The following is a 576716-nucleotide window of genomic DNA, read 5'->3' on the forward strand; positions in this document are numbered from 1 at the left end:
GAAAATTTTGAATGATAATTAACATTTTTCAGTCGCATAACATAAAAGAAGAAGAAAAGTAAGACTATATGAACGTAGCAGTATAAGAAGATATTTTTCAAATAAACCATAATTTTGAATAGAAGCTTATAATTATATCGCACCAAAAGTAGCAAAATATAATTAATTTTTATTTACTTTTTTTAATAGCAATTTTTAAAAATTACCATTAGTTTTCTTTTGCCTTGTCGATCGATTGATAACAAAGGAAAGAAGTCTTTCCACTGACTCAGAGGAAGGTATTGTATTTTAATAATATTGATAGTACGTATATACTCGTATACATATATAGTTGGCGCGTACACCATTTTTTGGGTGTTTGGCCGAGCTCCTCCTCCTATTTGTGGTGTGCGTCTTGATGTTTTTCCACAAATGGAGGGGCCTACAGTTTTACGCCGACTCCGATCGGCAAATGGTTTTTATGAGGAACTTTTTCATGGCAAGAATACACTCGAAAAAAAGTTTTCCTGCCATTTTGCTGTTTCATGCACATAAGTAGATTCGAACCTATGCACTCGCGAATGGTAGTTACGCACCCACTCCTTCGGATACGGAGGCCGATAGAAGCGGTTTGATAGAAGCTTCAAATTAAAAATTCAAAGATGATAGATTACAGGTTTGGCCAACCGAAGCAAAATTGTGAGAGTAACTTCGGCTGCCATTTCATCGGGAAGTTGGAAGCAGAATTCTGCCTGCTCATTTCACACATATTCACACACTCGCCCAATCAGTCGTTATTCAAACGACAACAAACTAATTGATTTTTCATATATTATCAGCCCAATCTCAGTATTTTCGTAAACAAACCACCGTCACAGCCCCCATATAGTACGTAAGCAAATCAGCTGATTCCTTCAAAATCGCTGAGAGCCGGCTAATCGTTTGATGTTGGTCACTCTCTGCCCACTGTAAATGCTGTTTAAAACCAAACCTGCAAACGGACAGCCTCTATAAAGAAGGTATGCACTACATGAGATTAAAATGATTTACGACGTCAGTTACGAAAATTATTAGTCACTCCTCGTATATTGAGCGTTCTCATCAGCAAGCTTAATTTTTACATTAAGCTGAGAAAAAGTGGTATTTTTAAATTTTACTTAGTAGTTATTGAAATCCATACTATTTCCGCTTTTTCGAAATTCTTGTAAGATTATCTCTTACATCAAGTTTAAGAAATATTACTTTATTAATTATTAAAATATACTTTTCTGGTTTTTGAAAACTACAGCCATGGTTATATAAATAGCACATTAAGACTTTACAAGCAAAGAGTTGAACATGTTTTTAAATAATTATTTTTTATTGGGAAAAAAGCAACATAAATATAAAAAACTTATTTACTTCCACTTTAAAACAAAAAAAGGTCGAAAGGAATTTCAGTTCTGATTTAGTTTACGAAAACGTTGATAACTCACGAAACCTCCTGGACACATAAATAGCACATCCTAAAAAATTCCAAATATAAGCAAAAATAGTAAACAAATAAGATAGTTAAGTAATAGTATTGTTTTACAAGATAAGTATTTTGTACTATATCCATCGTTTTTGATTACTTCTTCAAGCCGTCCCTCCATGCTTGCTACAAGCTTGTGGCATCTTTCCTTGGGAGTCAAGTACCAAGCCTCCTCAACTGCGGAAGCATAAACTCAAACGCAAATAGCTCCATTTTATTCTGGAACACTATATATCCAGATACTGAAATCTGTCCATTTTACCAACCACGCGAACATTCAGCCCAACACCATGCCAGGAAAAAGCTACCCAAACCATGCCCCCAAACCGCCACCGTGTTTAATCGTCTTTTTGTGAACCTAGGATTTAGCGCTTAATTTTTTGGACAACGTACAATAGTTTTCCCATGTGGTCCCATCCTATTTATTTTGGTTTCGTCGGTCCAAAGTACGTTTTTCCAAAACTGAATAGATTTAGAATAGAATAGTCGGTGTTTGATATGTATTTTTGAGAGAAGTGGTTTTTTTCTGCTTATGCGGCCAAACAGCTGGGCTTCGCCTTCCTACAAGCTTTCTGGACACCTGTAGACCAGATTCTTGGTTTATTTCAAGCTTTATTTGCCGTGCCGACTTAAAATGATCTGCTTTGCTCTTGCGTATTATAGCATGTATATTATATACATTGACATCAGTTTTTCGCGCTTTGGTTGTCTTTTCGTTTTTTTGCTTAGATAGCATGAATCTTTCTTAACAGAATTAAGAGCATTATAAAGCATTTTCCGAGAGCACATCATCATTTCAACTATTTCTGCATAGCTTTTTCCGTTTTGACTCATACGGTATGTACGAGCTCTTTTCTCCGGCGTGCAATGTTTTCCACGTCCCATTTTTAGTAATTACTTTAATATTTTATTTAAGAAACAAAAAATTATATTGTACTAAAAATCGCTGAAACAGTATTAAAGTTTTACTCTCCGCTGCACAAAGTAAAATGTGCTATTTTTGTGCCCACTTCAAAACAGCAATAAGCATAAATAAAATAAAACGCAAAAAATTCAATCGAAAAAAAACGGTAAATTCCTCGCATAAATGTAAGCTTAATAACGGTAATAAATGCAATCAAACAAATTTATTTGATCAAAGCAGAGTTCGTACTAAAAACTTAACTCAAAATATAAGGTTCACATTTGTGCTATTTATCTGCCCATGGCTGTATTAAAGATGAAACTGACAATAATTTAAGAGTTTTTAGAAATGGTTGTGATGCTGCGCACATTTCATTCGACTTATTTGAAACTAGTCTAATCTAAGCTTGATCAAAAAAATAGTTCTTTGGTGCAGCAATCAAGCACGCCTCCAATAATCGTGCAAAATTTAACGTGGCATACAATTTGATGTATCTAAAATGTCGATGAGAAATTCAGTTTTCAAGTTTAGTCTCACCTATAGGTAAGTAGTTAGAGTACCAATCTTGCACTCCGCATATAGCACTAAAGCGTCATTTTCAGCTACAGCCAGCCAAAGCTGTTGTTGTAATGGAGAAGATTGATGGGATTTAGGTTGGCGAACTTTCACAGGCTGTCGAGGAAAGGAGCACGCAGTGGCCTTAACCGTCTAGCTACCAAACCCGCGCATTTACAGAGAAAATGTTCAACAGTCTCCTTCTCTGAAAGGTCCCCGCATTGTCTGCAATTGGAGTTAAATGGTAAGCCTAGCTTTCATTCGTGTTGATAATCTAATGACCGGTAAACACAGCTAAGAACTTGGAGAGTGAATCGCGTGGAATCCCCAAGACTTTCTGAGTCCTCCGTTTATACCTACGTATTATTACTATTTTATTGAAGATTTTAATTATTTTCTTTGCGGAATAAATGCAAAACACTGTGCTTAGCTGTTGCTGCTTAATGGACGAGGTGATTCATAGAAATAGCAGATTACCGGTATGAGCGACACATCAACGCATACTCTCCGAATTTATTTTAATACTCAGCTGATGTGTACATCATACTCATACATACATACATACATACATACATACGGTATAACTTTGTAGCACGTACGCCATCACTTTGGTGAGTTTAATTCTTCACAGACGTACAAACAATGACAACGATTGAAAAATATATTAAAAGTGGGCTTTTTCTTGGGAATTAGCATGCAAAACAGGTGCAGTCAAATCGATTTTAATAGTCGTTTATCTGACAATATCGAAGAACAAATAGGAACTCAGGTACACATAAATACATGCATACAATCAGACAGCTGCAGAGACGGGCCTAATAAGTCTGTATGTAAATAGAAATAGGTAATAAAACAGGTGGACAGAAATGATTATTCGACACCACAATCCATGCGAATTAATGGTAGCCAGTTGAAGAAAATAAGAAACGGAATAATATTTCAAGAAAGTAAAAAACCTGCATACGTCAGCGCCCAACTACTAAATTCGTCATCCATATGAGTATTACTGTTTATGCAAACGGGAGGCATTGTGTATACCATAAATGCGTGCGAATGTAAAAGTTTTTCTTTACTCTACTGTATCACAAAATCGTTACTTTATCTGATGCTCCTTTCATCCTAAATTCGGAAATTTTCCAATTATGTTACAATTTTCATTGATCAACAAAAAAAATTTCTACGAATATACATTTCAGCAACATTGTCCTTTTTCTACCGCCCTGCATTTGTATTCTTTACTGTATTTTATTACTTTTTATTCACCGCGTCAAACTCGAACCCACGCATTCGAAAGGAAGCCACAAGTTGCCAATCTGTCTGCCCGATTTGTGGTCACCTACTGTGTGATGTTCGCGGCGTTGGCGGTTTTGCCGGCAAAAAAGCTTTTCTGTCTCTATGCTCTCCTTCAGATACTCGTCATTTGTTGGTCATGCTGATTGATTGTGGCGCGCACGCGCCCTAAACTGAATTACATATTTTTTACGACTTTCGTCGTAGTAAATCTTAAGTGATGACAGAATCACTGTATAAAAATAAATTTATATGAGTATATGGATGCGCAAATACAACAAAATATTGTTTTGCAGTTGGTAGATGTCATAACACAAAGAGGGCTGGAGACGATGTCTTTCCTGCGCAAAGCACAAAAATATTTGTGGATGTACATACATATGCCTGTATGTGAAAGATCGTTCGATTCGATTTATTGAAAATGAAAATATGTGAAATTTCTGTACCAACGAAATCTAAAACCCTGCCTTAAACCGAAAAAAAACACTAAAGATATATGTATTTGTCTGAGGTATTCGGTTAGAAAATACTCAGTTAAAAATATAAATATTGATACAGTTATATATGTAGTACATGGGCTGAAAAGTCCCGAGCCTAACAAAGAAAGCACTTTTTTTTGTTCAAAATTCGCTTTATTTATCAACGTAATTTCCATAAAGAACAAAGCAATCATTCCAGCGCCACTCTAACATTTCAATACCACTTGTGTAGAACGATTTATCTTTTGCCTCAAAATAGGCCTCAGTTTCAGCGATAACCTCTTCATTCGAGCGAAGGTATGCGAACAGCCTCTAGTCGCTTAGAGCCAAATCTGGCGAATAAGGTGGATGTGGAAGCAATTCGAAATTTAATTCATGTAAAGTGTGGTTAAATTTCAAGAGCCGGTGTTGATTTTGAATAAAATACAATGTTTTTAGAAAATTATTGTCATTTCTCTTTATTATGATAATATTGGTATGGCTGAATTACGTATGGAACAAAATATCGGCCAAATGGCCGCCGCGGCCTTGGCGGCACACCTCCATCCGATGGTCCAAATTTTCGATGACGCTGAGGCATAATTGAGGTTCTATGCCATTAATGTGCCGAATTATGTCATCCTTTAGCTTTTGAATTGTTGCTGGCTTATCTGTACGTCTTTTCTTTCAAATAACCCCAAAGAAAGAAGTCCAACGGTGTCAAATCACATAATCTTGGCGGCCAATTGACCTCGCCGCGACGTGAGATTATTCGGCCATCAAATTTTTCGCGCAAAAGAGCCATTGTTTCGTTAGCTGTGTGACAAGTGGCACCATCCTGTTGAAACCACATATCGTCCACATCCATATCTTCCAATTCGGGCCATAAAAAGTTCGTTATCATCTCACGATAGCGAGCAGTATTCACAGTAACCGCCTGACCGGCCTCATTTTGGAAAAAATACAGCCCAATGATGCCGCCGGCCCATAAACCGCACCAAACAGTCACTCTTTGAGGGTGCATTGGTTTTTCGGCAATCACTCTTGGATTATCATTCGCCCAAATGCGGTAATTCTGTTTATTGACGAATCCACTGAGGTGAAAATGTGCCTCATCACTGAAGATGATTTTTTTCGAAAATTGGTCATTTACTGTTGCCATTTCCTGCCACCAGTCTGACTATTGACGACACTTCAAATGGTCAAGAGGCTTTAGTTCTTGAGTCAACGACGAGCGTGAGAGGTTGGGCACGACGCGGAGTTGAGGTGGACGGCTCTTCAACCACACTATCGCGAACAGCAGCAATATTTTCTGCAGTACGAGCATGCACTGATGTTTTCACATCTCCTGCAGACCCGGTTTGCTCAAACTTTTGCACAATTTTTCCGATTGCACGGACATTTGGACGATTAAGTTGGCCGAAAAAGTAACGAAATGCGCGATATGAATTTTAATTTGAACGCCCGTTTTTATAATAAGCCTGAATAACTTTAACGCGTTGCTCGATTGTGTATCTTTCCATGGTTCAAATTGAATTAGTCTGAAATTGAAAAATGTTAAATGAAATGCAAAAAACAACTTGAAGTTTAGGTTTGGTTCACACTCAATATCGGCCCTTAAAATTTAACCACCCTTTTGTTTTGCCATTGTTTTGATTGACTTATTTTCTTTGCCACATACGGAGGTTTCTTTGCAATGTCGGCCTTCAAACGCTCTAATAACACTACATTATATTCACTATTGAAGTTATTTCCCTTCTCAAGATAGTCGATGAATACAGGGTTGGCCATATTAAGCTGACCCATGTGATTATTAAAAAAATATGGAAAAAGAAACATTTTTTTGTGTTTCATTGTGAAAAACATTTAATTTAGTTCAAGGAGATTCGTTTACATCACTTTTTGAATATGATATCGCGCAAGTGGTCGCCCTTAGCTCGTATAGCGTAATGTGCCCGTTTTTCGGCGTTTTCCATAGTTTTGGCCAGCGTCTCGGCCGATATGGTGGCTATTTTCCGTCGGATATTGGCCTTAAGTGCGCCTAGTGTCTTTGGCTTGTTGACGTAAACCTTAGATTTCAAATAGCCCCAAAGAAAAAAGTCCGGTGGCGTCAAATCCGGTGATCGTGGCGGCCAGTCAAAATCGCCGCTTTTTGATATCAAACGGCCAGGGAACAAAGTCTTCAATAAGTTGACGGTGGCTCGTGCTGTGTGTGGTGGTGCGCCATCTTGCTGAAACCAGAAGTGCTCCATACCATTTTCACGAACAATCGGCATCACAAAATCGGTTATCATGGCCCGATAACGCTCTTGATTGACGGTCAATGGTTGGTGTTGACCATTTTCAAAGAAGAACGGCCCAATGACCATATCAGCGCAAATGCCACACCAGACTGTAACTTTTTGGTCGTGGAGAGGTACCTCTTCAATAATTTGAGGGTTTTCAGTGGCGTAGAAACGGCAATTTTGCTTATTTACGGTTCCGTTCAAGGAGAAATGGGCCTCATCACTCATAATGATTTGATGCCAAAAATCCTCATCAGTTTGGGCCATTCGGACGACAAAATTGGCATATTCCAAGCGACGAGGCTTATCGGCCGGCAACAGTTGTTGATTTAGTTGTATTTTGTACGGGAATATCCCCAAATCCAAACGAATGATACGTCGTAGAGTGGTCCGAGGGATGTCCAACTGAGCAGAACGACGATTACCTGACGTTCGCGGCGATGACTCGATACTGGCTCGTACGGCCGCGATATTTTCGTTAGATCGTCTTGGCCGCTTTTTATTTGGACGTCGGGTATTAGCCACAGTGCCGGAAGACAAAAATCTTTTGTGCATTTGCTTGATTGCGTTCTTTGACGGCGCACTTTTCACTTTATTTTTTTTTTCTCCACGCACGTTGCGTTTTTACAATCGAGAAGGAATTTTGAATGTACAGTTGAACAATTTCAGCGCGTTCTATTGGGGTGTACTGTTTCATGGTATAAATCTCCTTCGACTGACGCTTCCAACGCGGTATGTCATTAGCTGATCTGAAATTACAGTAAAAAGTTATAGGGTTACTCAATGGGTCAGTTTAATATGGCCAACCCTGTATTACCTCACGCACATCCCAAAATACCAGGCCATAACTTTTCTAGCCGATTGTTGGGCCTTTGGCGCTTTGGACGAGGTTCAGCAGTTGCTGTCCACTCAGATGATGATCGTTTTGATTCGGAAGTGAAGGGATGGATCTCATCCATTGTCACATATCGACGTGAGAATTCTGGTTTATTACATTATTATTATTACTGCTCTGGTTTTTGGTCAACAGTGAGCAAACGAGGCACCCGCTTTGAACAGAACTTTCTCATAGTCAAATGCCCATGCAATATAAAACCAAAACCTTCTTTTGATATCTTTACGATGTCAGCTAACTCACGCAATTTCACTTTTCGATCACTCAAAGTGATTTTGTGAATTTTTTTCTGGTTTTACCGCCTCATTTGAACGTCCACTGCGTTGTGTATCATTTGAGTCTCTACAACTCGAAGTCAGCAAACACCATTGTTTTATTGTTGTTTCTGATGGAGCGGAGCCACTAACCCACCATTGCTTTGCTTGATCGGTAATTTTTCCCATGAAGAGGCAATGTAAAATTGAAACACGAAATTCTTTTTGATCCATTGTTTTGAAAATAACAACAGTGGCATCACTCTCAGCACAATAACTCACGAACTAATGAATAAAATATCATGCAATTTGAACGGCTGTCTTTTTAAGACAGGTAAGACACTAGGTAAGTAGTGCCATCAATGTGTTAGACCCGGGACTTTTCAGCCCAAGTGTTAAGTAGCTGTTGCCAGAGCGGAATGAGCTGTTGCGTGCATACCATTCGGTAGTGTCCGGGTTCGAAACATGACAAAAAAGAAACACCAATAATAGAAATATGAAGCAGTAAGTTATAGAAGAAGTTGTTTCTAACGGTGGTCTCTCCTCAGCAGGCAATATCAATCCTCCGAGTGTATTTTTGGCATGAAAAGCTGCTCATAAAAACCATCTGCCACTCGAGAAGTGCTCGGTAAAATACGCAATAAAGGGTGTAAGCGCTAATTATTTATATGCGAGTATGTATTTGTAAGTAAATATTGAGCCTTTGGTATACAATTAACGATTTATTAATACCAAATATAGAACGTAAGTTAGGGGAATGAAATGGAGACCAAATTATGAGTGAATGAAAATGAAAGTCTGTGTTGACAGTAAAGAGGTCACTGTCTAAGGGTACTAGGCACTGGACCTTTTCAAAATTACAGGAATTTAATGAACTGCGAATATTTCAATAGCCTATTGGTGGCCGCTGTAGCCGGTTGGTGCGTGACTACCATTCGGAATTCACAGAGAGATCGTCGGTTCGAATCACGAATTGAAACACCAAATTAAGAAAAACATTTTTCTAATAGCAGTCGCCCCTGAAACTGTCTCCATTTGTGGAACAACATCAAAACGCATTTGTGGAACAACATTACAAAAGTATGGAAACATAAGGTTGAGAGGATTTCGGCAGCGTCACCAAATTTTGTTTATCACTCTAAAAATCTTTCATGGACATTCTGATATTAAGAACCATTTTTTTCAAATATTTATACGTTGTTGTTGCTGATATCTATGATGAAACAAAAAGAGTATCTTAGGTGGGTATAACTCTGGGTTAGCTGATTTAACTACTCGTATATGAAAACGATTTTGGAGCTCAAATGGATATAGAAATGATTAGAGTTAGGGCATAACATAAAATCATACCAAAATTGGATGCCAAATAACCAAGTTGTAATGAAAAATCGTTCTGGTAAGTATAAAAAAAAATGTTTTTATAGCGCCGCAATCCTCTCTATATAAGCTTCAAATACAGGGATGTACTTTTACAACTTTTTTCCGACAGACTCCAGTATAGGTGCCTTCATAAAATTAAACTAATATTCCAATTTATTTTTCATTGCCTTATGTAAGAAGAAATTTTGTCTTGTCCTCCCTCATCCACATGCATATTCATCTCGCTGTTTTATTAATAATGTCGTTAACTTTTAATATTTTTATTGAACTTAGAATTCATATTTCTTTATGGAAGTTTACTTTTTATGTCAATTATTTCCCAAATTGGTTTTTTATTTTTGTATATTTTTTATTCTGATTTACTCCTCATTTTTTATTCTGAGTTACTCATCATCATTAATATTCAAAATCAAGCAAATAATACTTTTTGAAAAGCGCGTTTGCTAATTTACTACTCCGCTTTACATACTGACCCAATATAGTATATGCTTTAACCTACGCCAGTTAAAAAGTGGTAATCCCGACCTATTCTTTGCTTGAGACTGTTCCGCTTCAAATGCTTCGTATGTATGCATGCACGAGTATTTTATTTTATTATTCAAGTTACTTGATTGACTCCGGAAATGCTTTCGGCACAGTGTAGAGACAACCGTCAATAATCAGAAGCAATCGAAGCGCCACCGACACCTCCACCGAAATTCGCCACACAAAATTAACAAGTCAATAAATAAATTTGTTTAAAAAGCGTAAAAACAACAGCAACTTAACTAAAAACCCACCTTCGTGCACTCTTTATCAATCGCTGCTACCCGGATACTTTGTTGTTGGCAGGTCAGTCGGCATTTATCGTTGAATAACTTGTAATACAAAAACAATAAGAACAGCTACATTGAGTTGATAAAAGAATCAATGCAATATTTATATCATACTTATGTATGTATGTACCCAAATACGATTGGAAATGGAAGAGCCCATTGTTGTTAGAATTATCATAATATATTTGTTTACAAACGTAAAAGGCTGTTGCTGGTCTTGGCTGTGCGCCTGGCCGTCAATGTTGACTTAGTCAACAAAGCACTGCGCCAAGTTAAGACGTACAAAAAAACATCTAACATCGATAAACAATAAAGAAGAACAGTGACGCTAAAAATATAAGCACAATAGGATTTGCTATACCATCAGCCCTAATATGCACTACGAACGAACTCGCGTCGTGATCGGACTCCCACGATGAATTCGGAAAAAAAAGTTATAGGAATTCTAACGTTTTCGTAGTTAAAGTGGTTGGCAAACTTGCGAGTTTAGAAAATTTTTACCTCGATGTCATTTTAGTAACGACATTTTTTAAATTGAATCAAGTGAACGAATTAAGGCGGAGTACCGTTTAATGAATTTGCTGACGAAGTGATAGTTTTGCGTTAACTTCTACATTGTATGTTCTAATAATATAAAATTGGCGCTGCTTATAATAAAGGAAAAAGCTAACATTCTGAACAAATTAAATGCGGGAATTTCCATTAGCTATATTAGAAATCGTATTAAAAAAACATTACAGTCCATAAAGAAGTTTGTTACGTGGTCTGAATCGCATCCAGGTAAAAGGAAATTTCTTAAGATTTCTGAGTTTCCAAAAATGGAAAAGGCGTTGTTCAATTGGTTTGCGGATCAAAAGGCCAAAAATATGCCAAAAGAGTGTGCAAAATCTTTCAGATCTTTCTTATTGATAATGTTCCATGTCATCCCAAAGAGGGCGAGTTAAAGAGTTTAAGATTTTGTTTTTATTAATTTGTAATACCAAAATGATTTCCATGGTGCTATTTTATTTACCATAACTGTACTTGCACATACAAAAATATGTACATATGTCGATAATTTGTTCTGAATGATCATCAGTGTTTCAATTTTTTATGGCCAAATTGTGTGAACTTTATGATCGGTCAGGTATTTTAAGTTGAACAATTGAAAAAAAGAAACAATTTGTATTTGATGATATAAAAATCTACGATTAAGAATATGGATGTATTATAACATGTTCATATGCATATACGAGGGCGGTTCAATAAGTAACCGTGTTTGATGAAAGAGGGCGTTCCTCAGGAAAGTTGGTCTTAGCATCGTGTGCTGCCATCTATCAAACGACGGCAAAACAAATTTCAGAGTGATTGATAGGTTAGTTTAGATTTGGGAGATATTCGAGTAAGACGTGTTTTATGATTTTCGCTAAGATGAAAAAGAGCAGTATCGTTCGGTAATTCCCTTCTTGTTTTTGGGTGGAAAAAAATACGAGGAGATAAAAACGAAGTTGGATGCTGTCAATGCGGATGATATGCCATTATGACCACAGTTAGATATTGGTTTAACGAGTTTCAACGTGGGCGAACATCCGTTTTTGACGAGGAGCGAGCAGGACGCCCGGCAGACGTAGTTACCGAGGAAATCATTCAAAAAGTGCACGACATGATTCTCGCTGATCGACAAACGAAAGTGCGCGAAGTAACAAAGGCCAAAGGTACGTCGACCAGATCGGCAATTAATATTTTACATGATAAATGGGCGATGAAAAAATTGTCAGCCCGATGGATGCCGCGATTGCTCACGGTGGACAACAAGCGGATACGGTTGTTAACTTCGAAGCAGTGTTTGGAGCAATTTAAGCGAGATCCGAAGGAAATTTTGCGTCGAGTTGTCACCGTTGATGAAACCTGGATTCATCGTTATACACCAGAGACTAAGCAAGAATCAAACCAATGGATTTCTCCCAGTGAATTTGCTCCAAAGAAGGCGAAGACAGTCCCGAAGGCGAAAACAGTCCCGAAAACGAAGACAGTCCCATCGGATTTTTTAGTAAAAGGAAGAACGATCACTGGACAATAGTACAGTGAGTTATTGGACCGCTTTCACGAAAAATTGAAGAAGACACGGCCGTATTTGGCGAAAAAGATAGGTGCTATTTCACCACGATACAGCACCAGCCCATTGATTCGGAGTTGTCGCAGTCAAACTGCATGAATAGCGTTATGAATTGCTTCCGCACCTTCTTTATTCTCCCGATTTCGCTCCCTGGAACTTTTTCTTGTTCCCTTATAGGAAGTCAACGCCGAGACAGAGGCGAATTTTGAAGAACTCAACCACCCATATTTTTTGCAGGTGTTAAAAAATGGTCGGAGCGTTGGGAGAAGTGTATCTTTCTAAGGGGGACTGTGTTGAAAAATTCAAAAAATGGTATCTTCATTTCTAACACGGGAACTTATTGAACCCGCTCGTATGTACATATGCGGGGAAAATACATACCCAGTCGGAAATTTCGTCATGTAGGACAGTATTCGGCCGCCGTAGTCAAATGAGTTGGTGCGTGATTGCCATTCGAATCTCCGTGCATGAAACACCAAAATGATAGAAACGTTTTTTTCTAATAGCGGTCTCCCCTCGGTACCTTCATTTGTGGAACAATATCACGCCACACATCACAAATAGGAAAAGGGTACTCTACCAAATACCCAAAAGAGGGGTTAAGCGTGTAAATTGGTTAAAGAAGAGATACAATTTAAACACATTCAATATCACTAAGGATCCCATGTTGCTTGCGAAATACCCCTTTAATTTATTGCCTTAAAATATCCCGTAATACCGAAATTGAGAATGGTCTCTAATTTCAACATCCCTAATACGTGCATGTACATATGTATGGTGTATGTATATTTATTAGCAATTTTTACGCATATTTATTAACTCTAACTGTGTTTTTACGAGTATAATGTGGGGAAATAAAAATCCCACGGTGCGCTTTGCATTCGTCACGTTGAGAATATTAGTTCGTCACATCACATGATTACGAACGCACTCGTACGAGTATTGCATTTAGTGCAGTGACGAAATTAACTCGACTTCTGAGTTTAATTTAAATTTGATTATTCATTGCAATAAATACGGGCGAATCGTTTGCGAATCAGTTCAACGTAAAAGTTGAAGTCTGAGGAAAATTTTCATTTTTATAAGCGTAGCGATCGAGCTCTTAATTAAATCTGGGTAAATTTTCAAGCTGGCACAACTACCAAGCGAATGTACTTTTAAGTGGGTGGAGTAAAATGCTTGTAGAAAAACTTGTGAAGAACTGCGAACATCGCTTTTCTAAGAAAAGTTTTGCATTAGTATGAAAAATTTATATGCAGTTTTATTTAATATTCCGCAAAAAAAAAATGAATAACGACCTTTTTTCCTTTTAAAAAATATGATGTCCCCCAATTTGGGTCGAACAAAAAATCCCACTTTGACCCATTTAGAGTGATCCAATCGTGTCCAAATGTATGACCGACCCCCACTAACTTTGGACGGCCGATCCACCCACGCCAGTGGCACACCCCCTGGAACTCCCCTTGGGGGTTCCCCATACAATCATTTCAAAATATCACCATTTTTGGCCTTTACATGAGAAAAGAAACTAAAAAGTTCGACCCGAATTGGGGGACTTCAGAATTCCATTTAGAGGTATGGTTCCTTCGGCCAAGTTTCTTATTTTGATCCCTAGAATATGATTTTCACAGAGCAATGGGCGATTTTTTTGCCTCCCCACAAATCGACCCGGCCTAGTGCACATAGTCCTTGGATATGTGCGTATATCCTTACAATCCCTGACCTGGATGTGAACATTCCCATCTCACTCATTCCAGAAAACCTCAATAGGGTTCAGATTAGGTGACTGAGAGGTGGTCATTCCATTGCTTTATATAATCTTTGAACCCTAAATACTTCTTGCAATTTTTTGTTATGTGGATAAAAATCAATCCACTGTTCTTAACTGTACCATCCTATACGAAATATTTCACTATATAGTCAATCCACGGTGCAGCCAATCAGCTTAAGCTGCTTCCCAATTGTTATTTTTTTTTTGTGCCAACTTTATGTAGAGCTTTAAAATTTTCAAATTTTAAATTGGAATTTTATATATTTTTGGCATATTTTTAATTTACAACCAATATCTATGAAAAGTAAAATTATTTCTTAAAATATTAAGAGTTTTACCCTTCAATCGTTGGCGCTTTGCAGAAAATTACATTTACATCATTTACATTTAGTGAGAATATTAACACTAAAGAGTAAAAGGGTCCACTGAGCGATTCAAAAAATAAACATTTTTTTGGATTTTTTCCAGCGTTACAATGAAATAAATAAAAATTCTGAAAAAGACCCTGAATTGAAATTTGAAAAATATCAACCAAGAAGCACAGAGATGGCTAACTTCTAAAACACTCGGGCTAAAAAGCTCATTGTAAAAGGGTAGATAGTCAAGGAGGAAAGGAGAGAAGTAAAAGAAAGAAAGAGATAAGATAGAATAGAGATAGAGGCAGAGATAGCTAATTCTGTGAGAATTTTTCAGATTCTTTGGAAATCTGAAAATATCCTCCAGTTTGATAGAACAAATTTTACTCATTCTCATGACATCGAAACCGAAAATTCGTAACCTTGCTCTAGCAAACGCAGGACACTCACAGAGAAAATGGTCAATCCTATCCGGCTTTTCTAAGCACGGCAGGCATCAACCGAACGTCTTTTCTTCCATTTTTTGGAGGAAAGTTCGACAGTTTTCGGTTCATGCTTGTCACAAAACACTTTGCAGTTCTGCACTGTTCTAGACTGGATCATCGCTACTTATGTAAGTTGTATACATCAACATCATCGCTGATCCAATTCATGATGTATGTAGAACTAATTCCGATGATTGTCTCTGGTCTTTGTGTGCTAACCGCTGATTCGCAGTTGACCAATTCATCGGCAACTTTGAACACGACAATGTCCTGGAGCCTGCATATATGTACAAGCTTATTCTGTCTTGCAACAGAATCAAGTTTCTTCTAACATTCTTGAACAAAATTTGAAGTTTGCTTCGCGCTCTCCAGGGCTTTCAGTGCAGCCTTATTGTCACTAAAGACTCCAATCTACTTTCCGCTCCATCTCTTCTCAATTATCCATTTTGCTACTTTCAGAACGGCAAAAATTTCCGTTTGGAAAACAGTCGCCATTCCTCCCATGGCTAATGATACCATCCCAGTCGCGAACCGATTTCATTCTGAAAAGAAAATATCTGTCAAGCCTCTCTGAATGCACTCTGAAATACTCACGTAATTTAAATTTAACATCAAATGCAATGAAAACTCGCAAAAACCGATATAAATCCAAGTTTCAAACTTTGTGCAAATGAAAAAAATTCAAAACAATTTCATCAGAATGTCTACCTTTTTAATAAGAATTTTTAGGGAGTTTCAAGTGTGCAGTTGTATAGTATTTTAATTTTTGTATAGTATTTTAAATTACGTTGATTTTTGAAAATTTTGTTTTTAGTTTGCGGTCTTGTGCATTTCCTTACTATTACGAATGTTCAACTATTTTTTATATGGAAGTAAAACACACCCTTTGTTGCATTGCGATAATTTTGTGTGAAAGCGCTTTTGTTTTCTTATAACGATGGCTTATTCATACGATTGATCCAAATAAAATAAGCCAAAGGTTGAGAAACTATGAAAAATAAGAATAGATATTGGGTAGTGAAGATAGGTTTGATCACTCGGATGATGCTAATGTAGCTGATTCCAAATACGAGTATGCTATGTACTTGAATGATTCTGAAAATTCAGATAATAAGCAGGAAAAATTAGGTGATGTGGAAAGTAATACGCAAACAGACTAGCAGCAATGGAGCGCGCAAGGGTCAAAATAAAATTTCCATTACTCAAAATAATTTCTTGTTTTTTTATTTAATAAACAAATGGCACTGGACTGGAACCCGCAAGGGAACAGAGGTCGCGGTTGGCCAAAAAAAACTTGGAGAAGGTCGATGTTGCGCGAGCTAGCAGATGCCGACATTACTCGTATATGGATCAGCGCGAACATAACTGTTAACGATGGACGAAATTTGTCGAGGCTACCGAGCGGAGTGGACAAAGAAGAAAAAAAAAATTATTCAAAGCCTAATTTGGTTGATTAATTTTGCGACACCTTATATTTTATATATCTGTACACATATATACATACATATATTATATTTTTTTTACTATTTCACAATAATAAAAGGCAAATGAGTGAAAATCCTCGACTTGAAAAATTTTATTATATTTAAACGAATGTAATTAGCAATAAACGGAATACTTAAGGTGTCACAGATACAAACTTACGGACGATACCTCATATTTAACCTAAATCAATTTTTATTAGGCACTGTCAGTGAAAACGTGGTTTATAAAAACTTAATGTTTGCAGCTTTTTGCATATCTTAAGAAATGTGTGGTATGAGTGCTTTTATTTAAATCGAAGGCTATTTTTACCTCTAAATTTTTACTGAAATTGCCTGGAAGCACCTTTAAAGTTATTCTTCATTCATAAACACACACATATACATACATGCATATACTTACACACTCACAATTGCTTCATTGTGCGAACGCACGATATATTATAGCAATTCTTATGGTTTTTCTCGCAATACATCCTTACGTAGGTGTGTGTGTGTGTGTGTATAGTCAGTCTCAAAATTTTAGTATAGCAAAAAACCTCAGAAACCATTTTTCAATTTGAAAAGTGTCCGGAAACCACAAGTTCTACTCGCTTAACTATCTGCTATTTATCGGTAGCATAACTGCTGTGACTGAAGTGAGTTGCTTGTAGTTCTATACTCTAACGGGTTAATTGCCATTCCACTGCGTGCTTATAGATACCCTTACATCCCAACGGTAACAATTATGCTTAGGACTCTATTCACACACTTGCACACAAACGTCAAGAAAAAGTCATTCCGCCACACTTTGTTGATCACAATTGTACCCTTTTCAACTGGCACTCGTAGCATTTATATGGTACTAAGCCAAGGTAACTACATACACAAAAGTGGCGGGGCAAGTGGTTAGCGTTGAATTGTGGCAGGTTGTTAGGGCAAGTAAAGCCTACAATTTGATTATCGCAATGTGAATTGTGGCATTTGTTGCATGTCCTAAGACTCAACTGGTATGCCTGATGCCAGTTTCCTTTGCGATTCACCACTCTTGCTGCTGGACTAACGGTGTCCACACTCGTCGACAAGACATTCGCACAAACACACACACACACTTACTTACGCCTATTTGCTTATGCATTTGTCAACAACATGCATTTTAATGGCCAATTTCTCACGTTAAATGGTGTCCATTCTTCTGGTCCACACAACAAGTGCACCTAAGGACTTCGACAAAGTGTAGCAAGTGTTTTGAATTTTTTGAACATTTTTCCCATATGCACATACATACATACATATGCAATAATATACTTGCATGAGTACTCGTGGGCTTGTCGGTAGTTTGTGCGAAATGTGCGTGTAATTTTTCTGCGCACATCTTGACTGTAAAATTTGAAAAACGACTAGAAATTGTCTCGTTGGCCTACAATTACGCAATGGAGAAGGCTGTGTTGCTATGAGTGCGGCACAGTATTTTGAATGTAGTCAATAAATTGTTTATATATAAATGTATTTTTTTAAATAAAATAGTGTCTGGTTTCAGCAATAAGTTTTGAAAATATCAGGCTTCAAAAATTTGAAGTCGTACAATTTCAGTGCGAAACTTTGCTATTCTAAATTTTAACGCTCTGATAAATTTTGTAGGAAGATTTTTTTTTATTTCCGTTCCACATTATTCATTCACTATCATCACTATCTATCACATCACTAAATATTAGTTTTAACAGTTTTATGAGATAACACACGGGCTGAAAAGTGTCGGGCCTAACAAAAATACACTTTTTTGTTTTGTTCAAAATTGACTTTATTTATCAACCTAATTTCCATCGAGAACAACGCAATCATTCCAGCGCCCCTCTAACATTTCAATACCACTTTTGTTGAACGATTTATCTTTTGTCCCAAAATAGGCCTCAGTTTCCGCGATAACCTCTTCATTCGAGCGTAACTTCTTACCGGTCTGCGAACAGCCAGTAGTCGCTGGGAGTCAAATCTGGCTAATGCGGTAGATGTGGAAGCAATTCGAAATTCAATTCATGTAGTTGTGCCATTGCTTTTCTTGACTTGTGACTGACTTGTTTTTGGTCAAGAGTGAGCGGCACGCACTTTGAACAGAGATTTCCCATAGTCAAATGCTCATACAATATGAAGCCAAAACCTTATTTTGACATCTGCCGCACGCAACTCCACTTTTCGATCATTCAAAACGATTTTGTGAATTTATTTAATGTTTTCTGGTATTACCGCCTCATTTAGACGTCCACTACGTTGTGCATCATCGGGGCCTCTACGACCAGCACTAGTTTGAAGTCAGCAATCCATCGATTTATTGTTATTTTTGAAGGAGCGGAGTCCCCACTAGCACTTTCCAAGCCATTTCTTTGCTTGAACGATATTTTCCCCATCAAGAGGCAGAGTAAAATTCAAACACGAAATTTTTTTTTATCCATTGTATTGAAAATAACAACAGTGGCATCACTCTCAGCAGAATAACTCACGAACTAATGAATAGAATATCATTAAATTTGAACATCTGCCTTTTTAAGATTAGTACTAACTGAAAAAGAAGTGAATCGAATAAAACTAGTGCATTCTATGTGTTAGGCCCAACTCTTTTCAGCCCATGTGTTATAACCGCACACGCTAGTGGTAAAACTTGCCCAATAACTTTTTTGTTGCTTTCACATGCAAAGTTTTCGCCAAGTGAGCAGAGCCCAGAGATAGCGAGCAAAGAAGTAGCGAACCGAAGGCGCCTAATGTCAATAGAAATCTATAACTTTTTGCTTTCTCTTTAGTAATTTATAGGTACCATGTAAAAACAAAAACCGTTCATCTTTTGAGACCAAGAAAGAACCAAGACACATTTGGAGCCTTGAGTTGAAATTAATATGAATTAGGATGCAATGAATAAATAAAGTGAAAATCAAACGAATCCAGATCTGGTGAATACGGAAGGTGCGATAAGGCTTCCCATTATTCTTTTCCTTGATTGATGCGACAAACGCTTAATCGATTTTGGCCGAATTTAACAAATCGCCTCAGTCGTTTCTTTCTCGTGCCAACTGGCGCAAGTTGGGCATACTAAGTGAAGCCAAGGCATTCTCCACTTGATATTTCTAACGCAAAGGAAAAGAAGGCTTCCACCAGCAGTTACCGCATCTAATACTTTCTGAGTCGGAGCGGAACGAAGTCGCTGGATCTTTATTCGCCGTATTATGTCTATGTCATCGTAAAGTTTATACAACTCATCGTTCCATCGCTTACGATACTCACCGTGCCCAATGTGCAAAGGTTCAAAAATCTTCCGCGGAATCTTTCTCTCAAACACTCCACAGCAAGCCTGATCGAACGTAGCAAACTTCTGCGCCAAGCGATAGGACTGGAATGATGAGAGCCTTAAAAGTATTCGTTTTGTTTTTCGAGAGAGAGAGAGAGAGAGAGAGCTTTACTACTCAATGGACTACTTAGTCTAAAGTTGCACTTGTTGGCAAAAGAGATGCTCCGTTGGTTTCCCAGGCTGGCATTATTTTCGGTGTTAATGCTGGTTCCTAAATAAATGAAGTTTTTACAACCTCGAAATAATAACTGTCAACAATGACGTGGGTGCCGATACGCGAGTGCGCCGACTGTTTGTTTGATGACAGGAGGTACTTCGTTTTGTCCTCGTTCACCACAGGACTCACTCGCTTTGCTTCTTTATCCAGTTCCGAACAGGCAGAGCTAACAGCGTGGTTGTAATAGTTTATTAATAAAAACTGTTTCTTCAACTAACACAACCTCCACAAGCATTACAGCAGTTTGGAAAATTAGATTAATAATTTATTTCTGTAAAATGTGTGGTTTTTTTGAATATGTGTTAGCTGTGGTAGGAGTGGAAAATTATCCAAAAATGTGGTAGTATATCTACCCCAGTTGTAGTACAGTGCAACATTGTCCCAAAGCAATTACGAGTATAACCCTGAATCTGGATTCATTTCGTTGATAAATTTACTGATTTAAAAAAATCGCTCTTATAACAGTATCACTGAGATCAGATTTTTGGGGTGTCGGACAAGTCCAGGAAGACCATTGTACTACACCCGGATAGAGTGCACTTGAAGGAATAGAGAGACTGGACGGATAAAGTATGAATGGTAAGTAATTGGTTTGAGGTCACTCTTCCGCCATTCTTTTGGATTCATTGATGAATTTTAAGAGATCCGGAAGAGGAAGAGATGAAGTTTATCCATACTCAGTACATCGCACCCCAACAGCCTAAGTCTGATTCTAGAAAACGCCGGGTAGCTTCAGAGAAAATACTCTGCAGTGTCCTCTTCTTACGACAGAACAAGCACATTGGGTCGCCAATGATTCTCATGGTAGTCATATGCCTACCACAGGCGTTGTGCCTGAGATTACACCCACGAGTACTCTCAGGTCTTTCCTACTAAGTTTTAGGAGAAAGGTCGCTAACTTCGTCTTTAGTTCTTTCACAAAGCGGTTAGCTACTCTGCAGGAGCCCAACTCAGCACAACGGCTTCTATGGGTAGGCCTCATGAAGACGTCAGTCCCTAGTTGAATCAATGCAGAATTGACACCCAGAAAGGCATCAGGGCTCAGTGGTATGCTTGCAGAGCCTTCATTACATAATTTATCAGCTTACTCGTTCCCTGTAATACCACAATGCCTAGGCATCCAAATAAGATAAACTTTATTGTGTTTTGCAACACTGTTCAGTTTTGTCTTACATTCACAGACTAATTTCGAAGAGCAGCGTGGGTTAGCAAGAGCACTTAATGCCGTTTGACTGGCACTACAAATTCCAATACTCTGTGCCACTTTTTCTCAATTGGCCAGTTTGTTGCATTCAAGACGGCATTGACTTCCGTCAAGAATACCGTAGCCATCTGTTCTGTAGCGTAGAAGTACTTAGTGTCTTAGGCTAAGTACCATCCAGATCTGCTACGATCACTAGTTTTCGATCCGTCGGTGTAGTAAGTGTGCTGAAATCCCGTTAATAGGTTCTCTATACTTAACCATTGATCTCTATGTGGGATCAAAGCATCATACTTTCTACCGAAGCTAACGTAAGGCACCCGCTTGTCCGCTGGATTCGAGAACAGTGTGCACCGCTTCGACAACTGGTGGCATATCTGACAGTGGCCAGGGTTTCTTTCATTTCCCCAGACGCCGTTTAACTTGAGCCTGTACGCCGCCTTCCCCGCCACTTTACTAACCAAACTGTTCTCATTGCACTTTAATACTTTTACGTTCAAAGAATAGCAACTACCCTACTTAAAAAATTGCATTTATTTCAACAGAGTTTTTGCCTCTTTGTGAACACTGCCCAATATTTAGTGACTTGGCAATGGTCATTTGATGTGGTTGTTCTGAAAATAAACTGACTTTTCACTGCTGCATGGGAATTGGAACTTCGCACACGCGTACACACACACAAATGAACTCGTAAAGTGCTAGTATTTATTAAAAGGGTCAGAAATCATACGCAGCTGATGCCGTGTCCATTGTAACTTACACATGTTGTCAGCCTTGAAGTATGCAATATATTGTACGTAGAAACACATAGTATGACAATAAGTTTGTTATTCAAAGAGCTTTCTTCAACTGTTTCGGATGCAAATCCAATGCGAAAATCCACTGCACTGCGCTACTTTACTCTGCTCTGCACTTGAAGGTGCTGCATGCACTGCAATTTTGTACGGAAATGTACATCCATTTAGTGCAGGAAGTCGATGCAAATGAGCTTTTAGTTTTTTACCATCAAATTATTGGATTACTACATCTGTATGTTCCAAGGGTTATGCAAAGCCACGTTGCCATGATTACATTTGTATTTGTAATAGGAGCAATAAGTGTCTGCATATCGACTGCATTTCCGGTCAATCAGTCATATAATCACACTGTCATTTCTACAATATAAACTCGTGCCTTTACTTGTGCCCTTGTGGCGCAATGTGTGTGCAACCCAAGCGTTTGTCTAATTTCTATTGAAATTCTCATCCTGATCTAATCATGCATTTATATATTATATACATGTATGTGTGTATGTTTGTATGTATATAGATTGTGCTGTGTCCGTTAATGTGAGTTAATTGAGTCGCACGGAAATTTATGTCTGCTTGGTAAAATTAGTTTGTAATTAAATTAGTGACAAACTGGTAAATTGTGATTATAATGCAGAATCTAATTTTTACTAAAATCAAAATTGTAAGCTCTTCGTATTTGCTCGAATTCAAATAAAATTTTCCAATCCTCCTATCCAAAGCCCCTTTTTCCCCTCCTGTTTTTTGTTTTTTTGTTTTCCCCTCTGCTTTTGTCCAAATGGGCCCTCGCTTGAGCAGCCATTTATCCTAACCTTTAGACTAAGACTTTTCTATAGATTTTAGTTCAAAGTGATCTTCCCTCGTCATAGCATTAACAAGACGAAATATAAATTATTTATGAAAAAATTAACTACAGTGTACTCTCTCTTAACGGACATCTCTCTTAAGGAGATAGCTCCCATAAACGGCAGGTTTTTTAAGTGAAAAATGCACAGGTGGAAAAATGACTATGGATAGGCTCCCGATTTTATACTGCATCAATGCGGCTGGAGGAAAATAACGGCTTTTTGTTAATGGAAGATCTGTAGAGCTTCGGGCGTTTCGCAACATTAATTTGAACAATTTACCAGTTACGTGGCTTGAATGACGTCTGGTTTGAAGGCGTTATAAAAACTCTAAATTCATGTACAAATCGTTATTTTTAAAACACATTTTGGTATGGCTATGGAGCTGTTAAAATCAATAAATTTGTTAGATGTGATTTATTTCGTACATAAAGCGTGCGTGGAGCAAGTGAGTCCACACACAATACAAAAGTGTTTTATTAAGGGGTTACATACGAGTACGTCCAGAATTTTCAAAAAATCGATTTTTTTCGATATTTCGAAAGTATAGTATCTTAAGAATATACTGTGAAATTTTCATGCGGAAATTCCCAATATTATATAGTAGCTTCTACCTGATCATTTCAACGCAGTTCTCCTTTATCCCTTCTTCCTCTGCTACCACCAGCTGGTGGCCCATCGAGTACGGAACCTTTGCATCCATTCGGACTGCATAACCTAGCCAGCGGAGGCACCGTGGCATCATCGCTACAGAGCTCAGACGGCTCATGGCTCTATAGCCTGTGATGTTTGTCGTAGCCAAGGTGCAAAGATCAAAAACCTTCCGCTCTTCATTGTCGAAGCTTCTGCGCCTACTTAGTAAAAAAGAAGCACTTGTTGACAACTGAATGGTCATGGGACCCCAATCTACTCACATAGCGGCATATCGCATCCACCAGCTCAGATATACATACAAGACCTAAACTAAATATAATAAACTGAGTTTAAATGGTCATAAAAACAGCAGCTCGTTTAGTGCTGCACCAAGTAATATACCAATAAGCAACCAAACTAGCATTGGAGTTCTCTTCATCACAGCCTTAAAGTTCTCGCTTTTGATATCCAACAACCTAGATGGACTTTGGCCCAAGATTAAAGGTAAGCTTGGATAATCATCACAATAAGCCACAAATTATGAAAGAGGACTAGAGTTCGACCGTTGATGTAAATGATGAGGTGACTATCCATAAACTCAAAAGCTTTCAGTAGCAACAGGAAATTCTGTAAAAACCTGGAGTCAGACTTTGCAAGAGGTGAGCACCCTCACAATACAATCCGTCTTAATTCTGCCCGACCTCAGACTCTGTCGCGTTATAGTGAGAAAGCAAATAATTTATGATTTTCGTGCTTTAAATTTGTATCTAGCAATTACAAAAACGTGTAGAAATTTTTAAAGTAACAATTTAAGATGTGGGTTTTTATTACATTTTGTTTTTTTAAATAACCATCCGTTTCCGCAATTGCGGCTTTTTTGTTCGCATAAATATTCAAAAACACTTTATTTGTATAAATTCAGGCACCAGCCTCAGATCTCACCTACTTACTCGGACAAACTCGGAACGTGGTGTGCTAAAATATGCCAAGCGGCCATAGCCGGAAGCCATAGTAAAACCATCGTTTTATTTTTTGTCAGCCTCCTCCCAGCCGCGCCGCAGCAACGCAGGCGAGTGGAGTGCGACAATTTACAAATGACCAGAACGAGTAAATATGTCAAGTGCAGCCGTTTTGGCTCGCAGGACTTTATAAATGTGTGTCTGTGTGAGTGAAAGCTGGCTGCTGCCGGCTCCGTGCGTTGCCAGTTTTTGCTGTTGTTGCTGCTACTGCGTTGCACGCATCGTTAAAATGTTGCTAGACACAATAATTTTATTTTTCAGTTTTTTTTCAGTTCAATGTGAGCAAATGCACCGCTTGTCATTGCTCCTGCTGCTGATGGACATCACCAACATCAACATTAGCAACAGCAGCGCCTCTTACCAACAACACTGCTCGTACTCGCATTGTGCGTTAGTGTAACATTTTCCATGACGGCGGCTAGTTGGTTGCAACGTAAATTTGGTCCAATGCATTTCCGGTTCATGTGCACCAAAGCTGGTTGTTGTTTTTGCATTGCACTTGCATCACACCCCAAATGTTGCCGGTTGCATGGGGTAGGGCAGCGCAGGCGACTAACGCAAATTGGCCAACTAAATTATGCAGCACAGCCGTCGTCGTCACTGCAACAGTATCATCTGTGTACACACATACACGCGCACATAGGCATCGGTTTAGCCTGTATCTGGCAATTACGTTGACATAGAGTGTGAAGGTCATTGCTGCACTTTTATAACAACATCCAAATACTCCAATACTGTGCGGAGCCGTTCAGTTGGCGTTGCCTTTTTATAACATTCCTTTACAGTTACAAACTTACATATGTACGTACTCGTTTATGTTGTGCAGTGTATATTGCATCAGCCGACAGGACGCCGTCGTGTTCCCGTAACATGTTCATAATTTTTGGCACAAGCCAGAAACATGTGTTCGCGGTCGTTATTCCGTGGTTAAGCATCGTTCGTTTCCGTATGCAGTGATTTGTCACTTTAGGCCACAACTGCGAAATTGTTTTTGCCTTTATTCGAGTCACTGAAACGACCAGAGGAAAGTGAATTACCTACATTAATAAAACTCAGTGATTATTTGGTTAAAAAATATGTGTAAAAAATTTAAGGTCTCAATATTCTATTGATTACTGGGAATAAATGCTATTTATTTCAGTAGAGGGCAATTACTTGAATCACCAGAGTGATGAGGTGAGTTCATGCCTTATGTTAAGAAATAGTTTTAGACGTCAAAAAAATATATATATTTTATAATCCATATTTTCAGACGGTCACAATAGCCGAATGCGTTGTTTGCATGACTACCATTTGTTAGGGTCCGAGATGGAGACCCCTGGCATGAAACTCCAAATGATAGAAAATGTTGTTTCTAAAAGCGGTCGCCCCTCGGCAGGCAATAGCAAACCTCCGAGTGTATTTCTGTCATTAAAAAGCTCCTCATGAAAAACTATCTGAAGGAGGCATGAAACTGTAGGTCTCTTCATTTGTTGAAAAGCATCAAGACACACCACAAACGCCAAAAAAGGGTGTAAGCGCTAATTGTACAGAGTGATATGAAGTGTTACCAACTTCTCACTGCTTGTATCTGTAAAACAGCTCATGTCATCGACGTCAAAATTGTTTTAATGACAGTTCAATAAATTGTTTATAAGCCATCAAAAGCATTTGCGTCTCAGTTTTGTTTAATTTTTTTTTCTGTGATGGAATTCAAACGTAATAGTGTGATTGCGTTATATTTGGCTGGAAAATCACAACCAGCCATTGTTCGTGAGCACAGTCACCTCAAAGTGAATTGGCCAAAAAAACCGCAACAACGCCAGAAATGCTTCGGAAAGTGAAGGCTCGACTTGAACGAAATCCACGTCGAAGTGGAAGAAAAATGGGCAAAGAACTGAAAATATCGACAGACAGCATTCGACGCATATTGAAAAATGAGCTCAATGTCAAGGCTTACAAGTTCCAAAAAGCACACGATCTTTCACCTCAGCAAAAAAAGTGCGAAAAAGCAAAGGAGTTGTTGCGCTTGCACGAACATGGCGAATTTCCTAACATTGTGTTTTCTGATGAAAAAAATTTCCCAATTGATCAGTTCTTAAACACTCAAAACGATCGAGTTTACCTGACCGAACGCTCATACGAGAATTTGAGCCTACGTATGGCCACTCGAAGCAATTTCCCATCACAAGTAATGGTTTGTGCCGCAATGACCGCTGATGGACGCTCTCGAATCGTTTTTATCGAGCCTGGTGTCAAAGTAAATGCGACTTATTATTGGGAAAATGTTTTAGAAGTTGCTTTAGAGCCATGGACACGCAAACATTGCGGTCGTAGACCATGGACGTTCCAACAGGACTCGGCACCGTCTCATAAAGCTATCAAAGTCGCCATGTCTCTTTAAACCCAACAGTTCTGCGGGGCTGAGTTCCATCAAAATCATGTAGCCAGAAGTGTTTGTCTTCTCGTACATTGTAAAAATAGACACCTGACACTTTCTGGCCTTTGTTACCAAAGCGGCTTCTGAATAAGTCATTGTAGGGAGCTCTTGTCGTTCTGGGTATCTCCCCCGTATGTGGCCTGTAATTAGCGCCGGATTTAGATAATTTGCATGGCTGAGAGGGCTCAAGTGTATTGTATCTGGAGTACTTACTTTGAAAGAGAATCGATATAGGGAGGAGGCATATATAGATATTAATAAGTAAGTGAATAATTTTCAAGAAAATGAAGAAGTTACCTAATGATTTCAAGAAGATAGCAACTGAGGTTTCGGACTTAAGTTTTTTGGAGAATAAAGAGGAGAGTAGAGGAGGTGTTCCAGGATACCCCCAACATTTCTTTGATTAGGTCTTAGATAATGTAAAACAGCATCTCGTGACCTCGACCGTAGATTCTAGTCAACTCTAGGTAGTACCTGTAATTTTTCGTTTAAGTTTTAGCAATTTTTTCAAAATTACGATACATTCCCGCTTTTCATTTTCGAGACCCTTGTCGCATCCAATACAGTTTCCATCGAGCTGAGTGATCAATTATAACTTAGGACAACTTTAGGAAGACTTCAGTCACTAGATATGGAATGGGTAAAAATATGTGGTCACTTTTTCAGATACTGCAAGACGTTCACATGGATATTTTCGTAAAATCGGCTGACTTTAGTTCGCTCGAAAAAGAATAATGATTACATACTAGATCGGAGCGGCTTAATTAGGTAAATATATGCAGCAAATTGTGTGTGTGTGAGTGTGTGTATATGTATTGCCCTTATGCACTTCGTGCACGCTAGAGCGCATTTCGACATTTAAACCAACATCAAAGTGCCCATGAGGTAATTCTATACACTCATTAGCGCAAACACTTACTTAGCCGTAAGTTAAGCCATCCACTTGGTACGAACAGTAAGCACCCAATTACAGAAGCAAGAGTAAATTGCCGCAATGCACTTAGGTAAGCAGATATTTATAAGCATTACAAGCTTATGTTCACACTTTAATTTGTAAACATTTGAAATTAGCCGAGCCAATAGAAAATAATCGTTAGTCATATTGAATACTGTATATAGAGACGAGGAGGTCGCGAATAAGGCGCTTAACTTTGTACAAATAATTATGTATTTACAAGAACAATAATGATATTCCAACTGCGAGGTGGAAGGGATTTTAAGAGAGAGTCTTGAGCGTTCCACTTAGTGAAACTGAATTTCAATCACTTCCAACAAAATTTATTATATTGTTATACTCTTCGTCAGACGAGCTTTAGCATCTTGTTGCCCACTACAGAGATCCATTTCTCTATTTACTGAGCATTTCAGATTATCTAGCTACAATAAGCTACCCTCCTATCGAGAGATCTGTCCAATCACCAAACTCAACGACCGTCCTTCAGAACCTGGGAACGGCTCGAATTATTACAAAGGGTAGTTAATAATTCCTAGACGGTACCTTTACTTATGTCAATTTTGACATTTATCAATTAGGCAGACGTACAATTTTACACGAACTTATTATGAAAGTGGCTAGTGTCGGAAAGTATTAAGCCGAATTTACAAACAGATTTACAAACAAATTCCTTCGGATTATATGTAAAGTTTTTTGGCCTTACACTATTCGAAATGCGGACTTGTGGCAGATCACAAAGTAAGAACCGATCCAAAAAATAATAAGAGGTCGTAAATAGCCATGGATCGGGCACAATCTCAGAGAGGACAGGGGAAGCATAAGCAGAACAGCGTTGGATTCGCCGAGATTGCTAAACTCAATGCGATAATGTTTGAGCGAGTTCTTAAAAATTTTAATTCTATTGATTTAGCTTTGAAGTCACCTACAACCAATTCGAAAATCGTCAGGCAATGCAAAGAAGAAGTTAATGAAGAACATAGAAGGAAATGAGAAAGTTGATGAAGTGACAAGAGAGGGGGCCGCCTATAACGAATCCGAGGCGATAGAAATAGGCTGTCTCCAAGGCGTGCGCTAAGGGGAGATCTTCTCGCTATCCCAGTAGGAGAAGAGCCTCAGACTGTTTGTCTTTCACAATCTGCGTGAGTACCCAAGTCTGGGAGCTCTACGACATAGAATGCTTGGGAATTCTCGATGGTTAACTTGAAAGAAATTGCAGAAAAAAATAGATGACGTAAGCAGAATCATAGTCAAATCAAGACTAAATAATATCAAGACTAATAAAAAGCAGTGGTCATATCAAAATGGCAACTTTTGTGCTAATTTGGTCTGGGCTGTGTCTCTCAGGCAATACCTCCCCCACCACAACAATAAAAACCATATAAATTCAAGTTTCAAGCTTTACACAAAAAATAGAAAAATTCCCCAAATTTTAGTACGCAGTTTTATAGCCCATTAAATTTCAGCTCATTGCAAGTTTGAAGCTGCTGAAAAAAATCAGGTTTATTTTTTATATTTTTATTTCCTTGATGGTGTTGCGCTTTGTTTATATTTAGAAAATGCGCAAAAAGAAAATACGAAATATCAACTGAAAAGAAAATACGAAATATCAACTAAAATTTAATAAGCTATAAAACTATTTACTAAAAATTCTCTTAGGTTTCCTACTTTTTTTAATTTTTGTTTGAGTTGAGTTGGCCTAGGATTGATTTCTGCCTCAAACGAAGACGGAGTTTAGAACGAGGTATGTTTTTATATACTTTGGATGTCTATGTCATCATTAATCGCATCTAAGCTCTGCCTGTTGATTAGTTGCAATGTTGATTAGTTTTGCCTGTTTAAAGTGGCAACCTCCGACATGAATTCTTCTGATTTTTAGTAAATCAGTTCAACGAAGTGCTGGTAAGGTTACGGGGTAATTTCGATCATAGTCGCTAGCTCAACGTCGATTTCATTTCTATTTATCCACAGTACCGTGGGCCCATTGTTTGATAGATTGTGTAAGATCTGCCAGCATTCTACGACGACCTTGCGCGTGACTCAACATGATGGCTACCATTGGACAAGTATTTATTTATTTAATTATATGAAATATAATTATAAAGAATTACATTACAGTAGTAGGGCAACTAACATCTGGGGCTAACAGCCTGTGAATAAATAAAAAGTACGTTCCATCAATTCTATATTTACAAAACGATCTCAGAAACTACCGCCTGTTAAACTTGATGTGCACATTCTCAGTTCTCAAGGAGCACTGTAAAGTCGGTTCGCGATCACTGATGTTTGTAGGTGATAGACCAGGATAAAAATCGTTAGATGTATTGGGTATGGAAATAAGTTTCCGTCCTTTCTTAGTCAAAGTCACGAATTATTTAAATAATTAAATAATTCATGATATTATGTGAAGTATGTGCCATTGGCGGCCGCCGTAGCCGAATGGGTTGGTGCGCGACTACTATTCGGAATTCACAGAGAGAACGTCGGTTCGAATCTCGGTGAAATCACCAAAATTAAGAAAAACATTTTTCTAATAGCGGTCGCCCCTTGGCAGGCAATGGCAAACCTCCGAGTGTATTTCTGCCATGAAAAAGTTTCTCACAAAAATATCTGCCGTCCGGAGTCGGCTTGAAACTGTAGGTCCCTCCATTTGTGGAACAACATCAAGGCGCACACCACAAATACGAGGAGGAGCTCGGCCAAACACCCAAAAAGGATGTACGCGCCAATTATATAATATATAAAAATTATATGTGCCATTGGAAGCTACAAGTTTACTCCATCTTTCAGACAGCATACGAAAAATTCGAGACCCTTTGACTTGTTTGCGATGCTCTCTAAAGAAGTGAACCGCTCTCCAATAAGGGCTGACTACATTGATCAGAACAGATGGTAATGTCTGGGGAATACGGCGGAGTTTCCAAGGAAGTCACAATTCAAAGCCTTTAAATATTTCTGGACCGATTTAGCAACGTGTGGCCTGGCGTTATCATGCAGCAAAATCAGTTTGTCATGACATCCTTCTGATCCCACCAGATGCGCAACATAGGTTTTGAAGCATGAATACTTTTTTTCGCTGTCGATGGACCTGGTTCCCCTGGCATTTTTCATCGCCAGTGACGATGCGCTGCAGAAAACCTTTTCTTTTCTGCCGTTCAAAAAGCATCTCACCTCACCAAACGTCTCCCGATATCCCTCTCTTTCAATTAATGTGGCACCTAGTTACCTGCTTTCTGGACCATTCCCATCGCGCGCAAACGTTTATCGATGGTTGATCTGTCAACATCTAACTAACACCCTGCAAGGCTCTCATCATGCCCGTCCTAACCTCCTAAGCGCAGAACCGTGAACGATGACAACATCCGATGAAGCGACGTTAGGAGTGTTTGAGAGAAAGATTCTGCGCAAGATTTTTGGACCTTTGCACGTTGGTAATGGAGAATATCGCAAACGATGGAACGATGAGCTGTATGCACTTTACGACGACATAGACATAGCGCAGCGAATAAAGATCCAACGGCTACGTTGGCTGGGTCATGTCCGAATGGATACAAACGCTCCGCCTCTGAAAGTATTCGCTGCGGTTCCAACTGGTGGTGGCAAAGGAAGAGGAAGACTTCCTCTGCGCTGCAATAATCAGGTGGAGAAGGACTTGGCTTCACTTGGTGTTTCCAACTGGCGCCGGTTAGCTCTAGAAAGAAACGACGCGCTTTGTTAAATTCGGCCAAAATCGAGTAAGCGGCTATCGCGCCAATTAAGAAGAAGAAGAATATGGCTCGAAAGGCTATAAAACGCATGTTTATAAAAAAGCATACCTCGCGAGATAGTAGCGAATGCGAAGATGAGAAGTCAACAAAAAATGCAAAAGTTTTCTTCTGAGCCTTAAAGTTGAGATGCACAATTGAAGACGGACTAAAATCTGTCTAGTACTAACATACATATGTATGTATGTATGTATATTTCCAGAACTATTCAGACGTCAATATTGCAGTGTGATTTTGGAATTATTTTCGAATATGTGCCAATAATCGAAGTCTGCTGCAAGTATCTCCTAAAATAATAATGGAATTTTAAAAAGATTATAACCATGAAGCAGAAAATATTAACTATCACTTTCGCCAGCAGATATGTACGAGTATATTTTTTTATAAAAACGTTTTTTTTTTAATATTTATTATCACACAAAAACACTTTCTGTTGTAATTTTTTAGCTAAAAATATGATAAAAGATACATCCATATTGCGATGTAACCCCAGTTTTTTTTTTTGTTTCTTTTGTTTTTGTTAATATTAAACCAAAAGTATTATCATTTGTCTTTATTTATTCGTGAGCAGTAGCCGAGTATATGCACGCATCCGAGTAAACATCCACGTACATATTTATGTTTGTATTTGTGCATTAAAATATTTTCAAGAGTTCGCTGGAAAACCTTATCCTTTTTGGTTCACTATCTTCTTAATTAACATACATACGAGTATTATATGTGCGTATGTATGTATATCTATCACTTGCTATCCAATCGCTTGCCTTTTGTGCACCCAACAAATTATCACATACTTAAACGCGTTTGAGGTTTGAGGTCAGCTTTGAAAATAAAGGGTTGTCATATAATTATCAAAAAACAAACATTAAAATCCATCCGTTGCGCACGGAATTATAGATACACATACAAATATACTCACAAAAGTATGAACCACTGAGTAAATAAATGATGTGCCTACTTAAATGAGAAAAAAGAATATGCAACACCTATTTTCATAAATATAGCAACACTTATGTGCTGAGTAAATAAATAGAGATTCAGCTAAACGGGTTTAAGATATCATATCTTCTTAATGGAGTAAGATTTTATTTATTTAAATGATTTAAATTTTTTTAAATTTGATGAAAAATGAATTATGTCTTATTTTGCTAAATAACCAAAGTCAATTCGAAAGTAATTTTTCCTGCGCTTATCGCTATGAAGTGACTTAAATTTTTTAAGTTTCTCAGTTTAAAGTCGAAAAGCATTATTATGTGCGTATATGTTAGGGATGTCAACAATAGCGGTAATTGGTAGTCCCGAAATTTCAGACATTTAATACCACTCAGGTATCCCGTAAACAGTCCCGGAGCACAAGTTTCTTAAATTAAAGTGTTTCCAGAAAAACTATAAAGAATTTTCCGAAAATACTCGGAAGACTGTCACTTCAGCGACATTACTCAAAAATGTATGGTGAATGGTTTAAGCTGTTACAAAGACAGTTTCTCCAGTTTCATGACAGATTACGTAAGGCGAACTTCTTTACCACAATATTGTATTCTAAACCCTTACTTCTACTTTGACTTATTTTTAAAAATATTTTTTTTTTGGCGGAAGAGAGGGGTTTAAAACGTCTAATGCAACATCAAAGCAGCCGTCGCAGCAATAGCATGTCCGCCCGACTAGAAATTTTGGTGAGGCGGTGATTAGGCGCAAATAAGGCAGACCGCATTCCAAATTTGCGCCTCATAAGGCAGCCAAACTAGGCCCAAGTCCCGAAAGGTGTCGCCACACACCTGCCTTATTAGACGCAGGTTCGAAAAACCGAACTTCGGTAATACTCCCGATGCCCCTCTACAAATCAGTTAGGGATTCCAATTTATGCCTAAGTGAGACACTGTCACAGATTTTCGTGACCACAACCAAATTTGGTATTGTTCTGGTATGCCAGTCTTTGCCTTGTCTAACGTGGGCGTGGTAAGGTAATAGTGAGGCGTGCCTCAGTAAGGCCTGCCTAATTCGGGCCTAACTGATTCTGTGGCCTGCCTCGCAGTAATTCTAGTCGGGTGGAGGCCAAAAAACCTCGCAATCGCTTGGAACCGCCGCCCACCCCGGAACCGCTTTCACATTACGTCAGAGTAGCGTTCGATCTTGCTCATTACAAGGTCTATGCTTTAGTGCCTGCGTCCAGATCCCGCTTTTTTACCCGGAAAATTTTTTCGGCGAAAGTTGATTTCCCACGTTTCCTCGCTGCTTATCCTCTTGTCGATTACATTTTCAATGGTTATGTGGCCGGCTCCATTTTCCAACGCTCGACATTATTGTTCCCATTGCACGCATCGGAAAAATGTGTGTTCAGCAACATTTTCGGCTGCGTTACTGTATATAAATGTGCAGTGTTCGCATTTCCCTATTTTGAACAGATATTTCTGGAAATACCCATGCGCCGAAAGCATTTAGGTTTGGTTAGGTTGACCTGGCTGGCTGAAAGCCATCACATAAACCTATTGGTCTCTCGCTTATCACTTGAACAGCTGATACTTAGACAGGCACAACTCTCAGTGCTCCCATTCATTCAGGTCGACTCCGAACGGTAGATATTTTTTTTGAGGAGCTTTTTGATGGCAGAAATATACTCGGAGGTTTGCCATTGCCTGCCGAGGATACCATCTTGGCGGCTTTCCCTTCTGTGTATTTTATTTGGACCCAGAAAGTTAGTCTTGGGTCCAGTCTTATGTCTTAAGTTCTTCAGATTCTTTTTTTGTGGTTAGTTGGTTGGTATTTGAGCAAGTTTGCATACTAACTTCTAACGGCGTATGCTTCTTGGTTAGAAGTATTAGCTCCGTTTTCTCTGTGGCTAATTTGAACAATAAAAATAATATGAATCAGTATTCACCTTGACTAATTCTGAGCTTGCAACGGGTTCCTTCAATCCCGAGATTAGCATCTCTAATGTACATACCCACGTAGTTAGGTATATACATACACACACATATATACATATAAAAGCGAAAATGGTGGCAGACTGGAAACATGAATATGATGAATTCAAATTAGTCGCTCGATCTCGTTTTCAATTTACTGCCAGAGCATAATTAGCTTCAAAATAAGCATAAACTAGCACTGTCCAACGTGTTCTATTCATGCCCTGACGGCGTACAGTGGATTAAATTTAACTTTTTGCAGATAAAATGGGTTGAAGGTTGAAACTAATTGATCAGAAAGAATTTATAATCTTCACATACAAAGGAACATAAATAACATTTAGCCGAATTTCTCAAAAATTTTGGTTGACAATACAAAACCTTTAGTTTTTAAACTTTGTTTCTTTAAAACATACCGCCGCCCCTGAACGAAATTATTAAAAAATTCAAATGGTTTTTTCTGTTAAAAATTGTATGCACGAAATTTCGGGCAGATTGAGCAAAAAAAGCAAAGAAAAAATTATTTCAAACTATGCAGTGATAACTGGCTTCTGGTCCATAGAAGAGCAGGCAGCCAATATATACTGCCATAGTTGTAATCAACCGGAGAAAAAGAAACTATCTTCCACTTCCTCGGCGAATGCGCTGTCCTATAGAATGTTAATGTAAAGGATGTTAGCCCTTGCCAAAGCGCTTTTCGAAAACCTCGAAGAGCTGGCCGGCATAGACGTAAAAAACCTTATAAGATTTCTCAAGCGCACAGACTGCATATAGACGTGAAGGAATAACCGCATAAACTGTTGGTGGCAACAAAATGGTGTGGAAGTACTAAGTGGATTATTGGTGAATCACCACATCAATCAATAAACCAACTAACCCGTAGGCTATCTTTAACATTTTCAAGGCTCTCACACATGATATTGGTATCTCCAACCGAGGATACGGGTAAAGCTACTTGAGTTTCAGGGTGAGCTTATTTGCGGCTATTAACCTACTCAATAAATTTCCAACTTTTGATTTTATTCGAGGTTGCACTATGTGATTATTATTCCTTGGTATTGATATGAAATTGAAATATTGAGAATACATAAAATGTATATACGTAAAATGTCTACGTGAAATGTATGGTATATTACATTTCAGTTCACTACTTTAGGCAAAAGATTTTTTTAATAAATTGAAAGATGTCAATACTGTGAAATCTGGGATTTTCTAATATTTTTAAAAATTTCACATTGGTTTTAAGGAGATCAAGATGCCCATGTGTTATCCCAATGGTCACACTCAGGCTTATGTGTCTTATAGTGCACAGCCGCTATAACCTAATCTAACCTTATTTCCCACTATTTTTCTTACTAAGTAAAATACTCACTTCGAATTTTACTAATGTTGCGATTCAAGTGACAATGTTTTTTGGCGCAATTAGCTTTCCTCTTGTACTGAAATTCAGGAGCATCTCATATAAGGTTCTAACAATAATCAGCGAGCATAGTGGGATTCCATCTCCTTTGGCTTTTCGTGTTCGTCACAAACTGAACTCAAAAGTGAAAGAATGCAAATTGCGCCGATCAGAGAGACGTGACGTCACACTGCTGTAGTTGCGTGAGAGAAATGTAAAAATGCGAACAAGAATGCAAAAAAGGAAGAAGAAATTACATAAGCTACTCACTAATAAATTGTAGAAGTGCGGTGTCACACACACAGCCATTCAGCCCAAAAATGATAGAAGCAAGATTGCGCCCATCAGAGATTGCGTGACGTCACATTGACCGAGTTGTGCAGTGCTGCCAACCATTTTCTCTTCGCAAAAAATGTAGTGCTTTTGTATATATAAAAATGCGAAAATTTTAAAGTGGGTGTTTCTTTCTTATTTTTAATTTAAAGCTACCGAAACTATAAGTTAAAAAATAAATGTGTTAGTTCTTATCTCTTTGAAAGAGTAACATACAAAGTATACCGTTTTATCTGATCTCAAAATTGTAAAATAAAGAACCTTAAATGGATATACATTGGTTGTTTTTATAGAGCAATTCACTGAAGCAGCTTCACAAAAAGGTTGTTCAGTTCTCTTATTTCTCAGTTTTACTACTCATAATATAATATAATAATATTTATGATTTTATAATATATTTATTTATAAATATATAATATATTTATTTATAAACTTTTAGATATTATTTTGTTTGTTTATAAAATTCTCAAATACCAATTCTCATTTGGGTAAATTAAAGTCAGCTGTCACAATGAAATACCACTTTGCTCCATGATGGAAAGAATAATGAGATGGCGCCTACTTTGCTCTCAGCGAATTTGACAATGAGTTACGTGGTTTTAGCCCCAGTACCAGTACCAGATTACCATTTTCGTAACTTGTAACTCGTATTTTTTTTTTTTTTTTTGGTATTTCGTCTCGAAGTTTTAGTGATTTCTTCATGCCATTTCTCTAGCCTGTTCTAATTAAAAGTAATGTTTATAATTTTTGTTAAGTATATTTTTTTTTAATTAGTTCAATAATTCACTCAGTTTTATTTAGCTTTACTTTTTTAACATCTGGTCGCATTGCCTGTTGGTGTTCTTCTGCTTTCGGCAGTCAACTCTCTCTCTCGCTACTGCAGTGTTGCCTAGCTTTCGATATAAAAACGCACTAATATGCCCATTTAAAGAAAATAAAATACCAAATTTTTATTGAATTACTTAAAGTACTTTGTATGTGTGACAAATTGTCTTTAAAATGTGCGTTTTTTTAAATAAATGTGTTATGGTAATGCACAATTTAATTTATGAGTTTTTTTTTTTTGCTTATTTTTACTATGAATACACCTCTTAATGCCCGAACACCTCTATGGTTTTAATTCGCATTCAGTAAATTAAAACGCTTTTTAAAATGTGTAAAAAGGTTTTCAATGTTAAGAAAAGTTGAGAGAAGAACATTTAATATTCTTGCATTCACTTAAAAGGAGCAAAAAAATAAATTTGCACTTTCAAAATATCAAACTTTATAAGAATCAACAAATTTGCATTAGGACTGAAATCATCTCAGAGTGACCTTTTTTACATTCCTTTGTTTAATAATGCAGTTTTTTTAATTTACAGTTTCGGCAGCTTTAAATTAAAAACAAAACAAAAAAACACCAAGTTTAAAAATTTTCGCATTTTGGGTATATAAAGCACTACGTTTATAGTGAAGAGCAAATGGTTGGCAACACTGCACAACTTGGCAAACGTGACGTCACGCACTCTTTGATGGGCGCAATCTTGTTTCTATGATTCTTGACTTTGCTCTACTTGCAAATTTTTTTCGACTAATAGAGTGCAATTCGATCATATTTGTGCTAATTCGTACGAGAGAATTATTTGCCACGCGAGCACTCTTACTGTATTGCGAGTACTTTTTCATAGTACCTCTCACTATTCGCACTACACTACGACCAAGACTTAAAGCCATTCCAGCAGCATTATTCGAAAGCTTTTAGAGAGTTATCAATAACCTCGAAACACTAACAACTTCTTTGCTACTCAGATTTTTCTTCTTTTTTCTTTTTGTCTCCTGTTTTCATTAAAAAATATAAATACATTCTTTTAAATTCTTACCGCCCTAAATTTCTCAATAAAAGCACCATTTTAAGAATCCTAAATGCAATCACTATTTCTGTTCGTTTATTTGCCAATCGTAGACACAGCACAACAGGTAATGCACGAACCTGCCGTGAGATACATACATACGAGTAATCATAACAATAATACTACGTTGCCTGTTAGTTGTTTTTATGCCCAGAGCTGCGAAATCACCGAGCCTAATGGCGATAGCTATGAGTGGATATCAAAAGTGCAGTAACGGTTGCTTTTGTGTTGTGTAAGCGAGCTTCCGATTAAGCGAGTGGGAATGCAAGAGATAGGCGGCTCGGCTCCTGCAACTGTTATTGCTGTACTCACAAATATCCATGCAAATCAGCAGCATTGCTTGGCACGTTCACGCGGACGAGGTGTTGAGAGCACCCGACTTTTGTACTGAACTTGACTTTTGGCTGACAGGTGAGTTTGGCAAAGGCCGATGGAGTGAGTTAACCGCCTTGCGAGAGAGCGTTGAAGTGAATGTGAATTGGGCGCGTGAAATTGAAAGGAATTACCTCACCGGAATTGCAATCGAATGCAAAGAACTCGATCACGAACCACTTAACCTGCAAATGACTTCTGTTCATATTACTCGTTATATGTAGCATTGACTGAGGAGAGTTAAGGGGTAAAAGAGGTGCATTATTTGTTTGATTTGTGCTCATCGAATTTGATGTATAAAAATTGATCGATTCGTTGATTGATTTTCGCCATTCGATGTGAGGTTCTGCCCTCTTCTTAGTTGATTATTGTTATCAATGTTATTTTTGTATAAGTTGCGCGCAAGCGCCATGTCGGCTGAATGTTTTAGTGCTGTTAAATGTGTCCGTCCAGGATTGCTCGTAATAATTTGGCATTAAGAATCGTGATGATTATTTTTGAATTCGCTACCGATGTTCTTCTGCGGTTTCACACTTTGGTCAGGAGCAAATTTTTATTGTTTGCCTGTACCACACACACAAACCTACTTTTGTATTAACGAACTCGTAACACAGGTGGTTTGATTGCGGTGAGGTGAAGGTGCCAAGTTTGATTAGGTTGCAAGGTGAGTGGATGCGAGTTCAATGCGCGGTCCAGAAATCGCCACCACATTCATACACACATGTAAACAGGCTTAAGTCAATATGGGCAAAGGTAATAACGGTTGGAAAAGTACATACATACATATGTGATTCTTTTGTTGGTATAAGGGAGTCACAAAATGTGTTAACAAGCTGATAAACTGCAACCACGATGTAATAACCGATTACTTGCCTAATTACGACAAATTTGCTAAGAAAAATGCATTGGCCATTAGTTTCATAACGCGCCTATTCAGGCCAGGGCCATGCTCGAGAAGTTAGCAGGCAGGAAACATACTTAAATCCGACCACCTCATCAAACGATGTCATCTTCAAAGCTTCATTTCCTTAGAATAAATCCGTACCTTAGTTTTGTTCACGAGAAAACGTCGCCGTCCAGCGACACCCGTAGCCGAATGGGTTGGTGCGTGACTACCATTCGGAGTATGTAGTTTCGAGTCTGCGTGAAACATCAAAATGAAGAAAACGTTTTTTCTAATGGCGGTCGCCCTTCAGAAGGCGAGGGCAAATCTCCGAGATTATTTCTGAAGCTTCTCATAAAAAATATTCTCCGTTCGGAGTCGGTTTAAAATTGTAGGCCTCTCCAAGACGTACGCCAGAAATAGGAGGAGGAGCTCGTCCAAATGCCCAAAGAGGGTCAGCACCAAATTATACATATCATATATAGTAATCCAGCACTGTAACGAGTGAAACTGAGTCTTGCTGACAAAGTTAAATATCTAGAAGTAATTTTGTGTAAGATTGGTAAAACCTGGCGTCTGAAACCTGCAGTATTCCTGTGGATGCACACAGCACTTATCAGACCTATCATCTCTTATGCCTCTATGGTTTGGTGGCGATGGACCATGGTTAAGTCCACAAGTCAGGAACTATGCAAACTGCAAAGAAGTATATGTTTATGCATTATGGGTGATATGAGTGCAACCTCCGGCGATGTTCTAAATGTTATGCTTAATTTGCTCCGCTTGGATCTTAAGATACCGCAGGAAACAATAAAAGCAATGTGTAGACTCCATAAATATGGTTTCTGGCACGAAGACGAAACTTCGGGACACAGGGAAATCTTTATGATGACATCTGAGCAGTATCCTCTGTTCTTGGCACCTAAGGACGATCTTCTGCCCGTAGTTTCATTTGGAAAGAAATTTGAAATAAAATTTCCACTGAGTGAGTAATTCAGTGTACCTTCAAAGAGATTTTATGCATATTTTGTTTACCGATGAATTCAATAATGAAAGAGGTTCTGGAGCCGGATGCTACTAAAACGATATTATCAAGTATCATTACGCTATGGGAGGAATGGCAACTGTTTTCCAAACAAAAATCTTTGCCATTATAAAAGTAGTAGAATGGATAATTGAGAGCAGATGGAGCGGAAAACAGATTGAAGTCTTTGGTGAGGTCAGGCTGCACTGAAAGCCCTGGAAAGCGCGAAGCAAACCTTCGAAAATGTAAGAAGAAGCTTAATTCTGTTGCAAGACGGAATAAAATGGTACTTATAAATATGAGTTCCAGGACATCGCGGTGTTCAAGGAAATGAAGTTGCCGATGAATTGGTCAAAAGACGTTCGGTTGATGGTCGGTGTTATTACAGGGCACAATCATTGAAGACCCAATTTCATTTCCCCCTATGCTCCTATGTCCTAGAACCAAGATCAGAGGAATATTACCTGCTTAGCTAAGAGATTTGAACTCCTCCTTAGAGGAGTTGACAAGTTTGGATCTGCACCATGGTGTCGTCAGAGCCGTTATCGCGGCTTGACTATCAGAAAAAATGATAATATCTGCCTCGCTACCACGTTTCCAAAGCATTTTACTTGCCTGGAGGGTGCAAAGACTTCAGAGAAAAACCTTACTCCGACTCCCGATTCCATCTTGGAGCCATGAGTGAAGACAGAGATACCAGCATGTCAGTAGAGATCTTGCCCTCGTTCCAATCCTGCCTTCTTGGAAAGATTGACCTGGCACGACTCTCAAATTCCAGTTTGCGGATAGAGAGATCAGTACGAAGTTCAGAGAGAGTCTAGGGTGTCGCGGTTTCTATTTTCTGGTAAAAAGCACCATCACCGTTTTATCAGAGTTGACTCTGAGGCCGCAACTGGCAGCCCAGCGACTAATTACAGCCAATAATGACCTTTTCCAAATCTCAGCCCTGACTGAGGGAAACGATCCTGATACCCAAAGGAAAATTATCACAGAAAAAATGTTAGGCAAGGAGTAGTCGATTCCGCTTTCATCTCAGCCCACATCTTGGCGAATTTCGTGTAAAGATCTTGGCCTTAATTCTTTGAAGCTCTTCTTTTAATGGGGTCTTCAAGAGATATGTTATATCCATATTGAAAACTTCTGAAAAATAGTAATAGTTCTTGAGAAGTAGTACTCATAAACATAGGAGATTTATTTACTATTAAATTAAACTTTCTCTGTATTCTTCGATCCAAAAGCTGTATAAGTGTAAAAAATACAAATAATATCAAAAATGAGAGTAATGAAAGAGCTTTCATAAAAAATACTGAAAACCTTCTATAGCCTCTAAATAAACTCCATTTTAATGGCATTTTTGTATTATTTATTTATTCTTGTAACTTAAAATACTTACACTGCCTGCCACCTGGTGGTAGAACCAAAATCAGCTGTGCCCCTATTTGCTTAAACAAAACATAATTTTATTTAATAGAAGATGAGCAGGCTTCAGTTTATTTGTTTATATAAATAGTACAGAGTAAGACTAAGGTCTTTTAATAGTACTTCAACAATATTATAAACAACTGGAATATTTTTAACATACAAGTTTCTTAATGAGTGAATGAATCCAATATATTTAACTTAACTATAATAATAAGAAGAAAAGAAGCAATAGGAAAAGAAAAGAAGGATTGATTTAGAAAAGAAAGTCCAGCCTTCACAGTGTCGGGTAATGAGTTCCACACTTTAACAGCGTTAATGAAAAATAGTCTAGATGACGGTAGGTAATTAAATTTTAGAACGATGAATTTGTTGTGTCTGCGAGACATTACTGGTATCAACTTCTCTGTCAGATAGGGAGGAGACTTGAATAATGTAACTTTGCACAAAAATATGCAATTTCTAGCAGACAAATAACTATTAAGGCAACAGCCCAGTAACCTTGATCGCCATGCAGAGATATGGTCATATCTGCCAATCCCATATACATACCGCGTGGCGTTATTAAATGCCACATTAAGTTTATGGCAAGATGTGGAGTCGAGTCTGCTGTATACCACCTCAGAGTACGTAATGAGAGGCATGATTAGCTGGAAAACTAATTTGTGCCTCGTTTTCTCTGGCGTGAATGTTGCAGAGACTCTCAGCTTACGCAATGTAGCATAAATGTTCCCCACAACCCTATTTATATGGTCAGCATATGGGTAAAATTGCATTTTCTTCATACAGATTTGAGACTTTTTTCCCAAAATTTGGGTTTTAGTGAATTTGGCTGAAGGCATAATGGAAAGAATATTAAGATGGCGCCTATCGTGGCACCGTTACTTTGCTCTCAGCGAATTTGACAATGAGTGACGTCATATTAGTACCAGTATGGCCAGATTACCATTTTCGCAACTTGATTTAGCATTTTGTTTTTGTTATTTAGTCTCGGAGTTTTAGTTCTTTCTTCATGACATTTTTCTAGCCCGTTCTAATTAAAAGTGATGTTTATAATTTTGTAAAATATACATATTTTAAAAATTAGTTCAATAATTCACTCAGTTTTATTTACTTTACTTTTTTTAAGATCTGATCGCATTTCCCGCGATTACAGTTATTGTTGGTGTTCCTCCTTCCAGCAATCAAATTTCTCTCTCGCTATTGCAATGCTACCTAGCTTTGGATATAAAACGCACTAAGATGCCCATTTAAAGAAAATAAAATACCAAATTTTTATTGAATTACTTAAAGAACTTTGGATGCGTGACAAATTGTCTATAAAATGTGCGTACAATTTAATTTATGAGTCTTTTTGTTAAGAGAAACTCTTTTGTTAAAAGAACGACTTTTTTGCTATATTTGAGGTTAGGTAACAAGATAAGGTACTCTCTTTGTAAAATTTTCGTTATAGTTTCTTCAGTATTTGCTGGTATTTTTTTGTTTGTTTTTTACTATGAATACACCTCTCGATGCCCCATGGCCCACTAAGGATTGAGGACCGGAAGAAACGATTGCACCTCTATGGTTTTAATTCGCATAACGCTTTTTAAAATGTGTAAAAAGGTTTTCAATGTTAAGAAGAGTTGAGAGAAGAAGATTTAATATTCTTGCATAACCTTAAAAGGAGCAAAAAATTAAATTTGCATATCAAATTTTATTAGAATCAACAATTGTTTCATTAACTTTAAAATCTTCTCAGAGTGACCTTTTTTAACCCTCTTTTGTTTAATAATACAATTGTTTTCACTTTCGGCAGCTTTAAATTAAAAAAAAGAAACAAACACCATATTTCAAAATTTTCGCAGAACACATGGTTGTCAACATTGCACAACTCAACTAATCTGACGTCGCGCACTCTGTGATGGGCGTACTCTTGTTTCTATAATTCTTGGTACAGATCCATCATCGTCTCTAATCCCAAGGCTCTTTCTTCCTTCCCTTCTCCTTTCTCCTCTCCCCTGTATGGCATCACAACGGACGAATTTTCAATATTTGTCCAAGTGTGCCCTAAGCTACGCCAGCCATTTAACCTAACCTGGTACAGATCCATAAGTAAATATAGTCTCAGCTGGTTGTCAGAAAATACCCACAGCTGAGATCATCTGATTCCAAAACGCTCTTTTATGTAACATGGTTGCATTAAAAGATTAAATTTCATAGAAAGTCGTACCAAAAAGTCTAAAAATATATATAAAAATTCAGATATTTCTCAATAAAAAGAATTATTATAGCTAAGAAATGTCCAAGTCCAAGGTATTATTATCAATTTTTTTCTATTATTTTTAATGTTAACATAAAAATTCTAATTTAGTATAGCAATTCCGTCAATACGCTCAAACTCACACCAAGGGTGCCTTAAAAAAAATAGGAAGAAGAAGCGTATTTTGTATTTTTGTACAATGGACACAGATGATCGTTTGACAATTTTCTGGATTTTGCCAGAAAGAGACCGTCTATAACTAGAAAAGAGGTCAGGTTACTCTCAAAACAGCACAAAGTACGATCTTAGGCATATAATCTTGTATTCATAGATAATCTTGTATTTACTGATCTTGGTATTAAGAGAAAGCACGGAAATAAGTGGCTTCCCATAATCGCGAAAAGTGAAAACCAAGAAAACCACGATGTTTTTCGAAGCTGTGTGTGAAAAGACACCTTTTTTCAATAAGTACTGCCAACTTAAACTTCAAAATTAGTATTGTCTCATAACGTTTTTTCCTAACTATTGCTTGTTGTGAATTTCTTTTAACAAAAAGTCTGTCAAAAGACGCGCCTTGATGTTTTTTTAAAAAAAAGCTTGCACAAATTTATATTTTTGGAATTTTTGTTCAAAACACAACTTTTGACAATTTAATGTGAAAAATGTCATCATTTAAATGTACACCAAGAGCAAGCACATCTACAGGTTAAACCCGTCAAATAGTCGATTCATGGATGTCGAGTTGTTGAGAACGTCGAAATATCGATTCAGAAGCGAGTCGTCCATTTTTTTTATTGTCTGATATTCTATCTGTCGTCTCTTTTATCCACGACAGAACCAGCTTCTTGAAATTTGTTCACCAAACTTTCAATTGTCGATTCCAACGATTATTCCCTTTAAAAAACAGCACAAAAGTTGAATACTTTCTACCTCTACCGTACGACAAGTCTGGCGCAAATGACAACTGTTTAAATAAAAAAAATTTTATATCGCGCAAATTTTTAGCTGTGGTGTTTTTTATTATGTCAAATTAAATACAAAAATTTGTGGAATTTAAATATAATAAATTGACACAATTCAAATGTCCCCTTGTCTTTTCGTCAAAAGCTCGAAGGAATATAGAATCAGGCCGGACTTTACCAAATTGAGAAGCAGCTTGAAATCTAAAATTTGTTCTGAAAAATCCACGTGTGCGCTGATAACGGAGTTGCGATCACACCCACCAGCTATGACCACCATAAATTCTATTAAAGGCAACTTCCGCTTCAATAAGGATTAAAATTATTATTAATATTTCAATAGCTTGCATTTTTACTAAGACTTTTTAATTTCACAATATATTTTTCAACCAACAAAAATTCTCTATACAAAACGAAATAATTATAATATTTGTTCTCCCGCCAAGACCATCTGCTTTTTTTTTTTTGTTTATATGTAGCAAAATTCTCATTGCGTTTTAAACGTCAGACCAGTAAATTGCTTTGCTATAACACTCGCAGCGGTATTTACGGACGTATATCGATATTATTCCACCTAGAATACACACCTGTAATAAATTCGCCTTGGAATACACTATTCCGAACAGCTGTTAATATTATTGTGAATAGGCAACTAGAGAAGAAGAAGAGTGAAACGTTTATCCAAAAAGGAAAAAATACGTGCGTAAACACTTCACACAAAAGTTAAAGCGTCAATTCAACATTTGCTTCCAAAATAAATTTACAAAATGACCACAGCCGCACGTCCTACATTTGATCCTGCACGAGGTGGCACCGGTCGTGGTGAAAAAGATTTAAGTGCATTGTCCAAACAATATTCCAGCAGAGACTTACCAGGGCACACCAAGTTAAAATACAGGTATCTTTCATGTATATTTACTGTTATTCCAAAAATAACTATTCTTGCTCTACCCCACACAGAGAAGCTGGTCAAGGTACTGCCGAAGAGCTGCGCAACCGTGATTTTCGCAAAGAATTAGATGAGCGCGAACGCGAAGCACGTCCCACAAAAACACTCCCTTCGATTGTGCGTAAAGCAATTGAAGCCAATAATTCAACTAATAGCGGTGCAGGTGGTGCTAAACGTGCACGACTGGAACAACCAGCCGCGCCTGTAAATCTGGATGCTGACGATCCGATAGACAAAGATAGTTCGGAGGAGGACTCCGATTCGGACGATGAAGATGATACCGCTGCGTTGTTAGCAGAATTGAATAAAATCAAGCAAGAACGTATGCAAGAGGAAACGCGCAAAGAGCAAGAAAAGAAACAGGAAGAAGAACGTATTCGCATGGAGAATATTTTGTCCGGCAATCCATTGATCAATTATGCACCCGGTACAGGCGCAACTGCTAGTAAAAACCTGGGTAGTGATCTAAAAGTCAAGCGTCGTTGGGACGACGATGTGGTGTTCAAAAATTGTGCCCGTACTGAACCAGAAAAGAAAACGCATTTCATTAACGACTCGCTGCGCAGTGAATTTCACAAAAAATTTATGGATAAATATATAAAGTAATGTGTTTATGTAAAATTTTCTAACGTAATAAAATTTGTAATTCATTTTAAGGAAATTGCGGTTATTGTATATTCTATGATCTTTAATTAATTTTTTTTTTTTTCATTATAAAGTGGAGTTTGTGTGATTTGATAGGAAGTTTGCCTGTTTCTTGTAAAATACTGAATAATTTATTAACTGCATATAAGAGCATAATAGCGTAAAAGAAAACATACTATTTAATATGATCTAAGTATATGTTTACCTTGTTTTGAATGAATGAAGAATATTCAGTAATAACCACTACCTAATTTCCTAACTGTATAATATTTATACCATGGAAAAGCTCTTCTTTGCCTAAAATTGCTTATAGGGCATTACTCTAAACCCGACCTAAATAAATTGTTGATTGCTCTTATATATTTAAATTTTTACTTTTTGTGACTTTTCCGGCCAACAAATTAATCAGTTGTTCGTAAAACTTGTAAATCGTTACTGGTTTTGCGTTCTTTGTACTTTTTTTGATATTTTTCACTTTTTAGAGAGAATTCTCGGAAAATTAAGTCACTGGCAAGTTACTGGATAATTTTTACATAAGCAGACCTATTATCAATGGGGTTTCAAAAACTTGCTGGTCAATCCAAACGGCCGAGTTTCTCTTTTCGAAGAAGCCAAGAATCAGTTGAGACACGTGAATTGCAACTTCACCTGAATAAATTGTTAATTGCTCTTATATATTCAAGAAAATACCGAATATTTGTCTTTTTGTGACAGTAGCATTGAATAATTCAAAAAAATTCCTTTAATATATAAGAGAATACCTAATATTTAATAATATGTATTTATAATTGTCTTGTACTACATGTCACCCTGTCCTGAAAATGATTCGTTTGACATTTGCCACTTGACTCTGGCCATCTTAATGGCAACGCAAACAAAAATATTCCAAACAGCTGACCATCATTGTTTTTGCGCAGTATATCAACTTTGTGAGACTTTTGTCTATTTTCAAAACTTGGCCAGTCTTTTGTTAAAATGATATTAAAGCCATTTAAATTGTGATATATTAGGAGGAAAAGAGTACTGAAAATGGTGAACCATTAGTTTTCATCTCCTCAAATTTGCGTGTTCATTCGCATATATCTACTATACAAACAGTGTATCACTGTACCCCGGTAGAGGCTCCACCACCCAAGACCCAATGTGAATCCCAGTGGAGAGCGCAAGATGAGCAAATAAAACTTGCATTGCCAATAATCAGAAGAGAAAAAGACTTTGAACTGTGCAGTTCGAATGAAGTGATTTTCACAATCATACGTAAAATATCGTCAGCGGGGAACAGCAATTCATAGATATCCAAAAAATATAAATGAAATGCCTACAAATATGTGTGTAGTGTAAACAGTGGAACTAAAGAAAATAAGCAAAGCATAAAGCGTGTATAATAAAATGTAAAGTCGATATTCAGGTGGGAATGTGTGTAGCTAAAAATTGTAATTATTGAAACACAGAAAATATTTGAAAGCAGAGTAAACTAGGCAAAAAAAAAAACGTACTAACAAAACAAAAAATCAGTGCTGATTCAGTGCCGCACGGAAGCTTTGTTTTTCAACTGGTACGTTTGGTCAATACGGTTACAAACCTACTTGGGTGTTAGTTCATTATACATAATAATTTGTGATAAGCGCATGCAAATGACTTAAGTGGTACGACGACACTATTGTTTTCGCCAGATTTCGACATTTATCTTTGTGCCAATTAACACCGAAACGCTCGAAACCGTTGCATTAACACACCTGTGGGTATTACAAATCAGCAGCTGAGAGAAGCCACAAAACTGGAGAAGTGGAAGAGAACACGGAGCTCTACGAAAAAAATGGATCGTCATAGCAAGGGGAATGCGAGTGGAGGGGGTGGTGGTGGTCCGCCTGAAAAGCCATCAATTTTGGAAGGTAACGAAAACATACACTTTCGTATCATATCACATAATTTGTATAAAGAAAGATTAATTCTATTTATATATCAAATATTTGATTTGTAAAAGCTTTATAATCAAGACTACAATAATTCCAAAGGCTAGTGAAAAGGCTAAATTTGGACCAAAACTTCAAGCAAGAAAAAGGGGTGGCGACTATTATTATGGCTCATTAGTATTGCTACTACAGCAACAACAACATGGCTCATTAGTACAATAGCACAAGTACAATACGTTATTTGTGGGTGTCTAGTTGAATTTTAATGCATATATAATATATAGGAGCATGGTTATTTAATCTGGGAAGTCTTGTATTTTGCATTGGCAAGCTCGTCTCGGTTGATAAGCTATTGTACATGACAAAACATGACTCTTCACAGTATCTGCATACACAAAGGCCTTTACACGTACGCTCATTAATTCATATGGATTTAAAATTGCTCCCAAATGTGCATAAGAGCTTATATGTGTATATGTAAATATGTACTTATGTATATATTCATCTGTATGTAAATGCAAGTGTAAAGTAGCTGACTAAATTAAGCAAGTATACATCTCGAGTGGACTAGTCCTTTGCCGCCTACAGTCGCACTTGTTACTTGTATACCTCAGCGAAATAAATAATGAAACAAACAGTTTTTTTAAGAAATCCAAATACGTACTTAATTTTTTTTTTATTTTTAATTATTTTTTTTTTTAATTTTAATGTACATTAATAAGAATGAAAAGGACAAGGCTTAGTCAGAGGCCCGAAAAAATGATGATTTTGAATTTTTTTTTTTTTGTAGTCAATTGCTTTTTTTTACAAAAATAAAAGCATAGCATAAATACATCATGTTTCGACTTGACTTTAGCAAAATTTCAAAAAAAAATTAATATTTGCAAAAGTTATCCCTGTTTGTGTGGATCCCGTTTCTCCAGAAGTCCCTTGCGTTGATCATTACAAGTTCTTGGAGATTCATCTACAATCAATCGGACAAGCGAAATTAGTTTTACTAATAGATAATCTTCTACCTGATCCAAGCTTTTTTTAATTAACAATATAGGCCGCCTATTTTCAAATTTTTTTCAGATTTTCGAAAAACCACCGACAAGTGTTTAAAAAAAATCGAAAAAAAATCCTTCGATCAGGCACGAGTTTTTTATATTTTTCAAAAGCAGTATAAATTTTATTGAAATCTACCAAGCGGTTTTTAAGTTACAGTGATCACCAATTCAAAAAACATAGTTTTGAGAAAAACGCATTTAAAGTTTTGCTATCGGTCGGTTGCTTGCAGCTGCTGCTAGCTACTTGCTCTCGAACGCTGCGGAGCGCCCTTTGTTATTTGTTTAATAACTCAAAAAGTATTTGTCGGATTCACTTGAAATTTTCACGTAATAGTTTTAAGATATTATACTTTAAGAAAATGCAAAAAAAAATCCAATTTTTGAAAATTATGACTACTCCTAACCCTTTAATTTTTGTGGTTTTTCCTGCCAACAATTTAATCAGCTGTTCGTTGAAAATTAACGTTTCAACAAATGAAAATTAACGTTTAACTAAAAATCTGAAAGCTTGCCCCGCTATTTATTTCGCACAGCAAAAAAGCGTGTCCTAAAACGATCCCGAGAAAAGAAGGAAATAAAACTAAAAATTGTCATTACCTGCAAAATTGCATTACACTAATGTTACCAGAGCTTAAAAAAGATTTGTTGCGCATAGCTTTGGGATTAAGGGGACCCAGTGGTCGAGAAATTTCAAAAAATCATTTTTTATTTTTAGTATGTATTTTTAGTATTTTAGTAAGTATAGCATCTTAAGAATGTACTGTGAAGTTTTCATTCCTAATATTATAGCTTCTACAGCCCATTAATTAGGTAGAGAGCTGTCCGCGCGCTCCTGTACCTCAAACTTTACACTTATTTATCTCCAAACGACTTATTTCGGCCTGGTGTTGTCAAAAACTATACAACCGAATCGTCTATTTTAATATGTTGTTCACAACATCAATGGCTATCGCACGTACTAGAATCTTATTATTATTTCGTTTTTTTTTTTTATTAAAAAAACTGAAATAAACCCTATTTTTAGAAGGACAAATTCAAAACAGCGCCATTTTGTGAATTTTTTTTATTCTAGTAGCGGGGCATACCTACAGTCATACTGATTATTAACTTTTTGGTTTTCGTGTTTCAGATAAATAGAAGAGTCAAAATGGACAATACCGTCCAGGTCCAATTTTTCGGGAGGGTAAACTTCAGCGCCATTTTTAAAATTATTAAAATAAAAAAAAATATTTTTTTAAGTTAAATAAAAAGCCTAAAAAATTAAATTCATTCTAATTCATTTTTTTATTGTAAAAAAAAATTCCTAAAATTACCATACATTTTCGGGACCCCTTAACAAATTTCAGTTGTATAGATTTTAATCTATTTGCTTCATTATTAATTTCGCTGTGCTATGCAGACATAAATAACTAAATATTTCCCGAGCAAATTTAGCTCATATGCTAAAAATAGGTTTTAATTTAACTAAAATTTCTGTATAAGATATAAAATAGTCCATAAAATTAGAGGAAACAATCGCAAATTCTACCCTAGAATAATTCATAATTTTTGTAGTTTTAAACTTCTCTTCTCTTGATTTATAATTGTACAGAAGTATAAGAACAACCTAACCTGTAAGATCAAATTAATTTCGCTTTTGACATTCATAAATCCAAACACCATCTGATAATGGGCAGTGCCCGAACATTCCAACCAATCAATTTCGAGTCCGCGGTAACGAGATATTCAGGGCTTAAACTGCGATTAGTGGTGCGTACCTTAGCCATAACCGTAACTATAGCAATCAGCTGTGCTGATCAAACATATGGGCATCACTCTAAACGGTTATAGGTGCCACACTATAATGCCATAACTATAACCGTAGCCGTATGTATCTATTGAATTTTGGTTTTTCCCCGCAACCGTAAGCAGCTGTGAAATACTTTGCATTTGTTTTGTTATTTGCCATAAAAATTTGAATATCTGAAATGAAGAACAAAAAATTAATTGACCTGGTAGAAAATTATCCGTGTTTTTATGACAAAATGCAAATGTTGTGTTTATTTCTACTTCAATATCAGCTGTTTATAGTTACGGCATGACTAATTGACAAATGCTGTAATGTTGCGGCTATGGTTATAGGTACAGCTATGGCGTTACGGCTACGGCACCACTAATTGCAGCTAAGTACCGTCACTGATTATAACCTCACCATATGGTTCAATATAATAAATCGAGTTGCGATTATTCGTATGGACTATTGAAAAGCGTGCCTCTATTTGGAATTCGCAACGCACTTTTATCTCTGCCACGAGTAATGTGTGCATATTAAGTATTTTTAATGACTGCGGCCCCTCTCGATGCTGAGTCACTGCACTATGTCTATATCAATATAAAACTCATGCAGAATGTCAGCTCAACTACGTGCACACAGCCGCCAACATACAAACCCACTAATCCGGATATCATTAAGATGTCATTATCATTGTTATCCGAGGAAGATTAAGCGTTTTTAAGTGCATACATACACACACATATTTACATACAAAGACTTGCTGCTCTTATCACAAAACAAACGCGTCGTTCTTGCTGGCCAATAATAACAGAAATTCATATAAGAAACAGTTATGTTCCAATTTTAATGGAGAACATTTTTTATAGAGGAAAATTTAAACACATATAACCATCTAAAAAATGTATCTGTTTATATGTATGTATTATGCATATATTGGGTAGTCGAAAAAGTTTTTTGGTATTTCTAATCAAACTTCAAATCATTTTTTTTTTATATTTATAATGAACTTTATTAAACCAAATATGTACCATTTTGGTCGACCACCTTTTGCCATTTTTCTTCTAGAGACATTATTCCATCAGTGTAAAACTTTTGGGGTTTCTCGGCGAAAAACTGCGACAAGTAATTTCCACAGGCTTCTCTTGAAGCCAACTTTACTCCATTAAGGGAGTTCTGCATTGACCGAAACAAAGGGTAATCCGATGGTGCAAGGTCAGGGCTATATGGTGGATGCATCGAAACTTCCCAGCCAAGCTCTCCTAGTTTTTGCCGAGTCATCAAAGATGTGTGTGGCCTAGCGTTGTCCTGATGGAAGACGACGCCCTTTCTGCTGATCAGTTCTGGCCGTTTTTTTCGATTGCTTTCTTCAATCTCATCAGTTGTTGACAGTAAAGTGTAGAATCAATCGATCGAGCAGGCTGGAGCAGCTCATAGTGGATGACTCCTTTCCAATCCCACCAAACACACAGCATAACCTTTCGAGGCGTCAATCCTGGCTTTGCGACCATTTGTTGAGCTTCACCACTCTTGCACCATGACCTTTTTCGCACATTATTGTCGTATTTGATCCACTTTTCGCAGATGTTAATTCGGTCCATTAAATTTTTCACAGACAATTCATGTGGTACCCAAACATCGAGCTTCTTTTTGTAACCAGCCTTTTTTAAATAGTTCAAAACCGTTTGATGATGAATGCTTAGTGCCTTGGCGATGTCATGACAGCTTATGTGACGGTCCTGGTCAATCTTTTCCATAATTTCATCAACTTTTTCAACGATAGGTCGACCGGAGCGAGGTGCATCTTTCACATCGAAATTTCCAGAACGGAAGCGAGCGAACCATTGTTGTGCTACACGAACTGATACAGCATCATCTCCGTAAACTTCACAAATTTCATTGGTGGCTTACGAGGCATTCTTCCCTTTTTTATACAAAAATTTCAAAATATAGCGAATTTCTTCATTATTTTCACTCATTTTTGAACAGCTATAACTTTTTTTCTACTTCTCCGAGTTTAATTTTTTTTGGTTAAATGAAGCTTAAAATGTCACCTTTCTAACAACATATGATATGACACAATGTGATTGGTAGCACTGGAGATAGATGACTCCAACGACATCTATTGACAAAATACGAAAATACTTTTTCGACTACCCAATATGTTATGCATTTTCTGCCATTTAACGAATTATCGTAATTTTTTATATGGAGAAAATGCAAAAGAGCGCCAGCGAAAAGAAAAAATTCAAAAATCAACGCAATTTTTGAGGTGCTTCGAATTTGGACCCTTACCAAAATTCAATGGAATATATTGTAAAACACAGATTTTTTTTAAACATTCCGACTAAAAAGTTCGAAAATTTGAATTTTTGTAAATTTTCTACAAAGTTTGAAACTTTGAGTTACATGGTTTTGTTGTGGTGTGCACTATACTTTTATAAAACAAAAAAAAAAATATTCCAAACTTTGCAATTTGTCGCGGTGCGATTATTGCAAATACAGGTCTACTAGGTGAAGTCCAAAATAAACAAGACTGGCGTCGTAAAAATGTTTTTGATGGTGCCATCCTTTTAATGAGTTAGTGCATTGGAAGTTACATCCCTAGCTGACTTCCAGTGAAAATTTGGTGACATTAGATTCAGTGGAAGCGTAGTTCTTGCGTCTAAAGTGTCAGTATGTTTGTGTCATCGCTACAAAAATGAGTTTCGAACAAAGAGCTAATATCAAATTTTGTTTTAAAATCGCTATAACGTTTACCCACACATTCGAATTGATGAAAAAAGTTTATGGCGATGACTGTTTATCTCTTGTCAGAGTTCATGATTGGCATACACGTTTCAGAGTTTGTTGTGAGAACATAAACGACAATGAATAGGATGAATGAATGGGCCGCCCAAAATCAGTAATCGCCGAAAACTTCATCGAACTTGTTCGTAAATTTATCAAAAATGAACCGAAATCATCGTTGAAATTCATGGAATCGGAGTTGAATATCTCCAAAACATCGTTGTATCCCATTTTAACTGATCATTTGGGCTTACGAAAGGTCAGTGCTCGTTTCATTCCGCACAAGTTAACTGTGGACCAAGAATTGCTCAGAATTCAACATTCGAAAGACCTCATTAAAGAGGCGAGAAAGACGAAAACTTCCTTTCCAACATTGTAACTGGTGATGGAACGTGGTGTTTCCCACATGAACCTGAAACTAAGCGTCAAAGTGCCGAATGGAAGATCCCAGACAAGTCACCACCCAAAAAATCGCGTTTGGAGAAGTAAAAAATCTAGTCCATGCTCAGTTGCTTTCACGATTCCTAGGGAATTGTCCACAAGGAGTTCGTGCCAACGGGCCAAACCGTCAATGTAATTTTCTATCTTGGCGTTTTGAAGAGTTTGCTGCATCGCATTCGTCGAATTCGTCCTGAATACTGCGAAGTAGGAAGCTGGCGCTTATTGCATGATAATGCACCATTTCATCGATTCACTCTTGTGACTGATTTTTAACTACATAGAAATCGCTTTTGAACTATCACTCATTCCGCGTATCCGTCTGATATGGCTCCCTGTGAGTTCTACCTATTCGGAAAATTGCATTTGGCCATGAAAGGAAAACGTTTTGCGTCCGTAGTGTCCATCCAAAAGGCTTGTACCGACATCCTAAAGGACATTCCGGCCAATGACCTGAAACACGATCTCGAAAAGCTTTTAGATCGCTCAAAACAATATATCGAGGCCAGAGGGGCCTATTTTGAATAAATAAATCGAAGTTATCAGAACAAAGCTCCTGTCGTATCTACATATTTTAGCTCAGTCTTGTTTATTTTGGACTTCACCTTGTACTGTTTCAGCAGAGTTTCGCAAATAGAAATTTGGTTCATTAAAGTTTTTATTTTAATTTAAAATCTTCATATGGCATCAAAACCAGAAGCTTCCTTTTGCATTAAGATATTTTGAAAGGGTGCAAAACTGTTTGGTGTTTGTTGATAGATGGTGGTCTGCTTCTCTGGAAATATCATGGCTACTTATGTGACGGTCTGCCTTAATATCTTGGCTTCTTAATTGGTTTTTTTTAGCAAGATTGATTGTTGTTGTTTTTACTGTTGTGACAGTTCATCAAGCCCTGCCAGTGCGGGGTAGTCACCGATCGTCATCGTCTAGCTCATCAGTGAAATGGGATTGTTAGGTGAGCGAGTTTAAGAGGGCATGTGAACTGGTGGTTAGTATCGTGCGGTTTACCGTCACATGCATATAGTATGGTATTAAGTATGTCGGGGTCGATTCTGGATAAGTAGAAGTTTGACTTGTTACAATATCCAGAACGTAATTGAGTCAAAGTTACGCGGATCTCACGAGGCAGCTGAAGCTCTTCATCTGCGATGAGTGGCAATTGGACTCCGATGACGGCATTCGGAGGTTGAGAGTTTAGGAAGGTGGTAAGGGACTACTAATGAATGTCGTTCAATGTCTGTCTGATCAGGCAGTAGATCCAATGGTTGTAGGTTGTAGGTGTCTGGTCGTAAATTCCGTCATTGTCATTCCCACGACTGTCGGTTCTACGTAGCGGAATGACTCGGGCTTTTTTCCGACCAAGGGTTACTGCCCCAGTAAACTCGCCCTGCGTGGTGCGCTGAACCGCACCTAAGTAAGATTTGTCGGCAATAACGGTAAATTGTACCATTTTTTATCTATGAATTATCACTTTTCAAAAGCGCCAAAGTTTTACCGGTTGCGATTTATACTCGTATTGCAAGGGAAGGCATTTAAGTTTAAAACCGCGTATCGGATACGGCACGTTTTAAATTATGAGTAATTATTATAAAATTACTTTTTCTTCTTCTAAAAAAATCTTCAAAATTTAATTATTAATAACTGAGCAAAAGCAAAAAATTTTTTTTTTATTTATTTTTTATTTTATTATTTTTTCTTGCAAATAATATATTTTATTTGCATTTTTCATAAATTAGCTGCCTACAAATTCACCCTCATACAAATTTGTATTGCTTTTGTAATCCATGTTTTTCCCATTGTGCATGACCGCTCTAACAAGCGAATTATCGGTTGCATAGTTGAGTGTGACTCACAAAACAACTTTTTATTTTTATTTTTTAAATAAATTACATATTTTAAAGTTTGTTTACTTTTGCCATATTTACCTTCTTTCTCTTTCTTCTTGCAATGCACGCAAGTCAATTTTCTTTTTTTTAATTCGATCCCCACTATCCACTATTCATAGGCACGATATGCCTTATTTACCCCACAAACCAAAGAAAGTCGAATAAGCGAGTTAGTTGCTGTTGCAGCTGAAACTTGCCGAAGTTTTTGTCATTTCGGCGGCACTATTAAAAAATGTCTAAATTCATTGGCCAATGAATTTTTCTCATGTTTTTGTTGTTGTAGCAGCATAAACATTCCCCATAGCTATACAGGGAAATGGGAATGCTGCTGGAGTCATAATCCTTGGTCGAATATAAATCCGCACATTTCCCGTAACGACGAACCGCCTGCTGTGTGAACGACTATTTGCTTTCATGGAGGTATTTAGCGGTATGTTCGTAGATGCCCTCTAATGTGCTTAGAAGGCGGCACATTTCCTGCGGTATCACCCTACAGAAAATGCGTGTAGAGTCTATAGAGATCTGTAGCTTTGTCCAGAGCGTCATGCTACTTCAGCACCAAGTTTGCGTTGGAGTTTAAACTGGACCTCTTTATGCATTTTCTCACTTCACTGTAAACATCCTTTCATTTTTCTCTACTCCAGCAACTCTATAAGTAGAAAGGCGTTTGCAAATCTTTCAACACCTCAACTGGACCAACAAACTACCCAAAGGGGTTGTGTTTTTCAACGGCAATTTTGTCTTGCTTACTAAACTAAGTAAATAATTGACATCAAGCATGTTTGGGTACCTAAAAATTTTAGGTTTTTCTAAAGACATATTAATGTTTGATTCGATGCTGGATGCCGTTGGAAAGAAGCTAGTCCTTGGAAAGAAGATAAATATTGGTGGAAGATCACTATTGTCGATGTTTCTCGAAAAATGAAGGACTCATTTTTTAAAACGGCTTGAGAAATTAAAATTCGATTATTGCCTTAGTAATAGAGTCGGTGTACATTTGCTAGAGTAGAGTCTTGCGTTAAAAATCTTTCGTGAAGAGATTAGCTTAAACAGACAGAGAATGTCATTGTCAGAGGTTCAGGCAACTCATAGCCTTCCCCATGGATAAACTGAGATTGCTCTCGAGATATGATCCACTGACTCTTGTCGTATCTGCGATCAGTCTCGGTAGACTCCAGCATACCTTCTTCCCGAGCTATAGCGCGAAGAAGGATGAGAAATATCGGCAGAAAGAAAGGCACATACGCTCAGTCCAACCCAGCTCTATCTAAGTTTTATTAAGGAAACTGGGTTTGGATGAGTTACTGTGATGAGTAGAGAGCACAAAACACCGTGAAACCTACTCCACTGTCATGTTTCCATAGTAAGAAGTGATCAGTTTTTATCCTAGCCACATGAAAAAAAGTGGGTAAACCGAGCAGAGATCTTAGCCAGATCCGACATAATATTTCATATCTACGTTACGTCCCCCATCTTCGCACTTGTAAAGGGTAACCAGATTGGAGGTACTTTTTTCAATAGGGCTTTTTTGACAGATCACGCGTCACTTCTGTCAAACTTAATACATCATTTTTTCAGTATTCATTGACATTTCATCATGGAAAGACTTACGCCTCAGCAACGTTTACAAATCGTACAATTGTATTTCGAAAATGGATGCTCTGTAAAAAGTGTTCATCGCACGCTCAGGCCAACTTATGGTGTACAGCGATAAGGCCCATTTTTGGCTAAATGGCTACGTCAATAAGCAAAATTGCCATATTTGAGCGGAAATGCAAACCCGAAGCCATGCGATAAGAGCCATTACCGTTTAATGCGGCCTATGGGCTTGTAGGAATCATCGACCCATATTTCTTCAAAGACCAGGCTGGCGCCAATGGAACAGTGAATGGTGAACGTAATCGCCTCATTATAAACGACTTTTAGGTGCCAAAAATTGATGCCCGTGATCGTCACAACATTTAGTTCCGACAAGACGGCAATTTATCTCTCGTCTCGTACCAGTGGAGTGGCCATCAAGATCGTGTGGTATCACACCTTTTTTTTGTTTTTTTTTTGGCGGTGAGGTTGGGTTAAAAATGCCTTCGCACCATATAGTAACCGTCGCTACTACGTGTGTGGTGATTCCACTAAAAATATCCCTCCTGTTCTCTTGAATTTTTCCCTCCACCCCGGAACTGTTTCCGCATTGCTTCGAGGTAGAGGGCCAAGACGGCGTCCTAAGAAGAACACTTACTTACTCACCCTGCGTCCAGGGTCGCCTGTTTTGAGAAACCTATGCTCAATGCTCTTCAGCATAGCTTTCCATTTCGCGCTTCTTTTTTCGGATAATATCCTCCACAAAATTTGCGATGGCATTCCATTTTTCTTCGTCTATCATCATTTTCTCGATAATTTCTTCAGGTGTAAATACACCAATAGCTCGTTGCAGACCTGTTCTCTCTACGTTCCACCTCTCGCATTTAAAGAAGATGTGCTCCGTATCATCATACTCAGTATCTCCATATATGCAGTTTGGTTGGCTCACTTTTCCCATTCGCCACAAATACTTGCGAAAGGACCCATGTCCGGACAAAAACTGTGTGAGGTAATAGTTAACCTCACCGTGCTTTCTTTCTACCCACTTTTTTAGATCGGGTATTTCTCTCGCTGTCCATCTACCATACCGTGGTACAACTCCTTTGGACTTTTATTTTTGGGGGTATGTAAATGGGAGTATCTAAAAGTTTTGTGGATAAACCAGCTTCGATTGAGACATTGGAAGCAATATTACTAAAGTTATTCTCGAGATACCGACCGAAGTCCTCCAAGGAATCATTCAAAATTGGAGTTTCTTACGGATGACCGTATTACAGCGCAGTTGCGGCCAACATTTGAAAGGGATTGCCTGTAAAAAATAAATTTGGACTTTCGTTGTTTTATTTCAGTTTAAAATCCGATATCTCTAAATTGATCACCCTTTTGTTGACCTACAAATAACGAAACCTTCGATAGCAATAAATATCTTAGTACCATTTTTTTTGAAGAAAAAGGTCGTATTTGGTGGAGTGCTGTGTCCACGGATCTAGCCTTGCAGTAGAGGTGTTGACTATTAGACAGCTTTTTCAAAATTGATTTCTGCAAAATATCTACATATCCAGCAATATTTAGAATTTTAAGAAGAAACGAAACTAGGCTTCACGGCCTAAGTGGCATGCTTGAGCCTTTTATATAAAGTACACACCAAACTTTTAGCGCTTTGGTTAGTTGGGTATATTTTATTGAATTTTATGTACCCGAGAGTATGTACTGCATGTGTGTACATACATACATACATACATACATACATATATGTGTGGTTTGCGTATTTATACGCAAATTATTGGCCTGTCATTCAATTGCCGGCAGGTCGCCCACTGCCATCTCACTCTCTGATAGATATTTTCCGCAGCTTTTCCGCCGCTTTCATGCGCATCTCGCATTGTATTTTTAACACAAAAACAGGTAGATTTTATTGATCCACTGGCATGCGACAATTTAATAAAGCTGTAATAAGCACAGCTTATGCTTTCACAAAGTTTTCCATATCCCGCTTTGTTGTTGCTTGTGCGTATTTTATTGCACGGCTCGGTTGGTTACCTGTTGAGCTTCATTAAATTTTCTTGTGGTTTATTTTGTGTATTAAAACAAGAGTATGTACATTTTACTGTTCTGTAGCATGCAAATGTAGTAGTGGGCTGAATTTGTTGATCGTTTAAAGGTAAGCTGCCGCGTAATTTATGTGCGCGTCTTATCTGACTGAAGTTGGGCTCTATTTTTAACTGATATGCCCACATTCTAGTGGTTATTTATCTATGTATGTATGTATGTAGAAATGAGTTTTTAAATTCTCTTTATTTAGCTCACTCGACTTCTGCATAGCATCGCAGCTATAAATAAATTAGTTTTTGTGTATTTTGATTTTTTGTGTTTCGATTAGCCTTTTAAGTTTTATTGGTACTGTAATTATCCGTACTTGAATTTAAACGTAAAGATTTGTGCATGAAAATATTGTATTAAGTTTTTCAAGTATTCAGTATCAGTGCAAGCCGATGACTCATATTAGCATATATTGTATGTATGTATGTATGTATGTATTTATGGAAGCATGTGGAATGACCAGCGTCCATGCAATAATGCGAAAATTAAAATACATGCATACATACATTTGTATTTACTCCGAAACAATCATTTTCAAAGTGTTAAATTCATTGTAAAACCATGTGAAAAGGAATAAATTGCACTATGAGCCTTCAGTATTTGGACATGAATCAAAATGCTGAAACTCCAAAAATTTCAGAATAAAAATAAATTATTTTCTCCTCTAAAATAAGGTGCGTTTCTAATCATAAACACCCCTAATTATTCAAAGTGTTTAATTTACAGATTTCAGAGGAAAATAAAAATTTGACACATCGATTAAAGTAACAAAAGTTCGTCCCCTTAGTATTAAAGTAGCCTATACATTTTTTGATGTTTTGAGAAAATGAATTTCAAACTTTTTGTCGAAAGTAGCTCTCACTCAAATCTTGTTATGTCTGTAAATATTTATTATTTTTTCACTGACGTTTTGACCCACTTTGTGGAACTAGAATTTGACAAAATTTTGACCACATGTAAAATCGACGATGGAGAATCCAAAAATTCAATAAAAAAATAATAGCCTATGAGCACATAGGCTATTGTTATACTAAGGGGACGAGTTATCTGTTTCATTACAGAATTTAGAACTTTTTTTAATAGATAAAGAAAATTTTTAGCAAAAACGTATTTCCAGGCGTTTCAAAATGATAAGACACTGTTTAGTTAAAGCGATCATTTAACAAAAGTATAGGTACTTTTTTCACATTTTTTTTCTGTTGTCTAGAATATGCAGGAAACATTTCTCTTATGTGGGTTTCTGCGCACAGGAATATAGAGTGAAATGAAATTGCCGATGAGCTTGCCAGAAAGGTCTCGACAGAACCGGCTTCAGCTGTCCCCTTCTCAGACATCGGTTTCCCCCTTGGCCGTCGTTTAAGGGAAACTAAACAATTTCTTTCTAATAAAAGCGCAAGACAGATGGAGGTCTGTCTCATCGTAGATAAGAGTTTATTAAGTAGAAAAACGTTACAATATTTATGTTATCGCACAATTTACAAAATATGATATAAATCTTAATTTTACATCATTATATTTGTATATTATATTTATCACAGGTTTGGTTTTTTAAACGATTTTTTCTTTTTTCGAAGGAAAAAACTACTATGAAAAACCTCCGCTTTACATCTTACATGCTAGGGTTAATCTATACGCATTTAAGTACCACGGCCTAATTGAACATTAAGAAAGTTCAGTTATTAGCAGATTGTCCGAAAAACTGGAACGAATTTTGAATCTTTTAGTCAAATTTTGTATTTGATCTGACAAAATCTTAGTTTTTGATTCATCATGAAGCTTTCTGGTGGAGAAATGCCATGGGAGTCGTAGCATCATTTTGAGTACCTTATTTTGGCAGATTTGCAGTTTCTTAACATGCAACTTTGCGATATTACTCCAAGCTGGACAGGCATATAATATTATTGGCTGAAATATAGACTTATAAATTATTAGTTTATTTTCATCATTTAACACGTTCACGCCGGCGCGTACCACCGGTGGCTCGCACAAGTCTGCTTCATGGGGCGGCGCGTACCACCGGTGGCTCGCACAAGATTGCTTCATGGGACGGCGTGTACCACCAATGGTACTTTATTAGACGGTACCTATGAGATGAGAAGCCATAAACGACTACCCTTATGAAAAAATTTCGTTTTATATAACCTGCAATCGCTTCCGATAGAGCGAAAAGATGTAAACGTTGCCGTCGGTGGGCGAAGACCATGAATAACAGCGCCGGCGGGAACGTGTTAAGCCTGAGCGTCTATTTATTAGGGGATATAACATTTTAATCGCCAAATTTACTTTCTCTGTCTCATCGTGTGCTATTTCAAAAACACCATGGCCTCAATACGATAGAAACAGAACGCTTAAGGTGATGTGAATCCCCTGCCATTCAATTTCCAAACTCATTGCGGTGTTCACTGTGTTCAGCAACTTTTCTAACGGTGATTCAACGATTGTCCAATACCATTTTCTTCACTTCATCAATTTTTTCGTCTGTTGTTGAAGTGCTCCGGCGTCAGGCGCGCCGGCACGCTTTTCGTTGTTCACATCTTCTCGGCCTTCTGAGAACATTTTGTACCACCGATAAACGTTGCCCAAAGTAGCTTCTCCGTACGACACAGTCAACATTCGGAATGCATCCGTGCACTTAATTTCGTTTTTCACACAAAATTTGATACAGGTTCTTTGATCCATCTTTTTGAATAGGTAAAAATCGAAGACGAGCCGAAACACGTGCAAGCAAAGCAGCTGTCAACAATTAACTGAACACTCAAAATGGTCAACATATCGCGACAAAAAAATTTAAATTCGAATATACGTAACCTGCGAAAATTCGAAATTGACGATACTTTTTGAACACACCTCATATTATCTGAAAATAAATTTAAGCTGCCGTATATTGAGAAGAAAATATCATTAAAATCAAGTTTCCAGAAACACAATATCCCTAAGTCTACCTGTAACTATCGTAAAAGCTGTCTGCAAAGAAATAGGCTTGTAATTTTAGTTTCTTCTTCTTGATTAACGCAATAACCTCGAGTTTAACAAAACGCGCCAGTCGTTTCCTTCTCGCGCTAACCGGCGCCAGTTAGGCACACCGAGTGAAATTGAATCTGACGGTTTGCTACAGGATAAAATTAATAAAAAAATTAAATTAAACAGAAACGCAATGTACATACATAAAGTATATTTTTATTTAGAAATATATACCAACCTCTCTGGAACGTACATTTGGTAACGTACTGTGCGTCAATACTGTGCGTGCACTTGTACGTGTATATGTGTATGTATACTCGTACATGAGTTACATGGCTAGATAACAATAATCTGTCATTCATTTGGTTCGTTCGTGACATTACATGTAGGGTATTGACATTAAATATAAATTTTTCATGGCCTTTATTGATTTCGCAACAAAGCCAGCCCATAGATTGTGTTACTATTTATCAAGGGTAGTAAAAAATAGCATGAATTAGTTGTAACGAAAATTGTCTAATTATTGATTATTATAACACAGTTTTATTGTTTCGCTGATATTCAATAATTAATCGAAATTAGAAATGATTCACAGACATTCATGAATCTAATAGTCATTCGAAGTTCGCAAGTTCGAACCGTAAATAACTTTCTACTTGATAGCGCTTGCCTGTTGGCAAACATCCGAGTGCGTTTCAGTCAGGAATTCAGCAATAGTGGGGCCGCATACAAATTGCATTAAATGTTGTAAATTGTATTTATACATAAAATAAATGCCATATTCATGAATTGAGTTAATTTCATTCCATTCAATACGAAATGAAGTCTTGAACTAAAAGCCAGTCCTTTAACTTTTTGATATCCGGTGCACTAGCGGAAGGATTATAACTGTGGAATTGCTGTCACTGTGTTAAATAACTGTAGCACTTGGACTTACTAACAAACTTTGACAACTTATTTGTTTCGTATTAAATTTTATAAATTTTTTTATTACCCAAAACCACAAAAATCCAAATTTCAAATTTTGTACAAATTTATGAAAAAAATTCAGTAAATTTTCATCAATCAATCAATCAACTTTCTAATCAGAACTTTTAGAAAAATATCAGGGATCAATTTCATAGCCCAATGAGTTTTGCTATAAAAAAAGGCAGGTTTTAACTGACTCAAAGCTCGCGTTGATTTTTGAAATTTTTTTTTCTCATAGTCTCGAAATATTTTTGAAGTGAAACATCTTAGGCGTCGATGGGCGAGCGAGAATGGAGAGTAAAATTTCAAGGTCATGCAACGTTTTGGGCATTTTCGTTCCGCGAGAGAGAAAAAAGATATAACGTAGAGGAAAAAGAGAGAGAGAGCTATACCTTATATAGGTATATCTCAGATACACTTTAGGCTATTTTTCCTGAGTTTTTCCTTGTGGTTGCAAATTTCTAGTCAGAAATAACGCTGCTTTCTTTTTGGCGTTTGTTTGTTGGTGCAAACTTGTAGGAAATATATTTCTGGTGCCTACTGTCTTGGTGCTTACTGTCTGGAGCGTTTTTTGTCCCAATTTTTTTGGCGTTTTTTTTTTTGGTGCCTACTTTTTGGCACTTATTTCCGTTTTCTGGCTAGTGCTTGTGCGTACCATAAAGTGCTCTCCATTCCGGCGTCGGATTTATTGGTATTGCCTTGCGGTAATTTGTGCCGTTGCTGCGGTCCAGGAATCGCTGCATTTGCGCAGGTGATAAATGCTCGGAGTAGTGCGCATTGGTGCCACGGTTTGTGTCCGGCGTTTACCTACACCGGTCGACCCTTCTCCGTTTTTTGTAAATTTTGTCTATTTGTATTCTCTGCAAATGTTGTGAATTTATTTAGATATATATTCTTTCTCTCTCTCTCTCTCATTCTCTCTCGGGTCTCTCCCTCTTTCTTTGTCTGCCTTAAAAGTTTCACTTCTGCTATGTGTACTACGCTACCCGCTTTTTTCTGAGATTTTCAAGATTCACACTGCTAGAATGCCATTTATCTCATTTCTTCCTTAACTCGACTTAAGCATCTCTTTCATTTTCATATGACCGCTTTTATATAGAATGAGTCAAAACTTACCACAAAAAAGGCTGCCAAATTGCCGAAAAAAAAGGTAAGGTCATTAAATTGGCCAGATAATTCACAACACAAACTGTCCTTGGTCCGCACAAACGATAATATTTTTGCTGTCGTTGCTCGTGTGCACATGAATCCGATAACATCGATTCGCCTCAGAACTCAGCAACTCAACGTTAGCCACACTAGACTGAGGGGAATTCTGTGTGAAGTCCTCATCTTATTCCCTTTCAGGATTCAATTAACTCAGAAATTAAAGGCAGAAATCTCTCGCAGCTATGTTAAAATTACCGTAGAGAAGCGAATGCATTCCGAGCGTCTGACTATTTTTTTTGGTTTTTCGATTAATGGGATTATTCGGCTATTGTGCTTCGAAGTCAACAGCGTTACGGGCAATGAAGAACGTTATAGAGGCATGCCAAATAATTTTGTTTAGCAGTTTAATGAAGAATTGCATGAGGGCGTACTTTGATTACAAGCCATCCCGAAATCGATCTCTGCAATAGTGCGCCACTATGTTCGATACTGATGTAATCAGTTTTTAATGAGATCAGTTGACTTTCTTGCCGCTAGGACTTAATACCGCTAAACTTGTTCTTGCGGGTCGATCGAAAATTGAGGTGCTTAAACAAAACAGTGTCCGCACTATTGCTAAAATGGAGGTTGAAATTTGATATTAAATTGGGTTGCTAGGTCGGGCTACTACATACCCAGTGATGCAAGCCTTTTAATGAAGTTGTATTCGGTAATTATAAATAAATAATTATAAAAATAGTGGGAAGCTTACGCTTCTAGTAAAGAAAGTCATTAAATATTTAGTTTTATAGCATTTTAAACATTAAAAATTTTACATGTCAGATGTCTATGGATTGATATGGCCATGCCTGTCTATCCGTCGAATGAATAACGGGCATGAATTGAGGTATCTCTATGAAATTTTTTAACATATCCCATTATTGATAAAAACTTGATATTTTTAAAGTGCCAGCTAAGTTAAAACCCACATCCATTTTCCATTTAACATTTCAAAAATATACAAATTTTATTATAATTTAGTCAATAATGAGGTGAAATTTCACAGATTTGGTATACAAGATGATTAAAAAATAATAATTTAAATTTGTTTTCGAAAATAGGTGTGAATATTCCTCTTTAAAGCACCGCGATACCCAGCTCAACTTTTAACACCAAATAATGAGTGAAAAAGCGAATGCACAAAACCTTTAAAAACCACACAGCTTAAATTTTAATCTTTAAGGTGCTCTGCTGCACCAGTGGCATACAGCGAAATGGTGCTTGGCTTTCAGTTGAAATCGTACAGCTGTCGGCGTACGAACCAAAATACCTGCTATCGCTTAACGCAACAAACGTGGGGAAATAATTTCGCTATGCATGAAAAGTTAGAAGATATTTTGGAAACTAAGTGAAAATAATCGCACATATAAAAAATTAAATCGAGCGTACATTAATAATAATTTCGATTAATTTGCCACAATGCTGGATTTTATAACAAAAATTGAAGTTGGAAAAAGCAACAAGCCAACATTAGTTGCAGCGTATAACAAAAATAAAGCGCTACGAATATGCGCAAAATGGCATCTGAGTGGTAAATAACGGAAATAAAAAAACATATAAATTACGAAAGAAGAAAAATTGTGTTAAAAATGATTGGTTTCTTCTGTTTTTTAAATTTTGTACAATTATTCGTAGTATATAATTAAAATTCGCGCTGTCATGAATAGGTGCGAAGCAGTAAGAAAATCTATGGAAAAAATTCAGAAAAAAAAACAAATTTTAGGGTGATCCTCATTTTCCATGCAAAATGGCCTATAATAAAAAATACGCTATATTAACACTTTTTTTTTTGACATCTGAAAAGTCGCGCATATTAAAAAAAATGGATATTTGTCTCCACAGGACAAGAGGTCAACCTGATAAGGTTGTCTGGCAAATTAACTTTTATCGGCCACAATGAGATGAGATGTTGATTAATCGGAGAAGTGCACGTGTTAACTATAAAAATAATCGTTGCTTAGAAACAATACTAAGGCAGAGGCTGGAATTGTCGGACCACATTCCAAAAAAGCAATTGCAATGGGAAAAACCACTTCCATTTTCCAGGCGGAGGTCCACGCCTTAGAACTGTGTGCCAAAGAATATCTACGGAGAGGCACGTGCGGTGCCAATATTTACATTCTCTCTGGCAATCAAGAAGCTCTCAAATCGCTGGTTTTAAAATCCTCAACACCTTAGCATCAAGAAACTTTGTTACCTTGATGTGGGTTCCGGGACATGAGGGGAACGAAGGAAATGAAATTGCGGACACTTTAATGAAAAAGGGGGGCAAACCCTCCCTTCATAGGTCCTAAACTTTTTGCGGGGTATATAACAGCTTCAAAAGTGCCTTTCTACGTGAGCAGAAACAACGAGGCATACTCGATTACTGGAGAGTTCAAACGGGCATGCGGCAATCGCAAAAAATCATAGATCTAGAACGGTAGAAATTAAGCCTACAGCAGTTTTACGATTTATTAATAGCCTAAAACTGTTCGAGTAGGCTACATGGCTGCCCAATAGATCTATTCAGGCCGCAGTGCTCAAACAGCCAATCAATAGTAATAATGTCTGAAAACTGACTTACTCCAAGAACGATGGAGTACAAGAGTGAAAGTGGGAAATGTAGTTTGAAGTGAGAAAAATAGAGTAACGTGACCAAATTCTATAGGAAATGTAAGTGAGAACTAAGAAGAGTGTGTCAAAATAGTTGTTTGTAAAAAAAAAACAACTGGGATTCCGTCCAAGGATGATAAATTACCAGGTTTGGCCATATGGCTGAGAACCGGTTAACGGTTTGATGTTGAGTATACCTCTGCATTCTGTACATCGTGAGTTACGTCGGCTCCACACAACCTTCGTAAAGAGCTTCCCATCAAACTTAAATTCAGGCTTCCGGACCACTGTAGTGTTTTCCAAGCGGAGGTATCCGCAATTAATAAAGCAGTGGATTGGTTGCTTACCTCGCCAATTACCGTTAAGGAAGTAAATATTTACTCCGATAGCCAAGCGGCAATTAGGGCCTTGGGCTCGTTGTTTGTGCGTTCGAGATTGGTCGGGGAATGTCTGGCTTCTCTCTCGATTGCATCCAAATACTTCGACATCAGGCGCATTTGGGTTCCCGGTCACAGCGGCATAGAGTGTAACTTCTGGGCTGATAAGCTGGATAGACAGGGAACTTTGGAGACGGTGTCGTCGCGAAATGAGAGGATTGGGGTTCCCTTAAGAACCTGTGGTCTGCGCCTGGAAATATGGGCCTCGAGTCAACTCAGCGAGTGCTGGGCTAGTGCGCAAACGTACAAGGTCGCGAGATCCTTCTGGTCACGGGTACATCGGGGACGCTCGAGGGAACTCCTGCGTCCTCAAGTCCGTTCTGCAGAAGCCGTCTTAAGGACGAGATTGAAGTAGCGTGGTACACATAACAGAAGTGAAACTTTCAAGGCAGACAAAGAAAGAGGGAGAGACCCGAGAGAGAATGAGAGAGAGAGAGAAAGAGAAAGAATATATATCTAAATAAATTTAAAACATTTGCAGAGAATACAAGTAGACAAAATTTACAAAAAACGGAGAAGGGTCGACCGGTGTAGGTTAACGCCGGACACAAACCGTGGCAACAACGCGCACTACTCCGAGCGTTTATCACCCGCACAAGTGCAGCGATTCCAGAACCGCAGCATCAGCATAAATTACCGCAAGGCAATACCAATAAATCCGACGCCGGAATGGATAGTATTTTATAGTATGCACAAGCACTAGCCACGAAACGGAAATAAGCGCCAAAAAGTCGGCACCAAAAACAAAAACGCAAAAAAAATTGGGACCAAAAAACGCCCCAAACAGTAGGCACCAAGGAAATATAATGCCAAAAAGTGGGCACCAAAAATATATTTCCTACAAGTTTGCACCAACATACAAGCGCCAAAAAGTAGGCAGTGTTATTTCTCACTAGAAATTAGCAACCACAAGGAAAAACTCAGGAAAAATAGCCTAAAGTGTATCTGAGATATATATGTATAAGGTATAGCTCTCTCTCACATTTTCCTCTACGTTATATCTTTTCTCTCTCTCGCGGAACGAAAATGCCCAAAACGTTGCATGACCTTGAAATTTTACTGTCCATTCTCGCTCGTGCATCGACGCCTAAGAAGTTTCACAAAAATCAGGCACAAGAGAGCTACATACACAAATATTTGATAGATACTTTAACATTGTCATCAGAGAGAGCTGCTTGCTGACATAGTTGCAGCAAGTGATCAGAAACATTTAGTATCTAAGCTTATCGATCGTTGAGAAAAGGCGATAAGAATAAAAGGTCGCTTTGAAAAAAGTAACAGTACTTGGTTTGATGGTGAATTCAAGTTACCTGTCACCTGTCGCCTTCGTCTAACCCATCTAACGGTTGACCCAGAAAGCGTGCCTTGTCTCGCTATCTGCTGTGGCCATAAATGCTAATTTATGGTTTTTATTTTGGCATCTCGTTCGCTATTGCTACCAGTCGGTTCGCGAAACTTCCTAGTTCGGAACACTGCCCTCCGCTTAAATCTGATCGTCCCGATTATAGGTACACCAAATTCTTCGATCCAAATAGGACCAATCTCTCTAGGTGAACTATGTTGACTTCCCCCTGTCCCACAGCCTCCCTCCACCTGAGTTCGTCTTAGGTTGGCTGGATGGTTCTTCTGATTGCTTGGCCCTCAGACTGTCATCAACTTCAACACATAGTCGAATGCGTTTGGCAGGTAGCGCAGATTCGTTTTCTTCACCAGGGGCGCGACTATCGTCTTTCACTAACTTAATAGCGCTTCTACGGTCTGCATCATCGGCATTATCATCATTCTCTGGGTCATCAAGTGCATCAGCATTCTCTTCACAAATGCTGTCTGTACCTATTTGCTCGATGGCTTGTGTATCTGGTAGCCAATTGCAGACTGCTGCAATTACCATTGGTTTCATCGCCGGCATCCGAAGACTTTGATTTTGCTTCGTCATTCTTTTGTAAAGTAGTAGATTTATCGTTTTCAAATTTGTTGCAAGCATTATCCGAGTTGTCGGATTGTAAATCAGATTTGGCGGCTTCTGACACATTTTTATCCATTTTCGATTCAATTGTGATTTCGCTGCTATCTTCAGACTCTTTTTGATTTTATTTCGTCGGTGGTGCCTTCCATTTGCTAGCATCCGTGACGTCTACTTTCTCAACAACATCTTACTTTGTGTTTTCTACATCAGTTTTCTTCTTCTCAGATAACGTCTCGCCTTTTTCAAGCTTTTCTCCATCATTAGATTCCTCTTCGTTTTCTGTTCGATTACTTACTGCAGTGCTGCTCAGTGTTTCATTTGTCCCTTTCAATTGTTGTTGTGCCGTCATATGTGTCTTCTCTGCTTCTACAAGTATAATTAGTAGTTTATGCCATCCTCGATCCTTCCTCGAACCTTATTCATGGATATTTCGCAATTTTACCTATAAGAAGCGCGAAACAAATATTATAGGCGATACCAATTACATCATTCCAGAAAGAGTTCTCGTTGAACAACTAACGAAAAATAAAGATAAATACTCACTATTTTATAATTAAATTTTTTATTTATCATTTTCGACTTTTCAATTTTCAAACGTTTTTTATAGTCAAGTTTAATGTTAAATTCATTAAAAAGTCCATAAAAACATACGCACAAATTATTAATTATTATCACTTAAACAGAGTTTAATATTTTTGAGACAGCCAGACCGTTTCAGTCCCGTCATATCGACACATGCAGAAATCACAAAATATTAAAAAATAGTTAGCATGGGAAGAATTCATATGACACATTTCCAATTAAAAGTCACCCTCTAAGTCTTTTTTCCTTTTAGCTGGGAGGAGGCTCAAATTTCTTATCTCGAACTAAGAGAGAGCACCTTACTACACACATTACAACCACTTTTACTTGGCTCTAAACAACTCCAACTTGTTGCATGCCATAACCCGTCAATTGCATACTACAGACAAACCTCGACAACACGAACGCCTATAAAGTTTCCATATCACGGAGAAAATTAAGTGGTAATAGGCTTTAAAGAGCAAAAGAAAATAAACAGGGCTTTGGAGGATTGATAATAGCGAGGATAATAGTGAATAATTCATACCCAGACGCTTTTCTTTTGTTTGAATTTGCATATCTAATACAGCTGCGAGGATTGATAATAGCGAGGATAATAGTGAATAATTCATACCCAGACCGATTACTCGCAAAGTCAATGTAAAGATTGCAGTGCAGAAAATCTTGAGTTGGTGCAAACAATTGCTCAAAACAATTTGGCATGGCCAGTAAAGAAGTGGAGGAGCATCCAAATTAATCAAAAATTGTCCTCAAAGCTGTTTCCAATATAAATATTAAATATACCTACATACAAATAGGAGGTATGAGGCGCCTCCTAATGCGGTCTATAACACAGAGTTCACTACAAAAACTTTAAAAGTTGTTGTAACAACCTAAACATTGCTCATACATGCTTAGGAAGTGCTGTTGGAGTTGCAATCCTTGGCCGGATGTAAATCTGTAAAATGCTCCAGTAATTTATTTGCTGCAATTGTAATTTATTACTGAAGTTATGGAGGTTTGACTGTATACAAACAATCATACATTTGCTATTATACACTTGCGATAGCATCGACGTGAATGTAGGTCAATTCGATTACTTCTAAGGCTTCCTCGCCCATGCAAAATATTCGCTAACTGGCCTGTCAGTTGTTGCTGTGCCAGCAGTCAACCGTTGGCAGCACAATCTGATTCACCGGTAACACTCATTCTTGCTGCGAACATAGAAATGAGGCAAAAAACAGCACAACCAACACGTAATTCATTTAGACGTCCATCCAGGATGGATATTACACACGAACATACATTTATAAATGGTGATAACAAACTTACTGACTTTGAATGCTGTGTTAAAATTATTTTTCAACAAGATTTCCTATCTTTCTATTATTATTTATCTTTCTTTTGCAGGCATTCTGCACAACCTATTCGAAGGTCTTATCGATAAGGATGAGACTGTGCGCACGGCCATCAAAAGTTCCCTCATCAAGATTTTGGAAACACATCCGGCGCGCGCTACCGACATACTTGTGGACTATCGAGAAAGAAACCCTAAACTGCCGGAACAAACAGTCATCACATTGCTAAAGTGAGTTGAATTTTTTGTGAACAAGTTTGCCGTTGACATAAAATTTAAGTCATGGAATGCCATATGGAAAAGAAAAAATTAAATATAGCCAACCCTCAACCAGTCTCCACTCTCGTTAAGATTCGTGCAGCTCCGATTTGTCCAGGTTGACGGCAAATGAGGAGCTGGCTTAAGTGTTAGGCAGTAGTGAAAATAAAAGAAAGATAAATAACTGCAAGAAAAGGCGCCAATCCTTTCACCTCTCTGGTGCCAGATGACGTAATTAGTCCTCCAAACCCGGAGTAGACCTTCCTCGCTTGCTTTTACCAGCCCTAAATATCGCATTGAATATATTCAGAGCTAGAGCACTAAACCAAAGCCTTTGTAGAGCTTACACAGCTTAGCATTCCCTTTACGAATCGCTCCACAAATCTTTCGCGAAACTTGCTCTCAAACAATCCAAAAACCACCTCATCGGACGGGGTGCAACTGAAGTAACAGTCATTGTCCAAATAGGGGCAAACATGCCTCTAATTGGTTCTGAGCCTTTCTATGGACTTACAGAAGGTCACATTAACGAAGTGGGAGGAGAATAAATTCGTTGAACTCTAGCTAAATTCTGTGTGTGTATTTGGTAAACTCAACCGAACGACGACTGCTTTACGGTGGTGCTAGCCGCTTTATATACTGATAAAATTCATCAGGCTTTTAATATCAATGCCTGCAATATCAGCAGGCGCAGCAAAGAGATGGCAGCCAAGATGTTTAAATCTTCAGGGCAGTGAAGGAGAAAGAGCTGAGATGATTCGACCTCATCCTCCATGCCACTGATGCAAAAAGGAATCGAAGTATTGCCGAGCCGCACTGCATGTATACCTCGCAGGTAGTCGAAGGGATCCCAATCCTCTCGTTTCGCGGGGTAACTACCTCACAGGTCCTTCCTATCTAGCCAGCGCATCTGTCTCACAGTTTCCTGCAATGTCTATATGGTCAGATACCCTGATGAGCCCTATTTCAAAGAATTCGGATGCAATGAAAAGTGAAGTCAGGTATTCCCCAACCAGTTTCAAATACACAATCATCAATCCCAGGGCTCTGATTGTCGCTCGCCTGTCGGAGTAGATATTAACCTCCGTGACAGTTATTACACAAGTGAGCAGCCAAGCAGCTGCTTTTTTAATCACCGCTACCTCTGTAGTGGTCCGTTAACCTGAACTTGAGTCTGATGGAGAGCTCCTTGCAGAATACTCCTCCGCCAACCCAGGTTCACCAGGCTCTGCCTTCGAATACTGCACCGCGTACACATTCCCCTTAAAGGAATGTGAGTGGAGAAGCAGGAGTGTGCATTAATCAGTAGTCCTAAGGACAGTTGAGTGTCCGTAATTGAAGTAAAGCTTGTAGCCTGAGCCTCTCAATGTGATTGCGGCACGTGTAGCCGCAGCGTTGCCTGCAGTGTCTACAGGTACAACCTTTGCATCCATAAAAAGCTATTTTTGTCTTCCTCATTCTCTCCTCAATGTTGGTCTTCCATGTTAGCTTACTGTCAAAGATTAGACCTAGGTACTTCACCTTGTCACAGAGCACCAACGAAGCACCCCCTATTGAGGAGCGTTGAGCTCTGGGTATTTTCCCCTTCCTTTTGAATAGGACGAGCTCCGTCTTGAGTAGATTCACCGATAGGCTGCAATCCGCCGCCCAATTAAAAACTACTTTCAGATATCCCTGCATCAAATCGTACAGGGTATCTAAAAATTTTCATCTAACAATTAGTGCCACGTCGTCCGCGTACGGAACCATCCTGCAGCCCCTTCTCACCAGCTTCTCCAGCAAGTTCGGGTAATATAGTACCTACTGTTGTGTGAACGATAGTTTGGCTGTTATTGTTGTTGTACCTGCTAAACATTCCCCATAAATTTTTGCTGCTGGAGTAACAAACCTTGGCCGTATATTAACCGGGTCGCTCCGATAACTATCGTGGAGATGACGATGGACTCTGATGGTACAGCCCAGAAAATGATCGATTTATTTAAACAAATTTTGATCGGCTCAAAGGATTCTTTTATACCCTAGTTTTTTGTTTTAGATTCTGACAAAGTTGATGAGCAGATGTTTCATCTTTGAGACTAAATTTTTTGAATATGGAGAAGAATTAGCTCTCAGGATCGTTGTAGCTTATAGTTGGGAGCTCAAACCACGTCCAGTTTCCCATCTAACCAAAACGAGCTACTGCAGCATAAACTCATGCGACGAAGAACAGTCTTTAAATTGATGTACCTTATCGGATTGGTCGGTGACTTAGGCAACGATCATTTCCTGCCCAGTGCTAAACATTACTACCAGCCATGCAACTATTACCAAATCTGTCGCCTTTATCTGAGAAAGTGAGGAGGCGTTGCATTCATTTTTTCCGTGTAGTAAACTAAATGCCATCAGATATTGATAATGGTGATTAAGTTTACAAATTCCTATTCGAATGGGTTTACTACGTTCATCCTTTTTTATGGATTTATCTAACAAAAGGTGGTGATGCATTTATCATTTCACTTTCAGAGCCATCGAACGAGTAGTCAACTCAGATACAGCCGTACCCTCAGAGGCGAGTAAGAAGCTGATAACATTAGCCATAGCGGAGCTGACGCGTTCATCCGAACATCAGCCACACATCCAAGATCATGCACTGACCATTTTAGTGGCAATTGGCCGCAAAGAATGCAATGCGGTTATGGAAGCATTGATGGCCAACACCAAAGAGGGAGCTGTCGCACATTTCATGGTAATGCAGTGTTTGGGAGCTATGGCCACGGCAAATGTCGCTGGTGTTGTGCCTTTCATCAAACCGATACTCGCGACCATACTGCCGAATCTGGGTGGCATCAAACACGACCACATCAAGCAAGCACACGCATATGGTTGGTCTGGGTAAATTATTTTCCGCTTTATATAACTAAACTTTTTTCTTGCCTCTAGCTATTGGCCACTTCAGTGAAGCACTACTGGAACACTCATCTACACATGGTGCTGCTGCTGCCGCCACAGCTGCAGCAAGCACCACTAATGGCGAATTGCCACCTACCTCGACAGCGCCAGCCGAAACTACAGATGTTACAACTGATTGTGCTACCGAAATTTCGGTTGCTTACGATGTACTTTTCAATCAATGGCTGAATTCGCGTGAACCCAAAGTATGCGTCGAAATATTGCAAGCACTCTCTTCGATGTATCCACTGTTGCCTGTCGACAAGATACAGGATCAATCACCACGCCTAATACCACAAATACTGGCGCTATATCGTCGCTCGATTGAGCGAAACTCTGTGACGCAATTTCTCTCGTCGGTGTTGAAAACAAATATCACATTGCAACCGTCGGTGTTGGACACAGTGGCCGAACCATTAATATCAAATCTCTTCGATTTGGTTTGTGTATTCCCAGACTACGAAAAACCACAGACTGTGAAGGGCCATTATGAAGTGCTACGTTGCTTTCACCTGCTCTCGGGCATTTATGCAGTGAAGATTGTGGACACTTTGTTGATACACTTGCGCAACAACAGCGAACGCGACCGTATCAAATCGCTTCTGATACTCACCCATCTGATGAATACGTCCACGGCGCAAATTGAAGATAAAATTCACGGTTTCTTAGAGTGTATCAAATCGATGATCGTAACAGAGAAGAGCATCAAAATGAAGATGACTTTGCTGAAGACCATAGTGGCGTTATCGCAAAAGGGTTTTATCAAAGAGAAAGAGTTCGTTTGGTTTGTGATACGCTACAGTTGTAAATACACAAAGGTGAATCAAGAGCACGGATCACTAGAGGAGCACGCCAACTTTGTGCTTTCCTGTGAGAACTCGCTCTTTATGCTCTCCTCCACTGCTGGCACAATGGATGAGCTGTTGAAGCGTGAACTGCTGAACTATTTTGTATTACTGGACTACACGGATGTATGCTCGAATTTGGCTAAATGCCTGGCTAGCCTCTTCTCCAAGTCGCCGAGCATCGAATATGAAATTGCGGCTGATGATGAGGGCGACGAAAAGAGAGAGGGCGCTGGTGAGGAACAAGGCAAAGAAATTGGCCAATCTAATATTAAGAGCGGCAAAATAATTGTACCATGTCCGGAGTCAATATTTGGAAGATGTCTAGCTCTTTTGGGCCACTCTGTTAAACGCTCCTCCAACATATTGTCATTCCTAAAATACTACTATCCACATTTGAACCCCGAACTAAATACGCTGTGGGATAAACGCATACCCGATCTATTGCTGCACATCAATAAAGAGCCGGTTTTTTCACGCAAATTAATTGAATTCATCACCGAAACGGTGGAATACTTGAATGCGCATGATGAAAACTTCGCTGAACGGCTGGTTAACAAAATGTCCGATCAATTGAATCTATACCCCATAAATACGCCGCACACCGAATTTGTCGTGCCTACTTTGTCGATCGAGCGCGGCATGTTGTTGAAATCGCTCGCATTGGCGCTGTGCTTTGTCACTGAATTGCAAACCATAAATGCTAAAATCGATATGATCATCAACTCGGCACGACAAGAGAAACTCGACAAGCATGTGAAGCATGCGGAATATGAACAAAAAATTGCACCATGTGCCGTGGCGTTGGGCTATATTTCACGCAAGCATTTGACCCATTTAATTAAAAAATTAGCCGAATTGGCACATATTGGCGGTCGAAAGCACTCGACAGGTTTCTTCAGCAATTTGCACTTTATCAAAGACACACACAAAGAGCAGGAGATGTACAAGACGAATTTATTAGTTATCAAATCATTCGGCCACATATTGGACGAATCGGATCCCGTGCAGTCGTTGCAGAACCTCGACGATACAATACTTAATTTTCTCATTCTGCAATTGACCGGCACTAAAGATCAGACAATTATGTCGGCTATCCTTAAGACTCTACTTAGCATCTGTAATCAAATAATTGCGACGAAGGAGCAACTAACCGCGCCGCTCAAGTATCGTAAGCAGATAATGGAGGCGGTATTTAGCATACCAATCGAGGCGCCATTCAACGATCTACCGCTACTGCCAACCATTTTAAAACTGGGCACCGATTTTATACGCATTGGTAGGAAATTTTACTAACTTTAACTCATCATTCTTGGAGACTAAACAATTTTTTTATTAAAACTATTGTATTTTTTTTATTTGTTTATACACTTTTTTTAACATTTTTGTTTTCTTTACAATAATTTTTTTTTTTATTATTTAGAAAACTTTTTTAAAATTTTTGGTTTCTTTCTATTTATTTATTTTATTATTTAGAAATTTCTTTGTTCCAAAAGTTACAAAACTCTTGAAAATTATCCCTTTCTGTCTTCTATAGTTCGTTGATTGACTACTCTTTAAGCAATTTTCGTTTAACTTTTGCAGGTGGCGTTGATACCACAGAGTCGGTCGATGGTAGTGTTATATTCGAAATTGCTTGTAAAAATTTCTTCTCATGCGCACAGCATTTAAAAATCAAATTTGATTCACCCGAGGAAGACGAGCGTAACAGTTTTCTGGCAAAACATTTAAATGAATCTTTGCCGGAATTAAATGCCCTAGCTAAAGCTATCACTGAAACGGATCCATCACCTTCTACACTTGATCTAATCATTTCGATTTTAGAGTCGTGGACAAGGGACAAAAACTCAGAGGTCCGCATTTGCGCTTCACACGTCTTCAATAACGCTCTGGATGTGTATATAAAGACGATGAAAATTGGCTGTGAGGCGCCTTCAAAGTTCAATCAAACTGGTCAAATGTTGGGTAAAATTGTTCCGCGTTGTATAGACTCGAACGGCACAGTGCGCCAAGTATCGGTGGATATTTTACAAAAGACGCTCGAAATATCGTGTATTTATGAGACCCTCACCATTGCCGACAGCGAAACCGATTGGGTCAAGGAGATCGAATTGGTGAAGGAGCAAATCATTACGGATGATCCAAAGATGATTTACCATTTGGCCGGTGAAATAGCTAAAGTAATATCTTTGCGCATGTCCAATTTTCAGTATTTACAGTTTTGGTAAGTGGCAAAAATCGAATTAGATTCATTATATAAGAATTTATTAATCTAGAACACTTATTTATATGAAACTGTAGAGCACAATGCGCTTGTCTGATGACTTTTTTTCTGGGGAATACGCTCTCACTTGGTGGGAATTCTTATTTGATGTCCACTGAAAAGCTCGAACTCAAAGCCTGCTGCCGGTTACAAGATTGCCAGCTTGGCTACGGTAATCACCGCAAGAAATTAAGTAATGGGGTTGTTGTTGTTGTTGTTGTAGCAGTAACTTTGCCCTCTCAGTATAGTGTAACTAATCACCGGTCGTCTTCGTCTAGCTCATCTAACGGTAGGCCCACGAAACTTGCTGTTTCGACCGGTTGGGTCCAGAGGGAGAGGGGTGGTAGATGAGTGGGTTTAGAGGGACATGTGAAAAGGTGGTTAGTGTCGTGCGAGGTGCTTTCACATGCGGGACATATATTAAGGGGTCAATACTGGAGAAGTAGAACGTAATTGTGCCAGTGTTATGCGGGTCTCACGGGGAAGCTGGAGCTCTTCATCTGCTATAGGTGGTGGTTGGAAGGTGGTGATGGTCTCCCGATAAATGTCGTTTATTGTCTGTCTAAACACTGTCTGGTCCAGTAGATGTCTGTTCATTTTGTTCTGGATCTCGTCGGCGTAATTGACGAAATGTCTATTGACGTGCCTGGAAGGCGGCTCTGGCTCAAGCAAGTGCCTGCAAGGGTGAAACCTGCGGTAGCACCAAAGCAGAAACTGTTTGCTAAGTATTTTTTTGTGCTCCTTTACTGGGGGCATATGTGCCTCGTTGTGAAGGGGTTGAAGATGGGATATCAGGAGGCAACCCGTCGCTGTCCGAATAGCAGTGTTTTAGTAAGTCTGGAGCTTTATCCACTGCTTGTCAATAGTTCCAGGCGACCAGATAGGCGCAGCATAGTTTAGAACCGGCCGGCCCATTGCTTTAAATGTCGATAGCAACATTTCTTTGTCTTTGCCCCAAGTACTGCCGGCAAGCGATTTGAGGACCTTGTTGCTATCTTGGACTTTAGTGGCAATTGCGATTGTGTGCGCAGAGAGGAATCTCCAACTTTCCCCCACAAAGTCCACGGCGACCCTCTTTATCACCTGGACAAAGGAGGTCAAACTGCAACTCAAGGTAAAAGTCGATGACACACCAATTCCGACTGCTAACAATTCAAAAATTTTGGGTGTAACCTTTAACAGTTTGCGCTCCTCCTCTGCGCACAAAACCGCAATTGCCACTAAAGTCCAAAATCGATCTAATGGTCGAAATGCATAGCTTTCTACATATCTCTCTGTTCATCTATAATTGGCGCTTCCACCCTTTTTGGGTGTTTGACCGAGCTGCTCCTCCGAGCGTCTTGACGTTTTGCATAAATGGAGGAACCTATGGTCTTAAACCGACTCCGAGTGATAGATTTTTTGTGGGGAACTTTTTCATGAAAGAAATACACTCGGAGGTTTGCCATTGCCTGCCGAGGGGCGACCGCTATCATCATCATTTTGCTAGAGTAGGATATTCGAACCTACACACTTCCGAATGGTAGTCACGCACCAAAGCATTCGGCTACGGCGGCCGCCATATCTATCTATCTATCTAATGTAAAAACGACTGTAGTTCCACTCTAGCGTATCTTGGCCCATTTCTTCTTCCTTTGAAAACAGATGTCCAGTAGAATTTATCATTCGCCAAATTATTCTTCGGGACGTCAAGTTGCCAATGATCATGAAATTGTCTCTTTACTAAAACTAAAATATTTAAGATGTTTTTTTATGCATTTCCTATAATTTAATTATTGTTGTAATTTTTATCTTTAATAGCAAAACTCTTCTGCAAGGGCTACGTGATCCAGAGCAAAGTTCCTCAATTGGCGCTTCGGTGGTGTTGAAATTTTTCGTACAACACAAAGGCTCAGAGCTGTTCCACGCCATTCCGGATCTCGTCAAAGAGAGTTTAAGTGTAAGTTTTGAGGTTTAAGTAACATTTTTGAAATATTAATAAAGTATGAATTTTAGGCTGTTCGAGATTGTGAAATAAATCGCGCGCGCTCTGGTGTACTAAAAGCGCTCGTCGCGCTTACAAAACATCACCCTAAGTTGGTATGCTTTGAAATGCTGACTCAGCCTTTGCCGTACGAAAAGTATGTAATTTCGTAGTTTTCTTTTATTTTTCACAATTTTTTTATTTTTTTTTTTTATTTTTTTTTTTTTGTTTTGTTTTATTACAACATAAGTCCTCTTTACACTTTCACAGCAACATCGTCGAATACTGGCACCTTGTCGCCAGTGATGCTGAACTAACAGGCGCACTCCTGGACAATTTCTTACAAATATTAAGTTCTTCGTGTCTGTACGAACCAAATGAAGCGCCGGCAACTGATCGCCAAAAGATTGCCAGCATACAACCATTCGCTATTTTCTGTGCTCTAAAAGAAATAATGCCGTGCAAGGATATCAAAGAGGTGCGGAGCGTCCACTTTCTGCCAAAATACATTTGTTTTTAATAACTATTTTCCGCATTACCCTTCACAGGAATTGTATAAGAAATTCCCCGAACTCTTCACTATGATGTTAACCTCCTTGGCCACTTACACAAACTTAGCACCGCCCATGCAAACAGGTAACCAACGCAGCAGTTCACCCACTCATTCGGGCAACAACGCCTCTACCAGTTCACTCTCCACTGTCGCCTCGACGACCAAATCGAGGTTTGGTTTTGTGCCGAACAAAGATCTGATTAAACTGAATCCCTGTCAAATCGTGTTGGACACCTTTCAAGCATTCCTTGGCAATCTGGAAATGGAACAAATCGCCACAGTGCTTACAGTGCATACCCAATTGGCCAGCAGCACCGATCTGAAAAACTTTATCGAACTGCTGACACCAACAGCAATTGGCCTCGTGAACCAGTTGCAAATCTCGTCGAGCATTATGAAGCAGGTCGTTACCGCACTTAGCAAATATGTCTCTTCACCATATGATGGCCAGCGTATTGCGGCAGTGGGCTTGTTTTCACGTCTAGTGCCGCTGAAGCCGTGCGGCGAAATCTCTTCAGTTATTATGTTGCACCTAAGTTCGGCGCTGAGCGATCCAAATGCCGTAGTGCGCGGCTTAAGCATACAAGGTTTCGGGTATGTGGGTAATCTGACTGAACATGACATTGAAAAGTATACGGAAACAGCGGTCACTGCGTTGCTGAAGGGCATCGATGATACCGTTAGGTGAGTTCACATTGTAACTGTCAAGCTTTCTACCGATTCGTTTTTTTTTTTTTTAATTTTTTTGGATTTTTGCTTTGTAGCGACTGTCTCATAAATATCCCATTGGAAAGCATGCGCGGTTTAGCGCGCATTCTGCAAACATTGCCCAGCGATCGTCTGGAATCATTTCATGTCTCGTTAGCAATACGTATTAGGCCATTTTTCGGCAGCTATTCCATCGAGATACGTGAAGCGTCCATTATTCTCTTTGGCGATCTGTGTGAATCGAAGAAAGCGCATGATAAGGATGGCAGCATGTCGCCGAACTCCTCCTCGACAGAGGCGCTGCGCGAGCAGTTAATCGCGAATCTCTTTCCGATTTTGCTGCACTTGAGCGAGGGTGAAGCGACAATAATAAGAGTGAGTTGGAGTATTTGTATTGTATCAGCTCTTTCTGAATTTTATTGAAACTTTTCCAGGCATGCAAGGGTACTTTACGAAAGGTTTGTGGCTTATTGAATGCTCCAAAAGTGAACGAAATGGCACAGCGTCACCTAATCGATCACGGCCAGTTGAACTATGGTGTTTTTATAGTGGATTTTGTTAAGCTAATCGTACGCAACCCATATCTACCTTTTGTGAAGTGCTTTGTAACTTTGCTTTTTTGATTTCAGGCTATGGACTTACCGGATCATATACAAGATTTCATTGACTCTGCAATACCGAAGTTACGTAGCCAATGGGCAGAGGTGCGGGGCAGTGCTGCGATAGTTATAGGTAAATTGCATACTTTTTTTTATACTTATGTCTTGCCATAAATTCTGTGACAAATTTTACAATGCATACGGCGAGAACAAATACGCAGAAAAAAATACGCTAGCAATTGTGGTGTCAGGCGAGCTGCTGTAATTGCCCACTACTCTAGTGGGGGCGTCGTCGTTTAGAGTGCTGAATGTCGAATCGTCTATCTGCTCTGCCAATAGCTGTCCCCTACGATCATGTGGCAGGCTTGAATGCCAAAGATCGTGATGCGCATTAAGGTCACCTGCTACCAATCCGTTTTCACCCCTGATGCGTACCAATATCAGGGTGATATCCTGCCGGTGACAAGGGGGTATATAAAAATTAGAAATTTCAAGCTCGGCATCGCCTGACCGGACAGCTATTACTTGACATACTAAGGTGCTGTCCCTGCGGTCATCAATGAGACAATACTGCACTGTATGGTGGACTATGAACGCTAGGCCACCACCCTCGTCTCGCTCGCGGTCCTTTCTGTGCACCTTGTAGCCGTCTCTGATGATCAGGGAGGAGCTAGCGTGCATTTTTGTCTCTTGGACCGCAGCTATCTTGATACCATGTCGGCTCATGAAGTCGACTATCTCGTCAATCTTACTCGTAAGTCCGTTTTGCTTTTGTTCGTATGCATTGTTTACTCATATTTTCTACTCAGTTTCGTGGCAAAATTCGCTTAACAATGGAGTGGGAAGCTAAGGAAAATCGCGCTGCAGTGATAGCATTACAAAATTGGGGTAAAAGTGCCAGTGAGATTTACGAATTGCTGAAAAAACTTAATATTTCGAGAATTTTTGCTTACCGCACACGATTAATCTTTTCTCGCAAACGTCTGAAGTGACATACAGAAAAAGAAGTGGGGGTTCTCGCTGGGTTCGAACCAGTGCAGCCACAAAAGCCACTCGAGAAAGAGTTCTTAGAAATCCCTTTAGAAATCATGTCCGGGGAAATGAGTGTATGGACCATATCCATGTCAAGATTATTTGGAGATGATCTCCATACGAAAGTCTTCCGTCGCTCAACTGGTTGTCTTTTGACAACGCGCCTGAAAAAAATTAGATTCGTCAGATGGAAGCAGCTTCTTCGGTGGCACGCGGTTAACGGTCATGAAAATATTATTTCCACAGATGAGGAAATTTTCACTGTTGAAGAAATTTTTAATAAGCAAAACTTCAAAATCTATGCTAAAACTTCTAAAGACGTAAAATATGTTGTTCCAAGGGTTCAGCGTGGCCACCATCCAGCCTCCGTAATGTTTTAGTGGGAAGTGTCTTGTAAAGGCGTTACATCTCTTCATTTCTGCGAAGAAGGGGTTAATAAGACCGGGGCAAAAGTGTACTAGGAAAAGGTCTAAGAAGGCGTGGTGAAGTAGTTGAGCAGTATTCTCTGCAATGGAGGGCGTTGTATCTTCCAGCAAGATTCCGCTCCAGCCCATAAGGCAAAAACCACCCAGCAGTGGCTAAAAAACCACATTCCTGGGTTCAAAGCCGCAGAAGATTGGCAGATCTAAATCCATTGGACCACAGTTTGTGGTCAGAATTGGAGAACATAGTTTGTCGAAGACCTCACAGAAATTTGGGGAGCCTTAAACAATCTTTGGTTAGAGCAGCGACGTCAATTCCCATGAAAACCGTGCGTGCTGCAATAGCTGAAGGCTTGTGAAAAAGCAAATGGTGACCATTTCGAATGAAAATGATTAAATAAAACTAACTTCATTAAAAAAATATATAACTTCATATATACTTATAACGGGTTTAACTTGTAACAGAACTTATGGCAGGACTAAGTAGAATTAGTTTGGTGAAAAAGAAATCCATTATTTTTGCGTACATTTTTTGCGCAAATGGTTTAAAACTGTTTTATGGTCGTTCTTTAGCTCCTGGGTGATGCTAGGACTCAACTTCGATTATATCTGTTATTCGGTTCGATGTTATCGAAATTTTTCTTAACTTAAAAAAATCGTAAACGAAATCGACGAAATCAAAATTGCATGTAATTCGCTGTTACAGTATCGGCACCATAAACAGCATTCACAATTTCAGCGGCCTCGCTTGCATTTTCGCCTTTTTCAAAGAAAAACTGTACGAGGAGAGTTCAATAAGTACCAGTGTTAGAAATGAAGACATCATTTTTTCAAAAAAATTTTATTTTTGCTTTTCAACATATTCACTTTTTAGAAAAATACATTTCTTCCAACGCTCCGGCCATTTTTTTTAACCCCTCCAAAAAATGGGATGTGTCGAACTCTCCAAAATACGCCTCTGTCTCGCCGTTGACTTCCTCGCTTGAAATAAATTTTTTTCCCGCGGGCCATTTTTTCATGCTAGTGAACAAGAAAAAGTCGTAGGGAGCCAGATTGGGTGAGCCAGGAGGCCCGGCAGCAATTCATAACGCAATTCATGCAGTTTGGCGGCGACAATTCCGGATGAATGCGCTGGTGCTTTATCGTGGTGAAACAGTATCTTTCCTTTCCGCCAAATGCGGCCGTGGCTCCTTCAATTTTTTATTAAAGCAGTCCAATAACTCACTTTTTCTATAAATTCCATGAGGATGACGCCGTTCACATCCTCAAAAATCGTCGCCATGACCTTACCGGCCGATGGAACTACCTTCGCGTTCTTTGGAGCAAATTGACAGGGAGAAATCCAACTTTAATTGTTGCATAGTTTCTGGTGTGTAATGATGAATCCAGATTTCATCAACGGTGACAACTCGACGCAAAAATTCCTTCGGATCTCGCTTAAATTGCTCCAAACATTGCTTCGCAGTTAACAGCCGCAACCGCTTGTTGTTCAGTGTGAGCAATCGCGGCACCCAAGGGGCCGACAAATTTTTCATCGCCAACTTATCATGTAAAATATTAATTACCGTTCCGGTCGACCTGCCTATGGCCTTTGTTACCTCGCGGACTTTCGTTCGTCAATCAGCGAGAATTATGTTGTGGACTTTTCGAATCCTTTCCTCGGTAACTACGTCGACCAGGCGTCGCTGGTCGCTCCGCATCAAAAATGGATGTTCGCCCACGTTTAAATTCGTTGAACCAAAATCTAACTGTAGTCATAGATGGCGAAGCGTTCCCATAGACAGCATCCAACTGTGCGTTTCAACGACAGTCGGTTCTACGTTACCGAAACGAGCCGGATTTTTATCCGGCCAAGAACCGTCACTCCAGCAGCATTCCCCGTATGTAAGTATGGAGAATGTTTACGCTACTACAACAACAACAACAATAACAACATGTGTGCCAACTATGCTTTTATCTCCTCGCATTTTTCCCATCCAAAAACCAAAAGCGAATTCTTTTCCATCTTAGCGAAAATCACGAAACACATTTCACTCGAATTGCTGCCAAATCCAAACTAACCTATCAATCAGCCTGAAATCTGTTTTGCCGTTGTTTGATAAATGGCAGCACACGATACTAACACCAACACCCACGTTCCCTTCCCACGACAGTCGGTTCTGCGTTACCGAAACGACTCGGATTTATATCCAGCCAAGGACTTTCACTCCAGCAGCATTCCCCATATATAGTATGGGAATGTTTACGCTGATACAACAACAACAACACCAACTTTCCTCAGGAACGCCCTCTCGCCAATCAAACACGGGTACTTATTGGACCGCCCTCGTAAAATGGAGCGAATTTTCTCTTTGTTCACTTCCATTGTTTACACCCTGTAACTCACAGCTGAATGTAACAACAAACAAAAAGCAGAAAAGGATTTTTTTTTTTTTGTGTGAAATGTCACCTTGACAACGAGCATGAACTTTCAATTATTTGATCGATACTTCACGAGATATCGATCACCACGGCTATCTACCGAGAAAATAATCGTTTCCACGACAGTCGGTTCTACGTTACCGAAAGGACCCGGATTTATATCCGGCCAAGGACTGTCACTCCAGCAGCATTTCCCGTATGTAAATATGGGGAATGTTTATGCTGCTACAACAACAACAACCGAGAAAATAATGGATTTTTTCCCCCCCAACCTAAAGTAACTCCTTTTTGTTATAACTTCTTTGATTCTTTGCAGGCATACTCCACAACTTCCTGCCGGAACGCAATACCCAAACCGAATCCGTGGGAAATAAACTGGCTGCCCTACTAAAAGACGAAAATCATTTTGTACGCGTTAAAGCCGCCACGGCATTGGGTTATTTCTTTGGCGACATTTGAAAGGAAAGAACCGTTGGCACTTCCACTCAAAAGCGCTAATGTACGAGTTTCTTTGAGTCCGTATAAAAGGGATTTGTAAGAATGTAAAGAGTGTACCTTAAAGGAAACTAAAATTCAATGTGAAGATCTGTAAATGTGATTAATTGAAATTAGGTTAATCTATATTGTATTAAAAACCCTTATTATCTTTTACTATGTATTTATATGTATGCAAGCATCTAATATGTATACGCGTATCATCTGCATTAAAAATATTTATGCGCATGTGTCATTGGATTCCTTTTTATATCCTCCGTTTATGAAGAACAATAGTCAAACTTTCGATGCATATTTCCGGCTTGTTTAAAACTGCAAAAGTGTTTATTTGATTTAAAGTTTCTCATACATAAGTCTATATATTAAATGTTAATATTATATATGAAGTCTAATTGTATCCAAAAAGGTGAAAATAGAAAAACACTTGGAGAGTCCTTGCATTGTTTGGTTATTTGTTTATTAAAAATAAATGTAAAATTTGAAGCAAAATCATGTGGCGAATTTACCTCATATAATAAATATAAAGATCATTTTAACATTTATGTACCTAAATTACAAAATAGCGCACCTTTTTTCAATCACATATCAGCAAAAGGAAAGTATTCTATGCGTCCACTAGACCAGGCAATGGTTAAAACAGTTTCCGGATTTCGCATATTTTTGCTTTTAAAGCAGATGTATGAGGGATATTCTACGCCTATGCCAGTAAGGAAACATAGCGGCGAAATGGTCATATCGAATTTCCGCAAACACGTGCTGAAGAGTGCAATGCAAGGCGAGTCTTTGAATATAACAGCCAGATATTTGCCATCTGCGTCCCAGGCTAACGCTTGTGGCTTGCCGCCAACCTCGCGGCGACCAGCATTAAATTTGGTTAAATCGGCAATTTTTAAAGCTTCTTTAGCGGACGTACCGGCTATGGGAAAAACAAAAATTATTAATTTTACTTTTGGATTCAAACTATAGTAAATTAGCAACGGGTACATAACGTAATACTATAAGTTTGTTGGCAGCATTATACAAGCCATGACTGTGCTTGTGTCGAGGCTCACCTGTAGCTTGCCTTATCAATAAAATTTACTATTGGCAACGGCCAGCGAAGGCTTAAGCAACAATTCAAGCATTTGAATGGATTTTCCCATGCTTGTAGTAGGTGCGCGTTGCCTTAAATCTGTGATTGCGACATTAGCGTATTACTTACATGCGAAAACCTGTTCGCTCTGGAAATTCAAGCGATATAGAATGCTATCGCCAGTTGTGACAAAAAGCAAAAAATTACCGCATGGTGACCAGCATGCTGACTGTACGACGCCAGTGTTGATGGTCCAACGTTCCGGCGTCCATTTCTTATGGACTGACCACACACGAAAAACATTCCCAACAGTGGCAGCAAATAGAAAAGCGCCATTAGGTGACCATTTCAGTAGCGAGCAGGGAGGACCTACCCGTCTCAATGGCATATTCTGCATTTTATCCACATCCCACAATAAAATATCAGTATCGCTTATAGAGGCTGTGGCAAGCAGCGTACCATTGGTGCTCCACTGTACGGATGTGATGGGACAATGTCCAGGACTATGGTTTGTTTAGTTAGTCTATGCTGAATTGTGTAGCATAAATAGAACTCACTGTTTCAGAAATACGGCTTGTGTGGCACTACGCGTTATATGCATATTGGTATCCATTGTCCATAGACATACTCCCTTTTGGCAACCAACCGCCAACTCAGCGGCAGTTAACGGGCGCCACGCCATTGAAGTAATCCACTTCTGTGAACCACTCTACAAAAACAAAAACAAATTGTAAGTGAAAAAATCAGCAGGTGTTTAAATAACTCTTTACTTTGAGAACTGGCACCATTGCCGGTTCGTCGGTATATATTCTGACAATATCATCTGATCCCGCAACAGCAATTTTGAAACAATTCGGATGCCATACAATACAACGTATATAGGAGCGTAACCAGTCACGCGTTTCAGAGAACTCAGCCACGTTGCCGACACTCACCTCACGCATATGCGGAAAAATTTTGGTCTTGAGCTTTTTTACAAATTGCAACATTTCAAATGTGAATTGTGCCGTTGCGCATATTAACGGACTCAGAGTGGCCGTTTGTCGGTCGCGCGCTTCATTCAGCGCCTCCATAAAGCCACTTTCGAAAAATGTGCGTATTATACGCTTCATCACACCTTCGTCCACCGGTATCATTACATTGCGATACGTGTCCATTGAGTGGCCGCTGACGGATGTGCTGAACATTTCACAATTCAAATTAATTTCCGGATAATTTCTCGACTAAAATTTTTAATAAAATGCATATGGAAATTTTAGAATTTCAAAGTATTTTACTTACTACTGAGCAGCTTCCCACTTCATTTTGTGGTAGCGCGCAGAGCTGGCCTGGAACAATGAATGTGGAAACATCCTGTAGGGAAACCATTTCAGTCTTATCGTTTTTAATTAATATGTTTATTAACTAATTTTAATTTTAATTTGAGAAAATTTGTTTATTTCATTAATCGGCAAAATACCTGCTGCTAGAATTGATCTGCCGGTATATTTCATAGGTAACGTTAAATGCGCGAATGAGATCTGACAGCTACTATGCTGCCACTCTTTAGTAATAATATAGATGGATTGACTTTTGGTGAGATTTCTGAGGAGCGTAAATGTGATAGCAAAATTAAGTGTTTTGGTTATTCTTAAATACTAATACAGTATAATCTCGATAATTCGGACAATTAAATACCAGAGGTTGTCCGAAATATCGAATTTTCCGGATTATCGAGTGGGTAAAAAATTTAATAGAAATCAGTAGATCAGTAATTAAATGAAATAAACTTTTATTTAATCTTAAATTGATTAATATTCAATGAGTTATATGTACATATATTAGTTTTTATTCGGCCGTAAAATAAATCAATATATTCGTTTGCCGCAATTTTGTTTCATTTCTCTTTCTGAGACTCACAAGTTTTAAAATGTTTCCGGATGAAAATTCCTGTTCCTCTGCATATTTAATACAACTATCAAATGCGACAATAGCTTGAGAGTGCGAAATTTTAGGATCTTGACTTTCATTTTCGTCAAGACTGCTGTTCTCGTTATCTTCTTCCTCAATCTCGTTGATATCGAAATCAGTGTCGCCATTCAACCACTCAGTAATCTCGTTATCATTATATACATCAGGGGATATTTCAACAAGAAGATCAATTATTTTAGTTGAGCTGCTGGGCCGTAGCATCGCAAGAGGCAAATCATCATCTGAGTCCCATTCTTCGTCATAAAGAATTTTGTTAAAACATTTTCTGAGCACGCGTTCATCCACATTTTTCCAAGCATTAGACGATAAAAAAGCCACATCTTTTAATGTAAAGTTTTTTAAAGATTCCGGGAGATTGCTCGGTGGGCTGGACAAAAGTAGAGACAAAAAACTCTTCCGATAGTTTGTCTTTAAAATTCGGATAGCATTTTGGTCCATTGGCTGTATAAGAGCCGTGCAGTTTGGTGGCAAAAACATAACATATATGTCCTTATCGACATCCGACAGTGATTGGGGATGGCAAGTTGCATTGTCTAGCAGTAAAATGGCTTTGGCTGGTAAATTCTTTTCCTTTAAGTAACGCTTTACTTCTTTAACGAATGAGTTTTCAAACCAATTTTTAAAGATTTGCTCTGTCATCCAAGCATTTTTGGTATGGGAGTACCCAAGCGGAAGGTTTACATTTTTAAACGCTCTGGGGTTTTTGGCTTTCCCTATCATGAACAATGGAAGTTCGTGTTCTCCGGTTGCATTACAACAAACTAGAAGTGTTACTCTTTCTTTTCCAATTTCGCGCCCGGTGCGGATTTTTCATTATGCAATGCAAGGGTTTTTTCTAGAAGTTTTCTCCAAAACAAAGCAGTCTCATCTGCATTATAAACCTGATCATACGTAATGCCCATTTCTGCAATTTTCTTTCGCAATTTTTCAATAAAGGGTTGCACAGCAGTAGAATCATTGGAAAGTTTTTCGCCAGATATTTTTAAGAATTTAATTCCATATCGGGAACGAAAATTACTAAACCAACCATTACTAGCCACAAATTCCACACTTTGTCCGTAAATTTGGGAACAGAATTGTTTGGCCTTTTCTTTGATGATTTCCGAGGAAATCGGTGCATTGTTTCGTCTTGCGTTTACAAACCATTTATACAAGTAGTCTTCCATCTTTTCAAACTCCGCAGGTCGCATAGTTTTACGCTTTCCAAGGCCACATTCTGTTCTAGCAATGTAACTGCAAAATATAATCAAAGGAGGGTAAACTCTTCTTACAAAATGTTTTCGTTTTTTTTTACCTATCAATCTTTAATCCACTTGATTTTATGTCCGAAATTGTAGATTTACCTACATTGTATTGCGCAGCTAGCTGTCGAATTGACTGTCCTTCACTTAGTTTCTTAAGAACTTCTTTTTTCTGGTCTATCGTTAAAAACGTATGTTTTTTCTTAGCTGCTGGTGCCATAGTTAAATTTATACAGTCCACAGTTAAAGAAATTATGGAGTTAATGTTTGAAATTAGCTACTGAACTACACGTTACGCAAATATGCTTATGAATATGAACTAGGAGGCTGACGAGCACTTAAACGCACTATTCACGCAAAGTAGTTAGCAGGGGAGGATTATAAAATAAAATAAAAAATAACGGAATTCCTTTTTATTTTAGCATATTCACTGGATAATAAAGAAGTGTCCGAATTTTAGAGGTACATGAATACGTGGTGTCCGGATTACAGAAACTTCTATAGAAAACGTTTTGGTGTCCGGATTACCGCGCTGTCCGAATTATCAAGTGTCCGAATTACCAAGATTATACTGTACTTCGTTAACCTAATGAATTTGAACTCTATTTGCATAATATTCTTGTACGTGTTGCAATTAATTTAATTCGTTATTGTCGTTTTTTAATGCTCTTTAACAGGGCAATATTAGAGCGACGTCGCCAAAGTAACTTGTTTGAGTAAATCGGCGGATATGTTCATTTTTTAAATTAACAAAATATTAAAAATGAAGTGCCACGAGTTAAATTGTGAAAGCATAAATGATAATAAAGCTTTCGAATGAAGTTTTTTCGCTTTTATTCATTCATTCTTGGCTTTCCACTTGCTTTCACTTATTCTTGCTCTTCTTTTTGTTTGTTAATTTTTCGGTGTTGACATCACGCCTTCGATAATGTAAATATGTTAAAGGTTTCATTCATTACACTGACATTATAAAGGGTTTTTCATTGGCGCGGGTCGATTTTGGTGCCCTGTGGCAGCCATTTTGTTTTGGTGACATCTGTCAAATCTTTTGTTTATTATTCAGTTGTTTATGCCAAATTATCATGGCAAGTTACACGATTGAACAGCACGTTCAAATGATAAAACTTTATTATCAAAATGAGTGTTCATTAACGCAAACGTTGCGCGCATTGCACCCATTTTTCGGTAGACGTGGTGGCCCTTCCAATTTCTTATGGCCCATATTGAACCATATGGACCTAGACAACGTGTGGTTCCAGCAGGATGGCGCTACGTACCACACAGCAAACGCCATTTTATTCCATTTCAACATCTACCCGCCCTTATTGAAAACCCCTTTATATATACATATATAATTGGCGCGTACACCTTTTTTGGGTGTTTGGCCGAACTCCTCCTCTTATTTGTGGTGTGCGTCTTGATGTTGTTCCACAAATGGAGGGACCTACAGTTTCAAGCCGACTCTGAACGGCAGATATTTTTAATGAGTAGCTTTTGCATGGCAGAAATACACCCAGAGGTTTGCCATTGCCTGCCGAGGCGCGACCGCCATTAGAAAGAACTTTTCCTTCGTTTAAGCCTTTCACCGAGATTCTCTCTGAATTCCGAATGGTAGTCACGCACCAATCATTCGGCTACGGTGGCCATTAGAATGTCAAAATAAAGTAGAATAGCAAATTATACCGGCTTTTCGTCATTTATTTAGTGCCGACATTTTTCTAATGTTCAAGGTGATAGAAAATCGCATTGTTGTACTCTATCATTATTGCTTGTATTCACGTAAAAAATAAAACAAACAAAAAATACAAAAGCAAGCATAAGAAGAATAGTAAGTTTCTGTGGCGGTTACAACCCTTTGTGCACTGCTAAATATGCACTGAATTTGTGTATGAACAATGAACCAGCTTCCATCGCCACTAAATTTTACACTATTCTTAATTTGGAATGCAGAGCATTGCGTTTTCTAATCCTGGTTAACGCCAATGCACCTCTTAACCAAATAAACGCAACAATGTTTTACGTTCCATAATCCTGATTCATTTATTTTCGTTCTCTGAAAAGTTGAAGTTCTCACCATTTGAAATCAACAATTCCAATTGCTCTACATTGACGTTGTTATCGTGGCACTCTCCATCATAGATAATCTCTCCATGCAAACTGTATGGGCATGCGGGACTTTAAACAGCACTTTCCATATATTATAAACAAAAATTGAATTTAGTTCAAAAATGAAGCAATCTGCTTTCGTAAAACTTATGTAGTAAAAGCTTACGAATTTGATACCGCGCCCAGTCTTCATTTACATCATTTATGGAAGAAGAAATAAATAATTCTTTAGCCCAACACCATCGGACATGCATATTTTTCTCAGCTGGAAGGCAATTTCATGTTTTTGGAACGACTTTCGAAGCAATGGCCCACCTTAGCGTCAAAATGAAAATAAGGGAGTAGGAAATTCGATGTGAAGTAAAATTTTTCGATACCTATGGATAAACAAGCAACCTGGCTAATCTAACCTACAGATGGCTATCATTTAACTTTTATGGCCTCTGGTGACGATACAGCATGCTTGACTGCGCTTTGTATGTGTTAGCGCAGTCGGGTGGCGTCGTGTCACACATACTTGTTGTCGGTAAAAATCAAAAATTTTAGATATTAGCGTCAAGCACCCGACACGCACACATATAAAGTTCTTGTCAAACAATGCTTGACCGTCACCAGAGGCCATTACACATCGCTAACAACAAGACATCTCTTTAGAAAATGTTCGTAAATAGTATTTATAATAAGTATGGCAACACTCTTCACTGGCAGAAATTGGGCAAATCAGAAATCAAATTTTGACAGCTTTTTGTTCGTGTGCAAAGAAAAAAGTTGTTTAATTGTTTACTCTGTTTTAAGTTACTTAGAATTTCGGAAATTTCCATAAATTTGCGATAATTGAAAGTGAAATCTAAAATGCTAGTTTTCTGAAGGTGAGTGTATAAAGTGTGCAAACAAAATATGTCGATTCTAAATGCCTTAAACGATAGTTAAAAAACCCAAGGCAAAAGTGTCCAACATTGATTTTTCGCCTTGCCGCATTTGTAGCTGCCTTTTTTGTTGACCACAAGAAAAGGAAGTGGGCCTAAAGGCCAATGTTGAGTAGGGGTCAAAAAGTACATGCTTTATGAGTGGCTCAGTACGGCCATTCGTTCCATATATTTTATTGTGCTGATAAGATAGCAAAAGTGCAAGCGCGGGAAAGTGAACAACTATTTGTTTTTAACCTGAATATAAGTGAAAAAATTGCCCAGCTGTGACAAGTGTTTTTTCAGTAAACTTTCATACACCGAACAGAAAACTTTCAAGTAAAAAATGGAAATTTAAACTTATGCATTTATTTGAGTTACATTTATTTTGGCTGGAATTTAGAACAATGCCGATCTTGGAATTTCTGGCAAACTATAATGTTTTTTTTAATGAAACTTGGTGGAGATGTTAGTGAGGTGTTAAGGAACACTCTTTATAACTTTAAATTAATCGGGAAATAATAATTTTTTAATTATTTACATTCAAAATGCCCTTGGGAACATCAGTATAATTTGCCACATTACACTCTATATTTTTTAACATTTCACTATAAATCACCAAATATACACTCACACGCGTGTTTGTACCGATTTTTATGCTAATATTCTAATTATATCTATTAAAATTAAATGCAAATTCATTTGCCTATGCAATCACATTCCAATTTTAAGCGCGAACAAGAAGAAGATTGGAATTACAACAGTATGGTGTTGCCGGATGCCTGCAAATGAAAACAAAAATTAAGTACTTGAGTTTAGTGTTAATGATGGGAATGGGGGTTATTGTGCCTGCTTACTACATACACGCATATGACGTTTTAATTTTGGGTTCAATGGTTTTAACACGGAAAGGAGTTTTACGCAAAAATACTGTGCATTGCGTAGCCGGAGTTGGACTGATGAGGGTTATTTTTTTGAAGTGCGGCCGAAGGCCGCCCACGCGAAAAGGAGTTCTACGCAAAAATACTGTGGATTGCCTAGCCGGAGTTGGACTGATGAGGGTTATTTTTTTGAAGCGCGGCCGAAGGCCGCCCACGCGAAAAGGAGTTCTACGCAAAAATACTGTGGGTTGCGTAGCCGGAGTTGGACTGATGAGGGTTATTTTTTTAAAGCGCGGCCGAAGGCCGCCCACGCGAAAAGGAGTTCTACGCAAAAATACTGTGGATTGCGTAGCCGGAGTTGGACTGATGAGGGTTATTTTTTTGAAGTGCGGCCGAAGGCCGCCCACGCGAAAAGGAGTTCTACGCAAAAATGCTGTGGATTGCGTAGCCGGAGTTGGACTGATGAGTGTTATTTTTTTGAAGTGCGGCCGAAGGCCGCCTACGCGATAAAGAGTTCCACGCAAAAATACTGTGTTAATCAATTTAATTTAATTTTAATTACTTTATTATTTTTTGTGATACGCTTAATATCATTGTTTTTAAGTTTAAATGAGTTGTATGTTTTTATTTTCAAATTCATTTCTCAACTTTAAATTACAGCAAAAAATACTGCAGTTTTACAATGAACCTTCCACTGAACATCCTTGCGTGCGAACTTCGTTTTCATTTCAGGTGTATGGCAACACCAACTTTTCGCTAAATTATAGAACTTTAACATTAAATTACTTAAAAACTATAAGCCTCCGGCAGGTTCTGTTTTCAGTTTTAAGATGGGGATACACCCCTCTATCACCCCCTTTTTACCGTTTTTTCCAAAGCGATCGGCACTATACTAAATTCTAGCCTTTATTTTTGTTAACTACATACAAAATACCTTTAAAAATTACCTATAGTACCATTAAACATTGTTACTATTAATCTCAATTCTTTATCATTTCATTAAAGAAGTATTACATCTTTCGTGATAAAGGCACTCCATAAATACTGTTGTTGGTGATGATGCTATTGTTATTAACCAAAGCACGACTACTTGGTGCTATATTAGTAGTCTCCTCGCGTGTATGGCTTGACTTCTTTTTGGTTAGTTTTGTCTTCACTTTACGAACGAAAGTGTTCGAATTCAGCGAGGACTTAATTGATAGATTGGTCTTACTAAGCTTTGTGCTTCCACCAGCACCATTGTTTTGATCCTTTTTGCATGTACCGTCAGCTACGCAACTAAGTGAGAGTTGTGATTTGCTGCTGCGATGCACTTTCTTAACTTTCTTTGTCGACGACTGCTGCACTGCCGTTACTACAATGCTTCCGGTTTTGAAGCGATTAACGCCCGGTATACGCGCTTTGGATGCATTTGAAGAAAGTCCAGCTTGTTGATGCGAATTGGTGTTGTTAGTACGCTTTGCGGTGGCGTGACCGTGGCCTCGGCTTTTCGATCTACCTTTAGTTAGGCGCGCAATAAGCTGTGATGTATCGGCGATCTTCGTGAGTGCATTGCTGAATAAAAAAGATAATAATGGGTGGTGGTAGAGTGTAAGGCGGACATATTATATACAATTCTTCTATATAATATACTTGAGTACAATTCATTTATCACAAAAAAAACATTTTTATTTGAAAATTACCTTCGCCGTTTCAACTTGTGGTCGACAATTCCAGCCTCATCTTTTGTGGGGGCCTTTAGCTCCTTTTTCACTTGTGAAACCTTTCGAAATATACGCATAGTTCGCTCATCCTCAATAATTTCCGGCATACCTAATGCCAGAGCACCCATTTGAATACTAATTTTTCTGCTTAGCATTGGCGACGCATTGGCATCTTTGGCCACAAAAGTTCTGCCTACATTATTTAGCTCTTGTTGCCAATGCAATAGCTTCTGTGAACAGGCGCTGTAATGTAACATTTCCACAAGTACAATACGAGTATTTAGGCAATTGATTACTTTCACACGCTGCGTTAACTTACTTAAGAAAGGCTTCATTGTCGGCTTTGCGGTGACTGGTATCCTCTAGTTTTTCACGTGATGGTTTTTTTAGTCGTTCAAACGCTCCATGTCTGGACTGTTGTCCCGATGTGTGCTGGCGCAATATTTGTTGATTCCATGAAAGTGGCCGTTGGTGTTCTTCTTTGCTTTTATCAGATTTTACACCCGTCCAGTACCTTTTTTTCAATGACAGCTTCAAATCTAACTCTTCTATTTTACTTTCGCCGAGAGTGTAGGAGCTGGGCATTCTATAACTAAAAAATTAATACTTATTTATAAAGAAATTCGTTCGGACAGCCCGAACAGAATATAGCCTACACGCATACATTTATACCAAGGAGCACTTATTTGGTAAACACGTAAGAATGGAGAAATCTAATAATTTGCAAGGAATACGCACATAAATGGTACGAGGTTTTAATTCCAATTAGGTCTGAAATTTCAATGGTCACAATATTTCGGTACAGCCAGTTCTGTATTTTTGTGTATTACATATATAAAACCATTCGTACAAAATCCCAAGTGTTATGAACACATATACATTTGTATGTATGTATGTATAAGTGTATGTACATTAATTTAACAAATTACAATAATAAGATGTTTCCATTGGATGGTCTAAATGGGCCTTTTACAAAATCACTAATCCACTCACTTTTGACGCGCCATACACACCGGTTTTGGCGCTCCATTGTTGAGGTTATGCCATGAGTTGGTGCGCCTAGCCGGCTTGAAGGTTACCGGAAATTCGAGAGTGCCGAATGCATCCGTTACCCTTTGCGAAGAAGTCATTTTCGGGATTACAGTGACTTTTGTGCCCTTAGATGGTGATGTAATAATCAATTCGGGCGGCATCTTGGCTCTTGAACGCCCAGTTGCGTTATCGCCAATTTCTTCAATATAGCGGCGCTGCAGCTCGCTTTGCAATAGACGGCGTGCACGTACGCGCGGTACAGTGCAATATTGCGGCAAACAATCGTCCTCGTCAGGTGCGTTTGGCTCTTCGTCGGTGGAGAATATCAAATCTGCGCTGGGGTCGGTGGTGGGAAGATCCAGTGCTATGCGTGTTTCGCTTCGTTTGCGATGACTATGTGAGCGACGTGCGCGAAGTTTACGATGCTGAGCGGGGTGAGATTAAAAAAAAGAGATAAATTGGGAGGGGTTAACTAAATTTACAGATGATAAAAAAAAATGTTAAGACCGTTATTGTGTATTGTGCGTTGAGTGTGAACATTTTTAAGCTAAAATAACAAAAATAAAAAACGCTGTATGTAAAAAATTTAACACCATATCCTTCGAGCCGGATTTGAACCAGCGACCTATGGATAGCTATGCTTTTTCATTACATCAAATTCCTCTACAGTCCACCGCTCTACCAACTGAGCTATCGAAGGTGTTTGCCTCCTGGTGTCAAATGCAGTCAATGACATGAGGGCGTTTTCTAGCGATAAAAAGACGTAAATAGATTTTTGCGAATTTGTGCCAAAAGAAAGAAGAAAAGTAGAGCGCTCTCACAGCGCCTGATAATTGTACGGTTTATTTTTTCTTAAACGCCCCCACTAATAGCGTGAAATAAAAATGAGCGATACATATTAATTTTATAATTTTATATTACAATAAATTAAGAAATAAATAAATAAAATAGTTAAAAAATGTATGTTACCCATGAGGCTGTACTCAATTGGCGGTTTTGTAACAAAATTTCGGTATAAAATCACATAAACTACTTAGAGTTGATGCAACAAAAAATTACGAAATAAAAAAATAATTAGAAAGAAATGTGTAATTATAAAGAAAAAAAAAATTATAAAGAAAAAAAAAATTATAGAGAAAAAAAAATTAATAAGGAAAAAAAAATATTATAAATACGAAAAAAATAATAAGGAAAAAAGAAATTATAAAGAAATATATATATGTATATACATTATGTAAAAAAAAAAAATAATAAAAAAAAAATTAAAAAGAAAGCAAGACTTTCTATTTTCTTGTTTTCTTTAAAATTTTTTTATATAATTTGTTTTTCTTTATAATTTTTTTTTATAATTTGTTTTTCTTTATAAGTTTTTTTTACAATTTGTTTTTCTTTATAATTTTTTTTTTATAATTTGTTTTTCTTTATAATTTTTTTTTATAATTTGTTCTTTATAATAACATATTCTTTCGAATTATTTTTTTGAAATTAGAAAGAAAGAAAAAAGAGAAAATTTCTGTTCCCCATGAGACTGTACTCATTTCGCGTTTTTGTTAAAATTTTCGCTATAAAATTACATTAACTATTTAGAGTTGATGCAACAGACGGAATGAGTGAATTCGAACTTTGATAGAAAGAATTTACAAATAAATCAAAACAAAATATTTAATCATGATCCTTCGAGCCGGATTTGAACCAGCGACCTATGGATAGCTATGCTTTTTTGGCTTTCAAATTCCTCTACAGTCCACCGCTCTACCAACTGAGCTATCGAAGGTGTTGTCAAATTTTTGTCAAATGACTCATATATAACTTAGCAGTGCAATTATCTGTGATAACCAGCAGTAGAAATCGTAAATTTTTTAACTTTGAAATTCGGAATAACAAATGATTATGATTGCTTTTGAAATACATCTGTTTGATATTTGGACAATTCACAATTAAGTGCAAATGGCCTGATATCCTGGGATTTATAAATTATGATGCAAATATGTATATATAAATTCTGTTGTGCTTCCATGGAAATTTGGAATATTGCCATACATTTTCTGTGACAAAAATGTACAAACTTTGACCCACTGTAAATAGAAATCACAATTGTAACATGCAGGGCTACAACTTTGTTCTGTAATACTTGTGCTTTCAGGGGCTTTGAAACCGTTCCTCGTTTTTCGATGTGTCCTTAAACCCTAAAACTGTTAGAGTAATCTGATACCAAATATCGATGAAAGTTTTTAATAAACTGATATCTTCGTTGCCAGAAAGATGTGCTGCAATCACAAAAAGTAATGAGTTTCATGCAAAATATTAGACAAGCAGACATGTTCTGCGAATGGTACGATATTTGTAATTTTAAAGTAATAAATTTTTCAAATGGAAACTGCTAGAAACACATCATTTATGTTGTATTTAACGATTTAGTGGCAAATTTGTACCTTTTTGTTAAGAAATCTCCGAAATAGGTTTTGTAAATTTCTTACTCTGAAGTGGGGTAGTTTAGTTTTGGCCAATACTGTACATAAAATCTACTAACAATCTAACTACTTTCATAAATTAAGATTTCATAATAAAAAATAGTGGAAACAAATTTTTACATTGGTTTTTATTATCGATGTCTAAAGTATTTAGTTACTCCAACAAAAATATAAAAAATAATTAAAGAAACAGAAACCAAAATTAAAGCAAAATACTAATAAGTTAAATAAAAAAAAGTAAGTAAAAAATTAAAAAGTAAATAGATAATAAAACTACAATTGACAAAAATAAAAATAAAAAATACCGAAAACTAAAATAATCAATAAATGAGACTTAAGTGAGCCTTTAGAAATAAAATTAAAGTAACGTTATATAAACAAATAAAAAAAACAATTGAAAAATGTGAAGAAAAATGTAAAAAATATAAGAAATTTTAAAATAAAAAAAAATAAATCCTTCGAGCCGGATTTGAACCAGCGACCTATGGATAGCTATGCCTTGGCTTTCAAATTCCTCTACAGTCCACCGCTCTACCAACTGAGCTATCGAAGGCGTTACATATTCTTTGCCAAAGGCTTGTCATAATACAAAGCTCCTATTTTATTCCTCCTTTGCTTTATTTTTGGTTATATAAAATAACAAATTTACATATTTGCGTTCGTAACGCTTTGGCTATAGCAAAGAACTTAGGGTATTTATAACAAAAAACAAAAATAAATTTTCTACTGTAGACTTGCCTTCGGAGAGTTGCACACACAAATTGCCCATAATAAGTTTTTGTCTACGCTAACAATTGGGTTCTTGTCATTGCTTTATAGCTTCAGCAAAGAACTTTTGAGGAGAAGAACGTTAAAATGGGTACTAAAAATAAAGCCTTTACAGAGTGCTTAGTTCTCCGCTAGAGGTTAATTAACGAACAATTACAAAATGCAATGAAAAATATTATATTACCTCAAAATTTTTTTAACCAAAAATATTAAATATTTAAAATTTTTTAATATTACATCTTAAAAAATGACAAAACTGTCAAAAAGAAAAAAATAAAAACAAATCCTTTTTTTTCCAAACTTGTTTTTAATTATATTTACTCTTACAAAAAAAAAAAAAAAAAAAAATTTAATTGACAAAGATGTTAAGGGGTTAATTGGGTTTCGTCGGGTAAAAAAAGGCCTATTTTCAATATTTTTTTTTATGTAAAATTATTATTTATTTAATTCAAACTTTTTTCTGTCTTATAGATACATATTTAAAGAATAATTTCTGAAATAAAAAAAAAAAAAAAAATTAAACTCCTCCATTGTGATGTCATTTCCGGTGACCACTCGAAAAAAAGGTGCGTCCGCGTTGTCAGCATAACTCCTGACAGGATCATCAAAAATGAAAAAATATGGCACGAAGAACAAAATTTTTCATAATTTCATAAAATCTTATCGACTTCGTGGGTTTTTTGTAAAATTGCCGTCAAATGAAAATTTGTCGATGTTACCTAATTTTGCGAATTTTTAATTCTTTGGCATATTTTAATGATTCGCTTTTTTTATTTTTCTTTGTAATGAAGCAACCAGAACAAGTAACAACTTGTACCTGTTGGCACGCGACCTCTAATCAGACATTGCACTTCAAATCTTCAAATTTACCTACGAATGGCATACGAAATAAAAGAGAAAATGTCCTTCAATTCTACAAAAAAATAGCTGCCAATACTTCCTCATTAAATGGTGATCAAATACATGAAATTAACAAAAAAAGGAAAGAATAAAAGTAAATAAATAAAATAAATCCCAAAAAAAAGAATCAGAAAGTCAACAGCAATTAATTTTCACCTTATCAAACAAACAGATATAAATATCAACAAAGCAGGCTGCTACAATAAAAAGCTTTGCTAAAGAGAAAGAAATGCAGTTGATTGGACAGAATTCGCCCTACAAATAATGCACAAACAAATAGATTATATGCGAGTTGTCTAATGAATGGGACTAAATGAAAAAAGGAAACAAAAATAAAAAGTTAAAAAAGCAAAAACAAAAAATAATAAAAATAATAACAGACTTGCCAATAATTAGCATTGCATAATTTTTTTCACATTTACTCATTCTTACACTCATTGAGGGACCTTTTAGTTAATATGACTATTTTAAGGCACACATTCTTAGGTGAATACAAAGGTAAGGTGAATACAAAATGTGGCGAAATAAGAAAAACAAATAAAGGTAAACGCCCATACAAATGAGGTATGCAATATTTGGCAACATTCCGACATTTTACAAAAGTTTGTTGCACAGTACATACAGTGGCGATCATAACTGTGCATGATGATTTTTGTTATATTTTTAATGTTTTTCTAGTTAGAAGTTTTTTTTTTTTTTTTTTTTTTTTTTTTTTTTTTTTTTTTTTAATATTTTTCTATTTAGAAATTTTTTAAATTTTTTTTTTAATATTTTTCTAGTTACAATTTCTTTTATTTTTTGTATTTTTGTATATTTTCCATTCATTAACAAAAACCATATAAATCGAAAGTTTAAACTTAATAAAAAATTTAAATAAGTTCGACGGACTTTCATCTAAATTGTGAACTCTTTGGTGTGAATTTTCAGAAAATTCATGGGTATGCAGTAACATGGCCCATTTTATTCCAGTAAAACAAGTGCAAGTTTTCAGCAAGTAGAAACTCACATTGTTTTTTAATATATTTTCTTGCTGTTGGCTTTTTAGACTTTATGCCACTTAAAAATGAATTTCTTGTGGAAGAAATATGCAAGACCGCCTGAAAAAAAAAATGTTAATTATTAATTCCAGTTTTGATAAATTACACTGGTTACGTGGAAGAAACCGCAAAAGACGTCACAAAAAATAATTTTCATAGAAGCTGCGAAAATTCAAAGTTTTATTAATATATATATTCTCTTTATATTATTCTCGTTTTATTTTTGTGTTGTGAAATACTAATTTTACAGTAATTTTTTCACATTTTTAAAGCGAACTGCAAATACAATTTTTTATATCGCTTATGCATGACCCACTAGCATGTGGCGCTAGTCGAATTGTCATCTATTCGTTGTGGCATGACGAGACTTACATTGATATGATTAGGCCCATAAGGAGCCGAGGGCCTAAACAGACTATGCCGGTTGAAATCCGTCTTCAACCAACTGAATGAGGCTTATCTGTGTGGCTTCATACATCAGATTTTCATTGTACATCGAAGGCCTATAAAGTATACTATTGAATCCCCCCACCTTTCCATTGGCTTGAAAGCTACTCATAACGCGAAGAGAAGCTGCCCATTCCATGTATTAAATTTGGTAAACTCTGGGGAGCACATTAGTTTACATAGAACGAGGGCGGTCAGCATGATTTTATTCAGCTTAGAGAGGGAGACAAAAGATATTGGACGAGTAGAAAATGTAGTACTTCCTGTTAACACAAAGTCCAGTCCGTGTATTGGACTAGCAATGCGGTACGGTGCACTAGACAGGGTTAGTTTACTGGGGCGGCAGCCTTTTGTCGGGGAAAACCCGAGTCATTCCGGTTCCCTGAACCGGTTGCCATGCAAATGCTGGACTACCCATCGTCTTTGGTGGTTACCACGAAGTTACGAAGGACCTTTTCTACTCAGAAACTTGCATGAATTGACGCAAAATGACGGCAGTTGTTTGTTATATCTTAATTTTGCCTGCTGGGATCTTTAAACCATAATTCCTCCTCGTCGGGGAAAATATCTTTTTTCCCACCATCCAAACAGGAGATACTCGTTGCAGTAAAAGCCCTCAAAAACAATAAAGCTGCCGGCTGTGACCGTCTACCAGTTGACATTTTTTTAAGGCTTGCGCAGAACAGCCTGCAAATCTTCTTCAGCCTATTTTCAATGCAACCTGGGACGAAGAAGAGCTCCCCGATGACTGGTTATAAGGTATATTAGTCGTCCTGCCGAAGAAAGGTGACCTATCGCTCTGTAAAAACTACAGAGGAATTATGGTGTTGTCAAAGTTAAATCAAATGGTATTATTTAAAGCATACTTTACTTCGATTTGAATTTTTGTATCAGAAAATATTTATGAAAATAACAAAATTCAGTACAAATTAAAGAACATAAAATATGTAAAAAATCTAATGCAAAATTGAAGTACATAAAAAAAACATATACTTCAGATCCTTCGAGCCGGATTTGAACCAGCGACCTATGGATAGCTATGCTTTGGCTTTCAAATTCCTCTACAGTCCACCGCTCTACCAACTGAGCTATCGAAGGTGTTGATACGATTTTGCCAGAAATATAATCAGAAAACCTTAGCCACAGAAAATTTGCCCTGACAAGATTAATTTATGCTGATATAATTTTAATATACTTAAATTTATTTGCTCTAAAAACATAGCCACATACACACATAATCGTACCTACATATGTATAAACATATCTGAATGCGAGTAAAAATGAAAAAATTGAATGAATTGATTAATTAAAGAAATATTGGAAATAAACGAAAATACTGAGGTAGAGGGAAAAGTGGTACTGATCAGTCATCCCCATTATAAAATTCCGATTACAAATTTATGCGGCATTTTTTCTTTAAATTTGTAAAATATTATATAATTTAAAAATATTAATGATTTAAAAAGAAATTAGTCAGCGGCCTACCCTTCAAATAGACGAAAGCGATTGAATTTTTCTACTGGTGGTGCTGGGTGGAGTAGCCACTAAATGGAGAAAATGCACAAAACCTCGCCCGAAAAAAATTCTCAAAAATCACTGTGACGCCATATCGAGAATAAGTAAGCATCTCAGCTTGGTGTAGTCAGAAAAGCGGCACATACGCTGAGCTCAGCTCAGTACCATCTTGTGTTTATTGAAAGAACAGGGCCTGAATGCTACCTTGCTCTACACATTTTCCAAGAGAAAGCTTCAAATGTACAATATTTTAGAAACCGTAAAATGAATTTCAGGAATCGTAAAATATAATTCAGAATAGCCATTTGTACTTCAGAAACTGTGAAATGTATTTCAAGATAGCCAATTTTACTTTAGAAACTGTAAAATGTATTTCAGAGTAATTAATTGTGTTTCAGGAGCTGTAAATGTTGTTCTGAAAATGTGTTTCAGGATCGTCAATTGTATTTCAAAATTCGTAAACTTTTCTTCAGATAAGTAATTTGTACTCCAGAAACTGTCAAATGTATTTTAAGATACCCATTTGTCCTTCAGAAACTGTAAAATGTATTTCAGGCTAGTCAATTGTACTTCAGAAACTGGGAAATGGACTTCAGAAGAGTCAAAAACTGTAACAATTTTCTTTACAATAGTCAATTGTATTTCAAAAACCGTAAAATTTATTTCAGATCAGTCAATTGTATTTCTGAAACCGTAAACTTATCTTCAGAATAGTTATTCGTAGTTCAGAAACCGTCAAATGTTTTTCAAAATAGTCAAGTGTATTTCAGAAACTTTAAAATGTACTTTAGAAGGAAGATTTTACTACACATTCCAATTATTTAGAGTATACTCAACAGTGATTTAATTTTTTAATAAAATTTCCAAAATACAAGTACGTAGAAGTAATTTGTTAACAATGTCTATTTAAGAATGAAACTATTAATTAATTAATGCAGGTTTTTAACTTACAAACTGGCACATCTAATGAAGATAGTGCATGTAGTTGAAAATTGGTCGAATGTTGTATGGCTTCACCATAACCGCCGCCAACAAGTACCGTTTTTGCCTCGTCAATAAATCGCTCCAAGCACAAGAGCCTCTGCTCGACAGCGCTCGAGCCAAATGTGGCTAGAACGGTTATATTTTACTTAAAAAATTGATTATTCTGAAGCGCAGTTTATAGTTTCTGAAGTACATTTTACGATTTCAGATATATAATTGACTATTCTGGAGTACATCTTACGGTTTCTGATGTAATATTGACTTTTCTGAAGTACATTTTACAGTCTCTGAAGTACAATTGGCTATTCTGATATATATTTTACGGTTTCTGAAGTACAATTGACTCTTATGAAATACATTTTATAGTTCCTGATTGAATATTGACTTTTCTGAAGTACATTTTACAGTCTCTGAAGTACAATTGGCTATTCTGAAGAACATTCGATGCTTTCCGAAGTACTGTTGAAAAAGGTGTGGTAACGAAATTCTATACTTACTGGAAATTCCTACCTTATTACTAATCTCAAAAAAAAAAGTTATTGATTAAGTGATATTGGCTTTTATGCTATACAAAGGTATAAATATGAGGTGCCTTTTATTGTTCATAAGGTGCTTAAGCGTTTTGTGCTTGTAACAGCTGAAATTGTAACCTCATTTAAGATCCAAAGCTATCGAATTTCCAGCAATGGGTCTCTATAGTACCCTCTAATTTCTATAGTAGAAATTATAAATTGACCATTGAATAAAAAGTTTGTAATTTTTCATTTGTATTAAGAACAGTCATTTTCAGCTCGAAAATAAATCACTGTGCAATGCCAAATCAATGTCTAAGCGCGCGCCCCAACGACGACTAAATTTCACGCAAACGTTGCATTCTTGCCCATACCTGTTTACTTGCAAACACATGAACAAACATCCACATAGATATGTGTATTGCTGTGACACAAATACCAAGACTTATTTGTTTTAAACTTATTGATTTTTCTTTCATTGTCTCTATTATGACCATAACATTGCAACCGGGGGAATTTTTCTTACCAAGTTTTTACTGATTTATTTGGCAGGTAAAGGTTGCTGCCATAGTAAAATTTGCAGCAAAAGAAAAAAAAACACATTTACACACAAAAGAGCAACCGGTAGAATGGCGACAGTGACACTCTGACTATATTAAGCCAGTTAGTGACGACTGCCCCACGAAACTTGCACAACCTTTCATCAGTTGCACCTAGCACGCCCACAGCGCCAATTTGTGGGAAAACCAGCACTCTAGGGCGGACTTTTTTTTGGTTTTTTGATTTCACCGCCTCTTTAATGAAATTCATTTGACAAGTCACGCAAAACGCAAAACATTTTATCAAATTTTTAAGCTTATATGCTGAGCGAAATTTATGTAAGAAGTTAAGCTGATGTCGAAAGGCCCCTTGTGCACTTGACCTTTTCAACGGCGCAAAATGCGCGTGTTGCCAAACAAAGCATTCAGCAAATTTTTTGCCACAAATAAAAAAAATTATATTTGAACGACAAAAAAAGAAAAAAAACAATATAAGGGCGGAAAACAATTAGAGCCGATAGGCATGTAAGGCCTACAAAAAGGCACGACCAAAATAAAAGCGAAAAAAGCAAATCAAATAAATGATTTAATGGAAAGTGGAAGCACACGAAAAAAAACTGAAAAAAAAAACAATGGCAAAAGTAGCGAAGTAAAATTCAAAGATGAAACCAAATAAAAATGTTGCCTTTGCATTTTTTGGCAAAAATGTTGGCGAATGTATGACAGTCAGCGAGAGAATATGTGCTTCGTGAAAAAAGTGAAAATGCTCGAAAAATTCACGGCTTCAGCCTTTTTTGCAGTTCAACAATGCTCGCAAAGGTCGTATGAAATATGTGAAAAGCGTTGGAAAAATTTGCAGTCATTGCAAATATGCTGAAAGTTGCAACAATTCGTCGTTGGAAGTTACATATTTGAGCGTTGTGCGAATTATTTTGTTTTTTTTTTTTGTTTCGCTACTCGAGAATTTCACGGTATTTTTTTGAGCACGCGAAAGCTTAGCGTGCCGTTAAATGCGAAGGTAGTGACAACCACGTATTTGCTGCACGCAGTTATTAAGCCAGCGAGCGTGAAGCCACTCAAAGCTCGTGCTGCACTGCACAAGAAATTTTAAATTACATGGGGAAAGACTAGGATATGGGCGGATATGCTCGAGTGAGCGGAAGAGAGTAGTGTGATCGATTTGCTTTTTGTCATAAACTGGTTCTCCTGTTCATTTCAGTTTTTCGCGATTGTCTAGGTTTTGATTTGCTTCCTCCAGTGACTTGCAGGAATGCAGTATGTCTAAAAGCGCAATATTCACGTAAAAAGTAGGATTTTTGTTGAGTTATGTCTTTTATTTCATAAAATTTCTGATTTTTTTTTTAATATTCCTCACGTATGCGGGCAATACAACTTATAAAACAATACAACTTACAAAGCAACTTACTTACAGGATCCGGCATTCGAAGTGTTATCAACTTCAGACCGCTCGCGCAGTTAATGAAAGGGCATCAGCTGCCTGTTAGTTGACTAAATGACAGTCCAGAGTATTGTGTACAAGCGTGCGGAAAGATTTTGCCGAGATTAAACGCAAAAAAAACAGTAATGGATTTCAAACGTTATAGTGTGATTGCATTATATGATATTTGGCTGGAAAATCACAACCAGCGATTGTTCGTGAGCTCGAGCACCTTAAAGTAAATAAAGTTTTCATTGCAATGGTACTGGTGGCATCGCGAAACGTCATGGAGGTGGTAATCAAAAGACTGCAACGTCACGTGAAATGGTTCCAAAAGTGAAGAAGCGACTTGAGCGAAATCTCCGACGAAGTGCCAATCAAATGGCGAAAGAACTGAAAATATCTGACCGTAGTATCCGCCGCATACTGAAAAATGATTTCAAAGACAAGCTCTTACAAGAACCAAAAGGCGCATGATCTCACACCAAAGCAGCAACAAGTCAGATTTGAAAGAGCGAAGGACTTACTTCTTGGCCGAAAGCAGTCAATTTCCGAACATTGTGTTTTCTGACGAGAAATTTTTTCAAATTGAGCAATTCGTAAACTGCCAAAGATAGGGTTTATTTGGCCGATGGTTCCTACGAGAATTTGAGTCATCGATTGGTCACCAGGAGGCAGCACCCGCCACAGGTAATGGTTTGGGCCGCTGTAACCGTAGATGGGCGCTCTCCAATCGTTTTCATCGAGCCTTTTCGACCGAATTCCACTGTTCCTTTTTTCTATCTTTACTTTGAACCTAACTATCATACATATCTTAAGGAGCACATTAACCAATCTTTAGATGTATCGAACCTTAAGAATAACAAGCTTTTGGGAGAACGAAAATGTCCTTATCGGTATGGCAAAGTGAGTTGCGAGGTTATAGGTTAATTGAGAAACTATACCTTCTTAGTCGTTATACAAAATTATATTTTTTGTATGCTTTTAATCCATTTTTGATTATATTTGATTAATATTTTTCGATACAAAATAATCGATTTTCTTTAACTTAATTTTTTGCGTTTTTATTTAATCGTTATTCTCCAATTTTAATTTTGCTGTCGTCTTTCATGATTCTCATAAAAAATAATCGATTTATTTAATCGGTACTCTAAAACTTAAATTTTTCCGTCGTCTTTGTATGATTTTCATTTTTGCGTTGCTTGATTATATTTATTTTTTTTTTTCTGGTAAAAAATAATCGATTTATTTAATCGGTACTCTAGAACTTACATTTTTCCGTCGTCTTTGTATGCTTTTTATTTATTTATTTTTATTATATTTGTCGATACAAAATAATCGATTTTCTTTAACTTAACTACTTGCGTAGTTTATTTAATCGGTATTCTAATATTTTCATTTTTCCGTCGTCTTTTTATGAATTTTATTCATTTTTGTATTACAAGGTGAAGTCCAGACAGGAGCTTTGTTCTGATCACTTCGAGTTTATTTATTTACAATAGTCCCCTCTAGCCTCGATACACTGTTTTGCGCGATCTAAAAGCTTTTCGAAAGAGTGTTTCAGGTCATTGACCGGAATGTTCTTCCGGATGTCGGTACAAGCGTTTTGGATGGCCTCTACGGACGCAAAACGTTTTCCTTTCATGGTCAAATGCAATTTTCCGAATAGGTAGAAGTCATAGGGAGCCATTTCAGGCGAATACGGTGAGTGATTGATGGTTAAAATGCGATTTCTAGTTAAAAAAATCAACCACAAGAGTGGATCGACGAAATGGTGCTGCATGGTAATGCTAGTTTCCTCCTTCGCGCTATTGAGGGCGAATTCGACGAATGCGATGCAACAAACGCTACAAAATGCCAAGATAGAAAATTGCATTAACGGTTGGGCCCATTGACACGAACGTCTTGTGAACGATTCCCTTGGAATCGTAAAAGCAAATGAGCATCGACTGGTTTTTGACTTCTCCAAACGCGACTTTTTGGGTGGTGGCTTGTCTGGGGTCTTCAATTCGGCACTTTGACGCCTTTTTTATGTTCATGTTGGAAACACCACGTTTCGTCACCAGTTAAAATCTTGCAAAGGAAGTTCTCGTCTTTTCCAGCCTCCTTAATGAGGTCTTTCGAATGTTGAATTCTGAGCAATTTTTGGTTCTCAGTTAACTTATGCGGAATGAAACGTGCACAGACCTTTCGTAAGCCCAAATAATCAGTTAAAATGCGATAAAACAATGATTTGGAGATATTTCGGTTCATTTTTGATAAATTTACAAACAAATTCGTCGGAGTTTTCGGTGCATTTTGGGCGGCCCGTATGTTTACTGTCATTTATGTCCTCACAACCATCTCTGAAACGTGTAAGCCACTCATGAACTCTGACAAGAGTTGAATAGTCATCGTCATAAACTTTTTTAATCAATTCAAATGTTTCGGTAAACGTTTTACTGATTTTGATTTTAAAACAAAATTTGATATTAGCTCTTTGTTTGAAACTCATTTTTGTACCGATGACACAAACATACTGACACTTTAGACGCAATAACTTCGCTTGCACTGAACCGAATGTCACCAAGCTTTCACTGGAAGTCAGCTAGGGATGTAACTTCTATCAAAAACATGTTTATGATGCCAGTCTTGTTTATTTTGGACTTCACCTTGTATATTTGATCTTTATTTTCAGATTTCAATTTTTCTTTGTATGATTTTAATTTTTACGTTTTTTGATATATTTATCGATATTTTTTTCGGTAAGAAATAATGGTTAAATTTTTAACCATTAACAATTTTAAATTAAATAAATCAAAAAATTTTGTTCGATCATATTTGACACTCAGATTTTAACGTTTTCGATGGTAATAAATGCAAAAAAATCGGATCCAGTTATTTTTTATCTTTAAAAAATCAAAATATCGATTATTGAGTCACAAAGACATAACCAAATTGTCGCATTTAGAGCGAAACTAATCTCATAGAATAGAGAGCCTTGTTTAACATTTTTTTATGACCGCAAGTGTGTGAATGTGATCTGAAAACCTTAACCGAAGCTATTGATTTATTATTTAATTTTTTTAATTTTATTTCTTTTGAAATGGGCATTAGTTCTGGACTATTTTTTAAAGTCCAAGGACTTAGGTTTACGCGTACAAGTCAACTGTTTACTATTGCAGTGCTTAAAATCCACATAGCACCACTCGCTCATGGAATACAGCCATTGAGGCTCCAACAAGTTCTAGAAACTTGTGGTTTCAGGATGAACAACCTCAGACGATCTCTCAGTGGCCATATGAACCTTCGACATCATTTTCCCTATTCCATTTCTTTTTAGCCTTCCACAATTACCTTGTTAGTTCTGCCATCTACACCACGAAAACTCCTGCTTCAAACTTATACTAGTAGCCTTATTCGGCACCAGAAAAAATGTTGCTTTACCTTTCAAAAAAAATCCCTAAATATGGAAATTCCTACATTGAGTAGCAAAAAAATAGTTGTATTAACTTATACGTTAGGAGATTTTTGAAGCCATTAGCTTACAAAAACATTTTACCTTTATCTTACTGCGGTAGATGAATATTTTTCTATCCGCCAACCACATGCGAAGTTTTCTAGAAACAACTAAACGTTGTTGTTGTGGTGGCTCTTTAATAGCTTTCGTTTCCTTGGACCTTTTCTTGGTGGCATGAAACTTGCGCGAAACTTTTCTACAATCTTGCCTCGAATCATCCGTACCACCTTCGGCAGATAAGAATACACAATCCTCAGATGGATTTACTGAATCTGATACACTTGCATGTGAAAGGCCATCCAGCGCATCCTGAAAAATCTCCTCATATAAACTCTCTTGTGTGCTCATACCATCGCCATTTATAACGCCACCGCGCAGTCGACGTGTCTGCGATTTAGCGCCATCTTGAACACTACTGATACTCTTCTTTTTCGAGCTCTTCTTATTGGCCCGTTTCGGTTTGCCAGGTTTATAACGCATAAAACAGCGGAATTTCTTTTGAAATAACGGTTGAAAGTAGATGCGATCAAGCTCATGCATAACTCGACGCATGCGGCTTAGTTTGTGCTGTGCAATTTGAGGGAATGAAATAGCGGGATAAAGGACGGGAATATTGGATAGAAAGAGATCTGTGCATAGGTAGTACATACCCGGCGAGTTTGCGCCTCTGCTTCTGGAGTAGATGGTGGCGCTCTAGATAGAGTGCAGCAGGGTCCTTCCAAATCAGAAAAACTGGAACCACGGCATTCGTTCTCTGAACTGGATACACCACCCTCGTCGCTATGTGAGTTTAGAAGAATTGGAGTGCATCAAATCGGCTTGCAAATAACCGTGAATAGCTTACCTGGAATAATCGGATAGTGGTATATTTAGTGGTTCGTCGGCGTTGGAACCTTCTTTCAAAAGGCGTTCAATGATTTTCAAACGCAAGCGTTCCTGTTTTTGGGGAAAATAATTTAAAATTATTAAAACATTCTAAAATTATGAGAATGTCAACGTGAAAAGCGAATGTGCCTACATTTTTGTGCTTCGGTTTGATATCCTCTATTAAAAACAAAGCGAGAATTGCTAAAAAAAAAAGTGTTAAGAGAAAGCTTTTGAGATTTACAAAAACACTTCAAATAATTTTAATGTAAATCATAGTGATGTAAGTAGTAAATGTTGAGTTGAATGAGAATGTAATGAGACGGACTACTCGATTTACCGAAATTCGGTGTGAAATAAGCACACAAAGCACCTCGGTGTGCGTTGGATCCGGTTGCAGTGCAACTCCATTTCGGGTAGACCAAACATTGCCCATATTTGATTATGAAGTCGCAACTGCCGCAAAACTTCCCGAAAACCCTAATGACAAGTTGAAGCTAACTATAAGGGCTTCTACACTGCTGCAGGGAGACATTTCATTTTGGTATTAAATTAATAAATAAAGAAATAATATTCCAGCTTAATAGAGTCTTAAGCATAGATACTAATTCGACGTCATTATTCTCGAACAGTTGGCGCAAAAGTGACTCAAAGTTATGCGGTCTTTCTTATCGTGAGTTCCATGTGAGCAAATATTCCCATAAATTGACACTTTGATTTTTTTGTCACCAATTTTTTGGTCACGATTGGTCACATAAGGCTGATTTTGTTTAACCACATGGACAACCATTGGTTAGTGTCTGATTAAGATTAAGATCGTCGCTACTATCGAGACTGGCGTTCGGTTAGCCTTAGCAGCTCTCGGACGTTTACGGCCAGCCCGTGGTTAGAAACGCCTCACGATCTGGCATTTCTGTGTTCTAGCCAAGCTCCCGATGAACTGACGCGAGGCCTAACATCTAAGAGGTAGCTGACCACAGGAGTCTCTACATATCGGGTTACTTGCCGAGCCAGCCTTTGACGTGCTATAAGCCTGATAACGAAGTATCCAAATGTAGTTCAAAGGCAAGCGAGGCATTTTTCGACTAATCTCCAGCGCACTATCAATTAATGTTCATCTCCTTTAAGGGTAGTACATAAGTGAACAGCCAATCGACTAGTTCTTTAATAGTAGATACCTATGCCTAGAAATCACTGCGGTGATTCAAAGACCTAAATTTATTTAACATTGATGATGAGCTTTTCCTCTAATCTTTCTATACGATTTCTAGCAATCCTTGAGGCTCTATTTTCAGTTGTAATGTAGTGTAGGGGATACGTGGATATAGTAGGATTTCCATGGCTCAAAGATGTATGCAGCGGAATGATTCTGAAGTTTCTAAAAACGGTATAGAATCTAGGTATAGCAGGCACAAATGAGCTCGGCTATGGTTAGAAACTAAAACTATAGTAAAATTCCATCCCCAAAGTGCTTTCCTCCCAAACACCCGTGGATAGTATTGAAAGACTTGTAAAGTGTTTAAAGTTTCATTCTACTGATTTAAAAATGTAAGTGCGGAACATCCCGAAATAAGTCAACAAAATCTAGTAATAAATATGTAATACGAAAAATTAAAAAAAAAAATTTATTAAAAAATACGCTTCGCTCATTTGCTGGAAAGCGCGGTGTATTGTACATTAGAGCGATACGTTATGCGATACGATATGAAAGTGATGAGAGTCTTGGCCAGAGATGCATACCGAAGAGAATAGTGTGTCGACTTGCAGGACAATAGCGACACAAAGGCCTTTCATGACATTTAAAATTATGAGCTCATATGATGCGGATTTCTAAAATACATTTTATACCGGAAACATTTAATAGAATTCGGTTAAAAAGTAATGTTTTTCCTGGAACTCTTCTGTAAAGTTATGTTAACATGGGTTCCTGGCCATTGTCACATTCCGGGTAACTGTAGGGCCGATGAACTAGCGAAACTTGGCATCAAGTTTACTGGTGAGTACACAGGCAATGATATATACCCTTACAGACTTGTAAGCTACTTATTTTTGAGGAAATTGTAAGAGCAGCGAATGAAAGATGATGTAGTGAAACCACCTGCAGAATCGCTCAACAGTTGTGGCCGACTCTCAATGCCAAACGTGCAGAATCTCTGCAAAGCCAAAATAAACACAGTCTTACCTACTGATTTTGGTTATAACAGCGCATTGCCTTATAGGCAGACACGCTCAAAAGATCGGCGGCAGACACATAAATTCTGCTAAAGCTGTCTAGATGAGGCAGCGGAAGAGACGATCTCGCAACTCCTAGACCATTGTCCTGCTCTATCCAGACGTAGATTTACCATTTTAGGTAGACAAGTTTTTAATGTTTTGGAAGATCTCAGTAGATTAGATCAGAGATCTTCTGAAATTTTTGGAAGGCACACATGGGTTTTAGGAGAGATAAGATCAAGGGCTACGAGCCTGAGTGTGTCACATATAGCATAGACAAACGGTCGCGTTAATCGGGATTAATAAATTAATTCGGAATTATATCAAGAATTAAGTGCAACTAATCCGGATCAACTATGTAGTAGACTTCTGTTTTTTTGTAGGGACAGATAAGCAAGTACAGCACTCAGCCACAATTAAGTCCATTGTACTGCATTCGGTTTCCCTTTATAATTTTCTTTAAATCTACCCGACCTCCGAAGAAATCTGAGTAGATCTTGTGGTACCAAGGAGCCAAGGTGGTCGTTTCTTAACACATCAATGCGGGGCAGACGCATAGGAAGTCGTCCGCCGTCTCATCCTCCTCTCCGCAAGCGGGACAAAGTACACTGTCTGAGATGCCTATCTTTTCCATGTGCTTCGCCCATAGAAAGTGGCCCGTCATCAGTCCGACGATCAGCCGACAATCCCCTCTGCTTAATGACAGGAGGATCTGCGACAGTCGGTTCATCTTACAGACTTGATTTATCCAGACTTAGTTTCCATAAGTTTAAGCTGATTAGGGGTATTATCGATGGCCAGCCTGTCGAAAAACGACAGTTAATATCTCTTGTAAATGGAAAATAATCAAGCTTTAATAAAGAACAAGAAAGACTGAATGAAATGCCTTGTTTTGATATTTCCGAGCAGTTTAAGAAATTGCAATTTAAGATTTTTTTAAATAAAAAATTATTTCTTAGCATCAAGACAGCTAATACCTTTATTTGTTGCCTGCGTTCCATATTTTACTGACAAAACTATCCAATAAACAAATCAGCTGTACACTAATCCGCTTAACAACCGTCTGTTACACTACAACTTTAATCAGAATTAACTGTCCCGGTAATTTGGATTAACGCCGCCATCTGTCAATGCTATTACTGTTTTTGGTAGAGAGGGGAATTCATTTTTGATGTTTATTTTTACCTTAATCTTAAATAGGTGTCACTGTTGTAAAATTTGTGCTTTTTGTACGGTTTTTCTTTGTACAAATTTTGTATTTTAAGTGTTTTCAAGACTGAGAAGTCAATTTTTGGTGTCTCCTTCACTGCAAAACTTATCTTTTCTATTACATTATTTTTGTTTTTTATTTCTCTTTTCTTTATTTTCCATTTTCCAATTGACCATTTTTCTGTACTTTCATATCATAATTCTTTTTTTAAATAAATAAAAAAAGGACATATGAAAAAGGAATTATTTATTTTTTTTATTAAAACAAATTTAAAAAAACAACGTCCTCGTGGCAGATAGTGAAATGAAGACTTAAAAGCCGGCCTTCTCGATATTTTGGATTTTTACAGGCTGATACTCTTTCAACAAATGTGCGATGTGTCAAAAATTATCAGAATAAAAGTACTACCGATTGTGTCATATAAAGTACCGAAAACGCAAAAAATAAAACAATAAAACAACAAAACTACAAATTCTGTTTATAAAAGACTTAAAATTTATTATTTACTTTTGTTAGCACAGATTGACTACAAATAAAATATGACATATGTAAATACAAAATCAACAAACTAAATTTACGGAATAGAATAAATAATACAAGTACAGTGTAGAGATTAAATAAATATTTCCGTTGTAAATTCACTTAGCCAAATTATACTAATTAAAATAAAATATTCTACGCAAATCAATTATAGAAAGTAAACAAATGTGTACGATGTCATTGCGTTCATTTTTAGTGCTTATATGTATGTGCAAATATTTTCGACTTTCGCCGACAAAAAATTTTCATAGTTTAATCTGTAATTTAGGGGAGCGAATTAGGCGGATGAGTGTTTTTTAACGTTTAAATAAATAAATAATGGGTTGTGTATGCAAGGGAAGACGGATGGGTGGGCTTGAAATACAGAGGATACCGAATAGGTTAAATATACAAGTAAATGTGGAAATAGAAATATAAGCGTAATGTAAAAAAGTTTTTGCTTTGGCGGAGAAAGCGCGTCAAGATAGCATTTAAGATAAAAATTGATCAAAATGGCACGAAGCGGAGTTTGTTATTTTTGTATCTTATATATATATATATATGTATACGCAGAAACGTTGAGCAACTCAGAGTTAGTGATAACAACTATTACGGTTTAGAGGGGAAGTTGCGTTTTCTTAGAGCTTAAGTTACTAAATACTGCGTTGTTAGTACAAAAATTGTGTATTTTTGTATTATATTCTTTTTTTTGTTATTCGATTTAAACAAGTTCTGTTACTTAAAAGTTATTGCATTATATTTTAATCATAAATTAAGTGTTTTGTACCACCGTAACCATTTTTAGTTCATGCGCCCTTGTACTTTTCCGCTACATAATTTTTGATAAATTTTCCTAGGTGTGTGAAATATTGCAAATTACTTTGTTTGATAGTGTTTCGCCAGCACAAATCACCGAGCTTAGCCGAGATGGGTTATGTCAAAGAGATATGGAGGTTTTAGATTCACCATACTCCGGTTCAGACCTCAATCGTATGGGTAAAAAAAGGCTAAGAAATTATTCTCAAAGGACAGTACAGGACTGAAACAGAAAATCAACGAAATTTGGGTATTGATTACACCAGAAGAGTGTGTGTCCTTAGTCGAAAGAATACCAATGAGATTAGAAGAAGTTATAAAAGCAATGCCACAAAATATTAATTTCAAGTTTAGTAACTTTAAGAACTAAAAGTGTTTACTTGCTTTTGTTTATTTAATTAGTTATGTTGACGAAGTGCTTATACTTTTTTTATTTTCAAGAAATTAATTAAAATAAATAAATAAATAATTGGCGCGTACACTTCTGCTAGGTGTTTGGCCGAGCTCCTCCTCCTATTTGTGGTGTGCGTCTTGATGTTGTTCCACAAATGGAGGGACCTACAGTTTCAAGCCGACTCCGAACGGCAGATATTTTTATGAGGAGCTTTTTCATGGCAGAAATACACTCGGAGGTTTGCCATTGCCTGCCGAGGGGCGACCGCTATTAGAAAAATGTTTTTATTAATTTTGCCTTCACCGAGATTCGAACTAACGACCTCTCGGTGAATTCCGAATGGTAATCACGCACCAACCCATTCGGCTACGTTAATTACTTTTGATAATAAGTTTCAAAAACTGTAAACATTTCCAACAACGTGGTTCTGAGTATGTCAAAATATCAACTTTCAAATTTCGTTGGTGTCCTCACAGATTACTATCCGCGAGGTATGCATACCGTGGGCCTTGAAATTACTTCGAGTCCTTTTTGCGTCAGCTGTAAGGAGGATGAGTTGGAATCGTCCAATCACCTTCTACTTAGCTGCCCTGCCCTCGCGGGACTAAGATTTAGGCATCTTGGCTCTCATTTCTCTCCTACGCCTGCTGATATAGCAGGTCTTGATCTTGGCTATCTCATGAGCTTAATCAGCAGCGTAAAAGTTTAATGCAACCGCAAATCAAACATCGCTAGTAATCCACAAATATTCAACCCTCCTTCGTGCCCTCACCCTCTTCTCTATCTCCTTTCGTCCTATCGGTTTCTTTCACCTTATTTCCCTTCCAAGTGGGCTCACACTCTGGGCAACCATTCAACGTGGTTTGCAATATTTCTTATACCATAAGAAGTTCATCAAAAATTATGTAGCGAAGAAGTACAAGGGCGTTTGAACTAAAAGTTTGCAGGGTTGTTCGAGTACGAGGCTCTTGGCAGATAGTAAATTTACCTATAATTCTTTTTTATAACTTTGGCAGAAGTCTAAGGGCCGTTTTCTTAAATAACTTCTCACTTTATCATACCGATAAACACATCTTCGTTATTTCAAAAGCTGCTCAAAGTATATTTAATGTGCTTTTAAAATGTCTAGTTAAGTTTAAACTAAAGTAAAATTATTGTCAAAAACGAGCAGCTGCTTTTGCTTATCAACATTAAAATCGTTCAATAGTTGACCAAAATCACGGAATTTCATCCAAGCCTTATCTAGGAAATTTGTTTAGAATTTTAATTTATTATAATTAAAATTTGTTAGTTAGTTAAAAAGCGAAGAGTTAAGCGCTGGAGTTAGGAGTAGTTTATCGGTAGAGTCAGTAAAGCTCACTTTTTTGCTTAGATGAGAAAACGGGCAGAGAAATCTTGAATTCTTTCGGTGACATTTATTTGTGAGTTTGGCTTTGTATTATTTTACACAAATATGCTAAATAAAAAAAAATTATAAAATATTATAAAAAAAGTGATACAACGAAGTTAAAAAATAAAAAAAAAGTTGTAAAATAAAAAAAGGAGAAAAATAAAAAAAATGGTAAAATAAAAAAAGTTGGAAAAAAAAAAATATTGTAAAATAAAAAAATGTTGTAAAAAATAAGAAATAATAAAAATGAAATGTAATAATTTTTGTTGCTAATTCAGAAAATTTCCATCATTCATTGAGCATTACACGTTTTGTTCGCATCTCGATGATAGTGGCAACTTTCCTCAGCGGCGTCATCTGCTGTCAAACACGGGTATTTATTGAATCAAGTTACGATTTATAGAAAAAGGAAGCGTAAAGGCATAAAATGCTTAATTTAAAGTAATAATGCTTGCATTTAAAGGAAAGCATAAATTAATTCTGTTAAAATCAAAATTTTGAAAAATCCCATTAAGCGTTTTACTGTATTTTTAAATATTTAATTAGTAAGAAAATAGGCAGTCAAGTGGTATGCAAAATAAAAACAAAATTAAGATATTTTAAAGTAAAAAAAAAATTGTTTTGGGTACTCAAATAACTAATATAAATAAGAAAAGAACTAATGAAATCAGCCTCAAATAACTTCATTTAAATATCTACCATAGGCACGTCTACAGGTAAAATCTGCCAAACAGTCGATTCATGAATGAATAATTAGGTGGTAGTTGTTTAGCAACACTTTGCGCTACAGCAGCAATATTCTCAACAGAACGCCAAGTTTTTGGTCTGCCAGTCCTTTTTCTATCCGCGACAGAACCAATTTCTTGCAATTCTTTCACCAACCTTTGAATTATCGACTAATTTGAACGATTATTTCCACTAAAAAAATCACGAATTTTGTGATAGGTTGTTCTTAAAGATCGGCCATTTTCATAATAAGCTTCAATAGTTTTAACGCGTCGTTCCAACGTGTAAAATTGTCTACTTGACAAATGTCAAAGTTGGCATAAAAAAAAGGTCACGCACTACTGACATCTGGCGTCACCTTTGAAAGACTCTTTAAAAAGTCAGCGCTAGTATTTTAAAAAGATATGCTTAATAACAGTGAAAAGCGGGATAAGAAGTTACATCGGGAACGATACACGAACGAATGGCAACACGATTGATGTGTGGGCAAAAGAAATCGTCTGCGATCGATTTGTGATCGCTCGTATGCTTTCACCTGTGATCACCTTTACATGACTTGTTATTATAAATTTATTTATTATGGAAACATCATTTACCCATCGAATCTATAATATTTCTTAAACTTGAGACAAATTGTATACATTAGGATGCGCCAATTTATGCTAAAATAATCACTGAGATTATTTCGTTTTCTGAAGTATTCTGTTGATAGTTCTGAGCAAAAAAGTTCAAAGAACGAATTCAAGCGTCATTAGTTTTAATATCAAATATTAGTTTGGGGAAAAAGACAGTCATTATTTTCTTGGTAGATGGCTGTAGTGATCGATATCTCGTAAAGTATCGATCAAATAATTTAAAGTTTATGCTCGTTGTCAAGGCGACATTTCAGACTAAAAAAATTGCTTTGCTGTTTTTTGCTTGCTCCATTCAGTTGTGAGTTACAAAGAGAAAATTCGATGCATTTTTCAGTTTCTCTTTGATAAAGGCGAAAATGCAAGCTAGGCCGCCAGGCCGCTGAAATTGTGAATGGTGCCGATACTATAACAGCGAACTATGTGCAATTTTGGTTTCGTCTTTTCCTTTCAGGCATTTCTTATGTTAAAGAATGTCGATAATGTTGATAAAATCACAGAAATAATTGAAGTTGACCGGCATGTTAGTAGTCGTAGCATCGCACAGGCGCAAAAGATCGACCATAAAACAATTTTAAACCATTTACGCAAAGCTGGATTCAAAAATAAGCGCGATATTCGGGTGCCACACCTATTAACACCAAAACACATGATGATTTCCATCTGCGATGCCTTGGCCAAACGAAATGAAATCGACCCATTTCTTAAACGGATGGGGTTGAGAAATGGGTCACATATGACAATATTGTGAGAAAGCGATCGTGGCCAGCGATCGCGAAGAAGCAGCTGAAACGGTGGCCATACCAGGACTAACGGCCAGCAAAGTTCTATTTGGTGTGACTTGAAAGGAATCATTTATTATGAGTTGCTGCCGTATCGTCAAACACTAAATTTTGATTTTTACTGTTAGAACCGGCCAGTATTGGCCAACAGAAGCGGTGTTGTCTTCCATCAGGACAACGCACGGGCACACATGCCTGTAGTGACTCGCCAAAAACTCCGGGAGCTTGGTTGGGAAATTTTATAATGCATCAACCATATAGTCCGGACTTGGAACCAAGCGATTACCACCTTTTTCTCTCACTGCAAGACTTCCTGAGTGATAAGAAATCGCTATGAAGAGAAAATTGTGAAAATTGATTGTTAGAGTTTTTCGCCAATAGACCAAGGCTTCTATGAGAGAGACATTGTGAAGGTACCATTAAAATGGCAACAAATTTTACAACAAAGCTTTGCATATCTGACCCCAATCGGATAATCCGAAACATCTTAAATAAAATTTTGAAGTTTACGCAAAAATAATGGATTTCTTTTTACCGAAACTAATATTTACATATTAATCCTTGTACGCGAAATAGAGGCCTCAATCCTACATTTTATTGAAATGCGTTGTAATAGGTTTTTTTTTAAGAAAGGCTATTATGAATTCTCGCAAGAAGAGCTTTTATTTTAACATTTGTTTTGAAATGTTTTATTACATAATTTTTCCGGAGCAAAGTGTATTCGGCTGTTTTTGGGTATGACAATCTAATTTTTTACGCTTATTTTGTTCAAGAACCTCCTCTAATTGTCTAAAATGCCAATATTCACAATTTTAATCCTTTTGTAAGTACAGTAAAATCTATAAAAGTCGATTATATTTTGATAAAAAATGTATCTAGTAATTAAAATAAAATATAAAAAGAAAAATATTAAACCCTTAAAAATAAAAAAATAATAATAATAATAGAATTTAAAATATTGGAAAATTAACAACTAAAATAAAAAATATTGTATGAAGGCCTATTTGCAACATCTGAGGTAAGCCGAAAGTCTCAGTAGCTAGTGCTGCTCTTCAAAATAATTTAAATTTATAATCTTAATAATAATAATAATTGTAATGAGACCTAAAATCCATTTTAGGACTGCGCACTGTACCTCGGGAACGTTTCTGTTCAGAACTACCAGTGGAATATTTCAGACAGCGTAACAAAGGCGCCCTAGTACACATTTTCTTTACTGTTTACGAATTACACTTACTTTATTGCAAAGTGAACGCCAAAGTGGCTAAAGTATTCGCAATTTCATTTGCTTGTATTTCTTGTAAAACTTTTGGTACAAAAAGCCACGAGGTCGAAGTGCAAACTTCCAATAAAGCTAATCTAAAACTTTTGGCAGCAATCATTAAATGAATTTTCTTATTACATAAAACCACTTGATAAAGTTTAAAAAAAAAAACAAAAATCAAATTAGCTAGAGTCAACCAGTTATGTGAATACCCATAATAAAAAAAGCAAGAAAAGTCATCTCAAATAAAGCGCAACATAAACTAATTCCCTGAATAAAATATATTACTCTACCAGAAAAATAAGAAATAAAAATAAAAATATTGTATATATTGTAAATAACTAAAATATAATACAAATCGATTAATTTTAATACTTAAAACCTACGAACTAAGACACAAAACATATAAAGTTCTGGCAGCGCCAGCATCTTTTACTTGACTACGTGAGAACGGAGCCGGCAGCAATGTTAAGCTAATTATTATTTTTTTTAAGATTGTAAAACTTCTTTCTGGCGGAATTGCATTGAATTAAAAAAAAATTGTGTGTTTTGTTTTTTACTTTCGCGCCCTTAGGAAACACTCTTCCCTGTATGTTTAACCTTAAGTTTCTCATCGATTATACATCCCTGTTCGGCCATTTTCTTCAATTTCAATGCTTTCTTCTCGCGTTTCTCACGTTTCCTAATCTTTTTGATTTGTTTCATAAGTTTATTCGTTTTCTTTACTTTATTTGGTGTTTCATCGCCATAATCTAGTAAAGTCTCACAGAAGGCGCGTCCCATGTGCTCGTAGTCCTGCAAAGATAATAGAAAATTTATTGAAATTTATTTATTGGAAAAATTAAAAAAAAAAGTTAAAGAAAATCTTGCATAATAGAGCAATAAAATAATATTAATTAGTAACCTAATATCGTATGCTCGGGCATGAAATAATTAAAAAAAATTAAAAAACAAAATTAAAAAAAAAAATTAAAAAAAAAAATTAAAAGCATTTCTAGTTCAATCGCTCTGACGCCTTGTTTATTCTTATATAAAATGGTTGTATATACATATGGCTGATTTCACCCTCGCTTTTTGGCGATAGAACGCTTACATTTTTTCCTATCTCCTTTCGAAAATGTTAAGGCCAAGAATTGGGTTTGCAGAGATGAAAAAAGCAAAAATAATCCTCACATTTTCTTCTCAGGAAGAAGTAAAAAAGTTGAAATGGTTGACATTTACATTTGTGTAAGAAGTAGAGCCCCAGAAACCGGGGTAACGAGCAGGGCGGGTTGCTCGATATGTATATACCTATGGAATGAGACTTTGCTTTCAATTTAAAAGGTTTATTAACAAAAAATGGTAACACATTTAATCTTCAAAACAATAGCCATCGCTAGCGACACATTTTTCCCATCTCTCAGGCAATTTTTGGATGCCGCGCCAAAAAAATTGGCCGTCTTTGGCCGCAACCCATCATCAAGCCATTTTTTGGCTTCTTCGTGAGAATTGAAGCGCTGCTCGGAATGATAATCGGAAGGCGCCAAGTCTGGTGAGTAAGCTGCATGCACCAGCGGTTCCCAATCGTACGTCTCCACCAATTCCCGGGCTGCTCTTGTTCGATGTGGCGGTGCATTGTCACATTGTCAGTTCATGCGGCACCCATCTTCCGTCCTTTAAAATCATGCCCATGTATTTAAAACGTTTGGAAATTGTTTTTTGGGTCACTCCCAACTGCTCTGCCATCATTTCTTGCGATTGACAATCATCTTCATCCAACAATGCTTGCAATTCGGCGTCCCCAAACTTTTTCGGTGGCCGGCCACGGTCCTCGTTCTCCGCGCCAAAATCACAACTTCGGAATTTTTCAAACCACCTGAAGCACTGTGCTCTACTTAGAGCATGCCCACCATAAGCTTCTGTAAGCATTTGATGAGCTTGAGAAACGTTTTTCTTCAATTGATAACAGAAAATCAACGATGTCCGCAAATCGCAGTTTGAAGGCACGAAATTCGTCATTTTTTAAGAGCGACAAAAATGCATTGGCAGATGACAGACGAAAAAAATAAGACATTTGGGAAGGTTTAAAAATACTTCTAGCGACATCTATGGACTAATAGCTGAAAGTCTCATTTCATAGGTATACACCGTAAATAGTTGGGTGTTTGGCCGAGCTCCTCTTCCCATTTATGGTGTGTATCTTGATGTTTTCCACAAATGGAGGGAACTACAGTTTTATATCGTCTCCGCACGGCGATTGGTTTTTTATGAGGAGTTTTCCCATTTCCTTGCCGAGAAGCGACCGCTATTAGAAAAATCTATCAATTGTTATTTCATGACCCGGTGTTTCAAATCTGTGCACTTCTTAGAGTTTGTCACCCACCAACGCATTCTGCTAATGCAGTCGCTTGCTGCTCCCTTGAAACTCGTTCATTGCTCCACTGCTCAAATATTTGTTCGAAATTTTCGAGCTTTTATAGTAATGAATAATTTGAGCAGCTTAACAAAAGTTGTCAATTTTGTTTGTCAGCATTCTTTAGTTTTTCAACGACGTTAGCGCTGTGTATAAATAATTTGTAAAACAAAAAAACAAGTGCTGGCAAAAAAGTCAAAAGAATCAAAAGTTTTGTACGAAGTACTCTAGAAAGCTCGATATACTGGAGTTCACGCTCGAAAATTTTCGAGTAATGAGCAGCAAACAGGTGTGCAGGTACTCGTTGCTCATTCGCTTGAGCTGTTCGAAAATGAGCGAATAAAATGGAGAGTTCTAGTGGAAAGTAGATATTGGCGGGGCCTTGCTCCGCGGATTGTAAAAAGAATCAATAAAAATATGATTTTTTCGTATTGCTGCCTCAAGTCCTTTTATCCTTCCCCAAATACCTTCAAGTAAAAACAATATATAGCAACAATACAAGCTCAAAGTGGGTGAATGTTAAGCATCCTCGGAGCTCACCAGAAAGTTTTGAATGTTTGTACAAATTTTTTTCATGTAGATTCAATTTGGGATGCAATTGAAAAAAATTGTTGAAATTGTCGAGGCTTTAAAAGCTTCGTCAGACCGAAAACATTTTTAGCCAGAAATATGTCGAAAAAAGTAGAAGGCTGAAAAAACATTTATTTTTTCTAATTTTTACTCTATGTTTATGGTTGTTGTTGGTGCAGCATAAAACCACAGTATAATGATGGCGGTGGTGTAGGTGTTGTCTGAGTGAAACAGCCCAGACCCATTTAGCCGAAGATGCCATTTTGATGCACCACTTGTAGAACCACTACTTTTTCTTAGTCAAATTATCTTGATTTGACTATGAATCTGCCTATGCCATCTATTTCCTTTCTTGCAAAAAAGTATGCGACATTCCTTGACCAGCTTTAAACCCGGTTCCTTCCGATAACGTGGAATCGACCATCGGGTTCTTTGGTTGTTGTTGTTATAGCAGCAAAAACACTACCCCTACATGTACGGGGAGTGCTGCTGGAGTGACAGTCCTTGGCCGGATATATACTCATAGTAAATCCGGGTCGTTCCGGTAACGTAGAACCGACTGTCGGGGGGAACGTCTTCGGTCTTCTGTCGGTTCTTTGGTCTTCGGTATGGGTTTGTTGGTTTCAACTTCTCAATTTTCGACTTATGTATATCAAATTCTTCAATTTGTATACATTTTTCACTTTGATTTTTTCGATGTGGATCCCAATTCGTTAATGTTAGGCTGTGATTAGTAACACTGTGCAATGATTTGAGGGTCATTGCCTGGGGGCAAAAAGATTACAACTTTGGCTTACAACCCTAGACCCATATAGTAAAACGTTAAAATCGTTTTGCATTCTTTTGTCAAATTTCTTTGGTATTACCATTTTAGATTTGCCTAATTTATATTCTTGCCCAAGTGTTTTTAAAATAAATGAAAAAAAAGTTAAAATACATGAGAAAAATATGTTGTTTTAAAAGAATAATTTTGCAGAACATTTTATCCATTAGCTCTTTCACGAAAGGATATTTTGGCTCTCTTTTTTTAAAAGTCCCAATAAAATGACATTTTGAAGGTCGCTAGAGGGTTAAAATGTTCTAGAAAATTATTTGCCATACAATTTTGCTAGTGATCCCTTCAGACAAATTTTTTGAGCAAATAATCTGTAAGTCCTCCATCCTGCGCTTTGCGTTATTGCGCCATCAAAAATGAGTGTTGATTTACTGCTTAACTTTATGACTCTTAAATTCAACTGATAGCCTCTTATATGTTTGCGAGGATTTAACTTAAAAGCGTAATGAAAGTACTTTTTTCCTTTTCTCTTAATACTGCTTTTAAACTTAACTTTATTATGAAATTCTTTCTAATTCAAATCAAAAAGTTGTCGGCTCCTTAAAAGCACCTATTTGCAATTGGAAATACTTTAAAAGGTTTACAATTTCTTACTTTAATTACTTTCAGTTTTCCTTCAACAACTTGCCCAACTTTTCCATTTACAATACAAATATTTCCTTTGACATACCAGCTTTGCCCTTCTTGGGAGTGCTCATTTTCATGTCTAGGCAGTCAAGTTCAGTAAAACTTAAGCCATTAGTACGTTTACGCAGCCATGCGCATCCTTTGTCTCACTTTCATCCACTATCTTTCCTTTTAGTATTTCTGTTTTTCTTGTGTATTTACCAAATGATTCTTAGTTCTTACTTTGCTTCTGGTTTTTCAATTATTTTTCCTTATGCTTAGTCGGGTATTTTCTTTACTTATATGTCGGTTGTATACTTGTTTGTGAGTGTGCATATATCCTTAGAGTAAGGTAAGCCGATTATGACCAATGCTGACCACAAACATATACAAAAACATATATATTTAGATACAATTACAGTCATGTATCGACTTTAGTTTTTATAGAACGATAAGTGAAAATGTACATTAGGGTGACAAAAAAAAAAAAAAAAGAAGTTTTTTAAGCACCTATTTTTTATACTTTATTGAATATTTACCAGTGGCGGCAACATATTGAGAAATACCATTGAAATCACATGGAAAAAATTAAGTTTTTAGTGAATTTGGTATAAAATACTTACAGATATTCCAATTTTCTTTCATAAATATCGAAAAAATATACCCTACTGTTGATTTGAAAAATATATAATTTAAACTCTGTCTTACGAGTACCCTAAAAAACTACATCTTTCTTGGCAAGATAAACAAATTTATTAAGTATCAACAATAAATGGTTTAAATAATTTAAAAAACATTTAATAACAACATAATAATGCATTCTTTTCTTACTAAACATTGCTTAAGCCAAAAATAAAAAAATGAAATAAATATTAGGTGCGCAACTAAGTTCTCGCTGCTTTTTTTTTTTTGATGAAAATATGGATAAAAAAATGGTTACAAGTGAATCATTGAAAGTATGGCCCATCGCTGGCTACTACTTTTTCTCATCTTTCTGGTAGATCTCGTATACCGTCGCGGTAAAACTAGCCCACTGAACTATTGCAATATGTTTACTCGTCTGTTGTCCTAGATAATAAAATACATTTCCTTCATATTTTTTTTGGATATTAGAATTAGCATTAGATTTTAGATATCAGTAGTTTTATCTACCGAAACTTCCATTGCCAATGCTTACTGCGCCATAAATTAGCTTATAAACGAAACGCCATGGATCTTAAAGTCCTTTGTGTTTTATGCTGAGCTATTACTCTTCGAACTTTGGTATGATGTAAACTTTTATATTGTCTCTAAAGGTTTATTTACTACAGATAAGAGAAGCCATTTGTGTACTTATATCAAGAGCGGGTTTGAGTGCTGACTGGCAATCTACTGTTGCTAATGCCTCAAAGTTTAGATTTTCAAATGTTGTTTAACGGAAGCTGTTTGTTATATAAATATGTATTTTCATGTATGTATGTATGTATGTACCGTCTGTCACGTAGTCGTAATCGTAATCGATCACATAATCGTAATCTGTCACGTAATCGAAATCGTGGTTACGTGTATACAATTGCAAAAACAAACATTTTTATGCAGAACATTTTTCTAGAAACTATTTTATTGATAAAAACGATGCGTTCAATCTCCACCACTTATAATTTTAGAATATGCTTCCAATGAGGTTTTCGGTGCATTCGCAGGGAGAAGAATTTCAAATTTTCCAAATTTGTCGATGAGCTGCTGGGAATGGCAGAATCCACATTACCAATTGGATTAATATCAAGTGCGGCGGATTGTGGTATTAAAACAGCGCTAGACGCGAATTAACGTATGGCGCAGAAGCTTGGACGATGACAACATCCGATAAAGCGACGCTTTGAGTGTTTGAGAGAAGGATTCTGGGTAAGATTTTTGGTCCTTTGCACGTTGGAAACGGCGAATATCGCAAACGATGGAACGATGAGCTGTATGCACTTTACGACGACATAGACATAGCGCAGCGAATAAAGATCCACCGGCTACGTTGGCGGGGTCATGTCGTCCGAATGGATACAAACGCTCTGGCTGTGAAAGTATTCGATGCGGTACCAGCTGGTGGTAGTAGAGGAAGAGGAAGGCCTCCTTTGCGTTGGAAAGATCAGGTGGAGAAGGACTTGACTTAACTGGTGTGTGGCGCCGGTTAGCACGAGAAACAAATGACTGGCGCGCTTTGTTAAACTCGGATAAAATCGCGTAAGCGGTTATCGCGCCAATTAAGAAGAAAAAGACGCGAAGTAAGTGTCTCTCAGCTCGGTAAACAAGTCACTCAAACAACAATATCGAGTGATTGTAACGCTCCTCGGAGGATGCGAACGCAAAATACAGGCGGAACCTGCATTCATTTTGACAAATTTTGCAGATCAGCGAAAAATATGTTAGGAAACGTCTGTTAGCATAATTTTAGTTTGATAGCGGGGTTTTGCATTTTTGTGCCCGAGTTTTACGACGGATGCGAGTTGTGGCGTATCCTAACAGTAAAAAACGAATAGGATACCTGGCATGGCTCAATGTTTCTATTGCTTTGTCCCGTAATTGACATTTGGAAGGACAAAAATATCAGACTCCATATGTTCGTATTCGGAATTGCATCCATATTGGTAGAAGTATTCGCATTCACATTCGTATTCGTATTCGTATTCGTATTCGTATTCGTATTCGTATTCGTATTCATATTCGTATTCGTATTCGTATTCGTATTCGTATTCGTATTCGTATTCGTATTCGTATTCGTATTCGTATTCGTATTCGTATTCGTATTCGTATTCGTATTCGTATTTGTATTCGAATTCGTATTCGTATTCGTATTCGTATTCGTATTCGTATTCGTATTCGTATTCGTATTCGTATTCGTATTCGTATTCGTATTCGTATTCGTATCCGTATTCGTATTCGCATTCGTATTCGTATTTCTATTCGCCTTGGTATTCGCATTCGTAACCATGTTCTTTTCTTATGTTCGTGTTCGTATTCGCATTCATATACTTTGGCGTATTTGCATTCTTATTTGTATTTGTTCTCATATTCGTTTTTGCATTCGTGTTCGTTTCGGTATTCGCATCGGTATTCGTATTCATATTCATATTCGTATTCGCATCGATATTCGTATTTAGATTCGTATTCGTATTCATGTTCCCAATTGTACTTGTATTCGCATTCATATTTATATTCGTCTTAGTATTCACGTTCGTACTCATATTCGTTCTCGTATTCATTTTCGCATCCATATTCGTATTCATATTCGTATTCGTATTTCTATTCGTATTCATGCTCGCATCCGTATTTTCGTATTAGCATTTGGCATTATAGCTTAAAAACTTGCTATATGCAACTCTCTTTGCAGCTGCCGCAATAAGCCTAAAACCTTCAGAAGCAGATGCTCGTCTAGTACTACTTATACATACATACACATATGTCAGCTTGTGTATGTACTTATACTTATACATTCCAGACATTTATGATTATCAGTATTTTTATTTATATCAATAAGTGCATAACTTGCACGACGCTGCCAAGCACGTTGCTGCCGTCAGCTAAAGCAATAACAATAACAGCATTTTTGAACAACAAAGAAAATGTCGTGAGGGCGTAGTTAGTAGTTGACGATGGGTTTTGATATCCTCCATTGAACCACCAACTGCCAATATGGCAGCAGAGCTTTTCTATGTCTCACTTAAGCTTCCATCAACATCATCTGTATACACATATTAATGTTTATGGTATATGTATGCTTCTTCAAAAAAATTTTACTGAAGCATAAGGGTATATAATACATGTGGGTATATAGTACATTTGGGTATATAATACACATATGTATGTTTATATGTAAAAAACCGTAACATTCTCGCTTCATTCGCTTTCAATGATTTTATTTTAGAATCTTAGTATTTTTTACCAAGAGCAAACATTTTAGTATACATCGATTGTGGTGAGCTGCTGTCCTTTTTAATTTTTCTTTCGTGTTTTCAACAGCAAGATTTCTTCTTTATTTATTATTCCATTACTCGGGTTTAACTTCAATGTTTTCAATACTTGTCTATCAACAACAGCAAATGGCATTTTTTCAATATTCATCATACGCCATGGCGTCTCGCGTATCAATTATATTGCTTGTAGCTATTTGTGTTTTATATTCTATTATATATTTATGTAAGTTGTTAAAATATGCTGTCTGATATATTTCTCATCAATTCTACTCCTTTCCAGAGTGTTCATCACAAGGTGAGTACGGCTTGTGCGCCATCGATGCAGGCGAAGTTGACATGTATGCATGTATATACAATCTGTGTAAGTTTTCGTTTGATTGAAATAATTGGATGTTTGTGTTGATATGTAGATTTATGCATTGAATACACAAGTGGGTATAACCAATATAAAGTTCAGCTATTGAGTGGGAAACAGTTTCAAATATTGTGGGTATGATTTAAAATTCTCTGTAGCTTATACTTTCGGCTACCAGTAACAAAAATCTTAAGCTCAATTTACATTAACTTTGTGAAATTTCAAATTTTTACAAAATCTTAAAAGTTATTATAATTCTTTAATGAGAAACATTCAAGTACTTGCAAAATATGCAAAAAAAAAACAAAAATCATGTCATTTGTGCCGCAGCTCAGGCAGCCATCTGTTGTCAACGAATCTCAAATGTCAACAGAAATGGGCAGAAATATTTAATTGGCACAACTCGTGTGACACTAAAAAAATCGATTTTTTGGCATTTTAGAGCTATAAATACCCTTAGGTATTAGAAATAACGATTTCCATATAGTAATTATTTGCTATATTAAAAGCAACATTTTTAACCTTAAAATTTTTCCAAAATGAAATTTTTCAATTTCGCTGCAGTTTTTACTTCAGCACCATGATTCAATTATTAAAGGTGTGCTCAATTGTGACATTAGAATTTTGACACCCCCTTACAAAAGGTCACATTTATGAAGGGCGAAGAAAGTGGAAAATTAAATACCTTTTTGGTAAAAATGGTAGCAAAAAATGTTTTGTTTTTATTTAAATTATAAATGGTACAAACGAGAATTGCCAGGAATGATATTAAAAAAAAGGTTATTAAGTTAAACCCAGATGATATTTTGTGAATTATTTTTTAAATTGGAAACTTACCACGAAGGTGGAAAGTTTCGCTAATATGACGCTATGATATAATATTACCTAAGCATTATGGCCCTAATGAAAACGTTGCAGAGGAGAAGCGAACTCATCATAAATTTAGTTGATTAACAACAAGTTATAAACAAACTCACGTGTTGCTTTACTATGCGATGCCCACGTAAGTTTGGACTTTTGACCCCCCAAGTCGCGATTATTTTTACATTCCTAACTACTTGACAAACTACCACGGGCATGATACACCAAATGATAGAAAATGTCGTTTGTAATATAATAGCGGAGGCTCCTCGACAAGCAATGGCACACCTCCGAGTGAATTTCTGCCATGAAAAAACTCCTCATAAAAAACCATCTACCATCAGGAGGCTGTGATTAATTACATATTGCTAATGAGCCCTTATTTATAACTTATGTATCTTTAAAGTAACCTAGTAAGTACTCCCCCCAACCTGTATTTTAAAGACGTAAGATTCAAATTGTCCAAATGTCGCATCTTTCACGGTCATTGCCCCAAAAATATGTTCTATGATATCCTGATTTTAGCTGTATGTCAGGATGTTTTCCATATCGTTTTGGTTATGGACGTATCGAGCTAGTGCTTATACATTCTTTTGAAAACGAAATGTTTTTCCTACAAATTTTACTTTTCTTCCACTTTTGCTAAAAATTTCTAGAGTTAGCAACCTAGTGTCTTGCTAAGGGAGCCATGAGAAAGCTGCTTACTGAGCAAAACTTTTATTATTGAATCATGCTTCAGCTCAATACAAATCATCCGATCGATTTGAATGTTTTTTCTATGTAGCTTCTTTAGTAAATATTTGTTATTCCATATAGTAATTTTCAATTTTTTTTTTATTTTAATTTTATTAAATTCTAATAAATTTACTATTGCGTTGATTTTTGACAATTTTTTCTGTTGACGGTGTTGGGTGTTTTCTTCAATGTAAAAAAAATTGGAGTAGGCTTTAAATGGAGAAAATGCATAAATCAGTGTAATTTTTAATCTACTTGCAATTTACACTTTGGGTTACAAAAATTAAATGATCTATATAACTGCATTCCGAAATTTTTCTAAAATTTCTGAGTTTAAATTTTGAGAATTTGATGAAAATGTGATGAAAATTTGGCGAATTTTGAAAAATTTTATTCCAAGTTCGAAACTTTGCTTTACATGGTTTTTTGTACGAGCTATATTTTAATGAAAAAATAGTTGAAATTACAAAATAAACAAATAAATAGTCAAAATTTATAAATATGTTGTGTATACTTTCTCTTGCCGTTGACTGTACATACCTACATATTTTTTTATTATTTTATTTTATATTTATTAAGGGGGTAGTATGGTATTTTTTTTTTTTCATTTATTTTTTTTTTTTTTTTTTAATTATTCTATAACATCTTAAGATTATTGTGTGAAAGTTTGAAGTGCATTAGAGTAAAATTGACAAAGACACAAAGGATTAAGTATCTACCTCTCCAACCGGATTTCACGCTGTAAAAATCTTCACAAATCTTTAAACGCGTTTTTCTCACACTTGCCTTTTTTACGGTCGGTGTCCACTGTAGATTCATATCTACTGCACCGATTCTTTTCAAATTTGGTTTTTTTGTTTCTTTACTTTATTCACGAGGTAATGACGTCGAGTTTTTTTTTTTTAAATTTTGTCATATTTTAAAACAACAAAGTTTTCAAGTTTTTTTTATGAAAAATCGGTGTTTTGACTTCAAAGCGCTTTAAAAAATTAAAAAAAAAAAAAAAAAAAAATTCGACGTTGTTACCTGCGAAACTTTATTAGCTGATGAAATCAATTTGGTTTTTTAATTTTAGTTGATCCAGTAATGAGTTCTGAGGGACACCGCAATAAAACTTTTTTATGAGACGTCCGCGAAGATTCGCTGCCACCAACTCATTTCTTCATAAAAATCAATGAAAATTTCACACAATATTCTTTAAATATGACTTTATAATGAAGTAATTTTAAAATTTTGAATAAATCAACTGTGTCGACAAAAAAAATTTCGAAAAATATGCTTGTTTTACACCGAATTAACCATACTACCCCCTTAAATGATTTTACACCCTCAAAATTCCTTATTATTATTATTTATTTATATTTTATTAATTTTATAAAGTGTATTAATTTTATAAAAAAAATAAAATTAAAAAAATACTGTTATGCATATGATACTTCGAAATTATGCCCTCCAAATAGCGAAACATTCGGTGGAACACCTTTGCTTTTATTAATCCCTTAAAAATCACTTTTTTGTTGGCTATCACCAGTTGCTAGTAGCACTAGAGTTCAAAATCAGTACTCGACCCACATAGCCAATATAGACGACCATTACAGACGTTCCCCCGACAGTCGGTTCTACATTACCGGAACGACCCGGATTTACTATATATCCGGCCAAGGACTGTCACTCCAGCAGCACTCCCCGTACATGTATAGGGAATGTTTTTGCTGCTATAACAACAACAACAACAACCATTACATTGCAGTATAACAGAAAAAGTTAAAATTCCTTAGAGCTACCATCATCAAATGGGTCCACCCATACAAAAACTCCCTTAGGAAGAAGTCTAAAAACCGCGATTGCCATGCTAAAGGGCTAAGAGACTTGCCTCCTTTCTGGGCTAATGATTTAGCGATTTATCAAACAGACTTCACTTAATCAGTTTAGCGAAAAGTTTGTTGATTTCAATGTGAAACTTTGTTGCGGTAATGTTTTTGTATAAATTTGAACTTTTTTATCTACTATATCTTACTTACCGCCGTATTAAAGTGGGTACCCTTGCGCGACCCCAACGATGACCCGCCAAATGATGCCTCAATTGTGTAACTGTTTGTGATGCCCAACATCCAAACCACAATGCGGCCAGTACCCTCTTTGCTGCGTTGCACCTTAAATTTACAGCTTTCAAAAGAAAACTGTAAAAAAGTCAGACATGAAAAGAAAATTAGAAACATGAAATGTGTAGAAATGTAGCACAACGTAAAAAAAAAAAATAAATAAATAATAAAAAAAGGTAGCAGCAAGAGATATAATGTAGCACACAAAATCTGGGTTATGCTTCATTAAGGACGAAAATGAAATAGATAATCACCCACCTAGAAAACTCCAAAAGTAGATTAAACAGCAGACAATAGCAATAGAAAGAGAATTTGCTTTTATCTTCAGCCAGGTGGCTGCTACTCACCTTATCAGCGACATTCTTGTGCAGCATTAACGGAAATACTTGTTCCGTGAGCTTCTTTTCGGGATTGCGTTTATTCTCACAGCCATAAACGAAAATGTTGTGCTTGCGCGAGTGGGCGTGCATATCACAGTACAAGACAACTTTGTATTCATCAATCAGTCTTCGTGCCGGTGAGAAGTGAAAAATTTATGAAACAATATCAAAAAGCAATCAACTCAATTGAAGTCTATTATTTATTCATGTTTCTAACATAGGAGCGATTCCACGTCAAATGAGCCAAGTTTTTTATACGAGCCAAGAATTTGTCGCAAATTCTTATGAAAATTGGTTTATTTGTAGGCTCGAGTAGGAAAATGATAGGCAAAATGTGGGGAAAAATTTAATAATTTTGAGATGTATGGAAATTTTTAAATTTTGGTATGCACTTTCAAAAAGTGAAATATCTTCGTTTTTTTAACGTTTGTATGATTCTCTTTTGGTTTTTTAAATTAAAATATATATTTTTTAGTTTAGAATTTTTTTCTATTTTTTTGGAAAATGTGACATTTTTTTTTTCTCAAAAACTTTTAACAAAAAAACAATTTAACTTTTTTTTCAAAAACATTTTTTAAAATATATTTTATACTAAAAAAATAAAAATTGAAAAGACTCTAGCCAAAATTTTCAACTTTGCATAAATCTAAAAATTACTAATATAGATTTTTTTAATAAAAAAAAAAAATGCAGCTAATTTCTTATTACATTCGAGGTTTATGGGAACACATGGAATCGCTTATGATAATAAATTGGTGTGGTTTGATTAGTAAAAACTGCTTACCTTTTAACCATGGCTTTTGTATACCAAATGGATGGATAAGTTTCCCGTATAACGGTGCGATATTGTCGATTTAGATCTTTGCCCGTCAACGAGTTGCGCGTATTGCCTACAATCACACCGTCCGGATTGAGCATTGGTATAAGCTTGAAAATGAAGCGATGTCGCAGTCTTTTGGCTGCCAACGTTTCGCCGGTGATGAAATCCATAAGGCCTTTCATCATCCATGAGGCAGGCGTTTCGCTGGGATGTACACGCGCCGATACTACAATGGCCTTCTTTTTCTATAATCCAATAAAAAATATAAATATCTTTTGGTAAAAACCGATTTTTGTTTTGTATCTGTAAATCTTACAAGAAGTATACACGCAAAATTGAAGCATTTTGTCTATGTAAATATGTGGGTGCTTATTATTTCATTCGCCTAGCACTCATATCAGCAATTCTCAACTGACTTATGAGTACCTACGTTCTTGCCGCTAGGAGCTGAACAACGATAAAGTCCACTAGCTGCAAGGCTCAACCCACTTTGGAATAAATGATAGTCAGCTGCACCATGCGCTGTTCTTTTATTAGACTGTCATTATTTACAATTCTCATACGGTTTAATCTAACGAATGGTTGTCTTCGTGTGTATTTCCGTTTACCTTTCAGTTCTGCTTGACTTACAATCATGGAAACGTAGTAACAGCACCGTGCGACAACCATTTTAAACAAAAAAAGTGCACCCGCAAAACTAGGTACTAAATATAAAGTATATCAAGTATATAAATATAGTAAAACTACGCTTTCAGTTCTTTTTGACGTCAGAACTTTTTAAAGGACTTTTGAAATTTCAAATATACAGGTATGATTAATTCAATTCTTTTTTTGTAATGCAGTGGCATGTAGAATAATAATATAGGCATTAAATAAGAGAGGAAATTCTCCGAAATTCAGAAAAAAAAAATTTTTTGGAGCAAAAGGAGAAATAGGTATAGAAAATGTCCATTTAAAATTCTATCATTGAAATTTTGATAGATACTTTAGATATGCTGCGGATAGACACTATTACACATTCGAATTTCCTTCATATAACTTATTACTTTATTTATTGAGGATAAAAAATTTTTTAAATAAAGTTACAAAAAAAAAAAACATTTCCAATACCTATTCGTCCTTGTGCACCAAAAAATAATTTTATATTTTCAATTCCGGAGAGTTTGCTCTTTTATATACCCATATTATTATTCTGAATTTCTTATATAAATATTATTGAAATTTCAAAGGTTTTTGTCGCGCGTTTACACCTGCTAAAATTTTCAAAAACAACATTTTGTCGGTTAGCTTTCTAATTTTCGAACTACCTTTTCAAGAAATTAGGTTTTTACCCATACAATCGTATCCCTTTTTGAAATATATAGGCATTTCCAGTATTGCAAATGTCTGGGGTGAAAATAAGAGCGTGACCCACAATTCTCTAATTTCCTATACAGTAAAATAATACTAACTCTTCTCCATCTCTTTTTGGGCAGCTGTTAGCTGGCAAATATTTCCACCGAAATTCCAATAAATCCAAAACAACACTCCGCATATGAAATCTACTAAAATGGTCTAAAGTAATTACTTCATCGTAATGCTTTTCGTATTTATTTATAAGCGCATACTTAGATGGACTTAACGGCTTGATGAACTTCATTACAGCATGCCAAAATATTTGCTCTCTCCACATGTTTAACTATTCATGCCCGAGTGTGCCCATGCATATGTACATACATATGTATGTGTGTACATACTCATCTATACTTTCCAATGCCAGCAAGCCGAAAGCCTTCAATCTACTGCTAAGCAGCTGCTCACGTGAGACAGGAAATCATCACTTTTGATAATAGGGGATTACAATCTCGTTGTAGTGATGCTATCATCAGTTGAGTATTATGTTATAGTGGCTTATTATTTCAAGTGGACTACCTACACATACATGTGAATACATACACTGAGTAGTATATGTACTTATATATACACCAAATAAGTAGCAGTGCGGCTTTATGCTGCAACTATTGATGGAAAAATATATGTTTATGTATGCATTTAAGTATTTATGGCATGAACCCCAAAAAACTTCGAATTAAATAAATTCGTGCAAATATTTTCCAGAGCTTACTTTGAATGCTTGTAATGAAAGTTTGATATTTTTCATACCAATATGTGAATGTATGTATGATTTTCCACTGCTTATATATCTACAAGTTTGTGGTGTACGGTGGAACTCTGAATTAAATTTTTATATCACATAGTAGGCTAATATTTTTGATGAAATTCTGCGTAAAGTGCGAGTAAGAATTTTTTTATTTATTTATCCAATTTTACTACGAAATCCATTAAGGCGTAAGTTTTCAACGATCGTTACACTAAAACATGCAAAGGGTGAAATTTCACTTTGAAGATTTGCTTTTTCAAATCTTTTGAATTTTATATGTATGTATTATAGTTAAAAAAATGGAGTTTGCGTTTCATTGTGATGGAATTGTATTATACTTTTTTGAAATTATTAGTTAATTTTGAGTTAATTTAATCAATAGAGCTCGTGATCTCCGAAAATTAGTGAAGGGTTCTCGACCGTCGATGACCAAGATAAAAGCTTTGAATGCATTTTTTTGGTAACTACTGTAATTCGAGAACCACTTAAGGGATTGAGTGGAATTTATGTAGCTTATTGAAAGCAAAAAAAGCTAGTATTCAAGCTAAGGATTTTCTTAACAATTCGGCTCAAGGTTTCTGGAAATAAGAAAACTTCGACTAAGTACTAGATTATTATGAAGTTAAAGAACTTTTCTGTTCTGATAGATTTTAGATGAGCTCATACCAATGGTCTCCGCAAAGTATTGTACTATATGTGAAAGAACCTCCAGCAAAGATGGCTACAACTTCGACCAAATATTAGTGTTTTTTTTTTTTAAATTTAGTAAAGTCATTCTATAAATTACACGGACCCCCGAAATTATTATTCATGAGTTTCATTATTTATATACAATATATAAGGTTGTCAAAAAAGTCTTGCGGTATTTCCGCAAGCTTGTCTTTGCAAGCGCGTAGTTCTAGTTGTATTCGTCGCATCGGTTCACGCTAGAGCTTTTTGGAAAGCTCTTTTCACGTGCTAACACGTGTTTGATTAATTGTTGTTTGCTTTTAGTCGTTCGTGAGTTATAGCGTCGCAAACATGGAGCAAAATAAAGAGAAAATACGGCATATTTTACAGTACTACTACGATAAAGGCAAAAATGCATCTCATGCTGCCAATAAAATTTGTGCAGTTTATGGACCCGATACAGTTTCCATTTCCACCGCACAACGATGGTTTCAACGTTTTCGTTCTGGTACAGAGGTGATCGAAGATGCGCCACGGTCCGGAAGGCCTGTCGTCGAAAATTGCGATAAAATCGCTGAATTGATCGAAAGAGACCGGCATAGTAGCAGCCGTAGCCAAGAGCTGGGCATGAGTCATCAAACCGTTATAAACCATTTGAAGAAGCTTGGATTCAAAAAGATGCATGCGAATCGCTTCTGAATCGCAACAAAATCGACCCGTTTTTGAAGCGGATGGTGACTGGCGATGAAAAGTGGGTCACTTACGACAACGTGAAGCGCAAACGGTCGTGGTCGAAAAGCGGTGAAGCTGCCCAGACGGTGGCCAAGCCTGGATTGACGGCCAGGAAGGTTCTTCTGTGTGTTTGGTGGGATTGGCAGGGAATCATCCACTATGAGCTGCTCCCCTATGGCCAAACGCTCAATTCGGACCTGTACTGGCAACAACTGGACCGCTTGAATGCAGCACTCATGCAGAAGAGGCCATCTTTGATCAACAGAGGCCGAATTGTCTTCCATCAGGACAACGCCAGGCCACACACATCTTTGGCGACGCGCCAGAAGCTCCGGGAGCTCGGATGGGAGGTTCTTTTGCATCCACCGTATAGTCCGGATCTCGCACCAAGTGATTACCACCTATTTCTGTCCATGGCGAACGAGCTTGGTAGTCGGAAGTTGTCCACAAGAGAGTCCTGTGAAAATTGGCTCTCCGAGTTTTTTGACAATAGGGAAGCGAGCTTCTATAACAGGGGCATTATGAAGTTGGCATCTCGTTGGGAACACGTCATCGAACAAAACGGCGCATATTTGACTTAAATCGCATTATTATAACCAATTTTATGAACAATTGAGAATTCAATAAAAATACCGCAAGACTTTTTTGACAACCATATATATACACTCTTTTTTGGAAGTTTTTCCGATCTCCTTTTCCCATCTTGATGTTTTTTCCACAAATTGGGTGACCTACAGTTTTTTGCTGCCTTCGAACGGCAGATGGTTTTTAATGAGGATTTCTTTCATGGCATAGATACACTGCTATTGCCGTGTGGCTGTTGTCTATTGACTACTTATTTCTTTATTTTATAAAAACATAGTTCGTCCTATAATTAAAATAATTAAAATAATCCAAGTTACAAATTTTCTACAAGATTTTTAAAAATTCGACATATTTTCATCAACATTTTTTATCAGAGTTTTGAAAAAAAAAAATTGGATACGTGATTTTATAGCCCATTAAAAATTAGTATAATAAAGTCCAAGTTTTTTTCCCGGACGAGGCTTCACATTTTCTCCGAATAAAAAAATCGTCGTTTTAAGTTTATTAAATTTGTCTTTAATATTTGTGTATGTAAACTTTTTTAGATACGATCTGTGAATTCGGGGGTTTATTTGTTAATACTGATTTGTGGCACTACCAAAATATAATTATTTGAAAATGGTAATGAAAATCAGTAAACGCAAAAAAGGGTCCTCTTAAAAAAACCGTTTGCCGTTCGAAGGAGGCATAAAACTATGAAACTGTAGATCCTCGGAATTCGGCCAAATACACAATAAACGATGTAAGCGCGAATTATATAGTATATATATATATATATATTTATGTTTTCCCCTTCAAAGTAATCCAACGTTTTGTGCCAACGTTTTTTCCAATCTTCGAAGCACTTCAAAAAATCATTTTTTTTTATCTTGTTCAGCTCCTCCTCCGATGCCGTCTTTATCTCGTCAATCGTAGTGCAGCGTCATCTTTTCATGGGCCTCTACAGTTTCGGCAACAAGAAAAAGTCACAGTGGGCCAGATCTGGGGAATACGGTGGCTGTGGCATCATTAGTGTGCTGTTTTTGGCCAAAAAGCCAAGGGGCGTTATCGTGATGCAAGAGCCAATTTTTGTTCTTCCACAAATCTGGGCGTTTCTGGCGGATTGCTTCGCGCAAATTGCGCATAACTTGCAGGTAATATTCCTTATTGACCGTTTTACCCTGTGGCAAGAACTCATGATGCACAACGCCCCTGCAATCGAAGAAAACGGTAAGCAAAACTTTTACATTCGACCGAATTTGGCGCGCTTTTTTCGGTCTTAGTTCGAGTGGCAGCTGCCATTGAGATGATTGAGCTTTGGTTTCCACGTCATAACCATAAACCCACGATTCGTCACCAGTTATGACCCTCTGGAGCGAATTTGGGTCGTCGTGGACACGAAATACAAAAAGAACTTAGTGATTTTATTAAAAATGCTGATTGCCAATGACTTTTTGTATTCGATTTGGCATAAAATTGATAATCCTACGACAGGTTTTTGTGGGAGTGGAATACCATAGTTCTTTATTTTTTTGCCATAAATCCTTCCTATTTTTGAATGTTCCCTTCCCGATTCGCTTTTTTAAATCTTCCCAAAGGTTTTCAATGGGGTTTAGGTCGGGTGCTTGGGCTTGACCAATCCATAACTTTAACATTACTAATACTAATATTGAGGAGTGTTCTGGGTTATTATCTGCATAAAAAACCACCTAAGTGACATATGCTCCGCAACAAATGGTAGCATAACTTCTTGAAGTATGTCCTTGTTAATAAATTTGTCCACGTTTTGGTTATGAGGTGAATAGGTCCTACTCTATGCCAAGAGAAGTCCCCGAATCATTATGTGGCCGCTACCGTGCTTGCATTTTTTTTATGAATCCCGGTGAGAACTCTTTGTTCCATCGCTCCAAAGTTATACCATTCCTTTATACCCTCTGGTCCACACCATGACTTGGGTCCTTGAGCAAAACTTTTCTTCGCTTTTGAAGTTGATTTTTTCAACAGAGGAACTTTACGAGCTATTCTGCCTCGTTCATGTTGTACAATCGACGCCGTACACTTCTCGCTGATACTACGTTGTTCATTTCAGTTGCAATGACCTTTGCTGAGTTAAATGGATCCTTCTGGGGTCACAATTAAAAGTACCTATTTTAATGACCATATGTGTATATGTATATCAGGCCTATCTCATGGAAGACTGTTTCGTCTAATATTACATTATAAATTTGTTCTGCTTATCAAAATTTTTCTTACTACTTTAATTGCATTATTTTCTGAGTCTCCCAAATTCTAAAGCTCTACAAATGTAAGAACGGTGCCAATGGAAAAGCAAATATGCTAAAAAATTAAAACAAAAAATAAGCTTTCCCTTTCGTAAAAATGTTTGCTTCCCTTTTTAATTTTCTTCTTCCCTAGGTGCAATAATCGTAATAAATGCGATTGCCCGGATTTCTATTCACGAACTCGAACCAAAGAGCTCTTACTTACTGAACAATAAGTTAAGCCACAAAAGTTTCTTTACTCACCCGCATCGCTTCTTCGTCCGGAACCGGCGCGGTTACCGTTAAATAATACACATTGTTACCCGCAAGCGAGCGACACAAAAGTCTTAATTTACAAAATTTCGATTTTACAGGATCCTTTTGTATATTCATCAGATAATCCTGCAAGGAGTGTACAATGTCATGTGAAAATCGAGCATTACAATGATGATTATGATCTTTATTAATTAATACACCCACACACACCAGATGACCGCACTCGATGGCATCACAACGGGTAAAGTGGCCAATGATATTTGTGAGTGGCCACTCAATGGCAGTTGTGGGTACGTTTGTGCATTCATACAAATTTACATATATATGTACACAGGTACTTATAGTACTCGTATGTGTGCGAGATACTCACCTGCAAGTCACTGTACGTGTACGGATAACTGTGTGCGAAGTACACCGTATCGTTGTCGTGTTGAAATTCAATATTAAATGTTAACGTATAGGAGCAATTCTCCTCCTCCTCCTCAGATGGTGTGCTGCAAGGCGGTACGGCAAGCAAAAGGACGCGGAGAGGGGGGATGGGGTGGAGAAAGGAGAGAAAATTTAAATGAAAGAGTTGATGCGGGCAGGAAGAAGAGCAAACGAAAAGAGATTACAACGCGGCTGTGCCATGAAAAATGGGCTATAATTGGAATTTTCATTTGCAAGCAGCTATTTACGTATGTGCAAACATACATACAAACTGCACATACTCGTATATACTTAGCTATTTGCATGTGAAAGTGTATGTACATTCTTGTCAAGGTTGCCCCTGATAATAAACTCACTCATCATCGTTGCGATAGTAGGCGATATTTGTGCCACAACGCTTCCAGCCTTCACGTATCTGTTTGGCGTCGATGGTCGAATACATGAGCGGACGCATGCCATCGTTGTACAGACTATCGGACTTGACCAAGTTCACGATGGAAAATCTTTTCGGATATGATGGCGTTGTAGGTGTGGTGTGCCGGGTCAGCAGTTTATATGCAGCACAGTTGCACAGCATCCATATGTGTGAAAGTCATTAGATGCACGTTGCAGTATTGCCGTTGTCGATGAGCAGCATTAGCAGGGGCCAAGCAATTTGGAAGCGGAAATGAAATAAAAAAGAAATTTCGTAAATTAGTCAGCGTTGACCATTGGAAAATTGGAGAATATTTATGCTTAGTGTGCGCTGTGTTTGAGTATGTGTTTTATATATGTATGTACATATGTGGATGTATGGGTTTGAGAAGGCGCGCTGGTCGATTATCAATTGAAGGAAATGTGGGTAATGATTGAAAATTTATTGCCATTACCAGCACTCATTGCAGTTGGCTCAAAAGTGACGACTTTTAACTTATCTACTAAAAACTTGTAAGGATATTTGCAGCACCGATGAAGGACTGAAAAAATGGCAGAGATGTGGCCATGTTCAGACCGTTAAGGGGGAACGCCACTGTGGGGGGTCAAAAAATAGTCGATTTTTGGGAATTTTATTTTGTAAGTAGGAATGATTATTCGAGAATCGGACAAAAGGCAATTTTTTATATATGTATTAAACTATGTTGATGCAAATTTTTATTAAAAAATATTGAAAATTGACAAATTTATGTAACTAAACTTAACGAGTTAAAAAAAATCATCATCTGGTGGCAGCGATACAGCAATGAATAACCATCTGAAATTAAAAAACCAAAAATTTTATTAATCTGCACAATAGTGACTATCGTTGTAAGTAGCCGTTTTTTTATTGTTTTTGTTTTTTTGACAAACTGGAAGATTTGACTTTCGATATGTGTTTTTAACCATTTTTTTTGATTTTAAACAGGCCCAAAAAAATTGTTATTTCCAAATTTTGAAAATTGGCTACCTATAGTACAACGATAGCCAATGCGATAACAAAAATTTCGAAAAAAGAAATTTAAAGTCGGTTCATTAGTCTTCGCGAAATCGTTGCCACCGTGTCAAAAAAAGTCGTTTGAAATAAAGCATCGTATCGTAAGCGCTACGGGGCCGAACCGACAGGTGCTCACTTAAGTGCACATAGAATCGGGAATAACGCGAATTTCGCTTTAAAATTTTTACCACATTTTCTTGAGTGTTTATACTAACAATTTATGCAACAAAAAAAGATTTTTTGGAATTTTCACACTGGTGTTCCCCCTTAATGGGCTCACAGCGAATTTGAAAGAATCAGCTGATTGTCTGACGTAAAGGGGTCTCGACAGCGGTTTGTTTACAGAAAACTGAGATTGCGAAAAATATCAACACAACCTCGACTCATGTTACTTTGTTGCCGTCTGAACAACGACTGATTGAACGAGTGTGTGAAATGAGCAAAACAGAATTCTGCTCCCAAAATATTTCGGGAAAATATGAGGAATTACGTCAGCTGGAGTGAACTAGAAGTGGATTTCATTATTTTGTTTTCGTTGATAAAATTGATTTTTTGATCTTTTTTTTACAATTTTTATTTATAACAAACTTGATTTTTGGGTTTTTGTTTTCAAATCGGTTCAGCTCGCGTAAATCTTAATATAATATTTTGCCGAAATCTTTTGGCGGTAGTCTGCCTTAAAATAAAGGAATTAGGAATAAAGGAAAAGGAAGGAGGAATAAGAGGTGTAATTTTGATATTCAAAGAAAAATGCTATTTTTTAATATAAATGATCGGATGTTTATTTCATTATTTCATTAATAGCGGAAAATAACATCAGGCAAATGATTACCACGACCACGCTACAGGATAATATCCTTTTCATGGAATTTTCCATAACCTAATTGCAAAGTGGCTACCCTATGTTCTCGACAGCCTCACGAATTCCATCTTTGAGGTCTTGAATCGACCCTGAGCTGTTGGCGCAGACCTTCTCTTTCACGCGACCCCAAAGAAAAAAGTCACAAGGTGTTAAATCACAAGATCTCGGTGGCCAATTGTGATCACCTCTTCGAGAGATAACACGGTACGGAAACTTTTCCCGTAAAAGATCAATGGTTTCGTTGGTTGTGTGGCACGTAGCGCCGTCTTGTTGAAAATAAACGTTGTCCAGATCAATACCATCCAATTCCGGCCATAAAAAATCGTTAATCATCTCTCGATAGCATAATCCATTCACCTGTAACACTTGTTATTGGAAAACCCTTTGTAATACGTTTTAAAATTCCGAAAGACAAAATTATTTTCTTTTTTTTTGGTGAGACACCCTAATGTACATATGTATGCGCATATGACTGAATGCTTCTCAAAACAAATTTTACAACGCCTACAAATCTAACTGTCATTACGACTCTTGTATGTTTAATTGTGGTGCAGAAAGCAAAAGGGAAGTTCATTTGATGGCTTTCGTTTTTGAATTGGGGGTTTCTTTCTGAGAGATGTCCATTCGGACATTCGGACCCCTTACTTCGGGTCCTATTTATGGTGACGTGACAGCCTGGAGGATGGAGAGAAGAGATCATCTCAGCCTACATCCGGCAGACTAAGACTAAGTGTTTTTGCTGTATCTCATCAGATTCTTTTACTTCTTCAAACTTCTCCAAATTGCTCAGCCTTTTTTCCATACAACTGAGTTCAACTGAGTGGGTTGGTGCGTGACTACCATTCGGGAGTGCGTAGATTCGAATCTCCGTGTCTGAAATAGCAAAATGAAAAAAAAACCGCTTTTTCTAATAGCGGCTCTCCCTCGGTAAGCAATGGCAAACCTCCCAGTGTTTTCTGCCATAAAAAAGCTCCTCATAAAAAATCATTTGCCGTTCTGCAGACCCCTCCATTCGTGGAATAGCATCAAGACGCACACCACAAATAGGCGGAGGAGCTCGGCTAAAGACGTAACAGAGGTGTATGCACCAATTATTTATTCATTTCATTTTAACTAAGTGCCATCAATGGAAAAGTTGATTCTGTGCTGAATACTTGAATTCAATTACAATAACTTTTAGTTATTTCACTCACCTGTAAATGACATTCTTCCTAGTTCGACGCACACGAAAATAGAACCATTGTTTCGATCGGCTCGTATATAAATCGGAACGTAAATATAGCTCATAATAGGTTTGTGTAATCATCACCGCCTTTGCCAGATTACCCGACTCGAAGCGCGACTCAAACTCCAGACCATCATATTCGTCCGCATTGCAGGGATGACAATTCATCAACACCTTGGAACCACCAACTGCTGAGCGACTAAACTGAAGTTCATACAATGAATCAGAATTTCCAATTTCATTATATACATTTTGATTATCATTATAAGGATTATATCTGCTTGTCAAATCATAATTCGCCGCGTATGCTTCCTGAGTTTGGGAATTGTTTAAGCTTGAGGAAATTGAGGCCGATTTAAAACTCTGATTGTTTGCCAATATTTCAGCAGGATGCGTTTTTATTGATTTTGAATTTTGTGCTTTTGATTTTGTTAACGCCAGATGGTGCAAGTTCATGTTCGTTGCAGTTACCGTCTCACGCAATGTCTTACTACCGTCATCATCGTCGTTTTTGGCATCGTCAAAAGTGCGTTCACATTCAAGCTCACTGCTTAAGCTAGTACAACTACTACTACTACTACTACTGCTAGATTTATTTGTATTAGGACCTATGTCTCCTGAAAAGGTGCTAGTGGCATTAGATTTGTTTTCAATTAATTTTACCGGTGCGACGGGTCGTGTAGGGAGATCAGGTAGAGGCACATCTTCGAAAGCCCTCTTTGACGCATTTTGCTTCTCTTTAATGGTAGCTACATCTTTGCCAAATTGACTTTTAATGTACGTAGGCGTAGCTGGTTGGTATTCCGGAGATTTATTTGCCCAAATATCATCGATGTCATCTTCGATCCTCACTTCGCTTACTTCGCTCACTTCGACTACTTTGTTCAATACTTCTTCGGTTGTTTTAACTTCAATCTCATCATCATCATCTTTATCCATATCGTCATTGTCATTGCCGTCATCATCATCGTACTCGTCGTTGGAATTGCTCGATGATCGTCGCTCAAGGCTGGCTAGTAATTTGGTGAAGGAGTTCTTCAGTTTCAACTTACGACGATCGGGTGTGCTGCGATCGGGCGAAGAGCCACGCGACTCCGAGGACGATATATCCGAATCGCTCGACGAATTTTGTGCTCTCGACTTCTTCTTCGATGCCTGTGCATGCAATCGGTGGTAAGGTGGACGACGATGGGATTTTGTTCAATTTCGTTTGTGGGCAGTTGTCAAAAAAGCAAATTTTTATTAAATGAAATTTGAAATTAACAAAAAAAAGTGAATTAAAAATTAAGATAAATTATACCAATAAACAATTACAACAATAACAAGAACATAAATAGAAAAATAGTTAGTAATGGGTTTGTTGTTGTTGGACGTACATAGGTAGCAAGTTAAACTCAAGTAACACAAGGTCATCTAAATGTTTGGTCGAATAGGGTCATGCATGAAGCACCAAAATGAAGAAAGTTTTTTGTAATAGCGGTCGCCCCTCGGCAGGCAATGGCAAACCTCTGAGTGCATTTCTGCTATGAAAACGCTCCTCATAAAGAACCAATTGCCGTTCGGAGTCGGCTTAAAAGATCACGCCACAAATAAGAGACAATTATTTTCTTTTTTTCCTTTATATATATTTTTATATCGATATATTTGTTCTTCTCCGCCTAAAATAGTGTTGGGCATTTATTGACAAACTTTCCTGCGCCCTGGGCTGAAGTATTTAATTGAATCTCATTTCATTTCATTGCAACGCACATCATGCCACATTCTGCCCTTTTATTTCATCTTCTTCTTTTTGATTAAATTTTTTTTTTAATCTTCCCCACAAGCCACTCTCTAACGCTCTTGAACTTGAAAGATCTTACCTGAAATCGCTCAAACGAAACATCGAATAGTGCAGCTGCTCACAACCACAGGAACCCTCACAAAACTTTTGCTTTCTATAAATTTGTAGGAAGTGCATACCAATGCCATGCCACCTTTGCTTTGTAGACAAGCGAACACATGAAAATAATGCCAGACCAACAGTTCGAAGGCGCGAATAATTGGCAAAAAACAGATTTTCAGAACGAGGGGAAAAACGTTCATTAACGCCATCGACGCTGAACATTTGCAGATGATTACAAATGCAGAAGACAGCAAATACAAATTGTGCAATGTCGACGGTGATAGGCAGCTGTGTGGTTGTGGCGGTGCTGGCGGTTTATGTGACGTCATTGGCTAAGTTAGGTCACAGTGGTTATTAAGCCAACAGTTGGTGACGTGCTGTGTCGTGGTTGGCAGACTGATTAAACACATACATATGCATATACATATGTATATATAGAAGTACATACAGATCTGGCGCACTACGTCGCAATGGCACTGACACTGACAATGGCAATGACAGACAAGCCGCTACAGTGGCCAATGGCGACACCACTTGGCACATCGTCGAACCCGTAACTGCAAATTCACGCGTAATTTAATTTATTTTTATATATTCTTAATTTCAGTTCATTTGATTTTCGCGTGAATGAAATGAATTTTTGTATGTCCACATTCTGATTTCTGTCGACAATGGGCCTGTTAACTGTTCATTTATTTTTCCGCTACTATGCACTGCTTTTGCTGGTACAGATGCCACACTTTGCAAGCGACAACAACAATTAACTGCTTTAGGTTTGGAATAATTAAATTTTCGACAAATTTCTACCAAGCGTATGCACATTGAAATTTACTATTTTAAATTTTTTGCCTCTGCCTTTTTATTTGAAATATGCTCGATGATAGTTCGAACAATTTGTGGTCGCTTAACAAACACGAGTCACCATTTTCATTTCATTCAATAGCTACACACACACGCACAAACACACCCGCATGCTTAATTGATTTTTCAGGCCATATTTGCCAAGTGCTGTTGCAGTTCATTGAGCCGTTAGCTAATTAGTGGCAGCTGTTGCAGCCACCATCAGCCACAACCAAACATTATCATTTTAAAAGTTGTAATAGCTAAGTGGTTTTTGTGTGTACGGGCTGTAACAGCTGATACGTAAGGTAATTTACAGGTTGATAATATCGTCTGTAGTTATTTTAATTTGTTTTTTTGTTTTCTATTATTTCTTACTCAACTTTGTTGAAAGTTATCGAAGTTTCTAATTAACCAAGGACAGTGATACGTTAAGCTTTTGAGAATTTAAAATAAATTATGAACAATATTATATTTGTAATTTAAAGAGATTTGCTATTAAGAGAAGTTTACGAGGGTTGCCACTTAAGTTTTAAGATATGCATACAAAGCTGTACCAGTGGAAATGTCTTAGATGCATATCTCACATCGTAAATTTTGACAATTTGAATGATAATCGTACTTAAAAGACTTCTCATATGAGTAGTTTTTGTGTCGTTTACAGTTACGCTTAATTTGACAGTCGCTCAAAAAAAAATCACGTCGGGTTTTCCGAAATGATTGGCGCAACGTAGAACGGTTATTCCTAAATGGTTACCATCATTTTGCGGATAATTGCGTATTTCACTCATAGATGGCTTCAGTTGAATTTTTAGGTTTGCAGACGTAGCACAGACGTAAAACACATTTTGTTATTTGATAGTTGGCAATTCAGTTGTCAATCAGTAAAAAAAGTATTTTGAAAAAGTTATGTCCTGTTTATGGTGACGAAGCCTTAAAAGAACGACAGTGTCAAAATTGGTTTGCCAAATTTCGTTCTGGTGATTTTTCACTCAAAGATGAAAAACGCTCTGGTCCTCCAGTTGATGCAATAACCGATTCGGATCGTCACAGTACAACACGTGAGATTGCAGAGAAGCTTCATGTATCCAATACATGCATTGGAAATCACTTAAAACAACCTGGATATGTTCAAAAACTCGATATATGGGCTCCTCACGAACTGAAAGAAACTCATTTTACGTATCCAATACATGCATTGGAAATCACTTAAAACAACCTGGCTATGTTCAAAAACTCGATATATGGGCTCCTCACGAACTGAAAGAAACTCATTTAACGCAACGTATTAACAGCTGCGATTTGCTAAAGAAACGTAATGAAAATGATCCATTTTTAAAACGACTGATAACTGGCGATGAAAAATCGGTTGTTTACAACAATATCAAGCGGAAAAGATCGTGGAACAGGCCAGGTGAACCAACTCAAACAACATCAAAGGCTGATATTCATCAAAAGAAGATTTCGTTATCAGTTTGGTGGGATTACAATGGAATTGTCTACTTTGAACTCTTACCACCCAACCGAACGATCCATTCTGATGGCTACATTGAACAGTTAACGAAATTAAACAATGCAGTTGAAGAAAACCGGCCCGAATTGACAAATCGAAAAAGTATTGTATTCCATCATGACAATGCCAGGCCACACACATCTTTAGCCACTCGGCAAAAATTATTGGAGCTTGGATGGGATGTTTTACCACATCCACCATATAGTCCTGTACTTGCACTATCTGATTACTTTTTGTTTCGATCTTTACAAAACTCCTTGAATGGTAAAAATTTCAATAATGATGATGATGTCAAACCGTACCTCAGTTTTTTGCCAATAAAAACCAGAATTTTTATGAACGTGGGATTATGATGCTGCCAATTTGTCGAGAGAGCTTACTGAGCAAACTTTTTATTATTAAATCATGACTCGTAATTTAGTGAATAAGGTACAGAGATCAGCGGAATCAACAATATGTGGCGTCATGAATACCATGCCATCCATGACTTTGGATATCATATTACATCTGCACCCTTAGATCTCTTCTGCAAATAATCAGCGAGCTATTCCGCTTTAAGGCTCAGTGCGAGCTCACATTCAACCATCTTAGACTCCTATACGGATATACCCTGTGATTGTGATTATCATCCTCCCATCCTCTGCTTCGAAAGGAATTTCTTAATGAAAATCCCTTCTAGACTGGAATGGCTTGAAGAAGATCCATCACCCAACACGCCCGTTAAAATGGACACCGGTGTAGGATCAGGGTTATTTTGCGAAAAGCTTTTTATCAGTGAATCCTTTAAACTACCGGATCACTGTAGTGTTTTTTAAGCGGAAATAAACGCTATTCATGAAGCCTTGAAATGGTGGTTAGAGATAAACAGAATATCATTAACAGATATCTGCATTCTATCAAGCATTGGAAGCATTCCATATAACATTAAGCAGTGTCTTACATTAACGCCAATCTCTTAATGAGATGGCCAAACAATATCGTATTATCTTATGCTGGGTTCCAGGCCACAGAGATATACCAGGGAACTGTAGGGCTTGCCAACTTGCAAGAGAAGGTACCTGCATGCCAAACATAAGTAATTTTATGGGGGTACCTCTCGCAAGTTGTAAGCTTCTTATTAAGGACGCACTAATCAGTTCTGTAAATCACAAAAAAAATTACGTCTGTCCTAGAATATTATAAAATTGAGTAGACAAATTAGGACCTTAGTAGAAGTTTGAGACTTGGATTTATATGGGTTTTGCAGGATAGTGAACGAAATTTTAATAAATAATAAGACACAAATAAGTTGACAAAACTTGTCAATAATCTCCTATGCTTAAGTTATTTAACGTACTATACGTAAGGCGGCGCAAAATTAATCATCCAATTTTGTTTTTGAATGACTTTGTCCAAAAATAAAACAGTGATTTTGAGTGATGTAAATCTTTATTTTTACCTTTAAGCGCTCCATTGCTTCTCCATTGCCAATTGCAAAATTGTTTTCATCTTTCGATTGGGTGATTAATTTTGCGCCACCTTGTATATCAGCATTTCTGATAAAAATCACACACATTAAGCACGTGAGCTAGAGAAAATTTATGCGTAACCGTAAAAACCCGTACTTCTTGGCATCATAGTTTCTTACTGAATAACCAACCACCCCATACTAAAAAATACTGGGATGGTTTTTTGTATAATTTTATGTGGGTCTAATTGTGCGTACCAACTAGCAACAGAAATGTGACATTGGCGCGTGTTTTAAGTATAGGTTTTGGGTTAAGATTATGTTTGGTCTGACTTGTGTCAAGTTCAGTATACAAAAATCGCCAAGCTGAAATGTCATTTCCTAACCAGTTTGGTTATAAAATTCCATTTGATATTTTTTTGTAAATTAAAAGTTTAAAATTAACTTTAAACTTAAAAACTACAATTAACATTAAACTTAAAAAAATGTAGTATTCAAATAAAATAAAAAATGCCAACAAAATTACAACAATATTACCTTGAAGGTCATTCTAGTTACCTGCCGAATTTGCAAGCATTCAATGCAGTCGAACAATTCTATACTATGTAACCATACCAAACAAAATTGTCTGTCAGCGTGCCAGTACAACAAATTTGAACATAGAAGCGCAAACATTCGTAAAGCGAATTTTCATACGAAAGCATTCTGTGAATTTGTGCGCACACACACACACATACTTACGTAATTGACAGCACTAACGGGATTGTAATTGAAGACCACCACGCCATTCTCTTCACCCACCGGCCGTGGCTTTAATTCGTGTCCCGTCGGTTGATTGTAGGATTCCGGTTGCGTTGGTACATAGGGTATATGGGCGATGCGCTCCTCGATGACCTGCACAAAGATAAGAAGAAAAACAAACAAAAAATAAATTAATTATTAAATGCAAACAGATATGTGAGTATTTATATGTAAAAAAAAATATGTAATTACTTTTTCTGTTGTATCTATTTAATTTTAATAGATTTTGATTAATAGCACAAGTTAATGTTAAGTGATTGAGGGTAATTTGTTTATGTGAGCACCGAGGAATTTGCCACATTTGCCAAGCAAAATTTGTATTTTGAAAATTTTCGCACATAAAAAATTACATTTATTTCGTTTTGTGATCGCACATTTTCAAATGTGGCCATTAATTATATTTGCTGTTGGCGGAATAGAGTCGCACACACACGCGAGTGCATGGCTTCGTAATTTGTGAATATGAAAATTTATAATTGCTGACTACCGACATATATGAGGGGAGTTCAAAAAGTGCGTGGCATGAAGTTCAACTTAAATTTGAAATTATGTTGCCCTTGCGACATATTCTCCTCTTGATTTCAATCGTTAAAGCAAAATTTGTTTACTTAGGATACAGAAATCGCGAACTCCAGTTCAGCATTATTAGTAATTTTTTTCTACCGAATATATTTTTGCGTTTTAGAAAATAAATAATATTTAAAGAAGCTAAATTTGGACAATGCGTAGGTTGATTGAGAGAATTGAGAACAAACGCAATATAGGGCAAAAGAGCGCCCTCATTTTGTCTTAAAGGCATCTTTTAGTTTTCTGAAAGCATAGCTTAGCATTCTCTCTTACTATTTGCACCTTTTCTTTGTAATAACACTAAGTGGGGCAAAATTAACCACCTCATCGGAAGATTTATAATTTTTGCAAATAAGGTCGTGCGTCAATCATATTTGGTACTTGAGCGCCATACAGGTGCAGTACACAAACAGACAAGTGATGGAGCGGTCAAAATAATGCCTTAAACAAAATAATGCCTCAAAACCAAATTGGATGATTAACAACTTGTCAATCTCCAAGGGCACTAAACTACGAATATTCGGCTCATGTGTAAAGGCAGTATTGTTGTACGGAAGCGAAACATGGCTGGTCTCTAACACCATCACATAGAGGCTACAATCTTTCGTCAACAAATGCCTCCGCATCATCTGCAGAATATTCTGGCCAAACGCCATCAGTAACGACGCACTGTGGAGATTAGCGAATGATAAACCCATCCTATGGCAAATCAAACGCAAAAAGTGGCGATGGATAGGTCACACATTGAGAAAACCACCAGAGGTCGCGGTCGACCCAAGGCCACTTCGCGAAGGTCGATGTTGCACGAACTAGCAGAAGCCGACATCACATGGGACGGTGCAAAAACAACAACACAGAACCGTGTACGATGGAAGAGTCTTGTCGAGGCCCAACGCTCCCGAGAGGAGTGAACAAGGAAAAACAAAACCAACTTGTCAATATAACAATTAATATATAAAATACCTGGGGTGTTCAAAAACAAGTAATCCACCCCCCGTTTGTGACATCTTGAACTATCTAAGCGGTGCTGCCCTTTTTTGTAGCACTGCATGGCTCCTGTCGTGACAGGTTTAAGTAATGAACCCAAGTTTCGGGTTCTGTGGTAAAAATACGGTTCATAAACTCATTCCTGTTCTAGCAACAATGATTCAAAAACTCATGAATATTTTCCGATAATATCTACGATACGGCCACGGCCGCTGTAGTCGGGTTTGTGCGTAACTACCTCTCGGAAGTGCACAGGTTCGAATCTCCAGGCATTAAGCATCAAACGATAAAAAAGTGTTGTCTAATACCGCTCGCTTCTCTGCAGAGGCAATGTCAAACCCCCGAGTGTATTTCTGCCATGCAAAAGCTGTTCTTAATAAAAAAAAACTCATTTTTCTATTGAGTTAGAAGATCTCAGCGCTTGAACATGAGCGATCTCATAAAGTATTTGTGCAGTTTATATTGGTTTTATGAGGAATCAGGACACGTTTCTCATCCGCACTGTAGACCTGGTGTGTCCTACAACAGCTACGACCTAGATTAATGTAGCCTTTAATCGTACATCTTCCAGAACAAATTTCTTATCCAAAAACGAGACGGCCAACTTGAGTGTTGATCGTTCTCAACTAAGTCTCTACATTGGTTGAATGTACTAAGCCACTTATCAATTTTTGATTTTCCTGAGCAAGACTCCGTAAACAAATTACTTATTTTCCATCATGAACTGTACTGCTTTTCCTTGCTTAGTGAGAGACTTTGTAAGGTGATGAGCGCACTCAATTTTCTCCTTAGTTGATGGCTTCTATCTGATTTACTTGTTTATCCAGCGATATCGTAAAGATTGTTAAATCGAATAAACTCAAACGTTTAGTATAAACAGAATAAACTCGTTGCGGCAACGTCGTTGGGCGGATTAATGGATGATATTATATTTGTCGCAATACCGAATTTCGCCCAATTAAATTGAACTAAAGCTCAATTCCCAATCAAAAGCGAAAATATGAATCCCCAAATGTTTCGATTAATTCAAATTATCGAAGTCTTATTGGGTCGGCGAACAGCCAGTAGTCGGTAGCAGCCAAATCTGGCGAATGCGGTGGATGTGGGAGCAAATTAAACGTTGCACCCACTTTCAACAGAGCTTTCTCATAGTTAAATGCTCCTGCAGTATAAAGCCAACAGGTTCTTTAGGATGTAAGCTAACTCACGCAACTTCCCTTTTCGATCATTCATTATTTTTATGTTTTCTGGTGTTACCGCCTCATTTGGATATCCACGACGCAGTGTGTGCATCAACGCTGTCCCTACGAGCAGTACCAGTTTGAAATCAGCAAACCATCGTTTTATTATTGTTTCTGATGGAGCGGAGTCCCCATAACACTTTTCAAGCCATTGCTTTGCTGGAATGGTATTTTTTCCCATCAAGAAGCGGTGTACGTTTAAAACATGATTTTCTTTTTGATCCATTGTTTTGAAAATAACAAAAGTAGCGTCACTCTTAGTACAATAACTCACAAACTAATGAATAGAATATCATGAAATTGAACAGCTGCCTTTTTGAAAGCGGGGAGCCGCGGTAATAGTGCAGACACACCAAATTTAGCGAAGTTCTCAACCATCTGTGCGATCCTTCTGATAGAAAAATGTGAAACACAGATGGCGCTCCAAGGCGTTGTTCCTAAGCAACGACAGGTGGGCATTCCCACTATCTAGGACCGGTAGCGGTAGGCTAATCACCTATCCTGCCAGAAATCAAATAGATTAACGACACCAACGCAAGACAAGTCTTGTCCAGGCCCTATGCTCCCGAGAGGAGTGAACAAGGAAGAAAAACTAATTGAAAAATGTGCTAGGCCCGGGACTTTTCAGCCATGTTTTTATTGCGAAGAAGATTCGATTCCCATGGCAGCCGGTTCTATGTTACCGGAGTGACTCGGGTTTTTCCCGACCAAGGGCTGCCGCAAAATCAAAAATAAATCTATAATCTCCCATATACTGGTTTTAATTTTGACAGCGAACTTTGCTCCGACGAAATTCGATCAGTGAAATGATTCTGTTTATATCATTAAAAGTGTAGTTGTCCTGAGTCGTCAAGTAGTGCTAAGTAGAAAAAACTACATCTCTCCTTTTCAATTACTTTATTCTGCGAACTTTTTAAACTCCCCTCGTACGTACCTAACATACATATATATGTATATGTTAAACGCCACACAAATATTGTATCTAATTGTTCATTTGCATTTTGTATAATTGTATATCTACTAACAAAAGACATGACCTCATATGTCTACTCGAATTTTCATCCAAAATTTCACATTTTCAAATTTGCTTGATTTTAATATAATTTAAAACCTTCGCTAAATAGAACACGCACACCTACACACACACAGACACTCCCTAACGCAAAACGTGCAAAATTCACATAGCGAGCAATTAAAATTTGCGTTGTGGCAAAATTTGTTATTGCTCTCGGCATGATTGCCTTTGCGGAATTATTCAACGAGTATTCGTATAATTTGATTTGAAGCTTTTCGTGCATTCATTTTTGCATATTCTGCATAATTTATATAATTCATATTACGCCTTCACATTCACGCTCACGCAATGCACTGACTTGACTAGTCCAGAAGAGCACTTATTGTGCGCACATCCTTACAGTTACTTTGAGTAAGTATGCATATTAAATAGTTGAAAGGTTCTTGCCACACGATTTTCTTTTTCTTGCAGCGCTTTCAACGAAGTGTCAGATTCAGCACCAACGCCACTATCTAACTGTTGAGTGCAGTCCCTGTAGGAAAATGTAATGGTGTTAATTGCCGCCCCCTTGTTTAAGGGTTTGGAGGACGTCTCAAAAGCGGATCTCCTAGCGCTGCTTAGATTCGTCAGGAGCGCTGACATCCTACTTGATGTCTACTTTCGATATTCATAGAGGTCGGTCTCCATCTGGTATCGCTAGGGACCAAAAGGACCTAACCTAATCTAATTGCCGCCCTGGTCCAAAATATTTCTAGTACGCCCTGCATCTCTTTTCCAGTTTCTTTGGTTCCTTTTCGAACCAATTCTTCTTTAGCTTTAAGTAAATTCTGTACAGTTCGGTTTATGAAACTTTGGCAAAAAAGAAAGACAAATAGACAAATGTGGAAAGTGAAATATTAAGAAAAAATTTCGATGATGCCATATTGCGCCCATTTTTTGCTAGTGAAAATCTACCTGCTTACGTACTAGTTTACTTTTGACGAACTTTATTTCACGAATTCAAATTTTCCCTGCAGCGCTGCTTCGCTGTATGGTTGCCTAGTGGTTGCCTTGTGCCAGAGTGGCGGGCATTCATTGTCGATTGGTGCTCGAGTGAAGTGCCGCACTTGGTGAGCTTGGGCTTCCTTAAGCGCTCAGCAATCAGCTTTTCTGAATGCTTTAACGCCCATCTTAGCCTCGGAATTTCCTTAGTATCCCTTTTAAATGCTTCAAGGAGCCTATGCACAAATATATTTTTTTGACGAAATACGCTATTTTGTGTTTTTTTGTAAATAACTTAGAACTTTCCAACTAAATTTAAATGTACATATGAACATATATGAAGGAATTTATGTTATTGTAAATTGTACGTTTGAATTTAAATGCGACAGCGAAATTATAAATTATGTTGTGTGGTTTCTTATATCCTGCCCTGGCTACATGTTCGAGGCAATACTCAGTAATAGAAAATAAGTTTCATACCAAAACGAGTTAGAATTCTCACGTGAAGCCCAAGGGCTTGTGACTATTAAGCCTTGTTTCACTCTTCTGCACAATTCTAGAGAGATTGCACTGCATATACACACTCGGCAGAAGGTAATTCCGAGTAATCCATCCAACTGCCAATATGCCTAATCGAAGGCAGCTTTGTGAAAACATCACTCCAACAAATAGTTACCAGAACTGAAAGGGCTCTGGCCTTTAAGTAATTGGTGCTAGAACTCAAAGGGCTCTGGCCTTTAAGAAAGTGCTAGCTGTATTACTCGATAGATTTAAGCTCCGGGCAGTATTTCGTCAAATTTGTAGAATTTGTTCTTTGTTAGGAGTTCTACAGCGCGCAGACCAATAGAAGATGCACCACAGAGCCCTCTTGTGACATAAAGAGACAAGTTTCGTTTAAAAGAAATGAGTACAGAACTAGATCCCTTGTCAATATACAGGTAGACCGCCCTTCCATTAATACGCTGTTTGGTATCATCTCCGGTTACTGTCTAAAGGGAAAACATGGGCAACGTATGGGCTTTCTCTCAAATGACTTCTGTCCCAGCTGGTGGAATGAGTAGGAGGTGGAGAGCGTTGAACACTTCCTCTGTCACTGTCCCGCTTTTGCCGGAATACGATATCGCGGTCTAAACTCTTACATTTTTTGGATGTCTATCAGATTAGAAATCAGCAGTCATCCAAAGTATTTTATCATCTATCCGAGCGACAAAGTGGTTTCACCACATTGCAAATTAGAGTAGAAAATTGAGCCCAAGCTAGTAGTATCACAACGCGTCTACAGGCCTAAGTGAGGCCCCTCTACATTCGTATGAAGCAGTAGATGGCAACCACCGTAACTTAACCTAACCTAGGAGAACAATACACTCGGAAATGGGAGTTTTCTTTATCTTTGCACATACCATCCCATGGTTGAATATTCGCTCAGCGCTTTGAAATCTGGCGTTCACCCTCTTCCTGCGATAATAGAGTTGAGGCTGCTATTGGTTACGTTGAACAACTTTACCAGACCGCTTATTCCAAACACGTCAGACCTTAGGTGAATTAGTACAGAACGACTTGAGTTTTGTGTGAATCTGTTGCAAGTTTAAATGCCAATCCGAGAAAAGTCGTTTTGATACTCTTCACCGGAAAAACTAAAATTCTCCACTTCCAACATCCATTGTTAAGTGAAATAACTCAGAAAACTCTCGAAATTAGTGAAGTACTTCGGCATTGCCTTGGATAGGAACCTAATCTGATAGCGGAATGTGCAGAAACGATTCAGAGAGACCATCATTGCCCTATACGCGAATGAGGCTGCGGCAGGTAAAAGTCTTATTTCAAGCCCGAGCAGTAATATGCTCTATATTCTTCCACGGAGTTCCAGTCTGATTGACATTCGTAGGTCAGTCTACAGTAAAGACTAGGCTAACTGAGGTACAAAGAACAGAGTGATTGCTTTATTTTCAATGGCGACATAAGTTCTCGCTACCTCTCTTAATTATCTGTCGGTCGTGTTGTATGGAAAACTCCAGATTAGCTGTAATACAGTCCGGTCTAATGCTGCAAAAACTTTGGAAATCCAGAAATTGGGGCACGCCAAATTACTCGACGACTACCTAGCAATTTTCAGCCCGGACTCTCATTTTCTGAAACTGCTTGTTGACCTCCGAGAATGAATGGGACGCTAAGTTAGTACTGGCTCTGAACACTAACTCCACATTAATTTACACCGACGGTTCGAAAGTAAAAGAAAAGGTCAATGTCAGAAAGGGAAGCTTCCGGTTAATGAACACAAAAACCAAATTTTTCGTGAAATTTTTTTTGATAAGGAAGCAAAATGCTCGAAAAATGCATAAATAACTCCCAAGCCGACAGTCTGCTTGAAAACTGTTACGGACACTTTGAATAGAAAATTTTATTATTTTTAATTTCATAAAAAATAGATTTAAAATCGACTGACTATGTTTTGAGATAAAGTCATTTGAAATAAAAAATTAAATTATTCGCTTTTATTCAAAACACAAAAATTTTAAATTTTTCTATAACGCGAAATCTGTCCCAATTTCGCAACATTTCAATTCATACTTGGTTTTAGAGGCAAACTCTACATAAGAATTGACTGTGAATTAATGCTAGTCAGACATTTGAGTTTTGTAATTTGTAAACTTTTGCCATTTTCATATGCCATAAAGCAATTTGGTATCAAATCTCAAAGACAAAAGAGCAAGAAAAAAATCCTTGGATGTAAAAATAGGCCGAAATATTTTAGACTTATTCGTTCATCAATTGTCATTTTATTTTTGCACATTTTTGCTGTTTTCGCTCATATTTTATATACGCATGAATGTACTCCGTAGTTGCACCGACAAACTCTAACAGCAGCTAAATCTTTGTTTATTTGTTGTCCGTGGGACTTCCGTTTTATGATTATTTGTCATGCGACTAAAGTGAGAATGACTATGACTACCAAGGCTAACAAAAAGTTTACTTTGGGGTCGCCACATCTTTTACACGAATTGCCACAAGCGCAAAAGTATCGCAAAACAAATAAACATAATCCGTGCAGTGTAGGCAGAGAATTCGAGTGAGCAGAGCAGAGTAGGAAATTATACGAAGAATACACAGTGGGTGCATATTATAGCTATGTAATAGGGCGGGTCGTATTTTTTTTCGAACTCGTTTTTAGCAGATTCGGATTTTATATGAAATTCTAAGAAAAACATTCTACTATAGCGTAGTTTAGGTAAGCCAGTTTGCTTTTCTAAGACAAGACACTCGGTGGCCCTTAGGCCCATTGTGATACCTAAATTTGATTTCAATCCCCTAACTACACCACTTAACACCACTGAGATCTTTTTGAGATGGTAACTAGTCCCTACAGTGAGACACTGGCTCATGAAAGACTTGGTCGCAGATATGCGGCAAGTTTTTATTGTGGATTTGGTGGCCCAAAACAAACAACAACATGTAGCTTTTGGGTGAATTGTAAGCAGTTACTCATCTCGACTGAAATAAATCAGTGGAAATGGAGGTGGATTGGTCATACTCTTCGAAAGGATCCCACAGAAATATGTAGGCAAGCACTCGATTGGAACCCACAAGGCAGTAGAAAAAAAGGACGCCCTAAGTATACTTGTAAGAGAACTCCCAAAAAAGATCTTAAGGTTGCAGGGAAATCTTTTTACGAAGTCAAGGTCTACGCGAAGGATCGCGACTGTTGGAAGCGCTTTGTAGAGGCCCTATCTCCCGTAAGGGGGAAAGTCTTCAAAGAAATAATAGCCAAGATATTTGGTACAGCTTCTTTAAAGTGCAGAACATTCATAGAAGAGTTTTTGTACCGACTCAATTTCTTTTTCATCTCCACAACTACTACAGAAGTCATTGTGAGGTACACTCACTCTGCTGGCTAGCGTGCTAATGGCGCAGTGACCCTTTATAACACCTGTAGGGCATCTGTTGAATTCAAGCTGACATTTTGATGTTTTAAGATTCAGTTTTGGCTAGAGTGCTTTGGACAGCATGCAGTTAGTAGGCAGTGACCATCTTCTATTGGGTTCCGCGATTACCATCAAGTCAATCGCAGTGTATTGGAAGAATTCTTATGTCCTTTACCACTCGCTGGAAGTCAAGCTCAGAGCCTTTCCTTGCACACGCATCAGCTCTTTCATTTCCCTGCTCTCCAGAGTGGCCGAGGACCCAAGAAAGTGTGATGTTGTCTTTTTTGGATAAGCGAGAGCGAACTCCTGCATGCTTTAACACATCTTGAATTGATGCGCGTTGAGGCAAGTGCCTTGATCTCTGTTTGACTATCAACAAAAATGGTAAGGTTTACTGGAGGTAACACCCCAGTCCTATAATTTTTGTTGCTTTAGCGTAGCTCTACAGTCAATTTCGAGCCCCTCAATCATTAAAAGAAGCTATCTTTAAGTAATACGAAATTGATATGAGGGTTACTATCTATATATGTAACTTTTTTAAATAAAAAATAGGAGTTGGCAATTTTTTGGTATGAGGAATTTATTTTTGATACTAATTTTTTATTGAAAGAACCTCAAGGTGGCGGTACAAAGTGTTTAGTATGTAATTATACGTAATATTTATTACTTATATAATAAGATAAATTATTGTATGGAATTTCTTTCTATGCAAATCAAATTAAATCTTTTAAAAAACCAAAAAAACAGATAGAATTTAACAATACTTCAAAAATTTATTTTAAGATTTTTTTTGTAACCCTAATTTTTTTTTATCTTTATTTTTAATTAAAACCGTATTTACAATTATTTTGAATTTAGATTCCTTAGATTTTAGATCCTTTTTACCTTCAACAAATGGTGTATTTTTTTGCTTTCGATTTTCATTGCCTTGATTCCCTATCGATTTTTTTATTATATTAGTTAAAGGAAACTTCTTTTAATATTTGCGAGCTCGAAATTGATTTTGAGAGAGCTATGCTCCAAGGCCTGTGTTTTTTAGAGTCAAATGTAGAATCCAAATTTACTCGGAACAATGTCAAGAAAAATCATTCCATACGAATTTGTACACCCTACTAAACATATACATACATACGAGTAGATATTTGTTGCTAGAGCGTCATTGCTTTTCAACGACAATTTCGTGCTCTTATCAGCTTGGCGTTATTGTCGTACTTTTTATGATTACTTTCAGTTTGCGCCTACTATTTTGCCACTTTTCCTAACATCAACCTCAACACTTGGTCAAATGGAGAAATTCTTCATGGCATTATAACTTGGTTGTCTTTGGTCATTTGTGTTATTATGTAAATTGTTATTATTGCAGTTATTCTTTTTCTTGTTACTCGTGACTGGAACTACTTATTATTCCAAGAGTTATTTCAAAGTTATGCCGCGTTGCTAGGCTCATTCGTATGTCCATTCAGTACTTATAACTCCTGTGGACTGATGTAATAAATATATTGTCTTACAGATATCTTTTCTGCTGCTTCCTTTCTTTGTCCGTACCGTCAATGTAGTTGGGATAGCATTAAACAGCGAACGAATGTTGGGTGTCGGAAGTTGCGCACTCACAGCGTCTTCGGTTTCATCTTTCTTTTCCATCATTCTACGCGCTAACACTTTCTCCTCCTCCTCTTCCTCGTCTTTAGGCTAAGCCTGTCAAGATGCGCGTAATAATTTGCGTTGAAAGGTAATGGAGGTTAAATGATAAAATAGAAATGAATGAAAATAAAAATGGCGTAGCAGATCTCCTGGGTTCTGGTTGTTGGAAGGATAAGAAAAGTGACCTCAAATAATTTTATGTGCAAATGTATTCATGAACAATAAATTAATGGAAAAAGTTGTTCATCTGTATTAGTGGTTTACTGGTCATCAAATGAGATTGCTGTGAGAATAACTTAGATGTAACTTTGATTATGCTGAAATTAATAATAAATTTTTTCATTATCTTCGGACACTCATGTGGAAAAGATGTGCGTTTGCTTTATTCTTCATTGAATAAGTGATTTCACTGCGAACGTCACACAGAATCTATTATGGCCGTCCCTCGGCAGCAATTATTAATCTGTTAATGAATTTTTGAAATAAAAAAGTTTTTTCACTAACACAAGTTAACGTTCGCAGGCTACATTATTGTGTATATGTATAGAGCCAAGTACTTGTGGGGCTACTTTGCAGCACATAACAAATTTTAGATGATGCTGGATATAAAATTCCGTCAAGATGCATGCGTCATGTTAGTATACATGCTACATGTAGGAATATACTCGTACAAGGTGGCGCAAAATTAATCACCGCATTGGAAGATTTATAATTTTTCCAAATGGCGTCGTACATCAATCTTATTTGACACTTGTGAACTTGGTCAAAATAAAATAATTGTTTTTTTAAATATTTAGTAAAAAAGTTATTAAAAAAAATGGATTCTTATTTTTGCGCCACCATAAACAACATCACTCAAAATAAAGGAATGCTTACATAAATGTGCGATATACTCGTATGTATAGTTTATTGAAAATAAGGTAGTGAGTCGAAGTAAAAACTACTGCGATTTTAGCCTCATAGACAACATTTATTTTTTTCTCGAATAATTTGACTCAATAGAGTCAACAGTTTCTGAACACATACTGCTTATACATATTTAAATAATTGGCGCGTACACATTTGTTAGGTCTTTGACCGAATTCCTCCTGGTATTTATGGTGGGAGTCTTGATGTTGTTCCACAGTTTTAAGCCGACTCTGAACGGCAGATATTTTTATGAGGAACTTTTGCCTGGCAGAAATACACTCGGAGTTTGCCATTGCTTGCCGAGGGACGACCGCTATTAGAAATAAAAATAGAACAAGTTTGCTTTCATTTTGCTGTTTCATGCACGGAGATTCGAACCTACGCACTACCGAATAGTAGTGACACACCAACACATTCGGCTATGGCGACCGCAGCACGTTTTACTTCACATAATATTTTTATTTATTAATTAATTGAAAAGTAACATTAAGATTATTATTCTACAATGAAAAAAACAAAACGCCCACTAACCAAGACGTACTTCCTTCCTTCCTTAATTGGCGCGATAACCGCTTACGCGATTTTGGCCGAGCTTAACAAAGCGCGCCAGTCGTTTCTCTCTCGTGCTAACCGGCGCCAATTGGACACACCAAGTGAAGCCAAGTCCTTCTCCACCTGATCTTTCCAACGCAGAGGAGGCCTTCCTCTTCCTCTGCTACCACCAGCTGGTACCGCATCGAATACTTTCAAAGCCGGAGCGTTTGAATCCATTCGGACGACATGACCCTGCCAAGGAAGCCGCTGGATCTTTATTCGCTGCGCTATGTCTATGTCGTCGTAAAGCTCATACAGCTCATCGTTCCATCGCCTGCGATATTCGCCATTGCCAACGTGCAAAGGTCCAAAAACCTTACGCAGAATCTTTCTCTCGAACACTCCAAGCGTCGCTTCATCGGATGTTGTCATCGTCCAAGCTTCTGCGCCATAAGTTAGGACGGGCATGATGAGAGTATTGTAGAGTGTTAGTTTTGTTCGTCGAGAGAGGTCTTTACTGCTCAGTTGCCTACTTAGTCCAAAGTAGCACTTGTTGGCAAGAGAGATTCTACGTTGGATTTCAAGGCTGGCATTGTTATCGGTGTTAATGCTGGTTCCTAAATAAACGAAGTCTTTTACAACCTCGAAATTATAACTGTCTACAGTGACGTGGGTGCCGATACGCGAGTGCGCCGACTGTTTGTTTGAAGACAGGAGGTACTTCGTTTTGTCCTCGTTCACCACCAAACCCATTCGCTTTGTCTCTTTATCCAGTTTGGAGAAGGCAGAACTAACAGCGCGGTTGTTAAGGCCGATGATATCAATATCATCGGCATACGCCAACAATTGTACGCTCTTACAAAATATTGTGCCTGAGCGATTAAGTTCTGCGGCTCGTACGATGCTCTCCAACATCAGGTTAAAGAAGTCACACGACAGCGAGTCACCCTGTCTGAAACCTCGTTTGGTATCAAACGGCTCGGAGAGGTCCTTCCCAATTCTGACGGCGCTGCTGGTGTTGAGCAACGTCATCTTACATAGCCGTATTAGTTTTGCGGGGATACCAAATTCAGACATAGCGGCATACAGGTAACTCCTTTCCGTACTGTCGAATGCAGCTTTGAAGTCGACGAAAAGATGGTGTGTGTCGATTCTCCTTTCATGGGTCTTTTCCAAGATTTGGCGTATTGTGAATATTTGGTCGATGGTAGACTTTCCAGGTCTGAAGCCACACTGATAAGGTCCAATCAGCTGGTTGACGGTGGGCTTCAGCCTTTCACACAATACGCTCGCTAGAACCTTATAGGCGATATTTAGAAGACTAATCCCGCGGTAATTGGCACAAATTGCAGGATCGCCCTTCTTATGGATTGGGCAGAGCATACTTAAATTCCAATCGGCAGGCATGCTTTCATCCGACCATATTTTGCATAGGAGCTGATGCATGCACCTTACCAGCTCTTCGCCGCCATGTTTGAATAGCTCAGCCGGCAGTCCGTCGGCGCCCGCGGCTTTGTTGTTCTTTAGCCGCGTTATCGCTATTCTCACCTCGTCATGGTCGGGTAACGGAACGACAATTCCGTCGTCAACGATTGGGGTATCGGGATCTTCACATTCTCTATGACATGCGCAGCTGTCACCGTTTAACAGGTTCGAGAAGTGTTTTCCTTCCATAATTTAAGATTGCTCTGTACGTCAGTCACCAGATCGCCGTCTTTGTTCTTACAGGACAACGCCCCGGTCTTAAAACCTTCTGTAAGCCGCCGAACTTTCTGGTAGAATTTTCGGGCGTTGTTCCTATTGGCCAGCATCTCAAGCTCCTCGCACTCACGTATTTCGGCCTCTCGTTTCTTCTGTCGGATAATACGTCTCTCTTCCTTTTTCAGCTCTCTGTAGCGATCCCACATGGCTCGCGTTGCGCCCGATCGCAGCGTGGCTCTATAGGCGGCATCTTTTCTTTCGGCGGCAGCATGACATTCCTCGTCGTACCAATTGTTTTTTCGGGCTCGCCGGAATCCGATTTCTTCTTCGGCGGCGGTACGTAGGGAACGAGAAATGTTGCTCCATTGCTCGCGCATGCCGGTGTGTTGGGCAGTGCTCTCCGAGAGCAGGAGTGAGAGTCGAGTGGCGAATCTTCTGGCTGTCTGTTGTGATTGCAGCTTCTCGATGTCGAACATTCTTTGCGTAGGTAGATGTACGTTTTTTGCTGCACAGAGGCGTGTGCGCAGTTTGGCTGCAACAAGGTAATGATCCGAGTCGATGTTGGCTCCTCGGATCGTATGTACATCTAATACACTAGAAGCGTGTCTTCCATCTATCACAACATGATCGATCTGGTTTCGCGTTTTTCGATCAGGAGACAGCCAGGTAGCTTGGTGTATCTTTTTATGCTGGAATCTGGTGCTGCAGACTACCATGTTTCGGGCCCCGGCGAAGTCGATCAGCCTCTGTCCGTTACCGGATGTTTCGTTGTGCAGGCTGAATTTTCCGACTGTGGGACCAAAAATTCCCTCCTTGCCCACCCTGGCGTTGAAGTCGCCAAGCACGATTTTAATGTCGTGGCGGGGGCAGCGCTCATAGGAACGTTCCAAGCGCTCATAGAAAGAATCCTTGGTCGCATCGTCCTTCTCTTCCGTCGGGGCGTGGGCGCAAATTAGCGAGATGTTAAAAAATCGCGCTTTGATGCGGATTATTGCGAGACGCTCGTCCACCGGAGTGAACGACAGTACTTGGCGACGAAGTCTCTCTCCCACAACAAATCCGACACCGAATTTGCGCTCCTTTACATGGCAGCTGTAGTAGACGTCGCAAGGTCCTATGTTTTTCTTACCTTGCCCCGTCCATCGCATCTCTTGGATGGCAGTGATGTCAGCCTTTACTCTCACGAGGACATCAACCAGCCGGGCAGAGGCACCTTCCCCATTAAGGGACCGGACATTCCAGGTGCATGCCCTCAAATCGTATTCCTTATTTCGTTTGCAGGGGTCGTCATCAGTGTTGGAAGTTCTCATCCGAGGCTTTGTTGCTGTTTTCATTGGGGGGGCTTTTTAAGTGGCGGGTCCCAAACCCAGCGCACAACCAGCTATGCTGGGATGCTTCGCCTTCTCACTTTAGCTCACTCCCGGACGGGTGTTCGGAAGCTAACCAGAGGATACGTGGGCTAATCCCGGACGTTGTGAGCTGCTTGGACCATATGTAGAAGAATCGTCCTGGCCACTCCCAAGTGAATGGCGATCAGTAACTTTCCCCACTTGCGTGGACTTCTACACATGGAACCATCCTCCCCAAGACGTACTACTCTTCACATAATATATTGAATAATTTTCCTCTTAGAATATTCGCATGTAGATCAAGGAGAAGAAGATTAATTCGGATTAAAAAGTGTTGAAATTTTAATGAAAATTTGTAGACATTTCTTTTCATTTGCACAGAGTTTGTGGTTATAAGGTTTGAGTGGGAGTATTATTTATAAAAAATTAATGTAAATTAAAAAACAAAAGAAAAGTAGTGAGAATTGGTAAAAATATTTTGCTTCCACAGTTTTGCGGGCTGTATTTACTTTATGTAAGAAAAAAGGAATATATTTGAACTGTGTGCATTCTTCGTTTTTGTTTTAAGAACTTCTTTTTGTGTGACAATAAAGAACCTTTCTTGTTTTTTTAGGAAACTTAAAAAATTCGTCAAACTCCTGCCTAATGTACTTAAATTATTTGACCGCAGCAGAAATTTTAAAATTTTGATATGTTTGTTTGTTTTTGCTCGTAATATTCTCTAATACTTGAAAAAACTAAATACAAAAAAGATTAAGGTGTAGTTAACATATTCAAACATTTCCATGTGTGGGACAGCTTATCTCAATCCCACGCGTACCGTGTTGAAAATTTTAAACTGCATTTTTGGAGTCGAAACTTTAACTGTATTTATATAAGTGCAATATATTTAAAATTATATTCTGCATGGATATACTTATAGACTTTTATTGATATATATATATATATAGGTTTTTTAATAAATAAATTTCGGATGAGTTTTTTTTTTTAATTTTTAACTTTCTTAATAATGCGCCGCTTACTTAGCGTACTCAATTCAACAGTCGAAATAAATTTTTTTTTCTTCACTATACATAAACAACTTTGCATTGCTTCACTATTTCTAGAAGGATCCCCTGCTTCTGCTGTTCTCTCTTTTTCTTTTAAATTAGAAGGCAAAATCGCCACACATGCGCTGCCATGGTGCCCAGCACTGATTCATAAGAGGCATAAACAACTGGGTAAACATATTTTACCAAATGAGGAAATTAAACCCGATAAAATAGGACAAATACTAAAATTTATTGAGGAAGTTGGACTCAGAGAAACACAATAGATCTTTCAGGTCGCAGTTCTAAACTCCCTCAAAATAATAAATAAGAACAATGACAAAAAAAAAAAAGAATTGCAGGTGCATGGGTCCAGCCGTGCGTCTTTCAAAAAATAAAAACTGCTTCGAATAAAAGCTCTGCGCTCGCCATTTTCTTATATACTATGTACTTTGAAAAAAAAAATTAAAAAAGTAGTAATAGTAATAACAAAAAAATAAATAAAAATAACAATAACGGCGATCACCGGTGACCTCACGGCGCTACAAAAAAAACTTAGTGCCGGTCACCGGTGACCCCCATGGCATTCAATAGTACATATCATGGCACAAATAAAAGACGTTTTCAGAGTTTTAAATTATTTTATTGCGTTACCGGGATTTTTTTTTTAAATGCTTATTTTTCCCGCCAATATAAATTAAATTAAACCCCACAAACTATTGATGCAGGGGAAAAGTGTTTAAAAAGTGATGTGAGAGCTATTATTATTTCTGTCGATTGTCGTATTAGTGGTGCGTTAAGCGTAGGCTACTTTTTTAAAAAATCAAGAAAATGTAAACAAAAAAATTTCAAAATTTTACCATCCATTTTTTTTTTATTTATTTTTAGTACTCATCAGTAATATCAAAGAGTAAAAACAGTATTTTTTTAATTTATTCAACATTTAAAAAGTTATTAGGTATCCTAACAACCGCAGAGCTCTTCATACTGATTACAAGAGCCAATAAAAAAATTCAGTCAGCGACGAATTTATAATTTAAGTTCAGACAAAAATAGGCCTTCATTTAGTTTGAATGATGCTATATTTGACTTGCCGTATAGGGAGTGTTAGAATGCAACTCTGTACATTACCAAATGTCAAAATTCTGAATGTAGCATCAATAAAAATTACTTACTCGCCCTTTCTTCTTCCAAGGGTACACAAAAAATAAGTTGAATTACGGAGTTATAACGAAACGTGCGTGTGTTTCGTACTTGGAAGAGTTACACAGATTGTTATTATTGGTTTCGTAGTGTCTGGTCCAAATGTCTGGTTAGTGCCTTCTTCAGCGATAGCCTTTGCCTTTGGGTAGATATAACTAAATTTGTTTCGTAAAAGTAGAACCGGCTGTCATGGGAACATAACTAATTTGCCTTAGTCCACTTAAGGCCTCGTGCTACGATCTACAGGTTTATAGTTTAACTTTTTATCATTAAGCACTTACAGCAGATTGAAGAAATTGTGACATTTTGCTATCGAAATAAAATAATTAACTGTGCAAGGTAAAAATTGTTTAACGCTGCTTCGTGATTTAATGTTAGTTTCTCTCTGTACGCCACCAGAGTTAGTCACGAGTCTCTAATAGCTGTTACAGAGTAGTTTATATTATTCTGATCTGTTTACCACACGTTTACGCGTAACACTTGGGCCCGAGTTTCGTCGAGCGCAATGTCACAGATTGGTATCGCATGCGCGACTTTTCTCGATGATTTCCCCGATTTGATCAACAATTTCGAAGATTAGCGTGCCACAAAACGAATCGTTGCGGTGATCGCATCATCCTACTTTTCACCTTGGTCGAAGTGGCACCGAAGAATGTATACAATTTTCTCTCTTGTTACCTTTATTTTGGAGCACTGTATTGCACAACTGGCTTCGCCTAACTAAAAAACTGTCAAAGAATTCTTTTTGAAGCGCAATGCTTGAGCCTTAAATTTTCGTTTAGTACGACCCGATCCCATGTATACTCGTATGTCCTGAGCTCTATGGCTTCCTAAAGATAAATATATCCAGCGGAAAACATTCAGCGCGTTTTTCTTCACATAATTTGTCATTAACCGATATTTTATAAGCAAATAAGACATTTCACTATTACCAGTACTTGATACTTGCATAACATCCATCGCTTCTGATAGTCAAGGCCAAAGTTAGCGTGAATTAGTTGCTTTTCTAGCTATCGCTTGACTAAGGACGTTAATGATGAAGCTTGTGGCGTCTGGTACGGCATGTCACATGCACCACACATTAATTAAATGTGGTGAATTTGCGTCTAATTAATTTATGCGCTTCCCTTTCCCGTTAGCACGAGTACATGCCGTAATTATTAGCAGTGGAAGGAGCAGGCACATAACCAGTCGACAGCTGAAGAAGGGGAATGGCATAGAGAGGATGGCACATTTGTTGATGGAGCAAATGGTTTGTTAATTTTGTTCGTGCTCACGGCTCAGCACTTATAAATAGAGCAAGCAAGCACTGCTATATATAGACATAGTAGTCTTTTAGATAAGCTGGGTATAAGTAAGCTTACTGTGCACTTCACTGCGCTACCTCCTCTGAACAGTCTAATATTATGACATCGTCAGGTAACTGGGAAGAGTTTATCTGCACATAATGACAGAAAGCAGTATAAATCTTCTCATTTTATGGTTGCTTTTTCGAACAAACAAACAAATATACATACCTATATTTGTGTAGTGTTGATTGTGCAAGTTAGAGTACATAGTCGTGCATATACGAGTATATGTAGTTAATATACTGCTGAGTAGGGCATACACTGGGCAGCATAATTGGAGGCAAGGCGGGGGTTTTTTTTTTTTAATATTTACAATGTTTTTCGAGTTGAAAACTTTTTTTCTTTAAATAAATGAAAGTGTCTAACTTTATACAAAATTAACAAAAAATCATAAAAATTTTGTCTAAATTTTAAACTTTTTGATCTGAGTTTTTAGGAAATGTCTGGGTATGGAGAAACATGGCTCATGAAGTTTTAGCAAATAGAGTGCAAATTTTGAGCGGCTAAAAAATCGGACTGATTTTTAATAATTTGTTTTTTCTGACAGCTTGTGCAGTTTTTTATATAGCAAATACAATTTATAAAAACAGATGTTAATATTTTATTTATTTTTATTTTTTTGTTTTTTTTTCCCAAGGATCTGTTGCATTTCTTTCCGCAAAAAATTCATTTATATATGAAATGAAGGTAATTGATTAGTTGATTTGTTTTCAAAAACCTTTTAAACTCAATTTTATAAGGAATTAAGCTGAATTTTTGTTATAAGTTCCCATGAATTCTTACGACCAACCGCGTGCAAAATGAAAAAGACAACCGACTTCAGTTAAAGAATTTATTCAAGTGATTGATTAGTTCTAGCATTTATTATGTCAAGTCGTTATAAAGGTCAAAAAGGAGAAAATGGCAGAAGAGAGAGAATTAAAGATGGGTTTGGATTATAGAGTTGCCAAATACACACAATTTTGTTAACTAGTCTCCTAGAAACTTTATATTTCTAAAAATTCGGCAATTTCGGGAAATTTTCATCAAAATTTCAAACTTTTTATATATAAAAGAGTTTTTAGAAAAATTTCGGGTATGCAGTTTTATAGACCAGGTAGAAGAAGTGACCTCGGTAGTCTAGCGAAAGTGCACTAGAGTGCCATCTCAGAGGTTGTGGGTTCGAACCATATGTCAAGTACTGTCCTCGCACGTTTTCCAAACCTACCTCCTAGTTTCTAAAAAAAACAGAAAAAATCATTCCTCACCCCAAAAACATTATCTAATCCTTACTCTCGCACAAAAGTCAGCGCATTACTTGCATGGTGGCTGCTAAAACAAGCAAACACAAAAAAAAAAAACAAAGAAAACGGCGCAGTTACACATTGCATCAGTGGCGCCAGCAAGAGGAAGCGGGCAATCGCGGTAATAGCGCAGACACACCAAAATTTAGCGAAGTCCTCAATCATCTGTGTGATCATTCTGACAGAAATATGTGAAACACAGATGGCGCTCTAAACAGTTAGAAGGCGTTATTCCCAAGTAACGACAGGTGGGCACTCCTACTAATTAGGACTGATAGCGGATGTGTAATCACCTACCCTGCCAGAAAGCAAAAATAGATTAACGAAACCAACGCAAGACTGAGTCTTGTTGAGGTCATATACTCCCGAGTGAGCAAGGAAAAAAAAACAGAAGTGTTAGTTTCAAGTGGTTCATGCATGGCGTTAATTTTTGACAATTTTTCCGGCTGACGGTGTTGCGTGTTTTCTTCCATATAAAAAAATGTTGAGTAGGCGTTAAATGGAGAAAATGCACAAGAACGGGACCAAAAAAAAATTGTGAAAAATCACACTGAAACTTGCACTTAACAATATGTGGTGTATACTTTCTTTTGACGTTGACTGTAGGTATGCATTTAGTTGCTAATTTTCCATTTCTGTTTCCAAGTCGCGTGTGACGTTTTGTCTCGAAAATCGTTCATTTCCCCCATCACTTGCTTTTTTAGTTTTTTGCTTCTCGCTCATTTGTTTTTTCTTTAGTTTGTTGCCTGCCTGCTAGTGCCCATCTGCTCACTATCTGTTTGTGCCTACTGGCGTGCTGGTCGTCGTTTGCCTGGCTGCTAACTTGCCAGCTGTTTATGCTGAAGTAAGAGGCACTTTTTGACAACCGGATGTTACTGCCAGTTCATATGCAAGTCTGAAACTTTGTATCAGCGTGTAGGAGTAAAAACATGCATTCATACTTCTCTGCTTTGCTTAGGTGTACATTTTGAATTCTTTATAATACGGCTTTGTTTGTAATAGCGGTTTTGCATGCCCTTCCCTCACTCGATAACTATCGTTTTCAAGTGCCTCTGACATGTTTTCCCTATTTATATTACATTATGTGTGCCACAATTTTAATTATCTCCCGCGTACTTGTATCTGTAAGCTGGTTTCCTCACTTACTTACTTTCTGGTCATAACCATTGTTATTGCTGTGACATGTCAAGTGTGTTATGTGTGAGCAAGATAAGCAAAATAATTATCTAGATTAGCTGAGTGCGAAACTTCGTGCAGTTTCTTTTTTCTTCTTCTTGTTTTTCGGTTGCATGATGTGTCAGTTTTTGGCGTTTCGGTATAATTTACATTACAATGTTGTGGTGTAAGCGCGAACAACGAATGGAAATATGTGAGAGTTCAGCTAATGTGAATTTCTTGTTGAATGTTGCTCATACGCAGCGTACGGTCGGTATTGCAATGTTGTTCATGTGGCACATATGATCGTACTAGCTGTTACCTAAGGGTCTGCGTTCTAAATGTTAATTCTGTTAGTGTAGCACATGGAAGCTAAAAATGTTTTTGTATTAGAACGGTTCTTCCCATATTACTAAACAACATGAATTCATTTCTTACTTGTTTACATTTTAGCGTAACGAAGTGAAACTTTAGGAAATTATTTTTAATTATTATCGACATGTTGAGTCAGTGGTTGCAAATTTAAGAACGATTAACGCCATAACTGGTTCCATTGAATGCCCCACTATACCTGATGAAAGGCAAGAGTTCGAGTCAACATTTTCTCTTTTAAATGTTCCTGCTTCAGTGAGATAACGCCGTGCTATTGCAGATTTTTTAGTTAAAAATGCGTCAAATTATTCGCTTTCACGCTGTACACAGAAATTGGGACCTTCTTAGTCCAAACTTGGCCAACGACGCTCGCAAGATCATATTAACTCAAGAAATGAATCTTCTTAATCATTTAAATCATCGCAACCTCTTCGATTGGGCTCTACAAAAATTATGAAAAATTATTTATATTATGTCGTTATTGAGGATACAATAGAGATGCAATGTATAAATGTGTGTGCACAAATTAGGATAAAGATATTCTAAACAAGTATTCAAGAACAAGCAAAACCCTTTATGGGGCAATAAAAAATGCAATTACCGATGCACGCAAACAATTTTGTTCATTCGTAATTCAAGTCGTTCATTCGTCCATTCAACGTAAATACCTATGCAAGGAAGAATAAAAAGTGTAGCATACCTTAAGGAGAACTGTGGGATTATTTGCTTTTGAGTTCCTGTATATATTTACGTAATTTTTATGCACATTGTGTCTGAGAAGGTCACTATTGAAATTTGTGAGGTTTTTTTTAGAATATTTTAGCCCTTTACCGCCCATACAAATACTTAATTTTTGAAGTTTTCCTAAAAAGGGTCAAAGCGATCCTATTTGGGCAGAGCTAATGGGCAACATTAGCGACCGATTCTGCACAAAAGAGGCATCGTATGGAATTTCATCAGACATCTTGAGGATCTGGACTTCGTCGATGACATCTGCCTTCTCCCTCAAAAGCTTGCTGACATGCAAACGAAAGCGGGTAGACTGGTCATGCTGGTACGCACCTTCGCCAAAACGAAGGCTATGAGAGTCAACCACAAGAAAACAAGACAAAAATGGTTGACGGGTGCTCTGTGCAATTTGTCGAAAGCTTCTGCTACCTCGACTAGACTATCACGACAGACGGTGGAACAGATGAAGATGTCAACTACAGGCTAAAAAAGCGGACGGTGGCGTTCGGGCTAATGCATACAGTGTAGGCGAGTTCGTAAATCGCCAGGTGCTCTAAACTGCGAATATTGAGCTTATGTGTGAAGTCAGTTTTTTTTGTACGGAAGTGAAACGTGGCTGCTCTCTAACACCATCACACAGAGGCTACAATCTTTCGTTAACAAATGCCTCCGCATCATTTATAGAATATTCTGGCCGAACTCTATTAGCAACGATGCGCTGTGGAGGTCAATGAATGAGTAAACCATCTAATGGTAAATCAAATGCAGAAAGTGGCAATGGAGAGGTCACACGCTTAGAAAACCACTAGATAACAACATGAGAACGGCACCCGACTGGAACCCGTAAGGGAGCAGAGGTCGCGGTTGGTCAAGGAATACTTAAAGAAGGTCGCTGTTGCGCGAACTAGCAGATGGCGATTTGACATGGGACGGTGTATGAACAACAGCCCAGAACCCTGTACGATGGAAGAGTCTTGCCGAAGTCCTATGAACAAGGACAATCATATGGATTACAATATTATGCAAAGGTATTCTTCTCAACATGTGTAAACTACAAGGTGGCGCAAAATTAATCATCCATTTTTTTAGTTGAAAAAGTTTTTGCTAAAAAAATTTATTTTGAGGGTTAAACATCTTTATTTAAACCCTAATGCGCTCCATTGCTTTCTGTATTTTGCAGCTGTTTATTTCAGAAGCATCAAAAATGATTGGCATACGACGCCATTTGCCAAAAATATAAATCTTTGGGTAAGGTGATTAATTTTGCACTTAATTCGCACTTTGCAGCTATTCCGCACAGATAAATATATAATATATTTAATTGGCGCTTACACCCTTTTTGGGTGTTTGGTCGAGCTCCTCCTCCTATTTGTGGTGTGCGTCTTGATGTTGTTCCACAAAATGAAGGGGACCTACAGTTTCAAGCCGACTCCGAACGGCAGATATTTTTATGAGGAGCTTTTTCATGGCAGAAATACACTTGGAGGTTTGCCATTGCCTCCCGAGGGGTGACCGCTATTAGAAAAATGTTTTTCTTAATTTTGGTGTTTGACCGAGATTCGAACCTACGTTCTCTCTGTGAATTGCGAATGGTAGTCACGCACCGACCCATTCGGAGACGGCGGCCGCAGATAAATAGGTAAAATAAAAATTTAAACCATTTTTTCCGCTTCGTTGGAGGCCATTCTGGTACATAATTTCCAAATTATTTAAGCTTTTAAAATTTCACCTGAGGCTTTACTATCTGGCCCTTTCATCTTAAATTGACTTCATTCCGCTCTCAGGCAATAATTATAAATTCTTCCGTAGCTCATTTCGGACTAAAAATTCAGTTTTAACCCTTTGCGATAGGCAAATTTCAAGCTCAAATTGAAGTTTAAGCAACCATTGGTTTTTGTTCTAATACATCGACGCAATCCTTTAATTTACATTCTGGAGGTTGCAGATAATACCACGAGAGTTGATAATCATTTAATAGTGAGTCAGCAGCTTTATTTACGTACACGCATACATACATAAACCTGGGCTCAAAAATTCTTTATTGCAACACTTCTTTAAAGTAGAAACTTTTTGCCAACTTTGTGTTTCACAACCTAACGGAGCGTGCTTGTTCAAACTAATAAATTTTATATTGAAGTTTATTTTTTTTTGTGTGCACCCAGCCTTCAACACAGCTTCTCCCCCACAAATATGTCAGTTTAAATCCGTGCACAAATCCCTTGAAATATGCAATGAACTGTCAAAAGCTGGCTTCTAGTGCAAGCGCTGCCGCTAAAAACATACCCATACTCAAGCACAGCGAAAAAATAACTACGAAAATTTGCATATTGCAAAATGCGAATTATTTCCTGCAGCTGCCTCCGCCTTGGCGCCAAAATACATTATATTATTTTATCTACATATAAGTCAAAGCTATGTATGTGTGTGTGTATTCACTTTGAAGCGAGGTGTTTTAGCCGACAGCAGCCTGTACAACCTTGACAGATGGGCATAAATATTGTATAGCATATTTTTAAGCGCCTAACAGCCCACGGCGCAACTAATAGATTCTTGTCGTCAGCGGCTATGGCAGCGGCTGTTATGTAAAATATGCAGTGAAAGGTGAAAGAGTGGCACGTGCGGCTGTTACACTGCGGCATATGACTATGTAGAACTACATATATAATATATGTATACAAGTATATGTATGTATATATATAAATAGAAATTTGTATAAAATTGTTAAGGTGATTTGCAGTTGTTGCAAATTTTGATAAATCTTTTGCCTTTGTCATTTTGCCGTGGAAAATGTGTAGCAGCGGGTCGGCAAAAAATATTCATTTGTAGAGATGTAAATGCGCCAAAAGATAGCGGACGTGAATTGCATAAATATTTTTTATTGTACGTACAAATTAATAATGAAATTGAATGCCGCTGTAGAGCTTTTGTGATTTGTTTTCTTCGATTTTACATTTCGCCCTTAAATAAGTGGAAGTGTTGTTGTTTTTTTTTTTGTTTTTTATATAGTCTATGGCGTAATTTTGCATGCATCCGCCTGCGATTTTTCTGCTCGAAGAAGCATGAATTTCCGCTGGTTCCTTGGCAAAAGTAGATATGCAAATAGTGCAAGGAAGTGAGCTTTGCATTGGTTGCGCACATTTTTCAAAAGCAAATATGCAATTTAGAGGGAGAAGAACTTTTTTACGTTAACGCATGAATTCGATATGATGGAGCAGCTCATGGTGAGTACTGAAGGAGCTATAAATTTATGCATACATATTCGCCAATATACTTTCTTTTCCATTCAACATTACTATTGCGTCACAGCCGCTTAAAAGTTGCTAGCATGTCAGCGTTGCCATTTTCATTATTACTGACACTTTCTCCATTCTGATATTAATGCCATCGTCAATCCGTATTTAAAAAAAAGAAAAGAAAAATTTCAACGTTTCAGCGTTTCATCGTTTATTCGCGCACAACACACACAGAAACCCTTCATTGCAGCCAGCATTGACTAGCGCTATTGCTTTACGCTTGCTTTCTCACTACTCGTCACATTACTATTGTTGGTGCCATAAATCCCATGTCAACATTTAGTGAAATGCGCATTTTACTGACAGTCTCCCGTTAGCCTCCACTCTCATCTCCTTCATACTCTCACCATCTCTAAGCTCTTATCGCTGATCACTCTTTGTTCGCTTACCATTTACCGGAGCGTATACGTAACTCAGCTTCGAGAAGGCAGCCACACAAAAGCGCGCATCAGCCTTGAGAGCTGTAATTCCGATTGTCATTAGTGTGCATATATATGTATAGGTACATACATACATCCATACATTTTATACATACATACAATTGATTCGACAGTAAGTCGTATGAAAAGACGTGCTGCTCTTTTAGTGATTGAGAAGTCTGTGGGCGGTTAAGGAAAACAGTTGGAAAGTAAGTAAAAATACGAAATACGTTGACAGACAAGCGGAGATGATCATATCAACGCCGTAGCATATCAAATTTAATGGCGCATAATGCTTTGATATGCTCTTTGTTGGTATTGTTGTATTTTGGCTGTTCACTCCAAACAGAGGGTGTGAATTTATGCATAACTGCTTTTTATTTTTTTGTTATTTTTGTATGTAAACAAGTTTTATGGGTGTTTGATGGCGATTTTCACAGCTGACTTGCTTTTATGGGTTTGTACGTGTGTAAAAGGGAAGAACATGATATATTAAATGTAAAAGTAAAATGACTTGGTGTATTTCTTTTGCGAAGGGAGGCCAAAGAATTCCCGGTTTGGTGGGGTTGGAGATGGGAGGTAAGCCAATGAAAAATAAAGTATATTTGCTTATTAATCTACGAAGCGACGTTTCGTTAGTAGAGGCGTATATTTATACTAGGTTAGGTTGGGTTTTTGTTGCAGTCGGTGCCACTGTGTAACACGCGAACCTTAATATTTATTCTTCATGGAACCATTTAGACGCTCTTATGAAGCATAGGATAGGTTTTATCCCCACACAGAATAGTTGCTTAGGAGAGTCCAAGGAGTATTTTCCTAATAACTCTGCTCTACTTTTAGCTAAGGCTGGACAATTGCAGTGGAAGTATTCTACTATTTCTTCCTCTTCCTTGTCTCCACAACTTCTGTAGTATTCATGAGAAAATACACCTAATCTGCTCAGGAAGATGCGGGTTTAAAAGACAAACAAATCACAGGAATTGCTGGAGTATCATTAAAGACCGTTTTAAGCATGCTTCACTGTTATCTCTATAAAATCTGACCGTACAGTTTTAGACAAATAAATGAATATATCTGGTCATTTCAAGATAGTTACGAAGATTGCTCATACCATTTCACAACCAACTGTGCCTGGGTGTTCGCGCGTATTCTTGTAGAGAGAACAGAAACACATTTATGAACCACAAGTTTAAGTTTAAACAACAATCCATGCAGTGAAACAAAAGTGTATCATCGCCCAAGAACTTTAATTTTTGAAATTTCCAAAACATCTTAAGAGTAGCGATGTTGAAGGTTAATACTACTTAGAGCTTAATTACTGCCACATTCAACTTTCTACACGAAACTTCCGCTAACGGGCTAATCTTGATCGTGCTCGCCGGGGGTCTAGGCAAGACACTCTTTAACTACAGGTGCCAGCGCGGAAAAACTCAACAAGTTACGTGGATGTCTGTTGATCCAACTCGAAACATGAAATTAAATGTATTCTATTACGATAAACGCAGCGCACGCCTGCTGTAATTTATACAAAACTGCAAAATATAAAAGTTTTTAGTATTTCAATAGCCTAGAATTTCACATTTCAAATTGCACTTTGCACTTCCTAGCAGGAGTGCGGAAGAAAAACTTTTAAGGTAACTTACAATCTTAGTGATTAGTGAATAGTTGATAAAATACCAGTAAAGATTTCTAACCTCTGATGAAATCCAAATTCCCGTAGGGTGCTGCTCCAGGGAAAATTTATTTTCTTTTCAAAAAAGATTAGCTGTCCGAACCAAACCGTATTGAGGCAATAAAGTGACAGAAGCAAAAAGAAATGAACAAAATTTTTTAAAGTTCGGCATGAATTTCTTAACAGAAATAATATATGAATAGAAATGAGCACTGCTCTTATATCTGTGTGTGTATGTGTATATTAGGCCGGGTCGATTTGTGGGGAGGCAAAAAAATCGCGCATTGTTCTGTGAAAATCATATTCTAGGGATCAAAATAAGAAACTTTGCCGAAGGAACCATACCTCTAAAACGAATTCTGATGTCCCCCAATTTGGGTCGAACTTTTAGTGTCTTTTGTGGGGAGGCAAAAAAATCGCCCATTGCTCTGTGAAAATCATATTCTAGGGATCAAAATAAGAAACTTTGCCGAAGGAACCATACCTCTAAAACGAATTCTGATGTCCCCCAATTTGGGTCGAACTTTTTAGTTTATTTTCTCATGTAAAGGCCAAAAATGGTGATATTTTAAAATGATTGTATGAGGAACCCCCTAGGGGAGTTCCAGGGGGTGTGCCACTGGCATGGGTAGATCGGCCGTCCAAAGTTAGTGGGGGTCGGTCATACATTTGGACTCGATTGGAGCACTCTAAACGGGTCAAAGTGAGATTTTTCAAATTGGGGGACATCAGAATTCGTTTTAGAGGTATGGTTCCTTCGGCAAAGTTTCTTATTTTGATCCCTAGAATACGATTTTCACAGAGCAATGAGCGATTTTTAAATCGACCCGCCCTAGTGTATATGTGTGACTGTAAGCAGAGAGTAAACTCACATAACTGGCCTACTAGCTAACTATTGTTGTGGAAAGCTCTGCGGTGTTAGTTGGCAAAAATGTTGGAAAGAAATAGGAAAGAAAAGAAAAGAAGAAGCACACGCACTTACTCCAATTGGAATATACGCAAAGGGAAGCACGGAAAGCAACGTAACTAGGTAAGGAAAAGGAAATGTAAATTTGCTTGTCATCACTGCTGCGCTTAGGGGTCGCCTGACTACCCGCTGTTCCATTCAGTTTCACAGACGTGCTTACCAACGTCGGCGCGTATAAAATCCACAAGAAATAAAATAATAATCTGATGGCATGAATTGAGGCCCAAATTAAATTAGAATGACTTGGTATTGAGGTCGTTAGATGCCGGAGTAACGGTGGCAATGGCGATAACTATGAAGAGTAGATGAAAATGTCGATAAAGTTGAGTGAAATTGCTGAGATGCTGTGGAATTTGTTGGCGATACCACAAATATGACATGGCCCTGTGAGATAATGAAAGAAAATTGCGCAAATAGAATTGCTTTTAGGATAAAATGACGTGACAACAATTTTATGAATTGCAAGTAACCGGAAGGGACTAGTAGAATTTGTGCGCTGAATTCAAATCAATTACGTGAATATTTTTGCAGAGAAAATTTTAACTAAAAATAATAAGAAAACTCTACCAATGGTCGACAATTTCCAGCTCGCTAGATATTTGCAGTGAATTTTTATAATTTTTATATACGCGATGTGGCTATCAAATAGCGAAATTTAGGCTACTTCAGAAAAAGCGCGCGTTTACCAAACGCAAGCGACCAGCGCGAAGGCGCAGTGCCTTCTTCAATTGTAATACTTGTCGCTTCTGTAAACAAATTAGTATAGCCGATTTGGATGCAGTCAGAAAATTTTGAGTCTAAAAATAGTGACGAGAGTAATGATTCACTGATGATATCTTGGAGACAGTAAAGAGAAAACTTTTCTGTGTAAAAGGGAAAAATTAACCGAGTTGTGGAAAAGCAATTAATGTCGCTCTCCGTCAAGCCAACCAAAAACAGCAGCAGACAACTTAACATTAGTTGTACAATATTTGTAGGAGTAGCACTACCAGTAATAAAAAAGTGCGGTGGAGAGATAGCAGATCGCAAAGCAGCGGTAACAGCACAAGAGCATCGCCAACAGAAGATGCCAGCGGCGAGGGCAAGAGTGCATCATTATCTACTAACTTCATTAGCTGCGTTTTTCGGTTAGTGATTTGATCTTCGATTTGGTTGGTACTTCCTTGATTTGGTTAGTGATTCCTCGATACTTTTTTCGAGTTTGATGCTTCATACCTATCAATTCTTTTTGGTCTACAGCTATGACTATCATTCATCGTAAATTCATTTCATCATGTCATATTTTTCTTGTTTGCTTTTCTTGAGACTTTTGTGTGTAGTTGATTTTGAAATGCCTCCCACATCATACGTTAGAACCTACTTCAAAAAGTTTACTCCAATACTCGTAAATTTGCAGTGCAAAAAAGTTTATACTAAAAGGATGTAGCACTCAGTCGGACTTTTCTCGGAAGCACGAAATATAATTACAGCTAGAATGACTTCTTTCTCTTCTTCGTCTCTACAACTTCTGCAGGATTCATGCGAAAATACTCCTAGCCTAGAAGAGTGCCGCCTAACTAACATCCAATGACTGGTGACATAAGCCACGACCTTCGAGCTGTTCTCTCTGGAGAGGTTGAGTAATTCTCTTGAACTTTTCTTATCTATTTGCGGCCAAATTAATCTGATTGTAACACAAGTTTTTTCTTCTCTCCTTGACCTATTGACCTTCTGGAGAATATTATTTTTTATCCTTAATTTGCAAGTTGCCACAGGAACTCCATTTTAGTCTCTGATTTTAAGCAGTGGAAGATTAGTATCCTAACTGGCTAGCTCATCGGCCTTGCAATTTCCTTCAATATCTCTATGATCCGTAACCCATTATACAATTGAACTTGAATACTGTGCTAATATCATTTAGAGCTGTCAGGCATGCCTAAGCAACCGTTGATCTTAGTATAAGTGCCTCCATTGATTTTATGGCTGCTTGGCGGTCCGAGAAGATATTTTTGTTATGGCGTGTGTGCTTAAGTACAGTTACCTCCTTTATGGCTAAGACTTCTGCCTGTAAACGCTACAGTTGTCCGGAGAAGTAGGACAGATAATTCTAGTTTTAGTTCTTGTGAAAAAACTCCATAGCCTGCTTTATTTTCTAGCTTGTAACCATCCGTGTAAAAACTTTATTCCTAATATGATGTTAGTCTTGAAGAGCCTGTCGAAGGCATGGGAATGTCTAAATTGTGCCTCGGCATCTTGTCCCTCTTGCCCAGTCGTAGTATGGATGTATTTAACCCAGATGTTGAAGAATCCGGCTTTGTTGCGATTGTGGTGAGGCGCTCGTGAACCTATTTAAGTAGCAGTAACCGGCGGGCTATAAATCTGGCAAGAAATTTGCACTCCTTTGCAAGGAAACTAAAATAGATGTTGTAAAACATAGTAGTCTCGACCCTGCCACACAGAAGTAACAAGCGGACGCTCAAGCTTTACTTAAAACAGCTACTGAAGTTACCAATGCAATACGCCATAAAACAATTCACTATTTAACGAATTCTTACTAAGCAGCGCAAAATTTAAATTTAATAATTTTAAATTTCGAGTAAGAGTACCCATTTTCCTCAGCTTCAACTTTGCCATTAAATTCCATTATAAGCAATACACATTTAAAAAATGCTCCTTCTCCCCTTTTATTATCCCTATCTTTTCCATAGCTTAATTTCAGGGAAATTTTCACAACATAGTTTTCCTTGGGAACAATCGTAGAATTCACTTTTTGTTTTGCTGTGGTGCCAAACTGAACGCGCTGCTTTTCATTTTGCTTCCTGGCCACTTCTCTCTTGCAATTTGAAAAGGGAAGAAGGAAAATAAAAATTCATACAAAATATTTCGTGAGCTGCACGGTGTAGGTGCAGGTGTTGCAATTCACACCCATTACTGCTGCATCTTCACTTCTCACCATTATTCGCATTTTTTTATAGCTTCGTTTCACAGCCTGCTCTGCGGCACCGTGTTCTGCCTGCATAATGCATTGCAGAATAATGTTGCAAGGTGGCGTGGCAAACATATAAACAGGCAATGTGTATGTATATGTGGAGCGTAACACTTCTAAATATAAAATTTTTCCAGGAACTCAAAGGCACCTAGAAGAAAATTGTTTTATTGTGGTTTTAAAGCATAAATAGGAAGCTGCTTTTATTTGAATTATTTGTGGTTTAATTTCTACTACTTTTGAAAATTTAATTCAATATTAAATATTTCCATAGCCTTTGAGTGGAACTAATCACTTTTCTGTTTATTGTACTATTGCCTTGAGCTGCATATCGGTTATAAATTGTGCTCCATGTGTGCTTATACGAAGGGAAAATAATCGAAATTGAAAGAGTGCATTATTCTACGGAGGCTCGGTTTTAGTATCGTGATTAGGTTAGGCACACTGAGAGAGGTGCCCTTGGGCGAAGAAGTTAAATTTGTCCATTGTGATACCATTGCATAGGAAATAAGGATGACAGAACGATCAGGACAGAAGAAAAGAAGAGATTTGTGGATGACGACCGAACAGTGATTGAACTACGGTTATGGTAACCGATTCATGCTACTGGTGAAGCTTACCAGGTGGCTATATCAAGTCCTGCAATATATCAGTAAGCATTGCGAAGAAACCAGCGCCAATATGCCTAAATCTTAACCCCGCGCAGCTAAGTAGGTAAACTAAAGGGAAGGTGATGAGATGATTCCACCTCATGCTCCACACACCTAACGCAAAAAAGACTCGAAGTAATGCTGAGTATCATAGCTTGCACACCTCGCGGACAGGAAAATTCGAGAGCTGAGAGCTTTCAAAACTAAACCATTCCACTGCAGGCTGGATTTATCTAATGCTTAGGCAGGTAAGAGAAATGGTTGAAGCACTAATCTGGCCTTCCACAATTAGCAACAAAACGCCTTTTTGGTAGCATTATGAGACCTCCAACAGGCAGATATCTACAGCCAGTTAGAGCTGTTGATGTACTGGTGAATGAGATTTAGTTGGAGTGCTTAATCGTCCAGCTGCCAAACAGAGAAAGTGCTTAACAGTCTCCTTCTCTGAAAGGGCCCCACAACTTCTGCAGTGAGGGTGAAATGGTAAACTTAGCTTTTCCGATTTTGTGCCAATCGTCCGATGACCGGTAGACACAGCTACGGGCTAAACTCGGCTTTGGTTTGAATGGCACCAAAGGGGTTTTCACAATAGCACATGAAGAAATGGAGCTTCTGTCCTGCGCTTTCCTAAGAAATAAGTTGTGCAATTCCACTTTCACAACAGTCAGGGGGATGTCGATGACCGGGTAGGAGGTCTCTGAGACAAATTCAGTCCCCTTCCTGACAAGCTCATCAGCAATTTCATTTTCCTCTATATTCCTATGTCCTGGAACCCTGATCAGAGAAATATTACTTCCAAACCCAAGAGATTTGATCTCCTCCTTACAGGAGTTGACTAATTTGGATCTGCACCATGGCATCGTCAGAGCCTTGATCGCGGCTTTCCGGCATCGGAAAGAATGTTAATATCTCTCTTGCTTCTACTTTCCGGAAGCATTTTGCATGCTGGCAGGATCGCAAAGACTTCTATGCTTAAGACTATAGAATGCTTAATGAGCGCAAAAAACAATGAGTGGAGGCGACTGCCTTAACCTAGTGGGGTGGTGCGTGACCACTATTCGGGGGTACGTAGGTTCGAACTTTCGTGCATGAAACTGCAAAATTATAGAAAAAGTTGTTTCTAATAGCGGCCGTCCTCGGCAGTTAATGGCAAACCTCAGAGTGTATTTCTGCAATAAAAAAGCTCGCCGTAAAAAACCATTTGCCGTTCGGAGTTGGCTTAAAACTTCAGGCCCCTCCGTTTGTGGAATAAAATGGAGCTCGGGCAAACACTTAACAGAAGTATACGCGTCAATTACTTATTTTTTTTTTAATAAGCGCAATATCACTTCTTCTCTGGGTAGCTCTTCTGTGAGCTTCAAAGTCATAAAAGGTTGCGGCGCGCATGGCGACGTCTTATCACCTTTTCTGTGACCTTTTTGTTTTTGCTGATAATCTGTTAATAATATAATTGAATATGGTTACGATGCCGAGGTCTCTGCAGATGACTTGAGCTGACTTGGCAATCATCGTTTTGGACAAATTCAACTGTAACACAGCATGCAACGTGATGAGCTCGGTCCTTGACAAGGTCGCTAGCTGGTGTGTCAGCGAGGGTCTCTTTTAGTTTCCAAGAAAGTAAAAGCTGAACATTCACATTCACAGTACTCGAATACAAAGACGGGCCAAGTGTTTGGGTATAACCGTCGACAGGAGACTCAGTAGGTACTCCCATCTCAACAAAACTGTAAATAAAGTCACACAACGCAAGTGAACCTGTCAAAATTTTTTTTATAGGACATCTTGTCCGAATTGAAACTTACACCTCCTTAGTGTAGTGGATGAACACTTAATAAAATATCTGAAAGCTACCTTCGAATAAGCAAACTGCTGCGATCGGCTTGTCTCTAGACCACAGAATCGATGAGAACTTGTCAAGCTACAGCTATGCAGATCTTTCAGTATCAACTCCTCTTCAAATTCTAATAAAAGCAGCAGCACCCTCATGGAACTGTACCTGAAAATATCTGGTGGGATATTGCCAGAAGGCAATGGCTAAAGAAGCCAGATTTGGCAGAAGATTCCTAGTGAGATTGCTCTGCTCGGGAAAGTGGGAGAAATGCAGTCTTTTCTTTCGACCCTAGATATGCACAATGGTGCACAAGTGGATAAATTTGGAAACCAGGCTAGTACTCTGATCTGATGGAGCTGGTACTAAGATCTTGTAGCTAATGCGTTACTTAAATATCTATAATGGACTACGTTCGCATCTGTATCTGTCTACTAAGAACCACTTTTATCGGAAAGGCTGAGACGCCTTATCGCATTTTATGTAAATGTTGGTTCTTTGCTGGATCTAAATAAATTTTAAGAAGACTGATCCTATGACTACCAGAATTCACATTCGCTTACCTGAACTATCTATGGCCTTGGCTATGGGCGGTCAGGAACGAGTTATCGGAGTTCAGCTTGTGTTCTGTCTACTAAGAACCACTTTTATCGGAAAGGCGGGGTCGCCTTAATGTATTTTATGTGAATGTCGGTTCTTTGCTGGATCTAAATAAATTTTAAGAAGACTGCAGCTGATCCTATGACTACCAGAATTGACATTCGCTTACCTGAACTGTCTAATGGTGCCTTGGCTATGAGCGACCAGGAACGAGTTATCGGAGTTCAGCTCGGGTTCAATCATATAAAAAAAAATTTCTAGTTCACAATGCCCCTTTGCCGGTGTGTTCCTGCAATACGCAATATCTTATCTTAACTTACCTACCAATCTTCTTTATTATTGCGCATGGGTTTTTCATTGAGCAGCTTTATTAATAAAATCTGACGACTTCATGAATGCACGTACATACATATATACCCTTCCATGCGTATGTTTATTGTCACTAAAGGCCAAACATGTAAAGGTAAAGCGGTAAAAGAAAAATTACTTGAACTGAAATGTAAAATACCATTGCATTGCGTTATCAATCATTGCTGGGTATTTGTAAGTAAATTCCAAGTGATAAACGAGCAATTGATTACCTTAAAGGATTACAGTTGCGTAGCGTAGTCAATACATACAAATGCTTGTGTGGGTTCGGGTAAAGTAAATAAAGAGTTTTCTGATAAAATTTAGCAGAAATTTAACGAGCCAATCGATTTTCTGCGATCTTGGAATTTAAAAAAGATATTGCAACTAGAAAGGCCTTGTACAGCCCGTGGGGCAAACCGATAGCACCTTAATAAGTAGATGGCACATTTAGTTTTATTTTGTTTACGAAAATCAGATAAATTTATTGCTAGATGACAATTTGCATGAAGGTGATGGGATATACGAGGGCCGTTTGAAAAGTACGTGCAAAGTCAGAGAGATGGCTCAGGGGCGCGTATCGAGGTTATGTTTATTTAGTAGCATCTCTTTGAAGAACACACAGCAATTTCGAGCCATATTATATTATTATATTTCTGGAACTCGAGGAACTCGAGTGATTTTCCGTTTCCATCATGGCAACCCACCAGCTCACGCCTCAGCAGTTGTCGCAAAATGAATGGATATAGGGTGGCAACTCGTTTCACATCCCCATTTTTTCCAGGCTTGACTCCCTCGGACCTCTCGGACTACTATTTCGACCCCGAATTGGAGCAAATGGCTGGTGGGAAGAAGATTTTATGCACATGGACAAAGGAGGCTAAAGGTTTATCTTAAACAATTAAGTGGTTTTTATTTTTGTACAGAGTTTGCAAACAAGCCTCACATTTTCAATAAATGGCAAAGGATTCTCACGCATGTTTAAGCGACTAACTCGTTATCCATTTACATACATATATACATATAAAGGGCGGTTAAATTTCAAGGGCCGATATTGAATAAGAACCACGCCTAAACGTCAAGTTTTTTCTGCATTTCATTTGACATTTTTCAATTTCAGTCTAACTCAATTTGAACCATTAATCGAGCAACGAGTTAAAGTTATTCAGGCTTATGAAAACGAGCGTTCAAATCAAAATGCATATCGCGCACTTCGTGAAGAAAATCATCTTCAGTGATGAGGCACATTTTCACCTCAGTGGATTCGTCAATAAGCAGAATTGCCGCATTTGGGCGATCGATAATCCAAGAGCGATTGCCGAAAAAGCAATGCACCCACAAAGAGTGACTGTTTGGTGCGGTTTATGGGCCGGCGGCATCATTGGGCCGTATTTTTTTCCAAAATGAGGCCGGTCAGGAAGTTACTGTGAATAGTGTTCGCTATCGTGAGATGATAACGAACTTTTAATGGCCCGAATTGGAAGATATGGATGAGGACGATATGTGGTTTCAACAGGACGGTGCCACTTGTCACACAGCTAACGAAACTATTGCTCTTTTGCGTGAAAAATTTGATGGCCGAATAATCTCACGTCGCGGCGATGTCAATTGGCCGCCAAGATCATGTGATTTGACACCGCTGGACTTCTTTCTTTGGGGTTATTTCAAAGAAAAGGTGTACGTCGATAAGCCAGCAACAATTCAAAAGCTAAAGGATGAGATAATTCGACACATTAACGGCATAGAACGTCAATTATGCCTCAGCGTTATCGAAAATTTGGACCATCGGATGGAGGTGTGCCGTCGAGGCCGCGGCAGCCATTTGGCCGATATCGTGTTCCATACGTAATTGAGCCATACCAATATGATAATAAAGAGAAATGTCAATAATTTCCTAAAAAGCTTGTATTTTATTCAAAATCAACACCGGATATCCTATTGTGTATGTATATTATTTTGTAGGTTTCAGCTAAAATTCCTTAGGATATATGAGCTCTTCCGATGTTTGAATAATTTCCTTGAATGAAATTCTCCTGAAATGGTAACCAGAAAATGCAACAGCTTGCATTTACCACTGCAGGCTTTGTATGTTGGATGCATACATACATATGCACGCCTGGCTATGTATAACTACACATACACCTCCAGTTCGAATAACGCTCAATTGCATTTTTCAGTTTCCATTATACGAGTACTTGAAGAACGCGAAGGTAAAGACGTTGAAAGCAATAAATAACACCTGCACTCATCCACACACCACTAAATTTAGGGCTTCACTCCCTCAAGAGCTTCAATGTTGAGCTAGCAGCAAGCGAAGTACTCTACACGCACACTCACACACAAATCTATGTATACTATATATTAGATGTGTTTTCCATAAAAAAGTACCTCCTACTTATTCAGCAAAATGGAATGCCCGGGGAGTTACTTATTGACTACGAAGGCGTTGTATGCAGAATCAATTGCTCGTGCCGTGCTCCACTTGCAGCTGCCGCGGAAAAAACCCTTGAGGTTAAGCTCATTTATTTTCACACGTTTCTGTGTGTGTATTTTTTCGCTTTTTTCTGCATTTATGAACACAAAACGAACAGGTTAAAATGTGTTTGTCTTTAGTCTTATTCAGCATTGGTAGGGAAACTGGCATTTCGGCCACAGCTGGCTGGGTTTGCTGGCCGGTCGGTGTGCCGCGTGTCCACTTTCGACATGGAGAATTTAAATGTTTCCTTTGGCTAAGTGAATGCAACAATTTGCTGGCATCTATGTGCAATCTAAGATTTGTGCATGTTTGTTTGTGTGTGTCAGATTGTTTGCACTGCCCTACCGTTAAGTGTGCGTGAGTGGCCGATAAAATTCAAAACTTTTTAAGCTACTCTCTGGTGTGATGCAATGCTTCTACACACCCAGCAGAGGGGAAGAAAAGGGGAATGTTAGTCTTCCGGCTTCGAATGCAGCAGGGAAAAAGCAACGAAAAATGCATTGCTTAAATCGTGAGTTACATAAATACAGCAGCACTTAATGTCTCCATACTTTTCGATGCTATAAATAAAAGGCAGCTTTTGCGCGAGTTTAAAAATAAAATAAACTTTTTTTGGTATGTGACTCAAGGGAGTTTGTGGAAAGTTGTTTATTTGTGATAAAAAATATGTCTTATAAAAAGATTTTTTATAACGTAATAAATTCAATTTTTTTTTATTTTGTAGTACCCCATATTTTTGGAGAAACCTCAGTGTTCTCGGCTAAATCAGTTACATTTGTTTTTCTAATTATATGAATACTTCACATCATTTGATTAAGACCAACCAGAGCTTGATTTATTCTTCTAAAAATATTTTCTTTTAGAAGTACATCTCCGTTTAGAAAATTTTTTAAACTTTCAACTTTTTAACTCCAATTTTTATGATTTTTCCAGGCAAGCAGTTTTATAGCGCATTGAATTTTAGTCTAACAAAGTGCAAGTTTCAAGTGACTACGAAATCCCGTTGATTTTTGGCAATTTTTGCAAGAATCGTGGAATTGAAACGAAATGTTTGAGAGGCTTTTTTTTTGGTAATGTGAAAACTGGATTTATATGGTTATTGCCAATCAATGGGGTATACTTTTATACAAGAATAATGAACATTCACAAAACAAAAAAATGTCAAAATGTTGAGGTGGTAGCCTGTTACGAGATGTATGTAAATAAGATGCAACGCAATTCTGACGGAATGCATACCTTAAGACCATATCAGCCACAGATCTTATCTAAACAATGATTTGAAAGTTAGTTAGACTTAGGTTTCAAAATAAATAATCAAACATGCCTACCCCATAAAGATTTCAGTTTTGGGCACTCGAATATTCTCGCAACTCTTCCGGAAATACATGAAGAGCTAGATTACACTGCTCCACAATTCTGATTTGAAAATAAGTTTTCCACACGTATCCCAGAAAAATGTGAAGGAGATAAGGTTAAGCACCTTGACCCAGTGTTAGTGGCTACCTTTACTGACAGCTCAAACCAAAAGAATAATAAAGTCTGGTAGTGGCATCCACTCAGAAGTGTTGTAGCTGAACTTAAGTCTACGGATACCTAAGTTCTGCCGTGTCTTTCCAGCAGTAGATTGACTTAAATACAATGGGGTCTTTAGTCTGAGTGTTTTAGGAGCCACCAAATCTCCTGGAGCTCCTTGGCTCGACCTTTTCAGATTGACCACGGAGCTCACTTGTGACATGGTGAAAGGAATTCAGAAGCTGTGGGCACAATCAGACCGTTAACCTTCTTTCGAATTTAATATAATCAGCTGATTGACTGACGTCATAACAGCGTTTTATTTATGAAAAAAAAAACGGAAATTTTGTTTATTATGTACTAACGATTGATTGGACGAGTGTGTGAATACGTGTGACAAGAGCGGGCAGAACTCGTTTGCCGGATACCCGGTGATGCGGCAGCCGAAGTTGCTCACACATGGGACACTGGCCACACTTGGTAATCTATCACAATTAGGCTTGTAAGTTAACTAAATAGGCTGGGCCTAGAAGGAATGAGCACAGAACTAGATCCCTCATCAATCTAAACCGGTCTTATAAGTACGGCGATTAGCATCATCACCGAGTACTGCCGAATGAGAATACATGGAAAACGTATTAGCTTTTCTTCGAATGATTTCTGTTGCAGTTGTAAGAACGAAGATGAAGTGCAGAGCGTTGCACACTTCCTCTCCCACTGCCTCGCTCTTGCCAGAACGCGATATCGCTGTCTAAACTTTTACTTTTTTGGATTTCTAGCTGACTTGGAATCGGCAGCCTTCCACAGTGTTTTTTCATTTATCCGAGAGATAGCGCGTTTTTACCGCATTGGGAATTATAGGCGGAACTTGAGTCCAAACTTAAATAAAATGATTCAGAAATATTTTCTAACAATTTAACTGTAGTTGTTGCACGGGCATCAGCTGTCTGTTAGTTGGCTAAATGACAGTTCGGAGTTTTGTTTACAAGCGCGCGGAGGCATTTTGCCGAGACAAAACGCGAAAAAAGGAAATCAGTAATGGATTTCAAACGTAATAGTGGGATTGCATTATATTTGGCTGGAAAATCACAACCAGCGATTGTTCGTGAGTTCGAGCACCTTAAAGTAAATAAAGTTTTTGTTTATCGCACCATTATTCGTTACAGTGATACTGGGAGCATCGCTATACGTTGTGGAGATGGTCATCAAAAGACGGCAACGTCACGTGAAATGGTTCAAAAAGTGAAGAAGAGTCTTGAGCGAAATCCCCGACGAAGTGCCAATCAAATGGCGCAAGAACTGAAAATATCTGACCGCAGCATCCGCCGCATACTGAAAAATGATTTCAAAGTGCAAGCTCTTTACGATATCCAAAAGAGGCATGATCTCACACCAAAGCAGCAACAAGTCACACTTGAGAGTGCGAAGGGGTTGCTTCGCTTGGTCGGAAGCGGTGAATTTTCGAACATTGTGTTTTCTGACGAGAAAATTTTTCAAATTAAGCAATTCGTAAACTCCGAGAACGATAGAGTTTATTTGACCGACCGTTCATACGAGAGTTTGCGTCATCGATTGGCCACCAGGAGGCAGCACCCGCCACAGGTAATGGTTTGGACCGCTGTAACCGCAGATGGGCGCTCTCCAATCGTTTTCATCAAGCCTGGCGTCAAGATAAATGCGAAATATTATCGGGAAAGTATTCTGGAGGTTGCTTTGAAGCCATGGGCAGACAAACATTTCGGTGGCGGAGCATGTACGTTTCAACAGATCTCGACACCGTCTCACAAAGCTCGAGTGAACCAAGAATGGCTAAAAAACATCGTTCCGAACTTCATAACGTCCACACAATGGCTCTCAAATTCACCAGACGCGAATCCGATGGATTATTCTTTTTGGGCCATTTTGAAGAGCAAGTAAAAGACTCACCAGCCTCGAGGCGCTGAAAAAGCTATTGTCTGCAAGTGGTCCAAAATTCCTGCAAGTCACATTCGGGCAGCTTGCGATTCGTTTCTGGACCGTCTCAAGGCCATTGACAAAGCAAAGGGCCATAGTATCGAGCAGAAGTAAACTAATTCGTAATTTTGTGTTATTTTAACACATGGTTTACTTTGAATTGAATGAAAGTAATTTTCCAAACTAAATTTATGGCCTTTTTAATTAGTTACACTTCGAGTGCCGGCCTCCGTAAATTTGTTCGGTCTTCATACTAATGACTGTGCTATCACAGTGGATGAGCAAAGGTCTAAGTGAGTTGGTTTAAAGACCGACTGCCACTTCTATCTACCTTCTAAATGCATACTATATCTAATTTTTTTGGTTTTCACTCTTTCTACAATAATTTTTAATTATTTTAATGTGAGTTCTCGTTTTGACAGAATTTCTATTTCTTACCAATTTAGTTTCAATTTTCTATGAAAAATTACAAGCACAAATAAAAATCTATTTAAATTTTTGCATTATTTTCTTTAGTTCAGTTATTTTTTAGTAAAAATACATTTGTGTATTATCGATCAAATTTGCACGGGAGCCACTGTATAATACCAAATACCGTTAATAAATTCCTCTCCCTGAGCAAATCATCGATTAGGCAGCAAGTTAATTGAACCTTACCATTATGGCCCATTTAATATTCTGATGAGGGAGTCATACGCCGACACACTTACATATCATACATCGGCTACGAAAGTTCACTCGTCCAACTAGCGGGTGGGTAAATAAAGGGTCTGACAAAAGGTTTGAAAATGAAATATGAAAAAATGTAGATTATTTCAGTGTTCACTGTTTTTATTCAAAATACGGCTCTTAACAATAATGTGTGAAAAATGGCATCATTTAAATTGCGCACCATGAGAACGTCGACAGGTAAAACCCACTAAACAGTCGATTCATGAGTGCCTAAGTGAGATGTCGATGTTGAAGGTTGCTCTGTAACACTTTGTGCTACAGCAGAAATATTCTCAACAGAACGTCCAGTGTTTAGCAGGCCAGTATTTTTTCTACTTTCGATAGAACTAGTTTCTGGAATCTTTTCACCAATCTTTGAATTATCGACTCATATCGGACGATTATTTCCACCAAAAAAAAATTACGAATTTTATGATATGGTTTTCGTAAAGAGCGACCTTTTTCATAACAAGTTTCAATAATTTTAACGCTTTGCTCTATAGTGTAAAAAATGTCAAAGGTGATACAAAAAAAAAGTTCCGGCTAGGAATTGTTCACTACTGACATCTAATTGTCCCTTTTGAAAGACCCTTTGTATACGAACAGGTATGTGCTTCTCCAATGTTTTTGCACATACTTGTGTGTGTGTGTGTGCATGTGAGCAACATTTTTTTTCGAAAATTTCCTCATTTTTTTAAGTACCATAGTCGAACAAATGCTGATGCTGCATTGAAGTCGTGTGTGAGTATGTTTACCACTCTGCCCACACCTCTCTGCCAGAGTAAACAAGTGCGATGCAAAAGCAAACAGAAGCTGCGCGCCGTCCCTGCAGACGTGTGGACGTGTGGGCGCAGGTGGAAAAATGTGAGTATACAAAACGAAGCTAAATTTAAATTTACGCATTAGAGATGAACGACAGCAAATAAATAAGAAAAAAAAATGAATAAAATAACAAAAGCGAAATATAAATTGGAAATCGACTTAAGGAGTGACGGTAGTAAGTGGCGTTGGGTAAAAAGCATTTGGGTCGACGCACCGGTAGCAGGCAAGCACAGACGATGGAAAAGGGCGTGTGTGACGATTAATTGTGTGTGAAGCTGTGATGTAATTGTGTGCCAGGAAATGGTGCGGCGTGGGTGTTTTGATTGATGTTGGCGCGTGGGCATTTGGTGCTTTTATTTTGTATGACAAGTGACAAATTTTGTTAGTTATTATGAGCGAGCATTAGGGTGCGCGCACCTTATTCAATAATATCAATCTTTTGGGCTCACAAATTTGTCCGTTATTCAATAACATTTATATATTTTTTGGGGTTCACAGATCTTTTTTCTTTGCTGAAAAGTAAATTTCATTAATAAAAAAATACCGCGCATTCGTTATATGTGGAAAATGCGCAGTACCGTCAAGAAAAAAATTATCATAAATTAACCAGAATTTTCAGCCACTTCAAACTTGCATTTTATTTTACTAAAATTTAATGATCTATGCATAACCGGATTTTATCTAAAAAATCTGAGTAAGAAATTAGAATTTTTGATGAAAAGAAAAAGGAAAAGAAAAATAGTCGAAACTGATCAAAATCGCATCGCTTGTTAGGTGAACGGGAAGTGAAATTCGGATTTTTTTCGTTGGTTTATTAAAACCAAATTTGTTGTAAACCAATTAAAATTATTTATAATATTTATTTATATACATGGTAAACAAAAAAATCGATATAATTTGTAATTTGTAATCTAGAAAATATATTTGCTTTGGTCAGTACAGCAATTTCCATAAGCACAAAGTCTGTTAGCTATAGGCTATTGTCTCTTTTGTGACTTTGTTGTCATTCATTTTTGATTTCGTTGACCATTGACACGAAATTTATTTTACATACTTATATAGCAAAAAATGGCGAATGTCAGTAAATATAATGTCGCTTAGTGCAGGTCAAAAGGCGAACATCAATTAAAAGAGCGAAAACAGTTTGACCAGGGGTCGGCTGCTAGGTTCACTTCAAGCAGCCAAAGAATTTATAACCGTTTTTATATTTAAAAGTCGCACAAAAAATGAAAAAAGGACGAGGAGCAGCAAATTCTCTGAATTTTCTTCGATGTATGTAGGTCTTCTGGGGGTGAGTATGAGACTTTCCTTTCAATATGAAATAAGAGGGAAGTTTTGTATAGGATCTGGTGCAGTTCATGTTGCCACCATTTATTTGACCTTTTGCCAATGCGAAAATTTATTACGTGCATGCCACTGCACAAACATTTCCTGTTTTTTTCCTCTTTCGTTATATTTCTAAAGGTGTTGGACTTGGACAAGATATCAGATTCATGCCTTGTAATGCCATTTTAGTGGGAAAAAGTCGGAAATAACTAGAAAAAGAACGATGACTAATCACGGTTCGGCTAACTGCCTCATGCTATTGATGACATTTATCAGGTGGTTGATATATAGGCGTAACAAAAAAGTGAACGCCAAGATGAGTAAATCTTAACGCCGCAAGAGCAAGAGCATTAAGGATTAGGTGTTTATGAGCCCACCTCATCCTGCCTGACAGTTGCCATAAAAAGGGCTGCATGCCGAGCCCTTGTAGATAGTGCCTAGTAAGTGCACCCAAAAAATGCAAGACCCTGCGGTTTTGTTAACCTTAGGAACTTCCTCGAGCGCCTTCGGTTTACAGGGCTCGCTGAGTTGACACGAAGCCCACCTTTCGAGGCGTGGACCACAGGAAGTCAAGGGAACTTCAATACTCTCGCTTCGCAGTTTCTGCAGTAATTTCAACGCATTCAAATGCGGTCGAAAGAGAAATCAAGCATTAAAAAATAAATAAATAATTGAGGAGTAGCAACCCATTCAGCTTCGTCGGCCACAGTCAGGCATTCCCCGACCAATTTAGAGCGCATTATAATCGAGACTAAGGCTCTACTTGCCGCTTGGCTGTCATAGCAAATGTTAACTTCCTTAACAGTTAATACACAAGCCTTCGTTGGCTGAGGTAAGCTCCGGCTACACAAAATATGGTCTAACCTGGTTAGGTTAGCTGGCAGCTACTAAATTCATTTTAAAGATACATTCCTTTAGAGATTAACCTTGTTTTCCGCTCACCTTACTTCAGGCACGTAAGCTGCTTCTCTACCTTTAGCTCTGGATCTGACTCCGGCATCTTTTGCAAAAAATACGAAATTGGATAAACAATGCAGAGCATTTCATTGCTTCTGCAATCAGTTTTTGGGCTATTTATTTTAGTTACCTGGACAAGATTATCGGTGAGCTAAACAGAAAATATTTTTCATAATGCCTTTGCGAGGGCAGGCCAAAAAGTGTCACCCTCTATATGAACTATAAACGGACCCACTATCTTCAACAATCAGCTAATTTAAGTTATGTTGGACAAGCAAAGTGTTCACTGGGTAGCCACAAAGAACGGAACAAATGCCGCCACTCCTATCCTTTCACACTAATTGGATTTTTGGTGAATCACCACTTCAACCAACCAGCCTATCCGTTCATGTCCTTAAACTAGCCTAATCCTTTGTCGAATCCTGTCGGCCTGTTCTTTGAGATTGTGTCTAAATTTCCGCTCCTTCGTTTTTCTCCACAATGGGCTTGGTAAATGTTATAAGTTGTCAGTTCGTCGCACAACCGAAGTCACATCACATTTGGAGAGCACCCATTAATAGGTACAGCACAAACCCCTGCAAGCAATTCTTCTGAACTTACTAGGCGTTGGATTATCGACACTCATAAGGTTGAGCACTGCATACAATAATAACAGTAGGAGCTAAATGGATAAAAAAGAACTACAAGCAGATGAACAGCTTTTGTGTAGATTTCCGGTTTGAATGAGACTGTGGTAAACCGTCATGTGGGCTTTAATAAATCTTTGCCGGCCCTGCCCGCCACAGAGTCACAAGAGCTATGGTATTAAAGTGAAACAGAGCCTCTATTTGGACTTTCAGTTGTCGTCATCACAACCTAATCTAACCCAACTTCTTAAGGAGCACCCTATCATGGCACAGAGCACTAAATATGATTGGACAGCTGGGGTGCTGCTTTGTTTATTTTATTCAGCGTAAAATATTTATTTACTTTTGGAACAGAAAAGTGAAAGCCTTTAACTCGAACACTGGCCGACAAGAAGAATAAAAGGTGTGCACTTTATTGCGAAATATTCTAATATTCCTAGCAGCTCACACTGCTGTGCGCAGAAATCAATATTTTTTTCTAATTTTTATACCAAAATTTTATTTATTTTTATCATACAAATTTTCCAATTTGTGTTTTTAATGATCTCAATCTGAATTCCAAAGAACTGCTTGCTTGTTTACATTTTGATTACACAAACTGGCAATCTCGGAGAAAAAACAATAAATTTATATGATTTTCATTCTTAATATAGAATTTTGCTTTTCTTTGTTTACTTGTTATACGTTTTATGATTTTCCCACCGGTTTGCTTTCTCATTCAACATTTTGTTGACTATAAGCCAATTATTTCTTTATTTTGCGCTGCAGGCGCACTCATTTTTCTTAGCTGCTTAAGCCCATATGGCACAAAGGCAAAACGACAAACAGCTGAGTAAACAACAAACATTTATAGTTAGCTTGTGGAAAAGAGTGTATTGTATAAAATAGAATGCATATGTGAGCATATGTATGTGTGTGTGTGTGCATACACTTGTGTTCATAATAATAGCAGCGCAACATATTGAAAAATGTTTACTAAATATTTTTTATTTAACTTTTTTTTATAAAAATATATTTTATGCTAGTACAGAAACCAAATTTCAAATTTCGTACAAGATTTAAAAAAATTAAAAAAAGTTTCAACAAAATTTCAATAATTTTAGTCAGAATGTTTAGAGCTATTCTATGCATGCAGTTTTGTAGCTTATTACATTTTGGTACAAGGTGGCACAAAATTAATTATCCAATTTTTTGTTGTAACAATATATAGTTTATACTACAACAAATATCATATAGCTTAAAGTTTGAAACTTTGTACAAAATTTAATAAAATAAAATAAAAAAGATTTCATCGAAATTTCCAACATTTTAGTCAAAATTTTCAAAAACTCTGGGTATGCAGTTTTGAAGCTTATTAGAGTTTGGTACAAGGTAGCGCAAAATTAATCATCCAACCTCGTTTTTGAATAACTTTTTTACTAGATCAAAAACCAAAACAAGGTTTTAAGTGATGCCAATTTTATATCTTCTTATCAGTCGGCTTCAACAAGTCGATTTTTTTACTGCAATCGATAGATAGGAGAATATACCCTCAGAATTTTATAGCGGAATTCAAAGTGATTTCGGAGTTACAGGCCTGTGTACCGTCCCTCGTGTGAGTATACTGTCTACCTTCTGAAAACTTTAAAACACGTTTTCTCAAAACCATGTTTTTGAAAATGGCGTGTAAGATTAAAAAAAAAAACGACGAAAGTTATCTTTTCAAACCGATAATCTATATAAAGATAATTAAAATGCGCAACTAGTTAACTTACAAAATACAAACAAAAAAATCATTTTTTAATGTTATTTAACACCTTTTTTGAAAAAAGCGAAAAAAAAACACTTTTTTCAATAATTAATTGTGTGGTAATTTTTTCATATTTTTATACAAAAGTAGTCTATTATATGCGGGAAAGCCTTCTGAATAAGACAATGTTTTTCTTTTGTATTTCAGGTGAAAACTACGACCGCAATCTTACACGCCGCTTTACTAGCGCGCAATGAGAAGCTGTGCGAGATCCCTCATATGGCCGCCATTTTGTTTTTTTATTTATGTTAAAAAATTGTTTATTACTCTTCAATCATGCCTTCAAATAAATACAAAAGATTATTCCTGTGTGCCGCTTTTTTCGCCTCGAAAAAAAAAAATTGAGAAAAACGCCTTTTTTTGAAGCCATTGATAAGAGGTCCCCTTAAATGCTCCATTGCTCATCTGTTTGTATGCTGTAGCTGTCTCGTTCACAAGTGTAAAATTTGCTGGGCGTACGATGTCATTTGTAAAAATTGTGAATCTGCCGATAGGGTGATTAATTTTGCGCCACTAGCAAAAGTAAAGTGCAAGTTTAAAGTGGTTGAAAATTTTCGAGCATTAGTTATCTTGAAGAAAATTCATAACTCTACAACAAAAGAAAAGTATCAAAAATCCATGCGAATTTTGAGCCACTTTAAACTGGCCAAATATGATACCAGAATTTGATTGGCCACAAAATTGCTTACCAGAATCTTTTTTAAACAACTGACTAAAGTTTTTTGATTTTTTTTACATTCTGCACAAAGTTTGAAGCTTTGAGTTAAATACTTTTCGTTGTAGTATGCAGTATATTTTTATAAAAAAAAAAAAAAAAAAAAAAATAAATGGGAAATAAATAAAAAATTTAGACTTTCCAATATGTTGCGCTGCTATTATTGTGAACAGAAGTGTATGTACTTATGTACGTAAGTATTTGTGCGAGGCATTAAAATCAAAATTTACGAAATGAATTTGGTCAGTCAGAGGAGAATATAAAAAATTAAATATATATATTGTACAATTGATGGAAGTTTGACTTATCGACATTAAGGCCAAGGCGGACTAGCTTTCCTTTAGTTATCAGCTCCAGCGTAGAGTCAACAAGTGAGCGTTGGTTTCTCGGAACGATAGCATAGCCGCGGATCTGGACGCTTTTCGAGAAAATGGTAGCTCCAGGGTCAATATCGCTGATAACAAAATTGAAAACTAGGTTTAGGTATGAGGGTAGAGAGTGTGCCTTCTTGTTTCCCACCTGTGACAACATCAAATGGGTCTGAAGTTTTTTCTTGTATCACCGCCTTGGATATTACTCCATCCATGGTCATTGATACCAAAGACGCCAGTTTCTTCGGCACTTCTTGCCGACGAAGTATTAAAAACAGTTTGTTTCAATCGATGCAAAATACTTTTGTAAAAACTCTAAGAAAAAAATTAAACACCAAAAACAAAAAACTTAAAACTTGGCTATTCATTGCGCTCCTATTATTTTGAACGCAGGTGTACATACTTATATGCTTATAAATATATGCATATATTTTCTCTGATCACAAATAGCCCCTGCACTCCTCTTTTGTGATGGATATTAGTGTCCGAGCTACATACACACGCTTAGCCGTACAAATAGTTCCAAGCACGCGCTTCTAGATACTCATACAAATATGCAAACCCATACGAGTATGTCACACATACACATGCAGAAATGTCTTCTACCAACTACGCTGTGGGAGACCGCCTGTCACCTTAGGGAAATAAATGAGCATTGCTCAGCAGACAAGCGCTTAAAGTGTGTGGGTGTTTGTTTGTGTGTCGGTGTTGTAATATTCTATATTGTTAGTCTAACGGCTATAGCATCAGTCCCCCAGCTAAGGCAAAACACATAAAATACCACCCTTCCAATTCTTAAGCATATCTGTCCCTTCGCAACAGGCAACAGTAATTTCTGAAATTGAGAAGCTTTTCTTTAGCTAGAAGAATTAATCAAAGTTTAGCGCGGAAAACTAGGACCCGTTTTTATTATAAGTATGTAAATATATAAGGATGCTCGCATACATGTGTGTTCGCTGAAATTCAAAACTTAGGCAATCTTGTGCAACTTATTTTTGCCTACCAACTCCTTCCCCCAAAGCCAAGCTACACAGAAAGACCTTTTCTCTGTCGCATATCTTACTTCGCTCTCATGAAGTGAATGGCTCGTTTGCGCCTTTTCGCTTGACCGAAATGGTAAAGGTACTCGTACTCGATAAATATTTGATAATCCTACTTGTGCTATTTTTCAATTTTGCATATTTCGTTCCTTTCCATTTCACTTCCGAAATGTTCATGTTTTGCGAACCGTAAATTTAGCAAGACATTCATTTCGGTTTGTGTTTTGTTGCATGTGAAAAGCAGCGAACCCTCAAGTGGCATAAACTAATTGAATTGTAAATTTTTTAATAAACTGATGAAGAGTTGCTTGCGCACAATTAATTTTCACAAAATCCTATTAACTCAAATAGAATAAGCTATAATTTATGATGTTTGGGCGTAATAAATTTTATACATTTTGAGTGTCAAACAAAGTTACACACTTAAGTGTTCAAGATGGAGAAAAAATCATGTCGATTTAAGTAGGTCAATTAGTCAGTTCCATCAGCGGGGTTTTTTTTAATGATGTCTAAAAAAATAAATATGTCATATAATTCACTTCATGTCTTTCGAAATGTTTACGAAAGTCATCTCCAAAGTGAATGTTGTGCTGCCTAGAATTGAATTTGAAAAATAAATTTCGATCGAGGGGAAAAGTTTCGATCGCAAATTTGGGGAAAAGTTATAGGTATAGGTATGTATGTAGTTGGCACGTACACCCTTTTTGGGTGTTTGGCCGTGCTCCTCCTTCTGTTTGTGGCGTGCGTCTTGATGTTGTTCCACAAATGAAGGGACCTACAATTTCAAGTCGATACCGAACGGCAGATATTTTTTATTAGGAGTTTTTACATGGCAGAAATACAATCGGAGTTTTGCCATTGCCTGGGAGGGGCGACCGCTATAAGAAAAATGTTTTTCTTCATTTTGGTGTTCCACCTAGATTCGAACCTACGTTCTCTCTGAATTCCGAATGGTAGTCGCGCATCAACGCATACAGCTACGGCGGGAAAATGTTTAACAACATTTCAATTAAAAACTTTTAGTTAGTGTAGTGTGCGTCCGTTTTGCTCAACTAGGAATATTACGGTGCAACAGCCCGAACGTACCACAGACAAAAACTCACCAGTTGCTGCACCATAATGAAAATAAATCTGCATAAAGACTTCGGCATATTCCGTTATAAGGTTTGACTCCCAGTACTGTAGGCAACCAACCGCTTCGATATAGCTTCTCTGTATAAGATTTGGAGTAACTGAAAAATTATGGCGATTTGATAAAAAAATTGTCTTTTCACTCCTCCTCCACGGAACTGTGATATGACAGTGTCGGATATTGATGCTATTTCGACAATGTGGATGGTTATCTGGATGAACTCAACAGTTCGTTCGATTATTAGCAGTAAACCAGCATTGACGTATACAACTATTCGTCCAAAAGGAAAATTCATCCGTGAATATTGCGTTTGTTCAATTTCATTGTGAGTTTGCCTAAGTCCATTCAAACCCTTTTTCAATGTAAAATCAGCGGGTTTTTTAATGTACGCCGAAATTTGAGATCTTCAGCGCATAGTCTTCGGTACGCCGTTGTGCCTGTTTATTTTGTTTTGTTTTTTTACTTTCAAGGTGTGTACGTAGAAATAGTGCTTCAGCTCGTTTTTCGAAACTAAAAATTTTCAAAATTGGGGATATTTTCAGGCTTTGTAATTATTCAATATGAACAGAAATAAAAAGGGTTATCAATATATTGGAATTGGCCAGCAAAAATACGAGTCTACGTTCGACCGGTCGTTAAAGAAAGAATCAACATTTGCGAACGTCCCCGAGCGGGTATTGATAAGCTTAGTTTAATATTTATAAGTTGTAAACTCTTTATAGGTACAAATGACCATGAGGTCGAAGTGCAAACCCCGTCTTTGCCTACATACGTCAATAAGCCAGTAGTAAATTTCCCTTCAAAATATGTGCTTAATTTGAATTGAGAAAAGAGAATCGAACTTGAAGGACCCTGTATATCATGTTAAGCGTGCGACTGCAAAATAAAATAGACGAATGTATCTTTGTACCCAGGTTCCTAGTAATCATCTGCTCCACCTCTATTTTCTTCTATTGTTCTTTTCTTATATTTGTTTTTTCGATTGCTTCGTATCGGAAGTTTTCCACAGCTCGGCTTCTTGAAAGTATTTTCTTGTGTTTTCCCATCAGTAAATTTCGAGGTATGCACTTTATATCGTGCATAACATAAATACGTTTCCTGATTTTGAGATCTCTTGGAATTTATACTTCTCACTGCATATCCGCCAGTTTTCCTCGAATTGCCTGTTGGCAATCTGACTATCATACCGTCAGTTACAAGATGTAACTTGCGATTTATAGAACGAGTTCTTGGATTACTCTTTGCTATAAAATTATGGTACTAAAAATTGACTAACTTGTTAGCCTTAAGGTCTAAAAAGGCCTCGCTACGCTCTCATGGAGATTGGCAACTAACCAAACTATATTACGTAAAACTAACCAAACTTAGCCTAATCTAATAGTGAATGACAACATTCACCATCTAATCCAAATTTTATATGATGCAAATAGTTGTTGTTCGCTTAACGTAAAAATTGCATATCCAGCTTTAAATCATTAGTTTCGTATCTATTTGATGTTACTCATACGCACTGTATGTCGACTGCGTTATGCTCTCAACATCTTGAAATTCAAAGTTTATGATTCGAAAAGTTTTGCACAACAAAATAATTGCCAGAATTTCATTAATAAATTTTTTTTATTTTTATTGCTCCTTTTTTCCACATTTTGCAATTTTCACTAGACACCTACTTACGGCTGCACACGTAATGTGAAATATGAATTGTAAAAGTTAAAAGTGATGCTACCTGTAAAAAAAATAATAATTTCCTTATTATACAAAAATTAATTTAAAAAATTCATATCTATTAAGATTTTCTTAGGCAATCTTAAAAGGAAACGAACAAATTGCACTTTCCACGCGCTGCCTCTTTCTATTTTGTATTCACTTGCCGCATTGCCCACTTTTGTTACACCTCATTAACTGCGTGCATTTTATGAGCCAAACATAAAATTCGCTTTGCATATTTCTTGCCAAAATTTCAATTCTAAAAGTGCAACGCCAGCAGTGCTTTGGAAGGTGCCCGTTTCGCAGCCGTCACAGAAAATTTAGGAAGAAAGCGAAAGCTTCGCGGATGGAAATAGAGTTACGAATGTACACACAAACGCGTGCTTATATGAGTGGGTGGGTATGCGGCATTAAGCATTCTTTTGCTGCATATTAAATTTAAAATGTTTCTTGAAGTGGTCGGTCAGGCCGGCGTATTCGACGACAACAAAAAAATATGTTTATAGGCAGTTTTAAAAAATGTAGCAGGTGCTTGCATCTTAAAATGTGAGTATTTTTACACCATCTTCATCTTTTTACTCCGACTGGCGTACGATGCTCCGTGCTGCTTAGCGCTTTATTGTATGCAAACTTTGGTATTTATGGATTTATATATTCACTGGACGACTGCAAAGCGGTGAAATGAGCGATTAAATGCGTTTCGTTACGTTCAAGTAATTTTTATGAGTTCAGCGGCCAAAATGTGTTCTGCTTCAATGAAAAAAATATATATTGTGAATACAACAAATATACAGTAGTATTGTGCGATGAAATAATGTGTACCTTAGCAAAATTTTTGGTACTATAAAATGTGTAAGCGCTTAAGGCGTTAGGGGCGGTAGAACAAAAAAAAAATGATTTTGGTTTGTTCACATTTTCTTGTAGTTGAATGTTCCGAAAATATTCCCTTACAATTTCAAATTAATATAGCTGCATTAATAGTTTCCAAATATCTGACAATTAGTGATAGATTAATGGATCCTCGGTGGCCAAGGTAAAAATATTAAACTCATATTTTTCGAAATTATATTTTCGAAGTGGGGAATCATTATTATTTTGGCTAAGGGCCAAAACTGTTCAATCACAGAAAAAAATGTTTCAGTTAAATAAAAAAATTTCAGTTGTACAATTTTCATTAATTTAATTAGAGAGTATGGCGATGGGTTAGAGAGTATGATGAAGTTACAATAAATATCTAGAAGTAATCTTGGATAAGAAGCTGACTTGGGAGAGTATTTCTATGGATACGAGTATACACAGCACTTATCCGACCAATCATCACTTATGCTTCTGTGGTTTGGTGGCGACGGTCCATGGTTAAGTCCAAGCGTCAGGAACTATACAAACTGCAAAGAAGTATATGTTTATGCATTATGGGTGCCATGAGTGCAACCTCCGGCGTTGTCCTAAATGCTTTGCTTAATTTGATCCCCTAGGATCTTAAGAAACAACAGGAAGCAATAAAAGCAATGTGTAGACTCCATAAATACCTACATATGGTTTCTGGCACGAAGACGCTTTTCTATGCGTTCTGTTGTAGACACCTTTTAGCTTATATCTAGCATGCCCATGTCAGCAAGGCTATCGTGTAATATTTGATACGGATCTTACTTTTCCTAGCCTTATACATTTTATTATTATCTTATGCCATGCTTGATTTTGTTAGGCGTTATAACTCCGATTTCTAGGACCCTTATACACTGAGTCCACTGATACAACGAATTCAGAAAGTATTTTTACATTTCACGTTGCGTAATTTACGCTTTTTACGCCTATTGATGAACTAAATTCTTTGCAGATCAGAAGCATAATCTTATCTTTGTCATTCATTTTCGATTTAATCCGTAGTGCTGTTGACTGTCCGGTGCTTCCTGCGTGTATTCTCTTTAATATTCCGGTCAGAGCTCTTCGTAGTTCGGAGTTTTTCTCTGTTGGTCTCTCAGAAACTTCTTTATGCTCGAAATGCTCCGTTTACTAGAGCCTTAATTGAGTTTAATAAAATCTCTTAATTTTTTGAGATAGATTTTTTATTTTTCAATTGAAAATTTTCGATATTTATTATAAATGGTTTAATTGTACTTCCTTTTTTACTTGCCTATTAACCTTCAAATATGTCTACTTAGCTTATAAGAATCAATTATATTCGTTAGCTTAATAAAAATAAATAAATAAATAAAAAATAAAATAAAATAGAACAAACTAAAATAAAATAAAATAAAATAAAATAAAATAAAATAAAATAAAATAATATAAAATAAAATAAATACATAAAAAAAAATAAATAAATAAAAAAAAATTCTGGTCAATTACTTAACAAATTTTCATCGTAAACCCCCCTTTTTCTTCTCATATGATTGTGGCTGATTTTTCTGTAACTTTAAAAATCACATCATAACATCGAAGCACCCTCTTGCTATCATAGATAACCTAAAAGGAAATTGGCGGCAAGAACTGAAGCTGATGCCTTGGAAAAATACGTTTGAAAATGCTTCGATATTTAGATTAATCCTTGAGGCCTATTTTGAAGGCACTAAAATGAAGTCAAATCAGTATTAAATATTTGCACTTTATTGACTAATTACAGTTTCTTTTTTATATGTACAAAAATAAATGTCATTAGAATTTTCAACCATATACATAGGTACATTTGATATACACACATACTCGCTAAATACCGAAATATTTCACAGTTCACCTATTTAGCCATGAACCTCAGTGGCCCTTGACAACGAAGTGTTAGTAAGCATAATTGCAGAACTCCAAACAGCCGAAATCCTAAACTAAATTAGCAACGAACAAACAATGCGGCGAGGGATAGTACGAAAATCGTTTGGGAGCTTCTCGACCCATTTATATGCCTCGCAAAGCCATACCACTACATAAAAGTACTCTTTGTGTGACTAATAAGTAGGTTTTTAGGTTACCGCTATCGACTGCCGCCTAAGCAGTAAGTTCACTGAGTAATGTTGCCAGGAGTCGTCAAATATTTGTTTTACTACTATTTATTTTAGCACGAACACATTTACATAAATAAAAATAAAACACACATCATACATATAAGTAAATGTCGATCAATTTTTGCTATAATAAGAAGTGTCAACATTTGATTGAATTCATCATGAACGTCATGTCTAACTGCCGGAAGTAAATAAGTACAAGTTTATTAGATTTAAAAGATAGTGGAAAGGCGTATAATAGGCCGTATGGAATGAATGTAAATAAATAGGCAAGAATATCTGCATACATGCGTACATATGTACGCAGAGGCGGTAGGTGGCGGCGGTGGCGGTATCATAGCAAATATTGTGTTGTGGTTATTTGTTCACTTAATAAATCGATTTCGAATCGAAGCGTCATAAATCCAACGAAATTACAATATTGCCATTGAATTATTTCTCCTACTGCTGCTTGCCTACCAACCGCCCAATCTGTAGTTATGCTAATTTTCTCCTTTTTTCACGCTGTCGGCATGCAGCTGACAGAAATAGTTTCGTGTGTAAAGTTCGTTGGTAAAAGCCCAGAACGGCAAAATGCAATGTATGATAAGGAAGCAATGAATAATTGAGAATAAATTTGCCATGCGACCATCAATGCCGCAAAAACAGAAGTTGGTTGACAAAGTACGAGAAATGTGCAATAAAATGGGAAGGGAAAATGAGAAAAAGGAGTCAGCGCATCCAAACACACACATACACACGTATTGAATAATATTAAATATTTTATAGTCAAGTAAATTTTTAATATTTGGAACACACTGTCAGCGTCAAAAGAAAGTCTACGCCACATATTGCCCAAGGTTGCCTGTGTATTTATTTGGGAATTTCAATTATTTTTATTTTTTATAAAAATATAGTTGTTGCTGATGTTTGAGACAGCTGGATAAGAACTTGTTCAGAGCTTCAAAATCATGTTTAAATTTAAAAGATTCCATGTCTTTTCACCAAAATATTCACAACGAAAATTTACATAGATAGGACAGGTATCAATGGCATGCTGAATATTTGCTGAGTTTGAAAATACCGAGAATTTTTAATAGAATTTACTGGGCTGCACCCAATTTTTTTTTTTTAATTCTTTGACATTTAATTTTTCTATAAACTGCGGCATATATGCCCTCAAAGAAGCAGAAGAAAAGCCATTTACAGACTCCATATTCAAGATTTGCGATAAATCTTTCATTTCTTAAATCTTTTTCCAGTGTACCCCAAGACGCGGAGTCTGTTCAGCAGAAATATGCGGAAGGCTGTCATGTAGCAGAGAAAAACAGTGAAAAACATAAAAATATTGCCCATACTGTGTGCTGTATACTGTGTGTTTCAAACTGTGTACACAATTTATAAAAATTGGAAAAAACTTGCATCAACATTTCACACTTTTTATTCCGAATCGTTAGATAAAATAGTTTTTAGTCAGAATTAAAAAAAAAATTGGGTGTACAGTTTTATAGCCAATTTAATTTTAGTAAAATAAACTGCGAGTTTCAAGTGAGTTAAAAATCACATTGATTTTTCAGAATTTATTTTTGCATGCTAGACAAATTTTTTCATATGGAAGAAATCAACCAACACCGTCAGCAAAAAAAAAAAAAAAAAAAAACAAATACAATAAAAAGCAAACACATTGCCAAAAATCAACGCGAATTATAATAGGATTTACTGGGTTATTAAACTGTGCACCCAAGTTTTTTTTTTAATTCCTACTAAAAAATTGGATGAAAATTTGTCGAGTTTTCATTTATCTGGTACAAAGTTGGTAAGATTGATTTATATAATATTTGTTGTAGCTGAACTATGTGTTTATACAAAACAATGAAAACTAAAAAATAAATATTGTGGTACTATAGTTTTTCCCCGCGTACTATAATACCGTTAAGCCGCGATCAAGGTTCTGACGATGCCATAGTGCAGATCAAAACTAGTCAACTCCTGTAAGGAGGAAATCAAATATCTTGTGTGTGTAGGTGACATTTTTCTGATTTGGGTTCCAGGTTATAGGAATATAGAGGGAATGAAACTGCTGGTGAGCTTGCCAAGAATGGGACTGAATTCGTCTCAGAGACCTCCTACCGGGTCATCGGTATCTCCCTGACTGTTGTTAAAGGTGAATTGTATAATTTATTTCTCAGGGAGCTTCATTTCTTCATGTGCTATTTCAAAAACCCTTTGGGCCCAGTGCAATAGAAGGAGGACCACGCCAATCAATTTCCACACTCGTAACTGTGTTTACCGGTCATTGGATGATCGACGCACACGAGGAAAAGCTAAGCTTACCATTTAACCTCCATTGCAGAAGCTGTGGGACCTTTGAAACAAGGAGGCTATTGAGCACTTTTTCTGTAAATGTCCGGGTTTGGCAGCTAGGTGATTAATGTCACTCGGTGCTCTTTTCTTCGACAGCCTGGGGCAGTACTCCAACATAAATCCCATCAACCTTTTTCGTTACATCAACAGCGCTGATATCTGCAGACATATGCTTGTTAAAGATCTCATAATGGTATCAAAACGGCCTTTTAGTGCAACTTGGGGAGTGCCAGAGTGGTTATTCAATCATTTCACTTTTCTACCATAGTTTTCCGAGGGCTGTATTCACTAGGTCTCAGACGGTTGTGGTGTGCAAGTTAAGACCACCCGCACAAATTCGCTAACTATGTACAATTAGCTGATGTTATATTTTTTGTTAAAGCTCAGCTTACGCTTTACAACACTACTTTTGCCTACGTGACCAAGATCGAGTGATTTTTTGATGGGGTACGCGCAGTAACAACCATTGCTCTCACACTTTACTCAAAACCAGTTTTGAGGAAAAACTAATGAATTATGAGTTGCATGGCCTAGCGGAAAACGTTGGTGAAATTCCATCGAGCTGGGGTTTGATTGAGCGAAGCATTTTAGTTAAAGAACAGAATAAAGATTGACATTGAAACCGAAGGTCCAACTCGAATTTTTATAAAGATATTAAGTGGCGCCCAACGTGGGGCCTGTCAAATAAATATTTCGGATGCAAGAATAATTCCTATAAGGAAGGCCGGACAAAGCGACAGGTCTCAAAAGAACCAGGACCATTATCTACCGGAGCAGTGAATCATACATTTTACTTGGACAGTTGGGATACTGTGAAGCCTTTATCTTATCTTTATCTTTTCGTAATTACATATGTAAGTAATAATTAGATTTGATAATTATTTCATGTGAGAAATAAAATATAAAATTTGAGACTAAAGTGTTAATAGTCCCTTTTCGTGTCGTATTGAGGTGAAATTTTTTCCCAATTGCGTAACATACACGTGTTCAAAACTAAAAAAGGTTCAATATACTTGCGTAAGAAACAATAAAAAGTTATTTTTTCATCAATTGGTTTTTCCATCTTAAAAACGGCAAACTTGAAAAATTAAAAATCGCTATATCAGGCGATAACAAGATTTCACTGCATTTGTGCAAAGTTATTGAAACTTAGTTCCCAACTTACGTAACATACACGTGTTCTATAGTAACATTAGCTAAATATTTTCTTTCTGGAAAATTTCGCATAGAATTTTTCATTTCAATTAAAAACAAAAACTACAAAGTTTTCCATATTAAAAAATTGCTGTATCAGGCGAAAAGAAACATAGATTTCCGTGAATTATTTTGAAACATAGTAATATAATTTGTCAGATTACATAACATAATCTCGTTTAAAACAGTTAAAACAAATGGTACACCCAGTCTTTTAACTTTTACGGCTGTAAAAATACACATTTTCCATAGTGCGGAAAACGAACCATAGATTGTTCAGTTTACACATAGTTGTTTACAGCCACCAGAAATCATCGTGATATCTGTAGTTTCTGCAGAATGGAAATCACAAGAGAGCTAGTTTTAGATATCGTAAGAGTCTCAACCGAGCGTGCTAGGGCAGAGTTCACGGCCCAAGTTCAAGAACTTACTCTAGCCTTAAATCGCCTTAAACCACCATGTGTTGAGCCCTGCCAACCCGTTGCAATTAACCCTTTAACAGAGTCAGGAAATGCTAGTTTGGACTTAGTAAAGTCTTTACCCGAATTTAGTGGCGATGCCTCGTGTTACCCAGCCTGGCGCTCCGCTGCCGCCTTTGCCATTAATTACTACCCTGAAGGTTCCGAAAAATATTACGTGGCAATGGGCATTTTCCGGAATAAAATTACTGGTGCGGCGAATTCAACACTGTCGTCTTTCAATACGGTGCTAAATTTTAAGGCAATAATCGCCAGGTTAGACCAAACCTATGCAGATAAAAGACCAGTTCATGTTCTGGAAACTGAACTAAGTATTCTTAGGCAAGGTCATTTGTCAATTGCAGACTACTATGACTCGGTGGACAAACACTTGACGCTTATCATAAATAACCAAATAATGACGAATAGTGGCAACGACGAAGTTATAAAGGCTCTAAACGATCGTGCAAGAGCAAACGCTCTACGAGTATTCATTTCAGGTCTTCGCCGTCCACTATGTGACATATTATTTTCCTCGTCACCAAAGGATCTGCCCACTGCCTTGGCCGTTGCACAGGAGCTTGAGATGAATCACAAGCGCTATGATTTCGCCCAAACCTTTGCAATGGGTAGTTCAGTTAAACCAAACAAAGTAAGAGCGACAATGCCGCAATATAATTTTAATTCACAAAATGAACCAAATCGTTTACCAAATCACAACAATAGACCGAGTCCAATGGACGTTGACCATGGCACATCTATCTATCGAAAAATTAATGCCACTCAAAATAGTGCAATCATTTCTAAAACCCCCAATCAAGCAGTTGTATTTAAACGCTCTCGTGAGCCATCCGGTTCTTCCCAGAGACCTGGTGGAAAGACACAGCGGGTTAATTATATGCCAGACAATATTGGCATAGTTTCTGATGAATCTGAAAACGAAGAACACTACGACGACTATGATAGCTCGAATTTTAAAAGTTATTCCGAAGAGCCTTACCATACATGCGACTCTAAAAATGATTCCGAAATAAATTTTTTAAACAAAAGTCGCTCCTACCTTTCATCACTAAAACTACTGCGAATGGTCAGGAGCTAAAAATTTTAATAGATACAGGCACTTCAAAAAATTTTATTAAACATTTTCAATTTCTCGACGGAATTAAGGAGATGAAAACCCCATTTACGCTAAAATCAATAAATGGGCAAAATTTTATAGACAAAAAATGTTTGGTTAATGTTCTCAACCACACCTCGACTTTTTATTTACTTGATAATCTAAAAACGTTCGATGGCATAATTGGTTATGACTTCCTAAAAGAAATTGACTCAAAAATTGATATTAATGCAGGGTATTTATATTATCGGGATGGTAAGGTAAAACTTCAGCACCTTTGTTGCAATCAAGTCAACTTGATTACAATTAACGATGATTCCGTGCCTGCAAGTGTTCAAAATGACTTTCGTCAATTAATTAATAAAAACACTAATGCATTTGCTCACCCAAATCGTTCCCTACCCTACAATACCAATGTCGAGGCTACAATTCGTACCACTACAGAAAACCCAATTTTTAGCAAAAGCTACCCGTACCCGATTTCAGCAGCAGAGTTCATAAACTCCGAAATAAAATCACTCTTAGGAGATGGCATAATTCGCAAGTCGTGTTCACCCTATAATTCGCCCGTCCACGTAGTAACAAAAAAGGGCATTGACGAAAATGGCAAACAAAAACTGCGTATGGTGATAGACTTTCGGAAAATTAACGAAAACACCATCTCTGATCGATATCCCATACCGGACACTTCTGTCATCCTGTCCAATTTAGGAAAATCAAAGTTCTTCTCCACGCTAGATTTGAAGTCAGGATTCCACCAAATCAACTTGCGCGAGAAAGATAGACCAAAAACAGCATTCAGTGTAAATAATGGCAAGTACGAATTTTGCCGCTTGCCATTTGGTTTGAAAAATGCTCCAAGCATTTTTCAACGAGCGATAGACGATATCCTGCGTGATGAAATTGGTAAGACCTGCCATGTTTATATAGACGATATAATTATCTTTTCACCAAACGAGCATTTGCATCTGAATGACATTAAAATAATTTTAAACAAATTAGAAACTGCCGGTATGAGAGTTTCGCCCGAAAAGTCCAAGTTTTTCCAAAAAGAAGTGGAGTTTTTAGGATTTGTAGTGTCGCAGAACGGTTTAAGAACTTGTCCAAACAAAATAACCGATATTTTAAATTACAAAGTTCCAGAAACTTTACGCTCTCTACGATCCTTCCTTGGTCTTGCGGGATATTACCGTAGGTTCGTGAAAGATTATGCAGCCATCGTGAAACCGCTAACGAAATATTTGCGAGGAGAGAATGGACACGTAGAAGCTAACAAGTCAAAAAAAATCCAAATAAAATTGGACCCCGAAGCCATGTCCGCCTTTAACAGAGTTAAGAAAATTCTTGCTTCTGAAGATGTTTTGCTCCAATACCCGGATTTTAGCTGCCCTTTCGATCTGACCACAGATGCGTCTTCAAATGCTTTGGGCGCGGTTTTGTCCCAGAAAAATAGGCCTATAACAATGATTTCCCGAACGCTATCTCGAACAGAACAAAATTATGCCACCAATGAGCGTGAGCTACTAGCTATAGTTTGGGCATTGAAGGCCCTTCGGCACTATCTATATGGCGTCAAAAACATCCATATTTTCACTGACCACCAGCCGCTTATCTTTTCAATTTCGGATAAAAATCCTAACACTAAAATGAAAAGGTGGCGTGCTTTCGTCGTTTGCTCCTACGTTTCATTATAAGCCAGGAAGTGAAAACAAGGTGGCAGACGCGCTCTCCAGACAGTTCATAAATAACATGAGTGAATCAATAGATACGGCTCATAGTGAGGAATCATTGAGTAATGTTGTAAAAACGGTCAAATGCCCCATAAATCAATTTAAAAACCAACTAATACTAACAAAAGCGTCATACCTAAATAAAGTGACAAAAATTATTTTTCAGAAACATGTCCGCCATACAATTTCCTTCGATTCGCTCGAAAACTTGTTTGAATGTCTTAAAACCGTAATAAATCCTAATAATACGAACGCGATTCATTGTGACCTACCAACACTTTCCGAAATACAAAACGATTTAGTTTCACTCTTCCCGGCAGTGAAATTTCTCCACACAGAAATTTTTGTGATAGATTTGATAAATAAAACGGATCAATTAGAAACAGTAATTGCAGAGCATAACCGCGCACACCGTTGTCTGCAAGAGAACTTTAAACAAATTTCTCGAGAATATTATTTCCCAAATATCAAAAAAATGTTAAAGGCTATCATTGCAAACTGTAAGATATGTCTAGAAAATAAATACCAGCGTAAACCAGTAAATCTCGAAATAGGCAAAACTCCTATTCCAAAGACACCTGGCGAGATCTTACACATGGACATTTTTTTTACAGACAAGCAACATTTCCTAACCTGTATGGATAAGTTTTCGAAATACGCTGTAGTAAAACCAATTCAATCGCGCTCTACATTAGATATCAAGGAAGCCTTGCTAGAAATACTCCTAATATTTAAAAACACCAAAACTATTGTTTCAGACAATGAGAAAGCCTTTCATTCGATGACAATTAAAACTTTTCTTAGGGACAACTTTTCAATCGAACAATTTTTCATTCCGACGTTACATAGCCAAAGTAATGGGCAGGTTGAAAGATTCCATTCAACCTTAATGGAAATTGCCCGATGCATAAGAGAACAACAACAGCTGAGTGAGACTATTGAATTGGTGATACTGGCTACTCATAAGTACAATAACACCATTCATTCTATTACAAATGCTAAACCTATCGACATTCTTCATAACTCTTCGAATGAGGATTTGGAAATGATACGCGATAGATTGTGCCAAGAGCAGGGGAACGTTTTAGGTAGACGGAATAAAAATAATAAAATGAAAACCTATGAGCCTGGTGAAAAAGTATTTTTGAAGAGAAATAGACGTCTAGGAAACAAATTTAACAAGATATTTGTTGAAAAAGTTGTGGAAAAGGATCTAGGCAGCACGGTCTTGATCGATGGAAAAATCATTCATAAAAGCAACTTACGATAAGTGTCGTTGAGCCTTTTTTTGTTTCGTATGAGAGTTTAAGTGGTGGAAGTTATATTGCTACAATGACGCGAAAAAGTTCGTAAGCGTAAAAAAAATTTATCTGAAAATGAAATATATTATCAGTTCTGATTATTTACAACTTCCTGATAAAATTAGAATTGTAAATATACTCTTTAAACTAAGTTTAATTTTCACCATCCTTTGATGAGTTACATTCATTTTAATTTTAAGAAACGTAATCATAGTATAATCATGTAATCATAGTATAATAATCAAACAAATTTATTGTTCAAAAGTATGGAATTTAAGCTCAATCAAGCTTCAACATTAATAACGCTTTTAAGCCAACAAGTCGTATTTTGAACCTAACTATTCGAACCTCTGAGCCACAGCTTTTTAGTAGCTGAAACGGGGACGTTTCGAACTCGACAAGGAGAGTAGTTAAGACCACCCGCACAAATTCGCTAACTATGTACAATTAGCTGATGTTATATTTTTTGTTAAAGCTCAGCTTACGCTTTACAACACTACTTTTGCCTACGTGACCAAGATCGAGTGATTTTTTGATGGGGTACGCGCAGTAACAACCATTGCTCTCACACTTTACTCAAAACCAGTTTTGAGGAAAAACTAATGAATTATGAGTTGCATGGCCTAGCGGAAAACGTTGGTGAAATTCCATCGAGCTGGGGTTTGATTGAGCGAAGCATTTTAGTTAAAGAACAGAATAAAGATTGACATTGAAACCGAAGGTCCAACTCGAATTTTTATAAAGATATTAAGTTGCACAAGTCGGCTTTCAACCGTGTATTCGCAAAGAAATATTATGATTGCGGGTTCAGCTTCGAAATATGCCGAAATTTTAAAAGGTTCTTATCGCACTTGATGTGAAGTCAAGTTTCTGTTGACTTCGGACAAACACTGAAACTCCATGATGCCGAAAAAAATGTATTTGTATTTTGACATAAAGAAAGGTTTACAGCCTTAAAAGTCTCGCCTAGTCTATCCATTAAAGGACAATTTTTTTGAAGGGTTCGATAAAACTGAGAAGGCATCCTAATATTTTTTCTATATCTCCAAAGAAATTATAAAATTTCGAAATGTTTTTCCACCGCAAGATTGGTTTTACCATTAATTCCGAAATTTATACCCCTAAACGAGTACACTCATACAGCATAGCATAGAAGTTACTGACTCAACTTTGTGTGCGATTTGCCTGAAAGATGAAACGCCTGCATTTCATTACATATGCGTATCTCCAGCCTTTGGGTAGATCAAGTAAATGTGCTTCGCTGAAATAATCAGAAGAAGTTTTGATCTCATGGGGCTAAATCTAGCAGATCTTTACTAGAGCATTTCTGCGGTTAGCCGAGCTTCACTGCCTTTGGAGAACCAAGTCGGTTGGGTATACGGTTGCGCTATGTGAGATTGATGACTGCGAATTACTACTCCATCGATTGCTGTATCTCGCCAAGGCTTCACTTGATATACGAGAGTTGCTATTTATATTTCTGGGGCGTGGCACACTTCTACTCTTATTAGGACACCTTCTGATGATTAGAAAGTTTGACACATTTTACCATATACTCATTCAGATCGTTTTGATGTGTGAGTCATTTTAATGTTATTTACAGTGGCCTCAAAACTTCATCCCGGCAAAAAAATAGAACCATGAACAGTTCAAGCGAAATTTTTACACAATTTTCTGTGTGAATCAACAAGACTAGAATGCATCGATGAACTAAAATCATTCTACGGCCAGTGGATACTTTGCTTTCAAAAAAAAAATAAATAAATAAAATTGGCGCGTACACGTCTGTTAGGTGTTTGACCGAGGCCCTCCTGCTATTTATGGCGCCCGTCTTGATTTTGTTCCGAAAATGGAGGGACTTACAGTTTCAAGCCGACTCCGAACGGCAGATATTTTTTATGAGGAGCTTTCTCATGGCAGAAATGCATTCGGGGATTTGCCATTGCCTGCCGAGGGACGACTGCTATTAGAAATAACTATAATTTTGTTGTTTCATGTACGGAGATTCGAACCAACGCATTCTCTAGTGGTAGTCATGTACTATGGCGGCCGTAAAAGGCTCGATCTTTCAGTACCGTAAACATCTGGTAAAATTAAATTTCTGATACAAATTCGCACCCCGACGAATTCCGAGCAGGTCGTTCAAAATCAGTTGTTCCAGAAAATATCGATGCTGTGCGTAAAGTGAATGAGCAGGGTCTTCGCTTCACATACCGTGGGATTGAGGCATCCTGCTGCGTTAGCATGATGAGCACCAGTAAGATGCGTGATTACCTTGTGGTAAAAAAATGTGTTGGATTTCATTTCAATTTAAAAGCACCCAGGGAACGTGACTGGATAAAGAGCTTAGAAAATAGGTTCAAACGAATGCAAAATCGTACTTGTCATTCGAGAATGAAACCGTTTTTGACCACCAATGTTCATTTTACCCTAGGATAGATCAGAAATAGAAAGATCAATACTCGTATTTCGTGTTAGGCTGCTGCCGATTTGGGTGCTTGAAAAGCAATTAGGAAGTGCGGTTTTTCGTGCAATGGGTAATAGTTTTACGGGACTGTCTGTAATAATATACTAAAAAGGCTTTCGAGCTTTATATCTTAGCACTTTTTTTTTCACCATGAGCATGTAAGTACATAAGCTGAGTACATAAATGCTTCTTGATCACTCATACGCCGTGTACCAATAATTAATTTTTACTCTGCTTTCCATTTAGCGATATTTTATGCACTCGAAAATAATGCACATATTTTACCTGTAAGGTCAATGAATTTGCTTTGTGTATCGGCGACTATGATAGCAAATTACATTGTGAATTTTTCGATTTTTTGGGCTATTCCAATACATACACACACACATATGTACGTATAAAGTATAAAAGCACAATATTTATGGTCATGTAATCTCTTTATTTTCGAAAATTGAATATTACGCATGACTTCCTGAGTAGGATAAATTAATTTTAAAACCGGAGAGAAAGAAAAAACAGCGAGCCATATTATTTATATTTGTTTACGTCACGTTAAAATCGCATGCAATTGTCAACGGTTGTTAGCCAATATGAATGGGATTTAAAACAGACATAAATGCACACATACATATATTTCGTGGGATGTAATTGAATTGTAAAAAATGTGTGAAAAGTTTTTATATAAAGAAGAGCTGTTGTGTAAATTGAAAAACGCGCCCACGACCACTTAAAATTGATATGTAATAGTGTTGAGATAACTGCGATTTTATTCCAGTAAAATTAAGAAAAAAACAGAAAAAAAGCATTAAAGTGGAAATATAGGCAGATATGAGTGCAAGGCTACAGGAATGCAAAAATAAATATGTTAGTTTAAGATAGGCATTTATATGAATTGAAAAAGTCCACTTATTTTTGTCTAATAAAACTGCATCAATTATTTTAATTAAAATACAGTTTAGTAAACTTTCAAAGATTCAATTACTGATAGTCACTATCAAGAGTTAGTATTTATTTTGCAAGCCTAAATAGACTGTGCAACATAATAAAATGGGCTAGGCATGTTTGAAAAAAATCACAGCCTATGGATGTGTTAATTTGCGTTAATTTTTCTTTGAATAATTTTTCAATTTCTTTCAAAACACCACAGATTGCTCATAAAATTTGTTAAAATTTTTGGAATTTGCCCTCGAAATTTTTGCAACTCATATGATTTTTCAAATTATGCTTCATAATTTGCATTATATCCATAAAACGGCTGCAAATACTTACATTACAGACGCGTTTGCCAAATTTGAAACCGCCATCTGCTCTATAATTTCACTGACTATTCCATACAAAACTAATAAAAAAAGCTAATAGGCGTGTCCTTCGAGACAAGGAGCTCGAAAGTATCGCAGTGTCTGTATGCATGTTTTTACATAAAAATAGTTACAAAATAATCTGTTATCAAATCTACAGATTTTAATCACGGAATCCCGAAAAATTGCAATACAAATTTATATGAATCCTTGCATAATTTATTAATTTGTTCTTTAAGTTCAAATACAAAAATGGTTTGGATTGAAATTTTATCGTAAGAAAGTTATTTTTTATGAGGAGCTTTTTCATGGCAGAAATACACTCGGAGGTTTGCCATTGCCAGCCGAGGGGCGACCCGCCATTTGAAAAAACGTTTTCTTAATTTTGGTGTTTCAATGAGATTCGAACCTACGTTCTCTCTGAATTCCGAATGGTAGTCACGCACCAACCCATTCGACTACGGCGGCCGCTATACTTGTTACCATATTTAAAATGTTTTAGGCGAAAAGTTTTCCAGTTTTCAATGCGCCAGTAAAAAAAAAAACGAAAATAAAAAATTAGAATTTTTTTGCTTTTGTTTTTGTACTGTTTATCGTACTTAATTTAAATCACGACTTTCAAAATAAAGTTCATTCTCATCTGATTAATATTTCTACGAATACATTAGTTTGAGGTCACTTTGCAACAAATCTCTTGGAATCATTAATGAATCTTAAGAGATATGGAAGAGGAAGAGTATGAACTTTATCCATACTCAGTATATCGCAACCCAATATCCTAAGTCTGATTCTGGAAAACGCCGAACATCTATAGAGAAAATGGTCTGCAGTGTCGTCATCCTCAAGACAGGATAGGCATATCGAGCAGTCCACGACCCCCATGGTAGCTATATGCTGACCACAGACGTTGTGCCCTGGGACTACACCCACCAGTACTTCAGGTCCTTTCTGCTGAGTTTTAGGAGAAAGGTCGCTTTTTTCCTGTTTGGTTCTTTCACAAAGCACTTGACTACTACTCTGCACGAGTTCAACCCATACCAATGTTCTCTATGGGTAGACCCCATGAAGTCGTCAATCCATAAATGAATCGATGCGGAATTGACACCTGGAAAGGGTTCAGGGCCTAGTGGCATACTTGCAGAGCCTTCATTAGCCAATTTATCAGCTAACTCGTTCCCTGTAATACCACAATGTCCAGGCACCCAAATAAGACTAACTTTGTTGTGTTTTGCAACACTCTTAAGTTTTGTCTTACATTCACCGACCAACTTCGAAGAGCAGCGTAGGTTAGCAAGGGCTTTCAGTGCAGCTTGACTGTCACTACAAATGAAGCGAGTAAATATGTAAATAAATAAATAAATTTATAAATTTAAATCTCACAAACCCTGAAAATTAATTTTAGCATAATAAATTAACACACGTTTCACGCAAAAACTTTTTTAATTTGTCCCAACTTTCCAATAAATTTTTCCTCTACTGGCGATTTCGAACCGCAGCTCAGCCACGAGCAAACCAAATCGTTTGTATTAAAAAACCGCATAAACGCATATGAAAATGAACAAATTTTTTTACTGTCCAAAGCATTAAAGCTATGCGTATTTATGGTTAAATTTATATTTACTATCCATCATCTGCAACGCATAACATTTATGAATCGTCTGAATATGAGGCATAAACGCTTTTGCACATTGAACTCAAACCTTCAAGCGTTGCACTTTCGACCGCCAGGCAACTGATTTTCCGCCATATCGTCGCACGTCCGGAGTGCAAGTGTAACCATTACTTGTGGTTGAGCAAATTTTAGGTTCGTTCTGCACTTACCATCAACACAGACACACACGCCCACACGCACATACATACTATAGTTTGTGCTTGCAGCGTGGCGCCACAAATAGCTTCAATTTATTGTACCACTAAATATTTATGCAAATTTGTTGTACTACACACATTTTATGTCTACATAAATGTGTGTATGCATTTTTTGCATTGTGTTTGCTGCACTTTTGGGTTTTTGGTGGCGCTTGCCACACACTTTTCTAATACATCATATTTATGTGCATTTTGTTTGCGATTTGAATTAGCATGTTTCGTGTAATATATTCATGCAAGCGTGCGCACACACACACACATCTATATATATATTGTATATGTATGTTATATGTGCAGAAAAGTAGCTGACTGTTTTCACTTTAGTTTGTGCAACAAGGTTATAAATATAAATAACGAATGTTTAGCGCTTTGACAAGTTTTCAACTATTTACGCTAACAACCGCAAAGTGTGGGGCTTCTGAAAATTTTAATAATAATTTTATGAATTTGCTGCTATTAACTTTAAACCTACAAATAAATTCAGTTTTGGTTGCGCATGAGGTTTACGGAAGCTCTCTATGGGAATGTAGATACGTTTGTGGTCACGTAATTAAGTATGATGAGTATCTTCTTTTAATATTTGTACAAATTTAAAAATAATTTAAAAGAGTTTTCAAAATTATCAAAATATTTTTCAATGTTTTACTCAAATTAGAAAAAAATTTTTATAGCGCACTCAATTATTCAAAAACCAATTGAATGTACAAAATTTGCAAAATTTTTCATGCCAAATTTTTTCTTAAATTTTGTATAAAATTCACAAAAATTGAAAAGAGTTTTAAAAACTATCAAAGTTTTTTTCAATGTTTTAATGAAAATTTTTAGCGCAGTTTTATAGCGCATTCATCTGTCCAAAAACAAAATTGGATGATTAGCTTTGCGCCATCTTGTACAATATTTGAAAAAAATGTTCATGCTAAATATTCTTCTGACCACTCGCCGATATTATTTGAATGTGTAAGTTATATAAAATCTATAGATACATCTTTTCGCATACTTAATGACAGAACCAACTGGAAGAAATTCCTCCACTATATTGACGATCAACTTATATTATATGTGATATTAAAAACGACGTAGAACTAGAAGCAGGGATCAGATCGGCACCAAAGCAAGCAAATAGACAAGCAATAGACAAAATACAAATTACCCAACAATTGACATTACTATTAAGAAGCAAATTATAGAAAAAAGAGAGTTAAGAAAAAGATAGCAAAAACAAGATCATCTGAGTACAAAAGAAAACTAAACTTAGCTACAAAAATTCTAAAAGATACCTTAAACAAGAGAAATAATAAAGAAATCGAAAACTATTTGAAGAATCTGACTCTCTATCAAGATACAAACTACTCTTTATGGGAATGTACTAAAAAAATAGAAACTCAAATAAAACATCAACCACCATTAAAAAAAGATGACAATTCATGGGCTGTTACAAAAGAGGAAAAATCGAAGACATTGGCAAATTACTTCGAAAAAGTTCTATTAATAGACGAAGAAAAGAAAATCAGCAACCAAAACAACTTCCACTATGATTTTACAAAAATAAAAAGGACGAATACATACGAAATAATAGCTTGCCTCAAAAAAGATATGACATGATAACAGGAAAAGCATTAGAGGAGCTACCAACCAAGGCATATATATATTTACGAAACGTTTTTAATGTAATACAATTGCTTACAATCGCTTACAATATTTTCCGAAACTCTGGAAAGTGGCAGAGATTATTGCATTGCCAAAACCGGGTAAAGATCCAACTACCGTGCCATCATAACATATAGACCAATAAGCTTATTACCGACAATATCTAAAATTGCTGAAAAATTACTGCATGATCGAATAAGCCAATTTCTAGACCAAAAACGTATAATAACGTATCATGAATTTGGATTTAGAAAAAAAACATTCGATTATTCAACAGACCTATAGAATTACAAATAAAATCCAATCACACTTTGAAAACAATCTATACTGTGCCGCAGTATTTTTGGACGTAGCTAATGCGTTAGACAAAGTGTGGCACGAAGGCTTACTCCACAAAATAAAAAGAATACTACCTTTTTACTATTATCTCATCATAAAATGCAACCTAACCGACCCCAGCTTCTATATTAAATATGACAATCAATGTTCAGATATTCATCAAATAACTGCTAGAGTTCCGCAAGGAAGCGTTCGGGGACCTCTACTGTATGTTTTATTCACCGCAGACATACCTCCTCCTGTCGAAACTAATTCTTCAATTGCTACGCTCGCAGACGATACAAGCATCAGACAAAAGCTTAATTATCGCTACTGAAAAACTGCAGCGATACACAAACACAGTTAAGGATTGGTTTGATAACTGGTGCCTAAAAATAAACGAAGACAAAACCGTGCAGGTTATATTTATTAAGGGGGGAAGCTGGTCTAGAGCACAAAAAATGGGCATATTTTATGAATTTATTTTGACTCAACAAAGGAATCAATCGAAAATCTGTGAAATAGGTTTAATAATATAGCTTTCATGGTACAAATACAAAATTTTTCGTCTGAATTAATTTCAAAATGGCCGCTGTCCAGCAGTTCTCCTAAGGCGCCTTTTTTTCTAGTGGGTCCATTGCCGAAGACGTAAACTCCTTAATTTTTGTCCTGGATCAAAAAATAAAATTTTTTTAGTTTCTATGTAACAACAGAAAGAGACGTACGTAGGATTTTTTCGATATTTTGTTTTTTCGCGAAATGGTGCACGTTTGAACAAAAAGTTACAATTTTCACTATAAAGAACGACATAAAATTGTTGATTAAAAAAAAAACTATGTAATATAAATAAAAAATCCTACGTACGTCTCCGGAGAAAGGTATTTCGAATGTATTGTCAAAATTTCGTAAGAATCGGTAAAGATTTGTTCGAGTTATGTCTTCGGCCAGTTTAAAAAAAGTGATTTCGAGAAAAACGTGTTTAAAGTTGTAAGTAGCGTTCGGGGCATACCTGCGAGGCACTGCCGTCGAATGAAAAATTTGGGCATTTAGACATTTTTGCTGGCATCCCTCATTTGGTATATTATTTCTAAGACCCTAAAGCACCTTTTAAGACAAAAAAAAATTTTTCGATTTTTTCAAAATTCTAGACCAGCTTCCCCCCTTAACAAAACAAAATCTACTGCAGCTCCAATTAAAATAAATGACAAAGCCATTACAATAGAACCAAATACCTGGGAATCCAATTGGACCCCTAACTAAATTGGAATCACCACATAAAGCAAAAGGTCAAACAAATAAAAGAAAAACTTCGACAACTTCATTGATTAGTCTGGCTCAAAATTCAGACTCACCATACAGAACAAGCTGTTTGTGTGCAAAACTATGATTAAACCAGTCTGGCCATATGGGCTACAGGTGTGGGGAACAGCTAAAAAAACTCACATAAAAAATTCAACGCCAGCAATCGAAGATTCTTCGAATTTTGACCATGTCTGACAGGTACACGAAAAATGATGACATCCACAGGACTTTTAATATAGCAACAGTAGGCGAGGAAATCAAAAAAATAACAACAAAGGATAGGTTAGGTTAGGTAGCAATGGTTGCCCAGAGAGTGGGCTCACTTGGTCGAGAAAGTTTGGATCATCCTTTGTGATACCATTGCAAGAAGGGGGAAAGACGTGAAGGAAAAGGACGATAGGACGAAAGGGAAAGGGGTAGGGAGGGTTGAGTGTTTGTGGACCATGCGGTCTGCGGTTGCAACGAAGCAAAAAGATAACAAAAAAACAACTTTTTTTTAAATTATAATTCGTTTCATTACAAGAATAAATCAAAGTTCCAAACTTTTTACCAAAGTCACAAAAATGTAAATCTTGTTTTGAATTATGATCGAAATTTCCAAAAAACAAAAGTTCTATGTATACAGTTTTATAGCGCATTCAATTATTCAAAAACAAAATTCGATGATTAATTTTGCGCCACCTTGTACAATATTTGCAAAATTTTTGATGTAAAATTTTTTTTTCGTAAATTTTCTTTATTAAAATATAGTTCATTGTTAAACAGAGACCTTATAAATCAAAGCTCCAAGCTTTGTACAAAATTCACAAAAGTTTGGCAAAATGCCAAAAATCATCATTGAAAATTTAAATTGTTTTACCAGTTTCATAGCACATTCAATTGTAGGAAATTTATAGAAAATTTCTGGGTATATAATGTATAATAACTTATGCAGTTTTATTGTGATAAAGTGCAAGTTTGCAGTCGCTTAAAAATCGCGTTGATTTTTCACAATTTTTTTTTCGCTATGGCGTTGAGAATTTTCTACCACATAAAAAATTTCAGAGCGACTGCCATAGCCGAAAGAGTTTGTGCGTACGACGCGGAAGCGGATACCAAGTAATAGAAGAAATACAAGTTTTTCCAATAGCGGTCCCTCCTTGACAATGGCAAACGTCCGAGTGCATTTCTGCCATGAAAAAACTCATCATTCCGAGGAAGAAAATTCTCGACATTCAGCGAAAAAAAATTGTCAAAAATCAATGCGATTTTTAAGCGCCTTCAAACTTGCACTTTATTATACTAAAATTGAATGGGCTATACAACCAGAGAATTCTCTGATACAGCTGCATATGCAGAAGCTTTCTAAAACTGAGTAAAAAGTTGAAATTTTTGAAGGTAATTTTTTCTTAATTTTTAAAATTTGTGTGACTTTTGTACAAAGCTTGGAATTTTGGTTTATGGGGTTTTGTTGTTGTAGTTGTTGTTAAAAATTAAATTTGTTTTATAATTTTTTTAGAAAGCTGAAATTATTCTTTAAATTTTTTCATCTTTTAGAAATCCGTAAAATTACCTAAATACAGGATTGCTGGGCCACCGGGATCTCTCTTATCCCTTTTGGATCATTCAGCGGAAAAAATCAGTGATCAAAAACTCTCTCTTATCATCAAGAACGGAATAAATTGCAATAAATACTTTTTTTTAGTTCGAATTTGAGGAAAAAAAATAATTTTGGTAATCCTTTCACATTCTTTTGCATTAAGAGTCTTGGTGTCGTAAGTTTATATGGACGCAAGGTATTTGGAGTACATCGTACATTTCGAGTGGTGATGCAAAAAGGTTAAGCTCAAGGCGCATTCAGTAAAGGTGGTGGCACTAGACCATCAACAATATTTGGTACGTTTGGTTGTCAAAGAAAAGTATGGGCAAAAGAGAAAACAAAGAATGAATTCGCCTTGTTTCATTCTGGGCTGACAGCCACATGGACACGGCGAAAGAAAAAAAAAATAAATAAAGCTGAAAGTTCTCTTACAAATTTTGGAGAAGATGCATTCTGAATTTTTTATTTTTTGTATGCATATTTTTCAAGAAATGTACATAACCGGATATTTAACATTTGTGAGGATTTGTATTTTAGAATTCATTAGCATAAGAAATGCTGTGTATGCATCTCATATCTCTTCAAAATTGTGCTGTATATTTAAACCCACAGCTCGAATTATTTTTACCTTCTAACAATTTTATTCCTTTTTTATTTCCAGGTAAAATACTAAAATATTTTAGCAAAATACGCGGAGTGAACAAAAAGGTTTGTATTTATTTTCACCGCAAGTTCCCAGTAGTAACTTTTTTTACAAAAATATAACCTTAACAATGCCTCATGGCCTTTACAATTCTGTTCCTGGCTTTTTGCGAGCAAATAATTAAACAAAGAAAGCAAAAAAAAAAAAAAAAATAATCAACGGAAACGGAAAATGGTAAATTTGCATAGAAACTACGGTGTGACTGCTTAGCTTTATCATTTATTACAAGAGGTAAAATTCCACTGATTTTATGTGAAATGGGAGTGAGTATTGAGCGGTGTGTTTTTGTAATTTTTTTTTGTTATAATATTGCAAGCGTTATTTTATTGTTTGCTTGCATAATGAACTATTTAAATATAATATGATACAAGTTTCGTTTTCCTATTTTTGTGTTTGTTTTTTTGTGGGGTTGTTAAATGTTGTCATAAGAAATATATTGGAAAGGTATTATTGATGCAAAATATGTTTAACCCTAATCCTATGTCGATTCATTTGGCACCTTAATCCCATGTCGTTGGGACGGATTTTGTTTTTATCTTATCGACGCGTTTTGGTTTTATTTTTTTCGGAGTTCTTTGCGAGTGTTTAAAATTTTTGACCTCAATTGTTTGTGGCATATTATAATCATATTGTTGCCACTAGTAAATTCTGCATCATCCGTATTCTTTTACATAAATGGCCGATCCGTCGCGTTGGTTCGTATAGTCAAAAATGTACAAAGAATACCTTGGATTTGGTCACTGCAGAGAGATCTAACTCCTAATCATTTTGTATTTACTTACTCATAAATGTTACTCATACGCACCGTGCACTTCTTCGGTTGCTGTTTCTTCTTTGTCCGCGAAAGACAGTTTATATCACAATTAAGTTGGCTCACATGTTTTAATATTCTTTTACAATTTCTCAGCTCTTTTGGTAAGCGCAAAAATTGCATACGAATATACGGAAAGCTGCATTTGATTTATTACATACAACAGAGAATATAAGTTAGATGTATGTATGTGTGTGTACACTGCTCAGCTCACTTTCTGTTTACTTTTTTGTTTCACAATTTTTCTTTACTTATTGTTTTTACTTGCGCGGAAATCTTAAACCCAGCCAACCAAATGTGGAGCGTTCCGAATATAGAGTGAACGGAAGGCCTCAAGAGAATCTTCTTGATGTTTATTCTTTTTAGTATTCACTTATTAATTATAAATAAATAAATTACCCCAAAAACACTCCGCCTAAGCTATCCTCGGGTGATTTAACGTGCTCTTTTTTTTAAATCATAGGCGAATAGGAGGCAGTATGCAGGGAGTTTTTGCGGGTCATTTGAATGAACTTTCTGGTACGCCGAAATTATTCATTTAAAGAAGCCAATAAACACACTTCGTTCATATATGTTAAGAGAGCTCTTTTCTCTGGCGGCTGTGCTACTTTGTGTCTCTTTTCGGAGTCTCCCTTGAAGGTTCAGCGCACCGCACAGCAGCGTGTCCTAATTGTGCGTCTTGGGGCTTCCGCCGCCTGGTTGGAAAGGTTTGGCATACACATCAAAGTATAAATCACTGGTCTACGTATGTATGTACGTATGCGTGTATGTATTGTAGACTAGTTGTGTATTAAAACGTCTTGCATTTGTTCGTTTTCATTAAAAAGCAATATGTAAACTTGTTAGGGTGTATGCTTTTCGTTTTCGTGCGTAAACTGAAAAATTACATAATATCACAAATATGTATTTATGCGTATGTATATGTGTTCATTTGTGCATGCCACTTCTGTTATAAAAGCAGTAACTTCCGTCTCTTGGCATAACATCTACGTATGTAAATTAGGAGTAACAAGCAACCACACACATATGTATGCGCACTAGGGACTTACAAGCTTTGGTATTGTTATGACTAAACAACAAATTTGCTTAGCTTACAACAAAAGAAAGTCAAAGGTAAACGAAGGATATTGAATTAATTCTTAGGTAAAAGAAGGAAGCCAAAAGGGCAAGATGAGCGGAAATGTTAATTTTGAGGAAAATATTAGCATAACATAGTTAACATACAGAAAGGATGTTACAATATATGGCAACCACTTTACAAATACAAGACTGTTCAATAAGTTTTGCGGTTCGATAAGAAAAACATAATTTTATGGTTGGAAATACATTTTATTATTCAGTATAGTCTCCTTGAGCATCAATACATTTGTTCCCAACAGGCAGTGAAGCCTTTTACAATCAGTTAGAATATAGTGTTTATACTGCCTGCAAGAGCAAACAAAAGTCTTCGCTTGTCAAAATTTTTCTTAACAAGTTGTAAGAATTCACTAGAAAAACTATATATATATATATAATTGGCGCGTACACCCTTTTTGGGTGTTTGGCCGAGCTCCTCCTCCTATTTGTGGTGTGCGTCTTGAAGCTGTTCCGCAAATGGAGGGACCTACAGTTTCAAGCCGACTCCGAACGGCAAATATTTTTATGAGGAGCTTTTTCATGGCAGAAATACATTCGGAGGTTTGACATTGCCTGCCGAGGGGCGACCGCTATTAGAAAAAACTTTTTAGAAAGTTTAGGATACTGAAAAAAACGGGGCGATTAGCAAAAACTTCGACAGCAGATAACTTGTAGCAAAAAAAACAATTTGAAGTCGCTGTAGTAGTCGTTAGCAAACACCTCTACTACTTACGGGAACCATAACTTCAATTATCCTTTTTGAAACACGTGAAATTTTTATTTTTCAATATCCTTGAATATTTCCATAAAAGCATAACAGAAACCGGTAAGCATACAGGAAAAAGGCACATTTTCATTCGCTTTTGTGTGCATGCATGTTTTTTCTTTAAGTGTTAAGGAAAAATGCATTTCAGAGAGGAGACTCACAAGGGATGAAGATATTAATATTAAATTTTAAATTAATTAAAAATAAAATTTTGACAGGCTCTTGTGTAAAAAAGGGTTTTCCTAATTTTTTTATTTTTGGAAGAGATTCACAAAAAACAAATATTAAAAATAAAAAGTAAATTTTATAAAATTTTGGAAATGAATCAAAAAATAAAAGTTTGACAGATTCTTATGTAAAAAAAATGTTTTTATAACTTTTATTTTTGGAGATGTTCACAAAAAAAAATTTTAATAAAATTTTCATTTTAAACAAATTTAAAAATTAAACAAAATTAAAATGTTGACAGATTATTGTGTAAAAAACGAGGTTTTATAATTTTTTATTTTTGGAGATGTTCACAGATAAATAAATTGTCATTTTAAAGAATTTACAAGTTAATAAAAAATAAAATTTTGTCAGATTCTTAGGTAAAAAAAAGTTTTTATAATTTTTTATTTTTGGAAGAGATTCGGAAATAAATAAATAAAGGGTGATTTTTTAAAAGCTAGAGGAAAGTTTTTCAAAAACACTCCCGTAAAATTCAGAAAAATGCATGAAATTTTTATTTAAATCGATAGTACAGTCCATATAATTTAATGTTTGAAGATTATTTCATGCAAATGTTGATCGCGACTGCGCTTCAAATGGTCCATCCGCTTAGTCCAATTCTGGCATACTCTTTCCAATGTTTCGGCCGGTATTTCACATATAAATGCTTTAATGTTGTCTTCCAATGCGTTAATTGAAGCAGGCTTGTCTGAATAGACATGATCTTTAACATATCCCCACAAAAAATAATCTAAAGGCGTTATATCGCACGATCTGGGTGGCCAATTGACAGGTCCCGAACGTGAAATAAAATGTTAACCGAACTCGCCTCTCAACAAGTCCATTGTTACGCGCGCTGTGTGGAATGTGGCACCGTCTTGCTGAAACCACATGTCATGCAAGTCAAGCTCTTGCATTTTGGGCAAAAAAAAGTGGGATATCATTTCACGGTAACTTTCACCATTCACAGTTACGTTACGATTCGCAGCATCTTTGAAGAAGTACGGTCCAATGATACCTCCAGCCCATAAACCGCACCAAACTGTGACCTTTTCTGGATTCATTGGTAGCTCTTGCAATTCTTCTGGCTGATTTTCGCTCCAAAATCGACCATTCTGCTTATTTACGTACCCATTGATCCAAAAATGAGCTTCGTCGCTGAATACAATTTTTTGATAAAAAAGTGGATCTTAAACTTTCTTAACAGAACACGCACTTTTATAATAAAATTCAATGATTTGCAAGCGTTGTTCGTTTGTAAGACGATTCATGGTTGAGTTATAGACCAAACTGAAGATGTTTGACAGTGAAACAAAACACGAAACGTGCGTCAGCTGTTTAAACCAACTGTTTAAAAAGATAATAGCTAAAAAATCACCCGTTATTTCCTTTCCTATGGTTTTCGCTTCACATACTTTTTTTCTCATTTATTTCTCTTAGCAACGTATAGCATTCTCATTTTTCTTTTTGTTAAGAAATTTAATGCATAGAGCATATCTAACCTTTAAATGTTTTATGTCTGTAAATTTAAAATGAATCGTGTTGAGCATTTTTGCCTGGTATAAGTCAATATTTGTATGCCCCCATATGCATATATGTACGCACATGCACACACCTTGCTGTGTAAAACAAAAGCTTAGCCACTTAAAAGCACATTTAACCTCTTCAACCTTTGCTGCACTCCTCCCTTCTCTTACCCCGTACTTGCACAGTACGAGTATTTGTGTTGTTGCATGTCCACATGTAGTAGTGTAGTATTTCCGCACTCTTAACCTCTTTGTGCGTCTGATTGCCAGGTAGAGTAATACAAATGCATACAACAACAACAATGTATGTATTACGCACAAGCGAAATAACAGTTAATGCAGCTACTTTGCAATCATGACTCTAGGACCTCTTGTTACGCAGTGTCCTATGCAGTTGGAGTGAATGTCTGTACACAGAATAGAGAATGCTAAAGTGTATGTTCCACAATTTGAAAGGCCGACATGCCCATTCATTCCTCTATGCAGTTTGTATAGCTGTTTATTCTACTAAAGTTTTCAATGTGCTCGTAAATGGCAAAAAAAGTAGAATAAAATAACTAGCGGGTGGAGGCAGTTGGTTGTTGCTATTTCAGGCAATGGATTCAGATTTCCATGAAAATCTGCCAATGATCTGTAAAACTTCTCCAGGAGGAAATGAAAATAAACAGACTTCTGACGTTTATTTCATACTTTTACGCCGCAGCGAAAAATATTGTCTTAAATTGATAGTATTTTGTAGTTACTTGAAAGGATATGGTCGGATGAGCGTATGCCAAGCGACTGGAACCAGAGTGTGCTGTGCCCAATACATTAGAATGGTGATTGAGCAACTTGCGCAAACTACCGCGGGATAAGCCTTTTTAACATCGCATTGAGCGTATTGTGTGAGAGGATGAAGCTTATCGTCAACAAACTTTCGGCCTTATAAATGCGGCTTCAGACTTGGTAAGACCACTGTAGATCAGATTTTCACAATACGCCAACTCCTGGAGGAAGCCTACGAAAAACATCTCGTGTGTCTCTTTGTCGATTTTAAAGCCTCCTTTAATGGCACGCCTCCTACCACAAGCACCGTCAGAATTTGAAGTAACCTCCGAGCCGTTCGATACCAGACGAGGTTTCAGACAAGGCGATTCTATATCTTGTGACTTTTTCAACATCGTACTGGAAGCAATCTTTCGCGCTGCCGATCTGAACTACACTGGCACTATCTTTTATAGGAGTACCATGCTGCTAGCTTATGCCGATGACATCGACATTATCGGCGAAACCAACCGCACTGTATACTCGGCTTACTCCAGTTTAAAGAGAGAGGCGAGCAATGTGAGTAATGCGGTGAATGAGGGCAAAACAAAGTACCTGCGTCTTGAATCATATGCCAGTTTTGACAAAAAAAAATTAGAAGTTGTAAGGACTTTGTCTGCCTTGCGACCAGCATTAACAACAGAAATGACGTCAGCTTGAAGATCAAACGGAGAATAACTCTTACCAACAGGTGTTATTTTGACTTCAGTAAGCAAGTGAGATCTCTCTCTCTCTCTCTCGCAGGACCATACTGGTACTCTGTAAAATGCTCATCATTTCCGTCCTGCTATATAGCGCAGAAGTTTAGACGATATCAACAGCAGAAGAGAAGGGTATGGGAGCCTTCGAGAGAGAAATCCTACATAAAATCTTTGGCGCCCTCGGCGTTAGTGAGGAGTACCGCGTACGGTGGAGTAGCGAGCTGTTTGAGCTATGTCTTGTCATGTCTTTGAACGTAGTTAAGCTTGTAAAAATACAGCGACTCACGCGCATGAAAGAAGACACTTCAGCAAAGCGAATCTACGACGCGGTACCCCAAGAAGAAAGTCGAGGAAGAGAAAGGCCACATCTCCGTTGGAAGGCCCAAGTGATTCAGGACCTGTAAGCACTCGAGATTTGCAACTTTGATTAAGAATTAAAAAGTTTTGATGAAAGTTTAAACATTTTCAAAATTTCGTGAAATACCTGACTGGGACTCTCTAAGTAGTACTAAAGCGTAGTTTTGATTAGTAGTAGTACTTTACGTTATGTAGTTTGTTTACAAAAAGAAATATACGTTTTTACAAAAGTAATAGTGTTGTGTTTAGGAGATCGGAGGAGTTTGAATGAATAATGGTCCTGCAAGTCTTCCCACATAGAAGACATCTGGCGGAAAACACACCGTTCTTGTGGTTGAAACGGAAAAAAATTTCATGTCGGCCAATTTTCGGCCAACGTTATAAATATGTGAATTTTTAAAATTGTGTCCATTTTACCAATTGAGTCATATTTGCATCGGAATGAGTACATTTCTCCGCTGAGTGCCATAAGGCTCCTTTAGAGTGGTATTAATATCCCAGTTACCTGTATCTTTGATATATTATCTCTGTTACATTTTTTTTGAAATACTAACTGTACCGGAATGAGAAAAGAGTATTTTTTTACATAAAACAGCGATGCCCAATATGTGAGCGAGGTGTTAAGTCTACTCTTGCACTGAGCGAAATATATAGCTATGGGACAGAGAACAATTATTTTTTTTGTAATAAAATAATCAGAGGTTAAATCTTTTTACCTTTCGGCATAAGGGAAGAAAGCAAAAGCTGTTAAAGGATTTATTTCAGCCTTTTATTGTAAAAATTTAATAATTTTGAAGCGCGTAAAAGAAAAAAGATAGAAGGGACAAAACTAATATTAAACCTAAGAAAAAAAGAAATCTTAAAAAAACCATATAAAATAATATTTAGTAGTTTGTATGTCCTTCGAGACGCGGCCTCGGTAGTCTAGCGTAAGTGCACTAGCCTGCCATCGCCGAGGTTCTGGGTTCGAATCCCACGTAAAGTACGGTCCTCACACTTTTCCAAATTTACCTACTTTCATAGGTTCTATAAAAAAGAAACAAGTTCATTCATTATCCTTGCAATCCTAACTCCCGTACAAAAGTCAGCGCATTACTTGCATTGTGACAGCTAAAACAAACAAAAAAACAAAGAAAAAGGCGCAGTTACACATTGCATCAGTGGCGCCAGCAAGAGGAAGCGGGCAATCGCGATAATAGCGCAGACACACGAAATTTGGCGAAGTCCTCAACAATCTGTGCGATCCTTCTGCCAGAAAAATGTGCGACACAGATGGCGCTCGAAGCAGTAAGAAGGCAGTGTTCCTAAGCAACGACAGGTGGGCATTCCCACTACTTAGGACTGGTAGCGGCAGGCTAATCACCTACCCTGTCAGAAATCAAAATAGATTAACGAAACCAACTCAAGACTGAGTCTTGTCGAGGCCCTATGATGTCCTTCTTTATGTATTCTAACTGATACTAGTTGTCGTGGCATCGAACTTACGAGCGCTAAAGGACACTAATGTCGATTTTTGGCCTTTTCTCTTGAATAGCTTTTTTAAGGTGCGATAGGCTAATCAATTTGCGTCCACTTTTATAAACTCGCTTGCTAAGACTGCTCCAGAGGTTCTCCATTGGATTAGGGTCCAAACCAACTGTGGGCCAATCCAGCATTTCTACGCGAAAAACTCCTTTGTACGCTTAGCGCTGTAGATTGAAGCATTGTCCTGTTGATACGTCCAAAACTCACCGTGAAATTCTTCGGCAAAATTCAAAAACCATTATCCAAGAGTTCTACGTTCATCTTATCCTAAATAAAACAAATTGGGGGTCTTGCCACGTTAGCTAACATAAAACACGCCAGGCCATAAGAGAGCCACCGTGGAAGTTTTGGAAGCGACACGTTTGGCGTAGCTCCCGAATATCTCTCCAATACTTCTGACAACTATTAAGCCTATAGAGGTAACATTTTTTATACCATTAAAAATGATGGATTGCCATTAATCATCCCAAAACTTATGATTATTGGCTAATTGAAGTCGAGCTGTCTTATGGGATGGTGCAAGCTTCGATTTCGCCAGTCTGTTTTGATATTTTAAATTCGTACTTTCACCAAAAATTTGATGTATTCTCTTCTTCGTAATATTGAGAGAAAATTCACACCCAATTTGGTTAGGGCTGGTGTTTTTATTGTCAAATCTTAGGCATCGAACCAGTTATTTTAATTTTTCCATATACATCAGGATTTTTCAAAAATTTATGGATTTTTTTTTCGATTTACATTTAGTGCGATTTTGCGAACTCTCGACATTTTTTAGCACAGATGAGACTATCTCGTCAATACGTCCAGGAATGTTTTATTTCAAATATTGAATAAATATCGTATTCGTTGCAATACAAACAAAAACTACTTTGCTTAAATCGCATAATTTAGATGCGCAACTTTCATTACAAAAACGCGTAATAATGCGTCCTTCAAATTTTGATTGCAATATCGCCGTATTTAGTTAAGTTATGTGACATGTGATACTGTCCTGCTGAAGCAATGTGTGCTTGAGATCCACATCAATAATTACATGCTCAGAAGATTCGGTTATCAAACACCGATCCAAACACTCACCACTCTGCATCTTCTCAAAGAAATACGAGTCTCTGAGATTACAAAACGATAATGTTAGGCTGTGGTCAGATTGCTTCGGACGATTGCAAAATTCGGAATAATAAACTGATAATTTTTTCACACTAAGCAGTCGATGTTATTCCAAACACCTTAGGCCGGATTTTTTGCCCCTCTCCTTAACCTCAAAAGCAGTGAAAAATCTTCAAGTTCCCAACTAAATGAGCAAAAACGCTATTCGTTATTTGTTCGAAGCCTTGTGATGCTAAAACCGATCCGAGACCATTTTATAAATATCGGGATTTCGTGATTTTAAAATGATCAATTCGGGAACCCGAGAATTTTCGGGATTTATCAATTCAATATAAAAAAATGATACATTGAGGTTATGTTAGACTTGGACAAATATTCAAAATTCGTCCGTTGTGATACCGTACAGGGGAAAGGAGAAGGATAGAAAGAAGGAGCCTTGGGAGTAGAGGATGACGACCAACGGTGGCTAATTTACGTTCGCAATTATATTGAAATAAGATCAGATTTTTGATATAAAAAAGTTAGTTCTGAGTATCTGAATTTTCCGAACCTGGAAATGGTGCATTGAAATGGAAAGAATACATAAAAGAGGACTAACAATAGTTCTGTAAGTTGATGGTATTTTTATTTTCGGAAAAATCTTAAAATGTCGTTAGTTTTGCTATAGTCTTGTTTGTTATGTTTTATTTAAAATTTCCGAAAAATCGGTCTGTAAATGTTGCTCAATACTTTTTAAGTAAATTCGAAAACAGAGAGTCTACCACCTATGATATAATATGATCGTAACATGTGCCAAAGTTTGGTTTTTTAAGTATGACCCGCAAAGTTAAATATCAGCCCATGGTATAGAGCCCGAAAGAAGCAAACCCACCTGTGAAATCTCGGCAGCAAATCTCAGCAACAAAAGTGATGATCTCGGTTTACTTCACCACAGCAAAAATTGTATATACCATTAGATTCTTCTTTACAAAAAGTTTGTAGAGTTCAAAAATTTACTTGAAAATAGGAAAAGCGTGGAATTGCGCCGCTACTTCTTACACTACGATGATGCGCCAGCGCACACTGTTGAAATGATAAGTGAATTTATTGCGGTTTTTGGCATTGAAGAATTTCGTTAACGTCTTATTTTCCAGATCTGGGGCCATGTAATTTCTGGTTATTTGCAAAAGTTGAGAAAATTTTCTTTGAGAGGAAAAGTCTTTGGTAGCAATAAAAAGATAATAAATGCGGATAATGCTGAACTTAAGAATCTGCAAAAACTCGATTTTAAGGACTGTTTTCAACAGTGGATTCACAGATTAAAAAATTTTATTAGAATTAATGGTGATTATGTGGAGAAGATGCAAAATAATGAAGATAAAAACAAAAAATCAAATGAAAATTTTTTTCAATTCAAATAATCGAACTTTTGTTAGCCCGCTCTGATATATTAGGTTTAAGGTTTAAGGCGGAAAAATTTACTTTTCCTTTAAACAAAAATGTAGTCTATACGAGTCTCGGTATCCCGAAAATTCGGTACACAAGAAAACGTAGAATCGCGGGATGCAGAATGCTAGCCCTAATGTTTTCCAACATGAGAGTACCGCTAAGGCAGCGCGACCGTGCAACAAGGGGGAATGAAACAATTTGCTTGTTAAAATTTTAAAAGGCCACTTAACAATGTTTCGAAACTCAATGGGTCCTTTTAGGTGGCAGTAACCACACCGAGCATGACCTTTACCGCGCCCCCCTATACGTACAATTAAACATATGTACGCATACATGTGAACAGAAGGGGCTGCATTACGCTTGTAATTTCCAACACTCGCTGCTTTTGCTGTTGTGTTGTTGTTTTGCCCACGACTAACTGCCGTTAAAGGTGCTGAATTGTCAACAAGCGCGCGCTCGAGCACAACTTGCCCGCTTTTAGTGCTAAGCTCTTCGCCAATTTGCCTTCGTTCATTGCCGTAACGCGTTCATGTTTGTATATCATGGATATGCACACATGTACACACACCGATACATACGTATGTGTGTGTTCGCTGTAAATTCATTAAGTTTGCACGTGGCTGCCTTTGCTCTTTGCTCTTCGCGTCAGTTGCCTACTACCAACTACTTTATTATGCTGTTTTACATTCAAAAAACAAAGTTTCACTTTAAAGCGGCAAATTTACCCAATTAAAATTTATATTCAAGAATTTTACATACTAATTTTTCGTAACAAATTTTGCTTTGCATAAAGTTTAGAGTTATTTAAACCTTAACTTATTTTGGCATTTAATTAAAAAAATGAATTAAATACGTTTGCTGCTGCTGTTGTGAATCTCAAAATTTGTTTGAAATATTTTCTTCTCATGCTGGCACGTTTTACTTTACCATTTGTACATAGCATAACATAACCAGCATTATCACCATAAAAACTTTTCTGACAGATAAATGCCAGAGACATGCAATTTTCGTCATTTATGCAATGCTTTCAACAACTGTCAACGTGACTTGTGCGATTGCTACTTTACGAACCGCATTCAGTGCCAACAACCGCAATAGCGACTTAGTTCGAATTGCATGTGACGTATACGCCCCACACGCACCAACCCGGTTGGTTGCATCAATAGCGGTGGCACGTTGCAGGCGTCACACTGTTCGTGGCGGCTTATGACAACAAATGTACTATGCCATGGTCGCGCGGCCATAACGAACTGACTCTTTGGTTTGTTGGTTGGTTGATTGGTGGTCCGTTGGCCGTTGGCCGTTGGTCGTTGTTGATGGTAGTGGCAGCGGTGTGCTAACCATTCATACATTGTTTTCCGTTTGTTGTGTTTTCAATGCTGCTGTGGTGCCTGTTGTTGCTTTCATTGAAGTTTGTCTCACAACAAGTAGTGTCCGCATATTTGCCTGTTTATCTCTTTGCTCATTTCTTCGACGCTTAATTTGTGCCGTTTAACTGTCAGCTACAATTTTTATTGCTTGCTATAAAATGCTTTGGGGCGTACAAATACTGATGCGATGGTGAGATGGCATATAAAATTAAATATCACAAAGACTTGCGCTGCAAAAATAACGTCATATGTTTCGGTTGTTTTTTGAATAGCTTAAGAATTTTAAATGATTATAAAAAACGGAAATTTATTTATTTATGTATAGAGTTAATGATACTGACATTAAGAAATATTACAAAATATATATATATTACATTTTGTTGTTGGTTTTTCTTAGTACTTATATAATGCGCTTAAGGGTAAATTCCCCAAAATATGCTAAATTATTACACAATAAATAGTACTTCAATGTACAGGGTGGCCATATAGCGTTTGCTTTTTGAAGCACCTATTTCTTTGAGAATGGTAACACAAATGACATGCCAAATGTGTTCATAATTTACAAAATGGGACGCTATACGCTTGAACAAAATTGGGAAATATTGAAAACCTGTTTCCAAAGTCTTCTTCTTCTTTTCCGATGAAGCTCATTTTCACATCGGTGGCTACGTCAATAAGCACAATTGTCGGAGCACGTTACTGTAGTGAAGCAAATGCACCCACAACGAGTCACTGTTTGGTGCGGTTTTTGGCCTGGTGGCATCTTCGGGCCATTTTTTTCGAAAATGAGCGAGGAGCCGCGGTTACAGTAAATGGCGAGCGTTACCGTGAAATGCTCATTTCCAAAAATTGAAGAGGATGACATGGACGACATTTGGTTTCAATAGGACGGTGCAACTTGTCACACTGCCAAAGTTACACTGGAACTTTTGGCTACCGTTTTTGAAATCCGATATCAATTGGCCGCCTCGAAGCTGTGATTTAAGCCCGTTGGACCATTTTTTGTTGGGAACCGTTAAGGACAAATGCTATGCGAACCATCCAGAGACGATTGATGCTTTAAAACACCAAATCGAAGTTGCCATTCATGAAATTGGAGCCCAAACAAACGAAAATGTGCTTAAAAATTTGGTTGATCGAATGGCCAACTGTAAAGCCAGTCGTGGCAATCATTTGAACGATATTATTTTTCATTCATAAATGACAATGTTCAATCTTCAAAATAAAAAAAAAGTTTAAAAAAATATTGATTAGTGTTTTTTTTATAGCCGATTCAAAAAGCAAATTTTACATCCACCCTGTATTATAAAGCGATTTTGAAACCGATAAGTGCAGCTCTAAGAAATTCGAGAAATCATTGAACTGGGATAAAGCTCTATTAATTGAAGCAATGGCATTGTAAAGCGTTTTATATAAGCCTATACAAAAAGTATCGAAATTGCGAAGGTTTCTATATGGCACATTAAAGTAAATTAACTCAAGAAGGGATGAGCCGAAAGGAGGTCGAGAAGAAGTGAAAGAGAAAAGAGATCGTCTGGTATTTTATGATAATAAGCCAATTAATAGCAACGAGAGTTATAAGAAGGAATCGGTTCAAAAAAATTTAAGGAGGACAAAGTAAAACGTAGGAATATTTTCTGCACTCTCCCCAATCGATTTACTTAGTCTTGTCATAAATTCTGTGACAAATTTTACAATGTATACGGCGAGAACAAATTCGCAGAAAAAAGTTCCGTTATTTTTGATTTTGTTCGTATGCATTGTTCACTCATATTTTATACTCAGTTTCGTGGCAAATTTCGCTTGTTAACAATGGAGTGGGGAGCTAAGGAAAATCGCATTGCAGTGATTGCATGACAAAAGTGGGGTAAAAGTGCCAGTGAGATTTACGAATTGCTGAAAATCTTAATATTTCGAGAATTTTTGCTTACCGCACACGATTAATCGTTTCTCCCAAACGTCTGAAGTGACAGACAGAAAAAGAAGTGGTAAAAAAGTCGCTCGGTAAAGAATTTGCAGAAATCCTATAGGAAAGCAGAAAATCATGACCAGGGAAATGAATGGATCGACCTGATCCATGTCAAGACTATTTGGAGATGATCTCCACATGAAAGCCTTCCGTCGCTCAACTGGTCATCCGTTGACAACGCACTTGAATAAAATTTGACTCGACAGATGCAAGCAACTTCTTCCGCGCCACGCGGTTAACAGCCAAGAACATATTTATGTTTTGTATTCTTTTCACAGATGAAAAAATGTTCACTGTTGAAGAAATTTTTAATAAGCAAAACTAAAAAATCGATGCTAAAACTTCTAAAGACGCAAAAAATGTTGTTTCAAGGTTTCAGCGTGGCCACCGTCCAGCCCCCGTAATGGTTTGGTGGGAAGTGTCTTGTAAAGGTGTTACATCTCTTCATTTCTGCGAAAAAGAGGTTAAGACCGGGGCAAAAGTGTACTAGGAGGATATCTTAGAAGACGTAGTGAAGCAGTTGAGCAGTACTCTCTTCAATGGGGAACGTTAGATCTTCCGGAAAGATTCTGCTCCAGCCCATAAGGCAAAAACCACCCAACAGTGGGTAAAAAGCACTACGAAATAAAACAATATTCCTGAGTTCATAGCCAAAGAAGATTGGCCTGGAGATTGGAGCTGGTAATTCAGATCTGAATCCATTGCACCACAGTTTGTGGTCAGAATTGGACTAGAGTTCATGGCCTGTCGAAGACCTCACAGAAATTTGGAGAGTCTGAAATAATATTTGGTGCGAGCAGCGTCGCCAATATTCATGGAAACCGTGCGTGGTGCAATATCTGAATGGCCTAATCGTTTGAAGGCTTGTGTAAAAGCAAATGCTGTCCATTTACAGGGTGGGCCATATAGCGTTTGCTTTTTGAACCACCTATTTTTTTGAGAATGGTAACAGAAATGACATGTCATATGAGTTCATAATTTACTTTTCATTTACGAAATGGGACGCTATACGCTTGAACAAAATTGGGAAATATTGGAAACCTATTTCCAAAGTGGGGAGTCTTCTTCTTCTTTTCTGATTTTCACATCGGTGGCTATGTCAATAAACAAAATTGTCGGATTTGGGGCTCACAACGAGTCACTGTTTGGTGCGGTTTTTGGCCTGGCGGCATCATCGGGCCATTTTTTTTCGAAAATGAGTGAACAATTTTGATTCGTTTTGTTTTTATAGCCGATTCTAAAAGAAAATTTAACATGGCCCACCCTGTAGAATGAAAATTGAAAGAAATTTGTTTATATATCTGATTAAATGAATCTAACTTCATTAAAAAAAGTATAATTTCATATCTATAACGGACTTGACTTGTAACAGAATTTATGGCAGGACTAAGCATATATGTATGTGTAACAGTATATAACATACATACGTATCGAAGTCTCTATTTTCTGCTGAGAACATTTCTTCCAACTGTCTAACTTTTGAGTTTTTAAATTCCCTGCTTTTTTATTATAATATTTCGGTTCGGTTTCGGTTCGAGTTCGGTCGCATTTAGCTGAAGTTTAATTCGTTTCGGTTCGGCCTTAAAAATCAATGTTCGGTTGTTCTCTAATAGCAACCCTACACAATAATTTCAACGTTGCTCCCACGCTTGAAAGTACTCTTGTAGGCTTACTATTTGGGCGAAATATTTTGATGATCGGTAGTAAAATTTTGCCTATGTTTTAATGTGGATCCTCGGTGTGATTTTATCTTATGTATTAAGCGACAATGAATTCTTATTAATATTAAAAGGCAGTAAATTTAAAAGTAAGTAAAATGTTTCCATCTACGAACAGTGCCAAGAATAGCAATCAGCGGTTTGGAGTACTTGTGCCCCCGTCGATTACCGCTTCTACCAATCCATTTCCTTCCACACATCTTTAAGCGTCCTGCATACTCACACACATACACATAGTAGCCATTATAATGACCCTACTCTGCCACTTGGCAACCGCACCGCACCATAGCAACAAAACTAACAATGCCAATTTCTAAGCCGTTTGGCTAAATTGCACCGAAAACCTTCAATTTTTTTTCACTGCCCCAGTTCCTAATTTTTTCTTAGGTTTCGTTGATTGCCGAGTAGTGGTCGGTGGTTTGAGATTGGTGGTGGTTAGGAAGCTTGAGACCGCCAGCCAACCAACTTTCCTACCAATTGGTGAACAATGCACTCGTACAACCGAAACAAGCGAGACAACGTTGGCACAAAATCAGTTCAATTCAGCACACTTTTCGTTTTCAATTCCGTTTGCTTTTCAATTCATGATGGTGCTGATGCAGGGAGGCTGGTGCCGAGAAATAGGGAAAGCAAAGTGGTAACGATGATGGTGCAAGTGAGTTGCGATGCCGCTGCCGCTGCTGCTGCTGGTGGTTTTGTGATTGTTTGATGACTGTTAAAAAATGTTGGTTGCAAAAAACAACAAAAAAGGCAAGCATGAGTGCGGAAACCAAAATACAAACAACAACAAAACACCAGCGACAACAAAAGAAATTGGTTCACATTGAATGGCTGCCATTGGCAATCCTTTATGCACTCAACACTCACGCACACATACATCTATATACATCCGCTGTGCACACACATAGACTCACACACACACACAGGTGCCTTATTCATTGGATATCAAACAATGCGTATATTTGGCCCATTTTTTATTTCTGCTCCAAACATTTCAATGGTGTTTTTATTGTGTTGCCATGCAGTCTGATGACGTTGAAAAAAATGGCTGAGGTAATAGAAAGAGTATAAGTGGCAGTTTCCACCAAAAACAATTCGACTGTACCACTCCTTATGCGGAAATAATGGGGCGTGGTATGCATTTGAAATACTCGAGTTGTGTTGGAGTACAAAAAACGGTAGCAATGAGAGGAGGAATCAGCGAGATATGTATTTATGTGCATGAAAATTACAGGATTACATGAAAAATTATACTATTAACTGAGTCGCCCAAGGTCCTTGTTTATCGAAATACCAGCAAATTTATAAAACGTTGAAATTTTTTTGTATTGTTGTTTTGGTATTTGGACTAATTGGTTGCCAATTTCAATGCATGAATACATTTGGTTGTGTAGTGTAACAGTACTTTGCGGATTATTCATATTTTTGTAAATTTTAAAGACTGCGTTTGAAAAATTGTGGTTCGCAAAATTCAATAAATATCCTGCCGCAGGTTTGCTTCTTTTCTCGCAACTGTAAATTGCTTGCAAAATCAGAAATTTAAGACTGTCTTTTTGACTCCAACTTCTCATCATTTCGCCATGACTCTGCAGTGTAGAACTTCTGACCTAGAAGCAGCGCAAAGTTTGCTAAAAAGGAAGGTGCAGCGCTCAAATATTATCAAAACATAAGTTTTGCTTATATGCCAAAAGCTTTTTTCTTCCTTATTCCCAACAACATTTCCTCTTTATTTTTTTGTCGGGACAACTAACAACAAGTAAGTACAGCACTGAGGCGGATTCCCTTCTAATTTTCTTTTTATTATTTCTACCCGTTTTTTTTTAAATCTAGCCGACCTCCGAAGAAATATGAGTCGATCCTGTGGTACTAAAGAGCCAAGGTGGTCCCTTCTTAACACATCAGTGCCAAAGACCTCAAGCATGATTCGAGCGAAGGCGAGGCAGACGCACAGAAAGTGGTCCGCCGTCTTATCCTTCTCTTCACAACCTGGGCAGAGTACACTGTCTGAGATGTCTACTTTTTCTATGTGGTTTGCCCTCAGAAAGTGGCCCGTCATCATTCCTACCAGCTGTGTGCAGTCCCTTCTGCTTAATGATAGGAGGATTTGCGACAGTCGTTCGGACATGACAGGTAACATCAGATTAGTCCATCTGCAGCCTCTTTCAGCCTGTCAAGCTCGCTTGTGGGTTATAGTAACCCATTTGCTAACCGTGGCTTTGAAGGGGGTGGCAGAAAGAGCTCCAGGTCAAAGAAGTTGGCCTTAGGGCCTATTCTAGCTAAGAAGTTAGAGGTCTCGTTACCCACGTGTCCCGGGACCCATGTTAGCATCAGGTTATTATGTCTACCAACAAAGTTTTGCCTGGATTTGCAGAACTCAACAACTCTTGATGTGGTTGGGGAGATGTCTAAGGCCATGAGCGCAGCTTTGCTGTCGCTTCAGGCACATACAGATCTGCCTCTCCATCTGTTTTCCGAAACACTGCTTAAAACACAGATGCATGCATTCCAAGAGTAAAGCACAGTTTTGTCCCGCTGGATTCCACGTAGACCCCAGAGCCGGAGCCGTGCTCAGCCCTGGAGCCATCCGTGAAAATGTGAAAACAGATCTCTTTGCTTTTTAAAAGTATTCAAACTAGCCTCCATTTAATTCTACCCAGCTTAAATCGCGGAAAATCTCGCCTTCTGCAGCATTTTTGTTTTTCTTTGTTTTCCCCCCGGATGTTGTGATTCTTCTGAGACGGTGCCGATCTTGCTTTTATTTTTTGGTGAAGCGCTCGAAAATTTCAAAATTATATTTTATTGATTATATTTCCTGACGCTATTTGCTTCTTTGTTCTTAGCAACACTTCCCTCTGTATCTTTTTGCTTTTTAAAAGTATTCAAATTAGCCTCCTTTTTATTCTGCCCAACATAAATTAGGGAAGGCCTCACTGTCTGCGGCATTTATATTTTTATTTTATTTTTTACCGAATGTTGTGATTCTTCTGAAAAATGGGACGATGTTTTTTACTTTTTTTTTGACGATGCCCATTCTTCCTTATTGTGGTTTTTTTTTGTTCCCAAATTGCTTTTTTTTACCCAAATAACCGAAAGAGCAACGCTCAGGAACAGTTGACTGCCAACAAAATTTATCAGCAATTTGAGAAAAAAGTTTATTACTACTGGCAAAACATCAATCATGTCCATGGAAGAGTAAAGATCGTTCGACTTTTCTTATCCACAAAACTTGACAACCAATGAAAAAAGCGAGCCAAGGCTGAGGAGGTACAGATCGCATCGCTGGAAGAGTTCAAGGCCGTACTATAAAGCGAACATAAGAAGTGCTTCAATTGGAAAAGGTTTGCCAAAAATTTATTATATCTGAGAAGATTATTTTGAAATGGATGTGAAAAAATTTGGTGAATATTTTTGGAGAAAAATAAGGTCACTATTTTTGAACAAAGTTTTTGAACATGTCAGTTATAAATAAGTAATACTTTAGCTTATAAGTAGGAAATATCATTAAAAAATGCCTAATTCATAGAATTAGATGGGCTGCTTCAAAAAGAGATGATGGAAATCGAAGAATGATTATTTCTGTGCCATTTCTTCAAGTTCATAAATCAGCGCGATTAGTTTGGCTCTTCCAGCATATGAATGTATATATTTAGCTAAACGTTCAGGTGCGTGAAGGATTTGCTGCCTAGAAAACTGAAAATCACAATATTCGCAGGGAAAATGCTGAGTAGACTCTACGTCGTACTCATTTCTACAACTTGTAGAGGAATAGCTATGCGGTATTGCATATACAAAGTAGATTTTTTTATGGAAGGAAGTGCATTACACCGCCAGGTAAAAAAATTATAAAAAATCAACGGAAACGTTTAACAATTTCAACCATACCAACAACCTACACTACATAATTTTTCGATTATTTTCAACCAGTCACATACTGGCTCCTCGATTAAACATAAAAATATACTCAAAATCAAACGAAATTTAATTAACAAATAAAACTAAATACACTAAAAGAAATATAAAATCATCGATTCAAACCAAAAAAGATTCAAACACAATTTAAAAAATAAGTCGACAGAAATCATAAAAAAAAACTAGAAGCTGCCGTAATAACGGTAGTCTGTACAGGTACGGTAGTCTGTAGTCTGTCAAAATACAATTTTATCCTACAAACGATGCCATACCCTGACGTTTTGCCATTTTAATTATAGTTCAAAAAAAAAAAAAAACTTTGAACGTAGCACCGCAAAATACGTTGAACAAAACAAAAACAAAAAATACCTAAATAGCAGCTGTTCGAGTTGTAGCAGAGCAACCGAAGCGAGAGCAGTAGTGGTAGCTGGAGCACACATGAATAATTTCACAAATAGCGCTCCGACCGACCCCAAGCTTTTTGCTACGACTCCACATACAGAGAGCTCTTAAAATTTGTATGGCCTATTTTGCGGAGCTACTGGTAGTAACGAAACATAGCTTGAAGCGGAGCAAATCAATTGACCGCGAGTTTTGCGCTACTTGCTGTACTACGCATCTGTTCAAGTTCAGAGCTGTAGCGAGAGCCAAACTGACAATTACGGACTAGCGGAGCAAATTCAATCCCTGGAAGCAGAGTTTATGGTTTTTTTTCTATTTTTATATAAAGTTTGGGTTTATAAGGCTTTTCTGAAAACAAAAAAAAAAAAAATAGTGAACATTCAAAACAGCAAACGAAAATAGTCACAACTAGTAAAAATATTATTGTTTTGTTGCGCGCTGTAGGTCTGGGCCCCATTTCACCAACTAGATATCATTTATCATTTTAAAATTTTTAGATAAGCCTTTTTTCGAAATGTAGTATTGAACTACAAGCTTTAAGCTGTTCAATAAGTTTTGTGGCTCGATAAAAAAAACACAAATTTTATGGTTTGATATGCACTTTATTATTCAGTATAGTCTCACTGAGCATCAATACACTTTTTCCAACGAAAATCCTATTTTTGAATTCCATTCCTGAAGTGAGAATCTGGAAGGGCTGCAAAATATGCTTCCAAAGCTGTTATGAACTCATCATTTCATAAAAAACGCTTTCCATGCATGAACCTTTTTAAGGTTTTGAAACAGATTGAAGGGGCCAAATCTGCTGAATGGGCTGGATGTTCCAACAATTCGAACTTTAATTAAAAGATTTTAGCCATTTTTTGCAAACTGGGTATTTTTTCATAAATTATTCCTTCAGCTGGTGTAAAATGTCACAATAATATTCAAAATTTATTATTTTACCAGTTTGTAATCCACAAACAAAACTCCTTTCGCATTCCTAAAACTGATGCTAACACCTCCTTGGCCGATTTTGGAACACGAACTCGTTTCGGAGCCGAAGAACCAGGTTCGCACAACTCTTTAGCCAGTTTTTTTTTGATTTAGGATCATGGTAACAAACCCAAGTCCCATCCATAGTGAAGAGTCGACGCACAAAATCCACTTCATCCTTTAGAAAACGCTCTAAATGTTGTTGAGAAAGTCGCATTCGGATTTCTTTTTGTTCCATTGTTAGCGAATGAGGCACCCATTACGCACACAGCTTTCTGAAACTTAAAACTTCAGTCAAAATATTGCTTACACTGTCCCAGGCCTAGGACTTCTACTAAATCTCCTTCAGTCACTCGACGATTTCCCAATACGACTTCCTGTATTTCTGCTACGATTTCTGGTGTTGCTGCTATTTTCGGACGTGCTTGACGTGGATCGTCTTCAAGGCTTGTACGACCACGTTTAAATTCAGCAACCTATCTTTTTGCTGTACTGAGAGATAGCGCAAAGTTTTTATAGACTTTCCATATTCGTCCAGAAATTCCCTTTGCTTTTAAGCCTTCCACAAATAAAAATTCAATCACTACCCGATGCTTGATTTTTGTTCATTGTAGAAAATACTGTGACGCGTCGATACTAAATGGCTTGTAAACCAAGAGCGAATTCACAAAGTAAAATGAAGCTTCACCTATGTACGTTCATATGAAGAGTGTACCAACATAACAAAAAAATGAGGGGAGGTAGCGACGACTTCTTATCGAACCGCAAAACTTATTGAAGAACCCAGTAAAAAAATCAAGTAAAATTCGCACTTGTGTTCTCTGTAACAGTGAAATAATTTAGCTTTTAGTACGTAATTCTGCCCCCCCGACCTGTATATTTATATTAAAAATTAAAATTTTGTACTAACAGCTGTCAAAACCAGGTACGCTTTTGTTTGCATATATTAGTTATTTTTAGTGCACAGCTTCTTAAACTTCAAATATAAAATACGATAGAAAAAGTCATTTGTTTTTCCTTTCAAACCAACTGGGTCACGTTCATGAAGAAGACAATTAGCTGCAATTAAGTTTGAGTGTGCGAAACAACAACCCGCCGGGCCGGCACAGAAACGTCAATAACTCATCGCCGTATACCGCGTATTGCCTCGAATAAAGAACTGTGAAAAGTTTTCAAATAACATAAATTTCAATGTTGCTGCAACAAATGGCTTGTCATTAATTTTCATTGCCACGTCTCATGACTGCAGTTAAAACTTAACTGAGTCTGTGTTTATATGCTGCAACAAAGTAAATCATAGACAGAATAAAAATGCGCATATAAATTGAAGCATTCGAGGTAGGAGAAAGATGAACTAATTCGGAGATGCTCCCTGTTTTCCCAACATTTGTCATTAAACTGCTGCTACTTGCTTACTCCAATGCATTTAAAATGTGTGTGTGTGCTGATAACAAAGAAATTATATATCCCCACTAACTTTTGTTCCATGACATGGCATGAGAAGGCGAGTACTTTGTAGCAAACCTGAATAGAATGATTCTCTGTACCAGCGTGGTAAGCATCGAAGAAATTGTTTGTTTTCCTGACTGCTGCGTGTTTGACGCTTAATTAACACCAGTCGATTTGGAGGTGGTGCTGTGGAGACTACAACGACCCAGGACGCTGCAAATTTCGTTTCTTGTGCAGCTGCTTGAGACATTGCGGCTAAAAGCACGGCAAGTGGTGATGTGCTCGAGTGTGGTGCTGAACTTCAGAGTCTGAGTAGTTAAAGTGCTTGCACAGCATATTGTGGCTATGAAGTCATTGAGATTTTATACACTTCGTCTTACTGCTGCCACTTCTCTATTCTACCGTTCATTCATCCTTTTTTGTTTTTATTCACTTATGTAGAGCAAATAATTTGCGCCACCTCACTCGTGTCGCAGCAGAGACGTTCATTATTGTGTTGGCTTCACGTCAGTAAAAGCTCTAAAGAAGGTAAGCAACTTGAGTGCATACGACTAACAGAGATAAGTAAAATACTAGGCAATTTTCACGCTGCTGAAATTAACTTTCACCATTTTTTGTTTGAATTTCTTCGTAGCTTATTCTTATGACCAGAAACTCATTGTCTTTTCGCCCTATTCGCCTTTGAACTGCCAGATTTGTAGTGAGCCTGCTTCCAGTACTTTTCCCCTCAATTTCGCCCTTCGCTTTTTAAGTCTCATGCCCGTTCGCGCATAATCTTCACATCAAATCTTTATCACTCTTTCAGCTGCACGCAATTTTCTTGCGTGGATAACACTCCCTTGAGAAAACACTTATATACACAGATAGGTACATAACTGGCGTATACATCCTTTGCTAGGAGTATAACCGAAATCTTTTACCAATTTGAGCAGTGCGTTTAGATTTTGTCCTAAAAAATGGGAAATTTAGGTTTTTGTGCCGATTAGGAAAAACCGATTGGATTTAGGAAAAGCTTTTTACGACAGGTGTGCAATCGAAGGCGCAAAACTATTAGGGAACATTTTTTCTAGCATTTGTGATTTAATGCTCACAGTGAATATCGAACACAGGATCCATCTTTTACGGTAGTCACACACGAATCTACTCATCTATGTGCGCCTCCACTACGAGTAGATGTATGCGTATGAGTATGGCGTAGAATAAATTGCTTTTTTTTTTGTTTGTTTTTGCTACCGCTGTTAATGGAAAGCCGTGATAGCCTACGCGTGTCTGATTACGCGTTTTAATGCGGTAGTTGTCAACTAGTCGACTTCCTGTACACACTGCTGCCGTTGGTTTATCAAACGTAGAGATTTGCTTGACATAGTTTTCTACAGATTTCAGCTTTTGCATGCTTGACTCTATGCTTGAACTGTGCAATTTAATTTGCCGATTAGTTTTTTTATGTGGGTCGAATTTTAAAGCAATGCGAATTACTTATGAGTTTCAGATTTTGGGGCACAGGTGCGTATACGTAATTCAATTACTTCTTCGTACATTACACCCAACGTCAGGCAACAAATTTTTTACTGATTGGAAATTGCGTGCAAATAAATTAAATTGGAAATTGAAAATTGAAAAAAGTAACTGTATAGTAAAGTGTAACTGTGACTTTTTACCAACATTTTAGACTTGCTAATGCATATGTACTAGCTTGTTCTAGTTGCGTGCCTACACATGTATGTATGTGTGTGTGTTCTTGTGTAACAGTTTTGCGTTAGCAAACTCATATTCTGACGCTTACTATACTTAACAACGAGGTCGCAAGGGGGTAGTATGAAAATATAATATTTAGTTTCTCACTTTCCGCCACAAACAGCAAGAAGTGTTGTTGTTTTTACAGCTTTATATCTTGTAAGTGAAAGTATAAATAATGAAAGTTGTTATACATCAAAAGCGTTAGTAAAATGTTATGTTTCATACTTTGCTGAGATTAAAGTGTGTAAGATAATTAGCGAGAATTAGCAAAGCTTTACACAAAATTTTTAACACAGCATAACTTTCGTTGTACTTGCAGTTTACAACTTCATTCCCTTTTGCCAGAAGAAAATGTGTAATAAATATTTACCTTAGTATTATTTGAATCATAACTTAAAGAAGAAAAAATGAAATACACTAGATTTGTAATTAATTACAGCTTAGCATTAATTATGCGGCCCAACAATTTTACAAAACTTGTACTTAACACAAATAATCACTAATAATTGTGAAAGCAGAAGTCTTCAGAATCAACTTTGCCGACGGTAGAACTAGACCAGAGGGTTGGCGTAGCTCGTGCGCAGGGTTATTTTTAAAATTTCGGGCGAAAGCGAGAATCTACGAAAATCTATCGAATATATTATGTATAAAACGACTTCAATTATAATTTCTGTTCTCACATTTCGATAATAGAGTTGAAAGAAGAGGTTTGTGGAGGTACGTTTTAAGTAGACATTTTTGATCCTTTCTCAAAACAAGTACAGCTCAAATTCATTAAAAAAGGCATTTAGAGACTAAAAGTGTTCCACAAAATTGTCATCAAGACAAAGTTAGTGGGCGTCACAGAAGACGATAAAACTCGTACGGGTTAAGATGAGTGCGTAAGAAACCTTTCTGCAAGCTAATTTTGGCCATTTGGTATAGACACATTGCAAATACATACAACTAAGAGAATTAGAAAGGATCAATTTGTATGGAAATCATTTTTTTGACGTACTGTAATGCATAGGTTGATATGAAAACTAAATTTGCCCGAGTATTTCCATTAACTAGAACCACTTTCCTTCCTTCGCAATCTACCAAGTAATCAAAATTATAATATATTTGTATTGTAGATCGCCAATAATTACTTAATATTTGTACATGTGCGAGGTCTGTTCAAAAAATAAGGTGAATTTCCATTTTTGGCGGACTACGTACAATCGACTTTCGATTATTATTATTGTTTTTGTTTTTTTGTATGTTGGTACACTCATCTCGAAGATATGCTCACAGTTTAAGCAATATAACAGGTTTAGTTTGTTTGCGAGAGGCATAAATAATACTAGTTTTTGAGTGTCCGGCGATTTTCTGCTATCGACTCTTGGCTCTCCTGGACTCTTCCATTGGGTTGATTGGGATTTGGTTTCGATTTCATAACCATATACCCATGATTCGTCGCCAGTTATGACCCTTTTAAGCAAGATTTTTAAAACCGTGAAAATATCTTCGAGACGAATGTGCCAACATAAAAAAATAATGATCGAAAGTCGAATATACGTAGTCCGCGAAATTAAAAAATGCACCTTATTTTTTTAACAAATCTCGCAATTTATATATGTAAAAATATTTGAAGACTTGTTTTATCTCATGCCAAAGATACTTTTCTATAGGTGGTGTCAGCATAGCTTCATTGAAATTAGACACAGTTAATAGGGATGTGGTTTTTCCCAAACATCCTTTAAGTGCCTCCATTTATATATAAGTTCTTCTCTCAAGACTGGACGGCTGAGCTCTTGGAAGTTTGGAATTTAAAAATTCTTATTTTCAGCCAAGTATTATTTAGTCCATTAGACAAATTTTATTCAAACGTATGCTAGAAATTAATTCATATTGAAAACAGCATCAGCAAAACAAAAAAAAAATCTGAAATATTAACACGGTTTTTCAGCGACTCTAGCTTGCATTTTATTAAACAAAAATTTCGTGGATCATAAACTGCTTTCAGGAAATTTTTCTAGAAATTCTGATTAACAAGTTTCACATTTTTAAGAAAATGTCTTGAATTTTTTTTTGTTATTTGTAACAAATGCAACATATGGTTTTTGTAATGGAATGGGTAATAGTTTCATTAAATATTATGAAAATTAAATAAGAAGCATTTAAACTGTCAAAACTTGGCAATAAGTCCATAGTTCTGAAATGTACATTATAAATACAAATTTTTCAAAATATATTGACATCAGCGTAAGCTAGCAGGAATAGGGATCGATTTTTTTTTATCTTAATTTTTATCTTTATCTTTGCATTTATTTTTATTGTTATTATTTTCTCTACTTTTATTTATATCTTTATCTTTATCTTTATTTTTATCTTCATTTTTATTCTTATCTTTATCTTTATCTTTATCTTTATCTTTATCTTTATCCTTATCCTTATCCGTATCCTTATCCTTATCCTTATCCTTATCCTTATCCTTATCTTTATCCTTATCTTTATTTTTATCTTTATCCTTATCTCTATCTTTATCTTTATCTGTATCCTTATCTGTATCCTTATCTTTATCTTTATCTTTATCCTTATCTGTATCCTTATCTGTATCCTTATCTTTATCCTTATCTTTATCCTTAGCTTTATCCTTATCTTTATCTTTATCCTTATCTTTATCCTTATCTTTATCCTTATCTTTATCCCTATATTTATCTTTATCTTTATCTTTATCCTTATCCTTATCCTTATCCTTATCCTTATCCTTATCCTTATCCTTATCCTTATCCTTATCCGTATCCTTATCCTTATCCTTATCCTTATCCTTATCTTTATTTTTATCTTTTTCCTTATCTTTATCTTTATCTGTATCCTTATCTGTATCCTTATCTTTATCTTTATCTTTATCCTTATCTGTATCCTTATCTGTATCCTTATCTTTATCCTTATCTTTATCCTTAGCTTTATCCTTATCTTTATCCTTATCTTTATCTTTATCTTTATCTTTATCTTTATCTTTATCTTTATCCTTATCTTTATCCTTATCTTTATCCCTATCTTTATCTTTTATTTATCTTTATGTTTATCTTTATTTTTATCTTTCTTTATCTTTCTCTTTATCCTACCTTCACCTTCATCCTTACATCATCCCAAAAATGATTATAAACACCCTGCTTTTTATTTTAATTTATTAAAATGTACAACAAAATGACATGGAATGTAGTATCTACTGTGAATATTGTCAAATATTTTTGCCAGAAATATTGCCTATAGCACAAATTCTATTATCATCTCGGTCGCAAGTCATAAAAAGTCTGGCTTACATCTGTTTTATTGATTTCTACCTGCAGTCACAAGTAAAATTAAGCACATAAAATTCTGACCTCAATAACACATAAATATATGTAAATATGTGTATACGCATGTTTTATGTAATAGAATAACAATTTTGGCCTCTAGGGTGCCGCGAAATCTCGACAGACAACCGTCATAATAAAAATAAATATCCCACTGCTCCACTTCTAACCACCACCTCACCCTGCCACTTAACCTCAAAACAGAATTTAAAGCACTGACATCGACCTCCGTAACTTTCTCCGTCGTTCAAGCAAGCAAACACTTGTAGGTATACCCTCACATACATACATATGCATCTAAGCAAGCAAAGGAATATATTGGTGAAGTTAAATAAATAAAACTCACCATCAAAGAACATTGAATGTTAGAGATCATCAATCATTATTTGTACGCATGAAAGCCAACGCGCCAACCAGCAAGGATATACCTATTCAAGTGCTACACGTGGGTGGATGGGCCTTAGTCGCTATGTACACGCCTCCTACTGATTCTTTTCCCCACATCCTCAGCTAGTAAGGGATTGGCGTTCGGAAAGGGCTACTCCATATGCTTCGATTTATGCGGGTCACATTAAAGTAAACCACTCACCGTTGTCGTTGTGGCAGGCAGCTCAGCGGCGTAAACAGCTGCAAACTAATTCAATTTTTAGACGCACACCCACACAAACACTAGCACGAACGCCTTCAATAAAAGCAAACAGCCACCCGAAGTGTGGACCATTGGGGTTTCGTACGTACAAAAACATTTGTACATTATGCGCGCGTCAGATTGAAATTTATGAGTTTATCGTTTTACAAGAACCAACTCACACATAAGCATAAAAAGTGAGTTGAGAATACCCAATGGGGAAATTCTTGGTGACGAACTGGTGCGCAACTTTGTAATGAACGCGACACAGTGACTTGTTCGCATTTCTTATCTTTTCCAATATTAACTGCTGGTGTGTTTTACTAGACGAGGTGCTAAGAATTAAAACTAATTACCGGCCACGTCTCTTTTTTTCAGTGACTTAGACATGACTCAAATATGATTTAGATCGCTTTTCGCGTCCATCAAATAATATTTAGTTCCTTTTTTTTTTGAAGTGTTGCGAATTAAAAAATAAATAAATTTTATGCTCGTAATATTTTTCTTGATTTCTGAATTTCGGTGTTAACCGCTCCCATGAAAAATTAAAAAAAAAATGTCAAAAAGGTTGTACTTGCTTGCACAACCGTAACTGAGCTAATGATTGCCTTTCCTATGGAAACCGATGACTATAGCCTTCTAACTCACCCTGCAGATACTTAATTCTTGATTTGACTGGCCGCGAGCTTAGACTGAGCGGAGATTAGATTATGTAGCGGATACATCCATTTGTGCACAGTTGGGTCAAAGCTCGGTAGAAGGGTTTGGAGGTGGCATCTATTCGCAACACCTAGACATGTCATTTTCGACTGCTTGCATCATCTTCAGGCTTAGCTTATGGCTACTTTAAGGGCGGTGTGATATAATTTCGTGCTAGGAAATCTACATCGTCACTGATGACCCTATGATCTCTTAACGAGATGGCGCAGCAAGGGTTCCAGGCCATTACGATGTAGATATAAAAGCCAATCTAGCGCGAGGTCGACTTAACTCATATTGACATCAGAGATACAAAAGAAAGATTTTGTGCAAAATCCACCTAGTAAGCGTTTCGGCTACTTTGGCCTTAAATAAGTGCTCATTCGATAATATATTTATCTAACTTAGTTCTTTATGGAACATTGCTTGATGGTCTTTTGTGCTCATTGAATTCTGTACATGAGATCATGCTGCATTTATTCTGTCGCTGTCTGCTACTATTTACGACCCGTTTAGACATTCGGTACACATTTCTTTAAGGAACTTGGGCTTCTCAGTTCCTTTAGGGTCAGTTAACTGACAAAATTTGTTTTGATTACAAATTGGAAAGCTTTGGAAGCTTGTTGGTTCAGTACACAATCGCAAATCACAAGCGACATCCCAAAGGGGCAGGTGAGTATAAATACTATACAGGGGCAACTATCCCACATCCCAAAAGGACAGGTGAGTATTCTATATAGGGGCACCTATCCAATGCCCAACATAAAAGTGTTTGCCAATTTGGTTAGTTTGTTAAAGTGGTGATTCATTCAGAACCTAACTAGCGCTTCCGCGCCATTTTGTTGCCACATCCTCGCAATCAATTTGTTTAATCATTATATACAGCAGGACTATATCCAGTCTGTGCGGTTTAGGAACCTTATTAGGTTGTTGACGTTTAAGCTTGACAGTTGTTCGAGACTCTCGAACAGTGGTTTGCCAAGGGTTGACATTCTTTCCTTCCATGAGGCAGGGCATTCACATAGGAAAAGGAAAATACTTTCCTTTTTCCCTGGCTGCTTACAACTGTGACAGTGTGTGTTATGAGGGATGCCCATTTTGGTTGCGCGTTCCCCGATTAATATGAAGCCATTTACCACTGCCGTGAGTCTACAGGCATCGCTTCGTTTCATATTTGTCAGTATTGACGTTTGTTTGTGGTTCTGCTGACATTGCATGTTGTCTGATCCAATCCGCGATTCCTTGATATTTTGAGAAGATCGCATCTGGTAGTTTGAATACGGATTCTGCAAGAATAAGATCGCCTTCTTGCCAGTTCGTTCGCTTTTTCTTTTCCTTAAATGTTCCGATGTCCCGGAACCCATATTAAGCTAAATTTATGGTTTACATTCAAGGTGGTAAAGCTAATTCTGTGTGTGCTTGAATCGTTGCTTGGTTATTCGAAATAATAGCGATAATGCACTTAAAAGAGAAGTCTGCTATTGGAAGCCTTAGAGGAAGCTTGTCCCTATTGCCAGACACAGCAAGTATTGGGAAGACGAAAAGATTTTTCAATTCTAAGTCTGTGTGAATGTGTACCAGCTCCAACATCAAAATCCATTTTTGAACCCTCTGTGTGGACTGTAATGTCGACGTTGTTTAGTGAAAGAAGAGTGGTAAAATTCCTATTGAATGTCACCGTTGCGATAATGTTAATCAGTTCTCACCGAAGTAAACTGAGTTTGCCGCAATAATAAACTGGCCTGACCATAGCTCATATGCCATCTTCTTGATATGAAGATCTATCGGAGTAACATGTGTCAGTGCATTAAGAAGCCAATATATGTACTCAAATGTAGATGAGGAGAGATGGAGTGCATCGAGTGTTACCTCTGTCACTGCACCGGTCTGGTTATTTTATTACCTTAGCAAACGCTTTTTTGAATGCCTGGCGGACTTGAATGCAATGGATATTTGGAATTTTGAACTTTTCATCAAGAATGCCGACATCACAACGCCCCGACTAACCTAAGTATGATTTTCTGTATTCAGTTGAGACTAAAGGGCACCACAATCTTAATAATAAGTGTTAGATATGTCGGTTACTTTTGCACTATCTAAAATCCAGTGAAACAGCAAATTTTGTCACTGGTAAAAGTTTTCTCTGTAGGGTATGTAAACGTATGGAGCTTACATATGTGCATATTTACATAAACGAATTCCCTTACTTATGCAGTTTCTCTCTTTTGCGTTACGCATATTGATTTTTGTTTGCACGATTTTTGACATGAATTCAATTTCCAACATCCCACCACGTGTGTAAGAGATTTACGTATGCGACGCATTGTAGTTAGATAGGAAAATTGAAAAAAAAAAACATAAAAAATAAAAAAAAAGAAATAAACATAGATTCCATTAACAACAACGAAATCCCTTTTGTGTTTTCAATTTCTATTACAGCCGTAAATCCGTAGTCAAAATTTTTTGTTTTCTTGAATATCAAAGCAGAATCAATCTAGCGCTGCCCTGCCGCATGCGAATATACAATTGTCCCAGTAGAGCGCCGTTATTGGTAGGAACCCACGTAAAAACAATCGGACACTGTCCCAGTAGAGCTGTGCACTCAAGCCTAATACTCGCAATTCAAGCCTAATACTCGGCTTTTGCTCTGAAATCATCTCCAAAATTAAAAAATTTTACAAACCCTTTGGCGGAACTTCTTTCGTGTTCTGCTATGATTTTTTACTTTACTACATTTTTTTTTATTATATATTTTTCATATTATTATATTCTTCTTCTAATCACTCACCTGACACTCGATCGGCCATCTGGGGGCCTGCTGTGAGCAGTCATGATCCTTGTCTTTCGGCAGGGCGAAAAGATCACGCGGTTCTTTTAAACGAGCAATTGGTCGTAACGTTTTTTCATCAGTGTTCACCTCCAATTGATTGGTTTTCAGGCCTTTGGAAAGAAAGTTACCTAAAAAGCCTGAAAAGAGTGTTAAATACCACATAAATAAGTATCCAAGAAATTAAATTCATCAAGTTATATTAGTAAATAAATTTCCGAAATTTACAGTTATTTAATAATTTCATTGACTAAGGAGGCCCCCGAGCCAAATGGATTGGTGTGCAACTACCATTCGGAAGTAGTTGCGTACGTTCGAATCTCCGTACATCAAACAGCAAAATGATAGAAAAAGTCCTTTCTAATAGAGGTCGCCCCTCGGCAGACAATGACATTGTGCGCATTACTTTACAAATAAGTAAAAAGATGTTTAAGATTTCGACTCAAGATATAACGGGGCCAAAGCTGGCCTTGGTAGAAAAAAATTAAGTGGCAGCATTGCAGAGTTGAAAGATTTACCAAAGCGAAAGCAATTGCGGTCGAAATTGCGACACAGGCGCACAAGAACACATAAAGCGAATATTTTGAGCGGAAGCGGAAATATTGTGACAGGGAGGAGGGTTGGACTGCATGCTGATTGTACAGAGAAACGTTTGTGTTTTTGTTGTTTTAAATTGAGTGTGTTGACACTTTAGTATGTCGCAAATGCAAACAATTACTTTTAAGCGTTCATACACATTTGCAAACGGGCAGGGGTCCACACTCATACATACACTATCGTAAGTGTGTGATAGAACACAAACAGAAAAACCAGCTATGACAAGTGCTGTGAATTGTCTTAAAGTAGCTCAAAATGTGCGCAATAAAAGAAATAAACATAAAAGCAATGGAAGAGTTGGAAAAATAAATAGCCCGACAAAAATATGAAAAACAAATCGAGTAATTGTATGGAATTGTCTCTTTTTATGAGCGACAAAAAGAGCAAATGAAATAAATTAGATGAAAGATGACAGATGACAGATGAAAATGAAGCAGGCATTTCAAGAATGAGCACAGCTTGTAAAAGCACATAATTTCTAGAGACATACACACAAACGCGCATGCACAAATTTACGGACAAAATAATAGGAATACTCGTAACAGAATTTTTAGGCAAAGTAATCGATTTCACTACTTTTCTTTCTTTTGTAGTTTTCATGGTTTCAAAAAATTTAACTTATTTTACAGCAATCTATCTTTATCTAAGTAAATCAAAGTTTCAGACTTTGTGGCAGACTTATAAAAATTCGAGAAATTTCTATGAAATCTTCAAACTTTTTAATTATAATTTCTAGCAAATTAGTGCAATAAAGCACAAGCCCAAAGTCACTGAAAATTTTCGTTGACAATTTTTTTGACATTTTTTTTCCCTGACGGTGTTACGCTTCTCCTCCATATAAACAAACTTTCGTCTATTCGTTTTACAATTGTATTATTTTTCCCGTAAGTGTATAGGTTTTTATGTATATCGTTTGTTTATCGCACATCCATAAAATCGAAACTATTTCGGAAAAAGCTAAGATACTAGTGGGCAAAAAGTAAGGTGAATTTGGTTGTAAAATGAAAAATGTTTATTTATTCTTGTAAACAATTTTCATCCCCTTCAAAATAATCTCCTCTTGATGAAATACACTTATGCCAACGATTTTTCCAATCCCCGAAACATGCCAAATAGTTCATTTCCGGTATAGCCGTCAGCACCTTCTTCGACTCAGCTTTTATCTCCTCAATCGACTCGAAACGCGTTCCCCGGAGTGGTCTCTTGAGTTTTGGGAATAGCCAGAAGTCACACGGAGCCAAATCAGGCGAATACTGTGGTTGCGGAACGATATGCGTGGAATTTTTTGCGAAATGGTCACGAAGAACGAGTGCAGTGTGAGACGGTGCATTATCGTGATGCAAAAACCAAGAGTTGTTGGCCCATAATTCTGGTCTTTTTAGATGAATTGCTTCACGTAAACGACGCATAACGCTCAAATAATATTCCTTATTAACAGTTTGGTCAGGTGAAAAGAATTCATAGTGCACCACACCACGAAAATCGAAAAAACTGTCATCATGACCTTTATTTTTGAACGACTTTGACGTGCTCTTTTCGGTCTGGCCTCGCCTTTAGCACGATATTCGCTTGATTGGTTGGTTGTTTCACGGTCGTAAGCATAAATCCAAGTCTCATCTCCCGTAATGATGCATTTGAGCTTGTCCTGATAGTCTGAAAGCATTGTTTCACACACATCAACGCGACGACTTTTTTCCAAGAAATTGAGAGTTTTCGGTACCAAACGATATTTGACCTTTCGTAGGCCCAAATGGTCTTTCAAAATGGTTTTCACAGATCCTTCTGATATCCCGATCATATCAGTAAGGTCTTTAACAGTCAACCGACGATTTTTGAGCACTAACTCTAACTAACTTTATTGACGTGTTGGTCATCTGTTGACGTCGATGGTCGTCCGGAGCGCTCCAAGTCATCAACACGTTCTCGACCCTCTTTGAAGTCTTTGTACCACTTATAAACATTTTTCTGCGACATGGTTGAATCACCAAATGCCTTCTGCAACATGCTAAACGTTTCCGCAGCCGAAATTTCATTCCGCAAACAAAATTGGATGGCACTTCTCTGCTCAATCAAATCAGACATTGTAAAAATCGAAAAATGCACTCTTGGTCGTTTGGTAAACACAAGCGTAAATATATTACTGATAATGACATTCACATGAAAGTTGGCCCAGATGTTATTAACAGTGCTGCCAACTCATGAAAAAAATAACTAGAGCGAAATTTTAATCCCGCGAAGTTTGACAAATAAATTCACCTTACTTTTTGCCCACAGTAGATATTGGTTCTGTATGTATGGAAAACAATTTTGCCAAAAAAAATAGAACAGCAGTAGAAGCGATCATTAAAGAAGCTGTGGCGACCTCTCAGAAAAGGAGACTGTTGAGCACTTTCTTTGCAAATGTCAGGGCTTGGCAGCCGACGATTTAAGTCACTGGGTACTCCTTTCTTCGACAGCCTGGGGCAGTGTGCCAACCTAAATCCAGTCAATCTCCTCCATTATGGCTGTAGATATCTGGCTGTTGGAGGTCCCATAATGGTATGAAAACGGCGCTTTAGTGTTACTTGAGGAGTGCCAGACCGGCACTTCAACCAGTTCACCTACCTAGAAGCGATCGGAATGCGGGATAGTGTGGAAGAGTAAATCTCTGCTCAGCTAAAGATATGGAAAAATATGTTATATATATGGTTATGACACAATGAGCTCAAAGTCCATACAGAAACAGAGCCAATGACGCTAAAAAAACACACAAAGTGGGTACGGGAATAGGTTTCCGCCCACGTGAAAGAGGTGTCGCTGCTGTTACTATTTTTGTGTTCGCTATAGTAATATACTGGTGATTTGTAGTGCAGTAGTTGAGATTCATTTGAAGCGTAAAGATCCTTTTTTATCTGACATCAAAAATTTCTACAATCGTCCCAAAAACACAGCATAACCTTTTAAAGAAAAGTGCAGCTGAAACGGGTCGTGTGTTGATCAATATTTACGGTAATCGCGCTCCATCAAATACAACTTGTAAATAGTAGTTTCGACTCTTCCAAAGTGGCAATTTTGACGTGAGTGATAAAGATCGCGAAGGGGCAACGAAAAAATTCGAAGATACTCAGCTACAACAATTATTGAATGAAGACGCATGCCAAACCCTTGCTGATATGTCTAAAGAGTTGGATGTTGACAGATCAACCATCAATAAATGTTTGCACGTGATGGGAATAGTCCACAAAGCAGATAACTGGATGCCACATCAATTGAAGGAGAGGGCATTTTGATAGCGAGAGACTTTGGGGACGTGTGATATGCTTATTGAACGGCTGAAAAGAAAAGGTTTTCTGCATCGCATCGTCACTGGCGATGAAAAATGGGTCTATTTTGAGTTCTTTTCTAATAGCGGTCGCCCCTCGGCAGGCAATGGCAAACCTCCGATTGTATTTCTGCCATGAAAAAGCTCTTCATAAAAAATATCTGCCGTTCGGAGTCGGCTTTGTGGAACAACATCAAGACGCACACCACAAATAGGAAGAGGAGCTCGGCTAAACACCAAAATAGGGTATATAATCCGCATGCTGCCTGAAAAATGGAGTAAAGTTGTAGCTTCCAATGGCACAGACTTCACATATCTATTCATGTTCATATCTTCTATTATTTCATTGTTTAAATAATTCTTAACTTTGACTAAGAAAGGACGAAAGCTTACTTCCATACCCAATACTTTATCTTAATTTCGCCACAAGTAGGGAAGGTAATCAGGGCCAAATCAGCAGAATTTGCGTTGATAAATGTTTGACAGTCGATATTTGTTTTCCTTTGAGTTTTTGCTTAACTCTTTCCCAAACATTTGCAATAGAGTTGTCATCAGGCGATTTGAAGGTCGATTATCATTGAAGTTGTCGATTATCAGCAGTACACAAGAAGTGCCCCATGCAACTATTCGTCCAAAAGGAAGATTCAGCCGTGAATATTGCATTTGCCCTCTTTCGTTCTGAATTTGCCTTAGCCCACAACAGTCATTTTTCAATGTGTGATAATGAGAGCAGCGGTTTTTTCCATTTGCTCCGGAGTTTAGGTCTTCTGCACGTAAACGCCTTTGAATTGTGCCTTTGGATGCATTAGCGATACTTTTCCGTAAAACTGCATCAGCTACACGCAACGATAAATTCGGTTTTGTCACAAACAAATCAAAGATCTTCTGATATTGCTTTGGAGAAGTATTTTTTTTGGGCCTCGGCCGAGGAAGTTGTCAATGTTTCGGTACACCGTTGCAACCGTTTATTTATAAACGTCTTCGACTTATTCAAATATTTTGCTGCAGATGTACATGACATTTTTGAAAAAAAAACACACGCAAAATTCAGAAAAATGCATCCATATAATTTAATGTTTGAAGATTATTTCATGCAAATGTTAACCGCGACTGCGCTTCAAATGGTCCATCCGCTTAGTCCAATTTTGGCATACTCTTTCCAATGTTTCGGCCGGTATCTCACATATAAATGCTTTAATGTTGTCTTCCAATGCGTTAATTGAAGCAGGCTTATCTGAATAGACATGAGCTTTAACATAGCCCCACAAAAAATAATATAAAGGCGTTATATCGCAACATCTGGGTGGCCAATTGACAGGTCCCGAACGTGAAATAAAATGTCCATCGAACTCGCGTCTCAACAAGTCCATTGTTACGCGTGCTGTGTGGCATGTAGCACAGTCTTGCTGAAACCACATGTCATGCAAGTCAAGCTCTTGCATTTTGGGCAAAAAAAGTTGAATATCATTTCACGGTAGCGCTCACCATTCAGTTACGTTACGATTCGCAGCATCTTTGAAGAAGTACGGTCCAATGATACCTCCAGCCCATAAACCGCACCAAACTGTGACCTTTTCTGGATACATTGGTAGCTCTTGCAATTCTTCTGACTGATTTTCACCCCAAAATCGACAATTCTGCTTATTTAATATACGTACCCATTGATCCAAAAATGAGCTTCGTCGTTGAACACAAGAACACGCATTTTTATAATAAAATTCAATGATTTGCAAGCGTTGTTCGTTTGTAAGACGATTCATGGTTAAATTATAGACCAAACTGAAGATGTTTGACAGTGAAATAAAACACAAAACGTGAGTCAGCTGTTTAAACCAACTGTTTAAAAAGTTAATAGCTAAAAAATCACCCGTTATATGATCTCAGCATTACCACGTTTTACTATTAGGTCAACCAAATTTTCAATTTATTTATTAAAAACAGTCGTTTCATTAGTATTGTAATTTTTTTTTCAACATAAAAATGCTTATTTTGTTTGCTCGTTACTTGCTAAACTGGTCGTTAAAAACTATTCAATAAGTTGGGATAATTAAGCCCATTTTACCTCCCATTAAATTTGATGAGGAGCTAAAAGCTACCCTTACTACATAATTCGACGAAGCTGTTTACAGCGCTTTTACCAAGCAATTAAAAATGGACTTTCGACCATCAAAAGTTTACAAAGCACTTTAAATTTTTTCGCAAAAATAAACCAATAACAACAAAACCCTCAACCCAGATGCGGCTCCAAGAAACTGCAGTAATTTACAAACAGTTTAAACTAAAAAAAAAATTGAATTTCAAAAACAAAAAAAAAAAAGATATTATGGCAGCACTTAATAAACAGTAAAACCACAACAATTTTATTAGCCAACAGAGAGTGCTTGTGATGTTGCAGCACCGATTTTGTTGTTGTTGTTTTTTTGTGGAAGTGGTCAACGTTGCTGCTGCCTTTTTATACGTGCTAATGATGTTGTTGTAGGCGATTAGTGTTGTTACTGCTTTGCAACAACACACATATAAAAACATGGTAGTTAAACATATCCATGAATGTGCTTAGATATGCATGTATGTGTGCAGAGCAAACCACTGCAGTATAACAAAAATAAAGTGAAAGAAAGAGAAGCTAGTAATAACAAGTAGCCCAAATAACCCAAGAAACGACTGGTTGACCAACTAAACTGGCCACGTAAACTACTGAACAGGTCACAGATGGTGCCAGATGAAGGTTGAGCATTTCTTGTTGTAGCAGTTAGCTGCAATGTTGTTGTACCTAGTTTGTTTCTTATTACTTGGCGTATGCACGGCACGTGTAATAATAAGGTTCGTAAACACAAAAACAGCAACAAACAGACGCACATCACTCATCCGCAGTGGTGAACAATTTACAAACATTAATAGCCTTTTCTTTACTTGAAAAAAAAAAAATCCAAGAACAAAAAAAAAATAAAAACAAAAAAAATAAAAAACAAAAAAAAAGATAGCGCTGCATTATATGAAGATATTGTCATACGTTTCATATTTCATTTGAGAAAAGAACAAGATAAATTCAATAAACTATAAAATGAATATAATAAAGTAGAACGATTTACTTCCAATTTACAATTAAAATTTCCACACAATTATTTTGCTGAACTTTTGTACACAGATAAATTAGATGAAGACCACTCCCCGCCACGCCCTACAGAGGGCAGAGAAAGTTGCACTTTTGCGAGATGAAAATATTATTCGCTATTTTGTACTACGTAGCGTTTTAATTCAGACTACGCCAAATGCCATACTTATTTATTTGTCTTATTGGAGAAGTAAAAAATCTACGAGGGGGTTTCAATAAGTACCCGTATTAAGAATGAAGACACCATTTTTTTCAAAATTTTTTATTTTTCAAAATAGTCCCCTTTGAGAAAGATACTTTTCTCCCAACGCTCCGGCCAATTTTTTAACCCCTCCAAAAATAGGATTTGCCGAGCTCTTTAAAATACGTCTCTGTTTCGGCGATGACTTCCTCGTTTGAACCAAGCTTTTTTCCCGCGGGCCATTTTTTCATGCTAGTGAACAAGAAAAAGTCGTAGGGAGCCAGATCGGGTGAGCCAAGGGGTGTGGCAACAATTCATAACGCAGTTCATGCAGTTTGACGGGGACAACTCCGCATGAATGTGCTGGTGCTTTACCGTGGTGAATCAGCACTTTTTTCGCCAAATGCGGCCGTGTCTCGTTCAATTTCTTGTGAAAGTGGTTCAATGACTCACCGTAGTATTGTCCAGTGATCGTTCTTCCTTTTACTAAAAAATCCATGAGAACGACGTCGTTCGCATCCCAAAAAATCGTCGCCATGACCTTTCTGGGCGATGGGACTGTTTTCGTCTTCGGGACTGTCTTTGCCTTCTTTGGAGCAAATTCACTGGGAGAAATCCATTGCTTTGATTGTTGCTTAGTTTCTGAAGCCTTCATTCCTGGACACCTGGAGAAGGCTAAAATGGATTCTGCGCAAGGCAAACCAAAAGAACGGAGGCCCGTCCCTCAGACGACTAACGATAAAAAAATATTTTGCAGAAATAGAGAAAGAAAGCTATATAAGGGCGATGATTGATCGCAGTTCCCATGCCGGCGCAATCCCGCAAGCAAACTGGGATCTGATAAACAGAAGCCTTTGGAAAGTATACAGAGATTTCTTAAAAGAAAATTCAGGACCTCCTCCCAGTTGCTCGGATGCGGTGTGTGCTGATCTACGATCGCTGGACTTATACACCCTGGCACCCTTGGTCGGGCCCCACCTCGATGTGATCCTCCGAGAAGACATCTCCAACCAGCCAAGTTCCAGAACCTGGATACCAGACTTTCACACCGATTCAGAGGAAGTGCTGGAACAAATTAAACTGGGTAATTCTGAGCTGAGATTGGCAAGTGGATGACAAGACATACGACGCTATTTGCAAAAACTATAAATATTCCGTATGGTGACTAATTTTGCACCACCTTGCAGAATATGAAATACCTTCTTCTCAAATTCAGGGTGTTTTTGCATCTTCCTATAATATAAAAGTAGGTATCGCGCCCCCTTATAAAGCTGACATTTGTCATATTCTTTACCCTTGTTTTCCCTTATTCCAGACTCGATCGAAATTACAAAGTCTTGTTGTTTTTTTGGAAGTCCAGAGCGATAATACAAACCATGCACGCTGAGGTTTGAGAAAGTATTGAGTCTATTCATTCAAATGAATCTGGTGAATGTCAACAAAAACTCTAATTATTCCCGCCTTCAAAACGAGTTTCTGTAACCACCTGTATGCAAATGCATACAAACACACAAATACAAATATATTCAAGTGCTTTTAGCTTGAAGGATAACCATTGAAGCAGCGTAGGGATGCCAGCTGCTGCAACGGAAGTATTCAAAATGTTCGGCTGAAAATTAAGTTTTTCTCTGGCAAAGTTGCTGAAACGAAATTACATACAAAACGTAACTACATATGAGAAAAAAATGAAACGTACCCGAAATTTTCACGAAATTTGGTTGCTGAAGTTTGTTAAATTATAACAACGGTGCGGTGCTATATTGTTGTGAAGTTGTTGTTTTGGTGGCGTACGTGCTACCTTTTCTCTTTGCTTGATGCCTGACTACCTGCTGTTAGCAGTTATCTGTTAAACGTAGCTCCTTTCACAAGTTGTGTTGCACTATCTTTGTTTTTTTTTTGTTTTTTTTTTTTTTTTTTTTTTTTTTTTTGTTTTCTCTTTTGTTTTGAACCAGCGAAACTTTCTTTTGCACCGTTACAGCACCTCTATAATTTTATTTTACTTTTATTTTGATAATAAAAAAATTCCTTTTTGTTTAATTTGCTTTTCGTACAGTTTTTTTCTGAAACCGGTTTTTGTTTTTAATAAAATTTTAACTTTGTAAAGGGAAAGATATTTACGTTTTCTTGATGGTTAAAAAATAAATATTTCTAAATAAAATTTGAAAAATGTACTTATGTATGCAATGGGGTGCCTCACGCAGTCTTAAAATATAATATTGAGAGAAATGGTAAAGCCGAAGAGCTAGTCGGGGAAGGTACTACTCTTCAACTGCTCAGTGACAAAAGTATCATTGGGATACCTATGGCCATGAGCATATTCATAATTGAGAGTGGCATTCTAAAAGAGGCCAATAGGGCACGGAAAGATGAAGGCACATGCGTAACAGCTAGGCTAATATGGCCGCAAATAAATAAGAAAAATGCAAAGCAACTGCTAAGTCCTTCAAGCGATGATATCTCGAAGGTCGTGGCTTGTGTCACGGGTCATTGGCTATTTGGCATGATCCTTGAGACTATAAGCTTTCTTCCATGAGTATTGCAGAAGTTCTAGAGATGAGAAAGAGGAGCAAACGGTTGCGCACTTCCTTTGCAATTGGCCAGCCTTAGCTGAAAACAGAGCAGGTTTTCTATGTAAATATTTTTGCAATTCTCTTGCGCAACTGTCTGACGTGGGGATGAGACCAATCTGTGCTTGATAAGAGCCACAAAATGCTTCCACGAAGGAAAGTAAATGAGTTTTCCATGCCACACAGTGGTATCACAACGGATTTGAAAGGTCTAAGTGAGTTGGGCGTGCAGACCGACTGCCACCGTAACCTAACTTAACCTAAACAACAACAATAAAACTAATAAAAAAGTAAATGAAACAACAGAAAAAAAATCAAAATAAGTAAAGTAAAAAATAAATAAAAAAAAACCAGGTTAGGTAGATTAACCTATAATTTCGAGTACTAATTTTTTTTGTACTGAAAGTTTTGCACTCTTTGCCGTAAATCAAATTTGTATACTTGTTTTTTTTTTTTTTTGTGCAGTTTTTGTTTTGTATTTTTGGTTTGTGTTTTTTCTTTATTCTTTTTTTAATTTTTGTTTTGTATTTTTTTTTTTTTGTATTTCTTGTTTGTTTGAGGAGTCTAAGTCTCTCAAGCTCCCTGTGCTGCTGTGTTCACCTTGGTGTGAACTTATTGAAATCGCTCACACTATTTGTTACAGTCAAGAAGTGGCGGGAAACTAATAGCACTAAATTTCACCAAATCAATTTTAGTGACCTTTGTAGCCTGAGTCTGAAGACCGCGGTACAACAACTGATGAAATGTGAACCAGAGTATTCATCCTTCAGGCATGACGCGCAGATGCTGACAATTGCCAAATTTTACCTTAGCAAATATTAAATGGCCAATATACCAAAAAGTAACCTACAAGCGCTCTAGGCGAGAAAACAAAGAATTGTACTCATTAAAATGTTGCAAAAAAAATTTCACTAGTTAAGAGAACAGATAACTGCAAAACACTTATTGTCAATACTCGTATTAGGAAAGGTCACCTTTAAATGCCTGCAACCAGAAGTGACACGCCATCTGATCTCATGTTGAAGTGTCGTTGAAGTTAGTATTAATACAAGAAATTATTATTCTGTCAAAGAAAAATTATTCTAACATAGACGATGTGGCCCTAATCGTCGATGACCTAAAACGTCAATTTGGCGTTAACAGCCTACGCGATTTTGACCGATTTTAACAAAGCGAGCCAGTCGTTTCTGTCTCGTGCTAACCGGCGCCACTTGGAAACACTAAGTGACGCCAAGTCCCTCTCCACTTGATCTTTCTTGATCATAGCAAAGGAGAAGACCTTCTTCTTCTTCTGCTACCACCAGCTGGTTTGTATCCGTTCGGAAGACATGATCCAGTCAATGAAGACGCTGGATCTTTATTCGCTGCGCTATATCTATGTAGCCGTATGGCCATGAACATACTAATTTTCCAGATAACTAATATCTTGAAGCTCACCAGAGGAATTGTTATTATACTCCATTCCGTTAAAACCCTGTTAATATCGAAAATTGCGAGTTGCCTAACTTGAGAAAACGCACTTGTCAGCCTCAGATCTATGCGTGTGAACAAGGATTTTGCAACCTTTGCATGGCAAGGTGCTGGTCCAACGTGTACAGAGCTAATTAAATGCTCTCACCGGCCCAAAAGCAGAATGCAGGTGATCAAAGAAATCCTCAAACCCTCTTCGCTTAGCGAAATATCCTTAAGAATGCATTGCCTAGCTGGTTCATCAGTCAGAGTTTCCTTCGTAAGCACTGTGATCTGACTGACTGTGACCTCAGCTCGAGGTAATAGAGGTATTTACAGCTATTTTGTTTAGCAGGAAGTTTGTAGTTTTTTTCATTAAGAATCTTCAGCTTTGTTTATTTGAGGCTAGTAAATTAGCTATCTCCAAAACTAATTGTTTACCACTTTTGACGCTTCTCTATTCCCATATTTCCCTGCCACTGGAAAATGTGTTATAAATATTGTAAAATTTCAATTAAATAAACTTGCTAGCTAAAGAAAAATGAGTAGCATCAGTTAGCTGATTAGGTTATAACCACTACCATAAAAATGATGAAGCCTGTCACCACCATAATGTGCTCCTTACTAAGCGGCCTGTCGTGAAATATAATAGTATTATAAAATCAAAAAACTCGTTTAAAAACTACTGGGCGACACAACCCGTTGTTTATTGTTGTTGTTGCTGAAGTGGTTTATTATTTCTATTGAAATAATCCTAATTAGCGACTAGCGCCGCTTTAATACCACTGTTCTTGTGTGACGTCTTCTTGTTTCTTGTTGTGAATACCCGTAATGCAATATTGAGATGTTACAGAAAGGTAATTAGGTATCTCGTGACCAATTTCGAGCGCACTTCATTAAGCTTAAAGCGTTAATTATCACTGGGGTCTCGCAAGAAATATTGACCTCCTTAACGCGTACATGAAAACTAGTCGGCTGCCTCCTTTGGAACAACACTGTAATAATCTGCAAGCCCATATTTGGATTTAATGGTGGAGAGTCGCTTCCAAAAGACTAATTCAGCAAGCTTTTCGTTCATCTTAGATCCATCTCTGAATGCACTTTTTTGGCTCAGCGGGCACTAAATGTAAAGCAGATTAGACTCTACATTTAAAACTTTTCGCCACTCAGCTGTAAGAAAGCCGGAAGTTAGAAACATTTAGGCAACAGAATTAGTAATTTCCGCAGACTATTCTGAAAAACTGAAATGGGCCGGAGAAAAAAAAAAAATCAAATATACACATATATCAATAGAAATCGAGAAAGAGACTACGGATGAATATAACACAAAATATTTTATTTTTTTATAAGGAAAATGTATGTAAAATAGCTATTTTTCACTGAGAGCTAATTTGTTTGTTTATGTCTTGGTGAAGGCATGAATGGTTGGGGCAGTTGGGGACGAGGCAATTTAATGAACTGCGGGCTCTGTCACTCAAACGTCTACATGTACGAGTATGTATATAATTTTACTAAAAATCAACGCTAAGAAGTACGACACACGTAGGAATTAAACGGTTGGCGGCAGTAAATTTTATTTTTATGCGAAATTTTTATTAATATTTATTCTGAGCTGGCAGTCGAGTCCTGAATAAAATTCCGCCTTTTTAATTGAACAATTTTAATTCATATTTTATTTTTTTAATTTTGCTCAACACAATTGAAAAAATAAATTTATTTGATCATTGAAACCGAATTTTAGTGAAAATCAATTTCACAAACTTTCATTTATTTAGTTATTATTTTGAAATAAATTTGATTCCATTATTTCAAATTTTTGTAAAAATTAGATTTAGCATTTACATATATCGGAGCTTTCACATTTTTTTGTGTTTAAATATTTTTATTTATTTATTTATAACGAGGAAAAACAAGAAATTATTTTTACACGAAATAAGGAGCACTTGCTGCCAGGGCCTTCGGCTCGGTGTTAAATAGTGAAAAAAATTTGATTCCATGATTGACCTATGTTGAATTTTTGTAAAAAACGAAGGCGTCTCATACATTTTTTATTTAGTTCAGATATTTGTTTTATTTAATTCAATTTTTTTTTATATATTTATTTTATTTTTAGTTCAGATAATTTTTTATTTCGTTCAGATATATATATTTTTTAATTCAGATATTTTCTTTCTATTTTTATTTAATTTTTTATTTAATTCAGATATATTTTTTATTTAATTCAAATACTTTTTTTATTTAATTCAGATCTTTTTTTATTTAATTCAGATTTTTGTTTTTTTAAATTAAATCGGATATTTATTTTATTTAATTGGACTAATTTTTTTACTTACTTCAGATTTTTTTTTATTTAATTGAGATATTTTTTTATTTAATTGGGATACTTTTTTATTTAATTCGGACATTTCTTTTATTTAATTGGGCTAATTTTTTTATTTAATTCAGATTTTTTTAGTATTTAATTCAGATTTTTTTATTTAATTCAGATACTTTTTTTTATTTAATTCGGATATTTCTTGTATTTTATTGCGATATTTTTTTATTTAATTCAAATTTTTTTTTATTTAATTCAGATACGTTTTTTTATTTAATTCGGATATTTCTTGTATTTAAGTGGGATATTTTTTTTATTTAATTCACGTTTTTTTTATTTAATTAAGGTTTGTTTTATTTAATTCAGATACTTTTTTTATTTAATTCGGATATTTCTTTTATTTAACTCAACCTTTTTTTTATTTAATTCAGATATTTTTTATTTAATTCAGATCCTTTTTTTATTTAATTCGGACATTTCTTTTATTTAATTGGGATACTTTTTTTATTTAATTCAGGTATTATTTTAACACTGATGGCATAAATATTTTTGACAGCCATTAATTTTGAAACTTTTCATGTATGACTTAAAAACTCGTTTCGTTTAATTATTTTAAGCAACAAAATTAACTTCTGCATTTTTGATCACTCAAACCCATTTTACACCACGTATACAAATTATTTAAAAAAACACACATATCGTTTTTATTTTCACCTCTCAATTACTTGAATATTTATTAATAAAAAAAAAATTCATTCAACTGTTTTTCGCAAAATCAAAACCCGTTACACATGAAACCATCGACAACACGGCAACGCAACTTCGACGCATTCACTTTTAACGTCGTCGTCGTCTCTACTCGAGTTTATTAAAAATATTAGCGCTTTGTATTTGGCTTCCCGTTGTTGCCTCACTGTTGCTCGCTTTGTTGATAACTGAAATCAGCGGGAAAATTTTTTTGCCAACTCGCTGTGAATTTTTGTATCTTCTGCCCAAACGTCTGTCCTTCGGTCTCTCTTTGCTTTGTGCCTTCCCACAAGCGTTCGTTATTTAATAGCAACAATGGCGTGTTGCCGAGCTTTTGGCAAATTATAATAATTGCTGTTGTTGTTGTGTTGCATGCACGCGACAGCCACTTTGACGACAATCGCTACAGGCGCACGCAAAAGCAGCAGCAGCAACACATTTTTCTTAGTATTGTGGCAACATTTTGCGGAGCTCGAGCTTTTGTCGTGTCGCATGTTGATTCCAAAGAGCTTACGTGGCAAAAAAGCTTTGTGCGGGTGTCGTATATGTCGCTTTACTCTCCTAATTTTTCTTTCTAGCCTCCCATGGAGCTTTTTTACTCGTCTCTTAAACTTTTTCTCTCTCACTTTCCGAGTTTCCTCTAGTACAACGTTTTTTTCCATTCAGTTGACCGAGCAAGTAGCTGTTCGCCGCTGGCATTTATTTACTTTCGAAAATTGTTCTTCTTTCTGGCTAAGACCTTGCTGAGGGGCGATTGTGTGCAGCAGTTTGGACCTTCTACTTCTTCCATCTCAACTTTACATAACTGGTATTTGTCTTGTCTCCATTGCTTACGTATGCAGTTGTTGCTTGTCAAAATGTTGTTGCATTTTTATGTTCAAATGCTGCTTTTAATCACCTTTATGTGCGATAATGTTGCAATAGTTTTTTTTATTATTTTTGAAATTTTAATTTACGCTGTGAATTTTATTTATTTTGTAGTTTATGCAAACCCACTGCACTTAGGCTAAAATATTTCGCTCACTCTTAATTTAGATATAAATAAATGGATATAAAATGAATGGGACGTTTGCACTTCGACCTGAAAATCTTTTGTGCCTTCTACGAGTACTCATCGCAGTATCTCATTCAAACCCACACGATATACTTACGTATAAATAAAAAATATAGCGGGCTCCTCATTCACTCAGATGGCTGCGAGCGATTTTTTTTTATCCCCAATATATTTAGTATAAAATTTTAGCAAATATGATTTTTATAGACGCTACGCTATTTCCCCAAACTAATATTTATTTAAGGTGATTACTTATATTCCAGTGATTTCAGTAGGCTTTTTTCAGCCTGCAAGGTGTTGCAACTGAGATGTATGAGACTTTAGTCTGAGCTCGCGGCTAGCTCGTTTCTGTCTCTGTGAGCCACCTTATTGCTCTTCAAAGTATCCCCTTAATTGTTTTGAAGGAAACGATGTGCCTATAAATTATTTCGTAAGCCTGTTGAGAATTGCAGCGGTTTTGATAGTCAAATGAAATAATGAAATAAATATCGTGGTTCACGTAAAAAAAAAAATATGCTAGGTAGATAGGTAAGTGAAGTGGTTGAAGTACCATTCTGGCATTCCCCAAGTAGCACTAAAACGCTGTTTTGATACCATTACCAACGGGCAGTTACTAGAGCTGTTGATGTAATGGAGAAGGTTGAAGGGATTTGCGTTGAAGTATTGCATTACTCCAGGCTGTTGAAGAAAGGAGTATCCAGTGACCTCAAGCGTCTAGCTGCCAAACCCGAAAATTTACAGAGAAATTGCTCAACAGTATCCTTCTCCGAAAGGTACCCCACAGCTTCTGCAATGGAGACTAAATGTTAAAACTAGCTTTTGAGCGTGTATGTCGATCGTCCAATGGCCGGTAAACACAGCTACGAGTGTGAAAATTGAATGGCGTGGAGTCCTCAGGACTAATTGGAAGCGGTAACTATTGGTACTGACTGTGAAAATGGCAGGTGTCTAAAGACTTGGCTCCACAAAAGATTACCACTTGCTTGACACGAAAATCAAAACTCCACTTGCACATAATTTTATTCTGCCAAGGAAATTTAAAGATAAAGGAAATGATGACGACGATAACGAAAATCATTCAAGTAGTTACGAATTAAGAAGGAGCTTTAGAAAATGGAGTAGAGTCTAATGGTCTAGTTATTTTAAAATCTACCACCTCTTTTGAGTGCATGAGCGCTCTAAAACTCGTTTGTGTAAGCCGATGCGTGAGAGCTCGCATTGTCTTCGTCTTTGGTTGTTGGTTTTCCTTAATTCTCGGAAAACTTCAGGCAAACAATTGGTTGTGTATCACTCAGACTTGATTGTTTTACTCGTAAGCTTCTCTAGTGGTATAGTTGCGGCATTACAGTCTGTGTCAGAAAAAAGGAACCACGATATATATTTAAAAAATTTTTACATGAAAGTATGTAAAAAGCTATGACTCGCAATTACTCAATAAGCCGTGTAGTCTTCATCGTTGTCGAGTATAGTCTGGTATCTTCTTCATGCTTTGAACCAGCTTTTCTGCATGGCTCGTCGACAAACAGGACTAGATTTTGCGAACTTGACGCACGTGTTGCTTTAAATCATCGACTGGCTTTCCGGCAAAATGCGTTTTCACAATTCCCCACACGTTTTCAATGGGGTTGGCGTCTGGGGACTGGGAAGGTCAGTCCAATATTGTGGCACCATTTGCTTGCTTTGTTGTTTCTCAATGTGTTTTTCTGAGTGAGAGCAGTGGTTTTGATGATGTGAGACGGTAGGATATGTTCGCCTTCTTCAGTCGACGTTCGATGGTGTTGATACTTACATCTATTCCCTTTTTAGCTAGAACTGATTGTGCTTGGCGTAGTCACAAAAAAGGGTCCCGCTTAAAAAGTTAGACGATCACTTTATCCTCATTTTTTATCGTGACTCGCTTCAAGACGCTGTACCAGATACCAGGTTTTCCAGACCATTTGTTTTGAGGTCCTTCTTTTGTTAGATTAAGTTCGTCTTGGAACATCCATACTGTCGATTGCTGTTTTGTTTCTGGCTCGTATGCAAAGATCCGAGATTCCTTACCTATTACAATGTCATAGACATGCTTTGAATAGCCGCTTCTGGATTTCTCCAACATTTATTTTTTCCAATCGACACGAGACCTTTTTTTGGACAATTGTCAAATTATGCGGGATCCAACGAAAACAAATCTTGGAGACCATGCAATAATGAATATAAGCTGGTCCTACTGAGGTCCAAGGCTGTCCCTATCTCGCAATATGTCGCATGACGATCTTACGTTATCATTTGACGCCAGTAGGGATCGACGTTCATGATGTACAGTGGGGATTTTTTGACAATTTTATTCAAAAATAACTACATAATCCAATTTGAACCAATTTTGATACTTTTTTTCTAAATGCTCGTAAAAGAATTTAGAAGAGATTGTCCAGGCCCTAATTTCAGTTTATTTTTAATTGTATCAAAAAACGTCGTTGAAAAAGAGTACTTTTATGAAAAATTCAGAAAAATTTTAAAAGCAAAACAACCAATATATCATTTCTTTTTTTGTTAATTTTTCGGATATTTTATTATGGGCCTTGCACTGACCTTCAATCTGTCCTCGCAAGGCCAAACAGACAACGAATTCAACAGCTCTAAATCTCTGCAGCTCTGTATATACATTTTTTTTTTAATTTTTCCGGAGAATACTCTAGGTTTCTCCGGAAAAAAAAACACAATATAGATTTTAAGTTTTTAGGTAATTAGGTTACTATTCATTAGAACTACGATAAAATTTGTCGAAAAATCACTGATTTGACGTTGGAACTCGTTGTACCAACGTTTCACAGCGGTTAAGTATGGTGCCCCAAGGCCAAAAGTCAAAGTAAGTTGATCAATGCGTACCTGCCTCCATAATCCACGTCGTAATAAATCATCGCATGAAAATTTTCACGAGTTAGTTCCATCTTTTGGGTAAAAGGAATTTTTCAACTCATTGAAACAAAAACAAATAAGGCTCGTAAGTGAAAACTTAAGGTGTAAGTTTATGCCTAAAAATATTAAAGTTTTCGATGAAAATATCAAATTACAACTCATCACACGCAGTGTTGCAAAGGCGAGCCTGTTTAAAGGTAACCCTCGTATTGCACTTCGCGACGTTGTGATCGATTTGCATATAAAGGGTGATCAGATTGGAGGTAATTTTTCCAATAAGGGGTTTTTGATAGACCACGCGTGACTATTGTCAAACTAAGTACATAATTTTTTCCATTCAAAATTGATGTTTACGGATGACCGAATTACCACGCAGTTGCGGCCAACATTTGAAAGGGAATATATTTAAGAAAATAATGTCATGAAAAGTTCTACATAAAAATAATGTTTTATGTTAATTTAAAATCCGATACCTCTAAATTGATCACCCTCTATAATCCCCTGTTTATCATAGATTTCTCAAGTTGATTTTATACTGCAATGCAATAAAGTTAGAAGAAATTTTCTCGACAAATTATCTGTTTTAATGGTAACTTTGTGAAATGAATTAATTTCGAAATTTGTCACAATAACCACTTGTGCCACAAATTCTTAGTAGTAAAAATTTTTCTACAAGGTCAAAAATTTATAACACACATATCTTTATTTACTTTCTTATGTGGACACAAATATTTTTTCCTAACCTAAATAATTAAAGAGCGCTTTTCAACAACTCACTGGCAATGTAAGCTCTATAAATGCATGCATTTTTTCACCCATAAATCACATGGTGGTGTTCGTCTGGATAGAGCCACACGTTCATGCGATTAATGCAAAATTAATGTACCATCACAACAATTCACACATAAATACAACAAGGAAATAAATTTCCATTATAGACCACTAAAGGTGATGGCCCACACAAAAAGCGTTTGCCAAAGCCCCAAAAGGTAATAAATTTTCGCTTAATTGCAGTTCATAATTTCCATTTAGCGCACAGAAAGAAAATTTCACAAACATTTTCACCTAAAAGGAAGCCGCACACAAAACGTAAATCTATTTATTGTAAACGATAACAACAAACAAAAAACGGCAGTGAAAATAAACAGCACTTGCATAGGTGGAAAAAGCAAAATAAAACAAAAAAAAACAAAAGAAAATGCAAGCATCAAACAAAAAATTGGAAAAACAATAAAAAAAATGCGACAAAAACCGAAATAACAATAAAATGGGTAATAACAATAATAAGAGCCTGGCATGTGTTAGGCGTCAATGGCTGCCGTCTACTGTGCATGGTGGCGGCGAGTACGGCGTCGGTTGGCGAGTACTTTCCTGCACATCTCGCACTGTTTGTTAGGCACATTTGAGTAGGTGTATCTTTGCGCGCACCATGAGAAAGTAACAACAAAAGCATTGACCTTGTATATTTGTGCAAATTCACTTTACAGTCGCTGCCGCCACAATTGTTATTATTATTGTTTTTATTGCAATTGTTATTGCTGCCGAAAAGGCAAATCAAAACAAGGCGAAAAGCCTCGCTAGTGGTCAAGTTGGTATGAAAATGTTTTTACTCTCGTTTTTTCTGCACATTGCCATTTTTTCGTGCAAATACTTTTTGCAGCTTTTAATGCGCGCAGAATTTTCACAAAGCTTTTTCAATGCACTTTCTATATACATATCGCTCTCTCTCTCGCTCTCCTATCACTTCCGCTCTCCTATCTCTTGCTCTAGTCTACTTTCATGCGCTCATTTGTCGCTTTCCACACTGCTTCTACCATCGTTGCGGCAAAATAAACAGCTCATCTGTTTTCAATCCGCAACGCTTTTCACTCCCACGCTTGCCGCTGCGCTCTCAATACATTTTTTTATTTTTTATTTTCTTTTTGGTGTATGAAAATTAATCTTAGTTCGTTATAAATTTTTAAAAGTTAACTGGCTTAAATTATTTTCTCTTTCCTCCGCTACCTTTCCACATTTATCGCGCCAATGTTGTGTGAGCAAGATTTTACTTGTATAGCCAAGGGTAAAATGTCTTTTCCACGAGTAATTCGACATTGAACTGTGCTTTGCTCAACAAGTTGTTTTTATGTCATTTCTGAATTTCAATGCTGCAGGCATCTGATGCATCTCTCCAATTAATTTGCAGCGACATACATACCTATGTATGCATATGGGTTTTTACCGTACTGGAAATACACAGAAACTGCATTTAGTTGATGGATCTCTGTATGGAAAGATTTTTCGGTGTACTTCGGTTACAACCAGTACTGGTTTTTGGCAAATTTTCGTTCTACTGTGGTCTTCGTAATTTTTTTTTTAATACAAAAAACGTCACAGAGTCCTTGATTTTCAATACATAAGTTCGTAAGGGGTTGCCTCTTATGTTTCAACTTTAGAAAAGTAGCTGCGTCGAATTGCCATTTACAGTACTTTATTTTTATTTTTTTTATATCAATTTAATTTAGATAGATTTGCTTTCCTACAAAATAATGTATGTGAAACAGTTTAATTTGTTATATGAATGTGATAAGTAATATCACTTAACATCTTCTGACATAGTTGGAAGTTCTTATCCCTTCCCCCGCAAACATTGGCACGCGCCTGTCGGCTCTGTTCTGGCAAACATTAACAAAGTACATGTGTAGTAACCCATGATGGAGAGAATAATGGGATGGCGCCTATCGTGGTACCGTTACTTTGCTCTCAGCAAATTTGACAATGAGTGACGTCATATTAGCACCATTTTCGTAACTTGATTTAGCATTTTTTTGTTATTTAGTCGCGGAGTTTTATCCATTTCTTCTTGACATTTTTCTAGCCTTGTCTAATTAAAATGTAATGTTTATATTTAGTTTTGTAAAATATACATTTTTTAAAACTTAGTTCAATAGTTCACTTAGTTTTATTTAGCTTTACTTTTTTTAACATCTGGTTGCATTCCTCACGATTACGGTTATTGTTGGTGTTCTTCTCCTTTCAGCAGTCAAATCTCTCTCACGCTACTGCAGTGTTGCCTAGCTTTCGATATAAAAACGCTCTAAAACGCCCATTTAAAGAAAATAAAATACCAAATTTTTATTGAATTACTTAAAGAACTTTGTATGTGTAACAAATTGTCTTTAAATGTGCGTTTTTTTTTAATAAATGTGTTATGTACCTTTTTATGTTATAAGTTTTTTGTTAAGAGAAACTCTTTTTTTAAGAGAACGGCTTTTTTGCTATATTTCAGGTTATGTAACAATATAAGGTACTCCTTTTGTAAAAATGTCGATATGGTTTCTTCAATATTTTCTGGCATTTTGTTGCTTATTTTTACTATTACTACACCTACTGATGCCCTATGTCCCATTAAGGATTGAGGACCGGAGAAAACGATTACACCTCTATGGTTTTAATTCGCATTCAGTAAATTCAAACGCTTTTTAAAATAAGTGAAAAGGTTTTCAATGTTAAGAAGAGTTGAGAGAAGAAGATTCAATATTCTAACCTAACCTTAAAAGGAGCAAAAAATTAAATTTGTACTTTCAAAATATCAAATTTTATAAGATTCGACAAATTTTCATTAGCACTAAAATCTTCTTAGAGTGACCTTTTTTAAAATTCGTTTCTTTTTTTTTACTTACAGTTTCGGTGGCTTTAAATTAAAAAAAGAAACAAACACCAAACTTAAAAATTTTCGCGAATTGTGGGTATGAAAAAGCACTAAATTTATTGTGAAGAGCAAAAGGTTGGCAACACTGCACAACTCAGCTAATGCGACGTCACGCACTCTCTGTTTCACGTCACGTCTCACGCAATCTTGTTTCTATCATTCTTAGTAGCAACATATACGCTTTGGTAAAGAGTGCACGCGAGCAATATCCCTTTTTGATTTTGAAAAATTACAAATAACAGCACCATGAGGTGCTTTTTTATGAGAGCTTTTCCATGGCAAAAATACTATCGGAGGTTTGCCATTGCCTGTTCGAGAGCGATCGCCATTGGAAAAAACAGTTTCCATTATATTGTTTCCATTCCATTGTATTGCGTGGCCACAGCGGATTATATTTTTATAGCTCATGCAATTTTAGTTTAATAAATTGAAGACTTTAAGTGTCTGAAAATTACTTAGATCTCACATAAATATTATTGAGAATAAATTCAACCTTGGTCAGCTCAACCTTTTCTCGGTGATGTAATTAAACTGGATTGCCACCTCGAAAATAGATACAATTACGTTGCAGGCCGGTAGCGATAATTTCGTTGGAAGCTGCCAGTTGCGCGTTTTATGCTTTCCCCTATTGGGGGTTCTTCCCATTTTAATCCAATGGACGTGTACTGCTGTTTCTGTTATCTTTTTTCTGGTACAAAATAAATAAAAATATAACTCTAATGCGAACAACAACTCTAGGAATAGGTTTATAATCATTTTTTTGCAGAAGCGAGAGGTACTCGAAAGAGAAAGCTGATGAATGCTTGACAACTGGCAGTGGCTTGTTTGCGTACGTTTTGCTTATGCGTACGACTTCTCTAGCAACTCAGTCTAGTTATTTAGTAGCCACACCTCGTGTGTACCTTCACAAGCACAATATAAGGGCTGCAATGGCAATAAAAACATTTTAATAACTGATGTACCGGTACTACAACAACAGTAAAAGCAGTAGCAGCTGCTAGTTATCGGTATTTTTACGCTTCTGAAATTGTGCAAAAAGGTGCGCTTTTCAATTTTGTTGCAACCATACAATTTAATTATTGTGACAATTGCAACAATGGCTCCAAAACCATAGTGGCGAGCATAAAAGAAGAGCATTACAAAAACAAAAGAATTAAAAAAAAACCAAAAAAAAATTCTATAAAAATCAGTAAAACAAAATTTTCGAGTTTCCTTTTCCCCTCCTCAGCTAGCAGCAGTTGCACTCTGCTTCACTAATATCGCTCGGCTTCTGCTGCGTCATGCGCTGTGGCAACAACTGTTGTCCACATTAATGTTGCATGTATGGCTGCTATGATTATAGGTGCTTGCATTATTGCCATATTGTGCGCTGAACATTTTCCTGCACAATTAATTAAAATTTTATGCCCACATGCGAAAATTGTTGGCAATGAAATGTAGCTGACAAATAAATGTGCAGCAACCAACCAAAGAGCCAGATAGCAGCGAGTGCAACTGCCTTGGCTGCATCAACGACAATTGTCAATAGGTTGTGTATACCGTATGCCGGTATGTATGTATGCATCTATGTATGTACATATGTATGTATGCATGCAAGTATGAATCGGTGCAATAAAATATGCAGCAGGTTGTGCGCACTCATTGCTAGTTTTTGCTTTAATTTATAATGTAATCGGTATGCGACAGATATGTTAGCGACCAGCGGAAGAAATATGGCGATAAGTGCAATTGGAATTTCGTTTTGATGCATGTGAATTTTATCACAGATTTCATCAATTGTCGCTCAGTCTGTTGCTCGGTCTCGATTTAATTTACTCGTGTATATATAATAATTGTGATTTATATACCGCAGGGAAATATTTGTGCACATTTTATTTGTTTATTTTGTATGCGCTGCATTTTGCACTGTTTACATTTAATATTTTATGTGTCTAAGTACGAGTATTCATAGCGAAATTATTTATCGTCTACTGATGGCGAGCTTTCAATTTATAATAAATTCTAAATATGTTAATTTTGCAAGAATAATGATATTAAGGCACTAATTAATGGTTTTATTGCCAGCTCTCGAATTGATTAAGGGGTTATTAGAAATTTGTTTGCACACTGCTGGTTTGTAAGCAGTGGGAATATTAGAGATGTTGATTTTGGTTTGCAGAGCATTGATTTAGGTAATACTTATGGCTCCTTGACTATCACTTTCTTATTATAATAACGTCTTATCTGAGCTCTCCCACATCTATTGGTCTGCTTATTGGGTTCTATGCTCAGTTTCTTGAGTGAGCTTATTCTATAATTCATTATTATACATATTTACCAGAAAAAGTATCCATACACAGAGAAATGAAAGCAATATATTAGGAAATTCATTTAAAAAAAAACTAAAATATTTAAAACTTTTATGAGAAATGTTTAGTCAGTAATTTTTCTATAATGTCTATACAATTTTTTCTAAGTACATCTGTAAAAATTAAATTTTACAAAACAAAAAAAATCACTTCAAACGAATCAGAAAAAGTTTCCGTACAACACGGACTCCCAGCAATATGCAGTGTAATTGATTTTGAGAAGGGCCTCTCTGAGCCGTGTGGTACCAAACGAGGTTTCAGACCGACAGACTCGATGTTGTGTGACTTCTTTAACCTGATGTTGGAGTGGATCGTATGAACCGCAGAACTTAATCGCTCAGGCACAATTTTTTATAAGAGCGTACTGGGTTGCCCATATTCGACGGACCCATGTGTTTTTTTTTTTTAAATCAAAGAAAAGCACAATTTTTTTGATGTTGACGATAATAATCATTTTATTTGGGTCAAGTAGATTTGTTGACATCACTTTTTGAATATGATATCTCTCAAATGGCCGCCTTGAGCCTATACAGCGTGTTTTGCAGCATTTTCCATAGTTTTAGCTAACATTTCGGTTGGAATAGCGGATATTTCCTCACGGATGTTGTTCTTGAGCTCTTCTATGGTCTTTGGCTTATTAATATAAACTTTTGATTTTAAATATCCCCACAAGAAGAAGTCAGGTGGCGTTAAATCGGGCGAACGCGGTGGCCAGTAAAAATCGCCATTTTTCGACATCAAACGACGAGGAAACAATTTCTTCAAAAAATCGATTGTGGGGCGAGCTGTGTGCGGTGGAGCGCCGTCTTGTTGAAACCATAACTGCCTCATACGCTTTCGACGAATAGTTGGCATCACAAAAGTGGTTATCATATCGCGTTAACGCTCCTGATTGGCGGTAACAGCTTGACCATCTTCATTTTCGAAGAAAAACGGCCCAATAATCGTTTTCGCACTAACGCCGCACCAAACAGTGACTTCTTCGTCGTAAAGAGGTACCTCTTGAATTTCGTGAGGATTTTCAATGGCATAAATACGGCAATTTTGCTCGTTTACCGTCCCATTCAATAAGAAATGAGCCTCATCGGACATGATGATTTTGTTCTTCTTCTTTTGACTTCTTTTGTTGAATGTAAATTTCAACAATTTGGGAGCGCTCGCGTGGCGTGTACTGTTAACATAGTAAAAATCTGCTTGGTCTGACGCTTCCAACGCGGTATGTCATTAAGCGATCTGACGTCTCTGTCAAAAGGTTGTCACAGGGTTGCCAGATGGGACCATCGAATATGGGCAACCCTGTACAATTGTTGGCGTATGCCAGTGATATAGACATCATCGGCCTTAACAACCGGGCTGTTAGTTCTTCCTTCTCCAAACTGGATAAAGAGGCAAAGCGAATGGGTCTGGTGGTGAACAAGGACAAAACGAAGTACCTCCTGTCATCAAACAAACAGTCGGCGCACTCGCGTATCGGCACCGACGTCAATATTGACAGCTATGATTTCGAGGCTGTAAAAGACTTCCTATATTTAGGAACCACATTAACATCGATAACAATGTCACCCTTGAAATCCAACATAGAACTTCTCTTGCCAACAAGTGCTACTTTAGACTAAGTAGGCAACTGAGCAGTAAAGTCCTCTCTCGACGAACGAAAATAACACTCTACATACAAGGCTCTCATCATGCCCGTCCTAACGTATGGCGCAGAAGCTTGGACGATGACAACATCCGATTAAGCGATGCTTGGAGTGTTTGAGGGAAAGATTCTGCGTACAATTTTTGGACCTTTGCACGTTGGCAACGGCGAATATCGCTGGCGATGGAACGAAGTGCTGTATGAGCTTTACGACGACATAGACATAGCGCAGCGTATAAAGATCCAGAGGCTACGCTGGCTGGGTCATGTCGTCCGAATGGATATAAACGCCTGGCTCTGAAAGTATTCGATTCGATACCAGCTGGTGGATACTGCTAGGAGCGCCATCTGCATTTCACATTTTTCTGGCAGAAGGATCGCACAGATTGTTGGCGCCACTGGTGCAATGCCATTGATTTTGCTTGTGTTTGCAGTCACAATGCAAATGATGCGCTGACTATTGTGCGGGAGTAAGGATGGGAAAGATAAATTTTTGGGGTTAAGTAATGAATTTTTTTATATTTATTTTTTTATTTTTTAGAAACAGGGAAAGTAGGTAAATTTGGTGAGTGTGGAAGTGTGAGGACCGTGCTTAACGTGGGGTTCGAACCCACAAACTCTGGGATGGCAGGCTAGTGCACTTACACTAGGATGCAGAGGCCGGTTTTCAAATCTATTTGCCACAAAAATAATTGCAAATCCGATAAGCTTCATCAGACTCAAGAGAAAGTCTACAAAAGACCTCACATGATAATAAATTAGTCTAAATTAGTACGTCTTTGTCATAGAATTAATAAATGCTTGCACCACTGGGTCCATTCCATAAATATTTTTTCTCTTAAATGAATTAAATAGCTTTAAGTAAGAATATTGCTTAATGTGTAAAAAACAGATCGCTATAAAGAAATGGATAAAATAAACAACATTTTTCTATTCAGTCAGCCTATGAGTTGCTCCCTACTCTGCCAATGAAATATTTATTCTAAACTTTCAACTTCGGTTTTCTACCACTAAATCGCACTAAACGACACTTATGAGTGGCATGCATTTTTGATTTATTCCATTTGTTCGCAAAAAAAGTGAAAATTTCTAAAATTCCATTAACTATGCAACAGTTAAATAAGCAAAAGCTAACCAGTGCACTCTCTTCCATACAAAAATAACAAAATGAATATATTCGCCCAGGGTCAGATGTGATAGGTAGATGCAAATATGACTACCGAAATATTTGTTAAACCTAAGGTTCAACAAGTTTCGCATTTAAGTGGCCCATTAATTAACAACCTGTAAAAAAGCGATTTAGATTTATTTCAACCGCAACAAAATTTCACAACAATTTTCACTTTTCCCTTCAAGCAGATTATTTTTTTGCTTGCTATTTTTTCTGTTTTTTTTGTGGAAGTAATTTTTACGCTCGATTGGCTTTTATTTATCCACTCACTGAACAGCTCACCAGGTTATGCAAACAAATATACGCGCGTTGAAATTTACATATATTTATGTATGTATGTACGTACATATGGAAAGGCGTATCTGGGGATAGCCACAATTTTTCCATCACACGGTGCATTTATTTAATGGCTCAGAAATTAATTTTTAATCAGCGGATTGCAAAAAAAAAAGATTAAAAATTGTTAACAAATATTTGCTGTGGCATGTGGCTTACCTATGTAAATATCGGGTGCTTTTTTAGCTACATGACAACTATCGATATGGATTTGACGGCTAAGAAGGGTAAACTGTGTTAACATTTCTGTTCAGTAAGTTTTGGCAAGTCCTCATTAATCGTTTAACGACAGAACAACGCTTCGAAATTGTGGATATTTACTGTAAAAAAATAAATAAATCTGTTCCAGAAGCTTATAGAGAACAAATTTTTTAAATTGTGGAAATATACCTAGAAAAAAAATATGTTCGTGAAGTTATTTCTATCAAAATGAGAGAGGAGCTGCCCTTACGGTGAATGTCAAGCGCTATCGAGCCATACTAACTAAATTTTTGCTTTCAAAAATTAATCAGCTAAACATCGACGACTTGAAAGAGAATGTACTTAGGACTCATACTTGATAGGAATCTCACGTGGAAATCTAATTTTGAGGAAAGAGGAAAGAAGCGGTCGGTTTTAAATTGGAGTTAACACCTCGCGTTACACATTGGCTCGATACTTCTGTAGTTAGGCCAATTTTAATATATGGAATACTTGTATGGTGGCCATCTGCTTAAAATACGAGTTACGCTAAAATCACGAGTAAAATAGCATTTTTATGCATCTCTGTTACTTTAAGGACTACCCCAAACAAAGCCCTGGAAGTGCTAGTCAATTTACCTGCACTAAATCTCGTAGGGAAACACGTGGCCGCCGTCTCGGCGCCTTGACTCAAAAGTATGGCGCTATGGAAAGCACGGTGGTTTGGCCACGCCTGTATTTTGCACACTCTGAACAGTCCCAAACAAGAAAAATACTATTCTATTCCTAGAGTCACATTCGACAAGCTCTTCAAGACGAGTATACCGTCAAGAAGTGAGTGGCAGACACCAAGGCCATGGAGAAGGCGGGAATTCAATTTTTAAACAGATGGCTCCAAGCTAGACGATAAGGTTGGCTATGGAGTGTTTTCGATCAATTGGGACTGGTACTACTCGTACGACGACCAGACTACTGCTCTATCAGGCAGAGGTTCTAGCTATAAAAAAGTGGCTACATATCTAAATACGCACGCCGTAACAAAAACGACTATAAATATATTCTTGGATGGCCAGGCGGTCATTAAATTAATGAATGCGGCATTATTAAGATCGAAGGTTGCACAGGAATGCCAGACAGCCCTAAATTATTTTAGCGTCGTATTCAAGTTCAGCCTTATTTGGGCTCCGGGATACAGAGATATTGATGGAAATTGAAGCCGATGAGCTAGCCAGGAAAGGTACTACTTTTCAACTGATCAGTGACAAAAGTATCATTGGGATACCTATGGGTACGAGTCAGCTAATAATCGGAAAAACATTATCCAAGATGCCAATAGCTCATGGAGAGATAAAGATACATTTGTAACAGCTAGGCTAGCATGGCCGCAAATAAACAAGAAAAATACAAAGGAATTTCTTAGCCTCTCAAGAGATGATATCTCGAAGGTTGTGGCTTGTGTCACCTGTCATTGGCTGTTTGACAGGTATTCCTTGAGATTAGGAGCATTCTCCTATGCAGAAGTTGTAGGCATGAGGAAGAGGAAGAAGACAGGCGCAACTGTTTGGCGTGCAGATGGGACCAATCCTGTATTTCATAAGAGCCACAAAAATAACCAAAAAGAGCCAAAGAAAAATAAATGATATACCCTTGACGCACACTGGTATCACAACGGACCTGTAAGGTCGAAGTGAGTTGGTCGTACAGACCGACTGCCACCGTAACCTAACCTAACCTAAACATCGACAAGATTTGGTTCCAACAAGACGGCGTATTTTACCATACAGGGCACTTAATAATCGCCATATGGTTAGATTTGTTAGAAAAAGTAGTCAAAATCTGGACTGATCGAATGAACCATGTAACTCGTAGCCGTGGCGGATATATGCCGGATATTATATTCAAAACAATTCCAGATTATACTAAAAAAAAATAATGCCATCAATATTGTGTTATCATTTAAAGCTCCCAAGCTCTTAAAAGACACCCAATATATATATATATATAGATTAGGGCGGGTCGATTTAAAAATCGCTCATTGCTCTGTGAAAATCGTATTCTAGGGATCAAAATAAGAAACTTTGCCGAAGGAACCATACCTCTAAAACGAATTCTGATGTCCCCCAATTTGGGTCGAACGAAAAATCCCACTTTGACCCATTTAGAGAGCTCCAATCGAGTCCAAATGTATGACCGACCCCCACTAACTTTGGACGGCCGATCCACCCATGCCAGTGGCACACCCCCTGGAGCTCCCCTGGGGGTTCCCCATACAATCATTTCAAAATATCAACATTTTTGGCCTTTACATAAAAAAAGAAACTAAAAAGTTCGATCCAAATTGGGGGACATCAGAATTCGTTTTAGAGGTATGGTTCCTTCGGCAAAGTTTCTTATTTTGATCCCTAGAATATGATTTTCACAGAGCAATGGGCGATTTTTTTGCCTCCCCACAAATCGACCCGGCCTAATATACATAGTACATGTAATGAAGTCGGAAGTATTTTCCACACGCGTAGAGGTATTTAAGGCGAGGGGGGTGGGGGTGCTTTATTTACTGTGTAAAGAGTATATTTTAAGAGGCGCAAGATTTTCTATTGTAATCAGAGGACAAGGCTTGGATGTATAGAATATTTTATTTGGCGTTAAGCTAATTTTTGCACAATTTTTTTTATTCACACAATCAGCATAACGACGCAATTTTGCAAACCTAATCATATTTTCAGTTCAATAAAGTCATAGAAGTACTTTTACAAATTGGCGCAAAATGAATCACCCTATCGGAAGATTTCTACTTTTTCAAATGTCGTTGCACGCCAATAATATTTGACACTTGTGAACGGGACAGCGGCAGTAGACAAACAGACAAGCAATGGAGCTCATAAATGTTAAAATAAAAATTTCCAATACTCAAAAACATTTTTTGTTTATTTAATAAAAATTTATTTAAAAACAAATTTGGATGATTAATTTTGCGCATATACCTATAAGTATATTTTTGTTTTCTTTATTGATAACAGTGTGTAACATTTTCAATTGTTACCTGAAAATGGAACGATTCAATTCCGTATGGGAGAGCCACACAGTGAAACCTTTCAAGCGTTTTACATTCCAGCCAAATTTTACAATACTTATTGCCTAATTAAGTTTAAATTGTTGAAATTGATTTGAAATTTGAAAAAAATCGAGCCAAGAAGCATCGAGAGAATAGTAACTCTATGGAAACTATAAGAGTAGAAAGTGCAGGAAGAAAGGAAAGAAGGAGAGAAGTGGCAGAGAGAAAGAGATATAATGGAATAGAGACAAAGATAGCTAGTCCTGTAAGAATTTTTCGGATTTTTTTGGAAAATCTGAAAATATCCCCCCTTTGAGAGAGCAAATTTCACTCAATTTCATGACATCGGAATCCAAAATTCGTAACCTTGCTATAGCAAAGGCAGGACACTCACAGAGAAAATGCTCAGTGCTATGCTCCTCCACTAAGCAAGTCAGGCAAATAGGGTTCTTGATATGCTGACCCCATAATTTGTGTGCTGTAGTAATATCGCTCATCAACCGAACTTTTTACTACCAAGTTTTAGAAGAAAGCTCGACAGTTTTCTATTCGGGGTTGTCAAAGAACATTTTGCAGTTTTGCAGCGTTCTAGACGGCATCATTACTACTTATGTAAGTTGTATACATAAGTTGATTCCTGCAGAACTGATTCCGATTATTCGCTCTGGTTCCTGTGGGATAACCGCTGATCTGCAGTTGGCAATTTCATTAACTTGGACACCGCGGTGTCCTGGAGTTCCTAGAGGTACAAGCTTATTCCATCTTGCAAGAGAATTAAGCTTCTTCTTACATTCTTGAACAATCTTTGAGGTTTGCTTTGCGTTCTCCGAGGCCTTCAGTGCAGCCTAACTGTCACCAAAGGCTCCAATCTGGTCCCTTATCCTCTCAGTTTTAATTCTGCTACTTTCAGAATGGCAAAAATTTCCATTTGGAAAACAGTTGTCATTCCTCGCATAGCGTAATGAGTTCCATTTAAGTACCACCGGCTCAAGAACTCATGTCATTATTGGATCCATCAGTGAAGAAAATATCCGTCAAATGCACTTGATTGCACTTAAATTGTTAATCTGAGTATTTTCCAAAAAGTCGATAAAAGGCTTAAAAGGGTGTATTAAAAATGAGATACCCGCTTCCGACACATATAAAATATTGTAATTTCATGAGACAAACTTTGGTGAAACATTCTAACCAATTAGCGTACTCACGCTACGGTCTTTTGTACTCTTGTTTTTTTTGTGAAAATTCTTCAAAAGTTATTTCGGGAGGTCGCCGACATGTTACAATAATCCAGCAAATTGTTTCCACGAAAATTTCACTAAAAGTCTTTGCAGGTAAAATCTATCTACGTAAAAAAAAAAAATACTTTCCCTATAAATATGAAGCATTTCTTTATGCGAACGAGCGAACAGAGCTGCTATATTATTCTCCACATTATTATTGTGTTACTTTAGTGCAAGGCGGTAATAGTATATGTAGTCACTACGCTACTATTCTTCTTTATAATAATAACTAGAAGAGTATTTGATTGTAATTTGCTACTGGTAAAATTCTAGCCATTCTCGCACTGTTATGACTTCATCCATTAAACACCAGCTCATGACCTAGAATGCCTGCTGAGTAGAATTCTGAATATCAGCATTGAATTTCTCTAAATTCTAGGAATTCAGCAAGTTTTCCACCCACAAAACACCGCATTTCCCTGTTAAATCGATTGCACCATGGTTTTGCTAAATAGGTATTTCGAACCAATTTGCTAATTACCAAGAATACGTAAAGGAATTTCCCCTGAAAACATAAGTTGCATTTCATTGACATTAGAAACCACAAACTAATTAGAAAATCAGAAAACAATTCATAATGTATTGACAAGTAATAAACCGTAAGCAAGTGGAAATTTGTGGATAGCAAAAGCATTTGGTTGTTTGGTATTTTGCCATTTTCTTTGTTACTATAACTGCATGCCTTTTAGCAAGAGGGATAATAAATGTTTATTTAGTTGTGTGCGGAATAAAATGTACTTGTAGACGGGCTGCTTTTGCCACGTGAGCAGACGCCAGTTGTCATTCATATAGCCATTATCAATAAAATTATTCAGAACATAAGGACATTTTTCGATATACACATCAAGATATTCAGCTTTATCCGATTTTCTTTTTTAATACACTGCGATAAATATCTGTAGCACAGGACACTTTTTGACAGTTTCTTTCTTCCGTATTTATTTTTAATAATTTTCCTATGAAAATATAGTTCATTCTCATAAAAAAAATCATATAAATCTAAGTATCAAACTTTGTGCAAATATAAAAACATTGAACAAATTTTTATCAAAATTTCGAGTATGCAGCTTTGTAGCCCATTCAATTTGTATATGATAAAACACAATTTTCAAGTGGCTCAAAAATCTGGTTGATTTTTGACAATTTTTTTTTTGCTAATGGTGTTGGGTTTCTCTGTCATATAAAAAAATGTCCAGTGTTCGTTATATGGGCGAAAATGTACCAAACCAACAGCAAAAAAAAAAATTATCAAAAATCAACGCGATTTTTAAGTAACTTCAAACTTGCACTAAAATTTACTGGCCTATAAAAGCGTGTACTTTTTGCTAAAAGTTCGAATCAAAAAATATGAAAATTTGATGAAAATTTGTTGATTTCTTTTTAATTTGCACAAAATTTGATACTTAGATTTACAGCCTTGACCAGAAGTATTAGGCACTCCACTAAATTAAAAGTAATTTCAAATGGGCTACCAAAGTGATCGCTGCTTTTTGCAAATGTGTCACTAGTATGCTTAACCTGTGATGTCAACAATAAATTGTATTATAGGAAAAGCCATGGCACATTTGGTGCGTAAAGTCTAAAATGCTGCATTTTTAAAGAGATACTTCAAATATTTGGGCATTTTAAATTTGGTAGTCAATTTGGAAATAATCTTTAGTGCAAATCCATCAACCAGATATAAATAATTTGCTTTTATCGAAAGGCCTAAAAAAAGTGAACGACAAAAGTGTCCAAATCCAAGTTTGAATTGAGAAAGAGAAGTCTCAGTTTTTTTGCCAATTTGATGGGATGTTCGCGGTGCGCATTCGAATTTGCTATAAAAGGATTTGCGGTCACAAAATCCCACTGCAATATGAAAAAAAGTGGAAGAAAACGTCTCACTAGTGTACGGGAAAATCGAAAACTTCTACGCGAGCTTCTCAAGAATCGTAAAAAATCCTCTTCTGCCCCTGCAGCTGTCCTGTTGGAAGAAATTCGAAAATCCGTTTGTGCTCGAACACTTAGAAGGAGATCCTGGAAGAAGGTTTAAAAGGATATAAAGCCCGAAAGAAGCCGTGGTTTCCAGAAAAAAATCGGAAAACGCATTTAGAATGGGCTCTCCGATGCCAGCATTTTACGGAGGAAGGTTGGGCGAATGTTTCCGGTCTGTTGAATCGAACTTAGTTTACCTAATTTTAAAATATCAACAACCATAGCTTCTTACGCTAGTTCAATTTCGAGGAAATAATACAAATCTTATAAACACACCTGGTGTAACATTTTTCAACCGACGGGTTGCCAAGAAATACTATCTAAATTCAGCGGTAGCCACTGTTAAGCACGGGCGAGTCAGCGTTATGATCTGGGGTTGTGTGTCTGCTGATGATGTCGGCAAAATGTTCATTTGCCAGGATCGCATGGACAGTCAAAAGTACATAAATGTTTGAGAAACTGTGATTTTGCCTTCGTAAACGCGTATTTTCGGCGACACTAATTTAGACAGAGTTCACAAATTAGTGACTACGGTGCGTGGGTTCAGAGACAATAACAGTGTTTTATTAGATTGGCCAGGACAGCCTCGAGATAAGATAAAGGAACAGAGTATAACATGGCAAAGAGTAACTTCACTTTTTCAAAGGACAAAATCCGTAATTAATGGGGTGCCTAATACTTTTGGCCAAGGCTGTATATGGTTTTTGCAGGAGCATGAACTATATTTTCATATAAAATATATTCCAATTAAATAAGAAACAAACAAACTATAGTTAAACTATGTAGACTTCCAAGTGTACTTTGCTTTCTGATATGTTCAGTCAGACAAGTTTACTTTTACAAATTGATTGACGAAAAGTTTAAAAGAACTTTCTAAAACTATTTTTCCTACGCAAAAGTTAAAACAAATTGACGGCAAAATGAATTGTGAGCTCTTTTTCTTTGCCATAACTGACCAGACCTAGTTAGGTGAGATGATGTAGTTTTTTCATACGAACAAGGAAGATGGTTTCCTTAGTTATACGAGGGTCGTTTGGAAAGTGCAAAAATAAAAATTATTAAATTTAAAAAATTTTATTTTTCGACATAGCCTCCTTTTAGGCTTATATACTTCGTCCAACGCTGTTCTATTTTGTTGATCCATTTCGAATAATAGGATTTGTCTAAGTCTGAAAAACAGTCATTCGTTTCGCCAATCACCTCCTCGTTTGCATAACATCTTTTTCCCCGCCAGCCATTTTTCAAATTGTAGAACAAATAGTAGTCCGAGGAATCCAAGTCTAGAGAATAGGGCGAAAAGGGCCATTAATTTTGCGACCACAACTGCTGAGGTGTGAGCTTTTGCGCTGTCGTGATGCAAAAGGAAAATTACTTAACTTTCTCGATTCAAACGAATGCCGAATTATAAATATAAACCGCTCGCCCGGGCGCCTTATATCCACACTTGGCTAAAACGTATTCACCACCTTCTAAGGTTAATCAGGCCGAAATTCTGGGGACTTGAAAGGATTTAAATCTTAACATTGTCCGATTAGCATTCATGCGGCGATACTGCACCTTCCTTCGTGCTGGTTTTACGATAGTTTTCTGGATGATAATGAGTGGAGGAGTGGTTTATTTAACCTTAGTATCTGTTCTCGGGTTGCCCAGTTTTCGCGAGGTCTTTATTCAGCTACTTGGCTCTCACCCTCTAACTATGTTTGAGAAGCTATCAGGACTGGTCTGCGAAATTTTCTCATTAGCGAGCAGCTCTTTTCCAACCCATCCCGCTATCCGTTTAGTGATGCCACATTGAACATATTTCTAGTCACTCTTCCCTGTGAGCTCTCCTTCATTTAACACAGCCTAGCTATGTCTAACTGCACCATTGCACCTTGTTATTTTTTCTTTCAGTTAAAGATGGGATCCGTTTATTGAACAGCTCCATAAAAGTTCGGTACTCTCAGATATCACTCAAAATGTACTTGAAATAACGCAATAACTAATTGATTGAGTAACTTTTTCGCACACTTAAGCACTTGTTGATAAACAGTACCTTTACTTGCATTACATACTGTATGCCATGTAGATTCGGATCATTTTTATTTTGTTTTATTCTTTACCTCCCTGTAATCCACTCAACGGGTGATAATCCAGTGTATTGTAGTTTTTTGTTCGCTTACAAATCCTCTGTGAATGACAAATCCGTTAACTTTATCAAATCTCTTGTTCTATTTCAGCACAGCAACTACAACAAGAACAATTGCGTTGTAAGCGGATGACTGCAGCAACAAAAAAATAAAATATTAATAGAGAAGTAAACAGAAACAACGATCCTTCCAATATCCACTAACAAAAAAAAACACTGTAATAAAAGAAAAAAGTACAACATAAAAAGTAACAACAACAACGCAACAACCACACATCGACAAGTCACCTACAACGACTTTCTGCAAAAAGACTTGAAACACAATAACAACAACAACAACAAAACGTGAAACTTAGTAGCAACAGTACAACAACACGAATGCAAAAGAAGAAAAATTGTGCAGCTTACAGAGAAATCCAAGGGGGAAGTGGCAAGAGAAAGCAGCCAACTTTGGCGTACAAATAGTAAGTTGAAAGCTTCTTGTTTGTCTTTTATGTTTTGGAATTCACAAAATCCTACTCAAGAGCGCCGGAAAAGCTTATAAGCGAGTATTGAACACATAACGAATTGCCATAATGATTTCCCATGAGCAAATCGCCTAGAAAGAATATCAAGAAAGTGGGTTCAAACAAAGTGAGCGCTTTGTTGCTGTGCGGCTCGGCGTCCATTAACTGTAGGATATCGAATGGTTGCAAGAAAAAAGACTACTGCTTTCGATAAGTATATAAGTAGTATATAGGGTGTTATTTTATGGTTTAATTGTTCGGCTTGGTAACGTCACTACAAGTGATTCACAATTTGACAAGAGTTCATTCACGCCAGAATAAAAGTTGCAAATTAATTTCAAAAAAACGTGATCCAGTTCGCGAAAGTTAAAGCGCGCTACGTTCATTGCTGAGGAAGACCCTTTTCGGGGCAAAGACTGCAAGAAAGCAAGAAAAGCTTTTCGCATTTAGTGTGTAGAAAATCTTGAAGCCATTTTTGATAAGCCGTTACATTCACTATGTTCGGATACAAAACCACAGGTTGTGCTTTGGATGTAGTGATTCTGCCAATTTGAACGTATGGATGTCTGGTTTGATGGGAAGCTCTTCGGAAGGGCTATAATATCACTAAATTGAGGAGGGTGCAAAGAATTGCATGTATTGGCATCACCGGTACATGTTGAACTTGCCCCAGTGCTCCCTTGAATGCAGTTTCGCACTTACCTCCGATCGACTTTTACATTATTTCCATTGTTGCTCAAAGTGCAATCAGGTGAAATGAGGTTGGTCCCTGAAGGCAATCTCTCAAAAGACATGGTAGTATTTTGGGCTATTAATACCGTGTTTTTCTGAACTTCCGACAGATCTCTCTACCCGCAAGCTGCAGTTTGAGAGTCGTGCCAGGACAATCTTCCCAAGTAGGCAGCATTAAAACGAGGGAAAATCTGTATCGATGCTGGTACCTCTATCTTCACTGGCGGCTCCAAGATGGAATCGAGAGTCGGAGCCAATTAATCGATTTCCTTAAAACTACCGAATGCTGCTAGAGTTTTTCAAGCAGAAATCTTTGCGATGCTGCAAGTATGCCAAATGCTTGTGAGATATTAATAATTTTTTTTTCGATAGTCAAGTCGCGATCACAGCTCTGACGACGTCATGGTACAGATATTGGATCAACTCTTGTAAGGAGCAGATCAAGTCTCTTGGTGGTGCAGGTAACATTTCTCTGATCGGGGTTCCAGGATATAGGAACATAGAGGAAAATAAAATTGCTGATGAGCTTGCCAGTAAGGGAACTGAATTGGTTTCAGAGACCTCCTACCAGATTATCGGCATCCCCCTTACTGTTAAAGGGGAATCGCACAACTTATTTTCAAGAGAGCTTGGAAAAGATGGAGCTCCATTTCTTCATGAGCTATTTTGAAAACCCTGTAGCCCCAGTACACTAGACGGAGGTATCAGAAAATCTTGGGAACTCCACGCTATTCAATTTCAAAACTCGTAGCAGTGTTTGCCGGTCATGGCACGATAGGCACATACGCGGAAAAATTAGATTTACCGTTTAACCCCCAATGCAGAAGCTATGTGGACCTTTCAAAGAAGGAAACTTTTAAGTACTTTCTCTGTAAATGTCCGGGTTAGGCAGCTAGACGATTAAGGCCCTTTCTGGGCCAACCTAAATCACATCAATCTTCTCCATTACATTAACAGCTCTGGTTGGCTGTATATATCTGCCTATTGTAGCTCTCAACAGCAAAAAGTCAGACTTGAGGAGCGAAGGAGTCGCTTGGCCGAAATCGGTCAATTTCCGAACATTGTGTTTGCTGACGAGAAAATTTTTCAAATAGAGCAATTAGTAAACTCTCAAAACGATAGGTTTTATTGGACCGACCGTTCATACGAGAATTTGAGTCATCGATTGGCTACCAGGAGGCAGCACTCGCCACAGGTAATGGTTTGGGCCGCTGTAACCGCAGATGGGCGCTCTTCAGTCGTTTTCATCGAGCCTGGCGTCAAGGTAAATGCAAAATATTATCGGGGAAAGTATTCTGGAATTTGCTTTGCAGTCATGGGCAGACAAACATTTCGGTGGCAGACCATGGACGTTTTAACAGGACTCGGCACCTTATCACAAAGCTCGAGTGAACCAAGAATGGTTAAAAAACAACGTTCCGAACTTCATAACGTCCACACAATGGCTCTAAAACTCACAAGAGTTTGGCTCTCAAGATTCACCAGTCTCGAGGCGCTGAAAAAAGTCATTGCTCACGAGTGGGCCAAAATACCTGCAAGTCACTTTCGGTTAGCTTGCGATTCGTTTGTGGACCATGTCAAGGCCCTAGTCAATGCCAGAGGTCATCATATCAAGCAAAAGTAAATTTATTCTTAAGTTTGTATTATTTTCACACATTTTTTACTTTGAATTGAATAAAAATAATTTTCCAAACTAAATTTATGGTCTTTTTAATTGGTTACACTTCGGGTGCCGGACCCTGTAATATTGCATTTCTTCAAGCATCTGGCTTAGAAGCACGCACCAATCTAAGCACTTCGGTTATGAACTAAGAAGCTATAAAAAGTCACCAATTGTTGTTGTTTTTACATAAAAAATTTAACTTTGCGAGCAGCGGAAGGGGTGAATCGAAAGTGGCATTTATATGTGCCAGAATTGAATAGGTTGTTGCAGCAATGAACTGAAATACCTAGATTTTTACTAAAAGTGCTGACAAACAAATTCGGAATTTTGATCAAATTTGTTAATTTTTTAAAAGCTTTTAGTTATATGGTTGTTGTTGCAGTTTGAGTTGTGTTTTTATATACATATATGCAGTGTACTCTCTCCTAAGCGCCCACCTGAGGGACAGAAAAAGGTGTCCCCTTATGAAAAAAGTGTAGAAAAAGTTAATATTATGGGAGGGTTAACGTATTCGCTTATGGGGGGTGACCGCTTTAGAGAGATGTAGATTAGAGCCTGTGTCGCACCGCTATCATTTTGACCGCCACTGTATGTATTCATACCGATATGTTCATAAATCCATCTTACACCATTTTGCTCTACAAAATTTCAGCCAAAGTATTGTTACAACTCATCAAATTTCACTTACTGCACCTTTTGTAGTATTTTGGCGTGCATCCCTGCAGGACAGCAATCTACTAAAACAATGGTGTGCAGTTGCAATGAACTTAAATGTTCATCTAGTTTGCTTTGGTTCTCTTTTCTATATCGCCCATTTTATTCAAAAGTGTCCTAACTCAAAAAAGTAAAATATCGAGAGTCATGGCTACGATGTTTTTAATTTACGATGACTCCCTAAGTAAAAGTTAAGACATATTTCCATCTACTGAGATATCGGTAGTGGATATCGCAATGCACTTTTTATTCAATATAAAAGAAGAGCTTTTGGTGATTTCTGTATACTTAGCTTAAACAGTTTTTTTGGGATCACGACACTATTGAAGTGAATAAGCGATTTCAGAAACTGGTTAGTCTTGCCTTGTGATGCCCCAGGATTACAAAACTAGACTCTGGCTCACACTGTTGCCGCTGTCACTATAATCAACTTAGTTCTAGCTTCGATTCCTGGTACAGATTTTTTCGGTTTTGGTTATATATATTTAATATGAAAATAGAAAGATTTTACTTCAATTTATGAATTTTATAATTTACAATTTTTTTTTAGTTCTAATGTAAATATAAGCAAGTGGAAAACAGTCCTTTTCATCACCGAGTCCAAATTTAATTTGGTAGGATACGATGGTAGATGCTACGTCCGACGCCTACGAAGCAAACGGCTTCAAAAATCATACTGTATTAAGACAGTGGAACCTAGTGGCTATGTTATGGTCTTTGGATTCTTTTCATCTTCCGGTTTGTGGCCACTTCATCGTATTACCGGTACAATACCTGTGTATCATTAAGTTCACAGAGATATTATGGAATCTGTAATGCTGCCACATACCGTGTGGGGAATGCCACTAAAGTGGGTCTTCCAACAGTACAATGAACCGAAGGATACAAAGGTCTTTAAATCGTGGTTCCATCGTGGTTCCCTGGCTTTAACGCTAAAGAAATCTTAAGGGAAATTGGTAAAAAAGAATCTTTGACCCGGTCGCACTGTGACGAAGTTGACGAAAGCAAACTTGTTCTGAGCTAGAAAAATATTTCTTTAGTTCAGAACATTCCTGCAGGGGTGTTACAATCAAGCTCATATGAACATAAGTATGCATATACCCAACAAACATTTAGATTCACAAATGAGTAATTGAGAAATCTTAGCTCGAAGCTTTTACTCCCATAAGGAAGGTAATCGTCAATTTTCGTTTATAAGGAGATTTTTACATTCTTGCGAAGAGCCGCTTATGAGTACTTGTGAATTGTGTGAATGACTCTTACTAGCCTAATACGACTTATTTCGTATTCGAATGTGATTTTAGTGTAGCTTCAATGAAACTATCATATTTTTAGACTCTTATTGTTCTCACATACGGCATTTTTTTTTGCAAAATTCTTAAAATCTGTTTGCTTTTGAAAATTTCTGGCATATGACATTGTTTCGTATGAAAACGTTATCTGCCGAAAACAAACACAACAAGGCGAGTCATATATGAATGAGTCAAAGTTTTGATTCTTACGAAATTGAGCTTAGAATACATATTTATGCACATACTCGTACATGGACATACTCGGATACCAAACAAATTTATACACCTAGCGAATGAAAAATATTCTGCGTAAAAAGTTTACCACAGCACTGACTGTCGCCGTATCATTAAATTCTATTTTTATCGTTTTTTTTGTTTTTTAATTCTTTCCATTTTCAACCTTCTTCCACTCGCTTTGCTGTGCATCTATTCGCATAACGGTTGGCAAATTTTAAATTTTCTGCGCTCATTGACTTTTCGTTGTATTCCGCTTTGTTATTCAGAGTTCAAACACTCGTCAGCAGCTTATGCAAAGTTTCAAGTTGATTCTGTATTGATTGGTGTCCAAACTGCAAAGTTTTACTTTGAGATCTCAACTGTTGAGTTGTTTTGCGTTTTTCTTCTGACAAGTTTTTCGTTCGTTTTTTTTCATCCTTTTTGAGTTTAGGAAATTTTACAATTTCCACAGAAGAAATCACTTGTAAGCATTTAACAATTACAAAAACAAAACAGTGTTGCCTAAGAAGGAGATTTACTTATAATCAACTTGAAGAAAATATTTCCTGATATTTCTTTGACCAACTAAGCTTGTGCCCAAAGTCAACTAGGGGGCAAATGAACTGAACCACGTGTTTGAGCTAAGTAGGTACAAATATGGGCATTTCCGCAGTAAAGTGCACCAGCATGAAAAGGTGAATGGATAAAAAACTTTTTGCCTGTTAAGAAAAGAAAAATAAAGAAGAAAAAAATATTAAAGTATTCGCATTTTAAAAATTGAGAATCACTAAGAAAAGTTACTTCAAAATGCATTTAAGTTTTTTTCTATGGTATATTGAATATCATTTTTTCTTTAATAATTCTGCTTTAAGTTGGAGTGCAGGCAGGTGATACATACCACAAATCTGTTTTACAACAACAATTCATTTCAATAAATATGCAGATAATGCAAATAGCGATCAGTTAACGCTAATTTCTATACCCGTAAGCACTATGTCTGACCAGATAAGAACGAGAGAATAAATTAGAATTTTAAATAAAACAAAAACGGTGGGAGATAACAAATCCTCTATAATTCTGCCTTTTTTTGCTGTATTAATACTGAAGATTGCATTCGCTTCAATAACAGCAATCTTGCCTGCTGCTGACCTAGCCACTGATCTAAAAATGGGTCTGGTCTGAGAAAATTAATTTTTGTTCAAAATCCGGATCATCGAGTCGAAATTCCGGCAAATTTGTTTAATAATTTCAAAACGTTCGACAAGCGTAAAACGTATGATGAAATTACGTAACTTACAGAATATTTTGACAACTGGTTGGTACTTTAACAGCTGCTGTAATAGCAACTAACAAAAACTGTCATTGTTCACAATCAGCTTTTATGTAGAAAGAAAGAGATTGTAAATCTTCGAAATTTATTTTTTTTTGTTTCTTTTGGATAACTAACGGGACCAGATTTTTGGAAATCCCTGTCTTTTGACTTAGAATAGTTTTCAAAAATTCGTAACCTCTGTTCTATTGGAGCTAGGAATGTGTTTTTTTTTCATCTCATTTCATGATGCTAAAAGAATAAACTTTTTAAGTAAAAATAATTGTATGAAAATGATATGTTAGAAACATTTTTGTATTATAAACAAATTAAATGTTTAATTCGAGTTTTCAGAATTTTTAACATAACCCTCGTCTTTCTCGCTCTTTTGCTATTAAAAAATTGAGTGGTTGTGGAGATATATGTAGATACATAGATGTTTATGTAGATACAGTGAGGTGCAAAAATGGAACATAAATAACTTAGGTTACGTTTAGTACCATATCTACGCAAACAAGCTTGTTTATTTGATTGCAATTGTACGTGTATTATATAATTAGTGTGTAAGCTTTCAAATGAGCCCATAACGGTTAAAATCTAACAACAACAACTACTCATTGGAAGAGCTGAAAATAAAAACACAAATGTTCCAATTATGCACCGCTTATTTATTTATGAAAAAAGTACAAAAAAGAAATTACTTTAATACTTCGTCCAAAGCCCCTTCGATTTTTTTAATGCCTTTATACGGTTTGGCATACTTTCTGTATATTTAGCCACAGTTTGTGGCGGAATGGAGTACCACACATCCTGGACTCGCTCCCAGACCTCATTCATCCCTTTTGGCGGGTTCACATAGTTTGCGAGCTTTTGTTTTACGAGATGCCACAAATTCTCAATGAGGTTCATGTCAGGGCTTTGTGCTGGCCACTGCATAACCGAAAATTTTTGGGACTTCAGCCAGCTGGACACCATTTTTGCCGTATGTTTAGGGTCATTGTCTCGTTGAAAAATTACTTTTTCAACAGCAAGGCCGGTTTTTTGGATGGCAGCAGGCAAATTTTCTTGCAAGATCGTCAAGTACTGCTCCTTTTTCATTCGTCCTTCGATTTTGATCAAAGGACCCCCAAACCATTATGTTGCCACCACCATGCTTCACTGTTTCTTTCACGCTTGATTTTGTTAACTGCTGGGGATCTTTTGACCAAAACCATGAACAGCCATCCGATTCAAACTGGTAGATGTTTATTTCATCTGACCATATCACCTGTAAAAAACAAAAATATGCATTAAATGATATTAATTATTGAAGCTTTCCTGCTTAGTACCTGCTACCAATCTGCACTAGTCCAATCGGCGTGTACTTCAGCAAACTTTTTTCTGCTTATCATGTTTTTTTTTTGAAAGCAGCGGTCTTTTCTTCTTTTCTGCAGCTTTCAATCCTAATTTTTTTAAATTTCGTCTCGCTGTCCATTTGCTGACTTTGAAATGCATTGTCTGAATGCCTTCTGACGGTATTTTTACGCTACCGCTTGCAACTAGTTTAGCCAAATGCCGGCTTTCCCACTCGGTCATTTTTTGTGGACGCCCAGGATTTTGTTTAACTTGTAATAAATCATGTTTTTTTTTAAGCCTTTGCACTTTGGTGTGACTAACTTTGAATTTTTGGGCACATTTTCGAATAGACAACCCGTCCCGCACAGATTTTACAATATTTTCTTCAAAACTTGGTTTTATAGTTTTATTTATTAATGACTTGACACTTTGACACTTTATGACACCAATTCCAGAAGAAGAACAAAAGAAACCACAGCCAAATTTAAAAAGAACCGTTAAAATTAAGCATTGAACAACAACGAAGTAAGCGGTGCATAATTGGAACATTTGTGTTTTTATTTTCAGCTCTTCCAATGAGTAGTTGTTGTTAGATTTTAGCCGTTATGGGCTCATTTGAAAGCTTACACACTAATTATATAATACACGTACAATTGCAATCAAATAAACAAGCTTGTTTGCGTAGATATGGTACTAAACGTAACTTATGTTATTTATGTTCCATTTTTGCACCTTACTGTATATTCAAACTTTTAGTCGGGCAAGTGGTTTTTCCTTGAATTGTAAGGCAAATAATTGTCGGTCTCAGAGAAAAGAAATTAAATGCTTTCTTTAGAATTTTTCCGTAACTTTCGAACTTAAAAAAAAATGTTATCGTGATGTAGCAAAAAAGATGGAAATAGTCTCTGCATAAGAAATTAGGTTAAAAAAAATCAAAATTTAAAAACGGTGTGTTTATTTTTGAGCAATAAAAATTGTTCGACTTCGTTTTTGTTAGTCTTATAAATTCACAAACTTGTATTAAACAAATCTTTATATATAAAACTGAATGTTTGTCTGTATGTCATCGATGAACTCAACAACTACTGGACCGATTATTATCAAAATTAGTATATATATGTATTTTCCCACGGAGAAGGTTTATAGAATATGCACATTGATACCACTCGCCACCAGATGGCGCTGCAGAGTAGCAACTTCTGCCTCGTTCAACCGATTGTCATAAAAACTAGTATTACCATGTATTTTTACACAGAGGAAACGAATATGACGAATTTAATTGAAGACATATGTTTGACAATCGCTAACAAGGCACTAGTGCAATTGGGAATGCCTGCTCCAAACCGACCTGCAAACAACCTTTTCGATCGTGATTTGTATCGAGAAACACACTATTATTCTGACGAACTGGGGACATTCGTTAGAACAAATCTTCTGCAGTTGATTCCAGAACAACGCATTGCGTTTGACAGAATTATGCGTGCAATCACAGAACAAAGCGGTGGACTGTTTTTCATAGATGCGCCCGGTGATACAGGCAAGACTTTTCTTCTTTCACTAATTTTTGAAACCATACGATTACAAAATAATATTTCACTGGCTATTGCATCATCTGGAATTGCGGCAACTCTCTTGGATGGTGGCCGAACAGCGCATTCAGCATTGAAACTGCCGTTGAATTGGCAAAACACTGAGGCTCTAACATGCAACAAAGGCAAAAACTCTAGAATGGGAAAAGTACTCCAAACGCGTCAAATTATCATATGGGACGAATTTACAATGTGTCACAAGAAAACATTGGAAGCGCTTGATCGTACACTGCGAGATTTGAGAGGAAATAGACGGATCTTCGGTGCCGCACTCATTTTATTGTCTGGTGATTTTCGACAAACACTGCCCATTATACCACATTCAACACCCGCTGATGAACTTAATGCATGTCTAAATGCACAATTATTGGATATTGGAAATGGGCGAATGGAAATTGATGAATCTACACAATGTATCACCCTGCCAGTAAACTTCTGTAAGATCACAGAAAGCATCGACGTATTGGTACAAAAAGTTTTCCCAAACATTGCACAAAACTACGAAAACCATCAGTAGCTCAGTACGCGTGCTATATTAGCAGCCAAAAACATCGATGTCAATACCAACAACTTCACCTTTCAGCATAGAATACCCAGTGAAACGACAACATATAAGTCCATCGATACTGTGGAGAATCAAGACGAGGTTGTCAACTATCCAACTGAATTTTTGAATTCCCTTGATTTGCCAGGCATGCCGCGCCGCACGTTCTTACATTGAAAATTGGCGTACCCATCATTCTTCTTAGAAATATAAATCCAACGGGACCAGACTCTCTGGCAAGAAAATGATGAACAATGATATCGAGGCAACAATTTTGACTGGAAAATTCAAAGGTGAAGACGTTATGTTGCCACGTATCCCACTGATCCCCACAGATATGCCATTCGAAATCAAACGTGTACAGCTCCCGGTGCGACTCGCTTTCGCAATGATTATTAACAAAGCAAAAGGACAATCGTTACAAGTGTGTGGATTGAATTTGAAGAATCCATGCTTCTCACATGGACAACTCTATGTGGCTTGCTCACGTGTCGGAAAACCTTCTGATTTATTCGCCTACGCACCAGATGGAGAAACAAAAAAAATTTGTTTACCACAGCACTTCAATAAACATCGAATTGAAACTAAACTTTGTAATGTCACACTTTTTTCGAAATAAACAAAATCAATAAAATGGTTTAGAATGAATTGAATATTTGTGTACTGATTTTTCTTTAAAGTTATTTTTATAAAATACAACTTTTATTAAAAAAAAACATAAACGTTTTAATATATTACAAAATTTTTTTACCACAAAAAATATTTCGAATTAAAAAAATGGTTATTTAAAGTTTATATTTTTTACCAACAAAATATTTTGAATTTTTTGTTTTTAATCTTCCACCTTTTTCGACATTTTTTTATTATTTTTTACCCAACAAATTGTTCCAATTGCCCTAGTTTCTTAAATTGAAATTTATGAGTAAAAATTTGCTCAATTTTTTTTATTAAATTTTTAATTTTAAAAATTGTGAACAAAAATTCGAGTTTTTTTTACAATTATATACATTTTTCGACTTTTTTTATTTTTTAGCGAAAAAATTGTTCGAACTCGTTTTTGGTAATTTTTGACTTATCAATTCCAAATTTTTATCAAAAAGTGTGCTAAATTTGTTTAACTGTTTTAAATTAAATTTATAATTTAAAAATTTTTTTACCAAAAAAAATATTACGATTTTTTTCATTTTCTACCGTTTTCGACTTTCCTTGTTTATTTTTTAGCGAACAAATTCGAATTCATTTTTGTTAATTTTTTACACATAAATTTAAAATTTTTACCCAAAAATTGATCGGTTTTTTAAATTATCAAAAAAACATATTTCAGATTGTTGCTTTTAATTTTCTACCTTTTGCGACTACTCGTGTTTATTCTTTGCCAAGAAAATTGTTCGAGCTCGATTTTTTATTTTTAAAATCAATAATTTTTTTTTAAATGTTTAATTTTGTAATTAAATTCAATTACCTTGACCTTAAAAACAAAGCAAATTAATGGCAAAATAAGTTTTTTACCGAGCCACGTACCAGCGCTGTTCATTGTTCTGCTCCCATCTTTTTTTTCAATTCCAGAAAATTTTCTCTTTCATGTAACACAAACTTTTTCTTGTTCTACATTCCACTGAATCTTTGAAATAATTTTTTTAGTTAATCATACTCTTGAAATTTCAAAGCCTATTAAAAAAAATCCTGATATCGGAGAAAAGAACTAAAACGCAGTTTTACTGTATTTGCTCCGTAGTTTCGAGTAAGGTATAAAATTAATGTCGCATAATGTTTTGAATAGAAATAAATTATATTTTCAAGGAAGAAAAATAACGTTTTCTTATTCCCAATTGCAAAAGCAATCCTGTTTATTTTGGAATGCACCATGTATTCGTAAGATATAGCATTTACCTCCAGCATTTATCGGCGACAGCGTGCAAGTGGGAAACAGCTGCGCCTGCAGAAACTGCACACGTCCACCGAAGCCTCCAAGCTCCATTGCCTTCAAGTGCTAAGTGCAATTGATCGAAATACAAATATAATTTTTCATTTGCACGCGCTTCACTTCACCTGCACATTCGCACATTCACATGGCTTTGAAATTTATTTTATAAATCTTTCTCAGTCAGAAAAATTAACTTTGCACTTTTCAACTTCAACCGTTTTTTCGCTCTACTACTTTTCAGTTATGTGGGAGAGAGTTCAAGTTAAGATGTTGATCTGGCCCAACACAGTTTGTGATACATATTTATTTACTTATATTATGAATTGCATTTGCATATTCACGCTTCAGGCGAAATTGCTCGTATTTTTCGTTTTTAGGTGCTTTACTGTTGTTATTTTTTTTTTTTTAATGCCTTTGTGATTTACTCTTGCAAATGCAATGGCGGATTGTTCTGCCCCATTTGACGCTCTTATTTCTTTAATTTATTTGTGCTTATCTTAGACAGCTCGAAATTGATGAGTTCCTTTGCCTTTCGTTATTTATTTGCTTGAAATTAAAAGCTCATTGATTGCTTTGCTTGTTTGTTGTTTGTTTTTTTTTGATTTTCGTCTTTGTCTCTGCGCCAATTTTATTGCTTTTTCACTCTATAAAATGCCACTGCCATTTGGCATATTGAAACCATCAAAATGTTTGCTCCCGGTATTGACTTTTAAATTTGATTTATTTTTGTCAGCTGCTTTGACGTGAGCTCCAATTTGTTAGTTCAATTATATCGATGAAAGGTTGAACTTTTACCAAAAAGAAAACTTCTTCCAGAATGCTCATAAAAACAAATAATTGGAGTTTAGAAAATGTCAGCAGTTGCGCTGCTAGGTGCATGATGACCCCGTTTATTTGTATATTACATACAAATATAACTTCACTTCACTACTGCTGTGGATGCCTGGGCGTATGAGTAACCACAGCGCTCCTATTTCTACCCACAATAGCCTTCGCACCAACAATAACCAGTTGTGTTAATCAAAAAAACTATTCGCAACAACTTTTTACAAATAACTCCACGCACACACCCGCAAACACTAATATCCGTAAAATATGCATTTTTAGTAATTTTTTTTATTCATTCCTAAAACTTTTGCATATTTCTCCCATGAAATAAATAGTTCGAACAACTTTTTTTGAACAAACTCTAAATACGACTGACGAAATATTCAGCCGAAAAATATGCACGAAAAATATACGCACACATTCTCATGGCACGCAAACAAAACAATAAGTTGCAACCAGTGTAATGCAACAACAATCTGTGTAAGAATGTAACCAGCTAACGAAAATCGTGAATTTTTGCATTTGAATTTTCATAGGCATTCACTTCACCGTCAAGTGTAACGTGTCTGGAAATCGTGAAAACCGCGGCAAATGCCAAAAAACGAAAAAACGAAAAACAGAAATGCCGTTATACTTAAAAAAAAAAACAAACAAACAAAAAAAAATCCAGAAACCCTTGGATACCAAGCGAAGTGACGTTGGCAGAAAGGTGAAAGCGCTCAAGCCGCTTGACAACAACTTAGAATAACAACAATTGCAAGAAGTCTTGTAAATCGGCTAACCGAAGTCAGTAGATGTGCAGAGAAACGGTTAGATGTGCAGTTAGGCTAGACGGACAGGTAGCTAGACAGATAGACAGTCGCTTCGTTAGACAGGTGACGTTTATGTAGGCAACAAATTCTCCTTTGGCGTTCATGTACGTCGTTTTGCCGCAGACACGCACATTTACACCACTTCAGTATTGTATGATAATTTCCATTTGCTATGTCGTTAATTGATTGATGTCAGCGTTGATGGCAGTTTTCTGTATTTTTAGTGAAATTAGGTTTTTGTGATTAAAATAGCAGGCATATGTTTGTGGTTATAAATAGAAATTGCACACTCACTTCAACATTTCTTCACAACTTTCATAAGAGGTAGTTGTGCTCCTCACATTGACTGCTAAATTGGATTCGTAATCCGACAAATGATCAATTTAGTATGGAAAAATATTTCTTTTTTTTAAGTATGTATAACTTACAGTCAGTCAAAAAGTACTTGCACTGTGATTTTTTTACAATAAATTTTTTTTGTCAATGTTGTGTTAAAAAAATTTGGTTTTTTTAGCAGTCTTAATCGAATTTTGAAGTTTTATCCGAAAGCCATTAAATTTTCCTCAAAATTTTAATTTTTTTTATTTAGAATTAAAAAAAATTTTTTTGGTAAGCAATTTTATAGCTCATTTAAATTAAGTGCAAAAAGTGCAATTTCAAAGTTGCTGCAAATTCCCGTTGATTTTTAGTAGAGTCTGTGCTGATGGTCTCTGCATTTTCTTTCCTTCAAGCGTTCAACCATTGAATGATTTGGTGGCTTGTTCCCAAAATTTGTTTCCGATCGAGTTTGTTTTTTCTCCACACAAACGAGAATCAATTGAAAACTTCGGGCAAAAATAAAAATTATTAAAATTATAATATAATTAAAATTATAAAGGGTTTTTCAAAAACAGGTGTTATTTTGAATAGCCCGATCGAATCGAGAGATGACTAACGATTTTTTATGGCCGGAATTGAATGGTATTGATCTGGACAACGTTTATTTTCAACAAGACGGCGCTACGTGCCAAGCAACGAAACCATTGATCTTTTCCGGGAAAACTTTCCGGACCGTGTCATCTCTCGAAGAGGTGATCACAATTGGCCAGCAAGATCTTGAAAGAAAAGGTCTACGCCAACAGCCCAGGGTCGATTCAAGACCTTATAGTGCGTTATATCGCACGATCTGGGTGGTCAATTGACAGGTCCCGAACGTGAAATAATCCATTGATCCAAAAATGAGCTTCGTCGCTGAACACAATTTTTCGATAAAAAAGTGGATCTTCGGCCAACTTTCCAAGAGTCCATTCACCAAAAATTCTGCATTGCGGGAGGTCGTTCGGCTTCAATTCTTGCACCAGCTGTATTTTGAAAGGCTTCACACCTAAATCCTTTCCTATCATGGACATAGGGCAGCCACTTGTAATTCGGTTATGGAAAATTTCATGAAAAGGATATTCTCCTGTAAGCGTGGTCGTGGTGGTCATTTGCCTGATATTATTTTTTTAATTAACGGCATACCTTCCTCTTTATAATGAAATAAACATCCGATCATTTATATTAAAAAATAGCATTTTTCTTTGAATATCAAAATAACACCTCTTATGGGAAAACCCTTTACATTGTTTGGGATAAACCTTTTTTATTTTTCGACATAGTCTCCTTGTAGGCTTCGTCCAACGCTGTTCTGGTAAGTTGATCCCTTCCGAATAATAGGATTTGTCTAAGTCTGAAAAACAGCCATTCCTCAACTGCCTCCTCGTTTGCATAAAATCTTTTTCCTGCCAGCCATTTCTTCAAACTAGGAAACAATTAGTAGTCCGAGTGATTCGAGCGAGCCAAACCTGGAGAGTAGGGCGGATAAGAAACCAGTTGCAAGCCTATGTCCATTAATTTTGCGACCACAACTGCTGACTCGTGAGCTGGTGGGTTGCCATGATGGAAACGGAAAATCACTCGAATTCCTCGATTCAAACGAATGCCACACACACACACAGAAATATACCAATCTGGCTCACACTTGGTGTGTGTTCTTCCAAGAGATGCTACTAACTGAACATAACCTCCATATGCGCCAGGAGTACAATCTCTCTAACTTTGCCGGCATTTTTAAGCGACTTTCGTAAATTAATTGAATTGCACACTTTTTCAAATCGAAAATTTTCGTAAATAAGACAAATTAGCACCACAAGCCACGAGGCGGTCATTCACCAGATATTGCGTGCACTCTCTATTCCATAAAATCCACACAACATTTCACTAAAAATTTACAGAATGCACGTATCGTTCCACCACTACCGTCTTCGCCGTGCGACTCCTATCCACCGTCTAGACCATTCTAGAAACAGCTTTTTGTGCCTAAAATCGCTGGGTGCTTTGAAAACGATTGAGCGTTTGCATGTGAAATGATCCAAGTACCTATATTAGACGTTGTCGTCAAAAATTTGTTTATTTGATATAGAGTGTTTTAAAGTGATATATATATTTTTTTTTTTTTAATTTTTATAAATATTTTTTTTTTAAGTTTTTGGAATATAAAATATTATACTTGAAAAACAAAAATATTTTTTTTTGTTTAATTTTTTGAAATATAAAATACTGGAAAAAAAAAACTAATTTTTTTGGTTAAAATATTTTGTAAAAAAACTTTTTTTGGTAATTTTTGAAACAAAAACACCGCTCAGATCTTGTTTTTATTTAGTTTTAATATAGCTTAGACTATCAGTAATCTGCTCAGTAATCCCTGTAAGTTTCATAATAGGACTCCCTACTATGGCGCCTATCGTGGTCGCTTTACGTTGCTCTCTGCGCATTTTATCATTGATTGATTATCATTTTCGTAACTTGATTTAGCATTTTTTTCGTTCTCTAGCCTGAGAGTCTTAATTCTTTCTGCCTGACATTTTTCTAGCCTCTTCTAACTAAAATGTCTTGTTTATAATTATATGAAATACAAATTTTTTATAAATTCACAAAGCAACAATTCTATAAGTTCAATAATGTTTTGCTTACAATTGTCATTTGCCCGCTCATGTGGACACTTCGAAATTTCTTTTGAAATATAGAAAGTGTGAAGAAAATGTTATGCGAATACTCGTCTTGCCCTTTAAGGGGGGCCTCTACTGTAAAACTTAAAAAAAATCGATTTTTTACTTTTTGTTGAAACATACTCAGAAACAACTCCAGAATGTTCCATGAAAATCTTAAAAAGAAATCTTGAATAGTATTCAAGTTATAAAAGTTTTAGCAAAGCAGGTATAAACTGAGCGCTCGAGCGGTTTACGGTCATATGCTGTAAGTATGAAAAATTGTTTAAGCGTGTTTTTCTCGAAACCACGTTTTCAAAATTGCCCACATCACAGCTCCGTGAAAAATTAACATATCAAGCTCAAACTTTGATAGTATATTTTTAACAATATTTACTAGTTTTTAAAGCTATGGTGGGAAAAATTTATTATTTATAACCCCTTTTTTAATAACAAAATGACAACAAAAAAATGTCGATTTTTTAAAAAACTTCAAAAATTTTACAAAAAAAATTTTTTTTTTGCAAGTAATAGGCTTAACAACTAAAAATAATGATATATAATAAAAAAAAATTGGTTTTTTTCATTTCAGATTTTTTTTAAATGCGCGACAGTGTGGGCAGATTTCAAAAGGCGTTTCGGGGGAGCGGCTGTACAGCTGCCATTTTGAAATGAAAATAAATTAAAAAAATTTTTTGTACACTCAAGACCTGTGTTTATGTAACCCTAAACTTTTTTTTACTAATATAATTAAATTAATACAAGTATGAAAACAAAATCCATGAAAATTTGATTTTTACAGTAGAATCCCCCCTTAAACCAGCCCTGTACCCAAATTGAACAACTTTAATTAGCAAGAATCCATCCTTATATTTAAAACGTATGTTAAGAGAATCTCTTTAAAAAAAGGGCCAAAAAACAGTTGTTGTGCTATATTTGAGGTTATGTAAAAAGGGTAAAGGTACTCCTTTTCCAAAACTCCTCCTCCAATTTGTGGTGTCCGTCTTGATGTTTTTACACAAATAGACGGACCCACAGTTTTAAGCCGACTCCGAACGGACGATGGCTTTTTGTTTTTACCCTCTTTTGGGCATCCGCGTCTGACCAGACTTTTTCGACTTTGGACGCAAATTTAACATATTTCTATTATAGCTAACGACGTGAGCTTCCAGGTAGCTTTCTAAAATTTAATTTTCTATCGATTTATGGATATATCCTTTTTAAAGGTATCCTCGAACAGGAAGAAAAAGGGCCGGACACGAGTGCCCATCCGAAGGTTTTAAAAAAGATGCCCAACGGAAGGTTTATGAGGTACTTTTTCATGGTAGAAATACATTTAGAAGTTTGGCATTGCCTGCCGAGGCGCTCTAATTACTACTTGAATAACCATCTTTTTCTCGGTTTCGGAAGTGGTTATTCAATTTTGCTGCAACTTTATTGCCCTTCGGCCGCATAGTTCAGAATAATTATTTTTTTCGTTATTGTTTATCCAACGACTGGCGTCATTTTTTATGATCGATGCGTCTATAAAATTTAATAATGCCTCAAAACAGTTTAACAGTTTTTTGTTTTTTTTTGCCTATGATGTGAGAAAAGCATTAATATTTAAAGGCATCCAATGTGTACATGTATATGTATGTATCCATGTATATAAATAGACAAATTTCTGTATGAGCGGAAGCATGAAAAATTGCTTTCGCAGGCGTGATTTGTGCAAACAATTTATTTTCACAAATTTTTTGTTTAACAGCAAGCAAATGTCGCTGAAATGAACTGTGCCAAGAGAGATGAAATAAATTTAGTGAAAAATATATGGCATCACATTTATTTGTAAGAATAAATAAAGGTGAATAAATACAAATAACAACAGGTACATAAATGTGTATGTATGCATCGAAGAATATATGCCTGTATGTGTGTATGTATGTGTATTTATTATTGTTTTTGAATGAGTTTGTATGTACTTATATTTTAATATTGCTCGCCTTGACCATCAAAATATTTGCTGATTATTTTTAATTTTTTTATTTTTGCATTTGATTGTGTTTTCTATTTAAATTTGTGCTTTCTTTCGAGGTGGGAAACTTGGGCGTTCAGCTGCGACACCTGTTCGTGCAATTTCCATCTTAATTCTCAAAGTCGTAAAATATTTGTATCTATCTATCAAATGGATATAGATGGCGGCAGCTGACTTTTAAAGAAAGCATTTAAATTCAATGGCCGTTTTCAATATTTGTGAGTGTCTCGTATTGTTTATAAGTTGTGTATGTTTATACAGGGTGGACCATCTAGCGTTTTGAACTTAATTAATAATTTCAGCCATGACTTAATTCATTTCAACAAAAAATGCATAAATATTTTTCAACGCATTTTTTCAATTTCTTATTGGAAAGGGCAAACCCTGTCATTTTAAACGCGGAAAACATCATTCCAATGGCTTCCAAGGCTGGCTGTACAGTACCCATTTCCTCAATGTAACCCATTTTTTAATCATCAATGGTAATTTCGGTTTCATGTTTCAACTCTTAAATTGTTTCTGAATGACTGGCGTAACATTTATCGCCAACGGAGGGACACAAAAAATAGTCTGATGAAGTCAAATCGCCAACTGAGAGCGCCATATGGGCTGTTTATTGATTTTTCGAAGATTTTCGGCTGATTTTATTATTTCCCAAATTCGCTTCAGCGAAAAACGATCAACTTTGTATTTATAAATATTTAAGCATAAACTTATTATTATTATAAGCAATGAATAACTTTTTTACTAAATAGAAAAAATGATTTTAAGTGATGAATATCTTTATTTTAAAATTTTTATATTTTTTTTAGTTTGACTTTGACGCGCTCTATTGCTTGTCTGCTTGTATACTGCAGCTGTCTGTTCACAAGTGCCAAGTATGATTGACGTACAACGCCATTATAATAAATTATATACAAATTATAAATCTTCTGGGGTGATTAATTTGACCCCACGTGCTATTTAAATAAGGTGTGAAAACTTTTTATTTTCATTGAAGCTTATACAATTTACTTTCAAATCAAAACCCTGTCAACTTACAAACATAAACAAAATTTCAGACCCATTACTGTCGTTAATTTAGATTTGATTTAAAAAAAATCAGTAGTTCAGATTCCAAACGCTAAATAAACCACCCACAAGCACATATTCGGTTTTTTTTTTTGTTTTAAATGTAAACAGAATAATTTGAGAAACAGGAGAATTGCCAGAAATCCACTTCGTTAATCATATTTAGGTGTGGCAGAAATATTTGTATTTAAGCGAAGAAAATGCATATTTAAGGGTAGAAAATATTTCTGAAAATGCATGAGTGTCTATATGGTTCAGCTGTCTTTTAAAAACGCTTCGCTTTTGTTTTAAAAATATTTAAATATTTAACATTTAATTTTCCTCTTTTTTTTTGGACGGCGCTAGGCTTTTTCTTTTATACAAGAAAATTCTAGCTTGTACTTTGATGGAAGAAAAAACGTGAATCTCAGGGGGAAAAAAATTATCAAAAATTAGCGGTAATTTATGGTCACTTGAAATTAGCAATTTTGTATACCAAAACTCAATGGGCTGTAAAACTGCATACCCAGAAAAATTGTGGAACTTCTGGTTATAAAGTTCAAGTTTTAATGAAATTTTGAACAATTTTGTACAAGGTTTAAAAGTTTGCATTATACGTGTTTTGTTGTTGTATCAACTCTATATTTTATGAAAAAAACCAAACAATAAAAAAATAAATAAATAAATAATTGGCGCGTACACTTCTGTTAGGTGCTTGGCCGAGCTCCTCCTCCTATTTGTGGTGTGCGTGTTGATGTTGTTCCACAAATGGAGGGACCTACAGTTTCAAGCCGACTCCGAACGGCAGATATTTTTATGAGGAGCTTTTTCATGGCAGAAATACACTCGGAGGTTTGCCATTGCTTACCGAGGGGCGACCGCTATTAGAAAAATGTTTTTATTAATTTTGCTTTCACCGAGATTCGAACCAACGATCTCTCTGTGAATTCCGAATGGTGATCACGCACCAACCCATTCGGCTACGGCGGCCGCCTAAACAAAACCAAACAGTAGTGTGTTTATAAATGAGGGGTATGTGAAAAAAATTATAGAATTAATAGCGGTAAGGGCAAGTATAATATAATAGATTTTATATGGTAGGTAAGTAGGTGAAATGGTTGAAGTATTGTACAACCACCCCAATACTCCCCAAGTAGCAAGAAATATCGTTTTGATACCATTATGATACCTAGGCAGATATCTATAGCCAGCCAGAGCTGTTGACGTACTTGTAATGGAGAAGATTGATGGGATTTATTTTGGAGTATTACCCCAGGCTTTCGAAGAAAATATCGCCCAGTGACCTTAATCGTCCGGGTGTCAAACCCGGACATTTATGGAGAAAGTGTTTAAAAGTTTCCTTCTCTGAAAGGTCCTCACAGCTTCTGAAATGGAGCTCAAATGGTAAACCTAGGTTTTCCGTGTTTTTGTCGATCGTCCAATGACCAGTAAACACTGTTACGAGTTTTGAAATTGAATAGCGTGGAGTCCTCAGCATTTTTTAAGTTCTCCGTCTATTGTACTGGGGCGAAAAGAGGTGCATCTTTTCTGCGCTTTCCTGAGAAATAAGTTGTGCAATTCTCCTTTAAGAACAGTCAGGGGAATGCCCATCGACATCGACATCGGGTAAAAGGTCTCTGAGACCAATTCAGTCGACCCCTTCCTGGCAAATTCATAAGTGATTTTATTTCCCTCTATGCTCCTGTATCCTGGAACCCCGATCAGAGAAATGTTATCTGCACAACCAAGAGTGTTTAAACTCCTCCTCACAGGAGTTGACTAATTTGGATCTGCACAGAGGCTTGATTGCGGCTTGACTATCGGGAAAAAATGTTAATATCTCCCTTGCTCCCACGTTAGCTAAGCATTTTGCATACCTGCATCATCGCAAAGACTTCTGCCTGAAAAACACTAGCAGTACCTGGCAGTTTTAAGGAAATAAATAAATTGGCTGATTTAGAGAAAACCCCTGCTCCGCTTCTTGATTCTATCTTGAAACCGTCAGTGAAGGCAAAGGTATCAGCATCGGTACAAATTTTCACCTCGTTGCAATCTTGTCTACTTGAAAAGATTGCCCTGGCACAACATTCAAACTTCAGTTTACGGATAGAGAGATCTGTACGAAGTTCAGAGAAATGCATAAAAACGCTACCATGCCCCTTGAGAAATGACCTCCACAGGCCAACCTCCTCTAACCTGATTGCATTTTGAGCAGCGATGGAAATAACGTAGAAGTCGATGGGAAGTATGTGTAAAATGACGTTAAGGGCAGCGTTGGGTCAAGTTCTACACACTCCGGTGGTGCCAGTACAAGCAGTCATTTGCACCCACTCCAGTTGAGTGGTATTACAGCCCTTCCGAAGAGACCAGGCATCGATAAGTTAACATTGTAACCACTATGTTGTACATCCAAAGCATGACCCGTGGCTTGAGTACGCATTTTTTACCGAATATAGATTGTCACGAATAGAAAGCTATACTGGCCGTCTTTACCCTATTGCGAATGTGTAACTTCCAATGGAGTTTGAAGGAGCGAGTTGTCGAGTCCATAGAGAAAACTCACCATAAACAGTTGCGTTATCAGTTCCCGAGTTTAACAAGATTTTGAGAATTGAGTCGATAGAGAAGACTCACCATTAATCGTTGCGCTATCAGTTTCCGAGTTTAACAACATTTTGAGAATTGAAAAAAAGTACGTTGGCTTAAGTGTTTCTTTGTTCAGAAATACCTCAAGGGGGACGAAATTGGTTTAAATGTATTATCATCACACAGAAAAATTCGTAGAAAACAAAGCAGCACTTCATAAGTCTTTTTTTTGTTTATCTTGGAAAATTTAAATAACAATAAAATTGTTAAATAAACGAGTAAACGCAGCAATAGAAACGGAGGCTTTCAGCTGGACTTCATAAGTTATTTTATGCTTAAAGTATTTTTAATTAAAAAATAGCAAATATTTTTTATTTATGAAATTTTTTAAAATAACTTCAAAAGTCATATTTAATTAAAAAATCGTAAAATTACTATACTGAGTTAAATAATTAGAGCACTAGGGTTTATTCACAACTTATTTAATTTTAATACAATAATTTTTTCTTTTTTTTTTTTTTGTTTTTTTTGTTTTTTTTTTTTTTTGGTTCTTTTATAAAAAAATTTGGATCATTTTCCTGCAAACCACATATAAATCCAAGTTTCAAACTTAAAAAAACTTCAAGAAATTTTCTTCAAATTTCACACTTTTTTAATCAGAATTTTTAGAAAAATTTCAGGTATGCAGTTGTGTAGCCCATTCAATTCTATAATAATAAAGTGCAAGTTTGAAGTATCTCAAACATCGCGTTGATTTTTGAGAATTTTTTCGCTGGCGGTCTTATGTATCATATTTTCTTCACGTAACGAACGCTCGACTTATTTTTTACTTATACGTGAGAAACATCTAACACCATTAGCAAAAATATTGTCAAAAATCAACGTAGTTTTTCAGCCACAACTGGCACTTTATCATTTTAGAATTTAATGGGCTACACAATTGCATACCAGACATTTTTTTTAAATTCTGATTAAAGACTTTTCAGCGACTTCAAACTTGCACTTTATTATAGCAAAATTCAATGAGCTGTAAAACTGCATACTCGAAATTTTTCTAGAAATACTGATTAAAGAATTTGACATTTGAAAATTTGTTAAATTTTTGAAATTTGATTTTGATAATTCGATTTGTATGGTTTTTGTAGGAGAATGAACTCTATTTTTGCATAAACTATAATTTTCATATCAAAATAAATAATGAAATAATAAGAAAAAAATTATCAAAATTTGCTCTTAAGTACCTGTGCTATAGTTTTTTTTAACGCAGTGCATAATTACATATTGACATTCATAAACTTACCACTGGGATACTCAGTTAATATAAGGGATAAACTCATCTCCATGCAAGTGCTGTGAATAATTGCTTTATTAGACAGATATTCACGAGTAGTTGTGTGTGTAGTTACGCTATTTGCTTTAACTCCAATTTGCCTAAACACTTTCTGCAATATTTGTTTGCATAACACTATCGAAATTTGTTGCACTAACACACTTACACGTATTCGTGTACACGTATACACTACTTATGCATTCAATAGCCGATTGTAATATTTGAGCGATTGTGGCCAATTAGAAACACTTGAAACGTCAACACATGTCAAAATACTGGCAGAATTATTCAACTTTTGCGGGCGTGGAAGGCGAGTTTGTTGTTGAAAGCGAAACCATTAACCTCGATGCAATTGAGCACAGAAAGAAACAAAAAACTATAGTTGCAGCTGCCTTTGAAAAGTTAATCTAAATTTGCTTTGTAATCCCAAACAAATTTTTTATGCTCCTCTTATATGCTTGAGGACGTATTTATTCACTTTCAAGCTGTGTTTTACGATTCAAAGATAATTTTTTTTGTGCATTAATTTGCATGCTCATCAACAAATATCATGCAACAAATTAGCGCTCAGCATAAATTTTCACTTCCTACTACAAATCACCACAAATTGCAGTTAATTTGATTTCCTTTTATTTATTTTGGTTATTTTTTGTTGGTTTTGCTTGTGTTCGCTCATCAATGGTTTCACCATTTGCCGCTGCTGCTCGTCTTATCGCCAAAACTGATTTTCGGTACTGACTTCACAGCAAGCAGTCGACAAGAATTGGGAGCCCAATTTGGAGCATGTTTTATGCCATCGCATTCATGTTTGGAACTTCTTCTGGTGTATTGGCTGTTGTCAGCGGCACACCAATCAGCGCACCAACGAAAATTTGCCAATTTATTCTTTGCCTCACAGTAGGGAACTAACTTGATTACATACCAAAGTATGTACATAAATACATGCATACATACATACACACATACACACATATATATGTATTGGTTTTGTTTTAAATGGAGCCAATAACTATCGCTATTTCCGACAGCCGTTGTCATTTGCAATTTTAAAACGATTACCTTCGGCCTCCTCGCCACATAGCCTCGGTATTGGTTGCCACGTGTTTTTTGCTTGTAATTTACTGTTGTATGCTTTCACTAATCCCTTGTCTTTCCTCTTTGTGTTTATTTGGTCTTTTTGTTTCTTCTCTAACCCCAAATTTTGTTACTCGCCTCTAATGGTGTCATCGTCAGCTCAGTAGAATCCTCCTGCTCTCCCTTTTTGCCATTGTCGTTTTTATTCTTTGTTTGCTTGGTTCGATAAATGTTTATTTTTTGTGTTGGCTTTTGATTTATGTAGGTGCATATGTAGAGGCTCTTATTAATGATGCTTTGTTGGAAAAAGCTTTTTCCGGATAAGTTTTATTTACAGATCTTATCCTTCGAAATTGTGTTTTTCTTTTTTTTTTGGGAAATATCCTCATTTATTCATTCATATAATTTTCAGACACGAAGCTGATTTGTACAGCTTTGTTCCTCGTACATATAAAAAGTGGCGCAAAATTAGTCATCCTACCTTGTTTTTGAATAACTTTTTTTGAGTGATGGAAATTTTTATTTTGACCCTTATGCGTTCCATTGCTGTTTTGTATACTGCAACTGGCTGTTCACAAGTCTCAAATATGGCTGACGTATGACGCCATTTGCAAAAATTATAAATCTTCCCATAGTGTGATTAATTCTGCGCCTTTTTTAGTATTAAGATTGAGTTTAAAAAATTTCCAAACAGGAATAGGATTGTTTAACCGTTTCGGGACGGGAACTTTTGTGACGTACAATCTCAAAGAAAAGTGTTTATTTCGTCTCCTATGGCTATTTTAAGAAAAGTAATTTGATAATTTATTTTTCGCGCATCCCTAAAAGGAGATATTGTCCTGGGATAAAAACATCCCAAATCCATCTGTATTCAAAAATATTAATAAAAATTCTAGATTTAAATTCACTCGATTTCATTTTATTTTGTCGTTTATATATTCAATTTTATCTTATAAGACATTATATTTATATCTGATGGCAAGGAGTAAAACATTTTTTACAAAATGCCAAGTTGCAAGCAATGCAAATCTGATTCGTACGGCTCTCTTTGCCCTTTTTAGCACAATTTACGCATCGTTGTCTCTTGTTCGTTCTTTGTGGCAAATGATCTCCCAGATTTTGTTTAATTTTTTTCTTCATTGCGGAGACCGGTCCTGTTCGAACTTTGCGCTGAATTTTCGCATTCTTTTTCCCTTCGTCGATGAGGCATTTGGATAGCTCTACCAAGAATCCCAAGAACGGTTTTCTTTTCTGACGTGGATGGTTTGTTTTCGCCTGGATAATCCAAGCGTTTACGGCGCATGTCATCATAAGTCGAAAGAAAACTTTTCGCCACCATTTAGCAGACTTTCGGTCTAGTTCATACAGGGTAACCATTTTGTCGGCCAAATCTACGCCACCCATAATGTTTCGGTATGTTTTCACTAAATCTGGACAAGTCACATCAACTCTGGTGCCATCTTTTTGTTTTCTTTGAACAGTGCCCACTGTAGCCTCATGGCAATTGCTTAGAAGCATTACATGTTTAGTATCTTGCCAAACCACTGCGAAAGTACCAGATGAATTACACTCGAAAACATATTCTCCTCTGTTTAGTTTTTCAGTAACTTTAGGTAAATTTTTTCTGTTAGATATACAGGTACCTAAAGCTGGAAAAGGAATATTATTTATCAATTTTGTTGACGTGAAAAAACGGTCAAAACACAATGTAGTGTCAGGATATCTGATGGTCGATGCCAATTTCATAATAATGCGTTCGCCTAATGTGGATGATGTATGCGAATTGTCTTCTTTTCCGGAATATATATTAAAATCGTAAGTATAGCCAGTCATACTGTCGCATCTCATCCATAATTTTATTCCTCTCTTCACTGGCTTCAATGGCATATACTGCTTCAAGGTAGAGCGACCCAAAAATTTGGTCATAGACTCATCAATGCTTTGGAATGGAGAGTCGGATCTACATTTTTGAAAGGTACTTTTGAGGCAATTGACCAAATCATCAATGAAATATGTTTTAGGTTTTGGATCAGGCTGGTATGATAACGAGGAAAAATATAGTTTGGACACAACGTGTAAGAACCGATCTCTGGGCATGGCTTTTTTTATGTGGATTCCCCAATGAAGGGCTATTTGAAAAATAGTCCTTCAAAGAAGGCACTCGATTATATGACATTACAAATGAGCATCCGAGAATTATGAGGATGGCTTATATTGTGAATATCAATTCTCTCATTGGTACAATATACTATGTGATAAATAAAGCTTCTAGGCAATAGCTTGAAAAATACCTCCAAAGGTTTCAGTCCACGAGTTATGCCCTCATTACTAATGATTCGTTCTTGGCTAATAGTGAATCGTGGCTTGAATGTCGGTTGTGGGTCTGCCCATATTATAATATCATCAGGCCGTTCATTCACATTATCTTCTTCCAAACGTTCAACTTCGTATATTTCATCATCAGTACTTTCATTTTCACCATCATTTTCATCTATAGCACTTTCATTTCCACGATCAATTTCTTTTTCTTCATCATATGCTCTGCCGGGCTGTGTGTTTTCTCTATCTTCTGAATCAATGTTGCTTTTTTCACTGGGACTGTATGCGGAACCACTATCAGCAAACAGATCATCCTCATCACTCGATTCATTCACAAAGTTCTGAATTTGTGAAACACCCAGTCTGCGTGGTCTCTCCATTCTGTAAGTAAAATAATGTACATGAGTACGTATGGGATAATAATATCCCACAAATAAACAGATTTGGGATGATTTCTTCCCACGGAACTTACCTTAACTTCTTATAAGGAAAATAAGTTATTCTTTATTCTAAACTTTTTATTTCAATAGATTAGCACTATTTGCACAAAATGTAACTATATTTCTAAGCTTTTTCCAAACAAATACCATCTACGCAACAACGTGTCTAAGAAAATGACATTTAATAAAAAACTGATGACTCCAACCAACAGCTGGTATTTTTGTTTTTGTAGAGAAGAGTATAATGAATGATTTGGGACTGTTTTGAACCAAATCGCTTCCATATTGTAACAGATACGATTTTTTTAATTTCTTCGGGATAAAAACATCCCCATCGTCCCGAAATGGGTGAGAGTTATTGATTTAGTTTTTTTACTTAAGAGTTTAACTCCTTCCTTCAAAAAATATAAAATTAAAAATAAATTAAAAAATTACCCAAAAAAAAAAAGACAATTGGTTTCCTTTATGAGTTTGAAATTTAAACAATACACTTTTTTACCCTTTATGTATCAAAAATTTAATGTTTAGATAGACATGGAATGGGTCATTTTTCGCTTGAAAAAAAAACCGAGTAATCAGCCGTAACTGTGATGTGCATTGGCCGAATATAAACAGCGATACGAAAAAACATCGTTGATTCCTTTATTTACAGTTTGTGTCAGAAAAGAACCGGTTGTTTTCTTGTAACTTCAAGATATATTTCGTTCTGCTAACAGCTCCACTCAAGGGCTACGACGCCAGTGCTAACTCAGGTTAGTGTCGTTCGAAACTTTCCCGTAAACGCAACCAAACAAAAATGAGTGAGAAGCACACGAAGCGTTTCGAGGCAGTATTTTTATGCACGCATTAAAAAGGGCCGAAATTATCTTAAGCAACACGTGCATCAAGTTCGCAAAATCTGGTCCTCTTTGTCGGCGAGCTACGCAGAAAAGCTTCAAAGCATGCCGAGAAGATGCCAGGCTACACTCGACTACGATGAAGACTACACGGCTTCTTGAGTAATTGCGACTCGTAGTTTTGTACGTACTTTCATGTAAAATTAATAAATATATATCTTTTATACTGCATGAATATTCGCGATTCCTGTTTTCTGACACAGACTGTAGAGACGAATGAAATTTGAAGTGAATTCCAAACGCTTGCTGGATCCTCTATTAGAACACTTTCGATTGACGTAAAGGTTCAATAGAATTGATTTTTAAAATAGACATTCCCAAATTTAATAAATAAAAAAATTAAAATAAAAGAGGTTAAATTTTCTTAAAAAACAACCTTATGCATACTTATTTTTACAGTGGCGGTCAGAATAATAGCAGCGGAACATAATGCACAATTTTGACTATTTATTTATTTTTTATTTAATTTCAGATTTATAAAAATATACATAACCTATTTTGTAACCAAAACAATAAAAATCAAAATTTTTTAGATTTAAAAACTTTAAAATATTTTTCAAATTTTCATACAAATTGTTGACTTTTGTGTCCGAATTTTAGGAAATATTCTGGATGTAGAATGAAGAAGAGCATGTAGAACTTGGTCCAGTGTAGCCCTGAATGTCGTTTTGCACTTACTTCCCATCGACTTTTACCTTATTTCCATCGCTGCTCAAAGTGCAATCAGGTGAAAGGAGGTTGGCCTCTGAAGGCTATATCTCAAGGGATATTGGTGCACTTTTGGGCAGTTAACACCGTATTTCTCTGAGCTTCGGATAGATATATCTATCCGCAAACTGGAATTCATGCCAGGTAAATCTTAGCAAGTAGGCAAGATTGGAATAAGAGTAAGATCTGTACCGATGCTGGTACTTCTGTCTTCACTGACGGTTTCAAGATGGAATCAGGAATCGGAGCAGAGGTTTTCTCTAAATCAGCTAATTTATCTATTTCCTCAAAACTACCGAATGCTGCTAGTGTTTTTCAGGCAGAAGTCTTTGCGATGATTCAGGTATGCAAAATGCTTAGGGAACGTGGGAGCGAGGGAGATATTAACATTTTTCTCGATAATCAAGCCGCGACGCCATGGTGCAGATCCAATTTGGTCTACTCCTGTAAGGAAGAGATCAAGTATCTTGGGTGTGCAGGTAATATTTCTGTGGTGTGGGTTCCAGGACATAGAAGCATGGAGAGAAATAAAATTTCTTATATACTTGCCAGGAAGGAGTCTCAGAGGTTTCCTACCCGATCATCGATATCCCTGACTGTTTTTAAAGGAGAATTGCACAACTCATAAAGGTTAGGTTGACCTGGCTGGCTGAAAGCCATCACATAGACCTATTGATCCTTGGTGTTACCAGATGGAGCTAGACCTTTACGTTTCTTTGTAGTAGACATCTTGTAATACGTCTGCATCTTTTGCGAATCTAAGTAAACTCTGGAGCTCTATCTCCGAAAGGTATTCTAACTTCTCATATTGTACAGCTCCGAAACATTTTTATCTGGTTCTAGCTAATGCAGGACAGAAACATAGAAGGTGCTCTAGCGTTTCCCTCTTTTCCAGCTCATTGCAAAATCTGCAGCTATCGTTGTTTGTAATTCCTATCTTGTATGCGTGCGCCGCTTGCAAATTGTGGCCTGTCGGCATACCTACGATAGTTCTGCTTTCTTTTCTAGACAGTTCTAGTACGAATCGGTCGTAATTATCTGCATTCTGTGTAGATATGATTTTCGCGGTTTTGCAAGTGGCTAGATTATTCCACCTCCTGTCTATCCGTGTTTTCATGTACGCAGCGATGTCACTGTATACCGGATTTAAAGGTTTCAGTATGTCGTTTTCTTGTTCGAATTGTCTGTAAACAGCGCTTTTGGCAATCTCATCTAAGATTTCGTTTCCTGTAATGCCCTTATGTCCGGGTACCCAATATATACAACCGTCTGTCTGCGGCTAATCTCTCGATGGCTTCCCTGCTTTTTAGAACATTTTTAGATGAAAGTTCATATGAGTTTATTACTTTTATCGCCACTTGGCTGCCAAAGTATATATTTATTTTGGCGTTGCTCGACGTCTTTGCGAATGCTATTTCCGCAGCCTTACCTACAGCAAAGACTTCTGCTTGAAAAATACTGCAGTGGTCAGGAAGCTTAAATGACTGCCTGATGCCTAGCTCTGCGCAATAAATCCCTACCCTTACTCCGTCTAACATTTTTGAGCCATCAGTAAATATATTAAGAGTATTTGGATTAGGTTTCATTCCTCTTTTCGATCACACTTCTTCTATTGTTGTTCGGAATTTCTTCACCCAATTGCATTTCGGAGTCATATAGTCCGTTTGGACCCTATAACTAATGCCTATTGAGCTATGTCCGAATGTTTTACAGGTAAATTCGCCTGTCGCGCTGAGTCTTACGGCGGATTTAGCTGCTAGGCATTCCGCCGCAATATCAATCGGTGACAAGTTGAGTATTGCGCTGCCGTTGGAGTAGTTCTCAATGCACCTGTCATGCAGAGTGCACCAAGACGTTGAATACTTTCCATAGGCTTTTTATATGTCGGTTTTCTTAGCACAGTCCACCACACCAGAGCACCGTATAGTAATATTGGCTTTACTACAGCTGAGTAACACCAATACATTATAGCAGGAGATAGGCCGCATGCATCTTTTTATATGCGTATAGTGCGTTGCTGGCCTTTTTCTTCCTCTCTAATATATTGTACTTCCATAATAATTGACTATCCAAAATTACCCCAAGGTATGATACTTTGTGTGGTTTAGCTTCGGGGGTTGCCAATAGGGGATCTTGTACCTTCTAATAAAAAGTATCATATCCGTTTTATCAGCATTTATCCCTAGGCCTTCCTGTGTTGCCCATTCATTCACTGCTGCGAGTGTATTATTCATTATGTCACTCATGGTGTTTAGGTATTTGCCTGTCACTGTCACTGTCACATATGCTACTAGTTTCGATGCCGTACCTTCAAATTTCTTTAGTAACTCATTAAAGGCGAGTAGCCAGAGAAGTGGCGATAGAACACCACCCTGTGGCGTACCCAACGTGCACAACTTATAACTAAGGCACTTTCTCTGTAAATATCCGGGTTTGACAGCTAAACGATTAAGGTCACTCGGTGCTCCTTTCTTCGACAACTTTGGGCAGTGCGCAAACCTAAATCCCATTAATCCTCCTTATTGAATCAACAGCTTTGGCTGGCTGTATATATCGGCCTGTTGAAGGTCTCATAATGGTATCAAACGGCGCTTAAGTGCTAATTGTGGAGTGCTAGAGCTTCAACCATTTCACCTACCTACCTATATAATTTTTCTCCATATAACAATGCTCGAAATGTTTTTGTATACAAGAAAAGTGCAACACCGGAAACAACAAAAAAAAACACAAATTCAGAACTTAATACGAATATATAGTCACTTCGAATTTGTACAAAATTTAATGGACTACATAACTGCTTACCCAAAATATTTAAAAAAAGTTTGAAATTGCGTTGAAAATTTGTTGAATTTTTATTTTCTAAAAAGTTTGAGACTTTAAGATATGTTTTTTGATGTAGTATGACCTTTATTTCTATAAAAATTAAATAAAAAACAAATGAATTGTCAAAACCTGGCACTATGTTCCACTGCTATTATTTTGACCGCAACTGTATTTCTACTGCAGAAATATAAATGTAAGCCAAAGTAAATATTTGTCTACTCTACCCGTCTTGCCACGTAAATAAACTCGATTATACTCAATTCCAGAGTCAGTTGAGCTCACATTGCCATTGCCAAAGGCACTGCACACCAAGGAAAGTAAAGCCAGAAGAAGAAAAAAATAAACAGGAACAGAATGACCACGACTTGCCGCTTCTCCAAATGCCCTTGGACAGGTCCTTTGAATGAAATCTTTTCCCACTGCGAAACTTCTCATCCGAAGTGTATATGTGAACATAAAGGAAAAAATTACTACGATTTCGTGTTTGATGACATCACCAACGAGGCATTCCTACTCTCCGGTCCGAATGGACTCTACTGGTTTTGCGTGGACCCACGCGAGTACAATGACGAACTGTATCGGGGCATTTTTCACATTGGCGATTCTGAACCCATCGATTATACACTCAAATTGGGGCTCATACGTGACGGGCGCGCTGAATATCTTGGGCCATTCAAATCTCGCTGTGAAAAAAACGACCTAATTTATGACTTAAAATTTAAATACGATTACATGGCATTCATCCACAAAGAAATGCCATCGCAACAAATGCGTTTATATGTTGGCGAATATGATGATAGCGATGATGTGTATGAGCCCACCTGGGATGAACTCTCCTGGGATGAGGAGGATGAACGTGTGAACCGCACGTGCGTGGAGAAGTTTACGTGCTGCATCTGCTACGAGTATATCAAACGAGATATCAGATTTTGCGAGAAGCACCATTATGTGTGCCTCACATGCTTCGATGGCATGCGCGAACGTGGAAAATTGCGTTGTCCTATATGCCGCTTGGATTATCCATATGACTGCAGTGATCCGGTATTGGAGCGCTTTCTGCGTATGGTCAAATTCCCCGACTGTGAAGAAGGGGAGCAGGAGCTGGAACATCATCAGCAGCAGAAAAGACGACGCATCGCAGAGCAGTCAATTGAAATAAGTGGGGCTGCCACAGGAGCAGTACGTCCACGCAGGAGGAATTCAATCTAACAACGGTTAGGGAGTTTATGTTTATTAAAAATATTGAAAAAAACTCAAACAACTTAACATTCCGGAAACGAAATACGAGTAGCGGTTAAAATTAAAGCGGGCAAAATTTTAATATGGCTGAGGCGAAAAAATAGTAAAATTTCTATTGGGCAGTTGTTCCGCCTTGTTTTGCGGGTGTTGCTCACTTCAGCACTGAACTTTTGATTTTGGATTTATTTTTAGCTACATATTTACATTGCATATACTACTTCTCTTGATTCATTAAAATAAATATTTGTTAGTATGCACGTTCACCTATTTATGAGACGTAAACTTTTTAAATGTTAAATATTCGTATAATTTTTGATGTACTTTCAAGTTTGTTTTGTTTCAGTCTTTAAATTTAAGTCCATAATTTTATTGCTCTAAAAATATGTAAACAAAACCATAAAAGTCTTATTTTGACAAGAGTGAAATTTTAATATTAGTTTATTTACAATTCGCTGGCTATTACATAAAATATTTTATAAAATAGGTGTGAGAAAATAAATGCTTTCGATGATTACTGTACAACTAGTAATTGAAATACGTACACATGTACACGTACACAAGATTACTCAAATATATACATATGTATTAATTATTACTAAAAGTCTGTCCCGGCAGATTTATAGATATGTCTATTCTTATATTGTAATAAAATGTAAAATGTAGAATTGGACTTGGGTTTTTTCTTTCTACTAAAAAAAGGCTTTATTAACACCGAGAAACTCGCATCAGCTAAGAGTTTCGAAAATTTTTAACCGAATTAACCCAAATTTTCATAATTCCCCACACATTTTCAATGGGGTTGGCGTCTGGTGACTGGGAAGGCAATCCATTGCTGTGCCGCCTTTTCTTCTTTTGTTGTTTCGCAATGTGTTTTTCTGAGAGCAGTGGTTTTGATGATGTGGACGGTAGGATATGTTCGCCTCCTTCAGTCGACGTTCGATGGTGTTGATACTCACATCTATTTCCTTTTTAGCTAGAACTGATTGTGCTTGGCGTAGTCACAAAGAAGGGTCCCCCTTAAAAAGTTGGATGAACACTTTATCCTGCTTTTTTGTCATCACTCGCTTCAAGCCGCGCTCGAAAAAGGCATCAACATTTTTGTGCACTTATACCGCTGATTCCACATCACAATAAACTTTTTGATTTTTAAATCACTTTTGCAGCCGCGTACGATAATTTCGGTCCTTTCGAATGCGTGCATAAAAATACCGTCTCAAAACGTTTCTTGTACTTTTCACTCATTTTTGTTTGGTTGCGTTTACGGGAAAGTTTCGAACGACTTAGCACTGGCGTCGGAGCGCTTGATGAGACTATTACGCAGCAAAAAGCAGTACGAAATATATCTTGAAGTTGCAAGAAAAAAACCGGTTCTTTTCTTCTAACGCAGACTGTATATCAGTAAAGAATTAATAAAGCGCTGAAAAAAATTGTTTCACGGTGGAAATATCTTTTTTAATTTTCAATAAGACCTATTGAAGGGAAAATAATGAAAAAGTTTTATATTTTGATTTTTTTTACGTAACAATGTAAAAAAACTAGTTGTAAAGTAGAAAACAGTTGAAAAGTGGAAAAATTATTATCGAGAGAAAGATGAGTATATCAACTCCGTGAAAATATATATAATACAGTAGGTTCTGTTTTTATGCGGCTTTTTTTTATGCGGTTTTGAAATAGTGCGGTTTTTTTTTTAAATTACAAAATGCATGTCGACCTATCGGGAATTGCACATATAAACAAGATTCTAAACCAGCTAAGCAAAAACTCATCACAGATTACATCAGAAATGCTAACCCTACAAGTATGGAACCGCCTGCATAACTATCTAGATCAGACGTGTACATTTCCTCAAGTGATGAAAGTGATTTTACGCCAAATCCTAAACGAACGCGCAACATGTGGGTATTGTCTGATTCTATTTCTGACTTAAATTTATTTTTCGATTCTGACGTTTCTTAAATAAAGATATAATTTTCAAAAATACAATATTTTGATTATGCGATTTTATTTAATTATTTCAGATTCATGCGGTCTATGGAACGTATCTATAGTTATAATATGGGACTAGTGCCCTTTTTTATGCGATTTTATTACATTATTTCAGATTTATGCGGTTTTAGCATTTGAAGCGTATCTATAGTTTTACTATAGAACTGGTAGCTTTTTTTATGCTGTTTCTTGCGGAACGTATCTACCGCATAAAAACAGAACCTACTGTATATTATTTTTGTCAAAAAGTTTTTACGTTGTACTCTGTCATCGTTTTTTGAAAACTAATCAATCGCAATGCAATTCCTCTTTTTCACCACTTGCACAAAAGTGAGGTTATTTCGAAATGTCATAAAATCATAGACAATTTATTTGCGTTTTATTGTTTTTAAATAAATATTTGATGGAGTAAAATAGTTTGAGTTAATTTATAATACTTAATTTAGAAATAAAATTGAATCACAACTGCAATACCATACCATGTTTTTTGGTTTTTTCCTTCTTGTTTTTCTTTTTCCTTTTTCTGTTTTGCTTTTTTTTCTTTTTTGTTGTTTTTGTTATTTTTTCATGAGAAATTTTGTAAAACTAATCGAAAAAGTACTTTTCTGTAAATTGTATTGTACCATACTACAGAAAATTGTATGTATCCTACTTTTTCGTATAGTTACGGCTGTAACTGCGCCTGAAAGTATTGTATATTATAATATTACATATGCAAAACTGGGTCCGTTCGTGCTTCACATTTTATTGCCTCAAATTTGCAACCGTGTTACTCTCTTCCCGATGCTTAGCTTAGCTTGTAAACTTTTCTTTGTCTTTCAAAAGGGACGCCTAAATATCACTTGTGATTAATTCTTAGATGGTACCTTTTTTTGATGTCATCTCTGACGTTTGTCAAATAGGCAGATGTACAAATTTACACGATAAAACTTATTATGAAAATGATCGATCTTTAAGAACGACATTGTGCGAAGTTCATGATTTTTGTGATGGAAATAATCGTCCGAATGAGTTGACAATTCAAAGGTTGGTAAAAAAATGGCGAGAAAAAGGACTTATGTACCAAAAACTGGAACCTCTGTTGAGAATATTTGCTGTTGTAGCGCAGAGTGTTGCTGAACAACCAACACTCAACAACATCGATAACTCGACGCTCTCAACAAGTATGCATGCATGAATCGACTGTTTGGCGGATTTTACTTGTAGACTTGCTCATGGTGGTCATTTAAATGATGTAATTCTTCACATATGGTGTAATTGTTAAGAGCCGTATTTTAAATGAAAAAAGGGACACCAGAAAAAATGTAAATTCGTATATGTTTTATTTTAAAATAACATCTAGGTGCGCCTTTTGAAAGACCCTTTATATTATAAAAAAAAAGCTTGCAAATGTAAACTAGGGTTTATCCGATACACAATACACAAATATTACCTCAATCTTGCAAATCTGTTACTATATTGCTGATGCGCAAATTTAAATAGGAAGTACAATCAACGATAGTTGCAGATTTTGCAGTAAACTGGAAGAGATGGGAACGTTAGTGCACCTTCTATGTTCTTGCCCTGAGTTAGCTAGAACCAGATTAAAATGCTTAGGAGCTCTACAATATGAGAGGTTACAATGTCTCTCGGGGTTAGACCTTCAGAGCTTACTTAGATTCGCAAAAGACGTAGACGTATTAAAAGTCTACAAAGAAACGTAAAGGTAACATCCATCTCAATCTCCACCTGGTAACACTAAGGGCCAATAGGAATATGTAATGGCTTTCACTCAGCTAGGTCAACCTAACCTAATAGATTACAAAAAAAAAAAAATTGGAAAGATATTTATACTCACTCTCTAATATTAATGGCCCCTATTATGAGTTGTATTCGATCTTCGATATTCGCTGGTTGTCGAAGATCGAAAATCGAATGTCAATTTGGTATTATGAGCGGTGCAACCCTATTGAAATTTTCGTTGTTTACCGAATTTAGAGTCGAATGCAATTTTGCTTTCGATCGTGTAGCGTATAGTGGGAAAACTTGTTAAAGTGTAAGTTGTTTGCGATTATTTATGGTTTTATAGTAACCAAATAATAAATATATACTAATTTTGTTAATATTATGCAGGGCGAAAGTCGTGAGTACCAAACAACAATTAGAAAGGCGAATCCACAATTCGCAAAAGGGATTTGCACCAAACTTCAAGCAGCAAAAAAATGGGAGGAATTTACAACGGAGCTGAATTGCTTGGGACCACCAGTGAGAACGGCAGCAAAATGGATTAAGCTTAATAATGGTTTTTTTTTTGTGATGTTTATAGAAATACATTTTCATATTTTTTTCGAATGACGAATAACACTGTGCGACAGTGAAAATATACTTTTATAGAGACCTAGTACAACTTGTAGGTATAGTAAAACTAAGAAACATGGTATAGGAGAAATTTCCAATACACCCCCAAAATCTCATTTTATGGCCATAAAACCGTTTTTCAGTAGGTTGATGTGAACAATCACTCCTAACTTCGCCAATTTCCATCCGATTTCGAATTTGTTTTTTTAGTTCGAAAGAACAAAAACAAGCCTTTTTGACAGTGTGTTGACATTTTTTCTGAAATGACAACTGACGAGACTGTAGACGGAAGTATTTGGAAATTTTTTATTTTTTCTCTATTTTTTCAACTTTGACATAATTTTTACGATATTATCCGATATGGAGGATTTTTTTTAGTACCCTACTGTTATAGTAAATTTAATTTTGCGTCAAATGAGCTATATTTGAATGTAATTGAATTAAAATTAATAGAGTTGTGTGGGTTTTAAGATGTTTTCTTTTTTTTTACTACGAGATTTGGTATGCGTTTCTAAGCATGAAAATGATAACAAGTCTCATTATAAATACATAATATTTATTGGAGTATTGTGCAGTGCATCACTGTACGGTATGGTACGGTACGGTACGGTGCGGAACTGGTTCCAAATTTAAAAATGCATTGGAAACGGCCCTTTGGAGTTTAGTATGGTACGGTACATTTGTCATTCTCTTCATCAGTTTTGAATACTTCTCTGTAAGAAATTCGATCATCATCATTCATCTTAAGTCGTCATCAACTAAATTCCATTGTTTAAATCGAGAAGCGAGCGTTTCAGATTGTCTTCCCGATAGAAGTAAATCACGAGAAAGATCCTGAAAGTCGGAATTTGATACAATGTGTCGTTCTGAAGACTTAGAACCAGACGGAAAGTGCTCTTCATCATCAGGTTTATTGTTATCAGTTTGATCATCATCAGCAATGAGTTGAACTTCCTTCAGTTCATAACTTGCAGTTGAGTCAATCATATCGTCCAAGACTACGGGGTTCTTAGCAGTTGCAACATCAGCATACTTTATGTGCTTTCGAGTTTTATAATGATGACCGTTTACGCCCGTTTTACAAAAATAACAATCATCTGGTTTATGATAAGGCTGATGATGCCACATCATCGGAGAATATTGAGAAATTCGACTTTTCTGGCAACGTTTTGATTTATATCTCTTGAACTTCAATGAAACAAACAATAAAATTTTGACGTTTTAATAAGGTTAAATTATAATAACAAACTTCTTTTGTTAATCAATGTACAGTGTGAACTTTGGTACACTTGGGAGCTTTTTCATATTTCTATTGAAAAAAAAATGTTCTATAATATGTCAGATATTTTCGTAAGTTCTAACCAGTTCTGTTGTATGCAGTACAGTGTACTGTTATGTATACATATACACTCCAATAAATATTACGTATCTATAATAACGCATCAAAACACGTCCTTATTCCCATTTAGCGTAAGCTATACCTACATACCAAATTAGTAAAAAAAAAAAATAAAATCTTATAACTCACACAACTCTTTTAATTTTAATTCAATTACAGTCAAATATAGCTCATTTGACGCAAAATTAAATTTACTATAACAGTAGGGTACTAAAAAAAATCCTTCATATCGGATAATATCGTAAAAATTATGTCAAAGTTGAAAAAATAGAGAAAAAATAAAAAAATTCCAAATACTTCCGTCTACAGTCTCGTCAGTTGTCATTTCAGAAAAAATGTCAACACACTGTCAAAAAGGCTTGTTTTTGTTCTTTCGAACTAAAAAAGCAAATTCGAAATCGGATGGAAATTGGCGAAGTTAGGAGTGATTCTTCACATCAACCTACTGAAAAACGGTTTTATGGCCATAAAATGAGATTTTGGGGGTGTATTGGAAATTTCTCCTACACCATGTTTCTTAGTTTTACTATACCTACAAGTTGTGATAGGTCTCCATAAAAGTATATTTAATTTTTTCTTTTTTGTCACACCGTGTAATTGAATAAAGAAAATTTATAACAAAAATAAAACAGAAAGTGTGGTGTAAAGGTTTCTATTTAATTCTTTTTAGATTTTTCTATAATATTCTCAAAATTTCATTTCTTATGTTTTCTAATTCTCCGTTATTTGACTCCACTTCAATATCTTCAGCATCATCGTACACATTGGGTTGAGCAAGTCCTAGCATACCTTCATTACCAATACTCAATTGGTACGATCCCTGAGCACAAACTCGCAGAACTGTGGCTAGCTTTAAAATATTTGGAATCAATTTGGCTCGGGTGCACTGCTGCAACTGGTTTTCTGTACTGGACAGTAGGGTCACAAACGGCTCTTTAGATAATCTAAAGTTCTTTAAAAATCTGTAAGGAAATTTCTGTAATATTAAGTACGTCAACACATTTTGAAAGCTCTAAATTTACTCAGTGGAAGCCATTTCTAGGTGGTTGGATGCGTCCCTCAATTGTTTCCTACTTCTAGCTAGTTCCACTAATCTTTCATCGTCCGATGAATCGTCGAACCACAACTCCGTTGTACTCATTTTCACAAAAAATACTTTTTTTACCTTTTAAAAATAATGTTGGCAAAGAATTTCAACACAATCGGTTTTTCTTTTATTTTGATTTGCTGTATCAGCTGAGAAAAAATTATCTATTGTAAATGCGTCGAGCGATCGAAATTCACAATAGTCATATTCTTCAACGAATGAGCACCATAATACCAAATGAAAATTCGTTCGATCAGAACTTTCGACTACAGTCGAAGATCGAATGTTGCTCATAATAGGGGCCAATATGAATATGAAACGAAAGAGGATAAATTCAGTTTTTAAAAAAAGTTTGCTTACTTTTCGCCAGGACAAATATAGAATTTGTGTATATAATTATTGCGTAGGTATATCTTGTTTTATAGAAGGGAAATTCAACTATATGCGTTTTTATAAAACAGCAAGAAGAGGAAGTTAAAAAGTAAATAAGCCAATTTAGCTGGATACGTCCGCTTTCATTTGATATCAATTTTAAATATCAAGTATTGATAAAAAGTATTTAGAATTATTTATTAAGTATTTAGAAATATTAATCTGTTTTTCACTGTAGTCTATAAGGAATACAACACATCTCTATTATTAAATGTATAAATAAATTAATTAATTAAATTTTAGTCCTTGTAGGCCCTAGTAGCTAGTGTGCTTTAATGTTAGGTACTTGCTCTAGATATTAGAAGGGCTATTCTCTACATTCCTTTCCTTTTAGATTTGATAAATGGGATTATTGACTCCCCATTGCTATTTGAGAAAGTCAACTTCAATATTCCTCAGCGAAGTTTACGGAATCATGATTTTTTCTGGTTAGGGATGGTAAGAACTAATTACAGGGTTTGATTGAAAAATAATGAGCCTTACCGCGTGGAGTGTCTGCCAAGCGATCAACCGAATCGGCTGGTGGGGGAAAATGATCGTTGGACCTTCCACTAGAAACCGGTCCCTGTTCGCTGGCAACAGCGGTGTAGTCAACATCGCTCCGCGCGTGAAAGCTGTTTTAAAAGTGTGTTAGGATTTTGCAGTGGCGAAAGTGCAGCGATCGTTTACTCCGTTAAATTTTGCGTAAAGCTAAACAAAACGAGTACCGAAACCATTGGGCTGCTCAAGGAGGCTTACGGGGACCAATCGCTGTCCAGTGCCCAGGTAAAACAGTGGCACAAGTCGTTCAAGGAAGCCCGGGAAGACGTCAAAGACGCACAGCGATCTGGAAGGCCTTCGACGACGCAAACAGACGAAGATGTGAACCGGGTTCGTGAATTTATGAACATTGACCGTCGTGCTAGTCTACGTGAGATCAGTGAAGAGTTAAATTTAACTTATTACAATGTGCGGGAAATCGTGACCGGAAAACTTGAAATGCGCAAAGTGTGTGCCAAACTGGTTCCAAAGGTTTTGACTGATGAACAAAAGCAATTGCGTGTGGAAAAGAGTCGTGAAGTACAGTACCAGGGCACTGGACAGAGATTGGTCTGCCTTGATTGGTTCTGCCTAATTAATAATAATTAGTCTTTTGAATATTTAAAATTTTGAAAATGGAATTGCTGAGAAAACGTGAAATTGACTACACAGCCATTACCATATGGAATCTATAGTTTCACGTGCATCTGAAATTTTTCCCAGATAACTTTTACTGTAGCACGGTGTAATATGAATCAATATTAGAAAATTTCTTTTATAAAACGTAATATTCGAGAAAGTTGAGAAGCATCGCTTTTAATGACTGATAAAACCATATAAAGAAAAAAGTGGTCTTTCTGTGCCACAAATACGGACAAATTTCTATTATAGCGGTCATGCATAAATATTTTCTTTCGAATCGGTTCCCAATACTTTGCTCCAAAAAGCCGATATACTCTTTAGATTAAAATCATCTTTAAGGTCCAGTCGAACTTAATTTTTCGGTAAAAACAACTGTTTAGCCGTATTGAACAAGGTGAATCTATGCCTATATATTTTTTTGCAATTTGATGGCGATTGGCAACATTTCATTCAGAATTTAAACCAAACAACAACAAAAACACACATCATTTTGACATTCAAACCACCAAACCCCAAGAAAAAAAAAAATAAGCTGTTCTTGTAACTTTACCTTGTAAAAATTCGCCTTGGTACTGAATATTTAAAATACATTTACTACGAACTTTGCTTACTTTTCATTTTCGTCTCAATTGCGCAGTGAAATATTTTGCTAGTGATGATCAACAGATTTTCAAGATCTATTTCATCAACCGATTGTTTCGATTTGTGTCCTGTCTGTGGCCTACTTAACACATGCACAAAGAACACACGAACAATCACCAACACCAACAACAAGCACAATTGCCGATAGTGTGACCAGATGATAAAAAAGTAAAGCCAAATAGAACTGAGTGAATTATTGAACTAATCAAAAAAATATTTATATATAAACATCAAATTTTAAATAGAAGAGGCTAGAAAAATGTCAGGAAGAAAGACTATGACTCCGAGGCTAGAGAACGAAAAAAATGCTAAATCAAGTTACGAAAATGATAATCTGGTCACACTGATCGCCAGTTGGACTAGGGTGACGACATGAAAATCAGCTGATATTGTCAAATTCGCTGAGAGCAAAGTAACGGTACCGCGATAGGTTCCACCTAATTATTCTTTCCCATCGTGGTTTTAAACTAGGTGTAATGTTACCGATGTTAATTATAAAAAAATAAAAAAAATAGCTCAAGAAACTGACTAAACCCTTGCTTGTCTGCAAAAAAGAACACGAACCGAGAGGTGCTTACGCTTTCATTAGAAGCACAACAAACAGTTCAAATCAAAGTATTTTCTACAAGAACAAAATCACTAACCCACATATGAACGGAACAAAAGATGTATGAACGTCAACAACTAACAATCAGCAAACAAAGTAAGAGTTTTTTGCGTATTCGCTGCGTGCCAGGATAATAATTCGCTTACTGCAAAGTAAGAGCCCAGTTACGAGGAGTGTGGCAAGAGAAGCAGCGCATTATTCCTAAATTGTTCAAACAATTAATTTTTGGCATCTTTTCCCATTCGCTATTCACATAAATTTTGACCTATGTACGTACTATGTCTGTACTTACCCGCTGTACTCATCGCTTTAGTATTTGAGTATTTGTGCTAGTATAGGAATTTCTCTTGTAACATTTATGAGGCAAAGGTAAAATTAGTGTCAGTTGCTGACGAATGGTTGTTCATGTGCGTTAAAATGTTTATATTTATTACACTGCAGGATATTTCTTATTTCCGATTACTTATCGCTAACCACAAGCACACAAATTTCATCTAATGATTTCAAACCACTTCAATTCAATCCTCAGCTGACTTTGTCCGAGATTTATTGCATTTGCTTGCTGTTTGCCACTGTTTGACGCCTCAGAATCGCGTATGATTATAAATATTTGAAGCCACTTAAATAATTTGCTTTAGCCGAAAGTATTAAAGGACTTTAAAAAACTTTTAAAAAACGAGTTAGTTAGATAAAGAAATTTAAACAATTTGAAAGATAGACAAACGAAAACGAAAATTTTAAAATTGAAAGCTGTATATTGGGAATTGATTTGCTGTGCGGCCATAAATTTTTTCAATCAACGAAGCACAGTATTTTTTCAATTTTGTCAAAAGTGAAGTGTTAGTCCAATGCCGGCTTGCTTTACTGGCTTTGCTACTAAGAAACTAAAACTGAAAGCCAAAGAGGCAACACTGAAAAGCGTCAAAATGAAAATAAGAGTATACAAAATTCAATGTGAAGGAAAATTATTTGGAAAGACAATATTTGTGCCCATGATTCAAAATATAATACAAGGTTCTGTATTTGGTGACATCTGATATTTGACATCCCTTAATCTCTCGCTGCATTTTGGAAATAAGGAGAAAAGGTGATCGCCCTCGGCGAAAATTACAGAAAGGTAGTATAAATAGTACGCAAAGTAAAAATACGTAAGTACTTAGATAAAGCAGTGAAATGTGTTTTAATAATTCAAGCAAGTTTGCAATATACACATTTGGTGTTTTAATATATTAGAAATATTGAGAAAAAAAATGTTAAAATATGCATTTAACTAATTATTTATCAGTGCTAAAACTGAAAGATCTATCAAAACTGAAGCGAAACTATGTAGTCCTTTTTTTATTTTACATTATAAAGGGTGGTTAAGTTTCAAGGGCCCGTGTTGATTTGAATAGAATACAATTTTTTAAGAACTGATTGTCATTTCTCCTTATTATGATAATATTGGTAAGGCTCAATTACGTATGGAATAAAATATCGGTCAAATGGCCTCCGCGGCCTCGGCGGCACATCTCCATCCGATGGTCCAAATTTTCGATGACGCTGAGGCATAATTGAGGTTCTATCAGTGATGGTAAATGATTTTTTGAAAAATCCCTACACAGCCCAAAAAAATTCCCTACTTTTCCCTACGCTTCAAAAAATTTTCCCTACAAAATTCCCTACATATTTTTCTCCTGTGTTTACTTAATAATGAGGCACTTGAAACGTCAAAATTGAATTATTTCCTTAAGTTTTGGGCTTGGTGCTGTTTTGACACTTTAATAAGAAATTTTATTTCAAAAATATATACAGGGTTGGCCATATTAAACTGACCCATGTGATTATTAAAAAAATATGGAAAAAGAAACATTTTTTTGTGTTTCATTGTGAAAAACATTTAATTTAGTTCAAGGAGATTCGTTTACATCACTTTTTGAATATGATATCGCGCAAGTGGTCGCCCTTAGCTCGTATAGCGTAATGTGCCCGTTTTTCGGCGTTTTCCATAGTTTTGGCCAGCGTCTCGGCCGATATGGCGGCTATTTCCCGTCGGATATTGGCCTTAAGTGCGCCTAGTGTCTTTGGCTTGTTGACGTAAACCTTAGATTTCAAATAGCTCCAAAGAAAAAAGTCCGGTGGCGTCAAATCCGGTGATCGTGGCGGCCAGTCAAAATCGCCGCTTTTTGATATCAAACGGCCAGGGAACAAAGTCTTCAATAAGTTGACGGTGGCTCGTGCTGTGTGTGGTGGTGCGCCATCTTGCTGAAACCAGAAGTGCTCCATACCATTTTCACGAACAATCGGCATCACAAAATCGGTTATCATGGCCCGATAACGCTCTTGATTGACGGTCAATGGTTGGTGTTGACCATTTTCAAAGAAGAACGGCCCAATGACCATATCAGCGCAAATGCCACACCAGACTGTAACTTTTTGGTCGTGGAGAGGTACCTCTTCAATAATTTGAGGGTTTTCAGTGGCGTAGAAACGGCAATTTTGCTTATTTACGGTTCCGTTCAAGGAGAAATGGGCCTCATCACTCATAATGATTTGATGCCAAAAATCCTCATCAGTTTGGGCCATTCGGACGACAAAATTGGCATATTCCAAGCGACGAGGCTTATCGGCCGGCAACAGTTGTTGATTTAGTTGTATTTTGTACGGGAATATCCCCAAATCCAAACGAATGATACGTCGTAGAGTGGTCCGAGGGATGTCCAACTGAGCAGAACGACGATTACCTGACGTTCGCGGCGAGGACTCGATACTGGCTCGTACGGCCGCGATATTTTCGTTAGATCGTCTTGGCCGCTTTTTATTTGGACGTCGGGTATTAGCCACAGTGCCGGAAGACAAAAATCTTTTGTGCATTTGCTTGATTGCGTTCTTTGACGGCGCACTTTTCACTTTATTTTTTTTTTCTCTACGCTTGTTGCGTTTTTACAATCGAGAAGGAATTTTGAATGTACAGCTGAACAATTTCAGCGCGTTCTATTGGGGTGTACTGTTTCATGGTATAAATCTCCTTCGACTGACGCTTCCAACGCGGTATGTCATTAGCTGATCTGAAATTACAGTAAAAAGTTATAGGGTTACTCAATGGGTCAGTTTAATATGGCCAACCCTGTATACTCGTAAATACACATATTTATTATATTATAAACATAAATGTACAGAAAAATTCAGCAAAAAAACTAAAAATTAGACTTTTTCATTACATTCAGTTCTGTTTAAAATAAGACAGAGTTTCTATTTTTTCAGAATCCGGCACGATTACTTTTAAGATTGGTATTAAATGGTCCACCCCTTGCAGCGCGACATTACGCTCAGCGAAGGACATGCTAAGTTTTATTTCAAAATTTCTAGAACCATTTGGTTTAATCGGCTTTTTCTTAAAAAAACTGTTTATTTTAGGTGTCTTTTTTATTGTCTTGATATTTTTTTGGTACATTTTTGCTTCGGCGTGCTTCTGCAAATCAGAATTACCGCAGTTCAGAACTTTGTCGCACTCAGCGCATTTGCATTTAAATGGATCGTTATCCACAGCTTTCATCCAGCCACTAAAATTGTCGCCTTCAAGCCACTTGTTATTGAACTTTTGTTTCCGATACTTGAATTTTTCTCCTGGTGTTCCTCCGAAGAGTCAGTTGAAGAGGAGGAGCTCATTTCTGTAAAATATATAAATTTTAAATATAAAAAAGCTAAAACTAAAATAATTGCAAACTTACTTCAAAAGTGAAAAGAACCAGAAAACATGGGACAACTAACAATTTTCGCGCGAAAAAAATCGCGTTAGCGTTCACGAAAAAAAAAATTGCAATGTGGCCGTATTAACGCTTTAAAAGTATGCTGCCATAAGGAAAAAAACACTGGCATGAAATCTTACTGCGCCTTTTTGTTTGAAATGAACTTTTTTAATTTTTCCCGCTATTTTTAAATTTTTTCTGTCCTTTTTGAAAATTCCCTACATTTACAGAATTTAAAAAAATCTGTCCTTCTTTTTCGACAAAAATCCCTACATGTAGGGAATTTTCCCTACATTTACCATCACTGGGTTCTATGCCGTTAATGTGCCGAATTATCTTATCCTTTAGCTCTTGAATTGTTCCTGGCTTACAGACGCACATTTTTTGTTTTTCAAATAACCACAAAGTAAAAAGTCCAACGGTGTCGTTGACGTTTAGGTGTGGTTCACATTCAACATCGTCCCTTGAAATTTAACCACCCTTTATAATATAAGATGTAATATTGCTTCTTGTGCGTAATAATTTAAATTAATGTTGCATTTTATTTGAATAATTCCTTTTGGTCAAACCTGTACTGAAGTGATAAATGAAACGACTAAATTATGGTAGAAATTCATAGAGAAGAGAGATTGTTCGTGACCTCGAGCACCTTAAAGTAAATAAAGTTTTTGTTTATCGCACCATTACTTGTTGCAATGATACTGGTAGCATCGCGAAACGTCATGGAGGTGATCATCAAAAGACTGCAACGTCACGTGAAATGTTTCAAAAAGTGAAGAAGCGACTTGAGCGAAATGGCCGACAAAGTGCCAACCAAATGGCGAAAGAACTGAAAATATCTGACCGTAGCATCCGCCGCATACTGAAAAATGATTTCAAAATCAAGCCTTACAACAACCAAAAGGCGCATGATCTCACAGCAAAGCAGCAACATGCCAGACTTGAGAGAGCAAAGGAGTTACTTCGCTTGGCCGAAAGCAGTCAATTTCCGAATGTGGTTTATGACGAGAAAATTTTTCAAATTGAGTAATTCGTCAACTCCCAAAACGATAGGGATTATTTTACTAACCGTTCATACGAGAATTTTAGTCATCGATAGGCCACCAGGAGGAGGCACCCGCCACAGGTAATGGTTTGCGCCGCTGTAACCGCGGATGGGCGCTCTCCAATCGTTTTCATTGAGCGTGACGTCAAGGTAAATGCGAAATATTATCGGGAAAGTATTCTGGAGGTTGCTTTGAAGTCGTGGGCAGACAAACATTTCAGTGGCAGGCCATTGACGTTTCAACAGGACTCGGTACCGTCTCTCAAAGCTCGAGTGAACCCAGAATGGCTCTGAAATTCGTCAGACGCGAATCCGATGGATTAATCTCTTTGGGCCATTTTGAGAGCAACTTTTTAATTCGTTACACTTCGAGTGCCGGACCCTGTACAAGAAATTATTAACAATTAAAAGATATTAAGTGTATAATAAAATAAATTAATTAAAAATGTATGCATGTGAAATTTAAAAAAAATAAGAAAAATTATTGAAAATTTAAGTAATTTAAGTTTATAATAAAAGAAATTAATTAAAAATTTAAGAAAATTAAATTTGTAATAAAAAAAATTACTTAGAAATTTAAGCAAATTAAATTTTCAATAAACAAAAAATATTAAAAATTCTTAAAAATGGAAGTAATTTAAGTTTATAATAAAATTATGAATTAGGAAAAAATTTAAGCAAATTAAGTGGATAATAAAAAAAAACTAATTTGAAATCGAGGCAAATGAAATTATTAACAGAAATTATTAAAAGTTGAAGTGATGTAAGTTTATAATAAAAAAAAACACCAGTCTAACGGTTAGACGCGATAGAAGTGAAACCTTCCGTAAAACAAACTGAGAGAGAATAAGACGAAAGCAGCATTAGGAGCAAGATAATTATAGGTTCATTATAATATTGCTATAAAGTTCATATTTTATTTTCTTCATTTTATTATTATTCATCCTCAATGTTTTCAATTTCAACAAATGATACGAGTGGCTTATGATAGCTAAAATATGATACAAATGCTTTGGTTTCGATGTTGTCAACATGTCTTTGAAATACCGCGTCAATGGTTGTTTTTGATCGTGTTGTCGATTCAGTGCGATTGTTACACATTTTTAAATTGAATGTTGTATTGAGAACGTCAATTAAAGGAACCGCTGTATCCAATGCAAAATTTACGTTAAAATCGCCACTTAAAATCATTGGAACTTTATTGTAATCTTTTCTAAGTATCCGCGATACTTCTGGTGTATACTTTATTAAATTTTCGTGAATGAATTCCGTGATGCTATTTATTGATTTTTTTTTCTGTCGATATTCACGACACTTTTCTGCATTATTTTTCGGCATAATTGCGGTAAATATTTAAAAATGAAAATATTTACGAATATAAAAATACACACGCGGTTGCTATTATGAGTGTCCCCAGCAAAACCTGCGTGACCGAAACTCTAACACAATTACATTTTTTTGAATGTTACAAACACATATGCACGCAGGTTTTGCTGGGGCGTGACCGAAACTCTAACACAATTACACATATGCACTCGTATTTGTTTGAAAATCGAATTTTTTTTTTGGTTCTCCGTCACCTTTGGAAAATGTGTAAACAGTAAGCAAACTTTATTCATATATTTTTCCTCATTTTTGCATCAGTAAAATTAAACAAACGCCGTAGCCGAATGGGTTGGTGCGTGACTACTATTCAGAATTCACAGAGAGAACGTCAGTTCGAATTTCGGTGAAAACACCAAAATTAAGGAAAACTATTTTTCTAATAGCGCTCACCCCTCAGCAGGCAATGGCAAAACACCGAGTGTATTTCTGCCATGAAAAAAAGCTCCTCATAAACATATCATAAAATAAAAAAATAAAATAAATGTATAAAAAAAATTTTTTTCTTGTGATTCGAACCAAGGATTTTGGATCGGAAGCTCACATTGCTAGCCGCTCGGCTATCGCGCCATGCTGTCGGCGCTGGCCTAAAAGTTATTTAGTTCGTCGCTACGTGTATATGTAATATTCGTAGCCAAGAGTGTCGCTTTTTTCGTTTCACTTTTTCTCAAATCACTCACAACGATTCTAAAGAAGTTTTCACTTCAAAATTAGAAGTTGAAGCAATAAGCTTACAAACATAAATGTAAAATATTTATAGGAATAAGTGAACCCACAATTTTCGGTAAAGAGTGAGTAATTAATTCCTTATTTTAATTTCTGTTCGCTTCGTGATTCTTCCAAAAACATAATTGCACATCCAATACAAACAGGCACTCATACATACACAAAATTGAAAAAGCTGCCTCGTGGCGCGACAAAATGCAAAAGTTTCAGCAACTCTGCTGACAAATAACTTATGGGCGAACAAAGGATCAAAATACAATAACAAAAATAAATCGCCGAGCTTAAGTCGAAACTTATACTGAAACATGGCACATTACAAATTTATGGACAAGATGGTAGTTAGCTACAAATTACTTTGCGGAGAATTTACACTCCATGGAATAAGATACAAGCCAGAGAAATTTTCCACAAAAACAAAGAAGAAACACAAAACGTATTATTCATGTAAAAAATTAAGCGTGAGATATGCAGGTAGGTTTGTACGCGTACGTAAAAGTACTTGTAACGTGCACCGTAAATTTCCTAGTATTCGCGATGACTTGATTCACGGTGTAGCCTAACAACTGCCTGCTACAAAATGACACTCAAACAAATGCCATGAAATAAGGACGAACTGTGAGGTGCAAACCGGGATGCCGCTTCGCAACCACGCAGTACAGCGATTGTACTGGGAAAATTCGCGGAATTTCACACATACACATATGCGCATATGTACATGGGTGCATGTATGTATAATAATTACGTGTTTGCCATTTGCTTTCCTTCGCGCTAACCCGCTATACTCTTTCTCACATATATGGAAACAACTTATACATACCCACACACATATGCATAAACCTTTACTCGTTTTTTACTCCATACCTATTCATTTCAGCATAAGGAACGTACGCATAGTAACTACCTGCAACATGCAAGCACACAAAGCTCCGTGCATACTTGCGCTTACTTATGCAGTGCACTGACGTGATATACATGCGCCACGATTTATTGTTTTCTGTTTTAATGAAGCCGCTACTTTGATTTGCGAACTCCGACAGCAAATACCAAGAACTGTTGTGTGTTTTCCCACACACAGCAGATTGCCATCAAATACCTTTGCATTTACATACAAACATATGCAGAATAATTCATAAGGGATGGGAAAGTTAAATGTGAAACATTCTATGTAGCCTACATTCGCATGCGTAGCAGCAGCTGAATTCATTGAACTCTGGCGTAGCAAACAGCAAACTTGCAAAACAAATGTGTAACGACTCAGCGCGCATTACATACAATATAAATATACCTTAGACCTTAAAGTATAGCGGTTTGTGAGGTAAAAATAAAAATTAAGAACCTACCTTAAATGGTTTCTTTAATTATTTTCGGTTCCTCTACTAACTTGGGTTGAGAATCCGATTAGACATAACCTCGGTATTCATATTATTTTCTTAAAAGACGGTAAAAAATGCGCCCTTCAAACCTTTCATAAGGTTTATACTAGCGCAGGAGGAGATTACTGGAATCTCGGTCTGAGACACGCTGGCTATGCGCCCATCGTAATAGAGAGTTTAGTACTACTATTATTATTATTATGGACCCACAATACACTGCGCCCTCTAATGCTTTCTATTGTGTCTGAACGCAAGCCTTTATTGGTGGGTTCTGATGAATTTCGGTATTTTCTCAGGTCATATCAACAATGGACTTAAAGTCACGTCATCTAGATGAGTGAGCCTTTTTCACATCCCTTTTACAGCCAAACTATATTTTTAAGGTATAAAGAATTATATATCATTCGAAAAATATTTTGATGGGAAGAATTTAAAAACAGAAATTTCAAATTAGTTTAATATAAAACAAAGAAAATCAATTCAAAAATGGCACTACAGCAAATGTCAACACGTGTACGAGCATAACATAAATACCTCCTAAATGTATGCTTTAGTGTACTGAATTAAGGAAACGTGTTAAGCAGCAGCTTAAGCATAAAATTTAAGGTAAGATTAATACAAGAATGAAAGTTAAGTTGAATAAGTAGATGAGGAAAAGGATTAAGGCAAAAATAAAAATAAAAATATGGAAAGATAAAGGCAAAGGTGAGGGTTGATAAGTGAAAGAATAAAGACAAGGTCAGGGATATGGGAAAAAAAAATATAGGGATAAGGATAAAGGCGAGGATAAAGAAAAAGATAAAGATGAAAATAAAGGTTTGAATAAATCCAAAGATAGCGATAGAGATAAAGATACAGATAGAGATAGAGATAAAAAGATAAAGATAGAGATAAAGATAAAGATAAAAATAGAGATAAAGATAAAGATAAGATAAAGAAAAGATAAAGATAAAACAAAAAAGAAGAAGATGAAGATAAGAACAGGGGGGATACAGATTAAACTGAAATGGGGAAAAAACAAATAATTGGAACGGGAATTGTATTTGGTCGAATTTTCGAATACAGGTCATATTGATGAAAATAAATGGATATTTAAGGAGATAGGGGTAGTCAGAGGCCCGAAAAAATTATGATTTTGATGATTGGTTTTATTATTAGATAATCTTGTGCCTGGTCGAAGCTCTTTTTTCAAGTTAACAATATGGCGGCTTCAAGAAATATTTTTTAGATTTTCGAGAAAAAAACCGACAGTTAATTGTTAAAAAAAAAAACGAAATTTTCGAAAAAAAACCTTCGATCAGGTACGAGTTTTTTATGTTTTTCAAAAGCAGTATACATTTTATTAAAATCTACTAAGCGGTGTTTAAGTTACAGTGATCAACAAAATTTTTAAGGTATTGCACTTTAAGAAAATGCAAAAGAAATCCAATTTTTTTAAATTCTGATTACCCCCAACCCCTTAAAGAGTGATCAGATTAGATGTACTTATTCCAATAGATTTTTGATAAATCACGCGAAACTACTGTCAAATCAAATACATAATTTTTTCAGTATTCATTGGCATTTCATCTTCGAAAGACTTACGCCTCAGCAACGTTTACAAATCGTAGAATCGTATTATGAAAATCGACGCTCTGTAAAAAGTCCATTTTTGGCTTAATAAGCAAAATTGCTCTAAGAGCAGCCCCAAGCCATTCAAGAATAGCCATTACATCCATTAAAAAAACCGTTTGATGCGGCCTATAAGCTGAAGAAATCATCGGCCCATATTTCTTCAAAGACGTGGCTGGAGTCAATGGAGTCAGAGAATGGCAAACTCTATTGCGCCATGATAAACGTCTTTTAATGCCGGAAATCGAAGTCCGTGATCTCCACAACATTTGGTTCCAACAAGACGGCGCTACTTGCCATACAGCCCGTGAAACAATGGATTTATTGCGTAATCGTTTCGGTGAGCAATTTATCTCTCATCTCGGACCAGTGGAGTGGCCACTAAGATCGTGCGATATATCACACCTTTGAACTTTTATTTGTGGCGGTATGTAAAATCTAAATGCTTTGTGGACAAACCCGCTTCGATTGAGGCATTGGAACATTACTAAAGTTACTCACGAGATATGACTGCAATCCTCCGGCGAAATTGGTGTTCAGGGATGACCGAATTACGGTGCAGTTGTGGCCATCATTTGAAAGGGATTATCTTGAAAAATTAAATGTCATGAATGGTTCTACACAAAAATAATAAAGATTGCCAAATCAATTTAAGTTTTTGTTGTCTTATTTCAATTTAAAATCTGATATCTCTAAGTTGGCCACCCTTTATTTCATCTGAAATGTTAAAATTTTAACTTAGATGCGAACAAATAAACAAATAAATTCAAAACATATTTTAATTCCTTAAAAGTCCCAATTAATCATACGAGAACGATCACTCATAGAATTTTTACTTAAATACCTTGCTGAGCGTCCATATTTTTGATCTGCAACGGAATAGCCTTTTTTTACTTATTTTCTTATATTAATGCATTTTTAATACTTTAAAAATTAACAAAGCCAAATTCTAATTCCATTACGTTAAATTTTTTATTGCATTACATTTTATTTTTCGTTTATGAGATATACCTTACCAATCTATCATATTTCGTGCAATAAATTAAAATATTTTACCTCCGACTTTTTAGCCCGCTCGATTTTCTCATTGGCTCATTTGAGTTTCTATTTTTACTTTAAATCGATTATGATTTCTATTTTTAACACATCATATTTCGCTTGATTCTATTGGCACTTCCGGCAGGACTTCAAGTTGTTGTTACTCAGCAACAAAAATCTATAAATAAAACAAATGCATTTAATTGAAAGCCAACACTTTGCTCCCAACGCACATATTGGCTGATGTTTTTAATCCTTTGCATTCGATTTTTTTTTTATATTTTTATTCAAGTAACCAGCAACACGACGCAATCTTAGAAATATCTGATTCACTTAAGTAAATGCTAGAAAAAAACGCACCATATTTGGTATGAAATATATTATAAATACTACCAATAAGAACTAGTACGTGCATATGTATGTATGTAGGGAAGCATGGGACTTTTAGATCAATAATTTCTTCGTGAGGTCAAATAATTCTTGCTACAGCTGTCACGGAACACTTTGTTTTGGTCACTTGAAAGGTGGAGTTCTCTCTCGGCAAAAAAGTGTCTCATCTTGTCAGTGCTTTTATAAGATCGCAACCGTGGATGATGGGTGCAGAAGGAGATGGAATGGTAGCAAGCTTTGTAATTATATCGACATAAAATTTATAAAAAAACAACTTCATTGGCTGAAATAGGTCAAACGTATGACTGATGACGATCCGGTGAAAATATCCTTTTATACAGTACCAGTGGGTGGGCAACGGAAATAAGGGCACACGACCAAATGCATGCACTTATAATGAATAGGAGACGCTTTTTTGTGTCGGAAATTGATAATGACACGACATTTCTGTTCAGTAAGGTTTGGCAAGTGATCATGAATAGATTAGCTCCAGAGCAACGCTTCTGAATTGTGGAAATTTACTTTGTTACTTCTTTCAAAATGAGGAAGGAACTGCCGTTACGGTGAATAGCGAGCGCTATCGACCCATGTTGACTAAATTTTTGTTTCAAAAAATTAATTAGCTAAACATCGCCGGCATTTGGGTCCAACAAGACGGCGCTGCTTTCCATTCAGCTTGCTTAGAAATCGATTTGTGGCAAAATCAATTTGGTGACAACTTTCTTTCCAGAAGTAGCCCTGCACCCCTCGTTTGTGCGATTTAATGCCTCTGTATTACCTTTTATGGGGATATGTTAAGTCATTGATTTGTGCCGACAAACCAGCAGCTCTTGAAACTTTGTTAGCCAATATTCTAGCCAGCATTGACGCCATAACGCCAGATTTATTGGAAAAAGTAGTTGAAGATTGAACTGATCGAATGGACCACTTAACTCGCAGCCGTGGCGAACGTATGCCGGATATTACATTCAAAAACTAAATGCCTTGGAATTAACTACCAGATTATAATAAAAAAATCATTGCAACAACATTTCTAATTGAGTTATCATTTTCAGTCCTCAACCTCTTAAAAAAAAACCTTTAAACAATAAAGGATGATCGAAGATCATGAAGGGATCACTATTGGATGTGAATAATACGGGGAGGATGCAGAAGGAAAGAGAAAGATATATAAAGGAAGAGCTCTTTAGACTACCCTTTTGTACTATTTTCTAAGAAATGCTTTTCTTCTTATGAATTCTGAGTGATCTACAACGAGGTATGTAATTTTTGTATACAAGTAGATCAGAGAGCAATTTCGTATAAGATATGGATTAGGTTTGAGCAGAGATCGATCTATGCCAATGCCAGAGACAATCGTTGCCCTTCAATCAGTGGAAGTCTTACAAATTTGCCAAAAATATACCGCCTTAAAGAAATAAGTGGCTATTAAATCACGGCTGTTTAGTTAGTAGTGTAGTTTATAAGATGGCATTTATTCCAAGTGACTTAAGTCCGCTATTGTAAAGGCTTGCTTTACAGAAAAATATGGATATTATTGCTTAAGAGAGGTGCGTTGGGTTCAACAGAAAAAAAACAAATATAAACACCAGATAAACAAATTATTTCACACCGGAGCCTTAGCACTGACTCCTTTATTGCATTTTTCCACCTATGAGTTTTTTGATATCCATATCAATATGCGCAACCATTGTGTTTTGTTACGTAAATATATATAGTATTATTATTGTTTTTGTATTTTGCTAAAATAAAGTCTCATTTGCAAAAGCTTCCATCGCTTTAGTCGATTGACGGCATTGACAGCCTTTCAAATTGCAATCATTGCTATTCCTGAAAAAAAAAATGTGTATGTGTTTGAGAGGGAAATCCCTATGTACTTAAATGGAGAACTCATAGTTAGCTGCTTTGCCTATTGCTTATGATTCGCATTTCATGCAATGTGCGGTTTTGGCATGTCGATTTTCCTGAACACATCCTTTAAGGGGTCCCGGTGGTCTAGAGCTCGAAAATTTAGGATATTTTCAAGATTTTTTTTTCCAAAAAAATGAAAAACGGAATTTAAATTGTTTAGGCTTTTTATTTAACTTCTTTTACATACAAAAATGAAATAAAATTTTTTTTTAATTTCAATCATTTTAAAAATGGCGCTGAAGTTGACCCTCCCGAAAAATTGGACCTGGTCGGTGTTGTTAATTATTAATAAGTATGACTGTAGCTATGTTCCGCTACTAGAATAAAAAAAAATGTTTGACAAAAGGGCGCGGTTTTTGAATTTGTCAGTCTAAAAATCGAGTTTTTTCAGTTTTTTAATCAAAAAACTACTAAATAGTTGAAATAATAGTAGGATTCTAGTACGGGCAATAACCATTGGCGTTGTAAACAACACATTAAAATTTCAGATGATTCGGTTGAATGTTCTTTTTTTTTGTGACAACACCAGGCCGGAAAAAGTCGTATCGAGATAAATGAGTTTAAAGTTTGAGGAGCAGGAGCGCGCGGACCGCTCTCTACCTAGTTGATGGGCTGTAGAAGCTACAATATTGGGAATTTCCGCATGAAAATTTCACAGTATATTCTTAAGATATTATAATATACTTTCGAAATATCGAATAAACAAAAAATCGTTTTTTTTTTGAAATTTCTAGACCATCGGATCCCCTTAAGTTGCGATTAGTGGTGCCGTACCTTAACAAATATTGTCAATAATTATAATTATAATTGTACTTCAATACTAGGGGAAAAGTAAACAAATAAAATAAGCTAAACTATCAAAGTTTTTAACCTTTTTGATGAGTGCTTTAGAGTTAATAGTTACTTGCCCTGGCCACTATTAATTCGTACCCCTACGGTTTTTCTCATATAAAAACTGTTGCGAAATTTTAAACACACCACTAAATTTTTATATAGAAATATAGTCATATAGTTCATACTAAAACAAAAACCGTATAACACAAAGTTGCAAAATTTGTAAAAAAATTTCAAAAGTTCATCAAAACTTTCCAATTTTTAACCCGAATTTTTAGAATTTTTCTGTGTACACAGTTTTTAAGCTTGCGAATTGAATTTTAGTGCGTTTTTCAAATGACAACAAAGTACAGTTAATTTTTAGCACTTTTTTGCTGTCGGTGCTGTGTTTTTTCTTCCATATAAACAAAAATTCGAGAATTCGAAGTCTTCAAATTTTTCTAGGTCTGGAAACAGATGGAAGTCACTAGTGGCTTAGTCTGGTGAATGGTGCCACGTTTGCCATCTTGCTGTCAATATCTATTCCATGTGCCTGGATAAGCCATAAGCTTCTTCTGTTCAGATTCTTACATTTGCAAAAAAAATACTACTCGAATTACCTGGGTACCTATTCCTCAAAATGTCTTCCATGAAATATGTTGGACCCCGTTTCCTATCTATCTGACAATATCTATTCCATATCCCTGGATAATTCTTCAATACAGATACCTCTTAGGGGTAGGTTATAGCGGTTGAACAGTATGGGACACACTCAGGCTCATAGACTATTGTGATGGCGCATAGGGAAATGTCTTTATCTCTACTAAAACCAGTATGAACTTTTTTTTTAATTTTAGAAGATCCGTATTAGAAAGTCTCAGCCGTACTGAAATGAAAAGAAAATGTCTACCTAAAGTGATGAATCTACATCTAAATAGAGCAGAACAGTGGCACAGAAGGTGCTTCCTTTTCGCTTCCACTTCCTTTTTAGATGATGGTGGAAAATGTTTAAAACACATAGCTGAGCCAAATACTTAATTTACACATATAGAATATGGAAAAATATAGAAGTAGAACTGTACAAGGAATATTTTTGTAGAATATCTTAACCCATTAACTCATCCAATATATGGTCGTTTGACCCTTCTTTGGAAAAATTTAAAAAACAATGCCTTTGGAGGGTCGCTAGAGGATTAAAACGTTATAGAAAATTATTCCCCGGAATATTTCAACTGGAGTTTTCTCAATTAACATCTGCATAAAAAGAACGCAGCAATCCTTATTTTTTCTTCAAGGGCTTTTACGTGGCGTATAAACAAAACTGCTACCTGCGTCGGTAAATGCATTTTTTAATAGCTTAGAAAAGGGTTTGATTGTTCTTAACAACTCCCCAGTTCGCCAGTTCTCCAGTTCCCATTAAGATATGCTACACTTTTATTACTTTTTCCTGTATTGCGGTGTTGCCAGCCATGTATTGTTGAAGATAATTATTTATTTATTTATTCATTCATTTATTAATCTAGAAATGCAATATTTCCTACAGACTATGATAAACATTTCCTACAAACTATGAAAAATTAATCTGGTCCACCATCTGCCGTGATGATGCAGCCGAGGTAGCAGAAACTTTCAACTAATTCCAGCATCCGTCAACTAATATCAATTAGCGTGCATCAAACGTATGAAAACGTTCTGAAGAGCCTCCCTATTTCCCGCAGGAATCACCATGTCGTCAGTGTATGCGCATATTTGTGTCGATTTATAAAATATTGTGCCACCTTGAGGAAATTCGTTTATTGCTGAATGTAGTGTTAAATTAAATAAAAGCGTTGATAGTGAGTCACCTTGTGTCACGCCGAATTTCATTTTGAATTCGTCATATATTTCGCCAACTGATCAAATGTATGTATTTTTGTGGTATAGCCAGTACTTTTAGGTGATGGTCGATATATTTTCTGTTGAGTTTATCAAACGTTTGCTTAAAGTCTATAAAGAGACAGTTGAAGTCATGAAATTTTTCGAATATCTGCGACCTGATAAAGCATTGATCTGTTGTCGAGCGTCCGCTTCTAAAATCGCATTGATAATCTCCCACGATTTCTTCTGCATACACATTTAGTTTCTCATACAGTATGTTTGAAAGAATTTTGTAGCTCACGTTAAGAAGAGATATAGCTCTATAATTTACACAATTTAATTTGTCCCCTTTTTTATAAATTTGGACTATTAAGCTTGTATACCATTCTTCAGGCTTATTTTCTGTTCTCTAAATTTGAAGTATTATTTCATGTATCTGTCTTATCAACTCTTCTCCGCCATGTTTTATGAGCTCTGTATATTTATACAGTCTTCACCACCTGACTTGCAGTTTTTCAGCTTATCTATTGCTCTGTTCAGGTCATTAAGATCGGGGTCTTCCAGCCGATTTTCTACTGTGTATACAGTACCAAAAGGTTTTATGAGCCACACTACCTTTAAAAGGTTTGGTTCGTAATTTGAAAACTTCTGAGGATAATTATTCAATCAAATAATGAACTTCGCGTATTACAAACCACTTACCATGCGCACACATTTCCCATTCATTACACCTCCCATATGTTTCCAAGTATCCGCTTTGTGAATCAACCACCTCTCCTACTCATTCACTAAGTAGGCCCAAATGACGAATGTTTGATCGATACGACCAATTGGGTGGAGTGGGTTAAATCACAGCAGTTGCCATTTCAGTGCATGGAGAACTGGTTAGTGAAAAAATGCCAGACAACAATAAACAATAACAAAGTTTGAGTGCTGCATAGCGTCACATCGGCCGTTTCTTTTGCCTTTTTCATATCCTTGCAGTTGCATTTATGCTAAGGACTCGACATGCGTCATCACGTGGCGCTCAAACAAGTAATTTATAAATAATTTAGATTTGCAATTTTGTTTTTTCTGCTGACATTGCACTGCCATCCAATTTAATTGCTGCGGTCGTCGCAATTTAAAATCCTTTATTTTTCTTGCAAAGTAATGTAAATTGAATTTCTTGTTCGTATTAATTCGTGAATGCCGCAATAATTTGTATTTTCATCTTTATGATTGCAGATAGTTAACTAGGACACACCTGTTGTTCACAGCGACTATCCTTGTTGTAGTTGTCACATCATTGGGTTCAACGAACACACTCATCCGATACTTGACAATAATCTTACCGCTAACATTTACACCATCAACGCCAGCTTTAAGTCTAAAACCTAAATCAATTTGTGATTTGTGTGCGCATTTTCTTACTGCCATTGCACCACCTCTAGTGCTCTTGTTGTCATCCGTAAACCGTCATCCGTCATCTGTCATTCAGTAAAATGGGTCGAAAAATCACCGTCGCCATTTCAACGCTTAATCAGTGGGCACTTGACTTTGAAGGTAATTTGGCGCGCATTTTGCAATCCATACTGGAGGCAAAGGATATGGGCGCCTGTTATCGTACCGGCCCAGAATTGGAAGTAACGTAAGTTGAGCCAATCTCCACATTTATTTACTTTTTTTGCGAATTGATGTATATTTTTTATTATTTTCAATAGTGGTTACAGCTGCGAAGATCACTTTTTCGAGCCGGACACATATCTGCACTCGTGGGAAACGCTCCTGGAGATAATGCTTTCGCCACTTTGGTAAGCATCTGAAAATTTCTAATTCAACTGAAAATAAAGTAAAGATTTTGTGTACTATCATCATGCATTTTGTAGCGAAAATATGCTCATCGACGTTGGTATGCCGGTTATGCACCGCAATGTTGCCTACAATTGCCGTATTGCCTTCTTCAATCGCCAAATATTGCTCATACGCCCTAAAATGGCAATGGCCGACGATGACAACTATAGAGAATCGCGTTGGTTTACTTCCTGGACAAAGGTAAGATTAATTAAATGCTAAAGGTGCCCTCTACATATTTCGATTCGAATGATTAGCGTTATATCGTTCTTGTGTAGGCTAGCTCCGCGGCTTTCCCCACAGCAAAAACTTCCGCTTGGAAAATACTGCTGTGGTCTGGCAGCTTGATAGGCTGTCTTATCCCTAGTTTTGAGCAGTAAGTGCCCGCTCCCACTCCATCTGAAGTTTTAGAGCCGTCTGTATAGATGTGAAAAGTTCTATGGCCAGGGCTCATGCCTTTGTGCCATCTCTCCTCTTCAATTGTAGTGCGAAACCTTCTCTCTCAACTAAAGTACGGAGTCATGTAGTCTGTACAACCTGAGCTCCACTTTCCTATTGAGCTGTGACCAAAGCTTCTGCAGGTGAATACTACAGCAGCCACTAACTTCCTCGCGGATTTCGCTGCCCGGTTTTCCGCCATAAGATGAATAGGTGGTATGCTGAGTATCATTTCCAGCGCCGCCGTTGGAGTGGTTTTCATCGCTCCTGTTGTGCACAGAGCAGCGAGTCGCTGAATCCTTTCCAGTGGCATTAAGTATGTATGTTAATATTCTTGTCGCAATCCACCATACTAAGCCCCATACAGCAATATCGGTCTAACTACTGCCGTGTAGCACCAATGCATCAGAGAGGGTGATAGATCCCAAATAATGCTCAGCATTCTTTTACATGCGTACCGCGCATTACTGGCCTTTCATCACCCTTTCCTCCACATTGTGCTTCCACCATTACTCAACTCTCAATGAATTCGACAGAATCATCTCTTGAGCAGACGTAAACTATACAGTTTTGTCTAAATTTTTTTGCTAAAAGCAACTTTTTTCCATAATCCTTGTTTCCGTTAACCTAAGCAAACTTTTCATTTTTATTTACAAGCGCTGACTACTTCGTTACTTTTCTCTTAGTTTTCCCACACACTTCATCCATAGATACGCCACAGCAAAGCTGCATTATCTTTGTCACTTCCATCTGCGTGATGTTGTATTCTATTATGTAATTTTTGAGGTAGCAGTGTCTCATAATTTAGTTTTTACGTTCCACTTGAAAGAAGTCTTCCTTCTATAGGGTACAAAGCATAGCATAAGCCATTTGAGAAGCATATAAATGTTGCCGGAGGAGTGGATGGATAAGCCAAAATGAGTTGCTAATTACCATGAATTGCTTATTACCATGAGCAAGAAAAGGATCAAGATAGTTGCTTATGCGGACGATGGAGTCATCCTGATGAAAGGGAACTTTCTCTCGACTATCAGCGGGCTCATGCGTTCAGCGTTAAGAAAAGTGGGCGATCTCAAACGATCTAATGGTTAACCCAGTCAAAGATGGACTAGTTCTGCTCACTAAAAGACATAAGATACCGAGTTTTTAGTTACCGTCCTTAAATGGAGTAACACTAACCCTATCGAACGAAGTCAAGTATCTTGGAATAATTCTAGGCTCAAAACTTTCTTAGAAAAGGAACACCGAGGAAAGTTTGAAGAAAGCTTGTAATGCCCTCTTTATCTGTAAGAGGACATTTGGCAAAAATGGGGCCTGAAACCATATATAAACCACTGAGCGTACAATACGATCATCAGACCTATTTGGACTTATGGAGCTTGCGTGTGGTGGGAGGCGGTGTAGACACAATCCTACTTAAAAAATCTCATAAAAGTCCAACGATTAGCTTGACCAGAGTCATAACAGTTCATAGTGGCCACCATTTTTATATTGACGGCGGCTCAAAAATGGACAATGACACGGGATCGGGAACGTACTCGAAACTATTGCCCTTAAATTGCTCCTTTAAACTCCGAAGACCGGTGTAGCGTCTTCCAAGCTGAGATCTACGCTATAAACAAAGCAGCAAAAACGATAAGACTAATGGACATTCTAAGACTTTTCCCATCCTAATAAAACTGTTGCTGTATTCGCACTGAATACCAAAGAACTCAGCTAGGAAATTTCAGCACACAAAACCTAGTTGTTCCTAATTAAATTGTAATTATTTTTAATTGGTTTGGGGTGGAATTTCTTAGTCGAGTTTTGCTGGAGGAATGCGCCATGACTGCTGCTTTTTGTTTTTGCTTATCCTTTGTAAAAACTACCTGTGCTTCAAACGATTTCTACTGAGGGCAGCGCTAAATTCATATTCGGTATCTGTACATAATTTCAGATAAGTAAGTACAATTCTGTTAATGAATAAATTCTATCTATCAATCGAATCGAAATATAAAGTGAGTCTTTGTGTTTTGCTGACATTTTTTTATTAAATAATTTTATCTTCCTCCCTAGGCTCTTCAAACGGAAGAGCATTATCTGCCACGCATGATCTCTCAACATACCGGCCAGACGACTGCACCATTTGGCGATGCGGTTATCGCTACAAAGGACACCTGCATCGGTTACGAGATTTGCGAAGAACTGTGGAATGTACGAAGGTAGGTTCATTTAAGTCAATTGTCGAAAATTTCGGTTGAGATGCAATAACTGGGTTTTCAAACGCTGTGTTACAAAACACTCAGTTAAGAACTAAGCTTGAGAAAATTTCATCCACAGAATTTTTCTTGGACGCATTTCTTACAAGTTAAGTTTGAAAGGAGTACTGAAAAAATGCTTGATACGACTGGCATGTTTTCTAAATGGTGTAAAATTGTAAGTTAGGGTAGAAAACACAAAATTTAGTGGAATTACTAATTTTTAATCGATAACATAGGCCCACTAAATTCACTTCTTTTCCTCCTTTCTTAAATCGGACTGGCTTCTGCTGCATTTTTTTTAATATCAGTTTTTCAAAATGAAAAATGGTGGATTCAATCAAAAACTTAAGCTAAGATCATTAAACCGAACACTCTGAAATTTGTATAGTCTAAGCGGCGCCACTTTAAATTTTAAAAAACTAACATTGGTGGTAGTAATTTTTATGAGCTAAGCTCACAATACAAATATCATGTCAGTCCATAAGTTCGTGCGTTTTTTAAAGGTGGTTTTAAAATTAATAAAAAAGATGTTTAAAGTATTTATTAATCAATAATATATTTTCCTTCATTTTTTACAAAGTCTTCCCAACGTTTAGGCAAATTTTTAATTCCCTGCTCAAAAATCTTTCGTCCTTGGAGCCAAAATACGCTTCGATATTCCTTTTTATAGCTTCATTTGAGGAGTAGTTCTTATTAATCATATGGCATTGAAGTTAACGGAAAAGGTGATAATCACAAGGTGCAATATCTGAATAGTATGGAGGATGCGGCATTAGATCCCATCCGAGCTCGTTCAGCTTACCTAATGTTTGCCTTAGGGTATGAGGTCTTGCGTTGTCGTGGTGAAACAAAACTTTGCGTCTATTCACTAAAGACGGTCGATTTTTGTTAAGTGCCTCATTCAGGTTTGATAGCTGATGGGAATAGTAATCAGCAGTTATGGTCTGGGGTCGGTTCTGGTATTTCATCTTTATCTAACCATTGGCGTTTGCGCATAGGATTATTGAAAAGGACCCATTTTTCATTACCAGTAACGATACGGTTCAAAAAACTTTCATTTTCATTTTCAAGCCATTGCAGCAGCTGAGAACACACATTCACTCTCTGCTGAAGGTTGGCCACGGAAAGTCTATGCGGAACCAATTTTCCCAGCTTTGAAACCTTTCCCAACTGAACCAGGTGCCTGTGAACTGTTCCATGCGATGAATTTAACCTCTGAGCTATCATATCGACTGTCAAATTTGGCTCAGCTTCGACGAGTTCGAGCTAGGCGTCGGAGTTAAAGACTTCAGGACAACCGGCATCCTCCACGTCGCAGTTACCACTTCGAAATTTTGAAAGCCACTTCTGCGCAGTCCTTACACTCGCGGTATCCTCTCCGTGAACAGTGTTTATTTCTGCAGCAGCAGTTGTTGCATAAAAAAATACAAAATATGCCTCTTATACGCGTTCGAAGATTCCATTTTATTTTTTAACAACACGTGCTTCTATCGATTGCTTCTGCGATTAATATCACTTGTTGAATGCACAATATATCAAAGAAAATATAAATAGTTCCGTTATATTCCGCGAATAATTTGTTGTATGCAAAAAACGTACAAAAGTGAAATTAAATATGCGCGAACTTATGGACTGTCCGATACTACTCAATCCTAAGCACTGGAACTTAGAGCGTAGAATCCATTGATATCAAAGGTTTTTTTTCTAATGAAACTTCTAAAAATACCCAAATTAATGCGACTTTGACGTCATGGGCACTTTTGTGCTCCAGAATCTTCAAAATCGTGTTCAACGCACAAAAATAGATCGGTAGTCTCATATAAAAAAAAAATTAAAAAAAAAACAAATGAAATTTAAATTTAAATTTGAATAGGTCGGGCCAAGGAGCACTAAAAGATTTGGTGGCTCCTAAAACACTGAGGCTAAAAAGCCTGTATTTAGGGCTTTGGAAAGTATCAGAAAAAGATATAGGAAAGAATGGAGACAGAGACAGAGGTAGTAAGTCCTGTGAGAATTTTTCAGATTCTTTTGTAAATCTGCATATATTACTCATTCTCACGATATCGGAACGCAAAACTCGTAGCCTTGCTTTAGCAAAGGCAAGACACTCACAGAAAAAGTGCTCAGTGCTATCCGCCTCCTCCAAACAAGACAGTAATTGTTGTTGACTTATCGCTAGCATCAATGAATGAAAAATAGTCTAGAGGCCTCAAATGACTTGATCTTTGAGACGAGTGTCTAAATTCATTGTTAGAGACATTTTGTCACCAAACCCTTCCTTCAACAAATCAGTGGTTTATCCTACAGTATGGCAGGCCAACTGGAGCCACAAATCTTTCAGCCCAAGTTTGCACACATTTGGTGGCAAAAAGTTGTTGAGTATAGCTCTTTGCGGGTTGTTGCTGTTCCAACAGCTTCAAACACATTTAAGAATGCTAGTGGAGTGACAGTTTTTGATCGAATATAAATCGAGGTCGCTTCTGTAGCGCGAACGACATCAATGCTGATATATTGGTTTGTTTCGTTTTTAAAAAAGTATGGAGATTTTTCATCTCTTAAGAGTTCCGCTAGTTGATAAGTCACTTTTTTGCAAGATCATTTACAAAGCCCCACAAAGAAGTGGAAGTAATCTGGAATTAATGATGTAGTTATGCCGAAAATTGGACAAAGCCCTCTGAATATTTTATATTCCACTGTTCACGGGCACATTAAAAAATTGTACTAAAATGTAGTACGAAAGCAAGATTTCGAAAGTGCTTCAAAAGCTTACATAAGTATTTAGAATTCTTGAAATTAAGCGATGACTATTAACAAATGCTTGTGGCCCTTTTATAAAATGTATAGCATTTCTGCTAAAAGATTGCGCTGTAAGGTTTTAGCGAATTTGTCTTGAACCTTTCAGATCAGAACGCTGAAAACATAGTAAAGCAAAGCATTGGGGCAAATAATTCTATTTGAAAATTTAAATTTATTGAAAAGTCCAACTACTGAACCGGGCGGTAGTATACTACAACGATGCAGGGATAGATCTTTCCCAAAATATGTTTTTTTTATTTATTTAATTTTTTAATACAAGGTGAACCAAAACAAATAAGGCTGGCGTCATAAAGTCACGTGCGCTGGAAGTCACATCTCTAGCTGAGTTCCAGCGAAAGCTTGGTGACATTCGGTTCAGTGGAAGCGAAGTCATTACGTCTAAAATGTCAGTATGTTTGTGTCATCGGTACAAAAATGAGTTTCGAACAAAGAGCTAATATCAAATTTTGTTTTAAAATCAGTAAAAAGTTTAGCGAAACATTTGAATTGATGAAGAAAGTTTATGACGATGATTGTCTATTTCCTGCCAGAGCTCATGAGTGGTTTACATGTTTCAGAGATGGTTGTGAGGACGTAAACCGAAAACTCCATCGAAATTGTTCGTAAATTTATCAAAAATGAACCGAAATCATCGTTAAAATTCATGGACTCGGAGGTGAATGTCTCCAAAACATCGATTTATCGCCTTTTAACTGATTATTTGGGCTTACCAAAGGTCTGTGCACGTTTCATTCCGCACAAGTTAACTGAGAACCAAAAATTGCTCAGAATTGAACATTTGAAAGACCTCATTAAAAAGTCGAGAAAAGACGAGAACTTCCTTTACAACATTGAAACTGGTGATGAAATGTGGTGTTTGAAACATGAACCTGAAACTAAGCGTCGAAGTGTCGAATGGAAGGCCCCAGACGAGCCACCACCAAAAAAATCGCGTTTGGAGAAGTCAAAAAACAAGTCGATGCTCATTTGTTTTTACGATTCCAAGGAAAATATCCACAGGGAGTTCGTGCCAACGAGCCAAACCGTCAATGCAATTTTCTATCTTGGCGTTTTTTGGAAGGAAACTGGCGCTCATTGCATGGTAATGCACCATATCATCGATCCACTCTTGTGACTGATTTTTTGACTAGATATCGCATTTTAACCATCAATACCTCCCAGTTTTAGCCGGATATGGCTCCCTGTGAGTTCTACCTATTCGGAAAGGAAAACGTTTTGCGTCCGTCAAAGCAACCCAAAAGGCTTGTACCGACATTCTACAGAACATTCCGGTCAATGACCTGAAAGACTCTTTCGAAAAGCTTTTAAATCGCGTCAAACCGTTTATCGAGGCCACAGGGGACTATTTTGAATAAATAAACTCGAAGTTATCAGAACAAAGCTCCTGTTGTTTCTATTTTAGCTCATTCTTCTTCATTTTGGACTTCACCTTGTATATCTCTGCATCTCTGAATACTCAAATATAATATTTAAATTTTAAGGTTTACATTTACCGCACAATAACTACTCGAAACGTACATCTCTAAAATCTCTACACTTACTCCACTCCTATTTTCAGCAAACATATCGACATGTCACTTTCGGGAGTTGAGATCATTGTTAACGGTTCTGGATCTTATATGGAACTGCGCAAAGCGCACATTACCACCGATCTGATGCGCAATGCCAGCTTCAAGGCAGGTGGCGCCTATCTGTTCAGCAACTTACGGGGTTGCGATGGGCAACGTATCTACTTCAATGGCTGCTCGGCCATAGCCATGAATGGCGAAATTGTCGCCAGAAGCAAGCAATTTGCTCTGCAGGATGTGGTATGTTCTCTGCGCATAATTTTGAAATCCCACACTATTTTCGAATTCAATTAACTTCTGATTTTTACTGCATTCCAGGAAGTCACTTTGGCCACCATTGATCTCGAAGAGATACGCTCGTATCGCGTCTCGCTACGTTCTCGCTGCAATTACGCCGCCTCCGCGCCGAGCTATCCGCGCATCACTTGTGACTTTGAGATGTCAACACACAATGACATCTTCAAAAGTTCTTCCACACCACTGCAGTGGATTTATCATTCACCCGAGGAGGAAATTGCCATGGGCCCTGCCTGCTGGTTATGGGACTACCTACGGCGTTCTGGCCAAGGTGGCTTCTTTTTGCCGCTCAGCGGTGGTGTTGACTCCAGCAGCTCCGCCACTATTGTATACTCCATGTGCCGCATGATCGTGAATGCCGTGCAAGGCGGTGATGCCCAGGTACTACACGATATCCGAAAAATACTCGCCGACTCCGAGTACACACCCGATAATCCGGCAACTCTTTGCAATCGCTTGCTAGTCACATGCTTCATGGGTAGCGTCAACTCTAGCAAGGAGACACGGCGTCGGGCGGCACAGCTGGCTAATCAGCTGGGCAGCTATCACATCGAAATCAGCATTGACACTGCCGTGAATGCGCTGTTGAGCATTTTCAATGCGGTTACTGGTCTCACGCCACGCTTCCGCACGCAGGGCGGATGCGCGCGTCAAAATCTAGCGCTGCAGAACATACAATCGCGCATACGCATGGTGCTGGCGTATATGTTTGCGCAACTTATGTTGTGGGTACGCAATCGGCCAGGTGGATTGTTGGTGCTTGGCTCGGCGAATGTAGACGAAGCCTTGCGCGGCTATATGACGAAATACGATTGCTCATCGGCGGATGTAAATCCTATTGGCGGAATTTCGAAAACCGACTTGCGACGCTTTCTCAACTATGCGAAGGAAAAGTGAGTTTTAGACATATTTGTCAAGCTATTTTTTGTAATACATACTTCACTCGGCTTGCAGATTTAATTTAACTGTGCTGGAGTCAATTATTGAAGCGCCTCCCACTGCCGAACTGGAGCCACTGCAAGATGGCCAACTCGTACAAACAGACGAACAGGATATGGGCATGACTTATGTGGAGTTGAGTGAGTACGGACGTTTGCGTAGGCAGGCGCGCTGTGGACCATACAGCATGTTTTGTAAACTGGTGGCTACATGGCACGCTGATCTGAGTCCCAAAGAGGTGGGTAAAGTAAATTTTCGTGTAATATGAACAAGTACAAATCTTTTAATAATTATAGATAACAGATAGTAGATAATAAATAACAGATGATTGATGATGCATAACAGATAATGCACAGTGAAGGACTTAAGCCTACATAAATTTTTTTGAAAAAAAAACGGTTATGTAGTTTATTCATAAATATACAAAATTTCACTTCCTTTATAACAAGAAAATTAACAAAACAACATAATAAAAGTCTGCATACATCCAACTGCTGTGGCTCACTCAAGCAAAGCAAGCATTGAAAAAGTCTGGCTCGAGGAAAGAGATGCTCTGAGGAAGCAGATAGGCGACATCGTTCTGAGCAACATAATGAGCAAACAGATCGAACGCGAGGACGGCTGGAAGGCGGTAAAGTGTCTCTTTAGCGGTAAAGTGTCTCTTTAGTAAAGTGTCATCGAGGACTTATTAAGGAAAAACACAGTGCAACAAAGCGAAACCGCATGGATGGAGACACAAGAAGGCGAGCCTACAGCATGGAAGGTTTCTAAAAATACGGTGCACCCAGACGTGGGTGAATAGAATTGGTCCTTCATGTATGTCATTCCTGGCCTTCCCGAAGTAATGCAGAAATTAGTCCCGGGAAGGGTGTCTCCCCAGAAGGGGAGGAGCGATTATTTTAGTGGCCGCACCACTCGACGTAGTAGACCACGGTCCCTGTAAGTACGAAGGCTTTTTGAACCCTTCCTCACCCATCAAAAACAAAAAAAAGCTTGAAAAGTAGCAGTAAAGCACCGTTTTTTGAAAACTTCGGTTTGTCGCTGTGGATAAAATAATGAGCACGAAAAAAGGAAAATTTCTTCTGATTTAAGAAAATTCGCGGTTAAGCACAGGAAAGAATGTTTCGCCGAAATTACAAATTTAAGTCGAGCAACGGCCAGGTTAAAACGATTGTTAAGAATTACGAAAAAACTAATTCGCATGAAAATAAAAAGCGAGCCGGCCATCCAAAGAAGCTGGCCAGATGAGACGTAAGCACCTTTTTAAGAGAAGTCGACAAAAATCCGAGACTTAGTGCTCCGAAAGTAATCCAACATATAATCGAGACATCTAGAGAAAGTGCTCACCCAAGAATTATTCAAAGATATCTTAGTAATAGTGGATATTTCAGCAGAGCACCACGTAAAAAGCCTCTGATTTGAGAAAAACCCCGTCACCTTCAGCTTGAGCACGGGCACAAGGCAAAGAAATGGATTTCTGGTCTAATGTTATATTTACTGCTGAATCGAAATATGGAGGAGAAAAAATGCGGATATGGAAATGAAAATATTGATTCCCACCGTCAAGCACGGTTAAGGTAGTGTAATGGTATGGAGAGCTTAAGCTGCATCTGGCCTTGGAGAAAGATGACCTTTATTACAGGTACTATGGAACAAATATGAGAACATATCAACTTTTGGGCCCATCAGTGGAATGTTTGAGTCTTGAGCAAGGCTGGGTTTTCCAACAAGACAATGTTCCTAAGCATACTGCTCTAATTGTCAAAGAATGGATCTTATATTACCCACCCAGCTAACTACACATAACGCCGCAGAGTCAGGATTTAAAGCCGATGCATATTTGGGAGAGAGAGAAAAGTTCGACGAAGTATAGTAAGTGACGCAAAATCAATTAAAAAAAAGTTGATAGAGGCATATAACCAAATAAGGTGGGATCAGCTTACCCAACTTGTTGGATCAATGCCACGATGCTTTCAAGCAGTGGTTGTTATCGGTGGTGGACCGGTATTCAAAAAAGACGGTTTTAAAATTAATAATTTTTTTTTCGACTAATTGAACTACGAAAACTTTTGTCGTTCCGCTTTTTTGCTGTTTTGTTTATTTTTTTTGTTATAAAGCAGGTAAAATAATAACTCCAATTTTTATAAATTTTTGAATAATATGAATTCCGAAAAAACTGCAACGAAGGTTTTTTTTAAATACCTTCTGAGAAATAAGAAAATATGCTGCTGTATGTAGACTTAAGCCCTGCACTGTATACTTCTTCTTCTTAATTGGCGCTATAACCGCTTACGCGATTTTGGCCGAGTTTAGCAAAGCGCGCCAGTCGTTTCTTTCTCGTGCTAACCTGCGCCAGTTGGACACACCAAGTGAAGCCAAGTCCTTCTCCACCTGATCTTTCCAACGCAGAGGAGGCCGCCCTCTTCCTCTGCTACCACCAGCTGGTACCGCATCGAATACTTTCAAAGCCGGAGCGTTTGTATCCATTCGGACGACATGACCCAGCCAACGTAGCCGCTGGATCTTTATTCGCTGCGCTATGTCTATGTCGTCGTAAAGCTCATACAGCTCATCGTTCCATCGTCTGCGATATTCGCCGTTGCCAACGTGCAAAGGTCCAAAAATCTTACGCAGAATCTTTCTCTCGAACACTCCAAGCGTCGCTTCATCGGATGTTGTCATCGTCCAAGCTTCTGCGCCATACGTTAGGACGGGCATGATGAGAGTCTTGTAGAGTGTTAGTTTTGTTCGTCGAGAGAGGACTTTACTGCTCAGTTGCCTACTTAGTCCAAAGTAGCACTTGTTGGCAAGAGAGATTCTACGTTGGATTTCAAGGCTGACATTGTTATCGGTGTTAATGCTGGTTCCTAAATAGACGAAGTCTTTTACAACCTCGAAATTATAACTGTCTACAGTGACGTGGGTGCCGATACGCGAGTGCGCCGACTGTTTGTTTGAAGACAGGAGGTACTTCGTTTTGTCCTCGTTCACCACCAGACCCATTCGCTTTGCCTCTTTGTCCAGTTTGGAGAAGGCAGAACTAACAGCGCGGTTGTTAAGGCCGATGATGTCAATATCATCGGCATACGCCAGCAATTGTACGCTCTTATAAAAGATTGTGCCTGAGCGATTAAGTTCTGCGGCTCGCACGATGCTCTCCAACATCAGGTTAAAGAAGTCACACGACAGGGAGTCACCCTGTCTGAAACCTCGTTTGGTATCAAACGGCTCGGAGAGGTCCTTTCCAATTCTGACGGCGCTGTTGGTGTTGAGCAACGTCATCTTACATAGCCGTATTAGTTTTGCGGGGATACCAAATTCAGACATCGCGGCATACAGGTAACTCCTTTCCGTACTGTCGAATGCTGCTTTGAAGTCGACGAAAAGATGGTGTGTGTCGATTCTCCTTTCATGGGTCTTTTCCAAGATTTGGCGTATTGAGAATATTTGGTCGATGGTAGACTTTCCAGGTCTGAAGCCACACTGATAAGGTCCAATCAGTTGGTTGACGGTGGGCTTCAGCCTTTCACACAATACGCTCGCTAGAACCTTATAGGCGATATTTAGAAGACTAATCCCGCGGTAATTGGCACAAATTGCAGGATCGCCCTTCTTATGGATTGGGCAGAGCACACTTAAATTCCAATGCATTGTATACTAGGTTATAGATAATAGTTAATGGTTAAAAGATAATAGAAAAAAGTAGTAGATATTAAATAATAGATAATTAAAAAAAGTAGTACAGGGGCTTCCAGAAATTTCAAGATTATTTATTGCAAATACTAGACACTATTTTTTTAATATATTTTCAATTTCTTAATATTTACCATCAAATATAACTCAATCGGTCTTCAATTTTAGGTCGCCGACAAGGTAAAGCACTTCTTCCGTTGCTATGCCATTAATCGTCACAAGATGACTGTGCTCACGCCATCGGTGCACGCCGAAAGCTATAGTCCTGATGACAATCGATTCGATCATCGTCCATTCTTGTATCGCGCCAACTGGAGTTGGCAATTCAAGGCCATCGACGATGAGGTGGAGAAACTGCAACCCGGCTACACGCCCACCTCAACGCATATGCGTCCGAGCAGCGATGATATGTTGTCGCACGAATGCTTGCATCCTTCCGCACATCGCTCGTCACATTTGGGTTCGAAGAACTCATCGCCATTATCGTGCTCTTCCATCGAAGGTGGTGGCGCTGGCGGCATCGGTGCTGGACCCAGCGGCAGTATGGGTACTTTGGGTAAAAAGCCCAGCGGCTATTCAAAGATTCATGTGAATGTGCTCGGCAAGATTAAGGATCGCACTGGCATACCGGTTTAGGATATGTGGTTTGAGGAATGGCGTTTGGAAGTTTGTGTCACAACGCAGCGGGTGAATAGGTAATGCAAGTGGAGGTGTGCCAGCTTATAGGCGTGACATTATATTTTTAATTATTATCCAGTTGGGTGTTTAAACAGTTTTTCAATTTCCTTAATTTCTTTCAAGAGGCAAAGACTAGGATAAGTTTTTTTTTTCTTTAAATGTCTTTAAAGATATGAAAGTTAATAGATTTGCCAATTTACAAAGTAAAGTCCAAAATAAACCAGACTGAGCTAAAATAGAAGCGACAGGAGCTTGGTTCTGATAACTTCGAGTTTATTTAATCAGAATTGTACCCTCTGGCCTCGATAAACGGTTTGACGCGATGTAAAATCTTTTCGAAAGAGTGTTTCAGGTCATTGACTAGAATGTTCTGCAGAATGTCGGTACAAGCCTTTTCGGTGGCTTCTACGGACGCAAAACGTTTTCCTGTCCGAATAGGTAGAAGTCACAGTGAGTGATTGATGGTTAAAATGCGATTTCTAGTCAAAAAATCAGTCACAAGAGTGGATCGATGAGATGGTGCACTACCATGTAATAAGCGCCAGTTTCCTCCTTCGAGGTATTCAGGGCGAATTCGACGAATGCGATGCAACAAACGCTTCAAAACGCTAAGATAGAAAATTGCATTGACGGTTTGGCTCGTTGGCACGAATTCCCTGTGGATATTTCCTTTGGAATCGTAAAAACAAATGAGCATCGACTTGATTTTTGACTTCTCCAAACGCGATTTTTTGGGTGGTGGCTCGTCTGGGGCCTTCCATTCGGCACTTTCACGCCTTTTTTAGGTTCATGTTGGAAACACCACATTTCATCACCAGTTTCAATGTTGTAAATGAAGTTCTGGTATTTTCACCCCTCTTTAATGAGGTTTTTCGAATGTTGAATTCTGAGCAATTTTTGGGTTTCTGTTAACTTGTGTGGAATGAAACGTGCACAGACCTTTCGCAAGCCCAAATGATCAATTAAAATGCGATAAATCGCTGGTTTGGAGATACTTAACTCCGATTCCAAGAGTTTCAGCGATGATTTCAGTTCATTTTTGATAAATTTACGAACAAATTCGATGAAGTTTTCGGTGCATTTTGGGCGGCCCGTATGTTCACTGTCATTTAGGTCCTTACAACTATCTCTGAAACGTGTAAGCCATTCAATAACTCTGACAAGAGATAGACAGTCGTCATCATAAACTTTTTTCATCAATTCAAATCTTTCGCTAATCGTTTTACCGATTTTAAAACAAAATTTGATATTAGCTCTTTTTTTGAAACTCATTTTTGTACCGATGACACAAACATACTGACACTTTAGACGCAATAACTTCGCTTCCACTGTACCGAATGTCACCAAGCTTTCACTAGAAGTCAGCTAGGGATGTAACTCATTAAAAAGATGAAGATGGCGCTATCAAAAGCATTTTTATGACGCCAGTCTTGTCTCTTTTGGACTTCACCTTGTAGAATATATATTTAAATTTCGTATTCTTTAATATTTTCCTCAACTGTAGGCCAAAAGATTTGCCTATTTTTTAATAATAATTTCAATATATACCTATACAAATGCGTTTACAAAAATAATGTGCCCATCTATAATAAATTTCTCTCAATTTCGTTAAATTTTAGAAAATTTCTTCTATAGCCTTCATTTAAAAAAATTCTTAAAAATCTTATAAATTATTTTAAACAGTTTGGTTTAAAACTTGGTTAGAATACTGGAATTTTCTAGTTTTTGCAAGTATAACAAAATAAATTAATTAAATAAAATTTGTTGTCTACTCTGTATGCAATTTTTAACAAGACTTGACTTAGAGATCTTCTATCGTACATATTTGCCATCACATTAGAAATTAGCATGAATTTCAATACAAATAATTTGTAGGTATATTAAAGATTTTTGAAAACAATATCCTTAATCATTGTAGTAAATAAGCATTCGAGTACATACATATACGTAAAATAAAAAATAAAAAACGAATTATTATTAGTCTCATAAATATGTTTCAAGAATAATTGACTGCTATCGCTGTAAATAAATATTCAATTTTTTGCCTCGCCATCACATTTTGTTAATTTGTAACGTTAACGATACCGAAGGAATTGTTCAAGGAATTTTCCTAAAAAAATTGTTTTTGTAAACTTTCACCAAAACAAACAAAGAAACAACAGAACTGTTAGCTTACATTGTAACATCTAAGCATTATTATTATAAAAAAACACACACACAACAACAAAAAATGTATAACTAAATAAAAGTAAAAACGCCTTTGTAACTATCAATTAGTACTTAGTCTGTAGACAAAGTTGCATACCAATAAAGTTAACTACAATAAATGCATATAAAAATATGAAAAAGTAATTGAAAACCTATTTAAATTATCACAAACCATTCACTGAAGTCCCATTTAGTTTATCATTAAGATTTTTTTTTTTTTGCCCAAAATGTTTTACTCAACTGACTTGAACTCGTTCACCGGTTAGATGAAAACTTAAACGTAAACTAAAGGTCAACGTATTGAACAAACGACCCAAGGATTCGGAAAAAAGTTAGCAGACGGTACCTCAAGGCGGTGTGCTCTCCCCTCTTCTCTTGGTGCTGGCAATAAATGTCTTGCTAAAGGGACTGGAGGAGAGTGGAGCCCACATCGTAGCCTATGCAGATGATGTTGCTATTGCAGTAAGAGGAAAATTCCCCAATACGAGTACGCTATGTGAAATTACGGAAGGACTATTCAATTCGGTTGGAAAGTGGTCGAGAGCAGACGGGCTAAACGCCAACCAATGTATCAATGCGTCGTCCTCGTGATTGTGTCATATCCGATATGCTCCGTCATCTCGCCGGAAGGGGCCATATATTTTTCACAGTATCTTTTTTCAGTATTTAGTCGATATCTGTTGTTTTAAGTCAGTCAGAGGCCCAAAAAAATGATGATTTTCAATACAGTAGGTTCTGTTTTTATGCGATAGATACGTTCCGCAAGAAACAGCATAAAAAAAACAGCATTAAAAAAGCTACTAGTTCTATAGTAAAACTATAGATACGTTTCAAATGCTAAAACCGCATAAATCTGAAATAATCGCATAAAAAAGGGCACTAGTCCCATATTATTACTATAGATACGTTCCATAGACCGCATGAATCTGAAATAATTAAATAAAATCGCATAAACAAAATATTGTATCTTTGAAAATTATATCTTTATATATCTTCCATACTTGTAGGGTTAACATTTCTGATGTAATCTGTGATGAGTTTTTGCTTAGCTGGTTTAGAATCTTGTTTATATGTACAATTCCCGATAGGTCGACATGCATTTTGTAATTAAAAAAAAACCCGCACTATTTCAAAACCGCATAAAAAAAGCCGCATAAAAACAGAACCTACTGTAATCTTTTTTTTTTTGCTAGTCAATTGCTTTACTTTATAAAAATAAAAACATATCATTAATACATAATGTCCTATGGATCTACACGGCTATGATAACACCTATTATCACTTATGCATCAGTCGTCTGGATGAGTAGACTCTCTCTCGTGGGAACCAGGAGGACCTTATCGAGACTATAACGCACTGTGGCCATCTGTTGCACCGGCGCTTTTCCTACGGCTTCAGGCCCTGCATTAGATGCTCTGATTGGTCTACCCCCACTTAATGCAAACAATAGGAACTGGTACAGCCCCTGTCGGGCATTGGAAAACAGGACTTCGATCCAACGATTCTCTCTATATCCCTTGACTCCATGCCATCAAGAGTCGTACTTGAAAAGAGATACAGTGTAGTGCTACCAGAGGCTCAGTTGTGATCAAACTCTGAAAATGAGGACGGCAAACACTGTTTTCGCATTTTCACGGATGCCTCCAGGACCAATCACGGCTCCGGCTCTGGGGTCTACGTGAAATCCAGCAGGACAAAACTGCACTTTGCTCATGGAATGCATGCATCTGTGTTTCCAGCGGAGATGTATGCTGTTCAAGAAGCGATGAACTTTGTTGTGGAAAGCAGATGGGGAGGCAGATCTATATGTGTCTGCAGCGACAGTCAAGCTGCGCTCATGGCCTTAGATAGCCCTCCAACCACATCAGGGGTAGTCGAATCCTGTAAATCCAGACTGAACTATGTCGGTAGGCATAATAGCCTGATTCTAACATGGGTCCCGGGACACGTGGGTATCGTGGGTAACGAGACTTCTGACTCCTTAGCTAGGATGGGTTCTGAGGCCAACTTCTTTGGCCCAGAGCCCGTTTTGCCACTCCCTTCTGCAGCCATCAAAGCCACGGTTAGCAAATGGCTACTATAACCTACAACCTACAAGCGAGATTGTCCCTCCTGTCATTAAGCAGAAGGGAGTGCAGACAGCTGGTTGGACTGATGACGGGCCACTTTCTGTGGGCGAAGCACATGGAAAAGGTAGGCATCTCAAACAGTGCACTCTGCCCAGCTTGCGAAGAGGAGGATGAGACGGCGGACCACTTCCTATGCGTCTGCCCCGCCTTCGCTCGAATCAGGCTTGAGGTTTTTGGCCCTGATGTGTTAAGAACCGACCACCTTGGCTCCCTGCCATCACAAGATCTACTAAAAATTCTTCGGAGATCGGGCAGATTTAAAGAAAATTAAAAGGGAATCGAAGTGTAGTGCAATGGACTTAATTAATGTCTGAGTGCTGCACTTGCTAGTTGTCCCGACAAAAACAAAAAAAAAAATACATCATGAATCATCACAAGTCCTTGAAGATTCATCTAAAATCAATCGAACAAGAGGAATAAGTCTTATAAATAGATAATTTTGTGGCTGCTCGAAGCTATTTTTCTAAATTAACAATATGATGGCCTCAGGAAATATTTTTCAAATTTTCGAAAAAAGACCGACAATTAATTGTTTAAAAAAAATCGAAATTTAAAAAAAAAATCCTTCGATCAGACACGAGTTTTTAAGTTTTTCAAAAGCAGTATACATTTTATTGAAGCGGTTTTAAGTTACAGTGACCACCAGATCAAAAAACATAGTTTTGAGGAAAACGCATTTAAAATTTTGCTATCTGCCCCGGAACGCCCGTGCGCCCTTTGTTAATTTTTGAATAACTCGAAAATATTTTTCGGATTCACTTGAAATATTCACACAATATTTTTAAAATATTATACTTTAAGAAAATGTAAACAAAAATCGAATTTTTAGAAAATTTTGACTACCCCTAACCACTTAAAGAAAAGAACAAGAAAGACTGGAGCAGTTTGAGAAATTGTAACTTTAGTTTTATTTAATAAATAACTATTTCTTAGTATCAGGGCAGCTAATACCCGTATTTGCTGTCCAATAAACGAATCAGCATTAATTGCGCCTCTATCTCCGTTTAACACTGCCGTCTGTCAAGTCAATAACTAGTTTTTTTTTTTTCGAACTTCTGGTTTGAGTGTCAAAGAACCCCTTTTTTTGTTGTTGCCTTCCTTGCTTGTCTACATTCCCACTGAAATTTTTTAAACTCCAACACGTAATGCATGTGCGAAGGGGTTCAATAAGTACCCGTGTTAGAAATGAAGACACCAGTTTTTGAAAAAAAACTTCATTTTTCAACATAGTCCGTTATTAGAAAGATACACTTCTCCCAAAGCGCCGGCCATTTTTTTTAACCCCTCCAAAAAATAGGATTTGTCGAACTCTCCAGAATACGCCTCTATGAGCAATCGCGGCACCCAAGGGGCTGACAATTTTTTCATCAGTAACTTATCATGTAAAATATTAATTGCCGTTCCGGTCGACCAGCTTATGGCCTTTGTTACTTCGCGTACTTCCGTTCATCGATCAGCGAGAATCATGTCGTGGACTTTTTGAATGATTTCCTCGGTAACCACGCCAGCCGGTCGTCCTGGTCACGGCTCATTAAAAACGGATGCTCACTAATGTTTAAATTCGTTGAACCAATATCTAACTGCGGTCATAGATGGCGAAGCGTCCCCATAGACAGCATCTGAAGTTTGCTTTTATCTCCTCGCATTTTTTCCCATCCAAAAACAAAAAGCGAATTACCGAACGATTCTGCTCTTTTTTATCTTAGCCAATATCACAAAACACGTCTTACTCGAATAGCTGCTAAATCCAAACGAACCTATTAATCACTCTGAAATTTGTAATTCGTTTGATAGATGGCAGCACACGATGCTAATACCAACTTCCCTCAGGAACGCCGTCTGTTATCAAATACAGGTACTTGTTGAACCGCACTCGTAAATCCAGTTGTTGCTCTATCGAAGTCACCTTCTATGAATTCGTCTCAACGTTTCACAAATACATACTTTGTTATGAATTAAGATTGTATGATCATTTTTTTAACTTTATATTTGTAATTCGTCTTAATATGATTTTATTTTTAAAAATTACACTATTAAAATGTTTACTTATTCTTGAACTAAACAGAAGCAACATCAAATAAAATGTATGGAGTATTGCTATTTAAAAACAACAAACCTAATTGAAGACTTTTCGTTTTGTTCGTAGAGCTCGAATTGGTCGTTTTGCAACTGTAAATTTTCACTCATTTTCAAATATCAGTTGATGACTAGAGTATCTGCTGAGTAGTTTGACTTTTCGCTGCAGTATATAAATTCTCTCTGCATGAATGTAAAAAAACGAAATTTTGTGCATCCACGCGAAAGCAATTCAAGACTCTAGCAATGAGAAGGTAACGGGCCGTTGATGCATTTGTTTTTGTATTTGTATTAAGTCGTGATAATTTTTAACCAATAAAGACGGGTCAGTTCGCTTTCTCAGTAGCTGCAAATGCATTGGGTATCGCACCTTTGACGCTTATGATTTCAGTCAACATTTTTGGTGTTTGCCATGCATTGCCAGTTAGTTATAAGTGGATGTATGTATGTACTGTAGTATTAAAAATTGAACAGACAGTGATTCTAGAATGCACTCTTCGAATTTTGCGCTCAAAAAAAGACTTAAAAGTTCGTAAGTTCAACAACATCAAGACGGACGCCGATCGCCAAACACCCGAAAGAGGTGTACACGCCAATTATATATATGTATATACATATATATAACATAATACATATATAATGCTGGAGCAGAACTTAATTGCACACGAAGCAAAAGCCCGCCCCGTCGATTTATACATTTTTAACTGGTTATTCAGTTTTAAAAAAGAACCGGTTACTAATATCGAAAGACCATTTTAGTCCACAATGCACTGGTAACAAAAAACGCAAATAAAGAGCTTTGCATAACGAGATTTTATTTTGTCTACTGATTTGTTCCATTTCATCATCGCTGTCAGAGGAAGAACATTCTATCAGCAATTGTACTGTTAAGGCAATCACAGCTTTCTTCATATTTTATTTACCAAATTAGTTAATAACCAAGAACTACATAGAAGCTTAAAACACAAAAGATACCTTTAATGCTTTCGATTTGTATTTCGGAAACTGCATCAACGGAGCCGGGAGGCTGTGGTTATGAAGGTTGAGGATTAAGTTCATAGCGTAAAAGTCCGGGACATTTGCGATGTTTATGGAGAAGGTGTCATAGGCGACTCTATAGCACGGAAATGGTTTGCAAAGTTCAAAAATGGCGACTTTGACATCTATGGCACGCTCCGCAGCGGAAGGCCTTCTGAATTCGATGGAGAACGTTTCAAATCACTTTTGAAGGAGAACGGTCTAGAAGCCAGTCGTGAATTTGCGGATAAAATTAACTTTGATCATAACACGATTCTCAATCACCTTCATTGGGAGCCTGGATGCCTCACAAGCTCAACGAAAAAAAAACAAAGCATTCGCTTTCAAATTGCTTCTCAACTTATGATCGCGTGTTGTCCAATGGCGCTTTTTGCACCGAATCGCCACGGGAAATGAGAAATGGTGCCTATACATCAATATGAAGCAAAGAATTGAGTGGGTGCCGGGAGTCAAGCCGTATCCTCATCCAAAGAAGGTCATAATATGTGTTTGGTGTCAATGCGAAATGCTCAAAAAGAATTCCAAGTTAACAACGAACTTTACATTGCCCAGCTACACCACGAGAATGAGGCTATTCGACTGAAAACTCCTCATCAACTCATCCTCGACAACGGCAGGCCCCATGTAGCACAAGTCGTCAATACCGCACTCCCAGAGCTCAAATGGAACGGCCTTCAGTATCCGCCGTATTCTCCGGGCCTTGTACCGACCGATTACCATCTTTTCCGCTCCCTGTCAAACCATGGCTATGTTCAGAAACGCATTATAATGCGCAGTACTTGCAGCGCTGGCAGCACTGGCAGCACTGTCAATGTGACAATTCATGCAACTGATAGATTTGTTGAAAAATTGCAAATAGATTTGTTGCATTTATGAACGCGCTGTGCAGTAAAATGGAATTGTTACTAAGTTTGGTCATGGACGATGCATGTGAGGAAAAAACCGATTGTCTTTTATTAAATTTAAGAGAAAAAACCCGTGTAAAGCTTAAAAGAAGGACATATATTGTCAAAAGTTTAATATCAAAACGGAAAATACCCAAAAATAAGTCTTTTTTTGAAACAATAAAATCGTTTCCCGAGGATATATTTTATTCTCATGCGATGTTTCTATCTATTTTTAAATCTTCATTAACTTTTTTTACTTCATCTACGACCTTAGCCCAAAACACGCTCTTTTTCCTCCTTCCCGACGTGAACTCGTTCTCCATGCTCAGTCGGACTCTGAACAGTAATTTTATCTCCGATGTACTAAAGTAATCACTAAAACCAAGAAAAGTATAATAAAATAAAGTTTAAATATCGTATTTTTCATCAATTTTTGTATTAAAAGCTAAAATAAATAATTAAATACCCACTTTTCATCAGACATTGTACTAGCGTATTTATTGGCAGTGTGAAAATTTTGCTGCAAATAATGCACGACTTTTGATACAAAAATGACGTTTAAGAACGCGTTGCATTTGCAGTACTGCCATATTTGCATTTTTGAACGCACTGCTCACTCTGAAATGGTATGTTGCGCATTATAAAGCATTGTTGCGCATACCCTCTCTTATTGATATAATTATTGTTTTTTGTGTAAATACAAGTCTTCGGTGAAAACGTTACGATCTTGTTCCCCAACTAATACATACCTCTATATCATTGGTCGATTCCTATAAATAATATACTAAAAAAAGGCTTACTTATATTCTCCATTTTAATTATCTTTTTCCCCAATATAGAACTCTGGCTCAATTCGTAAGTTTGAGTTCGTTTTTATTTTTTACTTGCCATCAGCTGTTTTTTCACATGCTAATTCTTACAAACAAAAATGTATCCAATAAAAGCTTGCAAGTTCCCCAGAACACCAAAACTCGATAGTTTGTAAAAATTGTTACAAGTTATTTGCTTCATGAACAAAATTGGGCTAGGAAATGCACCACCCAAACACCAATCGGAACTATAATCAGTTTATATCCCAATTATTAACACCAATCGGAACTTTAATCAGTTTAGATTCCTGTTGTAGACTAACGAAAATCTAACTTTCGAACTAATAAAATCGTTACCGGTGGCAGCACCCAATCGTATGTCAAGTGTCGGTCATTTACGTACTATAGAAATTCGTATCCCAAGGGCAGCCGATTAATTTGAAGTCAAAACGACAATTACAAAACTAGGTTCAATTTTTGGACAAAGAACTGACGAAACTTACCATTTGCAAAAGTAGAAAATTGCATTCCTAAATTAAAAGAGAATACCCGTTTGTTTTAAATAAGTTTTCATTTATTTTTGGATAACCTTTACATGATATTTGTTTTAGATGTTTGCTCAAAGCTCTCAGATTTTTACTTAGTATGCAAAAACAAGGGTGTGTGTGTCTGTGTTTGAGTTCATTTTAACTAATTTTTGTTTGCTTATTTCAATAAATTGCGTTTAGATTCTCTTCTAAATGTACATATTTTCGCTTTTCAACTTAAATACAAAAACAAAAATGCAATGTCTGCAATTGTCATTAGCAAATGAAGTAAACAATTCCAATTTAAGGCTAGGTAGAATTTTTTTTGTAAACTACATATAAAATAATTAAACTTAAAAAGGTTCGAGGAGAGTGACTGCTATTCGTTAAAAAATAAAGCTAAATGTTATCAACAGATGACGAAGACGAGAATGACTGAGTAAAGAATAAACTATGAGCTAGCGTACGAGGTGAGTTAGCGTAAATGTGGAATGGTGGGTGTTTTGTGGGCAGGCAGTTGCTGCCGCATTACGACTAAACATGATCGATAACGATTGATTTAAATTAAACGACTAAACGAAAATGTAGCCTAATATATATGTATGTATGTAAACGCGTGTTTGTGTCACTTATGCTAAAACCTTCACCGTTGATTGCACAATAAACCCGATTATTTAAAAATGTAAATCATTTGCGTAACTGCGCGCGATGGACTGAGATGCAAGGCAACAATTGGTGGAGACGAAAGTCGACAAGGGACTTGTGTGATATTAAATATTATATTATTAAAAAAAATGTATAAGAAAAACAAATATAAGAAAGAAAAAAAAAACAAATAAATAAAAATAGTATATGTTAAATATTTATTAATTATTATTTTTAATAAATATTATATTACAAAAAAAAAAAATTAATAATTAATAAAAGAAAAAATGCATAACAAAAAGACAAAAACAAAAAAAAAAATTGAGAGAAAAGGAAAACCAAGAGAAAAAAAAAAACAAAAGAAAAAAATTAAAAAAAACCGAGAGAAAATAAAAAAACCAAAAGAAAAAAAAATAAAAAAAAACCAAAAGAAAAAAAAATAAAAAAAAACCAAAAGAAAAAAAAATTAATAAACAAAACCGGAAGAGAAAAAATAAAAAAATCACAAGAAAAAAATAAAAAAAATCACAAGAAAAAAATAAAAAAAATCACAAGAAAAAAATAAAAAAAACCAAAAGAAAAAATTAACTGTCAAAAAAATAAAAAGCAAAAAACATAAGACAAAAGAAATAAAACAATAAACAATAAAATACAAAAAAAGTAAAAGAAAGACAAAGAAATAAAAAAGAGCAGACAGAAGAGAAAAAAATTAAAAGAAAACAAACTAAAATAAAAAAAAACCAAAAGAAAAAAATAAGAGACAAAAACAAAAAACAAGACAATAAAAAGTAAAAGACAAAGAAAGAAGAGAAAAAAGAAAAACATAAAGTAAATAAAAGAAAATAAATAAATAAAAAATAAATAAAAGAAAAATCAACCCAAAAGGAAAAAAAAAAAAAAAAAAAAAAAAAAAAAAAAAAAAAAAACAAGAAAAAAACCAAAAGAAAATAAATATAAAAAAAAAAAAAAAAAAAAGAAAAAAAAAAATAAAAAAGAAAAAAAAAAAGAAAAAACCAAAAGAAAAAAAAAATAAAAAACCAAAAGAAAAAATAAGATACAAAAAAAAAAGAATAAAAAAAGACAAAAAAAAGTAAAAGTGAGAAAAAAGAAACAAAAAAGAAGACAAAAAATAAATAAATAAAATCAAAAATAATAACAAAAATTTGTAAAAGAATTAAAAAAAAAAAACCAAACTAGCTCTGCTTAATTGCAGTTGTTTGTTTTCCTTGCTCGCTCTTCCAGTCCATCAACTTGCCTTGTTTTAGCGTACTCTTCCTAGCGGAGTCGCACTTTGCTGCTCATAAACAAATTTCTACTGAATAAAATAGCAAATATTTGACTCAACTTATTTACGTGTAGCAAATATAAAGCCTTTATTTTTTTATATTCGTTATTTTATTGGTGTATACTTGTGTGTGCGTATGTGTTTACTTAAAACTGCGTTGTGATAATATTAGTTGCTTTCGAACTTAGAATTAACGCATTACTAGAAAAAATAAACAAAAGCAAAATGAAAAAAAAAAAAAAAATGTTCTACGAAAATAATTACACTAACATATGTTTTAATGATAATTAAACCAAAGAGATTCAAATCAGTACGAATTGGTGGTTTTTTCACTTGTTTTCATTTACTTTCTCTCAAAGCTCTCGATCCTTAAACTACGATTAAACTTTATTTAAAATACATCTATTTATAAATTAAAGCTTAGCTTAACACAATTGCAAAGTTTTTTTTCAATTGCCTCATTTATGAGCAGCAAAAGCAGTGAGCCTAATATGTTTTTTTTAGTCTTCATTTCGACAAAAACGAAACGCTTACAAACTAAGTGAGTGAGTTCATTCGATAAACTTCCAATTATAGATACAATGAAATCAAGTGCGTTTTCCAACTTAATTAATGTTTAATATTTAATATTTACGCCTCTTTACACTTGTTGCTATTTAATTTAATTTTATTAATTCATTTATTTCCAATAAACTAACTTCAGAAAATATTATATAAAATAAACTATGAAATTCCTTTATAACTAAATCATTAATTTTAGAAGGTATGTGATATGGATTAAATAAAAATGTACATGATTCTTTTAAAAGGCAAAGTAAAACAAAAACAAAACTATTTAGATGTAATTAAAAACAAAGCTACTTCAAATAAAGATGTATAATGGTTTGTGTTCAGCCACAAAATAAGAAAAAAATAAAAATAAAAACCTATATAACTTATTACAAAAGTTACGCGAAATGAGATTTTAATTAAACTGATTTTTAACTTAACTTAACTCTTTGATTAGAAGCACAATTTTGTTTTACATTCATAAATGTACAGTGAACTCTTATTCCAGCCTTATTTTCCAACTGCTCAATTTCATATCTATTTCTTCTCGCACAAACTTTACATTATAAAAATTCTGTTATGTTACAAATATAAGAATAATGAGAATTAGTTCCGCAGTGTTATCAACTTAAAATCGACTTAAATTCTCTAAGAAAAAAATGTACAATACACGTATATCAATTTAATCATTTTACCTAGCTTTAAATGTCTAAAAGAATATACTCCCAAGTTTCTTTTTTTACATGTTTACATTGCGTGTCTGCGTGTGGTTTACGGTTGGCTTGAAAAGGATATAATATTTAACATATAGCCAAGCATTAAAAATATACGCCCATCAAAAAGTAGTAAAATAAAGCGCAGCAGCTGTCGCAGTATAAACATTTCATGGAGCAAAATTAATAATAAAAAAAAAAAGAAAAATTCCCAGTACAAAATGTGGCCAAATACAGGCAATGAATGAACTTAACTGAACTTTCAATAATTGTAGAAGTAAACATAAGCAAATCATATAATCTCCTTTAGGCAGTTTTTAGAAAACTCAAATATGTCAATTGAACTAACTACGCTATAAATATATAAGAAAGGCATGTTTTCGCAGCAGTTCGATCAGTTCATTTCCATCTATTTTGGGTGACTGAAAATTGGTGTGTGTATTATTTACAACGTGGTACTATTGGCCACTATACGTTTTTAATTATGCACCGGCATTGGCAGTTGTCCTAGCAAATTGTTGGCGAATTGTGAGTTCGTAAATTTGAAATGACGCTTATCATAAAATTTCAACAATGCAGGTGAGTATGGATGATTTTCTTTCAAGTGTATATAATGAACCTCGGGTTCGCAAGTCGTATGCCCACATTCCTCACAAACGTACATCTGTAAATAAGACAACAAACAAAAAAAAACATTATTTAGTGCGCATATAAAATGAAAAGTTTCACATTTAATATTTTACCTTAGCGCGCCGTTCCTTATACGCATACTGATGCTGCACACTGTGCACTTTGAGGCAGTGCGACTCTAGTGAACAGCGCTGCGTGAAGCTCTTTTCGCACAAATTGCACTTGTACGGTCGCACGCCGGTGTGTGTGCGCGTGTGGCGTTTCAAATCGAAGGTGTCGTTGAATCCTTTGCCACAAAATGTGCACAAGTAGCGCTTAATCTCCGAGTGACACTTCATGTGCCGATTCAGAAGGCGTTGTAACGAGAACGCTTTCAGACAAACGCGACACACAAACTTGGTGCCATCAGGCGCACAGCTCCCGCTTTCCGAACCGTCAGTACTAACATTGCCACTCTTCTTCAGATCATCAACACAATCAATGCTGCGTATACGATGGTGGCCCGTATGTGTGTTTTCCACAGCAAGTGGATTTTTGATGCCATGACCGCCATTTACAAATTCCAGTTGCACTTCTGGCGGCAGACCCAACTATAAAATAATAATTAAAATAAAAAAAATTGAAAAAAACCTTCAAAGTTAGGAAATAAAGTAGAAAACTCAGCATAGATAGTCACAAAACAAGTTCGTTCGGCGCACAATACAATTAGACGGATAGAAAATAAACATTAAATAATACTGAACGGCTTTAAGCCTACGTTGGGCTACCGGGTCTGGCCAGACTGGCTTTTTCAACTTTGGACGTGAATTGAATATATTTCTAATATAGCTAACGACTTGAACTGTCAGATAGCTTCCTAAAATTTAATTTTCTACCGATTTATGGATATCTTTTAAAAAGAATAAAAAAAAAAAAAAAAAGGCCAGAACCGGGCGCCCAACCGAAGGTTTTAAAAAAGGTGTCCAACGGAGGGTTAAATTAGCTATGTACAATTTCTTTAAGGACAAACATTATTTACATGCAGCAGCTATTTACATTTTATTATGTCGGTGCAAAGAATTAAATACACTTTTTACTAAACTTGAGTATATGTAATCCTTCTCCTACTACGTAGCATTCAAACAAAACGAAAACAATCAAACGATAAAACAATGCGTTATGTTGATTCTGCTTTTGCCTTGATTTTAATGCTTACCCTCTGCTGTAACATTTTGCTTTCGTGTAGCATGGCGACAGTGGGCGATGGTGGCAGTATGCCGGCGGCGGTTGCTGCCGCTGCGACAACACTGCTCAGCGGATCTCTCGCCACCATCGACGCAGACCCACTAGAGGAACTTGTACTCAATTTTCTAGAACCCGTATCGCAAGAACTTGCATTGAAACTGCCGGTCGAATGAGTGGGACTTACGCTTTGTATCAGGGGCTTGGTGTCCAGCATGGCAGTGCTGGCATCTAGCAAACCGGAAGTCGAGGCGCCCGACGAGTTACTCGCTGCCGACGACATGCCATGATGCGCAGAAAGATGTGCTGCATTCGGTGACGGCAGCGACAGATTACTGTTATCGCTACTGTGGTGATGATGATGCTGCATATGATGTGGCGGCGCAATGTGATGCTGCTGCTGCTGGTGATGATGTTGCGCTGAACCATATGGATGGTTATGTTGTTGGTATGCATGTTGCTGTGGTTGTTGTGTCAACAACATTGGACCGCCATGCTGCATCATGGAACTCGACTGATGCTGCTGCTGGTGTTGTTGATAAGGATGTTGTTGGGCATGATGCTGATGCTGCTGTTGTTGTTGCTGCAGCTGCATCAAATCACGTGTGGCATGTTGATACGATGGTGGTGGCTGTTGCTGCTGCTGATTTACGCTATGCTGTTCGTTATTCATGTGTTGCTGATTGTTGTTCACATGTTGTTGGTGCTCAAATGGATATGGTTGCATGTTGGCATTTTGGTTACTGCCGATGTGATTGCGTGAAATGTTGTTTGTTATTTGCTGAATGAGACTCTCGTGAAATGTGTCAAGCTGGTTGGGGTTGTTGCCGTCCACCGGTGTTATGGACACGGAATCAGGAGTGAGCGAAGGCGTAGACACCAGCTCGAAGTCTTGCCGAGGGCTTGTGGAGTTATCGTCATCCACACATTCCCGTTGCAAGAATGAGCTAAGGTCGACTGCATCGGAGAGCTGTTCCAACAAATGATCTGTTTGTGAGCTGAGCATAAGTGTGGCTGTGAATTGTAAGGGATCCACTGATCCGTTGGGGCCTTGCGAATTGGCAAGGTCCGACATAATTGCATCCTCATAAGCGGCAGCATTGAAATTTCCCGAATTGCCCATTGTGGCTTGGATTATGTTTTGCGCAAAAGCACCAATGTCAATCTTGGCCTCATCATACTCAATATCTGGCTCGTCCTTCAATATAATGCCGTACGCTGATGGATTGTTACCGTAATGTGGATGTCCATGATGGTGTTGATGATGATGATGATGTTGAACAGAAGAAGAAGCAGAGTTATTATATTTGTTATTATGCGCATGCGCAGAATAATTTGTGTTACCCTGGCCATTGACAAATGTACCTTCCAAACTACCACTACCACTATCATTTACACCGCTACCTACACCGCTGACACCATTTCCGTTCGTCGATACGCAGTCTATATAGTTGTTGTTTGACTGTTGTTGACCACCAGTATTTCCACCTGCTGCAGACATTAAATATGCAGCTGCGGCTGCATTTTGAATAAGGAAATTTGAGTTTCCGTTAAAATTTGCTGTTGAAGATGACGAATTCATTGCATTTCCACTCTTCAAGCTTTCGTAAAAAGGAGGAAGAGCACCCGAAGGTGGCGAATTTGGACCGTAATTGCTACGACCGTCACGGCCGCCACCCATGCCACCACCAGCACCGCCGCTGCCACCCAGTGCACCACCAAAGCCCGTAGGTGAACCAGCACCTCCACTGGGACTTTGATTAGTACCGTTACCCGAACCGTTCCCGCCGAATCCACTAGAGCCTTGAAAACCTTGCCCGGCACCTGTTGATGATGTGCGTCCGTGTCCGGCTGCGGCAGCCAAAATTCCTGGTAAACTACGTACAAGACGTGGGTTGAGCCGCGCTTGTGCAAGTACGGCACGCGCTGCTAATATTGCGCTTCGTCGACGGGCTTCGCGTAACTTACGTTCGCGATCTAAACGTTTGGCATTCAAAGAATCACTTTGCTCTTCGTCGCTATCGAATGAAGCAGAACGTCGTTTTGGTACGTGATAATCAATGGGCTCTTGTTGTTCGGGTCCGAGGTGCTCAAGTGAACAAGGTGGTAGTAGAACTTCGTGCTGGTTTTGACGTTGAGGTGGTGTAGGTGCTGGTTTGGGTGTACGTTGTATAACACTGCAACGTACTGCTGGTTCTGGAGGAGGAGGTGGACTGGGGCGTTTCTCCAAAGGGGGTGGAGTGCTACGCAAACGCAGTGAGAGTGGTTTATCTTCTGGCACCAATGGTTTCTCGTCAACAATAAGTTTAGAACCGTCTGAATCCGAGTCCGAATCACTGGAGCTATCTTCAGTAGGTGTGGTTGTATTACGACGACTTACCACTTCTACCGGATATTCTTTGCGTTGCGCTTGTGTTAATACAATACCGCCGCTATAAGGCTTATTGCCACCTAAAATCGATGAGTAGAAACGCGGTTTGTCAGTTTTTGCAACTAATTCGACACCGACTTCTACTGGCTCAATGACCTTGGGGTCCTTAACTTTTAGTGTTTTTGGTGGTTGTGTGAAGGAATCGGCCTGCGAATCCTCTTTGCAGTCTTCTGTTTCTTTTACAATCCTCTCTTGAATTGGTGCACTGCACGGCGAGAGAGTTTTGCACGGAGGCGTTTGTGGTTGGGGAGGTATAATCGATGTGGGTGATAGTGGTAGTGAAGCAGTTTCGGTGGTTGAAGCCTCCGCTGCTAAAGTGGGGACACCTGTTGATGCGTGATCGTTTTGTGTGATGGCAGATCCCCCGACTGGAAATAAATAAATAAAGAAAAAAAAGCGTATTAATAAATAGCCCTAATTCACAATATGTAATTACTTTCTTTAAAATGTTTGAAGTGTTAACTGTACAGGAATTCCTAGAATTAACGGAAGCAATGTTATTGGATTTTCCTAGAGTTAACGGTAAGGTTAAAATTTAAGAAAACACCCTATGTAAAGTTTTTTTTACAAATTCGACACGACTTTTAAACGACCTTCCGCACTTAATAACGGTTTAAGACCAATTAATTTACAATAAATTTTGGAATTTAGCAAAACTTTCAGATAACTGCGTAGAAAACGAACTGGAATTTCAAATAACTGTTTCCATGTCTAGACAGCAGGGAATTGTTGCCATATAACTGTTTAATTGTCAACGCAAATTAGACAATTTGACTTGCCAGATGCGTGAAAAGGAAATAAATTGTTAACAATATTGAGGAGTCTGTGAGGTTTTAGTACCATTTCAAACTTTACACAAATTTTCTAACCATACAGAGCTGGTTCGTTTATATTTATACGAGAAGCATAAACAAAACAATGTAAATAATTATACTTTTTATAATAAAAAAGGAAACATGACATCTCGTCGGGCAAACCGTTTCGAATAACAGTTAGCTTCAAGCAAAAACGTTTAAACATTTTATTAAATTCACTGTTAACACATCGCTATATATTCAAGCGTGTCTCACATGAAACTCCTTTGCGTCGCGAAAATTTTGAGTATACAAAAGTAGGTGAGCGAGTAATATAGGGAGAACATCTTTCTGAATTCGTCATTTCATTACTTTTTGTTAGAACACAAAACATAACACTTAGTGACATTGTGACATCAATATTGTAGAATTAAACACCATGGAAATCACTTTTGAAGCATTTGAATTTATTGGAAATGTTAAAGCATTAAAATTTGTGCAACTGATCAATGACGGCAAGATGAAATCACGTTGTCACTGATTGGTAAACAAACGGATTCGAAAACGGCACCCAGAAACTGAACTGTATAGATTTACGTGTATAGTGCACATTTTAAATTGGACTGTATAAGATTACTATAACTGAACAATTTCCGTATGAATGAATTGTAGTAGATGAAGTTGGGAAGCAGCTGTGCTGGAGAAAGCTCAAGCATTTAAAGCTTTGCTACAGTGTTGCCGACTCCAATTGTGTATATGATACTTTTAATGTTTTCCCCGTAAGCAAATTATAACGGAAACTTTATCTCGGGTTTACGCAGGACAATGCGCTGAATTTAATTGAAAATAGTATTATTATTGTCAAGAAGAAAAAGTGTGCCAGACACAAATGTCAAAATCTGTGAACAAAAATTTACTCTACTGATACTACCATATTTGAGCACATTCAACGCTGATACTGAGTAGGTATGGGAGATCAAAGTAACTGTGTTTTTTACGCACATATGCAGGTGCGTTTAAAACAACAACAAGAAAAGAAAAGAAAAACGCTTATCGACAATTCTATCTATAATCCGTAAAATTATTTGGCATTACTGTTCAGAAAATATAAAATCAATATTTATTGAAGTAAAGTACGAATAAAAAATGCAAGCGGTAAGAAAAATTTTTAATTTCAGAATTCTCAATTTTTTCAAAATTTTGAAAGTGTCTTACACGATATCAATGTACGTTTGATTCTCAGTAGTCCTTTCGCTTCGTGTATGCGGTCGATAAAGCAGATTGGAGAAAGTCGGTAAGAGCTGCATAGCTACATTTCTAATGCTCGAAATAGAAGTGCGGCGGAAAGCGGGTAACAGGTTGACGGGTGGTGAGCAGCCGGTCTACTCCCGCTGGAAAATTCGGTCGGTTAAACACTATTGCGACGGGATGGTTTTCAGCTGACATTTTGTGGTTACAATAAAATTAATTTTGTAGAGAAATTTTTCACAAGAAAGAAGTAACTGGCGCGATTTGTTAACCTTCCTATACCCGCGCGTTGGTCTGTGAGACCGAGAAAAGGATTTTACGTAAATTTTTGTTTTTCCAGAATCTCTACAAAGTTGAATTTACTGCTAGCTTCCGGTTTTCTTGCAAGCTCTATATTAGTGTTGATTTGGCGTTTGCACTAGACTGGCGTGTTGGTGAATTTTATAAAAATTGGTCTGTGAGACCGACGCGGGTATATGTGTAATTTTTTGTGAAGTTAAAGTAGTTATTTTGTTTTTTGTTTCTTTCTTATTTTTTTACGTTTTACTATTTTGCAGGTACTTTTTAATATTATAATGAATGAAGAACAAATCAGACTACTTTTGGAGGAAAAAAATTCGACTTCTGATTATGAGGATGAAAATGACAGCGACGTTGAAGACTTTGTTGCAGGAGATGTAGAAAGTTATGATACCCAGCAAGCAGATGATGAAGAAATCGACGAGGAGTTAAATGAGATAGATGATAGAGAATTTTATCTTGGTAAAGATGGACACACTAGGTGGAATAATGATGCTCCGTCAAATCGTGTAAGACGTCTCGCTAGGAATATAGTCACTCAACTGCCAGGGCCTAGAAAAGAAACAAAAAGCTTGAAGGACATAGGCGAGCTTTGGAGATTATTTTTTACTGAAGTTGTTATAAATCGCATTGTAAAGTATACTAATGAACATATTGATCTCATAAAACCTAATTTTTCAAGAGAAAGCGACTGACCTATACAGATAACATAGAAATCGAAGCCCTTTTAGGCCTTTTAATCTTTGCTGGAGTTAGGAGAAATAGTCGGTTAAATGCTAAAGATTTATCTCCTTTCCGGAGATATTTCGATTAACTATGAGCTGGAAAAGATTTTATTTATTAATGCGTTGTCTAAGATTTGACAATAAATTCACGTGAGCTGAAAGGACTGCCGTAGATAAACTAGCTCCAATAAGGGAATTATTTGAAGAAGTTGTAGCCGCGTTTCAAAAATACTACAGTGTGTCCCAGTTTAGTTTGATGTTTTTATTGCAAATAAATATTTTTTAAGCTAGAAAAGGCATTTTTTGTATTTTTTTTTTTGAAGAGGTAAAAGCGTAGGTTTTCTTTTTAATGCAGATTTTTACATGAATTGCGATATGCCATGATTTTTTATTTCAAGACTAAAAACTAATATAATTTATAATTTATGTATTGTCCAAGAAGTGTTTTTAAGTTATTATAGCTTATTTTTATTTATGTGAATAAAAAAAAAAAGTTATTGTTTTGTTTTTGTAGTACTTAAGAAAAAATTATCGATTTTGATGGCGTTTTTCTTAATCACTTAAAATCAATAAAATAAGTGAATACAAATTTAATGCGTAGTTTTATTTTTTTATTACATCTACGGGATTGAAAAATAATAATTTGTTTTTAGTTTTGTTTGAAAAAACTAATATTTTATGTAGTTTGAACTTTCGGTTTGTGAGACCGTGCGCGAGTATATGTGTTACAAAAATTAACGCGGGTATAGGAAGGGTAAACTCGGCCAAAATCGCGTAAGCGGTTATCGTGCCAATTAAGAAGAGGAAGAAAATATGGATGAGTTCGTGGTTGTTATTGTTGTAGCAGCATAAACATTCCGCACACTTACAAACGGGGAATGCTGTTGCATTGCCAGTCCTTGGCCGATTATAAATTCGGGTCATTTCGGTAACGTAGAACCGACTGAGTTCATGAAAATGTTCGTATGATGATGCTATTTTCGCTGTGGATTATTGAGACAGGAGTCCATTGATCAACTTACTTCAATACTTTTGGCGTTGGAGCACCACATTGAAGCTGGTAAAGCGAGCTCCGGCGAACTTTGTAGGATGAATTTCGTGAAGGCCGCACAAAAACGATTGCGGTGCCAGAAATAATCGATGTTGTGCGTGAATTGATAACGCGAGATCATCATGAGATATATCGGGATATAGAGGTGGGATACCGAGTTGGTGCATAATTTGACGATTGCCCAAAAACGGGCTCGTGTCAATTGGTGCAGAGAAATGTTGAATAAATTCAGCGACAAAAAATAAGAGTTCATCAAAAATGAAAAAGGAAAAGCGAGGTCAACGTCTTTCAAGGCCTAAAAAACTGTTACCCTATAAATAGCTCGGTTTGGAGGTATACACATCTGAATGGAAAGAGTGCTTTGAAAATTGGTTCAAGTGAATGACTTCTAAGGAGAGTATTTTGAAAAACAAAAAATCCACTTTTATTATTATTTTACTGTGTTTTCATTATTGGACGCAAATGATAAGAGGTACCCTCGTAGCAGTAATGCATATTGAAATTCGAATTATACTGATTGTGCTTTGTAGGTGACCCAGGATCTATGGAAAATTATCATTTACTAAATAAATAATTCTTATATTTTTGCGCTCTTAAAAAAATTCAATAAATCGTCATTGCTTTTTATTAAAGTTATTATTATTTATAGGGGATATATACAATATAACCCTAACTAAATTATCACACTGGCTACTAGGGCCTTCGGTGATGTTTGTCAAAGTTATTTTTTATTCGGATGTGCCGATTACTCGAATTGCAAAATTGCGGTGCATAACGGGCTAGGTTGTTGTTGTTGTAGCAGTACCTTTGCCCTGTCAGTATAGCGTAATCACCGGTCGTCTTCGTCTAGCTCATTTAACGGTAGGCCCAGGAAACTAGCTGTTTCGACGGGTTGCGTCCAGAGAGAGAGGGGTGTTAGATGAGTGGGTTTAATAGGGCATGTGAAAAGGTAGTTAGTGTCATGCGGGGTGCCTTCATGCAGGGTGCCTGCTATACATATGTTTAGTATGTCGGGGTCGATTCTGGATAAGTAGGAGTTTAACCTGCTACAATATGCAGAAGTAGGAGTTTAACTTGCTACAATATCTAGAACGTAATTGTGCCAAGGTTACGCGAGACTCTCGGGGAAGTTGGAGCTCTTCGTCTGCGATTGGTGGTGGTTGAACTCCGATAGCGGCATTTGGGGGTCGGGAGCTTAAGAAGGTGGGGAGAGTCTCCCGATGAATGTCGTTTATGGCCTGTCTGTACACTGACCGATCCAGTAACTGTCTGTTTGTTTTGTCTGAGATCCCGTCAGCGTTGTTGAAGAAATACCTCCTGATGTGCCTGGGGGGTGGCTTCTAGCTAAGTCGCATTATTCGCTTGAATTCAGGATAGGCCTGTTAATTTTCATTTGGTTTGAAAAAAATCATCTTCATGCATTTTTTTGCAATTTCAAAAAATATATGCACATACTTGCCTTTGGACCACCCGGCATAGGTGGGCGCTGTAAGATTTCTGCTTAATATTTTTTTCGTTTTCGTTTTTATTTGTTTATTCTTTTATATAATAATAAAACTACAACAACTGCAAACAAGCACAAAAGTGGACGTTTGGATAAGTGGTTCCAACACGTTTTCAAATTTAAAAATAGCAGCAATGAATATGCAAATATACTTACACATACATACATATATGCGTATGTATGTATATCCATGTGCGCGAAATACGTAAGTGCATACATATTTACATACATGCATACCAAACGGCGAACTGTATAATAATTTGCTTCACATTTTAATTACTCGAATTATAGCAACAAGCAACCAGTAAAGGAAATCGCGTTTTCACTGGAATTGATATGCAAAATAAAAATAGGGAATGACATTGAAGAATGCTAGGCATGGTGGGCACAGCATAAGGAAGGTGGCATACGATGCCATTTGTCATGCCGAGTGTACAAATGCAGCTACTGGTGGGTGCAACAAAGAATAGTCGATTTTCGCAAGTGAATTGTCCGTTTGTGTGCATTCATAAATATTCAATGAAGATGTTAATTGATTCATTTACTTGTGCCAACGTTGCAGTGTGCTGTAATTTAGCTTACACACATACCCAACTACACGCGCAATAAACGCTCGCTATGAGAAGCATTCATAACTGTGCGGAGCGTTCGACCGACCGGCTCGGCTTCGGTGGGTCACAACAAACTTAATATTGCATAGAAGTTCGTGTAGGAAAACTGCATTAAGGTGGACAAGTAAGAACACAAAACAAATAAAAAATTACAAGAAAAAACAACACAACAACTCTTGTAAGAATGGCAACAAGTAGAATAATACACACACCCGTACATACGCGCATACTTAGAGATAAATAATGCGCAAAGGCAAGGTTGCAAACTTGTATTGGAGTGGGCAACAGACGTGCGCGGTGTGGGTGGCGGCGATGAGGGTCTGGCAGCAGCGAGTTACAATCGCCAGTGTTTGTTGTTGCTGTTATAGCGCTTGTACTTGCTTATTGTTATAGTGGTTGTGCTTTTTTGTTGTTTTGTTGTTGCGCTTTTTGCTGCATGTTTATTTGAGATCAAGATCAAGGTTTTTCCCTCAGCTTCATGCAATTCCTCTGTTCTTACAGATTCGTACATTTTTTCCAGTTTATTTGCCACGACTAGTTGTTGTACGAGTAAGTGCGATGCGAAGGAAGAGCTAAACAAATTTCTAAACAGTGCAAGTTGCTGCAGACAATGGCAAAATTATAGCTGTTCAGCAAAGTTTAAGTGGATTTGGCTCAGCTGGGAAAGGCAACGGCGCAATTCTGCTCAACTCAACTAAACTCAACGCCATTTATTCCAGGAGGAGGGCAGCAAACGAACGCAACCAAGGCAAACGTTAAGTTGTTAAAAGATACCTAAAAGCAACAACAACAAATACACAAAAAACAGACAAACAAACATTGTTGGTCTCATCAAAGAAGGGGCTGCAAAAAGAGGCTTCCTCTAACAAGTTTACGAAAAAATCAAAGCCAAAGTCAGAGTCAATGGCAGAACTAAAACTTGAGAACAGCTATGCGGCGCGATCACGCAACGCTTTGGCGAGGCTGTTTTTGCTTAAAATACTCGTAAATATGTGCACACACAGGCTTTTACATACATACGCATGCATGTATGTGTGTATTTAGCCACATGCGAGCCATCCAAGTGTCAGCCTACCAAAGTTTGTTAAAGCCACGTTCAAACGTACACAGCAAGGGAGGGGGGGCGAAAAACATAAAAAAGCTGGTACCACAGGCAGCAAAGGGGTAGAAGAGGAAGCAGAAGGGGAAGAAAAATAAATGAAGTAATGAAAAGAATCACGCGAAACAAAGTTTGCAACTATTACGTCTGCTTGGCTGGGCACGTTTGGCTTGGTCGACGACAACGGCGGCGGCCATAACGGCGGGGCTGGCAACCAACCAGTGGATGTACATATCTTGCGGATAGAATATGCGCTACATGGCGTGTAATTACGTGAGTGTGCGCGCATGCGCCTCGTAGTTGAATTCAAAGTAGTTGCCTGAAGAATTCCAAAACTTGTGAATATATTGGACAAAGTGCCAGCAGAAGAGCAATGCTGGTACGTGTATAGGCCCGCTAACACGACATACCCTACTACATACATATCTATGTAGTGCATGTGCATACACATGTGTGTGCATATATGTATGTATGTATATAAAACGTGCATAATCGCCGACTAACGAAAGAGATTCGTATATTGCGCGTATAACCAGTTTTTTAGTTCTATACATTGTGTTATGTGCATGCGTATGTATGTATGTAAGTACGTTTGTAAAATAAAAAATTGAAAATAAAAGAAAATACATATATAAAAAATGCAAGCGCACAATTCAGACAAGATGCGAGATGTGGTATTTGCAGACTCTGCCTTTTAGACGGCTGGATTATGGCGAGCAGCCGTAGTACGCATTTTGGCATACTGGGTAATAGAAAATTAATTATATACAGATAATATATATTTTGTGGTAGTTATTAAAACGTAAAGAAGGCAAAAAATACAAAAAAAAAAAAAACAAAAAAAAAACGAAGCAAAAAAAAATTAATATATGAAAAAAAAAACTGCGCCGTGCTACAAAATAAATTATGGCATATTAATTATCATCATAAATAAAAGTACTGTTGGTTTTGAGCATTTTAATTTCGGCTAGCGCATGAGTGTGTCCTTTTGCAACTTACTTTAGTATTAAGCGCACACTCAGTTAATTGTAATTACAAATTCTAGGCATACACGCGCTTTGAAGCAGTAATCCAACATGGCTTGTTCGCTGAGCGGCTGGGTTGGTAGCGGGTACTGCGGCGACGCGCACATATGGATGTAGCACTTTGAAAAAATCGCTAAGTGATGTGTGCATGTATATAAATACTATAAACGCGAATGTGTGCACACCTACATATATTTACGCATGCCTGTGTCTCCTGTGTGTATGTATGTAAGCGCCTTTCGCACATGTGGCATTCTTGAATGGATATACCAAGCAAAGCTTCAATTTTTATGTAAATATAAATACTTAGAAATATATGTATGTATGCATGTATGTTCACACGCACACACATATGTAAATGTCAATAGTAGAAATATCACACAATGTCAGATCAATGCACTTTAGTTTTATGACTTTGTGCAATTCAAATTATAATGTAAATGTCAATTTATTTGCTTGCGTACATGAATTGACTGAAAATGTATGTATGTATGTGCTCTTAAAATGTGTCATTGTTCACTTGAGCATTAGCGGAGTGTAATATTTATGTACGAATATAATTGAGTGGCTAAGTATGCAAATACAAACGGCGAAATAGAAAGAAAAATTGGTGAGTGTTTCGGCATAAACAAATTGGGTATCACGGGGCTATGTACACTTTTAGGTACCTTACCAAAAAAAGTTGCTGGTTTTCCAACAGAATTATACAATTTATTATATTTTAAGATTTCCGTGCAGAATATTTCGAAAAAAATACTTCGAAAAAATTATTTCGAAAATCATGTTTTTTTATTTTAACAATGTTTTTTTTACCTTTTCTGTTATTTTTTTCTAACATTCTTCAGTTTTAATCAAATATTATTATAATCAAGCTTTCAAACTTTATAAAAAATAGAAAAATTAGAAAAATTCAATTCGGGTTTTTTTAAATATTCAAAAAGGTTTTCTCAATAGTCTGTCGAGCCGGATTTTTTTACTCAAAAATTCATTACTCAAAAACAACTGATTTTAGCAACTGGGCATTCAGCTCAATTGAAGTTTGAGGTGTCCTCTTGGTTTGGAAAAAAGTTAAAAAAAAAATAAACTTTGAAATATTGAATTTCGAAAAAATTTCGCACTTTTTGTTTTTTGCAAAATAAAAATTTTCAACTACGTTTTTGCTATTGTTTGTACTTGAAGTCGCTCGTGCAAGTAATTACCATGATTTTCAATCCAGATACATTAAAATCGGTTCATTTTTGACTAAGTTATGAGCAATTAAAAAAAAAAATTTCTTCTAAAATAAAAAAAAATCGATTTTGAGCCGAAAAATAAAATTGCCGATAAATCTTAAAAAGAAAATTTTTCGGGCGAATAAAAAAATACGTGTCTCATTATTTTGACCAGAGAGCAACATAATTGAGTTACATCGAAATCGAAGATTTTAATTTTTATTACAAATTTTTATAGACATATTTAAAGTGTGACATTTATGACGTAAAACGTATAATTTTTTTAATGCCTTAAATTGCAAAAATTTTCAAAATTCAAAAATCCGGCTCGACAGACTATAACTACAACTTTATTTTACAAGATTTTTTTTTTTAATTTTTAAAGATCCATCAACATTTCAAGGGGAAATAATGCAGACCGCGGAGAAACTTTTTTTTCATTGTACTTTGGGTTACGTGATTTTTTATATACAAATTTTTGTAAAGAAAAATGAAAATAAATTTTTTTTATAAAATCTAAGTACTAATAAACAATGTATACAATTTTTTTATATTTATTTCGATTGTTAACCCTTCTAAAAACAGCTTTTCTTTAAGCGCATATTTGGCGCTACTGGGCGTATGTAACCGCCTGAGCGACTAAAAAATCGCGTTGATATTTTATAATATTTTCCGCTGATTTTTTCGGCTCTTTGCATTCTATTCTACATGAAAGTAAATTCTTTCTGGAAGAAAATGCACAAGACAGTTTGCAAGAAAAAATATTAAACAAATTAACGACAGTTTTTATAAATTTTTTTATATGAAAGAAAAGCTGCGAATGACGTTACAAACTAACAAAATTAAAAATTAGCGCAAAATTTTTTGGCCGCCTAAAACTTGCACAATTTTGACCTATCTGAAGGTTATAAAAGTGCCTTCTTACATGCAAGAGTCTATGTGACCTGTTCCCTTTTACTACTAGAGAAATTTATTGAAATATAAATTAAAAAATAAAAATAAAAAATGCATAAAAAAAAAATAAAATAAAATATGAAAAATATATAACATAAAAAATCGGTACTGCTTTCGCATCGGAATTATAAAATCTATTATAAATTAAGATTCCCGCCAAAATATTTCTCAAAAATATTAAGATTTACATGAGTTGGCCGATACGAAAAATTTAGTTTTTCTTGCAAGCAAAATTAGTTTTTAAAAATATATCTTTCAAAAACCACATCAGATTATTCTTGAGTCCAAGCCAAAAAAATCTGCATAACAATGTCTAAATGTCTCATAAACGGAATCAAACTAATCAGTCGTTTGATGCTATGCTTGACTTTTTCACCAGATAAGTTTAAGGAAAACTTGAATAACATGAGCCAAATATAGATCGATTTAGACTTCTGAGATATTAGAAATATGTTTTTCCATCCCTTTAATTTTTGGAAATAAATTTAGTTTTGAGAAATTTCGAAAAACATTTGCAAGAGCAGTCACACTATGCACTATGTAACCTGTAAATACAACACTTTTCCCAAATTTATTTTCTTTCTGATGATTGCAGAAGAGACTATGCAATTTGTGTTTGAAGAAAAGTGGAAGCAAGCGTTTTGAAAGCACCTTTTGGGAAAGAAAAAATTCATGGGCGAAGTTAAAGCTCTCCAAACGTGATTTGATTTCTGATAATTGCATTTAAACTGTAAAATATTTCTTTTAGAAATTGAAGTGGAAATCTAATTTTTCAAACTATTTTTTTGGGAAGTAAATTCATAAAAAGAAATTAAAAATTATCCAAAATCGATTTTTTCTGGATATTTCAGTTAAATGATAAAATACCACTCTGAAGAGGATATGAATTTTCTCAAACACTTTATTGGACAGTAAAAATTTATAAAGGAATATAAAAATTTTTTGAAATTGATTTGCTTTCTGATAATTCCAGTTAAACTATACAAAATTGGGTTTTAAAATTACAGTGGCAAGCAGTTTTTCCGGGAAAGTGAAAATTCATAAAGAAAAACAAAAAACTGGGATGCAAATTGCAATTAGACAATACAAAACTCGTTTTCAAAATTGCAGTAGAAATGAGCTTCTGGGATAGCAAAAAAAATCCAAATTTGTTTTATAACAATTTCAGTTTCAGTTCACCCATGCAAAGTTTCTTTTCGAAATTGAGTTAGAAAAGGTTTACAATAATTTGCTATCTGAAAATTGCAATTATGGTTATGAATGTAAATTTACTTTTCGAAATCGATTGTCGAAAAGCTGAAAAGTAGTTTATCAAAACTGAAAGCAGGTTTTCAGGAAAATCAAAATTCACTTGGACTAGTAACAACTTTTTCGCTGAAAAACGAGCTAAAGCAGCAATTTTCTTGCCGTATCTGAACACACCTTTACTTCGGTGAAGTCTAACAACAGCTCAAATTAGGCGCTTCCGTTGAGCATTCGACACAAAGAAACTTAGTTACTATAAATAGGAAGTCCTTTTGGCGTCCATTAAACAAATGTATGCATTAAAATAACATGAGAAAGGGGGGAAAAAATAATAGCTTAAAAAAACAGCAGTAATATTTGATTTGTGCAAATGGAATTAAAATTAATCAGACACAAAGAAAAAGCAAAATTAAAAATGTTCACAAACTAGCTGTACAGCTTACGACTTGATTACTTGCGTACTTGTCATTATCGTATGCTCACAATTAATAAAGCAGGAATTCGAAAAGCAGTTGAGCATTTTTTCCGCCACATTAGATCAATTTTTGCAAATCATAGCCACGTTTCTGCAATTATGCCAAATCATTTATCACAATTTAACGCAACCACAGGCGGCTGCCAATATGTTTGCCAACATGTAAATTAAAAAAAAAAGAAAAAGAAATAAATTTATACGAATTTCAACAAAATAGCAAATACCTGGGCATTGGTATAATAAATGGCTTTCAAGCCTTATGTGATTGTTATTGTAATAATGAAGTGTAGCATGGCGCATTTTGTGTGGAGTAAATTATAGAAAAATGAATGATAAGTGAATTTAAATGGAACACGAGCATACACATTTCAGAGCAGAGGAAGTGAGAAACAGAGATAGACTTACAACAGTTGAAGGAGAAGGCGAGAAGAATGTTAGTGTAGAGGCACGAAATGTAGGAAATAACTTTGTTAATGACAACTTTTGATGTTAAGTTATGGGAGAGTTGAAGTCGTTTACAATTCATGCTGATTTATGAGATTCCCTTAAATTTAATTGAGAAAAGCGGTGTCAAAAAAAAAAAAAATTATAAATGCACTAAATATTTACTAGTCTTTTTTATTTATTTATAATCTAAAAACTGCTAAGCTGAGAGCAAATTAAATTTTTTTAAGCATAAATTGTTCCTACTCGTTCCAGGAAAAAAAACCGCGTGATTCCGAATATGAATGCGTGAATGAGTGATTTTTTTTTGTGTCTCTATAGCTAAGCAAATTTATGAACTAAAGTTAAATTCCATGTAATTGCGAGCAGTAGTACATAAAATATTATTTAAGTAATTATCACCAAAATAAAAAAGGAAAACAAAAAAGAAAAACGCAAAGAAAAAATCTCAATAAAATTGTAGAATAAAATTGAGAAATCATATAAATAGTAATCAGACATGTAATTACTATAGTCAAAGTTGGCCATAAATAACTGTTGTGCGTGTACTTGTCGTGTGTGCATATGCAAAAAAAAAAAACAAGATTGCGAAAATCAGCATCACTTATGAGTGAAAACAAGTTTGACTAAAATAACTAAAACTGTGGTAATGGGGTAATTACTACAATCAAGCCTTAAGGTCAGCATGATTTTATGAAACCAAAGCGCCGTAAATCACCGATTTAAAGTGAGGCACTTGCGAATGTATTGTACTAAAGCGGCAGCAGCAATAGCGGTAGCACTTGAGTGCGGTTCCTCAAAGTTCGGCGCGTATGAGCAGGGCGTATGAGCAACAAAACAGCGCATGTGAAATATCTACCAATGTTCATATGTATGTGTGTACAGGTTTTTGCAAATGTTCATAGGCGCATAATGTGACGCATTTCGGAACCATTTTCTTTAATAATAATTTAAAATAATTTGTATGCAAAAGACTGCAAACTGCAAAGAGCAGTGGAGAATATGTTTCCTGTGCCGCTAGGTGGAGATTTTTCGAAGAGGAGCGATTTGGCTTATAATCAGAATATAAACACATATATTATATAAGTGACATGAAAAGGAAAAATTTTACAAAAAATGGACGCATTAGGTCATTTCACTTTTATTAGAAGAGAAAAACCTGTAAAGAATTGAGTGCAGCTAAAGAGTGTAATAGAAGAGCCTGCAGAATAAGCTCTCTACTGATTTTGTTGAAATGTGCATACTTAGGCTTTAATATAGCATAGAAGTAACTATGAATATGAGTGTTGTAGGATAAACGACAAATTTTTGAGAATTTTCTTAGATTTGCAGGGAATTTCGCAGTCATCATCTTTAATATAACAAAAAAAAATATGAAAAAAATATATATATTAAAACACTATAACATAAAAAGATCGGTACTGCTTCGCATTGTTATTAACCATAAAATCTATTATATTTTAAAACTCCCGCCGAAATATTTCGCAAAAATGTATAGATTTACATGAGCTGGACCGACATGAAAAATTTGTTTTTTTTGCAAGCAAAATTAGTTTTAAAACATATATCTTTCAAACACCACATCAGATAATTCTTGAGTCTAAGCTTAAAAAATCTGCATAACAATGTCCAAGTGCCTCATCAACGGAATCAAACTAATCAGTTTTTTGATGCCATGCTTGACTTTTTTACCAGATAAGTTTAAGGAATTTAATGAGCCAAATCCAGATAGATTTAGACTTCTGAGGCATCATTGAAAATATTTGATTATTTTTTATATTATATTTTTTCCCAACCTTTTAATTTTTGGAAATTAATTTAATTTTTGGAATGAATTGTCACGCCTCATTTTTTTTGCCAAATATTTGTACACCTCCGTTCCGTTGATTTTCAGTGGCATTTGCCAATCGATCCAGTTCAGATAACATCTAAATTTCCCCGAAATATTTTGGAGAAAATCTTAGAATCTAACAAATTTCATTATTGCGGTAGGAAAGCTGCAATTTTTAATCGGGAGGCTCTCTCTTGTACACACATACATACATATATGGTTTAATAGAAGGCGAGTGGAAGTGAAAAGACGGTGAACTCTCGTTTCAAAATTTCATGCATTTGATTTAGCATGAAATTTAGCTCACTCGACTTGTACAAATAACTTCTTAAGAAACTTTATAGAGATTTTGCGTAAACTTGAATAGGAAACATACTAATTAGTTAGAAATGGTTGCACAAGTTGGCGCAAAATTAATCAACCAATATTGTTTTGAGTAACTTTTTTACTAAAAAAAAATCGAAATGATTTTGCGTGATGGAAATACGTATTTTGATCTTTACGCGCTTCATTTGCTAAAATTAAAAAAACTCTCCGATAGGGTGATTAATTTTGCGCCATATTGTATGCATAAGTACATACTTATAGCTCCACTTAGACACTTACAACGTGTGGCTATGATCAAAAAGCACCGGGTTGACTGTTTTCTTCGAGTGCCAAGGCGTAGTGCACCACGAGTACTTTCCATCGGGCCAGACAGTCAATAAAGAATATTATTTATCCGTTTTGAAGCGTTTGAGAGATGCTGTACGTCGCAAATGGCCGGAAATGTGCGCAAACATTTCTTGGATTTTGCATAATGATAACGCGCCATCGCACCGATCCCAAATTGAGCTGGATTATTTGACCAAACACCAAGTAAATGTCATCGTGCAAGCACCGTATTCACCTGATATGGCCCCGTGCTACTTCTTTTTGTTTCCCAAGTTGAAGTTACTACTTCGTGGAAGGAGTTTTCAGTCGATAGACGATATCAAAGAGAATGCGTCGAAGTTGCTGAAGGCCAAACCAAAGGGTTAAACGTTGGCACTTGTATGTTACTTCAGACGGGTCATATTTTGAAGGAGATAAAATAAATATGCCTGAAATTTAACTCTGTTTTATTTTATTTAAACATTCCCGGTACTTTTTGATCATAGAGTAGTTTGCGAAAAATTATAGCACAAATATTTTTTTCAGTTTTTATAATTGTTTATCTTCTTTGAATGTTCATTATTTTTTCTTATAAAAGTTTAGCTTATTGTTTAACAAAAGCTTTATAAACCAGGGCTTCAAACTTTATATAAAAATTAGGAAAATTATAGAAATTCACACAGTTTTTAATTAGAATTTGAGAAAAATATTTGGTATGCACTTTTAAAGCTTATTTGGGTATGGCGTTCGTTATATGGGGAGAATGTGTGACATTATCAGGAAAAAAATTATAAAAATCAAGAAGATTTTTAAACAACTTTAAACTTGCACTTTATTAGGCTAGAATTTAAGAAGCTACACAACTGCATACCACAAATATATCGAGAAATTTTAATTAAAAACCGAGGAATTGAATGAAAAGTTAGTGGAATTTTTCTATATTTTTTATTCAAACATGGGCTTACATGGTTTTTGTCAGACAAATGAGCTTTGCTTTCATAGAAAAAAAGTAGAAATATTAAACAATAAAAACACACAGAAAAAAAAATAAAAAGAGAGAAGGAAAATATAAACACATGTAAACATAATTGTAATTATGTTCGTAGTCTCCCATATTTTAATGAAAATTTGTATAATTTATTTTAAGGGGTTAGGTTGAGTAGTTTTTGAGAACATTTGACAACCGACTTTGAACACACGGTTCCGAGAAAAACGCGTTCAAAGTTTTGAGTAACAATAAAAGTGGCTTGGAGCCCTTACCTTCCAAAGACTGTATCTCCGAAACTATTATTCGGATCGACTTGAAAATTTAGGATACTATTCGTGAGATGTTGTAGAAATTAATAAGTAAAAAAAAATCGATTTTCTGAACTCACGAAACCCATGTAACCCCTTAAATACAGAAATATTTAAAAAATAAATGGATGTTGGGATATTCTACTGGAATCTAAACTCCATTTTTTTTCTTTTTGGTTCTTGCAGATGAGCGTTTAAAATGTCTAATGCAACATCAATGCCGCCGTCGCAGCAATGGTTTGCCCGGAGCCTAAACAACTCCCCTTCGTTCGGAACTGTCGCCCACCGGAACCGCTTTCGCATTACCGCATTGATAAACGTTTTCCAATTTCAATGAAGTTTTGCATACTTGTCCCATTATAGAAAGGAAAAGCTGCTACAACCTCTAATGGCTGCAGTTAAGGGAGATGTGAGGGGCACGGTCTGGCAAAAAACGACATACAACCCTTCACTTAATGCATTTATATCGAAGAAAAACTGCTGCTCTCCATATATTTAATATGTAAATATTAAGTAATTTATGGTAATTTACAAGCACCGTTTTGATTACTTGATAAATTTTCTAACATCAGGCGAAACAACGAAACCTGCAATGGCATGTAAAAAGGCTGGTCATACAGGTAGATATGTACGAATAAATGTATGTTGTGAGGCGTGTTTGTTGAGAGTGGAGTGCACAGCTATTCGACAGCTTTAATTAGAAAATTTAATTGAGAAATCAGTTATCAGCAACTTGTAATCAAATCAAACTACAATAGATGCTTCACACAATGCAGAATAGGAATTAAGCGAAGAATCGAGTAAAAATGCGTTTCAAATTGAATTTACTGCATTTTTTCGAAAGCAATAAATGCCGATTACATACAACACATTCAAGCATATATAAGCTTTGAATATGTATAAGTATGTATGTATGTATGTATAAGCACTCGTGTAAGTAGGTGTTGAAGTAAGCGCACAATAGCGCAGCTCACAATGTTAAGGTCAAGGTCGGTTGTAATGTGCAATTACACGCTAATCATTTATGTATGTGTGTATGTGTGTATGTATGTATGTATAGGTATTTATGTACAATCGCATACTTCTACATAACATTGCATTGTTCATATGTACCCATACAAATAAACGTAAGCATGCACGTGTGCTTGGCAAGTTTGCTGCATTGCTTCTATGCATTTATGTGGTAATTTTATTGCTATCCTATTAATTTGCTGTTAATAAATAACAAAAGCAAATTTAACCGAAATGAAGAAAAATAAAAAAAAACAACAAAAAACAAAAAAAATGTAATAATAAGTCCAAAAGATATATAGGAAATAAATTGAAACGTAAACGTCAAGTGCAGGTAGTGACTTACATGAAATACATACATATATACACACATACATACATACATACATACATACATACATACATATATATACATACATACATATACACACACACACACACACACACACACGCCCCTAAGCACTGTTTTCGTTGGCTTGCCCAGAAAATGTGTCTTTGAGTGAGCGCTTACATACATACAAACATATGTACATACAAACAAACAAATATGCTTAGCTATGTACACACGTATGCATGTCGGCGTGTCGGTATGTATGCTTGTATGTAAATATGCATGCATATAATTGTTTTTACATTTGTATGCCAGTAAGTAATATTTGCCTGCGGCTTAACCTTCAATGAGGTTTCGTTTTCACATAACGCTGTGGCACAGCTGACTGTCGCACTGGCTGGCTGTCTGGCTGCTTGGTTGCTTGGTTGCTTCGCTGCCTCACTGCCTCACTGCTTTACTAATTAAATAGGTATGTACCTGCTTGGCTGTTTGTGTTTGTTCAAGCGCTCAGCGTTATTGTCTGTTTAGTGTAATACAGAGCAACAAAAAAATAAAAATGAAAATAAAAAAAATAAAAGAATTACTTAAAGCATACTGTAACTAATACAACTACAAGTAAAGCTTTAGCCAAAGTTGTAAAATGAGTATTTGAAGGCGTCACCGCTGAATTGTGGGAAAATATAGTCACGTTACAATTTCAAGCACATTTTTAATTTTAACTACATACATACATTCATACATACATACACACACACACATATATATATATATATATCTATGTACATATTTTCTTAACTTGCTCTGATATTAACAGCTTTTTTGGTTTTTTGTTTTTGTAACTAATTCATATTTCTTGCAAGTTCGTATAGTTTGAGCATGAAAAAAAATTGGTTTTTGCTTAAGTTTGTAAAGGTTAGGCGCTACGCGCTTGTAATAACAAATTAATTGCCGTTTGTTTTTTATTGGCTGCTAATCGACACAATAGGGTGTCTGCAACATGGGTGTAAAAATACACAAAAATATGTATGCAAGTAATAGAACAGTAAATAAAAATATAAAAAATTTTGTAACGTGCTTTTAAATTTTTTATGAACTGGCAGTGTCAAAACGTCTCACAAGGTTTTATCTGGATAACACACTTTAACACAATTGGGTCTAGTAAAAGATCATGCAGGTTCTGCTGTGATGAAGAGGAGTCTATGGAATACTTAATCGCCAACTGTGAGTTATTAAACCACAGGAGACACAGAATCCAGGGCTCGTACCTACTAAAGGAGGAAGACCTACAATTACTCCCTCCTAAGCAGCTGGTTTGATTTTTTGGTATACTAAATAGTTAAAATTAAGTAATTAGGGGTGCATAAAAGGTCAATCTAGTCGCAGTGCATAAAAGCTTTAGCCTAACCCGTACAACCATTACCATTACCATTACAATTTGGTTGCGATTTAGGGTTAGGTAAGGTTTTTTTTTGGCAGTTGGCTTAGACCATACAGTGTATGGGTAACACGGGAACCTCAGTACTCATTCAGCATGGCACTATTTAGGCGCTCTTATGAAGGATAAGATAGGTTTTATCGCACTACCGATAGTTCCGTTCTCTACTCCTAACTAAGGCTCTACAATTACAGAGAAAGTGTTCTACTGTTTCCTCCTCTTCCTCGTCTCTACAACTTTTGTAGTATTCATGAGAAAATACTCCTAGCCTAGAAGAGTGCCTAACTAACAGCCAATGACCGGTAACACAAGGCACGACCTTCGAAATGTTCTCTCATGAGAAAGGTTGAGCAATTGATTCTGGGCTCCTTTTTTGAGGGGACAGATACCTGTAAAATTTCTAAAAGAAAAATTTTTTTTTTTGATAAAATGTTAATATAATCCTTTAAGAATATGTCAAACGTAAATTTAAGTATATCTTATATTATAGATCTTCAACCGTGACGACTCTATCCTTTGCGTTCGAGTGCTGGGAGAGGTATAGTTACGTTGTATTCAAACTTTAGACGCGTTTTTCTCAAAACTATATTTTTCGAATTGGCGTACACGATAACTCGAAAAGTTATTGACCGATCTCCCTGAAATTTTCCACACACCTTTTTTATGATATGACTTTCTATGTGAATTTAAAGTTTTCGAAATTTTTTCGAAAAAATACTTTTTTCGAAACAAAAATGGTTCGCCCCAAAATTCATTTTATTCCGTGAATTTTTTTTTTTCTATTTTTGTTTAATTGATATAAACATTAATAAACCAAAAAAAAGTTCCTCTTTTGTATTCAGTTCACTGACGGCGATTCTACAATGCCCGACGATTGAGAAGCCCCGCTGCGACCTTCCTGGAAGAATTGAGTGTACATCCGCCATTTTAAATGATTAAAATAAAAAAAATATATTTATATGATTTTAATGTATACATCAACTGTATGCCAATTTTGAAAAAAATATATTGACTTCTTCATTTTAAATAATTTTAATGAAAATCAGGGAAAATATGGCCGTTTGCAGGTATCTGTCCCCTTCTTCTCTCTATCACCAATTGGCCTTCTGAAGAATATTATTTTTTATCCTTCAATTGCAAGTTGCCATCGGAATTCAAATATTGCCCTTGTTCTCAAGCAGTGGAAAATTAGTATCATTTTTGGCCAGCTCATCGGCCTTGCAATTTCCTTCGATATCTCTATGTCCCGGAATTCATATAAGACTGAGCTTGAAGATGGCGCTAATATCATTTGGAGCAGCTAGGTGTTTCTGAGCAACCTTTGATCTTAGTATAACTGCCTCGATTGATTTGATGGCTGCTTAGCTATCCTAGAAGCTGTTTATCGTAGTTTTTGCTACGGCGCGCGTGTGTGTAGGCATACAGTTACCTTTTTTATGGATAAAATTTCAGCCTGGTAGACGCTGCATTAGTTCAGGAGTCGGACAGATAATTCTAGTCCTAACTCTTTTGAAAAAAACTCATAGTCTAGTTTATTTTCTAGCTTGAATCCATCTGTACTAAAATTTATTTCCCCTCTTCTCCATGGCCTTTGAGTTTGCCACTCTCTTCTTGACGGGATGTTAGTCTTGCAGTGACTGTCGAAGGTAGAGAGCATGCGATTTATGAACCAGCAAATTTTTAATTTTTTTAAAAACTACCAAAAAATTCCCGATTTGATGGTCGCAATTTTAAGAGTGCACTGAGCATCTCTGTTCTCATATTGTGGAGAATTCAGTATGAAAACCTCATATAGGTCGAGGTTTATAAGATAAAGTTAATTCAGCAGGTGCAGCCTTTTGGTCAACAGCAGCAGCGAAATTACATTTGAGTTGAATAAGTGGCAACATTGGATGCGATTGGATTACCAGCGCTCCGGGAGTTATGGGCGAAAAAGTGCTAGCAAGTTGGCTCTATCGAATCGAAAGCGGTAAACCTGTTTTCTATGGTCAGGTGAGCGATATCGAATTCTGCGCTTAAACTTAAAATGAGTTTTTATAACCTACACACTTAATACATTTTAGCCAGATATCGGCAACAATCTGATTTTTTTTTTTCAAATAAAAAAATACTAAGCCCCTATTGGAAACCCCTTTACATGTAGGTGTATTTAGTGCATGAGGCTGTTGAAATGTAAGCAAAAACAAGGCGGCGATAAAAAAATGTTCCTGCTTCTAGACCTCAAATTGTATGAGGAAGTGATAAACTTATTTACATGGCTGTACACATACACACACACACACTCAAAGTGGATTATTTTCCACTGACATCCGATACTTGGGCGTCAAGATTGGCGCTATTAATTAAAGTTCAGGCGAATGCTAACAAATAAAATAAATTGAAAAGTAATTCTAAGTAGTTAATTTTAATTACTAATAATAAACATTCAGTCTGCCGTACCTACTAGGGCAGTCAAAGAGTTCTGTAGGGTTATTAATGACTATCGAGTGGCGTAGTTGTAGGTGCAAAACACCTGCGGTATGAGTTAATTTTTAAATGTATGGGTAGATGTTTAAGGCGTGTATACGTGAAGATAGATTGAAGAATTGTTATTTTTTGTTGAACTCAAGGTTCGTGTAAAAATTATTTAAAAAAATAATGAGCTTTTAAATATAAATGTAATTTTTGCATTAAAAAAATATTTAATTTCTACACAGCTAACCAAACGCGAGCACTCACAATGAAGCTGCCAAGCGTCAAAAGCCATTTTAACCCTTTTCGCTACATTTATTTGCTCATTGATATCTATGGCCAGCAGTTAAACCAGAAATTTCACACACACACACACACACACACACACCCAGCAAACTCGTTTCATCCATCAAACACATCCGCACTACTTAAATAATATTTTATATGCATTGATGGCTTAAATAACAATTTTCAATTATCGTTGAATGTGTGATTCTGAATTTCCACTAACTGTCAGGTTGCTCGCATACAGATGCAGGCACTTAACTATCCAAGCGATTGCAAGCATTTGCACCTGTCGCCAGGCCGGCCGGTATGAGCAGCAGCAGCAGCAGCAGCAGCAGCCTCAGTCGAGTACCGACAGTTGATAGCATCAACGCTAAGCAGCTAAAGGCGACATCAATCTCTGCAACATCTAAGCGACAAGCACTCAGCCCACTTGCACACACATTTGTGTTGCCAATTCAGCAGCTGCCGTCAAAGATGGGATCTACTACATATATATTTACATAGGGGTTCTTTATACGTACATACATACATACGTTTAACTATTCATAAAAATAGGAAATTATTGAAAACTGCATTTTGAAGCTTTGATAAATCAATGCAAGCAAATGTCTGTAAGACTTACGCCCAATGTTCACTGCCACATAAGTAAATATATGGGGAAGTGTGTGCATGTGTATGTATGTGTGTATATATAAATTCTCTGCATAATTTTTCCCTCCAAAAGGGAAACCAGTATTTACGCTCCTTAATATTCTGGTCTCGCCTTTTCCGTGCTTTCGTGCAGTTGTGTGGCAGAAAAAATACGACAGTAAAACAGTTGCAACATTCAACGGTACAGCAGCAACAGCAGCAGCAGAGGCAACAAAAATGGAGTAACTAAGAAGAAAAATTCCTATCAACGGTCTTTTGCTTTCAATCCACTCAGCTTTTGCTACTTTTATGGCTTTGAAGTTTTGCTTTCCTATGAAAATCTGCGCCATATGGACAGTTGAGGGAATATAAGGGCAATGAAGACAAATGCTTGCAAACTGAATGGTGGATAAAAGGAAATGGAAAATGAAGAAAATAGGAGAAGTAAGTGTTGAAGAAAAAAAAGGAATTAAAGAGTTTAGTGGCGGAAGAAGTTGTTGTTGGCGGACAGACTAAGTACACCTAAGTAGAATAACGTGATAGTTGTGACTTGAAGCGCACTCGTACATCACGCCAAAGTGGTATGCACACTTACACGCGTACATATATAAATATATATATAAATATACCATACATATCTATATACATATGGAGATGTTAATACAGTTGCACATACATACTCGCATCTGTGAGAGCCTTTTCATAGCTGTATACAGCGTAAAGCTGACGGAGCAGCAGCAGACGTTCGAGTAGACAAAAACCGCAGCTTTGGCTAAGCAGTTGACGATTGCTATGAGGCCTTGTGACCGTGAATTCTTTGTTGCAATTGCGTGTTGTTGTTGGTATTTCTTCTTCTTCTCCTTTTTTTCTTCAACTAGCTGCTATAACTACCACGCACAAAAGTGGTGCTGTTGGCCAAGACGTTGGCTGGTGGTCAACTGGTTGCATATTTGCTTAGTGCAGTTTGGTCACTCGGTTAGTTAGGTGATTGCTTGCTTGCTTGCTTTGAAAAGGGAAGTTGCAAATTACCACCACCACCACAGAAGGAGGTGCAACTGAGCAACCCACAATTACTTGTTGCTGAGTAGCATTGACGCAGGCTAGCAGTGTTAGGTAATGCAGTTGTCTGACTTCACTTAGTTGAATGGCTGCTAGTTAGAATGTGCCATGGAAGGCGGAAAGAGTGTGTGAGGGGGCAAGGGTTGTTAAAGTAAGTACTACACACGTCAAAGTACAATACATAGAAAAGGGCATTGCAGCGTTTAAGCATTAAAGAGGCGGACTGGTATTCGCCGTACGCTCAACACTTGCCACCTTCTGGGGTAACTTTTCCATGTGCTGCCTTCTTTTTCGCCTGCCTTCGCTTTAGTATATACTTTTTAATATTTTTTTGTGTTGCCTCTATGATTGTGCAATTTATTTGCATTCTGCTTTGTATTTGTTGTAAACTTAGAACAGCAAAAGCCAAGCAATCGAATAGTAAGTAGCAACAATATATAAAAGACTTAAGCGGCAAACTTGAACGAATCGGAATGACGTTGCTTGCAGGTCTGGTAAAAGGGAAGTCGAAAATGATGCCAAACTTTTTTCAAAAATATTCAATATACTCACTATGTTTTTATTTTTTGTTTTTAATAAATCAGTTAAACATTAATTGTTAGCGAGAAGAGAAGTGTCACCGAAGAAGGCGCGCTGAACCTCCACACCAAGGCTTCTCGACCACTGTAGCAAATTTGAATTAACACTAATAAGAGAGAAAGAGGCGACTCTTTGGGCAATATCTCTATGAGAATCTCCACTTCTTTCATGGTAGCGAATGAATGTAGAAAATCTTTGAATGAGCTGGCTGCAAAGTGTGCCAAAAAAGCTGCTTGGGTTCCCGGACTCAGAAACATACCTGGATAAGTTAACAAGGAAGGGAGCTTGCCTACATTTAGTTAACTCTATCTATAACTTGGGCCCACCTCTATCGTTATGCAAGAATTAACTTTCGACTTGGATTGGCTTTGATTGAACTGACGAATAGCAGATGAGCTAGGGAACCTAAATGTTGAGTAGCAGAACAGGTCTTCCTAAGTGTCAATAAAGAAATATCTAACTTTCTAGTCTCATTTGGCTTCATTGATTCTTCAACCTTCGTTAATTCTTATGGTATGCATCTTTATAAAGCACTGCCTACTAGGACGGCTGCAGCGAAGAGAAGCAGGTATAGAGTGGCAAGCATATCTTTGTGACTACATATATAGAGAACTTGGACTACTATTTTTTTGGAATTTTCTGCATAACATTGAGAAAACGTAGTGTTTTCTTCACGGGATAGTATAATTCGTTCATCCACTTATCACTTGAATAGGTAATAAAGTCCTGCCCGCATGATGATAGTCAAAGTATGATAATAGAATATAACCTAACCTCCAAGGGCTGGGCACAAAAGATCTTTTAGGTCAAAGTGCCGGTCATTGCGCAGTCTACAAATACCACCGCATAAAAGTTAAAGAAGTATATTGAAAAGCTCAAATATAAATGATAGAGATACTGAAATATCCAAACTTCCGTAATTACATCGAAATTAATATCAATTATCTAAATAATACCTGAATATGCAGTGATGAAGGTATTGGCAGTACCAAATGGTGATTGATATCGTCCTATCAAATGTTGACGATAATTGACACAAAAATACATGAATTATTTGAACATTTTTTTTTTAATTCTCTTTATCGTCCCCTTAGTATTAAAATAGCCTATACATTTTTTGATGTTTTGAGAAAACGAATTTCAAACTTTTTGTCGAAAGTAGCTCTCACTCAAATCTCGTTATGTCTGTAAATATTTATTATTTTTTGACTGACGTTTTGACCCACTTTGTGGAACTAGAATTTGACAAAATTTTGACCACATATAAAATCGACGATGGAGAATCCAAAAATTCAAAAAAAAAAAAAAAATAATAGCCTATGAGCACATAGGCTATTGTTATACTAAGGGGACGTTATATTCAAAAATATATTTTCGAGCTTATAAGTGAAGGACTAGAAATGTTTTTAATCAAGTTGTTGGTATAAAAAAATGTGTTTAAAAATTCGTTGACATCTACAAACTTTCTTTTAAAATGCATTAAAAAGCAATTATCTGACTTGTCTGACTTCTTGAACTTGCATGCACCTCGTTACTCTCAGCTGTATTTATCCACAGAGCAGGGGAGCAAAAATAAAGCGGTCATTTAACTTACTTATTTACGTAACAATGGTTTTTCTGAGAATTCAAACATCGTTAAAGTAAAGCTAGAATTTCGCAGCAACGCTAAAAACTTAAACCGCAGAGTGCAGTGTCAAAAAGCTAATGCCTTTAAAGCCCGCCTCTCTATCACTCTGTTGCTATGTCTCAGTAAACACAAATGGCAACCATTCCAAGTGTCTTAGTTATCTAACTTTAGTGCTTTGTTCGAATAAAGTAAATAGCCTGCTTAGTTTATGGGCTTTCGTGTAATTCACCACTCATTTCTAATAACAATTCGTCACTTGGCCTGCTAACTGTAGACGCCCTTTGGTGGCAGCCTTGTGATGATATTCTTTAAATGATGGCGTTGCTTTAATGTATTTTAAGCGCACATAAATTCATACCTACATATACCATACTTAAGTAAGCTCGCTCGAGTGTATGTGTGCGTGTAAGTAGGTACTGAATTAAATAATTCACTGGAAATCATAAAAGCAAAAAAAACGGTCTAACGGCTGCTTTGATGTGAATGCCATGCAAGCGATTAAAAATACGTCTTATACAGATACTGTATGCGTATGTATGTATATATATATGCATGTGTGATCACTTTGTGTTTAGAGGCATGTGCTCAAGGGTTAGCAAAAAGTTTTAATACTATATACGAGTATTTTTTTCTTCAAATCTTAACTTGCATGTAATATTTAGCCAGTGCGCATCATCGGTCTCTTCTGATTTATTTTCTTCTTCTTCCTATAAAGGTTTATATTCTTTTAAATTGCTGTTGCCATGGTTATAACGCTCGCTGGTTGTATGGATGTTACCTTCAAACTACAATGCATTCACACATACACACATACAAACCATGATTACACCATTCTTTTGGGATGCCTACGCCCTTTGGCTAATTTTTCTTTGATCTTCGAAATCATTTCGATTAATGTTTTCATTCATTTGCCGCAATTGATTTGATTTGGATTTGTTACATGCAAATCATTTAATTGTCTTAGCTATTATTGCAGGTTTTAATTAAAGATTAGCTCTTAACTGGTAATTATATTTCGAATTATGTTAAAGCTGTTAAAAAATAATGAATAAATAAATGTGAAGTGATTTTAAATAATAGTAAAATATTTCTAGAAAAATAATTTTCTATACTTATGAAAATTAAAATTTTTTTTTTTTAATTTCAGATATAGAAACTTTTTGAAAATGGATAGCACTTTATGGTGTATGCACAAGCACTAGCCAGAAAACGGAAATAAGCGCCAAAAAATGGGGGCCAAAAAGCGCCCGTAGACTCCGTAGGCACCAAGGAAATATAACGCCAAAAAGTAGGCACCAAAAATATATTTCCTACAAGTTTGCACCAACAAAGAAGCGCCAAAAAGTAGGCAGTGTTATTTCTCACTATAAATTAGCAATCACAAGTAAAAACTCAGGAAAAATAATTAACCTAAAGTGTTTCTAAGATATGTGTAAGGTATAGCTCTCTCACTCTCCTTTTCCTCTACGTTATATCTTTTCTCTCTCTCGTGGAACGAAAATGCCCAAAACGTTGCATGGCCTTGAAATTTTACTCTCCATTCTCGCTCGTCCATCGACTCCTACGAAGTTTCACTTCAAAACGATAATAAAAACAGTATCTATTTTTAATTTTATATTACGGCTATAATACAAATTTAGTATTCGTAAAATTTATGTATTAATACAAATAACTTTTCATACTAAATAAATAAATAAATAAATAAATAATAAAATAATTAGAATGTAAATCAATATTTAATTTAATGTTATAAAAATTTATTATATTAAAGTTTACGTCTTAACACAAATTTCTTGCTGAATCAATAACGGAATTAATTAGAACCTTTTTTCAATATTTCATAAGTGTGAATTTTACATTAATAAGCAAAAATTGATAATATTTATAAATTAATAAAAAAAAATCCCTTTGAGAAAATAATTAAAATAATGTCTTAGTATTTATTTAAACTAAATTTTACTAATTTTATACCTGAACATACCTGCAATGCATAAAAGTGGTGCAATTTATACGATTTATTTATTTGTACTACACTTAGCATAGGCGGTGGCAGTCTCCACGCCACTGCACACATTAAAAGCATCCATAGCTTCACACTATCTTGCTTTAGCCGAAAGAAGATGGAAGCAAATAACTACATGTATTACAACAAAAAACACATGGCCTTCATACTAAATCCAAAGGACGAATAACCTGTTAGAATTTTCTCGGCCAAACATCTCACGCATCACTGTGACCCTCACAGGTCATTGGAAAGTAGGGGAGCATGCAGCCAGACTCAACCTCCCCTTCAATCCCATCTGCAGAAGCTGTCAAGCGGAAGGAGCGAAGGAAAGTCTTTTCCACTATTTATGTGCATGTCCGGGGCTAGCTAGGGCACGACTCCGCTCCTTCGGTAAGCCTTTCCTACAGCAAATTCAGGAGATCTCAGATATCGAGATAAAGGATGCTGCTGTTTTACTTGGACCTGACTAAATGGATCTGACTTGGAAAAAAGAGACATCATCACACGAGACAGTGTTAGTAAAACGGTGTTGGTTACTAATTAGGAGTATTTCAGTGGAAATAATCAACCACTTCAACAACAACAACTGCAACGATTTATTTTAATTTTCTATGTGTGAGCTTCTTCACAAAAAATGCTGAATTTTAATATACACCTAGTTTTTGTAGCAATTTTCATATCGACACAATCATTCTCCATTTTTGAAGCAACTGCGAACACACTTCTCGTACATACGCGCGTACTTATATTCCTTTCTTAAAACGCTTAACTTAGTAAAGTGCAAATAATACTTATTACATACATATTTACGAAGTAACCACCTTGAGCTGCCTCAGTAGTTAAAAACTTACTTTGCTTGTACAAAAAACAAAAAAAAATTAAGTAAATATGTGCTTAAATAAAGATACACGAGACATATGTACATTCATACGTATTTATATACGGGTAAGCGTGCAGCTTTGTTCATTTCGTGTATACGGAAGTTTAAATATTGTCTGTATGTAATTTTGTCAATTTAAATTAATTGCCAAGTATACGGGAGCGACATTTAACACCTTCATTGCCACTTCCGCAATTGCAAATAAAGCTGTTTAAAATTCACCTGATACAATGTAAGCAAATACGAATAAGTAAACCTATCAACTTTTTATTCTAAATCAGCAATTAGTTTGTAAATAATTTAGAGTAAATGGCGCATAAAATGCAAAACGCGTAATATTAAATGCTTTCATTAAAAGTAAAATGCGTAAAAAGGTAAGTTGAAGTGTTTTTACAAATATTGTGCAATTATGAAAATTAAATGAAAATTATGAAAGGTAGAGTTGTTGGCGAATATATTGATAATTATATTAAGTTAGAACAACAACAAACCACGCAATCACAAAAAATGATTGCTGCTAATATTAATAAAATTTCGTTCTTATATAAAAATGCATTCTAGTTCATCTAAAGAAAAGTTTAGGATAGAAGGACTAGGCTTTTGTGAGAGCTCAATTACAACTGAGTTGGAGGATATCTATAGCATTTGGCCAAGTGTGGAAATATTTACCTTAAGACAAAAGACAAGTGCAAACCTGCACATCACACGAACTCGCAGTAGAACTAGACGAGATAGGCAAGGCTGAGAAGAAGACGCTTCAGTACAAAAGTGTAATTTTTTTAAATTTGTAGTGATAGAAAAGTTTTATTTTTTAATGCATCAGTTATGGAAGCCAGTAGGCCACTACAAAACGAAACAGAAAAGCAACAAATTGCAGGTAGTTGGAAAGCTAAAATATCGAAACTGCAAGTAGCAGCAACAACAAAACGCCAGAATATAGTGACATCAGTAGTGTCGATGGTGTCAGTGAACTTACTTTGCTACAACTATTTTTGCAAATTTATTCAACATACGCCGCGTAGAATGGTAAATGTAAGCAAAGGAATAACAACAAAAAAACAACAACATTTCGTGACATCCGCAAGCTTTGAATGTAGGTATAAGCAATGGGCACAAAAAAAGACAAAAAAGCGATAGTTGCTATTGCGCATTTGGCTCTTGCGGTGGCAGCGATAAGTAATCGAAAAAAAGAAGACTAATAAGAAATAATAAAATCGACATTTCACATATTAGATTTGACTTGAATGCCTCTTATATGTACTTATATATACATATTAGGGCGGGTCGATTTAAAAATCGCTCATTGCTCTGTGAAAATCGTATTCTAGAGATCAAAATAAGAAACTTTGCCGAAGGAACCATACCTCTAAAACGAATTCTGATGTAGCCCAATTTGGGTCGAACGAAAAATCCCACTTTGACCCATTTAGAGTGCTCCAATCGAGTCCAAATGTATGACCGACCCCCACTAACTTTGGACGGCCGATCCACCCATGCCAGTGGCATACCCCCTGGAACTCCCCTGGGGGGTTCCCCATACAATAATTTCAAACTATCACCATTTTTGGCCTTTACATGAGAAAAGAAACTAAAAAGTTCGACCCAAATTGGGGGACATCAGAATTCGTTTTAGAGGTATGGTTCCTTCGGCAAAGTTTCTTATTTTGATCCCTAGAATATGATTTTCACAGAGTAATGGGCGATTTTTTTGCCTCCCCACAAATCGACCCGGCCTAATACATATACATAAATGCATTGAAGAGTCGTGGATATGCGTTCGCCTAAATTCATTTACTAAGTAGTGAACATTTTTCAAGAAAAAAACTAATTTATTTTAAGTTAAAAAAACATGTAGAAAGTAGTTAAAAATGCTTAGCGCCTCACTTTTATTGCGAAATTAACTCTGTAATAACCATGCGGACACATACATACATACATATACTAATTTGGTGTCATAGTAAAAAAAATTATGTATTAAGTACGCAGAAATAAACTTGACTCTGATGCGGTGTAAAACATTCATGGCGATATCTACGCACAGCAACTCATTAATTGAATTACTTTTACTTGAAAAGGCTTAGTTAATTGAAGCTTTGTAACCCTTTTTCTCAACATTTTGGTTTACTCAATTATGGAACTCTGCAAAAAATGTAAATCTTAGTTCCTCTAGAAAAATTCAATGAACTTCCTTCACACAAATTCAATTCTTCTATTCATTTATTATCTACTTCAACTATTAACTCGGTCATTAGCCCTACATCGATAAGCTCGCATAAATATATTTGCCCATACATACATATATATATATTTTGCCAATGGACATCCGTCAACAAACAACAATAAACCTATAATCGAAATAATCAACTGCATAAACAAATAATCTAAAAAGCATTGAACCTCATCTCCATACGAACTGCCCGCACAGCCGACTGTGCGTCGAATATAGCTCCACATGAAACCCTGCCAGACATCCAAGCAAATAAGCCGCATAGTTTATTGACCAATCAGCCACATCCAAATGGCGCTGGTAACTAGCTGTTCGTGCTGCGTTGGTGGATGAACTTTCAATGTGCGGACGCAGTGCTCATCAATAAGCCCAAAACACAATAAAAGGAACAAAACTGCAAAAACAAAAAAAAAAACCGACACCAAAAGCCACGTAAAATTGCGTCGTAACTGCTGGATGCGTGAATTTTTCTTTCTAAACATACCAGCACCCTCACATACATACATGTATACGTACATATGTAGGCGGTTCGTTATGTGGGTTGTGCCCGTAAAAGGCAAAGGGAATGAGTGCGAATGTGGAGAAAGAAGAACGAGTACAGAAAGATGTACGAGTATATCGAGAAGCAAAAGTAGAAGTGCCAAGTATGGCTGAAAAAAATGTAAACAAGCCATTACCATATCGGTTAGCTCTGCTTGTATAAATGTATAAATTTTGTAAATAAATATTTATATACATACATACATAACTATGCTCATATATGTATGTACGTATGCGCATATAAGCGCACATGAAGGTGTGTTCGACGCGTGCGGAGAAAGAATTGTTAGAAGAAGCGTAGCTACATAAGTATTTGCATAGTTGCAAGTGTCGTTGCCTACCCACACATTTCAACAGTCTGCAGCATTCATTGGTAATTGGCTCGAGTGCGGTGAGTTGGTGGGGGCTGCTAAAGTGTAGCTCGGTCGTTAGTGCAGCAGCTGTTCGATTGAGTGGTGTTCATGTTAATGATGTTTCTGAAGTGATGCTGTAAAATTAGCATTTTTGTGTGTGTGTGAATTCGAAAAGTGAATTCATTTGAAGAAAAAAGGAAAGAGAATTACAATAAATTCAACTCAACCCAGAAACACTAGTTTGTTTAGATTTTTGAAAGTGCATGCAATGTAGGTGTGTGCATGTAAATTTGCAAAGTGGAAGGTCTTCCTTGCTGGGAATAGGTTCACCATTTCGATTGATGACAGTGATCTAGAAAAACTAATTATTTTTCTGTTAAGGTGATGAATTCAGGGCAGTGGTTGATAAATATTTTTTCAATGCTCAGCAGAGGGTTCAAAGGCTTGATTTTTAAGTTGCCAACACCATTTCTAGCGAAAAAAATTTTCACACTGGGTATAAGATTTCTAATCAATGCAACGCCATTTCAATATATGAGGGACTAACCAGAACAATGTGCACAAATTCCAGTTCCATTGTTGCAAATTATTTGTATGGATGGCCATGAAATTGTGCACCATGAACTGATTGAGCTTCATAATAGGGCTTGAGCTCATCTTGAGCTGTTTATTATTTCTAAGAAGATATCTGAAGTCAGTGGCCTACGCCGATAAGCCAGATACTATCATACTTGAAAGGCCAAGGAACAATATTTGTAAAGATCGGTTATCCGAAAAGGGACACAAGTACGTGCTGCGTTGCACATTTTTTAAGCTGTTTGCAATGGTAGTATATCAACCACTCCTGCACAAGATAAGACGAAGGTTTTGGGTCATTATCTTGTTGAAATGGCCAAGTTGTCCCATTAAGGGCCAGTTTTTCGACACAGAACATGTGCTTCTCACGTCTCCCCGCTTCAGAAGTGTAAGAGCTAAACTGGAGTACAGCCTTGGCAGCAACATCACGCCCGAGAACTTAGTGCCACTGATGTTCAAGAGCCAGGACAATTGGAGCAAAGCCCAGCACATGGCTGCTGAAATAGTGCAGCTACTCCGACATAGCGAGCACGCAAGGAAGATGCGTGAACGCCGAATAAGATCGTGAAGCAGCAAACCTATCCAAAGATGAAAACGCAGGTAAACTGACGATACCAATATTAGAAACTAACTTGTATATGGTAATGAACAGGGACATGGGGGGAGGGGGCGTATCGATCCGACAGGGTGTTTCTCTTCAGATATGACTTAACAGTGGTGGTAATAGGCAGATGCAGCTTGTGATATTTTGCATCAGAACAGTAACTGACGTTGAGTGCAACGCTCAAGCCGCCTCTCGACGAAATACTTGACGGTAGTACCGGCGGGATCGGTACTTTGACGGTAGGAGGTTTAGTTCGGGTTAAAGTCCCACACTGACGGGGTAAGGCTTTCGATGCTTCCTCTTCATAAAAAAAAAACAAAAAAATACTCCAAACCATCACATTTCCTCCACCGTTTTTAACTGTTTTGAGAAGGTTGTTCCCTTGAAGCTCTTTATTTGGCTTTCGCCAAATCTTTTGTGCTCCATCTGACCGAAATAAATTGAATTTTTATTCATCACTAAATATGGTGGTGTTCCAAAAAGTGTAGGGCTTATTTAAATGCGGTTTAGCAAATTCTAGCCTCTTTTTCTTATTTACCTTCGAAATTAAGGGATTGCGTCGAGGAACTCGGCCATGATACCTAGCCTTATATAGGGTATTCCGAACAGTTTGGGGGTTGAAATTGATTTCAAATTAATTTTGCAGGGTCTCGCACAATTTGACAGCCGAGGTTTTTCGATTTTGTGCTACCGTGGACACCACAATTCGCACTTGTCGTTCGCTTAATTTTTTTTGGGCGGCCAGATCTGCTCTCCGGAGCTATTTTGCCAATATTGCAATAACGCATAACGATGTTATGAGCGCTGGTCCATGATTTGTCGACAAGTTTGCCAATTTCGCTACATGATTTTTTTCTAAATATAGTTTTATCATTAATTGACGTAGTTCTAGGGAGATTTCAGCACCACCACCCATTTTGGTCTATATCCGCTGAAATCGCGATCAAAAGTGATTGCGATCGTATGCAATTCCTAAAACGTGGGAATAAGTAAAAAGCGAGAGTGGAAACAACGGCCCCAAAAGTATAAGCTGACATAAAGAATGTGCCAATACTTTTTTGACGTGAATTTGTGCTTTTTTTTTCGTTTCAAGGTTTAGCTTGTAAACCTATGTCGATATTAATTTTTTTTTCTTGAAATACCTAAGAAATAATTACATTTAGAAAATACGGCTTTCTATTTTTATATATTTTCATTAGAGGAAATGTTATAGCACAGAGAACCTTGATTTTTTGAGTGTGCCAATACATTTTTGACTCACTGTATTTTAATTATCAAATCAAAACATGAGATAACATATCATAACATAGTATAAAATAATCTAGATAACATAGCATATCCGAACGTAATAAAAGAGGATAACAAAACATAAGATAACATAGCATAGCAGAACAAAATATCTACTTTTTCACCATCATGCTCGCAAAAAATTTGTCTGAGTGCAAGAGACGAGCAACATTTTTTTTAGTTTAGAGCTTATACGTGGCATGGTTAGGGATATTAAGGGTTTTGCTTTTCTTTGAACATAACAAACAGCTTTAAAAATATTTTCTCTGCGAGCTGCCAAAACGAAAAAAATGTGTTGCTAATAGAACATAACAAAACATAACACAACATAAAAAAACATGGCACAACATAAAAAATACATAACACAACATAACACAACATAACAAAACATAACAACATAACAAAACAGAACACAGTATATGTAGCATCGCATGCCGTAAACAACAATAAACTTTTCTAAAAATTATTTGCTAGAACAATTTCATACATAAAAATTCAAAAACACTGTGGTTTAGTTTACTCAACCTATATAGTCAATTTTTACAAAAGCAAAACTATGCAGCTTAACAGCAATTAAGTAAAATATATTAAAAAAGTAAAACACAACAATAGTAAACCTTGACATGCCTGCAAATGGCAAAACACAGCGTATCATTGCGCACATACACATGGACGACTTCACAAGCATAGAATGAGACTAGATTATCTCAGAGAATTAACATTCAACACACTCATACGCGTGCATACACACAACTAATGCATACATACATACAACTACTGTTACGGCAATCAATATGAATGTAATAACAATAATAACTTGGCAGAAGATTATATCAGAAATGAGATATTCTGAATGAATTTATATGATGCCTGCGGTATTCCGTTCTATACTCGTGTGTGTGAGTGTGTGTGACTGTGTTCGAAGCTGCATGTGAAGCGTAGCAAATACGCAAATGTGTAGAAATTGTGTAATCATAATTTTCTACGCGAACTACATTAACAAATCAACTCGAAATAAGCAAAACGAAAAAAATGCTGCATAGTAAATAAAGAATAGTCAGCGGCAAAAGCGAAATGAAAAAATATCGCATAGCAACAACAACGGCATACTGATATTTTTCGTTCGACTAATCGAGGTGTAGAACTATGCATGTCTACACATTTCAATCAGTATAAGCGATAGAAATATAATTATTTTACAGATTGTTCTGTACTCCAATGTAAAGCGTTTGTGGCTGATAGTTGGGCTTTGATCAACAGCTTGCGCTGTGCTGTAAGTATGCTGCATTCTAATTACTGTTTATGCTCATTTTGCGTAAATTTTATTGAAAATGAGAGGAATAAAAAAAATTTAGCTGTAAGTGGTCAAACGAAAAAGTAAAGAAATTCTGGAAAATTTTTTGGTGATTTTGCATTTTGTTCGTGCAGAAAAATTGTAAGCTGTAAATTGTTAGCTGTAATCTGAATAAATTTCAACTAAAGTATACACACATATATAGCAGACATGTGGAAGAATTCTATACGCACAGACATAAAGCACTATTGGGTAACAAAAAAAAAAAAAACAACAAAAAAATTCAAAATAAAGTATAAAGTATAAGCGATACTCTTTTTGACTACTAAATTGGCCTAGAAGCCTGTGGTGCTGTGCCTTTATGGCTCAATTGCAAATGCAGATCACGTTTAATTGAAGCGGCAACGGTAGCGACACTGACAGCCGCAAAGCAAAAACAATCAACAAATAGTTGTGGTAGTTGCTGGATATCACTTGACAATAATCCAGTTGCTGATTGTGGCTCGTTTTAGACCCGTGCGCATTAAGGGTGCTAGGTTATCTTTAATAACTTGGTGCGCTTAACGTTTGCTAGTGACGTAGTATAAATGAATATAGAAATGTGTGAACTAAAATTTTTTAAATGATGAGGGGGATCATTTTGATATTTAATTAATTTATAAATTAGTAGCCTGTATAAATATAATCCTTGACCTAGATTATTGCTCCCCGAGTGGCTAATAAAAGAGCTACTTGCGCTAAATATTATTTTACAACTAGACATTTCGCTAGAAACGTGCGTTGGGTATATGAAATTTAGTTCTGCCTGAACTTAGAGACTTCTTTACTTTTTTATATTTTAATTATTTTGTAAGTCTACCCGCTGAGTGGCAGTAGCAGCTATAGGGTAGTGGCATAAGTGTTAGGTAAAGTGAAAAAGAGTAACACAAAATTTTAGTATTAAAGTGGAAAATATAAATACTGCTTATGAAGGTATTTTTGGCTCTTTCTCAAAAGGCAACCTATCATATGTATCTGTAAATGTCTTAAGCCACGCTTAACTGATAACTAAAATGTTCATCAAAAAGAAAATAAAAATACTCTCAAATTCATGCGGGAATCACTTTTTCCTCATTTTTTTTATTTTTGTTTTTCCTAATTTTTTTTTATTTTTCTTGGGAGTTACTTTTTCCTCATATCAATAGCCGCAGGCAAAAGGTGATTGTTTGCTTTTTATTACAATATTTTCTAAAAGCTTTTTTTTACCTAAAAAATTAACTAAATAAACAATTTTTTTAAGAATTTTTCTTGCTGCTTGTTTTAGTTCGATGATGGAAATGAAAAAATAGTTATCCCAGTATTAGCTTAAGTTAGCAATAGCTTAAGTGCAAACTCAATATGCAAAAGTTTGGGAATTTTTTCAAACTTTTTCTAAAAAAATAAATTCATGACGGAATAACTGTTTCCTCATATCAATGGCAGCAGGCAAACGTGGAGTGTTTATTTTTAAGTAAATTTTTTTCTAAAAAAAACGTTTTTTTTAATTAAAAATTTTTGTACCAAAAAAAAAACAAGATTTAAATATTATAAAAAAATGGCTAAAAATATAATAAAACTGAAGAGAAAAAAATTTTTTTATAAAACCTTTGTTTTTAATGCTTGTTGTTGTTTGATGATTGAAATAGCCAAAATTGTGGCAATTTTTTTTTATTGAAAAAATGAAATTATGCCTGAACCACTTTTTTCTCATATCAATAGCTGAAAAGCAATAGGAGAAAATGAGGGTTTTCTTAATTTTTTCTAAAAAGTAATATTTTTGTACCCAAAAAATTAACTTTAAAGTGCTTTAAATAAAAAAGTGGCTAAACCTAACCCACTTTTCCCTCAAACCCATAGCTTAAGTGCAAATGCAACAATCGAAAGCTTGGTAATTTAAAAAAAAAAATTAAAAAAAAAAAAATTTTAAAAAAAAAAAATTTTTTTTTGAAAAAATAAAATACCTGAACCACGTTTCCCTCATATTAATAGCTTAAGTACAACGGGAAAGAGTTTAAAAATACATTTTTTTCTAAAAAGAAAACTTTTTCCACAAATAAATTTTTTTCTAAAAATAATTTTTTTTCTAAATTAAATTTTTGTTTTGAATAAAACTTTTTCCACAAATAAAATTTCTCACAAAAATATAATTTTGTTTATTTAAAAAAAATTGTGTAAATAATATAAGAAGAAATCGAGAGGGGAAAAATTTAACTATGGAATTTCGTTTCTTTTTGTAGTTTAAGTATCCAAATTAAAAAATAGCCACAGTAAGAGTTTTTATTTTTTATTGATTTCCTATTTCATGCAGTAAAAGTGGAGACTGTAGATCATATAGCTACTATTTCAGGGCTTATTGCTAACTCTGCTACGTAGAAAAATTGTATGCCAATAACCCGAAAACTTCATCAGCAACATGAAGAGGCTAACACAACCGCAGACTAGTCACCGTTCATAGTCCACAAACACTCAACCCTCCTCACCCTTTTCCCTTTCGTCCTATCGTTCTTTTTCCTTTACCTCTTTTTCCCCTCTTGCAATGGTGTCATAAAGGATGAACCAAACCTAACCTAACCCAAAAACGATTCCTAAACTGAAAAACGAGATCCGCTGTGCTAAGCATAAATTGAACTGGCACTGCCATCGAAGTTTTTATCAAAAAGGATTAACGAGTGCCCGTAGTTTGTCATCTAAAAGAACTAATGCCACAAGGTGGCCACCTTTCGGACATTGTGACCTACAATGTAATATAACTTCGGCTTCTAAACACATAAAAACAACAACTCTTCGAATAAACAGTGCATTTTATTTTTTCAATTTTAAAAAGGTGATCTTAAAGTAGTACCCTGTATTTGAGCGAGCATCTGCTGTACACTATGTGCATAAATAAGCCAACTTCTATGTATACATTATCAAGTGCACACACACACATAAAAGTATGTATGAAGTTTCAACGCACTCTGTTTTGGCGTTTCATTGTCGCTCCGTTGCGTGCGCAACAATGGCAAATCATTAACCCTAAATTCATTTGCATTTGTGATAAATTCGGGCAATACCGGTGAAAAAAAAACTCGTGCCTATTGACGTACACACACACATGTGTATGTATGTATGTATGCATGTGTTTAAGTGTTTGCAATGACATATTGTCACTAATGGCGTTATTCTATTCATTCTTCGTAGTTTAGTCAGAAAATATTGTGGCCATGTTAATATCGAAAAAAGGTAGTTGACTTATTTGGAGTAGCTTGCACTTATTTGCTTTGATTGTTGTTGTATTGTTTGAAAAATAATATTGGCTTTTATTTTTTAATTATTATGAGTTGATTTATTTTTAAATTAATTTTGTTTTATTTAAAGTTTATTAAGCAGAAGTACAGTGAGCTAAATAACTATAGCACAAGGACTTATCGACAAGTTTTCTCAAATGATTTGCTTCTTACTTCACCTTGATAATTATTAACGAAGACATAGTTCATTCTCCTAAAAATTCATATAAATCTAAAATTTTTTTCTCAAAATATAACAAATTAAATCTGATCTAATCTAAACTACCATCAGCAAAAAAATTATCGAAAATCAACGCGATTTTCAAACCACTATAAACTTGCACTATTTTACACTGAAATTCTAACTCGAAATTTTGTAATAGTTCTGGTTAAAAAGTTTGAAAAGATGAACATTTAAATTTTTTTTTTGTATTTCCACAAAGTGTGATAATTGTTTCTATATAGCTTTTGAAGAATAAGCTATCTTCTAGTGTGTGAAATGGCTTAGACTCAGGGTACTTGGTGAAGGTCAGCTGCAAGGTTTTAAGTCGGTCAACGACAAAGAGCCGAAAACATTATTCCAGCTCGCCAATGCGTGCGTAATAATCTTTGACATTTTATAGTTAAATAAAATTAGGGTTCAATGGCCGCAAATACTTCGGGTAGCACTAAGGCCACATTCGATCTATGTGAGGCCGTCTCTTGAACTGCCAGCTCAACACTACTACTACTAACTAAACTTATTTTTATAAATGAAAGCAACTGCAGTATAATATGGACTGATGATAGTGATTCAGGAACGCAAACAATCCTCAAAAAATATATCAGAAGAGAATAAAAACAAAAATTTTGGCAAAAATATGGGAAATGAGGAAAAACTATCGATTGCCTCTGTTCAGATTTTAGTTTCACAGTTAGACGGCTTAATAGACTTTATTTATATTAGATTCTAATCGCAAGACAAGACGAGAATGCTCGCAAGACAAATAATATCGCTATAACAAGAAAAAAATCTGCTCTTCGCTACAGCTGCACTCTAGCGCTCAGGTAGATGCCTTAGAAAAACCAAAAATTCCCTAAGTACAACAAAAGCAAATTGCGCATACATGTTCTCTACATATTAACGGCACTTAATTCATAAATATAAAATATAAGTCTCTTATAAACTCAAATGTAAATCTGCTAACCAAAATTGTCTGCCTGCCAAATGATCAACACTCGTACACGAAAATAAAAATTAGAAAAAAATTATGCAAAAAAAGTAAAAAATACAAAAATAAACATAAATCAGGTATTTTTTTACGTTCGTTACTGGATCAGCGCTTTTTTTCAATAATTAATATATATCCGCTCTTCTGTTGATATTACGTGAGTTTTGCTAGTGGAAGTTTGAGTTGATCCAATATTTTTATATGTACGGATATTTTAATTTTGTCCCTCTTTTTGATAGCTTTTTTGTCATATCTTTGCGTAGATGTAGACAAACATGCAAATGAATACAGTTATATGAATACATACATACATACATACACACATACATATGTTCAGCTTTCGATGTTGCTTTCGGTTAAATAGTAAATTTTGGGGTCATTTCATTTTCGTAACCTAATACCACTACTGATTTTGAAAGAAATAATATCTGCTTTCGATTTTGCTTCACCCGTTTGCTTGATGTATACAAACATACGTACGTGTGTGGGTATTAGCATAAATTAAGAAAAAAAATTTCGGTGACTTTTTTCAGTCAGCCTTATTGTTTGCTATGTGAGTTTGTGAAATGACATGGATGAGAGTAACTTTTGGTTTTTAATTGAATTTGAATTTTAGTTTTTATATTATATTTCGTTATAATTTAAGTTTTTCTTTATATATTTTTGTATTTTTATTTTTATAGTTTTTTATTACAATATTACATTTTTTTTAGTTTTTTAAATTGTTTTCCTTATTTCTATTCTTTTAATATTTTTTTTAAATATATTTTTTGCTTGTATTGTTTTATTTTTACTTTTGCTTTTATTTTTATTTTTTTGTTGTTAATATTTTTGTAATCTTTTTAGTTTAATTTTGATTTAGTTAAATTTTTCTTTTACTTTTATTTTTATTTTATATTTGTATTTTTATTTTAATGTTTGTAAAACTTCTTAGGCGTCGATGGACGAGCGAGAATGGAGAGTAAAATTTCAAGGCCATGCAACGTTTTGGGCATTTTCGTTCCGCGAGAAAAAAATATAACGCAGAGGAAAAGGAGAGAGAAAGCTACACCTTATATATATCTTAGATACACTTTAGGCTATTTCCCCTGAGTTTTTCCTTGTGGTTGCTAATTTCTAGTGAGAAATAACACTGCTTACTTTTTGGCGTTATATTTCCTTGGTGCCTACTGTTTCGGGCGTTTTTTGGTCCCAATTTTTTTGGCGTTTTTTTAAGTGCCTACTTTTTATTGCTTATTTCCGTTTCCTGGCTAGTGCTTGTGCGTACTATAAAGTGCTATCAATTCCGGCGTCGAATATATTGGTATTGCCTTACGGTAATTTGTGCCGTTGCTGCGGTCCTGGAATCGCTGCGTTTGTGCGGGTGATAAACGCTCGGAGTAGTGCGCGTTGTTGCCATGGTGTATGTCCGGCGTTTACCTACACCGGTCGACCCTTCTCCGTTTTTTGTAAATTTTGTCTATTTGTATTCTCAGCGACTATTGTAAATTTATTTAGATATGTATTCTTTCTCTCTGCCTCTCTCTTTCATTCTCTCTCAGGGCTCTCCCTCTTTCTTTATCTGCCTTGAAAGTTTCACTTCTGTTGTGTGTACTACGCTATACGCATTTGATTTTTTTGTTTTTAATTTTTTTGTAATTTTTTTATTTTTATTGTTTTTTATGTAAATTTTTCTTTTATTTTTACTTTTACTTTTATTTTCATTTTATTTTTGTATTTTTATTGTAAGTTTTTCTTATTAAAGTATTATTATGAGTTTTTTTATTTAATTATGTTTGAAATTTTTGTTATTTAATTAATATTTTCAATTTATTTTTTTTGTTTTTTTTTACTTTTACTTGCACATTTGTTTTTGTTTTTATTTAATTTTTTTTATTATTTTTATTTTTTCTTTTTATATTTTTTACTTTTATTATTATTTTAATTTTTATTTTTTTCATAATTTTTTATTTTATTTTTATTTTCTTATTACAGTCTTCATATTTGGTTTGCGTTTTTTTATTTTTACTTTTATTTCTATTTTTTTAAGTTTTTTGTTTTTACTTTTATTCCTAATTTATTATATATTTAAAAAAATTTTTTTTTTTTTAAGTTTCTTTATTTTAACTTTTATTTATTTATTTTACTCATTCACACAATAAACGAAAGCGGTTTTGCTTTTTGTTTGTGTTTTGCTCGTTTTTCCTTCACTTTTACGTGTAGCGTCGCCTTTGTTGCTCTCGCCCCTAGAAATATGTAAACATTTTATGAATGACTTTTGTCAATTCTATTCAAATTCTATTAATGTCTAATTAATTTTTAAGCTTCCCTTGTAAGTACTTCGGGACCAATTTTTGTTGTGCGTCTAAATGGTGCAAAAAAAATTTGGAGGAACCTACATTTTTTTGCCACCTTTGAACGGTAGATTCATTTTTATGACAAGGTTTTTCAGAAATACTCGCGCAGATCTGCCATTACCTACCTAGTAGCCACTATTATTAGAAAAAAACTTTATCCGTAAGAAAAACAAAAACTAAATTAAAAAAAAAATATTACTTGTTCAGACCGTTACACGTTTTCTTCTGTTTTATTTTGCTGTTTACTACGAATACGCGTTTTGAAAAGAATTACCCGATATTTTTCATTGCTTTTTGCTTTATTGGTATTTGCTAGTTAGAAAAAAAAACAAAAAATTAAAAAAAAAATATTATTTCTTAAGCCGTTACAATTTTTATCGTTCAATAGCGTTTTAGATTGATAACTCTAGTAAAATTAATTTACAAGCTGCTGCTCCTCCGCGAGACTATTAAATAATAGCTAGAGACGGCACCCTGAATTCCCCCAAAATACTTCCTTGATTGTTAAAATTGGTAGAAATTTTAATGATTTAAATTCTTAAATAACACATCCAGCAGCTGATTTCAGCTTTAAACTCTTCAAAATTTGAGCTGGGCAAATTAAAATAAAAAACACTTCGCGGAACACGAGCTACTAAAACACCAACATTTTTTTAATTCAATATCTTTTTGTTATGTCAGGTAAATTTCAGGCACAAATTGCCTCATTAAATAAAACACACGTAGCAAAAACAAAAACAAAAAGTGTAAGCCCATCAGACAAACTAATCAACTTCTAATGCACGGCATAAATTTAAAATTGCGCTCAAAGCAATCAACAAATTACAAGAATTGCAGAAAATTCTAGCTAATAAAGTTTTAAGACTCAAATTACGCGAGACGACACAACACATCCTGCAGCTGCTTTCAACACAAATTTCGAAGCAGATAACTGATACATACAAATTTGCTAAAACACACAAGACGAAGAGTCGAGGCAAAAAAGGCAAAACACAAGCTTAGGTTATATATTAGCTGCCGGCGATTAGAGGGTTAGAGACAAATTCATTTAAACGCAGCCGCCTAAAAATTTATAGACTCAAGCTACAGCCCTATTAAATTCAAATGAAAAAGGCAAACAGAGAAAGAAATTGAAAAAAATTGCTAAATATAAATTAAAATATTTATAGCTTTCAGAAGGTTTGCGTAGCTGGGAAGGAAAGAAAAAATTAAGCCAGCTAAAAGTGGCTGTCCGTGCACATCATGCGGCTTTTGGGCGTGTGTGCTTGTGTGCGTGTAGAAGACATCTTATTACCATTAAAGGCTTAAAAAAACAAAAAAAAAAGATGCATGTACGAACAAACACTGCCAAATTTTGTTAGAATTACTAAATGACTTTTAAAGGCAGGCATGCGTGCTTAGGCTTCGATTGAAGGGGATATTCGTAGCTGTTTAAATAAAAAAAGGGAGCTTAAAAAAGTAGAGTGCATTCTACAGCGTGTTCGGTTGAAGCGCATTAGGTCATTTGGTTTTTGGCACACTCAGAAAGTGCAGAAAAAAAACAAGACAAAAGTGAATCTCCCAAAAAAAAAGAGGCAGACCAAAGGGAGCTGTAAAACAAATTGCAAATGAAAAAGAAAGCCAAAGGTTGCCTATCGTCTGCCAATATGCAATATGTGTCTAACTTCCACCTGTTTCGTTAAAGAAAAGTGGCCGCAGGCAGCAGCCACAAGTGCAAACATATGTACATTTGCATGTAAGCATATTGCAAATAAGGCCAGAAAGAGGAAGTGCTGTACGTGAGGGAATAGTTTGCTGCTTTGCTGGCGAGTTAGACTGCGTTTTGGTTTGACAGCGGATGCATACATCAATTTGGCATTACCGGCCGTCAATATGCGCAAGAAGCCTGTAGCATTTGGCATTTGGTGTTTGCCATTTTTGCCATACATATTTTTTTCGCTCGCCAACTGTGACTTAAAGAAGAGCAAGAAACCTATTTAAGCATTTGATGGAGGTTGCTTGCATACGAAAAAATACAGGCGCGCTAGCAAACTTTTTGGCCACGGATATATGATTGTTTCAGTTGCTTTTTTTTTGCTGCGTACTACAAACATGCATTTTTAAATAAATTACCCGAAATTTTTCATTGCTTTTTACTTTGTTGCTGTTTGCTAGTTAGAAAATGAAAAAGCATGTGTTGCGGCTTGTTGAAGTGAATGCGAAGTGTTGTTTAAGTAAATGCCTTGGCACTCAAAAGGGCTAACACTTGAAGCCTGGTCTTAGATGGCGGAGTTAAAGGAGTAACGCAACAAGGTGCATTTCAAGCAAATTGACAGTTGAAAGGACATTAAAGGAGCTTCACTTTAGGTCGAAACAATTGGTGTTTGAAATTTGCAATGCAGTTGTCAGCTGAGAATAGATGAGCTGTCAACTAATCTGTTGTGCATGCGACTATTTCTTTGGGGCAACAGCGGCAGCATAAATTATAATTCAATACTAAGTAAGCGAAAGAAAGAGAGAGGGAGAAAGAGAGATATGGGAGTAACAGGTGTGCCCAAATTGTTAAAAGCCTGGCACTAACAATTGAAAAAAGGAAGAATATTTGTGGAGCTCTTGCATCAACTACGCATCAGTGCAGTTGTCGGCTTTTGATGGATGAGCTGCAAAGGTAGGTGCCGTGCATTAAGGGGCATAAATTAGAATGAATTGAATATTCGAAATAAAATAAAGAAACAAATTAACAGTTTTTTTTCAAAACTTCACAGAAATATGTACAAATGATGGAAATGTTCAGAAGGTGTGTTTCAGCTGGCCTTCTAACAAAGCTGCTGAGTTTTTTCTTAATTGAATAAAACCACATAATCGATATATGTCATATTAACGAAAAACACAAAAAAAACCAAATAATATTACGAAAATTTTGAAAATATCGAAATTTAAAATTTTATATCAGCTATTATCATTTCAAATATTAGTCTAATCATTAAAAAAAATTGTTTTTAAAGAATGTAAATTTTTCTAAACAAAGCTGTAAAAAAGTTCATTACTTTGCCATTTCAACGATTATCATTTTTCATGAGAGAGAAATAACTTTTTAGAAAAAAATTTTTTGGTAAACAGCTGAAAATTTTCAAAAAAAAACATTTTAAATAATTTCTTATGCCACATTTCAAATTCTTTTTAAATGGCATAAAAATTACTTATTAGAAAAAAAATTTTGTAAACATGAAATGAGGGAGAAATTACTGTTTAGAAAAAAATTTTTTTTGGAGAAGAATTGAAGTTTTTCAAACAAAAAAAAAAACAAAAATTAGAAAAAAATTTTGTATGCTACATTTTAGCTATTTGAAATGAGGGAGAAGTAACCTTTTAGAAAAAATTTGTTTTGGAAAAGAATTACAATTTTACAAAAAAAAAAATTAGAAAAAAAATTTTTATGCTACATTTTGGCTATTGGGAAAATCACTTTTCAGAAATTCTTTTTTGGTAAACACCAGAAATTTTTCTAGAAAAATTAGAAAACAATTTCATGTGTTAAATTTTGGCTAATATTTTACAAAATAAGTGGGAGAACACTTCGCAGAGAAAAGGTTGGTAACCAGCTGAAATATTTAAAAACAAAGAAAAACAATAAAAAAAATTTTGAAGAAAAATTGAGAGAGAAATAACTTTGTACAAAAAATTATTTTGATAAATAGCTGTCCCTGTTATAAAAAATATTAGAAAAAACTCGAATACTGCATTTTGGCATTTATCTTTCTAATGAGATAAAAATTACTTTTTGGAAAAAATGTTTAAGGCCATTTTTGCGAAAAAACAAAAAGAGTAAAAAAATATAAAAAATGTCCTACGATATTTTTGGCTATTACCTTTGTAAATGAGAGAGAAGTTAGTTAAGAAAAAAACTTTTTGCAAACAGCTGTAATTTTTTTCAAAATACATTCGAAAAAAGGTTTTAAACTAATATTTATGAGCAGCAGTTTCGTTTTACAAAAACAGAAAAAAATTATTTTAAAAATTCCGAAATTTGTTTTGATACATCTTGACTATTAAAAATATAATTCACAGAGAAATTCTTAAAAAAAACCGAGCTTTTGTTTTATAAACAGCTGCAATAATAAAAAAAATTGAAATCGTGTTTTCTGTGCTATATCTTAGCTATTATCTTTTGAATAGGTGATGTAAGTGCTCAAAAAGTTTTTTTAAAATTCATCATTTTAGTGCTGCCAAGTAGGTAAATGGCGAAAAGTAGCTTATTCAAAAGCACACAGATATGCACACCAATGCACATATATAAGGTATGTAATAAAATCCCATCATCCAAATATATACAGAAATACTGAATTTCGCCAATTTCATCATTTCGCTATTAAAAAGTGACTCAGCATGGCAAATTGCTCGCTTCCTGTCCGCTACTTATTTTAGAACGAAAGACTTAAGCAACAAACTTGTGCTTACTTCGTAATTTCCGCTCGATGCAATAATTTAGTTAGAAAAGTGCCAGTGGCTGTTGATGATTACACTTGAAAATATGTAATAAATATGTAAATATTTATTAATGACAGGTACAGCATACTTTTAATTAATTTATAAATATGTGGAATTAACTGGGTTGAGTGATGTAAGGAAATGTATTGTTTCCATGCGACATGACTGCGTGCGTGCAGAACAAGTGAGGAGCGATGGAGAAGATTGGAGCGCTTGAATTGAAAATATTCCTAATATGCTAATCTACATACTAGTTTAACTTGTTAGGGGTTTCAAAAAGCTTTAATACAGAGACGTTTTGCAAAGGGTTGCCACCTATATAAAAAGTGAAATTATTTAAAAATGCAAGTTAATAAAAATATTAGGAATTGCGTATTCGACGAAAGGTATTTAAGCATACTTTCAAATAGAAATATTTTTAAATAGAGTTACCATATGTCCAAGAAATTTAATTTAATTAAATAAGTAAATTAAATAAATTATTACAATTTGGTGTCATATAAAAGCAAGGCGAGAAAGCTTTGAGTAAGCTATATTTTTGAATAGGGTTGCCACCTATAATAAATAATAAAGTGCTTAAATATTTTAGCTAAAAAAATAATTATGGAATGGGTGTCAAAGGAATGGTATTGAGCTTTACGCTAGACATATTTTTAAAGAGTTACCAACTATCTAGAATTTTAGCTAAATTAAATATGTTAGCTACTTAAAATAGTACAATGAGAGAAAGAAACTATATATTTTCTAAGGATAATTCACTTCAGAAATTAAAATAAATTCAGGGTTGCCATGTTTTAAGAAAATATTTTATTGTTATTAAATACTTTATAAACCAAAACAATCATTAAAACGATGATGGAAAATTACTTTTAAACACAAGATTTTGACTGCAGTGAGTTGACATATTTTTCTAATAAAAGTATAGAATTAAAAAAAAAAAAAAATTATAAGAATAATAAAAAAGTTGAATGCTTTGATAAAATACAAAATTGTGATTCAACTGCAAGGGAGGAAGAAAAAAATAACAAAAGTATTTTCAACGATAAGATTTTTAAAAGTACCCTAATTGCAGTGAATTGACGCGTTTTTAAATACAAGTTAAAAAATTAAAAAAAGAAAGTAAAAATTCAAAAGCTTCGATGAAATTCAAATTCATTATTTAACTGCAAAGGGGGAAGCTTGCACACTTTAAAAAAGGGCGGTAAGTTACGTTGGTTGCTACTCTTCATGAGGATGTAAAGTGGCTCATTTAGGCTTAGAGGACAAATAAACGTTACTGCAATAGAGGTGTTACAGTATGCTAACCAGTTAAAGCTTTAGAATGGCACAGGGCTTATTGTAAAAAAAAAAAAAAAATTATGAAGAAAAAATTATGAGCTCTGCTAAACCAGCTACAATCCTGACAGTGTCTTTCAGATGGGGTGATCTTCTCATTATTCTTGCAGACTATTAAAAATACTACAATTCTGAGTTCAGTGTTTGCAATCACCATTGACAAAGCTCAATAAATTTTTCAAGTGATTTGATTCTTCGGTTTCGAAAAGTATTGCGACTACACTGGTTATTTATATGCCGCATGTTTCAGAGTCAGCAAGCCCGAAAATCTCTGTATCAGTACAGACAGCGATACATACAAAAATATTGTGAAATGGGGAATATTAGAAATGCGAATGTAAATATTTTGATTATTGCTTTTCAAATACTGGTTCGAAAAAAATTTGAGTAAAATTTTACTGATTCACTACATTAAAAACGCTTCAATTTCAATTGCTGAACTCAATAAATAGAAACACAGACATACATTACTCTGCGAAATTGTACACCCACGCCGCCCCTCATTTTTTACTCACAGCAAAAATCGTGCAAATTCCTTTCAAATTATAGCAGCTACACGCCAGCGAATTTAATTCATAAAAGCTTCTCAGAATTTTCCACACTGTGTGCAAACAGCAGCAGTATGATGATGATTCATTGAATAGTAGAAAAATTATATGCAATAATCAAGTGTAACTTACACATAGAATAAAATAGTAAGAAACAATAAACAAAACGATTCCACATCATTTCAGCTGCCATAAAATCAACAACTAGAACACAATTAGGTTCATTGTAGCTCACAAATAATAGCAAGTACTTGACGATCTAATGCAGGCACTGTGCAGGCATATTTGCATTCATACACCTGAGCTTATATAATTAGCTCGAAAACAAAAACAACAATGCCATAAAAAAGAAAGGAACAAAGCGAACGTCGAGTGCATGACAATAACAGTAAAAGCTGTGCCTGCTTACACGTCGTACTTGTACTAATGAATTGAGTATTATTTGGTTTTAGTAAGCGTCTAAATTACAAAAGACAGCGATTAGTAAGGGGTTGCGGTGAAGAGGCTGCGTGAACGGATGAGTAGCAGCAGTGCACAAGTGCGAGATGAAGTGGCGAGTGAGCGATGCAACACCCACTAAGTTAGCACGTTTACGTGTAGTTAAAACACAGCTCACGTGTACGCGGTGCGCTTTGAGCTTAGCTGCTTTAACGAACAAACAAACAAAAAAAAAGGGGGAAAAAATTAGAAAAACAACAAGAACAAATGACGCTAGAAAACTTGAAACTATGAAATACTAAACGTGTAAGAGTATAGTAAAATTCACAGCAACTACAATAATGATAATAACAACTACAACAACCACAAACCCAGCAGCAGCAGTTGTTTATCCAATCGCATATGCAAATCAGTCCTCAGCGCGGCATAGGTCGTCATGTGTGTGTGTGTGTAGATGTGCCTGAGTTCGTGTTCGTATGTTTGTGTGTGTGTGATTGCTAACAATGCAACAATGCAACTAATTGTGGTGTTTGCAATTTATTTGCGCAATTGTTGTTGTTACTACTACCCACTACCCACCAACAGCAAAAACACTTGTTGCGCCGCACTACCTTTGCGCTGGCCTTTTGCATTTGGCATTTTGCAGCAAGAATGATTGGGCAATTTTTCAACATATTTTGCTGCTTGCTAAGCTGTTTGAATTAATTGTGCTTTTAAGTGCTGGCAAATCAATTTTTTTCCTATAATATCTTTGGTGTTTTTGCACACCTATTACGCGCGGTCTTTGTTTGTTGTTGTTAATTGCACATTTGATGGGGAAAAAATCGCATGCAACTTTTGCGCTTGCATTTTATGTGCAACGAATTAGCATTTGTTCTACAACGATGAAATTCGTGCATGTGGCTTTATCTCACATACATTTACACACGCTTACACGTGTATGAATAACCAAGTGAGTGTGTGCTCCTTGTTGTTATGACGTCCCCAGCAATAGAAGTTGCAGTTATTGACCTTGCAACCATCATTCCCCCCTCTACACCCGCCAGCAGTTGTTTACATTTATTTTTTGTAATTGCCAGTCATGAAAGCGCTCAGCACATGGCATTCACAATCAAATTACCAATTAATGTAAAGTTCATGGTGAAGTGCAAAGTGTTGGTTTACACAACTTGGAAGCTGTTTGTCGGTAATATTCTCGCCACTGAGATTTCTGTTATACGAACTTCAGTTTAATTTTTTTAAAACACCGAAAATAAATTAATGACGCATTTGCCATTGCTACTCACCAGCCATGCGCTGTTGATGGTTGATGAGGAAGGCAAGACGATGCGCTTGTGTGATAAGCTTAATTGAAAAGCGTAAAAATTCAAGTACAGAGCGCGCTGCGTATTCGAGGGAGGCACAAAAATATGCATAAATTAATTTGCAATCAAATTAATGCTGAATTTATGTAGCGTGATTTTGCAAGAAAAAAAAAACCAAAAAAAAAAAACTTAAAAAAAAAACTTTACAAAACTAGGGATGTATGTGTATTTATTGGACAGGCGCGCAAAAGTATGTGGGAAAGTTGCGATAACAGCTGAAATTTCGGTACGTGTAATTAAAAAACGCCCATTTCTTTAAAATAAATGTGATTTTTGGCGTTTAGCGTATAATTAAAGTGGGAAGCTATTATTCATGTGCAAAAAATATGCCTGAGCCCTAAAAAGTTGCTGAAATGAAATAAAACTGAAGCGCTGATATTGGTGACAAAGTGGCTATGGAAGATTTAAATAATGAATTATCTGCCAGAAATTTTCCTATAAGATATGAGTTAATTTTTTAGAAGATATATAATTGAAATCATTTGACATGAATTTTTGAGTACTGCTCGCTTAAGCTGAATTAAAGTGGTTCAAGCAGTCAAGAAAATTTCAGCTCTCTTGGATTTTAAAAGAAAACTGAAACAATTAATCACAACTCTTTATAGAGCATTCGATAGACTCATGGAAAGAACTGCTATGTAAAGCAGTGCCGTCAAAGCTTATATCGATCACCAAGAGCTTATACCAACAAGCCAAGTGTAGAGTAGTAGATAACAATTCACTAAGCAACAAAGTACCCAGTGGGTACTTGGGTCGGGCAAGGCTGCGTTTTGCCCCCACTACTACCTAATATTGTTCTCGTCATGATTATGACGAATGCAATGCGTGAAGGTGGAGGAGTCACTTGCGGTCTACACGGCAGTATTAGCGACCTTGACTAAGAAAACGAAATCTGTCTGCTTACGCATAGCTTTACTGACATCACCGCAAAAACTCAACGCCTTGCGGAAGTGGCAGCCTGCTAGGGCTCAAAATCAATGTTAATAAGACCAAAATACTACGTATTAACGCAACGAATAAGAACTACTTCGCAATAAATAACCAGCCGATCAAAGATGCCAACTCATTCTGCTACCTGGGTAGCAATGTTATCACTGATAGCGGAACTGGAGCTGATGTTAATCACTGACTTCAAAAAGCAAGATAGGGCTTTGGCCGATTACAAGCAGTTTTGAGGTCCTCCTTTTTGTCAACACGCTTCAAAATAAACATTTTCAACTCCAATGTAAAGTCAATACTTCTGTACGACTGTGAGTAGTCGCACATGGCCGCCAGCAATTTAATAAAAGTGAAATTTTTCATCAACAAGTGTGACAACAGAAGTCGTTTTGAATAACAGACTATGGAAGCTAACGCGGCAAGATGCCATAATATTAACGTTGAAGTTTGGAAAAGGAAACGGCAATGGTTTGGCCACGTCCAGCATAAACCAACGAAGAACGCAACGAAAATGGCCATCGGATTGAATCCAAAGGGTAGCCGTAGGCCAAAAGGCCCAACACATACCTCGAGAAGGCAGACCGAGCTCGAAATTGCAGCCCAAAACAAGAGCTGGGGAGAGGTTAAATTTCGAGCTTAAAATGGAAAAAAATTGGAATATTTTTATGCCCTATCTTCCTTGTAGAAATAATGGGAAAATATATTTTTATATACATAATTGGTCAAGTATATAATGGAGTTCATATGAAGCGCGTTTTCTAAGTATAGTACAGAGAATTATTGGCAAGCTTTGACAATTTATTTATTTCGTATTTAATTAAAATAATTTTTTTAAGCATATACATTTGATTTTACTAGGAAAACCATATAAACTTACGCAATTAAAATAAAAAAATAAAAATAAAAAAAAAGTTTAATGAAATTAAGAAAAACATATTCTGAAAAATTAAAAAAAATTAATCAGAATTTTTAGAGAAATTTCATGTATTCAGTTTTACAGCATAGGGAATTTTGCTACATTAAAATGTAAATTTAAAGTGACTCACGCTGACTTTTTACAATTTCTTCTGCGTGTGGCCACAAAAGAAAATCCAAAAAAACTTAGGTAATTAAAATAAATAAAAAAATAAATAAAAAAATGTAATAAAATTAAGAAAAAAAAATCTGAAAAATTAAAAAAATTCAAACTTTTTAAGCAGAATTTTTCGAAAAAGTTCATGTATGCGGTTTTATAGTCCATTGAATTTTAATGTAAAGAAGTGTAGGTTTGAAGCGACTCAAAAATCACGTTGATTTTTTTTAATTTTTAGCTGATTGCATTGGGTATCTGCTTCCGTATAAAACAAACACGTTAAGCTTTATTGACAATGGAGCGTTGAGCCATTTGAGCCTTACTTGTGACATAAACAAAGTGCCACGAATAAGATCCACAGGTTCTACGGCCTATGTCTGCTAAACGCACAGGGAAAAAGGCAGACCACCTTTGTGTTAAAAATATCAAGCAGGCGATTATTCAACTTCAATTTATGTGTCTAGCCAGCGCCAGTAAAAGCGAGGAAGAAACTGCTGGTGCGCTTTGTAGAACTCGGACAAAGCCGATTAGGCTCTTACGATGCCAATAAAGAAGAAGCATATCACTTTGTCAATTGTAGTTTGAAAGGTTTGGCGCCAGCTCTGACAATTTGAAGAAAGCACGACCCTGTTGGGCTAGGAAAAGAGAACTCTTCCAAGCAAAAGCAAAACACTGGCGCGTAAAGTCAAAGTTAAAAGTAGTAATGCGACTTTTTACTGTTCTTAGTTATAAAAAAATGTCACGGCGGTAAGAAATTTCGGTAACCAAAGAAAAAATTCGCATTTTGAGGGTCATCGAATTATTTGCAGGTCATCAAGAGATTGCGAAAGTGTTGGATGAAGTGTATCGTGATAAGATAAGACTATCTTAAAAAGTACATTTTTTCTTCAAATACAACGTTTCTTGAATCAATTTTAAAACAAGTTATTAACTAAACTCGTGAATTGGTTGAATTAAAATATTTCTTCTTATTCAAGGGTACCTACCCTAACGTAAGACTTATAATTTTTACGTCAATCATATTTGACATTTGTGAACAAGACAGCTGCAGTATACAAAACAGACAAATGCTTAAATGTCAAAATAGAGATTTTTATGGCTCAAAAAAAATTTTCTTTTCATTTTATCAAAATTACTTTCTTTTGACAACTGATTTTGCGCTACCTTGTAACCCTATATTTATCTACTTCTAATTTATAATTTTTTTATATTTTATGTATAATTGTATAAAATTATATAAATTGCAAGCAACAGCTCTATGAACTTTCCATACTTCAATCCCATCCATTTTTGTTCAATTTTTATTAGCTAACTGCTCATATCAACTCTCTTATGATCTGTGTTCCTTTGCAACTTGTAGAGAATTGGAAAAAATATACTCACCTCTTCAAAAATGAACCTCCACGAAAACTTGCCACACTCTGTTGGCGCGGCAATTTCGCCCAAATCAAAGGTGACGCATGTCATTTCGATTTAAGTCAGCAAAAGGCAAAAATTATGTCAGTGCGATAGCAACAACAACAGCAAATATGGCAAAATTAGATCACCAAAAAAAAATTAAGAACTGCAGCAGCCACAACCCATAAAGTTGCTTTTTGTTGCAAAGTCTAAAAGGCAACCAAACGATAGCGGCCATGTAACCATTCCAAGAGTAGAGCGAAAAAAGAAAATCTATTCTAACCCAAGCCTTTGTTGATTTGTTTGTATTACATGTAAGCTGACAAAAATGTCAAAAACGTCGGTGCATTTGCTGTGTTCGTGGTATGGTGCAGCAGTTGGCGCCAAAAATGCATACGAATTTGGTCAAAAGCGCGCCAAAGCGTAAACTTGTAAATGTCAAAAGCATTGCATGGAAAAAAGCTTAAATGGAAGCAAGCAAAAAACAAACAAGAAATCCATGTATGTTTGTATGTATATATGAGCAAGTAAGAAAATCAAAACAGAGAAAAAAATCCAAGGAAATTACCGGTGACAACAGCAGTGGACTGCGCGCTGCATGAGCCAAAAGCGCTTGTCTTTAGCATTAACCTCGAAAGCGCGCGCAAGCCTGACGTCATAGCGAGCCACAATTAGAAGAGAACACATGCACATATGCGTACCTACACATATAGGCTTAAGTAGTAGTCAGGGTTTGCAAAGCAAAAAGTGCAGTGCAAAAGTCGTTGCGGCGTAATGCAGCAGCAAAAATACACACACACACACCCATACTAACACAGAACCGTTTGACTTGGTCAAAGTCATTTCGAAGCATTGATTTTGGTAGGCGGCGGCAGCCTGGCAGGCGTGCAGCCAATCAGTTGGCTAAATAATGTTTGTTCATTGCTGGTTGTCAAGACTGACGACATTCGGACAGACGATGCTGTCACAAAGCATATACGAAATACGAAAAAAAAATTGGCAATGCAAAGAAAAGCAGCGAATAAATGTTGGTGTAAAAACAGAAATGGACAAGAAAATTACACAAATTCAAGGTCAACAAACAGCAATAAAAACGAACCGGCACACACAGACACATGCACACATGCGCATTCTATAGCTTAGCTAAGTGTGTGCTTGTGCTGCACTATTTGCTTCATTGATTGTGGCCAATTAAATGCAGCAACAATTTGCAGTTGCAGCAGCAGTTGCAGTTGGAGTCGCATATGTACGTATGTATGTATATTTGCTTGCCTGTATGTACTATAAGTATGAGTTTGTGCGCTTTGTATTTCTTTAATTAAATAAACGATTAATTTTATTACTTCGCATCGTAAGTCGTTGGCTATGAGCGTTTTTTGCTTGCTGTTATACTCCCATTGCGCCCTGCCCCCCTGCTCCATGTACATACGTATGTATGTATGTATGTACTGCGGTTGTTATTGTAAGTTATCCGTTGTGATTGGCCTTGCCAGCGACCGCAATGGTAATCTATGCTTTAGTTGACACTGCGCTAATATTTGAAATCACACAAATGCTCACGTACGTGTGTGTGTGTATGTGCGCGTATGTTTGCTAGTAAAAATATATTCTTAGCTGCATTGCGCGACCATCAACAGCTCATAATTGCAGGCTGTAGTTTTGTGTTTCATAGATATTCGTATTCGAATTCGCATTTGCACTTAATGTATCGAGCGCGCTTTGTAGGTGATTGCGAGTGTTTGATTCTGAAATTGGTCTTGACATGGCTTTGGCTTTGGCTTTTGGTGGTTTTTGGTCTTGGTTATGTTTCATTCAGTTTAGTTGGCTATTTGTTAATGTAAAGTAGTCGAGTGGCCTAACCTTGGGCTGCTTTAGTTAATTTTGTGTGTAGTTACGCAGAAATGTTCTATGTTCTATGGACTTGGAGTAAGGCTCATTATGGGAAGATTTTTTTCTAATGAAATTAAATGATGTGGAATGAAATGGAATTAAAGGAAATAAAATGAAATGAGATGAAAGAGATGGAACTGAAATGGAATGAGACCAGAGTAAATTTTATTGAAACTAATTGATAAGAAATAGAACAAAATGAAGTGGAATGAAAGTGTGATTAGAGAAATTAAATGAAATAGAATCAAATTAAAGAAAATGAAATGGGATCAAAGAGATAGAAATGAAATCGAATGAGAGGAGATGAAATGGAATGAGAGAGAATGGAATTAAAGGAAATGAAATGAGTTAAAAGAGATGGAAATGAAATGAAATGAGTTGAAAGAGATGGAAATGAAATGAAATGAGACCAGATTGAATTTTATTGAAACTAATTGATATAAAGTGGAACAAAATGTAATGGTATGAAAGTGCGCTTACAGAAATTAAATGAAATAGAATGAATTTAAACGAAATTGTATGGGATCAAAGAGATAGAAATGAAATGGAATGAGGTGAAAGAGATGGAAATGAAATGGAATGGAATGAGATGAAATGGAATGGAATGAGATGAAATGGAATGGAATGAGATGAAATGGAATGGAATGAGATGAAATGGAATGAGAAGAGTGGAGATTAAATAGAATGATGGGAATTGAAGGGAAATGTATATAAATTGAGGTGAAACAAAATCAAATGGAATGAGACAAGAGGAATTTGAATAAAATTTAATAAAAGTAAGTGATATAAAATGGATCAAAATTAAATGAAGTGGGTCCAGAGGAATTTGAATAAAATTTAATACAACTAAGTGATAAAAAATAGAGAAAAAGGAAATGAAATGAAGTGAGTAACTGAAATTATATTGAATTTAAAGAAATTAATTAAAATGGAATGAAATGAAATGAAATTCATAAAACTGAAATGAAAATGATTTTAATGAAATGACATGAGGCTAGAAGAAATGAAATGAAATTATATGGAACGGAATGAAACGATTTGACAATAAAATAAAATAAATTGGAACAAAATGAGATGAGCTGACACAAAATGGAATGAAATAAAATAAGATGAAAGAAAACGGAGTGGAATGAAAATGCAAAAATAAAACAAATTGAAAATAAATCGAAGAATATTAAATAAAATAATATGAAATAATATATACACGAAATGAAAGTAAAAATAAATGAAGTGATTTGAAATGGGATTAGAAGGAGCAAAGTAAAGTTTAATGAAACAAAATAAAAGCAAATGAAATAGAATTGAAAGAAGTAAGACTAGAAGGAATGAAGTAAAATTCAAATTACAACCAAATTAGAGATGAACTGACATAAAGTGATATAAAATGGAAGAAAATAAAATGAAATGAATTGAAACAGAGTGAAATTTGATGAAATGAATTGGAATGATGTTGAGTGAAGGGGTGTGAAATGGAATTGAATCTGAAAAGTTATATTAGACCCAGTGCAATGAGTTGACATAAAATGTGATGAAATAAATGCGATGAAAGCAAATAGAATAAATACTCTAAAATGCAAGGAATTGAATGGAAACCAGAAAAAATGAAATAAAATCAAATTGAATAAAATGAAGGTAATATGAATAGGAAATAAAATAAAAGCAAATGAAATGGAATTTGACCAGACACGACAAGGAGGAATTAAATAAAATAATAGTAAAAGGAGATCATATGAAATAGGAGGATATGAAAGTATTAGTAATAAAAAGAAGTGGAATGGAATGGAATTGAACGAAATGAGATGAGTTGAGTTGACTTAAAAGCAACGAAATTAATGGGATGAAAGGAAACAAAATAAGAATGAAGATACATCAAAAGGAAATGAATGAAATGTGACTAGAAGTAATGAAAGAAAATGGAATGGAACGAAGTGAAATCAAATTATACGGAATAAAATGTAGACAAAGTAAAAAAATTTCACGAAGTGAGACCAGGAGGAATTAAATACAATTAGATTTAAAAAAATATATGAAACCAATGGCAACGCAATTATGGTGAATAAAATGAAGTGATTTGGGACGGAATTAAAACAATTAGATTACAGGAAGGGAAACGAAAGGCGATGAGTTGACTTGGAATGAAGTGGAATTAAAAAAAATGTGGATACATGAAAATATATAGTAAAATTGAAACCTTTCTGGAGAAACCATTCTTGAGTACGAGCGACTGAGATAAAGTGTCGTAAGGAGGCTGAGCGCCGATTTTCGCCAAGGGGACTTCAAAGGCCAAATATAGGTTAGGTTTTAGGTTTGGCAGCCGCATCGCACATAGAGACAACGATGGCACTTAGACCACGGCCACATATATTGGTACGAAAATTTTTAATAAACTGTTAAATTAAGCCTGGGTTAAATTTCAAAACATAGCACAAATGGCGCATAAAAAATGCACAGTAGCGAAAATTTACAGCAGCGAGCACTTGAGCCACTCAGTTGAGCAGTTCAAAGCCGGTAGAGCAGGTGAAGGTGAGTAAATATGTGCATCTACGAATATTTATGTGAGTTGCTAGCAAATAATAAAAATAACTGCGTGTGCCATACGAACTTTACACGTTTGGGCCGAGCTTCCACATAGAAGCTGCTAAATAGAATACCAAAAAACAAAAGAAAAAAAAAACAACTGCAATGAAAAATTAGTAAAATATTAACAGCCGCTTCTGCGTGTCTACAGCGGATGCCAACTGTCGTATAATTGCCAGATCAGACAAAATACAAATAAGCGTACATACAAACATACATTTGTACATGAATTTGAAAAATGTAAGCTTGTGTTCGATGCATTTTTCAACACAGGCTAATATAAAATATTCAAGCATGCTTAAAACTAACAAACTACAGACTTCATACTCACACACACACACACACACATATATGTGTATTGTTTGCTCATTTCGTTGACTTGTTTTTGTGCCATTGCATTTGCTTATCTAACAGCGGCAAATTAGCATCGCCATCGCCATCACCATCACCAACGCCATAGCCGGGCATGGCATGTTCGCCTCACTCGCCTAGCTATTACTCATAAGCGCAGTGCAAGTGGGGTGGGGATGCAGGCGTTTGGGCGACCGACCGATTGGCCGACGAATGGGGCAGTGGACGTTGAGAAGGTTGCTTCCACATGCATGCAAGTAGAAATGAACGATTCTGCCTAGCCAGAATTCATTCACATACACACATACATGAGTGTGTGTGTGTACTGTGCTGGCCTTTTGTGGTGACATGTGCGCGCGCGTGCGCCAACCAAATGCAGCGCCAGCGCGCCTCGAACTACAGTCCAAAAGTCATTCATATGCAAAGCGAACGCATATGGTAATGTGCATGTTTTCGTATGTCTCCGTGTGTGTGTGTGTGTGTGTACATCAATATGTAATCACCCAGCCGCCCGCTGACCAACACTCTCATTGCAATTGCAAATATTCTGTGCTACAATTCGTTTCATTTTCTTTTTGCGGCACTTTTTATTTCACGGCTTTGCTATTGTCTTTTATTTGACAGTTTTATTTGCTGCACAATTTTATTTAAACTATTTTTGCCGCTTTTCAGTGTGCAGAGGTAATTGTTAATATTGATTTTTGCTCGATTTTTATTTTGCAACTAAATTGCAAATAATATAAAATTTAGGTCAACGCATATATTGTGAATTTGTGAATATGTATGTGTGCCTGTATGTATGTTTTTTTATGTATGCAAGTGTAAGTATGTGCTTGCCGCTTAGTTAGCGATCGGCTATTGCATCTAAGCAAATATAGCCGGCTATGTGGATGCATACACCAGTGAGTGTGTGTGTGTGTGTATGGGCGTATGGGTGGCAGTGTTTGTGCAACCATTTCACATATGCCTGTTAGATGTTGCATGTTTTGTCTCCATTCTTATTACTGCAATCGGTTTTGTAGCGCTCGTTATTGCCGCTATTGTTGTAACAATTGCCTTTTGTTGGCGATTTTTATTGCTGTTATTGTTTGGCCGCTTGCAAAAAAAAAACAAAACGAAAAGTAAAGCAACAAAAACAAACAAAACCAAATTGTTTTTTGCCGTTATTGTTTTTGCTTTTGTTATTTTATTTTACAATTTTACTAACTTTTTCTATGCCCCACCAAAGTTGTGCTGTTGTTTTTGTATGTTGCCGCAATTTGTTTTGCTTTTCAAATATTTTGTTAGTGCACAAAACACACTCGTAGAAACATTTTTATTTTACACTTTTTACATAAAAAATATTAACATTTTTATTACCGACACATTGTTTGCCTAGCAGCCATAGCCCATTTGCGTGTGCGAAGCATTATGAGTTTTGTTGTTGTGTTCTTTTATGTCATATTTACTGTTCATATGCTATTGAATTGCTCGCTGCTAAAGCTGTGTAGCTTGCCAGGACATTTCCGACTGAGTGAGCAAACCGTCAAAAATACACAAACTTGAAAATTTCCACACTGGTAGGCTTGGCCGCAATAATTTATATGTTTTACGTAATAATTTATAAATTTGGGTGCGCTTAGTGCTAAAATGTTGTGTTTCTCTAAGTGTACTATAGGGTGCGTAAGAGCCTCGTTAATTTTATTTCTGCTAGGCTAGGTTTGAGGCTGAAAATATGACTCATGTCTAAGTGATACCTAAATGATATGGAAGGGACTGAAGTGAAATGAGGCTGCAAAAAATTAAAATAAAATAAAATGAGATACAATGAATGAAAATAAAGAAAGAAGATACAAAAAAAAAATATATATTATATAATAATTAAAAAAATAATAATAAATCAAGGAATAAATAAGTTAAAATTAAGTAAAATAAAATAAAACAAAAAAAATTTAATGAAATAAATTTAAAAAAAAGTTGAGTAAACCAAAATAAAAAACAAAAATGAGAAATAAAATAAATTAAAATTAAAAAATGAAATCAGGATGCAAAAATTTAAATAAAAAAGTTATAAGATCCAATAAAAGATACAAGAAAACTTAAAATAAGTCAAGAAATAAATAGATAAATAAAAATTAAGTAAAATAAAATCAAACAAAAAAATTTGAATGAAATAAATTAAAAAAAAAGTTAAGTAAACCAAAAAAAAATGAAAATAAATTAAATTAAAATTAACAAATGCAATGAAGCTACAAAAGCTTAAAATAAAAAAAAAAATAAGATCCAGAAAAAAAAACAAAAAAATTAAAATAAATCAATATATAAATAAAAATTAAGTAAAATAAAATAAAACAAGCAAATTTGAATGAAATAAATTTTAAAAGAAAGGTTGAGTAAACAAAAAAAAAAAATTAAAAATAAAATAAATTAAAATTCAAAAATGCAATGAGGCTGCAAAACATTAAAATAAAAAAATAGGATCCAAAAAAAGATACAAAAAAACTTAAAATAAATCAAAAAAAATAAATAAATAACTAAAAATTAAGTAAAAAAAAATAAGACAAAAAAATTTGAGTGAAATAATATTTAAAAGAAAAGTTGAGTAAGCCAAACAAAAAACATGAAAAATGAAGTAACTTTAAATTAAAAAATGTAAACAAAAATTCAAAATAAAATAATATATTATATAAGACAAATTAAAAAAAAAAATAAATAAAATGAAATTCAATAAATTAAAATGAACTAAATAAACATTTATTAAAAATTTATTATAGTATATAACAAAAAAAATATATGAAAAATAAAAAAAATAATAATAAAATGAATAAAATAAAGTGAAATACCAAAGACTAAAACTTATTACAAATAATTATAAAATTAAAAATAAAAAAATATAAAGTGAAAAAAATGAAATATAATAAAAAAATAAAAAAATATTAAATTATGTTTGGAAAACTTGAAAAAATATTATAAAAGGAACGAAGTAAAATACAATAAAACAAAATAAAGTAAAATAAATTGACTTGCATTAAAACTCCATTTCTATACACATATCTATGTAAAATAAAACTAAAATAAAAACAAAAATAAATAAATAAAATAAAATATCGTCAAATGAATTAAAAAAATGCAAGTAAAATGCATTAAAAAAAATTAAATGAAACAGAATAAAATTAAAAAAAAAACATAAATAAAAGCAATTAAAAAAAATTAAATTGTACAAGAAAAATAAACAAATAAAAAGTAAACTAAACTAATATAGAGGAAAAAAATTTAAATACATTAAAAAATAATTAACAAAAAATCTAACATGAAATAAAATAATATGAATACTCCCTGTAGAGGCTCTATGCTCCCGAGTGGAGTGAACAAGGAAAAAAAGAAATAGTAAAACTGATAAAGTATACTAAAATATAAAAAAATAAAATAAAAATAAAATACAATAAAATAAAAGAAAAAAATTGAAATATATTAAAAACTAATTAAAAAAAAACAAAAATGAAATATAATAATATGAATAAAGAACTTAAAAAAAAAATAAAGTAAAAAAAAAAATAATGGGGTTGGTGCGTGATTACCATTCCGAATTCACAGAGAGAACGTTGGTTCGAATCTCGGTGAAACACCAAAATTAAGAAAAACATTTTTCTAATAGCGGTGGCCCCTCGGCAGGCAATGGCAAACCTCCGAGTGTATTTCTGTCATGAAAAAGCTCCTCATAAAAAATATCTGCCGTTCGGAGTCGGCTTGACGGTCCCTCCATGTGTGGAACAACACCAAGACGTATGCCACAAATAGGAGGAGGAGCTCGGCTACGCGCAAATTATATATATATATATGAATCACTGGCGAGATCACGAAGTAAAAGCGAGAAGGAAAGAAGAATAAGAAGCAAGGAAATGAGGTTGCAACCACTAAGCATACATTTATGTAATCCATGATGACCTAAAATCATTTTTATGCACTTGAAATAAAATCAACCTCACCACGTGGATGCTTATTGAACTGTATTCTGTGAAGCCACCTAAACCCTGGCCAAACTTCACCGACACTTACGGCTAATTTTTAGAGCTCAGCTAATTTGTTGCTAACATCACAAGCGATGAGTTTCGCCCTACCTTGGTAGCAGGCGTTATCGGTATATAACACTTAAAAAAAAAATTCTGTGACTGTTTTCTTTTTGGCGTAGCCAATTGTGTTTTATGGAGGTAAAAAAAGAAAATTCGATCAAATTTTCGTTAGCACTAGGATTAAGGTGAACGCTTTATGTATGAAAAAGTGGAGACTTGGTTAGACTGAGCTAACTGTTGTTGTCATTTTTATGCATTTCATAAATATAAGGGGTTTCGGCTATGCTAAAAAATGTTTACTGCCATGGGCGTTGAAATTTTAGAAACACAAATAATCTAAAAAATGTAACTAAATAAACAAATTGCCAGTAGAATTGAGTATATATTGAATTGATTGTATAAGTATGTAAGTAAATATGTCTTCATAAGTAAATATGTGTTGCTTTTACCTAAACGCACAGAAAATTGACTCAACCAAATGGGGGGAAAAACCAGATCAAATAACAGATCAACACATATTTCATCCTGCAGTCATTATTAATTTTAATACTCAAATTTACTGATTTATGGTCCAGCAGCAAATGGGCCAATAACAAACTGACCGAATTGCTAAATGCCTGCTTAACTTAAATCACATTCACCACTCACGTATTAAGCAAACACCCACTTTTTCACAAAAGAAAAAAAAATACAAAAAAAAAACTTCACAAAGCCCTGTTACTTGTTTTGAAAATGAAAATGAGCAAATCGAAAAATATTTATGTAGATATTGACTAAGTCGATGCTGTGCAATATTTGATGACCAAAGGGATGTGGTAAGTTTGTTAATGACACACGCTCATACAAGCCACTAATAGCTAATGGATGCATAAACTACGCAACACTTGAGCATTTTTTGTTTTTGTTTTTTGGTTTTTTTTTTTCAAATTTTGTGTACCGTTTTTATGTAAATTGACTGTTTTTTTTTTAAAAAGGCAGCCCTTCAGTATGATATGAGCAAATATGCGTGCATGTGTTGGTGTATGCTCAATATTTGGTTACCAATGTGAAATTATGCGTGAAATAATCATGCAGCAACGGCAGCCAAAATATTTGGGAAACCAACAAAAAAAAAGAAGAAAAAACACTCAATATGTATTACAAAATATTGGGAAGCAATAAAGCAAACACAAAAACCGCAAAGCATGCGAGATACCAAAACAAAAAAAAACACAGCTAAGCTGAGCTGAGCTACTGGCTCTGGCTGCTGCTGCCGCTGCTCTACCAGTTAACCCGCATCACTTTTGCTTGCTTGCTTTCTGTGCTGCTGTAGCGGCTTGTTGTTGTAACTGTTACTGGCTTTTCGTCGCCACCGTCATAGTAGACAAAAATGACGTAACTTTTTTGGTGTCGTCGTAGTCGCCGTTGACGTCGTCGTAGGCGCCGCCGGGTGACCAACTTTATTTTGTTGAAAGCAACAGCAACAACAGTAAATACTGTTAAATGAAATGAAATATGTAAACAGCAGCCGTTGAAACTGAAAATTGAAAACGGCAAATGCAACAACAGCAACAGCAACAACCACAGGCATAGCACGCTGTGATATTTGCTGATTAAACTTAGCGATAACCTTGAAAACCGGTAAATATAGCCATAGCCATAGCTGATGCTGCATAGTGACGACACTATTTTGTTGTTGGCGTTGAATAAGATAATTTATTTAATCTTTTTTTGTTTTGTTTGGTTTAGAGGATGGATCGAATAAAATTTTTGTTTGCCTGTTGAAATAGTTGCAGGTGTAAATTTTTAGCGGTATATGTAGTTGGATGAGCATCGTAGTAGTTAAGATGTTTTGTGGCGTGAATGAAAGACTTAAGCGACGAACTTGCTGCTCCTTGAAGGAAACACTAAGTTGCTCAATGGATGCTGGTATATTTTCGAGTGAGTTTAAATTTTTTGACACAGCAAACACCCGTTTGGTATTCACCAAAAATATCAATGGAGTAAACAGTAAAAAATAAAAACAAAAGAATATTTAAATGTAAAAAAACAAGAAAAAAAAAATATAACAATTTGCTTTAAACGTTACGAAGCAAATTATATGCAATTTTTTAATATTCTAATAGGAAAAGTGACTTTATATACAATATATATATATAAATATATATTTAACTATTATATTTTTATATTCTTACGTTTTGCTTGATTTATATTCTTATTTTTATTAATATATATTTTTATATTCTTATAATCTTATATTTTTATAGCTTTATATTTTATATATTTTTGTACTTTTGTATTTTAATATTTTTATCTGTTTATATTTTTCTAGTTTTATACTTTTTTATATTATTGTATTTTTGTAATTTTTTTATTTTTATATTCTTGTATTTTTCTAGTTTTATATTTTTGTTTATTTTTATATTCTTATATTATTTATTTTATTGTTATTATATTTTCATATCCTTATATTTTTTATAATTATTATATTTTTATACCCTTGAACTCATATGTTCTTATATTTTTGAATTTTTGTATATTTTTATGGTTTTATATTTTCATACTTTTAAACTTTTATATTCTTAAATTTTTGTATTTTGATATTTTTATATTTTAAAATTTAAAAATTTTTACATTTCTATATTTTTCATATTTTTATATTCTCATATTTTTTTATACTTTTATGTTCATATATTCTTATATTTTTGTATTTTTATATTTATGTTTATATTTTATTATATTAAATTAAGTTTTATATTTTTATTGTTATTATATTTTATTTAGTTATACGCCAAACAGAAACTTGCATTATTATTATTATAAATATATTATTTTATTTTATATTTCTGTGTACATATCAAACTCAAACGTAAAAAAAATTAAATTTAAAAAAAATTTTAATTAAAAAAAAATAAAATTTTTAAAAATTCTAAATTTGTTTTCTAACCATACATTTTTTTCCCCTTTTTGGTTTATAATTAACAACTTGTTTGCGAATATTTTTGTTTAAGATCCATTTTTACTTTCAACTTCCATTCTACTTTCTATCTACATTGTCACAACTCTGTCCCAATTTTCGTCTTAGAATTTCATGTAGAATTTAAATTTCCTACCAGCGATGTCAAAAAAAAAATCATTTCATGCAAATTCACCCACCCTAATGTACATGTGTATATGCAAATGTGACAGATAATAAAAAACTGACCTGCACTTTGAGCACTCAAGTGCAGCAGAGAACTTATAAAAAAGATACATTTCAGCCAAAAAATTAATGCAGCTTTATTAGAAAATGTCATAAATTAACTTTGTAATTTGTGTATTCCGGGAGCTTGCACACAAAAGGACATTTTAATGTGCCAAAAAAGCTGCCATTTTTCTCGCTTGGGTACATATTTTTCTATCATTTAATTTTCAAATAATTTCATTTCTATGCAAATTTCAAGCACACCTTCGACTTACTTTCAAATGCATTCACCTCACTTATTTTTTTCTGAAGTGCTACTTTATGCTTTACTGCTTTGCTGACAAGCGATTCACCTTCAGAGGCGCAAACAACTGGATTGTTGTAAAAAAAAAAATAGCAATTTTCTAATTTCCTGTAAGTATTGAATGCTCACATAGTTAGCTAACATTTCGCTTTTTAATTTTGTATTTTTGTTTTTTGTTTTTTGCTTTTATGTTTTTTTGCCGTTGAAATGCAGTTCACCCTCAGCGCTTAAACCGCCTTCAACTTGCACCAATACATGTGAGCGCAGTAAGCATGCAATTTAAAGTAAATTTATTTTTAAAATATATAAACACATACATACATACACCTATGTGCAGTTATGCGCCCCACTAATAGGTACACCTGAGTGCATGCAAACATACAAATTAGTACTCAGTTGTATGTAGGTTTGTGAAAAATGTTAAAGAATCATAAGAAATAAATGAAACACAAAGTGCAGCGTCAATTTCAAAAACGCATTTATCACTTGCTTAATGATGCCAGTGCAATCAAGCAATCACCGTGCAAATCGCTGCAGCAGCAACAACAAATGAAATGAGGTACATACAAACACATGGTGATAGCGGTAATTGTGGCAGTGCATAAAATGTCTGAGAACGCGCGTTAAAATGATTAATGACAGCGCATTTGCAAGGTTCACATCGCCGTGCAGTGTTGGTAGGTAGGCAGCTGAGTGGAGTGTTTGTAAGTAGTGTTCTAGACGCCATTGTTGTGGCCCGTTTTAAAGTGAGTGCTTTTTTGCAAAGTAATGTAAAGTGTTAGCTTTTGCAGATGAAAAGTTGTAAAAGTATATTAAAATGCCTGCCACAATTACCAATTTTATAAAGAGTAAATACTCGTGTGGCGTCAAGAGAAGAGGAAGGCCTGAGTAAGCAGCTTGCAGTGCATGCTTACCGAACAGTAAATAAAAAAGCAATCGATGCTACTAACGATCGTAGGCAAGAAAACGGAGTCCCTTTTTTGAGGACTTAAAAACATTAAAAATAGTCAGCCGTAAAGTTGAGCGCTGACAATTTTAGTGTAAAGTTGTTGGGGTTTTTCTATTGGCCTAAAGTAACCAATAAAATGATCATGGCGTTATATAATTTTAGATTTTTATTTCAAATGTATACGCCGAGTAAATAATAGAGAAAAAGCTAAAGAAAACGAAGATATTCCATTTTGCGAAGCTATATCAAAATTAAAAAAAATGTCTTACCAAAAATTTGTAACAGAAAAAAAATAGTTTTTCAATTTTGTTTTTAAGGGTGTTTTATTCTAAATAATTCCAAAAAAGAGATATTAAAATATTAAAAAACTAAAAAAGATATTTCACTTTGAAAACCTTTACTGAAAAAAGAAATGTCTTACGTCTATTAGCCTAAGTTATTATTAAAAAAAATTGAAAAATCTGAATTTCACTTTGAAAACCTTTACTGAAAAAAGAAATGTCTTACATCTATTAGCCTAAGTTATTATTAAAAAAAATTCAAAAAATCTGAGTGAGTAAAAAATTAGAAAAGAAAATTTTTAAATTAAAAAAAAAAAAAAAAAAATTAAAAAAAATATGTGAAATGTTTCTAATAACCTGCGAAATTTGGCATAAAAAACTATCCTAAAATTAAAAAAGAAAAAATTTTAGCATGTTGGACTAAGCTTTTATTAAAAGAAATAAAAAAATAGTGGGGGGCTTCTAAAAATGTAATTTTTTTTAATTTGAAATTAGAAAAAAATTAGTTCTTCAAATATGTCTGTTTTTTTTTAAATTGAAATAAGAAAAAAATTAGTTTTTCAAATATGTAATTTTTTTTTCAAAAGTTTGTAAAAAAATATAATATTTTCCCCAATTTTTTTTAAAGCGTATTTTATGCTAAAAAAATAAAAAGAAGTCATAAAAGGGTTAAAAAGAACCAAAGGAACCTCACATTGAAAACCTTTACCAAATTAAAAAAAATGTCTTAAGTCTATTAGTCTAAGTGCTTATTAAAAAATGAGAAAAAACATGATTTTCTCCAAAAATTTTAAACAAACAAATGGAACTTTTTCAAAAAAAATTGGTTTTCAAAGTCTATTTTTCTTAAAAATTAGAAAAAAAAATTTCTAAAGTTAAAAAAAACGTAAGCTTAAAAAATTAGAAAAACTTTTTTATAAAAATGTTGAAAAGAGCCTAAGATATTTCATTTTTAAAAACTCTATCAACATTTTAAAAATTCTGAAAATATATATTTCTTTTAATTTTTTAGTGCACTGTATCCAACTCAAGCCAAAAAAAAGGAAATTTTCAGAAAAATTGAGGACCATATCCAAAATACTAGTATCGCTTGACATGGAATGGCTCATACCTACTTTTTTTTACTCTTTTTAATAAATAAATAAATAAAAATATGTGATTATTTCTGTTTTATTATTTATTATTGAATTAAATTTTTTGTTTTGATTTAATTTTATTCATTCATTTATATATTTTACCAACTACTTTTATATTTATTTATTCTCCGAGTGACACAGCCCAGATCTAATTAGCATAAAAGTTGCTATTTGTTGTGTTATAGCTATGAAATAGAGTGTATTTCTTTCATTTGAATTTTTTTAAGCGACAGATCACAAGATTTGTGTATTGAAAGTTATTGAAATTTTGGCAATAGAAAAATTTATATTATAAATTATTTAAATTTCGAGAATAATGTGTGTTTGAAGCGTTTCGCTAGATGCATTTTAAAATATTTTGAGTCTTTTATTTTTGTTGTTAAAAATGTGTTTAATTTTTTACTGTGGTCTTACCGCAGTATTTTGCCGCTAATTTATTTCTATATTTACTTGATATGAAATATTTCATATACAAATTTTCAGTCTCCCCCTTTCACTCTTCCTCTCTGTCACTCTTTCTCTCTCTCACTCTTTCTCCAAAACACATTTGGCCCACTACTACTGAGATGTGTGTAAAAAAAAAAACTAATTATTTATTCATAGAAATATCGCAAGCAAGCGGCTTCGCATGGCTAGAAGTCAACAACTTTAAAAATGCTAAACGGCTGGGGCGCGTTGTCAGCTGATACCCACACTGATGCTGAGCTGAGCTGAACTGACTAAATAAATTAAATCTCAAATTTCAATAACTGCGATCGAACAAGTCGCCTGACTGGCTTAGAATATGCCGTTAATTTTTGTTGTAAATTAATGCTTTTTCACGAATGATATTAGCAAGTCGATATGTATTGCAAAATTTATAAAACCAACAAAACAAGTTTTAGCCAACTTTTTTTCTTCAAAATACGAGTATGCCTGCAATAAAATATTTATAACGATTTTTCCAGCTTTGCCAAAAATGACAACCAGTTAGCCAGGCACATGCCGTTGCCAGCGAAATAACTGTTGTTATTTGTTGGCTTTATTTTGCGCCAGGCAGATGAATGATTTTAAATTTAGAGTGTCAATGTGTAGGTTGCTGTTGTTGTTGTAGTTTTTGTTGATTTTCGTGAGTTAAATTTGGGCGACTAGCGAGTGGCCGAACAAGTTCACTGATTTTGCGGGATATTCACAAGAGTGTGCATGCTTAAGCGAAGTAATTCTCACAAATTTTATTTAAAATCGTACAACTGCCGCATAAAATTTACAATAAAATGGCAATTTTTCGAACGTTTTAAATTTTTTATTATGCATATTTTCCAAATTTATTCTTCTATTATAGCCCATTTATGAACGGCTCTTGACTTTAGCGCACAAATTATCGAAAACCACAATAAAAAATTATAATAGTCGTAAAAATTGCGCGAAGCACTTGTCAGCCAGCCCGCGAGGCAATCAACCACCGCCAACCGCCAACTCCCAGTCGCCACCACTGTTGTCTTCGTCACCTTCGTTGGCGGCAGCTTGGCTACGCGCTTCAGCTTTAACCTTGGTCTTGGCATAAATTCTTGGTATTGACTTGGTGGTGCTTGCCTCGCTCGACTGGGTTGCGCCCCCTAATGCACGTTCGTCATATAAATACATAAATACATACATATGCACACACTGACTGAAGCTTTGGCTTGCAGTTGGCTGCATAACTTGCTTTGGTTTTCTTCTATGTTTGTGGTTTGTTCATCTGCATAGAGTTGTGTGTGTGTGAGTGAATGTGTCGTTGCATATGAATTATAATTCTTGACGCTGTCTTTGCGGTTGAAAATTTGCCATTATTTGCCACATTGTTGCATTAGTTGCTAACGTGTTTGTTTTTGTTTGTCTTGACTTGACTGATGCCGTTTATTATCTGCAGTAAAGTGTGGGCGGACTTGCTTTTAGTGAAGAAGTTTTTTTTCTCATATTTTTTTTGAAAACAAAAGAAAAATATTTAAAGAAAACTTACTTTGTATGCAGTTAGCGAAGTTATGACAATAATAAAGCTGGATTTTTAACCCTTAAATGACCACATTTTTGGTGTGCCAATCAAATTTAAGTCATCATTATTCTAACTGGTGACTGAGATAAAAAGTTTTAGAAAGTTTTGTTGATTCTTTGTTGTCAAAAAGTGCAACTCCTTATATAGAAAAATGTATTTGAAGTTAAAAATTAAATTTTAAACGAATTTTTCTGGTCACAAGGCTCAATAAATTTGCGCAAATGCGTTCAACCGTACCACACTGATATGCGCCAACAAACTTCATGAGTTAAAAAGCTCAAATAAATAAACACGAAAAGGAGCTCAGCCAGAAACTCTGGTATCATTGAACCAATCCTCTGTTCTTTCACTCGCCCTAACGCTAAAGACGATTAAAAGTCATATACAACTAATATAAGAACTGGACAATTCGCTAAAAAAGTTTTTGCTTCCTGGAGGTACCAACGGGCGTTTGAGGGTAAAGTTAGAAAATTATATACATTTTTTTTGGTATATAATTTCTTTTAAGACGTATTTCAATTAATATTCTTGATATTTGAAAGGTGTGTTGAGCAAATTATTTATTCAAAGTAATTTATTTCTTCGCGTTTTCTCGTTTATTTCATATTCCTAAGATTAAAATAAAATATTTATAAACATTCACAAATAGTCGGAATATGGTAAAGACGCAAATGCGCTCTTATATTCATTATGTTTGCATTTTAGGGTTGCTCTTAACCCTCTAATGCTATTTAACCCTCTAACGGCTATTAACGCTTGTGGCTTAGGGTTGCTCTTAACCCTCAAATGCTATTTAACCCTCTAACAACTATTAACGCTTGTGGCCACACACCTTTTAAAATTAAATTGAAGTAAATTTTTGCAAATCAATGTTTGCCTTGATGCCAGACCAGCTTTTTAGTGGTATGTCTGTGTAGCTAACCCAGAGAATTTATTTCTTCGTGCTACTAACTGATTAATAATTATCACAATTTTTACTCTTTTTGAAGCTCTAAAATAAGTTGAATTATTTTACTCTCAGTTGAGCTCAAAATATATTTTAATTATATGTTTAATTCCGCAAGAAAAAAGAAGCAATGTTTTTAATGACTTAGTGATAGACACATTTTCTATTCATAAAAAAATGTCTATTCAATATTATCTCCTATTTCTTAATCAGTTCCAAGGGGTCTGATTTTATTATTCTCATCGCACTCTTATTCTCATGCACACTTGTGCATTACAGGGTTAACACTCTGCATATAAACTATGTGTGAGTGTGTGTGTGATGCTACTTAAGCTGCTTTGTGAGTTTAACCTTTCATTTCAACACCTTCCTCGAAACAAGCTGCAATGAAGTGCTTGATGGGATATGATATTAATGATCATAGTGCTATAAAAAGACACTAATATATCAATTGGCAGCAGCAGCAAATATTAATAGCGAATAAAAATACTTATAGCTGAAAATGAAATGCAAAATAATGGAATGATGTTGGTGGAGCGTGAAAGTAAAATTCACAGCCATTAACGCTTATAACTATATTTAAATCGAAGAATGCTATTCAGAACAGATTTTTTTAATAAGCATAAAATTATGGCAAATGATGTGATGCAGGTGTTTAAGAATATTTCTTCAATTTTGATTTCACAGAAGGGTGATGATTTTGAATTTTCCGCTAACGGTCAGGTAGTTAGGTTTTTTTTATTATTTTGCATATAAAATTCTATTAAGTGTATTGCGTGAAGAAAGGCTTCTGCAATAAACTTCTTGCACCTTGCTTGGTAAGCAGATTGACTAGACTTAAAATCCAAAAAACAATGCGTGAAAAGAGACCCGAAACAGCGATCTTGGCGATTTGAAAGCCACTTTTCAGAATTGAATTGACTAAATGAAGCTTGACTTGACTTTAGTATCTCCAAAAAACTGTTCTGCATCGGCTCTTTTCGACCTACTTGATACCATGAGACATTTTAGGTAAGATGACTTCATATCGTGTGAGTTCTTTAATTAATTTTGAGGACAAGATAAATCTGGATACAAAACTGAGTCGTTCACACAAAATTCAAGACTTGAATGCTAATTCCGACTGCTATAAACTTAGTTGAGAAACCACTGGTATCAACAGATGGGACTGGCGGTTCTTAATGTCAAAACGAAGTTCATCCAGTCATCAAACTAATATTTAGCGTATTTAAGTTTTAGCACCAACGTCACTGTTGATTGTTATAAATTTGAAGTAGTTGAGGACTTCGTTTACCTACTCTACTATTCGAAACTTGACCACTAATAATATTAACTTTGAAATCGAAGGGTGAATCATTCTTGCGAACAACTACCACGTTGTACTGAATAGGGAATTGACCATGAAAGTTCTCTCTAAACGCATAAAAGTCACAGCCTGCAAGTGCTGGACCATTTTCAAAGGGTTATAAGGCGTATCATCTTAGATAAGACTGTTCTCTAAAGAAGCGTTCTCTGGCAGGTGATGGAAATAGTGAACTCTGTGAGCTTTACAAGCACAAAAATATAGTGCAAAGAGTTCAAGCACAACCGCTCCACTGCCTTGGGCATTTGGTGCGCATGAACTTAAAAGGTCTGAAAGCATGTATTTGGTAGGGAATCTGCTGGGGCAGTGGCAGAAAAGCGATCCATTATCTGCGTTGGAAAGTTTAGGTGGAGAAAAAATTGGCCACACTTGGTGTATCTAATTGGCATTAGCTTACTCATGAAGTAGGCAGAAGAGAGATGCCATTTAAACTGATAGAAGTATTTGGATATATTCTTAAATTTTTCTGAAAATTGGGTATTAGTAGGCTTGAGGATAATAAATAAATTGAAAAACTGAAAAAATTTTTGAAAAAATTGTATAATTTTGAGATTTATTCGATGGTGAAAATTTTTGCATAGAGCTTTTAAAGAGAAACATCTTTGGCTCTTTTCTTAATTTAAAAAAAAACTTTTGATTTAAAATTTTTGAGTGAAAAAAATTTTTGGTTTTTAATATTTTTGTAAAAAAATATATTTTTTTTTATTTTTTGTTTCTAATATATTTGTAAAAAAATATTTTTTTTTAAATTTTTTGTTAATAAAATTTTTTTAAATTTATTTGAAAAATAAATTTTTGGGAAAGAAATTATCTTTTTAAAATATTAAAAATTTGTGCAAACTTTTTTTGTCATTAAAAAAAAATAGCTTACAAAGTCAGTAGTGCCTGCAAGTTTCATAACAGGTATGAAAGCCAAAGCATTTTGTAGCCTCTTTTGTACAAACAACTTTTTTTTAATTTTGTGGCAAAACTTTTTTTTTGAATTTTTTTTGTAAAAATTATTTTTTTAGTGTTCATTGTAAAAGTTTTTTTTTTTTAATTTCTTGTAAGAAATATCTTTGGTTCTCTTTTAAAGTAAAAAAACTTTTGAGTTGAAATTTTTGAGTGAAAATAATTTTTCGTTTTTGAAAATGTATTTTTGTGGAAGGAATTGTACTATTTTGTTAAATATTTTTGTCATATTTGAAAAAAATCAGATTCGAATTTTTTTGTTTTTGAATTTTTTTTGTAAAAAAGTATTATTTTTCTGTAAATAAATTATTTTTAGAAATATATTTTTGGGAAAGAAATTATACTATTTTTTTAAATTTTTTTTGCCATATTTGAAAAAAATCAGATTCGATTTTTTTTGTTTTTAAAATAATTTACACTCCGCTCAGTAGCCCCTGCAAAGTATTGTAAGCACAAAATTGCTAGGATTCGAGGGAAAGTTAAAGCATTCATTAGTTTGAGTGGCAATCATTTCTTCGAAATTTTCTACGATAAAGCAAAAAAATCTCCTTCGGCATTTGAAGCGAAAGCTTTCCAAAATAACTTCACTTCCTTTTCGCCTCTCCATTGCATTGCAAATGAAAAGGAAATCAAATAATATTTTACATATACGAATATTTTTAAGCAAAACTAAATTTAAAGTAAATTACAAGCGAGTGTGTGTGCGAGTGCGCGAGTGGCTGTGAACAAGTGTGAAGCTGTGACGAAAAGCCGCAAAGTGGTTGTGCTATGCAACGCGCTACACAGCACTGCATGAAACTGAAATAAATGTGGGGAAAATAAATAAATGCCGAACGATTGCATCGGTGAGTGCAGAGCAATGACGGGCGCAGCGGTGCAACGACGCGGCGGGGACAATGTGAAAAAATTACATGCTTTTTCAGGTCAGGGTTGACTTGTATATGAATTGCATAAAGACAAATAAACGCGCGCACTCACATATACATACATACATACATATGTATGTACATGCATATGTCCGACGAGGCGTAGTGTTTAAAATAAACACCGTATCAATGCAACAACAACAACTGCATCAACAGTTCCAACTGTAAAACACCACCTGATTGCGCCTGCGGCTGCTGTGGCGACTGCAGCAGCAGCTCTGCTACGACACATACGAGTATAAACCTCCAACACAACCACACACATCCACATATACATACATACATACAAATGTACGTACGCACATGATTTAAGTATTTAGTTGAATATTTTGCTGCTATTTTTGTAGCTGGCTGGTGATTTTGTATTGTTTTGTTTGATTTGCTGTTGTTATTATTGTTGTTGCTCAAGCTCTGGCGTAATTTGAGCAGATGAAATGGAGCGTTGAGATGTGTTAATGCTTTTTAGCATACTGATGTGGCTTTTCGAGCACACAAATACAGATATGCCCACACGCACACACACATGCATATGTACATATCTTTATACATATGCAACCAAATACGTGCCCATGTTGTATGCTGGTATGCTAGCTAATTTTATGTCCGATTTTGTAATACCTACAAAAAATGCAAATAAAAAAGGCAAATATTTGAGTAAATAAAAAACGGAGAAGTGCACAAAACGTGTCACAATGTTGGCATGCCGACAGGCTGCTGCGTTGCTCTTCATTGCTCAGATGCAGATCTGGGACTTGTGTCGCCTTTTGTTACATATACGAACTTGTAATAAGCGCGGTTGCGTGGTGGCTGACAACGGCAGTTTGCTGCTCGCCTACATATGCGCCTTATACTCGTAAATGTGCCGTAATTATTGTTGTAACGGGAGTACCAAGTTGCCACAAAAAATTTTTTGGTATTAAAACATTTCTATTTTTTATTTTTTTTTTATTTTTATAAAAATTTGCTTATATATTTAAATAAAAATATAAATTTTTTTTCGTGACATATATTTTTCATATCCAGTCTCAAATCAACCACTGTACACGCGTAAAATAAACACGATTTTTAAAGAATTTTTTTGTCCAGAAGGAAAGGGAAAGGAATCACTCTGATTTGGGAAGTTATTACTTATATACTAAAATACAAAACTGCAAAGTTTGATCGAAAAATTTTACAAAATGGCGGCATTGGAGACATTTTTGTAATGTGGTTTCTCTAGAAGGAGTTCCGCGGCACGCAGCACAGAGGGTGCAAATTTTAATCTGGAACAAAGAAACATTTTTTTTTTAATCTAGATAAAAATAGCTAGAGAAACACGTAGGGGATTTAAAAAATATTTATTTTTGTGGAATAAGCAAGCATTTGAAGGAAAAACTCTATTTTGGACTAAAAAAACGGCATTTAAATGATTATAACAATCGTTTAAATTAATCTATCGAAAAACCCCTACGCTCTTCTCTTCTTCTTCTTAATTGGCGCGATAACCGCTTACGCGATTTTGGCCGAGCTTAACAAAGCGCGCCAGTCGTTTCTTTCTCGTGTTAACCGGCGCCAATTGGACACACCAAGTGAAGCCAAGTCCTTCTCCACCTGATCTTTCCAACGCAGAGGAGGTCTTCCTCTTCCTCTGCTACCACCAGCTGGTACCGCATCGAATACTTTCAAAGCCGGAGCGTTTGTATCCATTCGGACGACATGACCCAGCCAACGAAGCCGCTGGATCTTTATTCGCTGCGCTATGTCTATGTCGTCGTAAAGCTCATACAGCTCATCGTTCCATCGCCTGCGATATTCGCCGTTGCCAACGTGCAAAGGTCCAAAAATCTTACGCAGAATCTTTCTCTCGAACACTCCAAGCGTCGCTTCATCGGATGTTGTCATCGTCCAAGCTTCTGCGCCATACGTCAGGACGGGCATGATGAGAGTCTTGTAGAGTGTTAGTTTTGTTCGTCGAGAGAGGACTTTACTGCTCAATTGCCTACTTAGTCCAAAGTAGCACTTGTTGGCAAGAGAGATTCTACGTTGGATTTCAAGGCTGACATTGTTATCGGTGTTAGTGATGGTTCCTAAATACACGAAGTCTTTTACAACCTCAAAATTATCACTGTCAACAGTGACGTGGGTGCCGATACGCGAGTGCGCCGACTGTTTGTTTGAAGACAGGAGGTACTTCGTTTTGTCCTCGTTCACCACCAAATCCTTTCGCTTTGCCTCTTTATCCAGTTTGGAGAAGGCAGAACAAACAGCGCGGTTGTTAAGGCCGATGATGTCAATATCATCGGCATACGCCAGCAATTGTACGCTCTTATAAAAAATTGCGTCTGAGCGATTAAGTTCTGCGGCTCGTACGATGCTCTCCAACATCAGGTTAAAGAAGTCACACGACAGCGAGTCACCCTGTCTGAAACCTCGTTTGGTATCAAACGGCTCGGAGAGGTCCTTCCCAATTCTGACGGCGCTGCTGGTGTTGAGCAACGTCATCTTACATAGCCGTATTAGTTTTGCGGGGATACCAAATTCAGACATAGCGTCGATTCTCCTTTCATGGGTCTTTTCCAAGATTTGGCGTATTGTGAATATTTGGTCGATGGTAGACTTTCCAGGTCTGAAGCCACACTGATAAGGTCCAATCAGTTGGTTGACGGTAGGCTTCAGCCTTTCACACAATACGCTCGCTAGAACCTTATAGGTGATATTTAGATGACTCATCCCGCGGTAATTGGCACAAATTGCAGGATCACCCTTCTTATGGATTGGGCAGAGCACACTTAAATTCCAATCGGCAGGCATGCTTTCATGCGACCATATTTTGCATAGGAGCTGATGCATGCACCTTACCAGCTCCTCGCCGCCATTTTTGAATAGCTCAGCCGGCAGTCCGTCGGTGCCCGCGGCTTTGTTGTTCTTTAGCCGTGATATTGCTATTCTCACCTCGTCATGGTCGGGTAACGGAACGACAATTCCGTCGTCAACGATTGGGGTATCGGGATCTTCACATTCTCTCTGACATGCACAGCTATCACTATTTAGCAGGTTCGAGAAGTGTTCCCTCCATAATTTAAGATTGCTCTGTACGTCAGTCACCAGATCACCGTCTTTGTTCTTACAGTAAAACGCCCCGGTCTTAAAACCTTCTGTAAGCCGCTCTTCTCTTAAGAAGGTTATTATACAGACGTAGTGAAAAACCTGATTAAAAATATCAAAAATTGAAAAAAAATCAATTTTTTGAAATTTCTACAGTGGTGTTACCCCTTAACCAAAGCAATAATCCCAAAGTTGTACTGCCTTTTTCAAAAGACTTAAGCAGCAAACTCGGCGCCTTTTATCAAAACGTAACACGCAGCACCGAACGGTCTCAAATGCATAACTGTGGGAGCTTTACGCGGCCAGAGCTTTGACGGCCCCGCAGTTGTAAGAGCTTGTGCTAAATGCTGCTTTTTTTGCTTTTTTTTCCTTGTTCACTCCTCTCGGGAGCATAGGACCTCGGCAAGACTCAGTCTTGGGTTGGTTTCGTTAATCTGTTTTGATTTCGGACAGGGTAGCCTGCTTCTACACAGATCCAAAAGTTTTCTTTTTTTTTCGTTCTGCGATGCCGTTTTGCTGTGGTGTATAAGGTGCACTCAACGGCCTCCTAATTCCACAATTTATATTTATTCCACAAAAGATATCTATAGAGCAAAGCTTGCTGAGGCTTTTTAAACATTTTAGCACTTGCTGGAGTGTATTGTTCTCACAGCTATTGGGATCAGATCTATGATAAGACACATAAAATTACGCTTAAGAAAGAGGGTGTGGAACCAGGTGGGTCATAAAATAAATTATTGACGCGTACACTTCTGTTAGGTGCTTGGCTGAGTTGGTCATTAGAATCATAAGCCACAGCATGTTGAAAGTTGGTTTGAGTGCTCAACTCAAGTGTATAGATACTAGGAATATGAATGTTTTACATTTCTATGATTCCAGGATTATCTCGATTTCGTGATGATATTTACAGAATCCCGAAATGAATACCGGGTTTGCGATATTATTTATTTTACAGCAACATGAGTCGAAAAATATTGCATCAATTATATTTGAGAAGCTCTACTAACTTATAATAATTGATAAATAAAAGGGTTTCCGGCATTATTTTTTAATTTAAAGTGAAAACTTTTCCATTTTTGTTTCCGCAAAACAAAAGAGGAAAGTTAAATTTACACGCATTTTAAAGCACTTTAGCTTGTTTATAAATATCTGCTTGTCTGTCGAGAAAAGCTTCACTCAAAAAACTCTTAAAAAGTATGCAAGTGCATTTTGCGTATCTCGGAATGCCGGTATTGCCATCCCTAATGTACCTTTAATCCTGAGCCCCGGCATATCTGTTAAGCATCACTAAAAATTTGAAGTGCGCGCCAATGTTATTAAAGTGATTTTCTCGCATGCACGGTCACCCTAGTACACAACTGCATACATACTCGTACATGTGCCGGTGTGCGTACAGATTTTTATATTACTTCTAAGTCTCAGCAACATAATTGATTACTCCTGTTGCCTTCTATGCGTATACAAAATGCATTATGCTTGCCAAGTGTATGTACATTCAACTATACACACAACGCATAAATTTTATTTTATTTTCTCAATTTCTTGACTGCCAATTTACCAAATGATGATTCATGGCGTTTTTTTTCCTGTTTTTGATTAAACGAAAAAAAGTAAAAACGGTTTTGGGTCTACTCGTTTATAGCCGCTCCCTACTTTTATTTTCCTCCTCATTATCTACAACAGGTCTGCATTTGTATGTTTGATAGCATGTCTGTGAGTATTCGATTGAGTAGGGATAGCCAGGATTCTTGCCTCAATTTCAAGGCACTTTATTTGTCTTTTCATTTGTGTTGTGTGCAGGTTTTTTTTTTGTGCTCGAAATTTTGGGCTATCAAATATGCATTTCAATGTGCACAGCCAACGAAATGAAATTAAAAAGCGAAAATCAGACACGATAAAACTCCAACGGGGCACATACAAACAAGGCACATTATCGTCATCGTCGTCGTCGTGATTTTTATAATTTTATTTCTTTTCGCCCTTTTTCTTTATTCCTGTGCTTCAATCACTCTTCTTTGGTTTGTTCCTTTCTTTCAATCAAATGAAAAAAAAAATTTATATCTATATATATTCTACCTGTTTGTGCTGTTAGTTAGCAAGCTGTATTTGATCCGGTTGCGTTGCTGTATTCTATGACGCACATACACCTATATGCGGGCACATGCAAGTGTATGCGCATAAGTGGGCGCTTGTGTGATCGAGCATCGCAGCGTTTGTTTGCCACACATAAATATTTTATTTGCTTCATGTTTGTTGTAGATAATCAAATGCAGTCGGACAGGGTAGGATAGGACAGACAGGGCAGACTGGCAAAGGCATCGACAGGTATGCCGCAGGTAGAGTAACATTGATTTTAAGTACATCAAAAAAAAAAAAAAAAAATACAAAAAAAAAAAAATGAAAACAATTTATATTCCTGACTGCACTGCACGTATGCCTGATTTTTTTACTGGTATTTTATGCGTTCGTGTTTACCCTCCTTTTCTTTGCTCCGGAATATTTGTTGCTCATCAGCGTTTTCTAACTATGCTGTTGAAAGCAATGCTGATGCATTTCTATGCAATTTCTTTGCACGTGCATGTACTCCTATATCTGGTCACTGTGTCGCTATCTGTGTATACGTAATTGATTGTGTGTTATAATCTTCTGCGGAAATTCGTGCTGCTATGAAAGAAAATATTTCTCGCTGACGACGCATGACGCAAAATCGAATTATTAATGCAGCCCTTTTGTAATGGCAGCTAACAAAAGTTGAATTTTGTTTTGTATTCCTAAAACTGTTAGGTTTAACTGGGAAGTGTGGATGTGTAAAGGTGAGCGTTAGATAATATTTTCTATTCGTTTTCACAATAAAATTACTAAGAAGTCGTAAAACTGGATATTGCAAATATTTTGAAAAATAAAAAATGTAATTAAATTAAATTCTTTATAGGCTGTTTTATATAAAATTTAGAAGAATTCAAGTGTTTTTTTCTTTTTTGTTTTTTTTACTTATATGCAATTGCATAGAACAACTGAGCTCTTTATTTTCACGATAAAGTGACGATGGAAATGTTCAACTGGATTTTCTAAATGTTTTGTTAAACAATTTAATTCGGTTGTATTCTATACTGAATTTTGCAAATGTTTAATTGAAAAAAAAACAATATATAATTCTTTTAAATTCCGTACAGCTCACCGTTATTACAAGATAATTTAAGTTATTATGCAATATATAAACATTTCTTATTTGGCCTATATCCACTTGATCTTTATTTTCTTTATACAATTTCTAAGATTGCATTCAAGTGGATTTTTGAAATAATATGTTAAAAACTAAAATTCGATTATGTACCCCATAAGATTAGACTACTTAGCGGCTTATACTTCGCTCTCATAACCCTTATGTACCCCATGCGATAGCAAAAGTTATCCAGGAAAAAGTTCATATATACATTTCCAATATACAGATTCCATTTAGCAATGCTCCATCCACACTTTTTTACTTTCTCATCTATATAATTTTTAAAAAACTTTTAAGCTTCAAAACAGCAGATTTTCAGAAACTGGTTTTAAGTACAAGGGGGCACAAAGTTATTCACGCTATCAGAAGAGTTATATGATAATTTATGAAAATACAAGGTGGCGCAAAATTAATCACCCATTAAGAATATTTATAATTTTTGCGATTGACCTCATACGCTAATCATTTTGTGTTTTTTTTTATGTTTTTTAAATACAAGGTGGCGCAAAATTAATCAACCTATCAGAAGATTTATAAGTTTTGTAAATGGCGTCATACGTCAATCATTTAGTGTTTTTTTTTTTAAATACAAGGTGGCGCAAAATTGATCAATCTATCTGAAGATTTATAATTTTTGCAAATGGCGTCGCACGTCAGTCATATTGTTTTTTTATTTTTTTTTAAAACAGATGGCGCAAAATTAATCACGCTATGAAAACATTTATAATTTTTACCATTGGCCTCGTACGTCAATCATTTGTTTTTTTTTAATACAGATGGCGCAAAATTAATCATCCAATCAAAAAGTTTATAATTTATGAAAATACAAGGTGGCGCAAAATTAATCACACTATGAAAATATTTATAATTTTTGCAAATGGCCGCGTACGTGAATCATATTGGTTTTGTTAAGTTTGATTTTATTAAAATACAAGGTGGCGCAAAATTAATCACCCTATCAGGTTTATAATTTCTGCAATGGCGTCGCACGTCTATCATATTTGACATCTATACATCTGCGTAAAGGTAAAAAAAAAGATTTCCAAATAGTTCTTTCCAATTTAAAAATAATTTCTTTTTTTATTTAGTAAAACAATTATGCCAAAACAAATTTGGATGATTAATTCTGCACCACCTTGTACTTGCACTACTTCTATGATATAATATTAATATGGCTATAGAAAAATAAAAAATGTCCAGCTATTGGAAAATAGTTTTTCTTTGCCTTTCGCCAGTACAAATACAGTGGAATAAGTCCTTTGAAAAATGTATCTTTAAATATGCATGAAATTTTCGACTGAATTATTTTATAAAAAATATATGTTCAAGGTGTATATATCTAGCAATGCATACCTGAACTACTCGCTTCGTACTATTTTATGAAAATGTAAAAAAAAAGTTTGAAATTTCCTCCTATGAAATGAAGTTTACGCAATCGATATTACTGATTACGTTTTTGTCTTAGAAACTTTCAAGTTATGTAAAATTTAAATTGATGAAAATTAAAAAAATTAACTCGAAAAATAAATTCAAAAAACATAAAATTACACAAGTGCATATGAAATTATTTCTGTATAACCAAAGAAATATTTTGTTACGCACTTTTTTATGCATAAAAAAGAATTGAACTTTCCTCTTATGAAATAAATCTTGCTCAATCGATATCTTTGTTTTTCTCATTATAATTTAAGGACCTTTAAAAATTTAATTTTTCAGAACATTAAAAACTGCGGTATGCAGCATTGGTATATAAAATCTATTGCTTCACGTCCATATAATTTTATTTCTGTATAGCAAAAAAAATATTTTTGTCGCATTTTATATTATTTCATATAATAACTCAGCTTTTTTATATTTTACTTATGCTTTTTTATTTCTTAATATTTTTTTTAGTTCTCCTTTTTGTATTATATTTTCATTTTCAAAGCCTCCTTTTTTCAACTCCGATTCATGCAAATTTCTATCAAAAGTTTCTCAATAAAATTTCATGTTTTGTTTGCTAACAAGTGTTTTTAATTACATCAATCAGCATTCAATTTGGTGGCTATTCAAACGCGAGAAAGCGGTTCTAATTGAGGTGAATGTGTTTTATGGTACATTTTGTTTGCACAACAACAAAGGAATGCTAGAAAATTGCTAAAAAATAAAAATTATTTCTTCAAAAACAACACTCGCTTGCTGGTTGTGAAAATATTCGAACAAGAAAACAGGTTAGTCCGTTCATTCTCCAATGTAGCAGGCAGGCCATTAATTTTTATAACAGCCATCAAAAAATTATAACGAAACATGAAATTTATTATTCAAACGATTCCCGAAAATTCGCTAGTTAGACTTAATTTCTTGATATTCTTTTATTTTTTTGTTTGTGATATTCTACGAAAATAAATTTAAAATTAACAGTTTACGCACAAAAATTATAAATCGCCAGAAATTACCCAAGTTAACTAAAGCTAGAGGATATGTCTAGTATTAGCATACATTCTCATATATATGTATGTATGTAAGCATTTGAGTAGATGCAGGCTTAGTAATTACTATCATTTTACAAAACTTATAAGTGAAAGGCCGCTTTTTACGGCTAGAATGTTGCCAATCTCTAAGCGCTGCTCTCTCATTTTGCGTGCTTAGGAGCATTTACAATTAAATATATAAGTATATATAATTTATATAACTATAATTGGCGCCTACACCCTTTATTTTGGGTGTTTGGCTGAGGTCTTCCTCCTATTTCCGCTCAAATGGAGGGACCTACAGTTTTATGCCGCTTCCGCGTGGCAGAGCTTCCTTCATGGCAGAAATACACTCGGAGGTCTGCTATTGCCTGCTGAGGGGCGAAAACTCTTTTCTATCACTTGGGGTTTCATGTTCTCAACAGGTTTAGAATCTGTGCATTCCCGAATGGTAGTCACGCACCAAGCCACTCGGCTGCGGTAGTCGCTACAACTAAATTTTCATACTTATTTAGGCATCAAGAAATTAGCAATTTCAAGTTTTTTTCAATGAGCAGAAAATATACATATAAATGGTAAGAAATAACAAGCAAATACCACTTAGCTATGCGTTTGTGTTATCATATTAATGAAATAAATTTTGATGCAATCATAATTTTTTATATGCAAAACACAATTTTTATTTTTATGAAAGTAATAAAGTACGTGTATATGTGGTAGTGAGTCTCATATCAGCCCAAAATTTCTATACTCAAGGTCCATTAAAAATAACGGGATTTTATGACGGCCGCATCTCTGTGGAGATTAACGAACGAGGATCCCATTGTTAGGTAAATAAAATGCAGAAAGTGGCGATGGACAGGTCACACACTTAGAAAACCACCAGATAGCATCACGAGGATGGCACTTGACTGGAATCCGCAAGGGAGCAGAGGTCGCGGTCGACCAAAAAATATTTGGTGATGGTCGAAGCTGCGTGGACTAGCAGATGCCAACAACTCATAGAACCAAGTACGATGAAAGAGTCTTGTCGAAGCGCTATGCTCCGGAGAGGAGTGAACAAGGAAAAAAACAAAAAAATCTCGTAAGCTAAGGCAAATTGGCAAGTGCATTTTAAGATGGACTTTCCAAGAGCAGCTCGGCTTATGCCCATACCTTTGAGAGTGAATGCTCTAGACTAGCACTTTTGTAAGGCAAAGCTAACTGCAGTTCCAGAGAGCTGGTCTAGGCTGATACCACGTTAAAGAGAGATAAACAGTAGATGTGTACTTGAATTCAGTGAGAAAAAAGGAAAAAGGAAAAAAAGAAAAACGCTCACTTAACCTCCACTACATCTATCTGCCCATTAAAGCGAGCTAAGATCACTGGGGTGGCAGCGCTTTAGTGCTCAACTTTTACTACCATCCAGCAAATTACTATTATGCCCTCTGATAATCAAACACTTATCAAATTTCTATAGTCATACAGAGGTTCTCTTAGGACTTCTAAGTCTTCTAAGGTAGCAATTGGTTGTATGAAAACCCTGAAGTAACTGCCAGAAATTATATGTAAGACGAGCGCTGTAAGATGTATCTGTTACAGTACCTCCGCGAAAACTGCTTCACAGATAAACTAGCCATGAGGGAAAGGGAACAAACTTACAAACGATGAACTCTGCTCATCCGCTTCCACTTGGAAATGCTGCTATAAACTGACTTTTATTGAAAGAGCGAGTCAAAGAAATCGATCACTTGTTAGCTAACCCCCTTTAAATCCACTTGCGACCAGACAAGTTTGGCCAAAGGCGGCCTCATGCGCTGGACTTCTAGGTAGATAGGTAGGTAGGTAGGTAGGTCGGTGAAATCGTTGAAGTACCAGTCCCGCACTCTGAAAGTGGCAATAGGACGCCGTTTTGATACCATTTGGAGACTTCCAACAGACAGATATCTACAGCCAGCCAGAGTTGCCGATGCAATGGAAAAGATTGATGGGATTTAGCTTGGCGCACTGTCTCTGGCTATCGAAAAAAGGAGCACTGAGTGAACTTAATCCTCTAGCAGCCCAACTCAGACATTTACAAAGAAAGTGTCTTACAGTCTCCTTCTCTGAAAGGCCCCTACAGCTTCTGCAATGGGGAGTTTGGAATTTGCATGGCGTCGAGTCCTCAGTACTTCCTGTGGCCTGCGTCTATTTGTACTGGGACCAAAGAGTTTTCAAACTAGCACATGAAGAAATGGAGCTCCATCTTTTCTGTGCTTTCTGGAGAAGTAAGTTGTGCGATTCCTCTTCAACAACAATCAAGGGGAAGAGAATAACCGTTAGGAGGTCTCTGAGACCAATTCAGTCCACTTTCTGTCAAGCTTATCAGCAATGTCATGTTCATATGTTCTGAAACCTAGATCAGAGAAATGTTACCTACACTTGCAAGAGATTTGATCTCCACCTTACAGCAAGTGACTAGTTTTGATCAGCACCATGGCATCGTGAGAACCTTGATCGCGGTCCGACTAGGCTTCTAAGCCACTAATATAAATCGATCCTATGTGATTAAGGGCAGTAATTAGAGTACTGTATAATAGATATACACGGAAAGAGGATGCATTAACTGGAAATTAGAGGCCTAGGACGATTGTATGATGCACAAAGCAAGAGATTTGTAACACACAACTGATCCTCAGAGTTACAAGTGATGAGTGGTGCTACCATTGAATTGCTATTAAATTTCCTTCCATCCCTACAGAAAATTCATTGCCACAGCAGCTGTCGCAATAAAGTGATTTTTTATCTTCTATGGAGAATAGTTTATATATTTATTATTATTACTATGAATAGATCACTGGGTCTAGTGTGCCCGTTTAAATATTCCGAAAGAAGTAATGGAAAAACTTTCCTTTACTACCACGATATATTTGAATGGGGGGCGGAGAGGGAGGGGGCGTGGCACCACCCACCACGCCCATTAGAAAGAGCAAGGTTACACCATTATAACTGTGAAAGTCCCAACCTCTTAGTGTCCCTATAGAACTTAAAAATTAGGTTTTTTCCGACCGCATTTGCAGTTTGTACTGAAATACAGTTGAAGAGAAGAGTATACAGCAATCGTCAACCCAGCAAGCATTTAACTTAGGTTTTATATTTCATAGCACTTATGAAAACGTTGTTTTATCGTAAAAGTTATGAGTGTCGATGGCGAAAATTTAGGGCAAAAAATGTTCGATTTTGCATTATTTCACTATTTATAAAATGTTTTTTTTATAAAAATATTTGTTTTTGTAATATAAATGTAAATTTGAAATCAAAAAAGCGGCGCAGGCGAAAATTTGGACTAAAAATCGCGCGATTTTTATTCCAAATTTTCAGTATTTGTAAAAATATTTGTTTTTGTAATATATATGTATATTTGAAATCAAAAAAGCGCCGCAGGCGAAAATTTGGACTAAAAATCGCGCGATTTTTATTCCAAATTTTCAGTATTTGTAAAATATTTGTTTTTGTAATATATATGTATATTTGAAATAAAAAAAAAGCGCCGCAGGCGAAAATTTGGACTAAAAATCGCGCGATTTTTATTCCAAATTTTCAGTATTTGTAAAATATTTGTTTTTGTAATATATATGTATATTTGAAATAAAAAAAAAGCGCCGCAGGCGAAAATTTGGACTAAAAATCGCGCGATTTTTATTCCAAATTTTCAGTATTTGTAAAATATTTGTTTTTGTAATATATATGTATATTTGAAATAAAAAAAAAGCGCCGCAGGCGAAAATTTGGACTAAAAATCGCGCGATTTTTATTCCAAATTTTCAGTATTTGTAAAAATATTTGTTTTTGTAATATATATGTATATTTGAAATAAAAAAAAAGCGCCGCAGGCGAAAATTTGGACTAAAAATCGCGCGATTTTTATTCCAAATTTTCAGTATTTGTAAAAATATTTGTTTTTGTAATATATATGTATATTTGAAATAAAAAAAGCGCCCCTATAAATAATAAAAATAATAATGAAAGAATTGTTCCCTTTTGGTTGACTGGGTTTTTCTTATTTCCCTTTGTTCTTCTCTCTCTCATCGTTCGTTTGACGGTTCGCTCCTCAAATTTATTCTGCACGGCATTACAAACGGTTAGAAGAACATTTGTAATAATAGAATTTTAATAGAATTTGGACTATTATTTAGTAAAAATAGCTTTAAATCGAATCTTAATGTAATAAAGAATCTTTATAAGTGATTTTGTTACTTTTCTGTGTTTGTATTTAAGTGAAATAAGCCTCTGTAATGGGGCATTTTTTCAAGCTTATAAAAAAAAAGATGCATTTTTAACGTTAAATATTGCTTGTAATTCTTAATTTTAATTTATAAAAAGAATATAAATCAAAAGGCTGATATAGTGACTACATTTGCGTGTTATAATTTTTAAATTCGGTCCACGCACTTAGACATTATAACCAAATATATCGTGGTAGAAAAGGAAAGCTCAGCCGAAGTAATTATTATATATAGGAATATAAAATCTTCAATATATTTGAAATTAAAATGCTATACATAAGTTTGTATTTTTATTTTATAATTCGAATACACGCGCCATGATTTCTTCACACAATTTTCGCCAGCTAAAGGAAATAAAGAAACAAAAAAAAAACAAAACAAAGAAAAGAATACTTGAAGTTCACTTTACGATTTCTGCTTTTTTGTTTCTCTTGATGAGAATGATGTCATACACTTAATGATTCGAAGCCTTTGCCACAGGCAGGGAATGGTAAGCAGTTTGATAGCGTGACGCTGCCGACGTTTGAAAGTTAATGAACTTGGAAATGCACCCGTTTTATTGTCTGTATGTATGGGTACGCTCTTTTTGCAAAAAAATAATGAAACGTTTTTATTTAAAATGAAGTACAGTAGAGTTGTAATTATTATGCTGTTTTTCGTTTAAATACTCTTTAATTTTTCCATAATGAGATTTTCAGAAGCAGGAGCCGTTGATGAATGGGCTTGTGCGTGATTACAATGCGATTGATTCTGGGTTCGATACCTATTGTGAGCATGAAATACCAAGTTATAGTGTAGAGTTCTTTCGTTAGAAATAGCAAAGCTGTGAATGCATTTATGTCATGAAAAGGGTTTTCATAAAAGATTACTTGTCATGAGGAGGTGGAGTTGAGCAGTAGAGAGCAAACTTTGTTTAGACATTTTCCAGTCAGCGAGTGTATTACCTTTATTCAGACCTGCTAAAAATGATGAGCAAAAAAAGATGAGCTAAACAACAGTAACAGGGTTTTCAATAGTGCCAAAGTAGTTTCAAGCGTTCGAGAGACGTTAAGGCTTCAATTCTTGACTTATTTTGAACTTTACGGGGTGTACGCCAATATCTTTAATGAGATTGCAAGATTTACTATTCCTTTGAATGGCGTTGTTGCTGGCGTACTAACAACATAAACGACTATCCATATGTTTTTAGGAAATGCTGCTGAAGTGATAATCATTAGCTGGATTTGAATCGGTGGAATGCTCCAAACGGAGAGAAATCAACTCATTTTGAAGAGTGGCTCACTCACCTCATTTTGAAGTGTTGACACCTTTTTTTTGTAATTTGACACAGCAGCATTCAAATGGTGAGAGTGTGTGCTGCCAAAAATAAATTTTTCAAAAGAAAATTTAAGCAAGTCTTTGTTTGGGAATAAAAAAAATTATATTCCACGATTTTTTGCAAAGAATATTTTTTTACATAAATAAAAAAGATTTATGTTCCATGGCATTTTCCAAATAATGACTTTTAATAAAATAATATTTTGGCACTCTCAAAAAATTAATTTTTCATGGGAAAATTTAAGCAATTTTTTTTAAATAAATATAAAATATTTTATGTTCCATGACTTTTTGCAAATAATGTTTTGACACTCTCCAAACATTTATTTTTCATAAAAAAATTTAAACATATTTATTTTTTTATATCAATAAAAAAGATTTTATACTCCATGACTTTCTGCAAATAATTACTTTTAATAAAATAATATTTGGCACTCTCAAAAAATAAATTTTTCCTAAAAATAAGTAATGATATTTTTAATATAAATAAAAAAAGTTTAATATTCCATTACATTTTGCAATTAAAAATTCATTTCAGAAGTTTAGTTTTAATTTCCATATATTTAAATTTGTTAATTTTTTGTATTTCTTTGAAAAACCAATAATAAATAAAACCCCTACCGAATAAAACATTTGTTTGAGTTGCCCAAAAAAATGGCAGCGCAAGGTGGTGCAGCGAAGAGCCAAAGAAAGTGCCGCCTTTGGCAATACTTGCACTCAATTTTTTGGCTTCATTTATTTCCGCAATACCTTTGCTAATAATTTGAGTATTTTAAGCAGCCATGCAAAATAAGCCAACAAAAAATATAGCCCTATATAAAAATATCACAAAAAAACAAAATACACCAACATTTGCCACACAAAGCCTCGCGCGCCAACTCGCGCACATCCTGCGCAAATATCGTTTTTTCGGCAAGCGAGCAAACGCTGCACATTTACCACAACCTAACGGATGTTTTTTGGTGGTCCCTCTGCGCTCGCCTAAACCATTTCCGCCTTCACTTAGATAGTTGTCTTTCGTTTGTTTAAGGAAATGAAATGAAGCGAAGTATTTCTTAGAAAGAAGAAAGAAAAAAAAACAAACCGAAAAAAATGGCAAGTTGGAAGCGCCTCTTATACGAGTAGTGAAATGGCAAAGTAGCAGCTACGTACGACATAAGAATTATTAGCGGATGTAGCTAACAGTTAACGATCAACACAAATGCAACAGATGTGCAGAGCAAACAAATGGCAGATGAGTTTCTGCGCGAATGGCAGAAGTTGAGAGTTTGAAAGGGTTGCAAGAACGAAAATGCAAGAAATTAGTACCTGAGTAGACAATTTGAAAGAGAAATAAAAATTTATGTGTTATATAAATTGTTAGCGGTTGTATTTTTTCACTTTTCTAAAGCACTTTTTTCAGATGAAATTATAGTTGAAATGATGATTCTGTAATTGTTTTATTTTACTGGCTTTCACGCATTCATTTAACTGCTTCGATTTCCGCTTAAGCAGTGAAGATGCTTCGTTTTATTCACAAATATTTTATGTTATTTATTTATTTCGTTTTTTATTTTTGAGATTTTGCCAGCCTGGTCTGCACAGCGACTAACGCTGTGAAAAATTGCCACTTCATCAACTCACCACCTGTTCGTCATGTTTGCTTTCGCTCAGTGGGCGCGCAATCAGTGCGCTTGTTCGCTTAGCATGTGGCGGTAGGATGCTGCCAGTTGACTTGTCTCTTCTCATCTGCAAATTTGTGCGAAATTACCCACATGCACATAAACCAACGACGCGCATAAAATGAGCAACATAAAGGAGCAACAACGTAAAACATAACATTTCAAAGGATTTCGCTCTAGTCGCGGTTGTAAAAGAGGACTTTTGTAAAATTGTTAGACATAAATATCGCCATTTCTTCGGCTATACGGAAGTACCGTTTTACGAACGAAGTAAAAATTCAAGTTTTGCTTCTATGCCACAAACGTCGCTTTGCCACAGACAATGTCTGCTACAACACAAGTATGAACTAATTATTGCAGCAATCAAATTCGCCACACTAAAAACATTTTACAAAAATAAAATAAACAAAAAACCAATGTAAAAGATCACATATTTATTTGAAGCCACTATTAGTGCTCGGGAGCACTGAAGACCAGCCACAACGGTCGCCTTCACCTTCCGCTCTTCTTGACAGCCATTAAAAGGTGGTAAAATTTTATTAAAAAATCAATAATGTTCTATGGTAAAAATAACTGAAGAAAATCAACCAAAAAAACACGAAAGCAACCAAAATCTACCCGACAAATTCGTAGAAAGGCTGCTGGCAGCTGCTGGCGCGCAATTGCACTTATCATTGCGTCTTTATCACCGCACGACTAAGCAAATTACGAAGCAGATAGCGATAGTGATACGAGTAGCGAAGGCATGTCTGTACAATTTGTATACGTGTGTGTGTGTGTGTGTGTGTGTGTGTGTGTGTGCGTTTTACTTCTAAGCCAAAGTTGGTAAAGCAATAAAAGACCAGCAGTACACAGAACTTTTTCGGTGTGTTAAGCAATCACATCTTGATTGCGTTCTGTAATTGTTGCATAGATTCTTTGGACTTTTTCTTGTTGTTCTCTCTATGCTTTTATTAGCTTGTAAATGACTTGGATGTGAAGTTTATTGTCAGTCGTTGACTCGGTTCTTTATAAATGTACATTGGCGATTTTTATTTCACTTCTTGGAAGTGTTAATTTTATTGCGGTATCTGATTTGCTTTTTTTTTAATTTTTAATTTTGTTTTTGTTGACATGTGGATGTTGCTCAATAGCGGGGCTTATCGGATTTTTGTTGCTCTGCCAGCTTTTTGCAAATTAGCCAAATCACACAACGTTGATGATAATCTGACTTATTGCTGCCATTTTTTAGCATTACGCAGTGGAGGACTACCTCTAATGCACAAAAACAAATGTATTTAACTGTGATTTAGTGTTCGGATGAGGTGAGGTAAGGTGTTGAAGGCGGTCATTGCTGTTACTTTTTTCAATGGAAATTAACATGCAAACTGTTTTTACAGTATTTTATTGATTCGATTTTGACTTTGAGTTTGATATTGATTTTCTTTTTGATTTGTATTGAATTTGATTTTATTAGCGATTTTGATTTTGGTATTCATATTCTTGCTTTCCTCAACATCGACACAGTAGCAGAAATCATCTGCAAACGCAGCACAAATCATATTGCCCGTTTAATGAACCACACAAATACTGACGTGCGACAACTCCCATCAGCAGAAAGAGCAAACTCCAGGCGGCTCAAACGACTAACCCCAACTCAGCTGATAACTAGAATAATTTAAAGCTACACTTGTACACTCACATTAAAACTTAACCAAAATGTAATATTGATAATGATTAATGTTATGAGATCCAAGCTGTAGAAAGAATTACTTAGTGTCATACGACAGGTGTAATTAATAAAGAGGCAAAAAAAAAAAAAATCTTTCTGATATTCTTCCAGTTTAATCTTGATTTTGAGTTTGATTTTAATTTCGTTTTTAATATAGGTTTGGTATTAATTTTTATTTAAATTTTGGTTTCGATGATTTTTCTTTACATATTGATTTTTGTTTTGATTTTTAATTCGACTTTGATTTTGATTTTGATTTTCATATTGAATTTTTTTTTTATTTTTGATTTGATTTTAACTTTGGTTTTGTTTTTGATTTTAATTTGTGTATTGATTTATCTTTTGATTCTGTTGTTTGATTTTGATTTTTATTTTTAATATTTTTTAATATTGATTTTGATACTGAAATTAGTTTCTATTTTTTAAGTTTGATTTTCTTTTTAATTTTGGTCTGAATCTTGATTTTTTTCAAATTGAGTTTGGTTTTTTTTTCAAATTGATTTTGATTTTTTTTCAAATTGATTTTTGTTTTGGTTCTTAATTTGATGTTGATTTTGATTTTAATTTTTATTTTGATTTTTAATTTGATTTTCATACTCATTTTTGCTTGGGTTTTTAATTTGATTTTCATTTTTATTTTTAATATTTTTTAATATTGATTTTGATATTGATATTAATTTTTATTTTATAATTTATTATATAATTTATATTTATTTGATTTTCTTTTTAATTTTGATCTGGATCTGGACTTTGATTTTGACTCTGATTTTAATTTTTTTTTTCGAATTGATTTTTGTTTTGGTTCTTTATTCGATATTGATTTTGATTTGTACTTTTATTTTTAGTTTAATTTTGACTTTGGCTGTCATATTCATTTTGGTTTAGATTTTTAATTTGATTTTTATTTTTTTATTTACATAATTATTTTGATTTCAATATTTTTTTTATTTTGACTTTGATTTTGGTTTTTACTTTGATCGTAATTTTAATTTTTATTTTAATTTTGTTCTTAATTTAGTTTTGATTTAGCTTTTGATTTAGAGTTTGATTTTGATATTTTTTCCCTTTTCTTTTATTTATTTTTATTTTGATTTAGATTTTAATTTTGATTGAATTTTGACTCTGATTTTTAGTTTGCTTTTGGTTTCAATTTTGACTGTGACTTTAAGTTTGTTTTGTATAATTTTTGCTTTCAAGTTAGAAATTTAACTTAAATTTTAATTTTTCTGCAATCTTAATTTTAATATTAAAGTAAATTTTCGATTTTATACTAATTTAAATTTTTATGCTAATTCTTATTTTAACTTTAATTTGAACCTTAATTAAAATTTTAGTTATCATTTTTAATTTGAATTAAATTTGAACAATTTTTTTTAATTAAAATTTAATCTTAATTAAAATATAATTTGAACCTTAATAAAAATTTTAGTTATCAATTTTAATTTAAATTAAATTTGAACTTAAGTTTTTAATTAAAAATTAATCTTAATTTTAATTTTAGTTATAAAATTTATTTAATTTTAATTTTAAACTTGATTTGAATTTTAATTATAGTTTTAATTGTAGCTTTAATTTAAATTTTTTAAATTTAATATTTATTTTTGGTTTTATTTTAATTCTTATTTAAATTTTAGTTATAATTTTTAATTTTTAATTTAATATTAATTGTAATTTTAATTTTAAATTTAATTTAAATTTTAATTTTAATTCTAAACTTTATTTAGATTTATTGTAATTTCAAATTTAATTTAAATTAAAATTTTAGTATTAATTAAAATTTGAAAAACTAAAGAATTTTTTTCAAGCGTCGTTTCTCGTTTCATTTCTATTCTCTCTATTAAAACTCCAACTAAAAGACTTAAGCAGCGAACCCAAGTCGTTCACATAAAACTCGCTGCGCCATTGGAAGGGAAGGGTAGGTAGCAGCCATATGCAAGATTGCCATTGACTTTAATCAGGCTATTAGGCTGTAACTGACTTACACTGGGTAAACTTAAGCTCAGATATCAAATTCAAGTAAGCAACTTTGGGACCTCAGTACTTGGTAAATAAAAAGTTACAAAAATCTGCATAATAATACAGAACACACAATATTATCTTCTCACCTAGCACCGTAGGCCTAAGTAGCTAGTGTGCTCTATCAATTAGTGTTATATTTCATATTGCTCTAATAAATAATAATAATAATAATATCTTCTCACCTTTACGCCTCACTTTCTCATTTTAAGTCTATCTAATGACAAAATGACTTCGAAAAATGGCATAACCATTTGAAAACTAAATGTGTCGTTCCTAGAAAATTTAAAACAGATAATAAATGTAGGACAAGGATAGGTATGAAATCGCTAGCAGCGACATGACTTTTGTTGATTGAAAATGCTTAAAGTTGTTATAGAAATGTGTTAAATTTAAGCGTTATCAATTAACAATTAATAAAGAATGAAACATATGTGAGACTAAACAAGACTTGAGACTTTTTGAACTAAAGCTTAGTTTGAAATATCGGATCGAGTCTCTTCGTTGCACAGAGTTTTGGAAATTTATGACGAAAACTTTTTCACCCGCAAAATTTTTACATTGAATAACAGTCCCGCTTACTTTGTTTATAAATGTGACATAAATGATATTTGGAAGAAATGCTCGTTTCTTTCTTGAATTTACATTCAAAACAGGGATATGACAAATTTTTCATCCTGCTTGGTAATTCGTTTCTTTACTTTACCGAAGGTTAATGGGAAAATGCGTAAATAAATTGAACTGTTAGTAAATTCTAAAAGCAAAGCAACAGAGGAAATCTAACATTAACAACAACAAAACATAAAATTTTTGTAACCCTAACCAAAACCACCATTAGCCCAATGGTAACTGGCATCCTCTTCAACTAACGTTGATAAATGCCACAGGTCTGACACTACGAGGAAAAGCAGGCTGGGCCGGTTTGAACTTCAGTATCCCGTACTGGGCATAACAAGTTGGCTTAACTGGTCAAGGAACAAATGTGGATGTGGATGTAGATGTGCTGGTTAGGCAATTTTTCACTTATCGATTTCCTTTTACCTTTTATGAAACCATTATAGAATGCTGCTGCGGCGTTATGCGGCAGAGACAGTAGTGATTTTACATTTGCCATTTACGCTATTTCTAGTGAACGTCAGCCATGGGTAAGAGTAACAAGTACACTTAGGTACACACACACACACACACACTCATATAATGGTAGCTCTTTATTTGTGGGCACTGAGTGCTGCACAAGTATGTGAGTGATAATGATAATGATTATCATAATGGCGTTACGACTCGCAGTAACTATGAATAAAGTTTGCAGCTTAGCAGCGTGCGAAGTGCTTATTGAAGGTGAGTAAGTGAGTGTGTATGCAAAAGGGAAGAGGTGGTGCTGGTGGTTGTAAAATGAGGAGTTGAGTGCCAATTGTTGTTGGGGCATAGGCAAAACACCGCAGCGCAGCACAGCGTAACTTATCCACCAGACCGTGGCGCATTAAGTGCTTTGTTTGTGAATACGTAATGCTTGCTGCTTAATAACAAGAACCACAATAACACCACTAAGAATAATAACAAAACACGACAAGCACTTCAAGTAAGCAAACTGCTGTGTACCTCTGCGTGTTTGTGTGTGTGTGTTAGTGTGTGGCAAATGAAGGAATTTCCAAGTGAGAATGGGGAATAAAGTTGTGCATGTTGAGGTGGAAAATGAGGAATGTGGCATGGAAGACTGCTGATTTTGTGTGCAACCAAAGGCACCCAACAGTTAGTAAGGTCTACGTGAATGTGCTAAGAATGTGGCAACACATACATGTGTATGTATGTATATATTGTAAGTAGGTTTATAAGTATTAGCATTTGATTGTGGTGGAATAGGGAGTATAAAGCGAAAGCAAAAATATGCCAAAGGCGTAGGCATTTGCCCAATGGTTGGCTAAGCTAACTTGATTTACTGTCTAAGTTGCTTGTTATATGCTTAGGATGTGATAGAGATTTAGTTGAGAAGTGATGAAGACTTTTCTGAGTATTTTTGTTTTTTAATTTTATATAAAATGCTTTAAGGGGAAATACTTATTGAATATTTTAAAGTTTTATAAATAATTGGTGCGTACACCCTTTTTCGGTGTTTGGTCGGGCTTCTGCTTCTATTTGTGATGAGCGTCTCCTCACAAATGGAGGAACCCATGGTTGTTTGTCGCCTGTGAACGTCAGAAGGTGTTTTAAGAGAAACTTTTATCGCCTGTGAACGTCAGAAGGTGCTTTAAGAGAAACTTTTTTCAGATCAGATATACAATCGAAGGTTTGCCATTGGCTGTCGGGCGTTTTTGGAGTTTCATGATCGCAGTTTCGAGCGCGGACACTAACGAGTTGTAGTCACGCATCAACCTTTTGGCTACAACGGCCGACAGTAGGAGTAGAAAAGTAGGACAACAAAAATTAATCAAAAATTGTGATTAGAAGCGGTAGTATGTCTTTCCCAAGAAACTCTGAGATATTTGTTTACTGAAAAAAATTCTCTCTCTACCTCTCCAAATATGTCTATCACATCCGGAAGATGAGAGAGACATTCTAACTCGAATCTCGGTAAATATTTTGAGTCTTCATTTTTGATTAGTCTTCAGTTTTCAAATCTATATCACGGAAATCAGATTTGTTTGTCCAAGGTATGGTACATTTTTCTCTCCACATCTACATTAAAAACTGTGAAGCTCTGTTTATGATTCAAAGATTATAAAAAGTTTTTTATTTTTATGTTTTATTTTGCACTTTTTTTCTGTGATATGAATGAAAAAAGTGAATAGTTGGATTAAACAAGTAATATAAAATAAATAAATAACTGACGCGTATACTTTTCTTAGGTGTTTGGTCGACCTCCTCTTCCTATTGATGGTGTGCGTTTTGATGTTGTTCCACAACTGGAGGGACTTACAGTTTAAAGACGACTCCGAATGGCAAAGGGTTTTTATGAAGAGAACAATTTTTTTTTTTATTATTTAATGTTCATGCACGGAGATGTGGACCTACTCTTAGGTGGAATAGCCAAATTAAGTTATAGCATTAGAGACTTAGAGTTACGTTACTACCTCAACATGTAAAGCATTAAAAACCCAACGCGATAGCATTTAACGCAGTTATCCCATACTATTTTTTTTTTTATAAGCCAATTAAAAAAAAAAAAAAAAAATTATAAATTTATACAATCAATTTTATACAAAAGTGTCTTTTAGGTCCAGTTGAATGGTTTTTAAAATCTTGTGAAATTTTTGAAATTAGTACAAAATTAGTACTACTTAGTACAAATACATACACAGCTAAATGGCATGCATAATTATTTAGCTAGCAAAAATGTGGGAAATGTCTGGAGGTAAGCACCATCTTATATCAAATGCAAGCCGTCGGGCAGAACTTAGCCACACACACTCAATCACGCAGCTAGTCAGCTTACCCATCTTGCTTAACCGGGCCGAAATATGGGCGAAGCACAGGCTTCATTCCAACCAACTAAGTCTATTGGCGTGTCAGTTTGAAGTGGCTGACGGGCATAACTAAAAGATTTTTATACCACCACACACACACACACACACACATACTTAGTTAAGACTTGTTTACTCATAAATTCATACTATTCTGTTTTGTTTTTTTACTTTTAATTTAAACTGCTGATGTGTTTTGCTTTTGTGTTTTTTGCCTATTTGTAAGCTAAGTATTTCTTCTTTCCATTCTAGAATTCTGTTGCTCCGCTGTTGGCTTAATTAATGGTGAAATGAAAGAAATAATTAATTATTGCATGAGTTTTAGATATTTGTAGGAAAGGAACAAGCCAGCGTGCCATGAATGGCAGCATGAATGGGAAAATCACTGAACAGCGACGAGGGACTGATGAGCAAGCGCTGAGCGTGTAATGGCTTCGATGGAAGTCGAGCTTGTGCGAGACGAGGTACTGAGGATTTTTATGAGTGTACTTTGGTACTTGTAGCGCTTCTCACTGGCACTTCTGGCTACTCGTATGGCTGGCTCATTACATCAAGTAGCTAACCAAGTTGAGTGCGTGTACCTTCATTGAGGTCGGTGGAATTTTTTTTGTTTTCCTCTACGACATATTTGTGTGAAAATTATGCTGATTTTTTTTCTGCTGCTTGTAATAAAATAGTTTGCAGTCGACAGCATAATTATAATTATTTTATTTGAGAATATTTGAAAAATGCGTCTGGTTAGTGCTTTCATTGATTTCAATATAGGATGCGCGGAATGGTTTTTATGCGTTGCGTTTATAAATCATTTTTGCACTTTTAAAAGGGTGAATTAAGGAACAATCGAGGGAACATAGAGTATAGCTTAGTTGTCCGATTGCATTGTCGTTCACAGGCGATAAGAATTTTATAAATGTGTATATTAAAAAAATAATTATTTAGCTATCATAATTTAAAGTTTTCGGAAAAATATTTCTTAAAGATATTAAGATTTGGTTGGGCTGGACATATTTCAAAATTTTTTTGTTTTAATAAACCAGGTTTTAAAAATATTTTTTCCATAAAATCACTTCAGATGATAGGCGAACCTGCATACAAATGTTTATGAATTCAAAAATATTAACTGATTTTTTTTGTATAGAAAGAGGTGTATCACTTTCTACATACATACATACATATATACAATATATTTTTTAAATTTAAGTGATTATAATATAACAAAAATAGCTAAAGGAGTGGTGTTTTGCAAAACAAGCATTTTTTTATTATTTGAAATTATTTCCATTATTCTGAGCTTATTTTATTTCTGAAGAAAATGCGGTAAATAAATTTTCTGGAATGAACACAATTCTGCTTCTTCATGATTGCGCATTAACCGGCGCCAGTTGCTCACACCAAGTGGAGCCAAGTCCTTCCTTCTTCCTCTTTTTCTGCTGACCGCCATGAATATAATTGAGGAAGTTAAAAATGTTACGAAAAATCAATTTGAGAATAAAATTGAAGGAAAAGATATAAATATCAGAATAAAATATCGAATTTTCTTAAATTTTCCACCAAACATATTTTTGGATAGGCTGACCCAAGTTTTTTCCCTGATGAGTGCTTTCAGTTTAACAAATAAATTAAAAAATGACGCAATAAAAGAAATGTGGCAACCAAACTTAGAAAAAAAAAAATCAAAAACAATTTCATGAAATTTCTAATTATTTACTTTGCTTTTGGCAACCAAAGTATTTCCGAAGAAACCCAAACCAAATTTCTTTCAATGAAAGTTTTCAGTGCAACACTAAAGTATGAAATGGTGCAATAAAGTCAATTCATAATAAAATTTGAATAAAGATTTAAATGTAAAAAAAAATTCGTTAAATATCGAACTATATTTTTTCCTACCAAATTTTTTCGGAAAAGTGGAAATTCCCTTGATGAAAGTTTTCAGTTTAACAAATAAATTTAAAAATTGTGCAATGAAAGAAATATTTAACCAAACTTAAAAAAAAATAAAATATTAAAAACAAATTCATAAAATTTCTAATTATTTACTTTGCTTTTGGCCACCAAAATATTTACGAAGAAACCCAAACCAAATTTCCTTCAATGAAAGTTTTCAGTGTAAGAACGAAATTAAAAAATTCTGATGGAATGAAAGCTATTTGAACACAAAATTTCATTGTCAAAAAAAAAAAAAAAAAAAATCGCAAAATTTTTAATAATTTTTTTTGGTACGAAATGTTTTCGAAAAAGTGGAAATTCCTTGTATGAATGTTTTCAGTGCAGCAAATGAAGTAAAAATGGCGCAATAAAAGCATTTTGGTAACCAAACTTAAAAAAAAAATTCTTAAAATTTCCACTTACTTGCTGTTTTTTGGCCAACAAAATATTTCCGAAGAAACACAAACCAAATTTTTTTCAATGACAGTTTTCAGAATAATTCAGAAATAACACAACTAAAAAATGATGCAACTAACGCTATTTAACAACAAAACTTCCATAAAGACTTAAATATCAAACCAAAAGAATCTTAAAAAAATGTTGGTGCTAAAAAAACTAAAAACTTAAAATAAACAAAACAAAATTGAAAAAACTTAACAATTTTTTTTGGCCATTTTAGCTTTTAGTTAAAAAAACAAAAAACTTGAAAAAACTTAAGAAGTGTTTTGGCCATTTTAGCTTTTAGTTGAAAAAAAAACGAAAAATCAAAAAACTACAAAATTTTGGTTTTGAGAAAAAAACTTTTTTATAATTGTTATTTTTTTTAAGTTTCTAGTTTGTGTTTTTTAACTAAAAACTACAAAAAAAAATTTAAGTTTTTTTTTTATTTTTGTTTTATTTTTAGTTTTTTAAGCTTTTATTTGGTTTGGTGGTACCAAATGTACATCAAATAAATATTTTACCAAAAAAAAAAAATAAATTCTAGTCAGTTTGGCTTCTGAATAGCATTGATTATGCGGATTACTCTATTGCTCACATTATTTCGTTGGCCTAGCAATTCTCAATAGGCCCATTAAATTATTTACAGATATGCTGCGTGCTGAAAAACTCTAGTCAGAATCTTCGCAACAATAATTAGAGATTTAGGCGCACATAGAGCCAATGCGACCAAATAAATCAATAAACAAGCTTGCCGCCGTTTCCTAGTTTTATACTGAATAAAATAATAACTCTTTTTAATTTCTTAACTCTTTTTAATTTATTAAACAGTGAGATTGAGTTTTAGCTTCGAAAAATACAGCCTCAGAGGGGGTTCATTGGTTTGAGCAAAAGGTCTGCTTGGCTTAGGAATATGTTGGAGTAGAACTACGAAAATCTTTCATGGGCACTGAAATGGGTCTCTATAATCATCGAATGAAATCTTTCAGAACAGCGCATCTAACCTTTAGTTTTTATGGCATAAATACTCTTAAGATCTCCAGAGCACAATTAATTTAGACACAGCTTCACTAGGAGCTGATTGGGTGCACCAAAGGTCGGCTTGTCTTAAGAAACTGTTGCGTTAGAACTGGGAAAATCTTTCACGGGTACTACATCGAGTGCACTCTTTAAGAGCAGCCCATCAAATTTAATCCAGTTTTATATTCTTTCATGTTAGAAATAGACACGCAGATTTTTTATTGCCTGCGGAGTGGCCAGCGCTGTTAGCAGAAACCTTTTCTGCATGCTTTATGTCCTCAGTGCAGATCGAGTCAAGAATCTATTGTCTACATGTACGCGTGAGCACTTTAGGCCACGGCGCTACTAAATCAAAATTATTCTCTAGTACTAATTATTCAAACAAATCTAAATATTAAAGTGCAGCGATTTTCCACTCAATTACTCAAATATTTATGAGCATAATTGAAATGTTGATTAGAGAACGAGCGGGTGCTCAAAACAAGCCGTTTAGATAACAAGATTAAATTTTCTAAAGAAAAAAGCACTAAAACTTTATACGGCGGTAATTAGCATATTCCTCCGGCCCTATTGGGGGAAGAGGCAAAGCATCTGAAAACAGTAAGCGTTCAAAACATTTCATTCATAAGCACACTTTTGCTGATAGTGAACATAAAAGAGCAACAAAAAAGCTATTAATACAACTAAACTAAAAGCAGCGGCAGTCGAAATTTTGCTGACGTCTTACCACCGAGAATTTTATTAGACTAAAATGCATATTTAGTAAAACGGGCAGTAGAGGAAATTAATGTCTTCGGCGCGCATGCATAATTATTATATTACCATCTACATACATATGCATATATTCATATGTATTTATGTTACTTTTATTGAGTTATAAATGATTCAAATAGGCACTAAAAGGGTTAACACAGTGGCACCGCTGCTGTAGTGAGCTTTGGTTGGGTAATTCAATCTAAAGCTTAGCGCGTAATAAATTCTTTAGTTTTTATTAATTGGTATAAATTTGTTTACGAATGCCGACAGCAGCGGTGAACAAATTTGGCTGCACATTCTGAAAAAAAACGAACACTTCGAAAAAAGCCGGCTAGAAAGGGAATTACGTAGAAAAATAGATAGTGAAAAAAATCCACTAGAAACTTGAAAGTATTTAACATTTCAGTTGAACAAAGACTTGACTGCTAGCGACCTCCAAAGTCTGGGTTATGGCAGCATACACAAATGTCTTTGTTTTTGTTTTGGGAAGCTGCATCAGACAAGCAGACAAACAGACAAACGGGCACTGGGTGTTGTGCCTAAGGTAAGCTGTGCTGGCAAGAAGCTTAAGTTGAGGCAATTACGCTGTTACTACTTTCATTCGAAGGTGAAAGAGATTATTTAAGCAACAATAAAAAACATAAAAATAAAAAATCAAGACACTTAAAAGAATTGTTGAATACCCCAAAAACAAGCGAGGCGAACGTGTAAGCAGCAAAACAGCAAAGCAGCAAGTAAAGAAAGAAAGTCATAAACAAGGCAACTTCAATAAAAAGTCAAGACAAAAACAGAACAAAAAACAAATTCACGGTGTTGGTGTTGGTAATTGGTATGACAGCAAAAATTCTACCGAAAGCGCTGTGAGGCTTTTATTTTTGTAATTTTACTTCTTTTTTTCTGTATTTCATTTCAGTGTAACGAAATGTTAGACTTCAGTAACGAACGCCTATACTTGGCTAGAAGCCTGACTGCCAAACAGACTGGCTGACTGACTGACTGGCTCGCTGGCTGAATGGTTGGTTGGTTGGTTGGATAGCTGTACTGACGCGCTTTAGTCGCGTGTGTGTGTGTGTGTGTATGCGCGTGTGTATGAGTTTGCGGCCATTTCGCTGATGGCGTTGATTAGTTGCGCTTCATTCTTCATTCTAGCCGAGCTGGTAAAAGCGCATTTGACGGCGGCGAGATTTTTGTTGTGTAATAGTGAATACATAATAATAAAAGACAAATAAATGATTGAATAAAATTGCTGCTCGTTTTTCAAGATGGAGATGGCTTTCCAGTCAGAGAAGACTAAAGCAACAAAGCAAAATATTGCACAGATATGTACGCTTGTATGTGGACGCTTGCGAAGTGGTAGCATGTGTAACAGAGGTAAATGAGCAGTAAATATGAAATAAATAAAAAGTTGATAAATAAATTAAATAAAAGCTATAAATAAAGTAAAAAGGGGCTTAAGCGCATAATTAGATGTGGTCACATTAAACAAGATAATAAATTAATAAATGAATAAAAAATTAAGAAAATATATGCAAAATATGCAAATGGTTACAACTGTTTAAAAAATATAATTTATTAGTCGGGTATGTAAGAGATGCCCCTTTAAGAATTATGTTTATTTAATCCCATTTCTTGGAAAGAATGTTTATGGCAGAAGAAAAAAGTATATGGGAAATAAAAAATTAAAAAAATTGAAAAAAATAAGAATGAAATAAAATAAATTTAAAAAATATTAAATAATAGAATAGGAAAAATAATGCGTTACAAAAACAAAATTTTTATACAAAAAAAAAAAAAATATGCGACTGGTGAGTTAATGTAAATTTTAATATTGCTTTTCTCAGCACAAAAAAAAACAAAAATAAATAAAATAAAATAAAAAATATTAAATAATACGAAATAAAGTATAATAAAATTAAAAAAAACACACAAAATAAAATAGATAAATTAAATAAACAAAACGAAGATGAAAAAATTCAAACGAATTAAATAAATTAAGAAAAATAGTGGTTAAAAAAAAATTAATAAATGAATAAATAGAAATTAGAAAAATAGTGATTTAAAAAAAACCGTTGAGATAATAAAAATTTGAATTTTGCCACTTAAAAAAACAACAGTTAAACATTACTAACATTACTATATTATTTTTAGTTTTTTAAGCTTTTATTTGTTTTTTACCACCAAATTTTATTTTTAGTTTTTTAAGCTTTTATTTGTTTTTTACCACCAAATGTACAACAACAAAATATTTTACCCAAAAAAAAAAAATAAATAAATTCTAGTCAGTTTGGCTTCTAAATAGCATTAATTGCACTTTATTTATCGCATTATTTCGTTGGCCTAGCACACCCGTCTGCAATTCTCAATAGGCCCATGAAATTATTTACAGATATGCTGTGAAGTAGCTTCAAAAATTAATGGCACAAAATCTTCAATTCTTTTTTATATGAAAACAAAAACACTGTTCAAAATAACAACAATTTTGAGCTGCTTAGTCCCCCCACAAAGCCACGGAGAAGCGCGTCGTATGCATGATTTGCATACCAATTATAATAGAATTTTTTGGTTGCCAGTTTAAGAATTTTCAATCAAAATTGCATAAATGGCTGTAAGCTTTCTCAGAATGAAAAAATTAGGCAGCTGAGAAATCAATGAAAAAAATTTATAACACAAGCAGCAAAAGTGGTTTGTTCTGAATTTTATTAAAACAAAAATATAAAAAAAATTAAAAAAATAAAGAAATCAAAAATATAAAGAAATAAAAAAGAAATAAAAAAAAATGAAGAAATAAAAATAAATATAGAAACGAAAAAAAAAAAAAATATTGTATTATATTTAAAAAACGAAGTTACCAAAAATTATAAAAATTATTTATTATCACAAATTAATTTCATACCATTTTTAAATTTATATAAAAAATTTTGCTTTATTTAAAAATTAATTACACCGCATGAATGCATGAATGAAAGCATTTTAAATCGCTGCAGTAACCGCACATATTTCAGTTCAAAATTATTATACAAATAACAATAAACATTCATTACTTCAATAAGCAAATGATATACAAAGTACAGAAAATCAAAGCATTTCATACAAAACCGACAGTTAAACAGTCGTTGACAATCATTCATTTCGTTCAGACATTCAGCACCAAATGTGCGCCTTTTCTTAGCGAGACAGTAGCCATTCAAATGGCAAATGGATGCAAGTGTGGATGTGTGTGTGTGTGGGTACTGGCAGTCAATCAGCGAGTCAAGCAGACTGGCTGCCGTCGTCGGTCGGTTAATGCGCTTTGAAATTTCTGAATTTGCATTGTTTTGCTAGCAAAAGCCATAAACAATTATTCTTAAGCTAAATTACGCGATATATTAGTATACAAATGTGTATTGTTGTGTGACAATATATGGCAAACACACCCCCATGCAGTGGAAAAAATCAAAAAACCATAAGGAAAATAATAATAATTGAGAAAAATTAAATGAGCAAAAAATGGCAAAAGATAAATATGCATTAAGTTGAAAAAATACGATTACGATACATTTTCGCGCTTTCAATGTGTGAGTGTATCAGTGTATCAGTGTTTATTGTCGCGAGCATATTGAAGCACACGTGAATGTATGTAGGTATTCGCCCTGCTGTGCAGCTGAGTTCCTATAATGATATTGTAAAACTGAATTCTTACAACAACAACACAGATACTTGAACATTTCTTATGTCATAAAGCATCTCGCATTGAATTCAACCGACTGAGGGTGTGCTTGTGCTTTTGCTTGAATTTGCGCACTAAATTTTGTTGAATATAATACGGAGTGAATTAGAATAAACAAAGCGAGTGGATATAGGTGGAATATTTTTTATTTGCCACTTCTAAGCTTGAAGAACTGTGTCAAGTTGTCTTGTCTTGTCTGTTGTCAAATTGTGTGTGCTTAGTAGTGACAAGCAGGAGTAATCGCAGCTCATTTGTTGGCCAGCGCTTAATTTCTATGCACATACACAAGCGCGCATACATACATACAATGGCATATACAATATGCTTAATATTATTTTTTTTTCGCTCTATGATTTGTATTTGTAGCTCTTACTTTTATTTATTTGAGCAAAGCAAAACATGGGTGTTGACCAATTGTTGTTTGTTATTAATTAGTTTAGATGATTTTTATCGCGAGCAAGCGATCGATGTACATACATATACATACAATTGTGTAAATATGGCATATACATGCAATGACTTAATTAAATCAGCAATCGAATGCGTTTAAAAAATCACATAGAAAAGAAGCGCGCTGCACTCAAAAGGAGATATGCCAGATCATTTTATTTATGTATTACCGTGTATGTGTATAATTATCGCACAAAGAAATGTATATAGAAAAATATAGCGAATTTTGGTGAGCTTATCAGTTCTATGGCGTACACATTTAAATGCATATACATTTTTTTATATATATTTTTCATACATTTTCCTTTTTTTATATATTTTCCTTTTATTCACATATTTTCAAGTATTTTCCTTTTATTTAGCGGTATTTTGTACTGCGTATAGCTTTTTTCGTCTTGAACAAATACTTTTCGTTTGTTCTTGCTTATGTGAAAGTGCATGAATTATTGACTTCAGCAAATAGCGAAAATCGGCTTTCTTACCAAAGACTTAAGTAGCGAACTTGCATTTGCGCACATTTGATATATGAATTAACTCGAAGATTAATCAAAATTATAAATACAAAAATAAATATATTTGCGCTAATCACTTTTGTAGATTTCTTCTCATCTACAGCCTGTTGCAAATGTGTAAATATACCACTAATGTTTTTTATGAAAATATAGTTCATCTGCAACAAACAAAGACCGTAGGACTTAAGTTATATACAACCATAAAATTCTATAACTTTGTACAAAGTGTTCTCAAATTTTTTCAAAACTTTAAATTTCTTAACCAGAATTTCTAAAATTTTCCTTGCATTGCCATTTTATGCCCAAAATGTCTCAAAATTTCGTCAAAACCTTAAATTTTTTAACCAGAATTTTTAAAATTTTTCTTGGATTGCAATTTTATGCCCAAAATGTTTCAAAATTTCTTCAAAACCTTAATTTTTTAATGAGAAATTTTAGAATTTTCCTTGGACTGCAGTACAAAATATTTCAAAATTTAAAATTTTTTAACACAGAATTTTTCTAGGCTTTCCTGGCTATGCAGTTTTATAGCCCAGTGAATTTTAGTATAAAAAGTTGCAAGCTTTAAGTGACTACAAAATACTGTTCCTTATTGACAAGTTTTCTCGTTGCGTTGCTAGGCCTTTTCTTCCATAAAAATGGTAAGAGTTTTGCCTCAGTCTTAAAATGAAACATCCAAAACTAGCCTTTCTTCAGCTAAGGTAGTGTGACTACTCAAAAAGCTATAGTTTGAGTTATTTGCTGCTCTTATTCCCTTATCTTGGAAAATTAAAAATATATTTTCGAAACACTTTTTCTATCTGCTAAATTATGTCTTAAACTAGTTTGCTTGACGAAAAGAGATTAAAATTTGTATGCCTAGAAGTAGACAAAGTTTGATAGAAATCAAGTGTTCCCTGTTGTTTAAAAAAATTGAAATTTTATTCTTGGTTAAAAAATAATTTTACTAATGAAAATTGTACCAAAATAAAAACGTCAAAATACCAACTATACTTCAAGGAATTATTTAAAAAATTATTTAAAAATTAAAACATAACTCAAAACAATAAGGGTAAGAAAATTTTGCTCATTTTCCAAATGAAAAAAGTTTATTTAAATTTCTAAAGAAAAAAAATTTTAAAATTTAATAATTTTTTAAATGAAAAAAAAAAAATTATACCAGAATAAGGTGGCCAAAATACTTCAAGAAATGAAAAAAAATATTTAAGAAAATTTATTTTTTCTCAATAATTTAATCAACTTTTCTCATTTTTTAAATTAAAAAAAAAATATTTAAAGTTTAAAAGAAACATTTTTCAAAAAAAAAAAACATGATTTTACTGAAAAAATTATACTGGAGTAAGGTGGCCAAAATACTTCAAGAAATAAAAAAAAGGTGCAAACAAAAGTTTAAAAAAATATTGGCCATTTTTCAAATGAAAAAAGAAAATATTTAAATTTAAAAAAAATTATAAAAAAAAGTTCTCTTTTTTCAGAGAAGATTTGAAGTCATCTAGAAGCGTTTTTCGCGCCTTACCAATAAATTATTGGCTGTCAGCTTAAGTGAATTGCCAATTTGTAGAAAAATAAGCTTTAGTTAAAAATTATCAATTTTTTTTACAAAAAGCCACGATTTGGAATATTTTCGTTTAAAGTGGCAAAAAGAATATAAACAAGAACTATGCATATTTACTCATGTATATACCTAAATTGTTTATAATAAAATAAATTATTCGAAAAAAAATATATATTTTAATTTAAAAAAAATATAAAATTTGCATATATTGGAGAATTAACATTAAGCGGATGAATATTAAATAAAACCTAACATATATAATATAAAAAAATATACAGAATTCTACAAAATTTTATTTTTGTATGTGATTTTTGTATAAAAAAAAATAAAAAAAAATATTTTACTAAATAAATATTACAACGGAAGATTCTAAAATAAAATATAAGAAAACAATTTTAAAAATCTAGAAGTCTAATTTTCACTATTTCACTGCTACGTTTTCTGTTTTGATTTGTATTTATTTCGAGGAATATTTTTCATATCCTTCAAAAAAGTTATTTTTTCGAATTAATTGTATTTAATTTCTGCGTGACCAGTAGAGTCTTTAGTACTTTAAAGTATAGCGCTGTAGTTGTGCGTTTGTGTTGCACTAAATTCTAACAATAAAATTAAAATTGAATGTTTCAAAATTTTTCAAGAAGGTTATGAAATGACACTGACAACGTCTTAGGGACCACGACAAACAAAGTAATTGTAATTTGTGGTCGGCAAGGAAAAATTTAAATTCTGGGCATTTCTATGTGGGAACAAAAAAAAAAGCACAAAGCTAACATCAATCAAAAGACTTAAGCGGCGAACTTGCCGCTGTCGGCAACTGCGACTGAATGGAATTTTTACACGCAAAATAGAAAAATACACTTCAATAATTATAATTCTAACTAAACAACTAACACCTTAACAATTTGAATGAATATTTAGCTATACCCCGTACTTTAACACTCCACATAGACATAAAAGGCAAGTTCCAAAAATTGAAATTTCTTAGCAAAACACTCACCTTCAGCAGCGTCAGCATCATTATCGTCATTATATAATTGCTTTTGTTGCTGTTGCTGTTGCTGTTGGCCAAAATAGTAACGCCGATGATGGAAACGTTTGCGCGAAAGTGGCGGTGTATTTGGAGTCGTTGTAGTGTTTGCTGTTGTTGTCGATGCGGCTGCTGTTGGTGTGACCAACAAATTCACTGGTTCATTCAATTCCTCACCAGCCACCGTTGCTACAGGAGATGTGCAATCGGAAGGCGTCTTTGCAGGCGAAACCAATTGCGACGGCGACAAGTCACTGCCTTGCGGTTCAGGCGTCTTGGGTGGTTGCAACGGTGCTGGTATGAGTGCTGGTGGTGATTGCGATGGTGTTTGAGTTGGTGTGGGCGTTCGCAAAGGCCTATTGACGCTATATGCGTTGCGTAATGTTGGTGTATATGAACGCGGCGACACATCTGTGGGTACTGGCGGTGAGTTGGGCTTACCGCCACCGCCTACCGGCGGTGAGGGACTTAGTGGCGGTACAAGGCGATGATCCTCATTTTTATCCTGTAGTAGATTTTGTGATTCTAATAGCCGCTGTTGCTGCTGATGCAAGCGGTTTTTGATGAGAAAAATTTTCGGCATTTTGGCGTTAGTGCTCTGACGTAAATGCTAAATGCCGCGAATGTGCTCGAAAATGTTAGTTTTTCTTTGATTTGTTTGTTGTTTAAGTGCACTTTTTCAGCTTGCTGCCTGTAGTCATAGTCACTGCCAGCAAAACACTAATCCAAGCTGTGTGTTTGCCGGAGCTACAAATGCCACTGAATGCTTCAACACAGTTGTTTGTGCTTTTTTGAATTTGTTTATGTTTTTTGTTTTCAAAATTAGAAAAATTTTTAAGTTTAATTCGATGTCTTTTTCACTCGCTGGTACACTTTGTTCAAACTTATTTTGGGTTGGCAATCAAAGTGAGCCATTTTAAGCACTTCACCGAAAACCTTTTTCTAACTTTGTTTTAAGAATATTTTGTATAATTTGAGTTTTGTATTTTATTTATGTGCTGGAAATATACCGAATTTAAACCGTTTCAAACCGATTTTAATGCTTTTTATGCTGATTTTCAATTAACTAAATGGATTTGTTTTCACGCAGTGTGCATTTTATTGTTTCAAATATTTCACAATAATTGCAGAAATATATTATTTTACTCATCACGGCTTTAAAAAGTATGTATTATGCATTTTTGAAATATTTTTTTGATTGTACAAAACCATTTGAGCTTCGATTTTTTATTGGTTCGCTCGCTGCTCTGCGCAGTACGAACTTGTTTTAGATTCTAGAATTTTAATCCTTCATATCCTTTGCTAGAATCCACCTATTCACACTTATATACAATTTTTCACTTAGATGTTTGAATTTCTCACTTAAATTCACTTCACTTCATCCAAGATTCACTAGGTTTTTACTTTTTATTTGTTTCTTTAGTGGCAGTAGGAAATTTGTATTCTACACATATATTGTACTTATATGTATGTATGTGTGTATTGGTTTTTCTTCTTAGAACTCCAAAAAGATCTAAATGATTCACTTTACAAACGACGAACGCGATTTGGAAGCGCTAAACGCGTGTATCCTCAACGCTTGATCGTCTCTTACTGTATTCCAGCGGTACTCGCGCACAAGCAGTTAGTCCAAAGTCAGCCAGTTGTCGTTGCCGTCGCCGTCGTCGTCGTCAATCAGTAACAGCGGTTCATCCAATATCGTCACACACGCACACATGCATACGTTCAAGCGCAAGTGTGTTTAAAGGTGGAACGGTGTATGGCAACGGTGGAACGTCGGCACTTTATACAGCCGGTTGGTCGGTTAGCTGGCTGGTTGGCTAGCAGCTAGTGATCGCCATGCCTCGTTTCGTTTCGTCGTTTTTCCTTTTCAGAGAATACTCCACATACATACATGCATATGTATGCATATGAGTGAGTGTTGTTGTTAGAAGTTCTAGCTGCTACTTGGGGTTTTTCATACGATATATGCTTTTGTTGTTGTAGACGAAGAAAAACACCGTAAGCGGCTGAGGTAAGGCGTACTTTTTCAGTGCAACGTACGAACAACGAATGCGGCTAGAACTGAGCAAACGGCAAACGCTAGACGATCAAAATTCTAAGCCACATTTCTTGCTCTCCGCATGTGTTTGATTGCGTGCCAAAGTGAGTCGATGCAGCAGAGTTAGGAAGTGGGCGTGAGAGTGTTAGTGCAAAGGAGAAATAGTATTTGCGTGTATTTGAGTTAGCGATAGCGCTGTTGTTGGTGCTAGCAACGTAGAGTGCAAGTGATCTTGGCTCAGGTGAGCAAGCGCTAGTTGTGCCAAGCAACAGGCAATAAGATCTCCCTCCACCTGTATGTACTCACTTACACACCATTGGGGTGGTTGAGTTCGGCTTCGCTTTCGTCAAAAACAGTCTTAGTTGCTCACAGTTGCTCTCCAACATCGCTCACTAATACTTCATGCTATGCGCGTGTTTGTGTTTAACGGTTTTAGAATTTTACTTGCCTTTACTGTTCATTCTGCTTGTCGTTTGGTTGTTGTTATTGCTGTAGCTCACTAGTAGTCGCTTCAGCTCACATATACACCTATGTTTTCTCTCAACACTTGATAGAATTAGCTCACCTGCTGGCGTGTTGCGTTGTTTGTTGTAAATAGAGCTGGAGTTGTTCGGCGAAGTCGCTCTCACTCTTTTTCGCTCTTTTCCAAACATACTCTCACGTAGGTATGTGCGTATTTGCGCCGTGTGCTCAGTCTGCACTATGCTTACAGTTACTCAGCTGAGCAACGCTTCTTTTCGACGCTCAGTTTGTGTTGGCTCAGTAGAGCCTACATTGCACTTTTTTGCTGTAAAGCCACATGTGTTTTTTTGTCATAGTCCTTCCCCAATCCCTTCTTCCCTCTTCTGATTCCTAGTGCTCATACTTGCTTAGTTTTTCAAATGTGCTTTGGTTTCTTGGTTTGCGGCTTGCGGCTTGACTTAGACGTGAATTTGGCTTCGGCGGCCGAGCGTCAGATCGCGACCGCGGTTTCACAGTTCAGAGTCAAGGTAGAGGTAATACCAGTATTGCATTTTTTGTTGTTTTTCATTTTTGTGTGCATGTCTTATGTTAGTATTTTCTTCTTCTTGCTTGTGCTTCTTTCATAGCGACTCTATTATTGCCGGCAACTTGGCGTTGTTGTGTTTTTCTTCGTTTTCGTCTTTTTGGACCGCATTGGTTTCGGCTGTTACTTCACACAAAATTTTGTTGTTTGTATGTATGCATGTATGCACATATATATGTATATTCATTGCATTTGTTGCTATTGCTCTTGACTCTGAATTTTTAGCCATTTGCGGCCTTTCTGGTATGCAGGTTTGTTTTTGTTTTTGATGTCAGTTTATTTGGCTCGTTGCATTTTTATTGTTGCACTTTTTGCGCCTGTAACTTTTGGCCAAATTTAAGGTACTATGTGATTTGCTACACTTGAGTGTGTGTGTGTGTGTGTGCACCTCCACTAGTTGTTGGCATGAAATTGAAGTTTTGCAGAAAATTGGGTGGTGGGGAGACATTTGATGTTTCTTATGTCGGGGGGCATTTGTTCTCATGTACGAGCATGGAAATGTATGTGTATGTGTGTATGTATGTATGTATATTGTATTGTTGAATTCAGCGAGAGTTTCGTTGACGTTGGACTTTATGTACATTTGTAAAGAAATTTTAGTTTTTACTTTTGTTTTTGTTCTCATGAAACTTTTCATTAATTTCTCATACAGTTTTGGCTCATGTGCCGATAAAAGCCAATCTTAAAACAACTGTAGCCTTTGTAGCTGAGTATTCATTTGTGTAGCATATCGGGTGTTAGTCCGAAAGAGATGGATGTATAGAAGTGACCCGAAAATATCAGAATATAAAATACCGCAAGCCCAAAAAAAGCTTCTTTTAAAAACCCTCTCCCGTTCGGAGGCGGCATATTCACAGTTTTATGGCATTTGTGAAAAACATTGAGGAGCTCCACCAAACATCCAAAAAGTTGCAGTTAGGCTAGCCATATCTAAGACACTCGGTGGCTCTAAGCCCCATTGTGATATTTATTTTTGATTTCCATCCCCTAACTAAATTACTTAAACCACTTAGATTTTTTTAAGAAGGTAGTGAGACATTTTGCGAATTTTCCAGGCTTTCGAAGAAAAAATCGCGAAGTTATTTGACCTGGCTTCTTCAAAGTGCCGTACATTCACAGAGGAGGTGTTGTACCGACTCAATTTCTTCTTCAGCTCCACAACTCCTTCAGAAGTCATTGTGAGGTACACCCATTCTACTGGCTTGGATGCCAATAGTGCAGTGACCCGTTATAACACCTGCGACGATGAAGGGAGTTGATCTGTTGAATCCAAGCAAAACATTTTGTCCATCTAAGAGTCAGTTTAGGCGTTTTGAAGAGCGTTTTGGAAACCCTGCAGTTAGTAGTCACAGAGCTCCTTCTTTTAGTTTCCGCGTTCACGTTCAAGTCAATCGCAGTGTGCAGTTCGTTTAGAGGAATGCTTAGAGCCTTTCCTTGCTCACTCTTCCGCTCTTCCATTTCCCTCTATTCCAGATTGGCCGGGGACCCAACAAAGTTTGGAGTTGTGTTGCTAGTTAAGCAAGAGCGACCTCCTGCATTCGTTAACACATCTTGAATTGATGCGCGTTGAAGCCAGCGTTTTCATTGCTACTTGACTTTCACCAAAAATGGTAAGTTCATCAGTCTTATCGTTTTTGCTGCTTTGTCTCAGCTTGGAAGACACTAAACCAGTCTAGAACTCTCACTAATAAGACAGCCATGATGAAAGACCGCTTGAATGCAGTTTTTGTTGGTCTGGCGACTGCTGATTTGCATACTTTGCCCACCTTGATGGGTTTAGTACTTGACAAGAGTGACTAGCACAGAAATTTTAGGGCTACTATTATTAACGCCATTAGATTTATATTATTACTGCAATTTCCAAAAAAAAAATCCTCTAATACTTATGATGTGGATGTGGTTGCTGCTGACTGTTTGTCTGATATCAGAAAATTTTCAACTTGTCGTCCCTAATCTCCAAAAGCATTTGCTACAACTCTTTATCTATTTTAGAAAACATAGGCCTCTGATTACTGTGAATGTGGTCTGGCAATACAGGTTTCATCTTATCAGTAAACACAATTCACTTCTTCTACTCGATACCAAGAGAGACAATTTTGCTCAGCCAATACAAGAAGCCATTGACTTTGGGTAGTCTCCATTGCCGGTACTTTCACTGAGAGAAGATCAAGCAGAGTGTCGTATCTTCTTGATATCACAGCTTCTGGTGATAATAAAATCTAGAAAGCTAATTGTTATAGGTGTTAATGGAAAGCTCCTTTGCTCTGCCTGTTTTAGGAAGGCCATATTAGACAAATAGTCGGAATAGTAGCATCCGCCCCACTGTTAGGTTAGGTTAGGTGGTGGTATCTGATCTGTGAAAAGATCTCAGTTAGACGTCTAGGGTCCATTGAGTTGCCAGTCATATGTACACCACTTTTATGAGTTATAATTTTAAAGTATTAGAGAATTTTCTTTCCTTGGAAAGTTGCAGTAATAATACAAATAAATAGCGATAATGGCCTTAAAACTGGTGCGAAAGTCACCCTCACTAAACCTACTACGTTGTCCTGAGTATACGAATCAGCCGTAAGTTAGTCGCTCGATGGACCAAAAATACCACCCTCGTGAAATTAAAGTGCCGGTCTGGCACTCCTCAAGTAGCACTAAAGTGCCGTTTTGATAACCTCCCTCGTACTTAAAGGCAAAGATTTATATTGCTCACTTATTCGTGGAATGCCCTTGATTTTCCATTTAAAAGAGTATGCCAATATTTTTATAATGAAGGTATGTATATTTAAAAAAAAAATCATTCAACTGTACATGTTTTGTATAATTAATGACCTTAAGAAAAACTTACTAGCGCTAACTATTTGTCATCTCAACATTGAAATCGAATTTACATCAATCAATCATCACCTACAAGTCGTGTTTATGCATAAATAATAAATGTGATGAAACATCGAATTGAAAAGTAAGTTGGCAATACTATTTATTATTCAGAATCCACAAAAAGTCGTGCAACGAAATTACAAAATCCAATAAGAATTTTTGTTAGAAACATCGGCGAACATAACCAACAGGCGATTTGGCGCTCTCTTCATCATCTTCACTCAGCACAAAAATCGGATCGACCGATCGTGTAACAATACATATATACATACATACATACATACATATTTATTTTCCCTGCTACTCTCACTTAACTGTCCGCAGTGTTTACTTATTGACATGAAGCATTTGCCTAACTAACGTTATTCATGCAGAGCGCACCGTCAGTATGGGAAACACACTGACCTACACATGCACATACAGCTGAGTGCCATCATCTCGGTTTCTGCGGCGAATTCAGTTACACTCACACATCCACAACCACTTGAAGCGAATGAGGAAAGTAAATTGTGTGAGGAGTTCTCGTGTTGGTAGTAGTGAGAGCGAAGTGCTTACCACCTGTACTGCGCGCCATCACCGGTTCACCAACGATAAGCTGTGTCGGTCGTTTGGACATTCGGCCTCCTCAGCCGAGCTGACCAGCCGATTGCCGACAAATTTACAGCTATAATTGCTAATGTGTGGGTACGTGTTTGTTCGTCGTCATATGTGCACATGTGTCTTTTGTAGATATGTTTTGTTGACCATTGATTAGCTGTGATTTTATTTGGTTAGCGGAGAGTACACATTCAGCAAGTTATGTTAGTAGAGAGGCAGATTGCGAGAGAGAGAGAGAGAGAGGGATAGGCAAGTGAACTGGCCGCTACAAACCGGTTTTATGGCACATTACATGATATCTAACATTGACTGTGACTTTGGTGCGATTACAACACAACAAAGGCAACAACAATATAATTGCTTGGCGCTGCTTATGCTCGTCCCGTCTTATTGGTATTTGATTTTTGACTTTTTTACTTCTCGACTGTTTCTCCGTTTCCATTGCTGTCGCTTCTCGTATTCTTATTCTTCATACAGGAGTTAGGTTAGTGCTTGCAATTTGACTTGTTTACTCTTTTCATATTTGATTCTTTTATTTTTTCTCTATCGGCACTTGGCATTCAGTGTCGTCCGACGAACGGTACGAACGAAATTAAACTTCACTCTCACTCATCGTTGTACATTTCGAATTTTCTGTTCTACTCTGATGTGTGTATATATGTTTGTATGTATTTATGTATGTATGTATGTATGTATGTATGTAGGTAGGTATGTGTGCATGTTTGTATGTATGTTTGTATGTAAGTGCTTACCGTTCCACTGCTGTTGAGTTACGCCTCACTGTAAGGATTTATAACAGAGATTTACACAGCTACATAAAAGCCATGTTTTTACGTATATTTACATATACATATATATATTTATTTATTTATATATTTATGCATGCATGCATACACTTTCTTTTATATAAAGAAACTACGGATATTAAAATTAAGTGATTGACAGAAGATTAAAACGTAAATTCCTATGTAAAGCCATAGGAATTTATTCCCTTAATTACGTATGTATGTGTAATGTTTTGTACTTCATGACCGATTTTTATGTTTAGAACACATTTATGAGTTAGGCTGCATAAGCCATATTCTGACAGTTTAGTGATAAAAATATTTCACATTGCAACTTTTTACTACTTAATAAATAAATAATGGAAATTCCATACGCATTTCCAGGTTCAGAATAATATCTTTCTCTTTAAGTGGTAGGTAGTCAGAATTTTCAAAAAATTGGAGTTTTTTTGCATTTCCTTAAAGTATAATATCTTAAAAATATTGTGTGAAAATTTAAAGTGAATTCAACAAATACTTTTCGAGTTAAGAATTAACAAAAGGCGTTCGGACAAAACCAAACAAAAACTTTAAATGCGTTTTTCTCAAAACTATGTTTTTTGAACTGGTAAGTTAAAAACTGCTTGGTTGATTTGAATAAAATTTATACTGGTTTTGAAAAACATAAAAAATTCGTGCCTGATTTTTTTCAAAAATTTCGATTTTTTTTAAACAATTAATAAACGGTTTTTTTTCGAAATTTTTTTCGATTGTTAATTTTGAAAAGAAAACACAAAAAACCTTCGATCAGGCATAAGATTATCTATTAATAAAATTAATTTTTCTTGCCCGATTGGTTTAACATGAATCTCCAAGGACTTGTGAGGATCACCACAAGGGACTTCTGGAGAAACGAGCTCCGCACAAACCGCGATAACTTTTGCAATTATTAATTTTTGTTTTTTTGAAATTTTGCCAAAGTCAAGTCGAAACATGATAAATTAATGCTATGTTTTTATTTTTGTGAAATAAAGCAATTGACTAGCGAAAAAAAATTAATGAAAATCATAATTTTTTAGGGCCCCTGACTGGCCCTAACTCCTTAATAATTTGAATATTAATTTAATTAAATTTATGAAAAATTTTAAAATGCTTCAGTAATTCATTCTGTTCCGCTAAGATGGAAGAAAGACTAAAAAATTAATTTTTTTTGCTTAAATATTTATTTTTAGTACCGGATAAAATGAATTACCTGTATGAATTAAAGAGACTAATTTTTTACAAGCTATTCTCGTTCTTTACGTACCGCCGCCGAAGAAGAAATCGGAATGCTGCCTATACAGTCTCGTTGCGATCGGGCGCAACGCAAGCCACATGAAAAAGTTATCGGGTATTCAGCAAGAAAGAGAGACTCTTATCAGAAGAAAGCAACAAGAAGCCGAAATACGTGAGTGCTAGGAGCTGGAGATGGTGGTCAGTAGAAAAAACGTCCAAAAACCATATCATACCAGTAAGTTCTGCAGCCTACGGAAACTTCTAAGACCGGGGTGATTTCCTGTAAGAACAAAGGCGGCCATCTGGTGACTGACATCCAGAGCACGCTTAAATTATGGAGCGAACACCTCTCCATCCTGTTAAATAGTGACACCTACGTATGTTAAAGAGAATGTGAAGATTCCTATACCTGATACCCCAATACTTGACGACGGAACAGTAGTCTCGCCGTCCGACTATAACGAGGAGGGAATAGCGATAACGCAGCTAAAGAACAACAAAGCCGCGTGAATTGACGGATTGCCGGCTGAGCTATTCAAACATGACAGCGAGGAACTGGAGAATATACAAAATGTATTGGAACTTAAGTGTGCCCTTCCCAAAATCAAAATAAGGGTAAATCTGGAATCTGTACCAATTACCCCGGGATAAGTTTTCTAAATACCGGCTATAAGGTGCTATCCAGCGTATTGTGGGAATGGCTCAAGCCCACCATCAACGAACTGATTGGACCTTATCAATGTAGCTTTAAACCTGGAAACTCCACCATAGTCTTGGAAAAGACCCATGAAGGGAGAATCGACACATACCACCTTTTTGACGATTTTAAAGCTGCGTTTGACAACACGAATTTGGTATCCCCGCAAAATTAATATGGCTATGCAGACATGCTCGCATGTCAGCCTTGAAATCCAACGTAGAATCTCTCTTGCCAACAAGTGCTACTTTGGACTAAGTAGGCAACTGAGTAGTAAAGTTCTCTCTCGACGAACAAACCTAACACTCTACAAGGCTCTCATCATGCCCGTCCTAACGTATGGCGCAGAAGCTTGGACGATGACAACATCCAATGGAGCGACGCTTGGAGTGTTTGAGAGAAAGATTCTGTGGAAGATTTTTGGACCTTTGCTCATCGGGGACGTCGAGTGTCGTAGGTGGTGGAACAGTGGGCTGTAAGAGCTTTACAACGACATAGACATAGCGCAGCGAATAAAGATCCAGCGGCTACGTTGGATGGGTCATGCTCGAGTGAACGTAAACGCTCCGGCTCAGAAAGTATTCGATACGGTACCAGCTGGTGGAGGCAGAGGAAGAAGAAGGTCTTCTACGTTGGAATTAGGTGGAGAAGGACTTGGTTTCCAACTGGCACCGGTTAGCAAGAGAAAAAAACGACTGGCGCGCTTTGTTAAACTCAATCAACATCGTAAGCGGTTATTGCACCAATAAAGAAGAAGAAGCCTCGTAATGGAGGAACTGAATTGGGAATATTATGAAAAATCAATAAGTTAGTAACAGGTGAATATAAGGTAGGCTTCAAAAGACGCGCCTAGATGCTATTCTAAAATACGACACGTGGAAATTTACATGCTTTCAGGTTGCACTAGATAAAATCATACCACACGTGAATAATCACAACATGTAAATGACCATCATGAGCAGCTCCATAGGTGAGGTCCTCCAAATTGTCGAATTGTTGAGAACGTTGAAGGCTGTTCAACAACACAGCGCTACAGCAGCACCATTTTCAACATAGCGTCGAGTTTCTGGTATGAAAGTCCTTTTTCTAACCACGACAGAATCAGCCTCTTGAAAATTTCCACCAAATTTTGTATTGTTGACTCATTTGTTGTTCTGACATTTGCCTACTTGACTCACTTTACTCACTTTTTATACAAATACTGACCATTTACAATTAAAAAGTGTACATTTGTAAATATAACCCTGCGCGCTAACTGTACAAATGTGTGTAATATATGTCCGTACGTGCAGCCTTAATGCGCTCGTATTCGTGGCTCTTCGCATTCACATAATTTCTTGGCAAGAAAAGCCGTTTACGTAACCTCTTTGTTGTTCTTCATTCATTGTATATTTGTTGCTTGTCTGATAACCAATACATTCACATTCGTTAACTACATATATGTATGTGTTGGAGTAAGTATTCCATAACCAAGTATTTAATAGCGGTGTACAGATACACACATACATACACACGAAGTACTTATTTGTAAACTCTTTTACAGTTCTTGGCTAAAACGTTGAATTTGTTGTTGTTTATCATTGATTGCTGCGACGTGTAACGACTGAAACGTGCGGCGAAAGTAATTGCCACTGAACAGCAACAACAACAACAAGAATAGTTTCCGCAAACTTCGTAGCTGACGCTGGTCCTAATTTTTCCATTAGGTAATTGTCAAAGTAAAATCGAATTAACGCGGAGTTATAATTAAATGGTAAGGCTTGAAATTTTATATTTCGCTTTCTGCGGAAAAATTCTAATTCTGTAGTATAGAAATCCTCCAATTAGAAATCCACAGGGGGTAAGGAAGTGCTCAAATAATAGTTATAGTCACGGAAAGGTTAGGACTGGTTAGGTTGAACTGGTGGACTTGCAGTCACGCCTAGACGATAGACGATTCGGTCTATAGCGATACCGGATGGAGTCTATTAGTTATACGTTCTGAATAGTCCACCGTATGGTGCCTGTTTCTATTGCGAATTAAGACATTTACATTCAACAAAAGAAGTCAATTGTGAAAACTCAACGTGCGTATAAAAAATTAAATAATGTGAAAAGTGCGCCTTCTAAGAACACCATTAAACGTTTGTACGAAAGGTTTTCGACTGGTGATGCTTTTTCTAATCCAAAGAGACCAAATCAAAACCGACCAAGGCGTCGCCAAGGACATCCCAAAATCGCCGTTCTCAGCAGTTCGGCAATGTTTGGATCACTTTACAACGAATTATCCGCATTGTTTTGCATTTATTCCCAAATGGGCCCAAAGAGTCATCGAAATCCGTCGGGTCCGTCGAATATGGGCAACCCTGTATACGTGAAAGTGAACAAGCTTTCCCATCTTGTCCTGGATTTTCGGATTATGTTTTCGCCTAGTTCGTTGGATAGTATTTGTATTGACTATCTCGTTCCCTTCAATGCTCTAATGGCCTGGAACTCAATAGAAATGTAGCTTACATTTCGCTGCCATACTTTTTACTGGCTCCCTACTCTGAAGAAGGATTCGTTCTTGACCGCTCTACCAAACCGTGTAATGGCTTTAATGGCTGCCTGATTATCTATGTAAAAGTTAACCTTGGAGTTGGTCCCTTGGTATCACAAGCTAGGTCTGTTGCCTTTCTAACTGAGAAAACCTCGGCCGGAAATACACTGCAGTCATATGGAAACTTAAAACGGGAGCCATATAGCCCATATTGGCTTTATTGTTCCGGTTTATTAAGCTATGCGAGTTCGTCTAGGGCTTTCCGTCTTCCTACAGACTTCGCTGCAAGGTTTTCTGCAAAAAATCTATCAGTGGTAGGTCGAGTATGTATTAGAAGATCGCCACTGGAGTCGTCCTTAGCGATCTCGTAATGCATGAACCAGCTAGTCACTGAACCTTTGTCATAGGCGCAATATATGAAGATTGAAGATGGTCACGGAAAGATCCTGACCGATATTTTGGAGTTCTCCGGATCCAAACACTGCCAACTCCTACCCTCAATGGAAGAGTGGAGACAAGAGGCTATAAAACAGGGTGTGTTCACTCATGAATACTTCGAGATATTTGGTCCCGCGGCATGAAAAGTCCACCACATAATAATTTTTCATGGATAAATTAGAGTTTCCAGGGAGGTGCTGAGATGACCCCATCTCATTGTCCAGATAGTTCCTGCAAAAAGGACTTGAATCAACCTAAAGTATTTTCGTGCGGATATCTAACGGACAATGTCTGGTAAAGATGCCTAAACAGTTCGAGAGCTGCGGTTTTGTTAGCCTTAGAAGTTCTCTCGAGCGCCTTCGACTCGCAACTTTTCATGTCTGGGCACTAGCCCGGGACTCACTGAGTTGACGCGAAACCGATATTTGCAGGAGCAGACCAGAGGCTTTCAAGGGAAGCCTCATTTGTCTTTTTCTTATTTATTTCCGGCCATAGAAACCTCGCTGCTACGCATGTATCTTCATATCTCCATGCCCCCTCTCGATATTAAGCGCTTTAGTAATGTTCACTTCCAACGCCTGAATCGAAGCTGGTTTATCTACAAAGACTTTTCATACCTAAAACGCGATCTTGGTGGCCAATTCGACATAGTAAATTCACTGTTTCACAGGCTGTACGGCAAGTAGCGCCGTCTTGTTAGAACCAAATATTGTGCAGATCACGATCTTCAATTGCCGATATTAAAAAGTCATTTATCATGGCGCGAAATCGTTCTCTTTCACTGTTACATTAGCGCCAGCCACGTCTTTGAAGAAAGATTGGCCGATGATTCCTCCTGCTTATAAGCCACACCAAATGGTTGCTTTCAATGGATGTAATGGGTGTTCTTGAATGGCTTCGGGGTGCTCTTCACCCCACATATGACAATTTGCCATTAGATAATTCAATAGAAAACGTATCTTCTTCTTGATTGGCTCGATAACCACTTACGCGATTTTGGCCGAGTTTAATAAAGCGCGCCAGTTCTTTCTTTCTCGTGCTAACCGGCGCCAGTTGGAAACACCGACTGCTTTTCCACCTGATCTTTCCAACGTAGAGGAGACCTTCCCCTCCTCTGCTACCATCAGCTAGTACCACCTCGAATCCTTTCAGAGCCGGCCTGTTTGTGTTAATTCGGATGAAATAACCCAGCCAACATAGCCGCTGGATCTTTATTCGCTGCGCTAAGTCTGTGACGGCCGCCGTGGCCGAATGAGTTGGTGCGTGACTACCATTCGCAATTCAGAGAGAACGTCAGTTCGAGTCTCGGTGAAAAATCAAAATTAAGAAAAAGTTTTTTCTATTAGCGGTCGCCCCTCGGCTGGCAATGGCAAATACACTCGGAGGTATTTCTGCTATGAAAAAGCTCCTCATAAAAAGTATCTGCCGTTCGGAGTCGGCTTGAAACTGAGAGGTCCAAAAATCGTCCAAAGAATCTTTCTCTCAAACACTTCAAGAGACGCCTGATCGGATGTTGTCATTGTCTAAGCTTCAGCGCTATACGATAGGACGGTCATGATGAGAGCCTTTTAGAGTATTAGTTTTGTTCGTCGAGAGAGGACTTTACTACTCATTTGCCTACTTAGTCCAAAGTAGCACTTGTTGGCAAGAGAGATTCTACGTTGGATTTCAAGGCTGACCTTGTTATCGGTGTTAATACTGGTTCCTAAATATACGAAGTCCTTACAACCTCGAAATCATAGCTTTCAACAGTGACGTGGGTGCCAATACGCGAGTGCGACGACTGTTTGTTTGATGACAGGAGGTACTTCGTTTTGTCCTTGTTCACCACCAGACCCATTCGCTTTGTCTCTTTATCCAGTTTGGAGAAGGCAGAACTAACAGCGCGGTTGTTGAGGTCGATGATGTCAATATCATCGGCATACGCCGACAATTGTATGCTCTTATAAAAACTTGTGCCTGAGCGATTAAGTTCTGCGGCTCATGCGACCCGCTCCAACATCAGGTTGAAAAAGTCACACGACAGCGAGTCACCTTGTCTGAAACCTCGTTTGGTATTAAACGGCTCGGATAGGTCCTTCCCAATTCTAATGGCGCTGCTGGTGTTGAGCATTGTCATCTTGCATCACAGACATGAAGCGAGCCTAATAAAGTGTTAGTTTTGTATGTCGAGAGAGGATAATAAAAACCAATCTATGAAAATTTAAGTTCGTATTAATCATTTGTGTTGCGCGTTCTAACTAAGTTCGAATTTTTTTTTTCCTTTTGAAGATTTTTCGCTTGAAGTTCATTCATTCTTTTGCGGAAATTACTGCCGCTGCAAGCTCTTGCACTGATGTGCTACACATAAGACCTGATTACTGCTTTATTTCTGCCTATAATTAAGTAATCAATAACATTTTACTTTTTGTTGCTTTCGTAATTTGTATTTTGCATTTTTTATTATTTTTTTTTTGTTTTCTGAAACCGAAAGTTTCGGAGTTGCTGAGAAATAAATGTATATAATTTTTATTTTAAACCAATTCAAATTAGCCGCATATCGACCTGCCTCTAATTCAGTTCTACACTTTGATCGCGCATTCATTAAACACTATAATTATAATTATTGGCTCAGCTCCTACTTTAGCTAGACAAGTACTTGTCGGTCTTCTTTTTTTCTCGACATCCTCCACTCACGAGTGTTTGTGGTTGCAAAAGTGGGGGCCTTCACCGTACAATAGCGCAAGTTTTTGCTTCTCCGCTGAGCGATTTTTTCCCATTCCAACTTTAAACGCACACACAAATTTTTACATGCACACATACACATGCGGTGTTGGTTGTGTTTTGTTGTTCATTTGCCAGCGACATCTTCACTTGTTCTTTCCTTCCTGTGTCTAGTTGTGGTTGTTTATTAGTATCCGCAGCAGCACACATACATACACACGCTTGCATGTACATAACTATTAATAGTCACTTACATATGCACGCCGATGTTTGTGAGTGTGTGTGTGTGTGTTCGTCGGTTGGTGGTTCGCTTGCACTTTGTATACATTATGCAGATCATTCTTCAAGTGCTTGTACAAGCCACTGTTCTATGCGCGCTTCTGCTTCTTCCTCCCTTCCACTCTTCTATGCGCTGTATTTTTCTACCATTTCGCTAGCTTGCCTTGCCACCCCATTTCAAACCTTGCGATCAGAAGTTTTTCGTTCAACAGCTCTTTCGTGCCTTTATTTAATTCCTTCTCTAGATACTCGTCCTCTTTCTCCGCCTCGTCCTCTCCTCATTCCCTCATTGAATTCTTTATCACTGGTGTTTCGTGTGTGCTTTCAAGCGTTCTGTTCTTCACTTTTCTGCCTGTTTCTTACCTTTTGGTTTGTTTGTTTTTGCTTAACTTTTGTTCTTGCTTTCTTTTGCTTCTTATTGAATGTGCCGTGTTTTTGTTCTTATTGCCTTTAATATCTATGTACCTATGCACGTCCGTCTGTTTTTGTTGTGTGTTGTGCTGCGGCTATATTTTGCTAAAAGACCTGTTTTACCAGTTCCTATATGTACCTACTAACGTACTAACACTGTTATAGCGGATTCATTGCTGGCTCGTCAGCGACATCGTCGGCCACGGCAACGGCAACGGCAATGGCAACGGCAACGGCAACGGCAGCGGCAATGTCGTCGGGGTCTTCTTCTTTTTCGGTAGGCTCTCTTTTTGCCTTATTTGCTGCCTTCGTGTACCGCATTACTTTGGCTCTTGTTCCGACTATTGTTGTTGATGAAATTACTGAAGGAAGCAATCTTTTTTTGCTTTTGTTTTTGCTGCTCTTCGATGTTTTTGTCCGCCGTGGTCGCATCATTGGCGTTTAGATCTTCCTTTGCTTGGCTGCTGCAGCTTCTTATTCATTGGGGTTCTGCCGCAGCTTTGGTGCAAGTTGTTGTTTTTTGTTGTTAAGACCTTTTGTCTTTTTCTTAGTTATTTTTATGCTGCCTCTTTGGCCGATGGCCTTAAGGATCGTTATCTACATTTTGGTATGAGAGGATGAAATGGGCTTTTGTGTTGCGGCTGAATTTTTCATTTGGTCATTTTAAGCAGACGAGATAATATATAAGGTTTCAAAAGAATTTCTGATAAAATTATACATTAGATGAAAAGCCAGAATATCTTCCTTTGGCATAAATTCGTATAGCTGGATGTTATGAAGTGGAGCTTGGAATGTGATAAGCATTTCAAGCAAGAAAACAATGCGTGACTGCATCAGAATGGGGGTTTTTGCATTGCCTTTCAGCAAAAGATGTTGTAATTTTTTTACAAAATCAGAAAAAAATTAAAATTATAAATTTTGGAGGTTAAAAATGAGGTTTATAGGAAAATGTGAACTTGTGCTGACTTCGCCTTTTAAGTAAAAACCGCTGCTCTGCAAACATTCTTCCGTCTATCAATGCAAGGGTTAGATCACAAGTTTTTAACCTTCAAGCGTTATTTGTGCCAATTTGAAACAATTTCCATCTGACTTTTATTTTATTGGTCGAAAATAATAATCAAAACTTTACCCTTGCTTTTTCAGTTAGAAATAAAAGTTAAAATAATTCTTTCACTTCTTCGGTCGAAAATACAAGTAAAAATTTGACAAGTGGCTCGTACCTACGATATGTCTCACCGCACGGATTTCCACTACCATCGAGACCCTCACCGCCGTTATGGCGTTGCTAGTCTTCAAAGCTCCCTCGAAGGCTTCTGAAGTAGCCAAGATGGGATGCAGAATGATTAGGGAATGTGAGAGTGAACATTTTTTCCGATAGTCAAACCACGATCAAGGCGCTGACGACGCCATTGCACAGACTCAATCTAGTTAACTCCTGTAAGGAGAAGATAAAATCCTTGGGTGTACAGGTAAAACTTTTCTGATCTGGGTTCCAGGACATAGGAACATGAAATTGCTGATTAGTTACTAGAAAGGCGACTGAATTGATTTCAGATATCTTCACCCTGCCATCGGCATCCCCTTGAAGGGGAATTGCACAACTTATTTCTCTGTAAAGCGCAGAAGAGATGTAGCTCCAATTCTTCATGTGCTATTTTGAAAACCCTTTGGCCCCAAGACAATAGATTGAGGACGCAAAAAGTCCTGGCGGCTTCACGCCATTCAATTTCCAAACTTGTAGCTGTCTTTACCGGTCATTGGACGATCGGCACACACAGAAACGCTAGGTGTACCTTTTAACTTCCATTTGTAGAAGCTGTGGGACCTTTCAGACAAGAAGGCTGTTGAATACTTTCACTGTGTATGTCTGGATTTGACAGCTAGACGATTAAGATCATTGGGTGCGCTTTTCTTCGACAGCCTGGGGCAGTGCGCCAACCTAAATCCAATTAATCTTCTCCATTAAATGAACAGCTCTGGTTGGCTGTAGATATCTGCCTGTTGGAGGTTTCATAACGGTATCAAAACGGCGCTTTAGTGCTTCTTGTCCATGATAAGCCCATTAAGTAAAGCGTCAACCTCTGGAGTGAGGAAATGATTTCTGATACCGATGAGTGCATCCCTTTGTACTCCCCAACTACTTTGCCAATGAAATCTCCTCTAGATAATTCTTACTTACATTGGATATATGGCCAATCTTCTCCTTCTACTTGTGGTGTGCGTCTCGATGTTGTTCTACAAATAGAGGGTTCTAAAGTTTTAAGCTGACTCCGTACGGCAAATGGTTTTCATGAGGAACTTTTTTCATAGCAAAACTAAACTCAGCGGTTCCACATTTGCTGCGGTTGGGTGACCGATATTGGAAAAGACTTTCAAAAAACTACAATTTGGAGGTTTCCTATTGCCCGCCAAAGAGCGACCGCTATTAGCAAAAATGGGTTCGACTCATCTCAATTCTTCCAGGGAGGTCGCAGCGGGACTTCTCAATCGGCGGGCATTGTAGCATCGGCGTCAGTGACCTGAATATAAAAACAAAACATTTTTTGTTTATTAATACCATAGTTTCGATATGAATTAAAAAAATGGGGAATAAAATGCTTCAAAAAAGAAAATGAATTTTGGGCCTACTATTTCTTTTCTTTTGACATATTATTAAAGGATTATATTAACATTTTATGAAAAAAAATTTCCAAATTTTACTAGTATCTGCCCCCTTAAGGTCCGTAATGATACCTCCATTTGATTTCCATCCCCTAACTAACTTGCTGAAACCACTCAGACCTTTTGAATAAGGTAACTAGTCTCTCCAGCGAGACACTGACTCATGACAGACTTGGTCGTAAATACGCTGCAAGTTTTTGTTAATAAATGTTCAAGACGTTTATTGCGGATTTGGTGGCCCAGAGCAATCAACAACAGAGAGCATTGGGCGAATTGTAAGCAGTTACCATCTAGACTGAAGGAATCCCTAAGAAATATGTAGGCAAGCACTCGATTGGAACCCGCAAAATAGTAGAAAAAAAGCACGCCCTAAGTGCACCTGGAAAAGAACGCTCGAAAAAACCTTAAGGTTACAGAGAAATCTTTTAAAAAAGTCTAAGTCATCGAGAGGATAAGAAGTAAGAGACAGTGAAACATTTTGCAAATTTCCCAGGTCTTCAAAGAAAAAATCGCAAAGTTATTTGGCACAGTTTCTTTGAAGTGCCGGACATTCACAGAGAAGTTTATGTACCGATTCAATTTCTTCTTCATCTCCGCTCGCTGAAGGTCAAGCTCAGAGCCTTTCGTTGCTCACTCTTCCGCTCTTTCATTTCTCTCCACTCCAGAGTGCCCGGGGACCCAATAAAACGTGGTGTTGTGTTATTGGACAAGCGAGAGTGACCTCCTGCATTCTTTAACATATTTTGATTGTGTACATTGAATGTATTTACAGAAGAATGCCAGTAAGAAAATAAAAATAAACGAAAAATCTGCACCCCTGTAATCTGAGTAATATTGCTAAATTGGGGAAAATTAGTTTTTTTCTAATTATGTAAGTTACAGCGCTGTGAATGAGTTCATAATCAAATGCACCTGCATTGGCCAAGTTCGCTGCTTGAGTCTTTTGATTTATCGCCAATTAACTAAACAAAGTGCAATTCTTTTCATTATACCTCTTCAAGTAATGGCGTGTGCGTGTCTTTGATCTCTCTTCAGCGCTGTAATTACTCCTTTTTGTAAGCTTAAAAAGGTTTACTTAAGTTTCTTAAACAGCGATCAAGTTCACTTTAATTCAGAACAATAAAAGTTTTCCGCCGAAATCGATTGTTTTTCATTGTAAGCATATCGCCTATGAAAATCGAAATGTATTCAAGCGTACGGTATCTGTGTTTGGATATATACTAAGGCTGGATTTAATAGTTGATTCTGGTAAGTCTTTGTGTACTGGACTATGAAGTGAGTTTATAATTGGCGAAAGAGATAACTCATTTTGTATAGAACTCAGCTGTTTGCGTACACATTACGTACATATTTATGCATGTGTGTATGTAGGTTTGAACTTTTATAGTTGGAGGATAAAAAGCTTGAATAAAAGTTATAAAAAACCATAAAATTACCTCAAAATACCTTCAATGCCAAGGTGAGTTTTATGGTTGCCACCCAGTACCCCGTACTAATAAAAGCTCACACAAACACACACACATGCATAAGTGTGTATAAACATAAAAAAAAAATCATTGCCAGTGTAATGAGCAGCAATTTTAATTAAATTTTAACACCTCGAACGCATACGGAAATTTGATACAAAAACTAACCAAAAAAGGCGAATGAAAAATAAAAATTAGAAAAAAAACGCACACACAAAACAGCAACAAAGTTCGCCCTTATTAACCCAGACTCTGCTGTTTAGCTAAGCATTCGTTTGCAAAAAGAAACACAAGACTGTTTGTTTTCCTCGTTGTTACCAACAACAGTTAGCGGCAAGTGATGATCACCTTTTGTTGAATGGCGTAGTTGTCTGTCTCTATAGCCTTTGTGCTGAACTTCAAAAAAAGTTTAAGGCAACAACTTTTGCTTCTGTGTCGAGTTTCGGGAAGCTAGCATATAGGGTCTTTGAAGTTCAAGTTTCTTTTCTAGCACTTTCTGGCGTCTCGTCTGGTGGATGTTGAGTAGATACTCGTAAAAACACTAAATTTAATCCAATTTTACTGGAGAGTTATATAAAAGTAGTTATGGGAACTTCGTGGACTTAAATGTAGATTTTTTGAATATATTTATTTGTTGGACATTTCAAAAGCATTGCGGCGTGACCGATTTGATTTGTTCGTTACTTCAATTCCGTCTGGGTTCGAGGTCAATTGTGGGCATGAAACATCAAATTGCAGAAGAAGTTCTTAACGAATCCAAGTCGGAGCAGGGGTTTTGTCTTAGTCAGCTAATTAGTCTATTTCCTTAAAACTTGCAAATACTGTTATTGTTTTTTTTATTTTTTTAGGTAGTAGTCTTTGCGATCATGGAATGTGCGAACGAGAGAGATATCAGCATTTTTTTATACTCCAATCACGATCAAGGCTCTGACGACATCATAGTGCAGACCCAAGTTAGGCAAGTCTTGTAAAGAAGATATCAAATCTCTTGGGTGTGCAGGTAACATTTCTGTGATCTGGGTTCCAAGGCATAGGAATATAAAGGTATATTAAATTGTGGTGAGCTTACCAAGAATAGAATTCGGATTGGACAATGGGCACACATAGGAAAAAGCAAGGTTTACCATGTAGTCCCCATTGCAAAAACTGTGTGTGACCTTTCAGAGAAAGAAACTTTTGAGCACTTTTTCTGGGAATGCCCTGTTTTGGCAGTTTCTATGTGAAGGCATGACAAAATAAACAAAATAGCAAAGACTTTAGACCTTGGAAAATTCACAGCAATATATTGAAAAGACTTTACATTAGAGCTGGGTATCGAGCTACTCGCATTGCTCGAAACTCGTTCACCGCAAATGTTTGTTCAAAATTTTCAAGCTATTGAGCAGCTGAGCAAAAACTTTCAATGTTATTTATTAGATCCTCTCCAGACCACTACAGTGTATTTTAAGCTGAGGTAGCCACAATTAAAAAAACAGCTTAGTGGCTGCCAACTTGCATAATAACTGTCAAGGATGGTAATATCTACTCCGACAGCCAAGCGTCAAATAGGGCCTTTGGCGCGATGATGGTGCTCTCGAAACTGGTTGGAGAATGCCTGACTTCACTTCCGATTGCATCCGAATTCTTCGATATAAGGCTCATCTGGATACCTTGTCATAGCGACATTGCAGAAAACTGCGAGGTGGATGAACTGTCCAGATAGGGGATATGTGAGGTAGTCTCGCCGACAATTGAGAGTGTTGGGATCCCGTTGACTAGTGGATTGGAGTCGCTCGAAGGATCTTCTGAGGTTAATAAAGTATCAGCTCTCACAGGACACTGGTCGCATGGTATGTATGCTGCGAGACTCGGTATTATTTCGAGCCCTTTTTGGTCAGTTGTATGGAGGATGAGGTAGAATTATGTCAGCAACTCCTCCTTAGCTACCCTACTTTCGCGGGGTTAAGATATACGAATCGTGGCTTTTTTCTTCTTGCTACGCCTGTTGATATAGCAGATCTTCCTCCTTCTGAGTCTTCTTATCCCCCTTACAATGGTATCAGGAAATACAAATTTTTGATTTTCGTTCAAGTGTGCCGTCTCTATGGGCAACCTCTATGCGCAAGCATTTCAACTTAACCCAACAATGGTATATTCGAAGACTAAAAAACTCGCCCTCGTTTGGAACCATCGCCCACCCTGGAACCGCTTTCGCATTACTTCAGAGTAGCGTGCCACCTTCCTCATTACTTATGTGCCAGAGCCCGCTTTATCAGCCGGAAAATTTTTTCTGCGAAACCACTGCTGTGTTCCCACGTTTCCTCGCTACTTAGCACCTTTGGATTACATTTTCAGTTGTAAGGTGACCGATTGTATTCTCCAGCGTTCGACGACGTTCTTGTTCTCAATACGGGCATTGGAAAAAGGTGTGTGAAGCGTCATCTTCGACAACATCCCCATATGCATGTGTGGTGTTCGTACAGGTATTTCTGGAAATACCCGTACCCCGAAAGCAATTGGATTGTATAAAAAATTTATTAACCCAACTGTCCATCAAATGCGTGTTTTGTTTCTCCAGCGGTCTTGCCATAGGATTGGCGTTTCATCCTTTATTTCATGCGCTGCAGATAGAGTTCGTGTGTATAAAATTAAATCATTTGAAGCGGACAAGAGATCCGTTTACGCCTAAATCGAATCGAAAATTTTAACAAAAGAAGCAGCATCTCTTAGCGTGAATACGAGAGATATTTATAAAGCAACATTTATCATTTATTAATAGCAAGTCCGCTACTACAAAGGACCTTCTACTGCAAAATAAATTAAGTAAATTAAGTGAATTCTCTTCCAAAACATCTGTTTAGTTTGAATTTCAAAGACTTCAACTTCCAACTTGAATTACCCCGACCTTTGGTTCCAACAAGACGGCGCTACATGCCATACAGCCAACGCAACAATCGATTTATTGAAGGAAAGTTTTGGTGGGCGCATTATCTCGCGCCGTGGACCTGTGGCGTGGCCTCCAAGATCGTGCGATATAACACCGCTGGACTATTTCTTGTGGGGCTATGTGAAGACGCTTGTCTACGCAGATAAGCCCGAGACGATTGACGTCTTGGAAGAGAATATTCGGCGCGTTATTGCTGACATACGGGCCCAATTGCTGCAAAAAGTGGTCGAAAATTGGGCCACTCGGCTGGAATTTATTCGAGCCAGCTGCGGCGGCCACTTGCCCGAAATCATTTTTAAAACATAATGGCAAACCCTTATCTTTATAATAAAGCTAAATTCTTGGTCATAACATTAAATTATATAAGTTTGTTACAGGGGTTGTTGTTCATGATCACAACCAAAATAATTTCAAACTTAATATTCATGCGTTTGCAAAACCTTAAAGATTTGGCTGTATCGAATCACAATTTTTTTTCCAGTGTTTTTGGCCAAAAATGCATTTCATTTACTTTTCATGGATAAATGCATTCTTGCATTCAGAAGTCTATGGAAAGTTTAGCGAACAAATGCCGCCTTCTTTAATAGGCCTTTCTGAGCGTTCTGTTAAAGGGGTTTCATGAAAGTTCATTGAAATGAAAGGTCAGTTAGAGGGCTAATATATATTTTGCAAGCATTTTAAATAAGAAATACTTCTAAGAGGCACCAAGGATATGTAATTCCTACGATTGAAGGAAAAACATGGTATTGCCCCTCTTGTCCTCTTTTGCGCTCTTCGGTTGGTGATCGGGAGGTGCTCAAAAAGGGACCAAAAAGGACAAGTGGCATTAGCTCCAATGTTGTTATTTGACTTTTGCTGATGCCCTGAAATCTTCATCGAAATGTAGCCACCAGATTTAAAATTTTAATTAATTTATTTTCCAACTGCTTTCAATTCAGTGCAAATAAAATTTTATGAAATAATAAAAAGAATGAATTGCGCATTCTCGAGCTGTAAAAAAATAAGACTTCGATGCAAAAAAGCCGGTAAACAGCTTTTTAAATTTGGAAATACCATAATTTAAGGTAGTAGTCTGGTCAAATACTCATTTTTTATAATATAGATATGTTTTAGGATTTTTTTTTGATCGTATGTTATTATTGTCATCAAATAGTGTACAAAAAACAATTTTTTTTTTACATATTTTTTTCTAGTAATGTGGCACCAAAGTAACCATCTTAAAACAAAGATAGGTGGCTTGTCATTCTGGCAGATGCTACACTGGGAAATTTTTTTTGAAAAATAACAAAATGGCGGACTTTTTTTTCAAAAGCTTAAAAAATATCTATAAAAAATGAGTATTTGACCAGACTTCTACCTTAAATTTAACTACATATTACCAATGTGGCAACGTTACTAGCTATATGAATAAATTGAGAAACTTCAAAAATACCTGAATCCGTCAAAAAAATTTGGGTAAAATCACCATTTTTTTCAATATGATATAAGCAGTCGCAGTAGTTGAGTAGGTTTGTGGGTTACTACCATTCCGTAAGCCCTGCGTTCGAAGCCCACTGATCACAGGCACTAACAAACTATCAAGCATATGAAAAACTTTGAAAAAGCTTCTAACAGAAAATCGCTTGTCAGCCACAGGCTGCTTAAAACTGCATGTTCCTCTATTAACAGGACAATGTAAGCACAATCGGCCGAGGAGAAGCTCGGCAAAAAACCTAATAAATGATGTACGTGCCAATTACCGTTATATTTATATACACACATTCACATATGTATATACATATATGGCATATCTTTAAATGCATAAAATTTATTTGAACTTGAAGCAAAGCAACAACAAATTCACCCAATACAAAAGGGCAATGCAGAGTAAAAAAATATTGCGGTGTTCACCTCTCGAGATATTCATTGGCCAAGTGGCTAAGCAAAAAGCATAAATCCCTGGCATTACAACAACACAATACCTAACCTAACGTAAAGTGCCACCAAAACTAAAGTTCAAATTCAAATCGAAAAATTCAAGTTCATGATGAATGTCTCACGTGCGACTGCGCGTTCCAGTGGCAATGACAGCCATTTCGGAGGCAAACGTGAAATTAATAGCAAAAAAAAAAAAACAAAAAACAAAAAGAAACAAATTAAAAAATCAAATAAAAGCAAATACAAAATTTTTTAGACAAAAGTACAAAATACGAGTACAGAGCGCGAGTGGCATGACAAGTCGCGTCGGTGTATTTTGCATTATGTTTTATATGAATCGAGTTGTCGTTGTTGTTTTTATTTTTGTTGCCGTTGTTGTTTTCGTCGCTGTTGATGCTGGTGTTGGTGATAAATTTGACGGCAGTTGCGACGCTAGTACTAGCAGAGCGATAGCGTGGCGAATGCTGCTGATATTTGTTGGTTGCCGGTGCTCAGTGTAACTCGAACTGCGCGACTAATTGCTTTGGGGTACAACGAAAAGAGTTTTAAATTTTATTTAACTTGATTTCACTTTGTTTAAAGTAATTTTTTATTTCAAATGATTTTATTGCAATTTACTCATTATTTTTTTATTTCATTTAATGAAACTATATTTTTTTCTACTGAATTTAGTTTTATATTTAATATGTTTTTTTTAATTTACTTTGTTTTATTATTTTTCATACTATTATTTAATTAAATGTAAGAAATGTTATGCAGTTTTTTTATTATATACAATTTTTTATTTTATTTTATTTAGTTCACATTTTTAGTTTTTCTAATTAATTAAACTCTTTTTATTTTAATTTAAAGTATTTTTGTTTATTATTAATAATTTTTATGTAATTTTATTTTAATTTAAATTGGCTTTATTTCCCCTAACTGTTACTTTTTTTTTGGTTTTTTTAATATCACAATGGGCAGGCCTGCTGTTGGCCCTGTAGGTTGCAACCGACAACCACTGTACCTACTTTTTTTAATTTAACCTAGTTTCATTTAATTTAGTTTATTGCATTTATTAATTTTATTTCTATTAAATTTATTCATTCATTTATGTTTTTTAATTCTTCTATTTATTCTCATTTTTGGTAATATTTTTTTATTGCATTTCGGTTAGTGTAATTTTTTTTATTTAATCTATTGTTTTTCTACTTAATTATAAATTAATACAATTAATTACTTAGGTAATAGAACCACCAAATCTTTAATATTAATATTTTCTCTACGACAGGACTCCATAAATTATACTAAATTGCCTTAAGAAACCCCGTTGTCTTTAAATACCATTTTTTTTACAACGCGCTGAGCTGTTTTCTCTTCTAGTCGCCTAAATCTAAATTTGGAAACTATCCGAAAATTATGCCCAGTGTAGTGAGCAATCGCGCTTTGTTGGCATTGGTATTGGCGCTGACGTTGTCTTCACATCCATTACTCGTGCTTTACTTCTATATGTGACCAATTAAGTTGCTGTTATTACTGTTGCTTGCCGCTTATTGATGGCAATATGCAATAATTTTCGTTACTTGAACTTCAACCGAACTGTAATAACTCGACAAAATCTGAAACACTCACTTTTATGAGTAGTTACGTTGGATGTGATTTTACTTTTTGTTTATTGTTGGGAAGGTACTTTGCTGGTTAGTTGTTTTGACAGCAGCAACAATTTTTGTTACCGCTTCGATTATATTGTATGTACCAGCTGCTTTCATTGCCTTCGTCAAATGTATTTGTGCAATTGCTATGAGCTGATTTTTGTTGTTGTTGTTATTATAGTTGCTTTGTAATAAAGTTGCTCACTAGTTTGGTACTCTTGGCGTGTTTTTACTAGCCGAGTTTTGCTTTTATGCAAGGGAATTTGGCGAGAACTTTAGTCGCCAGAGATTGCAAGGTAACATTTTTAGAAACAAATACTTTTCTAAATATTTTGCAGTTACATATTCGCATATTTGACTTCACGTGGATATCTTTGCATAGTTTAAGTTCACTAGAAAAATTGCCACAGTAGAAGTGGTGTCTTGGGCGGCGAGTAGATATCTAGATAGTGCTCGAGAATAAGTTTTTATTGTTACTTTTTGGCAATGCACACGTAGGCGGACATGCATTCGCCTTGTCCAAGGCTACGAGAGTTAAGCACAACAACGCAAGACAGATATTGGTTGACGGATGCCCGGTGGAATTTGTCGACAGCTTCTGATACCTCGGCTGCATCATCATGGCAGATGGTGGATCAGATGAAGATGTCAGTTGCAGCTAAACAAAGTAAGGGTGGCGCTCGGGCAAATGCATACAGTATGGCGGAGTTCGCAAACCTCCAACTGCTCTAAACTTCGAGTATTCGGCTCAGGCGTGAAGTCCGTACTGTTGTACGGAAGCGAAACATGGCTGGTCACTTCGTCTCTAACATCATCTCACAGAGGCTACAATCTTTTATTAAGAAGTGCATCTGCATCATCTGCAGAATATTCTGGCCAAACACCATCAGTAACAACGCACTGTGGAGATTAATGAGTGAGGAACCCATCCTTAGGCATATCAAACGCTGAAAGTGGCGTGGATAGGTCAGTAAGAAAACCACCAGATAGCATCACTAGAATAGCACTAGAGTCGAACTCGCAAGGGAGTAGAGGTCCCAATCGACCAAAAACACTTGGAGAAAGTCGATGCTGCGCGAATTAGCAGATGCCGACATCTCATGGAACCGTGCAAAAACAACAGCACAGAACCGTGTACGATGAAAGAGTATTGTCGAGGCCCTATGCTTTCAAGAGGAGTGAAAAAGGAAAAAAAACATGCTCCATTACGTATTTGTTGTGAATGAAATTGTACATTTGTTAAAATTATAAATCTTCCGTTAGGGTGATTAATTTTGCGCCACTTCATTGTTTACCTCAGAATTGAGGTAGCAACACTCGTGCACCTCTCACGCGTATTTTACTATTGGTTTCAAAAATTTATTCTGTTTATGTTTGTATTCAGGATTATGTTCGCATTTCCCTGCATAAGAGGGAAATGGTTTCCATTTTAAGTAGTCGACTTCGAAACGATTGTCGTCAAATGTACCTCGTCTTCTGTGTAAGATTAGCCAACAAATAGTAGGCGTTTATCTGCATACAACAGTAAAAAAAACCCAAACATCGCATGAATGCATGTAAATGGTATGCCAAATTCCTGTACAAAGGCAAGCGAGAAAGAATGGAAAGGATAAACCTGTGCTAAGTCGTCGGTTTGCCGTTTGCGTTGTGCAGTCACAAGTGCGTTGCGCCACTCAACGAGTCGAAGAGTCTACCTGGATTATTAAATACTATTTCCTTGAAGGCTAAATGAGTTGTTAGCGGATACTGTAAGATTGTGTAGGATTTTGAGTTCTGCATGCGGCAGTTACCTTTTGAAAGGATTAGAATAGCAAGAGGCGGATACGCCTGAACAAAAAATTACTGAGTATTTTTTTGGAAAAGCGCAAGAATTGTGAAAGCCGAGAATAAATGGAGTAATATTACAAGTTGGTTAAACAACTATGGATTATTTATGTACGGCCTGACTAACAAAAGGAAAAATTCAAACTTAGAGTTAAGGTATGAAAAAAAATTAAATGCTGCTAATTCGGTGTATCCTTTTCGCGTTTTGTGCAGTTCGTTAATTTTGTGAGAAATTTTGAGAGCGTAAGTTCTTTTAAAAATTGGACACTGGTTTGAAGCAGTGTTCCTATGTGCACACTTTACAGGTCTAAAAATGTGAAGTGTATCTGCAGCAAAATATTTGAAGACGTCGAAGACGTTCATATAAAGGGTGGTTAAGTTTCAAGTGCCGGTGTTGATTTTGAATAAAATACAATTTTTTTAGAAATAATTGTAATTTTTCTTTATTATGATAATATTGGTATGGCTCAATTACGCATGGAACAAAATATCGGCCAAATGGCCGATGGCCGACCTTCCGATGGTCCAAATTTTCGATGACGCTGGGGCATAATTGAGGTTCTATGCCGTTAATGTGCCGAATTATCTCATTCTTTAGCTCTTGAATTGTTGCTGGCTTATCGACGTACACCTTTTTATTCAAATAACCCCAAAGAAAGAAGTCCAATGGTGTCAAATCACATGATCTTGGAGGCCAATTGACAACGCCGCGACGTGAGATTATTCGGCCATCAAATTTTTCGCGCAAAAGAACCATTGTTTCGTTAGCTGTGTGATAAGTGCCACCGTCCTGTTGAAACCACATATCGTCCACATCCATATCTTCCAATTCGGGCCATAAAAAGTTCGTTATCATCTCACGATAGCGAACACTATTCACAGTAACTGCCTGACCGGCCTCATTTTGGAAAAAATACGGCCCAATGATGCCGTCGGCCCAATGATACCGCCGGCCCATAAACCGCACCAAACAGTCACTCTTTGTGGATGCATTGGTTTTTCGGCAATCACTCTTAGATTATCATTCGCCCACATGCAGCAATTCTGTTTATTGACGAATCCAATGAGGTGAAAATGTGCCTCATCACGGAAGATGATTTTCTTCGAAAATTGGTCATTAACTGTTGCCATTTCCTGCCACCATTCTGACCATTGCTTCATTGTGTGTCGTTCAATGGTTCAAATTGAGTTAAGCTGAAATTGAAAAATGTCAAATGAATTGTAGAAAAGAGCTTGACAGTTAAGTGTGGTTTGCATTCAATATCGGCCCTTGAAATTTAACCACCCTTTATAAATAGGGGCTATGGTATACCGAAATTAAAAACGTCTGACGAGGTCCAAAAAACATACCTCACCAAAACAAGTTGAGAAGATAATTGATTTCTTTGTGACAAAGCCGAACTTATCATTAGGTGAAGCTGAAACAGTTTTAAAGAAAAATGGTGTTCATATATCCAAAGACACGATTCGAGGATGTTTGCGTACAGAAGACTCCAAATTCCGAAGCACATCGAAAATTCACACGTAGAAAAAGGACTGGCATGGGCAAAGGCAAATTTGGGCGAATAGTTCTATATGTTGGTCCTGGTGTTCTGTTGATATACGCCAACTTCAACGAACTAGTAGACATCCAGTTGAGGTTTATGATTGGAGCTGCTTTTCCCAAAAAGGATTTGGTCATTTATTTGTGCTTACCCCTAATTTGATTGCAGTTTTGATGAATAAAATTTACCAAAAAGCATCACTGCCATCAGCTCCGAAGTGATTTGGAAGAACTAGCCAACATTGGATTTTACAATAACACAACGATCCCAAGTATCGAAGCCGAAGGTGTGTGGAGTAGAAACAGCAAAATGAGATTGAAATGTTGTATTAATATAGACAATCGCCAGATGCCAACCCCATCTTTTTAATGAGTTGCTGCGTTGGAAATTACATCCCTAGTTGACTTCCAGTGAAAGTTTGGTGACATTCGGTTCAGTGCAAGGGAAGTTATTGCGTCTAAAGTGTCAGTCTGTTTGTGTCATCGGTACAAAAATGAGTTTAGAACAAAGAGCAAATATCAAATTTTGTTTTAAAATCAGTAAAACGTTAAGCGAAACATTTGAATTGGCGAAAAAAGTTTATGGCGATAATTGTTTATCTCGTGCCGGAGTTCATGAGTGGTTTACAACTTTCAGAGATGTTTGTGAGGGCATAAATTAATATGAACTTACGGACCGCCCAAAATCAGTAATCACCGAAAACTCCATAAAAATTGATCGTATATTTATCAAAAATGAATTAAAATCATAGATGAAATTTTTGGAAACGGGATTGAATATCTCCAAAACATCGATTTATCGCATACTCGATTCATTACGCAAGTTAACTGAGGACCAAAAATTGATCAGAATGCATCATTCGAAAGACATTATTAAAGAGGCAAAAAAAGGCGAGAACTTCCTTGAAATCATTGTAACGGGTGATGAAATGTGGTGTTTCCAACATGGAACTGAAACTAAGCGTCAAAGTGCCGAATGGAAGGCGCCAGACGAGCCACCATCCAAAAAATTGAGTTTGTAGTCAAAAATCTAGTCGATGCTCATTTGTTTTTACAATCCCAAGGGAATTGTCCACAAGGAGTTCGTGCCAGCGGGTAAAACCGTCAATGCAATTTTCTTTCGTGGCGTTTTGAAGCGTTTGTTGCATGGCATTCGTCGAATTCGCCCTGAATATCACGAAGGAGGAAGCTGGCGCTGATTGCATGATAATGCACCATCTCATCGATCCACTCTTGTGACTGAGTTTTTGACTAGAAATCGCAATTAAACCTTCAATTATTCACCGTATTTGCTTAATATGGCTCCGTGTAACTTCAACCTATTCGGAAAATTGCATTTGGCCATGAAAGGAAAACGTGTTGCCTCCGTAGAGGCCATCCAAAAGACTGAAGGACATTCCGGTCAATGACCTGAACCACTCTTTCGAAGAGTTGTTAGATCGCACAAAATCGTTTATCGAGGCCAGAGGCGACTATTTTGAATAAATAAACTCGAAGCTATCAGAACAAAGCTCCTATTGTTTCTATTTTAGCTCAGTCTTGTTTATTTTGCACTTCACCATGTATAATTTAACTGTTTCTTTGGCCTTGGTGAGATCTTTCTTTTTTTTTCATAAATTCAAACTTTATAAACTGAAAAGATGAACAAGAAAAAATATTTAATTTTATTTTTGAATATTTTTTTTACAATATTAAGATTTAAAAAATTTTGATTGTCTCAATTTTTTTTATTTCGACCTTTAAACACTCCATTGCTGTTAGCCTACTGCAGCTATTTAGTGCACAAGTGGCAAATATATCATAATTGGCGTACGACGCCATTTCCAAAAATTATAAGCTTTCGATGATTAATTTTGCGCCACCTTGTACTTATAAAAACAAGAAATTTTAATTGCGTACTGTCATAAAGTTTTTCTAAAAGTTTGTAAAAGGAACCCTATGACTTTCAATACCAGCGTTATGAATTAGACAAATGTTGAATGTGATTGAACCAACCATTGCCAGCAGTAAATGTAAAGGCGAAAATGTATAGATTCTGCGTATTCCAATGTTGCTTGCTCATTTTATCTTCAACCTTAAATTACTACACTTTCCTATCGCTATTGAGGGGCTAGAAAAAATCAGAGGCCCGAAAAAATGATGATTTCCAATAATTTTTTTTTGGTAGTCAGCTGAGGCTTTGCATCATGTTTCACTTTAGCAAAATTTCAAAAAAAAATTAATAATTTTAAAAGTTATCGCTGTCTGTGTGGGCTCGTTTTTCCAGAAGTCCCTTGCGGTGATCATCACAAGTCCTTGGAGATTAATCCAAAATCAATGGGACAAGAGAAATTAGTTTTATTAATAGATAATCTTGTGCGTGATCGAAGTTTTCTTTTTTTTTTTTTAAATTAACAAATGGCGGCCTCAGGAAATATTTTTCAGATTTTCGCGAAAAAAATCGTCAATTAATTGTTAAAAAAAATCGAAATTAAAAAAAAAAATCCTTCGATGAAGAACGAGTTTTTAAGCAGTATAAATTTTACTAAAATCTATTAAGCGGTTTTTAAGTTACAGTGATCACCAGTTTAAAAGACATAGGTTTGAGAAAAACGCATTTAAAAGCTTGCTATTGATTTATGTAGAGTTATACAATTTTTTTAATTACTTATCTACTTACTGTATCAACTATTCCTGGGCCATATAATAAAGGGTGATTTTTTAAGAGCTATAGGAAAGTTTTTTCAAAAAACACATGTAAAATTCAGAAAAATTCATGAAATTTTTATTTAAATCGATAGTACAGTCCATATAATTTAATGTTTGAAGATTATTTCATGCAAATGTTGACCGCGACTGCGCCTCCAATGGCCCATCCGCTTAGTCCAATTTTGGCATACTCTTTCCAATGACAGACCTGAGCTTTAACATAGCTTCACAAAAAATAATCTAAAGGCATTATATCGCACCATCTGGGTGGCCAATTGACAGGTCCCGAACGTGAAATAAAATGTTCACCGAACTCGCCTCTCAACAAGTCCATTGTTACGCGTGCTGTGTGGCATGTGGCACCGTCTTGCTGAAAGCACATGTCATGCAAGTCAAGCTCTTGCATTTTGGGCAAAAAAAAAAGTTGGATATCATTTCACGGTAGCGCTCACCATTCACAGTTACGTTACGATTCGCAGCATCTGTGAAGAAATACGGTCCAATGATACCTCCAGCCCATAAACCGCACCAAACTGTGACCTTTTCTGGAAATATTGGTAGCTCCTGCAATTTTTCTGGCTGATCTTCACTCCAAAATCGACAATTCTGCTTATTTACGTGCCCATTGATACAAAAATGAGCTTCGTCGCTGAACACAATTTTTCGATAAAAAGTGGATCTTCGGTCAACTTTTCAAGAGCCCATTCACCAAAAATTCTGCCTTACGGTAGGTCGTTCGGCTTCAATTCTTGCACCAGCTGTATTTTGAAAGGCTTCCTACCTAAATCCTTTCGCAAAATTATCCACGTTGTTGAGTAACAGAGGCCCAATCGCTGCGAACGGCGACGAATCGATAATTGATGGTCATCATTAACACTGGCCGATACAGCTGCGATGCTGCGATATTTTCTTCAGTTCGCACTCTACGTAAGCGTGTTGGTGGTTTGATGTCCAGTAATGTAAATTTGGTTCTAGGTTTAGTCACATTAGCTCGAATAGTCGCTTCAGTGGGTCGATTAAACTGACCATAAAATGGAAGAAGCGCGCGATAAACTTTCTTAACAAAACACGCATTTTTATAGTAAAATTTAATGATTTGCAAGCGTTGTTCGTTTGTAAGACGATTCATGGTTAAATTATACACTCAAAAAATTTTATTGGTAAAACTAACCGAAAAACTATGTTAAAAACGGGTGAAACCAACCAATAGAAAATAGTTAGCAACCCTTACTGAAGTTGTGGTTAAAAATTGTTAATTTTACCAAAAAAAATGGTTGAAATTTAACAATGTGAAATTGGTTCACTTAACCACAAAAGTAGGTTCGTATGGCTCCAACCTATAAAAATTGGTAAAATTAATTAACTTATATTAATAGTAATGCCCACCTAACCACAAAAGTTGGTAAAAACTAATGTAAAAATTGTAATATAACCACAAAAATTGTAGAATTAACTATTTTTACTGTTACATTACTATAAAAATTGTATTGTTACTGAAGTTGTGGTACATAAACAATTAAAATTGTCAAAGTACTATTTATACTGTAATCCTACAATATAAATTGTGTGATAACAATATTAATTGTTTAGTATTACCACAATTTTAGATACAATAAAATTTTTGTAGAATAGTTATTATACAATTAGAATCTTTATAGTTACATTTCTACTCTATATCGTTTTGATTTAAACATCAACGTTGTAAAGATAAAAACAGTATTTGTATTTTATTCAGGAAAATTTATTTTGTTTTTTTTAAATGGATTGTAATAAAAATAATTCACAAAAAGTAACAATGTTGGAGATTTTTTTAAGTTATCCCTAACAGTCTTTAAGATAACGTTTTAAACATAAATATATAAGTGTACGTACAATTAAAAGAAAGGTTAAATCAGAACCTTTTACAAATCTCTTCGAGCTTTTTTAATGTAGTTTTAATCACAAGTTTTCAGTTTTATATTGTAACTAAATTATAATTATTAAGTAATCTCTCTCAGATACCTTTATATAAAAAAAGTACATTAAATTTTTTTTTCAGGAAAACTAAACATACTTAATTTGTAATATGTAGCATAGTAAAAGCTTTTAAACCATATTTTTAATTATCCATAACAGTCTTTACACAAATTATATGGCGTTTGCATTATTCGTTTTGCACAAAACATCTTTTAAAAAATGACTTCAATTTGGAGGATAGAATGTTTTTAAAACCCCTATGTTTTTAAAATGTTTTTTAAATGGCCCCTGAAAATGGTGCCTGCAATGTACACAAAAGAAGGTGCTTGACGATGTCAAATTATGTAAAACATTTTGAAAAACTTGTTCACACAAAAAGCACGATACCATATTGAATTATTATACATACATATATGTACGCTTATTGACAAAGTTTTCTTAACATATTATTTAAGATCGTTAATTAAACACAGTACATTTGGGGATGCTTTGTCGCCTTCTAAATTTATCGAATAAAAATACTTTTGAACAAACAACCAAAATTCTAAGCTATCACTGGGGTATTTTAAATGAAGGACATGAAATTTCTTAAAGCAAGTATCAAACGCACTCAAAAAACAGGGCATCTCATATTTGATTTCTTCAAAGTAAACATAAAATGTAGCGTCACATAAATTAGAGCCAACTGCAATAATTATTGGTTGTAAGGTCTCACCGCGATCATAAAGGGAAGTCTTCAGCTTGTTTAAACAGTTTTCAACATCATTTGCCGTAACAACATGAAGAATAAACGACATCTACGAATCTTTGATAGTAGACCGGTAAATCTTTCTTGCGGTATTTGCTTTTCGTTTTATTGTTGGACGCAGCAAAACATGAAGCAGTAGTGCAGTGATCTGTTCTGAACCTATGTATATGTTTAGAAATAGTAAAGATATGTAAATATAAATAAATATATGTTTGAGTAAATGCCTTGACAAACCTTTTTCTTGTGATTTTATTGTTTCCAATTGTTGCAAGTGCGCCGGATCCGTCAACTTTGTTTTTAGCAGTGGGATAATTTTGAGATTAAAGGTCTTCCATTTATCGACGATGGATGTGGAATGTGGATGCAAATAACTAAAATCGATTTGAATCTAAAAATAGATTGATACTGTTACTATATATTGTACTATGGTAATTCGTAAAATTTGGAAAACATTCAAATTTTTATAGGAGTTGCCCTATTTATAATTATCATAAGCACTTTACTTACCAGGTTATACCCCAATGAATGTGAAAAGAGCTTCCAATTTTGTAAGACTTCAAAAATTTTGTTTTGTGTACCGTTTGTGCTTAGAATTTCTTGTCTTCGTTTTTTAAAACACTTTCGCCAATTTTCCTGCACGTCATTCCACGGCTCCGTAAACATTTTTAGCCAATCTTGAGCCTTTGCAATTTCTAAGGAATAAATCAAAATGTTGATAATGGTACACATAAGACGTAGAAAAATTCGGCTTCAGTATACCTGTTTCTTCTCCACAGTTTGAAATATCAGCTTTTGGGGATTCACCACCTATATTGCTTTTTTCATAAACAAATTCACCCGTTCTCTTTAAACGTTTTGCAGTATTATAATATTTGTCATACAATCTTCCTGACGGCCGCGATCCAATTAAATTAAAATACATTGCCTATGTAGAAAATATCCAAATAAAAATATCAAAATATCGTTTTAAATAAAAGACAAACCTTGTCATCATTGAATGTTTCTTCAATTTTAATAGAAATGTGCTCAAATTCTTTTCTTCCAAGTTTTATTTTATGTCTCAAGTGCCAAGTTACTATAGAATCTATTAGAATTTTACGTGCTGCGTCGTTCAGTTTTCCAGTTTCTTTGTAAGTCTGATTGACATAGTATCCATTTGGATGACTCCTCAATACTGATTGAATATTTTAAATTTTGAATGTAAATTGAAATACTTTACAGTGAGCGTGAAAAGAAACTATACACCATAAAATTGCAATTTTTACTAAAAATTAATAATTTCGCTAATTTCTAATACAAGTATTCACAAGAATACAGCAAAAAATTAAATTTAAGATTTAATTTAATGTAATTTAAATTTTAGTATAGTACGATACTAAGAAAAAATCAAGCTTATAAATTTGTATGCAAAAAAATTCTGGGGCTTAGAAAAAAGAATTGCCAAAAGGTAATTGTTTTAGCGGCTTAAGTAATAGTAACTTATTAAACCAAAATTTAACAAGCTACAAAACTGCATACTCGAACTTTAACTTATATATTACTAATATTTATTGTATTTATTAATATTTATTATTTACATTTTTTATTGTATTCGTGAATGAATACTTTTACTAGGAATTTGCGAACTTGTTTTAGAATAAGTAATTTTTCGTGAATTTTGCAATTTTATGATGCACAATTTTTTTTGACGTTCACTGTAGATATTTGCATATGTATATACTCACAATGGAGCCGCGGTACCCATTAGGATCGTGAATAACTTTAGAAGAAGAACTTGTTGATTGACTGCAGTTTAAATATTGTGAATTTTCCACGTCTTCCAGGAAAGTCGTGTCTACAGATATTGTATCGTAGGCTTTGACATCAGAATATCCCTTAAATAGAAAAGTTGTATTTTGTTTACCGAATAAATTCAAATTTTATGTTTGTACTTACATTTGCGATTTTCCATTGCTGAAGCTTGAAACGAAACTCCACTTTTTCTCCTAACTTACGTTCCCGGAATAAGTATGTCAAGTCCTGCTCTTCCAAATATCTTAGCCGTTCAAGTGTTATAGATTCATCTACGATTTGTTAAAATATTACACATTTGCCTAATAAGTTTATTTCATTTACAAACAGAAATCGATGCATGCAATTATTTTCACACTTTTTATATGAGCAATAAAAGCAACAACACAACCAAAGCCAAATAACGGAATGGTTGCATGACGCCGTTTCACCAGCATTTTTGTTAATTTACAAATGTTATTTTTAATAAACCTACCTTTTAATGCTTGTAAAATGTAGCTGAATCCCCAAGAGTCTAATAAAGATTCCAGTCCGTCCTTTTCTGCAGATTCCAAAATATTATTTTCCATTTTTATAACTTGCACACACAATTTACATTCAACCGGCTTGCTCAAAGTTTTCAACCAACTGATTGCAGCGAGCGTCGGCGAAGTTCCGTTACAAACAATAACAACAGCAACAACATGGTTCGCTTCTATTATTGCAATCGTTTATTTTTTAACTGCTGTATCAATGGTTACTTTAACACAAGGAATAGTAGTGGCACAATTTGCCACTGTCAAAATAACCTATTGAAATTGTTAAAAGGCATTTTCAGGGAGAAATATTTTAACTGATTGGTACTGGTATAATTAACCAAGGTTTATGGTTGATTTAGTTTTTTTCAAATGTACAATTTTATTGTAAAATTAACCAAATAAGATCAGTTAAATCACACTAACAAAATAACATTAGAAAAAAAATACGATTTACGTAGGTTAATTTTACTGAACAAATAGTAAGTGAAGAAAGTAACAATTTTTGAATTGGTTAATTCTACCATATTTGTTGGTAAGAAAACAACAACAAAATGTAAGGAAAATTTTAACTTTTTCAAACAGTTAATATAACAAGCTAAAATTGTTAAAATTACAGCAACAAATTATACAGAGCGCGCACTAACCGACAAAAAATTGTTTATTTGACCAACGTTTGCAGTTAGCTGAGAATTTTTGCAACAACAATTTACATGGTAGTAAAATTAACCACGGAAATTGTTACATTTAACCAATGTTATTTTTCTGGGTGTAGACCAAACTGAAGATCTTTGACAGTGAAACAAAACACGAAACGTGCGCCAGCTTTTTAAACCAACTGTTTAAAAATATGATAGCTAAAAAATCACCCGTTAGTTCTTCAGCGTCGTAGCAGCTTCCAAAATGTCGAGTTGCTGTTGCCTACGGAGCATTTTACATTCTCGTGTGTTATCGTTAGCGCGCTTATCTGCTACTTGCATACGTGCAGATAAGTCGGTTGCTCGCAGCTGCTGCTACCTACTTGCTTTTAAACGCTCCGGAGCGCCCGAGCGCCCTTTGTTAATTGTTGAATAACTCGAAAAGTATTTGTCGGATTTACTTCAAATTTTCACATATAAAATATCCAATTTTTTGAAAATTCGACTACCCCTAACCCCTTAAAAAAGTTAAGCAATTTTTCGTTTAAATAAATATAGGAAAAATTATGGACAGCATATGGCCCCTGCGCTCATTGTAATGAGCTCATTAAAGAAGCAGCCTACAGATTTTTCCGTGTGTTTTCATCAATTCAGGCCTAATTTTTTACGGTAGAAAATTCGCGTCTCTACTATTTGCTCAATAATTAAATCAAAGCCATTTATGAGAGTATTAACTTTTTTATAGTCTAACTTCATTTTATTTTAAATAATCAGTCACTTTACCGTTAAGTTGAATTCAATGCATATTGTTTTTTTTTAATGTGGCAATGCTTCAATGATTAGGTGTTAAGTGAACGTGGGAGCTGCTAAGAAATTTATACACTCGCTTTTAGTACAATGTAGCAGATACCAGCGATGCCAATTTTTTCGAATTTTGCAGTCCCGGCATTTTCGGGATGTCCCTATTACTATTCCGGGATCCCGGGACTAGTTTGGGTATTTATGTAGATATTCATAATTTGGCAAGGACTTAACTCGAAAAAATTGCATTGAAAATTGCACTCACCATATAATATAGCAATAAAAAAACCTTTTAAATATCTCTTTTTTCTTCAAATTGAAATTTATGGCTTTAGTAACAAATTAGAAGACAGATGGGGCGCAGCCGGAAATCTATATATATAAAAATGAAATGATGTTCGTTTGTACGCATTTTTTTGCGCCGATACGAGGCCAATTTTATTCGTTCTTTTTTCATATTATAGGGATCCACTAGGGGAAGGTTTTTAGCAAAAAAAAATTTCTTTTAAATATTTTCTTCATATAAAAAAAAGAAAAAATCAAAATATTGTACAAAACAAAACTTGCTCGATTCTTAGATTAAAGTAAGTTTCGAATCGACATTCATTTTATGTGTACAACTTTTTTTGAATTTTTCGTTATTGTATACAGAAATTTCAAATGATTCGAATGAAAATTTTTTTTTTTTTTTATTTCTTCCATAAAATATTACACCTGTCATTAGACAATAAGTAATAATAAGTAATAATAATAAGTAGACAATAAGTGATTTACGAAAAGATGGAATGAGAGTGATATTGAAGGGCCAATGCCCCCAAGCTCATTTAGAAGAAATATATACATATTATTTAAAAACAAGTGGTTAACAAACAATGACATATACGATTAGTTGACAATTGATTACAAGGATTTTGCAAGATCTGTTGGTGTTTGACGGTTAAGCCGACTTTGGGTAGATTTTTCTTTATTTGGTAGTCTTCTCATCATAGGATTTGTATGCGTTAATAGTCTATTTATGTGTCTTCTGCTAGCGCTTTGTATTGTTTCATCAATAGTATCGATGTCAAGGTCGCGATGAATATCTGCGTTACGTATGTACCAAGGTGCATTAGTTAAGGCCCTACGTATTTATGAAAATAATGTTTCAATTCAATTGAGCAATGCTTTCTTTGACCAATTCTATATGGAAATGAATGCGTTTGCAAACGATGTTTTCGGCTATGAACAAATGTTGGAATCGAATGAAAAAGGAAAGAAACGCGAAATGAAAAAAAAAATTCTTGGAAAATTTAAAATGAATGGTGCTTCATTGGAAAAATTCAAAGGTAATAAGAACATACACAAGATAAAGTTAGAATTCGAATTTTTAGATTTATTTTGTTTATTTCTCATTTTTTCAGAAGTACACCACACAACAACTCATTCCAACTCTGATTTTGAAATCCTGTTGGAATTGGTGATCGATAATTTTGTCACTATAATGGTCAATGGAAATTTGCGTGTATCAGACCCTGCATATTATTTACCATATCAACTTTTTATGGAACATATGGACCAAATGAACACAAAAAAATAATTTAGTTTTGTTTTGATTTTTTGCAACATTTTGGTTTTCAGTTAATACAATAAAAACAATATTGTTTTTTCGTGAACACAAAATTTTAAATTTATTACGTTGTTTGTTTAGAATTTTTTTAGAAAAAAAAAGTAAATTTTTTGGTTTTGAGGAAATTTGTTTATTGTTGCTATTTGTGAAAGCGTAGATATTTGTAAGTATATTATTTGACTATAATCCTAAAAGTTAATGGAATACCACTATGACACATAGAAAACATTTTTTCAAACGGGTGTTTTTCGAAAATTATAAAAAGAATTGTTTTCAAAAATGTTGAAGAAATAAAGTAAAATAAAAAAATTTCGAAAGCATGAAATTTTTTCAAAACCAAATTTTCCTCAAAAAGATAAAAGAAATTTCTTCGAAGAGGTGTTTTTCTAAAATTACAAAAAAAAAAAATTTCAAAAATTTTAAACAAATAAAATAAAATAAAACTTTTTCAAGGGTATGGAACTTTTCAAAACAAAATTTTCTGAAAACCAAAAAAAATGAAAAAAAAAATGGTGTTTTCAAAGCATTTCATATTCCACTATTAATAGAGAATACATTTTTTCGAGGGGGTGTTTTTCAAAGCGGAAAAAAATCTTTTTTAACAAATCAATTTAAACTTTTACAAAAGTATGAAAATTTTTCAAAAACAAAATTTTCTCAAAAACGTTAAATTAAAAAAAAAAAATAGTTTTTTCAAAATATTTAATTTTCAGCAATTAACTGAGAAGAAATTTGTTAGAGCGAAGTGTTTTTCAAAACTTCAAAAAACACTTTTTAACCAAAAAAAATTAACCTTTTTTTCAAAAACAACAGGAATGATAACATTGCCTAACAATTTCTGCACTTTTGCACAGTCTAAAGAGGCATTGATACAGAGTGTATTTCCAAACATAGTTCAACATTACAAAAACCATGATTGACTCAGCGAAAGAGCAATTTTAGCTGGGAAAAATAAGGACGTCAATGATATAAATTCAGCTATTTTAGATCAAATACCTGGTGACATAGTTGCGTATAAGTCAATGGACACTATTACTGATCAAGATGAGGTCGTAAATTATCCAACTGAATTCTTAAACTCACCCGATTTGCCAGGCTTACCACCTCATAATTTACGATTAAAAATTGGAGCACCGATTATTATGCTGCGCAATAGTAATGTGCCCCGACTTTGCAATGGTACCAGACTCGCTGTGAAGAAGCTAATGGGTAACGTTATCGAAGCAACAATTTTGAAAGGGAAGTAGAAAGGAGAAGACATTTTGATACCCTGAATTCCACTGATTCCGGCGGATTTACCATTCGATTTCAAACGTTTGCAGTTCCCTATTCGCCTTGCCTTCGCTATGACAATTAATAAGGCGCAAGGACAGTCTCTACAAATGTGCGGTATTAATTTAGAATACCCAATTTTTTCTCATGGACAATTGTATGTAGCTTGCTCACGAGTTGGCAAACCATCGTCATTATTCACGCGAAAGATGAAAAACCCAAAAACGTTGTCTACCAAAAAGTGTTACAATAAAGTTCGAATGAAATTGTATCAAAGAATTTGCTTTGTTTCGTATTAATTTTATTCTCTTTCAGCAAATCATTGAATTTATCGCCTAGCGAAGCGGGCGAGGGTACGCTAGTTGAGTATAAATGAAGATATCAGACTCATCGCTGCATGTTTTTGCACAATATACCGCGTCAATCGGTACGCAAGAGACCGGCGGCCAGGCGACTTCTAAAAATTATTGTATATTATATATTTAGGAAGGATCTTAGACGTCAAAAGTTTAAATCGGGAGACAATATTGGAGCTTCTTTGTATGGTAAAAACTATCTTTCGGAGCGATGAAGCCCATTTTTATTTAAATGGAAGGGTAAATAAGGAAAATAGAATAATCAAAAAGTGACGGTTTGGTGTGCATTATCAAACAATGGAATAATTCGATCATATTCTTGTTTTTTAAATCCTCAAAGCCAAGCCGTTTCTGCGGATGGTGTCACTTATCGGGGCATGCCGAACGATTATTAAACTTTTGTAGGAGCTAAGGATTCTACGAAATTTTTCCAAACCTTTTTTTTCTCGTCATAGGTCTCAGTTCACTAAACGATTTTTCAGTTCCATTGCGAATAGTCCATTGCCAAGTCATCAGTGGTCTGCTTCTTCTTCTCGTTCCTTGCGAGTTCCAAGTCAAGGCGGCGTGCGATATTTCATTCTGAGTATGTCCTGTCCATCCATACATATATTTTCTTTATATCGTTGATGCTGTTTTGGCGTGTAATTTTTCAGAGCACCTCGTTTGTTATTACTCATAGCTCCATCCTGTCTTAAGTATATTACGCAGACACCTGTTTATATACGCTTGCAGCTTTGCTTTTGTGGTCAATGTCACAACTCACTGATTCGTACAACAGCACGGGCTTTACGTACGCCTTAAAAAATTTAAACTTTGTATAAGTTCTGATGTTGTTGGAGTGCCATATACTATATGTATTTTGACGCCTAGCGAATGCGTTTACGTGCTTTATTTATACAGTTGTAAATTGAACTTTTTGCAGCACCGTCTTTGGAGACGAAACTTCCCAAATAGTAAAAACTGTTTAACGCATAGATTCCGGCTTTTTAATATTAATGATGAGTCCTGCTTTTGCTACTCTTGCTGAAGCAAATTGAATTTCATCTGCATGTGTTCAAATGAATGTGAGAGTCAGGATCATTCGCGTTCTTCAGATCTTCCAGACTTGTGTTCACTCCCCAGGTAATCCCCCGATTTACAGGGTCGAATATTTGGAAAACCCAGCCTACGAAAGCGATAAATAATACATGGGACAAGACAAACTCTTGTCGGACTCCAGTAGTGGAGACAAAAACTTCACTGAGCTTTCGCTTGTAAAGAACTCTACCATTCGCACCATTGCAGCTATTTTTAATTAAATCTATGGTTTTTCTCGGAATACCCATTCCCTCTAAGGCTTCCCATATGCATACTCTTTTGACAGAGTTAAAAGCTTTTTCATAGTCGATGAAGGTCGCTCGTAGGGTGGTATTATATTCAATATACGGCTCAATAATCACTTGCATAGTGTTGATGAACGATTATTTTCTGCCAGTAATGAGAGAACATACCTATTTCTATCAGTATTCATGCATGGTTTCAGCAAGATGGCGTCACGCCACACACGACCAGAGAGGCCATGACGATATTGCGTGATTTCTTCCCTAACAAACTGATGTGGTTTTGCTTATGACCTGGTCATCTTCGCGAGAAATATAATTTATGTATTTCCAGCACTCCGATCAAAAGCAAAATTTTTCAGCTTAAAGATCAACGAAAACAAAACGAAGTATCTCGCAAGGCTTAACACGTTGAGAAAAGCGCCAGATCGTAGAATTGGCCATCACGAATTTGAAAGCGTGGATGAAATTAAGTACCTCGAACTGCTTCTCAGTAGAACAGATGATACAACGACTGATATCCAAGACCGCGTACAGGCTGCAAACAGAACATATTTTGCCCACGTTAAACTATTAAAAAGCAAGCTCTTGAGTAGGAAAACGAAAATCAAAATATATAAAAAACTGATTCGACCAGTGGCAACGTACGGATGCGAAACGTGAACATTGAAAGCGAATACAATTAAACAATCTGGAAAGAAAAATACTGTGTCTAGTACGAGGAGAACATGGGGTATATCGCATCTGATATAACAGCGAGATAGAGGATTCCTGCAAGGCGAAAACGCTGTGCGGTTTGCCAAATCGCAACGCATCCGATGGCTAGGGCACGCAAGGTTCTACATGCGAGCATGCTTGGTGAAAAGCGAAGAGGACGGCTGCGGAAACGGTGGTTAGACGACGTTGAGAAGGTCCTCAGAAGCATAGGAGTGACCAACTATCGTAGTCTCGCTATGAACCGGAGATGCATAGAGAAGAATTGTGGAGGAAACTAAGGCTCACAACGAGCTGTGATGGTATGTATGATGATGAAACTGATAAGGAGTTTCGGTGACATATTCTGGCCAAGCGCATCACCAGATCTTACTGTTACAGACTTTATTCTCTGGGAATACCTCAAAAGTAAAGTCTTTGCAACGAACCCAGCTACCATCTCAGCACTAACAGAAAATATCGATCGCGAGTGGTACAGAGTTCGGAGGCCAGATTGCAAGAGTCTATTTGACGTAACAGTCAACATTTAGAGGAAATAATTTTGAAAGAATAGAATCGGCATTCGTCTTCTTTGTAACAGTTAAATAAAATTTTGTCGTTAGTATTTTTTTTTATTTAGTTTTCTAATTCTGTGATCGGATACCCCGTACACTCGTCGTTCACTCAATTAATTTTTTTAATTAATTAAAACTTCTTTCAGGAACAGTAAATGGCTAAACATTCGAAAATTGGTTCAGCCTTAGGTTAGGTTAGGTTAAATAGCTGCCCTAGCTGAGTTGACTCGAGACCCATCTTTCCAGGAGCAGACCACAGGTTCTTAAGAGAAACCCATTCCTCTCATTTCGTGACGAAACTCATCGGCCCAGCAATTGCCCTCTATGCCGCTGTGACCGGGAACCCAAATGAGCCTGATGTCGAAGTACTTAGATGCAATCGAGAGAGAAGCCAGACATTCTCCGACCAATCGAACGCACAAGTAACGAGCCCAAGGCCCTAATTGCCGCTTGGCTATCGGAGTAAATATTTACTTCCTTAACGGTAATTACCAAGGTAAGCAATCAATCCACTGCTTTCTTACTTGCGGATACCTCCGTTTGGAAAACACTACAGTGGTCCGGAAGCCTGAATTTAAGATGAGAAGCTCCTTACACAATACTCCCCCACCAACCCTTCCGTCCAACGTCGAGCCATCCGTGAACATGTTTGCCATGCCTTGCCGCCAAATGTTGCAAAGCATTGCGCTTCCCAGCTCGGTTCGCTGCTTGCTGGCGCCAGTTGGTTACACCGAGTGTTGCCAGGTTAAGCCTCACTTGATCTCCCCAACGTAGATTAGGTCTCCCTCTTCCTCTACGCCCACCAGTGGGTTCTCTCTCGAAGGACTGCCGTGACGGAGCACTTTCGCGCATCCTCGAGATATGCTGAGTATGCTGACGATATTGAGATTGTCGGCCTGGACAACCGCGCCTGGAGAAGTAAGCAGAAAAAGTGGGTCTTGCATTGAACGAGAGTAAAACAAAGTACCTGCTGTCTACATACAAAGAGTCCTCGCCTCTTGGGTCACTGTTGGCAACCACAAATTTGAAGTGGGGAATGACTTTGTTTATCTAGGTGCCAGTGTTAACAGCCAGAACTACGTCAGCCTCTTGCTAACAGATGTTACTTAGGGTAACACAATAGGTAAATGAGAAGTAGAGCCCTTTCTCGGAAAAAGAGAACAACGCTGTAATAAAGCCGGATGCCGCCCTTGTATCTGGCGCTGTAGCTTGGACGATGACGACAACTGATGAAAGAGCGTTCGAAAGAAAAATTCTCCGGTAAATCTTTGGTCCTCTTCACGTAGGTGAGAAAGAGTTCCGTATCCGATGGAACAGCGAGTTGTATGAGCTATACAAAATGCTTCATTAGAAACTAAAAATCCCGAACGATCCGGGATTCTTGGCAAATAATTTAAAAAATGCTACAATCCCTATTGTAATATTTAATTATATTTCTAATAAACCTTGCTGGCTACAAACAGTATTCAGTATAAAAAATGTGTTTGCATTTAAGTGATAAAAAAATTAAGCCATACTTCTTATTATTAAAAAAGTGATTATGCATTAGCACAATATGAGATTAAAAAGCTGCGAGAATATTTTTTTTATACAAAGCAACGCTTTCACCTCGCCCACTGGGTATTAAAGTTTTAATGCGCCACCTTCCGACATAAAAATCCTTAATTTTCGCATTAAATCTGTATAGAAACGGAAGCTGCTAATAGCCAAGTGGGTTGGGTGCTTTGAGCCACAACAATTTGTATGCTGATTTAATTGCAGGCATAAATCCACTCAGCAGCAGTCGATGTTGAGGCTAAAACTCATAAAATTATAATTTACAATTGACGCCTACTTACATATACATACACTCATAGTACGTACATATATAGGTATATGGATATGTGTGAGCATAGAAGGTGAGGCTTGAATTCTTTTCATAGAAAAATTACTAAGTTATTGTTGTTGTTACGTGCATATGCACGTATGCCATCACAGAATCAAGTGAAGAATGCAATATTTTAAATGCGTGAAGGTAAGAAAAGTATTGTATTAAAATGTTTGTTAAGCGTCTTGAGGTGAAGCTCAAGTTTTGATAACTTCCAAATTAAATGTCAATACGAATATTCATTCAGTACATTTTGAAGGCGCGATGAAAAAATTTATTATAATACTTCTGATTGCCGTGTGTAAATAAAATGGAAATGTTTATTTGCTTACTAGAGCATAATTCGTTCGTAACTGTGCATACGCAACAACAATAGTTTCTATTCAATGAACTGAGCTGAATTGAACTCGTAGTAGAAGATCAGTTTGTGTTCATCGATGACAACGCTCGTCTTCGAACTGATCGGTTGCACTGTAGGGGTTTTTGACTGAACGAAGTGTCACCAACTCGAACTACATTCAGCGCAGTCATTGAGATGCGTTAATGATTCGGATAGAAACCCTGTGGGGAAAAGCCACACTGGTGTTTAAACATTCTTGCTCAGATGCTGGTATTTAATAGAAGAAAGCTTACTAGTTCGCTATTGACTAGAATGGGACCAGTAGTAAAATGATCAATAAGTCTGCAAATTAGTTGGTTACTCTTTTAGATAAGTGAATTGAAACTCGTCTATGCATAGAGCAATGCAACGTTTTGACTAGAGGTTTGTGTATTAGTAGATACTGATGAATATACAAGTATTAATTTGGGGGAAAAAGAAATCTATAATTTTTGCGTAAAAATTTTACGTTAATGGTTTAAGTTTTGGACTTCTTACATGTCGGCCAAGTTTCGATATTATCGATATTTTCTTTAACATCAAAAATACCTGAACGGAATCGACGAAATCAAAATTGCTCGCACTTAACTGTTATAGTATCGGCACCATAAACACTATTCACAACTTCAGCGGCATGGCTTGCATTTTCGCCTTTATCAAAGAAAAGATGTGAATTTTCTCTTTGTTGAATTCCATTGTTAACACCCTGTAACTCAAAACTTAATGGAAGAAATACAAAAAAAAAACAACAAAAAAAGAAAACAAAGAGTTTTTTAGTGTGAAATGTCACTACAGCCATCATCCTCCAGCCTAATATTTATTGGGAAAACGCTATTTCCAAGTCAATCAAATAAAAGCAATAACTAATAAACCCTCTAACAGGCAAAATTGAGATCTTGGGGGAAAAGGCCTGGAAAGTTTTGAAAGGGGAGAACTAACAGCGCGGATGTTAAGGGCGATGATGTCAAAATCATCGGCATACGTTCTTATAAAAAATTGTGCCTGAACGATTAAGTTCTGCGGCTCGTATGATCTTTTCCATTATCAGGTTAAAGATATCACGCGACAGCGAGTCAGCTTGTCTGAAACCAGTCATCCTCTCTGGCTTGGAGAGGTTCTTCTCAATTCTGGAGCACCGCTGATATTGAGCAACGCCATCTTGCATAGCCGTATTAGCCGGGGATAGCAAATTCAGACATCGGTATATCAACTCCTTTTCATGCCATCGAATACTACTTTAAAATCGACAAAAGGATGGTGTGTGTCGAATCTCCTTTCATGGGTTTTTTCCAAAACTTGGCGTATAGTGAATATCTGGTTGATTGCTGATTGCAAAATCACCCTTCTTGTGGCAGGATTTCATCTGACCATATTTTGCATAGAAGCTGATGCATGCACCGTATCAGCTCCATATTTGAATAGCTCAGCCGGCAGTCTGTCGGCACCCATGGCTTTGTTGTTCTTTAGCCGCGTTATCGCTATTCTCCCCACCTCATGGTCGGGTAGCGAAACAATAGTCCCTTCGTCAACGATTGGGGTATCGGGAGCTTCACAATCTCAGTGACGTGCGCAGTTGTCTTGAAACTCTCTGTAAGCCGCTGAAATTTTTGATAGAATTTTCGGAATTAAGTTCCTCGTACTCACGTATTTCGGCCTCTCGTTTCTTCATTATTATAATGCGTCTGTCGTCCTCTGCCAGCTCCCGGTAGTGATCCCATAGGGCACGCATTCCGCCCGATCGCAGCGCCTTTTTATTCCGTGGCAGCGTGACATTCCTCGTCATACCAATCGTTTTTTCTGGCTCGTCGAAATCCAATTTCTTCTTCGGCGGCGGGACCTAAAGAACAGGAAATGCTACTCCATTGCTCGTGCATGCCGGTTTGTTGGGCAGTACTCTCAGAGCGCAGGAGTGAGAGTCTAGTGGCGAATCTTCTGGTTGTCTATTGTGATTGGAGGTTTTCGATGTCAAACATTCTTTGCATAGTTAGATGTACGTTTTTTGCTGCACATACCGTAATTTGGCTCGGGTCGTACGAATATCCAAAACACTAGAAGCGTGTCTTCCACCTATCACAACATGATTGATCTGGTTTCGCGGTTTTCGATCAGGAGGCAGCCACGTTGCTTGGTGCATTCTCTTATGCTGGAATCTGGTGCTGCCGACTACCATGTTTTGAGCTCCGGCGAAGTCGATGGGCCTCTGTCTGTTACCGGATGTTTCATTGCACAGACGGAATTTTCCGACTGTGGTACTGAAAATTTTCTCCTTTCCCACCCTGGCATAGAAGTCGCTAGCCACGATTTCCATATCGTGGCGGGAGCAGCGCTCATTGAAGGAATCTTTGGTTGCATTATCCTTCTCTTCCATTGGGACGTAGGAGTAAATGAACGAGATGTTGGTCAGTTGGCTGGTCACAGGCACCTTCCCCATTAAAGAAACCAAACATTCCAGATGGATGCACTCAAATCATTGTGCTTAGTTCGTTTGCAGCTTGGACCGTGACTGAATGTCAATCAGGGACTTTCCCCACTTGCGTGGACTTCTACACGGAAGCATCCCCCAAAAATGCAAAAATTGGAACCAATTTTATTCCCAATTTACTCGCAGAAAAATACTCGGCGCAACCGACGGGCACATAAACAGGGTTTCCAGAATTAGGCTAGCATTAATTTATTTAATGTTCCTACAGTGAGTACGTTTAATTTTAAATTTTTATTATTTTTTTATTATATTTTTATTTATTTTATTTAATTATAGTCTGGTGGAACTCTCTAAAGAAGACGACATTGGTGAAGAAGCCGGAAAAAGTTCAAAGTTCGGCACTCATTGAAATCAGTTGGGCGTTTCGAACGACTCCTATTCTGGCGTTCAACGCAATGTTAAATGTGGTATCCGTAGACATCGTAGGCGAGATTGCCGCTGCCTGTACCGCAATCAGAATGAGGGGTTCAGGCTTTACGCTCCGCCTCACTTATGGGTAATCGTGCATCCTTGGAAATTTTGAGTTCATCCCCTTGTCAACGGATCAATGTATACCCTCGCTTAGTCCAACCGGAACTTTCTCCACTCACACTTGATCAAGGGAAGTGTGGACGGGAGGCTACACTTGGAGACAGGGCCTGGTGAACTTGTTCAGGGATGGATCGAAGTTGAAAGGAGAGGTTGGCGGAGAAGTTTTTTGCGAGGAGCTCCCCATCAGACTCAAATTCAGGTTTTCCTATTCACCTTACTTTCTTTACAATGGTATCACAAAGGACGAACCCGTTTATCTTCGTCCAAGGCAACCATTCCAAACTAACCTAACTTATTTTTTTATTAGAATTTTATTGAAGTTGAACAAACTTTTGGATGTTAAGAAAGTAACAATACGTGAAAGAGGATGTAATTGATCTTAGGAAAAATCAATTCCGTATAAACTTTTCATATTTTAATTGGTCTAAAATGATTAAATATAACATATTTTTCCCTACAGGGAACATTTGTAGATATGAATGGATGTGTGCGTTCTCATTGTTTTTCATAGATGCAAGGTGTATGTGTGTACTTGTGTGCGTGTGTGGGGATTGCAAAGTTTGTATGAAGAGTGATTGGTAAGTGATGGGCGTGATAAAATCTCTGAAATTGCTTATGATTTACATAAAGAAACAAATAACCAAAAAAAGAAAAAAGATCGAAACTAAACACAGCCTCTGGAGCACCGATTGCTTGTCATACTGACATATCCATTCATGTATGTTGTGTATATCTGTGATGACTTAAATTACTGCATTATGCTAATTCTGATTTTCTAAACAAATTATGGATAAAGTAAGAGAAAGATAGGCCGCGTTAGGTGTTCGAAAGTTGTGAAATAAAAATTAAAAACTCTTCAGCAGTCACTTTAAAGTACCGTTGACCGCTGCGAGTAAATGTAACAAAAATACTGGGTAAACTAATCAAAATCTATGAACTTTTCGGAACCTTTAGCGTTGTACCGCTCTCGATGTTTATTGAATGACTTAAAGACTCTTCATTGAGCAGAAGATCTATTCTGTAGGGTTCATTTATAATTAGTATCATTACTGGAACTATTGATTGTCTTTCCTTTCTGAGTAGAATTCAATTTACAGTTCCTAATGAGAATCTTCGACGGTATGAAATCGTGAAAATTGGTTTCTCGGGGACCAATTACGGGATCTATACTTCGATTTTTGGAGCATGTGGCTTACATTTTTTTTTGAATTCTTTTGGTGCTGATTTTACTTGGCCGTATGGCATCAACCATATTTTACGATCTTAAATCGTATTTTTCTTAGTAATTATTAAAGTATTGTACATTACCCCAACATGTTGTTGTTGTAGTGGTTGAGTATTCCTTCTGAAATATTCGTCGTTTTACTAGCACCGTCCTCGTGTGATGAAGTCTTGTGTGTGTTTTTTTTAAGTCAGATCCATTTCATTAGATCTAGGTATAACAATAAACTTTGTCTACATCTGAGATTTCATCAATTTGCCGTAAAAAGGGCTTGCCGATCTAGCTAGATCTGAACATTCGGATAGATCGAGTTCTTAAACTCGTTCCGCTTAACAGTTTCTGTAGATTGGATAGAAAGGGAGGTTAAGTATGGCTGAGTGATTCCTTACTTTCCAGATAATTTGCCCTCTAGATGTTGTACGACGGCTTGTTTCATGTAATACTAAAGCTATTTATTTGCTTCTACCTTTTTTCGGCTAAAGCATAGCAGTGTAAAGCAATGGGTGTTTTCATTGTGTTGATGGTGTAGAAACTGCCACCGCCTCTGTTATGTCTAGTGCAGAACCTTTTCTTGCTAGCTCATCTGCCTCTATGTTCCTATGACCGGAAACCCAGTTCCTTTCTGCACTGTAAAACTAACCTGGATGAAATGGAATTGAAATAAAAGGCCTTAATAGCTGCTTGACTGTCTTGCACCAATTTCTTCGTTGTACTTTAGTGATTTGCATGCTTCTCTGATTGCTAGTAGTTCTACTTGGAACACGCTGGCATAGTCAGGAAGTCGGATTGATTTGGATATGTTGAGTGGCTCCGAACAGGGGCCACAGGTAATCTTAGAACTATCAGTGTAGATTTCAATGTCGAATGTACCAATCACTTTTCCTTTCCTACATTCGGGTCTCGGTGGAAAACGTACTGTAAAGTCTTTCTTGAAGTTCAGGGGAATGTGTAGTTTGTGTTTTTGAGCAGTGAGAGTCTTTGTAGAAGTATCTTGCTGTGACCGTACGATCTTGTTATCCAGTTTCCTATATCTCTAAGTCTAACCGCGCTGCAAGTAGTTATATGTAAGTCGAATGGTAATACATAGATGTATTAGTACATTAAGCGCTTCAGTAGGACTGGTGCTAAGCGCTCCTGTTCTTTGTTTCTTATTCAGCTTGGTTTGATTGTATTTATTTTCTATTGCGGGCCACCAAACTAGTGCCGCATATGTTAGTATTGGCCTTACATTGGCTGTGTAGGACCAATAGGATAGTTCTGGTGGGGTCTCCAACCTTCCTCTCGTTTTTTACCCAACATTCTCTTGCACGTGTAAAGTGCTATATTCGCTTTCCTTACCTTGTCCTCTACGTTAGACCTCCAGCTGAGTTTGGGATCTAAGGTAATACCTAAGTATTTTGCCTGTTGGGTTAGCAGGTTGTAGACATTGAAATCTACACTGATGGTTCTAAGATTAACTGTGGCGTTGGAGCTGACCCCTGTTCGGAGCCACTCAACATATCCAAATCAATCCGACTTCCTGACTATGCCAGCGTGTTCCAAGTAGAACTACTAGCAATCATAGAAGCATGCAAATCACTAAAATACAACGAAGAAATTGGTGAAAGAGTAGCTATCTTTTCAGACTAACGCCATTTAATTTTGGGGGATTAAAGTTCGGCACCTTGGTTCTCTTAGTGAATAACATCAGTTCAGTTTTGTTCGGGTTTACACTTAAACTACAATCTGTGGCGCAATTGCTGCGTAATTCCAGAGCTCCCAGAGTATTGCTGTCTAGTTCACCGATGATTATTCTAGTTTTAAGCATGTTCTCTATCCATTCATTGAGACCTATGCCTGTTCCTAACATATTAAGAGCCTCAATTATGGATCTTGTGCTAACGAGGGCTTCCTCTATGCCCAGAAAAACGACTTACCTTAACATAGTCTGTAAATTAAATAAATGAGTTCAAGCTTCTAGTAACGGGTGTTTCATTTGGCTTGTATTTTTATGTAAATAAAGCGTCATGAAGATTGGAATTTTTGACAGTATTAGACAATTTTATGACATTTGGTGGTCAGCAATAATATCGGCTATGTGTATGTCTCGGGCGTGTCTTGTCACACCAATCCGATCCGGGCAATTCGGTACAACTTTACTCAGCATAGATGGCCTTATTTCGCTAGTATCGAAGGATGACTTGTACTAAATCGTCAATCTTACTTGAGCACTTCCATGTGAAGTATCCAAACATTTTGAACACTGCTTTTAAAAATTTGTTTATTTGTAGGCCCATCAGAAGGAAATTGAGAACTTATTAAATTTAATAATCTTTATTTATTCAACGTTAAAGTGAAATGTCCTTGGTTCTTTTCAAATTTTTTATGATTTTTTGTTCTTTAAATTTTTTTTTTATAAAATATACTTAATATAGAAAAATTACTTGAGAAACAAAAATTCTATATTTTTGTCAAACATTTTCGGGAAACAAATTTTATTTATGGTAAATCACTTGATTTGTTAGAGCATAAATGAGAGCAGAATGAAAAGATTTTGAAAAACTTGTCAAATAAAGCGTGATCAGATTGGAAGAACTTTTTCCAATTGGTTTTTTTTAAAGTTCACGCATATCTTCTGTCCAACTATATACATAATTTTGCAAAAAAACAAAAAGTGCGAAATGTTTTCGAAATTTAATATTTCAAAAAGTGTATTTTTTTTTAACTTTTTCCAAATCAAGAGGACGCCTCAAACTTCAATTGAGCTGAATGCCCAGATGCTAAAATCAGTTGTTGAGCAATGAATTTTTAGGTAAAAAACCTGATTCGCACTTTTCGTTTCTTGGAAAATAAAAAAATTTTAACTACTTTTTTGCAATTGTTTCTACGTGAAGTCGCTCGTGCTAGTAAGACGATCATTTTGAATCTAGAATTATTAAAATTGGTTCATTTTCGACTAAGTTATGGGCATTAAAAAAAAAAATTCTTATATAATAAAAAAAATCGATTTTGAGCCGAAAAACAAAATAGCCGATAACTCTTGAAAAAAATTTTTTTGGGGCGAACAAAAAAATACGTGTCTCATTATTTTGACCAGAGAGCAACATATTTGAGTTACATCGAAATCGAAGAAGATATCCCGAATAGCCCGATTGAATTGAAATGGAAAGCATCTGCTACACATGTATATATACTTATATGTATATATAACTAACGAGGTGTCCTGAAAAACACGGCAAATTAGAAGAAAAATCATTATACCCCACAACAAGGTAAGCTCTCAGGCATCGTATTTCAGTATACAGCATCAACTACAGTGCTAATTTAGTTTCCCCCATGATTTCCTTCTATATGCCTGCATAGGTTCATCAATTCAAATGCAAACGATAGAAAAATTATTAAAACAAACCCAGCTCAAATGTAGCTGACTTCAAAGCCAATGAAAAGCTCTAATTGCATGGAAGAGTTGTATGTGTGCTTTCCCATAAAAAGAATTAATGACTGAAGCGCGTGCAGAAAACGTCTGTATGTATGCATATATTTATAAAAACTGGTGACACTGGCTTAAAAAATTTACGAAAATATTTCAATTAAGAAGTGGTAGTACTTCAGTGTGTACTCGTATTTTTTAAGACTACATTTTTCTCTGCCGTATACAAGCATTTTGCACTATAAGCCCCAGCGAGTACTTAGGAACAAGTGAGTTGTATGAGAGGTTTATGAACTTCGGTACATTAGCGATGAACTGGCTATTTTTTGCCATTACTGCTTTATTATTCCCTTTGTTTTAATACCAAGGCGACAAATTGCGACACTCTAATGCCAGTTGACTGCTCATCTACCAATAAAGCTACATGCAAGTACATACAGGTATCGCCCGCTTGCTGGCAGAACGAAATAAATCAAAAAAATCATGAAAACCGGTTTCAAAGTTTTCAATTTACTATTTATAACGCTCTAAGCAAATGTGAAGAGGTATTTTCTGTTACTGTTTATAGATATCGTCATGAATAGATATCGACATGACCTAGGTGACGTCAACCAACCAGCTGATTCTTTCAAATTCGCTCAGATCCGGTTACCGGTCTGATCTTGGCCCCACCTTCTTAGTTCTCTTCACCACCATACTGATGTGCATAATAGGTAGGAATAAATGGTTACTTCTTGCGTCCTTTGAACCTTCTATTACTGATGACAATATTACGACTTATTTTGCTGGAACTTTAAATTTTCGTAAATATCAAATTTTATGTTTTAAACTCATAAAAAAGTGTACTGTTATCAAAATTAAACCACCAAAGCTAGTGAATAACCTAGCACAGTTCAGTTAAAATTTGACATATTGACAAATTGTGACCATTTACTTATTTAATTTTTAATTTCAATTATTATTTTTTTATGAGGTCTATAATTCTTACCACATTTATCGTAAAGATATTTGAAAGATTGATTGATTATCACATTCGAGAGCACTCTGAATCTAAATTATCTCCAGCTTAGCATGCTTACCTGAAGGAGACATCGGAAACAGCTTTTCATGAAGTGGTAGGGACTGTAGAATAATCTCTGGAGGGCCAAAAATTCACTTCTGCGGCCTTTGTAGATATAGAGAGTGCTTTTAATAATGTTAAGGCGGAGTCAATTGCCACTAATTAGATAGTTAAGAGGTGGAAAAACGTATCTGTCTCTCGATCTTGTCGTTGAGAAGCTGTAAGTAAGTTAATGCAGTGGCAGGTAGGGCTAAAGTCATTCGATTTGTGCACAGGTGGACGTCGTAGGGAGGTGTCCTCTGACTAAGTTAAAACAGGGTGGGGTTAATGTAGTAGCATATGCTGATGACTTGGTCCTAATGGTACCCGGACCGTTTCCTCAGTGATAGCTGAGCTCTTGGAAAAGTCATTGGCCGTTTTCTGTTGCTGGCCTACCAGTTGTTGTCTCAAAATCAAGTGTGATAAAACGGAGGAGGAAAATATAAAGCTACATATATACTTTAGACTTCCCAGATTAAATAGCCACGTTCTCCCGCTTCCATAGGAAGTACGGTATCTTGGAGTGATACTTCACTCCAAACTCCATTGGTAGTTACACATTGGAAATCGGGTAAAGAAGGCCTGCATAGCTTTCTACTCCTCAAAAATTATGTTCGGCAAAAAATTGGGTCTCAAGCCACAAGTCGTTCTGTGGATGTACAACATTGGCGCCTTCACCCTTTTTGGGTGTTTGGCCGGGCTCCTCCTCCTATTTGTGGTGTGCATCTTGATTCTGTTACACAAATGGAGGGACCTACAGTTTGAAGCCGACTCCGAACGGCAGATAATTTTATGAACAGATTTTTCATGGCAGAAATACACTCGGAGGTTTGCCATTGCCTGCCGAGGAGCGACTGCTATTAAAAACAACTTTTTCTTCATTTTGGCCTTTCACCGAGATTCGAACTTACGTTCACTCTGAATTCCGAATGGTAGTCACGCATCTACTCATTCGGGCGCCGGATGTACAACAGAGTGGTTCCATTTTTAATTTATGGATGCCTGGTTTGGTGGAAAGCTCTTCGGAAGGGCTATATTACCACTCAGCTGGGGAGGGTGCAAAGGACTACAAGTATTGGCATCACCGGAGCTTGCAGAACTTGTCACCATGCTGCCCTTAAAGTCATTTTACACTTACTTCACATCTACTTTAACGTCATTTCTATTGCTGTTCAAAGTGAAATCAGGTTAAAGGAGGTTGGCCTCTGAAGGAAATCTCTCAAGAGATATGGTTGCATTTTCAGGCAGTGAACACCGCATTTCTCTAAACTTCATACAGATCTCTCTTTCCGTAAACTGAAGTTTGAGTGTTGTTCCAGGGCGCTCTTTCCAAGTAAGTAAGATTGGAACGAGGGGAAATGTTGTACCGGAATGTGATAATCAATCAACCTCTGGTTTCACTGACGGTTCCAAGATTGAATCGGGAGTCGAAGTAGTGGATTTCTCTAACTCAGCAAATTTATCTATTTCCTTTAAAATGCCGAATACTGCTAGTATTTTTCAGGCAGAAGTCTTTGCAATCTTCCAGCCATGCAAAATACTTAGGGAACATAGGAGCGAGGAAGATATTAACATTTTTCCCATAACCAATCAGCTATCAAAGCTCTGACAATGTCATGTTGTAGATTCAAACTGGTCAACTCCTGTAAAGAGGAGATCAAATCTTTTGGGCACCCAGACATCATATCTCTGATCTGGGTTTCAGGACATAGGCACATAGAGGGAAATAAAATTGTTGATGAGCTAGCCGGGAAGTGGTCGACTGAATTGGTGTCAGAGGTCTTCTAGCCGGTCATTGTGGGATGACTGTTGTTAAAGGAAAATTGCACAACTTATTTATCAGGAAAGCGCAGAAGAGCTCAATTTCTTCGTGTGCCACTCCGAAAACCCCCCTTGTAGAGACGGAAGCTGTTCAGCACTTTCTCTGTAAATGTTCGGGTTTAGCAGCTAGACGATTAAAGCCACTGAGTGCTCGTTTCTTCGACAGCCTTGGGCAGTGCTCCAACCTAAATTCTGTCTACCTTCTTCATTACATCAACAGCTGTGGTTGGCTGTAGATATCTGCCTGTTGATGGTTTTAAAATGGTATCAAAATGGCGCCTTATTGCTACTAGGGGAGTTCCAGAGTGGTATTTCATTTATTTAACTTCCCTATCTATGGTTTATATAACTATAACCTATAACAAAGATCATAATAATCCAAGTCTCAAACATTAACAAGATTTATGAAATTCAACAGATTTAAATAAATCCAAATTTCCATCGAGATTTAAGAACTTCTTATAAAAAAAAAAGTGTAATCTTAATTAATTCTTAAATTTTCCAAATTTTAATTAATTGATTAAATTAATTAAAAAAAAAAATGTTTTAATCTTAATTAATTTTTAAATTTTTTAAATTTTAATTAATTTATTAAAATAATAAAAAAAAATTATTAAAATTAAAAAAAATTAGTAATTTTGTTTTTAATTTTTTTTTTTTTTTAAATTTTGTATGTTGCTTTATAGCCCATTCAATTTTAATATAATAAAGTGCAAGCATGAAACCGCTCAAAATCGTCGTTAATTTTTGCTAATTTTTTTAACGTTGTTTCGCATTTTCACTATATATAAAAAAACAACTGCCCTCCTCAAATTTGTGGTGTGCGTTATAATCTTATTCTATAAATGAGGGGAATCACCTTTAGTAGATCTCATATTAATGACTAAAAATAATTTGAAGCACTTTGCCATCGCTGAAGGGTCTGTGGTACGTCATTCAGCACCAATTGTCAAGAGCTCACGCCTATTGGCTCTCGAAGAGCAGTAGTTGTTGGTACGTTGGATTTAACATTATTACATCAAACCACTCCATGAAAAAAAAAAACTCCAGGGAAAGCACAATTTTTGCATAAAATCTTTTTTATTTTTGAAAAACAAATATTATTTTGTGCTTTTGTGTAATTTTTTTAAAGCGTTGTGCCGCGTTTCCACAAAGGGCTAAATTTCTTCTAGCTGCTTAGTTTGCCTGACACTTGTGGTAAAATGTATTATCTAATTATCTTTTTGCTAAGCTATCAAATCCAAAGAAGGCAATACAGGTAGCAATAAAGAAAAGCTCACTTTTTTGTATAATAATTTTTGTAGTTTTTTGTTTTGTAGTGATTCCTTTTTGATATTAGATAACTGGAAAGAAAAAGTTTATATGCAATAAAATAAAAACTCACACACATGCACACATACACACATACCTACACTAATATTTTTGCAGAAATGTCATGTAGAATAAAAGAAGAACGGAAAGTAATGCAATAAAAAAAAAGCTTGCGGAAGAAGCAACTGGGCCGACGGACAGCCGCTGAGCGCCGCTTTGTAATGGACACGAAAAATTCCCATAATGCCATGTGCGCTTTGTGCCGGTCAAACCTGCGCAAACAGTAGCGACTTACGGCAACAACAAAAGCAACCGTAATTGTCGTGCGATTGTGCGATGTAAGTAAGCTCATATGTAGGCATGTATGTGTGTATGTGTGTGTATAAATATGTAAGAAATGACAGCGGCAACTGAATAAAGTTGAAGTTGGCGGCGTGACCGGTGAGCGGTAAGTCAAAAGTACAATACTTGTCGTTTAGAAGAAAATAAAAAAACACAAAGAAAAAGATACCCATATACAAGCAATGCTATGGAGGAAAAATAACTTGCTCACAGTGTTAGGAACAACAACTCATTTTGCAACAAAAATTACAATCATAAAATAATAGCCACCAAACTGCAAGTGTAATATTGAAGACAACAAACGACGCAAGTTCAAGAAACAAGTTTGTCGCTCCGCTTCTGTACAAACATATACACACATTTATATGCACATGTAGCTTAGCTATCGCTCATCTCGTCAACTTCATCAAATAGCTGTACTTAATGCTTGGGAAAATTTTCGAAACGCAAATCTTACCGCTTTTTCAGGCAGCTTACGCTTACAAAATATTTATGTTCCTAGTCTAATAGCTTAATATGAATACAAACAGCTGTTGTTGTTGTTGTTGTTGCAGTTTTTATTGTTGGCCATATGCATGATGCCCAGCGGTGGTGACGGTGCCATATGAATTTTATTCACATGCATTTTATGCTCATTGCTGTTGTTGTCGCAATGGAGAAAAAGACATGAATACATTTAAGCTTCTACACACTTCCGCTTTCCATGCTCACCAATCGCCTTAATTTTTTGTTTGCTGTTGCTGTTGTTGTTCTAAGACTCATTTGAGGCAATCATTTTATTGGTGGGTATTTTTTTTTAACATGCATGGGACATTACGGCCTGATTGGTAGCGTAATGAGAGGATTTTCTTATAGTATCCTCGGGGGCTTTGATCAGAACAAGTGGGGTATTAGCTGCAGCAGCTTCGTTAGATTTCTGAGAGCTTGCGAATAATGTTGTATAAAGATTTGAGTAATGAAAGAGTGAAAATTAAGCTTTTCTAGGTGGAAAGCACGAGAAAAATATGCAGCGAGTACCAAAATTTGCGAAAAAATTGGATATTTATTTGGTTATGTTATTTATAAAGAGGAGCCATTCGCCTGATTTGGGAATGTTTTTAAGATGCTGCTTTAAGTATTAGGAAGTGTAAACTCTTCGATTACTTCCTGGATATAACTTTGTGCAAATCGCTTCATAGGCTGCTCTGTACAGCTTAGGTTAGGTTAGGTTGACCTGGCTGGCTGAAAGCCATCACAAAGACCTATTGATCCTTAGTGTTACCAGATGGAGCTAGACTTTTACGTTTCCTAGTAGTAATCTTCTTGTAATAACCCTGTGTCTTTTCCGAATCTAAGTAAGCTTTGAAGCTCAAATCCCAAGAGACATTTTAACCTCTCATATTTTAGAGCTCTTAAGCATTTCATTCGGGTTCTAGCTAATGCAGGGCAAGCACATAAAAGGTGTTCAAGAGTTTTCCTCTCTTCTGCAGCTATCATTGTTTGCAATTCCCATCTGTTATGCGTGTGCCGCTAACAAATTGTGGCCTGTAAACTGACCTACGATAGTTCTGCTTTCTTTTCTAGAAAGGGCTAGTACGAATCTGGCGTATTTAGCTGCATTCTGTGTATAGACGATTTTTGTGGTTTTACAAATGGCTAGATTATTCCACCTTACGTCTATCCATGTTTTCTTGTCCGCAGCGATGTCACTGTATACCGGAATTAAAGGTTTCAGTATGTCGTTTTCTAGTTCGAATTGTATGTAAACAGCGTTTTTGGCAATCTCATCTAGAATTTCTTTTCCTGTAATGCCCTTATGCCTGGGTACCCAATAGATATGCAACCGTCTGCCCGAGGCTAATCTCTCTATGGCTTCCCTGCTTCTTAGAACAATTTTAGATGAGTTTATTGTGTGAAAAAAATTTTTTTAGACCTTTTTTTTTAGAACTTATCTGCCTTAAAGGTACCTTTAATGTTACTATGTCTTGGCACTCAGTATAAATTGATAGAAAAATACCGTCCAAGTATTCTTAATAATTCGTAATACTTTTTGACTGTGTTAGACTTGATTGGAGCGATTTCAGAGCACCCTGGCTATCGGAGTAAATAAAGATTTCTCTTATTTAGCACTAGAAGACTTTCTGCGATTACCAAGGTTTCGGCTTGGAATAGGCTGCATTGATCAGGTAAGCGAAGATATGAAGGAGACTTTATCAATAAAACGGTCCGCGGATGACGTATGGCAAAAATAAATTTTTTGTTGGATGGTAGGACTGTTATAAGCTTACATGGCAAATTTCAGCGTGATATGTCACATAGTTTGTTTTCTGTGCTACTGTAAACAAGTCAAGCTCGAGTGTGTTTTTCGAATTTAACGATGGAAATTCAAGTTGAACAAAGAATTTGTTTGAAATTTTGTTATTCCAACAAAATTTCGGCTTCAGATGCCTCAAAAATGTTGCAGACTACCTATGGGGACTCTGCTCTATCGCGTGCACGTGTTTTCCAGTGGTACAAATCGTTCAAAGAGGGCCGTACAGAGGGCCCAAAAAACCACGCCAAAGTCGCTCAAAAATTAAAATTATGCTGTCTGTTTTTATCGATTACGAAGGGGTGGTGCACTCGGAGTTCCTTCCGCAAGGCCGATCGGTTAACGCTGAATATTATTTAGACGTTTTAAAGCGTTTGCGCGAGAGCATTCGTCTTAAAAGGAAGGAATTGTGGGACAACAAGTCATGGTTCTTGCATCACGATAATGCACCAGCTCACACATCACGTCTTGTTCGCGATTATTTGAACAAAAATAATGTTAATATCGTTCCGCAAGCACCGTATTCGCCTGATATGGCTCCATGTGGATTTTTCCTTTTTCCCAAGCTCAAGTGGAAAACATTTTGAGACTATTGAAGTCATAAAAGAGAATTCGAAGAAGGAACTGAAATCCATACCGAAAACGGCCTTCCAGAAATGCTATGATGATTGGAAAAAACGTTGGCATATGGGTATCGGCTCCAATGGTGATTACTTTGAAGGAGATAAAATAAAAATTGAACAATAATTAACCGTTTGTGTTTTATTAAATCAGTCTCGTTCATATTTGAGCAGAAGGTATACTGGTGCCTTTAGATTCGGAGTATACACCACCTCACACTTGATTATTGAGTTTTGAGCCATTTGGATTGAAAATGGATTGTATAAGGCTTGCCTAGGTATGACTGCACCGAGTCACAAAAGTCAGTGGTATTAGGAATACTAGGAAACATCTCAAATATGCTCGAGTGTCCCTGGTTATTTGTTTTGTGCATCGATGTCTATCTCAATCTTAACGTTGCTTTAGCGGCTAGTTTGCAAAAAGTGAGCACCCCAGTATTACTGAGGCTAGCCGCCCTTTGGATACTTTTTATCGTCTTGATTGACGTTTCTTATCAAGGGTTGGTCATCAGACCAGAACTTCATTGGCCATAATTTGTTTGACAGTAGCTGTATATAGTCAGTGAATTATTTTGGGGACTAATCCCCATTTGAGGTCAAAGATTTCTTACATGAATAGAGCGCTGTAGAAGCCTTCTCTGCTCTGCCCTGAACATTCAGTTTAAATGAAAATTTCTCGTCAAGGGTTAAACTTGTCTTGACACCGACCGGCAGAATAGTTCCCTATATACATTTCGTATTTACTTTGCCTTAATGGTAGATATTTGCCAGTTTATATACATACAGTAGGTTCTGTTTTTATGCGGTAGATACGTTCCGCAAGAAACAGCATAAAAAAAAAAACAGCATAAAAAAAGCTACTAGTTCTATAGTAAAACTATAGATACGTTTCAAAAGTGATAAAACCGCAAAAATCTGAAATAATGTAATAAAATCGCATAAAAAAGGGCACTAGTCCCATATTATAACTATAGATACGTTCCATAGACCGCATGAATCTGAAATAATTAAATAAAATCGCATAAACAAAATATTGTATTTTTGAAAATTATATCTTTATTTAAGAAACGTCAGAATCGAAAAATAAATTTAAGTCAGAAATAGAATCAGACAATACCCATATGTTGCGCATTCGTTTAGGATTTGGCGTAAAATCACTTTCGTCACTTGAGGAAATGTACACGTCTGATCTAGATAGTTATGCAGGCGGTTCCATACTTGTAGGGTTAGCATTTCTGATGTAATCTGTGATGAGTTTTTGCTTAGCTGGTTTAGAATCTTGTTTATATGTACAATTCCCGATAGGTCGACATGCATTTTGTAATTTTAAAAAAAACCGCACTATTTCAAAACCGCATAAAAAAAAGCCGCATAAAAACAGAACCTACTGTACTTACACATGGACTGAATATCACATTTAGGCTTAGATCCCTGGACCTTCTTCCGGTGTGATACACGCAAACATATACACATATGGCGGGCTCCATTCATTTATAGAAGCTACGTTTTGTTTTTCTGTTTTGCATTTTAATTTAATTTTAGTAAAAGTTAAAATTACACTTCAATTCTTTCTTTGTAATTCCGTTAAAGTGAAAAAAGTGCCGTTACAGATTTCAGAAACTGAAAAGCGAACAAATTCGCGAAATAGTTCTGAATATTTCCATCCACACTCTCACATTCCGTCCAATTTATTGTTAACACATTGCTGAAGAAATTGATCACTTCAAATCGATTTGGATGCCAATAGAATCACTGACCTATATTTGTGCAACCCACTCGAAACAAACACGCCTTACATCTGCGTGTAAGTATGTATGCCTATACATTTTCTGCTATAATCTGACAACAATTTGAAACCAAAACTAGCTCAAATGCTTACAATCATCAATTAATTATATAATTGCTACTTCTGCACAAGTTTGCGCAGATTGAAGAGAAACAAATAGATTCTTAGAATTCAGGTGGCAAGTGTAACACGAGAATCAATCAACGATCAGAGAATCGATTATCTTTGTGGCAAATTGCTTGCTCTGGCTCGTAGTTACGCATAGCAGTTGTTGCAGGAACTCACACATTTGCGATTGCCGCAAATATATGGGTCGACAATAACGCCCACATGGCAGCACAGCAGCGTGCGAAGGCATACGAGTACAATGTCTCTGAATAGGAATGTAGGTATGTATGTATGCCTGTATGCACGTAATGAACTGGTTTGCTTCTTTCAGTCAGTAGGCGCAAATTGTAAATCGGTTTATAAGAGAGTCAAAAGACCGCAAATAATTGTAGTTTATCGCGACTGGTTAACAAATACGCACATGCGCCTATATGTAATCAATGATGTGAAATGGTACATCGCTGCGTATGAGTAATGTGAGACACTTCTTCGGTTTGCGCTTTAATTTCATATTTGGGACAAACGATTGAAGATATGCACATGAATGACTATATATACATGCGCAATGCGGGTATGTAAGTATGTGAAAAACATTCTGAAATTATGATGTGGACTGCTATTGAACAACTCTGTTCTCAATGACAACGCGACGTCGTAGTCGAGTGGGCTTGTGTGTGACTACCATTCGACTGGTCTCAGCATAAGGTAACCACTGTTAATTTACTATTCAAAGTTACACTGTTTTTCACTAGTTTTCTTTCTTCAGTTGCCAACCGGACGTTTTGAGGTTGCATAAACTATATGAACTATTTTTAGCAACTCACTATTTTGAGAGTAATTTCTTGAGAAATGGAAAAAGTCGTTCATTGTACCTTATGAGTGGATAGGTAAGTATGTTAGATGGCAAGAGTACCACAGTTACACTACAAGTCGCACTAGAGTGCCGTTTTGATACTATAATGTAGACCCCTACCAGCGAAATCCATCTAGTGCTGTTGATGTAGTGGAGTAGAGAAAAGGGATCTGGGCTAGAGAACTATCCCAGACTATACCTTAAAGACACACCAAGGAACCTCAAGCATTTAGCGCCAAACCCGGACATTTGTAAGGAAAGTGTTCAACAGTCACTTCCTCTGCTGGATCCTTAGAACCTCTGAAATGGGAGTTGCACGGAAGTTAAAGCTTCTCCGCATGAATTCCGATCACCCAGTGATCGGTGAACATCGTTATGAGTTTGGAAACCGAATGGCGGGGATCCTCAGCACTTTAAGCGTGCTGTTTGTGCAGTTTCCCTTTAACAACGGGGATGCCGATGTCCTAGACAACAGAAACCGGTTCTGTCAACCCCTTCATGGCAACTTCATTTCCCTTATGCCCTGGCCGAGGCGTTTAATCTCCTCCATATAGGAGTTGACCAGAAGAGAGCCACAACATGGTGATGACAGGGTCTTCATCGCAGCTTGACAACCGGTAAAGTATTTATGTCTTCCTCCCAGCAGCGATTCCTAAACACTTTGCAGGATCGCGAAGACCTCTGCTCGAAAAACACATTTAGTTTTCGACAGTTTAAAGGAAATTGATAAATTGGCTGATTTAGAGAAAACCCAAACTCCCACATCCGATTCCATCTTGGTGAAAACAGAGGTACCAGTTTCGGTGCAGATATTCCCCTCGTTCCGATTCAACCTGTTTGGAAAGATAGCCCAAGCAGAACCCTCAAAACCCAGTATGCGGTTGAAGATATCTGAACGAAGTATACAGCGAAGGAAGGGGAAATTTGCGTCAAAGTGCTACCATGTCCTACAGGAGATTACCTCCTGAGGCCAACCTGCTTGAAGCTAAAAGCGCTCTGAGCGGCAATGAATTGAGCTTAAAGATCAACGGGAAGTAAGTTCAGAATGATATTAAGTGCGGTAAAATTGCATAATATTAAATATAATTTTACAACAACATTTAGGCGCCTAATATACTGGTAACAATATAACCGCTAACAAACTGGTTTGAATTGGACTAGTTACAAACTAGACACTTTTTCACTACTTCAAGTCTTCTATGCAAGGTACGAATATTAGGATGGCCCGCGAAATCATACGTTATTAGCTGTTTAAAAAAATTATTTTTACTATATTTTATAAGGACACTTTTATTAATTTTGGGGGAATTTCAGGGTTCCTATAAAAAATTGTTGAAAGGTGTTTTTTTTAAGACAGAGTATAATTTTTTGAATATTTTTAAAATAAACTTAAAGGAAGAAATTACATACATCGATCTGTAAAAATCTTTTTCTCAAATTTTCCGAAAAGTGTATTTTTTCTATACGAATTCACTGATAATTTTCATTTTCAAACGTTAAATATTAAATAAAAAAAAACAAAAAATTAATTTTTTAGTCAAAGAATAAGTTTAGCGGGTAGCATTAAATAAAAAATTTTTTTTTTTTGGACCACCCTAGTACATACTCGTATGCTTCAATGCACTTGTTGCAGACACAAAATGACCTTAACAAGCGCTACTTAGGCGCATTAATTAATGACAGCTGCATTATTTCTGTTGCATTTTGCTCTTGTACTAAGAGCTTCATTTCAGGGACAGCCTAACGGAGCGACTGAGTTGCACACGACAGCATTGTCGCTGCGGCAAACTTCTAATGCATCAGTGTGACTTTGCGTAATCGTCACATTGACATTGGCATTTCAGGCGGGCGATTAAGCATCGCGACTGCGTCCATTGCCAACGACCAAAAAACTTAAAACACAAAAGCAAAAAGCACAAAAAAGCGACAACAACAACTATTGCACTTTGCGGCGCTTAAGCAGCGAAGCGATCCATCAATCGGAAACGACAATAGGCGATGATAATTTGAGCTGATGAACTAGTGGACTGATGAGCAGCTCGCCGAAGAAGCTGAAGGACTTCTATTCTTTGCTCTGTCGAGCCGCAGTTGAGTTTCTTGCATTCACAGCCGCGGTAAATGTATTTGTGTGTGTGTGTGTGTGCAGTTGCTAATTTGCTCATGTCGTTCGCGTCAGTGGCCAATTAGTTTTTCGCTCCCGCACGCCACATTTGACGTTTGGCAATTTGAGAAATGCGCGCGTGCAACTGCAACAGATCGAAGGCGGTGCCGATCAAACGAATGTGGCTGACTAAAGCTTTTATCGTCAGTATATGCATGTATGAGTGTATGTATGTATGTTGATGTGTGGGTAACTAAGCTGCTCTAAGTTAGCTAAGATGTTTTACGAGCTGTGTTGGGAATTTAATGCATTTTTTGTTTGTTGTTGTTTGTTTTTATATGCCATCCAATTGCAAACGAATGGTCTAACAAGTGACGTCTGATTCAACTGATGACGGCATACCTATTTATCCCAATGAAAAATTGAATACCGAGAAAGATGAAACGTTAACGCGTTTGTAATGAATGCAGTTAGTAAGTTAAATAAGTCAATGTACGTAAGTATGTAAGTTGATGGTGTAATTTTTTTAAATGTTGGGTAGTTCGTTCAAAAATGAAGAATCGCAACAAATCGAATATTTTGACTGCCCAACTTGCAGTGAAATGATAAATTTGCACGCCCACAGAGCGGCATATTCTTCAAAATAACTGCCCTAAAGTTGAACGTGAGTGCTATGCGATTTTTTTGGCGCAAAATCTAAAACGTATGCCAAGTCAAAACCTAAAACGGTACCTCTAAAAACAAAAAAACAATTTACCGAAATATGAATAATATGTGTTGTGTTTCCAGGGCTATTGCATTATATGGATAAAACAAAATTGCAAAAGCCCCACACATTGACAAGTTTTGACTATTTATTTATTTACTATATGGCACGCGCATCTTCGCATGCGTATTAAATTAAAATTAATTTTATTGTACTGAATTAAACCTTTCAACCATTGGCAATCAACTCCAAAAATATTTTCAAAAATAAGTTTTCCTAAATTTCGTTCATTTCACATGCATACCGTATTATTTAAAAGATTTATTACAAATTATTTAACCTAGTGAATTTAATATTTAAAACAGGGGGCAACACTATTCAAAAATATGTTTTAAATTAGGTGTTTTTAAGCACTTCCTCTTGTGTTATACTTTATTTATTATTTGTTATTTATAATTGAGTAAAATTTTTCAAATATGTGGCAACTCTATTCAAAAATATATTCTAAATTAGGTGTTTTTAAGCACTTCCCCTTGAGTTATACTTCATTTATTATTTGTTATATATAATTGAATTAAAATTTTCAAATATGTGGCATCTCTATTCAAAAATATATTCTAATTAAGTGTTTTTAAGCTCTTCCCCTTGTGTTATACTTCACTTATTTTATTATTTATGTTTGAATTAAATTTTTCAAATATGTGTCAACTCTATTCAAAAATATATTCTAATTAAGTGTTTTTAAGCTCTTCCCCTTGTGTTATACTTCATTTATTTTATTATTTATGTTTGAATTAAATTTTTCAAATATGTGGCAACTCTATTCAAAAATATATTCTAAATTAGGTGTTTTTAAGCACTTCCCCTTGAGTTATACTTCATTTATTATTTGTTATATATAATTGAATTAAAATTTTCAAATATGTGGCATCTCTATTCAAAAATATATTCTAATTAAGTGTTTTTAAGCTCTTCCCCTTGTGTTATACTTCATTTATTTTATTATTTATGTTTGAATTAAATTTTTCAAATATGTGGCAAGTCTATTAAAAAATATTTTCTAAATTAGGTGCTTTTAAGCTCTTCCCCTTGTGTTATACTTTATTTATTTTATTATATAATATATAATTGAATTAAATGTTTCAAATATGTGGCAACTCTATTCAAAAATATATTCTAATTAAGTGTTTTTAAGCTCTTCCCCTTGTGCTATACTTCAATTATTTTATTATTTATGTTTCAATTTAATTTTTCAAATATGTGGCAACTCTTTTCAAAAATATATTCCAAAGTGGGTACTTGTAAGCTCTTTTCTTTGAAGTGTATTTCGTTTATTTTATTATTTGTACTTTAATTAAATTTTCCAAACAGGTGGCAACCATTTTCAAAGAATATATTCTAATGTTAGGGGTTTTAAAGCTTTTTCTTTGTTATATATCATTTATTTTATTTTTTTATCTTTGGACTTAAATTTGCAAACGGGTGGCCAATTTGAAATATATTCGAAGCTAAGCTCTTTCAAAATCGCTTTTTGGAGACTTCGAAGCGCTGGCCGGCATAGACGTAAACAACCTTATAAGGTTTTTCAATCGCACAGACTGGATATAATCGTGAAGGAATAACCGTATAACTTGTTGGTAGCGAGGTTGCGGCAACATAATGGTGCGGAAGCTCTAATTGGATTCTTGGTGAATAACCACTTCAACTAACCAATCTCTTTCAAAGGTTTTATTCATTTCAAACTTATATTGTAATATTTGATTCAACTTATTAATTTCATTCAAATTTTTAACAGGTGGCAACTCTCTTAAGGCCATTTGTTTCAACCCAGCTCATAAACTATCTCTGCATAAACTTTCATGCCTATCCGTATGGTCGTTTCTGCGTGATTGATTCGCAAGCATCAAGACTCTCAAACCCACAAAAATACAAACTTTCACATTTACTCAACTTACATTCACTCTATCGGAAGATTTATTTTTGCAAATAGCGTCAAACATCAAGTGAGAATCACAACCAATCATATTTGACTTTTCCGCACTGTACAGCTTTTCCATTACTCAAAATTCTAATATTTTTAGATAAGTAAAAGAAGTTATTTAAAACTAAAATTTGTTCCTTTTCTGTGCCATCTTGAATTAGTAGGATTTGTTAACTTCCGTATTTTTTTATAAAAATATACTTCATTCTATAACAAATTCCATTTCAATTAAGTTTCAAACTTTGTATAAGATTTTTAAGAATTTGTGATAAGAAGTCGTCAAATTGTTTGGCGCAAATCAGGCACTGCTCTTGAGCTAAAAAATTTTGTTGATACAATCAAACACGGCGGTGGTGGCATTATGATGTAGGAATGCATGATGGCAAGTGGTGGGGGTCAGTTAGAATTGATTAAATTAACAATGAATAAATGGAGGTTCTTAACACTTTAAAAACGAATTTGAAACAAAGTGCCGAAAAACTTGACGTATCAAGAACATTAACACACAGCCGAGATCATTAAGCTTTGGCTCTTGTTCAGCGCTTCAAAACAGCTCAAAATATCCCCCAGGCACCCGATCTCAATCCAATTGAGAGATTACAACTGAGAAAACAGACAAGAGTGATTGAGTGAAGTCCTAAAACATCGTGGCTGTCCAACGTAATAGTGTGATTGCACTACATAGGTATATTTGACTGAATCACAACCACTTATTGTTCGTGAGTTCGAGCACCTTAAAGTAAATAGATTTTTTTGTTTATCGCACCGTTACTCGTTATAATGATACTAGTAGCATCACGAAACGTCATAGAGTTGGCCATCAAAAGACTGCAACGTCACGTGAAATGGTTCAAAAGGTGAAGAAGCGACTTTAGCGAAATCTCCGACGAAGTGCCAATCAAATGGCGAAAGAACTGACAATATCTGACCTTAGCGTCCACCTCATGCTGAAAAATGATCCCAAAGTCAAGCCTTACAAGATCCAAAAGGCGCACCACCTCACACCAAAGCAGAAACAAGTCAGACTTGAGACCAATTTCCGAATATTGTGTTTTTTGACGAGAAATTTTTTCACATTGGGCAATTCGTAAACTCCCAAAACAATAGGGTTTATTTGACCGACCGTTCATACCAGAATCTGAGTCATCGATTGGCCAGCAGCAGGCAGCACCCGCAAACAGGTAATGGCTTGGGCTGCTGTAACCGCAGATGGCCGCTCTCCAATCGTTTTCATCGAGTCTGGCGTCAAGGTATATGAGAAATATTATCAGGAAAGTCTTCCGGAGGTTGCTTTGAAGCCGTGGGCAAATAATCATTTCGGTGGCAGACCGTGAACGTCTCAACAGGACTCGGCATCAACTCACAAAGCTCGAGTGAACCAAGAAAGGCTAAGAACAACGTTTCGAATTTCATAACGTCAACACAATGGCTCTCAAATTCACCCGACGCGAATTCGATGGATTATTTTCTTTGGGCCATTTTGGAGACCAGGGTCCGAACTAAAAGATTCACCAGTCTCGAGGCGCTAAAAAAGGTCGTTGTCTGCGACTGGGCCAAAATACCTTCAAGTCACATTCGGGCAACTTGCGATTCGTTTCTGGACCATCTGAAGCGCATATTCAAGAGAAAAGGTGGTCATATCGAGCAAAAGTAAATTGATTCTTAATTTTGTATTATTTTCACACACTTTTTACTTAGAATTGAATACAAGTGATTTTCCAAACTAAATTTATGGCCTTTTTAATTCGTTACACTTCTAAAATATCTGTTTATCTAGAAATTTATAAAAAAAATAAATAATTGGCGCGTACACTTCTGTTAGGTGTTTGGCCGAGCTCCTCCTCCTATTTGTGGTGTGCGTCTTGATGTTGTTCCACAAATGGAGGGGCCTACAGTTTCAAGCCGACTCCGAACGGCAGATATTTTTATGAGGAGCTTTTTCATGGCAGAAATACACTCGGAGGTTTGCCATTGCCTGCCGAGGGGCGACCGCTATTAGAAAAATGTTTTTATTAATTTTGCTTTCACCGAGATTCGAACCAACGATCTCTCTGTGAATTCCGAATAGATTCCGATTTTAATCAAATTTAAAATATTTGTAAGGTGTACGCAGACTTTATGGGCTATACATTGAGAGATAAACGATTTTTTCCTATTAACTTTGTTAGCAAAAGTTTGCATTTCTGTGCTTTCGAGTACTTTTTCTTTAGAGAAATAAAAAGTACTTTTTCCAAGTGGAAGTAGTAAAAAATAGTTTTGCACGGATTTATTAAGTAGTTCAAGATGGCCGGCAAAGAATGTAATTTAGACATCTGACATCATTTTTAATCATTGTTTCATGGATCGGCGTAATACTCTGAAAACTAAATTGCTTTCCTTGTTCTCCAATTTGAGGAAAAAAAAAATCAAAAGCTCTAAAAAATGTGTTCATCACTTCCACTTTTGTTCGAATTTCAGCCGTGCCAAAGTCGAAAGTGGAATTAGCTGAGTATTCAAATAGCTAATGCGAACAGCCAAGTAACTGAATTTAATTGCACGAGCGGTAAATCGTCATCCAACCAAGCCGCTTGGCCCAATCGGGCCAGCAGCTGGCCAGTCAGCCCACCACACCAGCCCGCCAGCTAAGCAAGTTAGCTAGTCGCAAGTGCGAACAAACGCACTAAAAGTGCGTATAGCAGCCACTGGATTTGAGTGTTTAAATGTATTTAAATGTGTGCATGTGCATGAGTGTGTGTGTGTATGTGTGCGAATAAACATTGGCCTTGGCCTTGGCAGCGGTTGTTGGCCAAACAAAAGCTTGGCCGGTGCGCAAACTTTAACGCAACGCAAAATTCAAAAAGCAACTGAAAGCAAAAATTAAGCAAATGAAAAGCTAAGAAGAAATACACAATATTGTACCGCCATACACACACACACACACACACACACACATAGATACGTAAATGAAATAGCAGGCGTTCAAAATTGTGTTAGCCATGATTGCTAAGCGGTTAAAATTATAGGAACAATGGCAAGTAAATATGAGTAAGTCGGCGTTTGCTTTTTCAAATGTACTCGTATTTATGTATGCAAAAATGTATATAACCTGCGTATGAAATGTGAGTTAGCAACTGGCGTCGCCACAAAAAAAAAAAAAAAAAATAGTTCTAAATAACCGCCCAATTGCCGCCTTGTGCGTGAATATGCGAATTTGATTAGTAATTACTTGCCATTACTTTTCATTAGACGTACTCGTGTATGAGTTGTTTAATCTTGCGAAATCACTTTGCTTCTCATATACAAATTTTTTTAATATTTCTTTCAAACCCACTTTGCTTGACGCTTACTTTTGTTTATAAACACAGTTAAATGCGGGTCTGCGGGGTTAAATATTATAAATTATTGCTCGATGAAAGGTTTACAAAACACAAGGTGGCGCAAAAAGTATGAACAAATTTTCTTTTAAAGTAGTTCCAAAGTCCATTGCACAGTTAGTAGCAGTACAGCCACTGATTTCACGTTTTTCTGCTTCTTTGGTTCTCAGTTATTAAATTGTTTACTCTAATCTCTAAAGTTTTGTTTATGGACTTTGAGATTCTATTGTTCCCACAATTTTCCATGCGGAGCTCTTCACCATAAGGGAATCAGTGGAAATCATATCCAGAAGAGTGTTCGAGAAAGTAAAAATTAAAATACTTTCAGACAGCCAATCGGTTCTCAAAGCTTTGAATAGCTTCACATTCAAGCCAAAAGTCTAAATAGAGTGCAACAATGCACTTAACAAACTGGCCACTCATAATCAGGTCTCACTGGAAACGAGAAGGCAGACTTTTATGCTAAAGAAGGGGCAGAAGGGCTATTTATTGGACCAACCCCATTTTTCGGCTTTAACAAAAATAATATAAAATAGGAAACCAAAAAATGGATCCAAACTAAAATCAGGGAACACTGGAACGGCACAAGCGGCCTTAATAACTCCAAAAAGTTTTTGAACTTCAATGTCAACACAGCAAAATATGCTCTAACCCTAGATAGATTACTCTGTGGAGCACTTACAGTTCACTTTGCCTGTTATAAACACTTTAACACAATAGGGTTATCTGGTACAAGATCATACAGGTTCTGCTGTGATGAAGAAGAGTCTATGGAACACTTAATCACCAACTGTGAGGCATTAGGCCATAGGAGACACAGAATCCTGGGCTCGTACCTACTATAGGAGGAAGACCTACAATTCCTCCCTCCTTAGGAGCTGCTTCGATTCCTCGGTATACTTAATAATTATAATTAAGTAATTTGCGGCGCACAATAGATTAATCTGGTCGCAGTGCATAAAGGCCTTAGCTTAACCCGTACAACCATTACTATTACCATTGATTTTGCTTTAGGAGGTAGTTGGGTGAAATGGTCGAAGTACCACTCTGGCACTTCCCAAGTAGCACTGAACCAGCGGTCAGTGTTTTGTTCCACCAGTGAAAAGAATCTTTCTTGCTGAAAGATGCAGGAGAAGCCACTTTAAAGGCTGTCTGTTAGAACCGCCTGCATGTCTAGTTGATCGATAGGTGAGATGGAAAATGTACGTCTGTTCATCCTCTTGCTGAAAACCCTATTGAACGGAGACCAGTTGGTTCTTTTAGCGATCCTGTGGAGAGATATGGTTTCCTGTGTTTTTGCTCTACTGCCCTGGGTAGTTCTAAAAAACACTTAAAAAATAGGATTTTCTTCCTCATCTCCTAGGCTGTCGCCAAGCGGGTTTTTGCAAATTAGTAGGCCGAAAAAAGCGAATTTTCCAGAATTTTTTCTGAGAAAACTTTTAAATTTATTGATCTAAAAATTTTACACATATTTTTTAACTGTGTTTTAAGACTTTGTATTAGTAAAAATATTTATTTAGAAAGGAGCTACATCTGATCTCCAGGAGCTCCTCTCAAAAAAGACGTTTTGCGGTGACCACTATATCTCTGAACTGGATCGTCTGAAATTAAAAAACCAAACGGATTTCGTTAAAGTTATGTTAAATCTAGTAGTGTTGAAAGGAATAAGCAAAATAGGTTTTTTGGGCAATATGGCGCTTATCGGTGAGAAAAATCTTCGTTTAATTACTAGAAAATATATTTAAGAAGCTCGTGTTAAAATTTGATACTAATCGGCTTAGCCGTTTTCGTGTAATGTTGATCACCATTTTGAGAAAAACGCGTTTACAGTTTGAAAAGCACTTTACAAGCACTCTGAGACGTCTTGCGTGTAACTTCGAAAATATTCGCCGAAACGATATTAAAGTTTCTGTGTGTATTATTAAATATAATATATGTATATTAAGAAGACAAAATTAAAAAAAATAGATATTTTGAAAATTCTAACTGTATATGATCTCTTAAGGCATTTTGCATTACCTTCAGTAAGATTTTCGGAATAAGTTGGAGTTCTTTATAGCATGGTTGGTTTGCGACTTTGTTTACGCCCACGCCTTTAAGTAACGCCATAGAAAGTATGCTCGAGCCGTTATATCGGGCGCTCTCGCTGCCAACGAAAAATGCCACAAATCTAGTAAGCAACAACTGGCTAAAGTGTTCGCCAAAATCTCCATAGAGTCACGCGCTATGCAGTCAGTGGCAGCTTCTTGCTAGAAGCACATATCTCCACGATTCTTAGTCATCCACTTTCGATACCAAGAACTCGTCCAAAATAATCTTTCGTTGGCGGATGGAGTGGCAGGACAGGGGTTTTCGTGAGATGACATGGTGTTTCGCTTATCCAAAACAGATTATTTTATTTATTCCCATCTCTAGAAAGGTAGAAGTCTATCTCATCGCTCATCATCAAAAACATCAGGAATTTCTCTAAAGACGAAATTAAACGACGTAAAAGGGTGTTATTCAAAATATACTTAGTGTCACATTAGTTTGGCGATCGGCTGGCACCAGCTGTTGAACCATCTGCATAATATGTGAAAAAACCTGTCCAAGCTCTTGGAAAACTATCAACTGAGTTGCGCCTTTTTGGGCCCATGTTGATGGTTTTCTACTCGTCTCTTACTCCCATAGCGTGGATGTTCTCAGGTGACCAACTTTTTTAAGGCCGTATAGGTGGTTTCTGATCTCAGTCTGCTCAAGTTTAGCCATCACACGTAGAATTCGTTTGATTGTTTTTGTGCCACACTCTTGGCATATTTTTTTGAAATTTACATACATTAAGTGAACTACTACTACTGAATAACTACTGACTAGTTATTCCAGGCTCCCTATAATCTACGCGCTAGTTTTTAAGGGTGTGGAGATTCCTTTGAGGGAGAACGCAAGTATTTAGGACTCATACTAGATAGGAAACTCACGTGGAAACATAATATTCAGAAGCCGACCTTAATACATGGGATACCTGCATGCTGAGCATTTGCGTAAAAGGCGAGTTACGCTAAAATCATGAGTAAGGTCCAAATAACACCTTCTTCATGCATCTTTGGTACTTTAAGGACTATCCGGAACAAAACGCTGGAAGTTCTATTCAACTTGACTGCACTAAATCTTGTAGGGGCTTAGACTCAAAAGTATGGCGCTATGGAAAGACCATCGGCTTGGCCACACCTGTATTTTGCTTTCTCTGAATATTAACATACAAGAAATGGACTACTCTATTCATAGACTAACCTTCGACAGACTCTTCAGGACGAACATATCGTCAAGAAGAGAGTGGCAGACATCAAGGCCATGGAGAAGCGAGGAATTAAATTTTTTAAAAACACATGGTTCCAAGCTAGACGATAAGGTTCGCTATGGGGACTTTTCGAAGGAATTAGGACTAGTTCGACTATCAGACTACTGCAGCGTTTATCAAGAGCGTTTGCCATTATCCAAGAGGCAAATAGGTCGTGGAGAGAAAAAATATACATAGCAGCTAAGCTAACGGAAACCCTGCTCCTCATAAGAGCTACAAATTGGTTTCCCGAAGAAAAATAAATGAGGTTTCCGTGTCGCAACGTTGCATCACAAAGGATCTGTAACGTCTAAGTGAGTTGGTAGTATAGGTCGACTGCCACCATAACCTAACCTAACCTATTCCAGTGAAATATTGAAAACAAATTATTGTAATAAACGCCAAATGAAAAAGTTTTAGAGTATACGGTCCGGCGATCCACTGCAGACTATCCCTATAAACACTTTCTCCAGGCAGAGCCGCCTCCTAAACACATCAGCAGTCGCCTCTATAAGCTTAAAGTGGAGGCTCGGTGAGATGCAGGTCAACGACTGGAACCAAAAGTACTATCAACGGGGTATAAACGACATTCCTCAAAAGCCAGTTATTAACTTCCAGCATTCTTGCCCATGAATGCCGTTAACGGGGACTATCCTGAATGGATATCTCAAATTTGCCTCGATAAACCTGAGTCGATATTGAAACAGTATAGTTGCTTACTTATCCAGAAAATACCTCAAACTGCCCAACATATATGAGCAGAATCCTCACGCGATATTTTAGAACTCTCACCATCTCACAATCATTCAAAAACAACTCCTCTAATACCTTTTCCATTATTGTCGAATCTCGCTGTAGCCGCACATTTTTTGGACCTATCGTTAGATAAATTCCAAGACAATTTTCGGCAGACTAACTAGGCAGGGTTTAGTAAGACTGTTGGAAAAACAAAAACAACCGTTTTTTTTTTAATTTTAAAGAATTTTTTCTTTTATGTGAGCTTTCAAGAGGACATTTTACAAATAATCAACCCTGCAATGGCGAATTTACAGCGAAAAATTATCTATAAAACCATTTCAAGGAGCAACAGGCCCCAGATCTGACTCAAACTGTGGTGTTATACTTAGCAAAGAGAAAGTTTACAAGCGAAGTCCTTGAATTTTAAATTATTTCAAACATTTTATCGATTCCCGCATCAAACCTGCAGGCAATGATAAGAAATGTAATGTTAAGCCGCTTATGTGACGTTGAGGTGGATACCGTTTAAATTTTATGATTTTAAAAATCATTAAAAAACAAAAAAAAAAACTATTTAATTATCTATTCAACGAAATTAAAAGAAGTCTTAAAAAATACAACGAAAAGTTGTTTGAGTTTTTTCATGCAGCAAAATTTCATTAGCCACCCTGTATAGAAGTATGTATGCATATGCGCATATGTATACGCACAACTTCTTAACTACTGCGCGTGCGTAACTTTTCAAATTTGTTTAGCAAGGCTTAGACTTACTTACAAGCAGCCCAACTCGGTTAGCACCTTGACTTAACATGCGCGGGTCAACTAAATGTTCGCTAAGCGGATATTCACACGTGAATGGGTTAATTAAAATGTAGTAACGGATGTGGTAGTTTTTATGTTATTACTTATTTACATACAAATATTTTTTTTGTAAAAAATCAGAAATTTTTTAATAAACTTAGCAACTGCTGAAAGAATAATGACTCCCATTGACTCTGTGGATATCCAATATGGGTAGAGTGAGGACGTTTACGGATTGAATGCAAAATGTTTTAATGTTTTAAATGTCAATGATAATATAATTATGAAATAATTTGAAGCCCACATTGCTTAAAATAGTACAGGGTATTAAAGTAGTCGGTTGATTTAAATATAAGTGGGTAAATGAAGTGATTAGTGTAGAACTTTAATAAATTGAAAAAATTCCAAATACCATAGGTAGATGTCTATGAAATGAGACTTTTTTTTCAATTTCAAACATTTATTAACAAAAAATGGTTACATATTTACTCTTCAAAATAATAGCCTTCGCTGACGACACATTTTTCCCATCTCTCAGGCAATTTGTGGATGCCGCGCTAAAAAAATTGGCCGTCTTTGGCCGCAAACCAATCATCGAGCCAATTTTTGGCTTCTTCGTGAGAATTGAAGCGCTGCTCGCAAAGTGCGTGGCCCATTGATGCAAACAAATGACAATCGGAAGGTGCCAAGTCTAGTGAGTAAGCCGCATGCACCAGCGGTTCTCAATCGCACGTCTCCACCAATTCCCGAGTCGCTCTTGTTCGATGTGGCGGTGCATTGTCATCAAAAAAAAATACTTTGTGACGCCGATCGGCATATTCTGGGCGTTTTCGGTGAATAGCGCTGTTCAAATCGGCCCATTGCCGTTGGTAGCATGCACCGTCAATTGTTTCACCTGGTTTTAATAGATCGTACCAAATCATATCACGTTGATCCCAGAAAACCCACAGCATGGTTTGGCCGTTGTTTTTGGCTTGTAGGCGGGCCGGCCATACGATCGTTTACGCTTGAGATTGGAGAAATACACCAATTTTTTATCACTCGTAACGATTTGATGCAAAAAAAGACTTCCTTTTGAACCGGGAGAGCAGCATTTCACAAGTGGTTTTTCGGTTCTCTTGCTACCTTTCAGTCAGTTCATGCGGCACCCATCTTCCGACCTTTAAAATCATGCCCATGTCTTTCAAACGTTTGAAAATGGTTTTTTATGTCACTCCCAACTGCTCTGCCATCATTTCTTGCATTTGACCATCATCTTCATCCAACAATGCTTGCAATTCGGCGTCTTCAAACTTATTCGGTGGCCGGCCACGGTCCTCGTTCTCCACGCTAAAATCACCACTTCGGAATTTTTCAAACCATCTGAAGCACTGTGCTCTACTTAGAGCATGCCCACCATAAGTTTCTATAAGCATTTGATGAGCTTGAGAAGCGTTTTTCTTCAATTGATAACAGAAAATCAACGATGTCCGCAAATCATAGTTTGAAGGCACGAAATGCGACATTTTTTAGAGCGACAAAAATGCATTGTTGTATGAAAAGTAACAAACAATGAACTGAATATTGTTGACAAATGAGAAAAACAAGACATTTGGGAAGGTTTAAAAATACTCCTAGCGACATATATGGTATTTTTTTATAAAATACATTTTTATAAGAAAATGCAAAAAAACTCACCTGTTCATATAAAAATTTGGCGCCCTGCACACCTTAGTACATAAAAAATGTAAAGTAATCTGATAATTAGTTTAATGTTTTTAAAGATTTTTTTCTCGATTTTTTTCTCGATTTTTAGCACATTTTTTTAGCAAACTTGAAACTTTATTTGAAATTGTTTTTCTCCTGATTACTCCTTTGAGGTGTGTAAGGACTCTACGAGGATTTTCCCACATAAGCGGTAAGGTGATATTGTCTTAGCATTGCCCCAGCTTGTGTTGAAGGAAGATGAGTCATATCGGATGGATCTTTTCCAGATATTCTTTGGCCGGTCGCGGCTTCTGTTTACCTGAGGAATCTAGAGCCATTCTTGTGATGCTGTGGAGTGGTTTTCAAGGAGCGCGGTATATTCAACTCTATTTCCTGCGTGTTAGCTGGCGCATATAAATCCTTCGTCACAGTATTTCCTTCCAAAGAGGAATGGGATAACGGGCTCATTGTTAAGATAAATGACTTAAACATCTACACAGATGGCTCAAAACTGGATAACAAAGTAGGTGGAGGGGTCTATTCCGACAAACTCGGAGTATGCCAATCATTTCGCTTACCTGATCATTGCAGTGTATTTCAGGCGGAAGTCACTGCCATAAAAGAGGGGCTTAAAGAAATAAAAACGAGAGTATTATCCACAAATGAAGTCTTCATTTACTCGGACAGTCAAGCAGCGATAAAAGCGCTGGAATCAAAAACGCACTCGTCAAAAACAGTTCTAGAATGTTTTAAACTACTAGATGACGTATCTAAGTGCTACAAGGTGCACCTTATCTGGGTACCAGGCCACAGGGACATTCCAGGAAATTGTAAGGCGGATGAACTTGCAAGAGCCGGTACAACGCTCGATCTCGAACCGGATAAGGCGCTGATACCCATGCCTATAGCCACTTGTAAATTACTTATAGACAGGGAAACCATCAAAAAGGTAAATACAATCTGGCAAAACCTCACAACATGCGAACTAAGCAGACAGACATGGCGAACTGGAACAGCGGTCGATCGAAGATCTTGCTAAGATTCAACAGGGAATCTATAAGAAAAATGATAGGTGTATTAACAGGTCATTGTTTAATAGGCAGCCACGCTAGAAGGTTAGGACTACCTTACTTCGATTTCTGTCGAAGCTGTCTAAATACAGAAGAAGAGGAAACAGTCAGACACCTTTTATGTGAGTGTGAAAGCCTAGCTAGGAGAAGGCTGCGCACCCTCGATACAGCATTTCTAACCGATGTAGCGGATATAGCCCATCTAAAACTAACGAAGCTCTGCTCGTTTATTAAAGCAACCGGATGGTTTGAAAGGGAACACGTAGAGTAAGGATAAGCTCCAGTGGTATCACAATGGGCCTGCCGAAGGTCTAAGTGTGTCTTACGACAACCACCCTACCTACCTACCTACCTAGCTGGCGTAAGATGACCTTCTCGTTCGTTTATCTTCAGAGTTCTACGTTATTTATTAAGTTGGGTCAGAAAATTCTCGATATTAGCTTCAAGCATTTTTTAGCGTAGCGTTGAAGTGTCTGCGTAATCGTTTTCGAAGCGTGCAAAGTTTCACTTTCATATAGCAGCTTGGTGTTTCTGGAAGTGTGCGAGTTTGCCCAAATATTCCAAAAGCGCTCGGATGCAGCCCTTGTCTTGCTCAATCTGTTGTTGACGTTTTCTTTTACTCCGCCTTCCGCTGCTATAGTGCAGTACATTTAGCAGAAGCTATCATTGAACTCCATTTTGCTTTCTTTGCCATCCATCATTATGTGGTTATTGTTGGTAGGAGTGAATCTCAAAGCCTTGGGTTTTGCAACGTTTAATTACAGCCCAACTTTACGTGGCAACATTACTAGTTCGTCCATCTCTGCTGGTTCAACATCGAATAAAATGTTATTTTATATTGGTGTTATTAGTGGATGTGCTACATAAGTCTTTATGATAAAAAAATGCCGAGGTACCGGTATGATGATAAAGCGGACAAGAAATATATATGTATATACACGTGTGTCAGTGATTTGAGAGTTTGCGTCGGAATTTTGTTTTAGGTGGGAACAAATTTTTAACTTCTGGCAAATTGAATTAGTCTGAGATTGAAAAATGTCGAAGGAAATATAGAAAAAAACTTGACAACCCTTTATAATTGGCGCTCACACCATTTGCTTGTGTACTTGGCCAAACTGCTCCTCCTATTACTGGTATGCGCCTTGATATCTTTCCATAAACGAAGGCACCTACCGTTGTTTTTAGTTTCTAGCGGACTTGATCATTTCCTCTACATAACGAATGGTCAACATTTTGTTTTTAATGTAAAAAAAAAAGTATTTTCTTCTAACCAACTCGTTTATTGAGCCTCTCTCATGCAGCTACGGTGGCCACTATAGTTAGTAGTTTCAAAATTCCGTACAAAATTAAAAACTACTTAATTGTTTGGGCGAAACTTTTTTATTTTTCAACATAGTCTTCTTTTAGGTTTATATGTACACTTAATTTAACGCTGTTCTTATTTGTTTACCATTTCAGCTAATAGGATTTGTCAAAGTCTGAGAGTAGCCATTCATTTCTGCAATCACCTCTTCATTTGAATAAACTCATTTTCCGACCAGTCGTTTCTTAAAATTGGGGAATGAATAGCAGTTTGAATGCACGGAGGGGGCCTAGTCTGGAAAATAAGGAGGATCCGAAACACGTTGGAACTCTATTTCCACGAATTTTACGATCACAACTGCTGAGGCGCGAGCTATGGCGATGTTGTGAGGAAAAGAAAAATCAATCGTTTCAAAGGAATGCCAAACACACAGAAATATACCGATTTGGTTGAAACTTGGTGTGTTGTCTGCCAGGAGATGCTATTAACTAAACATAACCTCGAGGCGCGCCAGTAGTGCAATCTTTCTGACTTTGGACTGTATAGTTACTCTTACATTCCTAAAATTTTCGTATTTTTCCTGACGGTA

At 36.3% G+C, this 576716-nt stretch overlaps 9 protein-coding genes and 4 non-coding genes across 37 annotated transcripts; 4 read left to right on the plus strand and 9 right to left on the minus strand.

Annotated features, from left to right (window-relative positions):
• Positions 1-45734: 45734 nt before the first annotated feature.
• Positions 45735-46700, plus strand: LOC128856460 (protein CWC15 homolog). The gene is made up of 2 exons (XM_054091763.1): positions 45735-45988; positions 46051-46700. Exons 1-2 carry the CDS (start codon positions 45858-45860, stop codon positions 46643-46645), a joined length of 726 nt encoding a protein of 241 aa, XP_053947738.1. The 5' UTR covers positions 45735-45857; the 3' UTR covers positions 46646-46700.
• An 863-nt stretch (positions 46701-47563) lies between these two features.
• Positions 47564-87258, plus strand: LOC128858008 (maestro heat-like repeat-containing protein family member 1). Of its 2 annotated transcripts, none has more exons than XM_054093903.1 (13): positions 47564-48576; positions 72297-72474; positions 75004-75362; positions 75421-77553; positions 77859-78498; positions 80338-80476; positions 80533-80657; positions 80771-80978; positions 81049-81737; positions 81818-82136; positions 82196-82330; positions 82391-82493; positions 86552-87258. In XM_054093903.1, the coding sequence occupies exons 1-13, from the start codon at positions 48501-48503 to the stop codon at positions 86692-86694; spliced, it is 5247 nt and encodes a 1748-aa protein (XP_053949878.1). In that variant the 5' UTR covers positions 47564-48500; the 3' UTR covers positions 86695-87258. The 2 variants fall into 2 exon arrangements, with proteins under 2 accessions (XP_053949878.1, XP_053949877.1); XM_054093902.1 differs by lacking the exon at positions 47564-48576 and adding an exon at positions 66732-66858.
• LOC128858010 (aladin) lies at positions 87162-89323 on the minus strand. The gene is made up of 5 exons (XM_054093904.1): positions 89084-89323; positions 88573-89025; positions 88360-88511; positions 87932-88305; positions 87162-87646 (listed from the first exon to the last, which is right to left on the minus strand). The coding sequence occupies exons 1-5, from the start codon at positions 89168-89170 to the stop codon at positions 87309-87311; spliced, it is 1404 nt and encodes a 467-aa protein (XP_053949879.1). The 5' UTR covers positions 89171-89323; the 3' UTR covers positions 87162-87308.
• Positions 89324-93796: 4473 nt separating this feature from the next.
• LOC128858012 (glutamine-dependent NAD(+) synthetase) lies at positions 93797-369143 on the plus strand. Of its 16 annotated transcripts, none has more exons than XM_054093914.1 (14): positions 93797-93989; positions 131190-131204; positions 226673-227011; positions 227377-227423; positions 228693-228982; positions 294885-295257; positions 354498-354900; positions 354974-355063; positions 355139-355304; positions 357597-357742; positions 362157-362406; positions 362485-363356; positions 363418-363640; positions 367264-369143. In XM_054093914.1, exons 7-14 carry the CDS (start codon positions 354755-354757, stop codon positions 367729-367731), a joined length of 2361 nt encoding a protein of 786 aa, XP_053949889.1. In that variant the 5' UTR covers positions 93797-93989; positions 131190-131204; positions 226673-227011; positions 227377-227423; positions 228693-228982; positions 294885-295257; positions 354498-354754; the 3' UTR covers positions 367732-369143. The 16 variants fall into 16 exon arrangements, 15 of the variants coding, with proteins under 15 accessions (XP_053949889.1, XP_053949890.1, XP_053949883.1 ...); XM_054093915.1 differs by lacking the exon at positions 226673-227011 and adding an exon at positions 141166-141421 and having other exon boundaries at positions 93798-93989; XM_054093908.1 differs by lacking the exon at positions 228693-228982 and having other exon boundaries at positions 93800-93989; positions 226673-226757; positions 226821-227011.
• On the minus strand, positions 95591-147801 carry LOC128858011 (uncharacterized). Its single transcript, XM_054093905.1, has 15 exons — positions 146739-147801; positions 143590-143736; positions 143175-143298; positions 142793-142930; positions 136127-136407; positions 135310-135469; positions 134882-135040; positions 123289-123357; positions 112596-112687; positions 112402-112531; positions 111794-112318; positions 97603-98066; positions 96929-97201; positions 96589-96852; positions 95591-96460 (listed from the first exon to the last, which is right to left on the minus strand). The coding sequence occupies exons 1-15, from the start codon at positions 147707-147709 to the stop codon at positions 95917-95919; spliced, it is 4341 nt and encodes a 1446-aa protein (XP_053949880.1). The 5' UTR covers positions 147710-147801; the 3' UTR covers positions 95591-95916.
• Positions 98239-98341, minus strand: Trnay-gua (transfer RNA tyrosine (anticodon GUA)). Its single transcript has 2 exons — positions 98305-98341; positions 98239-98274 (listed from the first exon to the last, which is right to left on the minus strand). It is a non-coding gene; the product is annotated as a tRNA-Tyr (tRNA).
• Positions 99314-99415, minus strand: Trnay-gua (transfer RNA tyrosine (anticodon GUA)). Its single transcript has 2 exons — positions 99379-99415; positions 99314-99349 (listed from the first exon to the last, which is right to left on the minus strand). It is a non-coding gene; the product is annotated as a tRNA-Tyr (tRNA).
• On the minus strand, positions 100567-100665 carry Trnay-gua (transfer RNA tyrosine (anticodon GUA)). Its single transcript has 2 exons — positions 100629-100665; positions 100567-100602 (listed from the first exon to the last, which is right to left on the minus strand). It is a non-coding gene; the product is annotated as a tRNA-Tyr (tRNA).
• On the minus strand, positions 104264-104362 carry Trnay-gua (transfer RNA tyrosine (anticodon GUA)). Its single transcript has 2 exons — positions 104326-104362; positions 104264-104299 (listed from the first exon to the last, which is right to left on the minus strand). It is a non-coding gene; the product is annotated as a tRNA-Tyr (tRNA).
• On the minus strand, positions 258353-338208 carry LOC128858014 (cytosolic carboxypeptidase Nna1-like). 7 transcript variants are annotated; one of them, XR_008453972.1, is made up of 3 exons: positions 273021-273298; positions 267662-268059; positions 258734-258914 (listed from the first exon to the last, which is right to left on the minus strand). XR_008453972.1 is itself a non-coding variant. In XM_054093923.1 (2 exons), the coding sequence occupies exons 1-2, from the start codon at positions 337698-337700 to the stop codon at positions 258724-258726; spliced, it is 204 nt and encodes a 67-aa protein (XP_053949898.1). In that variant the 5' UTR covers positions 337701-338208; the 3' UTR covers positions 258353-258723. The 7 variants fall into 7 exon arrangements, 1 of the variants encoding a protein (XP_053949898.1); XR_008453970.1 differs by having other exon boundaries at positions 273010-273298; XR_008453975.1 differs by having other exon boundaries at positions 267662-267948; positions 273021-273245.
• A 10283-nt stretch (positions 369144-379426) lies between the features above and the next one.
• On the minus strand, positions 379427-386139 carry LOC128858015 (transcriptional regulator ovo). Of its 3 annotated transcripts, none has more exons than XM_054093926.1 (5): positions 386088-386139; positions 383835-385289; positions 382465-383708; positions 381383-381859; positions 379427-381303 (listed from the first exon to the last, which is right to left on the minus strand). In XM_054093926.1, exons 1-5 carry the CDS (start codon positions 386122-386124, stop codon positions 381118-381120), a joined length of 3399 nt encoding a protein of 1132 aa, XP_053949901.1. In that variant the 5' UTR covers positions 386125-386139; the 3' UTR covers positions 379427-381117. The 3 variants fall into 3 exon arrangements, with proteins under 3 accessions (XP_053949901.1, XP_053949900.1, XP_053949899.1); XM_054093925.1 differs by lacking the exon at positions 386088-386139 and adding an exon at positions 385992-386081 and having other exon boundaries at positions 383856-385289; XM_054093924.1 differs by lacking the exon at positions 386088-386139 and adding an exon at positions 385992-386081.
• A 143296-nt stretch (positions 386140-529435) lies between these two features.
• Positions 529436-530274, minus strand: LOC128857515 (uncharacterized). Its single transcript, XM_054093266.1, has 4 exons — positions 530146-530274; positions 529894-530078; positions 529621-529774; positions 529436-529545 (listed from the first exon to the last, which is right to left on the minus strand). The coding sequence occupies exons 2-4, from the start codon at positions 530047-530049 to the stop codon at positions 529436-529438; spliced, it is 420 nt and encodes a 139-aa protein (XP_053949241.1). The 5' UTR covers positions 530050-530078; positions 530146-530274.
• A 3766-nt stretch (positions 530275-534040) lies between these two features.
• LOC128856463 (uncharacterized) lies at positions 534041-534783 on the plus strand. Its single transcript, XM_054091765.1, has 2 exons — positions 534041-534456; positions 534532-534783. Exons 1-2 carry the CDS (start codon positions 534225-534227, stop codon positions 534705-534707), a joined length of 408 nt encoding a protein of 135 aa, XP_053947740.1. The 5' UTR covers positions 534041-534224; the 3' UTR covers positions 534708-534783.
• Positions 534784-576716: the final 41933 nt, after the last annotated feature.

Source organism: Anastrepha ludens, chromosome 3 (assembly GCF_028408465.1).
Source record: "Anastrepha ludens isolate Willacy chromosome 3, idAnaLude1.1, whole genome shotgun sequence".
NCBI lineage: Eukaryota > Metazoa > Arthropoda > Insecta > Diptera > Tephritidae > Anastrepha > Anastrepha ludens.

Excerpts from the sequence above, each read along its gene's own strand:
- LOC128856460 (XM_054091763.1), top strand. The coding sequence starts at position 45,858 with ATGACCACAGCCGCACGTCCTACATTTGATCCTGCACGAGGTGGCACC. Across the intron at positions 45,989-46,050 it reads CACACCAAGTTAAAATACAG|AGAAGCTGGTCAAGGTACTG; the intron begins GTATCTTTCATG and ends TACCCCACACAG.
- LOC128858008 (XM_054093902.1), top strand. The coding sequence starts at position 66,747 with ATGCTGGATTTTATAACAAAAATTGAAGTTGGAAAAAGCAACAAGCCA. Across the intron at positions 81,738-81,817 it reads GGCATCGATGATACCGTTAG|CGACTGTCTCATAAATATCC; the intron begins GTGAGTTCACAT and ends TTTGCTTTGTAG. Across the intron at positions 82,494-86,551 it reads CAGTGCTGCGATAGTTATAG|GCATACTCCACAACTTCCTG; the intron begins GTAAATTGCATA and ends GATTCTTTGCAG.
- LOC128858010 (XM_054093904.1), bottom strand. The coding sequence starts at position 89,170 with ATGGTTTCCCTACAGGATGTTTCCACATTCATTGTTCCAGGCCAGCTC. Across the intron at positions 89,026-89,083 it reads AAGTGGGAAGCTGCTCAGTA|TCGAGAAATTATCCGGAAAT; the intron begins GTAAGTAAAATA and ends TAAAAATTTTAG. Across the intron at positions 88,512-88,572 it reads CAATGGTGCCAGTTCTCAAA|AGTGGTTCACAGAAGTGGAT; the intron begins GTAAAGAGTTAT and ends TTGTTTTTGTAG.
- LOC128858011 (XM_054093905.1), bottom strand. The coding sequence starts at position 147,709 with ATGGATAAAGATGATGATGATGAGATTGAAGTTAAAACAACCGAAGAA. Across the intron at positions 112,319-112,401 it reads CAGAGGCGCAAACTCGCCGG|CACAAACTAAGCCGCATGCG; the intron begins GTATGTACTACC and ends CAAATTGCACAG. Across the intron at positions 98,067-111,793 it reads TCTACCGCAGTAAGATAAAG|CATCGTAAACTTCGCGCACG; the intron begins GTAAAATGTTTT and ends CACCCCGCTCAG.
- LOC128858012 (XM_054093914.1), top strand. The coding sequence starts at position 354,755 with ATGGGTCGAAAAATCACCGTCGCCATTTCAACGCTTAATCAGTGGGCA. Across the intron at positions 363,357-363,417 it reads CTCAACTATGCGAAGGAAAA|ATTTAATTTAACTGTGCTGG; the intron begins GTGAGTTTTAGA and ends CTCGGCTTGCAG. Across the intron at positions 363,641-367,263 it reads CTGATCTGAGTCCCAAAGAG|GTCGCCGACAAGGTAAAGCA; the intron begins GTGGGTAAAGTA and ends CTTCAATTTTAG.
- LOC128858015 (XM_054093924.1), bottom strand. The coding sequence starts at position 386,079 with ATGACGAATTCAGAAAGATGTTCTCCCTATATTACTCGCTCACCTACT. Across the intron at positions 385,290-385,991 it reads GCGACGCAAAGGAGTTTCAT|TCGGGGGATCTGCCATCACA; the intron begins GTGAGACACGCT and ends ATTTATTTCCAG. Across the intron at positions 383,709-383,834 it reads TACATTTGTCAATGGCCAGG|CGTACGGCATTATATTGAAG; the intron begins GTAACACAAATT and ends ACAATCCATCAG.
- LOC128857515 (XM_054093266.1), bottom strand. The coding sequence starts at position 530,049 with ATGTTTACGGAGCCGTGGAATGACGTGCAGGAAAATTGGCGAAAGTGT. Across the intron at positions 529,775-529,893 it reads ATTCATTGGGGTATAACCTG|ATTCAAATCGATTTTAGTTA; the intron begins GTAAGTAAAGTG and ends ATCTATTTTTAG. Across the intron at positions 529,546-529,620 it reads AATAAAATCACAAGAAAAAG|GTTCAGAACAGATCACTGCA; the intron begins GTTTGTCAAGGC and ends ACATATACATAG.
- LOC128856463 (XM_054091765.1), top strand. The coding sequence starts at position 534,225 with ATGTACCAAGGTGCATTAGTTAAGGCCCTACGTATTTATGAAAATAAT. Across the intron at positions 534,457-534,531 it reads TTCATTGGAAAAATTCAAAG|AAGTACACCACACAACAACT; the intron begins GTAATAAGAACA and ends TCATTTTTTCAG.